General features: G+C 45.7%; 5 protein-coding genes, 2 long non-coding RNA genes and 1 other non-coding gene across 54 annotated transcripts; 4 read left to right on the forward strand and 4 right to left on the reverse strand.

The window, feature by feature from the left end:
* The first annotated feature begins 23542 nt into the window (after positions 1 to 23542).
* Tectb (tectorin beta) lies at positions 23543 to 38927 on the forward strand. Of its 7 annotated transcripts, none has more exons than XM_087648724.1 (11): positions 23543 to 23613; positions 23965 to 24127; positions 24883 to 25073; positions 26605 to 26747; positions 26851 to 26923; positions 32426 to 32529; positions 32653 to 32736; positions 33954 to 34116; positions 35107 to 35179; positions 36441 to 36473; positions 37260 to 38021. In XM_087648724.1, exons 2-11 carry the CDS (start codon positions 24052 to 24054, stop codon positions 37307 to 37309), a joined length of 990 nt encoding a protein of 329 aa, XP_087504850.1. In that variant the 5' UTR covers positions 23543 to 23613; positions 23965 to 24051; the 3' UTR covers positions 37310 to 38021.
* A 2523-nt stretch (positions 38928 to 41450) lies between these two features.
* Gucy2g (guanylate cyclase 2G) lies at positions 41451 to 82491 on the reverse strand. Its single transcript, NM_139042.2, is given in 21 exon segments — positions 41451 to 41682; positions 42338 to 42429; positions 44445 to 44543; positions 45393 to 45567; positions 47387 to 47579; positions 48938 to 49078; positions 51186 to 51363; positions 55806 to 55961; positions 57309 to 57477; positions 62750 to 62821; positions 63826 to 63930; positions 64622 to 64705; positions 66810 to 66947; positions 68452 to 68627; positions 69242 to 69354; positions 70808 to 70943; positions 71557 to 71698; positions 73591 to 73776; positions 75913 to 76022; positions 78548 to 78896; positions 82099 to 82491. Coding segments are annotated over 21 exon segments (3312 nt in total). The 3' UTR covers positions 41451 to 41577.
* Positions 82492 to 91736: 9245 nt separating this feature from the next.
* Acsl5 (acyl-CoA synthetase long-chain family member 5) lies at positions 91737 to 138803 on the forward strand. 9 transcript variants are annotated; one of them, XM_087596154.1, is made up of 25 exons: positions 94024 to 94180; positions 94523 to 94695; positions 110244 to 110337; positions 111887 to 111940; positions 112135 to 112319; positions 116103 to 116211; positions 121370 to 121434; positions 121544 to 121645; positions 122997 to 123096; positions 123994 to 124172; positions 124925 to 124957; positions 125040 to 125091; positions 125830 to 125903; positions 126626 to 126703; positions 127749 to 127883; positions 130118 to 130252; positions 131223 to 131318; positions 133478 to 133550; positions 133750 to 133838; positions 134090 to 134206; positions 135790 to 135933; positions 136413 to 136514; positions 136976 to 137047; positions 137521 to 137667; positions 138532 to 138803. In XM_087596154.1, the coding sequence occupies exons 5-24, from the start codon at positions 112164 to 112166 to the stop codon at positions 137659 to 137661; spliced, it is 2052 nt and encodes a 683-aa protein (XP_087452280.1). In that variant the 5' UTR covers positions 94024 to 94180; positions 94523 to 94695; positions 110244 to 110337; positions 111887 to 111940; positions 112135 to 112163; the 3' UTR covers positions 137662 to 137667; positions 138532 to 138803.
* Zdhhc6 (zDHHC palmitoyltransferase 6) lies at positions 135840 to 158351 on the reverse strand. Of its 10 annotated transcripts, none has more exons than XM_087575495.1 (11): positions 158111 to 158351; positions 156650 to 157119; positions 155592 to 155680; positions 154070 to 154229; positions 152029 to 152190; positions 150775 to 150828; positions 145611 to 145778; positions 145000 to 145041; positions 144027 to 144172; positions 143894 to 143940; positions 135840 to 140078 (listed from the first exon to the last, which is right to left on the reverse strand). In XM_087575495.1, exons 2-11 carry the CDS (start codon positions 156914 to 156916, stop codon positions 140020 to 140022), a joined length of 1194 nt encoding a protein of 397 aa, XP_087431621.1. In that variant the 5' UTR covers positions 156917 to 157119; positions 158111 to 158351; the 3' UTR covers positions 135840 to 140019. The 10 variants fall into 10 exon arrangements, with proteins under 10 accessions (XP_087431621.1, XP_087431610.1, XP_087431644.1 ...); XM_087575484.1 differs by having other exon boundaries at positions 155592 to 155683; XM_087575518.1 differs by having other exon boundaries at positions 155592 to 155683; positions 157894 to 158351.
* A 258-nt stretch (positions 158352 to 158609) lies between these two features.
* Vti1a (vesicle transport through interaction with t-SNAREs 1A) lies at positions 158610 to 466029 on the forward strand. 24 transcript variants are annotated; one of them, XM_087587715.1, is made up of 10 exons: positions 158610 to 158860; positions 164286 to 164344; positions 169982 to 170092; positions 222115 to 222192; positions 228511 to 228531; positions 233031 to 233115; positions 336863 to 336933; positions 337535 to 337596; positions 361258 to 361370; positions 462533 to 464473. In XM_087587715.1, the coding sequence occupies exons 1-9, from the start codon at positions 158767 to 158769 to the stop codon at positions 361322 to 361324; spliced, it is 648 nt and encodes a 215-aa protein (XP_087443841.1). In that variant the 5' UTR covers positions 158610 to 158766; the 3' UTR covers positions 361325 to 361370; positions 462533 to 464473. The 24 variants fall into 24 exon arrangements, 21 of the variants coding, with proteins under 21 accessions (XP_087443841.1, XP_087443807.1, XP_087443861.1 ...); XM_087587681.1 differs by lacking the exon at positions 361258 to 361370 and having other exon boundaries at positions 233031 to 233130; positions 462533 to 466029; XM_087587735.1 differs by lacking the exon at positions 361258 to 361370 and having other exon boundaries at positions 233031 to 233130; positions 337535 to 337607.
* Positions 430257 to 436977, reverse strand: LOC102554304 (uncharacterized). Its single transcript, XR_015653684.1, has 2 exons — positions 436799 to 436977; positions 430257 to 430548 (listed from the first exon to the last, which is right to left on the reverse strand). It is a non-coding gene; the product is annotated as an uncharacterized LOC102554304 (long non-coding RNA).
* An 8792-nt stretch (positions 466030 to 474821) lies between the features above and the next one.
* Positions 474822 to 480055, reverse strand: LOC147997162 (uncharacterized). The gene is made up of 4 exons (XR_015653702.1): positions 479676 to 480055; positions 476904 to 478805; positions 475626 to 475767; positions 474822 to 475357 (listed from the first exon to the last, which is right to left on the reverse strand). It is a non-coding gene; the product is annotated as an uncharacterized LOC147997162 (long non-coding RNA).
* Positions 480056 to 542535: 62480 nt separating this feature from the next.
* Trnav-aac8 (transfer RNA valine (anticodon AAC) 8) lies at positions 542536 to 542610 on the forward strand. The gene has a single exon. It is a non-coding gene; the product is annotated as a tRNA-Val (tRNA).
* The last annotated feature ends 34106 nt before the right edge of the window (positions 542611 to 576716 follow it).

Genomic DNA, 576716 nt, shown 5'->3' on the forward strand with positions numbered 1-576716 from the left:
TGTATAAATGCCCCAGAATACTGAGAATTTACTCCTGGTTTTTTTACTAGTATAAACCAGTCTAGCTATTGCATGTTGTGCTGTGCGCTCCTTGTGGGTTGCTTTACTTAACTCTCACAGTAATGCCATGAGTTAGGCGTCAACATCAACCTCATCGTACAATTGCAGGAACATAGAGAGAAATCAGGATCCTGCCCCAAGGTTGTGAAGTTGGAGGGCATGCACACTCTGAGTTTCAGAGGTGGCTGTGAGACTAGGCCAGCCCTGGCTCTCCCACTGGTCCCTGAAAGGGCTTTTCTGTCTGAAGCCAATGAAGGCCCTTCCATGTGTTGGCCTTGAGAAAGAAGTCAGGCAGGATGACTTGAAACATGGGAAAGCAAACACACACTAACCACCTTTTCTGGCACTCCAAGGAAAAGCTCTAAGGAAGGTGGAGGAAAGAAAATTTGGCCTTAAGGAACAATGTGGTGGGGGGGATTACGGGGGGGGGGCAGCCTTAAGGAAGGGTGTATCCCTGGTGGACATCTTTCAGATAGTCATGGGACAGGAGCCAGGTACTAGAATGGAACGCTGTGTGCTCAAACACTTCTCCCCTAAGCATGCTCATCTGTAGAAGTAAGCAACCTGCAAGTGTATGGTTGTTCAGTCTACAGACCACACTCTCCAGGCTCCTGCCCACTGAAGCTGGACAGAAGGACATGCTTCGAGAGAGTCCCATTGTTCTTTTATTTGTTGCTTGTTTATAGAAAATCCTACACGGGCCTGGAGAGACAGCTCAGCAGTCAAGAATCCTGACTGACTGACCTGAGTTTTATTCCTAGCACCCACATGATGACTCACAACCACCTATAAATGCAGTTTCAGGGCGTCTGACATCTCCTGGCTTCTTTGGGTACCAGGCATGCATCATATATATATATATATATATATATATATATATATATATATATATATATATATATATATATATCACATATATATATATATCATATATATATGGTATATATATGCCATATATTCAAACATGTAAAAAATTAAAATAACAAGAAAAAAGGAAACACTGTGCAGGATTTTAATTTTTTAATTTATCATTTTACTTTTAATCCCGTGGCTCTATCTGTGGGTCTGTGCTTATCTGCAGAGTCCAAGGACGCCGGTGACATCAAATCTCTCTGGAGTCAGAGTTCCAGGTGACAGTGAGCCTCCAGCTGCAAGTGCTAAGAACTGGACTCACTTGGGTCCCTAGAGGAGAAGTCCATGCTCCCAACCTCTGAGCCATCTCTCCAGCCCCCACTACAGCTTTTTTAAATCATGTGTTTGATAGTTTCTTCAGTGAGAAATACCCAGACTCCTGAAAAAAATGAGCCTCTGAGACCAGCAGCTGGTGGGAACAGATGCAGAGACCCACAGCCAAACAATAGACAGAGTCTTGTGAAAGGGTGGGGGGCAAGGATTACCCTTAATCCAGAGAGGTCAAGGACATCACAAGAAAGACCAATGGAGGCAACTAATCGGAGCCTATGGGAACTCACAGAGACTGAACTGTCAATCAAAGAGCATGTCCTGCTACACATATGTAGCACCAGGTATGCAGTGTGGTCTTCCTGTGGGTCCCCTAACAATGAGAGCAGGGGCCATCTCTCACTCTGTTGCTTACCTTCGGATCCCTTCCCCCTATCTGGACGCTTATTGCAACTTGATTTGCCAAGGCAGGTTGGTACCCACGGTGGGGCAGCTCTTCTCTGAGGGGAAGGGGAAGGGGTGAATGGGGATAAGGGTGGGACTGGGAGAAGAGGGAAGAGGGGGCCTGCAATCAGAATGTAATCAGTGAATAAATAAAATAAGATTTAAAACCATAAAAGCACATAAAATGAAAAGAAAAATACTAGCTCTGTCCTTAGCAAAATGAAACAATACGTTTATGGATCATTGTTAAGGAATCTTTATTTCCAACATCTGCGTTGGTAAGTGGGACACCTGAGACTCAGAGAAATGACTTTCCTCCAGATTGGATGGCGATGGTGACCAGGAAAGGACATTGGCTTCTCCAGTCCAGGCATGACTTCTCTCGACACTGGCTAAGACCCGAGCAGTGACTCACAGCAACACAATACTCACCCTAAGGGAAATTCTTTATGGTGATGATGTATTTCCGAAAGACCAATAAAAATCCAGGACTCCGTTGGGTTCTGGATGTCAGCTTTACCGTCCTGGGCTCTGTTTTAATGAATGACAGGAGATGGATAGCTTAGCTTTTGCGGGGATCAGGGCTTCTGCAACCTTTGTCTCTACAGTGTCTCCAGAGCGCCAGTCTCCTCTCCCTGCCTGCACCCCCAAACACATTCAGCTCATTGTAGCTCCAATTTGACTTTTGATGACATTTTGCCTTCCAGGAGGCTGTCCTTGACACTCTCCCTGATTTTTTTTAACCAAGGAAAATTCCTGGAGGCTGATGGGATGAAACAGCAAAGCGTCTGTTTTTCTGGATGGGTCCAGGCTGGAGGGTCTGGAACACACACAGGCGAAGGGGTAGAAGCAGGGCCTCTGAGGAGCTCCCAAGCAGCACGGGGACAAGGAAACTGAAGCCTAACACAGGATATAAGTTTCCTGGAGCAGAAGAGGACCAGGCTCGAGGCTCCCCAGCCTGATTGACCCTGTGTCCTCCTCAAGGCCTGACATTTGAGGGTAAGTCCCATCCATCCATCCTAATGTGTTTTGTTGAGAAAAAACGATTAGAATTTCTGAGTCTGAGTGAGAAATCACTCCTGAATGGAACTCTTGAGACACAGACAGAGACAGAAACACAGAGTGAGGGACAGAGAAAAGCAAATTAAGAGAGGGATGTTGGGCAGAGAAAAGACAGCATCTGCTGGGGGTGAGCCTTTTACTACGCTTTTACCTGCGAGCCTCCCGGCATCTAGTGATGGAAGAATCAACAACCCCCTCACTTACTCCCTCTCTCCTGAAGAACCAACAACCCCCTCACTCACTCATTCCCTCCTGAAAAATCAACAACCCCCTCACTTACTCCCTCTGCCCTGCTTCACCCCAAGATGCTATCTGGTCTTGCAAACAAAGGCAGCAGAAGAGGTCACCCTGAGAAGGAAGGAGAACGTGTGTCCCAAGTCCTCCGGGAATGTATGACGGTATTAGCTGGTAGCATTCTCTCAAGAGGCAGCTTAGTGAGCCGCTAGGCTGGGAATAGGCCCTGTTCAGTGTTGGGGTCAGAGCCTCAGAGCCTGCATAGAGACATCAAGGCCTTTAGTTGTGAATATTCACGAAGACAGATTGGGGGAGGGGGACAACATGAGGCGGGAATTTCAGGCTCGTCCTCATCTTAACTGATTATGTCGTTAATGACGTCCATTCCAAACGAGAGCAGAATCTGATGTTAGCACTTTGATGGGGAAAATGCAGCTCCTATGTGATATCTAACTGGGTATCATGCAAGCTTTACAGGCTGGGACACAAGCTGTGGGTTCCCTCTCAGGCAGCCTCACGGCTTCCCTATGTCAGCACGGGGGAATGCTGCCTTATTTGTTTTATTTTAGACACTGTTTCTGTGTCTAAAACAGGACATATGTATCCCAGTCTGGCTTTGAACATGTAACTGAGGATGACCTTGAACTTAAGATTGCCTGCCTCCACGGTATTACAGGTGTGTACGCCTGCATTATGCAGTGCCTGGGATCAATCCCAGGGCTTCACGCAGGCCAGATAAGCTACAACCCCAGGCCCCAGCCCAAACTCCACACCTTTAATCTTAGAATGAAAGTCTGAATGCGACCTTCCCTTCCTCTTGTCTCATGCACCTCCCACCTCATATTCACTGTCTTCCCATGGTCTGTGATGACATCTATGACGGCCAGTCTCCCGTGTCAATTAGACTGGATTAGCATCACCTAAGGAAAGATACCTCTGAGTGTATCTATGAGGTTGTTTCCACAGAGGCACGACTAGGAAGACCCATCTTGAATACAGGTAGCACCGTGCCCTGGGGTAGAGTCCAGGACTGAATGAACAGAGAAAGCAAGCAAATGGAACACATTTTTTCCATTCCAACCCACCCCAGCCTTCCTGAGTACACAAGCATTGTGACCAAACCCTCATGCTCCTGCTGCGGGACTCTCCCCGCAGGGACTGAGCCACGAGCCAATAAACTTTTCTTCCTTAAGTTGCTTCTGCCGGGCATTTTGTCACAGCAGTGAGAAAAGTCACTGGTGCAAAGCCCCATCTGTAATGCACCATCACTGTACTGCCGGCGGAACCTTACACAGACATGCCTGGTCCTCGCGTGAGAAGTAGGATCGGAGAGAAGCAGACACACAAACTCTCCGGGAGCGGTCCAATGACGAAATGGGGCGACTGTCTTAATCTAGCAGAAAGGATGGGAAGGAGGAAAACAGAGCTGGAAGCATCAGCTGAGGTAGGTCACGGCAGGGGAGGGGCAAATATCGGAACCCGGAAGCTATAGGGAATTACTGAAAATGCCGGAATCTGGAAATTATAACGAGTCATTGAAAATGCTTGCTAAAGGAGTGGCCATGATGGTCGCTTGGCTGCACGTACAAAAGAGCACCAGTTCTGGAAGTGCCTCCTTTAAAATATGGAGCTCTCCCTCCTCTGCAAGTAAACAAGCCGGGATACTGTGGGGGGCTGCCCCTGTCTCCGCCTTACTGGGTCAGCTGAAACCCGAGTCCAGAGTAAACGCTGACCAGCTGAGTCCGTTTGTCCTTTCTTCCAAAAGCTCTTTCTTGTCATCTTCTCACTTGTAATGTGTATGCTACCTCTAAAGGGACACCTTGAAGTTACTTAATACGGGTCCCAAAAGTCCCAGGACCGTGCTACAACTCCACCCGGATGCTATCAGCCGGCTTGCAATCACTGATGCCGACAAAGCGGGGTTGCCTGATAGGATAATGGTTTCAGGGTTCTGAAAAGGAGGCCCTGGCATGAAGTTCAGGGCTTGAGTGATGAGGAAAGGGGCTGATTCCACTCCAGATAAGCCCGACAGAGAAGACAGCATTTGCATGTTTCCAATGGCCACTTGAAAGGGTACCTGTGCAGGACCCGAGAAGAGATTCTGGAGGGCAGCCTGTGGGTCAGATTGCTATTCACCCATCCTAAATCTCATTTATTAGTGGAAAAGCAAAGGATGTTTGCATTGATCCTGAGTGAAGTTATTCTCTGTGGCTGCAGTTGTTCAAGAACTGGGGGAGTTAAAACAACAACAAAAAAACAAACGAACAAACAAACAAACAAACAAAAAACAGTTTTCATCTGCCAGATGAAAGGGGAGTTTCAAAATAAAATAGACTCCTGCTCCTGACTCTGTATAAAAATCACCTCATTGTCGGGGCTAGACCTTAATATAAGACCTGAAACTCTCAAAGAGTTAGAGACAGAAAGGCATGCACAAGGACTTTTTCAAAAGGACTTCGATCACATGGGAGGAACATCAAGTCCTGACAAGTGGGGTTGCATGACCTTAAAAGACTTCTGGATAGCAAGAGAGTTGACAGAGCAAAAGACAAGTTGGCCTACCGAATGGCAGAAGAGTCAGCGGTTAACCACACACCTCACAGTGGATTAGTATCCAGAATACAGAAGGAACTCAGAAAGTTAAATACCAACATGCTGCACCATGCGATCAACAGATGCCCTGGTGATAAGAACAGGCAGCTCCTAGAAGATGGTACCCAGAAGGCTAAGAAACATGAAATATGTCCAATGGCCTTGGTCAAGGAAATGCAAACTAAATTACACTGAGACTCCATCTCCCTGTCACACTGGTTACCATGGAGACAACAAATAAAGACTGAGGAGATGACTCTGTGGGTGTAAACGCAACCTGTGCTGGCCCAACTCTCCAAAACTTGTACCCTGACCTCCACCCACACATTGTGCACACAGATACAGCCACACGCATGTGCACACACCCCTAATAAATCTGTAAGCAAAACAGAGCAAGTGATAAGTGTTGGTTAAAGTGTGAGAAAGGGGAGCTTATATATATATATATGCTGCTTGTGTGGGTTCTCTAAAAGATGAGAAATAAAACTACCTTAGGCCTGGAGCTGGAGAGATGGCTCAGTGGTTAAGAGCACTGACTGCTCTTTCAAAGGTCCTGAGTTCAATTCCAGCAACCACATGGTGGCTCACAACTATCTCTAATGGGATCTGATGCCCTCTTCTGGTATGTCTGAAGACAATGACAGTGTACTCATAAACATAAATAAATCAATCATTTTTAAAAGGGCTGGAGAGATGGCTCAGTGGTTAAGAGCACTGATTGCTTTTCCAGAGATCCTGAGTTCAATTCCCAGCAACCACATGATGGCTCACAACCATCTGTAATGAGATCTGATGCCCTCTTCTGATGTGTCTGAAGAGAGTGAAAGTGTACTTGCACTTACGTAAAATAAATAAATGGTTTTTTAAAAAAAACTATCTTAGGCCCAGCCATGCCACAGTGGGTATATGACCAAAGCACACTAGGTCAGTACACTGCAAGGACTCTCAAACAGACATATTTTCTGCGGCGCTACTCAGAATAGCCAAAGAACAGAATTAGCCTATGCATCCATCAACACATGAAGAAAAATAGAAATTGCATGTGTATCCATGGGAGTTTTACTCAGCCAGAAGGAAGAGCACAATTATGTCACTTGCCAGATGTGGTCAAAGATCATCATACTAAATGAAATAATGTCAACCCAGAAAGAAACATGTCACACACATTCTCCCATTGATGAATTATGATACATTCAACTTGAAGGCAGAAGGGAGGGCAGGAGGAGGAGGAGGAGGAGGGAGATTAGCCCAAGAAGAGAGGCAGGGAAGGGGATGGCAAGCAAGTGGGTATAGTCAAGTTATATAATATACTTGAAAGAAATTGTCTTCATGAAACAAGCATTATACGCAATGATATAGACCAATAAACAATGTATTAAAGAAAAACAAATAAAATATGTCATAACGGTTGGAGTGAGATGGGCTTTCAAATAGTGAGGACAGTTATCACTTACATATCCCAAGTATTTGTGTGGTGGGAGCAAAGCTCAAAACTGTAATAAAACCGTGTGCCTTTTTATATACTGAATAAAAACATTCTTAAAGATCAGTTTTTAAATGTATGTTTTTTCAGTTTTTTGAGACAGGGTTTCTCGGTGTAACCCTGGCTTTCCTGGAACTCGCTTTGTAAACCAAGCTGGTCTGGGATTCAAAGATCCACCTGCTTCTGCCTCCCAAGTGCTGGGATTAAAGGTGTGCCAACATGTGAAACCAGTGGTGACTGTTGGTGGTAGTTTCAATGAAAAAAAATTAGAAAAGAGAAGGGAATGTGGCTCCATGGGTAAGGCCACCTGCTCCACAAGTGTAAGAGCTGAGTTTGAGCCCCCAGAACTCATGTTAAAAGACAGGCATGACTGCACATGGCTGGAACCCCAGCATTGGAACGTTTGAATGGCCTGGCTGAAAGTACTAACTTCCAGCTCAATGAGAGAATCTGTCTCAAGGCAATAAAGTGGAGGTCAATAGAGGTAGATGCTGGACATCCTGCTCAAACTGGCTGTTGCATGCCCATGTATACAACACAGAGAGAGAGAAAGAGATGGAGAGGGAGGAGAGAGAGAGAGAGAGAGAGAGAGAGAGAGAGAGAGAGAGAGAGAGAGAGAGAGAGGGAGTAATTGAGACAATCACACACCACTGTCCTTATTCTGATGTAGAGGTCAGGGCACCCTTCACACATATGGCTTACACTACTTTACCCCTTTTCATCTTGCCCTTTGAATATTTGAAATTATTCATGAGTGATCCTGACCATTTAAGACATGAATGTGGTGAAGGAGTCCTGGGTTGTGGGATCCAGTCTCATAGTCCATGATGGAGAGAGGTAAGCAGGAGTAATACAGGACAATTATCATGACTCACGTACCAGTCAGTGGAAATAGGGTACAACCACCTCAGCAGAGGTGAGGGGCAAAGAAGGGTATACACAGAAGAGGGCATTAGTAGGGACCTACAGCTCATATAAGCAGATGCAGGGACTGAACAAGGTCCAGAGTTCAGTCTCCAGGGACCACAGAGTTCCTACTGTGCAGCAGCTGGAAATGATACTCACAGGACAACAGCAGTTTCTAAGCAGGAAGCCTTCAAGGATGCCTGGGAAGGGCACAGTTAAAGATAGCAACAGCAAGACAAACAATGAACTAAGTCAAAGTTTAAACAGAGGTTGCCTCAAGGAGATCCAACTTGTGTTTGTCTCTCTGCTTCCTTAATATTTTATATGCTTCCTAAATGTTCTAATATTTCTGTAACAACCATGTGTTATTTCTGTAGTATGCACAACAAACTAAAAAAAGAACTGAGAAGATGGGAGGAAGAAATGTCCCCAGAGGAATGGCAGGGACAGGAGGTGCTGAGGAGGAGTTGAGAAGGGGCTGAGAAGAGCTGAGGAGAGCTGAGAAGGAGCTGAGGAGAGCTGAGGAGAGCTGGGAAGAGCTGAGGAGAAGCTGAAGAGAGCTAACGAGGAGTTGAGGAAGAGCTGAGGAGAGCTGAAGAGGAGCTGAAGAGAGCTGAGGAAAGCTGAGGAGGAGCTGAGGAGGAGCTGAGGAGGAGTTGAGAAGGAGCTGGGGAGAGCTGAGGAGGAGATAAGGAGCTGAGGAGGAGCTGAGGAGAGCTGAGGAGGAGCTGGGGAGAGCTGAGGAGGAGCTGAGGAGGAGCTGAGGAGGAGTTAAGGAGCTGAGGAGGAGCTGAGGAGGAGTTGAGGAGCTGAGGAGGAGCTGAGGAGGAGTTGAGGAGCTGAGGAGGAGCTGAGAAGGAGCTGAAGAGAGCTGAGGAGATGCTGAGGAGAGCTAAGGAGAAGCTGAAGAGGAACTGAGAAGAGCTGAGGAGAGCTGAGGAGGAGATAAGGAGCTGAGGAGAGCTGAGAAGGAGCTGAAGAGAGCTGAGGAGGAGTTGAGGAGAGCTAAGGAGGAGCTGAAGAGGAACTGAGAAGAGCTGAGGAGAGCTGAGGAGGAGATAAGGAGCTAGGGGAGCTGAGGAGGAGCTGAGGAGAAGCTGAGGAGGAGTTGAGGAGGAGATAAGAAGAACTGAGGAGGAGAGGAGGAGCTGAGGAGGAGCTGAGGAGAAGCTGAGGAGGAGTTGAGGAGCTGAGGAGGAGCTGAGAAGGAGCTGAAGAGAGCTGAGGAGGAGCTGAGGAGAGCTGAGGAGGAGATAAGGAGCTGAGGAGAGTTGAGGAGGAGGTGAGGAGGAGCTGAGGAGCAGCTGAGGAGTGTTGAGAAGAAGGTCTCAGCCAAACACAAGCAAACTTCTGCTCAGAGTCACCTCTCAAGTCCTATCTCTGCCTGTACTCTCATGAGCTGTACTCAGTGCGTAAAGTTAGTCAGAGATAAAATGCCCTCAGCTGCAAGGCTGACCTCACTATTAGAAAGGCCTGTGTGTGTAACCATGGAGCTTTTACATCTGCCTACCACCAGCCTCTCCACTTAGGAAAAATATGAGACAGACTGATGATTAGATAGAAGACAGATAGGCAGATAGATAGATGACAGAAAGACAGACAGATAAAGACATATGTAAACAATGATTGGCACATTGTTAAATGCTTTGGTTTTGGGGTTTGCTTTGCTTTGCTGTATTCCTTCTTTTGGTCCATCCCTTCTACTTCCTTTCACACAGGGATGGACTTCAAAGTCATTCTTGCAGCCAAAAAGGTTCATGTCTGAGTTAGACTCTTCCCTGTGCCATTCATTCCCCCAGTAACTGAGGAGCACCTCCCAGTTCTGTGTGAGCTAGCCAGCCGTGGGAAGCTTCCTGGTTGGCACTAACTTGATATCTTCAAGTCCTGTGGCCTGTGTGTGTGTGTGTGTGTGTGTGTGTGTTATCCTCAGAGATAGGCTCTCAGCATCAAATTCTGGTGAGCGACTAAGAGCAGTGGTGCTGGCCGGGTTCCAACGTTCCGATGTCTCTTCTGGAACTTTCGTCCAAACTTGTTAAGGTGCTTGGTTGAAATCCATGACCAAAGTATCTCAGTTTGCCCATGGTCAGAGAGTCACAGGCAGAAACAGAACAATGGGAAGGTCTAAGTCAGTGGTTCTCAACCTGGAGGTCAAATGACCCTTACACAGGGCTCACCTAAGACTGTTGGAGATTCACATTATAATTCATAATAATAGCAAAGTTATGGTTATGAAGTAGCAACAAAAATAAGTTTATGGTGGGTGGGGGGGTCACCACAACTCAAGGAACTGTATTAAAGGGTCGCAGCATTGAGAAAGTTGAGAACCACTGGTCTAAGTGCTTCCTAAGCCCAGATCCTGCTGTGGGGGCCTCGTCTGCCTCTCTGAGAGAAGTCTGTCCTGAACTATGTAGTTCTTGAAGGTATGAAAAGAGCTGTATGTGAGTTTCCTATCTTAAACGCCCATTTAAATTTGCTAAGGGGATCATTTCCATAACTTTTAAAGCCAGCCTTACAGGGAATCGTAAGAGGCTTTGAAACAAGACACCAAAGCAGATTCAGAAATAACCTGAGGCAATCAGTGGAGGACACAGTGCACGGTCAGGAGGGGAGTAACACCGCTACTTAGTAACTCAGATATTTAGCTTATAGGCCCAACCACGTGGGCTGCTCAAATTCAACTTACCGGGTCGTTGTGTGACTTTTTTCATTTCAAAAGAAAACTGAACCACTGTGCTAAGCTACTAAGCTCTCCCAGGCAGGACCTTGCAGCACACACAAGCTCAATTCTGCACTTGATCTTAGCCAAAAGGCTGAGAAACAATACAAGCCCAATTCTGGATGATCCCAAAATATCAACAAGAGTCCTCTTTAAGCATCTTCTACTGTCGTATCTCCTCTTCCTGCCCTGACACATACACATACAGATTCCCATCCTAACACTCACTCCATTTGAACACCACTCCCCACCACCAAAGCCCCTTCTATCTCAGCGCCCACCATTACTGGAACAATTTCGTCAGGATCAGGTACTGAAGCCATGAAACTTTTTCCTGGTTAGCACTAACCCCCAATGACAGAGTGTGAGGCCACTGTGCAACAGAAACACCGAGGGCCATTAACGCAAACCGGATAGCCTCCAAGGGGTTAGAAACTGATAACATTCAAACGGACTGTAAAAATGAAGACACACGAACATTTTCTAAGAGCTGGAACAGAGTCCCCCACAGGTGTTTGACGCCCAGCCCCCACCCCCTGTGAGTCCCCAAGATCCTTCCAGTGAGGAAACACATTCAAAACGTTTTCCTCATTAGACCAAGACATTGTTTGCCTTTTTTCCTAGGCTGACATTTGCACTAGTAATGTGCCAACCATGATAAATTAAACTGCTATCACCAGAACCAGAACCAAGTTGGCAAGCCAAACTGTAACAAAGGTCATATCTGTCAACACAGTGTACCTCCAGAGTTTTTTTTTAAGAGCAGTTTGAATTTTTTTTTACTTAAATTAATCCTTGATGAAGCAGCAAGTTATTAATTTAAGTAGGTTCTTCCTGGTTATCTGTGTAGCTTTTTAATGGCGATATTGCATATAGCAAAGTGGAAAATGTCCATTAAAAACTACATATCAGGGCCGGTGAGATGGCTTGGTGGGCAAAACTGTCTGCTACGAGGGATGACGACTGAGTTCAGTGCCCCCAGAACCCACATGGTAAAAAGCAGAAACCAGTCCTAAGAAGTTGTCTCTGGTCACCACATTGGTGCAGAGGGCATGTGCACATAAACACACAAGGTAAATACATACAATAAACAAAAACTGCATACCAGACTGGGCCTGGTTATTCCCTCAAGCAAACTCTTGTTTGGATCCATTTATGGGCTCACCCCATGTACACAGAACACTCTTTGTACTTCGGTGGACAACTGACAAGCAGGTTGTGAATGTTTAGTCCTGAATCTTCGATGGTCTCCTGAATGAGCGAGGAAGCTTGCCAGGTAACAACTGAAGATGCTTGTTTTCAGTGGTAAGAGGCGAGCTTTCGAGCCAGGCATGGTAGCACTTGAGGTAGATCAAGTGGCGCACGGTAGCAGGTAGATGAGGAGTTTGAGGCCACATCGCTTTCTAAACACTACCAAAAAAAAGGGCAAACTTCACTTCAGAAGTGGAGTCTCCAAAATCTAGTGTCTGGTGCCAAGAACAGTTTCCTTAAGGTTCCCTGAGTTTTCTGGTGAGATTTGGTACTAAAGAATATGATTTTTTAAGTATAGAATGACATGTCAATTGGGGAAAAAATCAGTAAAATTAAAAAAAAAAACAATATTGTCAAAAAGACCAGAGCGTAGAATAGTCCTAACAAAAAGACCAATTAAAGCCCAAGATAAGGGGCTGATCAGTAAGGAACTGTTGGGTGAGTTTCTATGAATTTATTAAAATAAAATACCCACAGTTGTGCTAAGGGTATTAACATAAGTACTAAATTACAATTATTATTATTTAAAACATTATCAATACATAAGCAGTATCAAAATCCACCAGCTTGTCTCTGCTCTGGGACCTCAGGAGCTTCCTGTGGCTTGTGTTATTCTGCTTTTCTTGTGTACATGCTAAAGATCTAGGCCTAGCAAATGCCATGCAGACTAAGCATCCTCCCATCTCCCTTTTAATGGTGGGTTTATTTTGTAGATGAAAATTTACAAGTTACAAAAAAGGAAAAAAAAATACAAGTTACTCAAGGGCATGCCAGTGTCCCTAGCGGACCAACTCACGAAGTCTCCTCCTTCCGACCTTTCCCTGAAGGAAGCAGAAACCAAGTTCTCTCAGACCCGATCACCACACTTTACAAAACGTGAATTTGACTTTGGTCTTGGCTGATTCGAACAGGGATTGGTCTGTCTACAGGCTGTATGTACACTGCCAGCCCTGTTAAAAGAACTCTGCTCTGAGGCCATCACCAGCCAATCCGATCTTCATATGTAGCTATGCCAGTAATCAACAGACAAAACCAGTTAGTAACAGAACTGCAGAGTGTCTGCCTTGGGCAAGTGGAGGATAGGCAAGAGCACTGGGCCATGATTGGCTATTTCGGAACACATGATCACCAAGGTCCTGTAGGCTCAGACAACTATCCTGCCAGCTCTGAAACCCAAAGCCTAGAACCCAGCGTTTTGAGACTGACATGACTTGAGTCAGAGTCCGAGCTGCACTGAAATGTCACAGGGCACCTTGTCTCTTTCTCTCTATGGAGACTGTTCTTTAGAGTGTGGCGGGACAGAGCCGAGAAGGGAAGATGGGAGAATCCTAGCTCCAGCTCTCGGGAGTTTTCCCCTCATCCCTGAGGGATGTCTGCTGCCATCAAAAACTGGCCACATGGTCTGCAGTCCTTCTGCAGGACCAGAGACCAGCAGACCACTGTCAACTCCTGGTGCAGCCTTGTCCCCCCAGCAGGGTCTCCCAGAAGAAGCAGGGATCTTGGCTGGTGTTGAAGAAAAAGAAGCAGAGACCTCAGCACTGGTTTCCTGGACAGCTGAGAAAAAGAAAAAGAAAAAAAAAAAAGGCAGGGAGGGCTGGAAAACCCCAGCTTACGATAATCTACTTGAACCATTTCTATTCGCTTTAACAATGAAGGTTATTGTCAGCCTTATGTAAGGTCTCTTTAATCACCCAGTTGCCCCATTTTCCAGCTGGAACCCTACCTTAAAGCCTTTTCTTGCTGAAAATCTGCTGCCACCATTGTGTATAAACCAGTCTTTCAAGCTAAATCACCAGATTAATGAACTGCACTCCCCTCCACGGGCTCAGGAATCCCGTGGGACCCTTTCCTTGTCCGTAGCCAGTGTGAAGGATTATCCAACTGCCACATGACCTATGCCAAGGTCACTCTTTCCTGATAAAAAGAGAGGCCTGCATGATCTAAAGAGTTCAAGGCGTAAGATTCTGAACACTTCAAAGAATAGGATCAGGAAAAAAAATCATTCTTTGACACAACAAACTAGAGAGTGTTGTTTTGGTTTTTTTGAGATAGGGTCTCACTATGTAGACCAGGCTGGCCTGGAAGTCACAGATACCCACCTGCTTCTTCCTCCTGAGTGCTAAGGTTAAAGGCATGTGTTACCATGCCAGACCAGAACGGAGATTGGTTTTTTGTTTAAATACTGTCCTTTGATTTACGAGAATGTGTGAACTTTCTGGAAGCCAGTATATACCATCACAACATTTCCAGATAGCTCTGAGGGCTTCAATCCAGGCCAGGGCCTTCATTTTTTATTCATTAGAGAGTCAGTTAAAAAATGTTTACTAAGCGTTTGTTCAAAGTTTTCAGCCCGAATTGACCATTAGAATTGTCTTTTAGTATTTTTTTCTGTTCCCAAAAAGAAAATTGGGGCATGTGTTCTCTTATGTATGGACGCTGGCTTTTAAGCCTTCAATAGGCAGGGGTACCACCTGAATAACCACAGACATTTGGGTATAGAATAAGGAACTAGAAGGGCAGGGAGATCTCCCCGTGGATGGGAAATGCAATATATAGTTATAGAGAAACAGGGGAGACTGGATCAGCTAGGGAGAGAAAGAGAGGTAAGGGGGAAAATATGGAAGGAACAGCTAAGGGTTATTTGAGGGGTCATAAGGGAACCTACTCTGGTACAAGCTTCTTAAATATACATATGTGGAAGAAATCTAAATAGAATCACCAAATAACTGGGAAGACAAAGTCCCAAATAGACATCCCTCACCATCAGGGACAACCTCCAATTCCAGGAATGAGTTACAATTAACTGAGTTCTTGGTTAAAGGGGTCCCATGGGAAACCCCAAACAACTAAGGGTATTGCCAAGACTATTGGTCACTCTCCACAAACCGACGGTGAAGTCCTACTGCTGAAGACATCTGTGCATCTCAATTAACATGAAGTCAAGCTGGTGCCTAACTAGAGCCTTTACCCTACTGCCTGGTGTTCATGGTACTGCAAGGAACTCTGCATGCTGTCAGAGAAAGGTAAGCATCAACGTTGATGTAAACCCCTCAGTTTACAACAGTGGCCTTTCTGTACAATAGTGGCACAAACGTCGTGGGGGTAACCAACCACTGTCTGACTGGATTTAAGTCCCACTCCATAAGATGGAATCCATGCCTGACACTGCTTGGGTGGCCAAGAACTGAGACTCGCTAGGCCATAGACCTAGGGAAAAACCAAATACTATTGTTCTTTTTTTTTTAAAGATTTATTTATTTATTATATATGAGTACACTGTAGCTGTCTTCAGATACACCAGAAGAGGGCATCGGATCTCTTTACAGATGGTTGTGAGCCACCATGTGGTTGCTGGGAGTTGAACTCATGACCTCTGGAAGAGTAGTCGGGTGCTCTTAACCGCTGAGCCATCTCTCCAGCCCCAAATACTATTGTTCTACTAAAGGAATGTAGCAATGAGATGACCCCTAATGACATTCTGCTGTACTCATAGAGCAGTGTCTCACTCAGCCATCATCAGAGAAGCTTCCTCCTACAGCAGATGGGAACAGATACTGAGACCCACAACTGGATAATGTACAAAGAGTAATAGACCTTGGGACACTCAATCCTAAATGGGTTGCCTTCATTAAATCCCTTCCCTTAGGGTTCAGAGAGGAAGAGAAGGTGGAGAGCTTGTAAGATTCACAGAGGATGGCTGATACCAAGGGAAACTGTTTCCAGACACAACAGGACGTATGCATATATGAACCCACAGAGACTATGGCCTCATGTATGAGGCCTGAACATATCCAAACCAGAGGAGTTCCAATGCCGAGTGGGGAAGTAGACATGAGCTCCCATCCCCAACCAAGAAGCTATCTCCAGTTAACATCCACTCACAGCGGAAAAATTAGTTTCCCCAAGGGGCTCACCTAGGTACACAAACCATATGTAAGGGCAAACCCCATGCCCGGCACTTGATGGCAACACAGAATGAACTCAAAGGTTACAGTTCACTTCTGGGAGAACATCACAGCAGAAGGAGCAGGAGATGGTTGAAACATAGCCATGGTCAAGGACAGAGAGAAATAAATACATACGTGACTTTTGTTTTTTAAAAAAAGATGTGTCTGTCAGCGATTTTGCCTGGTTAATGTTATCCAGGAAGAGCAGCTTGGGTTTATTAAAACATGTCAATTAGACTACGATACTTTCTGTATAGGAATGGCAATTAAAATTTTTTAAAGTGGGCTAGGATTAAAAAACAAGCTTAATAAGCAAATGTATATGGCGGCTTTAGTATCAGACAACTGTAGGTCAAATTCAAGTAGACAAGGAGTTTTAAGTTTCCATTTTCTTGTCTGTAAAATATGGAAGATAAAACCCACTCTCAGACCAACAGAGATAAATAAATGATCGATAGGTAGATGGATAATAGATAGATAGGTGATAGATAATAAGTAGGTAGATAGATAGATAGATTGATTGATTGATTGATAATAGGTAGATAGATAGACAATAGATAGATAGATAGATAGATAGATAGATAGATAGATAGATAGATGATAAATAATAAGTAGGTAGATAGATGATAGATAGATAGATAGATAGATGATAGATAGATAGATAGATGATAGATAGAAGATAGATAGATAGATAGATAGATAGATAGATAGATAGATAGATAGATAGATAGATAGTAGACAGATTCTCCACCAGTATCCTTTGCTCTGCTTTCTGAACAGACACCTCAAATTGTAGAAAACTGTGTGACTGAATTCCAGCCAATGAACCTGATAAGAGTTGATAATACCAACTGGAGAGCACCCATACCCTTCCCTGTTGGGTGGATCAATACAGAGATCTTCTTGGACACAGAGCAAAAAGCTGGAGAACTAGTCCCTGGGGGACTGGGAAAGACGATCTACGTATTGTGAACATGTTAGTAAAAAAATGAATTTCTGTCCTATTAAGTCGGAGACTTGGAGCTTACTATTAATCTGTCATCCATGTATCATTAATCTATCTATCCATTCATATATATATGTATATATGTATATTCCATCATCCATCATCTAGCATCTATGTATCTTTATATCTATGTATGAATCTATCATCTATCTCACTGTCTGTCTACCTATTTATCCTTGTACAGACCCTAACAAAATTTACTCCATAAATAATCATTATGACAACTTTCAGTGTAGAAAAATTCAAAAGTGTCCGCATTATTGGTTTAACAAATAAAGGAAGACACACAAAGAATATATATATATATATATATATATATATATATATATATATCCCAGACAAAAGAAAATTTAGAAGTTCCAAAGTCTCCATAAGAAAGAGGACCTGAGAAGAACTCAATAGCAGGCAGCCTTGAGCTTGTCTTTGAAGGAAGATGAACCTTGTTGACAATGGAGACACCACTGGTGATTTTTTTAAATCCAGAAGAAAGTCCTCACCATATAGTATCTACCCTTAAAGCCTACTGGCTACTACAGTGTTTTCTCCATCATTCATAGCTTCTGCTTGTGATTTCCAAAGCCCACGGATTCCTGTCAGCCATTTCCTCCAATCATCAGCAGCCTTTGGAGACTCTAATATTCCTACTCTTCATCTCTAGAATCCTTGCTCCCAAAAGCTTCCTATAGCACGGAAATTTTTATATCCCATACCTAAGGGTCCACCACAGCTCCAGTTCTATAGGTTTTATATCATGGCTGATAAACAAGATGGTAATTTTGTGTTGTGTTTCTGTTTGCATGAAACTGTTGATCAGTTAATCCATTTTTCAAGAAATGTATTTATGTATGTATTCCTAATGTCTAAGTGCTCTGTCTGCATACATGCAAGAAGGCATCAGATCCCATCACAGATGGTTGTGACACACCACGTGGTTGCTGGGACTTGAACTCAGGACCTCTGGAAGAACAGTCAGTGCTCTTAACCTCTGAGCCATCTCTCCAGCCCCTTGTTAATCCATTTTAGTTACCCTTTCCCTGTACCTAAACCTCAAGGCCACGTTAGCAGAGAACTGCATTTCAGAACCAAAGGCCTGATCCATACTGAAGAGTCCTAATTTTAGTTGTTGTCATATAAACTTTGTGATACAAACTCAACACTCCTATTTTCCTCTGCCAAATAGTGATTTTGAGATTATATGCTGGAAAGTCTCCTGTGATTTATCATTTGGGGTTTCTTTCAATATTAAAGATTATTTTAACTTAGTCTTTAAAAATACAGTGATTATCTGATACAAACAGGAGAAAATGACTTTTATAATTTCCCAAGTTTTCAACTTTCCCAAAAATGCTTAACAAAGCCATTGTAGTTGTCCAATGACCATATATTAGTATCTCATATTTTAACTTGGTAGCACATGGAGACTCAGAGTCACAAAACCTCATTTTCTTCAATCAACTCTTTACAACCAGTCATGATTACAGTACTGATTTTGAATGCTGTGGCTTCTATATGGTACACACTAAACAGCCCTCCTCTAGAAGCTAACGGGGGCAGCACATTCTTCCCAGTTTAAAATGTACTTAGGAACTGAGAAGACAGCTCCGTTGGTAAAGTGCTTGCTTTGCAGGCAAGAAGATTGACGTTTGCTCTCCACAACCCATGTCAAAAAAGGAAATGGAAACTAGTGTTCATAATCACAGACCTGGGGAGGCAGAGAGAGAGAGATTCCTGGCACTCACAGCCCAGACAGACAAACCTACTCAATAAGTCCTAGTTCAGTGAGTGATCCTGGCAGCAGCAGTAGCAGCAAGAGGAGGAGTGAGGGGAGGGGAAGGAGGAGGAAGAGGAGGGAAAAGAAGAACAAGAACAAGAACAGGAGGAGGAGGAAGAGGAAGAAGAAAAGAAGAAGGAGGAGAAGGAGGAGAAGGAGGAGAAGGGGAAGGGGAAGGGAAGGGGAAGAAGAAGAAGAAGAAGAAGAAGAAGAAGAAGAAGAAGAAGAAGAAGAAGGAGGAGGAGGAGGAGGAGGAGGAGGAGGAGGAGGAGGAGGAGGAGGAAGAAGAGAAGAAGAAGAAGAAGAAGAAGAAGAGAAGAAGAAGAGGAAGAGGAAGAGGAAGAAGAAGAAGAGGAAGAAGGAGAAGAAGAAGAAGGAAGAAGAAGAGGAAGAGGAAGAGGAAGAAGAAGAAGGAAGAAGGAAGAAGAGGAAGAAGAAGAAGAAGAAGAAAAGAAGAAGAAGAAGAAAAGAAGAAGAAGAAGAAGAAGAAGAAGAAGAAGAAGAAGAAGAAGAAGAAGAAGAAGAAGAAGAAGAAGAAGAGAGGAGGAAAAAGGAGGAGGAGGAGGAGGAGGAGGAGGAGGAGAACAACAACAACAACCACAACAACAAGAAAAGATATGCTCAAATTGTCCTCTGGCCTTGGCATACATGGGCATGTGCGCGCACACACACACACACACACACACACACACACACACACACACACAGAGAGAGAGAGAGAGAGAGAGAGAGAGAGAGAGAGAGAACTTATACTTGTTCCAAAACACTTTGTGTCACTCATTCAGCAAATAATTTGCTAAATCAGCTATGTAAGACAACGACTTGCTTTGCAGCTAAAGCTCGATGTTGAGCAGAAGCCCAGCTGCATCCCTTGTCCTGATGAAGCTTTCAGGCTGGTGGAAGGTCTTTATACAAAAAGGCAACAGCTCTCTCAGCGCTAACATGATCCGTAAGGGGAAAGCGGTAGGGTGAACTGTTCAGCCCTACAAGCAACACATGGGTTTGCTCTGGGAGTTTCTATTCCTGAGTTGTTCCCAACAGATTGATAATGCCTGTTGGAGCACTGTGTAGGAATGATCCTGGTGTCATGTCAGAGACCAGAGGGAAAGAACGTCTTGATTAGTGATGTCTAGCATGGATACAAAAGGGGGAGATGGCAATATGTGTGCTGTGTGCTCACTTGATATACCTCGAGTCTGTCTGGAGGTCATGGGCCTTTGAAAGGAAAATGAAGCCTCGCTCTGACACCATGGTCATTGAGTGGTAGAATCTTCATGTTCTCCTGCTTTGTACCCCAAATATGTTTCCAGTGAGATAACAGTTTGTCTAGTTGTATAGTAGCATAGCAAAGAAAGCTATAAATCAAGACATTTTCACCTACGTGAGTGGACGCATCAGGCAGGCTGGTTGTACTAATAGCCCAAGGCAATTTTCTCCCCACCCTGAAACATTACAGTTCTGCAGCCTCACAGTTCTGATCACCCAGCCTTGGGACTATTGAACAGATGTGGCTCTTCTCTGGACACTTCAGCTCACAGACACCATAGGCCTCTGTGCTTCTGGTGGTCATATTAGGGATGGGGAGATGGCGCTGACCGGCAGTTGCTCTATCGAAAGAGCAACTTCTAAATCCTCAAATCTCCTGAGCGTGCCTCCTTGTACTTTCTCTGGAGAATTGCTCATTCCTGGTTGGAGTCAGTGGAGCCTAGAACGAAATGCCCACTCATTTGCAAATTGGTAAACGGTCTCCCACCAAGCAGAAGGAGGCTTGATTCAGAGCTTACAGGGAACAACGGGGTCCATTTAACAAACCTAACATTTAAGGGTTGGGGATTTAGCTCAGTGGTAGAGCGCTTGCCTACCAAGCACAAGGCCCTGGGTTCGGTCCCCAGCTCTGGAAAAAAAAAAAAAGATCCAAACAAACCTAACATTTAGTGAACTCAAAAAAAAAAAAAGTTAATAAAACGCCTTCTCAAACCCAATGCAAGCTTACTCGTCTTGGCTTGGAAGTCCCATCTCTTACCTCGGCAGGATTTGACTGCAACCCCTTGCCACTTGTCCCCTGTCCCAACTCAGCTACAAAGGAAACCCTTGGTCACCCTTTGCAAAGGGCATCTCTTTTGGACCTGGGCTGGCTCTCCCAAATCACTCCCGATGTTCAAACAAAAAAAGATACCTTTTATCACCCAGCAACTCATAAAACAAAGATACCGTGGAGACGAGCTCATCTTTTGGGTGAATCTTCCATAAAATTCTCTTTGATAAAACTCTCTTTTACAAAAAGATAAAAAAAAAAAAAAACCCTAGGATAAAAACCTTCTAATCCACTTTCCCCATGTCTGCAGTGGCCTGAGCCAGAGATCTGTGTTTGCATTCCGTCTGCGATGGTGTCCCTCTTACTCCAAGGGCATCTGGGGCAGAGGAGTGCTGAAGAGCTGAGAGAGGATTGAGTGGGGCATCAGAGGGAAGGTAATTACCACAGAAAATAGATGCCTCCCGCTTTTAACCAACACCAGTATCAAATACGTTTGGCCCAAGCGCACTTGGTCCCTTTCTGTCTCTTATGCAAATTAAACATCTAGAGACCGGCCGGCCTGCCACAAAAGTGGAACCCACTGTCCTACCTCACTCATTCCCCTCACGCTTGAAAGCAGTATCATGTACCTGATTGTTAGTTGATTCTCCACTCCAAGAAATCGTAGGAGAGATCTCTTTTTCTGTCCCCAAATGCTATCCCAATGAGGCCTTTCTACAAATCAAAAGCGCCTGCTCTTTTGTTAGGGTGGGCTTCCAAAGAGAAAGTTGTTGCCATAGAAACCTTCAGGGGTTCATCTGGGAACACTGGGGACATGCTGTCCCAGCCTGGGGATACCTACCTTTGATGCTTATACTCACAGCACGCGGTCTTTGCTGCCAAGTTCACGCCAGGCGCTGGGCTCAGTGGGTCGTTTCTTTAGGTACTTGAAGCAGGCACAGGCGAAGAGAAGCCTCATGTCCCAGACTTGAAATCAAAAGTTTAAAGAGGTCGAGCTACTTGCCTAACATCATGCCCCTGGGAATCTGACAGAGCCATAATGTGACGACCTAGGACACACCTAGCATTGGTGAAATTAACGTCTTCCCTGTAATGGCCTCTATTCCTAGAAGACCTTACATCTTCACAGGTCCCAGTAACGCAGGCACAAAAGACTCTTGCCCTCAATGAGGAAACATCTATGTATGTAACATAAATGTTAATTTGCACTACTCTTTTGATGATCTGACCAACATATCATAGACATTAATATTTCCTTCCAAAAGAGGAAGAAAGTTAGACTCACGGAACGGAACACATGTCAAATAATAGAGAGCCGATAAATGGTCAAAGGGGGCTATGGGCTCCAGACAGGTGTCCACCGGCTCAGCCTTACCCCATCGTGTCTTGTAGCATCTTTTTGGCCTCCACTGCACCTTTCCTCTGGAGACAGGGGTCGATCTCTGTACCTAGCTTTCTCCAGAGCCTGATGCTACTGATGACCCACCCAGTCAGAGTTGGCTGAAAGAAGCTGACGTTTGAAAATAACAATTATCCCAACGCAAGCAGAAGGATGCTATCAAGCTGCTCACGATAGACCAGAGTCCGTTCTGTGTAGCCAGGCTGCCTTGAGCATCTGTCCTAGGCCTTCCTGTTCCTTTCCTCAAGCTCAGGGGAGCTCTTCCTTTCTCCCTTCCTACACCCCAAGGACACACTCACCTTGCTCTCTGCACTGTTCCCAGATAGGGAAAGAAAAAGCAACCTCTAATCTACCCATGTCTTCTAGGGCCAAAAGCAGAACCACCATACTTACCATCAGGGCCCTGTGAACGTTTAATGAAAAGCAGGGAAGGGAAATCGGCCCCAGGGAAAAGAAACTCGGAATTCACACGTGTGAGAACGTGTATAGATGAATGGGGGCTGCTGCTGCTGCTGCTGTTGCTGCTGTTTTCAGGCTACACCGAACTCCAACCCAGTGTTAAAATAGTTTAACTCAGCCTGCCCACCCACCCTATTCACCCCAGTTGACTCATATTTACAAACTATGTGGCTTGTGCATTATCAAGACAGACATGCCTTCTGTGGCAGGCAACGACACAGTGTGTGGCTGACTTTAAGAGAACTCAACCCAACGCACAGGGCAGGGGCATGCTGCCAGAAACTTCTATTTGCCTTCAGACAGACACTTGTGAGTCTGGTGTCTCGACATTTAGCAAGAGCCTTCATCTCCTTGCTCACCCCCTGGGGTACAACCAGGGCGATGGCCTCCATTTTGCAGAGAAGGAAGCTGAGTCCTAGGGAAAAAAAATTAGTGGCTTCCTCAAGAGCTCTTTCCTTAATCCTTGGACGCCATAATAAGTCAACTTTATTATAGTACTTATATGTAGCTGTTAGATCCCTCACTGAAACATGAAATTATATGTCCTCTCCGGGGTGTGTCTTTAACTCCCACCAGAGTAGCATCCCCTGTGCTGTTTAGAGCAAGGTCTGCTTGGGTGATCCCAGGTCATTGTTTGGAGAGACTAATAACACCTAAAGGCTTTGCAATTTAAAGTCGTATTTAAGGAGGAAGCTATAGACATCAGGAAACATGGAGAAAAGTAATCTTTAAGTTTTGTTTTTGTTTTTCTTTTTTTAACATCAACACAACCTAGATTGTGCTTGGCCGCTAAATGTAACTACGCTGCACTGAAATCCTGTCAGATTCAGAATTCCACTCCCCTCGGTATGAAACTAAGAAAGGTGGAGGGGGATAATACAAAGGAAGAGAATTACTACCTGGAATAGTACAGAAAGACCTGTCCCCCATCAGAAAGTTGTTTGTTTATTGTGTTGCTTTTTAGTACAAGAAGGGACAGCCCAGCTTCCCTCTCCAGTCCTGGTTGAGACTGTAAAGGGTGGGGGTGGGGCGCCTGACTGCGAAGGAGAGGAAATCAGATTCGGAGGTAACTGAGCTCCCATCGGCCTTCTGTGCGGGCTCCCTTTTATTCCCCTGTCATGGATAATGTGCGCTCATTGTGACTTATCGGGAGCTGGTTTCTCTTACACCCTCTAGATATATAAGGCGGAAATAGGACAGGGGCTAGAGATTTGGGGAGCATCCGGGAGGCAGCAGCATCTACAGTACAGAGAGAATGAGAAAGGCAGGAACATGAGCCGCCGCCCGTGACACTGACATCCCCAGTGGTACAACCTCAGGACAGCGTCACCGAGCTCCCTTGGAAATTCCCCCACAAGATTGTATGATAATTTGTTCTTACCTTGACTTTAACTCTTCTTTCATATTTCCGATACAGAACCATTGAGGCCCGGGGCCTGGAAGGAAGGTGAGCATTTGGCCCATTCGGTTTGGGCACCTGGCAGAGATCAGCTCAAGAGGAACCATGGTGGCCAGGGCCTTCGTTCTGCTGGCCCTCTTTGCGGAAGCTTCGGCGAAATCATGCACTCCGAATAAAGCAGGTACTCTGATGCCACCCCTGCTTTCTCAGACAGGGAACCCCTAGTCTCCAACTTGCTGTGATCCGAGCACTATGACGGCTTGGTTACGAAAGGGTAAAGATGGCCCCCAGTGCGGATCAGACTTTCCCCATGAGGAGCAAACACTTGCTGAGTAAGCCAACTCTTTCGCAAATTAGATGTTTCCTCCCCTTTCGATGTGACATGTCACCTTTTTAAGTGTTTGACCACTCAATGCATGCTATGTGTCTTTAAACAATATTTTGCAACGCTGAGCACCTAATAATTCAGCGAAGATTTTAAATTATAAGAAGTCTCACAGGGGCTGGGGATTTAGCTCAGTGGTAGAGCGCTTGCCTAGCAAGTGCAAGGCCCTAGGTTCGGTCCCCAGCTCCGAAAAAAAGAAAAAAGAAAAAAAAAAAAGAAGTCTCATTCTCCTTGGGATACATGCACCAGTCTGGGTTATCAGGGCTGGAGTCTCTAAAAAATCAAGTAAAAGTTTTAGGGCTGGGGCTATGGCTTGGTGGTGGAGCTCTTGCCTTGCAAGCATGAGTCCCTTTATCCGTAATAAAGCCACAGGTTTTTAAAATGGATCCCATGAAAGAAGTACTAAATAGTGATAATAGTATGTGTATCATGAGTTATAAAAAGAAATTTTCAGTGACCGAAGTTTGGGAGAACTCGTCACAGCTGGAGGATGCTGTGTGACACCGAGACGCTGACCGAGTCTGATTTCAAGCACATGTGACCTCTTCCAGATGTCATCCTTGTGTTTTGTTACCCCAAGACCATCATCACTAAAATCCCCGAGTGTCCCTACGGATGGGAAGTACACCAGCTGGCCCTCGGGGGACTGTGTTACAATGGGGTCCATGAAGGTGGCTACTACCAATTCGTCATCCCAGATCTGTCACCCAAGAACAAGTCCTACTGTGGAACCCAGTCAGAGGTAAGGCCAAACCAGCTAGGGCAGAAGTGCTTAAGCAGAAGGGAGAACCGTGACACCAGAGTGGACGACAGCAGAGTGAAATGTCTGCTACCGACTGTCCGTAAGAGGATTCCCGATGCTCCAAATACTTTCCAAAGTCAGCCCCATTGCTTTCCCAGGAGGCTCAATGACTAAAACCCTTTCTCTCAGCTGGTTTAGATGGCTCTCTGTGTGCCATTGTTCCTGCCACGCACACGGGTGGACCCACCAGAGGTTGACACTGACATTAGTCTCTCCTCTCTCCCCACCACACCTCCTGAGATGGGTCTCCTACTGAACCCAGAGCTTGCTGATCTGGCCAGAATGGCTGACCAGAGAACCCCTGGGCTCTCCCATCACCGCCTCCCAGTGCTCAGATTACAGGCGTGTGCCTCGTGCCCAGTATTTTATCTGGGTGTTAGAGATCCAAACTCAGGTCCCTGTGTCTGCGCAGGCCCCAGGTGACTCTTTGAACTTGACCTTGATTCTTCCAGTTTGCTGGGACGTGGGGGTAGTGCCAAAGCGTCCGTCTTTGTCAGAACGAAGCACTTTTCTCGCTTTACATCTGACATTCTCATCCCAAATCAACAAGCCATCTTTCCCCCAAGACCGGAAGTGACAGTTAAGAGCTTTGGGGAAAGTCCTCGGAATCAGACTCAGAGTAATTGGTTCCTAAGCAGGGTCATGTGGGTCACCCATGGTGGGAGCCCGGAATGCTAAGGGACCAGCTTCTTCCCAAGTGTCATTAAAGAAAGTGAATCTGTCTGTGAGCCGTCCCATAGAGCTGAGAGTCCTGGGTGAGGTGAACAGGATGCTATGTGTGAATGCACCCCGGTGAGGTGAAGTAGAAACTGTCTCCCTCCCCATGCTCCCAGACCATTTACTTCAAAGCAGATGTTCATAGTCCTAACAGTGAGCTTTGAGACCAACTTGCCAGGAGAAAGAGTTCCACAATTAGTGCTTTATGGTTAAAGGGCGTTTTGACTACAGACTTACGATCTAGAGTGGAAAATAGACAAAGACGTTCATGGGACACGCACAAGGAGTGGTTTAAAAAGTTGAGGCTGGGAATGGGGATTCTCAATGCAGGTCCTCGGTCAGAATACATAGACTCGTGAATATCCAGACTTTTCCTCCGCATATAGAGACCTCACTGAAGGGATTCTAGAACTCGGCAAAGATTTTCACCTCACTCACAAAGAATGGCTTCGGCTTCTATTGTTGTGATAAACATTTAGGTCTCCTCATTAGGGGTGGGGAGTGCTTTGTTTTATATCTCAGCACAGGGTTTTATGTAGGCCAGGTTGGCCCCAAACTCACTATGTAGCTGAAACTTGCTTGGAATCCCTGAGCACCCCTCCACTTCCCAAGTGCCGGGATGAGGCGTGTACCACCACGCCCAGTTTTGTACTGGCCTTTTATTCTACCAACTCATTGTCAACCAGTTTTCCCAGAATCCTGAGTCCCATCATGGGCCACAGTGTACACCCTAAATGCCTTCTTCCTCCCCTAGTACAAGCCTCCCATCTACCACTTCTATAGCCACATCGTGTCCAATGACAGCACCGTGATTGTGAAGAACCAGCCTGTCAACTACTCCTTCTCCTGCACCTACCACTCCACCTACTTGGTGAACCAGGCTGCCTTTGACCAGAGGTAAGCCTCTCTGGGGATGGAGGGCTGGTTACTGTGAGGATGCTACAGTCCCTGTCAATCAGACATGTTTCAGTCCTTATGCAAAATTCTCTCCCCTTTTCAGAGTGGCCACTGTTCATGTCAAGAACGGGAGCATGGGCACATTTGAAAGCCAGTTGTCCCTCAACTTCTACACTGTAAGTCCAGGCTGCCTTCTCCGTCTGTGGCCTTTTTCCAGGGCACTTCCACAGAAGTTGCTCTCTCCTGGTATTTGGGCAGAGCCCTGTTCCAGGGTTTCCAAGGTGGCATAGTGCCTTAGCGTAGCTTCAAGAGAAGGTTCACTTCGTAGGCTGAAGAGGACAGCACAGGTGTGGCCAACTTTCCCATTTCATTAAGGCAAGGTCACTGTGCAGACAGTAGGGCACCTGGTGTTTGACTCTTAATCGAGGCTGGTTTCCACTGCATTTCCCTCCAGAGACTCATTTGTCATTCACTGTCAAAGAATTTAGTCTGAAGCACTGAATTCCCTGACTAGGCCAGAGCTAAAGACAAGGCTCAGGGCTAGCCTCTGCCTATCTAGTTCTTTTCTCCCTTAAGCCTTACAGTAAGATTTCCTCACCATCTGACTGGATCTGCTGTCTGTGTTGACATCAGCTGTTAAAGGCACACGTCGGCTCTCTCAGAATTAAGTGCTCCAGAGAAACTGAACACTCGTTGGCCATTAGCCCAGCTGCTCTCCCATTAAAAAGGACACTTTGTTTTTAAGCTGTAGCTTCCAATGAGGACATGGGCACGCAGAGGGGATACTGGCCCGGCTGGCTAGAGGGAGATACAGGCAGAGACACAAACCTTTGTGCAGACCATTAGAACCCGGGAGGTGTCCTTAGAGGGAGAGCATCTGACCCATTTCATTTTGCAAGAGAGAACAGCACCCCATCTGAAACCTCACTAACACTGAACTTGCTTCACCTATTGCCTGGAAGCCATTACCCACCCTCCCCCAACCCCTCAGAATTCATCTAATTGCTAGATAAGTCTACACGAATCCTAAAATAACCTAGTCTGTTTTGCAACCAAAGGAAGGGAGATGTTTGCCCAAGACCAGATGCCTCAGAGAAGCATGTAGGGAAAACAGAGATTCCCCAATTGAGATTCTGCCTGCAAAAAGCATGGTGTACAGGGCTAGGGCCCTTCACATGCAAAGGCCGTGTCTAATTTGGGATTCAAGTATTTCTGCCTTTTTAAAATCTATTGTTAAAGAAGGATCACTAGGAATGTATACGCTTCAAGATTCCTTAAAATCCAGACTAGCCTGGCTTCCTATCACTAGTGGCTGCCCCAGAGACAAGAAATCCCACAGGGCCGCTTGACCTGTCTGCAGGGATCAATGCAGTGTGGGTAACCCAGCATGATGTAACCATAGTGACACAGCTTCCCACAGAAGAACTACAGTCTTTACTACAGCCTCTGTCCAGAAGCTAGCAGTTGTTACTCTAGTGAGATAAGGTTGTAGATTAGACCCTAAGAACGTTTACAATACTTAGTGATACAGGTCAGGGTTTTAAAATCTCATCCCCCACCATCAACCACACAGGGTTGAGTCTCGGGCATGAATGTAACCTCAGAAGTAAAAGGAACATATTCTTTAATCAATCAATCAGTCAATCAGTTAATCAACCTTCACCAGCAGCCCATCTTCTGAACTGCAGAAACGACTTTCTGAATTGTCTAGTAATGAAGTTAGGTGTCTCCAAAAATCCCACTGTCAAAACCCCTCCAGGACACATGGACTTCATCAGAGCACACCTTCTGCTGTCCAGACGCTTCGGATCTATCTGTTTTCTCTCCCGCTCTGGGCCGTCCAGTTTCCTGTATCCCCCCCCCCACTTTCTCCCTTTTCCACTTTGAGGGCATTCTTGGGTGTTTCCAAGGCAACAACTTCCCCTTTGCATATATTTCCATCAAATTACCAGAAACAGGACCATGTCCTACATAGAACAATGGAACCGACACACTGCTAATTGCTTAAGATTCTGGGAAGCCCAGAGCCTGAGCCCCCAAATGCACTCCTCCCACTCTGCATGCACACTGTGTCCTTTCTGTCCACCCCTCCCCACTCACTTTGGCCAAGGACCCACAGTTGATCTTCCCAAGGGAAAGTTATGACTCCCACACGAAGACAAAGGAAGGTTGTTTGTTTACAGACAGAGCCTGACCTTGTGGGTATAAAAGGGGGGTGGGTGAGAGACACTCCACGCAGCCGGGTTTCACCACTTACTACTTAAACAACTTTGGGAAAGTTCAGGCACCCCCCGCACTTCCATCTCCACACCCGTGAAGTAAGAACTCTGTTGACGTGTACACCCCAGAACTGTTAGGAAGTTTCCATGCAGTCATCTTTAGGGGTAGTCAGTGTGAACTTGGTAAGTCCCCAGAAAGACGACTGTTCTGGTGAGTGAAGACCCAGGCCCGATTTCACATGGGCACTCCGAGCGTTCTTCGAAGTGTTTGTTGCCCTAGAAGTGTTGAGAGGAATGTTGGTGTCAGTGTGAGATTAGGTCAACGTCTTAAAACAGAAGCAGTGCTGCCCAGCCTTCCCAGTGATGCAAAGGAAATGAAATGGCTTGGGGCAGACATAGGCAAACGGTCAAGTTAAATCAGAGCAAACTACAGAGCTGACCACCCTTGATTTCCCACCTGAAGTCCGCCGCGCTTCTGTCACTGAGGGGCGGTCACTCCAAGTCTTCCAGTGTTTCAGGTGAGCTGGGCCTTGTACTTCAGATTATCTTGTAAAATCTGACCCTGCCCCCGAACTTCTATTTGCTTTGGTTCTGTCTGCTGAAATAATTCCATGGAATGATGTTGGTCACACCTCTCCCAAGAGCTCCCATCTTCTCTAAGCGGAATATTGTCTCTCTCACTGCTTCCTCCACCAACCCAGCCACTTTCCTGTGACCACAAGCTGGGCGGTCAGTGCCCCTGTCACAAAGGAGAACCCAGAACTGAAATGCTTTATTCTAGTCTTCTGAGAAGCCAGTAAGAGACATGGTAAAGAGACATGGTAGGCCACAGGTGAGCATCTGGGTTCTGGGAGACTCTAGGGATGTGTCCCCTTAGGATTGTTCACTTGACACTAGTTTCCTTTCGCCATTATCTCTTGTCTGTGAACAAAAGCAGCTATGAAATTTTCCCCAATGAACTTCTGCTCCGTGAGGCGTACCTGCCCTTAACTTGGGTGACTAGTTAGTTCTAAGACAGCCTTTTAGTCAAGGTAAGGAATTCTGGAACATGGTTTCTCAACAGATTCATCCATCCTATAGGGCAGAAAAGTAGTTTGTGTGGTCTCTCTGCTTTTAGGGATGGGAAGATAAACTGTCCTGGTGTGTACCAGCTTACTAAGGTAAAGTTGTCTGAGGACAGGTCTCTGAGTTTTATGTGAAAAAGAAAGTAGGGGTGCCAGACATGGTGGCTTGGATTTGTAAACTCCCTTGAGGGGAAGAAGTGGGATTGTTGGGATGTTGAAGCCAACCTTGTCTACATGTGAGTTTCGGGATAATCAGAGCTTTATAGAGAGATCCAGGAAGGGAGGGGGAAGCAAGCTAAAAATGGAGGGTTGGAGGGAGGGAGAAATGTTACAGTAGTTATGAGAAATGGAAAGTCCCATTTCTATCCTTCCCTTTGATGGAAATTTGGACAATTGCTCTACCAGTAGAGAGATCACACTCTACCAGCTGATCTCCAGGGAAAAGATTTCACACAAGTGTCTCTCCGGAGACTTGGGAACTAAATTGCCAATCCCAAGTTAGTTCCCATGTGTGGAAATGTCCCTTGCAATCTTATAAGTTTTAGGCAATACCAAAAATACTTTCAAAGCCACCAAATAGCTGTCACTTTAGCTGCATGCTATGCAAGTAAGTCACTTATAACTGGGAACATTATTGCTTAATTGTGGCAACCATTAATGTAGCACAGAGTCGCGACAGATGGAAAGAGGGGGAGACAGCTCCTAGGTGGCTGAATGTGGGAGCTTTGGCTGGACCTGCTTCAGTAGAATAAAGTAAGATAGGGGCTTGGAGTCTCCTCACAAAGCCTCGTGTGCTGGACCCATGGGAGGCCAAGACCTACCCTGTGTTCTTTGTTTCTGTTCTACTCCCGTCTCATAGGAATGAAGAAACTGAGTCCCAAAGACTAAGTCCCTTCTCCTGGGTCTCAAGTCAAGGGGTGCCTGGGTTATCCTGGGATCTTAGCCCTTCGGGCCAGTGCCTCTGTCATGGCTAACACCAGAGAGTAGACTAGGGTCTTATTCAAGTGAACTGAAAGGAGACTGACAGAGTGGAGAAGGTGCAGCCTTTGAGGAAGCCAATCACAGCTGTTACTCCTAATAACTCCCCGAACATTATCTCAAGATGTTAGATTTAGTCCCCGGGCCAGGGAGTAGATCCTGCCAGTCCTGAGCACTAGTGAGCCTTTGAGACACTCAACAGGGCCTGCTCTCCTTAATCACAGCCCTGGGATCTCATACCCTACTCCTTCCCAAACCTTCTCCAGACCTGGCCCCTTGCTGTCCTGTCAGCCATGGGACCTCCCCTTGTGGATGCATTCTTTCTGCTGTGGCTACACAGCCCCGGCCTTCCCCACCTTCCTCACCTTTCTCAAGCCTTGTTCAAATGCTTCCTCCTCAATGAGGCCTTTCTGGTTGCCCTTTTCAAAACTGTCAGTGAAGTGCTTGCCCTGCAAAAAATGAGCTTCTGAAGTCAATCTCCAGACCCTCACTAAAAACAAACACGCTAAGCGCAACGTCACATCACTTGTAATCCCACTCTGGGAGAGGACGAAAGAGGTAGGTCCCTGTGGTTTACTTGCAAGCCAGCCTAGCTCACTTGGTGAGTTCTGAGCCAATGAGAGACCCTGTCTTAAAGTCAAGTAGACAGTTCCTGAAGAAATGAAACCAGAGGTTGCCTCTGGCCTCCACATACATGTGCACAGACAAACGTGTACCTTTATACACTCATACACACACACACACACACACACACACACACACACACACACACTAAATGTAGCTTACCCTTCCTCATGCTCCCAATCCATTTTTATTATTTTTGTGGTTTCTAACATTATATACGACATACTAGTCTAATGTGCTGTGCAATTTACTTCTTTTGTCTTTCTCTCTTGCTAGAATATCTTGCTTCATTCACAAATATCATATCTCAATGCACAGGGTATCTTGACATAGAAACTATCCAAATACATAGAACGATACCCAGACGCATTGCAGGAAATTGGTGACTTACGTCAATCGATAACCACACCGTTAATCAAGTCATAAACTCGCAAACCCAGGTGACCATTTGCTCAAAGTGCAGGGGTGGGGAGTCAGGGGTAGTGAGGGACTAGAGCATTAAGTGATTTGTGAAATCACAGGAATCCTGTCTTCACCTCCTTGGGCCCCATCATTTTCCCATCCGTTAAGTTCGTTGTCATCAGTGACCAGCAAATGTCCTTAACCTTTCTAAGATGGCATCAGCATCCTCAGAAGCTCAATTTCTCTGGCTCTAGAGTTTTCTCTATGGTCTCGTGCATTCATTCCTTGGGTTGGTTCCTTCTCTATCCCATCTCAGTGTGTCTGCTCCCACCAGACCCGATGTCTCGCTCTGAGAGGTCACGAGACCTAATGCCCCCATTTCCTTCCCAAGAATGCCAAGTTTTCCACCAAGAAAGAAGCTCCCTTCGTCCTGGAAACATCTGAAATCGGTTCGGATCTGTTTGCAGGAGTAGAAGCCAAGGGACTAAGTGTTCGGTGAGTTCCATTTCTCTGCGTGTCTATTTTTTAAGGAAAAAAAAAAAACAGCCAACAGACTTCGGTTTTGAGATGTCTCTGAACACAAGAGTGGCTCTCAGTGATACCATGTTTTATCCCCAGGTTTAAAGTAGTCTTGAATAGCTGTTGGGCCACCCCCTCGGCTGACTTCATGTACCCCTTGCAATGGCAGCTGATCAATAAGGGGTAAGTGCCACTCTTGGCGGAGTCAAGGCCGAGCGGTGCACCCAGTGTGTCCGGGTGTCTTTCACTGTGGCTTAGGAGGAAACCTTTTGGTCAGACTGGATCTTTTTGGTGGAACTCCAGTTTGCAAGCATCTATAGTCACTGCAGTAGATACATTGCCAGGTATTTTCTGAACACATGAGCACACCTGCAACAGCGCACTCCCTCAAGGGGCACTGGGGTTGCCGATGTAGGCTGCCCACCCAGCAGGCTGCCACCATCCAAGCAACCAGGGGTAGCTGTCACCGAGAGGCAGGTGCCACAGCTTGTGCCAAGGCATGTATGCTTGCCCATTATTTGCCCTCCCTTCCCCCCATCAGAGAGCTCCTCTTACGGTATTTTCCACCGACTGACACCAGGCCTAGGGCACTCTGGCAGCCAAGAGCTATTTTAAGGTTTCGTGTCCTGAGTTTAGGTGAGGATCTCAGGTTCGTTGACCAAACAATCCCGCTAGATCCTCGTAAGTTGGAAAATTCTCACAGCCCCATCTCTGCCGAGGCCACAACAAACAGAAATAACTCTGACCCTTTACCCAGAAAGGAAGGCGCAACCTTTGTTTCTCCCTCATGACTTCTGAGAGAGAATTCTGAGATGACATTTCTAAGGTCTTCCTTCTGTCTCAGCAAACATACATTTAGATATCTCTTTCCAGTCATTGACTAGATTATGTATGAAAAAATATGACTGTGTTTTTTTTTACAAAAGTTATTATATGTGTGATTGATGGGACATAAATTCCTTTCTCCAAGTTCAGGCAAAACCTAATAATATACACAGAGATAACTGGTGGGTGTGGCTCAAGTTTAGGTGTTCATGGCAACATTTGAAAACAGGATTCCCACCCACCATGGAGGTCCTTCCCTTGTGCTACCCTGGGGTCTTCCAGATGCCAGTCATGAAGAGGGCTTTATCTCTTGCAGAATTTGCTTCTGTGGGAGAGGGCTTCAACTTAGCAGATTCGTGGGTTCTCGTAAGCCACTCCCCTCTATTTTAGGACGGAATGACTATGTCCACTTTCTCGGCTCTGTGGCCGACCTCACACTTAGAGATCAGAGTTCTCTGAAAGGACAGATAGCTGCTTACATCTAGCAGAATGAGCACTGTGTGAGGTTTCACCTTAGAGCCTTTTCGGCCTTCTCTAGTGTAACGTTTCCTTCTCCCTTCCCCTGTGTATCCCAGTTGCTCCACCGATGAAACCGTCCTCGTGCACGAGAATGGCAAGGACCACAGGGCCACTTTCCAATTCAATGCCTTCCGGTTCCAGAACATCCCCAAACTATCCAAGGTTTGGTTACACTGTGAGACGTTCATCTGCGACAGTGAGAAGCTCTCCTGCCCAGTGGTGAGAGTCCTGGCTCCAAAAGGAAGACATTAAACCCCCCCCCGGGGGGGAGGCTGATAGTGGAGGAGCTGGATTTGACCTGGGAATTGTGGGTCCAGGGTGCGGAGGCAGAAGGTCTAGACCTGTCCACCTTGCTACCAAAACTTAGCAGCCTGGTCTGCGTCATTTATCCCACTGGTGCCAATTTCATCCTCGTTGAATAAGGGTCACCAGTCCCTTGTCAGAGAACTGTGTAGGATGAAAATGGAGATGATAGTAGGCATGGAAATGCTTTGAAAAGTCAGAAGGGTAAAGGAATCCAAGATGTAGGCAGAACTGTAAAGACAGGTGACTGCAGTCTGGATGGGACTATCTTCAGAGAAATGCTGGGTGTCCGGGTCACAGCGGACGACACAGAGGGGAGAGCCAACACCCTGTGGTTCTGGGGTTTGCTGAGCTTTGAACACCTCCTCAGGGACTGGATACCTCCGAGGTTTGCACTTCTAAAGAGCCTGCCAGCCCACGTGGCCTGGAGGAACTACAAAAGGAGGTTTATTTTCTCCTTCCATAAACTCACATAGCTGGAAAACAGATGCTTATGAACACAGGGAGGAAGAGAGGAGAGAACCAGAGTGCAGGGCGGGGACAGGGAGGACCAGTTAGCGCTTGATCTAAGAATGGTCACTGGAGTTTCAGTTTTAACAGAAGAAAATGAAGCAGAACTTACTTTTTGAGCATCCTCGTGTATTTCTGCGTTAAGAGTAAAAGCTTATAGAAAGGTACAGTGCCCATTCATCCACTGGAATTCTAATGAACTATTCCCCCAGGATTCCCTAGCCTGGACAGCCAATGAATTCTAGGCCTGTGTGCACATGTGCATGTGTGCGTGCGTGAGCGCATGCATGTGTGGGCGTGGTGTGTACTCTAGGTATCAGTTGCTATGTAATGACTGGGGACTTTGACTCCTTGAAGTTCATTTTGTTTTTTCTCATTTCTCCTCCCGGTCTTCAGAACTGTGACAAACGGAAACGCATGCTACGTGACCAGACAGGGGGTGTCCTGGTTGTGGAGCTGTCCCTACGGAGTAAGCTGATTGCCCAATAGTCATGTGTTCTCTGGGCTGTGTCCACAGGCACGGCAGGTTTGAGCATTTTGATTGAATTGTCAAACCAGGCGTGCCTGTGGACACAGCACTCACGGGCTCCTCCAGTGGCGAGTGGCAGGGGTCTGATCGTGTGGACGCAAGGACATGAGGTTTGTGGACTCCCCTGAACGTCTCATGAGGCCAAACCCAAAAGCACCTGAGGAATTAGAACACGCTGAGCTGAGCTTCCAAACTGATCATGTAGTGAACAACAGGGCAGGAATGCAAGTGTCCTAGGGACGTCAGCAAGCCTTCACTGCCCCAGGCCTGGCCAAGCACTGAGTCCCATAAATGAACAAGACTCACAGAGACCCTGTCACCAGACTTCCACCTTCTAGTCAGGAGAAAAGTGGTTCGCACAGAGGGAAAGGGGAATGTTGAGGGATCCAGTGGGCAGGGAGATGCAGACGTGTGCCCACAATAAAAAGCAACAAAACAACAAAATGATAATCGCACAGGTTCTACAGACGCTTGGAAAATGTCAGTGCGGCCTGGGGGATGCTGCGAGTGGTGGGTGAGCTTTGGCGCTGTACCTCAAAGCGCAACTGCCAGTCACAGACCAGGGCTAAGTCCGAAAGCCGTCTCTTGATTTTGCGTGTCCTGCAAACTAGCTCACGTTCTGTATGCTTTCCTGTGATTCTAAAAACTAAAAAGAAAGCGGAAGACACGGTGCATGAAAATTCAATGAAGTTAAAAATCTTGGTGTCTATAAAGTTTCATTAGAACACAGAGACAGAGACATATTCCTTCAGACATCACTGCCTGCAGGTGTAGTCATACTTCAGTGAGTGTACACTAAGGCCATGCTTGGTGTGGTACCACACACACCTGTAACCCAGCACTCAGGAGGCTGAGGCAGGAGGATAGTGAATTTGTGGCCTGTCTGGGATACATAGTGAGACCTTGCCCAAAAGCATAAAGGAAAAAAATGCTAGGTACTAAAATTATTTAGTGTTCTCCAAAACATTTAACAGCCCCTGCTTTAGAGAGCCAAGGAGATGATGCCCTAGGGGAGGTCCTTGTAAATCCAGGAGGTGATTCCTCTGAAAGGCAGCGGCTTATGATCTAAAGGGGGTCGGATGTGGTCAAGTTTGTGGCTCAGCCACAAATCTGATGCTTCCTTTGTGCCTTTCTTCAACCAGCACTCTTTCTCTCTCTCTCTCTCTTTCTCTCTCTCTCTCCCTCTCTTTGCTCACTCCAGGCAGAGGGTTTTCCGGTCTCTGTGACTTCTCAGGTAAGGGAAAGAGGCACTTCTGAGAAGTGTCCTGGGGCAATGCTTTTGTGAAGTGGGTGTGTGTGTTAGAGATATTTACTCTGGCCCCATCGAAATCTGTCATTAAAAATACACATCAATGAGCACACATGAGTAGGGGCAGGGGTTGGGGGCAGAGGTGAAGAGGTCTCACAACAGCCGGCCTTCGACCTGAGAGGGAGGACCTGTTTCAAATGGATGAAGAACGATCAGACCTCATGTCACCCTCTGAACAGAGCCAACACCGTGTGGCCTTCCTAAATTCCTGAATTTGGAGAATATGATTTCTGATCAGATCATCTGCTCGCTAAGCAAATATTTGAGGCCTGGCTATGACTCGGCTGTTCATTAATGGAGTAACATCGATAAGGAAGAGCCTCGGCCTGCCACGCTTAGCTCTCCTCTGGGAAACTGGGCTATGAGTGTCCCTAGCAAACGTGGTACTCTGTGAATTAATTATAGTTCATCACTAAACAACACAGCGAACAAGACAAGGTCATGGGCGAGGGCTGGGGGAAGTGACAGAGCAGGCAGTCAGGGGAGCTTCTGAGGGGAGGAGTCAGATGTCTGTTTGCCAAAGGTCCACAATGCATGCTTACTTGTTAGGGCCTCTGTCCTGGCAGGAGTGGACCGTGCAAGCCCCAGGGAATGAACAAATGTATACAATTTGGAAGTTTTACAACAGCCTCATTGCATTACGCCTGGCTCGGTTCCTCTTCGCCTCAGACAGCTGTTTCTCAGTGCCCTCTCTGGCCCACTGTTTTACAGATGTTCTTCTCCACCTCGTCCTGATGCTGGGGACCTGGGCCGTGTTGTAGGAGGTAGCTGGCAGCTGCAGCAGCTCTCTCCACGGCCACCCTGAACTGTGACAGATTTGTTTATTGTGCTGCCAGAAAGAACAGACAGAAGACTGCATTGCTGGGGAGCCAGGAGCTGCCCTTTGCCAAATATGTGTCCCATGATGTGTGTGTGTGTGTGTGTGTGTGTGTGTGTGTGTGTGTGAATTTGGTGATCCACTGCCTTGGAGTCATACTTTCTGTGGCAGTTAGATCCTGATAATCTTCTCCAAGAAGCTGGGCAGGAGCCTCCTCTCCTCCGCTCAAATTAGAGCAGCACTTGAAAGCTACCTTCCTTATAAAAGACACTCCCATCACACGCAGCTTAGCATTTGGAGACAGGGACAGACCATCACCACAAAAATCAATGTCAAATACAGAATCCACGGGAATAGCCAGCTTTTATCCAGCAGGCACTCTGTCACTGCATTCTAAGGATCAGCATGGACCCCCTAGGCAGGAGGTCCCAGTCTTCAAACCACAATGTGGAAATCCAAGTTAAACACAATACATTTGCTCAAACTTCTGTAATGGATGAGAAGCAGGTTCTTGAGAGCCAGCTGCTAGTACTAGTCTGCTTTTATTATAGGGTTTCTTAAATCGATATAATCATTAGGTTGGTGTAAATGCCTTGTCCTTATGAGTGATCATATTTTTTTAGTCACAAATAAATAGGAAACAGACAATGAACAAAGTAAAACCCTCCTTCATTTCGCGTAAGAGTGTGGCATTGCCTGCGTGAAATGTATTTGCATGAGAGTGGAAAGACTCTGGCCGAGTCCAGGTTCTCTGAGATGTGAGAACAGATCTTCCCCACACGTGTGGTGCCCTGTGCACTCCCTAGCCTCGTGTGTGCTCTTGGAAGTCTTCCCGTCAGGATGGTGGACAGCATTTCACCTTCACTGAAAACATCCAAGCCTGTTTCTACTTCCAACTCGCTCACGTGTGATTGTGGGGACTGAACCAACCACTCGTCAGAAATGTTATGCACATTCGGTCAGTGACATCACATGGCAGTGCACACTCAGAACTAGCCATCCCTGTGACCCAGAGCGCACCAGTGTCAGTGGGTCACTTTGGCCGAGAAGCAAACTGAACATACCAGTCCTGTGAGAGCATTAGCTGAGGTATGACAGGAGAGACCTTGTGCTAAGTCTCTTTTTCTTTGTCACTTGCATACTTGGCATTTGAAATCACATGTCAGTTGGTCCCTCTGTATTTAACGCCCTTGAGAGGTCTTGATATCTACAGTTGGCTGATCTTCTTACAACTTGCATAAATAAACTCAGAAATTGTGTTTGTTTAGCCACAGGGTAGAGTACGGTGGTTCCACGCAGTCTAAACTTGGTACCTAGCTGGTGCTCCAATCAGTTTGGGATCACTTCCTGATGTAAAGTAGGAGTTAGTTGTAGCCAAGAATTACAGAAAACATGCTTTATTGATCCTAGTCAGGAACTCTTAGGAAGCATACATAAAGCCAAGTACATAGGTGTTTGGCTGTCAGAGTAAAACAATGTTAAAACCATCATCATGATTTATGAGCTTGTATCTCAACCCGGTGCTATGGACTAAATAAAATGTCTGGAATAAGTAACCTGTGACTACAGTGTACGGCGTTCATATGTTATGATAGACGACAGCCCCAGAGTTCTTCCAAAGGTGTGGAGACTTCCTAGACTCCACATTCCACAAACTTCCAATCACTTACTTCAAACACTCCAGCACAGGGGTTTACAAAGAGACAAAGGAAGTAGCCATCTAGCATGGCTAACATTGGAGGGGTAGAATCACCTGGGGCAGGCAAGCCCTGCTTGTGGAACCCCACTCTCTTGCCAGTGATTAGATGTGTTCAGTTTAACTGATAGGCCCACACAGGGTTTAGTAACCCTTTCTACCTTAGGGTTCTGGTAGGGATTAAGAGAAAGCAACCTCCATGTAATGTCTATAGTAAATTTTAACTTGTACTAAACATAAAGCTTATATCCAGAGAAAAGAAACATACATAATCCCTTAGGTATCCTTAGTACACACACACACACACACACAACATAGATACAGATCGGAAGAAACTGCTCCTACCTATAATACCCATTCCCTTTCCGTTTCTCTCCCCCTCCTCCCTCTCTTCTCCTCTTCCCCCATGTGTAAATATATCCAGTGTGTATGTGTGAGTGTGTGTGTGAGTGTGTGTGTGAGTGTGTGTGTATGTGAGTGTGTGTGCATGAGTGTGTGTATGTGAGTATGTGTGTATGTGAGTGTGTATGAGTATGTGTGTGAGTGTGTGAGTGTGTGTGTGAGTGTGTGTGAGTGTGTGTGTGAGAGTGTGTGTGTATGTGTGAGTGTGTATGAGTATGTGTGTGAGTCTGAGTGTGTGTGAGTGTGTGTGTGAGTGTGTGTGAGTGTGTGTGAGTGAGTGTGTATGAGTATGTGTGTGAGTGTGTATGAGTGTGAGTGTGTGTGAATGTATGTATGTGAGTGTGTGTGAGAGAGTGTGTGTGTGAATGTGTGTGTGAGAGAGTGTGTGTGTATAAGTGTGTGTGAGTGTGTATGTGAGTGTGTGTGTGAGTGTGCATGTGTGAATGTGTGTGTGAGTGTGTGTGTGTGTAGGAATACAGTTGAAGTGTGCGTGCGAGTGTCTGAGTCTGTATTTTTACTGTGTTTTGTGGGCATGTACAGGTCTGGATATCAAATGTTTATGTTATAATATTAAATGAGGCCAGATTTAACAAAGTCTATTATTTAATATAATTTAAGCAAACAGATGGGCTAGAAGCAAATGTACCTCATCGATACGAATACAAAGATGTAACAATCATAAACAATTACCTTGTTCAACCCCAACTCTGGAGCCCAATAGAATTTCCTAACGCCCTTTTACTGTCACAACATTAGATTTTTGGTTGTTTCATTTCTGTTGGCAGCTCTGCTAGTCCTTAATGTTGTGTCATTGCTTTTTCAAATGTCTCTGTCCAACTAAACCGCAAGATAGAGATGAAAGTTTCAAGCTCTCACACGTCCAGTGTGTCGTTAGCACAGCAGAAATACATGCGCCTTAAGGTCATAAAATCCTCAGATGGATGGTGAATGGGTAGACAAACGGACTGGCACATGGGTGGATAGATAGTTGAATGGATTCGTAGGTAAATGGGGGTTAGAGAGATAGATGGATGGGTGGGTGAGTAGATGGATGGACAGGTGGACGAACAGACAGATGGACAAATGGATGTAAAGGGGCTGGTCTAAGAGCTGCCTACGTGATTATGGTTTGTTTTGTTTCATGATGGAGCAAAGTGTTTAGGACAAGAAGCCATGATGCTCAACAAGGGAGGAAGGTAGGAGGTACAAGAAGGTGGACTGGACCCAGTGTCTCCATGCTGGAGGGGGAAAAACTCTGTATGTAAATGCTTTCTGCCTTCCCTCCTCCTAGCGGGCCATCTAAGATGTCATCCCTTAACACTGAAGACTTTGCAGGCAAGCAGAGCCTCTCACCAGAACGATGCCAAGGAGAGGAAGTATCCGAAGGTCAGAGAAATTAGTCAATACCTCAGGGAAGAAACCAAGGGAACACTCAAGAGTGGTTCTGAAGATGGGCTGATACCGGGAAGGCTGTCCTTGGTTGTGAAGAATGGCCAGAACTGTACCAAGCTTTTTTTGTAAATATTGAAGTGGAAGCTCCCCAATAAAACAAAAGGTAGTTTGTTTCTCAATACAGTATACGCAAGAACATCTCCACAGTGCACGCCAGCCACAAAGAAAATCTAACTGGCCTCACTGGGTCCCACCTCCTCATTCCTTGGTATTTCAAGAGATCATAAGGTCTCGGGGCCAGCATGTTGTACAAATGCTCTGTGCATTCACAAGCAGCCATCTAGGCTGGGGACTTATAAGGTGCAGAGAAAGAAGTGTAACAAGGAATAAGTAAGGTACGGCGGACTGTTGACCAGGCCATATTCTCCCAGGAGGAAATCGGTTTTAGGCAAATCCATTAGTTGTGAGGCTAAAAGCCTCTGTGACTGGCCATGACTGGAAATGAGTTCCCTCTGGCCTCCTCTTCCAACAGCACACTAGCTGGGGGTCTGGGAGCAAAGTTTGGAACAGAATGGGACACCAAACAGCACCATCTAGTGGGACATCGATTCATTGCCGAGTACTACAACTCAGAGGAAGAGGAATGTCAGATGTATCTCCCCTCCCCACCAAGAGGGTACCCACAAACATTAGTGGGGCTCCACAAACATCTTGAAAGAACCTCACAATATCTCTGGAACTTTGGCTTCTTCCTCAGTAAACTCGGGGAGCGGGACAGCGAAGCCATCTTTGCCTGTCAGCCAGAAGGTCGTCTGTTCTCCCTTGCCCTGTGGGAAGGGAAGGAGGTGTCTGGTGAGCAAGAGAACAGCTGACAGGGAAGCTCGGCTGGGTCTGGCTTGCTTAGATAGGCAGCCAGACCCATCTCTTTTACAGATAAAGGACTTGATATACGAAATCCTGAGGACTCCACGGGCCATCAGCCAGCCATGCTCTTCGGTGGAAAGGCCTACAAAGAATAAAGTTCGTGGCCCCCTCCCCACGAAATTTTAAAAATCTAATAAAATCTGGTGTTTTAGTGCGACTTGGGGACAAAGAAAAGCACCTCACACTCAAGTGTACATAAGAGACTGAGTGTTCAGCATTGCCACCGCACCTCTTTCTGTATGTGTGGACCAGTGAGGCTGGAGAGGGGCGGGTAATCATCCCAAGACGGTTTTGCAGTGCTGCTATCCAGAGGGCACTGTGCTCCTGCACGGTGATGCCACTCTCTTCTCCCTCAATTCCTTCTCAAGGCCCCCATCTTTGGCAGTCCCAGGAAATGAACCTAGACCCTCGTAATTGCTAGGCGAGCACTCGCCTATTGAGCTACAACCCAACCCCTTTGCCAGTTGCTCTTTTCAAAGTTTCCACCCCTACCCAGACAGCCAGTGTCTATCAAGGGCATAGACTGGGGGATGTGAAAAAGGGTCAACCTGGCCTTACCTTGACTGAAATGGTGCCTCTCTTCTGAAGATGGTACCCTCCTGCTACTAGAAGAGCTCTGGCAGTGCTTTGAGAAACATGAATCCGGAGAGCTGCCAGAAACCAGACATTGGCTGATCACCATCTTGTCCCTGGGAGAGAGTCGGTGGGCAGGGGCTTCTTTGGAGAAGGGCCTGACATAGCTTCATTCTTTGTTTTCTATAACTTCTCATGAAACAAAGCACATAGCTGGGTACCATAATCCCAGCCATGGGATGCAAAAGCTGGTGGACTTGTAGTTCAAGACCAGTTTTAACTACATCATGACTAGGTAGATGTAGATAGATAGATAGATAGATAGATAGATAGATAGATAGATAGATAGATAGATAGATAGATGGATGGATGGATGGATAGATAGATAGATAGATAGATAGATAGATAGATAGATAGATAGATAGGCAGGCAGATAGATAGGCAGACAGACAGACAGACAAATTCTAAGTACAAATTATACCCAGTGTCTGGAACACATAGGTTGGGACCTTCAGCTCCCCAGGCATTGGTAAATTGGTAAGATACTAATGAATTAGTGTTTGGTTTAGGAACACGGAGAACCAGCTCATTCTGCAAGCTGGTGATCCCCATAAATTAAGGCTTACTGGGTTTCTTCCAATTCCGGGGATGAACTGAAGACAAACTACTGAAAATGTTACCATGACCAACGGTGCAGGTGGAACAATTTTGGAGCCTGCCTATGCAGCCAGCTTCCTGATTTACTGAAAACCTTTCCTTACACGCTGATAGGATAGGTTGACATGTGTGTTTTAAAGTTGGCTAATTAACTTTGTCAATGAGGTAGCTGTGTGTGTGCTTATACATTGGGAGCAATCAGTACGTTCAAAATGATAGCAACTCAAGTTCTCTGAAACTTAAACCACTGAGGAATATTTTTTCCATGTTTTAATTCAGAGATAGTGTGTGTGCACGCACACACACACACACACACACACACACACACACAATATACTCTACATCAGAGATGGAACCACCACTACTCACAGGCTAGTCTGCCCACTATTTGTGTGGAACTGGATCTGGCATTTACATGTTTCTAAAACTACCCTTGAACTACAACATCAGAATTAAGTAGTTGCAACTGAGACTATATGGCCCCCAAAACCTAATATTTACATGTTTACTACAGAAAAGAAGCCAATATTCTCTAATGTGTGTGTTGTGTTTATATGCTTTCATTATGGGTAGGTTTGTTAAGAACAGGGAGAAAGTCCTGCTATATAAAATGCTAGCTTTGAAGGCATAACGACCCAAGTTTTGATCCCCGGCACCCACATAAAAGCTGGGTGTGGGTGCATATCTATAACTTCAGCCTTGGGAAGTGGAGACAGGTGAATTCTGAGAGCTCACAGGTCACCCAGCCCAGTCAGTCAGGGAACTTCAGCTTCAGGGAGACCTTGACTCAAAAATCAAGATGGAGAATAAGGTGGAGAGCTATAGAGAAAAATACATACGAGAGAGAGAGGGAGAGAGGGAGAGAGAGAGAGAGAGAGAGAGAGAGAGAGAGAGAGAGAGAGAGAGAGAGAGAGGAAGAAGAAGAAGAAGAAGAAGAAGAAGAAGAAGAAGAAGAAGAAGAAGAAGAAGAAGAAGAAGAAGAAGAAGAAGAAGAGGAAGAGGAAGAGGAAGAGGAAGAAGAAGAAGAGGAGGAGGAGGAGGAAGAGAAGAAGAAGAAGAAGAAGAAGAGGAAGACAAAGAGGAAGAGGAAGAGGAAGAGGAAGAAGGAAGAGGAGGAGGAGAAGGAGGAGGAGGAGGAGGAGGAGAAGGAGAAGGAGAAGGAGAAGGAGAAGGAGAAGGAGAAGGAGAAGGAGAAGGAGAAGGAGAAGGAGAAGGAGAAGGAAGGAGAAGCAGCAGCAGCTCCATTGTGTGCACAGGAGGAAACATCACTGTCTACAGAACTGGTGCTCAAGTTGACTCCTGGGAATAGTGATCTTATCTTCCAGATGGAAAACGAGACAAAATGCAAATGAGCCTTCTAAAAATACCCACTGATCAAAGACAGGGCTAGGGGACAGGGATACTGTGCTCGCAGAGTGCGGCAAACGATACCCACGCAAACTGCTGCTTTCCATTCTGGAGGCCATGTTCACAGTGTCTCCAAACAGACAGTACCTGGGCATGGTGATTCCCACCACACCAGCCACCACAGGACCTAAGGAGGGAAGAATGGAAGGGTCTAACTGCCTGTTTTCCTCACGGCTGGGTTCCACACAGGCCATCAAGTCCATAGAGAAAGTTCATCTGACAAGTATTTTTTTAAGTGCCCGCCCGTTGGAGCGGCGCCTAGCACTATGGATCATCCAGTGCCTGCAAAGTATCTTTGGGTCCCACACACTTCCTGTAGAAATCAAGTCAAACCTTAACCACATTCCTTATGAACTGCAGATGTATCAAAGCCCACAGTGGCACAAACTTGGGGGATCACTTCTGGCTGGAGAACAGATTTGCTTTCCATTGGATAGTAGGACCATGGGAGTGGGGACCTCATGCCAAAGGAAACCATGAATCATTTTCCCAAAGGGGTATCAAGACATGAGCCTGCACCTACAGGGAGGCTGAGGCAGGAAGATTGCAAATTGGAGGCCAACTCCAGCTATGTTGCAAGACTCCCTCAAGGCTTTTTTCCCAAAAAGGTAATAAAAGAATACTAAACCAAGTAGGGTTCACTCATCTGCAAGTCATAAACACATGAGTTTGACCACTAAAAAAAAAAAAAAAAGAGTATAGCAAAGGAACACCAAAAGAGACAAATGAAGAAAATGTAGCCCATCATGACTCCCGCACTCTTCCTGCCTCTTGTTCTAAAACAGCCCAGACATTCTATGCATCCTTATTTGCAGCATGCAGCTCAGCAGACCGGAAATATTGATGCATTCTGCGGTACCTTGGCACTGTGACCATTTAATGATTGTGTGCCCGAAAGCCTCAGACAGAGGGCTCAAGCCCGGAGCTACCTGTGGCCAGGCAGGGACCCTCTGTCTTGGCCACCAGTTCTGTCTACCTGTGTGGAGGCCTATCCGGAGCTTGAGTCTCTCCTCAGGCATGTGCCCAATCTGGAAGTTGGTGGTGACACTGAGTAAATGCAAAGACATGGTGGCAATCTCATCCGCGTGTTGAGCTCCATTTCGGATAGGAAGCCCACTGGCCACCATATAGGCATCACCAATGGTTTCCACCTGGAAACAATACAACACAGCATCCTTAGGTTTCCATGAGGGAGGCATAAACAAAGGAGGAGATAGGGTTGCACAAGAAGACCCCCATTCTCAGTCCCTCTCTTGAGGCCTCAAACCCCAAAGCTTGTCACTCACTGATCTCCACTCCACCCAAATCCAGCATTTCTTCACATGTCTGTTCTTGTTCAGGTTCCTCCACAAGCATTCTTGCTCCCCACAGCCATTGCTTGCACCTCTAAGTCCTGATAACCCTGGTACTATATTTCCCTAGTTCGGAGTCAGAACCAGTTAGACAAGCAGCCACGTACAAGTTGGGTAAGTCCTGAAGGATTGCATGGATCTCTCAAGTGGAATCCATAGTAGCCAACCCAAAATGTCTTCATGCCACACAAAGACGCACACCATTCAATTAATTCACTCACATACATATAGACATTTGTATCACTAATCTGTGTTCCTCTATACCAGTTCTCTTAATAAAACCAGAGTCTTTACTGGCGTAGAAGTAACTGATGCCTAGAAGCCTATAGAAAGACTCTATATTAGGAAGACTCTATATTAGGGAATACTGCCGATGGGAACACTTACCGTCTGCTGACCCAAAAATTATAAAAGTCAATTACTCAACAAGTCTAACTTGGCTTCAAGACCACTTTTCCTCTCCTGAGAACCAACTTCATAAATACAAAGCAGATGGATATCCACCCATGCCAAGTGCCCCTGGGAAGAGAGTGCCAGAAGAAAAATTCCAGGAGACACTGTCCTAGGCAGAACAGGAGTAGAGATGAGCTCTTAAAGGCACATTATGCCATCCTTTCACCCTTGAATAGCTGTCATTTGTGGAGAATACTAGGAGATGCCCTCCAAGTGTCTGTCACTCAGGGACATGGCCACACTGTCCTCCAAACCTTGTCAGTCCCAGGACATAGGTAGAAGTAGAGGCAGAGTCATAAGTTGTGTACAGTTGGGAACAGTTAAAGCTGCCTAGCAGGTATGTTGAGGCACACAGTACACCCAATATTCCCCTAACCATGGTCTGACCCTCTCCACAAAGAGGTCTAACAACCCTCCAGGCAGCAACATCACCACTGCACACACAAAGTCACATCATCACCATTTTTGCTGTCCTCCTCTATGTTCTACTCACTCTGGGGGAGCATGTATAGACACGCCTTTGTAAATAACAGGCCATACTTGCCATCTCCCCCTTAGCCTGAATCATACCAACAAAAATGAGATCCCAAAGGATCTAAAGGTAACAGCTTTGAGCTTCCCAGGATCTGAAAGACACACACTCAGTACTGTCCAACACCTCCTTTCCAACATGTTTTTGGTGAGATTAAAATAATGGGTGGGGAAAAGATATCCACAGCAATACAGTGTGCATGGAGGCCAGAGGAAACCTCAGTTGTCCTCCTTTAGTCACTGTCCACCTTGGTTTTTTTGAGGCAGAGTCTCTCACTGGCCTGGAACTCACCAATTAAGATGGCTGGCCATAGAATCCCAGTAATCTACCTAATTCTGCCTCCATGGGGCTGAGAATTATGACCACAAGGCCCTGCTTATTTCTATGTGGGATCAGATTCAAGTCTTCCAGCTTGCAAGCTTTAGTGACTGAGTCATCTGCAGCTGCCACACAGTGACTCTGGATAAGCATTTACATTGGTGACTAATCAAGGCCCTTCCCAAGAAGACAGAGAGAACTAACATATCAGGGTTCTGCCATGCATTGAGAGGAACCATGATGTGGTCAATCCTCAGTCGGTCTGGAGACAGTGGATAAGTTGTCTACATCACGGTCCAGAGAATCTCAGCTCACCTTGTATACGTCATGGGTCTGTATTGTGTGATCAAACAAGCTGTACAGGTCATTGAGGAGCTTCACCACTTGCAAGGGGGAGCTGAGAGAACATAGTTTTGTGAATCCCACGATGTCAGAGAAAAAGATGGTGACAGACTCAAAATGTTCTGGTTCTACGGACTTTCCAGCTATTAGCTGTTCTCCAACGAAGCTGAAATCGGAGAAAGGGTAGATCTTAACCAGCTGAGAGTTATTTCTGCTTCCAAGGCTCCTGGCTGAGTCGATCCTTCTGCAGGCCCTCAGGCTTTGGTGGGCTAGGTTTACTTATTAAGTTTGCCATATAGAGGGGCTTCGTGACAAGCATTTATTCACTTTGGCATTTCCTCTAGAGAGATTTTCAAGTGGTTACTATAAACTGCAGGAGAGGGTGGAGATCGGGGACAGGTCACACATTAATGGCTTCGTTAAAAATAGTCTCTCACTGCAAACATCTTATTCCTTTCTAGAGCGTGTATAGTTTCGTGGTAAAGACTTGGTGTGCAGTGTGAAAATGAGTGCAACATTCCACAAAGCAATATGTTTACTTTAACCAACTGTTCTCTCACTGTGGGTGCATTCAATCCCCTATGCTCTGGAGCAGCGGCTCTCAACCTTCCGCACACCACAATGCTTTAATATGGTTCCTTGAGTTGTGATAAGCCCTGACCATGAAAATCATTTTCATGGCTGTTTCATAACTGTGAACTTGCTACCGTTACAAATCTGAACATAAATACTTTTAGAGACAGAGGTTTGCCAAAGAGGCCATGACCTATAGGTTGAAAGCGACTGCTCTAGAAAGATATGCACCATTAATCTCAGCACTTGGGAGGCAGAAGCAGGAGGATCTCTGTGAGTTCAAAGACTAACTTGTTTACACAATACGTTCCAGGGCAGTCAGGGCTACAGACTGAGACCTATCTGAAAAGAAATAAAGAAAATAAATAAATACACCCCGATCCCACTCTTTGGGTGACATGCAAACGTACAAGCATTTCGAAAGTAAATGCTTCTATCTGGAGTTGAGAAGATGCACAGGTGGAAAAAGAACCAAAGTCAAAGCTCTTTTTTTTTTTTTTTAATTGATGCCATATTGAACTAGGCAAAGAAAGGTTTCATAGGTGTTAGTGCAAGACATGAAGCTAGCCTGCCATCTAATGGTTATATCCTGTTGCTGCATTCACCCCTTTCTATATAAACCACACTTCCATTTCTGTGGTTTGGAGAAGTTTGCCTGTATTTTCACTAACAAGGTGGATCAACTTGCCAGGTTTTGCACATACATACATACATATATACATACATACATACATACATACATACATACATACATACATACACACATACATACATATACGTATATACATATACATATATCCTTCCTAAATCCCTCCCTCCATCTCTCTCCCCCACCCCTACTTGTCCCCCTGCTTGGCCCCCTTTTACAAAGCTTGATCTTCTCTTAGAAAAAAGAACAATGGAACGTCTACTTCAGGTTGTCTTGGCCTGCCCACCGTTGCTCCTGAATACCTTGGCAACATGGTGGACAGGAGTTTCTCCACCTTTCTCTTCTCTGCCACCAGCTGGCAGGTCCGCTCCTCCACTACTTCCTCCAGATGACTGGCGTACATTTCCAGCTTGCCCATCATGCTATCCAAGATGCTCACCCTGCTTTAGAAAAAGGCAAATGTTAGCATCCTCTCCCAGGAACCATAGGACCACAGTGGATAAACAACTCCCAAACACATATCCCAGAAAGACATTTCATGTCCTTAGGGGTGTGCTACTGAAAGACTGCCCATGGCAGCAGCAAGTTCCCGGCCCTGAGCTGAAGCTGTGCCCTTTGTTCCTCTGGGCCTCAGTTTACTCATCTGAAAAATGTACCTTGCATGTGGTTCTCTGGGATTCCTGGGAGCTAATATGTATAAACTGCCTAGGAGTGAGTCTTGCAGCCAGCAGACATGCAACAGTGGACTTTGATGGTTCGCCTTCCCTTCCCAGCATGCTCCTTGCCATGGTCTCAACCAAGTCAAATGGTACAGAATGCAGAATGGGGCATTTCTCAGATTGCCCAACACAGATCATGTCTAGATTCCATAGGAGTGCATTCCAGAAAGCCCCCCCCCATGAAATCGCTTAAATTCCTCACCTTTTAGATGAGAAGACTAAGACTCAAATAGGAAATAAGTTTGTCTTAATGTTGGGACCATATAATCTGAGTAAAAAGTCAAGGATATATTTAACGATCCAAGATACATTGTGTTAGTTAGCAAAGTATACGTTGTGGAGACATTATATTTTATAACATTACTACCAAGATTTCATGTATAGTAAAATAATATAAAAATTAGCAATTAAAAAAAAAACATTTTGACCTGGAGAAGAACACAGGCGCCAACAATGCCAAGTTAAATGAGCAAATTAAATTAGTTAAATGAGTAAACGTCTTCAAGCCAAGGTTCTTTCTGTCTCCTCAAGCTAAAATTAAACATTTAATATGTATTAAAAATTATAGCATCAGGCCAGGAGTGGTGACACACACCCTTCATCCCAGCCCTGGGGAGGTAATGGCAGGCAAACTTCTGTGAGTTTAAGACAAGCTTAGTCTACTTAGGGAAATCCTAGGGAGTTCCAAGCCAGACAGAGCTACATAGTAAGAATGTATCTCAAAAGGAAAAGGAAAGAAAGAGATACAATTATGGGGCTGGAAAGATGGCTTGGTGGTTAATAATGCTTTCTGCTTGGTTGCCAGCACCCAAAAAGCAGCTTACGACTACCTGTAACTCCAGTTCCAGGGAATCTGACACCAACTTCTGGCATCGCATGACACATGTACACGTAAATAAGTACTTTTTTTTAGTTGACACTGTCAGCCTGATATGTAGAAAGCTGCCATTGTAAAGGAGATTTGAGAGGTAGGTGTAACCCGAAGTCAATAACCAACTACCCTTGCCTATCATACACAAGGCCCTGGATTTGACCCTCAGCTCTCTAGAAGAAAGCAAATGAGTGATAATCTAAAGTTGGCAAGTGACTTTTATCATATAGTCCAGCACCAAATTAATTAGTTTTCATCCTTAGAATAAGAATTTGAAAAATAGGGCTGGAGAGATGGCTCAGCGGTTAAGAGCACTGACTACTCTTCCAGAGGTCCTGAGTTCAATTCCCAACAAACATATGGTAGCTCACAACCATCTGTAATGGGATCCGATGCCCTTTTTTGGCGTTTCTGAAGACAGCAAGAGTGTACTCACATACATAAAATAAATAAATAAATAATTCTTTTAAAAAATTTTTGAAAAATATACTAAGGCAGTGTCAAAATGGCCTGAGAAAGCGCCTTGACTGATGAGAGATGTCTGAATGGGCCCAGAGGGCAGTGGCATTGCTAATGTCTGCTCTGTGTTCACAAAAGAGATTGAAGACTCCACCTGAGCCAGCATGTAGAACTTTGCATATGGTGGGCATTACGTGGGAACATGATGACAGGAGAGGATGGGTAAGAGTCAGGAGAGGAGGAAAGAGGAGGGAAGGGAAGAAATGGAACAGAAGGGAAAGGGATGGGAGGAAGGGAAGGGAGGAGAGAAGCGCCACACAGACTGTTACGACATAAATGAACACCGAGTACATGCTACTAAGTAAAGGGAGCTGGCGTGGAAGGAGGTGAGAAGTGTGCATGATCTGGTAACGAGGTCTAGAGAGTCCTGGACATGATTTTCTTTTCAATTCCCAATGGCTACATGACCAGAAGGAAGAATCTACTGCACATGTAACTTACCCTCTTGGACTGGCTTCTCGTAACGTCTTCTTGATGGAAGGGAAGGCAGGCCTCTGCTCTGGAGATTCAGCCCAACATGCCCTCACCAGGGCCACAATCCTTTCGTCACCTTTATCCTCTAACAGGGACGGCCGAAGTGGAACCGGTGCCCGGGGGTCTTTAATGCAGCTGATGATTTCTGAAACCCATTAGGGGTTTGGATGAACAAGCTAGATAGTCTTGCCATTCAAGACACAACTATCTAAGTGGTGATGTCATTCTCCAGTTAAAAAGCAAAGTAAAGACAAACGATGTATTTAAATCCCAGGGTGAACTAGATGTTCATAGATGTTCTAGATCCTGCTAGAAAATTAAAGAGTCCAGTGGAAATGTAGACATGGCTTCTGACCCAACAGTTTGCAAACTGAAGCTTTTTAAAATAGAGCCCTTCTGAGTGATGTCCCAAATTGAGAAGCATGTGGTGCCCAAGTCTCCAAAGTGTGCTTCATGAAACTTTGTTTCCCATGCTTCATAAAAGTGATTTTAATGAATAAATGCTACTGTCTCCCTGCCTGTCTACTTTTGGAAACCTGGGTCCTTTCCCTTCTCTGTTGACTTCTAGCAGCACTTTTTAAAGATTCCATTCCCACTTTTTAAAAAAGGAAATATTTTGAGAGCAAGGCATACATATTTTAGTATAAAGATACTATGTTGCAGAATATAAATGAACAACAACTTCATGCTACTAAGCCAAGAGAGCCCTAAAAGAGTTGTGTACATGATCTGGTAATGAGGTCTAGAAAAGCAAAATTCTAGACAGGATGTGGTTGAGAGTTTTGGAGATGGCTGAGTAGGTAAATGGGGAGAGAGTAGATGTTCCGTTAGATAGTATAATGATGGGCACACGGGCACTAACTATTTGATAACACCTAGGGAAGCTCATAGAGCAGTTAGATTTAAAAAATAAAAACACTGAATAGATAGATAGATAGATAGATAGATAGATAGATAGATAGATAGATAGATAGATAGATAGATAGATAGATGGAAATGGGACTCAGGGCTTAAGGAAAGAGTCTAACTGTGCTATGTGTATGTGATTTTGCTAAAACTAGGGCAGGAGAAAGTGCAGAGCCTACTTAATGCCTGAAACAAGGCAAGAAGACAAAAGGAGCTACTTCAATTCTTCTGTTCACAGCTACTATGTTGCAGTTACTTCTCCCGAGGTCCTGTGAAGACCTGCTGCCTCTGTTTTAGTTGGAGAACTATGGATGGTGGTGAGATCAAGTTGGCCGTGTCACTATGAACTCATGCTTAGCTTAATAAAGATGCAGATGTATGTCTGTATCTTACATGTTCAAGTATGGGTTATTATACACATCTACATTCCCACCTACCAAAGACAGACTGGAAACAACAGTACTGTCCAAGTATCACCATCTAAAGAAAGAAGCCAGGGCTGCTTAGAGAATGGCCTGCTTCTTGTACTGAGTAGGGGATGTGTAGTACTGAATATGGGGTATGTAGTACTGAGTTGGGGGGTGTGGTACCGAGTGGAGGTGTCGTACTGTATAGGGGTGTGTATTACTGAGTGGGGTGTGTAATCTGAGCAGAGGTGTGTAGTACTGTGTAGAGGTGTATAATACTGAGCAGGGGTGTGTAGTACTGAGCAGGGGGTGTGTAGCACTGAGTGAGGGTGTGTAGTACTGAGCAGGAGGATGTGTAGTACTGAGTGGGATGTGTAGTACTGAACAGGGAGTGTGTGGTATTGTGTAGGGGGTGTGTAGCACTGAGTGAGGGTGTGTAATATTGCGTGGGAGTGTGTAATACTGAGTGGAGTTGTGCAAAAACAAGTCTAGGGCCTCTATAGCACCAGAAGGTAGAAAAGCACTCAAAAGTGAAGGAAAATACAATGGTAGTTATGTGTCCAGAGACCATGCTACCAACTGAAATTGGACAGCCAGAAATGGAACCATTTGAGCCACAATAAGGAGAACGTTTCCGTGAGTCCATATTGATAGATATCAACAACTGATGGCACAGATAAAAGGAATCAAGTAGACGAATCTAACAGGGAAGTCTGCACAATATCTACAGAAATCCTTGATTTAATACGGCCTATGCATAGTGGCTTCCTTCCAACATGGAAGGATAAAATCAAGAAGTCTGCAACAGAGACATCAACCAGGACTAACTCTCTCAGATCACCAAAATCAGCCTCGACTTGGACAGCTGTGTTCACAGTTGCATCATTAAAAACAGTCAATGTCACAAAAGTGACAATTTATGTCAACAAAGCTTGTCCCCATAACCCCAGAACAGCCACGAGAAAAAGAAAAGGTCAGACGTTCCAAATGAGAAGCCATGTGCACAGTTTCTGACCAGCAGCTGGGGAAAATGGCTCCCTGGGTAAAGTATTTGCCATGAATCCCCAGAATCTGTGTAAATGCCTGGTGGGTGTGCCTACAATACCAGCCCTTACAAAGTAGTGACAGGGGTTTTCCCAAGCAAGCTACCAAGCCAGGATAGCCATAAAAGCAAGCTCTGTGTTCTGTGAGAGACCCTGCTTTGATGTTTAGGTTGGAGAGCTGTAGGGAGCAACCTTTGGCTTCCACACAGGCATATACAAGCATGTGCACCCACACACACATACGCACAAATGCACAGGCAAACACACATAGGTGCATACACAGATCATACACATGTCAAACAAACCTGATCGGTACTCCTCAAAAGTTTCAAGGTGGGGGACAGAGGCATTGTGCAGGGACGCATAAGACAGAAACTAAACACAATGTGACACCCAAGCAGGATGCTAAGATTACAAACTATAGGTAGCTGGGTTTGTGGTGCCCTCCTGAAATTCCAGGCCTGAGGAGGCCGGCACAAAGATGACTTCAAGTAGGAGGGCAGCCTGGCCTGCACTTTGACTTCCGGACCAGCCAAAGTGGCAAAATGAGATTCAGTCTAAAACAAAACAAAATGGTTTGCGAGCTTTGTCTTTGAGTATACATTGTAATGCCTAAAACACATTCTGAAACAACTGAAGCACTTATCCTTTGTCTTGGCAGGTAGGCGGGACATTGGCCTGCGGTGGGGGAGGTTGAGTAAACACTCCTGGGCCTGCCCGTTCCTATATTTCCAGGAGAACAGGTTTGGAGAGGAGCTTGAAACAGTACTTTATTAAGTCTCCAGTGCTACTGGCCCAGAGACAATGAGACCAAGTCCAGTTCGTCTCAAATGTGCCTTAGCAGGGATTCTAATGGCAGTGTAGAGTCTCAGGCCTCCCTGCAGACCTACTGAGCTAGAAACCTGAGCCAGAGCAAGGGAGAGCAGCAATTCTGTAGTTTGTCAAGCCTCTAGGTTATTCCAGCACCCACTAGAGTTTGAGAACCACTGGGTTGCTATGCACAGGGACCCGGGTTTATTTGTAGGAAAGCATGAGAGGCAAATAGAAGTTTATCTGTCTATAATCCAAGCGCACACTCTATTTCTCCTAGGTACACTACTGTGGAGACACAGTCCCCTCTGACCAACCTGCAGTTGTTGCCGTGAGAAGCACGTTGACTGTCTCAGAATGTAGTGGCCAGGTACAAACGGAGGTAGGGCTCCCGAATTGAAGGTGATTTCTACCTGGACTCAGCTGGGGATGTTCATTGGCTTGGTTCCAAATTCAGGAGTGCCTGGCTGGATCTTGAATTTCGCTTAGCTCTGAAGTATTTACTTTAAACAACTTTAGTTTGGGGGCGTGAAGCTCAGCTGCTCAGTGTGTGTGTTCAAGGACTTGTTTCAGAATATATTTCAGACATTCAAGTGTAGACACTGTAAACGGAAACTCCAGTTTCAGTGTAGAAACTGGAGTGTGGTGGTTTGAATATGCTCGGCCCAAGGAGTGGCACTATTCCAAGGTGTGACCTTGTTGGAGGAAGTGTGTCACTGCGGGGGCGGGCTTTGAGACCCTCCTCCTAGCTTCCTGGAAGCCGGTCTTCTCCTGTTTACCCTCAAAAGGAGGTTAGAGCTCTCAGCTCCTCCTCCAGCACCATGTTTGTCTGAGCCCTGCCGTGCTTCCTTCCATGATGATAGTGGACTGAACCTCTGTACCTGCAAGTTAACCCCCAATTAAATGTCCCTCCTAAGAGTTTCCTTGGTCATCGTGTGTGTTTACAAACACTAACTAACTAAGACACTGGAGTTTGATTTAAAAGAAACTGCCGGGGCTGGGGAGATAGCTCAGCGGTTAAGAGCACTGACTGCTCTTCCAGAGGTCCTGAGTTCAAATCCCAGCAACCACATGGTGGCTCACAACCATCTGTAATGGGATCTGATGCCCTCTTCTGGTGTGTCTGAAGACAGCTACAGTATACTCATATAAATAAAATAATAAAAGAAAATAAAAAATAAAAAGAAACTGCCCACACTCACAGAAGTTTCTGGCTTCATAGTCTAAAAACCTATCTCTTTTGCTGTGCTTTTTTCCCCCACAATTTGGAGTGTGTGCATGCATGTGTGCGTATGTGTGTGCAAGTGCATATTGGTGTATTTGCCACCCTCATAATCTCTTGTTTCTTTCCCACCACGTCCCTCCACCCCCTCCCCACACCCAAGCCCCTTAGTCCCATGAGCATCGTACTCCAGCTTTACCCTCTGGAGCTGCCTCAAGGTCCTCAAAGGGCCCGTGGGCCTGCTGGTGGATCAGGTCCCTCAGGAGAATGGCAAAGCTGTAAACGTCTCCCTGCGGGGTGCCGGACCAGGGAAGCTCCCGAAGCCGCAACAGTTCTGGGGCTGTCCAGTAGAGCTCTGCAAGACAGTGGGGTACCACTTTGAAGCAAGAAAGAAGGTACCTCGAGGGCACAGCATCCTGAGAGGTTGGCCCTGTGAGAGTCTGACTGGGAAGGTTTGCAATGTCTGTAAGAAGGGACCCGTGGGGAAAAATAACCTAAGGAGGACATTCTCATACGAGCTCATCGTAGTTTACCCAGTACCATGGTACAATAACTGTTTCTGTTTATAAAATGATAAGCTCATGTGTAAATCTAATCATTGGTTAAAATATATTTCTATATGTTTTTAAATCAGTAAATGTTTCATTTGTTTCATATACATACCTAGAATCTCATATGTGTGTGTATAGAGTCATATATATATATATATATATATACATACTGAGTGAAAAGGGGTCATGTAAAAATAAATTAAGTTCAGACCTGGGAGCCTACACACTCCTGTTGTCAGCTGGCTTTAAAAAACCTGTGTGCCAGCTAGTTTTATGTCAGCTTGACCCGGGCTAGAGTTACCCGAAAGTAGGAAACTTCAATAGAGAAAACACCTCCATAATTTTGGCTATAGAGCAAAATGAACAGTTGGTGATGGAGATCACATCCCGTCGTGGGTGGAGCCATCTCTGGCTGGGCTCTATGAGAAAGTACAAGCAAGCCCTGGGGAGCAAGCCAGTAAGCAGCACTCCTCCATGGCTTCAGCATCAGCTCCTGCCTCCAGGTTCCTGCCCCATTAGAGTTCCTATCCTGACTTCCTTGGATAAATGGTAATGCAGAAGTGTTAAACCAAACAGATGACCCTTTCCTCCTTAAATGCTTTTGATCGTGGTGTTTTCTCAGAGCAATGGTGGCTCTAAGTAGGACAGCCTGGCGGATCTCATCAACTACACTGAGAACATAAAATGAAAACAAGAAGGGACATAGAGGGCAAAAGAGGAGAGCAAGAGTAGCTTTAGTGGCCCGATTTAAATGAAAACCAGACTCCTAGCACAGACTTCACAGCAGCGGTTCTCAACCTTCCCAATGCTTCACCCCTTTACTACAGTTCCTCATGTTGTGGCTACTTCAGAACTGTAATTTTGCTACTGTTATGAATCGTAGGGTAGACATTTTTGAAGATGGAGGTTCGCCAAAGGGGTTGCAACCCTCGGGTTGAGAACGGCTGCCTTACACCACAGATTCAGGCCACCCCGTGGTGATGTATTCCCTCCCTCTCCATGGATGAACTAAACGACACTGTTCCATCATCTGGAAAGGAAAAACTACCCATGGGTCCCCATGCAAGTCGGCATCATGAAGCAAAGGCAGACAAGAGACCCTCTGACCATTTAGCCCACAGCAAGTGGATCTAAACTCTGCCAGTGGCTACCTGAATGGTCCGTGGCCTCCTGGTTGTAGATCCTGCAGGTGCTGCCGTGCTTGAACTCCCACAACCCGAATCCTGCCAGCTTCAGCTGCATGTGACTGTCTACCAGACAGTTGGAAGGTTTCAGGTTGCCGTGAGACCTCAGTGGGCTCCCGTGGAGGAACAGCATGCCCTGCAAGAGTAATCATGAGCGTAGGAAACAGAGCCAGAGGACGCTGCTCGAAGCAGTGCACAGACACACGGTGCCTCTGCTTGTTCTAGAAAAGCCGCCAGCTCCTTGTCTAGGAAGCTGACTTAGGCGGAAGTCTACTTATGACTTAGGCAGAAAGCTACTTACGACTACTCGATAGGAAATCAGGAAGGCAAGCCCGGCTATAAATTAGAATACCCTCGTTGTCAGGAACTCTAGTTCAAATCTCAGCTCCGCTACTGGGCAGAGGGAAAGTTGCTAGCTACAAAACAAACACCACCCCCAGCTCCGGAAAAAAAAAAAAAAAAGCACCACGCAATGCTTGGGCCTCCGATCTAAGAGCCAGCGTTAGCGGCAGAATCCATAGGTATACCTCAAGCAGAGCCTGTGTATTTAGGGCCCAGAAGGAAGCATGCTCAGAACCGGGGAGCCGGTGCTTAACGTGGAAGGTGTTTGTAACAGGCTATAAAAAAGCAGGAAAACACACGGCCAGCCAAGGGAGGGTGTAGGGTTTTTTCCAGAGCACTGGGGCCTTTCCATGGGCGGGAGGGGCTAACGGAGCATCTGAGGCTGAGGCAGAATGTTTATTTTAGGAAGGTAAGGGGAGGAGTAACTTTTAAGAAAAAGCCATCCCAAGGCAGACGTGGAGTTGTAAGAGGAAGGTCAAGGGGAAAGGCCGGAATGCCCTTCCTTGTTCTGAAATAACGTGGATTCAGCATTTCGGAGCTCTTGGGGTTTTGTTTGTTTTTTGTTGTTGTTGTGTTGTTTTGAGTTTGGTTTGTTTTTTTGTTTGTTTGTTTGTTTCTGTTTTTGTTTTGTTTTGTTTTGTTTTGTACTGCTGTCAAAGCTCGGGATATCTTCATTTTTGGAATTGTGGGCAGAAAAAGCGACAACAAGCCCAGTCTGTCTGGGTACAAGGTCAACACCAAACGTGTGAACCTGTGGCAGCCTGGGTACTGTGGCCCTTCCCACCTGCCTCAGGAAACTGGTGTCAACCTGTGAATAACAAACGCCTGTGTCTCCTTCCAGGATAACTGTCAGGTGCAGTAAAAGCCCCTCTGCACCTAACTCACAGTGACCTTCCTGAATGATCCTAGAGAGGAGGGACCAGGGGAGGGGGTCCTCTCACAATTGAGCAAAGAGAGGGAGAGAATCAGCGTGCCTGGCAGCCAGGTGCTGGGAGCTCTGAGGTCGGATTCCAACTCATGGCCTTGAGCAGCTCCAGCTCCCTCTGCTGGACAAGGAAAGCATGACAGGCAGACCGACCGTGGCGTCTGTGGAACCCCACACTGTGGCATTGATTTGGCAACAAATAAGACAGCCGCAAGCATTCGCATGCACATGCGCTTTTACATGCAATGCATGGTGGCGTTTGTGCGTGGTATTGATTTGTGAACAAGTAAAGAGCAGTAAACATTCTTGCGCACATGCCCTTCAAGTCCTCACATCTAAGCTTTGCTAAGACTAGTTACTCTTCTCAGTCTTTGCAGTTTCAGTGTTCACAAGTAGGTGGCGCACTGAGCTAGAATGGATCCCCGGGGCTTCAGGCTTCAAAGCTCGCTCACTTGTTCTGTGCTCTGGGTGGTTAAACGGAAGCGGGAAAAGGAGAGTAGGAACCACACTCCTCCAATATCCTTGCACAAGAGCAAACTAAGTTCCACTAGGCTCAGAGTCTGCTGGGAAGGAGAGGGATGTGAGGCAGGCAGGCCCCGGAGGCCCTGATGACACAGCAAGGAGGATCTGAGGGGATCATTTTTAAAGGTTTAGGATCTCTGAACTTTAATCCTCTTAGATAACAACAAGCTTGCTCCATCCAGAGCCCTAGGGCCAATATTGCGTTGGAAGTGTGGACTGATACAGATAGCAATAAGTAAACGGCCAGGAGAGTGGAGCGGAGCGATCACTAACCCCGCCCCTAAATCAGGAGATGGGGTTTCTTTCTTCTCACAGCACCCTTAAGATGGTAAAACTGAACCCATTCATTCGGGCTAACTCTGACCTGAGCCCGATCCACAGCTCTCCCTGTCCCTGCAGACACCTTGATGTGTCACATCACGGAGATACACGAGATTTTTTTTTTCTCTTGCCTTTGTTGGTCCAACCTCAGGCAGGAGACCTGCCCAGGGTTACATAGGTTCCCTCTCTTTACCTAACTGTAAGGAAACAGCATATGAGAGCTGGGACTTCAGTGGAGGTCACTGCCTGTGTAAAATGAGCATGCTTAGGGGTGGCTGCAGTTCTGGGGACGCTGCTGTCGCCACGGGATGGCATGCATGCTTGTGTTTTTATTCCCCATCCTAATGAAGCAGTGTGAGAACAAACAGAATTCTGAGTGTGTTCATGACTCATAGGCCAGACATCATACCTGCTCTACCGCTCTACTGGAAAATTCTGGAAAGTTCCCCCAGGGCTCTTACACCTGGCTCTCTCATGTTTGTGTTCTCTGATGCTTAGCAGGAAGTGTGAGAGAAAACACAGGCTTTAAAGACAAATTAGCTCCAACCCCCAATCCAACACTTAGCTGTCAGGCCGGGACCTGACTAGACCTCAGTTTAATTCCCTTGAAAATGAAGTAAATACGGCTAATGGTTAGTAAGATCAAATCAAAACACAGTGCAAGTCACATGTATGTTTTTAAATTCTTTCCAGCAGCCATCTTAAGAAAAGCTAAACAAGTAAAAATAATTTTAATAATACTGTGAATTTAATTTGGTGCATTTAAAAATCTTATTTCAAAATACAACCCCCCCCCTTTGTTTTTTCACTAAGCCCTCAAACCAAATGTGGATTTCTTTCATACTTGAGACATACCTAAAGTTGGACTGGCTCCATTTCCAGTGTTCCTTATTAACACATGGGCCTTGGGGAACCATATTCAGATAGTGCAGAATTATTCCATAGAATTCTTGGGAGATATCAGTAAGAGTGTTTTTTAAACAGCCATATTAGAGTTATCAATGAGAGTACTAATAATCAGGTTTACTACTAAGAAGTTAACATCGATGCTGTATCTGTTACAAGGTAGCCACAGTGCTTTGAGTTTTATGTATTGTAGCTCTCAGATCAACTTTTGGAGATGGGTTTTGGTATGATATTTATTTCTGAGTCCCAGGGTGGTGAAGGTCATGTGATCAGTATGTAACCGAGTTGGGACTTGAATCTCTAAGCCAATTTCTGTGACAAATTGTTCCTTACTCAGACTTTATCAAGGCTTCTGTTAGTTAGAAATGAAGACCCAGGGCTGGAGAGATGGCTCAGTGGTTAAGAGCACTGACTATTCTTCAGAGGTCCTGAGTTCAAATCCCAGCAACCACATGGTGGCTCACAACCATCTGTAATGGAATCCAATGCCCTCTTCTGGTGTGTCTGAAGACAGCTACAGTGTACTTATGTATAATAAGTAAATCTTAAAAAAATAAATAAATAAATGAAGGCTTGTCACATTGCTTTGGGCTCCTAGAGGACAGGAAGATGAGGCTCACTCGTCTGTCCCTCCTACATCCAAACTCCAATCAAATCCTCACTCTCTCTCTCTTTCTCTGTCTGTCTCTCTCTCTCTCTCTTTCTTTCTCTCTCCCTCTCCCTTTCCTTCCCCCTCCCCCTATTCTCTATCTCATGCCTGATGTAGAGAAAGTGCTGGTAAATATATACATCAGAAAGAAAGCTTGTTTTTATGATTGACATGTGACAGTCTTAACTGTCCTTGTCTGTCTTCAAGAAGAGAAGTGCCATAGTAAAATGAACTTTTGACAGATGGCCATTAAAAGTCTACAGCAATAATGACAGGGGTTTTCTGGGGTTGCCCTTAGAGACACAATCATGGAGAAGACTGTGTTTGTCTACCTTGCTTGTCAACAAGATGCCAGCTTTATACTAGAGCCTAGGAAGTCAGATTCTCACCAGACCAAGTCAGTTCCTTGGGAGCAAAGGGTAGTAAAGCCTTTGAGAAAGAAAGATTTTGAAGTCAACGTCCAGTTCACTCACATAAGAATGCAGAGAGGCATGGACTAACAAGGCCATTCAGTACCACAACCTCTAGAAAGACAGAGAGCATAGGTTTCATGCTTGTGGCTTGCCCAGCACCCAACAGGGGTTCCTATAAGGGGTTTGATTGTTGATGGATGCTTTGCTGGCTGGTGGCTGCACCAGCAGACAGCTTCTACCATGGGTTAGTTGAAGTACCTTCCTCTCCAGGTGCTTTTCTTGCCCCTTTTAAATGGCAAAAGTCCACACAGCAAACTAAGGACAGCTGCACAATAGTCCTGCTCGAGGAGATGAGCCTCAAGTGGCTAGATCATATTTATTAGATGGGGCACACTCCATAGCTCATCTTCCCAACTAAGCACCTGCCTTCCCCATCCCTCACCGCCATCTGCACACCTACAGTGAGTCATCTTAGGCTTTTGTATCCAGCCACCCACTCTGCATTCTCCCTGCCTGCATGGAAGAACTGAACCTCTCTCCACCCTCCTCTGAGTGTCACCATACCCTGATGGGACCTGTATAGGAGACTGGCTCTCCTCTCTTATGAAGCATAATGGATATCTCTAGTTCTTCACGCTGCACAGTGTGGCGCGGGGGATGCCTAGATTTGTACCCTGTTGACATTCTCGGGTAGCTATGAAGACTTGAGGCAAGTTATATGGGTGTCCTGTATCCCATACGAAACACAAGAGTAACGTGTGTGCCTCATATTCTGTTGGAAGAACCAAGTAAGTCAGTAAAACAAAAGACTGGTGAATGCCTTTTGCACAGTGGCATCCGCATGATATAATGTGTTTTGTTACAGTGATTATTATTCTTCTCCTCCTGTTTATAGCCATCATAACCTCCTCCCCCCCCAAAAAAAGACTGTTCTTGCTTTCATATCCTCTCATATCCATAGCCTGCCTATTTAGTTTCACAGTAGTGATTCCCAGTCTCTGAGGAAGGGCTCAAGGGCTGGAGAGAAGAAGGACACAAACTCAACTTGTGGTCAGGTAATTGACTTCACTCTGGAAGTCTAAACGAGTTCTTTGCTCGTCAGACATCTCATTTCATCTTCAGTGTAAAGCGCTTTCTCTGCTCCATGCTTACGTGTGGTTAGAGAATGAGAAAACCAGGGGACATCTGACTGAATCGAAGTGATCAAACTTAAACCTGGGGTCATTGTACCCAAAGAGCCTTAAAGACAGCCCCCAAAGAAGATTAGCCCGCACGGAGGACAACCCCAAAATACTCTGATCTGTGCTCTCTAAGTTTACATTATACTCACGTTGACTATGTCATACACGAAAGAGAGCTTGAATATCCAATCCATCTCATGATCGGAGTTCCTCAAAACATCCTGGAAAACACAGTTATTCCAAACATCACCTGCGGGATGATGTCCCAGAGAAGGCTGGCAGAAGATAGAATGAGGCCTGTCATTGAATGAGAAGGAAGAATGGGCGGGAGAAAGGTTTGAAGGAAGACGAGGAGACAGGAACGGAAGACAGGAGGAGAGGGAGAGAACCCGTGGCAGGACAATATGGACGCTGGCATTAAGGTTCCATGCTGCACCTTTACAGGTTGTTGTGAATGTTCTTAAGGGATGGATGTGTACAGGGCTTTGTATGTTTAGGTGGGCGATTATGTCTTATCAATTGGACCAAAGGTTATTGTGTTGTGTGTTTTTTCATGTGCAGATTTAAGTGTAAAGGAATGTGGGGCACCTGGTCTGGGCCACCACGGAGTTGGGATGTGTGTTTCTGGCATGGAAACCTGCCTTGGGAACTAGATAGGGAGAGAGATCGCTGCCAGGTTCAGAGAGAAGCCTTCAGCAGTGTGATATGGGATGGAGCAAATCGGGTGAGAGGCTTTGCTGACTGAGACTTAAGATACTTAGCAGATATCTTGGAGCCCTGCAGTGCCGGACCTAGTGGGGGATAAAGACAGCATTTTATTTTTTATAATTTTACAACAACAATCACCCAGACTTAAGCTGACACACAGTGTTTGGCTGGGACTAATGTGAGATGGAGACGTGGTACCCAAGTGGAAGTCTTCACAGAAAATAGCACAGTCTGCTCAGTGTGGGGAAAGGAGGCGGTTTTGAATTCTACAAACACTCTATTGTCGGACATGTGACTAATGGCCTAGAGGAGGGGTTGCATTTAGAAGAAATCAAGTTCGTATAGTTTCCAGCCAGAGCAAAGAAAACTAATCCCGGGCAGCTCTACCTTGATCCCGGGAAGTAGCCCAAGGTAATTCAGGTCTCTCTATGAGACTGAAAGGAACCATGCATGGACGAATGGGACAAAGATGGATATGGTACCGTCTAATGAATCACAACCTCTGATCCCTGCTTACCTTGAGACTTCCTTTTTTGCAATACTGTGTAACGATGCAGATGTTAGGTGGTTCTGTGCAAACACCAAAGAAGGGGACGATGTTTTCATGCTTTAATTCACACATCTGGAAACAATGTTGGCAGTCTCATTGCGTGCGCCTTCACATGGGGGACTACGGTATGCTTTACCCACTTTGAGCTGATCCCTAAGGTGCTGGAGAACTCTATCCATCTTACAGGCAAAGGAACAGATGCCTGGAAGGTGACATAGCCTGCTGCAGGGATGCAACAGATAAATGGCACAGCTAGAAACCCCGGGGGGTCTGGAAAGCAAAGTCTAAAACAAGCCATGGGTCGTAACCGAACCTCATCCTCACAGGCAGACCAGACCCTGCACGGCTTCCCTAGTTGTGGCTGTTGACGCTGGTGTGTGACCCTAGGTCATTGACACAAAGCAAAGCGCCAATACCCTCCCCAAGATCCAAGTTCAAAAGGAAGCAGGCGGCCATCAGAGACAGAGGATGGAGGGTCAGAATTAAGCCCAGGAAAAGTTAAGGGAGCAGGCACAGTTAGATGAGAGCCAGAGCATAGGTCCTCTGGAAGAGCAGTCAGTGCTCTTAGCCAACCCCAAAGTAGAATGTTCTTAAGGCAGGATGATCAGAAACATCCCTGCTCATAAAAGGTGTGTAAGGCCAAGAGTCTGAGTCTGAAGCAGAGAGAGGGAAACGGGTAATGGGAAATCACCACTGAGCCTTTGGGGTGGAGGCCATTTCTCACATGGGAACAGAGAGCTAGGGGTGCAGAGGGGACCCTTACCAGCCAGACTTCCCGCAGAACAGTTGGCTTCTTAATCCGTGCTTCTGCTTCCTCGCCGATATAGCAGAGGGCCACATGATTTCCCTGAAATCAGACACAAAGCAGAAAGCTCTGTATTTCTTTTCTGATATTTCAAAGGCATGGGTGGTCTGCCTGTCTGTGTGCCATGTGTGTGCAGTGCCTGAGAATAGGACAGCAGATCCCCCTGGGGGGAGAGGTACAGGTGGTTGTGAGCTGACACAGGTATGCTGGGAACTGAACCGAGGTCCTCTGGAAGAGCAACCAGTGCTCTTAGCCACCGAACCTTCTCTCCAACCCCAAGGTAGAATGTCCTTAACTCAGAATGATCCAAAAACATCACCACTCAGAAAGGCAACTTGGGGAACTGAGCAGAAAGCCACCTATGGAGGCAGCGTTCCACTCCCGCTGAGCAGTCAACCCTGATGAGAGACTGTGGAAGGTCCGGGACTATAGCAGTTCAGGAGTAAGGTCTCCTTCAACCAGCATCAAGGCAGCTGTGGCTAGCCCAGTCCTGGATAGGACTGCTGGGCTTGGGTAGCTTGTCCGTGGTGATAATGGACAGGCCGAATCTGAATATCTAACCCCAACATCAAACTCTCTCTTCTATGTCTAAGAAAATAGCGGGCTCAAGTCCTAAGTCCGGAGTCGGGTGCCCAGTCCAAGCCCATCATGACAGTTCGATATATCTTCCCCCGGACTCCACTTTTTCTCCCTGCAGGGGACACCACCACCAACACACTTGCCTGGTTTGGGGAAGGATGGGATCAGTTAAAAGGCACGGTATCAGAAAAGCAAGACTCCGCACGTAAAGCTTTGGTTCAGTGGCGTACCTGTCATTTGTTACCTATTGGGTCTAATGCTTTTACGGTCACTCAATACCCAAGCACAAAAACATGTAACAGTGAGGAGCTGCTTAGAAGAACCGATATAGTCTGCACACAGAGAAGGCAAGGCGCGGAGAAGCTAATCGGCAGCCTTAGAGATGCCGCCTTCGCCTTCGGTGTAGAAGCAACTGGGAGGACTTTGGGATTTCCATGGAGGAAAGGACGCCTGTGGGATCGAGGAAAAGATTCTTGGAAGAAATGATGCTGAAACCTGAAGGATGAGAACGTCCCTGTCCCGGGGTGGGGAAGGTAGAGTGGGCGGGACACTTCCAGAGTCCGAAACCACTCTGGAAAACAGGGATTCAGTGGTTGCTTGGCACTTTCTGCCTCCCTTTCCCAGGATCTATTTAACTTTCCCCAAAGGTAGTAAAAGCTTTAAAGAATGACTAAGGCCTGGGGCAAACAAGGCGCCCTGAGAATGGAAAGAAAGGGTGAGGGGAGGGGCGGTACCTGAGCTTTTACTCTGTGGATGGATCGTGGTCACCCATAAAGCAATTAAAGCCCCGGGATAAGAAACCCACACTGTAAGACTGTGTGGCCTTTTGAGGTTGCCACTAGGCACATGGGACTACTTAAAGTGTGTGTGGGGGGCTGCTCATGCGTAGGGTGCCAGAGGTCAGTGCTGGATGTCTTCTATTGCTCTCCACCTTATTTTTGAGACAGGGTCTCTTACTGAACCGGAAGTTCACCAATTCATCTAGACTGGCTGGATAAAGTCTCTGTCTCTTGTTAATAGGATCACAGGCTGCCACGCCCTGTCCCCCTGCTGTTTTGAGTGCCTCAGGCTTACACCGTGAGAGCTTTCCTGATTGAGTCATCCCCAAAGCTCCCTGGCTATTTAAGTTTAATTACCTTTAACCTTCAGTGTCCCTAGAGAAGCTAGTGTTCAATAGTCACCTGCAGCTAGTGGCTACCATAGCTTTGGGATGCTGCCGTCACCACAGAAGGTTCTACTGGAAGTTCTAAGCCTGATTGGCTCACTGCAATCATGGGGGAGCTTGTTGCAAATGCAAAATCTCAGGCTGCACCCGCTGACTCAGATCTTCATTTTAGAAACATTTCTTAAGTTATGTTTTAGGTAACCCATAGTATTTGTACATACCTTCCTGCATATTTTTTTAACTGTGTCTCAGCTCTCAAAGTTACAGAAACACCAGTCCAGAGACACAAACCCAGCTGAGATTTTGCTTGGAGACCATCCTTGTATTCGTTATAGCCTGCCTGAGCAAATTCAACTGGAGAAAGGGACAGAAATTCCCATTAACACTCACGCACAGAAGTACCTGGTAAAGCCCCACAGGGGCATAGAAGAGCTCTTCATCCTGGTGAGTCTTGGCAAAGGAGCCACAATCTGCAGAAATCTTCACAGTAGATGCATTACTAACGTTACATCTTGACATAGGTGTGCCTCGGTGGGACGGCTAGAAAACAAGACAGGGCTCGGTTGTTCTCAGCAGCTTGGCCAAACACCCAGGGGATGGGATATTTGGCAGATAATAAAGATGAATTGCAAAGTCACATAAACAATATCTGGGAAATCCAGGCCTTGAACCCTGATCTTCCTGCTCTAAACTGTGAGTGTCTGCTTGCTGTGTGCTTCATTCTGGGCACCAGTGTGGGTAGTACAGTCACTAAGTAGGGGCGGACTGCCTATATTTGTGTGTTCGCTGAGGTACTTACGTAGAGGTAGGAGTCCTTTCTCTGAGTGAGACTAGGCTACCTTTATTTTTAATATAACCAGTACTTCTTCAACAAACAAGAGTGCATATTCAGAGCATAGGAAGCTAATCCTATTTAAAATGAATAGCAATGCACAAATACAAGCAAATTGGATTAAGGTTGTTTGTGTGGAGAGGGAAGAGGAAACTCAAATCCCTGGAGACATTGGAAAGTAACTGACTAATAGAAGTCAGTCTCCTGGTTTTAGAACACTGGAACCTACCAGACCTAGTATCAGCCGATCTTCCAGCCTTCAGCACTGACCTCTCCCCTTGTCACTATCAGCAATTCATTCTTCCTACTGTCACCTCCTCTCAGAAGCCTTCTAGCTTCTCTCCACTTCAGGGCTTTAACCTCACCAAAGAGACTAGGTACTTGGTCTACAATGGATGGTAGAGTATTAACGCTTGTTATGCAAATGAACTATGTGCCACTTGGTAAATGAAAGGGTTGATTTTTTTAATACGACTGGATACCCCTCAGGACTGTTTTTAATTTTCCAACACCCCCACAGAGTTGAGGGGAGCTTTAGAGGAGTGCCAGTTATTTCTAAACAGCTGAGTTTCAGCCACAAATGGAATATATACATCAACTTCCCCTCCAGAGACTCAGGGAGCATCGTTGGTGGGCCAGCTGAAAGCATGTAAGCGATGGATGAATGCAAGGCTGTACTCTGGACCTGAACTCACCCGTACTGTGGCTGCCTGCACAAAACCTACACAAGAGCAAACCAGTTACAAAGTCCAACATAGAGGGGGGGAGAGAGGGGTTGGGCTGCTGAGGGAGAAAGAGAAAGTCACCACTGGGGTGGAGTAGGTGACCACTGATAGTTCCCTGCATCCCAGTGGATAACCCCACACACATTTGTGCGTATAAGTGTTACAGAGTTGCAGAGGGGACATGAAGTTTGGAGAGAAACAGGAGATATTTGGGGGAGAGAGGTGGAGGGAAGAACGGGGGTATAGATACAACCAAGATACATTGTGTACATGTGTGATATAAACAAACAATTTGATGATTTTTTTAAAAGTCACTGACTTTTGGGGAGGCAGGGCAGCATTCTCAGATAAATGTAGCCTAGAAACTAAACTCTGGTCTTGAGACTAGGCTGATTGCTTACTTTATCTGTGAGTTGGCCCCTTGCTATGCTCTTACTGTGGAAGCTCCTAGGGGAGGTCCCTTGGCAAGGAAAGCGTGGGGCCTTACTTTATGCTGAGGCAGAAGAGTGATGCTGTCATAATGGATCTGCCACCAGGTGTCTCCAGGGTGGTTCTGCACTTTTCCTCTCAGCCTCCATAACATCAGACCTGTGATGGCAGCTGCTGAGGCAACAACCAGCAGTGTCACCGTGGGGATCACAGCAGTCACAGATGCAGTCATACCTGGAGGAAGAGACTTCCATTACTCGGGCCCACCTATGACCACAGGTGAGCATGTGCCGCAAGGCAGATGTCTCAAAGGCTGTCTAGATATGGTTGTGGCATGCTGAAGCCGTTCAGACTTGGCTCTGCTGGGATCCTAGCCTGCCTGCTCCTCACCCCACCCTGGCAACCATGGCAACTCTAGACATCCCTTTGCTGATAGAGACTTCTGCAGTGAGAACATAGCAATGTTCTAACCCTTTCGTTGAATACTCCCTGTGTGTTGAACACATCTCTCCTGTGCTGTTCTCCAGGCATATTCTAGCTAATTGAAAAAGCCAGGCTCCTAACCATCCAGCCATATCCTCCTGCCCAGAATACTTTTGCCTTCTAAAAGGAAGTTCTAGGACTCAAATCTCAAGAGCTAAGGTTCCTTATAGTAATGGCTCTTAGCAGGGAAGGCAGGCAATGGTGCCCCTAGGAGACTGACTGTTCGCTTCCAGTTCTGACTAGAGGGTTGCTACTGTTCACCATCCACAGAGCACAGACAGCCTCACACAGAAAAGTTTTCTGCTTCAAAGAGTGCTGCTGTGAAAGCACCTCCTCTGCCTTCTCTGAGCCGCTGTGCTGCTTGCCTGCTCCAGTCGGAGGCTTCGTCCTGCAAAGGTCTTCATGGAATCCACAGTCGGGTTTGTATTCAGGATGGGAGCCATGGGGCCCTGAGGCATTCAAGTCGTCCCTCCAGGGTCTTTAAGCAGAGAAGACAAAGGTCAGCATCAAGTGCATTTGTTCCACCTGTCTTCACCCCATGTGTAACAGGAGACATACATACAAAACAAACACACAAACCGGGGGCTGGAGAGATGTCTCGGTGGGTAAGACATTTGCTCTGAAGCCCAGTGATCCAGTTATGTCCCTGGAACTCACATAATGGAAGGAACTCCCCAATGCTGTCCTTGTAGCTACAAAGCATGCCATGTCGTACCCATGCCCCGCCCCGTGCACACATGCATGAATGCATGCACAGAGAGGAATAAATATGAGCAAACAGGCAAAGCCAGCAAGCAGGCCTTGGTCCCTTAATTCAAACCTCTGGTGACTTGATAAATGTTTTTCTAACTCCGTTAGACTCCTAGACTTCAGATGTACATGTAATGAGGAGAGGGCAATGTCTCCTTTTCCTTCCAGGTAGAATAGTTTCCACTGTCTTGTGACTTAACCATGTCTCTTTTGACTTAAAGGGTCACGTGCCAATGCTACAAGTATCAGCCATGTCTGACATAGACGGATCTTAACACACAGCAAACACCTTGATGGTTCACAGGCCAAATGCCGTTCCCTACACAGAATGCACCCCTTCCTACTGTGGTATCATACTCAGGACCTGGTCTTTATAGTTACTTTCCCCCAAAGAATAGGGGGAGGAAAAAATGTCTCCCACAGAATCCGAGTTAGAGATAGAAGTGAAAGCAGGTAGACACTGAGTTAAGCATTAGCTTTTCTTTTCGCTTCCTCGTTTGTTTGTAGCTGGAAAAACAAAACTGAAAAGTTTTGTAGGGATTCCTAGTACTGGGATCTCAGAACAGCACAAGGTCCTGATGTTCAGGCCCATTTTACAGGCAGGTGATTTTAGGCAGCCTCATAGAAGCTCAGGCCTTCTGAACCCCATTGAGGATGGGATTCATCTGGGGCATCAAAGGAGTCAACGCCCTTCCAGAGGTGTGGCTGGATTGCTGTGCTCCTGGGCACCCCCCACCTCCAGGAACCCTGAAAAGAGTCATAGCCACAGTCTGGGCAGAGCTCTCATAAGGCCCCAAAGCTGATCTTTATGAGTTCAGAAAGCTCTGACACTGTAACACAATGTTGTCATCTCCAGAGTCCATGCTTAGAACTGATTTTGTGTGTGTATGTGTGTGTGTGTGTGCGCGCGCACGCGCGTGCGTGTGTGTGTGTGTGTGTGTGTATATATATATGTATATATATATATATATATATATATCAAAACATGCCTTGGGTTTCACATGAGCTTACAATATTGTGTTAGGCTGCATTTATACCTATCCTGAAATGTGTGCCGCTCACTGGCCACAGGTTGGACACACCTGAGTGAACAGACCATTTAGTGGAATATTAGAACTGGACCCCACACTTCTGGTCCCCTCCAACAGCATGATTAATCTGAGAGAAGTGGCCAGAAGTACCTGATTACTTTCTGAAAACTGTCATAATGAAGAAAAGGAAGGAAGCGGGATCCGTTTCCAGATTTCTGTAGGGCGTAGACGGAGTAGTCCATGTGCCTTTTCCCCTGGGCGTCCAAGAGCACAGGACCAGTGATTCCTGAAAAGACAGATTATACCAGGTGAGGATAACGTGGCTCTCATGGCCAAACATGACAGCCCAGCCCATCAAACATAAATGTAAGACTTTGCCATGTCACAGAACCTGAGCTAGGGTCAATGTGAACACCAATGGACAGAAGATGGCTCAGAAGTACAGCCACGCTGGGAAGGACCTCTTTAGCTCCAAATTCGAGGCTCATCCGGTGTCAAGAAAAAAAAAATAAGCTCGAACACAAAATTTTGCCAGCTTGCATGTGTTTCATGCAAAACTGCTTCCCATGAAATCAGAAAACGTAAATGGAAGCTGAATGATCCCAGGGCAGCAGCTGGCTGGGCATGAAGAATGGACAGCTGCCTCTCTGGTCCCTGGGAGGGAACATTATTAGAAGCTGTGAGAGACAGAGCTCCCAGGGTTTGAAGGTGAGGCCTCCTCATCTCCTGGTCAGGGAAGTTCTAAGCCCATATGCCCTATGGAAGACTGGAACCTTGGTGAGCTCATAACAGAATGTAACAGAATGAGGCAGGCCTCTGAGGAAATCTATAACACGTGCCCAGCATCTCCAAGTCCACAGGGACAGGACTAAGAAGCCTGAGCTCAAAGAGCACCTTACCCTGCAGTGTGACCTGATCAGCTCTCAGTGTGCTAATCAGCTGCCGCCCATCCCGGAAGTCTTTCTCAGCCTTCATCATTTCCTCCACAGTCTGAGCGTAGAGTAAGAGAGCATCATGCAGGTAGGCAGAGTAAGGGCTCACCTTCAACAAAAGAAGCAAACTCGGTGAGCATACACGGAGCTCCCAACGCCTAGCTAGAAGAAATCATATTCTATCCTCTGGGCACAGGTCCAGCCCCACTGAGAAGGGAGGGAGCCACCTCACGCCCACACCAGGCAATAGCAAACCTAACTGTCCAAGTCTTTGTCTTTCCTTGTGTGCCCCAGTTTTCTAACTGGATCACAGCTCAGACCAAGAGTAGCTCCGGAGGCCGTCCGCTATTTTGGGGGAGGGGGTGGCATGGGTGGAAGACTCAGAAGACCCAGAATGTCTACCATTTTTCTGGCTGCGAGAGCAGAGACAGACTCTCTAACCTCTCTGGGTCTCGGCTCGCTCATTTATGATCTGGGATGAAATGATTCATGAAGCATGAGCCTGACAGATGAGGCAGAAGCCCATATTCCTCAGTACCTGGTGATTTAATCAACGAAACACACATGCATACATGCACACATGCACACACACCCCACAAACATACACCCACCCACACACACACACAATACCACCTGTCTCTACAGCAGCTGAAAGGAAAGATCCCTATAAATAACCATCTTCTTACACACACGCACACACACACACACACACAAACACATACACACATACATGCACACATGCACACTATACAGTACATTACACATTTAAACAAATATACACATATACACACATACCTTACACATATATTAAACACTGACACACACTACACACTCAAACAAATACACACACATTACACAGTCACACACATACACACACATACACATACACCATACATACACATAGTCACACATGTACATACAAACACATATACACACATGCATTATACTCACACACACATACACACATGCACATACACATACATCATACATACGCATACATACATACATACATACAAACATATACACACATGCATTACACTCACACACACATATACACATGCACACACATACATACACACACATGTACACACACACATGTTCATCACGGTCAGTCTACAGTCTGACCCTCATTCCTCATCAAGCCCCTGTCTTCAGTGTCTCAGCTTGTCCCAGAGGGAAGTGCCTTTCTCTTTTCCCAGTAATCAACAAACTAACATGTTGTCCTTCCTCTGTGCACAGTCATATTCCTGCTGGTTGGTGTGTCCTCTCATGACTGCTTGTCTGACCTCTGCCACTCCCCATTTGACGCTTCCATCCTGACTAATAGTCTTGTCATCCTCCTGATAAAGGCCATCAGCATAGTCTAAGGTCCCATTGGCATGTCTTCTGCTATGTCAACATGTATTATCACACTCAAGGTCACAACTTGGAAGATAGATGCCACTAAGGATTCCAGTTCATGTTTGAGAAACCCAGCTATGAGGAAATTGGGTAATTTACTCAAAGACTCCACAGTTAGTAAACAGCAAAGACCAATAGCTTCCCATCCCACAACTCTGACTCCTCTGTGGTCATGGGTATGGACGTCACAAAAAAACATCACGTGAACCACTGTTTATTTTGGGCTATGGAAGACGTCTGTGTGCGTGTGTGTGTGTGTGTGTGTGTGTGTTTATGTGTGGCTCTGTATATGTGTATGTACATGTGTATACGTGTATGTGTGTGCATGTGTGTATGTGTATGTATATATGTGTATGTGTGTATATGTATGTGACTTTGTGTGTATGTGGATGTACATGTGTATACATGTATGTGTATATGTATGTGTATATTTGCATGTGTGTGCATGTGTATGTGTGTGTATATGTGTATGAGTGTATGTGCTTGTGTGTGTGTGTGTTTGTGTGTGTGTGTGTGTGTGTGTGTGTGTGTGTGTGGTTGGGGAGAAGAGACAGACACAAGAGAAGTGACTAATCCACTGTGTAGAAACCCCCAGCAGACCTGGTCCTCTGAGGAGATGGAGCTTTGAAAGGGTGGCCTCCTCAGCCTTTGGTAGACTTGCTTCCGGAAGTCATCATCTCCAGCGCTCCCTCCATAGGTGCTGGGAGCAATGAGAAACACCGACTCATAGACTTTGGGAAAGCGTGTCACCTTGTCCTCTGCCAGTACTTCCTTCCAAAAACTGTCCTAAAATGTAACAAAGTAAACGTCACTGTGCTGTAGGAAATGACCTATGGAGCCCAACTCCATCCAAGACAGCACCGAACCTACTGTCATATGCTAATCCTTGGAAACAATAATTCCAGAAGGTTCTGCAACACTAGGTGCATGTTTTATAGCTAGCACGCAAGCCAGAGATTAAAGAAGGAAAATCACACTGGGGCACCAAGTCATAGCTAAGATGCGTAAAGCTTATGTAACAGCAGAGACTCCAAACTGAGTGCATTTAGGACCACCTGGTCCCACTGTGTTCTGTGGTTTCACTGTTTGCGACCATCAGTAGCAGCTAGATGCCGGGCTGCTCCGACAAGCACATGGGCAGCACTCGCTGCATGGATCCCAGAGTCCCTCGTGCAAGCATGTCTAGAGGTACACTTATGTGTATGCATGGAAAGTATGTGTACTTCACATAGCTGATATTATCATGTAATACTGTTACCCTGCAGCTTGATTTTTTTTTCTTACAGCATAAACCTAACGGAAATCCATTCTGTCAAATGGATTTCTGCATTGTTTAAAGAAGCAGGGTGATGTTGCCTGTATACTTCATGGTATAGTTTACATTGCATGTTCTTCCTGTGCTATCCAATTCCAAGGCCAGTTGGAATTGACTATCAGAGCTTTGCAAGGAAGAAGGAAAGGTTGGAAGGAGTCCTCGGCGAATCCTAAGAGCTGCCCCATCCTCTCCTCCCACCATCTACCTGCAAACGCAAACAGAGAGAGGGAGAGGGAGAGGGAGAGAGAGACAGAGACAGAGACAGAGACAGAGACAGAGACAGAGACAGAGACAGAGACAGAGAGAAGTGAAGGAGGGCTGATAATGAAGTAGAGGGAAGAGGGTGCCCTGGGAAGTAGAGGGAGGTAGAATTCCAGCCTCCCAGAGAAATCTGAGGCAGCTTGGCCATCCAATACTTCCTGACAAAGGAGGAATACGGTCATTATCATCCCTCTTTACGTCGACTTTGTTCCGTTTTAGTTCCTTCTGGTGATATAAAAACAAGTTCGCTTTAGAAAGGAAAACCCGCTGACTGGAAACTGCACTGTAGACGGGCAGTGAAAGAAAGGCACGTGGCCCTTTTAGATGTCATTAGTGTAGTATGTGCAGGCACAAAGGCTGGCCCTGGGCTAGAACACACCCGCGTAGGAGGTGTGCAGCCTTGGAGAAGGTATTTCATCTCTCTGGGCCCCCATTTCTTATTCTGGTAAGGAAGTTAAAACACACAAGCAACGACTCAGTCTGAAACAGTACTCAGGCGACTTGGGAGTTCTGAGAACGTAGACCAGGTAGCTCACTTGCCTCACCTAAGTCTTGGGTCTGACAGTTGGAAGGACAATCATGTCTGCCTGGCAGCAGCATAGGTTAACTGTCTACTTAGTACATACATGTATGTGGTGTTTCAGCCTTTTCATGATCAAGGAAACAAACCACCTGAGAACTGTTTCATGGGCCAGTAAAATGGCCTCTAAGGCCCATGTTAGCTTCAACAAGGACATGGGGAAATGACTGTGGAAAAACAGAATGGGGACCACCTGTCTGAGAGTCCTTCAGGCAGGCATACGTACTTGGCAGAAATTAGAGTTCTGCTGATGTGTGCTCCCCTGGAGGGCAAAGGCTTGACTCTGGAGTCAGTTAACCTCGTCTTGGTCCAGGCCCAGTTCCTCACTAACTGCAGAGGAACTCTGTGTAAACGCTTCAGTTCAATCTTGCTCTATTTTACTGTGTGTATTCAGGCGTGTGTGTGTGCATGCATTCATGCTCATGTGTGTGCACGTGTATGCGTACAAGTGTGTGTACAAATCTGTGGGGGGTCAGAGTCAACCTTGAGTGTTGCTTTAGATGTCCCATCTTGTATTTTTGAGGCAGTGTCTCTCAGTGGCCTGAGCTCACCAACTAGGCTAGGCTAGGTAACAGCCTTTTAAAGTGGGTTCCAAGGATCAGGGTGTGTATCAAGCACTTCACCGACTGAGCTGAATCCCCAGGCCTGGTCTTAAGACAAACCTTCAGGGTACTGACCTCGAGCTGCAGAATCTGGTTCCCAAACAGATCATGGCACCTGACAGTTCCTATCACCTCTCACTACAGAGCCACTGACCAAGCCCTACCTCCAGCTGCTGCAAGAGAAGGAAAACAAATTCTCCCGAGTTGAGTCCCAGGTCCTCTGCTGCTTGCAGAATGTGCTTTGCGTCCTCTGAGCTGCAGATCAGAATGATAACTAGAAGAAGGGGGAAATAGTCAGTTGCTCATGCTCTCTCTCTCTCTCTCTCTCTCTCTCTCTCTCTCTCTCTCTCTCTCTCACACACACACACACACACACACACACACACACACACACGCACACACACACGCACAGACACACTTGCTTTTTTATGTCTAAAATAAAACCCACTGCAAACAGCACACAGCCCTTTTATTTCTTGGAAATACTTCAGGAAATAGGAGTGCCTAGGCCATTGTAGGACATATGTAAGCTGAGCCTGTGACACACAACCGTCAACCTTTGTCCTTAAGAAGCTAATCTTTGCGGCAGTTTTCCACCACCACAGTGTGCAAGCTCGGGGCATTTGAGATCATTTCTCGGCCTTGTTTTTGTTTGGCTGACCCCAAATCTGTAGCTCCCCAGCTGTATATCAATTAGGAGGAAGCAAAAGAGGAGCTGAGGTCAACGACACTTGGACCTTCTGGGTTGGGAAGGGGAGAAGTGACCACGTGCTTTGCTTCTGTTCAGTAACACCATCGTCCACCCTGAGGTCACACAGATGAAGAGGCAATTTAGCTCTTAGGTTACACAAGCTACTGGAAACAGCTGTGAGCCAGCCAGAATGGAGCCCACTGTCAGGAGAGCATCCTACTGTCAGAGGAACGTAAGCTCTGCATTGCTCACAGAGACCACCGTAAAGGAAGACAGGCTCATTCGGGCTCACAGTTTCAGAGCTATCGTCCATCGCCACATGGCCCCGTGCTGAGGTAGGGCATCACCGTGCTGGGAGCATGCGGGAGACGACTGCTCAATTCTCAGTAGACGAGAAGAAGAGTGTGAGGAGGGGACATGGAACCAGGTGAAGCCTCCAAATACACTCCTGGTGACCTACTTTCTGAAGCCAGGCCCCATCTGCTAAAGATTCCAGAACCTCCCAGAACAGTCACCAGCTGGAAACCAAGCATCAGACACACAAACTTATGGAGGACCTTTTTTTTTTTTTTTTTTTTTTTTTTTTGAGTCCCAGACAGTGAGTGGGTGAAGAGATAGGGGACAACTGAGCACTCTCGCCAGAGAGAGATAAGGATCTGACCCCAGTGTGGCAGGAACTGTTCAGAGAAGGTCTCCCTGAGCAAGTGAACTTGAGACTGAGTCTAGAGGCTGAGAAAAAGCTCCTAGGAACTGGGTGAGGAGTGAGCGTGGGCCATGAAGCATGTGTTAATCTGAAGAGGGGTTCATCAGGATGTTCTAAGCCGTACCACAAAAGCAATGACTGCCATATATTGGCCAACTCCCTATCCAAACTCGGTCCTAAACCCTTCCCACATAAAGCCCTGTTTAGTCCCAACCTTCCTGAGAAAGAGGTAGGATGGTTTCTATTTAGTAGAGAAGGTGGCTATGGCACAGAGAGGGTAAGATTCTTGCTCATGAGTGCATAGCTAAAAAGTGAGGAGGCTGAAATAAAAGTTCAGTACGTCTGTCTCCAAAGCCATGTTTTCAGTAATAACGTCCAAGCTTTGCAAGAGCATGCTTCTAGAACTTACTCTGTACAGTTCAACACTATAACATCTGAGATTTCACATCACATGCTCATATGTATGTGTGCATGTGTATATGTGTATGTATATGATGTGTATGTGTATGTACATGATGTGTATGTGTGTATGTGTATATATATGATGTGTGTATGTCTATATATGTATATGTATATGTAATGTGTATGTGTATGTGTATATGTATATGTGATGTAAATGTGTATGTGTGTATGTGTATCTGTATGTATATGTATACGTGTATGTATGTGTGTATATGTATGTGTATCTGTATGTACATGTATGTGATATATATGTGTATGTGTATGTATGTGTGTGAATGTATATGTGGTATATGTATGTGTATATATGTATATATGTGATATGTATGTGCATGTGTATATGTATCTTATGTATATGTATCTGTATGTATGTGTATCTGTATGTATATATGCAATGTATATGTGTATGTGTATATATGTATGCGTATATATCTATATGATGTGTATATGTATGTGTGTATGTGTATCTGTATGTATATGTATGTGATGTATATATGCATATATGTGTGAGTATATAAGTAGTATATGAATGTGTATGTGTGTATGTATATATGTATGTATATGTATGTGATGTATATGTGTATGTGTATATATGTGTGTATATATGTATATGATGTGTATATGTATGTGATGTATATGTGTATGTGTGCATGTGTGTGAATGTATATGTAGTATATGAATGTGTATGTGTGTATATGTATATATATGTGTATGATGTGTATGTGTGTATGTGTAAGTATATGATGTGTATGTGTATATGATATATGTATATGTATGTGTATATATATATGTATAACAAAGAAACTGCTTTAATATATTATTATTTTTGTACCTTGTCTCCACCTCCTTTTTATACTCATGGGAAAGTAAGTATAAGGACAGGTTCATAGCCATTTCCAAACAATCTCTGAACATGAGCAAAGGGGGAAGTCTCTTGCCTACTTACCCCTGGCAACAGAAGACATGCTCCTGAGGCCTTCCTGCAGAAGGTCTGAGTGGCCGCTGCTGTATCTCACTCTGGCTGTGATGGTGAAATGGAGCTGGAGTTCATCCTCCACAGCCTTCCACAGCTCATTCACTTCTCCCCAGGAGGAACCTGCCGAGGAGCCTCCAAACACCCCTATATATTCCCAGCCCAGGTACTGCAGGCTTTCCCGAAGCACAGTGCCGATCTCCTGCTTGGGCGGCACAAGTGTCACACAGGTGTCACACCAGAAGTGATCCTCCAGCGCTGTCATTTGTCCAACGAAGTCAAACAAGGGGATGTCCCACTCGGAGGCCAGTAAACCAATAACCTTCAAGGTGGACAAGAGAGCAGCTTTCTGTGACGCTGCACTCACACTTCAGGCACGCTGTCTGCAGACTCAGGTCCAGGGACCCTGTGGTCATTTCTGAACCCTGTGGTTCAACTTCTGGTATGTTGGTGACAATGCCTGCCATAAAATTTGTAGTGCAGGGACCTCGGGGGACAGGAATGATACATGCAAAGCCTTCTGGAGCCCTGCTATGAACTGATCCTTGTGTTAAGAAGGAAAGGCCATCCAGAGACTGCCCCACCTGGGATCCATCCCGTATGCAGCCACCAAACCCAGACATTATTGCAGATGCCAAGAGGTGCATGCTGTCAGGAGACTGATATAGCTGTCTCCTGAGAGGCTCTGCCAGAGCATGGCAAATACAGAGGTGGATGCTCACAGTCAACCATTGGACTGGGCAAGGGGACTCCAATGAAGGAGTTAAAGAAAGGACTGATGGAGCTGAAGGGGTTTGCAACCCATAGGAAGAACAACAATATTAACCAACCAGACGCCCCAGAGCTCCCAGGGACTAAACCACCAACCAAAGAGTACACATGGAGGGACCCATGACTCCAACACATATGTAGCAGAGGATGACCTTGTTGAACATCAATGGGAGGAGAAGCCCTTGGTCCTGTGAAGGCTAGATGCCCCAGATTAGGGAATGCCAGGGTGGGAAGGTGAGAAGAAGTGGGTGGGTGGATGGGGGAACACCATCATAGAAGCAGGGGACAGGGGCATGGGATAGGGGATTTCTGGAGGGGAAACCAGGAAAGGGGATAACATTTGAAATGTAAATAAAGAAAATATCCAATAAATGGTGAAAAATGGACCACTTCCAATATTAGGCATTGTGACACAAACTTATTACCTATAGAATCCATTCTTAATAATCATACAATAGTATTAGCTGAAAATTTTTCTCGGAATGTTTTAAATACACTTATGATTTTTGTATTTGGACAATTTCATAGCTAGTAAGATGTGGCCCCAGATCGAACACGAACCCCTTGTTAAAGCAGCCTTGAATTCTCAGAAAGGTAATCATTTTAAGAATAAAGATGCTCTTTGAAAAAGAACTTGATGTTCATCTCTGTCTTCAGCTTTTAGAGCTCTCGTGCATGACACACGCTCGTGGTCAAACTTGGTTAGCTGGAATAGTGTCCAAGTTGGTTTTTTTTTATTGGTTGAGATTTTCGAACATGCATAAATTGTGTTTTAATCAATGCCTACCCCCATCAGTTCCAATTTCTCCCCTATTCTACCAACTATTCCCTCCCAAATTCATGAGGATTTTATTTTATTTTACTTTTTAACCCACCGAGCCCAGTCAGAACTGGTAGCATTTATGGGTACGGGGCCATCTACGGGAACATAGATAGCCTCTCAGAGGCTGCATCCTTGAAGAAAACTGGCTCTCTCTCTCTCTCGGTAGCCAACAACTGCCAGTCTTTTCTCAGCTAGGAGTGGGGAGTCCTGACTGCCTCACCCTCCGTGCTTAGATTTTGCTTCGTCTGATCTCACTCTCGTCCTGTGCACACTCTCACAGCTGCTGTGAGCTCATACGTGCAGTTTTCCTTCTGAGTTCTGAGAGCAGTATTTGGTTGTAAACAGCTACTGTCTTCGGCACCTAGAATTGGTCCTCCTTGGTGATCCCTGAGTCTGAAGGGGAGGAGTATGATGTAGACGTCCCACTTAGGGCTGAGCACTCATTTAAAGATGGAGATATGGGGGTGTATTACATGGGTAATTCTGGTGTAATGGGATTAGAACTCAAGTCATAGGCCCCCATTTAAATGTTTCCTGAACCCATCCACTCGTTTCTTGTGTATTTTCTACATTTTACAAAGAACTTCAGAGACCTTTATGTTAAAGGAGTTTATGCCCCTCATGGGAGCTGAGATCTATCAAATTAGTCCCAGAAAGCATTGTGCCCCTATAGAATGTATAGATGTACATTTGCAGGCATTAAGGGATGCAGTTGATTACTTTTTTTTTACTTTCAAAACATTAACTTGGGATGAACTGTCAAATGCACGTGGGTTTTCAATCTCACCCCCGATAAAGATTATAAATCAAAATTTGTAAATGAACTTCAGTGATAGAGAAATTCAATGCCTGGAGGAGAAATAAAGAACATTTTCTAGTCCGTTTTTCAGAGGTATCTCATCTCTTGGCTTCCTATGAAAACATGTTCACATACTCGCCCAAATGAATCACTGATAAATTACTCCAAACTGAGGAATTACGGACAGGTGAAAGGAAAGCAGGGGGTGGGCAGTGCCTCAATACTTGGAACTGACCTTGAAGGAAGAGCACGGCTTAGCGAACCAGAGAGATGTCAAATGCAGAGAGATGGAGATTTCAAAGGTCACCTGGGTTTTACAGCAACAAGCACAGAGAGTTCCACAGCAGCACCAGGGGAGTGAGATCTCTTTTTGGTTCTTTTTTTTTTTCCCACGAACCCAGGGCCTTGCGCTTCCTAGGCAAGCGCTCTACCACTGAGCTAAATCCCCAACCCCGGGAGTGAGATCTCTTAGTCACCCTCCCCATCCTCTCTCAGATGGGGTGAGGTCCTCGGACATTTGACTAAGCTAAGCCCGTTAACCACAAACTGCATGCTTCCCTCATTTGCTGTCGCTTAGAACAATCTGTCATGCCGTGTTCGCTCCAGTTTGCTGTGAGCGTCCCTGAATAATTTATTATACACACCAAAGGAAAGCCTCCTCCAACAATTGATAATGTTATATTTAAAAACAAGCCCTGGCGTTGGTCTCAAATTCTCCAAACCAAGCAAGCAGTTGACAACATCAGAAGCAATGAGTCTACGTACAAGGCAGTCAAGCAAGCAGGAAGGGAAGGACATGTGACCTACTCATCCCTCAAAAGTCTTTAAGGACCATTAACTCTTTTAGTTACTTGGTCTCAAAAAATAAAAAAAAGAAAGAAAGAAAGGAAACTAAGACCTAGACAGCAATTTTATGATTTTTGCCTAGAGATTAGTGAAACTATATACCCATCTGAAAATCTCCTTATAGAATGCAATACCATGTACAATGAATATATATACCATTACATTTTTTTATCAAAATGTAAAAAAATCAATAAGAAGAGAGAAGTGAAATTTGGGTCTTTATCTGTATGCTCTCTCCCGTCAGTAGAAACTCACACAACAGTTTTAGAATACTGCATACTTTACCTCTGCTGCTTCTGGGCATGCTGGTCCAATCAGAACAGAAATGTGTTCTCTCTGGACCTGGTCGATGAAAGCTGCAAGGGACTCCTTGGCATTGCAGGTCGCGTTGGTGTACGTGAACTCCCAGCTCAAGTTCCCAGGACCCACTGGCTCTGAGTTGAGTTTGTCCACAGCAATCTGGAGGCCTGCCCCCAACCTTTGCACACTAAATGGATGAGAGATGTTCCAGGGGGCATGGAACCCCACGGTGAGCTTAGCAGCTTCAAGACAAGTCATTAGCATAACGACAAAGAGCGTCAAAACCAGAGACGAATGACCTGCATGGCTTTCAGCCCCGCCATAGAACCTATGTTCTAGTGGAGGCTCAGAGCGTGCCCTGGAAGCCATGGGTAACATCTAACCAAGTATCATTATACAACTCTGGTAGGCTCAGCCTCTTTATCACTCGTGCACAAAACTTATATGAGAGCGAAGAGTCCCTGGAGATGACAGCTTGCTTTCTATTCAGTGCCACTAATTAACAGAAGCTGGCTCTTTCTCAGCAGGCCCTAACACAATATAGAATCAGCAGAGCTGTAGAAAACAGGCAGGAGTAAGGAGTCGAGAAGCTCCTGGATGCTGGTCCAATGATACCACTGACAGCCTTCTTTTTGCTGGACAAGTCACATGGCCCTATGTGAAGACACAGAGTCCATGCACATAGTGAAAAAGCCTGTGCTAGAATTCTAACTGCTCTTCATGTTAATTGCATGACCCAGGATATAGTTGGTGTGCGTCTTCTCCAAAGTGGTATGGGGAAAATTACAAGAAGCCATGTAAATCTAGTCCCTGCTAGAAGGCTGACACAAAAGCCATTCCATCAATATTAGTTTTAGGGGCTGTGGAGACAGCTCAGTTGGTAAAATGCTCACTACACAACAGGAAGACCTGAGCTTTAACCCTCTGAACATACTTTAAAAGCTGAGCACAATGATGCATGCCTGTAAGCCTGATACCAGAGAGGTAGAGACAGGAGGATCCCTGCGGTTAGCAGGTCAGCCAGTCTAGCTGAATCATTGGGATACCTTGTCTCAAAAAACAAGGTGGAGAGCAGTTGTGGACGACATCTACTGACCTCCACATGCATGAACACGCGTGCACAAACATACAACACACCAAAATTAGATCTGATGGTGAGTACCATAGTAACAGTGGAAGCTATTGTCTGCTCAACCCATTTTACAGGAAACATTTAGAACAAGTGAGCTAACGTCACTGCCAACCAGGCATGTCCTCTCTCCCTCACCTGGGCTTAGAGGGATGTGGGTCTAGAGTTAATGTATAAAGTCCTAAACCCAATACCTCCTCCCTTACAAACTCTTCCAATACTGTGACTCCCTTTGCCTTCACAATGAGCCTAACACCGCCATCCCTCTCAGACTGACGTGGTATGGGTGCTATGAGACTCCATGCTCAACCTAAGACCTCAAATTTAGTAGGAAGTCAGTAAAATTCCACAGGAAGGGTTTGGAATTGGTCCACTCAAACTTTCTTTCCAAGAGAAAGAGAGGCAGGAAAAGGAATTTAGCATACCTGGAATGTGATGGCGTTTGGGAAAGACAGCCAGTGTGAGGTATGCACACACATCCCCTAGCCTATTGTGGGGAAAGACATTGACTGCATGAAGTCTGTCTGCTTCTCTGCGCAGTATCTAGGAGAGAGACCTGCAAACTTGACAGTTTCTTATCCTAAGATCTCAAGGATGCTGTGGGATGCCATATTGAGTGACAGGTTCTCTTTCATATCTGGCTCACAGGTTCCCCCTCAGGCATAGGCCTTGTGTTAACCATCCCTGGAGTAAAGGACACTAGCTGCTGCCTGTCTGGGTTATGAACCTCCAACTTCCGGCTGGATCCTTAGGCTTGATCCACAGCTGAGTGGGACCCAGTGCTGGAGATGAGCCCCATACTCAGCAAGGGTTTGGGGAGCCAAAAGAGTTATGACAGAACTGGGTGAATCCCATGTCTTGGGTTTGCAACAGATCAATTTCCTCAGGATTCAAAGACCACTGCTTCAGAAACAATAACCAGTACCTCTGGAAGATGGAGACCCAGGTGTTGGCTCTGACTGAGTGCTAATGGCAGAATGAACGGTAGTGTCCCTGAAAAGCTCTGCACAAGAGGAAGAGACTCCTTCCCCACTCCCGAGGGCTCTGCCAGCTGCACAGTATTCTACTCCTATACCTACCACACCAGTTTCCACAAGGAATGTGTTTTTGACAACTAAGGAGGCACTTTTGAAGAGCTGGGCCTTCTGATCAATGCTTTCAATAGTTAAGCTTTTTTTTTCCAGCTATCATCAGAATCCAAACTTAGCCTGTTGTGCTAGCCTAAAGTCCAGAATTCTAAATATTTATGTCATAGTCTTTGGTTCTACATCCGGGATTGCTGACCCAAAAACCATGGCATGGAGATTGTCTGTCAGAGGTCAGCCAAGAGGATAGGAAGCAAGCTGCCTAGGAACATGTGACAGTCAAACAAACTCAAGGGTCAACAGCGAAGTAAGAGATCACATGGTCCTTCCTTGTGACTTTAGATTTCCCAAGATCTTATAAAAATATATTTTTTATTCAAGCATATATTGTGTATTGAACAGATTACTGCCTCTTCTCCCTGAAAATATTTTCTTCATTTTCTTGGCAAATGGAAATTGAATTTAGGGCTGATGGTGTGATAGGCAAGTGCTCTACCACTGATCTACATCTAAGGCCTCCAAGACCTCTGGTATGTTCATGCATGTCTCTGCACATACATGTGCGTGTGCTTGTGTGTGTATGTGTGTGTGTTATGTGCATGCGTATGTGTGTGTTCATGCAGTCAATGTGCATAGTATGCAGAGGTGAGAGGAGGCCAGAGGACGTGTCAGGTGCCTTCCTCTGTCATCTTTACCCTACTCCCCTGAGATGGGGTTTCCCACTGAACCAGTTCTCTGATCCCACTAGCTTCATTGGCTAGTGAGCTCTAAGTAAATGCCTGTCTCTGTCCTCCGACATTAGGGTTACAAGTGCCTGCAGACACGCTCAGCCTATTAGATGGGTGCTTGGGGATTTGAACTCAGATCTTAATGTTTACACATTGAGCACTCTTACCTACAGAGCCATCTCCCCATCTCCCACAAACTTCTTTACTGTCACATATCCCAAACACTGAGCCAGTCAACTCTATCCCTATTCGTCATTCCCTGGCGATAACATGCTTTTGACTCATGGGAAAATGTTTCCCCATCTGTGCCAATCGAGAGAATCATGTGCCCTGTGTTTGGCATCTGGCCCTTAGCTCTCTGCTGAACAGTCACAGAAAGCCAGGCAGGATGTCCCTCTGCACTCCCCCACCCTCATCTGCTTCTTGTCTGTAGACAACAGAGGGCCTCCCACTTCCTGGCATTTCCTCTCAGTTCCAGTTAAAGGCCCTGGATTAGCCCTCTAGCCAGGCCCTTAGGGTGGCTCACCCCATGCTGTAAGTTCAGGGAACCAGAGCTGTAAAGCAGAAGGTATCCTTAAGTACTTGGGAAGAGGGAGGTTTAAAAGGAAAAAAAAAAAAAGCTGTTCCCGTAGGAAGCAGTGCAGCAGAACATTTGTGAATGCAGGCTGTGGGAGGAGGCACAAGCTGGCTTGGACACATTAGGGGTTGCCTAAACCCTCAACTTCCTTGTCTGTAATTAGCCAGGTTGACTTTATGTGACCAGCAAAAAGAATACTAGACACAAAGCACACAAATCAACAGCCAATAAACAACACCATTCAATAAAGGGCTGTATTTACAGTCCAGACCCTCATCTCTGTTGACTGGGCTATCCCGCCTGCCACTTCTGCAGAAGCCAGAGGGGAAGGTAAAGGGCAGTGCTGTATATGCAAATGCAGTGAAGGTACATCACAGATGACAAGGCTTGGGCTGGTCCCCAGAAAGGAAAGAGAAAGCTCGTGTAGGCAAGTTCCCATGTGTTATAAACACCAGAGTGTATGGCCATTCTGTATGTACTGAGTCAGAGGACCTTTGGCTTCTAGTGGACAGCATCATCCCAAAACTATGTAACGCAAGATACATTTGTCATTGGCATTTTTCCAGTTGATGTATTTAAAAACCGAAAACCGCCCAGGGAAGATGGTCCAGTCGGCAAAGTGCTTGCCAACACAACCATGAGGCTCTGAATTTGATCGCTCGCTCTCATGTGATAGAAGGCACATGTTTTGACAGCACATATGACCCTAGCCTGAGTGGTATGAGATGGGTGAATCATGAGACCCACAGCCTGGCCACCCCAACCCATCTGGAGAGCCTGAAGAACAACACACAAGATTGACCTGTACATGTATGTGAACACATACAGACACACATGCACCCCTGCACGTGCACACCACACACACACCACACACACACACACACACACACACCACACACACACACACACACACACACACCACACACACACACACACACACACACACAGAGTGAGCACAGTAAAACATTAACTTATATCCCAAATATCATTTCAACATGTAATTGGCATTTGGAAACCTTTTACATTTTTCATACCATATCCCCCAAATTCAATATAGATTTTGTCCTTAGGTCTCAATTTAGGCTGACTTCACTGCAAGTTCCCGGAACTACCTATAGCTTGGGGCCACAGTCCTAGGCAGTGAAGCTGTAAATCTCTGTGAACTTTCTTTCCTGGCCCCTGGGTGATGGCCACACTTCCTGTGAGTGTTGATGGAGTTCCTGGAATTTAGGTCTTGGCATCTCTCTCAAGGACGTTTATCTTCCCATCTGAATTTTTTAATTCACAGAATTAAATGCATTTAGGGGTGAGAAGATGATGCTCCACGGGCAAAATGTTTGCTGTGCAAGCACAAAGAACTAAGTTCAATTCCTGAGACCACAAGTGAAAAGCCAAATGTTGTGTAATGCACTTCTAGTCCCAGGGTTGAAGAGGCAGAGACAGGAGGATTCCTGGACTTGCTAATTAGTGAACCCTAGGCCAATGGTAGACCCTTTCTCAAAAACAATGAAAATACAGAGAAAAACACCTGAGGGTGACCTCTGACTCCCACAGGCAAGGGCTTGTTCACCTGAACACACACATGCACCCAGACCCACCTGTGTGTTCATGCACACAGACATACAAATTGTATGCATTTATCTTGCTCAATTGCATATTTTTAGCATGTATGTACACGTTGAAAGGTAGTTAAGATCCAGCTATTAGTAGTTAACCAAGGCACATAGTTATTGTACTGTGATGAGAGCACATCTGCTCTTGTGATGCTTTTCAAGATGTGCTAACCCAATGTGAAACCCCGATGACCTGAGTTTGACCCCCACAAAGCACAGTGCAAGGAGAGAACGGATTCCTAAAAACTGTCCTCTTACCTTTATATAGGCTCTTGTATGCATACAAGTGCGCACACATGCATGCACACACACACATACAAATAAAAAATTGAAAGTACAATATGTCATTGTAGTGTTTTGAATGAAAATGGTCCTCATAGGCACTGTTTGAAAGGATCAGGATGTGTGGCCTTGTTGGAGTGGGTGTGGCCTTGTAGGAGTGGGTGTGGCCTTGTTGGAGTAGGTGTGGCCTTGTAGGAGGAAGTGTGTCACTGGGGTTGTGGGCTTTGAGGTTTCAGATGCTCAAGCCAGACCAGGTGTCACTCTCTCTTCCTACTGCCCAGATGTAGAACTCTCAGCCACCTCTCAAGTACCATGACTTCCTATATGCTGCCATGCTCCTCACCAATGGTAATGGGCTAAACCTCTAAGCCCGTAAACCAGCCCCAGTTAAATGCTTTTCTTTATAAGAGTTGCCATGGTCATGGTGTCTCTTCACAGCCATAGAAACCCCAACTAAGTCAATCATCATCAACTATGGTCTCTGTGTTACACAACAGGGCTCCTGCATTTGCCCTTTCTGTTTCACCACCATCTTACCTCTGGCCATTGTCTCTTGCCCAGCTGTGGTTAACGATTGCTCCATCTCCCTGGGGAGAGCCGCTTTTATAGTTTCTATTTTTGAATGAGATCATGTGCATTTAATTTTTCTTTGTGCTTATCTTGCTCATCATAATGTCTTCCAGGTCCACCCACCATGTAACAAATGACCGGATTCTGTTCTTTTATATGTGCATGTCACTTTATTTGAGACTGATTCATATAGCCCATGCTGGTCTTAACCCCATCATGTAGCAAAGGGTGACGTTGACTTCTGAACACCCTGAGCGCTGAGATCACAGGCATGTATCACCATATCCAATTTTATTCAGAGCTGGAGATTGAACACAGGGCTACACACTGGGTAGGCAAGTGTTCTCCCTTAGCACAGGCTAGGCAAGTGTTCTCCCTTAGCACAGGCTAGGCAAGCATTCTCGCTAATCCCCTCTACTTTAGTTATGTATTGTACTTTCTTTGTTTATTTGTTGACACTTTGTTTTATTTTATATCTTGTCTCTTGTGAATAATGTTACACTGCATGTAGGAGTACAGCTGTCTTTTCAACAGACTAATTTAATTTTCCTTGTGTATGTGCCCACAAGTTGGGTTGTTTTATCTCCTGTTATGTCTTTTAGAAGCTCTTGCTAATAAAGGAGCAGGTAGCTTATATTTCCATGGCCTGATATTGTTCCCTCCATGATGCTAATAATTTCAGTATTCGTATGGCATAATAGAATACAGCTGCTCATGATCACAACAGCCGCCCTCTGTGAAGTTAGTTGGTGTACCTTGGCCTACTGGTGTACCATGGCTCACCAACTGGGAGGCTCAGTTCCAAAGCTGCAAGGCAATTTGTTTTCTATGGTTTGGGGGGAGGAGGGATAAAGAGATAGAATTTAAGGAAACTTTTTTATATATTTTTTATTGTTTGGTAAGTTCATACGATGTATTTTGATCATATCTATCCCCTTAACTTCTCTTGACCACCGACTTTACATCCTGTTCATTTTAATAACCTACAAAGTCCAGTTTGTTCTTCTCATAGTGGGCTCAACCTACCAGGGGTTACAATCCTTAAAGGACACTGACTATTCCTCCCCTGGAAGCAATGAGTGTCCACAGCTCATAGTTATGGGTAGGGGCTCATGATCCTTGTCTGGGGGATGCTTCTTCTCACTATTAGACTGTTCTAGTCAGCCAACTGCACATCTTTGGGTAACACTTTCTCCCTCTCAAAAAGAAAATGAACAAGTGACCTCAAAATAGTGCATGCCCAAGCAATTGCTGTTGATGGCTGGCACTGAGAGAAATTAAGAGCTACAGACATTGGGCTGTGGGTTCAGATTTCCTCTGGTCCTCTGTGAAGCCCCCAAGGATGCAGGGATGGCAGGAGATCTAGAGTGGGGCTATAGCACCTCAGGGCATGACAGATGATCCAAAAGGAAGACCTCCAGGTGGAGAGATTGCCAAGAACGTGTAACTCATTGGCCCCTGCAGGTGTGTGGACCAAGGCTTTCGTGGTCAATGAGCTCAGTAGCAGAGAGGCCGTCCATCCCTTTGAGTGAAGGGAAATGGTGGTGGCTACTCTCTCTCTCTCTCTCTCTCTCTCTCTCTCTCTCTCTCTTTCTCTCCCCATTGCAAATGTTGCCCACCATCCCAGAGTTCCTCCCCACAATCCCCTCTCTCCTTAGTCTCTGAGAGGACAGTGCCCCGCATATCCCAGATGCATGCCAGCTCTCTGCTACATAAGGGTCAGGGGCCTTGGAAGAGCCCTTGTATGCTCTTTGATTGGTGGCTCAGTCTCTGGGAGCTCCCAGGAGTCCAGGTTAGTTGACACTGTTGGTCTTCCTGTGTGGTTGTCATCTCCTAGAGCAAGGATTATTAATGTTTATCAAGAGATCAATGACAATTCTCAAGAGCACACAGGAGATTAAGGGAGTTGTAGAATTAATGGCTTTGAACTACAGAGATGTGTTTGACGTGTTTGCACTCTGAACCAAGACTACCTGAGTTCAGAGTTTGACCCTGGGGCTCTTCCAACTGTTGGCCATGTACTTTGGACACGTTCATTGGCCTCTTACTACAAGAGGAGCCTTTCATCTTTCTTCAAAAGGCAATAAGAGCTTCCTAGGGTTTCAGTGAGATTAGATGAGATGCTACAAGGCTCTCAGTGCAGGGTGGCCACTCGGCAAGGGCTCCTAAATGTTCTCTCCTGCGGTTGTTGAGGGGGCCTCTTCAAGGATCTGAACTGAGGATGAAGGTTTTCCTCTGGAGCTCTGATTGCTGCCTTAAAAATGTACTTTGGGCTTCATTAGCCTTTTGAGATATCAGATAAAGAGGATGGTACGGAATTCCAACAGCCGTGAGAGCCCTGGTAAGAGAGAGTCTCAGGATACTTTGCCCCTCCTTTCCATATCTCAGTGGAGGACAAACTTCATCGTCAGCCCTGCCATGTAGGAAGCTAAAGTTCAGCCCTCACAGTCCTCACTATGACACCTGTACATGCTGGTCCATGAACTCTGGGGCACGTCACCCCAGCTCCTTCCTTTCTGGCCCATCATTGCTGAGTTGACATGAGTTGTCTCATCTACAGCTCTGACACTGTTTCTGTTTGCCCTTGGGCCATTCTGCCTGCCCTGGACAAGCATTCAGTCTATGCTCTTTCTTACCCATGTGTCCCACATCTCTTAGCCATTACGGAATTCTGTGTCACCATTGTCTTCTTTCTGTCCTCCTTCCTCTTTCTCTTCTTCTTCTTTCTTCTTCCTGGTCCTTCTGTGCTGGGATCAGGAAGCTAACGCCCAGGGAGCTCTTACCATTGGACCTTCCTCCCCCTCCCATGGCTTCCCTTTTTCCTGATGTTCTCATCTTTGCCCTCCACCAAACTTCCTGGGGGGAACCATCACTTTGTGGAAATTCTCCAATCCGAACCAAACAAAACCTTCTAAAACAGAGAATCTTGAATCTTAAGACCACTCTTTCTGGATTCTTATTTAAAAAGGAAATTTCCATTTTCCTTTATGATTTGTTAGATTCAAATCATTATATAATATGTATTGTATAGAATCTTGAAATAACATGTAGAGGAAAAAATAAAGCATCCCAATGTTGGAAGAGAGTAAAGATTTTAAATAACACTTGGTGCAATGCAGACTATTAGAGGACAACACGGAAATCACTGGGTGCTACAAATTATTATACAATACCCTAAAATTATTTTTAAATGTGTTTGTCCTCCTTCCTTGCACCATCATGCCCTGATCTCCAAGATATAGGGTCTCTGGGAGGTGGCATGTCCTATCTGAGTTTTTACTCTCTCATCTAGGAAAATCGCGGCTTCTGTCCACTTGATTTTGAAGGTCAAATGAAGAACGAATCATGGCGTCTGACTGCCATCCCTCATGATTGATGTAGATGTCTGAAACTCTTGTTGACACTCACACCTCACAGTCGTGAAGAGGCAAGGCAGCTTGGAAGAGTTATAAACTAGGAAACGCAGTGTCAACAGGCCTGCTCTTCCCCGCCTTCAGCTCCTGAGAAAGGTTGGTTTCTATTTGTGGAGTACGCCCAGCCCCTAGCCTGAGAGGTAGCAGAGCTGTCTCCAGGCTGAGTTACAGGAGTCTGGAATGTTTGTGTCTGCATTCCAGAACTGTGGTGTATTGAATATGTGGTTCCTTTGTCCCTACGAAAAGGGAGAGAAAGTACACACAGTCAGAGCATCCCATGGAAGACTATGTCAGAATCGGGGCTATTGGTCAGTCCCCCCACATCACAATAACCTCACCTGTGAATGGCCTAAAAGAATGAAGGTTTGCACTTTTCAGTGGCTGCTGGATGGCTAAATTGAAAGGGGTTTTAAAGACCATTGTGTTCTAAGCTGTATGGCTATGGGTGCTATAAAGACGCCTAGTCTGACCATGGTGTTTGAAGAGACATGCCATGGTCTGACCGTGGTGTTTGAAGAGACATGCCATAGTCTGACCGTGGTGTTTGAAGAGACATGCCATAGTCTGACCGTGGTGTTTGAAGAGACATGCCATGGTCTGACCGTGGTGTTTGAAGAGACATGCCAGAGACAGTGGTTCAGCAAGAGATGATGTGGGGGCTGGGGAGGTGGTTCGATGGGAAGGCGCTTGCTTTTCAGACACACAGCACACACATAAATGGCAGGTAGGCATAGAGCACTGTAACCTCAGTACTTGTCAGGGCTGAAACGGGGAGGGGAGGTGGGCGGGGAGGGGATTTCCCGCCAACACCAAGCAAGCTGAGTAGGTGGACAAGCCAGAGAGCTCTCTCTTCAAGGGAGAGACTCTGCCTCAATAAGTAAGGTGGAGCATAGTCAAGGAAAACACCCAATATCAGTCTGTGACCTCCACATGTGTGCAAACACAACCTGCAAACACTCCCAGCAGGGACACATACCATATACACATATGCAATATATATATGTAATATGATATGTAATAGCATTATTATTATATAATGTATAATTTATATAAAATATAATGATATAATATAAAACAATAATATAACGTGTGTGTGTGTGTGTGTCCATGTCCATGTAATATACACATTAAGAGAAGAGAAAGCTGCTGTGGCCTGCTAGACCATTAGGGACCTGGATTCTGGCTTTTCACCATAGGTCAGCATATCACATTTGGAGTCTCCGATGCTCTTGAGAATGAAGTTAAGGTCGTCATGACACAGATGGCTCAATCATGCCCATAGTCACACTCACGTGGGTCCTCCTGTTCTGACCCCGTGTGACTTCGAGTTGGGTCTATGTAAAGGTGGCGTGAACAGTCAGTGGCAGGACTCCTGCTCAGCCAAAGCCTCCTCCTGGGACCCAGCCAGCTCCCCAATGTCCCCAAACCATGAGTTCACATCTAGGTCCCACTTGGTCATAACCAAGGCTATCCCTAATACAGCCTCTGTAGATAACTGAGTATCTAGTTGGTCCTATTAAAGGCAAGATTGGTGCAAAAATGAATCTAGGGTGACCCCAGGACAATGGCACCCATATCACCTGACACTGATGTAAATGCAAAAGGCCTGAGCTCCTGCTTACTGAATTGAAAACCCATGGCACAGGTCCAGACAACGGCGTTGTGACAGTCCCTCTGGGTGATTGTGACATGTACTGAAGTTTAGAAACTATGGCTTGGCGCATCTCACTCTCTAGAGAATATGGCATCAGCAGGTGTTCAGTCCGTAGTTTGCTGACCAGCATACCCTGGCTCTGGTCCAGTCCAGTAGCACTAATGCCCGAGGTTCTCACAGGGCTCTCCAGAGCCTCTTAGGAGCCCCTTTCTTTCTGGTGGTAAGGAAACGTAGGTTGGGGCTCTTTAGGAAGAGAGGACCTTTGAGGTCCACTTTGACGTCCAAGCACTTAAGACCTGGATACAAATCTGACCCGAGAAGACCCCTGAGTTATTAACTTGCTAAGCCCACACATAATTGAGCAGAAAGTGGTATTAATGCCTGACTTTGATATTGGTCTCCTGACCGGGTACATTCAGAAGTAAGCCTTTCCATACAGGCCTGGTACACAAAAAGCACTCAAGATTTGCACGCTCGCCAGTGGCTAGCTATACATTGACTGGTAGGACAGCATCATAGAGGGACCAAACACACAGATGGACATCTGTGAGCCTGCCTCAGGCCTAGGTAGTCTGCTTATAAGGTCTGGTTATAAGGTTTCAGTGTCTTCCTGAAAAGGGTCCATTGTCCTCCCCTGAGAAATAAAAGTTTTGCCTGGTCTAAAGAGTCCCTTATCTGTTCATACTTCTTCTGATTAGTGATGATACCTTTGTGGTCTTAATGATTTAGTAACAGCATAGTGACAAACTCCTTCCACATGGATAGAAGGAAGGAGATAGGCTGAGTTGTGAGGCAACACCTCTGGTGTCTTGCTAGGGGCAAGTAGGGCAGATTGGTCCCATGACCCCACACTCTCTGTGCACTTGGACTTGTCTTTTGACTCAGTCTCTGGACTTCAAGCTACCTCTGCTTATTTGTTTGCTTTGGAATCCTGGAATATCCTGGCTTTCCTAGAAGGCTCATCTCCAAACACAAACTTCTACTCAGCCCAGATCTTACAGCCGCAGCCTGAGCCGGTGTGAGTGACTTCCCCATTTCCTGAAGTAAAGGTGCACTTTCTCTGCCTTAATGTCTACTCTGGACTCTTCCTGTCTCAGACCCAAAGATAGTGGGGAAAAGAAAAACCCCTCCTATGCAAAGCCACATGCATACCTACCCCTTCCTCTAAACTCTGGCCTTTATAAAGTTTCACCCCACTCAATGCCAGCTTTCCGGGCCAATTGCTCTATTTTTTCCCTTCTTCAGTCCATTGCCTAACAATCTCTTGTTTAACCTTTTGCCAAATTCTCCACTTCTGTCAGAGGTGACTCTGAGTGTTTGAGCAGGTAACTTCTACCTTTGCACCTCTATCGCAACAGGTCCAAAGGTTCCAAAGGAGCTGGCAGGACACTCAGACAAGATCCACTGGCTTCAGGTGTGCCTAGTCCTGGAGTTCAGAAAGACGGAGGCAGCTGAATGTGGTGCTGAACCAACAACATCTAGCTACAAGGGGAGCCACTCCTCCACCCAGCGACTGTGACTGTTCTCACAGGTGAGCTGCTTTCTTTGGCTTATGGGATAGTGGGAGTAGAGAGAAGTAGGGGGAAGAAGGTGGGTGTATAGTCATCCTCGACCTGCCTAAAGCTCTTTCCTAACACGAGTGATAATCTCAAGTGACTTGTGTGGGAGGCAAAGAAAGACATCAGTTTGAAAAGGAAACATTTGAGCCACTTGGCTCTTAGAAGAGAAAAATAAAAGGAGTTGGAAGAAAACGTGAATCCCACTTTCGAAAGGGCGCAAAGCCTTTTAAAGGTTAAAATGGAGCAAGAATGCAGGTTTCCTTCATCTTCCATTCAGAAGGTCTTGGAGGATCTGGAAAGCACCCTAATGGAGAGGGTACGTGTTGACACTTGGGGAATCTCTTGTAAAGGATTCCGGTTCTGGATGCAACTCTGAGTCGTTAAGCATGGCCTTTCTTTAGAGCTAGAACATGGTGTAGCTGTACTTGACACAGGTCATCCGTCTCTATGGTCTGTTCCACAGAAATCTTGGGCATGTCAGAATCCTCCCATGTAGGAAGTATTAAGGGTGTCACCACCATGCACTGGAACTGGATTGACAGACAGCCCAGCAAGACCTTAGAACAAACCAGAGCTTGCTGAAACGGACACTAAGTTCTAGAGATCAGTGACATCTATAGTTGATGTCCTCTAATCCCCTGATGGGAGATGGGATAAGACAGGACTTAGAGAGAATCCAGGGATAGGTATCCCATTGACTGAGGTGCTGCATCCTCTCCCCCACCAAAGGTCCTCCTCTGGGGGTCAGGGCGGGGGCCGGAGGGATCCTGGTATGCTGAGCTCTAAAATTAAACAAAAGCTAGAGGCACCTCTCTCTATCCTACCCAAGGGGTCAGACCTGCAGGTCTCTAAGATGTGGCACCATTTTCCCCTGGTCTTTCTAGCAGGGGTGGGTGGGTCTGTGGGGATGGGGTGCTCTCTGCAGAAAGAAGGAATCCTAAGGTAGCTCTTATGAAGAGCCAGTATTCACCTTGAACTTCCTGCCTATCCTTCTTAAATGCTACTTGATCCTGCCGGTCTGTGAGGTTGCTGCGGGAGTGGGGAGAGGGAGGGGACAAAACCTGTCATCTCTTTTCCAATTCTGAGACTGAGGTCTCCTTGTGTTTCTGGGAGACCAGAACCTCAAAGGGTGATCAAACAAGATAACTGTCGACCCGGGTAATGCTCAGGTGTGAGAGGAGTCACAGAATACATTTCATCCTTAAACTTGGCGGGTGAGAACTGGAGCTGGTGGGGAGGCGGCGGCGGAAAAGGAGCCACGTCAACTGAATGGCTCGCCGTCCTAGTGGTTCCTCATTTTATCTATTCTGTTGTCTCAGCGAGGTGTGTCTGGCTTTCTGAGCCGAGGAACCGGGGAAAGGGGCTACACGGAGAAAGGGACAGTTGTGTTGCGTCTGACCTAAGGGCGGAGGTCCCTGTAGCTGGACTTTCCTGTCCTGCGAACGCAGCGGGGGAACAACGTCACCTCCGTTTCTCTGGCAGTGAACCCAGGGGCACCTCAACCCGTTTTCATTTGGATTTTCCGTCTTGGAGGAGAGCAAATGGGACCAGCGGGAGCAGGTGGCCTGTGTTGATGCAAAGGTGGCTTGTGTTTCAGCCCTTGGTGACTGAGGTCAAAGGCTTTGAAAACCCGCCAGGGTAGCTTTGGATATCTGTCTCTTCCTAGTCAAAGGCGCTTCCACTTTCAGTTGTAAAAGAGGAAAAAAAAAAAAAAAAACCAAACCAGGAAGTGAAGTCCCCAGCACCAGCATGTCAGAAAGCCCGGCTATGGCTTGGCTGGGACAGATCAGGGCAGGGCAGAAGTGGGGACGCTAGCCAGGCTGCCTGCCTGCCTGCATGGACGCTCTGAAGCCACCCTGCCCGCGGAGGAACCCGGGGTGAGGAAGGGAGAACCGGGGCTCTCCTGCCAGCAAGAAGCCGGAGACAGAAAGCCCCACTCGGAAGCTCCAAGGCGTGCGGCCCTTCACAGGGTAAGGGATCTGGAACCGGGTGTGATCCTAGGACGGGGTTCGTGCGCGTGACAGAGGCATCCCGAATCCCTCCTCCCTGTCCACTTCAGGAAGCGGCTTGGAATTCACAGCTCGCTGTGCCCCCACGTGTGTGCGCCATGCTCTCTCTGCCTGGGAGTGGAGGGCTCCTCTGTATCAGAAGGGGTGAGGGGAAGGAGGAAGAGGACGCAGGGAGGGACTTTATCCTCTCGGGGATGGAATACAAGCAGAGACATTTTTGCGGACCTGAGCACGTGGCGGCTCCCTGGGGTGGGCTGGGGGTTTAACCTTGGCTTTTCACTGAGTTTTGTCTCCCTCCGATGGTAGGAGCTGAGGAATGAGTCTAAGGAGATGGAGAGACAGGCCGAATGAAGCTGGGTGGTTGAATCTAAGATGCTCTTGAAGGGTTTTGAGGGAGTGAACGTTGAAAAGGGGTCCACGGCTGGGCTTTGGTACCTCCTGTGGTGTCGCCCCTCCCCCCTCCTTTGACAGTCTAGTCTGAATGGCAGGATTGAATCTAAACTTCCTACTTACAGTTGATTGGTGCCTTGTAAGAGGCAGGGTCTAGAATAAAATAAAACATTGGTCAGGTTTAAAAACGGAAGACAGAAGCAGCGGATTCCGATCCCGCCCTCTACGTGCACGGCAGGTATTTCTGGTAATTGTAGAATTCACCTCGGAAGAAACAGTATAAAATCTTGTGAGCATCACTCGTGTGCCTGTCTCTACCGACGAAAGGCACAAAAGCCTAAATAAAGCAAGAGCTATAAACGCAGGCGGTTTGAGAGAAGCAGGCAGCGTAGGCAGGTGAAGTGGCTGGTGTATGGTGGGCTATTGGTGTTGGAGACACTAGGGAAAAAATGCAGCACATAGGGCCCAGAGAAGCATATTCAATTTAATTAAAAAAAATACTGTCCGGGTGGGGATTTAGCTCAGTGGTAGAGCGCTTGGCTAGCAAGCACAAGGCCCTGGGTTCGGTCCCCAGCTCTGAAAAAAAAGAAAAGAAAGGAAAGGAAAAGAAAAGAAAAGAAAGGAAAGGAAAAGAAAAGAAAAGAAAAGAAAAGAAAAGAAAAGAAAAGAAAAGAAAACACTGTCCAATCAAACGAAGTTTCGGCCAAGCTATATTATAATTTTATTTTGTTTTTTGTTTTTTGTTTTTTTGTTTTTTTTGAAATTGTCTTTCATTCTATTTTTTATGCAGATGGGGCTAGCAATCTACCAGTCTCGGCTGTCCAAGGGCTGGGATTACATGCCCAGGCATATGCTAGTTCTTCTGGGCAGTGTGCCTCCGTGCACAGTGCTACATCATAGCAAGGAAACAGGTCCTAGGAGCACTAAAGAAGCACAGAGAACTGAGTCCAGTACCAGCGCATAGCAGATATCATATTTGAACAAGACGCTATTTTGTGGCCGGTGGCTTCTCTATGTGATGGTTAAAAAGGTAGTGTCAGAGAGGTGACATCCTACCTCCCCCAGGTTCACAGGGCAAGCAGGTTGTCAATTGTATCAGAACTGTAGGCAGTCTGATGCTTTTGAAAATAAAATATTTACAGTTTTATTTTTAAAACCCATTCTTCACTCACTTGTAGGATAAGCCTTTCTCTGGATAACCTAAAGTTTTGAGCTTGTAAAAAGATGTTCCTGTGTGACATTCTAGGCACCAGACTGAGCTCATGTGGTCATCCCCTGTTTGAGAGTTTTCTGGAACCAGGAATATTAAAATACTGCTGCCATTGGGGAAGCACCATGCTTAGAATCTTATGGGGACTTTTATTTTGACTTTCAATCAAACCCTATGGAGTACATTCTTTTTTTTTTTTTTTTTTTTTTTTTGGAGCTGAGGACCGAACCCAGGGCCTTGTGCTTGCTAGGCAAGTGCTCTACCACTGAGCTAAATTCCCAACCAGGAGTACATTCTTGGTAGAAAGGTGAGGCTAAGAAAGAAAGACACCCAACACACCATGGATGGTTAGATGTGGAATCTGAACTTGGGCTCACTTCGTTTCAGTGGCAATCTGTTCTTCAATGCCTTGATGAGTCTTGCTTCTTGCGTGGGCCAAAGAGTAAGAAACAGCAGATGTTTACTCCACTACAAATCTGTGAAGACAAAATGTAGACAGACCAGTTATCCGGGGCTGGGAGGGCAGGGAAGGGGCAGTCACTGCCTCACGTGCTCAGGGGTTTCTTTCAGTACGACAAAAATGTTTTGGAATTAAATAGACAGGACAGCGGTGTATCATGGTGAATGTTCTAGAGGGCTCACTTTGGAATGTTTAATTTTTAAAAAGCAAGTTCATCTTTAAAAAATAAAAATACAGTAGGAGGAGGAGGGGGGAGGAGGAGAATGAGCAGGAGGAGGAAGAGGAAGAGGAGGTGTCTTCTCCCTCCTCCTGGCAGATGAGCTCCCCATCCTGGGATTGGCAGCATTTTAAAAATCAAGAATCTGTTACCTGTTACTATGTCACATACTCGTACCTAGCAGATGCACTGACTCTTGACTGGGTGCAACTGGAGGTGAGTTTTAAGTCTGGCAGCACATGGCAAGTGTGGTGTTGTCCCAGCAGTGACCTCACCTTCACAGTTCACACCACATTCTTCGGTCAGTACATCTGGGTCTGTCCTGATGTTAGATCAGTCTCTCAGCAGCCCGCCCCACAGTCATAGGGCCGGATTTTTCCTAGGTTCCTGGTATGTGAATAAATGAGTTGATAGGGTTTGGAAGGCCAGCCAGCCTTTGTGCTGCCATTACAGATCTCTCAGTCTGCCTGGATCATTCTATTCTACAACGGTGATGGACTATGTGAGTGGCTTGAGGGAGATATGGAGTGCGGCTGGGTCAGAGATAGCTCATGTCTCCTCCAGTTACAACTGCGGTGTTTAAATAGTAACAAGGACTTCTTGAGACATTTGTCTGTAAGAGGAACCAAGATGCCAATGGTCATATCTTTTGAGACATCTTCTACAGGTCATCTAATAGGGAAGAGTAAGGGTGTGAAAATGGAGGCTTGTCCAAAAAAGAAAAGAGAGACTCTTGGTGTCAGTGTGTGTGCAGGTAAACATGTGTGAGGGGGTGTGTGCAGGTAAGTTTGTGTAGGCGTGTGTGTAGACATTAGTGCACATTCACCTGCATGCCGGCGACATCCTCTGGAGTTCTACCTCAGGTTCTGTCCACCTTCCTTTTGGGATCAGAGGTTCTCATCAGCCTGGATCTCACCAAGGGGACTGAGTGAGCTCCACTCCAGCAATCTACTATTTCCCAGCTACCCAGAGTTGAGATCGTAAACACATACGGCCACACCTGCTTTTTGTTTTCTCAGACCTGGCTTCTGAGAATCTCTCTTAGGTTCTCGGGCTTGTGCAACAAAGACTATACTAATTGAGCCACATCCCCAGGACTTCCTACATGCCCAATAGCGCACTAAGTCTGATAGCATTTTGCTGTGCACAGTTGAAAGCAGCAGATTTGCAGTGATGTTGAGTAACTGTCCCTGGGGCTGCCCCAGTCAATGATAGATCTGCTGCTCTGAAGTCTAGAAAAGCCATGACCTTGAAGGTTTGCTTCTGCACAGGAGAAGCCCTGGCAGTGAAGCTCGCTGCTTGCACTGCAGATCTGCTGATGCTTGACCATTGGTCTAGCCAGGTAGTGTGAGAGCTGAGTCTGCAGTGAACCCACGCAGGAAGGCGTCTTTCACAACCTCTTGCATCATCCACTCTTTATCGAACAGGAGTGATGGGGACCCAGCACTTTGCCCATTCTATCTTTTTACAGACCCTCTTATCAAATCTAGGGGACGTGTGCTTGACTTGTTCTCTCAAAATTAACTTGGTCAGCAAGGGGCTGGGGCTGCCCTTTGTGTGTGTGTGGGGGGTGGGGTAGGGGTGTTCCCCTTGACAAGCTTTTCTATAGGGTGGGGCCATTGGACTGTGATTTGTTTTAATCACAGCAGTAGATCAAGGTCACCTATGTCAACCTGTGTGCCGGTGGGATTTGTCACTTCCTGCCACCACCCTGTGTGTGGCTCCACGAATATCCTAAGGGACTAAGTTAATAGGCTGTTAGCATTTGAGTCAACAATGGCTGTCTTATTAAATACCACCTGACTCAACTGGCCAAAGTCTGTCAGCACCGTACCCGGAGTGACTGTGTCTGTCTAAGTGGCTCAGCAGTGGCCAAGAGCACCCGATATCGAGCCACCCACTGATCCTTCCCGGGGCCTTTATCTTCATGCTCTTTATCTACTCCATTAGAAACACCATTTCCCAGAAGTCAGTGCGAGTGAGAGGATGAGGGGAGAGCATTATGGGTGAAGGTGACTGTGCATTAGACCCTGCCTCTTCTCCTCCCTCCTGCTTAGATTAGTCAGGAGGACTGTTGATAAGAAACAGGAAGATGGTGCGATGGGCTGGATGATGGCAACCCTGGCTGGAAGCAGAGTGTGGGGGAGTCTTTCTGTCCATGAGCTTCTCTGGGTGGACATCTTTGATTGCACCTGGAAAAGAAACTGTTAGCAGTAAGGCCACGGGATCAGGGATCACACATCTGAGTGTGACCGTCGTGACCCAAAGGGGCTGACTAGTCTACAGGGCCTGTTCTTTCTCATCCTGGGATGCTCCTTCCACGACTGGAACCATTCGCTTGGTTTTTGTTTGTTTTTCCATGTTGGACAGACCTGTCATGCTGTAGAGGGCAGGGTTATATATTTTACTGTCAATCAACATAGGGCATACTAGGGGGCAAAGGGCCCTCAACTGTATCTCTCTCTGGTTATTTTATGTCTTTGTTGGGGCATGGGGGTGTCTTCTGTTTTTATTTAATCTTGTCATTTTTTGGAGATAAGCTGTCAAGTACCCAAGCTGGCCCCACACTCACTGTCTATCAGAGGATGTCCTTGGATTTGACCTGCAGCTCCTCCTGCCTCTACCTCCAGAATGCTGGTGACACGGGGTGTGCTGCTATTCCTGTTTTCCTAGGTGTTGGGGATCAAACCCAGGGCTTTATGGATGTTGACCCAGACGCAGTCAGCTAGCTACATCCCCATCTTCTCCCATTTTCTGAGAAGTGGTCACAAATAAAGGTGCCACAGGGCAGATAAACATATTGTTACCACACATCCTTTTGGCTGCCCACGAGAGCCAACAATTAGATACACCCCAATAAAGCAAGTTAGCTCCCTGGAAAAATGGCTTCATTTCCTAGCAGTTAAAGCATTCTGAGGCTAGCTTCTCTGTGCGGAGTGCTCTGACCACCTGATCATCCTAGGTTTGAATACTGGAGAGCATGCCCGGTGCTTGGGACTCTGCCTTGGCCTCATTCCTGTTGGGCAGCCATTGCCTCGCAACTCTCAAGAAGGATCCAGCAGACTCCAGGCTAGGCACACACTGTGTTCCTTTTGAGACTGAACTCTGCAGTGAGTGTTCTTCCACCCTCGGTTGGCTCTTCTCAGAGCCCGAGTGAGTGTGAGCAAAAGAAAGGGGTGGCACAGTCTCAGCGGGGTCCCACTCTACCTTGGGGGGTCTGTGCTGTGTGTACTGGACTCTAAAGGCTCGGATAGCCTCCGTATGGAGTGCTCATAGTACCTCGCAGCGATGGTCACTGAGTTACAGAAGCCTTGCTGGGAACCAACAGGGAGGAAGTAGTCATACAGCACAACTCCCTGGCTGCCTGGACCTCTTGTTTTCCTGTCTGGTTAAGCTCTGGGTCTTTCTGACAGCAACTCTTACGGGTTATTTATGGTGTGCTTTCATATAGGGGGTGCCTTGCATCTTGGAGCCATGGTGCCCACCCTAGCAGTTGTACTAAAGAAGGAGTGGGCAGCGGGGGGAGGGGGTTGTTCTTAGTTCTTGTTCTTGCTTTCCCCAGTTTGGTGGGCTTTTCTGTGGGTTTTTAATAGGACTTCCTTTTTATGAGGCTGCCGTCCCCTTCTGCTCGTGAAGAATTCAAGATGCCCTTTTCCTGACTGGCTAAGGACGTGTGTGTGTGTGTGTGTGTGTGTGTGTGTGTGTGTGTCTGTCTGTCTGTCTGTCTGTCTGTGTGTGTGTATGTGTCTGTGTGTCTGTGTGTGTGTCTCTGTCTGTGTGTGTCTGTGTGTCTGTTTCAGAACACCTAGGAGTAGGAGCAAGTCTCTGCCTGATTACTCGGCTAATGTGAGGTGGTAGGTGCTGCTTAGTGGCTGAGATGTTATCTCCTGGCTCATAGGTCAGAGTCTCATAGCAGCGCTCCTCAGCTACTCGGAGGAATATCCTTAGCTCCTGGGACTCCACCTTTGTTCTGGATTCTTATCTGATGGGGAGATTGAATGAAAGAAGTCTCCACCCCCAGAGCGGCAGTTTCAGGCTGTCTTGCTCAGTGGACTAGATGTGCTTCACACACTGGAAGAGGCTCCCATGGAATGCTGTTGGGGAGGGAGCCCACACCGACGGGAACAAATTTGGGGGGCCGGGGCGTCCCCAGGTGTGCTCACGTTCACTACTCTGATCTGGGGGCGGAACATTCTACAGCAGCTGCCTGAGTCAGAGGCAGGATAATAGTTGTACGTATCAGCTCGTAGATAAAATACGAGTTTCAGATTAAGCAATATATACCAGCAAGGATTTCCTTCCCAGTAGGAGCTACTCCAGACTCCCCGTGGAAGCTCTGTCCTTCCTGTCCAGCCCAGCCCCCTTTACTCTTTCTGTTTGGTCGGCAGTGCTCATCCACGCTGCAGTGATCTGTGCAGGGCCCAGGTTTGTAGTCGCACTCTGCAGTGCACAGCAGCCCCACTTATCTGGGCGCAGCCTTCCATGCTTGTAATCCTAGCCTCTCGGGAGGCTGAGTCGTAATTCTGAGTTCAAGACCAGCCTGGGCTCCCTGATAAGACCCTGTTTCTATACCCAACACTCAGCTATACACACAAAATAACAATCCTGTGAAGGCAGGATTTCACAGCCGTGCCTTCAGTCAGTAACAATGACCTGGCTTGTTGTTGGGTCCTTTGACTGAAGGATTCGATACCTAAAACTTTCTGGGAAAATCTCCTTCTAACGTCTCGCCTTCCACTTGTCTTTCCGACGGAGAGCATCCCCTCGGAAGCACCAGTGCTCTGTGTCCATGACTGTTGTCCACGTGCACTTTCTATTGGGCAGTAGATCCTGGAGCTGCCTTCTATCAATACATGTGTTTGCCTACAAAGGCTTCCGATGTACGGAAGTGCTGTTGGGTTAAGCAACCTAAACAGGTAAACTTTTCTACTTGCAACAATCCTCTGGCTTTAGTGATGTTAAACCTAGCATCTAAGACTGGGTGGGCATAGCTGCCACACGGCACACATACATCTGTTTAGTCTTTATATCACAGCCAGTAGTCTGATTAGGAAGATGTTAGTGCCATTTGATAGACAAGAAGCCACCAAGGGGATAAGTTACCTGCCCTGGGTAAGAGAAGACAGCACACCGGGAATTAAGCTCATGGGCTGACTTGCCCGAATCCTTTAGGCAATACTCCACACAATGTTTCTAATGCCCTCCGATGAGCTGACATTTTTCTACAGAATGAATTGATGGCAGAATCACTAGGGCGAAGGGCAAACGTTTAAATTGTAGAAGATGGCAACTTTCCCTCATAAGAGGTTGCCTCGAATTTATAATCTGCAATTAATATTGCTTATGTACCCTTTTGTTTCTGCTGGTTTAACGGGAGGGAGACAAGCGGGCACTTTTACAGGTGTGTGTGTGTGTGTGTGTGTGAGAGTGTGTGTGTGTGTGTGTGTGAGTGTGTGTGAGTGTGTGTGTGTGTGTGAGTGTGTGTGTGTGTGTGTGTGTGTGTGTGTGTGTGTGTGTGTGTGTGTGTGTGTTTCAAAAAGCCTGACCGCCACTGAATGTCTTGCCCAAGCTTCGGGATTCTGTTTTCCTGTACACACGGTTGTGACACCTCCACCCTTGTTTCATCTGCCTTTATCTGGCTTCTGAGTGGGAGGAGTTAGCTCTTGGCCTATAGTCAGGGTTTGATACTTTCTCTGTGCTACCTTCCAACAAGGCAGGCACTTTTGAGAGTTCTATGTGATTGAGCTTGTCACAGCTTCCATTTCTGGAGTTTAGTTCACATGGTATTCTTGAGTCTTCCTCGCCAGGGCTTTAATCTATGTCTCTACAATACTCTTTCCCACTTAACCTTGTTCTATTGGAAGACATTGCTCCGTCTCCAACATCCTTTATGGGAGTAAGTCAGTAAACAGCATTCTATCTTATCCCGAAGTGTTTATTATAAGTAAAGAAAATATATTTCGGCCTGAAATGCTATTTAATATGTGTTTACAATGCATACTGAGTGTGTTTTGTGATTATTTAATGATGAGAAAACTTGCGTAGTTGATTATGAATGTCAGACGTGAACGGGTGTGCCCTAGCCCATTATTTTATCAGAACCCTCTGGACTCTGAATTTCACTTGTCTGGGTGTTTTTTACAAATGGCCGTCAGGTGACCAGGCAAACCGTATTGGTATCAGAGTTGTGGCGGATGTATGGACTTGAGAGAAGATCTTTACCTTAGGCATGTTTCCCATTTTCAAGCTCTCTGACTCAGATCTAAAGTTGTTTCCTTGTTGAAACTTCATTATATTTCTTATTTGTGTGCCACGTGCATGGGGGAGGTCAGGTAATGTCTTCTGGAAGTCATGTCTCTCCTTCCACCCTGTGGTTTCCAGGGCTTACTCTTGAGTTTTCAGCCTTGGTTGTAAATGTGTCTTTACCCTTCGAGTCAGAGCAAAGCCCTAAACGTTTGCATTTACTCCTGTAAGTGCTGCAGTTTCCATGATGTTTCTTTTAGGACAGGGTGTCTCTGTGTAGCCCTGGCAGTCCCGGAACTCACTCCGTAGCCCAGGCTAACCTCACAGATCTGCTTGTCTCTGCCCACCAAGTGTTGGATTTAAAGGTATTCATTACTCCTGGGCTCAAATACTCTTCCTGATTCTGCCTCTCATATACCATCAAGTTTTGTCTTGAAAAATGGTTCCACACGTTGTGTGTGGTATGTGTAAATACATGTTTGCGTATTTGCATGTGCTGTATTGTACACACAGACAGATGCGTGTAGAGGACAACAGCAAGTGTCTTCTATCCCTTTCCTATCTATCTATCTATCTATCTATCTATCTATCTATCTATCTATCTATCTATCTATCTATCTATCTATCTATCATCTATCCTTCGAGGCAGGGCCCCTCACTAAAACTGAACCTTACCAATTCACCTATGTTGTGGTCGGTCAGTCAAATCCCTAGGGTCCTTCTGTCTCTGCTTCCCACAGTCACATGCAACTTTCCCTTTCCCTTGAGACATCTTTCAGTTGCCTGGAAATAGAACTCACCTTCCTTCACATCAGTGAAGAGGCTATACCATCCTTTAGATATACTAATGATACTATTGGCTTGCAGTGTCCTTTGACCTTTAGCCATTGCTTTCTCTGGAAATATAGACTCTGTGGTTGAGAACTGAGAAGGTGGCTGGGAACGAGGGGAAATCACAGTAGAGGCTGAATTGGAAGTGGGAAGCCCAGGTCAGAACTTTGATACTCAGCATCCTAATGGCCCTTTGGAGTCATGAAGAGTTATAAGGCATGGGGCATAGTCTCTAGGAGACAAAATAATGAGAGCTCAGTATGGAATGATGTGTTAACTAATTGGGTGTGAGGACACAGGCCCTGGTCTCCATTTTAATGAGCTTTCCCTCACCATCAGATATGTGCAACAAGAGAACAGAAGAACCAATTCCATCTAAATGAACCTGGTCACTATCTAGAATGCAGGATCTTTTTTAAGTTTAGAGTTTCAAATATCATTTTTGTTAAGTTTATCATTATATTGCAAATATCATAAACACAAATACTTATATACTATTATAAAATGGTAATTAATTAATTAATTCTCCAGGCATAGAAAACAAAGATAGCTTGCCCTTCTGCAATTCCTAAGACTCCAATAAAGTGGTGATTGTTGGCTAGACTTTGTACAGACGGTAAACCACAGACCACATCTTTGCAGTTCCTCTCAGCCTAGAGAAATAGACTTGGTGTAACTGGTTTTCGTGGGTATTATAAAGACACCCTTTCCACCAGCTTCATTATTTTACCAAACTATTGATGTGAGAGGATTCTTCTTAAGGTTGGCTGGAGTGACGTGTCTTTGTGTGTGTGTGTGTGTGTGTGTGTGTGTGTGTGTGTATGTGTGTATGAGTCAGAAGACAACCTCAGGTGTCATTGCTCAAGTACCATATACCTTGCTTCTTGATTTATTTCACTCTTTGCCATTAGAAAGAAGAGTTGGAGTGCAGATCTTAAGTACTAGAGTTAGGAGAAAGACTCAGAGGAAAAATATCAAAAACATAGGTGTGGGCTTCTCATTGGAGAAACTCTTCCTTGCCCCCTTGGCATTTTTGTTTGGTCTGGTCTTTCTGTCTATCTAATCTGTCTGTCTATATATATGTATGTATGTATGTATGTATGTATGTATGTATGTATGTATGTATGTATGTATGCATGTATCTATCTTCCTTTCTTCCTTCCTTCCTACTTTCCTTCCTTCCTTCCTTCCTGTCTGTCTGTCTATCATCTATCTATCATCTATTTATTTATTTTTGAGACACAGACTCTCACTGACCTGAAATTCACTAAGTAGACTGGGCTGGTTTGACCTTGAACTGTGGGGATCCACCTGTCTCTGCGTCTGTCTCCTTAGCACTGGGATTGTGAGCACGTTCAGCCGTACCTAGCTTTTTTTTTTTTTCTTTTTTTTTCTTTTAATGTAGTATCTAGGATTTAGCTCAGGTTTTCATGCCTATGTAGCAAGTGCCTCACCAACTCAGCTATCTCTCCAACCCAATTTGTTGTTGTTGTTGTTGTTGTTCTTAAAACCAAACCAAACCAAACCAAACAAACACCAGTGTCTCACTCTCCAGTCCAGGCTAGTCTTGGACTTATAATCCTCTTGTTTTGGTTTACTAAATGCTTGGACTATTATGGGTGTATGCCATGGTGGTGCCTGACCAGAGTGACTTTTGGGGGCCTAAGATTTGAAACCTATTTAGAACAGGTTATCCTAGACTGGGAAAGTAGCTAGCTAGCTAGCTAGCTAGTTAGTTAGTTAGTTAGTTAGTTAGTTAGTTTAGAGTTTCCTACAAGTTTGGCATGGTAGAGATAGATACTGTAGGCACAGCAAGAAATACAATAAAAGCCCCCGTTCCTATAAGGAGATTAGCTCAGAAGGGGCAGTGGATTATAGGGGGCTGGGCCTGTTTCAGATGGTGACCAGCATTAGCAGAGAAAGTGATCCGTGAGGAGAAAGCGGCCTTCAGGAAAGCAAGCAGAGATGGTTGTGAGCAGTGCACAGTCCTGTTGGACCTGGGAAGAGCTACAGACAATGAAGTGAGCAGGTCCATAGGTTCAAGGTGAGACTCAGCTGACAGATGAGGTTCTGAACAGAATGGAGGTGAAACAAATGCAACCTTTAAAAAGCAGGCTAGAATGATGATCCTATCTATGCGGATGTGTGTCTGTGTGAGTGGATGCTACATGTGTGCAGGGACTACAGAGGCCAGAAGAGCGCATGGAAGATCCTGGAAGCTGGACTCGGGTGGTTGTGAGCCCTCCCAAACCCTGTAGGTGCAAGGAAGAAACTCAGGTCATCCTCGAACATGCCCTTAGCTACTGAGCCATCTCTCCAGACCCCAAAATATAAGCTATTACTCATTTAACTTCAAAAATTATTTTGTGGTGCTCATAATCCAACCCAGACCTTTGCACAAAAATATATTTGACAAGAAAGAGACTTACCAAGGGAGAAAAAATTTAACCTATAGAGTTAGCCCAAAAGATTCACAACAGCAAACAACATGCAGCTTGAGTGATAGTGTAGAGAGGGTCCCTCAAGATCTTCATTCAAATAAAATGAAACTTAATGAACAAATGTTGCCCAACTCCACAGAGGGGTAAAATCCAAGCAATATTGGTTCAGGGAGCTTGTAAAGAGGTCTGGAGGCAGGGATTATGTTTCAGTTCACATCCCAGACCCTTTAGAAGCTAAGAAATTAAAGGCTTTGGCTATGGCTGTGCAGCCACACCACAGGAGGTGAGACACAGCCACGGTGACAACAGGTCCACAAGCAGAGGAAGCTGGCCAGTTGGGGCGTCCTCAGGTGTAATGTGGTTCCTTCTCTGTGTGGAGGTGGTCTGGAACTGAAACTCTCAGGCACAGCAGACAATACCTCTCCCCCCTTTTTTGTTACCATGATTACAACTCTCCCTTGCACATTTTTCTCCACAGAGGTGTGGCATTAATGTAAAGAACAAATGTCACCACGTGAGGGCTCACAAGGGTGACTCTAGAGGGGACTGGATCTCACCTGTACACACAGGACCCAGGAGAAGGGTAGCGGTGCTTTCCCTGGTTTCTACCCAAGTGTGCATGTATGAGTGTGCATGTGAGTATTCTGATACACGTGGGAGAGTGCATACACACAGGTGTGCACAAGCGGCATTAACTTCAGATGTGGTTTCTCAGGAGACAGCCACCTTAGTTTCTGAGGCAAGTTCTGTGCTGGGACCTAAAGCTTGGTGATGAGGGTAGCTTGACTGGGCACTAAGCCCCAGGGATCTGCCTACCTCTGCCTCTCTAGTGTGAGGATTGTAAGGTTGGGCCACCACAACCCAATTTTTACACGGGTTCAGGAGATGGACCTCGTGCTTGTATAGCAAGAACATTATTGACTTCCCATGCTCCTGAATAGTATATGTTAAAACGGCTAATTCTGTTGTCGTCATCGTTGTTGTTGTTACAATTTTGAAACGTTAAGGGCAGCAGGGAAAACCATCCAAAATTCTGTGACTCTTCTTGAGTTGGGAACTCAGTCAGCACAGAAGCCATTTCTGCCGGCAGATACATAGACCCTTCAGTACCTTCTTCAGTTTACCAAATCCCTTGCCAGCATATCCACAGTCCTTTCATTCTCTCCAAATGTGTAAATCTGGCCAGTGTTTGTGGTGCCGTGAACAGACTCCCTCTCTGTAGGCAATACGATCCAAGTACGTCTGGAAGGACTAGCCAAACACAGGCAGCCTGTGGTTCAAATTAAAGTAGATGTGTTCTTATTGGTTTCTTTTAAAGCTTTCTACTCATTGAAACTGAGGGTTTTTTCTATGGTATCTAGTGTTCTGGGTTATCTAAGGAGGGAAAATTTGACAACCTAGTGACTCTGGGCCCATGTGACTATGTGGTAACAATTAGCTGTGATTGACAGCATTTGCCCCTCTTGAGACTAGTCAAGGATTTCCAGTCTCCTCTCTCCCAGGGGGTTACCTACAAGGCCATTGGTCTTCCCACACACCCTTTGCACTCCTACCACACTGAACAGAAACTTCACCTTTAGAGCCTGCTTTGAAGACAGTGTTTATAACAATACCTCGTTTTATGTCAGCTTGCCTTCTAGAGGAGACGGCAACAGTTTTGGTGCCTCAAATTTGTTCCCACTGTTGAAAGAGGTCGGGTGAGGATCTGTTTATTTGCAGGTGAGCTTGGGACAAAGGCAGAAAACCTGGGAGATACGATCCAGCTTAGCTGACAGCCGTGTCCTACCCACCCCAGGAGAGGACTGAGAGGCAGGTAGGGGCAAGCCCTAACTCAATTTCTAGTTGCTACTTGCTGCCAAAGCAGTAGTTTTCCTGGGGTTATCTCCCTTCCATACTGGCTTGGAATAGCTGTCCTAAAGATGGTGACCTACGTGGCTGCTCTTACACACTTTGGCTCCCGGAGACCCTCGTGGTTGGAAAGCCCAGGTGTAGCTAGACTCCCAAGTCCCAGCTATTAGAACCCTGCCAGGGAGTCACGATTGTTCTCTAATGCTTCACACTCCAGCTTGGGTAACACTCGGCTCCTGTTTCTCTTTTATTTTCTACCCCTGGACTCAATGTAGAAAGCATGGCGTTTCAGAGCTGTTGTCTCTGCCTTTGGAGTTTCATTTTCTTCCATAAAATGGAAAGTAACTACTCCATAGTTAGGCAAGGGACCCACCATGAGAACAGTGTCCTGGAATTCTTTCTTGCATTTGTTCTTCCCCTCCAATCCCTAAAAGAAACCCCTCCCCGATGTCTTAAGACTATTTTGGATGGGAAGGAAGAATTGCCTTCACTGAAGAAGGTTCCAGAGGCCAACTACTGGCAGCTGCCTCACAAAACTCTAAGCATAGCTAAGATCCTGACCTGACAAAACGTTTTATTGGGCTTGTTTTTGCCATTTTGATTTTGAGTAGGATCAGTTGGCCTGGACTCTGAGATGCTGCTCTGCTGCGTGTTGCAGTCAAGTTTGAAGAATGCAGATCTGTGACTTCATTTGCTGTGATCTGTAAGGCCCCAGATATTTGGTTTCTGAGCCCTGAGCCTAGAAACAATAAGAAAACAGCTAGGTGTGTGAGGATAGCTCTAGGGAAGGAACAAGGAAAACAAGCTTGTGCGCTTGGAAAAGTCGTTGCCCCTCTTAGAAGCTTCGTGTTCAGTGAAGGTACCTCATGATGTTGTTATCCGACTCCGCTTAGGGCTGGGCATAATCGTTACTCATTGGCTGCTATTAGCCTGTCCAAGTCTGAACCTTATGAAAGGACAGACAGAAAGGCTGGCTCACTTATGGGGTGGCTGGAAAAGTCATGGGAAGTGTGTGTGCTCTGGTTCCTTCAAGAGCCTTTCCTACTTGCTCATCGTGTATCGAGCACATTCTTGACAACCTTTCTCTGTACCTCCGATGTTGATCTCGGGAGAAATGGTTCCCCGGGGCTTCTGTGATGGGGATGCAGGATACTGGACACGGGAGCTTGCGTTTTAGTTACTCTTAGTTACCCACTTGGTGCTTCAGAACACAAAGCAACAAGCGGTGCCTATCTGGCCAGCAGGAAATGTCTTTCGTGCAGGATGATTGATTTGTGAAAGCCGTGACATCACCTCTGTAGAGGTCCCTTCTGTTTAGTTTACGCCCCAGGGGAGCCCAGGCGGAAGAGCTGGACTCTGCCTGAGTGGGAGAAGCTGTTTGGTTCACTCTCCCTACTGTGATAGGTGGTGAGGTGGCCTTCTAGGCTCTGTGGGCCACAAACAAAGAGGCAGTTGGCTCTCGCAATTGGGAAATGATTAACTTGTCTTCTTTGATCCCTTCTGCCTTGTGTGAGGACGGTCAAGTGGCTGGGGTGGAGACCGCTTCCATTATTTTCGACATTGCCAAGGTAAACAGTGCTAGAAACTCTAGAGAGGCCCAGCTCTGTTGAGAGAACATGAGAGAGAGAGAGAGAGAGAGAGAGAGAGAGAGAGAGAGAGAGAGAGAGAGAGACGTGTGTACCTCTATAAACAAAGTAAAACATAACATAAAAATATATCCACTTCCTCTAACTTTTTCTTTGTTTTTCTTTTTTTTTTTAAGGTCTGAATTTCCTGTTGGTATTCACAAAGATGCTTTTTATTTTTAACTTCTTGTTTTCCCCACTTCCGACCCCGGCCCTGATCTGCCTCCTGACATTTGGAACGGCTATCTTCCTGTGGCTGATCAACAGACCTCAGCCAGTCTTACCTCTCATTGACTTGGACAACCAGTCTGTAGGGATTGAGGTAATGGCCTTCAGTTTGTCAGCCTTGACTAAGCACAAACTGCGATTCAAACCCTGGGGTGTAACACGAAGGGGAAAAACGTGGGGAAGTGAACCTTCAACCTGCAAATGTAAATAAATGTCTGTTGTCAGCAAATTTCCCTTGAAACACAATAAAACCATCACTAGACGGTGGTGGTCTAGATCATGGGTTGCTAACTTCTCCCCTTTCTGGGCAGATGTAAACTAAGGACAGAGTTAAGATGGTTTTCAAATCTTTAACTAGGTAAATTGTCTATAAAGGTCAGCTTATATGTGTTCTATGAAGCCTAAAATACTTACCGTCTACCATTTAGGGAGATACTCTGCTAGGAGACCAGCTTCGTGGAAACACCCAGTGTGTGAGGTGGCCGAGACTGTTTTCTTGAGTTCCCCTGCCTTTCCTTCCCTCAGCCTCCACAAGTGGCGAGCACCATCCGTTTCCATCCAGTTCCCTCTTGAGAGTAAAGAGCACCCTTGTCTCTGGCCACTTGCGCCCTCCTACTCTACCCACAGCCTCCCTCGCCTGCTCCATTTATAGACCATCACCTTCAGTCTTCCTCTCAACTGCCTCCACACTTGTATCTTGACCCCTCCACCGTCCACATCTCCTTCAGTGATGCACCTTCCTATTCTCGGGAAGCCATCCTCAGTCATCTAGGCTCCTCCCCCTCTGCGTCTATGGTTTCCTTCCAACCATCTTTTTGTCTCCCTTAAAGCAAGGGACCCTCCCTCTGTAAGAGGCGTCTGGAGCTGGCCTCCGCTTAATGCTGTTAGAGAGTGAAAGCACCAGCAACAGGTACATAAATGATCAGGACTGTGTTCAATAAAACTTTATTCATAAAAAACAGCAGGCAAGACTCAGAGTTATCCACCAACTCTGATTCTACATAATTCCCAGCTGTTTTTGTTAGTAGAATGCTTAGTGGATACAAATGCTTGCTCTGTGGGCTGGAGACCCGAGTTCAATGCCCAGAAGCTGTGGGAAGATGGGAGAACCAGCCTCACAGATTTGTCTTCTGCCTCCCACGCACGTGCCACGGTATGCACACCCACACTTTATTCCGACACAATAAATTACTCTAATTTAAAGATGACCGTAAGGGCGTGACACCCAGGTCTGACGTCAGTGACACTCAAGTGTCACAAGCTCTCTGTGTTCATGAGTTCTCTCTTCACATACTCAGGAGTACGTACACATACTCATGTGGAGACATGTACACAGACATTCACACACATGGACTTGCATGGGTATGTGCATGTAAATTATACATGACCGTACCACAACTTTAGGTTGAAGACATTGACTGGGGGCTGCAGAGATAGCTCAGTGGGGAAAGGGGCTTACTGCATGAGTTCAGTCCCCTGGGAATGAATGAAAAAAAAAGACATAAAAAGGTAGGAGGGAGGTGAGACCAGAAGCTATGTGACTGCAGTTCCTAGTGGGAGGCTAGAGAGATTAGAGACCAGAGAAAGGGGATCTGGTAAAGCAGCCTGAGCTGAGAATGTCCAGGCAGGTGCCTTGGGAGGGTGTAGAAGGCTCAAGGAGCTAAAGAAACCTGTGGTGAGGAATTGTTAAAGTGTGTGGAGAGGAGGAGTAGCTGAGAAGGTGGGCTCTAGAATGTGGGGTGAAGAGCTTCTAGGAACTAAGCCACTACCCAAAGACTATACATGGACTGACCCTGGACTCCAACCTCATAGGTAGCTATGAATAGCCTAGTGAGAGCACCAGTGGAAGGGGAAGCCCTTGGTCCTGCCCTTGGACCCCCAGTGAACGTGATTGTTGGGGGGAGGGCGGTAATGGGGGGAGGATGGGGAGGGGAACAACCATATAGAAGGGGAGGGGAGGGGTTGGGGGGATGTTGGCCTGGAAACCGGAAAAGGGAATAACAATTGAAATTTAAATAAGAAATATCCAATTTAATAAAGATGGAGGGGAAAAAAAGAAAAAATAGAATGTGGGGCGAAATTTGACGGGTGGCCAGAGCCAGCAGAAACAAATGATCCACACATACCTTAGGAGAGTCAAATCAGCAGCTTGGTTCAGAGAGGCCACGTTCCTTGGAAGGGGACTCTTATATACAAATCCCAGGTTCCTGCACCAGATTCATGAAAAAAGGAATAAAAAGGGAGGGCATTACTGCTTCCTCTGCATGGTGGAAGAGGGGAAGGTTTATTGTAGATAGGAAGGAGAGAGCGTAGCTAGAGACAAGGACATCTGGGAGAGTCCAGAGGAAAAATGACACTGAGCTGAGCCGTGGGGGCGAGGGAAAGAGTCAGACCAAGAGGCCCAGAGGGTGAGGTAGATGAAATGGTCTGGTAACCAAAATGGCTGGATATGGGGAGGGCCGCTGGAAGAAGAGCAGCTGGAGAGGTTTAGGTTAGGGAGTGGGGCATGCCAACCATAACCCCGTAACAGGTAGGACAGAGGGATGTTGGGAGAACTTGGCTGCCAGGTCTGCTTTGATATGGTAGACATCAGTCATTTGTCTGGTTTGAGACCTAACAGGGTCCACATGGTAGGAGAGGAGAGCCACCTCCATGCTGCTTTCTGAACTCCACACATGTGCTACGGCACACATACCAACACATACACACATGCGTGCAATAAATAAATAAAAACATTAATTTTTTTTGATTAAGCATGGAAGGAGGAGGTGCTGATGGTGCTATGCTCTGACTCCGCTGGGGGAACTGTTAGAAGCTGCTGTGTGTGTGGGAATTCAGTGGGGTAGCCACTGGTAATTACCCACAGACCTCTGGATTGTTCTTCACTCACACTCTGGTGGATTCAGGTCCCAGGAAAATTCTACTTCCTTGGACTCAAAAGGTAGTCCTGGTATGTAGGAGACAAAGGCCAGCATTCCTGAGGAACCAGTGAAACCGGTTTCCCTCTGACAAAGGAGCCACTCACCCTTATCACTGGCAGAAGAAACAGGGCTGCCGCCAATACTTACCAGCACCTATTAGCATGCCAAAGCCCAAGCCAGAATCCCTGCAGGTGCCTAGTACATGTTCCAACTGTGCGCTGCATGCTAGGGTCCTAGCTAGACTCCCTCCAGCTCTCGGGCTTCCTTCCGGTCACTAATCTTTCTTCTTGAACCCCATTTGTATATGCTCTGTCTCTGTCTCTCTCCAGGTCCCTCCCTCCCTGTTCCTGATCTAATCCTCATACTCAGGTCCAATCTGATGACCATGGTCACCTATTTGTCTCTCTGCTCTGGGTGCTTCTGGATGCCTCTGGTTGTTCTCATCCACAATAAAAAGAAAACCTTAGCCAGAAGATGGAGAAGTCATGACCTCAGTTTATATAGATTCTGAGCTTAAAAAAAAAAAAAAAAAGACAAGAAAGGAGGACTTGAGGGAGGGGGAGAGGTGGGACTAGGAAGAGGCAGAGAGGGTAGGGGGTAGGTGTGGTCAGATGCCTGCGTGAAAGTTTCAATGAACAAATTTAATTTTAAAAGTTGACTGAGGGGCTGGAGAGAAGGCTTAGTGGTTAAGAGCGCTGACTGTTCTTCCAGAGGTCCTGAGTTCAATTCCCAGCACCCACATGGTGGCTCACAACCATCTGTAATGGGATTCAATGCCCTCTTCTGGTGTGTCTGAAGACAGCTATAATGTACTCATATATATTAAATTTTAAAAAAAAAAGTTGACTGAGGAAGATTATGTCCCGGTGACTTCAGAAGTCAGCAGTTATGGTATCTCAGCCCATGAAAGTTTTGGAGAGAGTGGAGAGAAACTCACACTGGGTCTTGTGTTCTAGGGAGGAGCACGGAGAGGCGCTTTCCAGAAGAACAATGACCTAATCCTTTATTACTTCTCAGACGCCAAGACGTTGTATGAAGTTTTCCAAAGAGGACTTGCTGTGTCTGGTAAGCCTGGTCACTTGGCCATGTCTAAAAGAAACCCCAGTTGGCTTCGGTTCATCCTGGTCCTCCCTGACTGTCTTCTAAACCATAAAGAGCCTCAGGATACAGCAGAGACATAAACCACCATGTCAGAGTGAGGCCTGCTGGGAAGAGCTCAGAATTCAGTTCTTCCACATCAGGTTTCACTGCTCTCTAAAAGGGTTCTCAACACAGAAGAAACCGCCTGCCCACACCTGAACCAGCGCTGTGTAGGCAGGCGTTTCCACACACACTATGTTTGTTCACAGAACATCTGTTGATAATATATCTCCTTGCAGTAAATGCATATAAACAACCTGAGTCAAGATTAATAGTGGAAGCTTGGAGAAGTTCTAAGCTCTAGTTTGACCTCTGCATCAAGCTTCTAGTCATGCTGTCTTAATATCACATAGTCATCTGTGGCCTTGAGAAAACAAAACAAAACAAAACGAAATGAAACAAAACAAAACAAAGCAAATGAAACACCCACGGGTTTTGTTAAGTTCCTTTGGAACAAATGAGGTTTTGAAGCTTTAGCAAGTCTCCTACTGTTGAGTCCATTGCTAGATGCCCAAGTTTCCTTTCTTAAGTGTCTGGCTTGCGACTCTCTGTATCCTTTATCTTGGGAGCAGCACTCTGCCTTGTGTCAGTTTGCTGGTGTGGCCTTTATCTCTTCCACCCTTTCAATGTATCATCGACCCTCAGGAAAAACTAACTGCGCAACGGCTACAACAGTTACCTATGCACTCTGCTAGCTAATTACTGTTACTCTCTATCTTAAAGACCAGGAATTGGAGACTCCAAGGTTCAAGAACACTTACAAGGTCCCAGAAGTACAAAGGTTTGGGGTTGTTACTTAAGCCTATACCTGTTAGGATGCAGTTTGATGATTCTGTTACGTAAATTGGTCAATATTGTAACTAAACTAGTTATTCCTCATTAGTAAAGATTTGTTTTTTAGCCTGTCCTTTGAAAATTAGTAGCACATTTTAAATTTTGATTGTGTGCATTCATTGTACGTGATCCGACTACATAGGACACATTTGCGCAAGTATACAATGTAACATTTCCCCCATTCTCCCTAAAATAAAGTTCAGACATTAGTTCCTCACAAAACTAAACCACATGGCCCAGCTACAACTATTCCTGAATATTTACTCCAAAGGACTCCAATTCAGCTCATCACAGAGACATCACGATAGCTAAGGTATGGAACCAACCTAGGTGTCTAGGAATAGAGGAATGGATTAAGGAAATGTGGTATATATAAATATGTATACATACATTTTATATATATCGTACATATACAATATACACATTTTTCTTTGTATATTTTTTATTCAAGATAAGACAGTAAATGTCTAAAATGACTTGAGATATTATTAAAAATGTGGACTTCTTGTGAGAAGATTATAAGATAGGGTTGCAGGCATTTTCTCAACTAGTGATTGATAAAGGAGGGCCCACCTCATGATGGGTAGTGTCACCCCTGGGCTGAGAAAGCCACGATGAGCACAGTAAGCACCCCTCCATGGCCTCTGTGTTGGCTCCTGCTTCTCTCCATATTCCTGTCCTGTGTGAGTTCCTGCCCTGACTCCCCTTGGTGGTTACCAGAATAAGTAAGTGAAAGAAACCCTTTTACCTCCAAATTGCTTTTGGTCATGGCATTTTGTCACAGTGATAGAAAACTTGATAAACTTACTTTAAATTTGCACCATATTTTCCTCTTTTGTTCAGTGTAGATTTTTTTTTTTTTTTTTCCGGAGCTGGGGACTGAACCCAGGGCCTTGCGGTTGCTAGGCAATCGCTCTACCACTGAGCTAAATCCCCAACCCCTCAGTGTAGATTTTTATTAACTACCTGCCTGTGTTTATGCTCGACTATAGATAAGCCCTTAAGACCCAGTGTTTACAAAAAGACACACCTATTAATTTTGATTTTAAACTTAGAGCAGACTCCAGGGTTTGACTTTTAAAATGCAAATTAGATGCACAATACATTGCACAAATAGAGTTTATCAAACAATATAATTTTTTTGAGAAATTAGAAAAGAATGTAGGGTTTTTTTGTGTGCAGGAAAATAAATGCCACTGGAAGTAATCATGTTACATGTCTCAAGTCAGTCCCAATAAAACATGAGGCATGTTTTCTCTCTCAGTGCGGTTCCTAGACTCTGTAGAGATATAAAGTCAGGTAAGGAAACTTTCCGTAGGATGTCTCTACAAGAGCCTGTGCGTAGCACTTCTGGGTCTAAATCAGCACTTGTTTGAATTCCGTGCAGATAACAGAAAGAAAACCAAACACTCAAGGCTTTACTTTTCTGGGGACTTGAGGTAGTGGATGACTAGAACCCAATTTCCTTGTGGTGTCCTGTCTGTAGAAGGTCTGTTCAACACCTAGACTATATGCTGGTTTTCAACTAAACCCAAGGCATTCTGTATGTCACATGTGACCGAGAAGGAGACATTTTATTCAGCGTCTTTTGAAAAATTTAAATAAATTAGAGTTCAAGTGGTAAGGTTGATATGGCTTATGAACGCAGGTGTTATCTGGGGTTGAATATATCAACCAGTCCTTTTGACTCCCAGACTTACCGGGGAATATTGGTTAAAACGTGTACTCTCTGGTTCAGCTTTTTTTTCCCTATTGAATCAGAATTCCAGAAAAACGAGACCTGTTGATTCTTAGGACGCGTTCAAAAGAGGGGTTCTGGGGATTCTGTATGCCCTTCAAACTGTTTAGCTCTGGGTGTCCGTCTGGTTATGGCCTTGTTCTCACCTGCACTCTTGGAAAGTAGCCATGCCTTAGAACCCAAGCAAGGCCGAGTTGAGTAAGTTAAACAAGGTAGGAGGTTGCAAACGAAAGCTGACGGAACATGGAGTTTAATGAGATCTGAGCTGTCACCCTTTGGGCTAATTATTTGGCTTCTTGGCTAGCGTCCTCTGCTGCTAGTATTATTAATCAGGAAGTAACGAGAAGGCGTGAGAGTCTCCTCCACATCCATGGACTCTCCCTCTTATTAGACGAGCTTTGAATTGGTTCAATCCAGGCCTTTATAGTTCTTATTACATCGGGGATGACAATAGCTGGGAAGAGCAGGCTTGTGCCTGCTGGGGCACATGCATTCAATCAACAGTAGCTGTCATTAAAGACTAATTGCAGGACAAAAGCGCTCTCTGGAGGGCCCAGGGGATCAGTGGCTGTGGTCAATGGGCAGATCAGGACCTGCGCACTCCAGGGAATATTTGCCTGAAGTTTTACTTCTGGGCCTTTCCTGTAGCTGTTTGAGCAGGAAGTGGTGGAGTTCCTCTTAGCCATTGTCCTCGGTCATTGTTCTTATCTCCCTAATGGACGCGGCTATCTCTTTCCTGCTTCTCTTCTTCCTTCATCATACAATCGAGACTCACGTGTTTGCCTTTGGTTCTCAGCTGTGATTCCCTTGGCAAAGCCCTGAATTCCTCTCAGCATTTGTTTGAGCCCTTGGACTCTTCACTCGTTCATTCGTGTCTATTTCTGTTGAGGGTGCTGTGGGCTGACCCCAGGGCCTGGTACATGCCAGGTCCATGTTCTACCGCTGAGCCACACTCCCAGAATCCCCAGACTTGTTCTGATTTTAAGGTAGGCCACGTGGTTTAGAGGTTTATAAGTTGAATTCTCTTGCTGTCCAGTGTAAGACGCAAATTGGGGAACTATTGAAGGCAAACATGTTCTTTTCTAAGGCTCTACATCTTAGAAGACAGGCTCACAGAAACGAGTACGTGTACAGCTGACCCATGGGAATAGATAAAAATATAACAACGTGGGAAAGATCCATTTTCGTTAGTTGTTAAAACAGATGAAAGTAATAACTTTTCAAATCTATAAAGCCAGAAATCCATTTTAAACAACACTGTTTACATCCGTGAGAGTGTGTTAAAACTCAATTGTGTGAACAAAAGTAATTGTTTACAACAGTTTGGCCAAGGTACTCAGAGCCGAGTGTCAAAGTCTCCGCCCCTTCTGCCTTAGTTTGCTTCCTATGGTTGTGATCAAAGTCATGGCCAGAAGTAACTGGGGAAGGTAGGGGTGGCTTGACTTAACACTTCCTTTTCCTAGTTGGTTACTGAGGCAAGTCAGGGCTGGACTCGAGCAGGAAGCAAAGATAAGAACGGTGGAAGTGTGCGGCTTGCCTGCCTGGGTATTAATGCACCCCAGGCCCACCTGCTTGGGAGTGGCACCACGCACAGTGGGGGCAAAACTATCTACCCCTCTTATTTCACACTAAAGCACACTGAGGAAATACTCTAAATTGAAACGGTAAATTTGATAATATTCGCCATAGCATTATTTAGAGGGAGTGAGGCACTTGAAACAACTGTATAGATCCACAATGAAGTAAAGTCGAGGACTGTAGAGTCCTTTGTCAGATGGCTGTTCAAATTCCACAGAGAAAAAATAGCATGGCAATGTTTATAACAAATTGGGGGAGGAAGCACCAAATTCTTCTGTTTATTCCAAATATGAGCATGGGCATATATGTACAAAACCACAGATAAGAACAATGGGAGGAGGAAATAGTATTATTAATGTTGTCAAAAGAATGATGATTCATATTTTGATTTTATGTCATTAGCATATTTTTATTACAGAGATGCTCATTTTTTTCTCTGTCTCATTTAATACAGGCTGTTATTTTATTATTTTATTTTTTAAGATTTATTTATTTCATGTATGTGAGTACACTGTTACTGTCTTCGGACACACCGGAAGAGGGCACGGGATCCCATTACAGATGGTTGTGAGCCACCATGTGGTTGCGGGGATTTGAACTCAGGACCTCTGGAAGAGCAGTCAGTGCTCTTAACTGCTGAGCCATCTCTCCAGCCCCAGGCTATTTGTTTTTATGTGTGCAGCTAATTCATGTCACTTGGGCTTATACACATTGGTGGCCTGAATGCCCATCTTATCATGATAGCTATGGCAACGGTACTGTCTTGTAATATTTCCTAAATGTTTGCCCTTGGATTTCATGGACACCTGAGAAATGCAGATCCTTGCTAGGTTTAGCCTCAGTGTCTGGGCCTTTTCTGGGTGCTCTTCTCTCTTCTCTGGTCCAAATGATTCGCAGCTAGAATTGATTTGCTTCCAATGTTTTGTGCTTTAGACAATGGACCTTGCTTGGGATACAGAAAGCCGAACCAGCCCTACAAGTGGATATCCTACAAGCAGGCAAGTCAAGCTCATGCTTAGGAAATGCCTTTGCTTGTGTGCCAGGAGCTGCTTTGGCCTTGTTTGGATCTTGACCTCTTCTCCCTGACCTAGGTGTCCTCTCTCCTAGGTGTCTGATCGAGCAGAGTACCTGGGCTCCTGTCTTTTGCATAAAGGATACAAGCCATCGCAGGACCAATTTATTGGCATCTTTGCTCAAAATAGGCCAGAGGTACCGTGTCAAAGCTAACTAAGTGAATTGATGTCCCCCAGTACAGCATTCTGACCCTTGCTGATGATTTCCCCAAGCCATATAAAGATTCCACTCTTTTAGTTCAAAAGAGCCAGGCTTCCGAGGCTCCTTAAATCTCTGCTGAGTGTCTGATGCTCTAGCCTGTGTGGTTGGACTTCAGTGTGGATCATTTTAAGTCACTCTGATCTTCGTATGTGGAAAAATAAAGACATTATGAGGGATGGCTCCATAAAATCTCGAAGGTGCTGGAGAACGAGATGAATCGGTGTTAGAATTAGACTTTGTATTTGACTTAGTAAACCAGTGCAGCCGTAGCTGTTGAGCCTGGCTGTCACTGTCTTTCCATGGTGAGCTCAAAGTAGATACTACACAGTAGGATGGTTGGAAATAATCTTACGCCCAAGTTCCGCTATCCTTAAAAAGAGACTTTGAGGGCCCTTTGCATTTGTTAGAGACATTGCTCTAGTTAGGTTTTTAAATTAAGTCCTGAAAAGTACTATGCACCCCAGTGTGGGAGCTACAGTAAGAAAAAGTGACTTTATTTGGCCTAAGACTGATACATCAAACCCAGGGTATCAGTCAGTCTTCCAGGACTACCATAGTGATGTAGATGTAGGTGCCCACAGGAGACTTTCTCCTGATGTATTTCCCATGATCTGCAGGTGGGTATCTTTTCACTATGCCTCTCCCTCTGTCCTTACTCTGAGCACATACATCCCCAGGTATCTTCTTCATCTCTGGATTATGGTCATATTCTTATGTTCATATTTAACTTTATATCCTACTGAGGATTAGAGTTTCAACATGAATAGGGTAGGGACACAGATCAATCTGTAAGACGACATAGTCCACCAGTTATGAGCGATGTTTCTTTGTGACACTCCTCATGCTTGTGTGAGGGCACAGTGGCCATGGTTTTTTTTTCTTTGTTCATTTCCACTGTATTCAGATTTTTTTATCTCAAATATTAGCAATCCTTGGAAGTTCTGTCTAGCTTCCTCAGCTTCTTTGGACCAGTTACTCTTGACCTCTACTCCTGAAAGGGGTCTCTGCCTCTCGTAGTCTCTACAATGCTTTCCACATCTCTTACGGGTGAAATGACCACTCTTTTCTTCTGTGTGCTGGTCTACCTTGGCTTTATGGTTATTTTTGTGCATATCTTAACTTAGTTATTTAAATGCCCCTTATAGCAGGCTAAGTGACAATCTCTATGGCATTCCTAAAGGTTTAAAAAAATAAGCATACTCAGTAAGTATTCGTTAGTTGAATATCTGAATCAACGCTCTTCAAAGTCAACTTCTGGTACTTAACTTGAACTTTTTCTCTGCAGTGGGTCATCTCCGAGTTAGCCTGTTACACATATTCCATGGTAGCTGTCCCCCTGTATGACACACTGGGAGCAGAAGCCATCATCTATGTCATCAACAGAGGTAACGTTTCGCTGTTACTTTTTAATTTTATTCTTTCTCAATGAAGAATAATGCTTCAGTTTTCTTTATTTCCTTTTTCTTACATTTCTGATATTATAGTATTTAGAATGTAATTTACACAGAAACTACAAAAATCCCAGTGACAAAGGTACGCTTAGATAAGAGGTCCGGCAAACCTAAGATGACATGGGACAGTTTAGAGGCCAGACTACTTTGAATACACGGAATAGAAGTCTGCGTGCAATGGGCCTGCCTAAGTCACAGTGTAAGCATAGGGACCATTCCCTACTCCTCTGAAAGCTTGAACATTTAATTCAGTACATGCAAGCAATATGCACCAATAGGACTGTAAATATACAGAACACTGGCGCTGTTAGAGAAAGGAGACCAAGTTCAACTGGCAACAGTGTCCTTTCAGTCACCTGAGGGAGTGTCTTTTGTCTCTGCATTGTAGGCTGAGTAGCTTTGTTTGAATAGTAGATACTACAGAAACGATGACATTATGAATCATAAACCATCTGCCTTCTAAAGATTCCATTTGCACTCGCCTTCCTCAACTGCTCCCCGCTCTGCAGAACAGCGGTACAAATATACCCAGGAGACAGTATTGGATGAGTTTTCTTAAACAAAAGGATTCACGAAGTTCTAGACACTAAAATTGTCAGCAACATTAGAAAATAAAAGGGCTGGTATTCCAGCTACACTCATCGTTTTTCCTTTTCCCTTTTTATAGTCAGTAGAGCATTTCCGTTTGAACTCTGTAAACCTTATTTCCAGATGCAGTCTCATTCAGGATCCTACTGGCTTTGACATTTAATACCTACCCCGTTTTTTCCCCAAAGAGTCATGCATTTAACCGAATAGGGTGGTGACCTCTGACTCGGTTTCTGCTTTTAGCTGATATCTCCGTGGTGATCTGTGATACACCCCAAAAAGCAACAATGCTGATAGAAAATGTGGAAAAGGACCTTACCCCAGGCCTGAAGACAGTCATCCTCATGGACCCTTTCGATGATGACCTGATGAAACGAGGAGAGAAGTGTGGCATTGAGATGTTGTCTCTGCATGATGCTGAGGTGAGAGTCAAAGCCAGCATGCTATGAGGTAGGCGGTTTATCACATGAGCAGGACACAGGCCGTCCACACGGAAGCAGAGGGCTGCTGTTATTCGAGGAGAGTGTATGTGAACCAGACTCTGAAACCTGAAGACAAGTACAAAACTCATGACAGAGGTGGACAGACTTCCTTGGCTAGCTGTATACCCTTCTGGGTATAGAATGAATGGATAGAGAACCCCAAGGATGTTTATGAATCTGGTCCCTGATGCAGCTTGCCCGAGTTATTCACCTGTTACAAGCTACATCTCTCCCTAGCTACACATGGAAGATTAAAGTGTTCCTAATCTCACAGATATGGTGGCAAGGGTTAAATGAATTAGTGTGTGTGTGTGTGTGTGTGTGTGTGTGTGTGTGTGTGTGTGTGTGTGTGTGTGAATTGCTCAGGAAAGTGACTAGCGTAGCACACATCCTGGCATAGTCATGGTATATCATCCAAGAAAGATAGGTTTAATTATGATCTTTGATGATGGGACCTTAAGAAAATGATAAGTTTGAGACCTACTTACTTTAGATTAACATTGTGGAGAAACTTTCTGCCTTTCTTTGATGCTTCCATTGTTTATCATTATTGGTTTATGAGCTAACTCCATGTTGGAAATTGGGAGGTTGAGAACAGGGGAAGGAAGAGCTGACTGTCAGGTCTGTCTGTCCACCCTCAATGACTCTTTTTTGTTTGTTTGTTTGTTGTTTTTTATTTCCTGTGCTCTTAGAATCTAGGCAAAGAGAACTTCAAAAAACCAATGGTAAGTGTTCTTCCTGAATTTGAGCTTTGTATAGTCCACTCTTGGTTCACCGCAGACTAACATCCTTGTGCTCCTCCTCCAGCCTCCGAACCCAGAGGATCTAAGTGTTATCTGTTTCACCAGTGGAACTACAGGTCAGTGCCTGTGACAACTTGACAGAGCTCCCAGGGAGCTAGAACATACCATGCTGCCACCCTGTCCCTGCATGCTCACAACCTGAGCCATTTATGAATGGGTTCCCAGATAGAAAAACAGGAGCATAAGGCAACAGACCCCCTGAATATAAATGGTAGCATCTGCATGCTGTGGATGCTACGAGTCTTACAGATGGGGTCCAAGTGTCACCTTTTCCTCTACCCTTCTACAGCTTCAATCAGATGTACCATGGGGACAGTTTCATAGAACGTACCATTGGGATGGTTTAATGGATGTACCACTGGGATGGTTTCAGTCAGGGTAACTCAGTGTTGGTTCTCCACAAGATGCCTATGTTTCAACATTTAGTAGATGGTTTACTTATATTTGTTGTGGACTATTCCAGTATGCCCGGTTTATAAATTTCATAGCAATATTGTTGCAAGATCTTAGGTATAAAGTCTTAAACATGTGAACAGCACAAGGAGAGTTTATTTGTAACTTTCTGTATTACTGTTATCATCTGAGATGCTGCCTGTGTTATAAGTTAAGGCAGAGGTCAGTAACACAGAAAGTGGGAGAAATTCTGGGGGGGCATGAATGCCTACAGAAAGGTCCAGTCAACAGGACAACTTTTGTCTCTAGAACAGAACCAAACTGAATTTAGCATCTTTCAAGGTCAAAAGTTACAGATTAGCCACGCTAAGGACCTTTCTCTTCACCTCTGCTTCCCACAGGTGACCCCAAAGGAGCTATGCTGACCCATCAAAATATCGTTTCAAACATGGCTGCTTTCCTCAAATTTCTGGAGGTCAGTGGTCAGTCAAAAAAGAGGCTCTTGCTAAAATGTGACTTGGCTTTAAGCTTTTTTAGGAGGAACATGGTTAAAGTTTATTTTTCTCATCACTGTGACAAAATGCCTGATGTAGGTGATTTCTAGGGGAGGGTTACTTGACTTAAAATTTGCAGAGTGACATGATGCCAGGCAGCTCCATTGTGAGGCCTGTGTAACTGGGATTTCTTCATATATTGGTGGATCAAGAACCAGCAGACAGGGAATGGGGTTGGGGTACAACACCCCCAGATCCACCCCAAGTAACCCCTTTCCTCCAGTGAGGCTCCACCTTGTAAAAGTTCTGTAACCCCAGAGGACAGTCGTACCACCTGGGGACAAAGCGGCTAAACATAGGAGCCCATAGGGAGTTTTGCATGTAAACCAATAACAAGCATGGAAAACACAGACAGTCTTTAGGACTGCATGTCAAGCCTCAGTGTTTCAGGACCGCTGCACTGAATGGTTACAGGATACATCAGATCCTGAAATACATTAAGTGCCCAGGGAGGTGTTTGCGTGCTATGCATTTTAGGAATCTAAAGATGATGCCAAAATATCAAGTTTTTTCTCTCTACTCTCAGTTAGATGGGACGGTTTCAGTCAGACAGGCTTAATCAAAAGGGAGAAGGGGAGTTTTAAAATCTCTATTGGAAGAGAAACTTAAGACCAATCCACTGTTGTTTGTCCCCGGTCTACAGCCTATCTTCCAGCCCACCCCCGAGGATGTGACCATATCCTACCTTCCCTTGGCCCATATGTTTGAGAGGCTTGTCCAGGTGAGTGTCCTGTGTGCCTAGCAGGTAGGAAAGGGGGTTCCTAACTTGCTGGCTCCACATTTATTCAAAATCCAGGGATGTAAAACATTCCTAGTCCATTCTGTACAGAATCAAGCACAGACATAGCACACTCCCTTGGTCTCTCTGAGTCATGGCTTACATCTAGTAAGTCTGAATACCTAAGGAGGTAAGTGCTTGCTCTTGACGTCACAGAGCTCTTATTGTCTGTTTTCTCTTAAGCCGGAGCGGACTCACCAGACATTTTTACTTATATACTGATTAGCATTTTGAGAGGATCCAGGGTTAAGGAAAATGCCTTCAGTGGGGCAGTAAGGGGAAGCATTTGATCCAGCTATCCCCAGGGAGCAAATTTACATATCACTTGAGTGTGTAAGGTGGTATTGCCAAGCACAGTGTGTGTCCCTTCTTGGAGTGGTCTCCAAAATTTCCAGCCATTCCGAAGCTAATTTGAGAATGAATGAAGCACTAATATTTCAATACCACAGGTGCTGTGGGAAAGAGGTCTTTTCATGCCCTCCCTCCGCACCGAGTATCTCTTCATCCAGTACATGCTTGGTTGATGTACAAAATGCCACATTGCTACTAATAAAACTTTACACATATTTTAGTATTTCTCAAATTGGGACAATCTTAATTGAAGGCATGTTTTTTAATTTAATTTAATTTATTTATTTATTGTTTTTATTTTTTATTTTAACTGGCTGCAGTTTTTTTTAGTGCACAAGATGCGTGCTTCTCATGAAGGATGGTATCTTGGATAGGCTGGGACAGATCTGTGGCAGAGCCTGAGGGCAGGACCCACAGCGCCACAGTCTGTTATCTGTCTTGCCACTTCAACAGTAATCCGTTTTTATCCGTTCTGGGGGAGCCTCTCAGAGACTGACTTGGGTATTTGGATCGGCAGGAAGCAGGTGTTTTGCAGAAGGACACAGCTGCCGATTTCCGGTTTCTTGCTCACATCCATCAGAGGCAGGACTGCCTACACTGACCGAGGCACCGAGCCTTATCCTCCATCTTCTTCCAGGGTGTCATATTTTCCTGTGGAGGCAAAATTGGGTTCTTCCAAGGAGATATCCGGTTGCTACCTGATGACATGAAGGCTTTGAAACCCACAGTGTTTCCCACAGTGCCTCGACTCCTTAACAGGGTCTATGATAAGGTACGAGCCTTGCTTCTGTTGGGATTGTGTTGAGAAGGCTCAGAGGGACTGGATCCTGGCAAGAATCAGTTCCGGCTCTGAGTCCCAACAAGTATCTGTATGAGCATGTTGGAGCCACAGCTGTGAGAAGCCACAGGAAATAAGCCTTTTCTTTGGATAATATTGCTGGTCTGAGGAAGTGCTACACTCAGACTTGGAGAAGCACTTCGGCTTTTAACCAGCACACTGGAAAGATCTTCCTCTGATTTGTATGTGCTGGTAATCTAGCTTTTTGCTAAGGCACCAAACCAAGGCAAACATTTCAAATGTGTTTGCTCATTTAACCCTCCTAAGAAACACAGCAAACCACACTCTTTCACAGAACTCTGACAATGTGGAAGCAGAACCTTGAGTGTTAAAGAATTTCCCTAAAATCATGGCTAATGGCCAAAGGGGCCAGAATAAACTATCACTAGTGGTTTTAGCTGTCATTGAGCCCTGTTCACTGAGGTCGCAAGATGGCATTTTTCCTAACCCCAACTCTCTTACTTCTTTTACATTCCTTAGCTGACATTCTACCATAGAGACCTAACACTTTATTCTCCCCTTATCAAGCATAAGTATAATGAATTCATGTCCCAGCAATCCTCATAAGTGACCAGTGACGATTTTTAAATTAGTGTAAACTCATCTTTATACTGTTAGTTTTCTGTTCATTTTAGTCATTCATTGATATTCTAAGTGTGCCCATCAAATTCTTACGTATCTTTTGGATATGACCCCAGTAGTCTATGATGGGGCCCTTCTTTCTGATACAAGATATCCTAAGCTCAATTTGTATGTTTCTCACCCAAGCCTTAGATTGCAATTGGCCATTGGGAACTGGGACTTGAAGCCAGGTGATACAATATAGTGCCTGCTAGCCCAGAGACCTGGAGAAAATGACACCATTATTTCCCCCTCAGATTCTGATCCTGGCACTCTGTCTTACCAGAGACCAAACTGAGCTGTGGTAGGCATGGATAGTATTCTAGAACACAGATGGTGTGTGGACACTGTACGCCCTGTTAACAGCTCTTCCGGTTCCTCATCAGACTATGGAGTCACCAGACTGGGTCGCTATGATTTATGTGTTATTAAACTTTTTATTTTTGAAAGGGAGTATTTTAAAATAATAATACATAAGAGATAATTTGAATCTAGAGCTTATTTCATAAAATGGAGATCTTATTAGATACATTTCCGATCCTAGCTTTCTTTTTGTCTGTGACTTGTTAGGAGGGCTAGTCATGTGACTGTTAGAGGTAAGTAGTTTGTGGTAAAGAGAAGCATCAGGCCTGTCGTCGTAATGTAGGCAGCATTTAGTGCACCTCAGAATCAGATGGTGAGACATAGGTAAATGATGTCACAGGCACAGGAGTAGACACTCCCAGCCTGGATCCTAGCCTGAACTGGGAGGAGAGGATGAACAGCTCTGGCTGTCTCCAAGCCTGTAAATGGAAGCATAGGCCAAGAGAGGCATCCTATACGTCTGAACAAGAGAGAGCTCTACTATTCTGAGTGCACCTTCTAGTATGGAGAGGTCCTGAAGACTGGAGTATAGGGTTTAGGGTATCATTTTGAAAATGGAAGCTCCTGTGTGCTGTACATGGGGAGCTTCATCTCGCAGGAGTATGATTGATGGACTGCAGGGTTACAAGGATGCCAGGGTCATGAAAAAGAGGAAATAAGGTGAACAGGGAAAAATGATACCAAGTGTATAAGCCCAAAGGGGAGAAATAACACCATTAGGAATTTCTGCTAGATTCTGTAGGAAGTGGCTAAAGGGACATTTGCTCTAATGATGCTAATTCTCTAGGTCAAGAAGAGATAAAAATATTATAAAGCAGAGGTGGTACTAATTCCTAAAAGCCAGACCTCTAAACCTTTCTCTGGGCTACTAAGTCAAAAGCTCCGGGGTGGTCATGCCCCTGGAGTGATTTCCTATCTGATCTTAAGCCAGTGCTGGTGGCCGTCTTTTTTGGTTGGCTTGTCTCAGTTACTGAAGTTGTTTCCTAGGGACCTGGAGTCTTTGAGGTCTGGGGCATTATGTAATAATGTCACTTGCTTCAGGGTGTGGCTTGTCATTAGTAAGCAACCTAGTTCACAAATGTGAGACACTTCCTTATGAAGCAAGGACTTAGCATCTTGGTACTACCAAATGGCTTTGCTAAGTACCTCGAGTCGTCTAACCAAGAGGCTTTGTCGCCCTCCAGGTACAAAATGAAGCCAAGACACCTTTGAAAAAGTTCTTATTGAACTTGGCTATCATCAGCAAATTCAACGAAGTGAGAAATGGCATCATTCGGCGGAACAGTTTGTGGGACAAGCTCGTGTTTTCAAAGATCCAAGTAGGTTGAATATACTGGACAGCAGGGCTGGCTGCCACTTAGCACCCCTCTCCTCTCAGGTCGTAGTGGCACCCTAAGTAGAGATCTTCGTAGATCTTTGATGCCTGCTCCCACCTTTTTCTTTGTGCCTCTTTTCTTGTGTGTGTGTATGTGTGTTTGTATGTGTGTGCATGTGTGTGTTTGTATGTGTGTGCACGTGTGTGTGTTTGTGTGTGTTTGTATGTATATGTATGTGTTTGTGTGTGTGTGTGTGTTTGTGTGTGCATGCGTGTGTGTTTGGGTAGGGGTGGTGGGGAAGCATGTGGCATGCTGTATGTGTAGGCTCAGAGGAGAACTTCAGATCTCAAGCCTCACCTTCCTCCTTGTCTGGGACAGTGTCTCTCTTGTTCACAGCTGTATATAGTAGTCTATTAGTTGGCCTGCTAGTGTCTAGGGATTCTCGTGCCTTCTCTTCCCACCTCTTCACAGAAGAGAGTTGGGGTTACAGGTGTGCACCACTGAATCTGACTTTATTTGGGTTCTGAGTGTCTGGACTCTGGTCTTCGTCCTTGCACAGCAGATGCCTTACCCACCGAGCCACCTTTGAGATCTCTTGTGCAGCTTCACACTGAAGAGGAATGAGAACGTGTACAGCACATTTTATGTAGGTGCTGGCACTCTACAGTATTGTCTTAGCTGAGTTTTGTTTAGTTCTATTTACTTAGTTGCAGTATGGTTGCATTGAGTTGATAAGTGATATAAGTTGAAGAACTTAAAAAATGACCATAGCAACAAACCCTTGAGTTCTCTGAGGGATGCTGGTGATGGCACTGATAGAAAGCCTGCCTCGTGGTTCTCTAGGTGTCAAGCTGCAGTCTCTGTGCTTGTAAGTCAGCCAAGCTGGACGTCTGGGTATGCGACTTCACCCATTCTAGAGTAGAGGGAAAGGAAGAACAGAGGCTCAACAGCTCTTTTTGTTTCCACTGAACAGAGCAGCCTGGGTGGGAAGGTTCGTCTCATGATCACTGGAGCCGCCCCTATCTCCACTCCAGTCTTGACGTTCTTCAGGGCTGCAATGGGATGCTGGGTAAGATTTCACATTTACATCCACAGAGCACACTATTCAAATAAGAATGACACTGTAAATGAGAAGCATTGAAGAGAAGACCACACCTCAGCTCTTAGACAAGAGAAAACACCTGACCCCACTACTCACCTCTTCATGTATCAAGTATACATATCTTTCTGTAAATGGAATCAGGGTTCTAAAATATCCATCACTCCACCTACTGGACTCCTTAACCCAAAAGGTTAGTTAGTGTCATTCATGGTTTCCCAACAGCACCCAAATAATGAGTCACCGTTGACAGTCTGTCCACAAGCCACAGCACATGTGTGGCAGTCAGAGGACAGTTTAAGAGTTTAGGTTCTTTTCTTTCACCATGTGAGTCCCAAGGATAAAACTTAGGTCCTCAGGTTTGGGAATAAGTGCCTTTACCCATCTTGCCGGCCTTACCTATTACACGCTAATTAATAGCGTCACCAAACTTTCGCGCAGGTCTTTTATACACACTCAAGTTCCATTCCCCACACACTTGCTAATGTTAAGTTTTGTAGCCGGTTAGTTGCCTCCAATTGAAATACTTTAGTGCTGTTTCTTTTATCAATATGTCTTAGTTTGGGTTTTATTACCGTGAAGGGACACCACGACCAAGGCAATACATATAAAGAAGAAACCTTTAATTTGGGCTGGCTTACAGTTTCAGAGGTTCATTGTCATCATGGTGGGAAACATGGCAGCGTCCAGGCAGACATGGTACTGGAGAAGGAGCTGAGGGTTCTACATCTTGATCTGAGTTGTTGGAGGTAGCTTGAGCATAAGAGACCTTAAAGCCCACTCTCACGGTGACACACTTACTCCAATAAGGCCACACCTCCTAACAGTGCCACTCCCTATGGGCCATGCATTCAGACACATGGCGGCCAAATCTCACTGCTCACTGCCACTTGTCATTCTTCCACAGGTTACTCTAGGGCTTTCTTACAGAAAACAGGTACAGGGTGATTCAGTTCCATCAGACATGGCTAAGAGTTCCCTATAAACTGAAAATTCGTCTCCTCTATGCTAAACATTTCTTCTTGGTCTATCTTTTTCATAGCTATATAAAAATGGAATCAATATGCATGCCAGTTGATCAAAGTTTTCTGTTGTGGTTTTTATTGGCTGAGACAGGCCTTTCTTTTCTTCCTTTTAAAGATTTTGTTGTTGCTTTTTTGTTTAAATAAAACATTATTTTATGTATGTGGGTGTTTTGCTCTGTACATGCCTGCCAAGGCCAGCGTCAGATTCCCTAGGACTAGAGCTACAGATGGTTTTGAGCTGCTGGGAATTGAACCCAGATGTTCTGGAAGAGCAGTCAGTGCTCTTTGCTTCTGAGCCACCGCTCTAGCTCCTACAAGGCTTTCTAATCCCCGGGATTTCTTAAGATCATCTCTGCCCATATTTTCTGGTGGTTTTACAACTTTATATTTTTTTTCATTTATGCCTCATCCATCTGAAATATATGGATCTGGCTGTGGATGTTCTCTCTTTCATTCCAAATGGGTATCTCGCTGATTCAGCCAACCAGGTATCACAAACAAAGCAGAAGACAGAAACAGGCTCAGCCTCTCAGAGACTATTCCCTATGCATGTACCCATGATCAAAAGAGACTGGTGCCAGTCAGTGAAGGGTCTTTGGGGCTTTCAAACTGCCATTCTCTTGGCTAGTACCTTTCTTTCCCTCAGCCCCAAAGATTAATAGAAAGTTCTGTTTCCAATCTCTTTCCAGAAACACCATCTCTCACTATCTCTACTTCAACCAGCCCAGCCAACTGCAGACCACACCTCTGACTGCAGTGTCCTATCAAGTTGCTTCCTGCCACCAGTCTTTCTCTAGTCAAGATTATCTTCTTTCTGTGAGGGTTGGGAACTACCGTAATACCCCCACTGTCTGCTTCACAACTGACATTTTACTGGAGCCAGCTAAGCCCATTCATTTATACATGGCCTATGGCTGCTTCCGTGTCACACTGACAGCTATGTTGCTGGGACAGAGACCAGATGTTGTGAAGAACTAGCATCTGGACATGCTTTTGAGGATTTGCAAACCTATTTTCAGCTCATTTCTGCAGTTTGTGTTCCTGTCTGGCCATACGGGCTGGCCAGTCGTACTCAAGTCTCAAAGCTCTTCTTTGGTTCCCCAGGTGTTTGAAGCTTACGGCCAAACAGAATGCACAGCTGGGTGTTCCATTACATCACCTGGGGACTGGACAGCAGGTGGGTTTCCCATCTGCTGGTTGGGAGAAGGCTTCTGATTGAACCGTGGTTTACGAATTTAAATGATTCTGGTGTTCTGGATGAATTCGGTAAATGGCAAACTCAAGTCTTGCTTTCATTCTTAGAGTCAGCCCCTTAAACATCTTCGAAACCTGCTTGCTTTATGGTTGCTCAGCCCAGAATGTATGCTGTGTTCTAGGTCATGTTGGGACTCCGGTGTCCTGCAATTTTGTCAAGCTGGAAGATGTGGCTGACATGAACTACTTTTCAGTAAACAACGAAGGCGAGGTGAGTAGATGATGGAGGTGAGGAGGCTTAGTCCAAAAGGAGTCTAAATCTATGGCCTGGCCTGCTCGAATTCCTCAACTTTTGGGAAGCAATACAAGATCAGTGAATTGCATTTTCCTATCGTGGGGACTAAAAAGAGTCTCCATACTGTAATGGAAGACATCAAGTGTTTTTGTTCCCAGCAGGTGTTTTATAAGGTAGAGGTAACAGCCATTTCTATTATCTTCTTCCTTTTACTGTGTGGTATACAGATCTGCATCAAAGGCAACAATGTGTTCAAAGGCTACCTAAAGGACCCAGAGAAGACACAGGAAGTACTGGACAAGGATGGCTGGCTTCACACTGGGGACATCGGTCGCTGGCTTCCAGTGGGTATTTCTCCTTAACTTGTAAGGGTGTCTGCTATGGCACTGGCAGAATAATCTACTTGTTGCAAGAGGGGTTAGGGATATGAGCTTAGTCAGCCGAGGCAGCTGCAGGGAAATGGGTCGGCAGCCTCCTTTTGTGGTATTTTCTCTAAGTAGGAAGAGAAGAACATACCAACGGAAAGATCCTAGCTTGGGAGTTGGGAGCTGTGTTCTAGACCTAGCTCTCTAATGAATTGATGGTGTGAAATCCTGAAGAAGTTGGCCAATATGTGATTAGGAGCTAGTCCTTCCTTCTAGGCTGGAGCACTCTCATGACTTTGACCACAACGTTAGAAAGACAGCAGAAAGTAAACCAACTGAAAAGCTTTCTTCCTTCCATACTTCTTGTCAAATACAACGTGCACCATAGGTGGTCCTACTGATGCTGTGTCTGGAAACAACAAAGGAGTGTTTCTTTTGAATTAACTCAAGGGGACATCAAAACAATTTCCAAATTATGTGTTTGCACAGGCTAACGTCTGCCTCTCAGTGACCTTCACAGTCCCTCTCTGTGGAAGGCACGGAGACTTATAGATTTGCCTGCTGATGAACAATTGGTGGTAGTTGCTGAAAATCTCATCCATTTTCTTTAGAAGAGAGGAAACAGGGCATGGTTGTCATGAAGATGTATACGCCCCACAGAGGAGTTTCCAAGGGTGTCCTTTAAACATTTTTTTTACCTACTATGTGTTAGGGGCGAGGGGCTGTAACACATCTCTTCAAACTTTTTTCTTGTTCATTGTTCAAGATTTAAGAGATTCAGAATGCTTGACCATGATGCACTTTATCAGTTAGGTTTAAAAGTTTGTTTAATCAGTGTTCCCTGCTCTAAACCCAGGAGGCAGGCAAAAGATATGTTCCCCCCCCACCCCGGCCCCCATGAGTGATGATAGGCTGCGGATTATTGATCACTTTCAGTCTAAATCAAGTCCGACTCAGTGATGGGTAATTCAGTATAGAGCCTTACTTATGGCCTGTTTGAGTGAACCGTGTTTGTCTCATGCCCTGATTCTACAATTAAAATCCCTAAGAAGATAAGCACCTCAGGAATTGAGTTCAGGAAAATGAAGCGGCATATGACCTGCGATGGTGGCCAGTGCCCTGCCAGTCTTGCTTCTGTCCTTACAAGCCAATTACAGGATGGCTTGATAAGTGGCATGCAGCTGTTTTAGCCCACTCCCGGATATTACAGGAAGTAATGTGGCAGGGGGAGCTAAATCATTCAGCAGTTTAAGGAAGAGATAACCCCTCTTCTTCTCAAAGAGTTCTCGAGATGGGGTAGTTGGAAATAAGTTATTAGAAATTGGGGGTTGCAGAATGCCTCCACTGAATGAGGCCGTCATTTGCATAGCCCAGGAGGTCCCCTGGGGCTTTCCCTGAAGCTTGGTGCTTGGCACAGGCTTCTTGGAAGCTACTTCTCCTTTTTCCAAAACCAAGAGAAACACAGAAATCTCCAGAGGACCTAGTTTTAAATAAGGACAACACCAGTGGCCTTCTTATTTCCAAGGCTTCAAAACTCTCATGCTTTTATCTGCCTCATATAGAATGGAACTCTGAAAATCATTGACCGGAAGAAGAATATTTTCAAATTGGCACAAGGAGAATACATCGCTCCAGAGAAGATTGAAAATGTTTATTCCAGGAGCAGACCAATATTGCAAGTTTTTGTCCATGGGGAGAGCTTACGGGTAATATACCAGTTTTATGACCTATATTGGTTCTCATAGACATAAAAGGTATTAGTATAGGTGGGTTCAGATAAGATGCCCCAGCTTACAAAACTAACTACAAAACTACATTCCAAGTCATAAGCATCCAGGAAATATTTTGGAATTAAAACAAACTGTTTTAAGAGGTAGCTTTTATCTCACACGGCTTTCTGCTTGGGGCTCTTAGTGTCTACTCTGAGTAGCTTTTCTGACACAAAACTCTTCCTTATATGCTGCTTAAACTGGTCCTTTGGGGGGTTAGGTACAGCAAGTTTCATCATGGATCGGGTATAGGGATTCGATTCTTTAAGCTTAATGACAACTGCTTCTTTTTGAGGAATCAGGTTTGGGTAGAATATCTTTGCAGTGGTGTGCAGAGTGGGACACTGTATGGTGAAGAACTGAGTATCAGATTAGTCTGAAGGTCTGATTGGTTACAACCCACTTCCTTCCCACAGTCATTCCTGATAGGAGTGGTGGTTCCTGACCCAGAGTCACTTCCCTCATTTGCAGCCAAGATCGGGGTAAAGGGATCCTTTGAAGAACTATGCCAAAACCAGGTAAGCCTGGCTCAAAATGTTCTCCAAGGAAGCATGATTGAGAACACTTGCTCTCCAGGTAGACATGACTAAGAGCGCTCTCCAGCTGTGGCACCTCTGGGTTCTCCGAGCCTCCTCTCTGCAGGAACTCTTCCTGCTTCTGTGGCAGGTAACTGCACTTGATAGTTTTATTAGAATGAAAGAGAGAATGTAGAGTCTAAAACTTTTTTTTTTTTTAAGGAGTAACATGTTGCTTGTGAGAGAAAACAGAATATACAGGAATGGAAAATGCCTTTAGGCAGAATCCGTTAGCCCCTAGGTTTGCCTTTCCTTTTCCTTGTTTCCTTTGGGAAATGCATAAAGTCTATATCCTTCAACATAATTTTGTATCTCGACTTTATCCAGATCTTTCAGGTATTTTTGAGTTGGTTCTTGCTTAGCCTTTCATTTAAACCTCCATGCTGTGTTGTTTTATGTTTCAGTGTGTAAAGAAAGCCATTTTAGAAGATTTGCAGAAAGTTGGGAAAGAAGGTGGCCTTAAATCCTTTGAGCAGGTATGTACTGCTGATATCATTCTGGTCCCTCAAGTACCGGAGTATTATGTACAGCTCCCACTTACACTGGTTACGAACCTTTAACTACCAAGGGCACAACACAGTTTACGTTAATGGATTCTGTTCCCCCTGCCGTTTACTATTCATTCTCTGTACTCCACAAATGTCAAGTATAGCTCAGTTGGTAGCGTGCTTGCCTAGCATGCATGGCTTCAATCAATCTCCAGGGTCACATTACCTCGATACGGTAGGACATACTTGTGATCTCAGGGATGGGTGGGAAGGGAAGGATCAGAAGTTCAAGATCAACCTTAGCCATATAGCAAGTTGGAGATCAGCCTGGACAACAGAAGACCTGATCTCAGACTGCACATAAGTCTGTGTCTTTACTATCCCATCGCACAGCTTCTTTGCTTTGCAGTTTATCGCTTTGCAGACAAAGTGCCAACCATTGACGTGTGCTCGCCTTCCAGGTCAAGAGCATCTTTGTGCATCCGGAGCCGTTCTCAATTGAAAACGGGCTTCTGACACCGACACTGAAAGCCAAACGAGTGGAGCTTGCCAAGTTCTTCCAGACACAAATCAAGAGCCTCTATGAGAGCATCGAAGAGTAACTTAAGGTACGGCTCTGAGACCTGCCTGCCTACTCTGCTGCCTCGCACAAGTATGGCCTAAAATCTATCCCATGTTTCGTCTTTTCGTCATACCTGTTTTATCTGTTGTGCTCTCACACTGTAGGATACTTACAATGTGAGAGCCTTGCCCAGAATAAAAGGCCCTCTTCCCAGCTTAGACATCTTGGACATTTTAGAGCTTAGGGCTGCTTTATCACCATGCTGTTCTTCAGGTCTGTTTGTTCCGTGTCACTTTCTCACGTTTGCCATGCCAGCACTATCTTGGTTAGTGATCAGCAGTGCTAGGGTCCCAGGGGTCCTGTAGGTGTAACCTGTTTTATAAAACAGGCAGTTCAGCACTTCATGAGGTCTCTAGTACAGTGGTTATCAAGCTTCCTAATGCTATGACCCTTTAATATATTAAAGCTATATTAAACTATAGTTCATGTTGTAGTGACCCCAACCATAAAGTTATTTCATTGCCACTTTATAACTGTAATTTTATCACTCATGAATTATAATGTAAAAATATTTGAGATGTAAGATCACTGATGGGACTCCAAAGGGGTCATGACCCACAGGTTGAGAACCATTGATTTAACAGATTAAGTTATAATTCACGTTTTTCAGTTCTCCATGAAACTGCTACTTAGAATTTTAATCTATCACCATACTAATTGTATTTATGAGACAAATTTCTATGTACTTATGTGTACATAAAAGTTTATGCAACGAAGGAACAAGGCCAAGTGTAACAAAGCTGAGTCTCCGGTTCGACTCCGGGTTGGATGTTAGACTGTAGCAGACAGGCGCAGACGGGAATGCTCTTCTACCGTGTTAGCTGCGGTTCTGACACTCTGTTCTCTACAGTTGCTGAGCTGGAAGCGGTGGGGGACGAAGCGGAAACTATGTCCAGCGAACTTTTCCAGTAAATGAAGCAATCACTAAAGGACTGTCCTGAGTTGGGAGCAAAGCAACGTGGACGAGCTCGATGTGACGCCTGCACTGCAGGCGTCTTCTGTGATGGAAGCTCTGGATCTTTCTCCTTGGACTTCAGTCCCTGCAGTATTTTGCTGCCAGATAGCATGTGGTGCCTCTACCTGTAAATGTCAGATCTTTGAAATAAACTATTACAGATATTAGGCTGTGTCTGTAGTTTTCTGAACTGTGATGAGAATTAGCATCAAAAAAGTCACGTGAAACATCAGGGGGATTTTAAACTTGGGCTGAACACAAGAGCTATCTGGTTTGAAAATGATGATGAGGCACTTCTCTCGGCTGCCTGAATTATAGTCTCGTAGCCAAGTGTAGTGACACATACCCACAACTACGACATTTAGGTCAGGGCAAGAGCACTGCAGGTTTGAGGCTGGGTTACTGAGAACCTGCATCACAATTAAATAACCTCTGCCCAGGATTGTCACAAACCTGGGAGCTACTGGAGTAAACTGATAGAACAGCTATTCTTACCCTACTCCCAGGTCTGAGCACTAAGCCTTTAAGCCAGGCCCACATTCTAAATAAGTTTACTTTTCTTCTTTACCAGCTCTGCTGCATGTTGATCTCGTTCACCTTTTCTTTTTCCCTTTGAGACAGGGTCTCACTAGAAACCCGACTGGTATGGAGCTTTTGGCATATGTAGACCGGACTGGCCTCTAACCCCACACTCCCACCAACTTCTACCCCCGCAGCGCTGAGATGAAAGGTGTGAGCCACCAGGCCTGGCTATTGTACTACTTTGACTTGTATTCCTTTCTGGTGCTAACTGGATCAAGAATATTTATTGTTTTCCCACACCCTGAGTTCAGCAAGGCTGAAACAATGTACAAAGGAAACACAGGACTAAGTTCTAGGGTGCTTGGTGGTTTAGTGCCTTCTCATCTCTGACTTCCCCTCACTCCAGCTGACCCGAATGGCTGCCTCCCTGGTCTTGAACCATGTGAGGCCATGCCAGTGTGCACGCTTGTTCTTCCTGTTTAGAATGTAGACGCTTCCCACAGGCACATGCCTTGTCTCTTATCTGCTTTGTCAACTCAAGAGCGTCCGCCTTCAGAAACAACTGTGTCTGACTCCATGCTTGCTTCTTGCTGAGCACCGAGGTGCCCACCTCTTCCTCTTCTCTACTGTGGGTTTGGCTGCCCCAGAGACCCTAATTCCCTCACGCACGAATGAAGGGATGTGAGCAGCAGACTCAAGTCCAGCGAGGGAGACTCCTCCTGCAGCTCTGCTGTGGAGAGCTCGCCTGTGAGTTTAGTCCTAGAACTTGCACACGCTTCAGGTTTTGATAAAGTAGACAGAGGCAGCCACAGTGATCAGCACCAGATGTAAAGCTGTCAAGTCAATGTAGCAGTGAGAGGCTCAGATACTGAACTGAATGTCAAAGCTCATGATGCACCCAGCAGCAGGGCAGTGTTTTCCTAAGGACATTAGAGAAACCTTTTCACTCAGAAAACAAAACAAACAAACCACCATCACCACCACCACCAAAAACAGTAAAACCCTGACAAACTAAAAAAAAAATGCTTTTCAGTGAAAACTATAATTTACAGAACATCCATTGACCTTTATTGAATTTGACAAAATTTGCATTATTAAAAGTAACAAAATTTGAGTTTACACTGAATCTGACAGGTTTTACAGTCTCTAGATTATGGAGGAAATGTCAACTGAGGAAGAAACAGAATAAGCACATGCAAGATGCTCCTGTCCAGGTGGGAATCAGACCTGCAGGTGAAGTCACAGGTGCAGCAGACAGAAAGGGCAGCTGGCTTACTTGGCTGGAATGGCCTTCCTTTAGTAGGAAGAAGTGGGAAGATGGCAGGACTTCAAAGGCATATGCAGAATGGCTTCTGTTTCAAAATGGTAATAAAAATTTCTGAAGTCATGGCACGAGGGCATCTTTGAGGAAAATACCTTAGGCATAGTAGGCTTGTTGCATAATTCTCAGGTACTATGTGTGGATTTTCAAGTAATGAAGACGTAATGATCTCACTTTAACCGTGGCTATCTGTTCTTCTTCTCGCCCTCTGGGGCTGGATCTGACTCTCCATCACAGGGGCACTTTTCTACACAGTTTCTAGGAAACCACCCTCTTATTCTTGAAGTACCTGAGGGAGAAAGTGATGCCACAGTGAAGCAGGCGGCAGGACCAGGTGACATCACCAGGAGCAAGTTCTACTGCTTCAAGTGAAGAAAAGTTGTTAAGATTTCCTGCTGTCCTCTCAGTAGCTCTCAGACACAGGCCAGGGAAAGGTTTCCAAATGCTTCTACCAAGCTAGGAAATGGGAACTATCTAGTTGCTATCCCATCAACTAGGAGGGTGCTAGTGTGGTCTAGACAGTGCCTAAATGGGTCTGCGGTTACATAGTATGTGGCGATGGCTCTGGCTACCATTACAGTGCATTTCTTCCTAAAGTCTCTGCAGTTCCTTCTTAAGTCTTCTTGTTTTCTTACTTTTTTTGGGAAGAGTTTTGCTATGTAGTTCAGGTTCTCTTATGAACCTATGATCTCCTGAATACTGGGATTACAGTCATCTGCTCCTAGCCTATAGATTTCTATACCAAAACACTTAAGCTGTCATATGGGGTAGATTTATGACTAATCCCAAGTATTTTCTTTCTTTAAGAACATCCCAGGTTGGGATTGGGGATTTAGCTCAGTGGTAGAGCACTTGCCTGGCAAGCTCAAGGCCCTGAGTTCGGTCCCCAGCTCCAAAAAAAAAAAAAAAAAAAAAAAAAAGAACATCCCAGGTTGAGGTTGATGTTTAATATTTCAACCTTAGCTTTAAAAGGCAATGTGAGTATGACACAGGGGTTGGGGTGGGGAGTTGGACCAATTCTGCCGTTCCCAGCCAGTCTCTCCCTATCTGCAGCTTGGGCTGTGAGCAGGTGGCTTTTGCATAGTAGTTCACTGATAACCAAAAGACGGTTCCTGCCTAAAACATCTATCAGAATTTATTTGATTAAGTTTAAAAATCAGATACAGAGTAATGAGTTTTCTCATGATAACGGTTCTTCCATTCCGTCCTCATCTTCCCCCTAATCCCTACGACTGGTGACTGGTCCTTCCTAATAACGTGTGTTTTCATGTCATGTCTGTATCCAATCGCCTCTCATTTAAAAACTATTTTACCCTCTCTAGTTTAAGCATACCCAAACCACCGTTTACACATGAAAGCTTGTAGTAGTCATCTGAGCCTCGCACTGTGTGTGCACTGTGTGTGCTCTACACATTCATCTGCTGGTGGATATCTAGGCTGGTTTTTTCCTTAGTGGTTATTGTGAATATTTCATCAGTGAATCGTTATGTGAGCCTTTCCCTTCACTTTGCACTTTCGACATCTTGACTGAGTTCTTCTCTGGCCAAGACTATTTAGGGCTCTCCATGCATCTTGTGTTTGGGTGTCCATTTCTTTCTCTCAGTTTGTGAAACTTCATAACTTCATTGACTACACTGTCTGTGAAATTAGACTGTCTCCTAATTTTAGTCTGTTTTCTTAGTTTCTTGAATGCACTGCAGAGGTTTTGGAAGTGTTTGTCTGGCTGTTTTGTTTTTATGTTTGAGTGTACCACTCAAGCCATTCGTCCCTAACCGTGTTCTGCCTGGGTTTTGCTAACACCTTTCTTTCTTTCTTTCCACTGTTTCTCTCTAGTAACATTCTCATCTAGGCTCTGAACTGGTTTCCTTGCTGCCCTCACCTGCTCTCCAGTCTTTACATAGGCAATGATCCTTTTAGGAGGTGGGACTCCTCACCATCCTAGCTATCTCTGTAGCTTTGGTTTCTGGGATTGAGAAGCTGTGAACTTGGGTAGGTGTCCTCCAGTTGTTGTCTGAGGTTTTTACATTTTTGTGTTCTGTGTGTCTGTTGGGACAAACGTGTCCTCTGTTGGCTGCTCCCTTTCCCTCTGCTCACTTCTCCTTAGTTTCCTTTGATGTGGGATTTCCTGGTTAGTGTCTTCACTTCAGTAACAGATGTAAAGACAGCAATGTCAGTGCTGATCTGCACTGGGAAGACACATGCAGACTTCAACTGTGCCCATTGTGGGGCCTGAGCCAGCAGCACTGGGTTCTGAATGGGGAAAATGTAAGCTGTCAGTTTTAGATTAAGAGTGTCAGTAAGTAGGCAAGGGAGAGGGAATGGGAAGGAAGGGAGAGAATGAGTAAATCAGGGATCAAAGTGTTTGCTCTGGAGGTAAGAGAAGCAGCAGGACACCGAGGACGAAGGAAGCATCAGGCAAGACTCAGCTGGCAGACGCAGCCCAACAATGATGCGCAGAAGCAGAGATCAAACTGAACAGAAAATAGTGGAAAGAGCTAAGGAAGAAACAAGGCCGTAAGCCTTGGCCAACAGTTCTTCCTGGCTGTCTTTCATAGCAGTCTGCAGACAGGGCTGCTAGTCTCAAATTTCAAACAAATTCAGTGACCTCTTCCTGACGAGAGGCATTTCTGTGGGGAAGCTCACTTCCTGATGGAATCCCCAGGCCTTAGGCCACTCCCTGTGCTCCACATCAGTTATAGGTTGGGTTTGTGGAATTGTTTTTTTGCATTGCAAGGCTTCCTGCGATGAGGTTCTAAGCAAGGGTGGATCTCTTTTTCTTGACAGACATGCCTGCCAGAAGACATGTGCCTCACAGTGCAGTGTCAGAGCTCATGTTTCCCTTAGTAACTCTGGGTGCCCATGAAGAACCGCAGCTTCCTGCACCACACTCTGTCTCCACAGTCTGTCGTATCTAGGGCTATCTCTCTACAGACTATAGCTCCACCTCTCTGCGCTGTGTTCAGGTGCCTGCTAATTTGCCCTATTACCCACAGATGCCTGTGGGGAGCGTATGTGCAATACAAAGACTTGGTGATAGCTATTCTATCTAAACCTGATAACTGTAAGTGCTGCAGAGATGTGTAAGAAGCATCCTTGTGAGGACTGGAGAGATGGCTCAGCGGTTAGAGCACCGACTGCTCTTCCAGAGGTTCTGAGTTCAATTCCCAGCAACCACATGGTGGCTCACAACCATCCCTAATGAGATCTGATGCCCTCTTGTAGCATGCAAGCATACATGCAGGGAGAACATTGTATACATAATAAAGAAATAAATCTTTAAAAAAAAAGAAGCATTCTTGTATGTCTACATAGTTCCCTAATACTTTTTACATGCGATTATGCATAAATTATTCTTACAAACTTGAGTTATTGCTAACAGTCAGATACTTTAAACATACCCTTCCACTTCCATACCTTCTATGAAGGAATCATCAAGAATTTTGTCTCCATACAACCAGTATCTGAAATATTTAAAAGGTTAAGTTAAATATTTTTGAAGTTAATGCCACTTTTCTTATTGAAAAAACGGAACATTCCCACCTCTTACCGTAACCCTCGGGTTGCTAAGACGAGCTCCCCTTTCTGCAGCTGAATCCGAGGCTCCTCAGTGCAGGGGCTTGTGAAGAAGGTTCTGACTCCTCGGTTCAAAGGGCAACAGGCACCATTATAGTCTTCTACGACCTTATAGCGGACCTGCCATCAGCGGTCAGGAGAACAATCTCAGTACTTACCATATTCTGAGCTCTTTCAAGCTTGAATAAAGAAAATTAAGTTTAGATCCCACCAATTTCCAATTAGGGTGGGATGTTTCTTGTTCTTGGGCTTCTCTGACCTGTCTTTTCAAGCACAGCTCTGCTGTGAATAAGATCTGTGTCCAGGAGATTAACTCTCTGTAATGATGGAAGGACCTGCATGTCTCTCTGGTCTTGAATGGGTTGCTAACTAGACACTTGCAGCTAGGGTACTTACAGTGTGGCCGGCACAAACAGGACCTTGATCTTTATTGTATTGATTTTTAATTTAGACCCCTTTGGGCACAGAGGCGTCATCACTATGTGACTGTGTGGTTGTAAGTGTGGTTTCATCAGCCCACTAAAGGCATTTTTCTAGGCCAGCAGAGTACACTGACTGAATGCCTTAGACACCTCAAGCTTAAATAAAGCATTTTAAAGAAAACAAGTCAACGGTTTCAGCTGGGTATGGTACCACATGTCTTTGATCCGAGCACTCCAGAGGCAGAGGAAGGTGGCTGACTTTGAGACCATCACAGATGCACAGTGAGACAGTCTCAAAATAGTGAGTTGCATCACAGTTCAACAGACATAAGGAAGTCCTGATCCTTGGTGTCCACATGGTAGGAGGTTCCCACAATACTCTCTGTGCTATACATGTATGCACAATAGATAATCATACTAAGAAAGAAAGATTATTTAATAAACCCCAACTGTTTTAAGCTACACAGAAACACAGTGCCCAACGGAGTAAACAGGAATCAGTACCACTGCAAATAAACCACTTACACTTCTGACTCTCTTGTCTGCTTTTTGTTTCAACTGCTCTATCTGTTTGGAAGACATAAAAGGAAAAAGATTAAGTCCAGAACAGCCTCTCCCCTTCCATCAGAGTATCCCAAGCCACAGTTTCTAGCACTTCTTATGTGTCGAGCCACAGTCTGGGATGGAGCCTTCTCAGAATCTGCTCTCTCAGGTCTTCACCTCCATGTACTTTTAAGAGCGCTCACATGGCTCCAGGGTAAGGAGGCACAGCGTCCGTCCCCTCAGTGCTGCTAGGCTGAGTCTCGGGGATTTTTCTAATGGACAATCTACACAACTCATTATTAATTATTAATGAGTCTACTAAAGTTTTCCCCTTTAGTCAGAAACCACTAATAGAACTGATTAGACACAGTGGGAAATATGGGGCTGGACTTTATGACAGCAGTCTAGAATGTTCAGGGGAGAGTTGACTAAAGGCAGGTCATGATGCTGAGAGTCCCTGTGGATATTAGAGTCATTTTGACATATGGAAAGCTCGAGCACTAACGACAGGACTACAGACTCTCAGGAAGCTGTGGGAGTTAACAGAATAACCACAATGGAGAGAGGAAGACCTTTTAAACAGAACTACTCACTGTTAGGCTGTACTGGTGACAGCCCTCTCGTATTGGCCACTCAAGTCCATCTCCTTCAGGGACTCCCGACCATGTAAACACCTGCTTCAAGTTCTTCCATTTACTTCCCATATCGTAAGGGAACACGAAGACTTCATCCAGCTGGTAATACTGGATCCGATCTTTAGCCTGTGGAAAACAAAGGTGTAAAACGGCAGCTGCGTCAGCCTGCAGTGGCTCTCACCAATACATTACTGAGAGTACTAACTCTTGAAATTAGTATTACTCATAGAAACCTGTTATTGTTAGACTATTAGGAGTGCTAAAGGAAATACAATTTTATCACAGTTTAGAGGAATTTAACTAAACTTTTTTGTCATACCCCAGAAAGTACCTGATAGGATATATCTTAGGAACAAGCATTCCAAATGTTTATTGTTTTAAGATTAATTTATCTATTATACATAAGTACACTGTAGCTGTCATCAGACACACCAGAAGAGGGCATTAGATCGCATTACAGATGGTTGTGAGCCACCATGAGGTTGTTGGGAATTGAACTCAGAACCTCTGGAAGAGCAGTCAGTGCTTTTAACCACTGAGCCATCTCTCCAGCCCCTAAATGTTTATAAAAGAATTAGCTAACTGTGTCCTATGCAGAAACCCCTCAGTGCTTATGGTTGTTTCACAGCACAAGAGAGTACAGGTAAAAGGAAGCGATGCCGTTAACAGACTCAGGAGAAAGAATGGCTTACGGTTGGCCAATGGCCATGAAGTTAATAAGGAGGCACTGTCTTACACAGAACCTTTTCAAACTTTGTGAAGGAGTTTCCTGGTTCTGTGTCATCACACACACACACACACACACACACACACACACACACACACACACACACACACACACACTCTGTTTCTTCCATTTCAGGTGCAGATTCCAGTGGCACAGCTTCCAGCCTAGGCATTTAAACGGATGGCTTTCTCTGGACATAAACTAGCTTTGAATGTCTATAATTCTGCTGTCACCTAGTGGTACAAACGTGCATTATTTAATTTGAAACCAAGTATAGACCTGTGCAAACACAGTCAACATTAGTGTCTGGTTATCTTATACATTTTTTGAGAATTTTATTTCCTTATTTGAAGTTTTGTCAGTGACAAAGTGGCAGTTTTAATAACTTATAGATTAACATGGTTTTATACAGGGCTGTTGCTGTAAAATTAAAATAAATGCTGTCTTTTATCCCGCACTAGATCTGGCACCGCAGTGCCTCAAAATATCTGGTAGATATCTTCATCTCAGTCAGTAAAGCTTCTCACCCGCTTTGTTCTATCCCATATCACACTGCCGATGGCTACTCTTTGAGCCTGGCAACAATCTCTCTACTCATCTAGTTCCCAAGGCAGGCTGTCTCCAGGTACCACACTCTCTCTTGAATTCAATTAGATCGCCACAAGAAAGAACACACAGCACAATAACCTCTGATCCAATTGATAAGATATAATTGCCCACCTAGACATACAAAGCCCTGTACACATCTATCCCTTAAGAATATTCATAACAACCTGTAAATGTGCAGAGAGGAATCTTAACATCAGCCTCTATGGTCTCTCAGTGGCTTCTTCCTCTCTCGTGGCAGTCCCCTCCTCTCTCTAAAACTTTTCTCCCTCCCATCCTTCCTTCCTGTCCAATGACAGGCCTTGTTCTATCCTGTACCTTCACCTGCACTGTGCAATGACATCGTCCTACACAGGGTCATGATCTTTAGCAAAACAAAACATAAATGTCAGAATATTATGCTTACCAAAAATGATATTATGAAATATTTGTTTATTAAGGGACAGAATTTTATGCCAAAGTTTCTTGTATATACAGTAATATGTGTGTTAGCTATTTATGGAAACAACAGTTAAAGTATAAAATGATGCCCAGTGATGGGTGCACTCTGAGAAGACACGGCTATACGACTGTCTCTTGCTACTGTCCTTTCTCATGTTGGTCTCCCTACACTCCTCATTGACTTGGCTTGGTGTGAGTGGACACTGGGACACCCTCACTGGCTACAGCCTGGTTTGATACTTCCTGGGCATTAGCTCACTCTGTTGGGCAAATTTCCTGCAAACCAACATGATGAATGAAACATGAAAATCCTTGAGATAATGTCATTTAGATGAATTCATGACTTTATGAATTTACTAACTGATTTAAGTATTTTTAGGAAGTTAGCCTGTTTTAAATAAATTTGGTAAGTTAGGGTAGTTGACAGAAAGTTTAAAGTTAGAATCAAGAATAGGGCGTGACTGGCAAGAGCTGCATGAGTTAGAAAAAGGGGCACAGTGAGCTTTCATGCTTTAGCATGTGACTGTAGTAGAAAGAAAATTAGGCCTGGGACAAGTTAGTGACCAAAGAAAGCATTCAGTCTAGGTTGGGCCGGAGTTCCTTGATCTTGTCATCTAGGGATGTGGTAACAGGGTTTTAAAGAGGAAGATTCTATTATGAGTATACGAACAGAGAACAGATTAGTCAGCTTAGCTGATCAAGACTTCAAAACTAAGACGTAAGACAAATGGCCTGCTCCCTAGTAAATACAGAGCACCTTGTTGTCAGCCAAGCACAGGGAAAGGCTTGCTACTGTAGACTTGGCTTGTTTAAACAATGCCAATTAGTGACAAAAGAATTATTGCTTTGGGGTTATAAGGAGCTTGTGGAGAAAACATAGAAGAAAATGTTTAGTTAGGTATAAGTTTCAAAACAGGAATACATAACCATTAATCCTGTTGTAATTTCTTCTTGTGTAATGATTTTAATGTTTTAAAATATGTTTTATGGTTATTGTTTTTAGAAAACGAGTAACTTGTGCTATGAGGTAATTTTCTTCTTACATATAAAACTTTGTCTTAGGGGATATAAATGGACTGAAGGAAAAAAAGTTGTTGGAGCTTTGCTCTTAACAGACTCATTTACATACATACTTATATACATATATACATACGTACATACATACATAATGTGTATGTGTCTATCTGTCTGAGTATGTGTGAAGTTGCTAGAACCTGCTTTTACTTCATCCACTGCATGTTTGTCTGCTTTTCCCTTTCCCATAATCACTGGCTGCTGCCCTCATCTGAATTGCCGTCAGCTGCTATTAGCACTGACTCCTGCTGCTCTTTGACAATATGAACTTACTGAATTTTATAAATTCACCTCCACCCGAATAGTTGAGAGTAATCCCCCCTTCCTCTCTTTTTTTAATAAATGAAAGTTTCAGTGATCGACGTACAGCTCAGTGCTAAGGGATATGCTTGGCCAAATGATATCAGACTCTTCGAGATGGATTAAATTTCAAAACCAAAATATAAGCTACTTTTTATGGATAAAAAAGGTAAGGACAGCAGTAGTTTACAAAAACAGTGAGGACACGGCATTGCCCAAGAGAAGCACTCAATAGAGTAGGTTATTCTTAACACCACACACTAGAGCAAACAGACACATGGCATTCTCACAGGACAAGGCAGCAGAGCACTCAGCTGACAGTAAGCGACGGTTCCTTGGGAGAAATAAAACCCAAACTGTATCCTGAGGGGGAAAATTAGATAGAGGACAAAAACCATGGAAAAGATGTAGGAATGAGCTGGGAGAATGAGAGGAGGCAGCGGGGGAGAGGCTGGAGAAAGAGACAGGAGGACACTCAAAACAGCTATGGCAGCTCAACAGGGCTCAGGAAGGACAAACTTCTCATAACGGTCCCGATATTTGCAATGGTAGGTAACTACTAGGAGCCTAGAAGGCAGTGAGTGACACAACACTGTGTCAGTGTCAGACTCTGTCCACAGACTCTGCCAATAGACTTATGACCAAGATACCTGTGACCCCAGCACACTGGAGGCTGAGGCAGGTCTGAGCTGGAGGGAAAACCATAGCTCAAGAATAACAGTAAACAAACAATACTGCATGTCCACACAACACTACAGTTTTCTTATCTTTATTCCCTAAACAATAAGTAATAATTATTCGGATCATGCACTAGGCAGGGTTCTCTAGAGGAACAGAACTTGGCTATGTGGTGAATATGGTTTCAAACGTAAAGTTAGAATCGCACCACGACAGGCAAACAACTGAAGGGGTCTGAGTACAGATGAAGGGAATTCAGGCTTTCAGTGAAAAGGAGAATTTTGGAAAACTTGTGTTCACTGCCAGGATTCTCACTGCTTACCCATAATCAAAGAAACTCTCATTTTAATATCAAAGTTTTATATGTTGTTTATAAGTAATTAAATCTAAATGCTATGAATTTTAATATAAAAGAACAGAAAGGTCACTGAAAGAGATGTTCCTTATTGGTCTGGGGGAGTCTCAGTGACAGACTTGCTAAACAAACATGAGATTCTGAGTTTCATCTACAGCCCTGGGATGTGTGTGAGGCAATCACTTGTCAAGTTTTAATGTAAAATTAATTATCTATTGTAGTCTAAAATGACCATCAAAATACTCCAGACTTTCCCACTTACTAAATCTGAATAAAGCTGGTCTTTCCACAGAAATGCCAACCAAAGTAAAATGTCTCAACAGATCGAATGCAAAAGTAGGTGTGAGACTCTGTTTTCTGTTAAATCAGATTGAAGAGATTTGAAAAAATCTATAAAATGAGGTCACTTGCCCTATTTAGCTATCAAAAATAATTACTTTTTACAAAGTGTTGTACTAACATAGTGGGCTGTCTTTACATTTTTTATTTTACAGTTTTTTTTCACTTAGAAAAGGTGGAAATCATCTGTAAGCACAGCATGCACACAAGCTCACTAGTGAACTTGGCAATTTGGTGGGAACGTGAATCAAACAACGCTGAGGGCACAGGCTGTGGGAAGTGCTGCTCTAGGGTAAAATGCAGACTGGCTGCCGGACTTTCACTTACCATTGTTTTGCCCATGCAGACACTAACCACACCGGGCCCAGTTTGGCTTTTGAGAACAGATAAACCCAAGAGTTCTGACAAGGTGCATGTTACAGGCCCAAATTAATACTTCAGCTGCTTTGGCTCACTCTGTGGGAGCTTACTACAGTGGAGGATGTCCCAGTGCTCCCCTTGTTCCCCTTTCCTGTGGCCTGCCAGGGACCCAGGGTCACATCCCAGCATCAGCAAGTTACCTAATCAGTACTTTATATTGTAGGAACAATTATTAAATTTACCTTCTCTTCGATCCATGATTCAATAGAAGTTTTGTTTCTGAGAATAATTTTTATCTGGAAACGAAATGATAGTGAAGTTTATCAATATTACTTTGGTTTATTTCTGATCATTAATGTAGCACGTAATATTAATAAACAATTCATGCTATCATTGGCTACACTCTAGTAATGTGGTCTCCCTGCCCTCATGGTCCCCTTGCTGTGGAACCCGCTCACATTCCCAGCCCTCTGCTCCCTGTGGTTAGCTGTCACAAATCCCCATAACCCAGTAAAATAAAAACTCTAGAGGCTTGTAATTTATCAGATTTATATCAGTAAATTGTCAACCCACAAAACGCCCACACAATGAACTTAGAGTCAATTGATAGTGATACAAGTTGCCACCTAGATTGGACAAATGGTCCCACATTACTCTATCCCTTCTATGACGTCCATAGCTACCTGTGGCTATTTCAAGCCACATGGATTGGGCTCCTCCTCTGCTTCCTCTGTCTTCTCTGCCCTTCTGCCCTCTCTGTCCCACCTCTAAAACTCTCAGCTTCCCTTCTTTTTCCACTGCCCAATCACAGGGTCTAGCCTTGTCTTGTGCCTGCCCTCACCTGCATAGATAGCAATCCACATATCTCTATGCCAAATTCATCATGTCCATCCAAAGCACAGCTGAGTCCCAGTGACACAAAAGTGAGTGACACAGGTTACACCTGCCTTACTCTCTTTACCATGACTAAGTCCATGCGTGAAAGATTTTACATCAAGATCTTATCTTTTTTAAATTAATGCCCTTAATTATAAGCATTTGGAAAAAAATGCAATCTCTGTGCATTCCCTCAGGAGCCTCGTTTTCATTACTATTCATGCGTACTAAGGACACGAATGGGTGACCATGGGTGAGTCCCTTAACCTTTTCAACACTCACTCATTTATCTGTAAGGAAGAGAGGACTACATTCTTCTGTGGAGCCCCTTTGGGGAAGTTAGAACATCATGAGCAATTGGAGGGTGAGAGCAGATTTCTCAACAATGAAGACAGACTTGTACCAGGGTGTATTTTCACATCTTGCGTTCAGTGGCTACATATTCTGGCAAAATCACTTCAAAAGGACCTTCTGTACATAGGTGATAAACTAATAGCCTACAGATAAGCAAAAGTACTTTCTCCCCTGTACTCAGTCTTTACATGCAGGTTACGTCTTTCTTTTTGTAATCAGGCCCAATAACACGGCAGCTTCCAGATGGAGGTGGGTAAGGACTTTACCTGTATGAAAAACAACATCCCAACAGCTATGGTTGTTCCCAGAGCTAATCCCAAGGCAAACAAGGTGGCAGCAAACGCAGCCAATCCAAAAGGAACAATTGGAGGAGGGTCTCTCCTGGCTGCACTCATGTCAATCTTGACTGTGTTCCACCCGAAGGAGAGCTGCAAGCAGAAACAATAAAGTGAAATGCGTGTCAAGGCAAGCACTGTTGAGAAGTGTGACTTAAACCCTACGAGCAGAGCTAGCGAGATGGCTCAGAGGATAATGCACTTCTGACACAGGTATCAAGACTGAGCTCTGATCTCCAGCATTCACAGAAATGTTCCACTGGCATGGTGGCCCTCCTGTCCTTCCAGGGTCTGGAGGGACAACACGGGGAATTCCCAGGGAAAGCTGCTAGCCATACCAAGACTAGGTCTTATAATCTTATCTCCACTCCTAAGTTCAACTGAGAGATCCTGCCTCAGTGGAAAAAGTGTGGAGCCATCAAGAAAGACTCCTGACGTCAGCCTTGGACTTCCACATCCATGCACCACCCCCTTCCCACATGCACCCAAACACGTGAACATGCATGCACACAGGTAGACTACCCACAGGGAAAAAATAACTCCAACAAAAAACCCCCAACATGACCAAAAAGATAATAATGACACGTTGTCAAGGCAACTGTAGCAAACAGCAGTTTTTCTTTTTTGTTCTTAAAGATTAGTTTATTTATTCTGAGTACACTGTAGCTGTCTACACCAGAAGAGGGCATCGGATCCCATTACGGATGGTTGTGAGCCACCATGTGGTTGCTGGGATTTGAACTCAGGTCCTCTGGAAGAGCAGTCAGTGTTCTTAACTGCTGAGCCATCTCTCCAGCCCCAAACAGCAGTTTCTAATAAACACTTGGCTCTTCCTGACATGGGCAGTGTCTTTCTTACTGAAGTGTGAGGAATCAAACCTACACCTCACACACCTGAACAAGAGCTCCAACACTGAGCTGTGGCTGTCCACTGTTTGTTATTCTTCAATTTAGTTTTGGTTGTTTCCTCACAAGAGTCAGTTTGACCCCGCAAACGTGAAGTCATAAACAAGGGAACACTGTGCCCCTACTGTCAATTTACAGTAATCTCCACAGCAGCGACCCATCGTGCTCCGTGGCAGTGTTCCAGAGCTGGCACAAGGCTGGATACGACCCTGCAGGTGTGTAGGGCCTGGTCTGTACAATGTTCTAAAGCAGTAGTTCTTAACCAGTGGTGTGAACCCTTTGGAGGTCACGTCAGGTATCCTACCTATTAAATATTTACATGAAAAACTTATAAAAGTAGCAAAATTATAACTTATGAGGTAGTAACAAAGTGATTTTATGGCTGTGGGTTAGCGAAACATCGAATGTAGTTGCTAACATTAAATTCCCATTCCTCGACATTGGAATATTAGCACTGCTGTGCTAGGACTAACTGAAAACCATGAACTGGCTAAAGACACACGACTGACCTCCGTGAAGGACATGGACTGCCCAGCTTTTTGTGCACCTACTGGGCCTGTGTCCTTCCTTTACTGCCGAGCCTATTTAGGGAATTTTTTAATGTGTACGACCTGACTTTTATCTCATGCTTAGTGCTCAGAAGTCAACTCAAAGTGTTTCTGGGTTAATGGGTTATTTTTACAAGTGTGCTTGTTCCATGGACCAAATGAGCAAAGGAACGTCCATCTGCTGCAGAGAGACCCTGAACAGAACGAGAAGGGAAGTGCCATGTCTCTTCTAGTTCTACTCTAGACTCACCATAAGCACTAAGAGAGAAATGTAGTAAACCGTGGATAAGGGGAAAGGATACGCAGAAATCTCACTGGAGCAGAGGGGTGCGTTTCCAGAATAAAATAGTCTGCCCTCGGTTTCCAAGCTTACGGGCTTTTTGAAAGGAGGAACTGAGAGACAGCAAGTAAAGCTGCTGTACCAGCTAAGTCCCAGCAGTGCCACCTCCACAGGGACCCCGTCAATGGCCTTGGTTACGTCCCTGTCAGGAGGGAATGTCTGAGGCCGGTCTCACCCACCCGGTTATAGAGCTGTGTGTACATGGTCATCACAAAGATGAAAGCAGCATGGGTGCAGCCCAGAGGGGCCAGCAGCAGGAAGAGTGTGAAGGACGCATGGTTCTGGTGACCACAGCAGTTATTGATCCAGGGACAGTGGTGGTCCATCTTCATTACACATCTAGTGAGAGAAATGCAGTTGAGCAGAAAGCAGAGGATCTGGTCCACTTTAGCTCTAGTCTTAAGAAGATCAGGCAAATAAGAGTTCAGTACGTGCAAGGGTCCCAGGGACGTTAATTCTCATAAAGCAGACACATCTTTATGTCCTTTTCAGGTTATAGATGGTGAGTTCTTTAAAATTCTAAATAGCACAAGAGTGAGCTTCTAAAGCACACATGTCTGCTGCAAGTAAACCAAAGGAGGAAGCTCGGCTGTCACTCACTCCCTAGGCTCAGACTGAGGGGCAGCCCACACATGACTCAGAGAATGATTCTAAAGCTCCCCAGTCACAACTGCAGCTTCCTTCCCTTCTCACAACATGTGTTAGAAACAGAGCTTCTGGCCCACACCAACCCCAGCCCCGAGGTGGTAAGGGAAGCAGCCTCACGTACTTCTGCTCTGTCTCTTTGCTAAAGAAAAAGTTCTAGCAACAAACCAGATTTTGGTTCAGATTTAGATTTCCTAAATTTCGTATTAATCAACAGATGTTGCTGATAGCCAGGCCCTGGTATATTTTGCATTTTTATAGTGATTCAGTTTCTTCTTACTAAACTTTGATAACATGTATGAATGAATCTGAGAAAACACAGTCTAATTCAGACTCAAAATAATTCTGAAGCTAGTCACCATTGCAATCAATGAATGCAACTAATTCTGGCACAGCGAAGAAGAAAAACTAAAACCGTAACTTTTAATTTGCTGTTAGAAGTAAAAGGTTTATCTATTTTTCTAGAAAAAAATCTCTTCCTTCTAATAAAAGAATAAAATGATCTGTGTTGATATTTAAATGCAAACTAATCTTAAAGACAAGTGTTCTGACACTACTTCCCAGAAGGTGAAGGCCTTGCTGTGCTGGCTGGTTTTTGTTAACTTGACCCAAGCCAACACACACTGGGAAAGGATTCCCAAGGGACCGCCTCCACCAGACCAGTAGGTGGGGGATTACCTAGGTGGGGGATTACCTTGGCCACGGACTGACTGGAAGGGGCCCAGCCCACCACGGGTAGTACCACCTACAACTAGGTAAGCCTGGGCTGCCTAAAGAATCGGTAGCTGAGTAAGCCAGAAGAGCAAGTCTCTAGACAGCACTCCTCAGTTTCTGCCTCAAGCTCCTGCCTTGGCTTTCCTTGACAATGACTGTAACCTGAAGCCAAACAAAGCTTTGCTCCCCCACAGTGCTTTTGGTCAGTGTCTCATCCCAGCAACAGAGAAGTAACTAGGACGGTTCTAGGGAACAAAAAATGGTTTCTACTGTCATGACAGAAATACAACGAAAAGAGGAGAAACCAAGTGGATCAGGCCCAGAAAAAGAAAAGTCACGCACCTGTTACACTTTCTGCAATGATGTGAACGTGGTGCCTTGTACGCTTGGCAGACTTTACAATACTGGAGATACATGCTATCCTGAGGATTCTCCTTGACAGAAAAGGAGGCATGTCAGTTACTCGATCCTAAATGGTAACAGTCAGGCTAGAGCGCTCTACACTTCTTTACAGTTGAAGGGGAAGGGGTCAGTAACTTGCATTTTCAATGCCTGCATTTGCACTAACACATTTTAAGCGATAAAACTGCAAGGGCGGCTTCATTCTACAGATTTCTCAGAGATTATTTTTCTTTTCTTTTCTACACACTCAACCCAAATCTGGTGTCAGTTTGTTCTACGTAAGGAGACTTAAATCTCCCACTCTTAGTGGGAGTTGTGTTAGATAACCTGACTGGTATTGTAGAGTGAAGTATGGGTTGGCACTTTCTGACCTTTCTCCCCCCTTGTCACCTTTCCTCTCTGGTGTCATTTTAGGAACTCCCTAACTGGTCGTTATCTTTCATCTAGATCTCTGTCTTATCAAAATAAACAAGTCTCCCAGAAAGCCCTCTGATAGGGCTGCTTTGCCTAAAACATCCAGACATCCCTGTGGTGCCAAGCAGCTCCCATGATTCTCAGCTAGTTGCTACCCCCCCTCCCCTTTTTTTCAGTCACCCAAGGCTCTTCATTTTCTTGATATGTGTTCCAACATGTTCTCAGCCTGAGCCATGTTCTCCCTTTCTTCTTCTCTGAAAACTTGCTACATTGGCCAGGTGGGTCTAACTCACAAGATGACAAGCCTCTGCCTCCCCAGTGTGGAGATTAAGGTATGGACCACCACACACATCCTTTAAATACTATCCCCCAAACCTCCAAAGAACAAGTGTTCAGTTGATTTGGAAATAGCTAACATAGATTACTATTTTGAAATAGACATAAGTTCTATAAGTCATCATCAGTAAGTGGAGTACACCAGTGTTTTGTAGGACAAAGGCTGATTAGGTAAAAGGTGGAATTATAATGGTAAACTAAATATAAAACTGTGCAATGATCATTGCCAAAATGGATCTTTTTCTTACCGGTTTCCAGCCCCGGGGGACGAAGCCAGGACCAGCAAACATGGCATTGAAGTAATTATAAAGAATCATGACAGTCCAATTTATCAACATGATGAAATTCACACTTCCTCCAGTTGTATGTAAGGGCCAATACCACAAGACAGAGTCAATCATGGCCATTGTGGAACATATTGCTATAACACCCAGGGCTATTATGGGACCCCAATGACACAGTCTTCTTAAGTCTTGAAGATTTTCAAACTTGATTACTGAGCAGAGCGTGCTCATTTTGGTGAAGAATGACTTCTTTCTTCTAAAGAACTAGAGATTTCCTTTTCCTGTGTACACATTTCTGTGTGCAAAAAGTCCACGCGTGTTCCTGAGCTGTCTGTCATGCCTTTGGATGACGGGGTGTTGATATGGAGTATGCCATTTTCACTGGTGGCCTCCAGATCTCGAGGAGGAGAATCTTGGTTGGTTTGAAACACAGTCTAAAGAAAACAAGATAGTAACATTCCATTTAAAAAGTTCATATGCCATTTCTTTAACTCCAAGAAGCATTGAAACAGCGCGTCAAAAGCACACCGGTGTGGGGGTTCACATCTGACCGAGAACAAAAACAATTACTTTGGATCTATCCAGAATATAGTCCGAGCTTGAAGTGCATGTAAACGGGACATATACAGTTTTACTCCTTTGTTCAAACTGCCAGAAAGGATTGACAACTCCCTTTCTTAGTGGATCGTCTGAGAGAACAAAGGCTTAGGGAGCTGAGAAGCAGGGTCTTATCTAATTATCACTTATCCGATTCTTCCTACAACAGAAGCTGGCTTAGAGAGACTGTGATTAGATCGACCAAGGTCACAAGTAACAGCTGGGCTCAGAATAGAAGCCAAGGCACCAAACTTCTTTTAGGACATTCTAAACTGCCTCCCAAAGAGTTGTGATTTAACTGAGACATGCTCTACACACATAATTCTTTGCATATTAACAAGTGGAAGTTGTTCTCCCAAGCGCCAACATTAGCAATCGATCGGGGTTAAAGGTACAGGTACAAGGGTGAGAGCAAAACGAGAGAGCCGCAAGTGTGCATGCGAAAAATCACGACTGAAGCAGTGCACGAGAACGAGCACAAAGTAGATTTAAGAGAAAGAAAGAAAAAAAAAATCCCTCCGGGGGCGAGGAGGGAGAGGGGAAGAAGGCACGCACAGGGGAATAATTGTAGATGTGAGTTCTGAATGGAGTGAAATGAGCTGGGAAAAGACCTGATACGTGGGTATGACGTATGAGTAACGGATTTCCACGCAGCCGATGCGCCCGCCCGGTGCCTGCCTCAGTTTCTCGCCCATGCAGTAGTAAGGGAGCTCTAGGACCTTCACTCACGATACAAACGTCTTATAAAGCGAGGCTGGGCTTCATATTTTGGGGATGCTGGCCGGATTAGGTTAACAAGAGGGTTGCACCCCCTGCGGTGACTCCCACCTCAGTCTGGTCTCCGGTGCCCGCTCCACGGCCATCGCATTTCCGGAGCGGCCTGGGCTCACCGGAACAGATTTTCTCCTCTTTATAGCTCTGTCATGAGCACATCAGTCCTGAGTAAGCCGAATGCGAAACCTGATGGCGAGAACCGAGCGAGCAACTCCTACCGGCGCGTGTCTGGCTCACGCAGGGGCGTGAGACTCCCGCTCAGGCCCTCCGCGCAAGCTCTGCCAGAGCCACTTCCGGCAGGTGCGCGGCGTCAATCTTCCCTCGGAAAGCCTACGCCTGCAACTTAGAACTTGGGGGAGCACCAGCTTTCCCTAGACGTGCAGTGCGGGGAAGTGTTTTCTGTGATACCCGAGAGCATGCTGGTTTTCGTAGTTATCTTTTTTTTTTAAAAAGGGGAGTCATTGAAAGTGAACTTTTTCCTTAGCTTTACGTTCGAGGATTGAGTGGAAAAGAAAAGGCGCAGGCAGTGCAGTTTCCGGAGGACAGGGACTGTGTAGAGCAACCAGGAAGCGGCTGGGCTGGGAGTTGTCCCGGGTTCCCGCTGAGCTGTTAAAGACTTCTTCCCTGGGTCCCTGCGCCGAGGCCAGGCGCCCTTCGTGAGTCCTGCTCTGAGATAGAACCCGGCTCCGGCCGGCCGTTCCGGAGCTGCCATGTCAGCCGACTTCGAAGGGTACGAGCAGGACTTCGCAGTGCTCACTGCTGAGATCACCAGCAAGATTTCCAGGGTCCCTCGACTCCCTCCCGGTGAGTACCCTGCCCGGCCGGGCGGGGGCGGCCTGGAGAGCCTGGGGCGCGGAACGCTGCCTGGGAATGCTGGTCTCCAGGGCGCGAGGCTGGTGTGGGCGGTGCTGGCGGCCGGGGAGGAATGAGTTCTTGGTTGGTTATGATAGGGACCAAATGTGCTTCAAATGCAAAGTGTCTTCTGCATGGAAACCATTTGGGGGGGGGGTGGTGGTGGTGCCGACTTCCTACCCCACCGCTTTTTAAAGGCTTGTATGACCTTGGAAACATTGCTCTACATCTTGATTTTTTTCTTTTTTCTTTTCTTTTTGTCGTTTGTAAAATATAAGAGTATTCAAAGGAACTGTATGAAGTGTCAAGATTACGGATCAGTAAATGCAGCAGAGTTGTGGTTTTAGTAAATAATACTGTTATCCTTATCCGTGGCACACTAGAGTGACGAGCTAGGATGCCTGAATTCAAATCAAACTCTTGCCACTTACAAGTTGTCTCCTAGGCAAGTTTTCGTTATCCTTCAAAACTTCCTTCTTGGTTCGAGAGAATCGTACCTCTCTCTTAGGGCTGTTGTCAAGATTAACTAATACACATCTGTGAAGCCCTGTGTGTTAGCTCTTGTTAGAATTCATATTTTTCAGACCTCTGCCTTGATTCTGTGTTTCTCATCCTTCTTGGGTATATATATATAACCCAATTTTATATAAAACTTGGTACAGTGCAATTTTGCACACTTTTAAAATTAGCATACCCAGGTATCACTCTATCACTCTCCTTGCTAGGTTGTCAACAGTGTGAAGGTGGGGGCCTTGTCTGATTTTCTTAACATTTCTTTTCTAAGGGCTCAGAATTTTTTTCTTTTTTCTTTCTTTCTTTTTTTTTTTTTTTTTTTTTTTTTTGTGAACAGGTGATTGCAGTGTATCCTGTGACTTGGAATATATCTTGTGTAGTGTTTTAGGGCTTTTCTTTAAGTACAGATTTAACTTGAATAGTTAGTAACAAATTATGAGTTTTATTTACTTATTTTTTGGCTCAGTTTCATTAGGGAAATTGAGTGATCATTGGGCTGCTGAACTTGCCTCTACTTCAGCTCTGGAACATACTGTCTAGAAGAGATGATTCTCATTGGTCTGCAGAATTGTGGGTATCTTCACTTTCTTACCTGATCAGCCCAACCCAAGATGACAGCAGTAACTTCTCTTGAACCTAAGCTGCTCCTCATTCCCTGTCCAGAATTTCCCTTAATCTTTGTTTATAAATGATTTTCTTCCTCGTCCCCATGCCCCCACCCCACCTGTCTTCTGTTACAAGGGATTTTTGCTCCCAGCCTCTGAACCTCCATCCCAGTAACCTCCTCAAGTCCCTCTTAGCTCTGAAGGAGGGGGATGATGTCTGAAAGAGGTTGATGATGTCTAAAAGAGGTTGATGAGTTCAAGGAAGGAAGCAAGGGGAGAGAACCTAGGTAGCACATACCACGAGCTGTGTTGCCTCACAGATTTTTACAAAGTGGGTGATGGCCTCCTGCCTTGATGATACTTCACCTTGCCTGTTCTCTTCAATACCACTTGGCTCCATTGCCCAAGACCATTTTGATTTTGTTGCCCTTGTTGTCTGAGAATCTTGCCTTTGAAATGAGTCCCAGAGCCTCAGACGTTCAGTTGCAGTTGGATTTTGCTTATTTTGAATTTTAATGTGTTTTTTGTTTGTTTCTTTTTTAGCAGAAGAAACATTTTTTTTCTCTCTCTTTTTCTTTTAAATAGTACTGAGAGACTGGGTACAAAGCTGTGAAGACTCTAATAAACTAGATTTTTGTTACAATTGAGTTTTCTTGCCTCTGTGTTTAAAATTCTTGTCACATAGAAGGAAACATTTGAATTATTTAAAAAAAATAAAGATACTGTTATCCCTGTCCTTATATTTAGTGTAATGTGAGACCCACACAGGGCAATCGTTTTTTTTTTCATTTGAAAGGAGATTGTATTGTTGGCACTGTGGGAAAAAAGTATGCTTATTTGAATAATTAAATGACTCTTGAAAATACAGTGGTTTTCCTCTTGATGTGCTTGCTCCCTTTTTAGCCTGCTCCTAATTGATAGAAAAAGATAGTTTTACATGAATTTGTGAACTAACAGGAATTAACAGTATAAGCATGACAAAAGCAGTGTGCTTGCTGTGGGATTATATAGTTACCAGTAATTATATTAATTAACACAATAATTACTGTATAATACCCCACAGCATCAGAGTGGTTGTGTCACTCAGCTGAAAAAGACCTAGAGAGGAGCTGGAATTTATTTGAACTAAAAAGATTAAAAAATTGGAGCAAATTTTAAAGTCAAAGCAGCCCATTCCCCCAGGTAACAGCTTATTTAAGCTGCAGTGCTGGGACTCTGTGGAGTTGAGCCATTCCCTGCTGTGCCTGTGCAGATGCTCAGGAGACTTCCAAAGAGAATGGGAAGAGACAAAAAAGAACGTCCTGAAACTTTATTTTAAAAAGAAACTGATTACTCTGTAATAATTTATCAATTAAAAAAAACTTTGCTCTTGAAGTGTTTGATTCTTTTTTTTTTTTTTTAATTAACTTGAGTATTTCTTATATACATTTCGAGTGTTATTCCCTTTCCCGGTATCCGGGCAAACATCCCCCTCCCCCCTCCCATTCCTTATGGGTGTTCCCCTCCCAACCCTCCCCCCGAAGTGTTTGAATCTTAACTAAGTTTAATGGCCGTGATCTTCAGATGGGTGAGTCCCTTAACACAGTGTGGTTACTGAATTTAAAGATGACTATTCTGTGGGAAAGTCAGGCAAATCGATGAGCCAAGACTATAGCTCACGTTACTTTCCTGAGTTTTGTTGTGATGGGAGTGAATGTCTTAGCAGAAGAAATCGGAGCTTCCATCACAGCAGGCGGGCATCTTGGAGGGTCTTCAGCAGAGTTTCACTTTGCAATTACTTCTTTATCTGCCCACGGTCAATTGTGAATCCCATTAGGGTTACAGTTAGAATGTATCAAAAATGTATCCTGACAGAGCGATCAAGATCAGGCTGCTGGTATTGGACCTGTTTAGGGTCCCACTTCTGCCTAAACTTACTATACATGTAGCTGTGGACAGACTCGTTGACTCTGTAAGCTTGCCTCTTCCTCCTCTAGAGTGGGAAGGAAGGGCGCTCATTTCAGTCTCACCATACTAGGATGCGAATGGAGCACGGCACACCGGCAGAACAAGCTAGCTAGCCCTTGGTAGATGCCCTTATGTTCCTCTGCAGGGCTTCAGTCAGCAGTGGGCAGTGGCTAGGATCCAGCTCTTCAGGCCTGTCATCGAAGTGTCACCTCCCACTTCTTTCATCCTTTCTGTGCCTAAACTAGAGTCTCTTGATGCAAAGCTACGACTGAAGAGAAATGGGCAGTCAGGGCTTTGGGGCACGGAAGTAGAAATGGTATTGAATTCTGGTGATCAAGAGAAGGGAATGGAGGGAGGGAAGTAACAGAGATGCTGCAAAACAGGTATCACCTGGAAGGAGCCCTTGAGTCTAATGGAGTAGCCGGCACACCCTGCAAAGTTTAGGAGACCATTGAAGCTGCCAGATAGACCTTTCAGTTGCTGTATTGGAGAGACAGCTGTCAGCTGCTATGTATAGCCCAGTTATGCGTTATACACAAGTATGTATGCAATTTTAGTCATCTTTGGGTAACAAACACAAATTTGTGTCAAGTGAGCATCTACACACACGTTTCATTTTTACATTTGTACACATCGCCTACACTGTAAACACAGAGGAATCTCGTTCTCTTAGACAGGTTAGTCAGTTTAAGTCATGACTTCATTTTGGATTTGTGGTACTGGGTGTGAGACCTAAGGCCTTATCTCTTGGTAAATGCATACTCAGTCAGCTATACCCCTGGCCTGAAATGTTTTACTTTTAGAATAGTTGAAATTATCTAACAATGGCAAAATGTCTCGTCCTTTCCACGTGCCAATGTCCCCTGTTAACACCTCGCCCTGATCTATTTGCCACCAGTCCCGGGTCACATCATTTGTTATTGACTGAAGTCCATACTTTATTCACATCTTTGTGGTTAAAACGAGAAAGGATTCTTTCACTTTTTTTTTTTTTTTTTTTTTTTTGGTTCTTTTTTTCGGAGCTGGGGACCGAACCCCAGGGCCTTGCGCTTCCTAGGTAAGCGCTCTACCACTGAGCTAAATCCCCAGCCCCTGATTCTTTCACTTTTTAAGCCTAATGTCCTTTGGTACTCCAGGATCCAGGCGAGAATCCTACAAACCTAAGCAGTAACTCTCAGACTCCCGTGGGCTGTAACAAGTTACACGGAAGAACCCGCTACTACTGAGCAAATGGAGTACGGAAGTAACGGGAGGACACTCAGAGCACTCCCTGCTTGGGAGTTTCCCAGTTTTGTTTGTTTATTTGCTTTTCCCCCCATTTTACAATCCATTTAGAAAATCCTGGCCAGAGTTTAAAAAGAAACTGTTTGTTGTCCAGGATCCCGACCCAGTGTTGAGACCGTGGCTTTGGAGTCAGAAGCAAAGACTCTAAATACCTATTGCAGTTATCATCCTTTATAGTTTAAAAACATTTAAAAGTTTCTGTTTTATGTCTGTAAATGTTTGCATGTGCGCGCACCACATGCTCAAGGGCTGGTGGAGGCCAAAACAAGGCTCAGATGTCCTGGACCTGGAGCTACAGACAGTTGGCAGCCACCATATATGTGGTAGGAACTGAGCCCTAGTCCCCTGCAGAAACTGTGCTCTGAACTGCTGAGCCCTCTCTTTCTCCAGCCCTCATACCTTATCCTTAACATTACTGAAAGCACAAGAGTAAAGAGTTACAAGATCTTGCCCGGTTTGGAGAAGTGTTTTTACATATGAGTTTTAAATTATAGTCACAAGTCAGTGATTCCAATTTATTACAATGATGACTAGCAAATCCCTCTGGTCACCACTGTATCTGCCATTTTGGGGATGATATCTTCCAGAGAACAAAATTCTTATTAGTCTCCCTTATAAATATATGACACCTCTTAAAAACTTGGCCCTTCCTTGGGTTGAATTTCCACATCCTGCAGAGTCAATGTTCAGTGTAGTTTGTAACGTACCAAAGAATGTTCTGTTTGCTTTACATTTTCTGATCTGGTTGATCAGAAAAGAGAAGGATATATTAAAATAGGTTTTAGAGCCGTGGTTCTTAACCAGTGGATCAGGAACTCTTTTGCAGCCTAAGACCAAGAGTTAAAACAGATGTTTACATTATGACTTATACCAAGATTACAGTTATAAAGTAGCATGAAGATAATTTTATGGTTGGGGGTCACCACATCATGAGCAGCTGAGTAAAGGGCATTAGGAAGGTCGAGAACCCCTGATATTCATCGTGTGTTGTATAATTATTATTTCTCTGATATTATTGCTTGTTTTAGATGAGAAGAAGCAAATGGTTGCCAACGTGGAGAAACAGCTCGAAGAGGCCAGAGAACTGGTGCGTAGCCTGCGAGGTGTATTGAACACAACCCCTTGAGCCAGACCCCAAAGCCTGCTGTGCATGCTGTGGACATGCATGGACCACCAGGTTTCCACGTGACAGTTCATTCCTTTGCAAGTTCATTCCTTTGCAGACTAAAGGAAATTTAATAGCTTGTAGAGGTTTTCTTCTTTTTAATAAAGGTGGCTCACCAAATGTCAACCTCTAATTTATATTTCTTCAGAGTACATCTCCCAAGAACTAGTGTCTTAGTGCATGGTCCTAGTGGCTAGCATTTGGTAGTAGCACAGCACACCTCATATTGGGGGAAGCATATTGTGTTGTCATCTTAGTTTTCTCACAACACCTGAGAGAGCAGGGTTGTCTTTCATAACTGACAGAGGTCTGAGATTTCCATCACATGGATGCCCACAGAAGACGGGAGATTTCTTGTGTATGTGTGTGTTTACATATTCATTTACATTGTGTGTACGTGTGTGGGGGTACATGTTCCCATGTGTATATGTGCACATAAGTACATATGGATGTGGAGGCCAGAAGTTGCTATCAGGTATCTTCTTCAATTCTCTTCACCTTATTTTTTGAGGCAGGGTCTCCCTCTAGACCCCAGGGTCACTGATTGAACTACATTGGCTTGTCTATCCAGTCCAGGGATCCTGTGTCTACTTTCAAGCAGACATTACTGAAGTTACAGGCATGCATCTTGCCACAGCAAGTTTTGTGTGGTTCTAGTGATCAGAGCTCAGCTCCTCGCATTCATGTGACAAGCACTTTGCTGACGGAGCTATTTCCCTCAGCCTGCAAGACACGCAACTCCTAAGCCCAAAACTGAAGCCTGTGTCACTACAGAAGTAGCTGCCAGAGTCTCGTCTTGGTTGCTTACTGTCCCTGAGCCCCAGTTTCCACAGGGTCGGGATGCAAACTCTCACTTCCACTGGGAGCACGAAGCCTGGGAATAAGGCTGCCCTTGTCCAGAGAGACCTATGATTTCGTCCTTTAGTGTCACCCTTTGTGGATGGACTTTGAGACACAGCGTGGACAGTGTTGTTAGAGCATCACATTCATGCTCAGGGGACCCTGTAGGAGCATCAGAGAATCATGGGAGGGTGACGCCAGGATTGTTGTCACCACTATTCTAGATGAGGACTGGGGCTTAGAAAGGCTAGGAAACCCATCTGAGGTCCCACACTCTACTGTGCACTCTGGGTTTTGTGCCTGGACGAGGTGCATGGAGAGTCCTGGCTCAAACACTGCTTTTTCATAGCAATCCTTAAGTCAGTGAGCAAAAGAGAGAGAAGTGTTTCATTCCAGTTTTGGGTTTTAAAAGCCAACTATTGTAGAAACCATTAGATTGTTGCTGTGTGTCGGACCAAGTGAGCGAGTGGCTTTTCTGAGTACTGAAGGGCAGACACTGGTGTTTTTCAGTTATCTGTGCTGAGAGAGTGATGAGTTCCCATTAACTGCTATTACTTGCTCTTGTAGCTCTTGTAGACATGGCTAGGGATGCAGGCTTCTTGGAGGCTGTTTTTTTGCAGTACCTCCTTGGACCATCAGGCAGCTCAAGGACTTTGTGAGTCTCTGGGAAGGCGGAGGCTTCTCTAGAGGCACCTGCTGAGCCTGACGTCTCTCAGTGCTGCTTCCGTGAGAATATTTGTTAATGGAGCCTCCAGAAGCAGCAGCAGCTTCGGGCTTACACAGCAGACCTTTCCTGGGGACTGGCTCCCACAGAGGCATTCCTGCATTTTCACAGTTTCTGGTTCTCATGGTCAGAATGGCCAGAGTCTCCCTCCCACATGATTTCTTTGTTCTGTGGTGGCTGCCACTGTCTCCACCTCCATTTCTACCATTCTGATGCCTGTTTTTCTTCTTCATTCTTTTTTCTTCCTTCGATCTCTCTTTGTATTAAGTGTTTCTCCCAACCTCTTGGCTTTCATGTGCAGAGGCTGACTTTAGATGTGAGCAGCCCATCAGGACACTTGTTCCCTCCAGTTGCTACGATGACTACAAAGGACCCAGCTGGTCAGGTCTTTGGTCTTGAGATTTTGTTTTACTTGATCTTAGCTGAGATGCCAAGAAGTGATGTTGATGCCTTTTCACACTGCTCTCCCTGGCAGCTTGCTCTCCTCTTCAGAACTGCTATTTTTCTTTACCATCTGAAGATGTTCTGTTTACTCGACACTGAGAGAAAGCTGGTCAGTTTATCAGTTTGGATGATAATTTATATTATGTGCTGTTCTTTTGATGAGGAACCTAACGGAAAGCTTGGTAGTTTTTGTGTCACTGCCAATCATGGTTTATCGCAGTCTGTGGACACTGTACTTTTTGTACTGACCATGTCTTCTACTCTTCAGTGGCTACGTGAGTATTGTGAAAACAAAACGAATCTATGTTGCTCTTCTGAATTCCAACAAGACACATGTCACTTTGCCAGCAGTTAACTATTTTCAAAGACGCCCTCTCTCCAGTCCTATTCAGTGCAGTGCTGGAGTCTTAGCTAGAACAATCTGATGAGAACAAAATGAAGAGTACAACTGGGAAAGGAAGAGGCCAAACTCACCCTTTCAAGATGACATAGCCCTGTTTTAAAGACTCCACTAAATCTGCTGTGCATTTGCAGCCAAGCTGTCAGATAGAAAATCATGATGCACAAGTCAGTAATGAATGAAATTGCCAAGAAAGATCAGGAAAGATTTCCCATTCACAATTCTTCAAAGTAAGAAAATGAATGGGAACAAACCTGTGAAGGAGATGAGCCACCTCTGTACTAAACTTTACGACACTGAAGATGTTGAAGAGACTTGTGCTTATGAAGTGACAAAATTATGAAAATGACTATATTGTTACAAATTATGTACACAGTCAATGTACTTCCCATTAAAACCCCACTGTCATTCTCCACAAAGCTAGAAAGAGCAATCCAAAATTCATATGGATGCACAAAGAACCCCATGCAGCCAAAGCATTACTCTGAGCAGAAACAACAATGCTCAAAGCATCATGAAATCCAATTTCAAATTATACTGCAGAGCCATAGTAACATAGCAAGTGGTGTTGTGAACACTGCATTTCACATCTAGAAGAAAGACTCCAGCCTTACCTCTCTGCACAGAAATCAGTTGAAAATGAACCAAATGTCTACAAAAAGCTTGACACTGCTAGGGCAAGCATTTGAAAAATACTTTTTAAAAGATTTATTTGAGAGAGAGAGAGAGAGAGAGAGAGAGAGAGAGAGAGAGAGAGAGTGTGTGTGTGTGTGTTGTTGTTGTTGTGCTCACACATGTGTGTGGATGCTCACAGAGACCAGTAAATGGTGTCAGATCCCTTGAAGCTGGATTTACAGGAGGCTTCGAGTCTCCTGACAGAGATTCTAGCAAACCCAGACAGACCCTCTGGAAAGCAGCAAGTGTCTCTACCCCTAAGTTGTCTCTCTAACTCGGAAAACACTGTAAGATACAGACAGAAGCAGGGCCTTCTAAAAGGACTCTAACATCACAGAATAGAATTCTGACAGATAAGATGCCCTGAAATTGATCACAGGGCCAAGAACTCCTGGAGGGAAGAGACACCTGACAGAATGGGAGAAAGGCTTTGCCAGCTCTACTTCAGGCGGGGCCAGGGGAAGCTACAATGTAGGAAATACAAAAACCTCCAAAAACTAGACACCAGAAAAACAGTTCTAGTAAAAAGAGAGCCTGGTAAAAACGCTCTGGATCCTTACCCATCAGGGCGATGCGAACTAAAGCAACTGTGGGCTCCATTTCACCTGGTCAGCGTGGCTAATATCAAGAGGACAGCAGGTCAGGCAGGGCAAATGATGTCATCTCAGGACGGGTCAGGAGGGCAGAGAGTCATCCTCTCCGCAGGTATGTAGTAAGTTCAAGGCCAGCCTGGACACTGTCTAAAAAACAAAAATCAAAAGGTGACCAGTACTGTGAAGCTCATAAGGAAACAGGGCCCATCTCTGCTGCCATGAACGGAAGCTGGCAGAGGCATGCGGGAGTCACTGTGGAGGATTCTTAAACCACTAAAGGTAGAAATGCGGGACGATGCAGGGCTGCCACCACTGCATATGCCCAGTGGACTTGTGTCCTGCCACAGAGATACATATCCATTTTTTAAATTAAAGATTTATTTATTATATATAAGTACTCTGTAGCTGTCTTCAGATGCACCAGAGGAGGGCATCAGATCTCATTACAGAAGGTTGTGAGCCACCATGTGGTTGCTGGGATTTGAACTCAGGACCTCTGGAAGAGTAATCAGTGCTGTAGTCAGGGCTCTTAACCAGTGGGCCATCTCTCCAACCCACATCCATATTTACTGCTGCGCAGTACACAGTAGCCAAGCCATGGAAGCAGCTTAACGTCCACCCACTTATGATGGATAAAGAGATGTGGCACATATATAGTGGAATTGTATCTGCTGTAAAGAAAAATGGCATGGTGACATTTGCAGGAAAGTGAGTGGAACCGGAAACCATTATGCTAAGTGTAAATGGGCCAGACTCAGAAACAAAGATTTCTTGTTTTCTAGCTCCTAGATTTGAGAGAAGAGGTTATGTGGGGAGAGGGAGATGCCCTGGATTAGGAAGGTGACTGAGCAGCAATGAGTTCTTAAGGATATGGGAAAGAAAGAGCAGGTCACTGAGTGCACACGACATGGGGGAAGACAGACTAATGTGGGAAGTCAGCCAGCAGGAGGGAGACGGGGCTTGGACAAGTAAGAACACAGTGTGTATGCGATTGCCATAGTACAGCCTTCTCTTTGTATGCTAACTTAAGAACTAAAACACAGAAGCAGGAAACACTGGTGATTTCAGAGAAGTACTTTTAAACGCTTGGTATGTGATTTAGTTGGTCGCCACTTCTCATTTATGAGGAACAGCATCCATTCCATGATCACTCTCTGAAAAGGGTTAATTAAAAGTATCTTATTTTCTCATATAAGTGCACATCTTAACTACAATTGCTTTTTGTCCACCTGCATTCTACTGTAGTTATCCTGTCTCCACCACTGTACAGCAGGTGATAAACTTGTATTGGTCATGAACTAATGTGTTAGAATGCTCCAGAAGAGAGTAGGGTGGCAGATGGCTGAACCATGCCTTGTATTTCAGTGAGCAAGGTGTAGCTAGCCTATTGATGTATCAGTTTAACTCCTCATCTGTGAGTGTGGCTTTAGTGTGTAAGGGTTTGGCTGGAGGCTGAGGTCACATGTTGTTTGTATGTGATTACCCTATCGAGGAAAGACTTTACCAAAGAGATTTCCCCACATGCCCAAGTCACAGGAAACAGTCTCCTGTTGGACACTCATGGTCAGGTTGGACTAAACATTGGGCTGCTCCCAGGATACTGAGAACAGATTAATGATGGGGACTGATTAATGCACGTTTTTCAAAACAAACTCTTGACAAAGCACACAGCGTGGCAGCCCTATCATTCTTTAGCTGCTTCCTGAGCTGATGAGGAAGTGAGCTCTAAAGCAGTCCTGAAGTCACTGATCGGGAGCTGCCCGCACCGTGGGCCTACTTTCTCAGCTCTGCACTTAGGAGTTAGAATCCAGGCCTTTTAGCCATAACATTTGGGTAAATAAAGAATACTAACATGGTTCACATTTTTTTCTTCCCCACCTTAGCTCGAACAGATGGACTTGGAAGTTCGAGAAATCCCACCCCAAAGTCGAGGAATGTACAGCAACAGAATGAGGAGCTACAAGCAAGAAATGGGGAAACTGGAAACGGATTTTGTGAGTTCAGTTCTGCCCTCTCATCCCTGGAGTGTTTACTTCACTGTTGCTGCATTCTTTACTGTTTCCTCCCCTTGCCATAGTCAGCATTAAGTGAGCAGTCTTGGGGCTCCTGCAGAGGATGAGCAGACCCGTTTATGACTTGGAGGGCACAGGGGCTAGAGGTACCCATGGTGGTGTTTGGGGGACATGGCTCTAGCCAGAGCCAAATCACACAGTCTTCAAGTCTATACAATACTTGCTAGTATTTAGCATTGGTTAGGATGTCAACACCGAGTTTTCTTTTTTTTTTTTTTTTTTTTTTTCGGAGCTGGGGACCAAACCCAGGGCCTTGCGCTTGCTAGGCAAGCGCTCTACCACTGAGCTAAATCCCCAACCCCAACACCGAGTTTTCTAGTCCTTTATAGTTCACAAGCCTGAGAGGATGTCCCGTGAGTCGGCTGCCTTACAAGCCCGAAGACCCAAGTTTCACGTAGACAACGGGCGAGGCTGTACAGTCTCTAATCCTGGTAGTGTGTGTATTTGGGGGTTGGGGGTGGGGGTGGTGGGGTAGGGAAGTCAGAGGGGCAAGGCACGGAGAGAGGAGGATCTGTAGAGCTGGTCGGCTGTCCTAGCCAGTTTGAACACTGCGTTCAGTGAGAGGCCCTACCACTTTATAGGAAATTTACTAAAAGAAATAGAAAAGAACAATGTTAAGATGATTAATACTGACAGTGGGAAGGACAATTGAGCGGTCAGCCAGGCGGTGGTAGAGCGCACGTCTAATTCCAGCACATGAAGAGCAGAAGCGGGCGGGTCTCTGAGGCTGAGGTCAGCCTGGTCTACAAAGTGACTTTCAGGACATACAGGGCCACACAGAGAAATTTTGTCTTATAAACCAAAACCAAACCAGCACAAAACAAAATCCTAAGACCCCAAAACAAAACAAAAAAGTCCTCTTGGTTATACATGTATAAGATGAGCTCAGATTCGAAGTGGTCTGATTTCATAGCATTTCACAGCAGCAGCTAACGCACCCTCTGCTGACCTAAGAGACCCACTAAAGTCTGCATAGGAAGGAACGCTCAGCCTTGTGATACAGCCCAGTGGACCTTGAGGGCCATAGACACAGGGAAACAGGTCAGTCCCAAAAGGCAGATGAGGCATGTGTTGCCTTGTATGACGTTTCTAGAGTGGTCAGACCCAGAAACAAAAAGGAAAATGGACTTCTGGGGAGGGGTAGGGAGAACAGAGAGCTGTTGATTTGTAGGATGGGATTCGACAGGAGGCCAAGTGTACCGCAGTTGTCATTTGGATTTCACTGCCGTTGTAGAATTCAGGTATGAGCACTGATAATACTGTAAATGATAAAGAGATAGAGAAAGAAATGCAGTGCCAACAATTATGTACGTGAGCATCGCAATTAAGATTTCTGTAGATTAATACTCTTCAATAATTTAATCAACAAATAAATAATTTTCACATTTAAAATAAAGAATGTGCAGGTAAAAAACGTGGCCCTTACATGTGATTGACACAGTTCTATTCTGAACTGTGAACCTGCTGTGTTTGTGAATCTGGGATCTGCACCTTTATAGAGGAAGTCAAGAACTTACAAGGCCCCTCTGGTTCTCCTGGTTCTCAGTTCTCCCTTAGCTGCTTCTTTGGAAGCACACCTTGCAGAGTGCGCTGTCCGTCTGCCCGGGAAGGCGTGGTAAAGGGAAATGCTCTTAGGCTCGGCAGCATCCTGATTTCCCATCTTAGTGAGGAAAGAGATGACTTATTAGTCACTGCCTTAGCCAAGCATCATGACAGGAGACTGACAGAGCTGGGAGTAAGGAGGTCAGGCTGATGTAGCTCAGTCTCAGAGGTCTCCATTGATGGCTCTTGTTCCTGGGCTGAAGGGAAGGCAGGGCATCTTGATGTGGAGCAGTGCTAAAGCGAAGCAGTGTTCTTTGTGGAGGACTGAACTTGTGGGCTCTGGGAGGATCATTTAAGTTCCAGTCACAAGTCACTGAGATGTAAATGCCACTGTGCTCCTAGTTTTAAAGAAGGCACCATCAGGGCTGGGGACTGAGATGGTTCTGAGTGTCTGTCATTGATTCCTGTGCTCTGCCAGATCAAACCTTCAACTGTTCTACTAAAGGGTGACTGCTTACTCATAGAAGGATTGTGAGGCTGGGAGAAAATTGCACTGATTTAATAATTTGTACCCTATATGGGTGAACCAAAAACAGCTAACTTGTTAACCCTATATTTAAAGATTCTGCTGTTCAGTGATAAGTGGCGGTGACAGCAGAACACGTTAGATTATTCTGGAATCACTTGTCTCATTTTTATGGAATACTTTTGAAGACACCTTTTCTTTTGAATGCCTAACCCAAAGAAACCACCCTAAACCCAGCCACAAATGTGTCATTTAGGAGGGTTGGCTTAACAGAGCCTTACGTCTGGAGGCCATAAAAGGTGTGGCAAGGTCACCTCGTTTGTTATAAGACTTCTCTCCTGTTTGTGGCTAGCTGCTTCCTGTCTCTGCAGTCTCCTGTACTCACTAGTGGCTACCTCTTCGCCAACACAGCCACATGCTGTGTGATGGGAGCTGAGGCTTCAGCATGGAAACCTGAGGAGATAGAGCTCAATTCAGGTCATGAGTTTCATTTGGAACTTTGCTTGTTAACCTTTTTGGATGCTAAATTACATCACTTCCATAGCTCACTACACCACCGAACCCATGTTTAATCTACTTGTTTCCCAAGGAGATTAGTATCGGGCAGGCTCCTTGACTTTAGGAAATTCTATTTTTGGATGAGTACTCCTTTTTCAATTATACTTCCTTCCACAATGAAAAATGGGATCAGGAACTACAAACTTAAACTTCATTCGAGAGGAGACATCTTTCCCCAGTGCTTTTAGCGATTTACTTAGTTGCTATTTCTTTTGCGGGGGGGTGGGGTGGGTGGGTTAGTCTTGTTATGTACTTGTGGCTCACCTGGAACTCACTGTGTAGACCAGGCTACCCTTGAGTGCACAGAGATACCCGTGCCTTCGCTTCCCAGTGCTAGGATTAAAGCTGTGCTCTACCATGCTTGGTGTTGAAACATTTTAAAGTAATGTGCATAGTATTTTGCCTTCATGTATGTCTGTGCACCACATCCATGTCGGGCCAGCAGAGGAAGAGGAGGACATGGATGCCCTGGAACTAGAGTTACAGATATGTAATTGAGCTGCCAAGAGGGTTCTGGGAACCTGGCTCCCCTGGGGGAGCAGCCAGTGCTCTTAACCACTGAGCCCTGAACCAGTTCTTTTTGTTTTTAAGATTAAAATATTTTCTAATTCATGCATATGAATTTAGTATGTTAATAGGATTCATCATGGCATTTCCATACATGCTCTCTGCATAGGTCAAGTCCATCTACTCTCTGTCTCTGACTCCTAATCCCCACAACATTCTTCTTGTCCATACCTAGCCCCTCCTAATTTCTCTTTGCCCACCTCTCCCCTTCCTATCTCTGGAGATCACTGTTGTGCTGGTGTTTCTGCCGGCTGACATCTGTTTCTGCAGTGAGAGAGAACACGTCGTGTTGTGTCTTAGTTCCTGTGGTCGACAGTTTGTACAGTTCTTTAGCGTGTGCAGTTTCATTTCATCGCTGTGGATTATGGGTTTCAACATACCATGCCATGGAACCAAGGAGGCTCAGGTGGACCTCAGGTTTTCTTCAACAGGTCTTATCTAGTCCTACTGTGTGGCAAACCCTGCCCTTAGTTCCCGAATACAGCTGGAGTTGGAAGCATCGCGATGCCGGTACTCGTGTGCAGTTGGGATTCTAACATGGAACTTGGAGGGGGAACTCCAGAGAAGCTGAAAATACGCATGCGTTCTGTTAATACACATGCGTTCTGTTAATACACATGTTAATACACATGCTAATACACATGCATTCTGTTAATACACATGCATTCTGTTAATACACATGCATTCTGTTAATACACATGCATTCTGTTAATACACATGCGTTCTGTTAATACACATGCTAATACACATGCGTTCTGTTAATACACATGCGTTCTGTTAATACACATGCGTTCTGTTAATACACATGCGTTCTGTTAATACACATGCGTTCTGTTAATACACATGCATTCTGTTAATACACATGCGTTCTGTTAATACACATGCGTTCTGTTAATACACATGCATTCTGTTAATACACATGCATTCTGTTGCCCTTGAAATGTACGTTTTCAGTATTGGCATGAGCTCCCTAGGGCTTGAAAAACAAACACACGTGTGATAGTTGGTTCAGGGTTAGCAGGTGATAGCAGTTCAGTCCCTGAGAGGGAGATGCACAGGAGGTTAGCCCACAGAGACCATGATGTCAGAATAGTCAAAGGAAATGAACCAGTGAAAGGAGAAAAGTACTGAACCCAGGGTTGTTGGGCTTTCCCCCCTCAGATTTAAGATTGTATCTTAACAAAATACAAATAAATAAACCCCTCTGAGAGTTGTCGTTGTTGTTGTTTAAGTTACAAACATGTATAAGCTCTTAGGCTGAGTCTGATAGAACTGGGAAGGTCTGTCGAGTGCTTGGCATCTCTGGTGTTGCATTGTGGTGCTAGCACCATCTTGTGGTTGATTTGTGTCATTGTACTTATTTTATGACAAAGCTGTACTTGCTTTAGGACAGCACACAGCATAGATGGGTTAGACTGTGATGGCCGTTGGAAGCAGCACTCTGGCCCCTGTCTACGTTCACTCCTCTCCCAGGTCACTGGTACCTGTAAGCTGTCCTTCCCTGTCTGGAAGGCTATATGATGTGATTGTTAGGCTGGTCCAGCGCAGAGCTGTGGACCTCAGAGAATGGCCCTTGATCAACAGTCAGCAGTGAGGTGGACTGAGAGCGCCTCGAGATCCAGCTCCCTGCAGACTGCTGGCTTAGTCCCCTTGGTCAGGGCTCAGAAGAGGCTGCTGTTAGCTGCACCGTGTCTCCCCACAGCTGCTGGCTGGTTGGAGGACAGCCTGTGCATGCCCTCTGTTACCGGCACCGTCTCTATACAGGTGCAGGCGGGCTTGTGCACACCCTCTATTTTTCTTTTTCATGTTCTTTCCTGCTTCTGAGACTAAAGTGTGAATGAGAAGGAACAATTTAAATTTGACTTTGTTTTAGTCAAAAGGTCAAGAGTTGAATACTTCTGTTTACAGTCTATCTTCCTTGTACATGTGGCATCCTGAGCTAGCAGACATCTGTTTTTGTGGGAACTTTATGAAACCACTGAAGCATGTTCAGAGGTGTGGGTGGTCCCAGCTGTAATATGTAATAGTTATCACATATGTGAACCTTCTTCAGCAACATACATGCATTCTAACAAGTACAGGAGCTAGTGTGGTGGTTAACATTGCGTTTAAAGTGTAGATTTACTGTGCCTGAGAGACCAAAAAGTAAGAACTGCCTCTAACCTGTAGCCCCTAACTTCCGTAAGCTGTGCCTAGCAGCTCACTTCCCTTTCCCTGCACGTGGAAGACTGTTCTTAAATTGACGGATCTTGTAAGATTCGCTGTTCCAGCAAGATTGTAGGTCAGAAGAATAACTTCTATTTTTGCTTTTGTAATCAAACTTGCTTACTCTAATAAAAAAGAGAACTTGGCCAGCTGCATGGCAGCCGTGTTAAGTCAGACCCTGATGTAGGCACACATATGCCATCTTTGTAGCCTTTCTGTAAGCCTTGGCTTGATATGGTTGGGTGCTCTCAGGTACAGCCCTGGTCCCACATTGGATACCAGTATTTAAAAATAAAAAGCCTCTTTTTATTAACATTTCCTTATGGTCATGATAAATCTCTGAGCAGCCCCAGACCAGTAACACTGGACTTGACAGAACCATCTGAGCAAAGAGACGTCCCTCATCGTGTACACATAACGTGTCTGCCGTTTATAACAGTTATACCCTTCTCTCTACATGAAATGTCTGAACATTCTGAAAGATTTTAAAAAACAAAATCAACTTAGCCTTATTGCTCCAGGAGGATCATGTTTGTATTTTGGTTGGTGGTTTTCTTTTCTACATTTGATGTTAGCCCGAGAAGCGATGGTTGTTTTTTTTTTTTTTAATTAATCATCCCATTCATTTACATCTCAAATGATATTGCACTTCCCAGTTACCCCCACCCCACATCTGCCTTCCCACCTCCCCTTTGCCTGTATGAGGGTGCTCTTCCACCTACCCACACTCTCCTGCCCCATTGTTCCAGCATTCCCCTATGCTGGTACATCAAACCTCCCTGGAACCAAGGGCCTCCCCTCTGGTTGCTGGCAGACAAGGCCATCCTCTGCTACATATGTATCTGGAGCCATGGTCCCCTCCAGGTACACTTCTTGGTTGGTGGTCTAGACTCTGGGAGAACTTGGTGGTCATGCCAGCCTATGTTGTTCTTCTAATGGAGTTGCAATCCCCTCGGCTCCTCCAGTCCTTCCACCAGCTCCCCGACCAGGTTCCCTGAGCTCCATCTGATGGTTGGCTCCAAGCATCCACATCTGCATTGGTCAGTTGCTGGCTGAACTGACTCAGGAACTACCACACCAGGTTCCTGTCAGCAAGAGCCTCTTGCCTCCAGCAACAGTGTTGGGTTTGGTGTCTGCAGACAGGATGGATCCCCAAGTGGGGCAGTTCCTGGTTGGCCCTTCCTTCAGTCTCTGTTCCACGTTTTGTCCCTGTTCTTCCTTTGGACAGGAATGTTTCTGGGTTAAAAACTTTGAGATGGGTGGGTGTCCCCATCCCTCGACCGGGAGGCCTTGCCTATCTACTGGAGGAGGTCTCTACAGATCTATACCCCCTTCTCTGTGCGTTTCGGCTAAAGACGTCCCCGCTGGGTCCTGGGAGCCTCACGTTGCCCTGGTGTCTGAGACCCTCCAGTGGCTACCCCCAGTTCCTCATCCCCCTGCTACATGCTTTTGTTGGATTTCCTGACCCTCTGTACCTCTCTCACCTCTCCTCCAGATCCTGATGCTGCCCCCTTTGTTTTCTCCCTCCCAGTCCCCCTTTCCCTCCACCTCCCACAATCATCCTGTTCTCCCCTCAGTGCAGGACTGAAGCATCCACTTCTTTCTTCTTATGTTCTATGGGTTGTATTATGGGCATTATGGGTTTTGGGCTAATATCCACTTATCAGTGAGTATATACCAGGTGTGTTCTTTTGTGATTGGGTTACCTCACTCAGGATGATATTTTCTAGTTCCATCCATTTGCCTATGAATTTCATGTAGTCACTGTTTTTGATAGCTAAGTAGTACTCCATTGTGTAGATGTACCACATTTTTTGAATCCATTCCTCTGTTCAAGGGCATCTGGGTCCTTTCCAGCTTCTGGCTATTATAAGTAAGGCTGCTATGAACATAGTGGAGCATGTGTCTTTGTTGTATGTTGGAACATCTTCTGGATATATGCCCAGGAGTGGTATAGCTGAGTCTAGGAGTGGTATAGTACTATGTCCAATTTTCTCAGGAACCTCCAGACTGATTTCCAGAGTGGTTGTACCAGCTTGTGGTCCCACCAGCAATGGAGGAGTGTTCCTTTCTCCACATCCTCACCAATATCTATTTACCAACCCTACATCCGATAGAGTGCTAATATTCAAAATATACAAAGAACTCAAGAAGTTAGACTCCAGAGAACCAACTAACCCTATTAAAAAGTAGAGTACAGAGCTAAATAGAGAATTCGCAGCCGAGGAATTGCAAATGGCTGAGAAGCACTTAGAGAAACGTTGAACATACTTAGTCATCAGGGAAATGCTAATCAAAACGACCCTGAGATTCCACCTCACACCAGTCAGAATGGCTGAGGTCAGAAATGCTGGTGGGTGGCTGTTTTCTAATCTCTCCTTTCCTGTAAATAGTTTTCCATAACAATGATGTCACACCGTCCACATTCTATAAATATGTGTTCTAATGTTACAGTTTAAATTTCCATAATCTCTAGATCATTTTAATGGAAGCATGTTTTTTCAACGATCCTAACATCGGCTGGATACCTGTATATTTCTTTTTTCTTTTTTTTTTTTCAGAGCTGGGGACCAAACCCAGGGCCTCGCGCTTGCTAGGCAAGCGCTCTACCACTGAGCTAAATCCCCAACCCCTGTATATTTCTATTTATTTCCTTCACAACTTACTGTGCTGCGGTGAATATATTCCAGTAGGGTTTTTAATTGGTATCATTTCTAAAAAGATAGATCAATAAAGAGTTTCCAGCTTTGCAGCTCACCACTAGGCGGTTTGTTCTGGCTTCTTCTCCTCACATGCTCACTGACAGTCACTTCTGCACTGAGAAATAACAACCGGGGGTGGATGGGAGCTGAGCACCTCCACTCCTTCTAAAGTGTGTCAAACAGTTGAGGAGAAGTCTCTGTGACTGGGGCTTTCACCAACTCCAGGGTGGGATGCAGCTGGGATTCTTTTTCTAAGGGCCTCCTCCCCAGGAAGAGTCACAGCTGTGACAAGGCTGGCAGACATCTGTGGTTCTCCAAGCTTGCTGAACTCTGAACTCACTGAAACCACAGACTCTTTCTCTGAGGCACTTGTCCCTGCCTGTGACCTTTCAGGGAAAGCATGTGCATGTGTGCACACATGATCCTTCTACAGAAGAGGATTTTGTCATACTGCACCAGGGCAAGTGATTAGAAAGCTGTTGTGCAAGCAGCCATCTTTGTTAGTAAGATTTTTGTTTTAGACTCTTAATCTTGGTAGCCCTACAAAGTTGAGCATAAGTGGTGCACACACATTGTCTTAGGAAGGCAGCCATAACCCTGCCTCCAGGGAAGCAGGCGAGCTGTGCATTGCTCTGGCCTCCCCATGTAGGAAATATCACAGGTTCATGCCCTTGACCGTCCCTCATCACGTGTTCTTCAGTGAAGTAGTAGTATGATCTTGGCACACTGGATTGTCTTGTTGGGACTTTGTGCTAACTTTTGCGGTGGGCCATAATAGATTTCCTTGATTTAGGAGGCTTTGACATTTTCCAGTGTGAGTAATTTTATCCTCAGTCTTGAGAATATTAGGTCCTTAGTCCTTAGGTACTGTGGACTTTGATGACCTGTGGAAACAACTTCTATATTCACAGAAGCCTGGCAGACAGGCCATGCGTGCCCTGGTACAGATATGTGTGCGCGCACATATGCATCCTGTGTAAGCTTACCTGTCTTTCGGTGTTGTCAGAGTCTGACATGGGTTTGTTGTTTAATTAAGAAGAGTTCCTTATGTGACAATGGTTTTTCTAAAAAAGAAATTAAGATTATGGTACCATTAAGAGCCAGTTTTTTATTTAGGCTTTATAACATTTTGATTTTTCTAAATAGATGAAGTATGTATTTTCTAGATAGAGTGGTAAATTGGTGTGTGTGTGTGTGTGTGTGTGTGTGTGTGTGTGTGTGTGCGCTCTCATGTGTACATGTATATGGTTTATGGTTTTAGAAGTTTTCTAAGTTATAATATTTCTTAATGGGAAGCTGCTTTCAACCTTTCTGTTTACTTGTATCTGTCATCTTACTTGAAATAAGAAAAATGAGTTAAAAATGTGTCAGATTAACGCTAAGCCTGTGACTGACTGGACTCTCTCATTAGTCACTAGATGGCACTGTTTGTTTGCAGAGCGCCATCAAAAACAGAAAAGAAAGAGAAGGAAGGAAGGAAGCGACTGTGCTAGGAACAGAAATTACTGCCTCATGAATAAAATATTTCTGATGGGATTTGCATTTCTATATTGGCTGAAGACACTGTGTTGAATGTTTTATTAACCAGCCCAGTGCAACTGTCAGCCTATTAAAGAGATCCAATGGTCCCTGTTTAGATAAATAAACTAAATAAATCCAATTCGTCAAATTGTGTTCCTGGCTGTTTATTTTCCATTCTTTTGATGTACAGTTTATTTTAAGTTAAAGCCACATTGGTTTAAAAATTAATGGGAAAATGTTACTTGGTGTTTGGAACATGAAGAAGCTAATTGCCATAGTCAAAAAGCCATCTCTGTTTTAATGTTAAATTGTTTGCTCATAAATAGTAAACTTTCCCCTGGTTGCTCACACACCGTCTGACCGTCTGGTGGTCAGAAGTCACGTGACCTCTCCAGTGGCTGGGCAGAGACTGCGGTCCTCATCTGCACTGCTCAGTCTACTTGGCATCAGTAAGCAGTGTGCATTTTACTGGGTTTCCCCATGGTGTGCTCATTTCTCAGGTATGACCCACAATTCCTTGGGCCTTACAGTAGCTAATTCATTCCTAAATGAAACGTCCTTTATGAATGTACTTTCCTGGTGTACATCAAACATCAAGGGGGAGAAGCCGACAATGAGCAACGGTATTTCCTGAGGAAACCAAAGCCCAACCTCAAGGTGATGACTCTAGAATAAACCGGTTCCCCTCTGTTCGTTGCCCTCTTAAAGTTTATGCTCAGGGGGAGTTCATGGCTGTATAATATAACACTACCGACTGAACTAGATATTCCATACTTAGGCCCTAGGGCTACAACAATATTTGAATAAAACACGTCAGTTTTGTGCTTTGCCAAACTAAAATCAGTTGGTAACTTGAGATGATACAGAACACTTCTGACATCTCATTTCTTTCTCCGTGAATCTTCCGTTTCTTTTCATGCTATTCTTACTGTCTTTTATCCAGTTCTGTATCGGCGAGGTTCAGAGCACAGCTTAAAGTGGGTTAGGCACTTTTGACTTTGCACACAGCTTTTCAGGGCATTCAGCTGGTGGTGATGGGGACTGTGCCAGGTCTGATCTCCAGGGTGAGGTTTTCCAGCTGGGTAATAGCAGCTGAGGATGCGTGTTCTGTCAACTATTTTAAGTTTTCTTGTACCAGGAGTTAAAGCAGGACTTGGATGGACTATGCCAGACTTTGCTATTGATTTCAATGTAGTATAAACCTGGTGGGCAGTTGACCACGTGTAAAAATAGTTTCATTTTTGTTATTTGTCTTGAGTTTGTGTCCTGAGGCTGGAAAAAAATCATATTGAAGGATATAAGAAATTTATGGAGTGAAAATGATTTAAGAATTTTTTTTTTTTTTTTTTTTGCTCAGGCTTGGCCTTGTTTTGAAGCATCTAATTCATAAAAATTGAGCCGTTTCTTAAAATGGCTTCCTGCGAGTGAAGACATAGATTCCCTTGATGTTTGTCTGCTCTGAAGTTTCGCTGCTCAGGCACTTGTGGGGACTTTTATGATGGCCATTGCCTCTTCACATACTCGCCAGCTAACAATTTTTGGTTTTCCTCCTCAATTTTTTTAACTGTGTCTACTCATTCTAGGTTTTAAGCCAGTGGCATAGTGTTTGTGGAGCGCATGCCCACACTCCTCTCCCTGGCTCGCTGTGCTCTTACCTCACCTACAGATACACTTCAGCTGAAGGGAGAGTGTCCTCGTCTTATTCATGGTCACATGATATTTAATCTACACACTGGAAGAAGAAAGTTTCCATCTCTCAGTTAGAAACCCACAGGAGTACAGTTGCTATTTCAGTGAGGGCCACACTCCGCTTTCTTTTCCTCATTGAAGGAATGTGGCTCGGGGTTAGGCACTGCAAATACTGTCCACCCAGGTATTCTACTCGGAGGCTTTTTGTACACTTCAAAAATATCAGGTAAATGTTGTTTCAGGTTTGCTAGAAGTAGTGAATGCTTTATTTTTTTCTTATATTGTATGTGAAAAAATGTTTTTGGTTTCAAGACACAAGTGGGAAATAGAAGGCACGGGGCCTGTGGTCTGGGCCCTCCTGTATGTGAGTTCTAGTTTCCTAGTATGAACCTGTGGTCTGGACCCTCCTGTATGTGTGCTCTAATTTCCTAGTGTGAACCCATGGTCTGGGCCCTCCTGTATGGGAGCTCTAGTTTCCTGGTGTGAACCCATGGTCTGGGCCCTCCTGTATGTATGCTCTAGTTTCCTGGTGTGAACCCGTGGTCTGGGCCCTCCTGTATGTGTGCTCTAGTTTCCTGGTGTGAACCCGTGGTCTGGGCCCTCCTGTATGGGAACTCTAGTTTCCTGGTGTGAACTTTTGAATTCCTCCCACATAAGGGGGAAGGATGGGGGTCCACTAGGATCGTTAAGTGTAAAAGCACTTGGAGAGCTGCAATAAGTCTTAGTCGGCAACTTCGCTGTGTACAGACCATAATCCTATAATTAAAGAATTTAAAGGTTAAAGTATCTCAAGGTCAGAAGATCCTTGAAAATCCTAAAACATGTAAACCATCTTCCTCGGGGCTGCAGGGGCGAGCTGCAGGGGCTCACACAAAGGCCTGAACGTTCAGTCTTCCATCGCATTTGCAGACATGACCTTCGTATTTGGGTTGCTTTTGTTTGTCAGTACATTTTGTTTTGTAAGAGACATCTTAGAAATTAATCTATGGTAACAGAAAGCAAGCTTTCTCCTTGACCTTGTGGGAGTAGAGGCGGAATTAAAGGTAGAGAAATTATGATATTATATATTTTATGCCTTTTTATCATATGCATTTTATTACTATTTAGAGTCGTCTTCACACCAAGTTTTTCATCTGGAGTTCAAAATACACATGCAGTGTCTCTGGCTTTCTTTCCTAGTCTTTCTCCAGTTTCTAATAATTGACTTCCATGAAACCTTAGAAGTTACTGTTATAACTAGAGGCAGAAAAAGAGTCTTTAGTTATTCCTAAATGTTCCCTAAATACCATGAGTAGAGTTCATGGCAGCACGCCTGATAGCTCAATAGTTTAAAAGCTACAGCATTTCCCATCTGTTGAGAATTTGGTCTGAAACATAGAAACATCATGGCAGAAACTGAATGACTTGAGCCCAGTTCTGACTTGTAAAACACATATTTCAAAGGGAAATCAGGAAGCTAAATAAGAGAACTTCCAAGCTGGTGATGTCTCATTGCTTCCTTGAACTTGGTTTTAAATGTGAAATGTCTCAACAATTTGCTGCTGTTGGTTTGGGAGCTAAACCTAGGGCCTCATGGGTGGGAGACAAGCACTTAGCCACGGATCGATATCCTCAACCCCAAATTTGCATATTTTCACATTGATTATAGCCTTAGTAATTGTAATCCTGTGGTAAGTAGAATTGGGGGCTGGGGGGTCATTAGGAGAGTGTGTGAAAATACAGAGACGTGTCTAACCTAGTGTGATGGCAGCAGAAGGGCTTGGGAGAAGTGCCTTGTACTGAGACTTGAGAGGGGGTTTGAGAGAAGAACACGGTCAGGTGAGTTACTGCAGGATAAACTGCAGGACAGGTCGGAAGGTTAGCAGGGCCCACTGGGGCAGCAAGAGTTTGGTTAAAATATTTCTGTGCACAAAATATGAAGGCAGAGCTTGGTCTCCAACCTTTGTTACATATTGGGATCTGGGTCTCTAAACATCCCCTACACCAGATGGACTTCCATTCACACACACACACATACACATACACACACACACACACACACACACACACACACACACACACACACACACACGTGACTGTATTGGTATAGGTGTGATTTGGACATTGTTGTAGTGGCTTTTTTTAGGGCAGTTCCTCAAGTGATTCTCTGTACACATGAGTTTGGAAACTAGTAACTGGTGTTGGAAACTAAGGCAGAGAGCTAGGCAAAGCCCTGACCCCATTTTGGTTAGAAGCTGTTAACGGATACTTGTGCTGAATGACTTAGTAGCTTTGCGCCTAAAACAGTGAAGTTCTTTTTTCTGTGTGAGTTTGAGTTCTGTTTAATTTTAATTTTTTTGTTTTGCTTTTAGATCCCTAAACTGATTTTAAATAAAAATTTTAGTTAAAAAAAATCTGTTACCTACAATAACATTGTATCAAATTGCCTTAAAATTAATTTCCATTTGGTATATTTAGGTTTTATGATAATCATTACTTGGAGGAAACAAAGAAGATATGCATACATAATTTTTCTCTCTAGGTGGCAAAGTGAATATTTTAAATGCTCAGCTGAGCTTAGTAGCAAACAAAGGCAGGCTGTGAGCTCTTAGCCAGTACTGATTGTGGCTTTGACCCGGAACCCGGAGCCAGCGCACTAGAGGGCCGCCGTCAAGTGAGTGCTTGCAGTTTGAAAGTTGCCCTTTCAGATCCATTGAGTCCGGCATACATTTTCTTAAAGGAGACACAGGAATCTCTGTATGTACATATGTGTGTGCTGTCTCTGGATTCAGTAGGACAAACAGTATCCTATCCTATGTATAGTTGCATGCATGAGAACACACACAGTACACACCCTTTTTTTTGCTACTCTGTGAAGTCCTGAAAGATGTACTGTAACTTGATTTTGTACAGGAATTGTAAAGAAGTTGCTGGTCATCTCTAATCAGAGACACAGAGGTAGGGACGCTATGGATAAATGGGATTCCACTATGACCGAAAGCTCCATTGATCCTAACAGAATTGCTTTGCCTCCCCGTGCCTGTTTCCTCTTGGCAGAAAGCCGAGGGACTCTGGATGATAGCTGCACACTGGCGTGGGGATTGGTACCTACGAGCCAGCAGCGGAATTACTAGACAACTGCTTGCTTCTTCTTTAGGGAACAACTGCAAGTTCCCTGTATGGCCAGGTTGGAACCTTTTTAACTTTACACTACACAAAGCTTAGGATAGCGATTTAAATCATCAAATAACCTTTCCGACAGTGAGACCCTTTCATACAGTTCTTCATGCAGTGGTGACCCCCACCCATAAAATCATTTTCGATGATACATCGTACCTGTAGTTCTGCGACTGTTATGAATCGTAATGTAAATATCTGTGTTTCCCTTTGGTCTTAGGAAAGCCTTGTGAAACGGTACTCCAAGGAGTCTCAACCCAAAAGTTCAAAACCACTGACATAGTAGATATAATTTTAAACTGAAAAATTTTAAACTATTTCTGAGCAGAATTTAGTCAAAAATACTCAGGTTGGAAAAAACACTACCATGTATTAAGCACATGTCTCAAACACGTGCTGTTTCAGTTTGGTGCCATATTGGTTACTTTCCCAGTTTTAAGCATAGCATATTCACTGAAGTGTTTCCTGACTTTGTCGTCATCGAGTTATCGTCTAGAAAGTCTATCGATAATTTCTCAGTATTCTCTATCATTAAATTGACCCCATTTGAGTTGTTTGTTATACCCTGAGGTAGCTCCTACAGAAGAATGCCTGTGTGTCAGACACACTTGGGGCCCGGGGATTGTTGCTCGTGTATTTCCTACCTGAAAGGCCCGGGGATTGTTGCTCGTGTATTTCCTACCTGAAAGGCTTTTCTGTCTTCTGGCAGTGTTCAGAAACTGTCAAAAAGGAGAGCTGGGCTTTCTGACTGAAGTGGAAAGTGGCCATAGATGGCAGTGTGGCTCACATTGATAGTTAAAACACACTGTTGTGGCATTTTGATAGAGAAATTTCCAAGACCAGATCCATCCAGGATATTCTCTTTGCATTGAAAGTTGACTTTTCTCCCTGAGTAGTTTATTTAGATGCAGTACAGTCGGAAGCGCGCGCTGCATTTCGGGAAGCCTTCGGGACTGGCAGTGACTGAGGCTGGCTGCCTGTGCTCTGGGTAAGGTCTTTGGAAACTAAGTTGTTTTTCACTGCCCCTGCAGAACACCTTTCTATAGGGTAACACCTTAGATTCTAAACTCTGAACTAAAGTGTACCATCCTCCTGCATCCTCCTTCCCTAGCCAGCAAATCAAGACTCTTGGAGTTCCATCAGGAATAGGACCTGGCAACTGTTACAGGCAAGTGACAAGAGGTGCCAACCGTAGGCAGGAGAATTGAACAGTGCAGGGTCCTTAGAGATGGGGATAGCATTCGTTCGTTCAGAGTGGGTGTGCCGTAACAGCAGCCCCGGTGCCGGTGTGGCGGTGTTATACTTAGATAATTAGTGTGCTTTGGGACCTGTCTTCTTTTGCTCTAGCCCTTGCCTCCTGGAGTCTCATGGATCTAAGCAGCTTTAAGAATTTTCTCCATGGGTGTTGTCAATAGGTGCAAATTTGTCTAAAGAAATTGCCTAAAGAATTTTACCAGTTCTCAAATAAATAAATAAATAAATTACATACATACATCCTCTCTCTCCCTCAGCACTGCCGTCACATGCAGATGGACAGACACTCAGATCTCCCTGCTGGGGAAGGCTAACTCAGCTGTTTTCCTGTACTGTGCTGTAAACTGATACTGAATGCGTCCTTGCCTGGATGCTAATGCTTTGGTAGGGCTAGGATGGTTCTCTTTCAGGGCAGAAAGAGGTGTGATCTCTTCTCTCAATTGAATACCAGTACTTATAGGCATTCTCTTGAGTCTAGAACAGGATCCTCAACCTCAGTACTGTTCAGATTTTGAATGAACCATACTGTGCTGTATGGGCTGTTTCCCAACACCTGAGTTGTGACCAACAGAAGGAGGACCTTGGATATTCTGGTTGTTTCTTAGCATGGAGTTTATCCATGATTAAGAGCTATTTGGTGAGGAATGGTTTCTGCCAGGACTTCCAGAGGGGAGAGAACACACCATGTGACTAGTATGGCCTCCGACAGGCTAGAGCCCCCACTGTGTATTGTTTACTCTTCGGTCAGCTGTAATTTGCACCTAAGACTTATGGAAGACTAAGAGGCTTATCTTATGTCCTCACAGTCCAGATGCAAGCCTCCCTGTAGCATCTCTCTTTGTGTCTCTTAGAGCCAGGGTATAGAGTTGAAAGATGGTTTGGTCCCTTCACCTGCCTGTGTTTCTTTCACATAAGCTGTGAGTCATGAGAGACAGAGTGACACTGTGGACCCACAGCGGAGTTCTGGCTGTGAGCGCCATCTCTGATGCTAACCAGCTGAGTGCTGCTGGGCAGCTCACTCCTCAGTGTCTTCAGCTAAGAGGTGAGGCCAATCTGGACGCTCTTGTGAACTTGTGAACTCCTTGCCCAAGGATGGCGACAGTGGAGTGCTTGGTCTTTCGAGTTTGCCGGTAGTTTTCCTGTAGCGGACACTTCTGCATCTGCTTAGATAATTAGTATGCTTTGGAACCTTTGGCTCAACTTAATCTATTAATCTCATATTGATATGTCTCCATTTTCACAATCCCCAGACCATTACTCACCTCCTTTGTGGAGTCATTTCTAATTATCTTTCCTGTCATGATAGATTTTCTTAAGTCTTCATTCACCTTGGTTCTTACATCTGTAACCTGCTAACTCACCCACTGTTCCTGTGTCAGAGCCAAGATGATTCTGCTCTTCACTTGCTTACTTTTTATTACTGCAAACAAGTACGATCCTCACAAGGGTGTATCTTCTGCTCTGTGTCTTACAGTCACTTAGTAAACATGGGACACTCAATGAATAGCCAGTGGTATAGTGTGGCTGGTACAGCCAGTGATTAACAAACTGGCCAATGACAGGTACAAAAGAGGGAACATCTCAGATTTCCAGTCAGGGAATCACATCCAGCTTGAGTTGTCCTTTGAACATGATTTCCGTTAAATAGTAGTGGAACAAACCAAGACCTTGCGTTACTGTGGGCATTTCCTCCCTGCTGACTGATTTTAAGTTTTTCAGACCAGGGAAATAGTATGAAGGTTAGGACTGGAGAGATGAACCCGAAGTTAAGAGCACTTGTTAGTTACTCTTGGAGAGGACACAGGTTCAATTCCCAGCACCCATATGGTGGTTCATAGCCACCTACAACTTCAGTTCCAAGGGATCCAGTGTCCTCTTCTGACCTCTGTGGGTATCAAGCATATATACACACACACACATGCAGGCAGAAATACTTATAACTAAATAATAAAATTAATAAATGTGAACAAAACTGTAGAAGAACAAAGGTTCTGTAACGTCCCACTGAGTTGTCTTCTCAGAGCAGCGGCATGTAGGAAGTATTGTGACGCTTGCTCCAGAGAGGAGCTGAGAAGCACAACTCACTGTTGTCTCCAGCAGCCCCTCCAGTAACATGGTCCTTGTCTACCGTATCGGTGTCTCAACACTCACAGTGACATGTGGTTGTCAGAATTTTATCTTCAGTCCAAACCAATAAATTAAAGTGCTATATTCCCGTCTTATAGAAGAGGCCACTTAGAGCAAAACTGCACTGACAGCTCCCTAAGCTCCTTTGTATAAGTGTACAGGCAACAACTTCGGATATTATCTGTACGTTCGTACAGACTGCACTGAAAGCACAACAGCTCACGGTTTAACTTCCGTGCAGCAGAGGATGTGAGTTTTGCATTGCATGTATCTTTAAATTTCATTTCGAAGTTTATTTCTTAGTTTGTTACCACCATTTCATGTACATAAAAGAGCTATCCAGTAAGATTCCTACCTGAGAGCCCCCTGTGAGCTTCCTAGATAAAAACTCACCACTGTAAACATACATACATACATGTACGTGTGTGTGCATGTGCACATGTGTGAATATGTATGTTCATTTCCTATCTCCTGAGTGCCACATCCACTTCTATACAAAGTTCTTTGGGTCATTGAAACTAAGGGAGATGGGTTGTGGCTTCCTCTTCTGGTGGTCTCCTCTTCCCACTTTCCACAGACACATTCCTTGGGACGTTTTACTACAGTTAGGTTTGTGCTAAGGAAGAGTTGTTGAGAAATGCCAAGTAACACTGTAGAAACTAATGAAAAATCTTTAGAGGAGTTCCGAGGAGACAGGAATAGCATAGGTCAGAAAGAATGTTAAGAGTGAGAAGCCTGCATAATTCTTGCCTTAGCCACCAGTCATCTTTGAGAATTGTCACAGGTCACTTCCAGTTGTGGTAGTGGGGGTGAGAGGGATCCCCATCCTCATTTATTGGCTTGTAGTAGTGAGGCTTTCCTACCTATTTCATTCTGGGGTCCTTATGAAGTAACACCATGAAAGGCTCTGGAGGATGCGCTTTGCAAAGGAGATGTCCTTACACTAGCACCTTGGTGCCCCTTCCTGTCTGTTTATTCCCTCTGTCTCTGATCAAACTCAAAGCTTGCTTTAGGAATTTGAATCTTGGATACTCAAGTGCAAATTGGTAAGATTTGATAATTTGCAAGCAGTTACCCATTAGAATGGTGCAGTATATCTAAAGTGTATATCATGTTACATATAAAAGGAACACATACTGGTTCCTATCGTAGCATAAAGCTACCCAAACCACCCAAACTAAAGCTTCTTCATTTAAACAATGAAAGAGTACTCCCCCTCTTACCTGCATAGCTACTCCTAGACCACAGTCTCCCTCTCCTCTCCTCTCCTCTCCTCTCCTCTCCTCTCCTCTCCTCTCCTCTCCTTTCCTTCCCTTTCCTTTCCTTCATGTATTTTTGTTGTTGTTGCCATTGAGACAAGATCTCATATAGTCATGACTGCCTCTGAGCCCTTTGACCTTGAGCCTGTGAACCTTTTGCTAGGACTGTAGGTGTGTGCTTCCAAGCTTGGATCCTACAGGGATGGATGGATATTGAGTCCAGTTCTCTGTGGTTGTAGGAAAGCACTCTACAGATTCAGTTGCATACCCTTTTACCATAACCAGTGGATTCCTACATCTACTTCCTTCTGTCCACGTTTAGCCTTGACTAAATTTCCTGGCATCTGTATCAAGGCATTGCATATGTGTCTGTTAAAACCTGCTAGAGATAGTACCACTCTCTAAAAGTCAAAGTGATCTCCGAATAAGAATTGTATAGGCATTCGTGTTCTGTGCTTGGATTGAGAGATATTCCCTACAACTAATGAGCTTTAAGACAGAGTTGGGGGTCCATAGTGTTGCATTTTAGAGTCCCACCGGTGTTATCATTGCCAGCTGGATCAAATTTGTAACATTGCAGCATTCTTGTCTCTTGTGATACTTCATAATGTCTAAGAGACACACTTGGCATGTTTTAGTTGCCCTTCTCCACTTCCCTTAATCAAATTAACCCACTGTTGGCATCTGTGATGGGTGATTACCTTTTCTTTGTTATTCATGCTGTCCTGTGTTGTCACCTTCTGCTTGTAACCTAATGGCCCTCAATGTACATCTGAACATCACTCCTCCACTGACCTTTGTTGCTGATAACATTTTTCTCTACTTTGAGTATCTTTTATGATGTACTTACCTGAAAAGAACATGCTTTTAATCCAAGTAGTTTGGTTTCAAAATTGTCTTCTTCAGATTTATCTTGTTTATATGAACATTTTGGTAATAGTTAATAGATATAGTCCTTACCTCTCCTGTTTACATCTATTGTTAGGGAAAAGAAATAAATAATTATAAGAACATTTCGTTCAACAAGCTATTTGGAGGGTGGTTTGTTTATTAAGCCACAGTTCACCATGCTTTGAAAAATACACTAAGAGTGTTGTGAGACTATCATAATACACATCCTTGATTTAATCCTGACCTGCACTGGATGCGTTATCTTTCCCATCCTGAACTCTTGAGTAGGCTCTGGCCCTTAAACTGACTGACCTGTCATTTCCTTTGTCTTCATGTACAATTAGTTGTTCTTGTCCAGTCTGTTACACAGTTAGAAGAAGAATGGCAGTCCTCATGCTGTATAAACGATTATACATTCCACATAGAGCCAGGCCTGGTGGAGTGGGGCAGACCTGAGTCCCAGCTGGCCTTGAGACTAACATTGTTTCAAGTTCAAGGCCAGCCTGGGCTACAGACTGAGTTCAAGGTTTGGTCTATTGAGCAAGACCCTGTCTCAAAATGAAAAACAATGTATAGTAATAAGAGGCAGGATATATAGCTTAGTGGTAGAGTTCTTCCTAATGTCTAGGAGACCCAAGGTTATACCTCAAGAACACCCCCTCCTGCCCTATAAACAGCAGAAACAAATTGTGTAAAATGTTGTGAGTGACTAGGCTATGAGATGTTCTGATTTGGAATTGTTGCCCAGTTGCTGTTGGCTTCTGGTAAGTGAGAGTCAGCTCGGGCTATGCTATGAAGCCAGTGGAAAACTCCCAAAGTCTGAATGAACATCTGTCTTCCTGTTTGTCAGATACAGGACTTTACTGTAGTCTTTCTCAACTAAAACCAGATCTCTAGGCTTTTGCCATGGGAGTGTGGCTGTCCTACTGAGCTGGCCTGCAGCTGAGCGAGCATTTGAAACTGACATTTCACTGACTTGACTGAAGTGTTTTCTCACAGTATTGCATTGTCTGTGGCTTGTCCATTTCAGAACGATCCTAACTTTAATTCAGGGAGATGCTGGCTGCCTCTCATTTCTCTATCATCACTTCTTATTGGTTCAAGATCATTAGGTTGTGGTTTCCAGAACCTGGAAGTGTGTAGTACAGCATTGTATCTCACCATAAATAAAGTTTTTTTTTTAATTAGATGAAAGCAAAAAAGAGTAACATTCAGTTCTCTGAGGTCATTTTACTTTTCTCTCCCTGATTCAGCTGTTCCCTCGTCTAAATAGCATTGAGTGGTCAGGCTAGCCCATTAGCTCTCAGGCTTGGGTGGATATCAGAGTCCCAGGAGGGATTTGCTATTTAACACAAAGACCTGCATCTACCCTAGAGTCTCCAATTTGGAAGGACTGAAAGAGTCCCAGGAAGGACTTGCATCATGACATTTCCAAGGGTTCCAGGTGGGCACTGAAGCCCCTGTCACAGCACCCTACTTCCAGAGTCCCCAGTAGACGATCTGCAGCTTCTCATTTCTCATGGTTTATGACTCACCTGAGCCAGTCTCCCAGGTTGTCAGAAGGGAGCTCAGTGCTGGGAAGATGCTGTCCTGGGTTGTTTGGGAATATCCCCACAGGCTCATGGATTCCAATACTTGTTCTCAGCTGGTGCTGCTGTTCGGGTTGCAGAACCTTTAAGAGGTCGAGCCTTGCTGCAGGATATATCATGAGGATGGGCTTCGAGAGTTGACAGCCTCATCTCACTGACGGCTCTCTGCTGCATGTCTGGTTGGAAGTGTGATCTCCCTTCTTTGGCTGCCTTCCTCATTGACTCTCTATCTGAAACCCAAACTGAGTAACTCTTCTGTAAGCTGCCTTGGTTGTGGTGTGTTATCTCAGCAACAGGAAGTAACATATACCATCCTTGCGTTTCTGCTGCCTGATTCTGCTTGGTGCCTTTTCAAAGCAGTTTAAGTTCCTTTCCCTTAGACGCTCTCGGACCCTCAACCACCCCTTCCCTGTGTACTGCCAAACAGGATGCTTGTTTACAGAATGTTAGCAAAATACAAGTCCAGAACTGCTCTTTGGGGAAATTTAAATGAAAATTTAAAATACCAGTAAGAATGCCAACAATTTAAATTCCTTGATTAGCTTCAGGCATTTTTACATTGGGATGACTAAGAAAAGGTTGTGGTAATTAGAAGTAATTTGTTAGAAACCTGAATACCCTATTTTTTTCTCTCTTAGATTAAAACTCAGTTCCCAGCTGGATGCTCATAAGTGCATGAAAGATAATTGTTGGATGATTAATTGCAAAAGATAGGTAATTAGAGTTCATGTGTTGTGTCAAATATGGGTAACGGAGAGGTCGACTGCTCATTGAAAAATATATTTAAAATTGGGTTGTAACTTTGTGGCAATGGGGCTTACCTTCCACCCTGCCTTCCCTCCCGCCCTAACTTACCTTCCACCTGTTTCCAGGTCATTCCATCCCGTTCCCAGCCAGTGCCTCTCCATAGCTATGGACTATGGAAGAAAGTTCCCACTCTTTCAGATTAAGTTCTGAGAATTGAGCCGTTGCCCAGACTCCCTTTCTAATGTTAAATAAAGGCTCTGTAGCCTTCACCAGGACTTAAACAAAAGTCTCCACTGAGCCTGTGTAAACTACTTTTCCCTCAAGTGAGATGACCTGTTTTTATTTCATAATTTCAATGACTAAGTCTTAGGTCTTTTAGCCTTCATGTACTTGGTTCCTAGAAAGTTAAGTATTTTCATCATAAATCATTGGATCCCAGGACAGAATCATTTGTTGCCCTTTAAAATAAATATATTAATGGTGTTCCTTTAAATATATAATTAATGGTATTCTTTTTTAAATCCATCAAAAAATTAATGACATGAGAAAACAAAACCCAAAACTCTTACAACCTGCTAGCAGTCAAATTCGCCATCTCCAATCTGACTCACCTGTTTGCTTATCTAACAATAAATAAAGTCACAATGAAATTAATAAAAAGCAGACCCACCCCTGACCCCCGCTGCTTCTATAAATAGTTCTCTTTCTTCATCTTTAAACTTTGCATTCTTACTGAGGAATTTCTCAGCCTCAGAAACACTGTTTTACGAATTCAGCTAATGACCCACATCCAGCATGTTTGCTGTGCTGGAGTCATAGTAAAGTAACTCTCTGTGTGTGCGTTGTCATTAATGATAAGCTCATTTTGATAATGGGGCTGCGGATTCTTAGTCCATAGTCCTTGGGGAGATGCTACATTTTTTTTGTAACTAAGTATTGTTCTGGCTCCTTCCCTTGATTGGCCCAGAAATAGCAATCAGCTGGGGAGCAGGATGGCGTGCCTCTTAGCGATCCCTTTGATCTCTGAGATGAGTATCAACATTGTATGCTTCCTAATGGAAGTGTAATTTAATGAAATCTATTGGGTAAACATACTTCAGATGTTCAAAGGAGGTGACAAAATTTTTGCTGGCAGCCAGGACCTGGCTGCTTTCCAGCTTGCCTCTAGCTGCTATGCATATAGCATGGAGAAAGGCACTCAAAATAGGGACACAAAGTATCATTTCATTGTGTTCCAGCCCCTCCCCGCCACGGCTTTCCCTGAAGTTTATTTTTATGGTGTTTCTACAAGCGCCCTTTGACACATAACCTCTTCTAATACAAAGTAGGGTGTGTGATTTGATCTCGTTTCCAGATTTACTTTCTGACAGCACTCGCATGGATTCAAGACATGGAATATCCAGAAAGCCTGTAGGCATGAGACTCACCCAGAACATCCTAGAAGGAGAAAGTGCACTCTAAAGTAAGGTGTCCCCTCCAAAGTTCTGCTGGGGGTGGGGCTGCACATTCGATTTTGAGGGGAGAGGATTGGGCCTCTGTTTTGATAATAGTTGGAGTATGGTGAAAATGACCCTAGATGGCAGGAGCCTGGGGCCTGGTAGGTCCTGGCCACTTTCTCTGGACCTCTGTTTCCCTATGTGTGCAATGAAGAATTTGAATTGGATGTTTCTTTTTAACTGAAGATCTGCATGGTCCACTAAGAATACAATAGCAGCCATCCAGCACCCTCCTTGCTCTCTTGCTGTTTGGCCAGTATGATTACTGTCTTTGAGGAATCTTCGTAGAGACTGTTTGCGTCAATGTGTGGTGGCTCAGCCCAGGGCTTTGAGGACGCTTGTCTTGGTAAGGGGCAGTCTCTGCATCCTAACTGATTCTCTCCCGTGGCAGCCTGGGCTTCCCCGGAGCTTGCTTCTTCTGGTCTGGAGTTCTGCGGCTCTTTCATGCCAGAATGAATGGTTTCTTAGAAGCAACTGTCTCTTCCTGTCTGTGGTAAGAGCAGAGTCTGCCACATTCTGCCTGTGATATAGCCCAAGTGTTCTTACGTTCTACTCGCTGTTACAATCGGAAGCAGGGAACCCTCTGCGCCCCAGAGGGTTCAGTGCCCTTCACTCACAGCTGTCTTAGAGACTCTAGAGCTTTTTAGCTGATTGTAGTTCTGGCTTCCTAACTGTAGACAAAGGCAATGCCACTTCGCACACTGTGTTCATTTCCAGTCACCTCCTCTTGCCCATCCCAGCCCTCCTGAGGAACCTGTGGCCAGCAGCACCAGCACACTGAAGTGGCACTGGCCAGGCCAGCCTGCACACAGCAGCTTTGTCGGTCATCTGTGGCACAGACTGGGCTTTCCCATTGACCCTCCATGCCTGTGTTAGCTACATGAGCTCACTGAGTCTGGGTGTCTGCTGCTCTTCATGCTGCATCATCAAGCCTTTCTGAGCCTCCTGATCAGTTGTTTCCTCTACTTCTGCATTGCACATGGTTTCTCTTAGAAATTATCCTTGCCAACACTGATAGAGTCTATCCTGTAGGTCTACAGTATGAGGGGTGGGGGTGAGGAGAGTCATATATGTGACTTTAACTCTGTAACCACATCAAAGAGTATAGAAATAACATGTCAAGATGATTTTAGTACTACATTTTATTTAGCTTAATAGATCTAAACAGGATCTCTGTATGTACCAAGTATTAAAAATATTAAGGAGACACTTAGCATAGTTTTCCTACTGAGTCTATAAAACCTGGTGTGTGTCTTATTCTGGCCCAGCATATTTTCATATTTTGAGCTCATAGTTGCACATGGTCAGTGACTTCCTGTACTGGACAGCACCTCCAGACCACATTTCCAGAACCCTACTGGTGCATGAGGACAAAGCATCTTCAGCTTCCCCTCTAGACTGAGGATCTCTTCTGAGCCCAGTGTAGTCGCCTGTGAGACCGAGTGACTGCTGGTGTGCAGACCCTTTGCTCACAAATCTTAAAGGAAGTGGCCCAAGTTCAGCCAGGACCCTGCTCCTAGCAGAGGTGGCGGCTCCCCGGTGAGTTAGTGCCCAGGGGATCAGGTACTTCTGTACCAGACACAATGTTTCTTAAGACAGCTTAGTCTATAACACAGGATCCCCGTTTTTAAGGCAGCTTCTGTAACCTCTAGCCTACCCCTTGTCTGACCCACTTTCTCAGTAGCATATGCAATTTTTTAAACTCAAATTCAAAATGTTGTCATTCAGTAAAAATCACTAGCTAAGGGTCTGATGGATTTTATTTTTTCTTCTCTAAAAATAGGGATGTGGTACTTAAGAGACTGCAGGTGTTTTAAACTGATTCCAGAACAGTAGCATCAAAATCATAGAGTAAGGGGTGGGGGGCTTTGACATCAGTGTTAAGAGTCATAGAGTCTCAGAAATTCTATGTAGATTGTAAAAGCTGTTTCTATGATCAGTACTGCTTTTTGGTATTATTTGATATTTCTCTTTAAAACTTGCTTTTTTGGGGTGTAGTTTACATGGTGTAACACATTTCGTGGTAGGCATCCAACCCAGGATTCTAAAATGACCAAGTTGTTCAACATAAGCATGGTTGAGGGCTTCATCTGCAGCCCTGATCAGTCCAGTGCGCCATAGCTGTTCCTACTGTCTGTCTGTCTTCTCTGTATATAGTTTCCTTTTCTAGAAATTGGAAACACGCAGTGTGGCAGGACTTCTTTTATTCGATATATATGTCCTTTTATTTCCAAGTCTTACAATGTAGCAGCTTGGTGAGTGAGCACCCACACGCTCACCTCTGTGCGTGGATGACAGACTTGGATTCATGCCAGTTTTTGTTTTGTTTTCTTAAGAATTATGGCTCAGTCAGTGGTGAGAGTCCATTTCCATGACAGCGAGGACGTGTATGACAGGGCACTCTTTCTTGGGGAAGTTCTTCAGGAATGGGATTCTCCTGCACGAGCTGTGGCTTAGCAATTGGCTGTAGTCTGTCTAGAGGTGCTGCTGTCTCCTGTCCCACCAGCAGTGTAGGAGTTGGGATTTCTGGTCTTGTCAGGGCCTGATATTGGGGGCCTTTCTGATTATAGCCCTCTCGAGGATGTGGCCTAAAGACTACAGTTTTATTGTTGTTGTTGTTTTATTTTGTTTGTTTTTCTTCTCATGTAATATTCTTGTGTCCCTTTTAAAATTGTTAATGGATGTATAAAATTGTTCATATTTATATAGTATCATCTGTCTTTTTGTACATATATACATTGTAGAATGTTCAAATTAGGATAAATAGTCTGTCTCCTCAAGCATTTATCATTTCTTTATGGTAGAAAATTCTAAAACCTCTTTTATAGTTTAAAGACACACATAGTACATTGTTGTCATTAGTAATTCTCCTGTGTTAGTGCAGTAGTAAGCCAGAGCACCCTCCTATCTTAATCTAACTTGCCGGTCACCAGCAAACTTCCCCATCCCTGCAACTGCTCTCTCATGTTCCGCCTGGCCCCTCAGGACCAGCTCTCTACTTTTAATTCTACGAGATCAACTCTTTCAGATTCTGTTGGACTCAGGTCTGGTCTGCTGGCATCTGGTTCATCCACTTAGCACAGTGATCATCAGTTTGATACACACTTTTGCAGGTGATAGGATTGTACTGTTTTATGGTTGAATTATAGTCCATGACATGAATGTTGCACTTCTTTTTAATTCATCAGTTGGTGGACACTGAAGTTGTTTCCTTGTTGCACTGAATATGGAGATGCCTCAGTCTCTTTGAGTGCTCGTTTCCTGGTCTCTGGGTATAAGTCCAGTAGTCGGATCACTGGATCGTACAGAGACATCTTGTAAGTTTCATTTGCAGTTTTGCATTGACTCATGATGTTGAGCATTGTTGTTTGTGCTTTATGAGCCATCTGTGCATTTAGGGGAGGGTCTGTTCAACTCTTCTGCTCATGTTGGTAGATTGCCTGTCTTCTTATTTTGAGTAAATCAGGTAATATGATTTGCAAATATTCTTCTCCATTCTTCTTCCTTCCTCTCCCTGCACATCCCATAACTCTTTCCTGTCCCCTCCTCCACCTTTCACTCACCTCTGCCCCCCCCCCCCTTTCTTTTGATAGTCTCCCATGGTGGCCTAGAACTTCCAGCACAGCTCTCAAACTTGAGACCCTTCTGCCTCTGGCTCCCGAGTGCTAGGATGGCAGCCATGCATGCTAGGCATGGTCATAGCTTGTCCTCTCAGTTTCTCAGTGAGGACTTGGAGGTATGCTAGATGCACAATTTAGAAAATCAAATGTTTCAATTCTTTCAGTGGATTATGCTGCTAGTGATGGCTCTCACAGATCTTTACCCAAACAAAGGACTTTTCTTCCAGAAGCCTTACCGTATTTTCAATTCTCATATTTAGTTTCATGATCCACGTGAGTGGGTGAGTACAGTGAGTGATCTCTCCTTCCCTCCCTCCTTCTCTCCTTCCCTCCCTCCTTCCCTCCCTCCCTCCCTCCCTCCCCCCTCCCTCTCTCTCTCTCTCTCTTTCTTTCTTTGTCTTGGTGCAGTGGAGGTGAACAAACTTCGCTCTTCCTGTTCTGTATGTGGGTAGCCCACCTAGAACTGTTTGTTGAATGGACTCTTCTTTCCTTTAGTGATCTCCCTTAGCGGTTTGTAGACAATAAGATGTCAGAGTTCACTTCTGGACTCTTAGCTGTTTGGGAATGTGTGTAGCTACTGTTAGGCCGGGCCCCTACATTTTTATCATCACAGCTTATAATGAGTTGTGAAGTAACAAAGTATGGGTCCTCTGACTTTGCTTTTCAAAACCAGCCCACTAATTCTGCACTCTTGGCATTGCTGTACAACTTTCAAAATCATTTCATCCTTTTTTTTCTTTTTTTCTTTTGTTTTCATAGGTACAGGCGTGCTTTTTGGGTGAAGTCCTCAATAAAGCAGGTGGTCTAGGAAAGGGTGGGTTCTGGAGGCCTGGAATGTATAGGGTGGGTACCCCTGTCAGCCAAGCAGCTCTGGGCCACTCTCTCCTTTCATGCCCTCTTCTAGGGACCCTGAGAACAGGGGTTACTTCTGTCCCAAGGGTGGCTATGCATGACCATGGGCAAAGGAAGGTGGGGCTTGGGTCAGTGCATGTTCCACAGACTCTGGAGACACTGAGAATGGAGACTCCTGACTCTGTCATGTCCTGGAAGAAAGTAGGTAGGTGTGGCCAAGGGTGGGCTGGCCCTTGTTGAGCCCCAAGGCACCAGGTAGGCAGACTGCAGAGCATTCTCTGCTGAAGTCTCTGTTATCCTTTTCTTTGAGAATATTTGCTGAGGCACTGATAGAGATGTTCACTGGGAACAGTATAGATTGATTATGGAAAAAGCTGCCATTTTAACAATAGTGTTTCCCAATCAATTTGTCTATAGATTTGGTATGTCTCAGCAGTATCTCCTAGTTTTCAATATATAGATCTTGGACCTCTTTGGAGAAATTTATTTCTAAATACTTTATCCATTCTGAATGAACTTTATTATAATTTTATTTTTCTTTGTTTGTTGTACAAGTGATCTTTCTACATAGAGCTTGTATCCTGCAACCTCTCCAAACTAGTTTTCATAGATTTCTTGTGTTTTCTATCTAAAATATCCTGTTATTTGTTAATAAAAACAGTTTGAGTTCTTTAAAATGTATTTCTCTTTCATCTTTTGACTCCAAGATAATAAGCCCTTTACACTGGTTAAACAAATTGGCTTGTCTTGTTGCAGCTGTAGAAGGGAAGACTTAGATTTTAACTAATGTTGTAAAGAGTTGTTAGGGCACTCCAAATGTGACTTCTGTCAGTTGTGATGGTCAGTATGGGAATATGTGTTAATATCACGATATGTTAGTAGACTTTTAGACACTCAGTCAGCTTTGCCGTTCCTCAGCCATAGCTCACTCTGTCATTGTATGTCACCCTTGTATATATTGGTTTGGTCGCTTTACTAATGGGCTGTTAGGAGTTTCACACTTTAAATTTACAAGAATGTTTGTCTCTGCATTCCCCTCACGTCTTCATCTCCCGTTCATTTCATAGTTCTTCTTAAATAGTTGTTATGGTTTATCACCAACCCACGTACGTGACTGTATGTTGTTATTGTTGTTTGGTCATTGGTGGAAAATTTGTTTGTCTACTTTAATTTATTCCCTCTCTCTGGGTCTGTTCTATTTCCATTCCCCTCTTTGCAGTTCTGAAGGTTGAAGCTAGGGCCCTGTGTATGTGAGACAGCAGGTGTATGTGTCTGCTCATAGCAATGGAGACCCTAACTGAGACAAGTAGCCAGGAATGCTTAGGGAAAGTGGGTTCTTAGCCAAGCTCACTGGAAGTGTAGTATTACAGGTTAAGTGGAGAGTTGACCTAGGAAGAAAGCTAGTAGTGAAGTGATCATGAAAGAGACTATGTCAGAGGGGGGGGAGGAGGGAGGGATGGAGGGAGGGAGAGAGAGAGAGAGAGAGAGAGAGAGAGAGAGAGAGAGAGAGAGAGAGAGAGAACATTGTGACCAACTGAGTAAGATGCAGGCATGAAAAGTGTCTTCTCGTGTTGGTGTGTCAGTCACTGTTGTCCTTGAAAAGGACCCATAGGCTGAGTGACAGGGACTGTGTGACCCAACAGGTTTCGGTTTTGATCCTTAAAGACTAAATCATTAAGGCCAGATTATGCCACTCACTTTGGCAGTAGGGTTATCTTTCACCTGTAAGTGGATGTGTAATGCATGGGTATTCTGGTAAGGTGGTTGGCGCAGGTCGTGTGCTTTTGCCCACTACTGCAGCCAAGAGCAGAGCCTGACTCCGAGTGTTTGGGCGTGTGGTCATAACTGACTGGAAGTATTTAAATATTGTTAGTGCGTCTTGTTGTTGTTGGAGGCTGAGTTCTTTATGTCTCCTGAACCCAGAGTCTCATACGAGCTAAGCACTTTACCACTGAGGCACAGCCTAGGCCTTCATTTCCAACCTGTAGAGCTATCAGTGCCACCAATGTCAGAAGCAAATTGCCTTAGACATACCAAGGGGAAGAGAGAATACTGTGCCTAGCACTGGACAGACAATCCCGCAGGCAGCAGGTGATACAGGAAGGGAAGTGGCTCAGAAGGCAGGGTGGATAGCACTGTCCCATCCTGAAAATCACAGACACTTCCACACACAGCACAGGCTGCTGCCAATGTTCTTGGATATCCACCAGAGCTAGACAGTGATAGCCCATTGCCAAAGATACCACACACTCTGAATACAGATGCAGAGAAACTGTTTGAATTCCAGCAAATGACGTTTCTGTTTTCCTAGCTGTAAATGGGAACAGTGATGGCGCCTGGAGTGTCGGGAGGGGAAGTTGGCATCTGCGCCTGCAGACTCAGCTCTTACCCTGCGTTCTTAATACCTCAGCAGGAGTGCGCTCACAACACGTTGCGAGCTGTTGTGATTTTCAAACACAGATGAGGTTGACTTTTAAATAATGTCTTGTTCCTGTCTAGAAGAAGACACAGTCTAAATTTAGGCAAACCCCTCAGGAGAGAGAGCCTCTCTGGCCAGAGATGTCTCTGATGTAAGGCCACAAGCTGCCTTCGCTGACTCCATACTGGCACTGTTAATGACTGACTCTCTAGGTGAGCAGCAGTTTCTTCCTGTATCCAGAGGATGGGTCAGATGAGCTTGCAGAGGGATCACATCAGTGAGACAAGTCCTGCTTTCAGTGGGCTCCCTGTTGCTTACCTTAGCTATCGTGAGACCTCTGACAGTCCACCCTGGTAATTTCTGGTATCACTAATTTCTAGTATCACTCGGTATTGGCGGTCTTTGTTTTGTTTCCTCACTGGATTATCTACTTCATAAAATACTTTCTGGCCAGTGTTTAGTGTAAACAAATTATTTTGGCTAATGGTGGCCTTTATCAGCAGAACAACCAGTTTATACTGGCCAGAGAATTGTAGTGTGATTAGACCGTAATCAGTGATCTCTTCTGTGAGGAGAAGAGTTCAGGTTAAGTTCTTCTTTAGGAGCTTTCAATTCTGAAGTGCAATTATTGTGTGCCTTATAGAAGTCAATACATATCGATGTTTCACCTTGTAAGACCATGAGAGGCAACTTATGCTTCAAAATGGATGTTTTTCCTCTTGATTGACTCAGCTCTCTGCCTCAGGAAGCTTCCTGTTTCCCCACTACCAACAACAGATAGAACCAACATAGAGTCCTGCTTCTTAGAGTTCCTAGACACTTTCAGATGCTTTTGCAAACAATGTTGTCTCAATAAGATGGTATGACCAGTTAGAGGGGGCCTGAGGCCAGGCACTGCACTCCAGTGGAGCCTGGAGAGTGCACATCTCCTCAGACTATCGGCTGCTGGTTCTCAGAACTCACATGGGCTTTAAGTGAAATAAAGATGGAGTGGATGCAGCTGGAGCTTGGGCCCTTGGGCTGTTTGCCTTTGCTCACGTGAGTTTGGAAGGGTAGCATATTCTGATGAACAGTCTTAGAAGAGCTTCTGCTTAGGCGGTGGGTGTGCTGCGCAGGTAGTCTGTCACTTTAATAAATGTCTTCCTTCCCAGGCCTCTCTACCTGAGTTATTCCATTTTCACCACAGGACTGAAATGTTACCCAGTAGAGCTTGGGCCACAGAGAACTGCACTGGCAGCACGGTGCCATCCATCGATCATTCATCTGCTGGGTGTCAGCCCCAGCTTAAAGAAAATGCAGAACTCCCCAGGCTCTGTGCAGAGTGGCCTTTTCTGCTGTCTGCCTGTAAATATTCTTGCATTTGGAGGAAGCAGGATATGGCATTTAAAAATATGTATGAGGAAAATTTTAGGTGTTTAGCCTTTTTTCTATTGTATTTCTTCCTACTATAGTAGACAAGATACCTCAGAAATGACCTTGTGTTGGGGCCCTTCTCAGCATGTGGCCTTGACACCCCTTCATGGACCTGGATGCTGTGGTCCCTTGGACTCTTTCTGGCCCCCATTTTCAAGGTCTTGTTAATGTTTGAAGTCGCTGCTCTCGGCTTTCATCGTCATGTTCTCTCTCGTTAGATTTATTTACCTTAACTCGAAGAACAAGTTGTTCAAGAAAACTTTGTAGCTTTTTTCACAAAATTCCCCCAAACTATCAGGAGCCTTTATGTCTTCTTAAAAATTTCCAACACTTTCAATTTTATAAATAATTCATGTATTTCTAATGATTAGATTATTTTAATAACTGCAAATCTCTCTATTCTCTATACATGGATTCTAGGTTAGAGCTCATAAGATAGATAATTTTTTAAGTAAGAAATGTGATATTATTTCTAAGATCTTCCTCCTGAATAATATTTCTATTTGCTTTGATTTTTTTTTTTTTGGTTCTTTTTTTCGGAGCTGGGGACCGAACCCAGGGCCTTGCGCTTCCTAGGTAAGCGCTCTACCACTGAGCTAAATCCCCAGCCCTATTTGCTTTGATTTTAAGAGCACTGTATTAATTATCACATTTTCTTTTAATTTTTATTTCATTTTATTTATTTGTTTATTTGTTGTATTGTGTCTATGTGTATGTGCCACAGCATGTGTGCACTGTTTTCTGTATTGACTTCTTTTTTGTTTGTTTGTTTGTTTGCTTATTTAGTTTAGATAGGGTAGAACTATGTATCCTTGGCTGACCTGGAACTTACTATGTAGACAAGGCTGACCTGGAACTTACTATGTAGACCAGGCTGGCCTCCAGCTGATGGAGATTGCTTGCCTCTGTTTCCTGAGTGCTGGGACAAAAGGCCATGCTCAGCACTCTTTATCTACTTTCTAAGCGTTCTGTACAAGAGCCATGGAGAGATTCTTAGGGGGATGCTTAGCTCCGAGTTTACCATTTATCCGCCCAGTTTTGGAGGTTTACTGATTGCTGTTAAGTAAGCAAAACAGTGGTCCCTGCCAGTTTAGGGGTCACTAGTGACCCCTTCTTACTTTGCCTGTGCATAGATCTGCCCATATGTCTGATGTCACAGATCTTCAGAAACTGGGAGTGGAAAGGGTTCACTATATTCTTGTTCCTTCTTATGGGGAACAGCATGTGATTGCTCCCTGTGGCATCCCTGTCAGCATCCTGGCCAGTCCTTCTTTTCCCCTGGGAAATGGTTCAGTTGTTTTGGAAAATTCTGTCACCTTGAGATTTTTCTATTATGTAAGCTATTGAGCACAATATTCATAGGCAAGTGCTGACGAGTTTCCCTAAAAATACAGCATGAAGTTCTTGGCCATGGTGTTAAAATAAGACTCAGCAGATGCTTGAGAGGGTGGTGCTAGGGTGGTGCTGGGATGATGGTGGTGGTGGTGGTGGTGGTGGTGGTGGTGGTGGTGGAGGAGGAGGTGGTGGTGGTGGTGGTGGTGGTGGTGGTGGAGGAGGAGGAGGAGGTGGTGGTGGTGGTGGTGGTGGTGGTGGTGGTGGAGGTGGTGGTGGTGGTGGTGGTGGTGGTGGTGGTGGTGGTGGTGGTGGTGGTGGAGGTGGTGGTGAGTATAACGAAGATGTCCCGGGATTCCCCCACCATCTTTTTCCCATCCCAGGTCCTCATGCTGACTCCCCCAGGTTTCCAGCACAGGTCACTACTATTAGTGAGTTCTCACGCATCTCTCCAGATCTCTATGCAAGCAAATACAAGTGTGCATTTCCCACCTCTCTTTCATATGACAACAGAATGGTGTGCTTGGCGAAAGTGGCATGATAGCCTGTGTGGAAGCATAGGCAACTCTTAACCCTTGGTGGTCTGAGGCAGTTCTCTGTATCAGTGCGTGAAGAGCCCGAGAGCCTTTCTTTGTTTTCATAGTGTCAGAGAGCCTGCTTTATGAATCCGTCACATGCATGACATCAGTCACACGAACAGCTCCTTATTTAGTCTCTTCTGTTGGGTAAGTGACACAGTTTTTAAGTATTGGTTCTGTCTACTCTATTTAGATTTTAGTTATACGTGGTGTTTTGTTTTTTTGACAATTCGTATAGAGATTCTGGCCTGAGCCTTTAGGTTACTGTGTCCACTTTAACCAGTGCCATGCTCCGCACGCCAGCGTGGGGCTCACTCAGAAGAGCTCCACTCGCTTGTCTCCCACATTTGACTTTGCATATTATATACTCTGTCTTTCCGCACACTATGAACTTGATGACATGGTTAGAAAACAATACTTGCCCCAAAATTTACTCTAATTGGAGCTTTTTATTTTTTAAGTTCTTGCCAAATCTTCTATGTGCATAACATATTTCTTTTCAGGCTGAGGGTCTGTGTGTGGAAGGCAGGTATCTGGCCCTTTGGCACCATCTCTAGTGGGGCAGCTCCAGGGAGGACTCCTTTCACCTCTCACCCATCTAAAGTGCCGTGTGTTTATGCTGCTGCCATTCGATTGTGCAGCCTTGGTGTGTGAGAGTTTAGCCTGGCAGGTACCCTCCTCCTTCCTGAGCTTTAAGGACCCCTTACGGGTCTTCAGATTTTAAAACAATTATCTGCCATATATCTTATATTAATATCCAGTCAGTAGCCAAACGAGTCAAATAAGTAATATTTTACTTAAAGCCAGTGAAGGTCCAACAGCACTCACCTGTGTGTGGCCCAGCAGTGAGGCTGGAAGCCTGTTCTTGGGCTGTGTATGAGGAGGGCCTGCTGCCACTGTCTGTCGAGGGTGTGTTTCAGAGCCTGAGTCTGAATTGCCTTTCAGCAGGGCTGAGCCTGTCAGCACAATTGCATTTCTAGAGACCCTGTCTGCTTCTGGGTTGAACCTCAAGCTTTATAGTCCTACTGCCAACTTGGGTCTCTGCGGGTTCCCTTTGTGCTCTCTGTGGTCTGGGGCGTTTCTGTCTTCCCTGGTGCATAGGCTGAGCCTTGTTTTGTGCTCTTTGAAGATCCAGAATGTCTCAGATGACTGTGAGTCTCTAAGGCCCCTTGTGCCCTCCCTCTCTTATGCCAACTGCTAATGGCCTAAAATTCTGGAGTGTTTCAGATCGCCTTCCATAGTTCCTGTGCCCTAGATCTGGCCTTTTGCAGCCAAGATCTCAGGTACCCTGTACATGGGTCTTAGCTTGGCTGTCTTGCACTGCACCCTCCGATACGTGAAGTCTTGGTGCTGTTTCTACACCAGGCCCAGAGCTGGAGTCCTGTGGGGAGTGGGGTGGGCTGGAAGAAATGTTTCAGCTTTCTTGTGCACTGGTTGGTGGTCAGTGGACCCAGTACCTCGTTCTGTAGCTTGGGTTTTGGGAAACCCTGCCCTGTGTAGCAGCCCCTATACAGACTTCGAAGTTGGTTGGATGGTTTGTTGGTTGCTTTTCACTGGTGTCCATCAGACTTCCCAACCAGTACAGGAGGAGAATGCTCAGGACCTCTTCTCTAACAGGGTTGTGGGTTTCTGAAGTTAATGTCTAATTACTTAAATAACCTTACTTTATATCATTAGTTCTGATAGGTGTTCAAAGCTCTGATTTCGTAGTTTCTCCAACCTGTTGGTTTGCTCATGTCTAACAGTGGTCTCTTGTGCTTTCTTCCCATATTCTGAGAAGTATACGTCTTCTGTATATAACCCTCAGCCTTTGTTCCTTTGAACAGTGTCTGTCTGAGGGTGCCTCTGCCAGCAGCTGGATGATTCCTCTTTCTCCTGTCTGTTTCAAAGCCCTGCTTTAGGACTGGTCGGCTGGCGCCTTTTCAATCTAGCTGCTGCTCAGTGTTCTTGTTATCCTCCGCGCCTTCCTCGTGTGCTGTCTTCCTCATGTGGCCTCTTTGGGACACTTCTCCATATATTTGCATCTGTGAATAAAAATCTATGTTTAGTTTTGCTGTAAGTGGAGATTTTAGAGGGTATGTGTTCTTATTCCTCAAGAACGATGGGTTAAGGCCCCTCTTAACGAAGGAAGCTGTGGTCACAGAGAGCATGCGTTTTTACTCCTGATATATTGAGACATAGATATACCGCATCCTCCCTGTAGCTACACAGACAGGAGTGGAGCTGGGGTTTACGTCATAGTTCATTTAACTCAGACTATGAAGTAGTTTGCTCATAATGAAGTGCATTGTCTTTGATGCTTTCATGTTGTATTACTGTGTGAGTTCTTCAGAGCTTGGGATAAAGTATTTTCTCCTCAAGAGACAGAGCAGAAGGGTGAGTGAGAACCAACACCCTTAGAAAATTAAGAGGTTACAAGCAGAGTAGGTTGTAATCACACATCGACAAAGATCAAAGCTAAAAGGACAAAAGTGAGAGTTCAAACTGAGTTTCAGGAGCCAAGAGGAAGTGAAGAGCTGACTGGCTTTCATAGTCAGGAAGCCTTGGGCCATATCTGCTCTTAGAGGGAAGTGCCCATGACACGGCCAGCTGAGCAGGCTAAAAGGAATACTCACTGGTGGCTGTCGTCACGTGCGGACTTTCCTCAAATGTCTCTTAGGTGATAAGCAGTGGACTCACTGTTCTGTGAGGTTTAGTTCAGGTACTTCAGCCCTGAAGTACACAGGTTTCTTAATCAAAGCTGCAATCTGAGCTCAGGCTCATTATATGCCCAAATCTGAGATGTGTCTACTTTAAATATGTCCTCATCAAAGGCAGGAAGACAAACTTAGTGAGTGACAGTGACAACTCCAACCCCTCAGTGAAGTACAGCGCCGATGCCACTACAGCTTAGTGCTGTTGCCTGTGTGCTCCTAAGCCCGGAGTTCGACTCCAAACGTCGCAAAAAGAACACAGTAATGTGCGTGTGATAGGAGGCTGGTAAAACCAGAGAAATAAACTACCCACCCAATTTACATACTAGAGTCATCCCAGGCACACATTACCCTCCCAATTTACATACTAGAGTCATCCTGGGCACACATTACCCTCCCAATTTACATACTAGAGTCATCCTGGGCACACATTACCCTCCCAATTTACATACTAGAGTCATCCTGGGCGCACATTACCCTCCCAATTTACATACTAGAGTCATCCCGGGCACACATTACCCTCCCAATTTACATACTAGAGTCATCCTGGGCACATATTACCTCCCAATTTACATGCTAGAGTCATCCTGGGCACACATTACCCTCCCAGGTTTACATGCTAGAGTCATCCTGGGCACACATTACCCTCCCAATTTACATGCTAGAGTCATCCTGGGCACACATTACCCTCCCAGGTTTACATACTAGAGTCATCCTGGGCGCACATTACCCTCCCAATTTACATACTAGAGTCATCCTGGGCACACATTACCCGCCCAGGTTTACATGCTAGAGTCATCCTGGGCACACGTTACCCTCCCAGGTTTACATGCTAGAGTCATCCTGGGCACACATTGGTTCATTTTACATTCTAGAAGAATTTTCTGTCCATCTCTGTATACAATTGAGACAACTGTGCCTAAAGATAATTCAAAGAAAATTCTGTGTTGTGCCCTCAAATGATTAAAGGGTTGGAAATTAGGAAGATGAATGAAGATCCTGGGATCATTTTCCCCGAATGGAAGGTTGCAGGGTTGCCAAATGTCTTCAAGTGTGTTCAGAGCTCTCATGCCAAGTATGGTGTGCAGCTGTGTGCTGGTCTCTACTGTGTGTGTAACTGTGGTCCTTTGTTCAGTGAGATGTTAGAAAATAACCCCGACATTAACCAGTGATTGTCTTGAGCTTCTTTGTGGAAAGCTCGGGCCCTCCTCTTGGAGGTCTTCATGTGATCCATTCAGCATAGGGTGATATGAGGGAGCGGCTGTATTAGAGGACTCTCAAGGTCCCTTCTAGCCCTGAGGTCCTATTATTATTGAATATTTATAGAGCACCAAAATTGGCTCTGTTCTTTTCAGAGACCAGAATTACATTCCCTCCCTGTCCAGTGCTATCACAGTCAAAATTAGACAGATCAGCAGTGCCTTCATTGCCAAGTCAGGTCCAAGTTCACGGGGCGTTTGAGGACCGGGGAGTGTCTATTCTCTTCAGAACATTCGAGGGTGGTCTGTGCGTGTGGCGAGGGATGTCAGGTCAGTGCTACAACACCACAGTGAGACCCGTACTGATTTCCTCTGGGTATTTCTGTAAAATAAATAAATAAATAAATAATGTACTCCGTGCTGAGCAGTATGACTTAGAATTACTGTCTTCAAAGCTTGTAACTGAAGTACAATGGAGAGAGGGATTGTACCTCATTGCTAAGCTACTCCATATGATGTATGATGTTCTTCCACTTCATAGTGACAATGCAGAATGTCTCCGATGTGGCTCTGCAATCTATACAATACGAAACCAGGGAAACCAAACTATGGTGCTGACTTACACTAGTGCACACAAACCCCATGCTTGTATAACATATACACACATAGTAAACATTATAGTTAGAATTGCCTCAATCTGAAACGAAAGATGGTTTTGCATTTCTGTTTAAAACTATTACCTAATGGAGGGTTTCTTTGACAGTCAGCTCCCTGCACCCCACTTTCACCAATGATGCTCTCACACTTCCTGTTTAGTTTCAAAAACTATTTGACATTAATCTTAAGCATTTAAAGATGCTTGTAGAATGATGCAAAGAACTATATATTTTAAAATCCCTTTGTATGTGCACATGCCTGTGCAATGTGTATAAATCCATTTGAGTCAGTTTTATGAATCATGCATCTTGATGTGGTTCTTTTCTAGGGTGAGGGGTCAGAGTTATTTCTGCTACTTTCTTTTTCTGGAGCTCTGGTCTCCTCTAGCTCAACCCAGCCTGGAACTCACTGTGTAGTCCAGGCTGGCTGCTAGCACCTGGACCTCCTGCCTCATCCTCCTTAGTCCTGGGGTTACAGAAATGCACCCCACCCCAAACTCGTTGTTTTATTTTAAAAGTAACTTTCTAACTCCTCAAAGTAAAAACAACTTGTTCTGTGGCTCAATTATTTTTTATGTAATTATTTTATTTTAAGTATGTGGGTGCTTTGCCTGCATGTATGACAGCACCCCACTTGATGCCTGGTGCCTATGGAGGCTGGAAGACAGTGTCATATCCCCTGGGACAGGAGTGGTTTCAGTTGTAATTTGCCATGTAGGTGCTGGGGATAGAACCTAGGTCCTCTGGAAGAATGCCCCTAACTGTTGAGTCATCTCTCCAGCTCCAGAGCTTGATTATTTACCAATACGTACAAGTACTTGAAGTTTTATATTTTACTTCGTCTTTCCATTGTTGTCTTAACTGCCCTCGGGGGGGCCTTTTCATATACTTGTGTATGGAATTTATTATTCTCCTGTTCTTTAGAAAAGTTTCAAGTCTTGACAGAAGAATTGTTGCCACAACACATAAGACCCGTTGAAAGATTTTGCAAAGGTGTCATTCTAATACAGGATTTATTATGGTGTTATTACATGATTTTAATAGAAGAAAACTAATTTTCAGAATGTAAATATTTTTACTTTAAGAGTTCTGTGTAATAAAACTATATGGTCATAGTTGAATTTGTTGCCTTAGAAACTCATTTTCTATTTCGAGTGAGTGTGAGGGACTGAATTCTCATGTTTAATGGCTTCTTTTACAGTAATTTATGTTTCTTCCATTCCAGAACTGAGTCTCACTGAAAGAGTAGTTAAATTCAGAATGCAGGGGCAGCTGCACTAGATCCAGAATGCAGGGGCAGCTGCACTAGATCCAGAATGCAGGGGCAGCTGCACTAGATCCAGAATGCAGGGGCAGCTGCACTAGATCTAGAATGCAGGAACACTTGCACTAGATCTAGAATGCAGGAACACTTGCACTAGATCTAGAATGCAGGAACACTTGCACTAGATCCAGAATGCAGGGGCAGCTGCACTAGATCCAGAACGCAGGGGCAGCTGCACTAGATCCAGAATGCAGGAGCAGCTGCACTAGATCCAGAATGCAGGGGCAGCTGCACTAGATCTAGAATGCAGGAACACTTGCACTAGATCCAGAATGGAGGGTCAGCTGCACTAGATCCAGAACGCAGGAACACTTGCACTAGATCCAGAATAATGATGTAATGTAAGGGACACCAGAGAGTGAGATGTTAAACTGCTCAGGTGATTGATGGGGAAATGGAAGTTCTTTTTATTCCTAAAGCTTTGTTGCTGTATGTAATTGCCTTATTAACCACTTGAGTATTTAGGATTAACATCAATCTTGACTAAGTCACCTCTGCATTTGTCTGAAGCACTGTCACTGTAGTGAGTTCACTGAAGCTTTGGTTTGCTTGTGTGGACTGAGAAGACAGAGCTGGAGTCAGCTTAGGCTCCAGAGTGATGGCCTCGGCACCTGACTGCTTCCTAGCAGCAGCACCACCTCCATTTCTGGATAGAGCAGGCCGAGACCACGCTTACAGTGCAGCCCCGTGTCACCTTCTGCAGCCACTGAACGCTGCCTTTGAACTTCACTGGAAAGCCGCACTCTGATGACATTTAATTCCTGCTTGTTCCTCCCTTATATTTCTTCATTTTAAACATGCCGCATGTTTGCTTGATGTTCACTACTGCCAGAGCAAACAGGCAATATTAGTTCTAAGAAGATTTTTCTTTCTGAAGCACCTCTATTCAGGATGTGTGATCTATTGTAATTCTTGTTCATTTGAAATACAGCAATTTGTTCTTGTCAGTAGAGGGTGGGTTTGTTGTTTTAAATTGCTGGGTTTTGTTTTTGTTGGCATATTCCCCAATACAAATTGAATGGCTGACAAACATCTATTTGTCTGACGGTTCAATCTGGATAAGTGCCCTCCGTTGCCTAACAGTACAATTTGGGGTCTCAGAGATAAAAGCAACCTGAATGCCAGGATTGCAGCTGGGCTTTCTCATGCAGATAACAGAGGCAATGCACACTCCTGGGTCTGCAAGTCCCAGAGGGAAATATGTGAGGGCATCGTCTCATGAAGCCGTGGGCTTCTGCTCCTTCAGATCAAAACAGGATAACTAACTCCCGACAGTAGTAACGTGCATGTGAGACCTTCCTAGACCTGAAATGAAGAGGAACGTGGTATTGGCTTCTAAAGTTGAAGAGCATATAGTTGCTTAACATTTTCCCATAGCACATTTGATTTTGCTGAATGGATTTCCTTTCGGCTTTAAGATTGTTATTGAAACAAGTTACATCTTTAGGCTGTGAGTCTTCTGGAGCTCTGATATTCTGCTTCATTTGGGGTTGAAGGAGGCTTTTTTCTTCCCAAGGGGAAGAGGTGAAACTTGGTCCCTATTGGCTCATCTCTTTCTAAAATCGTGAGTATTTCTGTAGAAGCATCTCCCAAACGTAATTCATACCATTTTTTTTTTCAAAAAGAAAAAAAAAGGATAAAATGTGTGATAGCCACAGTTATGAAGAAGGAATAGATTGAATGCAGAAGGTAACAAACGTCCTTGAAGTACAGTAAAGAGCCCAGGTAGAGCTACTGTAAGAAATAAGGGTTTAATTGCTAGAGCCTGCTGACTGAGAAATATAGGAAGGTGTGAGGTCATTTGTGCAGGCTATCACTCCTACTGAACAGAGGAAAGCGGAGGAATGGATACAGAAGAGAGAGAGTGCCACAGGACTGTACTGAGCAGAGACACCCTAGGGCAACAATTCCCAACCTGTGGGTTGTGACTCCTCTGGGGGGGTCACATATCAGAGAGCCTGTATATCAGATGTTTGCATAAAAGTAGCAAAACTATAGTTATGAAGTAGCAAGAACTAATTTTATGGCTGGGGGTTACTACAGCATGAAGGATCACAGTGTTAGGAAGGTTGAGAACCTTCTCTTAAATTAAGGTTTCCAGTAGGAATTGAATGTATAGGTAAAAACTTTGAACAGTTTCTAAGGGTAGGTAGATGGCGGGCACAGGTAGACTCTACAGATGAATGCGAAGTGGGCTAAGGATGAAGGCAGCAATTTATGGTTAGCTGGAGGGGTAGTGATGGTGGAGAGGTTGGGCAGAGACGAGTGCCTGGGACTCCTACAGAGGTGGCTGCTGAGGAGCACATGGGGAAGTGCACCACAATGACAGTGTTCCATCAGGACTCATCCAAGTCCAGGGAACTGAAGCCAAATCTCATAAAAATTAAACAACAAAAGAGGCGAAGTGTGCTAGATAGTAACCAAAACAAACTGACACGGGTTCTATTGTTGGATGAGTGGATGATGGTGCAATGGGCATGTCTCCTGCACAGAAAGTACCAAATAGTACAGGTCCATTGTCGAGAAGGAGGTAGAGTTCAGTGTCAGTGTCCTTGTGTTGTAAGCACAGCATGTGGAGGGATAATTGAGCAACTCTACAGTAGAGAAGCTGGACGAGTGCTGCTTCAGCCAAGAGATCGAGTGACATCAACAATGACATCATGTTGGTTGTCAGTGGCTTCGCTATGATGCAGTACATAGCACTTTCCCTCCATTGCGTTTCTTTTAGAAGCACAGAACTCTAGACTATTGGTGAGGAAAAAAAAAACCCACTTGAGGGATTTGCTCAAAACTGTGAGGCCATCACAGATAAGACCAAGAAATTACCTCAAGTCAAAAAGAGCTAAGGACATGTTACACTTCCATCTATAAGAGGCCTTAGATGAGATCTGTGGATAGAAAGAGAAACTTCATAAAAATTAAATATGCAGGGATAATGTTTATATACACTGTCCTTCCTTGCCTGCCTAAGGCATCTTCTGATTAGTCAAAATAAAAATTGATGGCCAATAAGCTGAGGCAGGATTAGAATGTAAAAGATTCGGCAGAGAGGAGAGAGGAGAGAGAGAGGGAGCGAGGGAGAGAGACAGAGAGAGACAGAGAGAGACAGAGAGAGTAAGGGAGGAACTCTGGGAAATAGTAGGATGGGGAGGTTCCCCACTGAGCTTTGGAGGAGTCAGACATGAAATTGAGAAGTAATTAGCTATGTGGCAAACTTAGACTAGAGATAGACTAGTATAAATGGGTTAATGTAAGTTACAAGCTAGTTGGGGAACAAGCCAAAGCTAGCCGTTTAATTAATAACTGGCTTTAGAGTCCTTACTTGGGAACGGAAACAATTACAGAAGCACAGGAGGTGTAACTCCTTACCTGTGACAAACCGGATGTGACAAACCGGATGTGGGTTGAATGAGAACTTTCTCATTTCAGTGCAACTTTTATATAAATCTAAAACTATCTGAAATCAAAAGTTTATTTAAATAAACAGAGTCAGTAGACTTTGGCAGTGAATCTGTGGGCATTCTGGGAACACTTCAGGAGTGGTAGGACAGTATTGTTTGCAAGTTGAGGAGTGAATGGGACAGCCATAGGTGGTTACTGGACCTAAGTTTTTCACGGCCACTCTGCCTCAGGATTCAGATCAAAAACCTATGTCTTCCAGATTAAAAGTCTAATTGGGAACAATAACCAGGTTATAATAATGCCTAACATGAAGTAACAATCCCTTGTTTAACTGGAAACACATAGTCAGTAAGCTTGGCTGGCTGAGAGCTCGCCCAAGATCACCACTCCCTTCAGCCCATGTAATACCTAGAACACGGGGTTTGGCTTCTTTCCACTTCCTGGTGCCCCTTTATTATTGAACCACACAGTTTGTATTTTTCCTTTCTAAGCTTGATACAGTTGATCAGAACACTCTTCATAAAGGTAAACCAGAGGACAACATCTATGCTGGAACTTTTTGAGGCTTCCTTTGTCATTGCTATTAATCTGAATCTCTTTACCTTAGCCTCAGGCAGACTCTTCAGACAAGGGCAAAAAATAGCCACATTCTTTACCAAAATATTACAAGAACAGTCTCTAGGCTACATATTAAAATTCTTCCCCGAAACCTCTTGAACCAGGCCCCCACAGTTAATCCCTCTCAGGAACACTGTCTTCCTTGCCTCTGTTAGTGTGACTCATTAAGTGCCACTTAAAGCATTCCACTGCCTTCCAAACCAAACCAAGCCAAACCATAGTCACACCTATCACAGCAACACCAACTTCTGTCTTAACTTGGGTTTTATTGCTGTGAAGAGACACCATGACCAAGGCAACTCTTATAAAGGACGACATTTAATTAGGGCTGGCTTACATTTTCAGTCAGAGGTTCAGTCCATTATCATCATGGTGGGAAGCATGGCAGCGTGCAAGCAGGCACGGTGCAGGAGGAGCCAGGAGGCCTACGTCTTGATCTGAAGGCAGCCAGGAGAGGACTCTCTTCTACACTGGTTGGAGCTTGAGACGAGGACCCACAATGGTGAACTTCCCCACACTTATTTAACAAGGCCACACCTCTTAATATAGCCACTTTCACTGGCCAAGCATATTCATAGCACCACAGAAATGCAGCGTTTCCGAACACGGCTGAGGCTGGCTTACAGTGTCAGAGGTTTAGTCCATCATCACCGTGGCATGGCAGCCTGCAGGCAGACATGGGGCTGGAGAAGGAGCCAAGCGTTCTACATCTTGATCCCCAGGCATCAGAAGGTGACTGTGTCGCACAGTGGGCATAGCTTGGGCATAGAAGACCTCAAAGTCCATCCCCACAGTTACACTCTTCCTCCAACAAGACCACACATACTCCAGTAAGGACACATGTCCTCACAGTACCACGCCCTATGGGCCAAGCACTCAAACACATGAGTCTGTAAGGCCCAGGCCTATTCAAACCACCAGTTTCTTGGTGTCAGTTACACAGAGCCCCCAGCATCACTTGTTGCTGGATGTGTGGATTACCCAAATTATGCCGTGGACAGCCTTTTCAGGATACTAGGCATATTTCACAGAAAAACTGTAGGTGTACGAGTTCATTACACTAATTTATGTCCTGCTCTGGTAGTTGAGTTTTACAAACAAAACATCTGCTCCATGACTTTCGCTTATCAGAGTATCATTTCCAGTGTGGGTATTATGTCCGGTAAGTCTGTGGAATTATTTCATTTTATACTCAGAAAGACTTTAAGGAATGAGGTTTCTTTCACTGCACGCTCACACAATTCCAGATGCTTTCACTAACATCTGCACATTCTATCAAAAGCTGATTTTTCTGAATGATGTAACTTAATTGTTGATTGACAAGCCAACATGATGTAAGACAGAGCCACACCATATTCAGCGTCAGTGTCAAAAGTCATAAACTACAGGCGTGCTTAAGCAAGTGGGGCCTTGATTCCAGCTAACTCCTGTGGCATTCTGAAGCACCAGTGCAAGTGAGAAACCTCAGCCATGTTCGGAAATGCTGCAAGAGGGAATGGAGATCGCAGCTACTTGGGTCGTGGGCTGCCTGTTTTGCCAGTGATTAAATGATGTAGCACAGTGTGGCCCACATTCCTCATCTAAATGAAAGTCTGCTTCACCTTAGCCCTGCACAGTCCAGAGAATTCTTCTTCCATATGGATTGCATATGGGTTTGTGTGAGTCTCTGTGTTTATACATACACACATAACCTCATAATGTGCATATAAATATTCACATGTGTATTGTAGCTCACTCTAGAAAGCAATTAAGAAATGTGGTATGATTTATCTCATAATGTATAGCCAAAACATAAATGCTCGCTTTAAACATGTCAAATATTCCTGAAAGGACAAGTGAAAATGAAGAGTGACTCTGATTTTAAATTAGAAATTTCAGTCTATTTTCCTAGAATTTCATCCCAAAGAAGGATGGACTCTGTGCTCTCATGCTTTTCCCACTTGGTGGTGCTTGTCAGTGGAGTGTGTCAGTATTTCCTCTCTGGTGGTGTGAGTGTGGTCCCTTAACCTTAAGTTTATGCAGGATAGACAGTATACATTCCTGGGTCACTGAGGTGTCTCAGCTCAGAATCCATGTGGTGGGAAAAGAGAAGAGACACATGAAAGTTATTCTCTGACCTTTATATATGCAGCACAGTACACATGCACACACACCTACACACATGCACACACATGTGCACACATGCACATATACATATGTGCACATACCTGCACATACATGTGTACACAGTTGCACACACACTCATGTGCTAAGTAAATAAATATGTAATAAAAATGAGAGTATAAGTTCCCTTTACTGATGCCAAGTACTGGCAGCATGTGAACCAGGCACTTGATGTTTACCTCAAAGGTTTAGACTGGTCAGCATCTAAACTCTCTCTTGAACAAGGACAACTATGCTTAGGGTTAACTCCTTAAGAGATTGAAACTTACTTCCTCTAATAGTATGGGAGAATTAGTCAGGTTTTTTATTTTTCTAAACCATCTGCAATTGCAGCACCATTCATATCAGAATTATTGAGTCAAACTCTGTGGACTTCCTCCAACACCTTCGGTGTGTTGGGAAAGCATCTCTAGGAAGGATGTAGTAATGGTGCTCTTAGTCATGTGTGTGTCAGCTTCATTCGTACTATGTGTCTTATCAGCTGGTGTCAGAGGAACATGCTTCCTGCGGTCATCACAGCCGAAGTGTTAAGAAAGATTTGCACTCGTTTATAATATTCTAATCCTTGCAATAACCACAGGAAGTAATTGTTAAGGTCACTGTTGTAGCGATGAGGATCGCGATACTCCGTGGCCAAGATCCCTGACTGACTGAGGTGCTGCCCATGTTCTTTCTGTGCATCCGGTCCTAGCCGTGTGCCAGTGATCAGGCCATTGCTTACAGGCTTGCTTTGCTTGGATGTGAGCTGTGTAGGGTGAGGAGTTGTCACAGAAGTTACTCTGTGGGTGGAAGGATGAACCTAGCCATGGACAGATAGGAGTGTGGTTGGGGAGTGGAATACTTGGTGCCAAAGATATATTTTCAAAACTACTAGCTGGACCTTATAGTGCTGAGGTATTATTTAATTAGAACCAGATAGAATTAGGTAAGATGTGGTGGCCAGCAGCCATATGGGTAATAAATATAATTCCATACTGGTCTGCAGATAGCTCAGTATCAGTCACAACAGCGGCAGTCACGTGCTTTGGAGCAAGCAGTTAAATTATTTGGCTCTGAAAGCAGAGGAGGTTTTAATAGGTGTGTCACCTGGTGGCCATGGGCATTATTCATTTAATAATGAAGGACCTGAGAACCTTGGTAGAAGCAATGGCAAATCTGGCCAGCGTGCGTCGTTTGTTTTAGAACTATGGAGATATCTGTTAACTGCTGCTGGAGACCAGTGTGATTAGGAAGTGGGACAAGCTGTTCCTTTTATTACACCAAAACCACATTGCACTTTGTATCAATTATTTGGCTGTCTGCAGCATGTAGATTAGAATGAATGGTTTTCTCGGTGTTTGTGACTATTGCAGATTGCTGATTAATAATTAGAGTACTGAATGAAGGAAATTAGGCCAAGATTGAATGGGAATGAGAAAGTCTTAATTCAGTCACACAGATGTCAGAAGCAGACTGTCTCGAACAGCTCATTCAGGATAGTGACATCGTGCATACCTGTGGTGTTATTTGCTTCCCATGTAAGACTCGAGTCAGATGCCTTTGAGATGGTTTCCTCTCCTATGCCCTGTGATGTAGCTGTACGGCTATTAATTTAGTGAAATATCCTGTCTGCCAGGTGTGGGAACTAGCTGATTTTATTGTAATACCAGATCATTACTTAATTCATATGCAGCCAAGCAAGCACATGGAAAGCATTATAAATCTATTTACAATGTGGCTGGTCTGATGATAACACTGCATTAAACTCCCAGGTGAGGCAATTTAAGCAATTGCTTTGCCATGTGCACGCCATGGAAATTAAATTCTCATATACGCTTTGGTAATAAACCAACCTGATTGTTATGTTTTGCTTGTGGTAGACTGTACAACCCTCATTCTGGTTGCAGATATGCTGTGTCCCATGTGCAGCCATACAACAAGCAGTGCCAGAAATGACAGTTTTTAATTAATTTAATTTTTAATTAATTTAAACTAAGCTAATTCATGCTCTTCCCCGTTTTGCAGTATGTGCTCACGAATACATTGAACTTAACTGGGAAATGTTGAAGTGTATGTTATTTCAAGCCAAATTCCAAGACCAAACTGAACAAGTGTCTCTGTTTGAACTTGGCTTTAAGGAAACCATCCAATCCCTGAGCAAGCATCCTGTCCATATCAACGCAAATTTCTTTACATCTGAAATTCTCACTTCCATAACTGCAGACTCACTTTTGTCTTCATTGTGGAGTTGAGGGGGAAACTTGGTAGCTCTAACGTCTCAAGGCAAACAAACCTACTGTTAGTTTGCCATATTCCGGTCATGTCTATTCTACAGATTTGCCATATTCCGGTCATGTCTATTCTATAGATTTTTCAACTGTATTTAGTTCATTTGAAGTATGAGGTATAAATCATAGAAAGAGTAAGGTTTACATAAGCACACAACTAAAGTGAAGCAAGTGTGTATGTGCATGTGTGTGAGTGTGCACACAGCATGTGTGCATGTGTGTGAGTATGCACACTGCATGTGTGCATGTGTGTGAGAGTGCGCTCAGCATGTATTTGAAATACTGTCAGCTGAAGCTTTGCACCCTTATCCTATTGTGAATTGCAGTAGAATTCACAGCCCTGAGAGCTCTCCTGAAGCCACACATGGAGCACCGGTAGACAGTGGTAACTGACAACTAAGACTAAAAATGTTGACAATTTCTTGATTTGCCTGGTTAGCTTATGTAGAGAAGTCATTAACTATTTATAAAATGCATTATGAATTGGGTTCCTTCAAACTGTAGCTGAATGTGTGACATTTCCAGCTCAAATTCTCATGCTTGCATTTGGCTAAAGTATAGATTTTATACTCTTAATAATAAAGTGAAAATATTTTAGGTTTATTAAGATACACTAAAGGGTTCATTTCATTATCTTAGAATCTTCTAAAATAAAATATTATATAGGTTCTTAGTAATCCAGCCTGAGGTTTTTTTTAAATCCCATAAAAGACAACATGATTTATTGATGTTTTAGGAACAATTATCCTTAAAACATGCCATTTGTCATTGAAAAGAATTTCATCTTTATTTATTTTTTAGTTGTTGTTTATCAACCGGTGCAGGGATGATTTCAAAGACTGAGTTATGGTTAATTACCTATAGTCAGCTCATTAAAAAATTCAAATATCAAGAAATTATGAGAAAATGCTAGTGTTGAGCTTCCAAGTATAATTCATAATAAAGAACAGCATGGGTTTGTTTTATTTTTGGAAAATGGAATGATCTAGTGCAGAGTCCCATTTTTGCATTGTTGTGCCATTCTGGCAGAGAGTTATTTCTGATACTTGCAATGAAATGTCTTTACCTTCCTTAAGTCAATCCTGCCAGGGACCACTTTGTTATGCTCAGCACCTCATTTGCTTAATTACATCCAGAGAAGCCTTCCAAGGCCAGCACCAAGTCCCAGTGTGAGGGGGACTTTCTCAGAGACCACCCTTCAGCTGTGGGGGCATCCTCCTCTCTGGTCCAGCCAGGAGTCTCCTAAGTGCTGCTTTCCAAAGCACTGTTTCCTCACCAAACCAAGATTAGCTGCTCAGGGCTCTGCACTTGCATTTCTTTTTTGTTTGAAGTATACTAAATCTAACTAAGAACATAATGTAATTGAACAATCTCTGCCAATTTGTTGCTATTTTGGTGAAAAAGGGAGAAAACACAAACAATCTCCATATGATATTTTTGCGTCCTGTGGAATGTTTTAGTCCCCCATTGTGATGAAATGAATAATGCACAAGGCAGCTCTGATACCATAGCCTGTCGTAAAGCTTCCCAGTGCCTTTAATGCTGTAAAATTCTTCCGCTTAGCTGGTTTGGCACTGTGATGGTGGGGATCTCCAAATGGGCAAAAAGGTTTGGTGTGATCTAAGCATGGTACTAAGATCATGCAATGAGCTGACCGTGTAGCTTAGCATCTCGGAATGCTGTTCTGTATGAAGTCAGTAGATGTGGGCAGTCCACAGTAGCTCAGCAAGACAGACAGGCTAAGCATAGGTTTTGTGGTAGGAAAATAGCTGGCGAGGCCACACTGATGGGGCAGAGCCACTCCTGAACTTTTAAGAGATGGCAACTAGACATCCTCACCAATACCACACTCTCGGCTCTGATTCCTCCCTCCTGTCATACTGTTTCAGTTTTATTTATCTACTTATAGAGCCCTGGCAGGAAGAGTGTGGAAGAGGGGGATTGTGGGCAGGCAGAGTGGGTGTCTCTGTCTACTCTGTAGCTCTGGGTTGTTTTCCTGAGTCTGTCCAGAGGCGGTGGTTTGAAGGGTAGAGGAAACCCTCAGCCGAGCGTCAGGACCTAGAGATCCTAGTCTCAGCTGAAGGAGTTGCTAAACTAATATCTGGGCGGCGCATGTTTGTTTATATTCCATAAGCCTTTAAAACTGGCTTCTGCTGGATCCAGCATATAATTTGCTTAATTACAGCCAGAAAAGCAGTAAACTAAATTATATGCAATAAGCCAATGCTCTTTTATGTGCCACCCTTGGGAGAATCGAGAAAACAGTAAAAAAAAAAAAAAAAAAAAAAAAAAAAAAAAAAAAAAAAAAAAGAAAAGAAAAGAAAAATATTTTCTGCGTTTTGTGCTTCAGATAAGGCACCCACTTGAGAAAGACTAGCCTTTTTAAATGATCTGAAACTCAGTGGTTGTTCTGTCTGTGGTTCTTCTAAATAATGATTTTAAGGTATAGTGAGCCAAGGAAGACCAAGCAGCGTCACTCAGTGACGACTGTAAAAATCTACTGCACATCTCACCATTGCTTCCTGCGTGTGCGTGGGTTGCAGGTGGCCCTTTGAAACCGTCGTACCTTTCCAGACCACAGACGGCTGAGTAAGAACTTGTAAGTCCTAGATAGATTGCAGAGGCCCAGGAGGGGATGCAGGCTTCCCGCCTCCTCTCTAACTGAGAAGCAGACAGGGCAGCCTGAAACAGTGGAGCTGCAGTAGGGACCAATAGCCAGACTCAAGTTTCACAACTAATTCTCAGAGCCTCCCAGCTTCCCAAAATGTGTGTATTTAGATAATTCATGAGTTGTACAGCCACGTCCCTCTGGCTGTACAGGTGAAGGTAGGGTCCTCGAAAACTACAATTCCATTGTCAGATGTTGACTCGTAGCCCACTGCCTTTAGTTACTGGAATTGGAAAATTTGCTTCCTTTACCAGTGTCTGTCTGACTGCCTTTTCCCCTTCTCCCCTTTGCTCCCCCTTCCCTCACCCACGTTACTTTTCCTTAGGCCATTATTTATAGAGGAGTGGGAGACATTTGAATTACTGCTAGCTGGGGTGCAGCTCCACAGTCCCTTCTCTTCCTGGACAGTAATGAAATATAGATGTGCTTGTCCAGGCGTCCCAGTGCAGAGTGGCCATCTGAATAGTAGCCCAGACGTAGACGTTTTTAGAGCTGCAAACTATACAGTGCCTTTCATGCTGAAGACTTGCAAACACTCTCCCTCTAATTAGAATCTGTGAGTTCAAAAACACAGCTATGTATTTCTCCAGGTTAATGGTTTTATTCAAACAATATGCATAAGAATAAATTAATTCTAATCTACTTATGAAAAGTAATAGAACTTGAACACAAAGCAGACATTTCTTTCATTATTGATATTTTTTTTTTGAAAACAAAAACCAAACTTCTCATTTCCACTAAGCTCCTGCATCCTGGAATTTGAGTGAGGTTTGCACATCTCTGCTGGTAGGTTTCCATTAGGGGGCTCCCGAGGGTTTGAGATGGTCCTCCTTGATACCGTAATGCTTGGATGCAAGCGTTTGCTCTCTAACGCTCATCTTGCTTCTTTCTTTTTTTGTTTTGTTTTATAGAAAAGGTCACGGATCGCCTACAGTGACGAAGTACGGAATGAGCTCCTAGGGGATGCTGGGAATTCCTCAGAGAACCAGGTAGAATGCTAATAAGGAAGGCCCGGTGGGTGGCTGGAGGGTGGAGGAGGTCACAGGCACACTGGGCTCTCAAGCTGCTCCCTAACAGTATTAGCAGCAACTCATGTGGAAGCGATACTGTTTAATGCAAAGCTGGAGTCTTAATCAACTTCAAAATGTTTCTCGGAGATCTTACATTTAACCCTTTACCTTGTGATCACTGTCTGCTATCTTTTAAAAAACTCTTTTCTTCTCTTTTCTTTATTATTTAGTACTTAAGAAATAACTTGAAACACACTGTTTGCAGACAAAGCCAAGGTCTTCACCTCAGACACATGTAAGAGGAATGAGAACGCACATAATGCAGCTCTGATACGAACGCTGCATAATTAAACCAACACTCACAGCAAAACAAATGGAAGTGAGCTTTCAAAATCCAGCAGCACAGCGCCAACTCCTATTGTGTCGCTTCTTAAAAATACATTCACCCCAATGCAAATGCTAGCCCCAGTGTGGGGCATGTGTGGATACCCAGGCCGAGGGCCGCCCTGCTTCTGGCAGATGACCGTAACAATAGCGGTGGGGTCAGTCCTGCTTCACCTTAAGATCTGCATACAGAAAGAGAGATTCGATACATACAATTTCTTCTTAAAGGTTTTTATGACTGGTATGTCACTCCTCATTGGACGACACAGTTGTGCCATGAGTCTAATTAGCATCCTACCACTGTCTTTGAGTTAATGCTGCACACATCATTATGTCACCTAGGTTTGACACATACAACTTTTAAAGACAGTGTTTTAAGACCCTTGGTGTGGAGCCAAATTTAAAAAGTCTTACGCAACCCTGGGGACTGATGGGTGACAGAGAGCGTCATATGCAAGAAGAGAATGTATTTACGAAGACAAGTCTTCCAAGGTTTGCTTTTCTGCCGACATGAACCACCCACCAAGTAAACAAAGTTGTGATTAGACAGGGAAACGTAGTACATCCATCTAACACGCTAACACTTGCAGGGTGGACTTCCCATTTCAAAGAGTTTCTATTCACTGCACTAAATTCCAACTACCTGAATGTGAGCGAGCATTGTAACTGGGAAGAAGCTGGTGTGACTGAGGCACCCAGCCGTCCTGCTGTCCAAATCTGGGAGAAGAGTCACCAAGCGGGCCCTGTGCCTTGTTCACCTCTTTCGCTCCTTGGACGGCATCAGCCTGAGCTCAGAAGTGGCTCAGATTTGACTTGTAGATTCAAATTTCTGTTGGAGTCCTGAGAACAGCTGCAGGGGGTGGGGCAGAGCAAAGGTAACCGGTAACTAGGGGAGAGCTTTACTCATAGTGGATTAAACAGTCAGAGTGGGAGGAAAGTGTTCTCTGCCTTTTTAAAGTCGGATTTGAATTGCTCATGCCTTTTGGATGAAGAATGAATCACAATTTTCTTTTCTAATTACTGTAAAACCAAAATGCTTTTTCTTATTTTTGCAAAACACAAAGAAACTAACAACAACAACAACAACAACAAAAGTGTCCATACAGCCCTCACGTCAGTTCTTTGAAAACTGTAGACTCCCCTCATCCGAGTCTGCTGCCTAATGGAGGAGGGTAGGAAGAAGGTGTTCCTGTCTTACCCAGGCTTCCTTATTGTAATGATGTAGTTCTCTGACAGATCCTTTCTAAATCTTGTTCACTTCTCTTAATGGACATTTTATATACCCAAAATATTAGCTTTACATACATAGAAGTATGATTTTTATGCCTAAAGAAAAATATTCCATAAAAATAGATTTGAGCTTATGCTTCCTGAATTTTTCAAATTATATTTCTGTCACTTTAAAGTGATTATGCAGAGACTTCCCCTGGACTTATATGAATCAAACTTACAAATTCTGAAAGTGCTTGGGGAACCTGAAGTTAGCTGTAAGGACCTGTCACTTCAATAAATACAGCACGGCAAATTACAGTCATGAGAATATGCAAACGGTAGATTATGACTCGTGAACTTTTCAGTCTAAAATTGGAATGAGGTGTGAAAGTTCAAAGAGACCATGCTAAGCTTTTTGGATAATTTGTTACCATGCAGAGCAGAATTTCCATACCACGATGAAGTCATTAAATTCTGTGCTGAAGTCCTTTGTCATAATGTAGGGATTTAAATGTCTCTTCCCAGAGCAAACTCTTAACCCGTGGCTTCCAATGTGAGAATACCTTTATTCCCTTCAGTGTCAGAGTCTCTTCAGTTCTGAGTCTCTGACTCAGCAGTCAAGGTGAGGGCCTCTCTTTACAGAGAGGGTTCTAAACGTGCTCTTCACATACAGTTTTATGCAGGCTGGAAAGTAGGTGTTCTGAGTGGACTGCCCGCAATTCATATGAGGAAACCTCTACACCCAGAAAGAAGTTTATGCTCCTGCTGATTCTTCACCTGCTGGCTTCCAGGCCTTCCTGTCATATAGTTATGACAGCCTTTTAACATACACATGGAGCTGGGCTGTGAGTGAGATTAGTCATAGTCACTTAACTTAAATTAGCACGCATCTGTCAGTTAAATATACAGCATGACTGTAAGGGGAAAGGCAAACTGAACAGTCAGCGGTCGTAACTACAAGTGCAAACGTATGGAGTGCTGACTTCATGTCCACGCCCTGTGTACCTCCTCCATACAGCGGCTTCCTGGTGAAGGTGTGGACACCTGAGAGTACAGTAGCAGTTAGCGTTCTCTCGCTGGTGTTTCCGGTGAGTTCTCCTAGACAGCTACAACCGGGTGCTGATGCATGTAGCTGCTGTAAAGGGAGCGATTTTCTTTGGGGTATATTTACAGTTCTTTCATGATCAGAGGCACACTCTTCCTACAGTAAAGGATCACTCAAGTGTGTGTTTAATGTCTTCAGTACAGTATACATCTAATCGCATTCCAGATCAGCTTCTCTGTATATATTTTTGGATTCATATTTATTTTACTTAATAAAATATACCTCATCCTAGAATTACCAGAAACAAGCAAAGAAAGAAAGAAAGAAAGAAAGAAGGAAAGAGAGAAAGGAGGAAAGAAAGAAAAAGAAAGAAAGAAAAGGGGGTGGTGGGACAGACCCTCCTTTGCACTTGCAAGTGCTGAGGACCTGGTCCCCAGCTTCCGGGGGACAAGCGTCCTGCAGTGTGCCAGTGCTGCTTAGCTTCCTTTACCGTTGAGCTGTTGGAGGCAGTGATGCAGTGTTTAGTTAGAGTGGAAAGCTTAATAGTTCTTAAGTTGATTTCCTTTCACGAGAACCATTCTCAAAATAGACAAAAAAGAAAAAAATAGATTATAGAATAAAACCCTACAGGCTTTCAGAGTAGAGTTTGGCAATGGGGGCAAATAAAATATTCGAAGTTCTTGTTTTAGGTACTAATAGAATCTCGATTGCCATATGCAAAATTATATTGGTCCAGTGACTTTGAGAAAATCCTACATAGAAGATTAGAAAACATAGGAAAGGTAGAATGGTCTCCACCATGAGGAAGTTTTTGTGGAAAAGCAATGTTTAACAGATAATGATTGCTTAATTTCTTAATGCAAGGTTCTCTTAAGTTCCGATTTAGGCTCGCTGTGCGTAAAGTGTGTCAAACTTCAGCTACAGACCAGGGGGTGAAGTCGGTCAATTTAATTCCGCAAGATCTGAAGGAGGTCGGTATCATTCCATACAGCCCCGGCAGAGCAGATCATTACCAGGCACAAATCTGCTCGTTCGTGCTGGGGGTTTCTAGCAAAATAAATAGACTGTCATCATAAGTTCAGAAAATTGTGTGTTCGACCCACGATAATGTGTAAAGGGCGTTTAATAGAGTTCAGCATTTATTCGTTATCTGTGTGCGGACAGAGACGGCAGTGGCGTTATCAGCTTTAAAAAAAATTGGGGAGTTCTGGGAGTCACGTGATGCGCCTCACACACATACACAGAGAGGCGCTCACGCACACCCACCCTCCCATGCTGCACAGTGCAGTTTTGATTTTAGTCACAGCAGAAGGCTTAACCACAAGAGATTCCACTGGTTCAAACCAGCGTAAACCAGATTTTTTTTTTCAGCCCACAAAGGAACAGATTACCTCTTGTATCAAATTCTGCATTCCGGGTGGGGTTGTGGGGAGAAATCTTTGTTTCAAAAAAGATGTGGATTATCGTAAGCCAACATGATGGTTTTGCACACTTCCATGGCGCCTACGATGGAGCTAGCAACTGGATAAGACGTTCAAATCGCTACTTTTAGTAGAGTCTAAGCATTGTTAATTTTTAAAAAGCCACCATCTTTGTTTGCTTCAATTCTTAACTCTTTGGCCAACCACCACCCCAACCCCCAGCCAAAAGAGAGAGAGAGAGAGAGAGAGAGAGAGAGAGAGAGAGAGAGAGAGAGAGAGAGAGAGAGAGAGAGAGAGAGAAAGAAAGTTAAGGGAAGAAAGAAGATGAAGATTAGAAACCTCCCGTTACCTAGCCTAGCTACAGATCCGGCGTGGAGCCTGAATGCAGCCATGCAGCGCAAACAAGATAGAACGTTGTTTTGTTTGGAAGCCATTGAAAAAGCAAATGGGTAGCATTTTTAAACACTCTTGCTTACGGCAGGGTGGCATGCCCCAGAGGACTCTGCTGCTGACAAGTAGTTTTAAACTTTGGCCCTTTAAGTACCATAGTCAACTGAAGAATGGCGCCCAGAAAGAAAAGAACTTTGCAATCAATCCCCCATCGTCTCTCGGAGATTTACTGCTCACGTTTTTCTGCCATGCTGTTCACAGGGCATGCTGTGGTGGGCTAGGTATATTGGTTTAAATTTTAACTTCATCTCAAGAACAAATTTGTCACTTTCCACGTGAAAAGATGAGACGCTACGCTGGGTCGTTGTGGGGAAGGGAACGGGTATATTTAGAACCAATAACTTTGTGACTGCTTTGAACATTTGACATTTAAACTTTTGTTAAGTGCAGACTAGTTGCTACACAATAACTTCTAAACCCTTTCTTTAAAGGTTTTATGACAATTTGAATTTCCGTTTATGTTTGAAGTACTTTCCTATAACAAATGAAATAACAGAGCAAGCTGAAATGCACACTCGCCCACCTTAGGTTTGAGACCGAGACGTTAGGTGTTTGTTGAGAGTCCGGGCTGTGGTAAACACGATACTTTTAGAGAGAATTGTGGTGAACCATTCATAACACTTTTGTCCAAACCAATTAATTTATTGGCCTGCATGTCAAGTGCTATAACAGATGTTGCAGCACTCGGATGTTTAAAAATTATCAGTTGTTGTCCTGAATGGCTGAGGATCCAAATTTCCAACCTAGAATGTGGTTTATGGTCTGGTGGCACAGGCTTCTTTTCTGAGCACTGTAAAGCCGTGGTGGTCATTTTAACAATGCAGTGAAGTTTGTGGTTTAGAATGATTGGGGCAGATTTATGATTTCATAGATTCTTGGTGCCTAGGAGCTTGCTGTATCTGTTCCAGTTATAGAAATAGAAAAAGGTGAGGATTAAAATACTGCCATAGGAAAACTTACTAACAACCGAAGGAGTGATCGGGATTTGATTTTAGTGTCAGCAGACCATAGAACAAACACAGTAAGAGAACTCCTTTCTTTGATAAGTACTAGTTTGTAAGGTGAAAATAAGTAGAAAATGAAGAAACAAAAAATGAAAAGCACACTGAGTGAGTAGTGTATTATTCTAGAAAATGCACAGTTCTTGACATTAGCTGTTATGATAGGTTCTTTATCTGTGCTTTTGTTACTTCTCAGCTGAAATGTTGTCCCAGTGTAGCCTTAAGCATTGTAGTGTGTGCAAGGATGGCATTAAGACAGAAAATAATAGTAGGTTGTTTTTGTTGTTGTTTTAAATACTTAACTAGAGCCAGAGTGTGTGAGCTACCGATCGTTTTCATTTGTTGGTAAAATCAGAAATCAGTTGTCAAGGCTCTGAGTAGAGAAACACCCCAGAATCTTGTCTATACAAATGCTCTCTAATGGTGCATTCTTAGAAGAGAGGCGAAGTAAACTTGTTTTCTTTTTTTTTATAATATAGACTTCTATGAAGTCGTTCCCCTTTATTTCATGATGGTTCTTAGATGTACTTTAAAAGAGAATTTCACACTATTCTCTTTGTTTAATGTGACAGTGTGAGAAAGTGATCTTTATTTGTTCAAAACCCTCCGCATGTAGTCTATGCTTAGGCTCTTTTAATGTGTGTGTCTGTGATTTTTAAATGCTAAACATGTAAACAGATGAATTGTCAATGTTAATTCTGTATCCTGTCACACAACTGATCTTTCTCTCCTGCCATTTCTTCCCTTTTTATCTTCCTTTTGTGTGTGTGCATTCATGGTGCAGTTGATAAAATTACGTGAGGAGGTAAGTATTTCTTGACTTTCTTTTTTCCTCTTTAGTTCTGCTGTTTCTTGTAAGTTTTATTTTCTAAATCTGAAGGGCCGCGTGCTCCTTTTTTGTCAGAGAAATGTACACTTGACAAACTATTGACTTTATGACTTCAGAAGTCTTCTCCTCCGACCATCTTCTCAGAACTGTTTCTAGTTGTTGTAGGAACACTTCCTTGTTGACACTGAGAGACAGTTAATCTTTTTAAGGCCAAAAAGCAAAAAAGGGAGGAATAAGGCAGGCTTATCCTAAAACTGCAGAGAGCTGTGTTGTTCTGTGAGCTTTAAATGTTTCTTTTATTTGTGTTGGTTTCTCAGCGAGGTTAGTATGACTTCACTTTTTTTCTCCTGATTTCTGACTTATTTTACTGAAACTCCCTCCACCTGCTAGATTAGATTCCACAGTTCCATATAAATCACCATGGGGAAGCGCACACATTGTAAATGCCCTTGCTCTGGTACAAGAACACCCTAGAGCAGCAACGCTTGCTTCACTGTTAAGCACTTTCCTTTGTGTAGGAAACAGCCCCCAGATGAGTTCTCCTTTTCCTGAGTTAGTCTGCTCCAGAGTCTTCTGTGGCCCTGACAGGTCCCTGCACAGCACCATCGACTGTGGCCAAAGGATTCTGTCTGTTGTTGTTTTCTACAAAGTCCAAACACACCGAAAATGCTTTGATTCACTTTTTCAGAGATAATTGCATTTTAGTCAGTAACATTGAGTTTGGTTTCCTCACAAGGACACCAAGCAGCAGAAAACTCCGCGGTTTGAATTCCTTCTGCATTTGGCTGAGCATATTGACCACAGCGTTCCTGGATGCTCTCTATGGTAGACAGCTGTTCTGCCGAGTGTCTGCAGGGGTTGATCCCGAGGCTTCTGAGCAGTGGTTTGAACAACACTCCTGCAGGAATGACGTTTTACCTCGACAAAAGTTATTGATAACAGCACATATAAGCTGAGGAAAGAGAGTACAGCAATAGCTTCTCATATTTTGTTTTCTTTTCCAACATGGAAATATGCATATACTAAGTGAGTATAATTAGTTCCAGTATCGATTACTCTCTGAATGAGTAGTGACATGAGCAGTACTTTCCCTGGGAGGTGTGTTTGTCTGTTCTGTGTGTTTACAGCTCCTTACTCTTTGCTGACGAACTCGAATGTTGAGATGTTGATGAAATGAACAGTAGATATGAACGCACACACGTGCACACACGCGCACACATGCACACACATATACTGCATGAAAAGAAACTCCACAAAGCTCTTGTCCATGAATTGGCAGGGATTTGATGGATAAAGCTCCTGTGTGTGAGAGTAACTGTGTTAATTTTGGTCCGAGTGTTCTGCTGTGCTGCAGGATCTGAGGAATTCTTCATGCAAAAAACCTGAAAACCCTATCCCCATATCTTGTGTTATATGTTATTGCTTGATCATTTCTCCTATTTTTCTTTGTCAGCAGTTGTACTAACTTCAGTGCCACAGTCGATGTTTCTGAGGAAACACGCACTGTGGTAGAATTGCTATGAGGAGAATTAGATCATTTGGTGGTGGAATGATAATTTCAGGCATTGTATTGTCTGTGTCTTTGATTAGGGTGTAACACAAATGTTTAAGGGTTTGGAGATAGAGCTGAGCTTGCATGCAGATGGCTCAGAAGGGCCTTTCTCCCAGTTCGGGTCTGTTCCTCCTCATACAGTGAGTGTTACCTCAATATTTTACTTGCACCTCTTTTAAAAAGGCAAGAACCTAGCTATTTGAGGACACAGTGTTTGTTGTGTTTGGAAATTCAGTGTGCCCGTCCAACCTTGGAATGCTCTTTTCAGGGTATGCTTAGAGGCAGGGTTGTAACGCAGAGGGCGCTGATCTGGCGGTGGCTGTGCGGAGCGGTTGGAGTCCTACAGCCCTGTCTCTCTACTCTGCACAGCTCCTCACACAAGCTGAGCTCCGTTGAAGCTCCAGTGCGGCTTCCTCGCCTCCTTTGAAAAGGGCCGGCCGAGAAGAGGGTGAGGGCCTGAGTTTGGGATGGAGAGTGGGCAGGTTGAAAGCGGAGCGCCACTGTAGTGGATCGCCTTTCATTTAAAGGACAGGCAGCACACTGCTGAGGGACAATGTAAATAGCGCAGCTGTGACGAGAACTTGATTTTAGTTTGACTTTAGTGAAGAAGTTTCAAAATGTGAAGAGAAGCCCTGCTGGGAAGCTGCCGTAAACTGATCATCCTCTTGGGTGCAGATTTTCTCTGAGAAAAATGAAACACTCCAGAAGAAGCGTGGCCTCCGCTGCTCAGTGCGGAGTGTGCAGTGTTTGCTGCCCATTGTGACATTCTGATTCCCCATTTAGCTCTAGAATCCCCAAATTGTTTCTTATTTGAAAACCTTACATGTATAAGCACGATTTTATTTTCCATTGTATTATTAGCAGAGAGGAAGATCCAATTTTAGTGTGGTCTATGATTTTTTTTTTAAATCTCTGTTAAGCTAAATATTGTCTTTGAATTTAGGATTTCATACAACATGAAAACAAGCCCAACACTGTCTTTCTATGGATTAAAACTCAGAGTTGCTCTCGCTTTCTCAGATCAGATTGGTTTTTTGTTTGTTTGTTTGTTTGTTTTTGTTTTGTTTTGTTTTTTGGAGAATCACCAGTTTGACATCCTTTGTTTAGGTAGGAAACAGTACTCAGAGGAGAGAAGAGCAGTCTTCACTCCCAGAACCTGTGTGGAAGGAGAATCAGAATTAAAGACAATTTTGGGCAAACTATAGTAATAGTAGGATTTACTTAGCAAGCGTGAGAGCAGCACTGCTCTTCTGCCGCAGTTGCAACCTTCAGTGATTCTGCCCTTCTTGACACAGAAGAAGCTTTTTTACTTCCCTCCTCCGTTTTATTTATTTTATTTATTTTCCAGAAGGAGGGGCAATATTTCTCTTAATTTCTGCCCCGTACACTAGACATCTCTATTAATTATTACAGGCTGCCCTTGCCGCTTCCCGACCTTCTCATCAGGTCCTTTCTCTCGGTTCTAACAGCATTGTTTTAATGATTCCCCCACCCTTCCCCCCAAAAATTTTTCAAGGAAAGCTTTGATGTGGCTTTAGCTGCCTCTAACGTCTGGCCGCATCTCAGATGTGTCACCTATGCCGGGAGGGAATAAGGAAATCACGTTTTGAATGGTAATGATAACATACTAATCACTTCCTTTCTTTGAAGATGGAAGCGAGATATTCTGTCAGCATCCCTGGCTGCTAGAGCTTGGAGGCACTGGTCTAGGTGTGTTAGCTTAAGTGTGCGTGTCAATACAGCTTGCTTCTCCACGATCCATGGGGGCTCATTAGAGCAAGGTAGATCATTTCACTCGGCCGCCACTCGGATAATGCACGTGGCATCTCTTTTTTTATTATCATCGGGAAGCACTGCTTCAGTTTTAAGTGACATCTGTCAACAACACAAAGTTGTAGAGTTGGGGTTACATGTTTCCTTTCTCTTTGACCAACAGTGATTTGAGGGCAAAAGATACCAATTTATACACAAGAAGCCCTACCTCCAAATATGCAGGCACCCATATTTACATATTTCTAAGCATCTCCACATCTGTAGCATACACCAGATGCACATGCCATTCTTCCATAGACATGGCTAGCCTGCCAATATATTTTGGTAACCTGAGTAGCTCTATTGTGGGATCAAAACCACTTACAGGGTCTCAGTGTAGAAAGGAAAGTTTGGAATATTAAAGAAGTTTTCTAATTTGCCCATTACATGTAATATAAAAGAGCTGTGTATAACAACTTCTAGGAATTGATCCTGATTTTAGTTCATACTCTGAAACAGTATGTGCTAGTAGTTCATTTAAACCCAGCGTCAGTTTGGAGACAATGTGCAGCTCCGTGTGAATCCCATGTGTTCCCTGTGCCTTGTTGGTTGTCCTGTGTTGTCTTTGAGCTAACAGTGCTGTTTAATATTCTAGTTCAGTAGCACTGTTGTTCTAGGTGTCATTTTCCCACACATCCGAAATAAGAAACATTCTCTTAAAAATAAAAACTTCCTGTTTAGAAATTATGATCTGCAGAAATCAAAGGACCAAGTGAGTGTTGTAAATGACTGCATTTTATAAAACTGACACAGAGAAGGATCATGGCACTGTGTGTGTGTCTCATCTGTGTTAAAACAGGGAAGATCCAGTTGGCTCTGCTCTTCATGCATTTCTCAAGATGTGGAGTAAGATTTGCTGTGTCCACTCACAACATGGGGCCCCTTAAAAAAAATAAAAAGCCAACAAAAACCTAATAAGTGGATGGCCCAGGCTTGCTTGATTGGCAATCTGTCCGTTGTTGTGTTTCTCTGATGATCTGTCTGCTAAAATTTAACTGTAATGGATTGTAGACACTCTCCACACCCTGATGTTAAGACACACAAAGGCATTATATTTTAAAAAGGCAAAACAGAGCATTGTAGCCATCTCCTGACTCCCCCTTCCTTTCAGAGGGCACATCTGCTGGATAACACGGAAAGGCTGGAGAGGTCATCTCGGAGACTAGAGGCTGGATACCAGATAGCAGTGGAGACCGGTAAGAATTCTGAAAGTGAGCAAATTGTCTTGCTTATGCACAGCAGTCTTCACAACACATGACATTTCAGCAGAACTTCAAAGGAGCAGCAGAGACAGCAGCCCAAGATGTGGTTTACATATTGGGGAGACAATTGGGAGCTTATTTGCGCTTATCTTTTTCAAGTTAAAAGGCATGACATCTACTGAAAACCTTCCTGAGGTTTGAAAGGCTACATCTGAAAGCAGACCGGATACTTTGTCTAAATTCTACATTTGTCTTAATGTGCAGTTACACGGTGTCAGTTTACCCACCCGCAATGATGGAGAGTCTTGCTTGTTTGTGGCTTGGGTTTTAGTCACATGTGTAAAAACATTAACATTTTAATCATTCTAAATGATCGGAGCCCAGGCCAAAGATGTAACGACACCTAGTTTATCTCACTCGTTTTTCTCAGTGTTGGAAATGGCTCCTTTAGTGACTCTATTTTATAGAAGCCACAGCAGAACCTCTGACCACACGTGAAAATATCTGTAGAACAGCAGATATTCACGGTTCATGGTTATATACTAGTCAGACTTTCGGTTTGAACTAACAGTAGTCATACTGCAAAAAAAGACCATCCTAATTTTTCTAAGGCTAGTCTATTCAAAATAGACAGGTTTTATGTGTTTCTGTGTGTGTGTGTGTGTGTGTGTGTGTGTGTGTGTGAGAGAGAGAGAGAGAGAGAGAGAGAGAGAGAGAGAGAGAGAGAGAGAGAGAGAGAATTTCATGCAGTGAGTGTTTTTAAACAACAGGCATCATTAATACCTTGGTTTTTATGAGTTTCTTATTTTTCAACTACACTTTTTCTAAACTATAAATTATAAATAATGTCTTTTGTATATTTTAAATTGTTCTTAGCTGCTGTATAAACCAAAAACATGTGATTAACAGAATTGTCCTGCAAAAGAAATTTAGAGTTACCAAAACACTGTTGTCTGAAGAGTGAGGACAATGAAAGTGTCTGCGAGTACCGACTTTTACAAATTGACAGTGTGTTTACCTTGCTTCGTGGTCACCCTGGACCCATTAGGAACCAAGGAAGTAGACTGCATGTATTAATGCTGAGGAAGCTGAAGAAGACCACCATGTGCCCAGCTTTTACCAGCGTGCACTGCTGCTTCCTGAAGTTACTGACAGGCGTGCTCTCTGCCCGACGGGGCCCCTTTGGTTTGGAGCTCACCCTTAGAGCAGACTCTTGGGAGGTACATGGTCAGTGGAAGGAGCCACCTTTCAGTTTTCCCGTTTCACAGACACAAAATCATTTCACTTCCCTGAGCCTCTTCATTCTTCAATAAAATAGAAGTAAATCGCACATCTCAGAATTCTAAGATACTAGCATGCTATGTTAAAGTATTTAGTATGCTACAAAATACAGTAAAATGCGTGTCTTGTTATTGTGTGGCTGGCCATTTGTGATCCATGATTGTCTTATGAAAAGACTGTTGTTGTTGTGTGTGAAACGTGTATGTTTCAACCCAATAGAAAGGAGATGTCCTACTTGGACAATTCTTACTGTCCGTATGAACTTTGCACTGTTACAGAAGGGCCTTCCTGGTCCAGCCGCCATTGATGAACCTCCATGGGCTTGGCCTGGGCTGGAACGTGGATGGTCTTGCTGTGTCAGAGTGTTGATTGGCTGGGCCTTTGGTGGCTCTCTCAGCCTCTCTTCACTCTCCATGTGGCTCTTTCCCCAAACTGAAGGGCCATCAGAGGGCATGTTTCCGTGAGCTGCCCTCGCTGGAGTTAGCACCAGCCATACTTAGAGGGGCTTTGAAAAAGTTAGAATGTAAGTAGAATGTAATGGCTTCCTACAATGCATGTTTTATCGATTTATGAATGGCATTTTTTCTAAAATGCTAATTTTGTATTATAAAGTCAGACAAACATGGACAGTTTGATGACTAATAGTAGTAGTTGTAGGCAGAAGTTCCACCTATTTCTTTACTTGAGAAACAGTGGGTGTGGCCCCTGTTTGGGGCTTTGGACATATTTTTCATTGTTTACATTTTATGTGTATGAGTGTTCCTGATGTGTGTCTGTGCGCTCTCTGAGTGCATGCCGGTGCCTCTGCAAGCCAGGAGAGAACACTGGATTTCCTAGAACCAGAGTTACAGGTGGTTGTGAGCCACCATGTGGTGGCTGGGAAACGAACCCATGTCCTCTGGAAGAGCAGCAGTGCTCATAACTGCCGAGCCATTGCTCTCGCCCTCTCTGGAATCTGTGTGAAATTTTATTTGAGCACAGTAAACTAGGAACTATTGCACAGTGCTGTGAGTTGGAGGCCCCTGATCTGTGCATGTTCTCACGCTTGCCAGAGACCCTTGACACAAGCCTCTTTCTATGTCATAGATGTTTTCTGTTAAAACTTATCTTTTCTGCTTATTAACTTGATGGTGATAATTGACAGCTCCTAAGAAGAATACCATCTAGGGCGGGGTGCCTGGATTAGGGTGTGTATTGCGTTAATCTCTAGTTATTCCTAACAAAATATGACATTCATCTTTAAAAGTTCTTGCATCACTGTTGACATTTTTAAGTTATTCATGAATATTGTCTTTTCCCGAGCAATCACTGAGCAGAGGGTACATGGCTACAGTGTGCGATTACTCTCTCACTTACCCCCTGATATGCATTGAGTTTAATGATCCTCAAGCTACTTCCCTGGACCCCTTTCTGTTGGCAATAACTGACCAAGTCACAACTTAGTTGAATTTGATAAAGAAGGGGCAGGCCAAATTGAATTTGATAATTTCTAACATTAAAGAGCTGATGCTCTGTTGGTAAAGTGCTTGTCTTACAACAAAAGGGCCTCAGTTCGAAACCCTTAACCTGTGTTAAAACAAAATAAAACCAAAAATGGTGTGAAGGCACGCACTTTTAGTCCAGTGTTTGAGTCGTGGAGACCAGTGGATCTTTGAGGCTTGCTGGTCTGCCAGCTTAGCTTACTGACTAGCCAGTGAGAGACCTTGTCTCGAAAAACAAAGTAGATGGTATTATGTAGAACAACATCCAGGGTTATCTTCTGGCCTACACAGGCACACTCCAGCCGATGTAGGCCATTCCAATCTAAGACCTGACATCAAGAGAGAGTTAGCACACACATCCGTAAGCTGCTGTGGAAGCAGGCATCAAGGACTAGATAGGATGCTGCTTGCATGAAGCCTTGGGTTGGTACAGTCTGGCGTGACTTCTGAGTTCTCTTCTAGAATCTTTGAAGAGAAGAGTGACTCTCCCTTCAGTTACTGACGGGTATGATTTCTAACTGTGGTGACAGCCATCTTGTTAATGGTCAGGATTTAAATGCAGAGTCATCTGCCTTTAACTCTTAGGTTGTTACTCTTTCCCCCTTTCAAATAGATATTCCACAGTCACAATCAGCATAAAAGGAAAGAGGTGAGAGAAAGCTGTGTGGACGGAAATGCAGTCCTCGTATGCAAACAAGTGGTTTAAGACCCTATGGTTGTCCCTCCTGTTTTCCCCAGTGGGCTCAGACCACCTTCAGAGCATCCTGGAGCTGTACGATTCAGGTGCTTGTTGGTTTAACTCTTAGATCAAGATGCAAGCTATTTGCAGACCTTGCCTGAGCTCAGTTCAAAGCCTCACCCGCCCCATGTGTTGACTCTTCTCTAGTTACCAAGACTGCCTAGGCTTCGCCTCCTTGTGCTCGCTCCTCTCTCCACTCCGGTGTAGCCAAGAGGAGAGAGGGAGTAGCCACTGATCGCTTGAGAAGGAGCTGCACTTCTTCCAGCTCTTGCCTGAGAGTGGAATATACTCTAAGCCTTCACTCAGGGCTGTTTGTGGGTTAGGGACAAAACTTATGAGAGGTGACACAGTGCCTGCTAAGCATGTGACATAGGTCATGTGACACCTCGTTATTTTATATTCTAAGTTTCTCCATCCCAGTCACTTTTTTTTTGTAGAAGAGAAAAGAAGCTACGGAGAGGTAATCCCATTTTCCCACAACTATGAAACTAGGCACAGTAAGCAGATTATTTGGCCCCACACTGAGAAATGAACGATTTCACAGGTGTACATTTTTTCAGTTTTATTTGTTGAGGTCATGTTCTCATATCTATTAATTTCCTTCCCCTATAATTCATTTTAAAATTATCCATTGAGACTGTGTATCATATATTAAGGATACCGTAGTGAAAAAGAGAGGCCAGGTACTTATTTTCAGGCAATTTATGAGTAAGAGGAAAGGTCAAGTAAAACTAGCCATTTTAACAATTAGCAAATGAGTATAGTGGGCAGTCCTACACGGTGGTCAGGTGAGGTAAGCTGTAAGAGCTGACAGGCTCAGTGGCCTAGGCAGGCAGTGGTAACTGTGGTTACCACCTGTGGTGCAGGCTGTGGTGTGGGCAGAGGGTGCTTTCTGAAAAGTGGCCTTCTGTGGATGCTGAGTGTTACGTGTGACAGAGATGCTATCCCAAGACAGCCTGGGCAGATGGCTTTCACATTGTTTGGGAGTGAGCAGACAGTGAGAAGTAAACACAGACACAGGCCATAGGCCCAGGAATCTGAGCGGTGCAGACTGTGGTGCAGGGTACAGGAATGGAAGGCATCTGGGTTTTACTCTGGGTAAAGGTCTTCAGAGGGCCACGAGAAGGCAGGTGGCCCCTTCTGAGAAGTGAAGGACAGGGACATAGGAGTGAGGGGACACAGAGGGAAGCCAAAGAGAGATCAGGAATTTTACTGTATCAATCTAGAACTTTTCCTTTTGTTAATTAAAATCACTGATGGAGGAATTTGGTGACGGAGATGCCAGAGAGATTATAAGCCGTTCTAAAAGGCTTTCAGAAACAAGAAGCTTGAATCTGACCAATCTAAAAACTATCTCCTTTCAGTTTCATACATTTATAGAATGGGTTTTAGTGACCTGGCATGGATTCCTGACTATTCTTCCTTCAGAACCTCTCTGAACAAACAGGGACTTGATACTCATTGCTCACACAGTGGCTGGTCTGGTAAGCAGAAAGTGACAGAGTTTGTGGTAGATCTAGGCTGGCGATTGGATTGCTGGTAAGATGCTGGTGAATCGTTGAGGTGCTTTCAAGACACAGACTCTGGTGACATCTCTAGAGAGAAGCGTTATGGAAATCGCTCACAAAAACAGCACTCTCCTTAGAATCTTTCATCTGCAAGATTCTCAGTATAAGTATATATTGTCCCTTGATTTATCTCCCACTGATCTCAAGAGGAAACACATCCAGGTCTTACTGCCCAGTGTTGTTCAAGACCAGCAGTCTTGGCATCCTCTGCCATGTTGTTATAAACAAGATAGACAGACAGACAGACAGAAAGAGGGAAGGGAGAGAATGAGACTATGACCTTTGTTGCCATTTTAAGGCCTTTGCACTTTTACTCTATTTATCTGGCTTTAAGCATTAGACATTCTTCAAAATCTGCTTCCACTGGCCTAATTTATGTGATGTGTTTCAGATTATTTTTGTCTTATAGCTGCAAAACTTGAATTCACTTATCCTGATAGACTTGACCATATATGGAAACATATGGAATATTTTTCCCTTCTGGAAAACTGTTCTTAGGTTATAGCATTTTAGTGAGAATGGGGTAATCTATCTATACTACAGTTTTTAAAAGGTAAGTTTCTTACCTGTCTTTCTTTAAAGAGATTCCCCGAGACAGTGGCCAGTACTGGTGTCCACACACACCTTTTAAACAATGGGGGGCAGCTTTGGAGAGCTGCTGTTACAGGGTAGAGTCAAGTAAGAGGAAGGGGGGTGCTGGGCATATAGCTTGTGGGTTTTTTTGGGGGGGTTGTTTGTTCTCTTGTCTGTTTGTGTTTTGAAGTGCTAATGCCCTTTTCCCTCCTTCCTCACACCATGAATGAACAGTTCTTTGCTGTACTCCTGCCATGATACCCTTCCCGGCCACTGGCCGCTGCGGACTGAAGCCACGTGCCAGGGTTGTCTCCTTCCAGGTTGATTACCTCAGGCATTCCGTGACAGTGACGGCAGACCAGCCCCATTTCCTTTGTATCCTCATCTGAAAGCCATGGCTAGGCAGCTGCTGCGTTCTCCCTAAGACTTTTGCAGGGTTTTATAGGGAAGATGGGAGGGCGTAAGTCCAGTATTACACTGGGGATCTGATTTACATCCCAGAACCCACATGGTAGAGGGAAAGAACTAACTTCCACAAATTATCTTCTCTCCCCATCACGCTTGCCATGGCATATACTCCCCAAATAAGTAAGTGTAAAAAAATATTTTAGTAAGCCATTAAATGTGTTCAGTTATCCTCAGAGCAGATTATTGGTAAAGTAAAACCCAATGGTAGAAACAATACATGAGACCTTGTCCAGTAGACCTTGGGTTAGCTCGTAGCAAAGCCAGTCCCTCCTCAGAAAGTCTGGCATGTGGATCTTGCTACCCCGTAACACACTGGCAAGACCTTTGGTAAGACCTGGGGACTTAGAGTCAGACGTGTATCGTCCTGCCGTCAGAATTGGAGTTACTTGCTAAAGGGAGATCTCTGATTCCCTCGTGTTGGTAAGAGGAGAGTGAGATGGCATGACAAGGAGAACGCTGTATTTCTCATTCATCCAAATTCACAGGGACACAAGACACATCTAGCATTGTAGTCCTGCCTTGTCTCAGTAGAGGGTACTGTGTCCACAAACATGGGTCCCAATTATTGGCCTAGGCCCTTTGATTAACCCTGGTGGTAATTCAGAAAGCCACCATCATCTGTCATGTTTAAATTATTGCAGAAGTAAGACATTAATACCTTGCTCTTCTGTAAAGTAAGAACAGAGAATAGGATTCCACAGGTGCATTGTTGTTAGCCGTTTGTTCTGTTCAGCTATGGTATTTTAGAGAAAACTGTTCGCTATAGAAAGGAAGATAAACCGTTGATGTGGAAGTTACCTGTAGAGAAAGGTGCTCTGTCTGCTGCTGTGACTGGCAGAGTGTTTTTCAGAACCAGAAGGGCATTCTGCCGGGACAGAATTCTGTCCCTTAATGTGAGAACCATGTACCTTGCCATTATCTTGTAAGTTTTTACACGTCTACCCGACTCTAAAATCAACCAAACAGAAAGGTCATTTTAAAGTTTGTATTAACCACTGATTTTATAATTACCAACAGCTAAAGTCTTATGTGTCTTAAGAGCTGGGACCTGCAAGGGAAGGACAGCGGAGTTTTCATTTGGAACAATGCCCTAAAAGAGCATTGCCAAACTGTACTTAAATTTACTTTATAAGATTCTCTGGGATATTGGAGATCTTCATAATGGCAGGAAAAGGTTGTCATTTGAATCCTCTTTAGAGAACCTTCTCCTTAGGTGATCCAGGAGAATTCATAGCCTTCATTTGTAATCCATTAAAAAGCAGTATCTCATTTTTACGGGTACCTTTTCCCATAATGCCTATCGCTTTCCCAGTTGGCTACATTATGAAGCCATCCTTACTCCATGTGTCTCTGTGAGCTGAGGAAAAGAGTGACAAGCAAGGCAGACAGTGGCCATGACAATTGTCTTCCAGATACAATGCAAGGGCTGCAGTTTATAACGTTCTATAGGGTCCTTTTTGAAAATCAGGTTTCTTTTCCTTTGAGTTTGACTTCTAATGCCCAGAAGTTTTCTTTTCAGCTGTGTTTATGTATTAACAGGATTTTTTGAGGTGGGTGCTTTAGAGTTTTCACAGCGTGGGTTGGCAATGGTCTAAGACCATGTAGACATGGAGTGGGAATCTGATGGGCATGAGCTTTAAAAATGGCTTTGTGTGTATGCTCTACATTTCAAGGCTTCGTCTGTATTTCCTGCTGGACTACAGTGTTTTCCAACATTACCACAGAAGAACAAAGTTAACATATATAAGATATATATATCTATATATATCTATATATATATATATCTTGAAGGATACATCTTTCCAAGGAAAGCCCTTTTCAAAGAGGCTGTCATGGTAGGCCCACTTTCATGCATGGCACTGTGTTACCCTTTTGCATCTTAAGATATAAATTCTAAGTCATAGTTAAATAAATACCTATTTATTTAAAGACGGGAAGAAACTATCCTAAAACCAGATGAGGAAGAGGACCTCAGAGACTGCCCCTTGCTGAGTAATCAGTCCTGACCTCTCCTTCCACATTCCCAGGTCTTCACTGTCTAGTGTCCTGGCATATCTACATTTAAATATATTAAATGATGCTTCCATATTTACATTTAAATGTCTTCAGGGTTCAGCTAATCTTCCTTATTCATTTTGAGAGTTACTTACTGGCTGCATACACACTTAAACAGATCACAGTGGGACCTTGATACTTGTTTAGCAGTTTGGGGCCCTAAAGAAATCTTAATGGAGTTCGTTGGACACCCACTGGGTTATGGTTCATTTTTAAAATAACAAGAGGAATGCTGGGTAAGTTAATGTTATTAGCCACAGTTGCACCTGGAAGTGAAGTAAGGAGAATTGCGCCCCACTGTGGGGAAGTCTGTCTGCCTTCCTGGAAGGAGCAGCAATAGTGACAGCCCCTGTGAGCAGCATTTACACCATCATCTCGGGGTTATTGGTCAACAGAGTAATTTATTTAAAGTGGAAATCATTGGCTCAGATTGAGCTGCTTCCTAACGACTTCCCCAAGCCCCGTTAGTTTGAGCGCTGTGGGGGAGAGCGGCCTTGCATTGTTTCTCTCCTCCACCAGTGTGTCTTCCAGTGATCTGTACTGTTCAGTGTTCTGTGCAGATCTCTTGATGATAAAGGTCTGCTAGTAAAACAAACACCCCCACCCCAAATAAAAACAAACAGCCCACTTTGCCCTAAGAAATCTGCGCAGGTATAGAAGGGATGCTGGTTTTTCTGGCTATAATTTGTTATCAGAAGACTCTTACAAAGTCATTCAAAGTCTTCATGTGGGCAAGTTAAAGAAACTGACTGGAGTGACTTTGTTAATATGAAAAGGAGACTTTTAGAAAAGCCACAACACTGTCTCTAAAAGTTAAGTGTGGAGATGGACCAAATGTCTTCCTGCCTCCCTCCCATTGCCTGCCAGCTGTGACTTTTCCCTGTGACAATGAACCCTCATCTTTATTGCTGTGTGCAAGGTACAGTGTTTCCTTTTTCTTCCTACGTGGGCTTCCTGTAGAATGCACACCCCATATAGTTCTTTAAATTCATACTGTTGTGAGAACAAGTACGTCTTTCTGTTCTCCCCTTTGTTAACTAAACCTTGTGGAGCAGCAGCTTTTTCGTGCCCTCCGCAAGTTGCCAGACTCTGCTCAAATTAAACACTGTAAGATTATCAGCAGGTTACAAAGGGGCAGTGTATCGCTCTCCCAAAGTTGTATATAGCGTTGTCTTGATCTGAAAAATGCTAACAACATCAGACAGGCTAATCGCCTAGTGCCTGCCTTCTGTAAATTGGGAGTCCCATGTCTTCTACATCAGAAGTGAGGCAAATGCGTGGACTATTTTCCCTCTCCTTTGAGGATGAAAGTTGTATGTGTAGGAAGCATGGGCTCACCTTCACGTGTCAGGTTACATCACCTACTCTAGAACAAGTTAGAGTGTGCTCTGAGCTTTGCAGCTAGACAGACGCAGGTTCAGTCAATAGCCTTACCACTTAATAGCCGAGATGGAGCAGTTTCCTTAGCCTTCCTGGTTCTTTCCTAGTGTGTAAATCAGCTTTACAGGTACCATGTGCGGGCGTTGTTCGGGTAGAGAAGGTAAACTATTAACAGCCAGCCCAGGTGCAGTCAGCACTTGCACTGCCCTAAGGGAAGGACTCCGTCCGCCTGACCATGTCAGACTGTAGTTCTCGCAGTGGCTTGGTACACTGATGCTGTTTCTCTCTTGGGAAAGTCCAGTGCAGGTGTTCCAATGAGCACACAGCCTTCCATGTAGTGGTCCAGAAACTCAAGTTTCTCCTCCTGAGGCTCTGCCCTGCCCTAGGTTGTAGAATCCTCTACATTTGGCCAACAGCAAAGCCAAGAAAATGAAGGAAAACACACGTCCTTTAAGTTCCACATAGGTTCCGCCTGTAGCCCAGTGGCAATGGCTGCATGGGATACTGGTGTCCAAAGAAGCAAGCAGTGTAGGGAAGACCATGTTGTCACCTTTTATTATTATGTAATAGCAGAGAGCATGAGTGCGGGGAGCTGAGCCCTAGCCACACTGTCTATTTCGTGCTTACTTCACTGTCTTGTAAGTGGTTAAAACCTGACTACGAGGAGCACGGTAGGGAAGGGTGGGTACATCGATGACATGCCATACGTGCGGTTGGGGTTTTTCTAGCATTTGTGACAAACAAGACTTTAATACCTGGTGTCTATATCAACATTAATATATGCATTAAGACGTCCAACCTTGTTTGTTTTCTTTTCTACCAGGCACTTCTATTTATTCACTTCTCAAATAGATTTTATATTCCTTAGATCTGTAACAAAAGATAATTCTTCTGCATGTATTTTTGTCTAACTGTTGACAATAGATTAAACTCTGCAGATTTTTATATTCCATTTCTAAAGCATGTGTGAAGTACATTGCAAACTGTACAGAGGGAGCTTTAGACATGATAACTAAAAGTAATATGTTTCCCTTGGTGAGATCCTGAAACAGAAAAAGGACATTAGTTTAAAACTAAGGAAACACTAATACCATATCCATTTCAGTTATTAAAAAATGCTTCAGGGGTTAGGAAGTAAGGATGGTTGGTAAAGTGCCTTTTCACAAGGAGAAAGACCTGAATCCAATATACAGAGCCCTCACCAAAAAACCATGTGTGGCAGTATACATTTGTAATCCTAGCAGTAAAAAAGTAGAGACAGACAGATCCCTGAGTCTTCTAGCCTACCCTGAGAGTTTCTGGGTATGAAGAAACAAGAAAGAGGAAAGTGGGTGACATTCTGGGGATGTCACCTAAGGTTATCTCTGGCTGCCATGTGGATAATAGATGCTTGTGTACATGCATGTGTATGCTCACACATATACACATACACACACATACACAAATACACACACACAGAGAGAGAGAGAGAGAGAGAGAGAGAGAGAGAGAGAGAGAGAGAACTTGAATAGTGCCAAAAAACCTACTCTAGGAGAATTACTGCACATCATAGCTCAGATACGCAGCACACTGCACAGAGATTTCCATTTGTCAGTATGAGTTATTATTTTGCTTCTCTTTGGTGAACTTCCCAACTCATAGTTCTGGACTATATGTCTGAAGATCGGTGTCTGTAACTACAGGACCAGGTTGTTACCAAGCTCCTCTACCTTGGTAACTTCTTTTTCCTGTTTCTTTAAAGCAGTCTGTCTTTATGATGATGATGTATTGGTTTCTCCGAATGCAATGTATCTGTCCACTTCCACTGTGTTTCTGTGGCGAAGCAAGGCAGCTCCACAGTGGAATAGTTGAGATCTTGTATTGACCTTGCTAGGCATTAACTTTTGTGATCGATAAAGAGCTGTTATTGGACTCAAACAAAAACCAATGCCTGCTCATCAATTGGAGGCTTCTAGAATGTCCCTTATTTCTTCTTCTCAGTTTCAGCATCTTTTACAAAGTCTTTTCTGTTTCTTTTGGTGGAGATTACCCTGTCTAGGTCAGCATTTTCCTTTGGGAGTTTAAAGAGATGGTTGTTGTGCAAGGAGGTCACTCATAGGTTTTTTTTGTTTTTTTTTTTACAAACTCATAGCTGACTAAGATTCATGCTGTTCATGAATTTTATTTAATTTCTTGATTAACATTCTAAAAACCATTTTAAGATAGTCCAACTATATGTCAAAAATGAAGTTATTTTAAATGTGTGGTCTGAAGAGGGATTAATGGTGCGTTGTTCTTGCCTGTGAATGTAGCAGAGACGTAGAGAAGTGTATAGCACACAGTTTGATGTGAATAAGCACATAAACAAAAAGTCCTTGTGGGAATATCTTAGGGACTTATATGTCTAAAGTTTTATTAAGTATCTAAGCTGTATGTATTAGTTGAACAGTCCTTTTTAAATCATTGTTTTGTATATTAATATAGAAATGTCAATTTTTACATAACCTGAAACGTCTTAGAATTGCCTCGTTCCAAAATTCAAATGTCAGAAGAGAAGTTCTGTTCATACATGACTGATATTTCAACTCTAAAGACCTCGTAAATGATTCAGTATCAGTTTGGCCTTATTGTGAAACAACTTTGAAAAAGGCAGAGAGATCTAAATCTGGTCCACAAAGGTGTGGTCTCATTCAGTCTAGTATAAAGCACTAATTTCACAATTCATTAAACAGCATACATTTTAAATTATGCAATAAGTTTGGTAAAAAATTTGAATTTCCACAGGAATTCTTAGATATTCTATAACATTGGAGAAACAGCAGAATCTCAGTCTTGGATAATGGGGTTGTTGTGTTTGTTACTAAATGAGATTAAGTTCATCTTCATGGACTGTGGTTACTTAGACATGGATGCTTTATGAAACAGGAGTGATCAACAGAAGCCTTTTGAGATAAACTGAGTAGCAATTTGTTCTCCAAAATCTGCAAGGAATCTATACATTTGAACTTTAAAGTTGAGAGCAATACTGAGCTCAGTGGGTTATAAACCTGGCAGTCATTTTACACAGAAAACCAAGTCTTGATACTTAATCCCGTTTGTCATTACTGGTTTCCATTCTTGTTGAAAAATCTAAGATAATATTGACCATACTGTGATATTAATAATTTGAATGAAATAATTTTGTTGGTCACAAGTTTTTAAATTGTTTTGTTTTATAGCTTAGGGAAAAAGTTTTCCCCAAAGGCCCTTAGCCCTCGAAGAGTCTTACTTTCATACATGGTCTTTATTTCATTTTGTTTGAGACAGGGTTTCTCTGTGTAGCCCTGGATGTCCTGTAACTCGCTTTGTCGACCAGGCTGGCTTTTAACTCAGAGATCCACCTGCCTCTGCTGCCCCTGCCTCCCGAGTGCTGGGATTAAATGTGTGCACCACCACTGCCTGGCAAAGGAGAGCTTGCACTTCAGCTTTTGTTTGTTCTTGTGCTTTATCTTGGTAGGGACAGAGCCCGGGGCCTTGTGTAGGCAAGGAGAACTCCCTCCTACTGAACTAAGTTCCATGTTCTCAAGAGCTTTTAACTTTCTGTTCTAGGATATAACGCTTGAGACACCTAAAATACATTAGCCTTTCAGTATGATAGAGTGGATGTTCGGAGTGTTACTGTTCAGGAAATACACATCGCCATTCGGCTCATAGCATGGAATGGCCAGTTTCATTTTTCCTCTGCTTGGAGATTAGTAGAAAATAAGCTCTATAAATTAAATTTTATTGCAGAATTGTCTTCTGATGTTCAGCAGTAGAGATAATACGGAATGATATGGCTGGAGTGGATTCTGTGTGAGGCAATTATGGCGTGAAGACTACAGTGAGAGGGGAAGGTGCTGCTGAAGGTGTTCTGTGAGCACCATCTAGAAGACTTCGCTGGGAAGGTGTTGAGGATTGCTGCGTCCTGTGCAGACGATTACAGCTCTGCAGATATACTTCAGTCTAAAAGCGGTGCCTATGAATGGTTTCAAGGACCATGTTATATTCTAACATGTATATAAGATATATTCATTCATCCATGTCTAGATATGTGGCCTTTCTTAGACAATTGTTATCATTTCAAAGTGCTTCCCCAACACTGGGCTCTTATCAAAGGCCACATTATTAAGACAGTCCAGCTATGCCTTCAGGTAACTGTGTAGGAAAGGTGAAGTAAAAATGTTCATCGTGTGTGTGTGTGTGTGTGTGTGTGTGTGTGTGTGCACACGCGCGTGCGAGCGCACTCCCCCCACCATGCACATTTGTGTAAATCTTCTGTTTCAGGACTCCATCACATATCAAATAATCAGACAATGCTTTAATAATTTATTTATATCTTACCCATAAAGTTTAGATTTTATATAGCAGTTATAAACAAATATTAAAAAAATCAAATTTTTTCCTTGAATTAGGTGGACAGTCCTTGGTTTGAAAGGTCTATCCACAAGTTACCTCAAAGAAAAGGTGCGTGTGTGTCAGTGTAACTCCCTCAGCCTGTGTGTATCTCTCAGCTTTGTGCTCTCTACTCCCATCAGTCAACTAGGGCATCTAGCAAATGTCTCACCTGAGCAGGTTGGCTCACAAGAGTGGCAGACTCAGAAGTAGCACAGTATAGGCCGTCAGCTGCGCAGTTCCACCCCAAGGAATTCCCAGGCTAACACCATTGTATGACAGAAATTATTAAATAGACCTGTTTGTTTCCTAACGTGTAGAGGAATCTTGTCATCCTGTAATTGAAAAAAAAAATCCCATTAATAAAGTCACTTAAATGGAAAATAGAATTTTAGAAAAAGCGACTTTCTGCTTCACACATACGTATCATAGACTGACTGTGTGGCCATTACGTATTGATTCCATGTACACACGTACGTGTCATAGACTGACTGTGTGGCCATTACTTTAGATGGTTTGTCCAGCTAAACTGCCTCCACAGCCATCATGAATGAAGACTATAGAGATTTATCAAGATGAAGCCACCCCATTAAGAATTGATTTCATCCAGCTTAGAGAAGCAGAGGCTACGGCCTGACCTGCGAGGCTCTGGCTAGTAAAAGTTCACTTGGTGCTGGCCATAGACCAGCACCACAGGCTCCAACTTTATTAGTGTCGAGATAAGCTGATTAGGTCTTGTCACTCAAAGGTGCCATATCTCGATCGAGATACACACTCTCTCTCAATTTCTCTTTAAGCATTGAAGCAGGCAACAAAGGCAGAGATGTGTGGTCTGCATCCCTACGGTTGTCACCACGCAGGGTGCGAGGGTCCTGTGATGATGCGATGACTGTATTAAAGAGTACATCAATTTGTTTTAAAGTGTTTTGATTTTTTATGGTGGCATTAAGAGAGAGAACATTGTGGTTGCAGCTTTACTAGAAAGCAAAGAGTTCTAGAAGGAGGGGAAAAAGTGTCTCTTTGAAGCCTACCAGGGCTTTGAATCTTGCTGTGCTGATGGGCGCCTAAGTACTCCTGTAACTGGCAACCTCAGATCCGCCATCAGCCTAGGAGCTACCGTCCTCCAAATTATTCATTGGGGGGGGGGGCGGTTGTAAATTGGCCTAAGCCACATTAATGATTATTGAGCACAATTTTAAAACTTTTATCAAGAGACTTGATGTCTTAGTTATTGCTTATGTTAATGTACAGATTAGATGATAAAGAACAGAGCTTCTAACTCTCCCCAAGCACAGCCTGTTAGTTCCATTCCATTAATTGTTTCATACACAGTAATGAACACCTTCCCCTGTATACCTGGAAGACAAACCTCGCTAATAAATACAGGCTGTTGAAGGTAATTCCGCGGGGCTGCAGCCTGAGACCTCCCCATCTTCTCTGCTGAGGAAAAGGTAGAGCGATGGCCCTGGAAACCTGCCCTTTTGTTCCTCACATCTGAAGTTTGTTCACCGCAGGCCTCCTTCCCACTTCAATGCAGCCACAGAAGGGGCTTGCCTCTTCCTCCCTCACCCTCTGTGCTCCCCTGGTGCTGCAGTCCTGCTCTGCCACCTTTCCACAGTGGAAGATCTCCTCAGCGGCTATTCCCCTTCACCCCAGCCACTCGCCACTCACCAATCAGGGAGCCTTTGACTTCAGTGAGATTTGTTCTGTGCACGCAGATGTGCATGGCCATTCTTGGTGATGCTCGTGACAGAACAGAAAGCACCTGTTGACATATACGCCTTTTCTTACATGTATCCTCCAAAAAACAAAACCTTTTTTCAGTATCCTATGAGTAAACAGTTGAAACATAGTAACATTTCCTGACCTGGAAAAGAGACTTCATTTTATCTCACAGAGATTAGGCAGAACACACACATGTATGTAACTGTACTCATGAGTACCTACAGGTAGGCATGTGTTCTGCTTTTAGGCCATATGAGAAGTGCAAAGCTAGTCAGTCAGATCTATTTCTGACTGGCCTGGACAGGGTCCTTGCCATTATGACCACAATACACTGCACACCTGGACCTCCCTGTCTGCGTCACTGCTGTATGGGAATTGGTGGTCTTTAAGAGAGATTTTCTATTCAGACTTCTTTTAGGACATTTCATGACTAAATTCACCTTAATAGTCTTTAGAATCTTTTTTGTTTTTTAATAATTAAAGGCTTGCACTCACATGCTGAACTTGTCTGTCTCTACTTTGTGTCAGGGTCTGGACAGGCAGCCTTCTCGTTACTTGGGTTTCTGTCTTCCTGTTACCTGTCAGGGATGTGCATCCTCTCCGAAGCTGCTCCCCTCTATCAAGCCCCTTCTTTATATATGTAAGTGCCATTCATCCATTGCTCATTTTTGCTGTCTGCTCCTAGAGAACATAAGCGAGCATCTTAAATGATTGAAATGCACTCCTTTATACAGATTAAGGTGCTTAATGTGAAAGGTTTCCACCCACCTTCAGCCTTACACTAGTCATGGTCATTTCATCAGCCGCCTTTAAGGAGGTATGCTGTGGGTTTTGGCATTTTTGAATTTTTATCTGCCTGTCGCTGTGAAAACTTTTAAAGCATTTCAAAAGTTCTTTCAAAAACACTACTATTGTTGTTGTGAAAACCATTCTCTGTTACTTGGCAAGGTTATAATGGAGAAAGGCTTCCTTCCTTAAGCTGGCGTTCCATGCGTCTGCATGTGCTCACTCTCATGCACTTGGTGGGAAATACTAAGCCAATAACAAGTCTGACTCTTGAGGTTGCTGCACGCTTTAGCCGCTGAGCGGCTTTTCTTGTTCACTATTTCCCAGTTTGGTCCCCTGAGCTTACTTTGATATTGTTTTTAGGTTACAATTAGTCTCCATTAACAGAGAAAGTTGGGGTGCAGTTTGGGAACATGGCTTCATCATGAATTTCAGTATAATGTGTGTCTCAGAGAAACCTAGGCACAAAATGTGTAGAGAGAAGAGCTGGACCGGGGACATTAACCAGCTGCCCCTCTGTTGTCCAGAGCCATCCTTGGTTGTGGCATAGGAAAGTAACCACAGATGCTCACACTGACCAGCATCACGGTGGATCAGCATTGATTCTGGAAAACCGAGTACTTTTTCTTTTGTTACATTGGCCACTTAGCTCAAACGAAGTGACATGTTTTAACGTGACTCTCTGCTCACTGACATCGAAAAAACTCCACTTCAATGTCTATGGAACTCCACACCAAAATGGGTTATACTAACCTGAGCATTTGAGAAGAATCTAGAGAGAAGTCTCTGAAGAAAGTTTTGGGAGGCAGGCCCCAGGAACACGTGGAGACTGCTGTCCTTGGAGCAGTCCCCCACAAAGGACAGCGTTTCTGAGTTGTTTTCATCATTAATACTCACCTCCTCCCAATTGAGAAATCTGTCACGAAATCCTCTTTAATGTTTCAAATTCACCAGCACCGTGGGGCTCTCAGCCACGTGGCATCCATCGCATGCTATTTTATGATGCCAGAATGGTTATTCCGAGGCACTAATGAACTTTTCATCAGAAAGAAAAGTCTTTTAGAACAAAGCGTATCACACATATTTTCTATTCTTTGGGTGACTTTCAAGTAATTGTCGGGCAGCGTTTGGGACTTAGATCCAGTTTTGCAGGGGTGCAGGGTAAGTTCTGCCCTTGGGGCTGGTGCATCATCACCCCTGACTACACACAGAAGCATTCCCAGTTGCCTTTCTTCCCTCCCCTCTTCTGGATTATTAGAATGCGACAAAGAATCGAGGAGCCACGGCCCACTGCTTCCTTTGTCCGTGTTCTAGCTATGCTTAGCAGATACTTATTCCCGAGGATATTGAGTATATTTAGGATAACTGAGCCCAGATTACTTCAGTTTGATTTTCCATGGTGTTACATTTCCCTAAGTAGCAAATATCAGGTAACTCCAGAAAATAGAGAAAAGGTTGAAAAAGCAATCTTATCTCTTAGAGAAGGAGAGAGGAGGGGATTTATGACTATATAAAAATAGATTTTCTTTTATAACAGCATCTAAGTGTCTCTTGATTCAGACAGTTTTATCCTAACAATCGTGTGTCGTGGGCCCCTCTTACGCCATTACTAACAGCTAAGACGGAGTCTTCTGTAAAGCGAGGAGAGGGAAGGGGATCCGAGATGGGGAGTGCGTCCCTGCTCTTTCCCCGAGGCTGAACCATTTATCACTCTATCCTCATTCGATAAAAGTGAATTTTATAATAAAATTTCCCCTAATCAGCCACTGTCAGTGGAGGTGTCTTATCGCTGAGAGGAAAATGACACCGATCCTATCGGAAAGCAGCACCGATGTCACCATGTTCCCAATCACAGCTCTTCAGCCGCCGTATCTACCTTCTCCACAAACACCAAGCCGAGCTTTTTTCCTAAGAACATCAAAACACAGCAAAGTCATTAAAATTGCACCCGCGTAGAGTTGCAGGGACCAGCCACACTGGCGCAAAATGGGATGTGGGAAAACAGGCTCCAAATGTGCTAATTCCATTGTCACGTGCTTACGGCTTCATTTTAATCAGTTAAAAAAAAGCCACACATTGCAATAAATTGGCATTATCTTCTGTGACACCAGAAGACACAGTTGGTTCAAGGATTTAGAGGGTCACTAGCAACAGTATATAGCGTTACAGACAAAGTCTTTTTACGCTTCAACTACGGTAACTAAGGTACAATCCCTAGTCAAGACCACAAAGAAAGACCATAACCCATGCAGCACAGGGTTCAGCTTCCAGACCTTCCGCCTTTTCCTTGATGGGCTTTGTGTGCCTAACAAAGACTTTTGAGAAAATTTTTAAGAGACTAATTCATTTCTCATATCTCTCTATAAAAGAGTAATCTCTGGCATTTCAGGGCTGTAGCCTCACTGCATACTTGGCAATAGACCCAATGGTCTTTCCATAGGTCTGCCCACTGGACTTGTTTTCCAGGCCCAGTGTGTTACTGACTATGTTTACATTGACCATTAGACTTGTGAGCCTAAACAAAGATACATTAACAAGGCCTGAGGAAATGCAAACAGAAAATAGTGTCATCGACAACTGTTGGAGACCAATAATGAGAAACTGTCTCTGATGGTCTTAATTTATTATGCCAAACTAGCGTCCATGTTTTTACACAATTTAAGTTGAGAAATTACTGCAGGCAGACTTAAGGGTAAATCTAATTTTAATTTGTTCCTCCGGGTTGTTTTTAGCATGTCCATAGCTCTGTTTCAAAGCCAGATGATCCTCAGACTTGGCCTGACCATTCTACTGGAGACTGTAAAGTTTAGGGCTAGCAAGACTTTGTTTTTAAGGCAAAAGGTAAAGGGTCAATTAAGCTTCCACATTCAGTGTGTAGCTCTGTGAGGTCTACAGTCTTCCATCACAGAATTTTCAAGACCGAGATCATCAGCTGCGTTTTGAAATACTGAAGAATTTATAGTGTCAACTAAAGAGAGAAATAAACAACAGTGCTTCATGAAATAAAAGAGTGGAATAAATCTTGATAGTTTAGAAACTGTTGTTAATAAATCTGATGAGAGAGAGAGAGGAGAGAGAGAGAGAGAACACACAAGTGTAACCAATTGTTACAGAATAAAAAGAGCTTTTGGAATTAAATTATAAGTGGCCAGGCATTTCAGTAGCTTCTGTTTTAGTTTTGTTTAACAGTCAATGATTTCTAACAGAACAACAGAAAAAAAAAAAAAAAAAGGAAAACCCACGTATCAGTCGAGAGCGCAGAGGCTGCTGCCTTTCAGCACATCGTACTTGCTCCCACTGCTAGTTTGTTTTCCTGGAGTCAATGTCACATTGATGAGACCTCTACTGCGTGACTGCAGTACATCTTTAAAAGTCCTTCATATTGTGAGGCTGAAGCTGCTGAGCTGCAGCGTCACCGAGGCAGCTTTCCTGATCGCCCTTGGTCTGTGGCATGCTGCCTCTGAGTGCTTGTACGCCTTCTGTGTTTAAACAGCTTGAGTAAATTTACAGGGTCACCCCCTTTTTATAATAATGGAGAAGAGGAATGAGCTCAAATTTTAATCACACAGCCCTTTTCAACGTTAGAATTAACAGTCGGCTCTGCACGATTCGAGGAAAGTTGAGGCTCTGTGGTGAGGTCCTTCCTAAGTGATGGCTCCTGGCTTCTGAAAGAGATAAAAATATATAAATAACAAGGAATGGAATTTACTGGACGCACTAGAGTGCTGGCTTTCAGTGCACGCCTAAGAAACTTGTTTCAGTGGTTTCCTCTCACTATAATATTACTATTGGGTGTTTGCAGATATGTTCTGTGGAAATTGGCTAGTTTAATATCTCAAACATGCATATTTATATATTTACTTTAATAACGTTTGGGAGATAAAGGACCATAGTGCCTTCGGCTAAAACAGCCGTCCATACTTAATTGGAGAGCCATTCTATATGGAGATGAAGAACATTTAGGAAAGTTACTGTGTTTATTAAGTCCGTACCTGAGATAGCAGAACAGGTTGTATTTAGCCCACCTATCCCCCGGACCACAAAGCAGCCGGCATCTGCTTAATCAGCAAGTGCAATGGTTAAATTGGAATGACTTCATGACTAGAATTCATTAAGTGTTTATGTTTGAAATTTTTGAGGAAACTACTACCGGAAAGGAATAATGAAGGCCAATGTTGTATGTTAATCTAATATATATAAGCTATTGGAGAATATTAGACAGACAACAGTATGCTTCTGTGTGTGTGTGTGTGCGCGTGTGTGAGTGTGTGTCTCTGTGTGTGAGTGTGTGTGTCTCTGTATGTGTGTGAGTGTGTGTGTGTGTCTCTGTATGTCTGTCTGTGTGTGAGAGTGTGTCTCGTGTGTGTCTCTGTGTGTGTGAGTGTGTGTGTCTCTCTGTGTGTGTGCATGTGTGTGTGTATGTGTGTGTGTGTTTTAAGTGGAGGGAAAAGAATGTTCATTTTATTTAGATGCCATTCAAACTAAAGAAATAATCTTTTTTATTTCTGTCTTATTAATCTTTACTTTCACTTACTTCAAATAGTTGTAAAAATGGCAGTGGAAATTACGGTGCAGTAGATGGTTCATCCGCCTGTGATGTTTCCCAAAGCCTCACTCTACTTCCAGCCCTCATATGGAACTCGGGAGCCTGCCGCAGTGCTCCGTTCTTGTTGTTACCCTTCTCCACACGTAGGCTGCGCCATTGAGCCACCGTCAGCTGCTGCCGCCTGTAGTGCATGCCGTGAGGACTGTCCTTTCCATGTGTCTAATACTACAGCAAAAGACGGTATCTGCACGCAACTGTCGCAAAGTTTAAGATACTTTCTAAGAATTTTAAATTCATGCTTACAGAGCACAATATATTTTCATCATTTTCTAAAGATATATGTAAAAACATCTTTAAAAACTTAGCTCCTGAAAAATATTTATAATTAAATGCCTGAAGTTATTTTAACTGTTGAAGATTATTTAAAATTAAGTGGCAAAATATAAAATGTCAAATATACTAAATATAAATATATACTTAGAAATTCTGTATTAAAATTTATTTAGCATTACTGCATTAAAATCTTCTGAAGTCAAATATCTTTTCTTTCCTAATGCAAGATTTGAAACAATTATAAGAACAGACCAGTATGCTGTTATTGCTACATTGTATTTTTTTCTTTATTTCCATAAATACAGCTAGCAGGAAAATCTGTAATAATATCTTTGTTGCATTCATTGATTCAAATATAAGTTAAAAGAATAGATTCAAAATAATATTCTAAATATATTTTCACTTTTAATGTTTCTTAGTTTTTAATTTTTGGAAAGAAAATTTGAAGAGTAATCCAATATTTTTGTCAAACGTATGAGAAAATTCAAGTATTTGTGTAGATTTAAATGTCATTCTCATCTGTCTTGTAAGTTGGCAGATTCTAAACCAGGGCTCTGCAGTCATTTCCTTGCATAGATAGACTTTGAAAGCCTCTGTTTTCTCGTGTAATAGAGTCATTCGCCATGAGATGGGAACTGTTTCTGTGTAATACTTGAGGTTGTGAATGAAAATGTGAACGTGAGATTTATAATTATCTCATGGCAAAAAGTCCACAAGTATCAGTGGCACATGTGGCTGTGCCCGATTGTCTGTGTGCCAAGCCTTCACTTGCTTCAGTCCTAAAATCTACCTCATGAACACCCGTCGTTTCCCATGCACCTCCTCAGGGGCAGTGCAGAAGATGCCGTCAGCCGGGTATGCCTTGGGGACATTTCCCCAGTGTTTAGATGAAGGCTGCTTTGCCCTTGATAGTAATATATGTAAGTTTATTATTTTAAAAATGTTTCTAAGAACAAATAAAGTCATATTCTTTGTAATATAACATTTTTTGCAAAGCTTTTTACATAGCATATTTTTATTTTGCAAATATAGTATACTATCTACTTCAACTGTCACAACATAATTTACTTTATAAAGTGTGGCTTGCTGGGATAGAATTCTTATGAATTCATGTACATGATGGCAGGTATTTTACTATAAAAATATGTGGAGATGTATTGTTGATGGCGTTTGTGTCTATGATTTCAAACAACTATACTAGAACTAACAGGGCAGTTTGGAATATAGAGTATGGACTAATAATTCTTCGTAGTGTGTTTTATATAATGAAATATTTTCCTGATAATGAATACTTGATATACAGCATCAGCAGTGTTTCTATGGAGGAGACTCAGTGATTTTCTTGTACCTAAAACTATTACGTAGACTCTACCAAGTTGGGTAATAGGCATGGTCAGTCTCTGACTTGTTAAATCGGTGGCATCTATTATCCACATATAAGATGTGGGAGACTCTGTAAGGCTTGTCTGTATGGATGACTTAGCCAATCCGGCAGTTACCACAGATTTACAGCACCAGTTTTCCCCAAGGATTGGTGAACTGCCTCTGGAAATGACTCTAGATCATGTGAAACTTTGTGGAAAGAAAAACTGTTTTGATTAAAGAAGAATATAAAGAGCTGGTATTTATATGAGCAGTAGTCTGTAACAGGCAGTGCCAGATTGGTATGTATATGTTACTGAATCTCAAAATGAATAGATGGATTTTCAGTATTTCTAAATGTTTTTTATTGGCTATTTTTTATTTACATTTCAAATGTTATTCCCTTTCCCAGCTTCCTGTCCATAAGCGCCCATCCCATTCCCCCTCTCCAACCACTCCCCCTTCCTACCTCCCTGCCCTGACATTCCCCTATACTGGGGGGTCCAGCCTTGGCAGGACCAAGGGCTTCTACTCCCATTGGTGCCCAACAAGGCCATCCTCTGCTACATATATGGCTGGAGCATGGGTCCCTCCTTGTGTACTCTTTGGGTAGTGGTTTGGTCCCTGGGAGCTCCAGTTGGTTGGTATTATTGTTGGAAATCATGTTTTTAATTATCTTTCGCAAAATGTACTCAGAAGTCATTTGGAAGCCCAAGATATTATCCATAGCTGTTTTATAGCTCTGGAACTTCCATGCAGAGAAATAAGCTGTCGTCTGTACTGTGGGGACAGAGGGAAGTGTGTGGCCCCAGATATAAGCACCACATTTCAAGTCCCATGAGGAATTATATATGCTGATGTGTGATACGGTCTGCTTTGTCTGTTAACAAAACTGCATTCCACTTGTGCAGCTGAAGGATGGCAGATGATTCTCTCTGGAAAGACCAGAGGGTTCCAGTCATGATTTCCAATCCTGTCCTATAGCAGACAGCATAGTTACACATGATACAGTCTGCGTGTACACTCTGAAATATCATGTAAATGGTCGCATTTTCTATTCCTACTTGTATTTACTTTAGTTTGGGGATTTGAAGGCTTCACGCTTTGCCTCCTGCATTCTATCTCTCTTCTGCTCATCTTTGTGTCTCTCTTCAATGGAAGAGACCCACTCAAGGTATACAACCCAGTGGATTAACTACACAGTTTCTAGAAACCCAAGTAGATTATTTTTTTTGTTGCCTTTTGTAGTGAAGTTATACATCTCATTTGGCCTTCATAATTATCTTAGAGTGTTTCTGCTGCTGTCCCCATTTGACAATGAGAACACCGAGGTCTAGGGAGGTCAAGTTCCCAATCTTAAAGACGGGACATCTGAAGTCAGATGTCCTCCGTTTTTCATTATCGCATGCCTGAGTGTTTAATTATCCCACTTGACATCTACTCCTGAAAGCAGAGTTGAAAGTTAAGTTGCACCTCTTTTTAGAAAACCGAGCTATGCTCTTTCCTCTCCAAAGAGTGAGCTGGAAAATGGTGGTGTCATCCATACCACTGTTGCCAGATCTCTGTGCATTCTTAAGTCTGAGGCTCCCAAACAAATCGGGTGTCTAGGGTACAGCTGGGAAGATAGGATGTGACGTTACTCACAGCATGCGCTAAGAGAAGATGAGAACCAGCATGTTGCAGGTTTACTGAAAGCTTCACTTCTGTGTCCCAACTCAAGTGGCCCAGATGGGGCACTCTGGGCAGGCGGCCTCGGTCTCGTCCTCTCTGAGCAGTGGCTTTGGGTAGAGGGGCTTTTAACTTCTACATATGAACCAGCAAGACCTGGAAAAATCCACGTTCTGAAGCGCCTCAGACCTGTCTGCAAAGTCTGTTTATTTAGAGAGAACTGTCTACGTGAGGGGTGTTTAGTCAGGCTGTTATCTGCTCATGTCACAGACATTTGGCACAAGGAGACACTTCTGTACACCCACAGCGTGGTATCCCACACTTACCTGGCTTATTGTCTTAAATCTGTGGTCCGTTTTCAAATGTAAGCAGAAATGCTGGTCTAAGGAGCCACATATTCAAATATATCACTATCCTTCGTGAAAAATGAAACCAGGGCATACACTGAAACCTAGCACAGTGTGTCTGCTGACTCGGTACCAGAAAACCTGTATGGACACCGATGGCTGCCTGAAGGTTGCTTATTTAAGGTAACTATCAATCCTTATTTTTCCCCATAGCAAAAATAAAACAAAACAAGACAAAGCATGACTTCCTATGTAAAAATTAAGGAAGGACCCTTCCTTCTGGCATCCCAGTAGGACAGGGGTGTAAGGACTGAGCCTGAGCCGTGGCCTGCCCTGCTGGGAGGGTCTGATCTCCAGCTGGATAGATTAGTATAAAATGCAATCCACTGGCCAGTGGATACCGACTCATATTTTGATGCAGGACTATTCTTAAAGTTGCACCTTTACTGAAGGAAAGCAAAGTATTTAAATAAAATGACTAAATGTCAAAGGAAACTATTGTTCGTGTACTAGTTCATTCCCCTGGAGAGACTAAGACAGCAGTTGAACATTATGTGTTTAGCGGGAATCATGTTTTGAGTGCTAAGGCTAGAACTAGTGCTGTTGAACATGCCAGGCAAGAACATCAATACTGAGATACACTGTCTAGGACATTTTTGATCCATTTTCTACGTCAATAAAGAAACCCACCATCTATTTCAGAACTTTTTCACATTCATCCTAAAAGAACAGTAGTGAAAGTGAAAGTAAAAGAATTTTAAGTCATACCAACATACTGAGTTGTTCCTGTGCACCACATACGTGTTGTGAGGATTTACACATGTTGGAACTGGAGAGATAGTGCAGCAGGAAATTGAAGCTGAGAGACCACGTGGCTTCTTCAGAACCCCATAATGTCCTAAGCCCTGTGTAAATATCCTCCCACCCTGCTTACTCCATCCACATTTAAACTTTAAAGGAGAAATTAGGAACATTCCATGTATCCAGTGTCTATTGTAAGGGAACTTATTTCTCTATAACATGTAACACCAGTCTTGGGCAAATATCTTAGCATGCCTTAGAAAAACCCATAACAAAAACCTACATGTTGAGCTAGCTGTTTCCAGCAAGCAGTTTACTAGGTCATCAGTTACTTGTCCCTGTGTGACTTGAGGGAAGCCTCTGTCTCTCCACGTCATTGTTGACTTCAAGGAAGACAGGGCCAGCATTGTTATGCCAGATAGGCTTGGCAAGGAAGGTGTGGCTGTCGATTGATCGCATTCCTGCGTTTAAATCCTCGGAAGCAGTTTGTTTCTGCAGTCCTGTACTTGTTTGCTTATTTTATCTCTTTATCTTGAACAGAAGAGCTAGGGGAGACTTGACATCTTAGGAGAAAATTGTCATTAAAGAAAGAGCCATCATAGTGTTTGTAAACAGCCCAGGGAGTCTATTTGTAAAAGTAGCTTTAAGTCAATTAAAAAAAGAAAAGGAAAGGAAATAGTCTCCATTATTTAAAGAGGCAATGAAATGTATGTTAGCAGGATTGCTGTTTGAAATGGAGACATCTTTTTTTCACCGAGATCTGAGACCAGTGAGTTGCTTTCCACACCAGTCATGCCTCTGGTTCATCCATTCATCTGAGAGTGAAGTCCGTTCTTGTTAAGTGTGGGAATGAACCCAGGCCTGAGGGAGCACGCCCTCAACCCAAAGCACAGGTATTTTAAACAGTCCGGCCAGCCAGAAAGCTGCGATTGGAAGCCACACTCAGCACAAAGCTCGCTGCCTCCAGAGCCAGTGAGTCATGCCATGGCCCTGACTTCATGCTCTGTGCCTATGCACATTTCATTGTGTGACACACTGTAGGCTCCTTGCCTTCCTCTGCCTCCTGTCTTCAGTTCCCTACCCACAGTGGCCCTGCGGAATTCTGGATGCACCACAGGGTATGTTGATTGGGAAAATACCAAACAGTTGCCTCTGACTAGCTCCATTATTAGACATCAGAGAGCAATGATATTTGCACTTGGGGTAAAGATTTGCGTCCTGAGCTCCCCACCTCCAGGGTAGGGAATATGGATCACAAAAGTGATTTACAAATCTGCTGAAATTCTTAACTTGGGGGCGGCACACTAGAAGCAAAAGACAAAGCCAAGGAATCCAGAGTGTGTTTCTCACTCTGCTGTCTATGTGGCTTTTCCCAGCTTTACTGAAGATCCTCCATATTTTCCAGTAAGTGCAATAATAAATAAAATCTGGATGTTAGATGAGCTGTATCTAAAATCTACTTGTCAAAGATCACTTTGCCCAGCTGATCAGTTACACTACACACTATCAATCAGAGGTCTCTACTGCAGTAATCGATATTTCCTCTCTGCACTTTACTTTTGCTTTCTCTAATTCGAGATGGATTTCTGTCACTTAGAAAGGAGCTGGAGAGCAGCAGTGACATGCGCACTTGCCGTCTATCACTCAGGAGGTTAATGCACAATGATCTCGAGTTTTGGACAACTTGAGCTGTCTCAGAAATAAAAATGAAAAACAGCAGAAAGAAGCAAAAGGAATGGAGGAATGGGTAAATGCCCTCTGTTACTCTTGGATTCCATGAGGAATGGTCTCCATGTTCAAGATGGTGCCCAGGCACTTCGCAGTATGGGGAAATCCATGCTTGACTGTGTAGCCCCTTTTCTTGTGTCTACCCCATTCATTCCTACCAATATCTGTGGGTTCTTGGGAAATACTGTATTTTTAATTTTGTTTTTCTATTTTTAAATTACTCATTAGACACCTTGAATCATTTGTTGCAGATAACTATCTGCAATATTTTAAAAACAAGTTTAAAAACAATTCTCATTAGCTAAGTCTGAGGAATGTCAGCTGTTTATTATCCATGTAAGCAGATGAGGAGGAGGACTGGCTATCACTCAAGACTTGCAGTTTGCATGTTTGCTTGTTTGTTTGTGAGACAGAGTCTCACTTAGTAGCCATGGCGTGGCTGTGGGATTAAAGAAGTGCATAATTCTTACCATTTATAAAGAAAAGAATATTTCAATGCTAAAAATTGAGCAGCATTTACTCCTCAGAACAAGCGATTGGCCTTTAATAAAAATATATTTAGGGGAAAAGTGAGTGTGTGGTGTGGGGGTTGGGGGTTGAGACAAATGTCTCATGTGTCCTAGGCTGCCCTGAAACACTGTAGTATAACCTGCAGCTTCTGACTTTCTGCTTCCAACTCTTGAGTGGTGGGATGCAAGTCTTGTACCCTGGTTTGTGAGGTCCTGGGGATTGAACTGTAGGGACTCTCGGATGCGAGCTCAGCAGTCGGGCGAGCCACTTCCTCAGTGTAATTGCTGTGTTCTTGTTTTTAAATATTCTCCTGGCATCAGAGCCACCCGAAAGCCACAGCAATCTTGGTCACTCTTCCCTGGTTCAGCCGATAGTGGTCAGCTGCCTAACGAAGGCTAGGGGTTGAGTCAGAGCTGGGCTTCTCTCTCTCCATTTGTCATCGAGAGCTATGCGGCTTTGGAGCAGTCACTTAGCCTTTCTCAATGTTCCTTTTTCCTCATCAGTGATATTAGTTCAATAAGACTTCGCCTACATTGTCATTGTTAAAGCGCCTATCATGCTAAGTGATGGATAGAATTTGTCAAATGCAAGTACCACACTTAATACCTGGCAGAACATAGAATCCCATAAACAAGTTGGAACTAAGAATAGCATTTGGGGCTGGGGACTGGAAAGATAGCTCACTGTCTGCTCCCCTAGAGGATCTGGGTTCAGTGTCTTCCCAGAACCCACATGGCAACTCACAGCTCGAGTTCTAGGAGACCCATCACACCGACCAGACATGCATATGGTACATATATCTGTTCATGAGGCAAAATAAGTACCTATATACATTCATCCAGTCAATCAATCAATCAATCAATCAATCTTTTCTAATAGTTGCTTTGGGTCAGATAAAGCTTCAGCGTCCTGACCTAATTACATAAATTCTCCGGGGGAGAGACAGATGCTAGGTGCATTTCCCATGACTGGTAGAAGACTGGTTGAATTTCTTGGAGCAGCTAAATGATAGTCCTTACTACTGGAGCTCGCTGTCTGTATTTTCTCTTTGAAATGGTTTACTTCAGCCATGTCATCCCCACAGAGGACATAGTAGAGGCTGGGTATCATGTGACCCATCCATGTTTGCTCATGCAGTCAGTAGCAGCAGAAGATACAGACTCTTACGTCACATTCTTCTTCAGCAGCTTCCCCAGCCAGAGACCTTGTGCTTCACTAACCACCACGTCGCTCGCTCTTGGTGCTGGTCACAAGGACCACATGAATATCTGTAAAATGAGTGACTGATTTTGCTCTTGGGAGTTCACTGCTCAAGAGTCTCTTCGCTTTCTCTCACCTGATGATGTCTGTCCCTGGGACTGACAGACAAAGAAGTTGTGTTGTGTACTTATCAAAACCGTTAAGTAATGGTCCATAGTATACAAATATATTTTATATCACAAATCCTATCGTGCACATAATAATAGAGGTAAAATTTTCCTACAGTAGCATTTATTCTTTCTAACTGTGCTAATGTGCTCTAATAACATACTCTCTAAACGATGCCAGTTTCAGTTTCTAAATTCATTTTTATAATCTGTCTTCAAGGTCAGAGTATATAGTTCATGTTAGTGATGTATGGATTTAGAACTCTTAGCTCTAATTGAACAGCATGTGTTTTCTAGCGAGATAAGATGGATGCTGAGAATTTACTGAGAGACAACATGCTGTGGGTGCTGTGGGTGCTGTGAGGGAAGGTCATACAGCACATGCTGTGGGTGCTGTGAGGGAAGGTCATACAGCACATGCTGTGGGTGCTGTGGGTGCTGTGAGGGAAGGTCATACAGCACATGCTGTGGGTGCTGTGAGGGAAGGTCTACACAGCACATGCTGTGGGTGCTGTGAGGGAAGGTCTACACAGCACATGCTGTGGGTGCTGTGAGGGAAGGTCATACAGCACATGCTGTGGGTGCTGTGAGGGAAGGTCATACAGCACATGCTGTGGGTGCTGTGGGTGCTGTGAGGGAAGGTCTACACAGCACATGCTGTGGGTGCTGTGAGGGAAGGTCTACACAGCACATGCTGTGGGTGCTGTGAGGGAAGGTCATACAGCACATGCTGTGGGTGCTGTGAGGGAAGGTCATACAGCACATGCTGTGGGTGCTGTGGGTGCTGTGAGGGAAGGTCATACAGCACATGCTGTGGGTGCTGTGGGTGCTGTGAGGGAAGGTCTACACAGCACATGCTGTGGGTGCTGTGAGGGAAGGTCTACACAGCACATGCTGTGGGTGCTGTGAGGGAAGGTCATACAGCACATGCCGTGGGTGCTGTGGGTGCTGTGAGGGAAGGTCATACAGCACATGCTGTGGGTGCTGTGAGGGAAGGTCTACACAGCACATGCTGTGGGTGCTGTGAGGGAAGGTCATACAGCACATGCTGTGGGTGCTGTGAGGGAAGGTCATACAGCACATGCTGTGGGTGCTGTGAGGGAAGGTCTGTATGGAATATGCCTCAGCTTGGGTAGCTCTGACAAAGAACAGACAGGGAGGCTGAGACAGTACATACTTCCCACAGTTGAAGAGCTTGCTATATAGCCCGAGGCCGAGATGCTGGCAGCTTCAGTTCCTATTGGCTGACCCTTCCTCTGCTTGCAGATCACTTCCTTTCCTCTGTGCTTACGGTAAGGGGCAAGCTCTCTGCTCTCCTCTATGTGTAACCTCATTACTAAAGCACATCACCTTCTTGAATTCATGACTTACACCATCTTATATATTATTTTTAAAACTATGATATTTAAACAATGTCCCTAAAATATTGAGTTTGGTGTGGTGGATATAGTATTAAGTACCCAATAAATAAATGCAGATTTATTACATCCTATGGTTGTGAAATGTGTGCCTTTTCACAGTTTAACATTTCTGAAATTAAGGTGCGTTTCACCTACTGGCATCTGACAGACTGGATGCCTGAACACTAGTGGTGAATGCTTGTCAGAGTGTGAGCAGTGTGGTTGAGCACCCGGGGACACTGATGGAAAACAGGAGTTCAAAAGTGTAGACAACTGATGTGAGCGCTTTCCTGGAAACTCAGCTTGCTTACTTTTGCTCGTATTTCCCCTTTCATCCATGCGCAAAGATGAGATTTCTCTAAGCAAGCTGGAAGAGATCTTGCATGTTTAGAATTAAAAGTATCAGGAAAGCATTGCGCCATAAATGAATCGGCAGCCAATTTCTATGTAGTAAGGAGAGCCGAGGGGCGGGGGAGGGGTAACTCGTCACTGTCCAAGGTTATGTTGAACAAAGTGGTCAAGGGATGACAGTGGCTCCCACCCCACTCACAGTCAGATGCAGTGCTGGTTGGTGGAGCACGCTTGCACTCAGCAGGGTGAGTAAGCTCTGCACGAGAACGGCGATGGGAAAGAGAGCTGCTGAGCATTCTGGAGGCAGAGGTGTTTGAAAGAGGTGACAGAGGATGTGGAAGTGACTGGGCCTTGTCCCGTCGTGGAAGCCAACAAACAAGAAGCCAGTTGCAGTAGTTAGTTAGTTAGTAGTTAGTTAGTTAGTTAGACACTACAGAAGATGGAAGACTAGTCTAGTAGCTCAGGCAAGTGGGAGAGCTCAAGCAGTGACCTGAGGTAAAGGCTGAGGGGAAGCCACAGTGGGATGGATGGGAGCAGGGCTCACCCCAGGTGCCTGCCATCCTCAGAGGATTGGTAAGGCTCTACTCACCTGCCTGCCGTAAGTGTGTAGTTTTAACACAGATACCCATTTCAGACTGGTAATACCCTGTTTTTTACTCTCTCTGGTCCATAAGTTTGTTTTAGAAAACTCTGAAGTCTGGAGGCCATTTCTCCCCTGGATGTATTTGTAAGTATATCCGCGTTATGAGGAACGTGGCTGCATTCAGGTCTGCTGTCCTGGGCTCCTTTGTTGGCGGCCGCATTCCATGTGGCTCAGTCTTTCAGGCCTGTGTGTTTACTAACTATTCAGATGCCTTGTGGCATTCACACAGATTATGTAAAATAAAAAAATACATTATTAAGGCTGTGGGTACTGTGAATGGATTATTACAATTTGCCTATCACGGTAATGGCACCTGTCAGAGGTGTGACACAAAAGGCGGTGACAGGCAGTGTAATTTAGTCATTGTGGCCATTGTACTGTGTGGCTGGTCAGTTCACCAAGCAAGTACAAAGGAGGCAGTGTTACGGCAGAGCAGGGTGGGCAAGCTTAATAGACAGAGTTAGCTGTGGACTGAAAGAGACTTTTGGTGCAGGGCGAACTCCCAGGGGGCAACTTAGAATGAGTTGAAAAGAAGGAACGGAATACAGAACTGGTACAGGTTTTCCTATTTCGGCCCTTAAAGTGACAGGCGACTTGTATGGATGCACACTGGCAGGGCTTTTTCTTGCTGCCAAATAAGTTACTTTTTCCCTTTCAGAATACCCAAAGTTACCTGCCATATGGCAGTCACATATACTGTACTCTTGTCTTCCTGTCTTCTACCATTTGTAAAGCACACCGTGTCAGTCACATATACCGCACTCCTGTCCTCTACCATTTGTAAAGCACACTGTGTCAGTCACATATACCGCACTCCTGTCCTCTACCATTTGTAAAGCACACTGTGTCAGTCACATATACCACACTCCTGTCTTCTCCCATCTCTAAAGCACACCGTGTCAGAGTTCACATTGAGCTTTCAGGGAAGCTGAGGCACTGAGGTGTGGACAGACCGCTCGCCTACAGTCCACAGCGCATTGAAGAACATCTAGCTTAGCACAGACTCAGAAGAGACAGGGACACATGTGTCCTTGACTTTATTGGTCCTGCTTGCTCAGCATCCCCTCACCATTATTACTATTATCATAGGTGACTTTGCTGCTGCTACCAAAGCCCTATCCCAGTGTCCAGGACTGTAACGGAGGATTAACTGGAGCAGCTGACAGTGGGTGGCAGAGCCTGATAGTGAGAACTCATGAGGGATAGAGTCCCCACTTTGCTTAAGAAGTCAAGCTATTTCCCAGGTTATGACTGAGCAATATGAGTGCGGAGGAATATGATAGGAAAAGAAAAGACCAAGCTCACCAAAATGACTTTCATTCCCAAGGTAACATGCACTCTATGCTCACTTCTGGGAGAATGTCAGCATGGCCCCAAACACTGCTCCCTCACCAGGTCTGCCTTGCCTGGGAAGTAGGGGCCTGTTCGTGTATGTGACAGCAGCTCCCTTGCCTGGGCCGGCTTGCTCCCCTCCATTCTTCCCTACAACTCAGCGTGACTGACAGTAGGATGAGCTGCCCAGGCTGTGGGCTGACGTCTTACGGCCAAGCGTTTCTCCCTCGCACTTCTGCATTGACCCGTGGGCTGTGGCAGAGCCACTGGCCCTTTCAGTGGGTGGGGACGGGGGTGTGTGTCTGTAGCTCATGTCCAGCAAGTTGAACTGACAACTTCACACCATACATTTATAGAGAGGATTTTCTATAATTGAGGTTATACATAGAAAGAAATGTCTGTGCATTTAATTGTACAGTACATTTAATTCTATAGAGTTTTGAAACAAAGTGACCATGATGTATTTACATTGGATTAATTTTGAAAGCAGAATTATCCAAAATATTCAGATGTTCTAGAATGCTATCACAGGCTGGTGTCTGCATTCCAGCCTACCAGTCGTATTCCTGAAAGGGACTGCTCGGCGGTTCTCTTCCTCAGTGGTGGGCCAGCTTGTATAGCTTATAGCTTATGTAACCTTGCTGGAGCCAGGCCAGTCTAACACAGGGGACACACAGGAAAACGGCGCCACAGAATGCTGATTCACATCTCATAGCTTGTGTAAGTGGTGCTGCCAAAGTCCTCTGTGTGAATGGGCGAGGTGCGTAGCTGCCCTGAGTCACAGGAACAGGACTCTGGCCATCAGCCCATTGGAACAGACACACTGCTGACGAGGACGCCAGCCGCGGAGCACGTGTGAAAGTCAAACCACCATCTGCTTGGGCCGAACTGAGCTGCACTGCAGCTGGGTGCTTCCCTGTGCCGTCTGCGTGGGCCGAACTGAGCTGCACTGCATTGGTGCTTCCCTGTGCCGTCTGCGTGGGCCGAACTGAGCTGCACTGCATTGGTGCTTCCCTGTGCCGTCTGCGTGGGCCGAACTGAGCTGCACTGCAGCTGGGTGCTTCCCTGTGCCGTCTGCGTGGGCCGAACTGAGCTGCACTGCATTGGTGCTTCCCTGTGCCGTCTGCGTGGGCCGAACTGAGCTGCACTGCATTGGTGCTTCCCTGTGCCGTCTGCGTGGGCCGAACTGAGCTGCACTGCATTGGTGCTTCCCTGTGCCGTCTGCGTGGGCCGAACTGAGCTGCACTGCAGCTGGGTGCTTCCCTGTGCCGTCTGCGTGGGCCGAACTGAGCTGCACTGCAGCTGGGTGCTTCCCTGTGCCGTCTGCGTGGGCCGAACTGAGCTGCACTGCATTGGTGCTTCCCTGTGCCGTCTGCGTGGGCCGAACTGAGCTGCACTGCAGCTGGGTGCTTCCCTGTGCCGTCTGCGTGGGCCGAACTGAGCTGCACTGCAGCTGGGTGCTTCCCTGTGCCGTCTGCGTGGGCCGAACTGAGCTGCACTGCATTGGTGCTTCCCTGTGCCGTCTGCGTGGGCCGAACTGAGCTGCACTGCATTGGTGCTTCCCTGTGCCGTCTGCGTGGGCCGAACTGAGCTGCATTGCAGCTGGGTACTTCCCTGCGCCGTCTGCGTGGGCCGAACTGAGCTGCACTGCATTGGTGCTTCCCTGTGCCGTCTGCGTGGGCCGAACTGAGCTGCACTGCATTGGTGCTTCCCTGTGCCGTCTGCGTGGGCCGAACTGAGCTGCACTGCAGCTGGGTACTTCCCTGCGCCGTCTGCGTGGGCCGAACTGAGCTGCACTGCATTGGTGCTTCCCTGTGCCGTCTGCGTGGGCCGAACTGAGCTGCACTGCATTGGTGCTTCCCTGTGCCGTCTGCGTGGGCCGAACTGAGCTGCATTGCAGCTGGGTACTTCCCTGCGCCAGTTTGGCATCTGAGCTCTCTTCACAGATTTTAAAAAAGGAGACACTTTGGTCACTTTTGTGTAAAGTTGGCATTTAGAACCATCTCAGTAAATGCAATGGTTTGGCAAGCTGGGATATTCCTACAGGTGGAAATGGCCTCCTCCACTTCCCAGAAGAGACCCCACAGTTTACAAACCGAGTCACAGGGAACGATGTAGGGTTTTATATATGCTGTCATGTCTTATTAGGATTACAGTGTGTGTGTGTGTGTGTGTGTGTGTGTGTGTGTGTGTGTGTGTCTGTGTGTGTGTGTCTGTGTGTGTGTGTCTGTGTGTGTGTGTGTGTGTGAGAAAGAAAGAGAGAGAGAGAGAGAGAGAGAGAGAGAGAGAGAGAGAGAGAGAGAATGGCCAGCCATGAGCACATGGAGAGAGTGGGGGAGGGAATGGGAAGAGAGACAGACAGACAAAGGGAAAGAGACAGAGAGACAGAGTGTGTGTGTGTGAGAGAAAGAGAGAGAGAGAGAGAGAGAGAGAGAGAGAATGTGTGTGTGAGAGAGAGAGAATGTGTGTGTGTGTGTGTGAGAGAGAGAGTGTGTGTGTGTGTGTGTGTGTGTGTGTGTGTGTGTGTGTGTGTGTAACCATTAGCATGTTGACTTCCTTCATGGAAACAGTTTTCTGAGGCTCAGACTGTATTCCTTACAGAGTGAGCACTGGGCCCTGGGCACAGACAGAGCTGAACTGGAGGTCAGTACTCCAGCCTGAAGACTGCACATGGGCTTCCTGGGAGGCAGAGGTCAAGGAGGTGGCCACAGCCCCATGTGTCCATCAGCCCTGTTTGTGCACACTGTATAAATGGGAATGTGCATAAACACTACCCTGTTGCACTGCATAATTATGTTGATTGCTAAAAAAAACCCCCCCACACACACACGCAGGAACACCAGAAACCGACCAAAATATTACAAGAAGCTATTTTTAACACAACTTTGCTCTTTCTAGCCAAGTGTAGATACTTTTTTCCCCTTCAAAATTATGTGTTCTTGTTTCCAGCATTCAGATGGTGCAACACCTGTTTTGTGGCAACATTCTTTTTTGCACTCAGAAGCCATCCAGTGATGCACTCTCCCAGTCCCATGCGTATTCCAGGTCTTTCCTGTTATAGCTGTGAACTCATTTCATTTTAAAATTAAAGAAAAAAATCTTAAAAACAAAACTCAAACAGAAAAACCTAAAAATAATTTGATTAATTTCTAAGGACCACTAATAGGGCCTGTAAATACTTACTGGTGGGAAATTTGAAGGTTTTTCTTTTTAAATGATTAGTTAAACTTAATAAGAGCCAGTAAGCATTGTTATTTTTCTGTCTGGCTCCAAATGAAACTGAACTCTAATGGAGACTTAATGAGTTTTTCCACCAAATAAAGTAAAGGCTCATTTTGAGATCCTAATCCCTAATCCCAGAAGCTAAGGCTCACTTCCTCCTCAGTCTTGGACACCAGCTTCCTCACACCTTGTTGGCCTTTACTCCTTCCTTGGCTCCCCACCCCTCCTGCTGCTTGAGTCGCACCTTAGAGGCAGCTCAGCTGACAGAAGTCCAGACAGTAGCCAAAGTCGAGCTCTGCAGCTCGGAGCCACAGGCTCCCAGTCCCTCACCTCTGGCACCCCACTTCACACATCCTGCTACTACAGCACTTAGGTCCAGGCAACCACTGCTGATTTGTGTTGGCTAAAAATGGCCCGTGGTTTTAGGTGCAAACATCTTATTCTTTCACAGACATTGACCTTTAAGCTCCAACTCCACATCCATAACCTTAGCTTGTTTGTACGTGGCCGTTTGGGGTAACATTCTCTCTCTGTGTTTGTCTGTGACGTTCTTGGGTGCTACTGTGGGAAGCAGAGTGGCGCTCTGTGTTTTAATGCGCTCTGACACTATTTGTGGAACACTTATTCCTTTTCAAAGCAGTAAAAATCCGTTGTTGTAAAAAATGCTGAAATAATATTTGAGGGAAATTATTATTTTTCTATTTGTGGTGTATTTGTAACATACTTAAGTTTCTATAAATATTCTGATTAAACACTGTTTTCCAAAAATTCATCTAACAAGTTTAAGACTTAGTATGCCCTTACCTTTGTCCATGGAAACATTAAAGACCTGCAATCTCTATATTCTCTGCCCTGTAGGAGCTTATAACGTGGACTGGAACGGTGGCTCAGTGGTTAGGAGTGCTTACTGCTTTTGAGAGGACCTGAGTTCAATTCCAAGCACCCACATTGTCATTCACAAGCTTCCCTAACTCCAGTTGCCTGTGCCTTCATCGAACCTCCATGGGAACCAAACACGAACATGGTGCATGCACATATGTGCAGCTGAAACCCTCAAACACAATAATATGCGAGGACAGTGTTAAATATCAGACCAAGAGCCGAGGTGGAAACCAGGATAAAAAATAAACACAAAGTGACCGGTGAAGGCTTCAGAACAAGCAGCGAGAGGAAGGACTGTAGCCCTGCCTGCTGCACATTAATAGGCCTGGGCAGAGCCCAAAAGCTTGAGGCAAGCACAGGTGTGGCCAAGACTCCCCAAATCACGTCAAACCGACTATTGCAGAAGACATAGATGGTCACCTAAAGGTCCACTCACAATTAGGTTCCAAATGACACAGCTGGAATCCCAGGGCCGCAAAGGCAAGAGTAGGATGTTTCTCACCACACTGCTTCAGGAGGAAGCTCCTCCTCGGCCTCTCTCCCTCTCCCAGTGGAGAGAAGAGGCTGCCATTCGTTTGTGCATTATTAGGTTTAGCAAAATGGGACTCCGGAGCTCCTCTGTGCAGTTATGAAGTTAGCAACCACAACAGCTGTAGTCAGGAAGGAGCGAGAAGTTGAGGAAATGTGTACTGGGGGGTCTTGATGGCATTTGAAGGCATTGTGTAGTGTCTCCCTATTGTTCCATATCTCCATGTGGAAGTCAGCCTATGAAAAAGAAAATAAAGGGCAAGTGAAGAGATAGGGAAGAAAAGACTAGGAGCTTGAAGCAAGAATCCAATACGATAGAGCTTTTCTAGCTCATCCTAAGTCGTTGCACTTAGACCTTCTCGTTAAGGTCTTTCCCTTGTGAAGAGAAGTCTTCAGTCCTAACGTGTGTGTGAGCCTTAGTGGGCCCCCTCACAGTCAGGTGGACAGGACAGACTACTTGCTCAGTATCAGGAGTTACTTGGTGAGGGCCGGAGCTCTTTGGGAGCTCTTTGGAAGGAAGGGTTGGCTGTTCAGCTTGGAGCTCCATGAGCTTCCCTTTGAAAAGAACCACAATGCCCCTTTACTAAATGAAGCATGATGATACTGTCTTGCTCTGAGTGGGCTTTGAGGTGGGGCTTCTCTCCTGAATCTTAGACCTGCAAGTAGTAAGTCAGTCTCAGAGAAAAGGATGCAGGAAGGTGAGCTTCCTCAGCGCTTCAAGGCCATGTCCCCACGCAGGCGGTCCCCAGCAGGACTGCAGTGTGCTGTGATGTCAGTGGTAGGATAAACCCCAGACAGGCTTAGTCACATTGCTGCTGCTTCCAGGCCCTTCCAGCATTCTTGCCCTGCCCAGCACCTTGACTCATTTGCACGATTCTGTTTCGGGCACAAATGGAAGTGCTTACTTAATTTGCTGGCGTCTGTGCTCCTCTCCATAAACCACGCTGTGACTGTCAGCTTTTTGTTCCTCCCGGATTCCTGTTCTCAGTGCTTAAAGCAAAGGAGAAGGCGAAACCTGGCCTCCAGTAGAGCTGTTTGACTTACGCAGTATCTAGGAATGGGTTATCTCTACAGAAGTGAAACCTACTTGGGACGTGTGTGTGTGTGTGTGTGTGTGTGTGTGTGTGTGTGTGTGTGTGTGTGTGTGAATATGTGTGTGCATGTATATATGTTTGAGTGTGTGCATGTGTGTATATATGTGCATATGAGTGTTCCTGTGTGTGCACGTGTGTGTACATGTTCATGTGTGTGCATGTGTGTGTATGTTTGTATGTGTGCATGTGCATGTATATATGTGCATATGTATGTGATCCTGTGTGTGCATGTGTGTGTGTATAGAGGTGCACAGTGTGGAGTGGTTTACAAGCCACTCCAGGAAGCATCCATCTTGTTTCTTGAAACTGGACTTCTCACTGGGACTAGAAGCTTGCTGAAGAGGCACATCTGTTTGGACATTGAGCCCCAGGGATCCTTCTGGATTTTTTATTTTGTCTTGTGTTTGTTTGTTTGTTTGTTTGTAGGCTCTAGGCATCAAAAATAGGTCCTCATTCATACAAGGTAAGCATTTTACTTAACTGAACCATCTCCTCAGGCCAAAACTTGTATCTTCTTAATGGGGAAAGAGAAATACATCTTTATAAAAGCATTTGATGTATCTAAAGTAATAGCACTAGATTCACTGTACCAGGGTTTAGCTCCTCACCCAGTCCCAGGGCCAATGTTATCATTTTCCCCATTTATAGCAAGGGGCCCACTGAGATTTTGGTAAGGTGCTGAAGGTGAGACAGCTAGAAGATGCTAGAATAGGAGTGTAAACCTGCAGTGTAACATTATAGTCTTGGACCTTGATGTGAACGTCATCATTCCACACAAATGTTAAGCCAGAAAAGAATGAGTTTCTTTTACAAAAGCCTGGACTAGCTTGTATGGTCTGCAGCTGTATTTCCCTCGAGGCGCTGCTGTAGCTCTCTTCCTTTCTATAGATTTAGCATTTTCGGGGTGAGAAACCCTTAATGACTGGGTGCTGTTTAAGTGTGTACGCTCATCTGCATTACACGGTCTTTGTGAACTCAGACAGTGAGCTCCGTAACCGAGCACAGGATGTGATAAGGAGCACTGCTTCTACCCCCCAAAGGACACAATGGGAAGTTAAATTACATGGCCCGGCAGGAGCTGATCCAGACCAGCGGCTTTACATCTGATGCAACATTAGAGTCCATGAAGAGGGCTTCAAGTGAGCAGTGTGTGGTCCAGCTGCATCTGAGCCTCCAAGGATGGGCCATTAGGCATCTTCCCAGAAGCCTGAGGTGCTGGTAAAGTCTGAGAAGCACCGCTTTAGCATCTCAGTGTATTGTCACAATTAGTGGTCTGAGATAGACAGCTGTGACAAGATCTTGCATCCCCTACTTTGGAGAGGTTTAAAAAGATTGGAAGGAGCATCTTCTGGGTGTTTGCGACAGTCTACTCACAGAATCTGGTATTCATTTATTCAACAGGTTATATTTCCCAGTAGTGTACATTTTGTTTCTAAGGTTTGTCTTGTTATTGTTGTTGTTTTGCTGTGTATGTGAGTGTGTGTGTGTAGGGGTCATGTTCACTTAAGCATAGGCCATCCAAGTGGAGGCCAGAGGTTGAGAACAGTATTAGTGTCTTCTTCAGTCTTTCTTGGCTTTATATCCTGAGGCAGGGTTCACCAAGGGCCCTGGCGCGCCCTAGCTTGACTCTTGTCTCTGCTTCTTGAGCCTTGAGATGACAGACAGGCTCCGGAGCCCACTAGGCACCTAGGTATGTGTTAGAGATCTGAACTCTGGTCTTCAGGCTTGCAGAAAAAGCACTTCATTCATTGGGCCATGTCCCAGGTCTTCCTAACTTTTGTGTTAAGGATACTAGGGCAGTGCAGATGTGGTTCCTTGTAAAGAGGGTCTGGTTGTCTCTTAGTAATTAAATCTGATTTCTTTCCTCTCTCTCTCCGTCTGCCTTCCCTCCCTCCCTTTCTTTCTGAAAATTTCACAGATGTTTTTATCATAGTCCCTTCTTTGCGTACCTAACTTCTGTCTGTTTTCTAGTTTTAATCCAACACCGATGTGTTATGCTTCAACATTCTTGGGTGCATGATGTGCTGAAGTGTGGCCAAGTTACCAGGGGCTACATTTACCCAGAAAACCGGCTCTCTTTCTTCCAGAAGCTAACAGTCACCCATGGTTCCATTGTGATACTTAATGCCACTTCCCTTCTTGCTGGGGTTGGCGGCTTGGGCTTGCAGTGGCCTTGAGTTTGCCGTTACCGTGACCTGAGTGTGCCTGTGCATCTGCTCTGCTGTGCGGCTCTCCCAGGCCCTCTGCTCCCTCTTCTGCCATGAGCCCTGAGCCTTGGGAAGAGCAGCTGCCTGCTCTGTGTTCCATTTCCGGTTGAGCATCTTCAGCCTCTTACTCTCGGCACCTCCACACCTTAATCACCTTCTACCGCAAAGAGAAGCATCTCTGAAGAAGGTCCAGTGATGTGTTGATTGTGGCTACAAACGCAGATCGTTGTGAGTTGTTTAACCTTCTGTCCCATTACTAGAGTCCTGATCTTCTCTCCATGATAAATCCTGTAAAGTAGAACTCAGGAGCCAAAGAGCCCGAACACTTTACAGGTTCCGTGTCCTCCCTGAATCTCTCCTCTCACTGAGAAAAGCAGACTTTGGATTTTTATGGCATCCTCTATGCTTATTAGTTGTCATGATTCCTTTATTTCCTGTGAGCTATCTTTTCTATTGAGGGATTTGCTTTTCTTCTTGGTTTCCTGAGGAATTCTGCTCAGTTACTGCGTTGCAGCGTTGCAAGTCATCTTCACAGGGGACCTCCTTGAGCTGTGTCGGGAGCTTTGTCTGCTTCTCTTGTTGGGTTTTCAGTTTAATGCAGTTAAATCTTCACATGGATTTCCCTTGGAACTTGTACTCAGGAAGCCCCTGCACCCCGAGTATGATGAGAAACATGCTTACAGTTCCCTTTTAATTCCGTGATATTTATTAAATGTTTCCTATTGAACTCTTTCTCTTTGAAGTGAGCTTGAAGTTTGAGAATCAGACCCATCTGAGAGTAGACTTTCCACTTGCTATCATCTTGGGAAACTTGGGGCTCCTCTCTCAGGCTGTGTGTAAACATGAGCTGCAAATCTGGACTTGTGAGGGCTCAACTTAGGAGGCACTGCAAAGCAGTCATTTTCTCCAGAGTTCTCTTCACACTGTCGTTTTCAGCGTCACGCTGAAGGTCTAGGAGCCTTTCTGGGGACATAGCTTCAGTAAATTCTCGAAGCTTCATTGGTGCTGTCTTCCTGATAGGTCTCTCTCCTGAGGTGCGTGGTGGCCTTCTCGCTCCAGCAGGCAGACTGTACCACGACCGAAAAGTCTCCCACCCTCTTCTGGGTTATTGCTCTCCTCCCATCCTTCTGCCGACTCTAGCCTTTGGCTGACATTTCTGTGAAGGATTTTGTGATGTGCATTCACAACACCATGTAAAAATAAACCGAAGTGTGTTATTTAAATATTTACAGGCTTTTGTGGCTCTAGGAGCTATTTTTAAAGTGACCTTTAAAAACCGTTTGCAAGGAAGACAACAATCCCGGGGAAAGCCTCCCCTTCCAGGTCTCCTTCATTAGGCCGTTTCTGCTTTGATAGCAGCTCATAATGTAGGAGACATCAAAGATCCACAACTTCACAAAGCCCGTCTCTGTTACTGCTGCCACCATTAGCTGCTACATGGAGTTCCTTCTTTTAGCTAACCCAACTCATAACTGACGTCCTAGACACCAGAGGGTCCCATGTGTGCTCATGTGTGAGCCTGGCTGTGTGTTCATGTATGTTTTGGCTTACCTGGTTGCCGTTGTGACAGGATTGTTTCTTTGTTCATGATAGGTCTTGCTTTGTGCCCCAACTCATGATCCTCCTGCCTCAGCCCCAAAGTGCTAGTATTACTGGTGTACACCACCTCGTCTAGCTATGATTTTATTTTTAAAGGGGAGAAATTGAGTCTCCTCTCCATGTGCATCTGTGATCCCGGAAGTGAGCTGGCAGTAAGAGCTGCTCCACTCCTTCCTTCACTCAGTCCCATTCACCTCTGCAGGAAAGACCATTTAATCTTTGACTGTGTTTACAGGGTCCACAAACTCCTCTGATGAACAAGGAGTTTGTGAGAGGTAAGAGGCCAGGGCCTCTGTGGAAAGCCACAATTTTGGTTGGCTGGAAAGGCCTAAAGTGGGAAGCAGTTAATGGAGTAGGATTTGGAGAGCTGTTCAGCTGGAATGCTGGAGGGAAACAGGCCAGAAGGAGCAGCTTGTGCCAAGAGGGCGCCTGAACGGGGAGGTCACCAGCTGCTATGCCTTGTGTGTGCCGAATGGATGCGGTGCAGGTGGGCCAGACTAGCTTACTTTCCCTCAGTTTCAGCAGAGCTTAGAGAAGATTGTCCTTGAGGACCTAGGGCTGTGTACGTGGGGCCTCTAAGTGAGCTGTTGGGGTTGAGACGAAGCATGTTGTGGTGAATACCAAGTGGGTGAGTAGCCAGCCCTGCACAAGGCTCTGCTGGAAGCCCTTCAGTGCTGCAGGTCCCAGCAAGCTCGGCATGGTGTACCCCTGGAATACAGCATCTGATTAGGGAAATTGCAAGTTCAAGGCCAGCCTAAGATAATAGCAAGACCCTGTCTCACAAAAGGAAAATGCTAACAGTAATCATTATCACCACCATCATCACATCCCCACCACCATCCCTACCACCACCATCATCAACATCACCACCTTCACCATCTTCACCACCATCACCACCATCATAACCATCACCACCATTCTACTACCATCACCACCACCACCATCATCACCATCACCACCATCATCACCATCACCACCACGACCATCATCACCATCACCACCATTCTACTACCATCACCGCCACCACCATCCCACCACCATCATCACCACCACCACCATCATCACCATCACCACCATCATCACCATCACCACCACGACCATCATCACCATCACCACCATTCCACCACCATCACCACCACCACCATCCCACCACCATCATCACCACCACCACCATCATCACCATCACCATCACCACCACCACCACCATCATCACCATCACCACCATCACCATCACCACCACCACCACCATCATCACCATCACCACCACCACCACCATCATCACCATCACCACCACCACCATCACCATCACCATCACCATGTTCAAGCCTGGCTAAGAGATGGCAGCCCTGTAACTATTCCTAAATAAACTACCCTGCATACTTCCTGTTCCTGTCTGCGGGTTAGGTGCTACTATTCCCCTCATGATAGTCTGTGTAGTAAAGCAGGCTTTCTGTCCTGAGCTGGCCATCCCCAGAGTTCTGGGCATCAAGTGCAGTATTGCAAACATCTGAGGGCGAAGTCTCTGACAGTGGTGTGTGGTCCACAGAGAACACGAATGCCTCTCCCTCAGAGACAGCCACATCTTAAACTCTATAAACTCCATTCTGCAAAAAGTGATTTTGTGGGGGTTGGGGATTTAGCTCAGCGGTAGAGCGCTTGCCTAGCGAGCGCAAGGCCCTGGGTTCGGTCCCCAGCTCCGAAAAAAAGAAAAAAGAAAAAGAAAAAAAAGGAAAAAAAGAGAAAAAGAAAAAGAAAAAAAAGAAAAAAGAAAAAAAAGTGATTTTGTAAAAGTTGATGAACTTAGGTGGAGTTTGTCCTGCAGTATCTTTTATCTGTAGCCCCAGGGTGATCACAGGGGTTCTTAAAGAAAGAGTGCAGTCAGTAGAAGGTGACAGGTGGCAGTGGAAGGGTGCTCGGGCAGAGAGATTTGAAGGTGCTGTGTCATTCTTTACTGGATAGGGAAAGGGCCCCGAGAGCCAGAAAATGCAGGAAGACAGCAGTCTAGTTAACTTTATCATCACAAGGCCCATGTGTATGTAAGTCAGCTGAATTGATAAATCTCAAGTTTGTATTCCCTGCCATATTAGATATTTCCCTGTTATGACGTAACACAATGACCAAGGCAACATAGCATCCGGAGAGTTCCAGAGGATGAGGTCCTCAATGGCAGTGGGGACAGACGTGGATGACGAGAGCACAAACAGGGAGAGCCACCTCTGGTGACAGACTTCTTCCAAGGGAGTCAAGCCTCTACCAACTGGGAACTAAGTGCTCAAACATCTGAGTCTAGTGGGGACATTCTCATCCACACCTTGACACCCAGCTTCTACTTACTGCTGCATGAGTCCTTTCCTGGGGAGACTCAAACAGGGGCCTGCTCACCCAACCCAGCGCACCCACAACAAATCCCAGTGCAATTCCACCAGAGTCCACCTTGAGTAACCAGTGAGCTCATGTATGACTAAGGCAGACTCATGTGAAGTAGGAGATTCCAGAAAGAGTGTCTAGAACCTCAACTGGGGTTCTATGGAACCCCCCCACCTGCTCCTTCTGTTAGTGAATATCAGTAGTCAGCAGGCCCATGTGACTCCCCACCCTCCTCCTATCAGTAGACATCAGTGGTCAACAGGCCCTACCTTGAGGGTCTCTTCTAAGAAACCACAGCTGCTGTGGAGAAGAAAATGGCTATGCTGCTCTGGGGGCAGAGCTATAAAACACAGTTCTGGCCTCTTTTTCAGTGTATAAAGTTGGATGCTGGTATCAGTGCAGATACCATCATTAATGATAACATTTTCCATTGACTTGCTCAGATCAAAACAGATCTGTTCTCCTGGACATTATTTTTTTTGGTGGAAAAGAGAATGAATGAATGAATGAATGAATGAGCATACGGTCAGAGAATTAATAACAAGTGCGGGGTCAAGAGCACCTTGGTGCCACCTTGAATTTCTCACACAATATGATCCTCATGGGAAAGTCCTTCAAATTGGACATTGGCAAGTGACCATTACTCTTACTCTACCTTGGGCTACTCTACCAGCCTCCTGGTTGTTCACTCTTCCCCTACGAGTGTCCTGCAGTACAGTCCTTACATCTTAATTAGTAGCCAGCATGGGGCTTTGAGGACACAGGCCATAGCAACTACCTTCTGCTCTGAGTTGTACAGTGATTCCTTATTGATTGGCATACCTTCCATTGTCCAGAAGGCCATGATTTGTAACACTTCCTTTACCCGTTCCTTGAAAATGCCCAGGAGGACTTCGTCCCAGGTGGTGTTGCTATGGGGAAAGCTCTGTTTCTAGGAACACACATGGCCTCTTCCCATTGTGCGAGGATGGCATCTTCAGCAAGTTCTTTCCTGACTGTCCTGCTAAAGCAGCATCTTTTCCAACGTCTCTAGACCCCGCAGTTGTTACTCATTCTCTGACCCTATGCTCATTCATTCATTCATTCATTCTCTTTTCCACCAAAAAATAATGTCTAGGAGAACAGATCTGTTTTGTTCTCCCCCATGTCTCCAGTTCCTAAACTTGTGTGTACAGAAGGGAAATGTCCCACATATATGCTCTAGTAAAGTAGGTAAGACTCAGTAAACACAGGGCTGGCATGCATACTGCTTAGCAGACCCTGACTAGTGAAAGTGTATTGGCAGAGTTAGAGTCAAAGGAACCACTCATCTCCAGGGGTCAGTGGAGGAAGAGGGGGTGAGGTTGACCCCAGGCCTGGGACACTAAGTAGTATTTAGGTTTATGGACTTAAGGAAAGGTGGAGGGAAACCACTGAAACAAGGGTACAGAGATAGAATAGCTCAGAATGTTTTCAAAAGGAAAATCCTAACCAAAGACATGCCAGAGTCAACAATGCCTGGTGACAGTAAATTCTGAGTGTTAGCAAAGCGTAGTCACCATGTCTGCTCTGTCTAAACAGTTGAGATGACATTCAGAAGGTCCTAGGCTAACATCCTGACCCGGCCACCATTTACTCTCCTAAATATAAATACCATTCTCTGTGTGGGAATCTTACACTTATTGGGCTCTTTCTCTTAAATGCAATCTGTAATTACTCCATGCTTTATCCAAGGAAGTAGGTCTCTCCTGTTCATGTTCATGATCCTGATTAGGCAGTATGACCCTTGACACTTCAAGCCAACAAGCAAAAGAAATCACCTCTTCTTCTATCACAGAGCAAGGATTTGGTTTGGCAAGTGTTTTAGGTAAGAGAGTGGCATGTGTCATTGGGTGTCACTTAGCTGATGAAGATGATGCCTTTTTCTCCCTTAGCAGTGACTTTGTGAAGGATTTTGGAAAACTGAATGGACATATCTGAAATTGGGTTTCAAGTTGAGAGAGCACAAATGACCATAACTCCTACCTCTCACCGTCCTAGTTCCGTTCAAATACTGGTAATGGAGTTGCATTTTTATAACGTTAAAAAAAAAACAATAGCAAACCCATGGGTGAGGTCTGGACCATGTTCATCGGAATGCCTGGATGAAAGACTGTTGAGAACAGAAGACCTGGGGCTGGAAAGATGACTGAGTAGCACAGGGCACTTGCTGTCTCTTAAAACAATAAATAAGAGTGCTGTGCCTACCACTTACGGCACGCAGCACACAGTCACCTGTAACTCCAGGTCCCGGACATCAGATGCCCCCTTTGACCTTTGTGCACTCCGTATACATGTACACACCCATTCATGTGCACACAAACACAAATAAGACAAACCTGTTTATAAAACAGAGTGGAAAGAGCAGGAAGGTGTGGGCGTGGGCTCCTCGAACCACAGTCACATCAACTGAAACCCTGCCCCGAAGCAGAGTAGCAAGTCGGTAACTAGCGTATTCCCTTCTTAATCAAGAGTGGAGCCAAGCTCAGTTGTCTCTGACTTCAGTCCTGCCCAGTACCTACTATTCATTTCGGAAAGGAATTCTCCTTTCCCAACTCTTTTACTGAGGCAGGTCCTTGGCAGCAGAGTTCCCACCCTGGACATTGTTTTAAAAATGAACAACTGATAGGCAAGTTTGGCAGACTTGAGCTAAGGTCACTGAAGGTTTAAATGGTAAGAACTTAACAATATTAAGGCAGATGAAGACCAAATGTCCTCCAGGTTTGTCCTTCAGCCTGCAATGTTTCCTTCGACATATAAACCTTAAAATACTGCTGATAAGTCTAAAATATAAACCTTAAAATACTGCTAATAAGTCTAAAAGGCCTCAAGTCAGTGTGAAACTCTGGTTGTTTTAATGGAGAAATATTGGCACTAATGGGTTTCGGAGACATCTCACTAGACTATGGTTAGTGTTTTCAGTGTTAGTGTCTGTGAAGCTAGAGCTCACATGTGTTCATAAGAGATGCTTACACTGGGAAATTGTGGTCAAAATGTCAAACAGTAAACATTAGAGTTCAGGCTAGTTCACATCAATATTTATGTTAATTTTATAAACACTTATTTGGATGATTTTTCGTGGTTTTTAGAAAAACATTTATGGAAACTTATTGAGGATCAATATTTTAAAAATCGTTTAGTGGCATAGAACTCCTTGACAGTATTATTCAGATGGCCTGCTACAGAAAGCTATCGACCCTTCAAGTAAACCTCATGGTTAGAACAGTACACCATTATCTAAGGTCCAAAGTCTCTTTGGTTAATAGATTTAAACAGTTTTTAATCCATTGGCTACATTCTCTTCAGGCTTCTGCTAATTAATTATGGCTTACTTTGCTAACGTTCTGTTGTCATGCTGCTGTGTAACTTGGGGCAAAGTCTCGCTCAAGTGACTGCACCTTGAGGTATTGAATTGGAAACCAAGCAGGCTTGACCCCAGTGCATTTGGACACTGGTTAGACAGGAACTTCTGAGTGGCACCCCAGTATCCCCGCCTCCCCCAGTAGGGAAGTTCTGAGGAACACTTGTCTCACAAAGGTCCTTTGGTCCTGACACTGTGGAGCTGCTTTTGGTCATCGAGTGACAGAGAACTGAATGGTTTGGTTTGACTTTCCAGCAGAAACTGTTGCCTAAACTTATAGAAGAAAAACTAGGGAAGCATCTGGAACACATGGGCACTGGAAAAAATTTCCTGAACAAAACACCAATGGCTTATGCTCTAAGATCAAGAATCGACAAATGGGATCTCATAAAACTGCAAAGCTTCTGTAAGGCAAAGGACACCGTGGTTAGGACAAATCGGCAACCAACAGATTGGGAAAAGATCTTTACCAATCCTACAACAGATAGAGGCCTTATATCCAAAATATACAAAGAACTCAAGAAGTTAGACTGCAGGGAGACAAATAACCCTATTAAAAAATGGGGTTCAGAGCTAAACAAAGAATTCACAGCTGAGGAATGCCGAATGGCTGAGAAACACCTAAAGAAATGTTCAACATCTTTAGTCATAAGGGAAATGCAAATCAAAACAACCCTGAGAGATTTCACCTCACACCAGTGAGAATGGCTAAGATCAAAAACTCAGGTGACAGCAGATGCTGGTGAGGATGCGGAGAAAGAGGAACACTCCTCCATTGTTGGTGGGATTGCAGACTGGTACAACCATTCTGGAAATCAGTCTGGAGGTTCCTCAGAAAATTGGACATTGAACTGCCTGAGGATCCAGCTATACCTCTCTTGGGCATATACCCAAAAGATGCCCCAACATATAAAAAAGGCACGTGCTCCACTATGTTCATCGCAGCCTTATTTATAATAGCCAGAAGCTGGAAAGAACCCAGATGCCCTTCAACAGAGGAATGGATACAGAAAATATGGTACATCTACACAATGGAATATTACTCAGCTATCAAAAACAACGGCTTTATGAAATTCGTAGGCAAATGGTTGGAACTGGAAAATATCATCCTGAGTGAGCTAACCCAATCACAGAAAGACATACATGGTATGCACTCACTGATAAGTGGCTATTAGCCCAAATGCTTGAATTACCCTAGATGCCTAGAACAAATGAAACTCAAGACGGATGATCAAAATGTGAATGCTTCACTCCTTCTCTAAAAGGGGAACAAGAATACCCTTGGCAGGGAAGAGAGAGGCAAAGATTAAAACAGAGACTGAAGGAACTCCCATTCAGAGCCTGCCCCACATGTGGCCCATACATATACAGCCACCCATATAGACAAGATGGATGAAGCAAAGAAGTGCAGACCGACAGGAGCCGGATGTAGATCGCTCCTGAGAGACACAGCCAGAATACAGCAAATACAGAGGCGAATGCTAGCAGCAAACCACTGAACTGAGAATAGGTCCCCCGTTGAAGGAATCAGAGAAAGAACTGGAAGAGCTTGAAGGGGCTCGAGACCCCATATGTACAACAATGCCAAGCAACCAGAGCTTCCAGGGACTAAGCCACTACCCAAAGACTATACATGGACTGACCCTGGACTCTGACCTCATAGGTAGCAATGAATATCCTAGTAAGAGCACCAGTGGAAGGGGAAGCCCTGGGTCCTGCTAAGACTGAACCCCCAGTGAACTAGACTATGGGGGGAGGGCGGCAATGGGGGGAGGATGGGGAGGGGAACACCCATAAGGAAGGGGAGGGGGGAAGGGGATGTTTACCCGGAAAGCAAAGAATTATTATTACGTATTAAATAAATAAAAAAAAGAAAAAGAAACTGTTGCCTAAATTTTTCCTCAGTTTAAAAAACCATTACTCAATTTCGTTGTTTTATATTCATCTTGGTTTTGCTCATTTCATTACTCATAGTACCTTTTTTTTAAGTGAGGACTTTTCTCAGTCTGGAAGTTTTGCTTCCTGAGTCAGGCTCACTGGCTAGGTAGACCACCTGTCTAGGCCCGCTGGTGAGCAGACGGGCTGACCAGCGTGCTCTGGGACCGACCTACCTCTGCCTCCAGGATGATGTTACAGAGGCACCCCGTAGCGTGACTTCTGGGGATCCGTGCTCAGGCCTTATGCTTTTACAGGGAATATTTCCTGAATGACCTCTCCCCACAGCTCAGCATACACTGTCCAGTGTGTGTGTGTCCCCACCACAGCCCATCCACATAGCTGTCAGCGATGATCAAGTGACTCTGACATTAGCAAGGGTTTCCTTCTCAGGAAGTATTTCGGCAAATTCCTGTATGTCAGGCTGCTTTAAGACACGTTGTTTCTGTAGAACCTTTTCATTAGCGAGACCAAGTACTATTCAGTATGGAAAGGGCCTGCATCAGTGTGAATATACGTAGTAGACTGTAAGACAGTCTGGTTACCGCAGCAATGTCCAGCAAGCCTTTCTGCAGTGTGCACGTACTCAACTTTCTGCAATGGTACACGTACACGTGACCATTAGGAATCAAGACGAGCTTACATGCACCTGTGTATGTGTATGTATATTTGATTTTGGGCTGTGCTGAAGATCACACCAGGGCCTTGTACATGCCAGGCAAACATGAGTTTCCTCTCGTAAGTCCAGGAGAAGCTAAGACGATAACTCAGGGCTGACTGCTGTAAGCACGGGCTGCTCTTCCAGAGGACCCAGGTCTGATTCCCAGTACCCACACGGAGGTCGACATCCATCTGTAACTCTATTTAAAAGAGGTCTGAAGCCCTGTTCTGGCCTCCATGGGCCCTGCATACTATGTAGTACACAGACATACATGTCGGCTGTGTGTGTGTGTGTGTGTGTGTGTGTGTGTGTGTGTACAAAGAAAAGTGCCATGTATGGAAATAGAATACTTACAGGACTCTCCTAGGCTGAATAAATGCTTTGCTGAGGGAAAATGGTACACGAGGAGCTCTCTGCTTTGTGGGCTTTAAGACTGTAGGTGTTCACTCTGTTTTATATTTAAGTCATGAAATCAACATGCATGTACGTGTACATGTGCTGGCAGATATACGGAGCACTGACACAATTGTTTGTTTTATGAGGGGAAATAGAACTTTTATAGATGGCCTTACAGTAAGTGTCATTTTTATCTGTGAGTAGTGAGTACCTGCCATTTTCTTGTTATTCTGAGGTCAGAGCCTACCACAGAGATTTTAATATTTGAAAACTCTTCTATTCAGTGGAACTCAGCATTTAAAATAATGACTTTCGTAAGATGCAGCATTCTGCCCCACTGTATCTGACCTTTCTTGGTCAGGAAAATGAAACATCAACCCCTCTTGTTTGTTATTCTTACGTGCTGCCTCACACTGCTGGGTGTTAGTTGATCGGGAGAGATTCTTGCTCCTTAGTCTCAGTAATTAGCATTTTCTGTGGAACAGCTGCCAGGAGATGAGACACCTTTGCTGTCCCAGCACCGACAATCAGCTGTTTGGACCTGGAAACTGTCTTAAGGCAGTGTTCACCTCTAAAGGTGGGGTTGGCACAGGTGACTCCAGCCTCTTGGAAGACTGAGGCTAGAGGACTAGGTAGAAAAGGAATTCTCACTGGGGGGAAACGGTGGTGCCTATAGTTAGAAAAGAAGATTTACTGACTCCTACTTATATGGTGGTAAATAAGAAGTTCTTCACGGGCTGTGCTGCTCAGTTCTACTGAGAACTACAAATGTGCCTAGAACAAGGAGGGAGCGATAGTGGACACCTCTGTGAAAGAAAACTCACGGAAGCCATTGCTTACTCTGAGAAAGGAGGTAGGAGAGAACACATGTTTTAAATGAGCAAGTTATTGCTTGTATGCAAGGCCACTGTTGTGATCCAAAAATAAAATTAAAAGCTAACATTATTAATTAAAATACTTGGATATAGAATAAGATGATTAGGAACTTAAATTTTCTTCATTTTTAATATTAGGTCTTAAAATAATTATATGTCTGATAATGATGGGAGCACTTGAAGGATGGCTCAGTGGGGAGAACCCTGGCTGCTCCTACAGAAGCCCCAGGTTTAATTCCCAGCACCCCTATGGTGGTTAACAACTATCTATAAGTCCGTTCAGGAGGATCCACACTCTCTTCTGCTCTCCAGGCGAAACATTTACACACATACAAATAAGTAAATATTTTTACAAGCAATGATAGATTCAAATAGTTTGAGTATAAGCTCTGTGAAAATAGGGATCACACCGTATTAATTTAAAAAGTATTTATTGTTTATTTAAGTGTTTGCCCACATGCATGCATGTGCATCATGTATGTACCAGGTGCCCTTGAAGCTCAAAAGAAAACATCAGATCCCCTGGAAGTGGAATTATAGGTGGTTAGGAGCCACCGTGTAGGTGTTGGGAACTGAACCTGGTCTTCTACAGCCAGTGCTCTCAACTGCTGAGCTCCCCATCCAGCGCCATGCCTTGTTAGGTTTTAAAGACTTTTTGAATCAAATACTTGGGCATAGTGAGACAATAGTGACTGTTTCATAGATAGGTGTATATAATACGATGGGCCTTAGTAATTATACATGTTTTTATTTCTGCACAGAAATCATGTTGCTTGTTTGGAGACGCAGCCTTAGCTGGGGTGTGGTGAATCTCCTCTGTGTTTCAAGCATTGCTGAGGTTACAGCAGGAAGATCACTAGTTCAAGGCCATCCTGTGCTACATTAGAAAGATAATTAATACAAAGGCAGGCAGGTAGGCAGGCAGGCAGGGCCTTTTCTTCTGTATATCATACAGCTATTTTAGGTGTTTACATGGGGTGGACCCCTCCCTTCTGCACCATCTCCCATCAGTTGGAGAGAACTGAGGCCATATTGCTGCATTAACTCTACCAAATTTCACCTGAAGATTCAGTGGTGCCTGCCTGGGAGGCATCACCCCAAATCTGTGCAGCAAGTTTGCAGTGACGTCATTATGTAACCCCATAAACACGTCACTTCTCTCTGGAGTCTCACTTGTGAAATGACAGCGAAGCTTAGCCTTATTATCACAAACTAGCACCATTTTATTCCTGACATTTTTAGAGGCCTCAGCCCTGGCATTTAAGTAAAATATTTGCAGGAAGAAAAACATTCTAAACACAGGAAGACAAAAGTTAAAGTAATTCTTCAGCAGACGTAGAATTCAGGCAAGTGCATGAAGTCAGACATCGCCAGGCAGAGAGCTTTCCCCACAGGCCGCATCAGCTCCGCAGCTCTGCAGTTGAACTGGCTCCATGCCTACTAAATCCAGCATTGGTGCAGTGAGGGAAACTGGAAAGTGTACTTCTCTAGGCTCCCCAATGTTGCCTCCTCAGGACCCTGCAGCATGGGACCCTAATCTGTGGGAGACACGGGCAGCCCTAGTAGCATCCATACAACACGTTATGGATCCAACACATCATGAGGCTCCTGGAGAAGAATTCCCCAGCCCAAACGAAACACAGCACAGCACAGCACAGCTCAGACCCCTTGATTTGGAAAAGTTCTTTACCACCATCCAGTCTGACTCCTGACTCCTAACTACATTTTTAAAGATAACTGATTTCAATTTTATAGCATAAAAATCAAGTAATTTGAACCAAAAGAAAAAAATAAATTTGTCCCCTTTTGTTGCTTTTGATAGCTTATCACTGAGCACATGTGAAAAATGCCTACTTCAGGGTTTCTCTCCTCTAGGTGTTAAGATGGATCTAGACTACATGGATTGTTCAATATGAAATGAAAATGTCAGTTGTCACACCGATATTTGGTATTTTCCTAATAGGCCTTATTCTGCCCTCCTCCTAAGTCTCTCCAGGCTGACTGTCAAAAACCAGAGCTGTTTGGATCCTAGGGTTGGTAATGGGAGTTGTTTCAGTTAGGTAAGCACCCAACTCCAGCTTGGTGTCCAACCAACCCCCAACGAGGCAGCACCTAGGTGAGCAGGGGTGCGGGCAGCTGCCAGCCCCCGTCTCCTCAGCCCCATCCTGCTCTGCATTTCCAGGCCTGTGCTGTTGAGCTGTGACCTGGAAGGAATTGCCCATGGTGATGGACTGCTCTTTGTCCAATGTGGAAGTTTCCAGAAAGAGCCCTGGAAATTTCAGCAACCTGCCTGGTCATTTGTATGAATTCCATTTGTGTGTAAGTTTTCCTGATGTATGTTATAAAAAATGAGTGTGAGATTCAGGGGAATGGTTTTTAGGTCATTGAGAAACAGTCAAATTGTTTCATTAGCCAACACCTAACTGGGCTGGAGCAAGGCCTTCATCAGTAACACAAGCGTGACGACCAAGTCTAGATCTCATCACCCACAGAAGAAGCTGGGTGTGCCTGGACACCTGCCTGTAAGCCCAGCACAGTGTGGGCAGAGACAGAGAGAACCACGAGAGCTGCCAGAGTGTGAGGTGGAGAGTCAAAGGACAGGGCACCTTATGAACTTGGGCTCCTCAGAGATGCAGTCCTGCACACACGTGTGCATATAACACCACAAACACATTTTAGTTTTGATTTCCATATCCTAAGTTGTTCTATAAAACCCAAATCTAGAAAGAAAAAAGCCTCCTGATGAATATCCCTCTGTGACAGGGCAGGCTCTTAAGGAAGTCTAACTGGCAAGAGTGGCCCGTGCTTTTGATGATCAGGTACTTCTAAAAGCCAAACAGCAGCAACAACAAGCAGAGGTCCTTTTCTACAGTGTGGAGTCAGAAGCATTTCCGTCTTGATGTGATCGAGGCTGTGGCTGCGTTCACACTGTAATGCCATGCACTAAAGTTGTCAGAGGAATTGTCTTTAAAGAGGTCTGGGGAGCGAAGATGTTGTGGTTGGGATGCGCAAGAACTGGGGCAGCACAGTGGTTCTGTCTCAGGCTGCCCTTCGCAGCCTTTCCTACATTTTATCCCAAGTGACTTCTTCCTCCACTAGTTTTACTAAAATCGTGCACCTCCGAAATAAGCCTTTATTGGTTAAGTTTAAATTTGTAAACTCACAAGTGTGATTTTTCCATCTTCTAACACATAGCCACAATTTGCAGTACAACCTTTTCCTGTGTCAACAACAGGGAGAAATGAAGCTCACACAGTGTGGTGTTTCCCTCTGGTTCCTCGACCTGTGCTCAGTTCTGCTATTTATATCACAAATATGGCCACGAGGTAGGAAACAGGCTGCTTTCTTCTTCTGTTTCATATGTGAAGCGTGGTTCCTAAAATGATCTTTTTCTTATCATTAATGCTATTCAACAAAGCAAGCAGTGTGTCTTGTCTAACAGTGTGCGTACTTCACGTAGCCGTCGTTTCGAGAGAAAGCCCATAGTGGAGGAGTAAGTGTTCTGCCGTGGGCACACAACCTTGGAGTTGTGAGAGAGCCAGTTGGCCTTTTCAGATGTAGAAGTGTTAGCAGGGTCTCAGGATGTTTATGCCTTTGGTAGAAATGTGGTAGAGAGCACACTTTGTCACCTCTAACTTCTCCTGTTGCTGTGGTTTCTTGGGATTCTTCAGGCACAATGTCCAGAGCTTGGAACTTCTTGTCTCCAGGCTCCATCCCTCCCGCCTTTACTTCCCCCTCTTCTGCCCTTTTCTCTTTTTTGTCTTCCCTCTTCTGCAGGCTCTGGGCTTTCTAACTTTAAATTGATTAGAATGCATTAATTTTTAAATAAGTGTCACAAATCTTTAACTGAGCACTAAAAGGTTGGGAAGGCTTCATGGTGTAGAGTCTGATCCAGAACTAAGTGAGAAGAATTTTAAAAACAAGGGCTGCCCTTCATTAGCCCTGTGCTAGCTCCTGATAGGCTCCATGCTCCTCCGTGGCCGTGCCAGGCCAGGGCGAGCCCTGCTGCCGTGCACCATTTACCCTCTGTCAGCAGCTTCAGTCGGAGCCCAGCGATACTGCACATGCGAGGCTGCCATGCGTCAGCCTCAATTAAGTTCATGTCACCGTGCTTGGGAAACTCAACGGCCTCCTGTTAACCATTTTTTGAGTTGTTCCTATTTATTAATTTATTTATTTAATTTTAATTTTCCTCTTCTTTTTTTAACCATTAAACACTCTCCAGAAACACATGATGCTTCGTGGTATTTTAAGGCTTACAAACAGAAGTGGGTTTCACAGGAAGCAGTTCCGACTTTACTCCAGCACATGCACAAGTGTGCACAAGTGTGCAGCCCGCGTTTGCTGTCTACAGGGGACAGCGCCCAGCGTGTGCAGCCCGAGCACTACAGTGCCTGCTGACCTGAGCTCTCACCGCCCCCCCCCCCCGCCCCGCGTCAGGAGGGGAGAGGTGCTTCCTTATTTAAGAGGAAAATGAACTCCTGCTGCATTCGAGGAGGGGAAAGCACACACAGCACCCGTTTACGTTTGGTTCACTGCTTCGTGGTTTAGTAAGTTTAAGGGGAAAAACAAAAGACCACCCATGGCTTCTCCATGCCGGGTGTCTGGCCAGCCAAGTTAGTCTCTTCAGAAGAAATTGTCTTTTAATGGGAATTCTCAAAAAAGTTAAAGAGGCAGCTTTGAGAGAATTTTCTTTTCTGTCTCTTGATAGCTATCAAACACTCCAAAGACCCCCTGTGCACTTTAATGGACAGCGAGCCATCCAGACAGTTGGACCTTTGAAGGGTTTATGGAGATTTTATGGACCTGGTCACTTTGTAAAGTCTGGCTAACCCACAAGGCTATTGTTGGCTGTTGGTGACAAGTCACAGCATGAAATAAATCACAATACTCCAAATCCTGTGGGGTCCGTGACAGCAGACAGGGTTCTCAGCAGAGAGCAAGGTCAGTTCACGGAGGAGAAGGGGCCATGTGGTTTTGTTTTTCACGAGCACACCACTACTGTAGGTGAGTAGCGTTTAAATAGATCAGCCCATGGAGACACTCGGTGTATACAGATAATGGATCTCAGGACTCCAGAATACGAGGCAGTTGGATCATGCCCAAAATTATTAGCTGCAAAACCTAAAGCCCATCATTTCCTCATGTTCATATGGCGATGAGTCAAGGATTTCCCTTAAGGTGCTATGGCATCCGTGGTATTGACCTTATAGGAGATACATTTTAGCATCAAGTGTGCACTCATTGGATGTGATTTTTAAATGAAAGAGGGGGTTAGGAACCAAGTGTCACAACAGCTGGGCAAGGACAGGTATGTGCAAGGTACTGTCGGTTACGAGGTTTGCAGTGGGAGTGCGGATGGCAGCAGAGAGGCTATGTAAATTATTATTTAGTACTGTTTTCATTTTTATTGTATATGCTTCTTGCCTTTTTAAAACTTGTTTCTAAGGGAAGACATCACACATCAACATTAAGAGGACCCCAAATCTATACAACTCAGTGAGCCTCTTTTCAGTTAGACGAGGCATTCAGAATAGGCGCTGTGAGACTTCACATTAAATTTCATGCTTCCAGCACCTAATTTTTCATACACATATTCACCACCAACAAACACGTCCCATGACAGAATCGGAGCTAGAAAAGCAATTGGCTTTTTGTCCTTTTTCATAACTCAGTCCCATCTCCTGCCTTCTGCCCTTCCTCATCCCTTATACTTAGCCCTTCCGGTCGTCCGCTCCTCACGGTACACCACTCCGGCCCGCACATTTGTTTACACTCACGTGCATACTATTTTATTGTAATTTATGTATGTTTAGGTGTGTGTTCATATGGGTATGTGCAGGCAACCTCAAATGTCAGTCCTGCTGCACCTTCCACCTTTTGTTTGAGTCCCATTCTCTAATGGACTTGGGACTTCATCCTGTTTCCAGGCTAGCGGGCCTTCAGACTTCTAGGAGCCCACCTCTCCACGCCTGGGCTCACCCACCTCTCCACTGCTGGGCTCACCCCCCCTCCTCTCCACTGCTGGGCTCACTCCCCCACCTCTCCACTGCTGGGCTCACCCACCTCTCCACTGCTGGGCTCACCCCCCCTCCTCTCCACTGCTGGGCTCACTCCCCCACCTCTCCACTGCTGGGCTCACCCACCTCTCCACTGCTGGACTCACCCCCCCACCTCTCCACTGCTGGGCTCACTCCCCCCACCTCTCCACTGCTGGGCTCACCCACCTCTCCACTGCTGGGCTCACCCCCCCACCTCTCCACTGCTGGGCTCACCCCTCCACCTCTCCACTGCTGGGCTCACCCCCCCACCTCTCCACTGCTGGGCTCATCCCCCCACCTCTCCACTGCTGGGCTCACCCCCCCACCTCTCCACTGCTGGGCTCACCCCTCCACCTCTCCACTGCTGGGCTCACTCCCCCCACCTCTCCACTGCTGGGCTCACCCACCTCTCCACTGCTGGGCTCACCCCCCCACCTCTCCACTGCTGGGCTCACTCCCCCCACCTCTCCACTGCTGGGCTCACCCACCTCTCCACTGCTGGGCTTACCCACCTCTCCACTGCTGGGCTCACCCCACCTCTCCACTGCTGGGCTCACCCACCTCTCCACTGCTGGGCTCACCCACCTCTCCACTGCTGGGCTCACTCCACCTCTCCACTGCTGGGCTCACCCCACCTCTCCACTGCTGGGCTCACCCCACCTCTCCACTGCTGGGCTCACCCCACCTCTCCACTGCTGGGCTCACCCCACCTCTCCACTGCTGGGCTCACCCACCTCTCCACTGCTGGACTCACCCACCTCTCCACGGCTGGGCTCACCCCACCTCTCCACTGCTGGACTCACCCACCTCTCCACGGCTGGGCTCACCCCACCTCTCCACGGCTGGGCTCACCCTACCTCTCCATGGCTAGGGTCACAGGCATGGCCAGCACACCTTTCCAGGTTCTAGAAATCCAGCCTTGGGGCCTAACCATTGTAAAGCAAACACTCAGCCAACTAAGATGACTCACTGGCCTTGGACTGCCAGTGTTTTATACGTCGGATCCTGGTGGACATCTTTGAGGTCTTCTGTCTATCTTTTCCTGGAGAACACATCTCCTCTTGTTTGGATGAGTCCCGCATCAGTGCTTAGGTCCTCACTTTGCTAAATGTCTGTGAGCCCCTATGTGGCAGGAACTTGTTAGCTGTTGTCAGTGGTAAATAAAACCAGACATCCTGAACCACAGTGGACTTCACAGCCAGTGATGCAAATAGTCATTGAAATACAAAAACTTGCACACATGTTAAGTAGATCCCTCTACTTTATGAAGTAGATTAACTTACATTAAGAGGGGTCGTTCTTAGAATCTGTAGCTAGGATCTTATTTCTAGTCTGAGAGCCAAGAGAACATTTCTGTATATATTGGTTAGATACATGATCTGAGCCCCTAGAGCTGAGCAAGGGAGAGACAGGGAGGAGGCTAGGGAGTTTAGTCAGTTCAAAGAGTCAAGTTGGAAGGGACATGATATACCAAGGACTTATGGACCATGGACTGGAATATGGTAGAATGTTCAGGTCTGAATTAAGGAGCAGAGATGAGAGCTAGAGCCTATTTAGATTTTGGGAGTCTTGTCTGGGTTTTTGTTATTAATTTTAAGGACAATTTTCATCTGAAAAATCAAAGAATCAAAGGATTCAGCATCAAAATTCTCCATGTAGGTGGTTATTGGCAGCGAGAGAGAGGGCTTTCATCTTTCCATTTCCCTGACTGCAGTGTGTAGAGGCCAGAGATGCTAGAGCTTACAGTGTTTAGGAAAGCCGTATGGGACGGACAAGGGATTATTTTGCCCAAATACTAATGCCTATAGTGTAAAACACTGAAGTGAAAAATCACATGGATCCTTTCTAGTCAGCCAGCTGTGCTCTGCAGGGAGGGAAAACCACGTCTCCAGATAGCCTAAGTGCTTGTTACAGCGTCCTGAGAACTTTCCTTAGACAGGACAGTCTATGCTCTATTAATTGGGAAAGAAGCAGTATCTATCTGTAAACATAGCTGGACATTGGGGAGATCAGAGCAGCGGTGCATAGGAGTCTTCTCAAGAATAAGGAAAATATCCAAGAGGAGAAAAAGACACAGTGAGCAGACATCTAAACTGAGAGCAGTGAGCTAAAGTGATATGGAGCCTAAGATGCTTAAGAACAGACAGACCCTCAGCACAAGATGCTGAGAACCTAAGACACAGAACACGCTCACGCCCATGAGTGCACACCACATGCCGGGAATCCATACCCCAGTTCACAGAGGTTCTGTCTAATGTTTGGTCCAAATGCATACCATCATCCTTTTTCTAGACTAGATGCAGCTGGGGGAAAATGCCTGTGGCTTTAATTAGGTTTCTTCCTGAGAGCCAGGCTGGTGAGGAAGTAGGCAGGGACCTTCGTGCCTGCTCCTGACAATGGGAGGGGTTAGTGAGCAGGACAGGTGGGGTGAGTATAAGGTAGAGGTAAGGACAAGGAGACTCCATCCACTTGAGAACTTGTTGAGTGGCTCTGGGAGCCGAGAATCCCTCTGTCCAGGTAGTTGGGGAAGGTCTCAACCCTCTGGGTTTTATTTTTATTTTTGAAACTATTCAGCAACAATCTGGAAGTGCTCCGGGACTTTTAACACTGTCCTCAAGTCATCCTGGCAGCAGTGCGGGAATGTTTGTGATGGGTCAAAAGCACACCCTGTTTTAGGTCTCCTGACTGCATGTAATGTAAGCAATGTGTGTGTTCTTTCCACTTAAGCGCCCCTGCTCTGTGCTGGAATTTGCATTTTGTTATTGAACTCTTAACTCACTGCAGTATTACTGTTACTGATCGCTGAAGCAGTTTGATCCAACAAGCATTTTATTTCTCATTATGTCAATACAAAGCACAGTGGAGATATAAAAGGAAGAACACGGCCCCTGTTCTGAGGAGTTTAAGGTTCAGAGGAGATAGTAATAAAAGAATAGCTCTTGGTCAGGCTTGCCTGGTAGGTCAAGAGCTGCAACAGAAGTACAAAGTATCCATTTGCAATAAGAAGGGAAGACATAGTCACGCAGGAAAGGGGTGGGAGTATCATGGTCTGGTTTGAACTGTTTAAACCATGGCCACAAGTGGGGTTCACACCCCCTCAGGAATGTGGGGTCTGAGGTCTGGGAGACACACCTCAGGAGGCTGTCTTCCGTTCACCATCTTGAGTGGAGCACTGTGAGCTGCTGAAACCCGCAGTGGGAGGCCTTGTCTGTGGCCTTGTTGGATTCTCTCCATGGGTTTTCCCAGGGTTGTGAACTGAAGCATCAGAGACCCTCCTGATTATGTTTGTTAATCCAAGAAGACATGGAAAAGTGGCCTTGTCTCCCGTTCTGTGGTAATATTCAATGGGGGCGGGGAGTGCACCTGTCCCTGTGCTCACTGCTCCCGAGGAGTGCTTCCTGCAGGGGGCACACCCCACCTACAGGACAGCTTCCATATGCATGGCTGCATAGTGCTTCGCTCTCTGACTGAGCTATTCAGATTAGACATCAGCAAAGTAATGGCTAAAGAAATAAAGTGCTTTTGACGAGGGATAATGACGTGTTGGTCAATATATGTGGTTATGAGCTCTGTGCTTCTCACTAATATCTCACAGAGTGTGATGAAAGCAATGTGCGATGAGGGCACACGCCATCACAGTCCGTGCTTCTCAGGACAGAGACCGGGAACGTTTATGACATCTGCCCGGCCTGGCGCAAGCTTCATGACTCTCAGCCTAAATTCCTGACAGCTCTCTCCTAGGATACTGACCACTCCTGGGTCCTTGGCAGCTGTGCTTGGTCCTCTCGTACCCACGTTCCGGTCTCTGCTCCTTAACCCTATACATTCAGTAGCCTCAGCTCTTGGTCTGCTATGTCTGTGAACGCTTGCTGCTTTGCAGAATGAATGCATAAATGAGCGTCCGTAACCCTGGGAATTGGGAAAGAGACCATGCCATGGGGTCACCTTGGGAGGATCCTCAAGACATTGTATTCCAGGTGACACTGATAGAAGTATTCAGTCCCCAGAGGAAGAATGCACCTAAATGTAAGCTGGGAAATGTCCCCACAAAAACCATCAAGCCAGTCAAAATATTCAAAACCTGAACTGGACCCCAACCCTACTACTGAAGCAGACCTGGGATGTAGCTGTTCTCGAGGGAATGGGCTCTGGGACTGCCTTCCTCTGCCTCTCTGCCTTTACTTTGTCTTTCCTTACTCTGAAAGCAAAACAAGAACTCTGTGTGTGTGTGTGTGTGTGTGTGTGTGTGTGTGTGTGTGTGTGTGTGTGTGTGTGTATGAACTTTCATATTTATAAGAATGGAGAGTCCCTAAGAATAAAAAGTGTAGTGAAATCAGGTAGAGAAGCCCAGACTTTTAACAGCCACAAAACTCTGTCTTTACAGTAGACTAAGGAAAAGTCAGAAAATAAGTGTAGACTGGTCATGTTTTGAGGGAAAAAAATCAGACTTGAATGAAAAAAAAATGACTTAAAAATTAGATTTTTACCCAAAGTCAATTTGTTCTCATAATTTACTCTGTTCGTTTTAGTTGTTAGGCATAGCAAGCCTGTCTCAAATACCTCAAAACTTTTTGTGAAAAGACCAGGAGCTTCTCATGCTGGCTTTAAAAATGTGAATTTAAAACCGCCTAAGCGAAAATGAGAAGGCAGATTAGGAGAGCGTTTAAGCTGTGTAAATAAGGATAGATTCTAACTTGGGTTTTCAGAATTCCAATTCTGGGTATTCAAGTACATTTAGACAAGCTGGGTTTGTTATTTCTGGAGTTAATAAGCAATTTCACAATGTACTATACATCACTTTTAAAGACATGATAAATTGTCCCTAATGGTATTGTGTGTATAACTGGGGCTCTTTGGCATGTGTGCAATTCCCAGGGTTGGGTAGTACACCTGAAAAGGCTCGGATTTTAATGGGGCCTTTTTAGCACTTTTACACCTCGTATGTTCAGGCTTATGCATGATTGATGACCTTAAATGTGCTGGCATGAGAGATATGCAGATGCTAATGCCCTTAAACCATTTGTTTGCCAGTCTTGGTAAAAGGCTCCTCTGTTTGGGGTAACACTTTATCCGTCTTAAGTAAACAGAAATACGTTTCTGGGGTTTTGCTTTTTAGCATTGTAAATCCAGCAGAGGCTTTTAAGGGAAAACTAAAAACACCATGTTCCCATTTTATTAGAGCAGCTCAGAGAAGACACACACACATACACACACACACACACACACACACACACACACACACAGAGGGGTGGGGGAGGGGAGGGAAGGAGGCGGGGGGGGGGGGAGAGAAAGAGAGAGAGAGAGAGAGAGAGAGAGAGAGAGAGAGAGAGCTTTCTTCTTCCAAAAAGCTTTAAAATAACTTTTTTCTCCCCAAGAACCCTCCCAAATCCTGTTTCCCCTGGGCGTCTTGTACCTCACTGTTGCCCATACCCTAGGCTAGGAACTCTTTTGGGGGTCCCTCTTAGTCTTAAGCAGATGCAGGGCTAGCTCCCAGGTGGTCAGGGGCTGCTCTCCCCAGCTGTCTTAGAACGAGATTGGGGCTATAAATTGAATTTACGCTTCAAGCCCGGAGGTGTTTTATAATCCATTCCTATAGGACTCCTCTGCCTCAGACAAAATCTTCAGTGCTTGCTGGGGTTGGGGGGGGGGGTGTTGCCGGAAACACCGCTGGAGAGAGCATGGCAATGAGGGTAGAGTCCTGGGAACACTGCTGGAGAGAATGGGGGGCAGGGTGCCGGAAACATTTCTGGGAGAGTGTGGCAGCCAAGGGGTTGCTGCTAGAAACAGTGTTGGAGAGAGCTCCTGTCTTGTAACTTATAGTCTGTGCACTGTACTTGGCTATTCTGCTGGAAGAATAGATTGTTTTAAGATTTTGATAATCTAATGATAATGAGTTACTGCGTTACACCAGGAGGGGAGAGCTGCACTGTCCAAGGAGGTCTTTGCCGCCGTGAAGCCCATCCGGCCATTGATAACATCAGCGTAGACCTTCAGCCTTAGCTGTGTCCATAATCCTTCGAGAAGGGATGGCAGCATGAATCTGATGAGCGTATTTTCACTTCTGTCTGGAATCTGAACTTGAGGGTCTTGAGAGTTGAAGGGCGGGTGCCTTTACCCATACTTATTACGTGCTGCTAATTAGCAGGGACCATCCTGACAATCTTCCCTCATCGACTTCTGAAGTATCCCGTTTCCCTCCTTCCTCTCTAGCCTCGGCCACACTAAATGGAATATGGGCTCTTCTGGCAGCAGAGCGGTTGGAGCCCCTGATTAGTCTAGATTGAACAAGAAGGGGAATGTTTGAGACAGGCCCTCTGGGTCCCCTGGTTCTCCAGATAGTGTTATGAACCCAGGGTGACATACACATTGCTTACTCATTTGACTAGAGACTTTTGGATTTCTGAAAAGCTTTTCTTTTTATTAATACCTTCCTTCCTTCCTTCCTTCCTTCCTTTCTTTAATCCTTTAAAAAGTTGTTTTTGTGAGAGGGGAAAAAAGACACAAAATAAATACGAGCACATTAGCAAAACTCCCTAGACACAGTGTTAGGGTCACTGAGCAGTTCAGCCTGAACATTTTATCACTAGTCCCTGTTGTCTAACCCTGAATCAGCAGTTTCTGATATTTTTCTACCAAATAACTCCCAGTTGCTTTTTCATTTAAACTCTGGTACTATTTATCATAATGACTATTTCATAACAAAAGCTCGGTCTGTTTGACTTGGAAGTGAATAGTGCCAGCGTGTATGCGTGTGTGCGTGCATGCCTGCATGTTCAAGACTGAAAGTACATTGGCCACCACCACATACGGAAACAGCATTTCACAGGTATCATGGGCAGTGCAAAGCAAATATTTCCATAGTTTATACAAGTATTGCACAGCGTCAGGAAAGCCTAAAACCAGCCTTCACTGCTCACGAAGGAGAAATCTGAGGCCCAGCCCACAGACAGATGATGATAATGCCAATGACCCTGGACCCGCGTCCCCAGCAGGTCCTGGCGTACCTGGAGAATGTGTTTGTTGGTAGTCCACCTTTCCCAGTACACACAGAGAATGGATTCTGGCCTTGTTTTCAGATGTCCTTGCCATCTGCATATAAGTGGGTGGAGGTATGATGTAAGAACTGTGTTAAATGTGAGTGTTTAAAAATTCACACCAATGGGACCATAAAAACCTTTTTAATAAACTTTCACTTCCAGGTATTTTGTGGTGTGTTACCACTTACAACAAACTGAAATACTCTTGCTAATAGCTAATTAATTAAGCTTATCTAATGATTATTACCCAAAGTTGCCTCCCAGACAGTTGGTCCTCATTAAATATCAGTTGATAAATCTTCTGTCTTGAACAACTTTTTGAAGTGGTGGGCTTTGAATCCTCTGGGGTGATTTTTATTTTTAATATTTTATTTATTTATTATATATATGAGTACACTGTAGCTGTCTTCAGACACACCAGAAGAGGGCATCAGATCTCATTACAGATGGTTGTGAGCCACCATGTGGTTGCTGGGATTTGAACTCAGGACCTCGGGAAGAGCAGTCGGTGCCCTTAACCACTGAGCCATCTCTCCAGCCCGATTTTTATTTTTAAAGTACAAATTCCTGTTCTCCAATTCTAGTCAAAGCCCCTGGGCCAGACCTTGGTATTCCGTCCTTTATTTACAAACTGTGCAGGTATTTTACTCACACCAATAAATTAATAGGCCTGAAATAATAATCAATTATAAATAAATGTCTTTTGTGGATCAGTTAAAAAACCGAAGAGAGCACTGGGTGTGCTAACATACACCGGCAACTCCAGACTGTGGAAGCTGAAATGGAAGGTATGTGAGTTCAAGGACAGTTAAGGAACACAGCGGGACTCTGGGAAGGAAGGAGGGAGGGAGGGAAGCAAGCTCTATAGATGTGATCTCCATATATTTTTGAAATGACTATCTAAATTCATCAAACCTTGTTCCTTATATAGCAAGTGATTTTGTTTTTTAATAATTTTAATTCTTTATAAATTATTTGGAGCTGAAAAAAATGGCTCAGTAGTTAAGAGCACTTGGTGCTCTTACAGAGGACTTGGGCTTGGTTCCCAGCACCACAGGGCAGCTCGCAACCACTTTGTAATTCCAGTACCAGAGAATCCAGCATCCTCTACTGTTCTCTGTGGGCACCAGACGGAAACGTGGTGCACATACATGCATGCAGGTAAACAGTCATACAGATAAAATAAATATATATTGTAAATCATTAAAATGCAGTAGGAATACATAAAATGAAAGAGTGAATGAGCTCTTTTATGTCAGTAATAAACTGTCCTCAGTGGACCAGTCTAGTTAAGAAACCAAAAGCACCATCTGGGTGTGCTAGCCTATACCCATCCCAGCCTTAGGAAGTGGACACGGATGAGTGTGAGCTATTAATACATGTGCATATATTTATTCTGCGAGAGTTTAAGTATCTGCAGTGTATAATGATCGAACGAAGGAAGCCCTGCATGGGACCTAGACTCGTGTCAGTACGCTACAGCACAGTGTGCTGCGGACGTGCACCTTAAGGTGGGAGCAAGGGAAGAACAACTCCAGGGCCGATTGAACGAGAAAAATACAAGAAAGTATGTCTTGGGCATTGCTCCAAGAGGGGCAAGCCAAGGTCTTCTTACAATGTGGGTATAAATCCACATTCTCTTAACAGAACAAGAGTCTCTCACACATCCCATCCCACACCTTGCTGATCGTATCTACCTGTGGCTCGTGTACAGGACTCTAAAGTCTGCACATGTAGTTCAGGTCATCCTTGGTGTCTGTGCCATGACATAGCTATTTACACGTTCCTAGGCATTTCTTTATTTTTATATTTACACATACTAGGTGAAAATTCTGTGGATTATAATATGTATAATTAATATACATATTAGAGGTTTAATATTATATTTTTGTTCAATATTTGGCTAAGTTTTGAGGTCCTCTCAGTAAATACAGAGTCCCCATTCAAAAATACAAGAGCCAGATAGGTATAGTGTCTCATACATGTAATCCCTGCACTTAGGTGGCTGCAACAGGAGAGTTGCTGTGAATTCAAGGCCAGTCTGTGCTACATAATAAGATATTTTCTTTAAAAAAACAAAAACAACAAAACAACAAAACAACAAAACAGTGGACTAGCATATGGTATTCATTTTATATAAAAATAGACTAAATTTATTTAGTCATTTTTATTTTAAATTGGGCCTTTGAAGAATGCTTAATCAAGTTTTTATCATTAAAACCAAACTGTTGTCCATGCTCTAGGGAGGCAGAGACAGGAGGATCAGGCTTACAGAGTGAGTTCCAGGTCAGCCAGAGTTCCAGGTCAACACAGAGAAACTGTCTCAACAAACAAACAAACAAAAACAAGAAGGAAAGAATCCCCGTCTTTAGTTGTTCGGTTCAAAAAGCCGTTGAGCAGCGTCCTGAACTCTGACAGGCTCTGGTTTGCAGGCTCTCGGTGGCCAGCACTTGAGTATCTGCTCATTCTTCCTATGCTAGGGGTTTCAATGGGTCTGGGATAAGCTCGGGAAATACTGGACCCCTGAGCTACAGCCCTGGCCTGCGCCTTCCAATGGGCTTTACTGTTGGAGCCTTCATATTGTTCTTTGAGAATATCTGACCCAGCTTTATGTTTCTTCTAAATATACTATTTTCTTGTTAAAAATTTAATAATTGTGAAATGCATACAAATCTGTATCATACAGGGTTAGCCACTGTTGACCTTTTAGAGGTATGTCTTTCTAGGTGGTTCTATTCAGTGTGTTACCTAGAGCGAGAGTGGGGTTACCTCTTAATCCTTTAGAGCCCATCTTTTCTTGGGTGTTACCCAGTTCTTCCAGCCTTCCCTGGTACACCTGACTAAGAGCCAACCCACTGACTCTTTCACATAGCCCTTTGGTTGCCAGTCACTCACTTGATAGCCTCTTGCCAAGTGAATGGCTTCTGACTAACAGGTGATAGTGTCACAAGCCTCAGACGCCTTGTACTTGCCCAGCTATTCTCCTCCTGCCTGCAGACCTGGCCTGCTCAGCATAGCCCTCAACCCCTTGTGGGGATGTTTTCCAGGATTCATATGTCTCTGTGGGGAACAGATGCAGAAAATTCTCTTGCTACCAGGCCCAGTCAAGGACATTTTCAGATTTTCACAGGAAAAAAGAAAAAGAGAAATTTCTTTCATATCTCCTCCATCATCCTTTTCATTGTCTGCTTTGCTACCAAATGCCCCTGGCAGTGAGCTGGCCTGAACTGTAGGCAGACCCCTGTTTTCCTGTTTTAGACTCTTATAAAGGATCCTTTAAAGCGAAGGACCTCTGCCTTTGAAGGCCTGTCATGGCCAGAAGGGGCTATGACAGCGCTCCGGTTTGGGAATAAATGCTAATGTGACGTAGCATGGGAATTGTCACTCCAAAGTGGGGATGGACAACAGCCGGTCAGGAGGAAGTGCGTTTGCACTGTTTGGGGATGGCTGACACATCACTGTGCTGCACTTTGGGCTCCTGGTGGCTGCAGTTGATGAGCTGCCATATTGGGCAGCTCCCTGGTTTGCAGGTTGAGACATAGCTTCTCACCATGTGATACCGCGTGTGTGAACTGAACCCCACAAGCAAACTGCCTGTGGTTCTGAGTCCTTCCGTGTGACATCACCCACAGTTGTGCCACTCCTGGATACTGTTACGTGAAGACAATTTTATATTTTTTTCCAAAATAACTGATTCACACTGTTACAACTGGGACTAGAGATAAGAAGGACCAGAGTGTGTTAGGGAACACATTAATTGTGCCTAAAAATATTTGCTTTTTCTTGAAATGCCCACTTCCTTCCCCAATGATCAAAGGATGAAGGTTCCAGAGAGCCTTTCTTCTGACAGACTTGATTATGTAGGAGTTCCCTTCTAGAGAACTTGTTATTTTATAAACATGCATATGCATAATATATTCTGCCCAACACTCCCATTTTCTGATCTGCACAGTACAACAGAGCATCCCATGGAGTCGCAGAACAAAGAAAAAATTTCTCTGAAATCCTTTCCTTGAGCCAAATGTGTTCCTGGCTTTCTTTCAGAAAGAAAATCCCTAGCCTGGATTGGGTCACCTGGCCAGTCCTCTGGAGGGAATGGGAGGGGGCACTGGTGTGCTCTCTGGGGAAATAACCTGTTTGGAGGTGTTGGAGCTTGGGGTAATTTTTTGTTACGGAATCGGGTTCTCCTCTAGCCCTTTTATCTTCTTGGTTGCGTTTAATTCCCTGGTGACTCATTGTTGTGGGCAGCACTTGTCCATACTTTACACAGGAAGTTCAAAGCCCAGAGAATGTTAATGACTTGCTATAACTGTACAGCTACAAAGTGGGAGGTTTGAGATTTGAACCCCTGTTCACCTCAACCCTGTGCCCTGACACTTCTGCTTAACAGCAGAGATTGAGGGCTTCAGCAGTGCACAGTTGGGAAGGAACCAATCTCCTCCACCAAGAGGCCTCAGTTCTTCAGTCAGCAGTCATTCCACACAAGCTCTATCTATTCTATTATGGCTTCTGCCTCCTTCCCCAGTTCCTAGAAAAAAAAAAGTGTTAAAGCAGCATTTGTCACAGGAACAGGAGAGAGTACGGAGAAAATAAAACACCATATGCTGGGAAGCTGACAGGAGCTCAGGGTAGAGTAAGTCAGCAGCCTTCTTTACTTCTGAGGGGTAAAACTCACAGTGTATGAAATCAACCCTTTCAAAGTTCAAACCAATGCTATTGGGTACATTGCTGAATATCACCCCTCTCTAGTTCCAGAACATTTTCATCACCTCACAGGAGAGGCCATGGCCATTAAAGCACATTTTGTTTTCATTATAAATTACTTTCTGTGTTTTTTATTTATATTACAATCAGGATATCATATGGACCTTTTAGCCCTAGTTGTCTCGAGACTATATTGGCTTGAGTTTCATTTCATGTGGTCATAGAACACTGGGAAGTTGTCGTTCATTAAAGGAGTCCAAGCAGATGAGAGCTATTGTGTAAGTGTGAAGCATCATCCAGAACAGACCATAGGGCCTCAAGAATCCTAGACTTAGTCCATACAGAACGGGCTTTTGTTTATTAGGTCTTCCTTATGTGCCAAAGACTGTGGTCGGCCCTAGACATTAGCCTGGCTGTAAACTGCACCAGAAGCTGATGAGGAAATCTTGGAATGCCCACTTAGCACATGAGGTGCTCTCCTCTTTAGGTATGCTAGAGGCCCTTCAGCACGTCTCAGACCTTCCTATTACAGTGTGTCACTGAGGTAGGACCCCACACCACCTGCTGCAAGAGAATAATATGAACAGAAGACACTGTAAGGGCATGTGACACAGCATTACAGGGGACCAGGATGCAGCGAAAAGCAAGGTCCCACCTAGAGAAGCCTCAGGCTGTCACATGGCTGTGATAGTGAGCATTGCACACTCTTGGCCCTTCCCATTTTATCTCTGCTCCTGAGTCTCTAGAATTTTCTCTCACTCATGGGTGTAAGCTCGATGTTTTTCTGTTACATTTTTTGAATGGCCTTATCAAATTGACACAAAGCTAGAAATTCAAAAGGAAGAAAAAAAAGCTAAGACTCTGTTCAGAATACACCAGCAAAGGGAAAAAAATTAAATCACTGATAACTCAGAAATAGAAAGTGTGGCTCTCCTTTGCAGAGACGGTTCCTTCCCCGACTAATGGGGCTCTTCGTGTTTGTTAGAGGTAGTTACTGCGAGGTCGTCCACTTCCGCCAGTGTGCAGTCTTTGCTCTCCCTGCTCAGCTTCATCTCACCTCACCTCCATCGTGGGAGTGAAGGCTTCTGCTGCTCACGAAGGCCAATCGACTTGTGGAGCGGCAACGTTTTCCTTGCCTGCAGCAAGACCACTTGGGTTCAAGGCTGAGAAACTAGACTAGTCCTACAGAGACCCTCTTGGGGCTCATCTCTTCCGAGCTACCGATTGTCCAGAATTTGGTCAGTGTTCTGGCAGCAGCAGTGTTGCCCAGAAGGGAGCCCCTCACTCACCCAGGGCACGTTACGGTGTGCTGTGCTGTCCAGTTCTTGCTTTGGATTGTGCCTGGAGTCTGAAGCCATCTGATAATACACATTGTTTCTTTCTTCCAAGGTTATCAAGATCCTACTATTCCCTGCCTGCTAGATCCCCAACACACACACATACACTAACATACCTATACACACTCACACACCAGCACACATATACACACTTACACCCCAACACACATACACGCACAACAACACACACACTCACACACACCATCACATACATAGCAACACACACACACTATGTTTTCTTTTTTAATTGAATGTGTGTGGAAAATCTGCTCCCCCCGACCCCCATTTTTCAGATTTATGTCCCCGGGACCAGATAGTCTAGCGAGCCGTCTGTCTTCATCACTCATCGTCCCCATCAGGCCAGCTCTTTAAAACCCTTCTATGTAATTATCTTTTTGACTTACTCTTCCACATTCTTTTCTTTATTATAAACTTTCTTAGGACTTTTTTGTATCCCTGTCATGTTCCGAGAGCCATCAGCCTCCAGCACTGCTTTGTGTGCATTCATTAAGTCGCCATCAGCCCAACCCCTGCCCGTTGTTTCCCTCTCGGTCTAACTGCTTGTTTGTGAGAGTGAGCCCTCGACTGCACAACCGCACATCACAGCCTGTGCTGGTCGTCTGTCCATCGCTTTTCAAACAGGCAAGCATTAGCGCAGGGAGAGCTAAGTCAAGTCTAGGCCTGTCCTAAGGACCCTCGCTCGCTCCGGGCTTCCTAGCATCTGTGACTAACAAGACTGGAAATATGGAGCAGGAAGTACCTGCCTTCATGGTATGGCCACACTGACCACTTGGCCTGAGTAAAGGATGCCATTTCTGAAGAGACGGCTCATCACCTGGAGAGCGCCTACTGCTCCTCCAGTGGACCTGGCTTCAGTCCCCAGCACTCACGTCCCCTGCTCATAACAAATGGATATATACACACAATATTTTTTAACTTTTAATATTTTTAAAGGGAAAGAAGGACACAGTTCCTACTTTCAAGCAGCTTGCACTTTGGTGTACACGATTCCATTAAACAAGACAGAGTGCTTAGAAGATTCAGGGAACAGATTTTTTTTTTTTTTTTTTGAGGTAAGGATGAAATCTACTGGTAGAGTGCTTGCCTGGCATATATGAGGGCCTAGGTTCAATCCCCAGGAGAGGAGAAACTTGGGAGGAAGGAGACAGAAGAAGAGAGTGATCACTTTATGAGGGACATTCTTGGAGGGATCCATGGCAGACATGACATTTTACCTAAGCCATGACCACTGAGTAGACTCAGGAAGGGATGGAGTATTACTGCTGTCTGCAGAGAATCGCACAGCAAAGAGAAGCTCAGAGGTAGCTATGGTCAGCATGACCAGATATTTTCCCTAAGAGCTGACCCGGTTCCCCTGGAGATGGCCGGTATTATCCGGATACTTTTCAGTTATCATATCTAGGTACCACAGAAGAGCTGCTGCTGGCATCTACTTAGGATCCAGGAATCCTGCAGACCTTTTATTTCCCCTTCCCAGGAAGATCCTCGCATCTCCCACAAGTCCTCCCTGCTCCCTAATGTGGTGGTTTGTAGATGTTCAGCCTAGGGTGTGGCATTATTAGAAGGTGTGGCCTTGTTGGAGTAGCTGTGTCACTATGGGCGTGGGCTTTAAGACCCTCATCCTGGCTTCCTGGGGGCCAGTCTTACACTGGCAGCCTTCAGATGAAAACATAAAACTCAGCTCGTCCTGCCCCAGGCCTGCCTGGATGCTGCCCTGCTCCCGCCTTGATGAGAATGGACTGAACCTCTGAACCTAAGCCAGCCCCAACTAGATGTTGTCCTTGCCTTGGTCATGGTGTCTGCTCACCACAGTAAAATCCTAACTGAGGGAGGCACTGCGCTTCCTTGGGTCTGTGGATTGTCCCACGGTTTTCTTTTACTTTATGCCTGACTTCCACCTATGAGTGAGTACAGATCGTGTCTGTCGTTCGGGGTTGGGGCAGCCTCACCCAGATGGTTTCTGTAGTTCCATCCTTTGCATGAAATTGCATAATGTCCCACATTTTTAAACAGCTGAGTTGTACTCCATTGTACATTTTTTTTAATTCACCCACCCTTTGAGATACATTTCGGTTGTTTCCAGTTTCTAGCTATGAATAAAGCTGCTGTGATCAGAGGAGCAGATGTCCTTGTGCTAAGACAGACTGGGCCAGCAGGGATGGGATAGGATGGGTAGGAGCGTGAGTGGAGCGAGAGGGTCTCGGGAGAGATGGCTGGAATTGAGGGTGAGGTAGAAACCTAGCACAGTGAAAACTGCATGGAATCTGTGAAAGTGACCCAGGCAAAGACTCCTTGTAATAGGGGGTGCGGAGCATGAACCGGCCGTCTCTGTAAGCAGTCAAGGCCTCAAGTGGAGCATCTGGGACACCAGCCCAGCCACACACCCTCAAATCTACAGGATGTGCATAATTGTCATCAGAGAGACTTCGTCCAGCAAGTGATGGGAACAGGTGCAGAGGCCCACAGCCAGGGAGTCCTGCAGAGGAAGGGCAAGAAGAATTGGAGGAGCCAGAGGGATCAGGGATACCACAGAACACTGCCCACAGAACTACTGACCAGGCCTCAAGTGGGCGCACAGATCAGGTAGCCTGTAGGGGTTTGGCCTAAGTCCTCTGCATATGTGTTCTGCTTACATAGCACAGTGTTTCTTGTGGGATTCTAATAAGGTAATGGGAGGCTGTCGCTGACTCTTTTGTCTGCCTTTGGGACCCTTTCTTCCTACTGAGTTACCTCCTCCAGCCTTGATGTGAGAATGTGTGCCTGACCTTATTGTAGCTTGTTGTGTTGAATTTGGTTGCTGTCCCTGGAAAACAAACCTCTCTTCTGAGGGATGGGAGGAGAGACTGGGCTGACGGGAGGGAGGGGAAACTGCAGTTGGGATGTAATATATGAGAGAAGAACAAATAAAACAGAACATTATTTTTAAAAGGTAGAGCCTTCTCCCTGAACTGTACAAAGTGTATCAAGTCCGAAATATCCATAGACAAAAGAAGTTGAGAAATCTTAGATTGAAGTCTAAAGTAAATGCCAAGGAAGATTACGGAAAAGGCCTGTGATAGTCTGTAAGAGCAAACTCTGAATTCTAAATGCTAGCTTATGGGGAAGCCTTTCTTGGTAGGAATGACCAGAATATCGTCCTAAGAAGATCACGTGATAACGACATAACCACAGCTGTAGAGGTGGAGAGACCAGTTAGGAGATGTTCCCACTGGTCCGTCCATCGGTTCTCATTTCAAAGGCACATTTGCCCACATTTGATGACTGGTCCCTAATAAGAAACTGAATAAAGGGAGACTCAAAGCCTACTGATGCGCATCCATCCCAAGCCATCCCTTAGTTTGCCCCCCTCAGCTATAGGAAGAGGCACAGGGCAGGAAAATGCGGTTTGCGTTTGTTTCTATGAAGCCTGCTATTTCTAAGATATCGCTGAGATCTGCTGGGTGAAGCACACAGTGTGTAGCTGGGAACCGGGAAGAACAGGTAGCCTGGTTAATAGATTGGGTGCAGAAGCATGAAGATACAAAAGGTAAAAAGTGAATGAGGCTTTCAAAGAAAATCTTCAAAACTTAAGGAAGAAACAGGGTAAGAACAGAGAGGACTGGTGATGTTTGGACATCTGAACAGGTTGAAGTAGGGGTGGTACCCTCAGCGAAGACAGATGTGCAGGGCGGCATACTTGTCTCATGGCAGCCCCCAACCCCTCACAGATCCTTTACAGACCGGTGGTTGTCAGAGGGAAGGCGAGTCATTGTTGCTGTGCCGCTCCTGAGTATGGGGACGCTCTGCGTCTGGGGGCTTTACAACAAGAATATTGAACTAACTTTGTATTTGCTTTTTTAAAGCCAGCCATTTATATAAGGGCACAGATTGTGATTAATATTCTCATCTGTCCCTATTGGAATTGTTTGTTTTCTCTCTTCTGCCTCTAAGCAGTGTGTAGAAGGCAGGTTGGGGGCTTTGTACCTCCTGAGTAGACTGTATGATCTGCCATAGTTGCCTCTTGTTCTTTGAAACATTGCTACACACAGGACATAAGGAACTAACTGCTAGAGTCAGTTCTTCTCTCTCAGACTAACAAAAAGGAGACAGCCAGCCATTACGAAGTAAAGCAAATGAACAAGCCAAAGATTCCACACTTGACGGCACATTGCAGTGAGAATGCTGCGGCAGGAGAGTATTGGGTTTAAGACTAGCCTGAGCTACATAAATAGCCAGTCTCAATCAAATACGTAAATTAATTAATAACAAGAAAAGGTTATTCAGATTTACTTTGTGGATATAGAACTGGTAGTAAGCACTAAATCCGATGAAACAGACCACTTTCATAATTTGTCAGATGTCAGAAGGCTGGTCCTCTCCTTCAGTCCCTGGATACCTAGGTCAGCTTTCAGGCGTCACAGGACAAGCTCCACCAGACAGATGTGTTCAGTGTTTAAAAGGACCTGGAAGTCTTTTTAAACACTTCCTCTGGAAACATTAGAACTTGGTGTGCCTACTTTTATTACTTATTTTTTTTATGTTTTCTTGCTCTACTAAGCATAGAGAGTCTGGGAAGCCAGAGGCTGAGAATCTCATCTCCAGGGTACTATTTACCCTGTGCCCAGGCTCTCCCTGCAGGTTTGGGCATGAGGGCAGCTCTGCAGGGGCCAGGGCCTGGCTCCTCTTCAGTCCTTTGTGTATCCTGTCAGATTTGTGGTGTTTCTTTCTAGACTTCCACACACCAGCAGGAATCATGATCTCCCTATGTGAGAGTCTCATTTCTTAGCATCTGACTTGTAAGGAGGAATGAAGTTAAACATGAGGTAAATTACAGCTCTGCCCTTGCGTCTTTATTTCTGTGCTGTGGGGCACATATGACCAAAAGGTAAACAATGACTCAAGAGCTAAGTAAATAGATACAAATCTGAAGTCAAGGAACCGAAAATGGTAACGCTGGAAACTGCCTTGCATGCAGTTGGGTTTTCTTTTTCTTTTTCTTTTTCTTCTTCTTTTTCTTTTTCTTTTTCTTTTTTCTTCTTGAGCTGTGTAAAAACTGTTTACTTCATACATAATGCTTTGGAATTAATCAGCCATGCAACCACTCTGGGGGGAGGACCCTTCACGGTCTCTACATACGTGAATCAAAGATGGGATTTATCTGAATTGCCCTGTAGCCTTCATTGTTGAAGTCAGTATTAGCCCTTTGTTTGGCAAAGCATTAGTAGCCAGCCTTGGTTTCGGAGAAGGTCTGGTTGCTGGCAGCGTTCTCAGTGCGGTATGCTGTTTACCTAAGGGTTTGATTCGGGCTACTCTCTGAACAGCTGGGCTGATTATTGAAAGTGCCTCATACCAGCTTCTAGCCTAGGCTGATCGATATCGGTGCGAAGCTTTACGTGGGAGGGAGCTATTTAAACATTGAGAGCCCCGGGGATAAAAGAGAATGAAAAAATAATGCCGAACAAATGTGCTGAAACGCTCAAAAGAAGAGAGGTGGATCCTGTCTCTGTGCGGGGAAATTCCTAAACAAAGTAGAGAATGTGTGACTTCATCTCTGAATGACATCCTAAAACTCACCCAGCTCGTAGCAACGGTCCAGATACTTGGCTATTTATCTTGCAGTAACATACTAAATGCTGAACGAGAAGAGAATGGCTAATCAAAAATACCAAAGACCTATCATATTTTTAATAAAATATAATTTGTTGTATAAAATCCTCCCAAAACCTTCTATTGTTACATGAGAGAGGTTGAGCTCCCAGTTCTCAAACCTTTCCTTTCTGAGAATCACTAGGAAAAATTCCCAGTGTCAAGGTGCAGCACCCAAATATAGAAAGAAAATCCATTCCTTTCCGAAAAGATCTAAAAAAGAAAGATTAACTTCTCCTCTAACCTGAGAGTAGGTCGGGTAGGTTTTCCTATTTTAAACAGTTTAGTAAAGTAAATAACAGGCTGCAGTGGTGACAGATTTTTGTCTTCTAGAAATATTTGGTGAAATCAGGGCAGTGGGACCGAGAATGTGAGCATGAAAGGGCCTGTTTCTTCGACCCCACACGAGAGGACAGAACTGGTCTGAGAGGTGGAAATGCCTTGTCCGTCAAGGTGGACATCTGTCTGAGAAAGCGCACATCTTGCTGTAACCTTGTTTTCTTACTCACTCCATACTGAGCAGCAGCAGACAGGAAGTTCAGAAAAACAAAGGCAATCGATGTGAAAGCTGTGAACGTCTCTTAATTAATCAGCACACACCAACTCTCTGAGTAAGAGGATTTTACAAGCATTTCAATTAAGGCTTTCCCTTTTCATTACCAAATTTCATTGACAGTAAAAAATGCATAATCAAAGTTGACAAAATAGAAAGAAAGCAAAATATTCCTTAAACAGTGAGCTTTTAGACTTCCTGGGGCATTTGCTTTTTCCAGGGTTTATTCTTCTGGGGGATCTCTCTGAGGACTCTTAAGTACTCTGCACCAGTGTTGACTTGGAACTCCTTTCAGTGGCAGCCCTTGAGGAGACCTGTGTGTCCCTCCTTGGTGAGCACCATCACCCCAGCCTTTCAACTCACACCCAGGAGCTGGAAAAGAGCTGCCCTGCCATGGAGTCAGAGAAGAGTGAGCTCTCTGGGCCTCACCAACATTCAAACTCTGGGATCCCAGAGCAGCCTAGAGCACCTGACCTTACTTACTTCCTTGGCGAGGGCCTGGTGACAGCCCCTGGCCTGCTAACGGTCACCGGAAAGGAGTACATGGTCCATGCAACTCTTAGTTAAAACCAGTCAGCATAGAACGAATTGTCATCTGAGGGCCCCATGCCTTCTACCTGGTCCCAGTCTGACCTGTGTTAGTTGGTGCTTTGAAGACTAAAGTATAGGCGAGGAGACACAGTGACTCTGTGACTTATCGCAGTACAAACTCCTTTTGCAGCTCTTCCTCGCCAGGCAATTAGAACCAACCATTGCTTTCCACCATCTGCTGGGGACTTTGAAAAGTGATGACCCAAGGGCCTCTTGAAGTTAAAATTAAAGGATGAAATTACTTTTCTTAGCCAAAAGTGAAGTCAGTTCATAGGCTGTAAGAATATCTCCTAAATGTTTTTGAGTGCTCATTTCAAAATTCAACCGATGGGACTGTGGGTTTGGTTAGTATGTGCAAGGCTCTGGGGTTTGACCCCTAAGCCATGTGCGTGTGCACACACGGATACACTCAAACAGGCACGCATGCACACACATGCAGATCCACACGCAGAGCTACACAGGATCAGGATGTTAAAATGCACACAAACACTACAGTAGAGGTGCCATGGCAGCGTCAGAGTGTGTTCTAAGTAACAACACCCATCCATCAGTCTCCTGAAAGTCTGTCTACCTAAGAAGCAGAGAACACTGCTGTCTTAGGAATCAGAAGGGATGGCAAACCCTGGTGACCAAAGCCTTGTCTCGCCTACAGCTGCCCCATCCTCCCCTTCCCGCCTTTCACGTCTGATGGAGAGTGAGTAGACCCACTCATCTGGGGAACAGGCTTCGTAGAGCCTAGAGGTGGGTAGGAGGCGCTACAAATAAGAACACAATAAAAACTCACAGCTTCTCTAGATAGATACTCAAGAGGGTTAGGCAACCCCTGTTTGTAAATGACTTCATTAGTAACTGAAGCTGTGTGTGTGTGTGTGTGTGTGTGTGTGTGTGTGTGTGTGTCCGTGTGCACACACTATGCTAAAGGCCACAGTGCTGATTCCCAGAGAAACACTTGGCTAAAGCATTTTAGTGTCAGCCTATCACTGGGCACCTATTGCATTAGGTGGCTGTTTTATGCAGAGTCCACAGTATCTTGTGGAGGAGAGCTCAGTAACCCTGAGGACAGTCTGAAGGCAGATGCCGGCCCAGGGTCACACCCACACTGGGCTCTAGAATGATGCTGGCAAGTGTATTTTATCATCCAGATTAACTTGGTGGGTATGACTGCTCTCTGTTCTAGCTAAGAACAAGTTAGGTACATTTGGACCATCCGTATTCACTCAGCTTGAGAAGTATGGTAAATATTCTGCTGTTGTCTTAGACCAGTATATAAAAGCTACCTCTTCAGTCAAGGCAAGCATTCTAGAGGGGCCCTGGGGAGCCACAGAAGTCACGGCTCCCCTCCTGTTGGGCAAGCCGTGTCTGAAGTCTTGTAAAGCTGTCGGTTGGGCATTTCAGGCTTTTTCTCTGATCGTGTGCTTCCAAAGCCTCTGCCAACTTCTTTCAGTCCTCCTGCAGGCTCCTGTGATCCCACATGTCTGACATCAGCACCCAGGACCCCATTGCTCCAACCAAGCCTGATACTGATAAGAGAGGCAGGACAGAATAAGGAGTTTTCTGCTTTGCCCACTGTAGAAAGGTTGAAAATCTTACCATGGCTCAACCTGGGAGATCTGGAAGGACTGCAGAGACCATAGCAAAGGACCTAGGGATAATTTGTTGTACACTATGAGCTCAAGGGGACAGATGACCTAAAAAACAGAAGTGGCAGTTCAGGTAGCATGAGTATAGCATGGCTCCAGGCAGAATCCCCACCAGGGGCCTGTGGAGATAGCTTGGTAAATTAACTATAAAGAACCAGAGTTTGCTCCCAAGAACCCTTGTTTTAAAAAAATAAACTTGTATCTCTACAAGGTATGGAATAGACACCGCCAAAACAATACAGACTATTGGCAATTTTATTAGTTACTCCAGACATGTCTCAGTGATGATTTTGATGAAGATATCCCACACTTGAGTCAAAGGACGTGAAATCAAGGGGTTACTACCCTAGAAGCCTCTTCCCTAAATGGCTGACTTCTGTGGTGCCTGGAGCTGTTGTACAGATTGCTGGGGTAGAAGAGTCTGGTGCAGTAGCAACAGAGATGGTATGGGAAGGAACCACCACTTTCTTACTGGATTCCACAGGATGGAACCATCCGTGTTTCTCCAAGCCTGGCCAGTCCTCAGGTGAGGAGGTCATAGCCCTTCGGGCTCAAATAGCCAGCTCTGACCTGAGGAGCTATTGGTAGCTGAAGGCTGTGGTGGTGGAGAGTTGGTCTGTGACATGGCTCCTGGTAGGTAGTCCATGCTCCAGATGATGGCTGTACACCCATGCAGCACTGATATGTACTCAGTTGCTTTTCAAAGAAGAAAAGGAGGAAGTGGAAAAGTAAAGAGGGAAGAAGAAGGAGGAGGAGGAGAAGAAGTAGAAGAGGAGGAGGAGACACAAAATGAGAGGGGCATAGTGGGACAATTTGGAGGAGTTGAGGGCTGTGGGTCAAAACTTTTTTTCATTATATATATTAAATTCTCCAAGAATAAATAAAAATATTTTGTTTGTTTGTTTTTTGTAAGCTAATCAGGGTGGCCTGTCTTGTGATCCCAGCTCTGGGATGGCTAAGACAGGCCAATTCCTAGAACCTTGTGCCCAGCATACCTAGTGTACTTGGGGAGCTCCAGGCCAGTGAGAGATGCTGTCTCAGAAAACAGGATGGCCAGTACCTGAGAAACCAAAGGGTGAGCTCTACCCTCCACAAGCACATACATGCCTGCCTGTAAACATCTGCACAGGCATCTGCACATACATGCCTGCCTGTAAGCATCTGCACAGGCATCTGCACATACATGCCTGCCTGTAAGCATCTGCACATACATACATGCCTGTAAGCATCTGCACAGGCGTCTGCACATACATGCCTGCCTGTAAGCATCTGCACATACATACATGTCTGTGAGCATCTGCACAGGCGTCTGCACATAACATGCCTGCCTGTAAGCATCTGCACAGGCGTCTGCACATACATGCCTGCCTGTAAGCATCTGCACATACATACATGTCTGTGAGCATCTGCACAGGCGTCTGCACATACATGCCTGTAAGCATCTGCACAGGCATCTGCACATACATGCCTGTGAGCATCTGCACAGGTGTCTGCACATACATACCTGCCTGTGAGCATCTGCACAGGCATCTGCACATACATGCCTGCCTGTAAGCATCTGCACAGGCATCTGCACATACATACCTGCCTGTAAGCATCTGCATAGGCATCTGCACATACATACCTGCCTGTGAGCATCTGCACAGGCGTCTGCACATACATGCCTACCTGTAAGCATCTGCACAGGCATCTGCACATACATGCCTGTGAGCATCTGCACAGGCGTCTGCACATACATACATGCCTATAAGCATCTGCACAGGCATCTGCACATACATGCCTGCCTATAAGCATCTGCACAGGCATCTGCACATACATACCTGCCTGTAAGCATCTGCACAGGCGTCTGCACATACATGCCTGCCTGTGAGCATCTGCACAGGCGTCTGCACATACATGCCTGCCTGTAAGCATCTGCACAGACGTCTGCACATACATGCCTGTTAGCATCTGCACAGACGTCTGCACATACATGCCTGCCTGTAAGCATCTGCACAGGCGCCTGCCTGTGAGCATCTGCACAGGCGTCTGCACATACATGCCTGCCTGTGAGCATCTGTACAGGCGTCTGCACATACATACCTGCCTGTAAGCATCTGCACAGGTGTCTGCACATACATGCCTGTGAGCATCTGCACAGGCGTCTGCACATACATACATGCCTGTGAGCATCTGCATAGGCGTCTGCACATACATGCCTGCCTGTAAGCATCTGCACAGGCGTCTGCACATACATGCCTGTGAGCATCTGCACAGGCGTCTGCACATACATACATGCCTGTGAGTATCTGCACAGGTGTCTGCACATACATGCCTGTGAGCATCTGCACAGGCGTCTGCACATACATACATGCCTGTGAGCATCTGCATAGGCGTCTGCACATACATGCCTGCCTGTAAGCATCTGCACAGGCGTCTGCACATACATGCCTGTGAGCATCTGCACAGGCGTCTGCACATACATACATGCCTGTGAGTATCTGCACAGGCATCTGCACATACATGCCTGCCTGTAAGCATCTGCACAGGCGTAACCTCACAGACACATCCCTTGCTGTGGAGAAGTTAGGGAAAAGATCCTGGCAGTCCTTTAAGAGACGGGCATTGGCCATGCAGGACTAGACGCTCTGCCAGGCTCTGGTCGTAGAGGTTGTAGAACACCAGGCCCGGGGATGCGGGCCGCAGCAGAGGCCCAGGTAATAACTTGTTCCCAAGCCAAAGAAGAGAGAAGCATTGCTGTCAAAGTTCGTCATGGAAGGCTCCCAGGCAACAGGAGCTTGGCGCTGCATGCAAATGCATTTCTGTACACGTAATTCTTAGAGCATGTTTCTTTTTCAGTTAGATAACATTTTGAGACACAAGCCAGTGGTCATTTACAGTGTTTTAATGTCATCTGATTTTTGTAAGCAAATCTTTAAAAATTCCAGCTCCACTCAAAATAATCCAAGACCATTCACTATGACTTAAAGCATCATAAAGCAAGGTGATTATTACTCCAGAGACCATTGTACGAAGCCCTAAGTGTGTTAGACATAAGCCAGAAGCCTGTCCCCTTTGTTATAGCTGATGTTTGTTACATTTTAAAAATCTTTTGTTTTGCTGTTTGTTCTATCTCTGATACTTGAAAAACATAAACATTAAAAAAAAAAACAAATCATTATGAAATTGTCTTTCAGTGTTCCACATACTACCAAAGACTCAGGAAATCCAGAGACAAACACAGAAGTGCTTTGCATGTTAGTGTGCATATTCCCAGAGCTGTATAACCAGCTCAGTCGGGACGATGCTTGTAAACATTGCGTTGCCGTTGATGCCCCTTTCCTCCCGTTTGCTATTTCAATAGTGTAAGTCGAGGTGGCAAATGAAAATACAATCGAGTCTCAGGCGGATGGCCAGAAACACCACATACCTTATAAAATATGGCAGCATAATGAATAGGAGGTAAAAAAAAAATGTCTGGGCTTTCAAGTCCTGATGGTCGTGATGAGATTGAGTCATAGTACATTCTGTTTGATGTCTCGGCAAAGTGTGTGCTTGGTCCTCTGTGCAGAGAGCACCGACAGCCCAGCACAGATGCAGCTTGTTTCTCTGCCCCTGCAAGAAACGTGTGTGTGTGTGTGTGTGTGTGTGTGTGTGTGTGTGTGTGTGTATCTGTCTGCTGTCTGTCTGTCTGTCTGTCTGTCTGTCTCTGCCTGCCTCCCTGCCTGCCCGCCTGTCTGTCTGTCTGTCTGTCTCTGTATTCTGGGTAGAATTTACATAGAAAAATTTTAATTCTCCTAATTGCAACAGCTTCTTACACACAGGGAAAGCCATCACTCAGGTACAAAAGAAATTGCTCAGGATTTGAAGGAATTTGACAATTTTGTTGTAGTTTCTAGCCTGGCAGGTGGTAATAATGCCTATGCCAGCACTGTCAAAATATGAAAATTAAAGTGACGATGGGTTTTAATGAAATCCATTTGACAAATATAATTAAGGTGTTTTAATATGAAGTCCTGTAATAAAGACTACCGGTGGACTCCCCGAGGTCCTGACTAATTGTGTAGATTGCTTTTAAGCTTTGAATAGTTTTATTGGATAATGAACTGTTAAGAAGTGTTAGATCTTTCTTAAGCAGAATTTGGTTTGAAAAAGAAGAGGAGAGACAGGCCTGAGGTGTGGCATTTTAAACATAATTAGAGGAGAGATTTAAGTTAACATCTTTGATCTTGCTGTCAGTTTTTGATTAGAGCTGTAAATGCTTTAATCAAGTGGAGTGCAGTCATTACATTCTAACTGTTTTTTAAACTGCGAAATTACTGAGACATTGACATCAATTTTAACACATTCTGAAAATTTGCAGCAGAATTAGGTTTCTTTACTAAGTGTTTACAATAGACTATCAGATTATACTGGTACAATGGCAAAATCATCCTGTGCTAAGGATAGTCTTATTTCCCTCTCATACAGTGAAGCAATAAAATGCTACAGTCACTTGACACGTGTTGGTCCTTCTTGGAATGTATACATTGAACACACATGCCCTGAACCTGTTCTGCTAAAGAATGGATATATAAGAAAATGACCTCGCATTGTTCAGTAACTCCATTTCCCAGAGAACCATGTTTGGCCTCATGATGGTCACCTGATAGCACCGTTGGTTTATATCCCTATGCCTGGTTTGTAAGAAGCATTCAGCTAATATTTTTTGAATGAACGAGGAATCCGTTTACTGTTGCTGAGTATATGCCTTGCTTAAATTCTTTTCCAAGAATTCAGAAGGTCATAAGTAAGGAGCTCTGATGGAGAGGTGCATTCCTTCCCTGCCTGCAGCCTGCTGTAACCCTGTTACTCATTACAGGGCACACACAGGCACATGTTTAATGTCTCTCTGCAAGGTTTGGATAGCATCACTTAGATGATGAGTTTGGACCAATGCTCCTGAGTAGAAACTGGCCTCTCAGGCATTTCACCCACAGTTGCAAAGTGATGGGATTATTTTAGGAAGCCATGCCCCAAGGCCATGCATGGACTCTGGTAAGAAGTAACCCACGCTAATTACAAGGTCTTGAACTTCCTGCCTCTGTATTATGTGCTATGCAGGACATAATGTAAGGAGTTAAAACAAGACAGGCCAATTAGAGAAATCACTTTTTTTTAGATGACCTAATTCAGCCTGAGAGGAATGAAGAACATGTGAATCTCTCTCAGTTCTAGAATTATCCTGGCTACCTTAAGCTTTACAGCCAAGAAAGCTTAGCGGTTAGCGCTCTTCCCCCACATCTACTCTTCTCTGTATTCCTCTTTTCCTTTTGCCCATCTTCTTCTGTTTATCCATTACCCACTCATCTGAGAAGCATGGGTTGTGTTATATGCCAAACATCGTGGAGAAAGAAAACTGCACACAACAGTAGCAGATGAGAAATAGACTTAAGAAGAAAAGCCTGTTTTGACATCAGGCTCCAGGGTAAGGTCCATCCACGGCAGCAGGAGCTTGAGGCAGTTGGCCTTATTACACCCACAGTCAGGAAACCGAGAACATTAAGGATGCTGCCCAGCTCCCTCTCCCCCTTAGTCCCAGCCCGCAGCCCCTGGACTGGAGATGCTACCCATCTCCTTAACACCAACCCAGACAGCGCTTCAGAGGGGTGATGGATCCATGGCAATTAAACCTCATCAGCTTGACAGTCAAGGTTAACCATGGACAGACAGCATAACCAGGGCTCCAGTGACAGCCCAGGAGCTAGGAGTGCTGACTGCTCGCTCTCACTGCTCACATGGAGGACTTGGGTTCAATTTCCAGCACCTACATGCTAGCTCATAAGCGTCTGTAACTACAGTTGCAGGGACCCACTGCACTCTTTTTGACTCCCTGGGTCTCTGCACACTTGTGTTACAACATAGAGACTTACATAGGCATGCACATAAAGTAAAGGAATAAATGAACGAATAGTTCTAAACATTCGTGAGACAGCATCCTACCATCCTTAGTCTTCTCTTTGGTTCGTGCTCCGCCTGCTCGGTTCCCCAGGAAGGAAGATGCCTTTTGACCCACATGTGCACTGGCAAATCCTGCTGGAAAAGTAACCTTTCTTGTAAGTTATCCCAGTGCCCATTGTGTAGATGCTTAGAAGAAACAAAAGATGGGGGTTCGGGGAGCATACATCCCACTCAGGCTTTAAGTTGTATCAGAAGATGCCAGCATCATTACCAGTCAGGTTAGCTTGTGTGGAGGCCCGGGGAGGGAGGCGGGATGTGGATCCCTGAAGACAAGGATGCTGAACAGGTCCATGGAGAGCACCTTATGCTGCTGATCCTCCTCCACATTTGACACTTCCTTCCACTCAGTGCCTGAGCCTTGCTTTACACTTTGTTTTAAAGGTAGGTTTCATGCCACACCCTTCCAGTGAGCTGCAGGTGTGAGCTGCAGGTGTGAGCTGCAGGTGTGAGCTGCAGGTGTGATGTTCAGACTACACTTTGTTCTACTTGAAGTCTCCACTGCTGGCTCTCGAGAAAGTTCTATGGACTTGGATTTCTAACCTTACCTATGATCTAAGCTTTGCTCCCATGGGCAAGTAGTTTAACCTTTCTGGAAGAGTTTTTTTTTTTATCAAGTTTAATAAATAAATAAATAAATAAATAAATAAATAAATAAATAAATAAATAAATAAATAAATGGTTAGTAAGTCCATGGGATAAAATAAAAGCAACTTCAAACCGTCCCCTTATTTCTGTGGACATATTATCAGGATGAGAGCTCTCCAGCCTACCCTCCAAATAAAATGAAAGTGTTCCGACAGGACCGTGGCAATTTGCACTTTTGGGATAGTTGTTCACTGCTTTAAGATCGTGATGAAAGCCCTATAAGGGGGTGTGTGGGGGGTGTTCAGATGTGATCTCTTCTGAACCCATACACATAATCAGAGCCAGTCTGCTTATAAACCATCAACACACTGTTCCCTGCTGCACTAGGTGTTCTTTTGAAGTCTCTCCTACCAGGCTCTGCCCTCATTTCTCAAGATGTATCCACATTTTCTAAACGGGAAGTTTTGGCAAACAGAAGACAGCCTCCACATGCAAACTGTTTTTGAGTAGTGCTTCCCATTTAACACATACCAACATCAGAACGGTAAAACGTTATAGCCACGCCATGCAGTGTTAACCAGCATCTCACTAATGACATCAGGAGGAAAGATGGACTTCTCCACTGGTAATAAAGAGATTTGTTTATTAGCATTTGTGGAATATTGTAGGGTCTCATGTGGAAGTACTATGAAATATTGACACATTGACATTACACATCTAGATTGATATGATGACATGGAAAACCCCAAAACAATGTTTTTCCTACACTGGAATGAAGCCCAAGAGTAAAAATTTGAGAAATGTAATTCCGACAGGAAAATCTCATGCAGCCTCTCCTGAGCTACCTCCCTGAGACCAGAGAGTTTCTGAAACTTGTCGAAAGGGCACAGTTTCTGTGTTGAATGGCAATCCTGGGCATAGTGTATGGGTTTGTGACCAATGGCTTCCTTGCTAGGGTTCTGAGAGAAGTTCTGGGATCACTAGACACCCAAGAAAGGATCAGCTATTATAAAACCATCGAGTTATTTTGAGTGAACAGCACTGAAGTCCACAAGAGTGAAGCAGACATTCAAAGTACACACATGTCCCACCTACTAAAGAGTCAGCAGCAATCCTGTGTTCATTCATCCCTCGGCGTTCGGTTCCACTTTTTAAAGAGTTTTGCTGTTGTTGTTTTGGTGAGGACCACAGCTTTTTGTACACTAGGAAGTCTTTTTACCTTTATTGTTTCTGCACTTTGAGCCTCCAACTTTATAATACAGTTTTTAAAGAACGTAGTATTTTGCTTTCAAAATAAGTTCAGTAGAAGATGAAAATCCTGAAATAGATTGCCCAATCCGTAGAGTCTTGGCTTGGGTGAAATGTGTGGTGGGTTCTAGTCTCAGTGTGTGTCCTGTGTTCCTACTGAGCTCTTTGTTTAATCATCTACTGAGACTCTGAAGCTCGTGGCTGTGTTGGCTGTGTCTGTGAGAAATACATCATTCTTCTGTAGCTATCCGAGGTGGCTCTGCTGTTGTTTGTGAAGGTTTCAGTCACTTTCCCTGCACCTGAAAGAGAATGGGATTTGCCAGTGATAAATGGGGAAGTTGACTAGCTAACTAATAAAGATTTGTCTTAATCAAGTATGATTTGTCAGAACAGGAGCGCACTGGGGTCAGGGCGCATGCAATGAATTATACAGCATTCACAGGAGGAAAGGACCCGGCAAGAGGCCTCATAAATATGCTACCATTACCCACTGCTAATTCGTATTCAAAGAATGCTACACACAGCCAGTCTGACTTCAGAGCTGTTCTCCAGCTTCCTGAGCTTCTGCTTGGGTGGTGTTGTTTTCTTTTTTAAAAGGAAGTTTGCATTCTGTGTTGTTTTTGTCTGGGTTCTCAAGGTGAGGCAGCCTCAAAACTGAACTGGTACCCATAATTTGAAGTAGGTTATGGTGTTATTTCTTGTATATGATTAGTTTAGTGACTGCTGCCGATTCATCAACTCCCTGGAAAAAAAACAGTGGCGCTCTCATTGCAAGAAGAGACCTCGGGTGTGAGTTATGACCCCTTCCAGTACTACCTGCCTGAATTTAAATACGGCTACAACCGGAAATGCTATACGCCTTCATAGGACGCATGTCTCCTCAAGGAAGTGTTTTCATCGTAAAATGGCTCCCTGTTTACTGGAGTTTGGCTCACGTCAGACACACAGATGGTATTGCTCATGTTTCTGTAAGGCTTACTCTCTAACCCACCGTCCATGCTGTTCTCATGTGTCTATATGGCTAACTGCTGGGATGGATTGAACGGGGGATTTTCAGTCCTTGTTTTATAGATGACTTCTTTCATTCGATGAAGTCATTGTTTCTCCTCTTAGTGTGGAGTGGTTTTAAGCACAGCGGTGAGGCCAGATGAGCCGCTGTATTCAGCTGGGCTTCGGGCTGGTCCTGGGCTCCAGAAGGGCAGATGGGCAGCAGTCATGGCATTTGCTTCCTTGATGCCTACGTCCCCTGTTATGCTGCTGAGGGACGAAGGTTTAGCCGCATACACAGATATGTGCATGTGCACATACATGCATGGGATAGAGAGCACCCCAGTATCTTACATTGGGTAGAAAGGAGATGGGCCTCATCTCTCTCCATGGAAGAGTCACAGTACTGAGCCACAGTTCCTCTGGATGGAACTAAAAGTCTCCATTGTTATTGATAATAATAACAATGATAGTAATAATATAATAAATAGTGATAACTTTTGGAATTTGGTATATGCTTGGATGTTGAAGTCCTACAAAAGCTCATGAACAAAGACTGGCAGCTTTTTGCCAGGGTGGCACTGTTGGGAGGTAGGACTCTTTATGAAGTGGTGCCTGCTGGGAGGCTCGGATGGATGTCCTACCCAAGAGGGAAGACACAAATGCTAGGTCCCACCTGGTCATAGTCTGGAAACACTGCACAGTAAGCTGAACAAACCTTTTCTCTGTGTGAGAAAATCGTCTCTAGTGTCCGAGCATAGTGACAGAAAGGTGAGTGACATGGAGGGAATTAGTGGGCGATAACAGCGATTCATCTTTCCCCCTGGAAGCACGGACCCTCCAGGGAGAAGAAAGTTAGAATAAACACCTGTAATCCTAGCATTTGGGCAGAAGGATATGACTGTGGCTAGCCTGGGCTATGTAGCCAAAACCTACCTCAACATCAACATCGACAAAGCGTCCACTGTATCCATCACTGCCTCACCCAAGGAAACTTTCTGTCCCCAAGGCAGTGTCCTGTGTCTCACCATCACCACAATGTGACATTTACCTCTGAGAGTAGCTTTGTGTGAAACAATTCTTCTGTGAAGAGGAATCGTTAATTAAGCTGGACAAAAGAAAAAACAGTTCTGTAAACAAGAAACAAAGGGCGTTGGAGTGTGTCTGGGTAATGTGTACTCAGAATAGAGAAACTGAAGCCAGTCACCCCCCTTGACTCCGTGAAGATGTACACACTTCTGTCCTCAGGACCTCTGTTCTTCCTTTCTGCAGTCTGGAGTGTGGTAGGAGGAAGGGAGGAAGCAGGGCAGCCTGCTGCTCAGAGGCTGCTGGGTAGGTTGTTTACCCAGCTTTCATGTCGGCCAGGTAGAAGCCCCGCCCCTTACCTTGTACTTGTGAACAAGGTGTTTGGTGCATAGCATTTAATATACCCACGCTTCCCCGAGCTTCATGTTTTCTTACTTGTTTGTTAAAGCGTAGCTCCAAATTGCTGGGCCAGATTCTGCCTGTGCTGCTGGCCGTCACTTGCCTGTTGAAGGCAGAGTGAGTGGCCTTGGCCAACACCGTATATGTGCTTAGGGCTCTGCCGAGGGGTGGGAAGACTGCCCAACCTTGGGAAAATCACTAAACCTTCCTGAGCCTCAGCGTACCTGTCTATAAGCAGGTCAATAATAATCTTCCTGGGGGCTATGGAGAGTCAGCGCCGCGGCACAGAGCGAGGCGGATGGTAAGCAGCCACCGCCTTTAAAGTACAAATAATTGGAAGGGAGTGTGCTGGCATCAGTGTTCTTGCACAGCCTGTGAGTAGTAAACGCTCGTTGCATATACGTTGAATGAATGAACTCATGTTTTACCCGCAGGGGCTTATTTAAACCGGGGCGCCTTTCCTTTCCCCCAGGAAGTTCCATCTCTATTTGTTCAGACTTTGTACAGAAGTCCAGTAAAGACTTGATTTTACTGGTTCCTAATGGAGCCTATTCAAACACAATTAAAAATTCTTCTTAGAACTATACCAATAATGTCACTGTAGAGCCTCACTGATGCGGTCCAATAAATCCTCTGTTGTATTTAGAAACAATATTGGCGTTGTTCCGCTCTGCATTCTAGGAATCCCCAACCCCCCATACCCCAGGGCCTGCTAAGTAGGGAGAACAGGAGCAAGCTCCTCCTCTGGGATTTACCAAGGGCCTCCAGCTGTGTTAGCTGTGAAGGCCTTCTGAGGAAATGCTAGTATTCCAGTTCTCAAAGCTACAAGATGGTTCAGTGTGCATCACCTGGCATCACCAGCTGCTGCCGTCCAACCAGCTAGAATCTCATGGTGGTTACCCAGCCCTTTAATGCAATAGGGAGCATAACTTTGGGGGAGTCTTGAGCTGCTTCGTCTCTCCCTTTCAGGAGTTGGGTAGAAAGGACAGTGACCCGGGCTCAGTTGAGAGCTCTTGCCATCCGTACATCTCAAGCTGAGAACTCTTGCTGGCCTCACATAACCTTAAACACCATGAAAATGTTCTGGGAAGCCACTTTCCTCCTTCCTCTGTTTCCTGTGTCTTGAATTTGTTAATAATTTCTAGTTAAGGGGGTTTTGAGTAACTGGCTTGTGAGTGGAGATCAGAGGACAACTTCTCAGACTTTCAGTGCCTAAAATATAAGATTATTCTGCCATACAGTGTTATGCAAAACTAAAATCAATCCTCCCCCGTGTGTGTGTGTGTGTGTGTGTGTGTGTGTGTGTGTGTGTCAGGTTTTATAGCATTAGCTTGCTAACCCTTACAGCAGAACAGTGCTTTTTAGAGTATAACTCAGGGAACAGCAATGAGCAAATGAACTTCAACATCCCAAGCCTCACTCCAAACCTACCAAATTAGAAATTGTCGATGTGGAACCCAGAGGTTTTTTTTTTTTTTTTTTCTCCCACTTTGCTTTTTTGGTGTATTTATGCATAATATGTAATCTTGAGATTTGAAGTGTCCTGTAATAAAAATCCAATGAGTGTGTCCAGAACAGAAGTAAATAAATAAATAGGCCAGGCCAGTAGCTGAAGCAAAGAATGAAATACAAGGGAGCTAGCGTGGCTTTGGATGGGAGCAGCGAGCACGTGTGCTCCTTAGCAGGGATGACAGTGGGGGCTGGCTGTGTGGAGAGGAACCCTGAACAGCTGAGGACTGAGCTCCTCATCCAGATTCCCAAGGACTGTGGACAAAAAAGAGTGCGTGCTGGATTGAATAGCTCACATTGTCCAGTAACACAACCTGGATTATTCCCCACGTCATCAGACGCTGTTTTTAACTGGGAAGGTTAACACGGTGATGGCTTTGAAAAAAGGGTTCCATTCTTAAAGTTAACTTCAGTAAAACACTATGAAGTTACATCTTGTTTCCTAGTTTCCATTTATTTATTTTTCATTGTAAGTATGTGTGGGTGTGTGTCGGGTGTGTGTGAGAGGCACAGTGTAGGGTGTGTTCTCACACAAGCACACTTATGTGCACAGGTATGGTATGGATGCTGAAGGCAAGCAATCAAGTGTGGTTGACTTCCTCAGTTTCTCTCCACTCTGTTGAGACTGAACCCAGAGCTCACTGACTGGACAGAGTGGCCTCTGAGAAGTGAGCTCTGGGGACCTGCTTGTCTCCACAGACCACCTCTGCACCCGCACCCGTACTGGAGCTACACATGAAGGCTGCACGCCTGCTCTTAGATGCATGCAGGGATTTGAACTCCACTCCTCTTACCGGCATAGCAGGCACTTTACTGACTGAGCCTTGACCCAGCCCATTCCTTATTGTCTTGAGGAAATGTTACCAGTACCAGAGACTTGAACCAGTGTCTGGATTAGAACGACTCATGATGAGCTAGAGACTGTTGAGGAATTAAGGCCACAGCAAAGAGTTTAACGTGGTTTATGAAAAGTTCCCCCGCTGCTCAGGATGCCCGATTTAGTCACCCTAATGGAAGATCCTCACAACTCTGCAGTGTCTCACGGGTGATTCAACGGCACAGTGCCAGATGAGGCCCTTCCCGTGACCTTTAAACTTCAGTCTTGTCAGACTTTTGAAGCAAATAGATGCAGAAAATCCAAGACGAAGACATTTCTTGGAAGCTAAGAAGTGAAGGGTTGACAAAATTAGCAATTGTCAACCGAGAACAAATACCAGGTACTATAGACCCAGAGTAGCAGAGGTCCTGTCCCCAGGTACTATAGACCCAGAGTAGCAGAGGTCCTGTCCACCAGGTACTATAGACCCAGAGTAGCAGAGGTCCTGTCCCCAGGTACTATAGACCCAGAGTAGCAGAGGTCCTGTCCCCAGGTACTATAGACCCAGAGTAGCAGAGGTCCTGTCCCCAGGTACTATAGACCCAGAGTAGCAGAGGTCCTGTCCCCAGGTACTATAGACCCAGAGTAGCAGAGGTCCTGTCCCCAGGTACTATAGACCCAGAGTAGCAGAGGTCCTGTCCCCAGGTACTATAGACCCAGAGTAGCAGAGGTCCTGTCCCCAGGTACTATAGACCCAGAGTAGCAGAGGTCCTGTCCCCAGGTACTATAGACCCAGAGTAGCAGAGGTCCTGTCCACCAGGTACTATAGACCCAGAGTAGCAGAGGTCCTGTCCCCAGGTACTATAGACCCAGAGTAGCAGAGGTCCTGTCCCCAGGTACTATAGACCCAGAGTAGCAGAGGTCCTGTCCCCAGGTACTATAGACCCAGAGTAGCAGAGGTCCTGTCCCCAGGTACTATAGACCCAGAGTAGCAGAGGTCCTGTCCCCAGGTACTATAGACCCAGAGTAGCAGAGGTCCTGTCCACCAGGTACTATAGATCCAGAGTAGCAGAGGTCCTGTCCCCAGGTACTATAGATCCAGAATAGCAGAGGTCCTGTCCCCAGGTACTATAGACCCAGACTAGCAGAGGTCCTGTCCCCAGGTACTATAGACCCAGAGTAGCAGAGGTCCTGTCCACCAGGTACTATAGACCCAGAATAGCAGAGGTCCTGTCCCCAGGTACTATAGATCCAGAATAGCAGAGGTCCTGTCCCCAGGTACTATAGACCCAGAGTAGCAGAGGTCCTGTCCCCAAAGACAACTGTGGCCAATTGAAGTCAACTGTGTGCAGCCTTTTAAGGAGTTTGTTCCAGGGTACTGTGATTGATTGGTGAAGTCTGCCAGGCATTTGGAATTGAGGAGCGGTGGCATGTATGGTACATATTTGCTGACCTTATTCTCAGAAGCAGTGATACTTTGGTGGAAAGTTAAAGAAACTGACTGTCTGCTTTTTAAGCTGCATTTAATTCCAGTCTTCTCACTTCCCTAGTTTCCTCTTCTCCCGTCTGACGTGTTGTCCCGGCTGACGCTTCCTCAGTGCTTATCATGCTGCAGGCCAATGCTTTTTCTTATGCTGGGGCTCAGCAGCATTAATCTATAAGGTGCCCTTTCTGCTGTATCACTGCCATCTCCTCAGACTTGATACCTCTCCCACTGTTTAGTCTACCCGAGCTTCTTCCCGAGCTTCTGTCTGAATAGCTGCTTGCTTTCCGTGTATATTCTAACTTCTAAATCTGTGTAAGCATTTGTCTAGTTAGAGTAAAACATAAAAACTATATTTTAAAACTATTATTTTCCATGATAAATATGAACACATGAATGTATACCTGTGTCTAGACATAATATATAATACATATATATTATAATAAATATAATACATATATAATGTATAGTGTATATATAGTTATAAAGTAACTTCCAATTGAGTATTAAATGTTTTGTACAATCAAAAATATACCTGTGACCCCCTTACCTCACACCATGTGAAGTCAACATGGGTCAAATCATATGGTATAAGAGTTAACTATGAGAGATAGCTCAGCAGTTTAGAACACTGACTGCTCTTCCAGAGGACCCAGGTTCAAATCCCAGCACCCGCATGGCAGCTTACAACTGTCTGTAACTCCAAGATCTGATACCTTCACACATACATGCAGGCAAAACAATGCACATGAAATAAAAATAAACATTTTTTTAAAAAAGAGTTAAACTATAAAACTCTCAGAAGAAAATGGAGCGACAGATCTTAAAATCCTGATGGCTATGATACTCACAATACAGACAACAAACAGAATTGGAGACAAATCGGACTGTGTCCAATTTAAAAGACAAGAGAAGGAGAAAAAGTGTTGTCACGAAGCACATTTGATAAGGGTCTAGTTTCTAGAATATATACAAGCAGCTCTTCCTGTTTGTGGATAAGAAGACAACCCAGTTCCTTACCTGGACCGATAGACTAGGAGTGATGATCAGCACATCAGAAGGCGCTTGACTACCACCACCAGGAGCGCATGTCAGAACTACAGAGAAGTCTTTCACACACACACACACACACACACACACACACACACACACACACACACACATGCGCGCACACACACACACCGCCCCAGCCCCTCTCCCCAGGCTGGAGTATAACTACATCTGTGCCAAGGCCCAAAGAGGAATTGGAGTTCCTTTGTGTTGCTGGTCACATTATAAAATGATATAGCTGTTGTGCAAACTTCAAAACCTTAAACACTGAATTGCCACACAATCCCTCAGTCTGCTTATAGGCCTGTAGCTAGAAGACCTGACAGCAAGTACTCAAACAGATGCTTAAGGCCACACACGTGTGCATATACATATGCACACATATATGCATACACACATGCACACACGTGCACATGTGGATGGTCCGTGCCTGCTGTCTCCCTCAATTACTTCCCCATCTGCCTTGTGTTCTGAGACAAGGTTTTTTGGGGAACCTGGAGCAGTCATTGTAGAACTATGCTGGCTGGCAGCAGGGCCCTGGCTTGCCAGTGCTGGGGTCATAGCTGTGTTCTGTCACACCCAGCTTCTTACACTGCTGTTGGAGATCTCAGTGCATCCTGTTTGCAGAGCAAACTGAGCCCTCTCCCCCCACACCAGAGGGTGCCTCACACATGCCCCAGAGGAGTAAGGCGGGGCCTTGTCTCTGAGGAGCTTCCAGATGCTTCGGGAGGAGGTGGCAAGCTGACAAGGCCAGGCTCCTCTCTCCAGGCACCACCACTCAGGCCTCGCTTGGATCTGTGAGCAACGTGGAGACTGTGTTGCCTGATAGTTCATATTTCAAAGAAGCTGAATGTCCCGTTTCCCTACCCCCGACCCATGAACTCTACCATTAAACATTTAGTCAAGGGCCTGGGGGAGATAGCTCAGTGGGCAAAGCACTGAATTATGGACTTGAGTTCAGATCTCCAGGACCCACATAAAACCGGGAATGGCCGTTGTGCCTCAGTAGTCCAGCATTCCCAGGCTGAGAAGGGGAGCAAGACACGGCTAGCTAGTTTGTCTCGCACAGTGGCGAAGAAGAGACCCCGTTTCAAGCAGTGGAAGGTGAGAGTTGATGCCTGAGGTTACCCTCCGACCTCTGCATACTTGCTGTGGGATGTGTGTGCTCATTCACGCACAGACTCGCACAAGCACATACGCAAGTGCACACCCAAAGAGAGGGGTGTGTTTGCAATTCCTATTGTTGCCACCAACCGCTTGACAAATGCTTAAAACAGTGTTTGATTAAAAAAGAAAGTGTGTGCTACCAGCAGCAAGTTCTTGAGAAAGCAGATGGTTAGAGTCGGACGTAAGCCGTGGCAGCGGTGTGTTCAGGGGTCGCTGGAGTACAGGAAGTGATTGGCTCAGCCCACAGTGATCTCTAAAAAGACCTCCTAATTACTTTGCAGTCAATCGTCAGGCACTTTTGCAGCACTTTAGGGAGTTTTGTTTTATTTTGTTCTGTTCTATTGGGGTTTGTTAGATTTTTTTTTTTCATTTTTGTTTTTAGAATGAGTAATTCATTCACCCTGGAGAGCTGGATGACACTGAACACACTAAGTACACACATGTTGGGTGCATTCCACACGTGAGCTCTGGGATGTTTTGTCCGCTTCCCATTCAGGTTTTCTGTCCTCATCTCCTGCCTTTCATGTTCTTTATTGAATTGCAAGGAGGAGGAGTGTCCTCCCGCTGTCCTGGTCTTGGTTCACAGAATAGAGCCCATTCACTCTTATTTTTGAATGGAGCTGTAATTAACATTGTTGCTTTTGTTTAACAACCTCAATTTACATAGTACCTGCTCATTCCAGTGCCTAGTTATTGGCAGGACAGCTCCATGGACTGATGTCTCTGGGCCCTGGGAATAGTGTCTGTTAATTATCTGCAGGAAACCACTAACTAAGGGGAGGTTCTGCCACGATGACTTTGATAAAAGTAACACTAAGGATTTATTTTTTAATTGCTTAATGATAGACGTGATCATCCTAAAGCAAAGTAGAGGGAATGTTCAAACATAAAAATCTGTGTGAGTACGCACATGAACGCACACGCACGTGCACATACACATGCACACACGTGCACACACACATACACACACAGATGCACATACCTACTCATATGCACACACACACACACACACACACACACACACACACATTTGCTGTTTCTCTAGGCATGCATCTTATATCCAAGGCCCTGACTTGAAGTTTGTTCTGTTGCTTATTTACTGTTCCAAGAAAAAGGGCCTGTGTCATTCTTTCCTAATATTTCAGAGTCAGATCATGCAGTCCGACCTCATTTTACTTCACAGGAAGCTATTCTCAAAGAAGTGTTTCCCTAAAATTAACCCTTTTGGAGTGGTTGAAGCCAATGTGCAGAGGGAGGCCAGTCTGGAGAAGGCGTATCTGTGCCGTAACCGTCCAGAACCATCATAGTGACTGTGCCCCGGTAGCCTTTGAGCACTTGAAGCATGAATAATGCCACTGAGGAACTGAATATTTTATTTAACTTAATCAATTTATATCATCCCATCTATCTTTTCAGTTCTGTCTTAAACTAAGAAGCACAAGAATCACAATCTCCATCCCTAAATTAGATTTATTAATAACCGGAGAGCTCGTGGGCAGTGCTGGTGGGCAGTACAGCCCTCCCTTTGCTCGCCAGGACCCCTCATGGATACCCAGCATCTATGGGTGTTCACATGGCATACAGGATGTGGTTCAGTGCTTACCCATGACCTCTGCACACCCTCCCTCTACTCCGGTCATCTCCATCTGGTTTATAACCCTTGGTACAGCATGAATGGGGTGTGGATGGTTGTCACACTGTATCATTTGGATGCTGTGTGGGTGGTTGTCACACTGTGTCATTTAGGGGACAGGACTAGAAAGTGGCTGCACAGGTCTAAGATCAATACAAACACAAGTGTCTGAGTACTTTTCATCTTCAGGTCCAGAGCCTGAGTGCCTTTCCCTGCCCCGCTCCTGCCTCTCCATCTTGCCTACTTGGCGTTGTCTGTATCGCTCTGCAAATGCTTTTACGCTGTTATTTTATTTTCAACAGCCCATTGTTTTGGAGAAACATAATGGGAAAATGTTTTTCTATTTATTCACAGATTTCCCATCTCCGCTGCTCATCATTCTTTTCTGCACGTCCTGGTTTCCATCTGGTATCACTTTTGTTCAGCCTAAAGAACTTTCTCTAACAATTTCCATAACTTACTTCTCAGGGACAGTTTTCGAACTTATTCAGTTGTCAGAAAATTTGGTTTCTTTGAGAAGGGCAGAAGTAGGCAAATCTCTGTAAGTTCAAGGCCAGACTGCTCTACACGATGAGCTTCAGGCTAGCCAGGGCTAGATAGCGAGATCCTGTCTCTAAAAAGGGAGAGAGGTGTGGTGGGAAGGCTGAGGCAGGATGGGAGGAGGGAAGAAGATAATGTTTAGAGTGAGGGAAGTGCTTGCTGTATAAGGCGCTGATCCGGTGCCCACACCCACGTGGGAATGAGCACCGTGGCAGGCACTGTAATGTTGCTGGGGAGGTGAAGACCGGAGAGTCCAGAGACGTGCTGAGCAGCCAGTCAGTCTAGCCACCGTGCAAGCCCCTGGGTCAGTGCTGCCCGCCTCCCCATGTCAAAAGTAAGATGGAGCCCACCTGAGGAGGACACTGAAGTCAGCCTCTTGTACTATGCATACGAGCACACATGCCTCACTTTACATTTGAAGGACAGTGTTCTAGGTGTAGACTACGAGGATGTTTTAGGTTTTGTTGTTATTGGTTTTTCCTATTTCAGCACTTTGGAATGTTCTTCATTTTTTTTTATGACAAAACTTCATCCTTCTGAGAGGCCTCCAGGGTGTTTGTATGCATGCGTGCGTGCGTGTGTGGATGTGTGCATGTGTGTGTGTGTGTGTGTGTACATGTACATGCATGTATACATGTTCCCTCTAGATATCTTTATTTCCCTTTAGTTTTAAGAAACTTTGATTACACCTAGTTATAGTTTCCATAAATTTACCTTCCTCTAATTAGTTCAACTTCTTTGATCATTAGTTGATTTTAAAAATGCAAGTTCGGAAGTTTGGGCTATTATTCCTTTCATTTTCTCTAATGTCTGTTTTTGAAGGGCCATGTAATGATGTACATAGAGGCCTCTTCTAGCAGTTGGGCAGTTTTGATGCTGTGCTGTGTGCTTTGTCAACTTTGCTCACCCAGTTTGGAACATTCTGGTAACCTAGTTAGGATTCTTCCTTCCTACTCAAGCATCTTACGTTCGTTCCATGCTTAATTAATCTCAGGAGCTGTTTCCTCACATTCTGGCATTCCAGTTCACCCCTTAGAGTTTCCTCCTATCTCCTGAAAACCAATTTCTTCTCCAATCACCTCCAAAACTCTGTCTGGTAACCCTAAGGTCTGTTGGTGTGCTTGTATTGTGATGTTTTCTCTTAACTATTCTCTTTTCTTTCCTGCTTTCTGCACGCCTTGCACATGAGGCAGTGTGGGTTCTTGTGTATAAACTGCTGGGTGTGTTTGCCTCCAACAGCATCATGCTGTGTGATGCCTGGACCATGACACAGTCAGACTCTTCCAGAAACCTAGCTGAGGTACTGATCTGCAGTTCTCATCAGACAGGCTTTATCTGTGGCCACCATATCCCTAACCTGCACTGCTAATGCAGCTTTAAGAGGAAAAAAAAAAAAGGCTCTCCAAGCATGGTGGTGTGCACCTGTAATCACAGCCCTCGGGGGCTGAGATAGGAGGATAGGTACATTTTAGTGTGAGGCCTCCCTAAACTACATACCATAAATTATATACTCTGCTTAAAAATTAAAAAACAAAAACTAAAACAAATAAATTCTTAGCCTTTGATCCAATCATGGGTTAATCTGTAGTTTCAGGTGTGTTGTGGCCACACTGAGACAGACTTGCCTCTAATAGTGTGTTGAATACAATCAGTATAAGGACGAGTGGGAATTGTCTTGCAGTCAGGCCTTCCTCCTTTGCTTCTTTCCTGGTGCATATGGATATCGAGGGGAAATTACCAGATCAACAGCTTGAACTTAAGTGTAGGGCTCAGCTGTACTGCACTATGCTCTGAAAGTCTCTATGGTCATGGAATCCACCTGATTCCCTCCTCCTGTCCGCAGTAGGCAGTACTCAGACTAAGCACTTACCCCAGAGAAGAGTCACTCAGACTCCTAGACAAAGCGCTTGGATCTCTAGACCTCATCTCCTGCACTTGTCTCCCCCAGAAGCTTAGCAGTTCTTGTGTCTGGCTCTCCCAGCTTCCGTGGAAGCGGTCCTGAATTCAGGCACTTCCTCTGTCACAGTGGAAGCAGACGCCTCTCACATGTCTGAAGTCTCAAATGAAGAGAGATGGTAAAACAAACCAAACCAAACCAACCAACCAAACAGACACCTCTCTTTGTGGTAAGCACCTCCCTGTGTCAGGAACTCCAAGGAGTCTTCAGTACTGAGTGCAACCCTTAAAGTCTGGGGCTCAGGACCAGATCCATTGTCCAAAGACAGATTCCAAATGTCAGTGAGACAGATCTGGAAGGCTGCGTCCACCCCTTTAACTGCAGCTTTCTCCCCTATGTTGGACTCAGAGGCCAGATGTTCCCTGGTCACCTGTCCCAAATTGAGATTGTTGGTAAATATCACACGCGTTCACCGTCTGTGCAGTCGCTCTCTCCCATCCACGAAGCACGTGTTTCACAGTAGCTGTCAGACAGCTCTGCCGAGCACTTCGTCCATTCGTCCATTCGTGCCCACAGATGCGAGCAACAGCTGGGGCGCTGTGGACGGCTCTCACGGCTCCTGGATTGCTAATGGAGTTTTCAAGTGTCAGAAGTAACCTTGTCTCCTCTCGGCGATTTAAAGACGACTTAACTGGCTTCCTTCACTTTTAAAAATAATTTTCTGGAAACCACATCCTTAACAAAGGTTGTAAAAAGAAAGTTAAGTACAGTTGTGCTTGGGAATAATCAGTCCCTTCTGGGGACTGTACAGCTCATAGCATAATGGCTACAGTTTTAAAGTATATATTTTCAGCTTATCCAATGGCACATTTTGTGCTGAATTAGATTCGAGGCACCGTCTTCTTCAGCTACATTTGCAGCATGGTCTAACTGCTCAGAGGGAATATTTCAATGCGTTCATTTCTGAAGTTCAGGTCTAGTTTCTTTTGAAGGCTCACTTGTGTTTGGCTTATGATGGATGTGCACAGCTTGTCAAATGTTATTATTACTTTATGAATGAAGAGACCTGATGCTCCCTGAGATATGCACTGCTCGGCCAGATCATATCTGCGTGGAGATGGCTGGCTGGTCCAGCAGGAAGTGCCTTGCTAGATTTGTGGTCGCCTGTTTCCTTCTTAGTCCCCAGCAGAGACAGGAAAGCACTGAATGTCCATTGTATACTCTGTGCAGAAGGATAAAGAGGAGACGGCGGTGCTACCAGGGACCCCCCGCAAGTGTGCGCCCTGTAAATAAAAGGGCTGTGGACTGACTCCATGACTGACTCTGCGTAACTCTGAAAAGAGTTCACTTGCATGCCTGAGTGCTGTGTTCCCGGATGAGTCCCCAGGACCTCTATGGAAAGGATGGAAGGACAGGAAGGAAGTCTTCCTTCCAGGAATCCATCCATCATGCTGCACTGACACGTAGATCTGCAGCACACAGAAACCAGTTTTATTGCTTTTCCCATTGTTTCCTGACCTCAAGATGTTTAGTGGTCAGAGACCACTTATGGAGGGTACATGTCTCAAACTGCACTGCACGGGCACTGCAGCTGTCCCTATCAAAGACCTCAAGACAATGTAAGGAACTAAGGAATGCAGAAGTGGCAGGCCACAGTTGCCATGGTTTCAGGTCTGTGGGCTTGATTTCTTCCTTTCAAATAATATTTATTAGCTTTATTTTATATGTGCATATTTTCTGTCCATGCACATGCCTGTGCATCACATGCATGCCCGGTGCTCTCAGATCCATGGGACAGGTTGCAAATAGACAGCCATGAGCTGCCATGTGGGTGCTGGAAACTGATCTCCTGGAAGAGCAAGCCGTGCCCTAACCACTGAGCCATCTCTCTAGCCCTCTTGGAGGCTTTACTAGTGTTGTTGTTTACTAGTTTACTAGTGTTGTTTACTAGTTTACTAGTGTTGTTTACTAGTGTGTTGATGAGTGCTTTTATCTTAAATTATTCAAGAAAAATCAAACTAACCATCTTACATTTCCCTAAATATCTAATACTATCTGACAAATGGCTGTCTGAATTAAAAGCATTCTCTTCCAATTTGCTTTGTTTGACGCACAGTTTTACTCTCTTGGTATCTGTTTCTTCCGTAAGACTGATCGTTTCTAATCTACCTGCCTGGGATTTTCTTTCCTGATGCATTAAAATATAAGATAGCAGCCAAAAAATGAAGGATTTTGTTCCCAACAAAGATGACCAGAGCTACGTTTTTGCAAGACTCCTTTCTTGCCTGATGGGCTTACTACGTGTTAGCTGAGTCACATCCTACCCAGGAAGCAAGGAGGTCGTGGGTGGCTCATGACTCCAGGATCAGCCCGACTCTTGGCCTCCTAGTCCAGTGTAGCTCAGGTCAGAGTGGAGTTTCCCCTGGAGAACCTGACAGGCTCAAGGCTCTTCTGCCTGCTTGCAGTGTTGTCTTCTCCAGGGCTGTGCTGGAGGAGTCTGAGCAGGAACCTTGACCTTGCTGGGACTTCATTTTCTTTTTCTCTCACACTTTCACTTCTTCCCAACTACAGAGACCCCAGACACAGTGCTGGTAATCTCTTCCCTTATTTTGAAGTCAGGTATCATTATATGCTCTGTTTCAATAGGAAGTAATAGGGTTTTCTTGAAATAATGAATTGTGGTGCTCATACAGATCATAAAGTTTTGTTATAAATTGACTACAATTGCTGTATTTTAATGATTATCGGAATTTAAAGTAATGGAACCCGTATGGCAAAGTTGGGTATTTCTGGTAGTTTCAATACAGAGCCAGGATGAAGTGTGCTCAGCATTGGTTGCCTCCTGCACCTCTTCCTTTGGTCGTGTGTCTGCTGGGAGCCCCGTGGGTTTCGCCGCCGTACTTTAAGGACAAACTGTATGAGGTCAATGGCAAAGAGTTGAAATATATCTAAGAAGAAATACTTTATGTGGCAAGCCATTGGCCAGGAAGGCATTGTCAGGCCGTGAGAGTGTGACAGGTATGTGGGCAGCAATGCATCATCGACCCTTTTTATGGTACCCAAGCCTAACAAAGGCAAGTCAAGGTTCTTTCTTCATAAGATAGGCACCTCCTGGTGATGATGAATGGAACTGGGGGAAAATCATTCAAAGCAACTGTATATTCGCAAGATCGGGTCATTCTTAGTGTCTTGTAAAATGTCTGTAGTCAGAGGAGGGACTGCCAAGGGCCAAGCAAATGAGAGCTTCATGACAGGGGAGACCCCATTGCTGTCAGCGGTGTGGCTTTTAATGAACGCACTAAGTGGTGTTCAGTTCTAAGAATTTGGAAGTCGAACTGCCTTTCACCTGATTTGACTCAAGAACCTGCAACCACTAATAGCACATAAAAGAGCGCTTGCCTCCAGGAGTGCGGGGGCAACGGGATGGTCCCACTACCAGTAAATGCAGTAGGAGAGAAAAGTGAGAATCCCATGCGTTAAAATCACAGTCGTCTAAATGGATATTGACTTACATTGGTAAATGGTGCCTAAGAGAGGACAGGACCCCCTCCAAGTTACTCTCAGTGTAAAATCAAAGGCTGTGCTCCAGAGATGAAGTAATTAATCATCACACCTGGGTCCTCCATCTTGGAATTTCCTGGAGTGGCCTTGGACAAGTCACATCACCCCTAAGTCATAGATGCTGTATTGGCTACAGTCTGCTTGTTAGATTTTACATTGCATCTAGTCACCCGCAAGATGGGAACTGTATCAGATACTGTATTTTTTAAAATACAATAATTAAAACTTATGTGGTATACATAAGGCATGGCACTTTGATCTTGGGTATATCAAGTGTTCTCCATGCACCCCAAGAGACCGTTTCCTTACATTTTTATTTCTTTTCCACAGAGCAAATCGGCCAAGAGATGTTGGAAAACCTGAGTCATGACAGAGAGAGGATACAGCGGGCACGTGAGCGAGTGAGTCTGAGTCATTCCGTCATTTACATGTTCATAAACGAGAAGGTGCAGATAGGAGGCCGCTGGGACAGACACAGTGAGAGCACAACCAGGAGGTGTGTGAGGACGGTAGGGTAGGCGGCCACTTGCAGGAAGAGAAAGCAAGGGCTTGAGATGAAGGGAAGAGCAGCCAGCTCTCTCCTCATCTCAGAATGCCCTCGAGTAAATATTTAATCAACTCCATGACTAAGAAAAGAAAGCCACTGAGGGAGATTTTGGAGAGTATCAATCTTTCAGAACAAAGATTCAAAACTGACCCTCACCTTCATTTCATTTCCATTTATATTTTTAAGACTGTTCATACTCATATATTAAAGATCAGTTACCACAGGAATGTTAAACCCTGTCTGCGTGCGAGGCATCGTTTTTATATCTGGTTCAAGTATCCATCTTTGGGTTCCGGGATTCCTCACGTAGTCCTTTAGTCTCAGGAACTGTGAATCTATGCTTGTGTGTGGCATCCTATCTCTTGGCTTTTCTCCCGTGGTGCTCAGTTATCCTTCAGCAATGCCCTAGAATTTCATTCTTCTTTGCTTCTACCATGCCTTTCTTTCCCTTGTAGCTCCGGGAAACAGATGCAAACTTGGGGAAGAGCTCTCGGATTCTGACTGGGATGTTGCGAAGGTAAGAGCCAGGTAGGGAGTGATCTTCTGTTTTTCTCTCTTCTCAACTGTGTTTTCCTCCCTTTGGGACTGAGTGTGCTACAGGCTGCTGGGATTCTGCCTTTCCCTCCCAGGCTGGGTCAACACCCTTTTGAAATAGCAGAGCACTGATGTTAACCCTTTTTTGGTCAGAGACATAAAATGGGTTACTCAGATTAGAGACAAGGCTTGAGCTGGGGGGCCTACCTCAAGCTATGGAAAAAATTAGGGTTAGACAAGAAGCATTTTTCTATAGCCTGAGGAAGGCCCATGGCAAGAGCATGCTGACTTTCCTCTCGCTTCTGACGGACTGGTGCAGGCCTGCCATCATCAGGAGAGCACTGGGTAGGGATCCTCACTGGTGTCTTGTTTCATTGCTGAGAAGGCTGCATAGGAAACAGTGTAACTCAGGTAGATACTTAACATTGATAGGAGTGTCACAGGTATCAGAGTAATCTGAACCCATACGTGCCCACAACAAATATTTTAAGTACTGCCTGAGTGACTAAGCTTTGATTGATGGAAGATATTCGGAAGGATTTAAAAATGTAAATGAATGGAGATGGGTCGTGTTCTAAGTCTGTTCTACACTCACTTCTTTTACACTAATGCTCTATAAAGTAAAAAGTCCATTTACAGTGCTCATGTGAGCGTGGATCTGTGAGCGGCTCCATGAACGCGGAGTGTTGGGAGTGAGCCAGGGAGGAGCAAACTTCTTTCCAGACAACTCTGCAGCACAGAGAAAGCCCTCTCTGCTGTGCGTCCACGTACAGGAATAGGCCTAAGCTGTTTGCAGGGCTAACGGTTTAGTGTGTAAGAACCAAGTAAATGTATAACTGTCACTTGTCGGTGCTGACGTGGTTTCTCAGTGACCCCCTCAGTGGTGAACCCGCAGTTCCCAGCATGTTACCAACTAAGTTTCTTCCCACCCTTTCCCTTCCCTGGAGGCACCTTCCAACTCAGAAACTAAACCCTGCCGGCCTCTGCTTTAAGAGCGGTGCATGACTGACCTAAGAGAGACTCAGAGTCCAAAGAGAAGAGAGAGCACTAGCACTTGAAGGAATGCATCAGTGCCTAAAGACAATAAAAGGAGAGCCTCGCCTCCTGCTTCCGGGGAGGCCCCTGCGACGTGAGCTGTAACGAGCCTTCTGCATGTGTCTCCATCTTGTCAAATCTCATTAAAGAGTGCTCCTGCTTTCTGTCGATTGAGCTGTCCAGAAATCATTCATCATTTTTAGTGTAAAAAAAAATCATGTGGTTATTTAAATAATATCATATTAATGTTAAAGTTCAGCTGTCACTTCGTGGTGTGGCTTAATCAGATGTAGCATTTAGGAAAAATGGTTTATTCCGGCTCTTCGCGGCTTTCAGGTTGGCAGACTCAAATAAGGATTTATGGCTTTTTGAAACCCATGTGCTGCTGCCCACGTTTCTGCTTGATGTACCTCACCCTGGGTACAGGACACTGCAGACAGTTGTCTCAACAGATAGAGCATCCTTTCATATGGTGTTTGAATAAATTTGCAAGTCATTTACAGAGGGTGGGAACACAAACAACTTCTGCAGCCTTTGGACTTTCTAGAGGGAAATCACACCCACAAGGTGGCTTCCCAAGGCTGCCATCTACATGGGCTTCCCGAGGCTGCCGTCTACATGGGCTTCCCGAGGCTGCCTTCTACATGGGCTTCCCTTTGTAGGAAACGCAGCTCTGCACTGTGTCATCTCCTTTCATGACTTGTCTAGGGCCTCCGTCCTCAACCTCTCAGTCATGACCCCTTTGAGAGTCACATATCAGATATCCTGTATATCAGATATTTACACTACACTTCATAACGGTAGCAAAATCACAGCTATGAAGCAAACAGTACATAATTTTACGGCCGGGAATCACCACAGCATGAAGAGCTGCGTTAAAGAAAAGGTCGTTGAGGATAGTTTTAGCTCCTGGGTTTTTTGTTATTCCAGATGAATTTGCAAATTGTTCTGTCTAACTTTTTGAAGAATTGGATTGGTATTTTAATGGGAATTGCATTGAATCTGTAGATTGCTTTTGGTAAAATGGCCATTTTTACTATATTAATCCTGCCAATCCATGAGCATGGGAGATCTTTCCATCTTCTGAGGTCTTCTTCAATTTCTTTCTTCAGAGTCTTGAAGTTCTTATCATACAGATCTTTCACTTGCTTGGTTAAAGTCACACCAAGGTATTTTATATTATTTGGGACTATTATGAAGGGTGTCGTTTCCCTAATTTCTTTTTCGGCTTGTTTCTCTTTTGTGTAGAGGAAGGCTACTGATTTATTTGAGTTAATTTTATACCCAGCCACTTTGCTGAAGTTGTTTATCAGCTTTAGTAGTTCTCTGGTGGAACTTTTGGGATCATTTAAATATACTATCATATCATCTGCAAATAGTGATATTTTGACTTCTTCTTTACCAATCTGAATCCCCTTGATTTCCTTTTGTTGTCTGATTGCTCTGGCTAGAACTTCAAGAACTATATTGAATAAGTAGGGAGAGAGTGGGCAGCCTTGTCTAGTCCCTGATTTTAGTGGGATTGCTTCAAGTTTCTCTCCATTTAGTTTAATGTTAGCAACTGGTTTGCTGTATATGGCTTTTACTATGTTTAGGTATGGGCCTTGAATTCCTATTCTTTCCAGGAGTTTTATCAAGAAGGGGTGTTGAATTTTGTCAAATGCTTTCTCAGCGTCTAATGAAATGATCATGTGGTTTTGTTCTTTCAGTTTGTTTATACAATGGATCACGTTGATGGTTTTCCGTATATTAAACCATCCCTGCATGCCTGGGATGAAGCCTACTTGATCATGGTGGATGATTGTTTTGATGTGCTCTTGGATTCGGTTTGCCAGAATTTTATTGAGTATTTTTGCGTCGATATTCATAAGGGAAATTGGTCTGAAGTTCTCTTTCTTTGTTGGGTCTTTGTGTGGTTTAGGTATAAGAGTAATTGTGGCTTCGTAGAAGGTATTCGGTAGTGATCCATCTGTTTCAATTTTGTGGAATAGTTTGGATAGTATTGGTATGAGGTCTTCTATGAAGGTCTGATAGAATTCTGCACTAAACCCGTCTGGACCTGGGCTCTTTTTGGTTGGGAGACGTTTAATGACTGCTTCTATTTCTTTAGGAGTTATGGGGTTGTTTAAATGGTTTATCTGTTCCTGATTTAACTTCAGTACCTGGTATCTGTCTAGGAAATTGTCCATTTCCTGCAGAAAGGACTTCAGGGGGGATCACTATCCCTTAACTCAATCAATATTACAGAGCAATAGTGATAAAAACTGCATGGCATTGGTACAGAGACAGACAGATAGACCAATGGAACAGAATTGAAGACCCAGAAATGAACCCACACACCTATGGGAACCTGATTTTTGACAAAGGAGCCAAAACCATCCAATGGAAAAAAGATAGCATTTTCAGCAAATGGTGCTGGTTCAACTGGAGGTCAACATGTAGAAGAATGCAAATCGATCCATCCTTATCACCCTGTACAAAGCTTAAGTCCAAGTGGATCAAGGACCTCCACATCAAACCAGATACACTCAAACTAATAGAAGAAAAACTAGGGCAGCATCTCGAACACATGGGCACTGGAAAAATTTCCTGAACAAAACACCAGTGGCTTATGCTCTAAGATCAAGAATCGACAAATGGGATCTCATAAAACTGCAAAGCTTCTGTAAGGCAAAGGACACTGTGGTTAGGACAAAACGGCAAGCAACAGATTTGGAAAAGCTCTTTACCAATCCTACAACAGATAGAGGGCTTATATCCAAAATATACAAAGAACTCAGGAGGTTAGACCGCAGGGAGACAAATAACCCTATTAAAAAATGGGGTTCAGGGGGTTGGGGATTTAGCTCAGTGGTACAAAGCTTGCCTAGGAAGCGCAAGGCCCTGGGTTCGGTCCCCAGCTCCGAAAAAAAGAACCAAAAAAAAATGGGGTTCAGAACTAAACAAAGAATTCACAGCTGAGGAATGCCGAATGGCTGAGAAACACCTAAAGAAATGTTCAACATCTTTAGTCATAAGGAAAATGCAAATCAAAACAACCCTGAGATTTCACCTCACACCAATGAGAATGGCTAAGATCAAAAACTCAGGTGACAGCAGATGCTGGCGAGGATGTGGAGAAAGAGGAACACTCCTCCATTGTTGGTGGGATTGCAGACTGGTAAAACCATTCTGGAAATCAGTCTGGAGGTTCCTCAGGAAATTGGACATTGAACTACCTGAGGATCCAGCTATACCTCTCTTTGGCATATACCCACAAGATGCCCCAACATATAAAAAAGACGCGTGCTCCACTATGTTCATCGCAGCCTTATTTATAATAGCCAGAAGCCGGAAAGGACCCAGATGCCCTTCAACAGAGGAATGGATACAGAAAATGTGGTACATCTACACAATGGAATATTACTCAGCTATCAAAACAATGCCTTTATGAAATTCATAGACAAATGGTTGGAACTGGAAAATGTCATCCTGAGTGAGGTAACCCAATCACAGAAAAACACACATGGTATGTATGCACTCATTGATAAGTGGCTATTAGCCCAAATGCTTGAATTACCCTAGATGCATAGAACACATGAAACTCAAGACAGATGATCAAAATGTGAATGCTTCACTCCTTCTTTAAAAGGGGGAACAAGAATACCCTTGGCAGGGAATAGAGAGGCAAAGATTAAAACAGAGACAGAAGGAACACCCATTCAGAGCCTGTCCCACATGTGGCCATACATATACAGCCACCCAATTAGATAAAATGGATGAAGCAAAGAAGTGCAGGGCGACAGGAGCCGGATGTAGATCTCTCCTGAGAGACACAGCCAGAATACAGCAAATACAGAGGCGAATGCCAGCAGCAAACCACTGAACTGAGAACGGGACTCCCGTTGAAGGAATCAGAGAAAGGACTGAAAGAGCTGAAGGGGCTTGAGACCCCATAAGAACAACAATGCCAACCAACCAGAGCTTCCAGGACTAAGCCACTATCCAAAGACTATACATGGACTGACCCTGGACTCTGACCTCATAGGTAGCAATGAATATCCTAGTAAGAGCACCAGTGGAAGGGGAAGCCCTGGGTCCTGCTAAGACTGAACCCCCAGTGAACGTGATTGTTGGGGGGAGGGCGGCAAGGGGGGAGGCTGGGGAGGGGAACACCATAAAGAAGGGGAGGGGGAGGGACTAGGGGGATGTTTGCCCGGAAACCGGGAAAGGGAATAACATTCGAAATGTAAATAAGAAATACTCAAGTTAATTAAAAAAAAAAATCGGGGAAAAAAAAAAAAAGAAAAGGTTGTAACATTAGGACCCTTGAGAATCACTGTCTAAAGGATAAACAGAAATAAAACTCCCCAGACAGACATTGCCTTGTTTTGTCTGAGCTAAGGACGCAATCAGGTCCCGTGGTGTTGCGTGCAGGACAGTGGGTTTCACTAGGCACAGCTGACGTGTGGATATCCGCCAAGACACCATGGGCAGTCGCTCCTGTAACTGGGGCTTAGGAGCCAAGTGCAGAGTGGTGGCTTAGGCTTTGTTTCTAATTCCTATCCCACATGTTGAATGGCTGATTTTCTAGATACAAACATTTTGCCAACTACTTCATTATTTGGGACTTATTTCCCCAAAAGTAAGTCTCTCAAGATATGGGCCCAGTGCCCCTTTGTAGACCACAGTCTTTTACCTAAGGCCCTTCCTGAGGCTGTGTCCTCCCTCCCATGCCCCTGCTCACATGGCATGTGTTGCCCGACCCTGAGGAGGGGACTGCAGCGCCCACATCAGGCACTCCTTGTTCACACTAACACTGCGCAGCCACATTGTGGGGCAGCAGGTGCTTCTGACTGTTGTGAGTCTTTGAGTCATGCATTTACCTATGAACGAATAAACTCGTTGATTTTATATAGTAAATTCTGTGTGGCTGAAAACAAATACAAACCAGAGGATTCTAATAAAGAGAGATTCCTGGCTGTTTTAACTTTTGTTTTTAACTTTGTACAATGGACAGAGAGGACAGGACAGCACCCATAATCTACCCAGGTTACCTAGCAATGGTGAGTCCATCATGAAGCCAGGAGGACCCGTGTTCATCTGTACCAAAGTCTGTGCTTGTATCTACTTACACATCTATGACAGTGACCAAAGAAGTGAGCATGGAAGTTTATAGAACCCAGAGCCTCTAACCACTCCCACCCATGCCTCTCAGTCTTTTGTTAGCTTCCTTCCTCCCTCGTGTTCCTGTCTGTTTTCCCCTTTTACCCCGGCTTATTCATGTCTTCAGTAAATATTAATGTCTGTGTGCACATCCCAGGGATCCAGAAATACAAACACATCTTTCTTTGCTTTTATGGTGCTTCAGTGTACAGAGAATATGTGCACAAAAATAAACTATAGAAATTGCCTAGTTCCCAGGGAAACTGCTCTGATTCCCCACCTCTCACTGTTCCTTGCAGATTCCTAAGAGGACTCCAGAAGTACCATAACCAGAAAAAAATAAATTAGGGAAATAGAATTAGGTTTGTTTAATCATAAACTAAAAATGCTTTACAAAAACGTTATACAGAAAATATTGACATGTCTAGTTCAGTGAAATAGCACCTGATCCAGTCAAACAGAAATTCTCTTTCATGTAGCTGTAGCATCTTGTCAAAGAAAGAAAACAAGGGAGAAAATTGGTCCGTTCAGAATTATAATAGTAAAACATGACATCAGAATGAAGCCATAGCTGATTCCTGGAAAGTAATTTTTCCTTTCTCTTGACATAGATGGAGAGCTGCCTCGGGACAGACCGTTCATTTCCTGCTCTCTAGACAGACTTTAAATAAAGTGGGGCTCAGATAATAATGAAAATAGCCACAAAACAAACAGACGTTCATGTGATAACTGGGGCCGAGGAATGGATTTCTCATTGAGTCTCACTAAATTCCGTCAGTGTAATTGGCTGTCCTCAGTGTGGGGTGTCACTGGAGGCTCAAGGGTTTCTTCCTGTGTGTGCTCCCACATGCACGCCGGCAAGCACACACGCTTTATGCATCTATGGAAATCCTTTCTTTCTTTTTCTATTTTAACTTGGATTCTTTTTGCTGTTATGTTTTTCAGGACAGGGTTTCTCTGTGTAGCCCTGACTGTCTTGGCATTCACTCTCTAGACCAGGCTGACCTTGAACTCAGAGATCTGTCTCCCGGGTTCTGGGACCATGTGCTGTGCCGCCACCATCTGTAACTTGGATTCTTATCGTACCAAACAGTAGTGAGAATCAATAGTAATAAAACTTGAGATTTTCAAGACTTTTATTTAAAAAGAAAGGAAGTTAGGATTCTGTTTCTTTCCCCTCTTGAGAAGTAGATGATAATTCGAGATTCGTCTTTACTAGCATCTTCCCTAGAAATGCCTGCATTGCTGTAGAAGGTAGCAAAAGTGTAGTCTGGGAGCTCCCTCAGCATGAAGTTGGAAGACATGTTCCAACCGTATGTGCCAGCTACATTGTCTGTGCTGGTGTCCGGCTTACAGCAGGGAACAGCTCCTATTTGATGAACTCAGTGTCATCTCCTTTGACAATGGCCGCCATACATATGATCGGAGAGCTGCCTGCCTTCAGCAGTGACTTCTTCCCCCAGTGGCTTGTAGGACTCCTTTCCCAGGGCCTTGGCAGTGCATCTGCAGCTGAAAGACCACAGCAGACAGTTGCAAGTGCAGCGGCCCGGCAGCACCGTTTGTGCTAGGCTGGTGAGTGTGCTGGGGGACAACAGCCCCTGTCCTTGCAATCACAGCTCATGTGTACGCATGGTCAGCTTGTAAAATGACAGATGAAACACAGACGTGCAGACAGACGACTCGTAAGGGTAGGTGCAAGACCAGTCCACTGCAGACACTCGTTTGTAGAACCAGCAGACTTACTCTACAGAGGCCATGACCACATGTTTATGCTGCCGTAGAAGACCTTAGTCTGTCTATGTCCCAGGTGATCTTCTAGCGTGTGAGACTCAGCAGGGCTTTCAGCAGTGAGGAAGGGGCTGTGGAATGCACTCCTGGTTCTTGTGCACAGGAGAAGCTGCTTTTCCCGAGTGGCTCCCTCTTCTTCCTTTCACTCTCACACTTCCCTTCCCTCAGTGGTGATGGCTGTACACTGACTTGGGTGGCGTCTCGAAGTCTCAACCTGGAGTTTCTCCAGCCCTTAACCAACTATTCCTCCTCCAAATAAAAGCATTAATCATCTGCTCATTCTCAGGCTTCCCCAGTGGGACCTGGGCTAGGTGCACACAGCCAGGAGAAGGGGAAGCATCTGTCTTGGTCCTGTTTGGGTGACTAAATGTCCCACTCATCAGTTGGATTGCTGCCTCTGTCCTGTGGCCTCTTCAAGGCCAAAATGGTAATGCTGCCACTGAGTTGAAGATTAACTTTGTTTCCCTATTCAGATCCTTCCAATAACCTTGTGTGCACTGGGCCAGGCCCAGGATTCACACTTCGAGCCTCAGCTACTCGGAGGGAGCGTGAGGTAAAAGGATCATTTCAGACCAACTGACAGGGGAAAAGACACTACCTCAGTAGACAAGCAACAACAGTCAAAAAATAAACATCAGAAAAAGCCAGACTCTTGCTCTGGTGTCACTTACTGATGTACCAAGGCTGCCACTCCTGGCTAGCTCACACAGCAAGCCCTCATCTATCTGACCCTGTATTGTCCGCCATGCCTGAGATCTTACTTAGCCCTAAACCTCCTGGCATTGTCCCCGTTGGAGAGAGGGAAGTCCTTAAGGACCACAGCAAGGAGTCGATCAAGGCTGTAAGGCCTGCTGGTTCCTCTGAGCAAACTACAGGAGGCTCCCAATGGCTCTACTTCAGAGCAGTTCTCACTGCCCAGTGGCAAAGGGAGAGCAAACTGGCCACTTGTCACAGTGCTGATTTCTGCTGCTCCGTGACCTTCTAGGAGTCCATTTCTTCTGCCAAACAACTACACACTAGACAAAGCCTCTAAGTGACGACAATTTTAACATAAATTGAAAAATAAACACTTGGATAGTATATGTGGACAACTGTCCCTCTGTTCCTTGTGGCCTTGATGGTCCCTCCTAGCTAGAAGGCACAGTAGCACTACCAGGGTTAGATGTTGGTCAAAGTGGTGGTCAATATTTGGTCACCTTCAGAATGATTCAAAGGCTTATGCTTTCATTCTCCTTCTAAGAAATACTTCAATGGGTAGTAGCATGGGCCTTTAATCCCAGTCCTCAGGAAGCAGAGGGACCTCTGTGAGATTGATACCAACATATTCTACATAGCAAGGTGCAGGCCAGCCAAGGCTACACAGTAAGACCCTGGAGAGAGGCGGGGAGGGGCGTGCAGAGGGGGAAAGGGAAAGGGAGGGGGAGTGGTCGAGGAGCTGTGAGGATCAGCATGTGTGCCTGCAGTACCTGGATCTCCCTCATGCTTTTCTGTGTCGCACCAGTGTTCTCCTGGCGGGCAGACGACCCTGTAGCAATTCACAATGAGCAGTTTCTCACCCTTCTCCTCACCGCCACTCCTGTGGATGACTCATCACCCACAGCACTCGTTCCTCTTGTCCATTAGAGCTCTGTCTTTGCCATCCACACTGCACAGAATGTTCTGAGTATAAGTGATAGAAACAAGGACGAGATTGGCTACACACACACATACACTCACACTCTCACACACATACACTCACACTCTCACACACACATACACTCACACTCTCACACACATACACTCACACTCACACACACTCACACTCACGCAGTTACACACATACAGTCACACTCATGCAGTTACACACACATACTCTCTCTCACACACACACACTCACACATACACTCACACACACACTCACGCATACACTCACGCAGTTTCTCTCTCACACACACACACTCATACACACACTCACACAGTTACACACACACACACACACACACACACACACAACCAAGCCAAGGAGAGATACCCTGTAATCTAAAGGCTCAGATGATGCCATTAGTCTTGGGCCTTGCTCCTGGCCACTCACACCTTTCTTGTCGGGGGTTTGTCACACCATGGGAACCAAGTCTTGCCACCTTCTTTATTTTCTCTGTGACACTCAATTAAAGGAGCTATGTATGTCATTTATATGGGGTGGGGTGCTGGGTGTCCTTCTTAATTTCATCTGAAGTGACAGCATGGAGTCACATTGGCTCTTATTGGCTCTCCTCAGATAAGTCATATACGTGATGTGATGGTCCAGAAAAGGGATCCTGTTCTAGGGACAAACACAAGGCACAAGGTTGAGGATATCAAACCCAGGAAAGCAGGCTGACAGAATCACAGATCTTTCCTTCGCCATTCTCCAAGGGAACACCCATGTCTCTTCATCAGGCCCAGGTCTCAGCCACACGGCCCTGCTGTATCCTTCAATGCTGTGGGGTTCCCATAAGACCAAAGCCCAATCTCCCTCGCATCACATGACTGTAGGTATGTCATTAGCACCTGAATCTCAGTTCCCAGCCACAGCCTTGTTCCCACTCCCTCCCCACAGTATGCTACAACCAGTAATCAAGGGAGGAAGGAAAATCAAGAGAGGAAACACCCAACCAGAGAGCGACAGGACTCGGCCAGTGTGAACCTCCACCAGGTGCAGATTCACACACAGACTCAAACATTCACACTTGGAAGAAAACGGGACAGAGGTGGGTCATTGGTAGCCAGACATCTACTGGGGAATATCCCCATGCTGGCGACCTGAGGCTGGGCTTTTCTTGAAGAGGGCACAGAAGCAATGCAGTTGAAACCACGTTTTCACTTCTTGTACACGGAAGCTCACTTGGGAGCACGCTCTGCCCGTGCACTGAGACTTACCCCCTTTATCTCATCACAGTAGAAGGCTTATACTTCCTCTCCGTTGCCTGCCACAATTTGACCTGTTTCTTGAATTACCTTTCTCTTGCACCGTTCCTTTCTCTCCACACGCGTGCCGTTGTTTAACGCAACGGAGTCATGGGAGCACTTTACCTTCACCACCAGTGAATGCCTTCTTTGAACGCAGCCTTGAGCTATTAAGTCTAAACAAGGCGCCCCAGTATACACAAGTAATGGAGCCGCCCACCCCTCCCCTGTAAATGGCTGTTTATTAACATACAGCATCACGGAACAGCATCAGACAATTCCAGGCTCCTGCCTGCCCATCGCTGCCTGTTTCATTGTGCGGAGAAGGGGGCCTTTCGCACCTGTTTTGTTTACTGCTGGAGGTGGGGACAGCTTCATAAACCCAGGGTGAGAGTGTCTCCTTTACACACACACACCCCTTTTGCTGCTACCACCATCGCCTCCATGGCCACCACCACGTTTTTCTGTTTGAACACTCACACTATAGATGAGCATATTCACACATCAGTTCTAAAAGGATTGCTGTGTTATGGGACGGCACAAAGCCAGCTCAGTAACAGCTCATGCACAGTGCAGGTGGTCAGCCCTCGCTGCCACCCAGATCAAAAGTCAAACGACTGTGAAGCTGCTTTTCAAAGTGCAGTTGGGGAGACAGGCCCAGTTCATCTGCACGGACAAGAGCGAGTTACAGATATACATCACAAACCCGAGCACAAAGCGGGGTTTCAGAATCTCAGCGGAAAGAAACCCAACGCTGCTGGGTTTAAGGGCATCTCTGGCTGATTTTTGTTTTCTTTTTATATAATTTTTTCTATAAAATTAGTATCTAACTGCACGGCAATTGGTAATTATTATTTATGCTTTGCTGCTGTTCCTAAAGTAGCTACGAATCTTTTAAAACCACCTTCAGGGCAGGAAACGGCTCCTTTTCACGGCCGTCTTTTATTTTCTCAGCAGCATTTAAAGACAGATTCCTATTTATACCACACAAGCAGGTTTGTCTGTTGTAAACAAAGTTAAGTGCTGGGAATTGTGCCTTCCCAGAAAAGTTTCCAGGGATGTCATAATAGGAAACAACTGTGGGTCACTGGAGACTGACATCTAGGTATTAAGAAAGAATTCTAGAAAAAGAAAGCAACACAGTTTAAGAAGCACATTTAATATCCAAAAATGAAATTACAATATTTCTGAAATTACAGACTCTGAGGTTGTAATTTTTCATTTTAAATTGTCTCTGACGTTCCTTGACAAGACAGCAGCTGGCATGAAAGGAGGTGTGTTCATTCTTTTGACCCCAATGGTCTTTATAAAAGATTTTGCAAAAAAGAAAAATGACTTATTTGCCAAAGTTATATTTAAAAAAAATCTTTAGATCTGACATGTGAATATCAATTGAAAATGCTAGGATGGTAAATTTAAGTCCAGTTTAAAGAGGGTTGGCACGGCTTGACATCGAGGGAGAAGACTTTCCTGTGTGCTACGCCCTCATCCCCCATGTTCTGCTCCTTAATGGTTTTATGGTATGGGGAAATCCTGAGGACATGTTCATCTCCAGTCAGTTAAAGAGTCTGAACGAGGTCCAAACATGCCATGGTCAAAAAACCATGCTCTCTGTCTCAAGCCCTAAGGAAGTGGTTCCTCTCTTTGGCTGACTTCCCGGAGTCTCTGAACCACTAGACTTTTCTGAGTTTGTGTGTGTGTGTGTGTGTGTGTGTGTGTGTGTGTGTGTGTGTGTGTGTGTGTGTGTGCCTGTGTGTCTGTGTGTGTGTCTGTGTGTGTGTCTGTGTGTGTGTCTGTGTGTGTGTCTGTGTGTGTGTCTGTGTGTGTGTCTGTGTGTGTTGTGGGTGGGTGGGTGTGTGTGTGTCCAAGTCCAGGTCCTAAGGTATGTAGGAATGAGGTACCATTGTAGAGTGGCAGCTGTGTGCTGGCTGGGTAGGTACCACACAGTCACTTGGGTGCCCTCATCTTTTTGAAGTGTGCTGGTGTAAGAGAGGCTTCTATGTCGATTCTGTCTGAAAAGTTCAGTTTCTTTACGTATGCTCGTGAAGTCAGGTCGAATCAGGAAAAAGTCCATAAGGGCCATCGTGACCATTAAAATGCAGTGGGGACTGTAGTTAACCAGGGCCACATGTAGTTTCATGTAAGATAATCTTTATAAAACTAAACACACACCATCATCACATTTATATTCTGGGCCGAGTACCTGAGAGTGGGTAATTTTATGAAGTACATACACACATTTGGATTATGGCGCTTGAAGCTGATGTTAGACGAGCCTGCCATCCGCTCCTGTTCAGCTCTGTGAGGGCCCCTGCTGCATGAAGCGGGCAGAGCAAGTATGCGAGCTTGAGTCTCTCTTTTCCCTGTTCTGCCACCATTACCTCATGGCCACCCTTTCTTCAAGATTCCTAATCCAAGCTAACCCCCAAGAGCCTGACCTACAAATTCCAACATGAGGGTAGTCTTCCAACTCACAGACCTCTGGGGAACACATTCAAACCATAACTGTTACAGATGTCAACACCTACAAAACAGTCTGATCCACAAGATAGGGCAAAACTTGGGCCAGCAGCCTAGGTTTAGCCAAGCTAACCATGTTCTCATGGTGTTGGCTGTAATGGTGCCAGCATCCTCTTCAACACAAAGGTCAGTCTTCCCTGGAGATCTGCTTAAAATTGTGTTCTCAGGAAACTGACTATTTGACTTTCAAGGTTTCATGTAAATGGGATGTGCGTGGGATGTACCTGGGCTTTACATGGGATGTACATGGGATTTACATAGAATGTGCATGGGATATGCATGGGATGTATCTTGGTGCAATTCATAGTAATTTGATTTACCTGGTGTGTGAGAGATCAAGGAAGAGATGGATATCTGGGACAGGATGAGATTGTCCCTCGTCCCTGAGTGGGCAAATGAGACTCCATGAAGAAGGTGTCAGATGACCACCTGGCTAGAGAATCACAACTTCATTCTCAGCCACATGTAGAGCACAGCAGCTCCTTTTTTGGCTGGGGCACTCAGGAAACTAATAGCTTGGAACCTCATCCGTTCACAGGCCAAGCTTCGGTGTGACCTTCACCCTAAACTTTACTTGCTAAGAAGACTTTAATTGTGAAATTTAAGGTTTTCTCCAAGAGTACAGCTTGGAGTCACTTAAGTAGTTCTAATTGTAAGCAGTTATGAAAAGGAAAACCTCATGTGTCAGAACACTAAGGATTTTCATATGCCTGACTAAAGTTACATGTTCTAAAAGCCTGCGTGCCTTTGAGATAACACTGCATATTGACCATATGTAACGTGTGCATGATTCACGAGACACAGAGAACACTGGCAGAACACATGCATTGTTTTATTGTTTGATGTTGTCAGTTTGGTAAGTATATCACTTAAAATGCTGGATTTTCCATATATTCCAATTAAAGATTTCTTACTGAATGGCCATATAAAAAATAAGTTTGTTGAAAACTTGCCCAGTCAATAAAGACATCCGTTTTCCGTTCTGTGCACCTGATCTGAAGCTGCAGCCTTTTAGGCCTTTTAATCTGTTTGTTCAAGGCCAAGCTCTTTATATGGATAATTTTTAAAGCTTCTGTATAAAGGGGAGAAAAGAACATTTTATTTATTCACCGGGGTTTTTCTGTGCCTTGAAATTGCATAGATAAGGTATTTTCAAGCTCATACATCTGGAGAAGATAGAAGGTCTCTTATTTTATAAGGCTTTATGCAAGCTTTTCAGATGCACAGTTTCTCATGGCTAGAATTTTTAAAATAAAGCATTATTTCACTATTGTAACTACAGTCTGATGTAGGCATTTCTTTTTCCTGCCTTGAATTACACGTTAAATTATGCATTTAAGGTTTTTTTTTTCCTGCATTTTACCCTCTGCATTTCAACAGTTCCCTTATTGGATAAACTGATTCACCGATCCTCACTTTCAGTGTCAGGCAACTATTTAATGCCTGGAATACTGAATATTAAGCAGGAGTGAGAAACTGATTAACCAGTGCTAATAAACACAGAGTGAAAGGCATTACCTGGTTCTGTAACATATTAATGCGAGGATAAAAGTATTTACCGCTTCCTCGGCGAGGCTTTTGCTAACCCTAGCAGACCGAAAAGAGGAACGGTTTGAGCTCAGGCTCCTCTGGAGCCTGATTCTGGATGAGCATTAGCTGCTGGTAGTGTGGCCATGCCAGGGCCAAGGCATCTTTCCCTGGCTGGAGCATTCCCAAGCTATCACAGGCATCAGACAGGTGGGGAATAAATATTGTAGAATTGCGGGGCATCGGAAGAGAAGCTCCTGGTCCAGGGACGCGGTTTGGACAGACTTCAATGGGAGCAAACAGGTGTTCCTGGGAAGAGCTGTCCTCAGATGGCTGGGGGTGTGCCATGCTTTCATACACATAAAAGTTCTTCTTCTCTCTGCCCGTAGGAAAATCAGAATTAACTGCAACTCTTTCTTTTGAAATGGAAAAAGAGAACTCAAACTATGGCACCGTATTTTGGCTCCATCAGAGTTCCTATGAAGCGTGCAGTCTAGGTTGAAGGGGAGAACCTGGGGCCCAGGGTCCTCACTGCTTTCTGCAGGAGAGATGTCTGGAGAATCAGGTGGATGCACAGGCCTTTTGCACCCTGTGTGCACCTCCAAGATGTAATAGGCTCTCCTTGTATCGCTCCTTTCTTTACTCAGCAAATATTTATCAGTGCTCGGATTTTCTAACTTGTGGAGCTTAGTGCTAGGGACAGTGGAAGCTGGAGGAAGGACCCGCCCCCGAGATGCTCCGCCTGAGGTGTGGTCATTGCTCTGTCTGGAGATGAGAGCCACCAGCAGAGGGATGGCTGATGTTAGGACCTTGTCCTTTCCTACTGACAGCATATGTAGATATGACCCTCGGGTGGTATTTGGGACATTCTTTTGAAATCATACTTCTCCAGTAAAATGAAAAATAGTAATGAGTGTGTTACATTTCAAAATTCTTTCTAATTCCCTTTTTCTTGAAACAAACTGTTCCATTGATATTTAAATATTCTCTTCTAGCAATGAGTTTAGGGATATATTATATTTTATTACTAGTGTATCTTTTTTACTTGTAATTTTAATTTTCATAATTATTAAAATTCTAATGTTTCTTTAAACAAATGTTAACTTCATAAGGAAAATTATCCAGAAACATGGCATTGGCATGGCACCCTATAAACACATACATTGTTTGTAATTTTAGTATAATAGCCCAATTTCCCCCGTCCCTTTCTTCCCTGCAGCAGATAGCAACAGATACAGAGACCCACCACCCTCCCATATACCCCACCTTGTTCTCTTTCAAATTCACTGCCTCTTTTTTTATTAATTGTTGTTATATGCATATGTAGTAGGGAGTGGTCAGTGTTTCTAAATAACATAAGTACAACCTGCTCGGTCTGCATAGTGTCACGTGTGTGAATGCTTTCAAGGCTGCCTGCCCATTTGCTGTGGGTCAACAGCCAGTGTGCTCTTCCCTGGGGAAGACTATTGCTCCAATTCCCAGCATTCCTCAGTTGCCCACAGTTCTTCGTGTAGGGTTGAGGCCTCTTGACCTTCCTTCAACAGTAGTCCTAGATGTTGGCACTGTCTGGTGAGGTTCACCCTTGCGCAGCCCACGTTTGAGCAGTCATGTTGGCAAGACTTTATGGGTGTAGATGGGTGTAGCTTCTGACATTTTAGGAGATGATCCTACAGAAAACTCCTCTTACAGTCCTTCTGCCTCCTCTCCTGCAGCCAGCCCTAAGCCTTAGGTACAGAGGGCTGAAGGGTTTCCTAGTTGGGACCGCACTTCACAGCTCTGCATGCTGATCAGCTGTGTTCTTCTATAATGGTCTCTGTCTATTGCAAATGTCTCCTTGATGAGAGGTGAGATGTCTTCCTGCCTTCTCTTCTGCAGGGTTTCCTGAGCCCTGAGGGAAGGATTTGATGAAGACCTCAGCTCAGGGCTGGGTGTTCCAAGGTCTCTCACTCACTCTGCACATTGTCTAGTTGTGGGTCTCTGGGTCTGTTCCCATCTCCTGCAGGAGGCAACTTCTCTGGTGATGACTGAGGGAAGCATTGATCTGCTTCCCTGGCCAGAGACCATTTTAATCTTTTTATGTATCAGGTAACAAAATTAATTTAAATAAGGAATAGTGGCATATAATTCTTAAGATAAAAGGAAACTGGAACAAAATTCTTTGTACTTATACTGTCCAGAGATCTCATTAACAATGCCTTAGTACATTTCAATACAATGGTTTCTCAAGTGCTTTTCTTATATAACTTTATATTCTGCTATTTATATTCATTATATTGAAATGTATTCCCAAGCCAATAACGTCATAGCTCACAATGATTTACATGATTCCCTCACTAGAATACTTCCTCTGTGTTAAACGGTCTCTGAGTTTCTAGTATATAGCTATACATTGATGCCATGTGTCTCTGCCCATAGATTATATCATCTTAGCACACCGTCCTTGAAGAAAATAACTGCTCATCTCATTCATAATGTCCGTATCCTATGACTTTGACATCTGGCGTCTACTTCAAGTGAAGATATGTGTTTGGGATGTAGTGATTCATATGTAGGAGTGGCCAGCTGTCACACACATGATGTGCCTGTATGTATGTTGATTTGACTGGCTCTCGTAGTTCTGTACTGCCCTTCCAGGCTCTGTAGATGTCAAGCTCTTTTCTTCTGGTCTTGAGTGTTTCAGAGGAGCTGAAGGGTAGACCCAGGTCCTAGCCCTCTAGTGTCAGTTTGTTAGTTTCTTTGTTTACTTTGAGGTTTGTCACTTGGGGAATTGAGGTCAGTCTGTCTATCCATGGCCTTTCTGCAATGAGGTCTTTCATTCACTTTGCATAGACCATAGGAAATCTAAATAGATTTAAACTTGTGGATTTCGGTTGTTCTTCTACCCCAAGGACATTTTTTCACTGTGCCTTGAATTATTTCTTCACCTTCCAAATGTGTAGTTTTGGAGCATTTGTGACTCCCCCCCCCCCCAGCCCTGTGTTTCACGGCTTCATGGTGTTTACCACGCAAGCCCTTTGGTGTTTTCTTCATGCCGTTGCAGTGTCTCTGGTCGCACTTCAGGCCAGTGTTTTGACTCTGCTGCAGGCCATATGACTACTAATGCTGCTGTCGAGGTAGGATTGCTTTTCTGCTCACTTCCCAGAACCATTGTTTAATCTCTGACACTTGGATCTTCTTTAAAGCTCACTGCATTCTGCCTTCCCTTGGAAGAGCTCCGCCTTCTTACTGTTGCTCTGAGTGCTGGACACCTGTGTCTCTGCTGTTGCGTTCCTGGTTCTATGCTCTATCTTTCCTGTTGTATTCATGCTATTTGAAGTTTTTCACTTGGTTGCTTTGCAGAACCACTTCTTAGGTCCACAAGTAGTTGGCAGACTTCTGTTTAGCTTAGTTTCAATTGCCTTTGTCTCTGGACCATCTTCAGTGGGTACATGCGTCTTCTTTACCGTCGGGGAGACCTGCCCAAGCTGCACCAACACCTGCATCTCCCTACTCGCCGCGTCACCGCCAGCTCGCCCAGCCTGCTGTGCTCGCTGACTCTTGTTGAGTCGTCTCTGATTCTCCTCAGTGTTTTCCTGGGAATTCTAGCTTCTTATCATCATAGAAAAGAAACAAGGTAAGAAGAGGGAAGGAAAAGAAATGAATGCCACAGCGTAGATAGATGCTAAGCCACTGCTTCTGCTTGAGAGCCTAGCAGTTTCTGGTTATGACAGACCTTCCGAGGTCTTTGTTATGTAGAGGAGACTTTGGGAATATGGATTTTTACTTACATTTTTTAACTCAGTTCACTTTTTGTTCAATAGAAAACTTCCAGATTCTGGCCATTTATAATATAGACTTCAATAATATGTTTTTATTCAAATGTAATGGAATACTTTGATAAATAGACCAGGTACCATTTTAAACTAGAGACTATGAAGAATCTTTAAAGTCACCCTTAATAAAGGGGCCATATAAACCATTTCTGTCGCCCACCCCTTGGGCTGTATGCCTGGGTGGTCTTGTTTTAACTGTTGTTGTTTAATTATTGATGGTTTACTGATACAGGAATAGAAGCCTTAGGGAAAACAAAATCCCACATGCCAGTTTCTTCAGATGAATCTTCTTTGAGGTTTAAGTGTCCCTCTAAGTAATACAGCGAGGCAGGAGTTAGAGGCCATTGTACTCCCCCTGACAAAGTCAGCCACAGCATTCCTTATTGGAGTCCACAGATGCAATTTTAAGCTGACGAATGTCTGCTTTGTTCCATTTATAGCAGCTCCCCACCACACACACACACACACACACACACACACAGAGAGACACGCACACACCTACACACACACATATACACACACACACAGACACACACACACACACGCACACACACTCACACTCTGACCCTTGTGGGAACAAGTCTCTCCTCCAGTAATAAAGATGGTGGTGTACCTATAAGAACTGATTTCCTGTCATCTTATTCTTGAGAATGCCTAACTAGCTATGGAGGGAGAAGAGATTCCTGACCTCCAGGAACTCAGTCCCTGATAGAGAGATTGTCACTCAGAATGGATGCTGAGAAATCCTCAGTGAGCGACTCCCAGACTTGGGAGTTTACTGCCAGCTTGGAGTGTCCAGGCGAGCTTCCTAGAAAACATGGCATTTAGAACAGGGTATAGATGACATCGCTCAACCAGTAAAGGTGCTCTCGCTAAGTCCAGTGGCCTTCATTCCATCCAGAGTTTACATGATAAAAGGAAAAGAATCCGTTTTTGCAAACTGGCCTCCTTAAGTACACCCTGTCATAAGCACATGTGCACATAAACACACATAATAAGTAATAATAATAAATGTAAGAATCAAAATATATTTTTTAAGCATAAAGAAAAGGTGATGTTTGTAATGGCCATTGAACTAAAGGGCTATGATTTGCACCGACATAAATAAAAGGGACACCAGGCCATGGAACACCATGAACAAATATAGGGAAATAACAATAAATCATAAGGAAGTCATGTCAAGCAGTTCTGATTGGCTGATGGCTATCCACTCTGATCTTTGCCTTTCATGTTCAGATTCCTCATGTCACGTCAGTGTTTACTGAGCATGCGCTGTGTTCTGGACTACACCTTTCTGTGGTTTTCATATAGCCTAGCCATATTCCTTTCCAATCGCCCTTGTCTGCTTGGCACTGGTGTCTCGGTATTCTTCTGAGATTTATGAATGGTACAGTGTGCCATGTTGGTAGGCAGGGTGGGCACCTGGTAAATGATGAGTTAAGAGTGCCGTGTTCGCTCTGAGCTAAGGCTTCAAGCTGCTGTGTTCTAATAGGCTCTGTGGCAATGCCGACCCTACCAGACCAGGTGTGACCGGTTCCCTCAGCTCTGCAAACACAGCCTAACTCTGCTACTTCCTAAGACTGCGTCAGTGTATGAGGCAAGGAGAACGGGGGCTGCAGTCTGGAAGAATCCAGGAGCTCTGCACTGCAGACAACCTGGACAGGCTGGACTGGAGTCTGAGTCCCCCATCTTGGTGGGAGTGGCCTAATCCAGCTGCAGCTGCTTATTGGCTGTTGTTCTTAAGCAACAGTTTTCCTTACTTGGACTCAACCTTCCAGCCCAGTTTACTTTGGGGGAAAGCAAGTGAAGGTTGCTCTTGTCAGGCTCAGCTTTTGACAGTCATAGAGAATGAAAGTCATCCTTGCTCTGAAGCCTTGTCTCCAGGCTCACCTGGCTGGTAGGCAAGGCCTCTAGCTTTCATCGTCCTTCTTTAAATGGCCCACAGCTAGCCTGGAAGAACCCAGCCCCTAACCCTGTCAGTCAGCATGATTTAAAGCATTGGATGGCATAGTTGTGTACACCCACAGAACTCACAGGGCCCAGAGCTTCCGCTCTGTGAGGAGTCTGAGCTCTGTCCGCCCTTAGCTGGTGGGCAGTGTGCAAACACAGTCTCCAGCTAAGATCTCTTGGCATGCTTTTTCTCTCCCCTGATTTTTATCTTACACATATAGCAATGCCAGTATGGAAGGGAATATTCTTAAAAAGAAAGGGAAACAAAAGCCCACTGCTGGAACCCAATGTGACTGTAATTATCCACACAAACTTTTTTTAGCTCTTTTTTTGCATATGTTGACATTTTTCTTTATGTGGTTCTAATTCCAGTGTAAACAAAACTTTGCGTTCTGGCTGTTTCTTTTTACTCAACGTTATAGCTTGCACTGCTAACATTACTTTGATATTGTAGTTAATGGAGTCTTTTACATCAAATGATTATGACATTTATTGAGACTCAGGAAAACCCAAGCTGCATGTGTTTGGCATTCATTGACTTTTTCAGAAAGTACAAGGGCTATCTGCAGTGCGTCTCAGAGATCCTCGGCGGGCAGCTGAGAAACCCCCTATTAGGTTGGGCCCTGAGCCATACCTGCCCTGCCCTGGACCATCCATCCATTCAGGCCCTTGCATGTATGGATTGTAAGTGTCTGGATAACGCTGTGCATAAATAAGCACATGGTGTTCTTTGTTCTGTGGTGAGTGTCTCTGGTCAGCATCCTCTCACTAGGAGGTGTAAATAGATTTGGATGAAGGGTCTGGCATCTGCCATGTGCCAGAATGTGTCACCAGTGTAGGGTGTTGCCACCAAACTGGTCTGCACCTCAGGGGCAGTGAGGAGCCCTTGAGAGAAGGAGTCCAGGATAGGGATCAGGGATGCAGTGGGCAGGACTCTGTGACGGGGGAGGCTGGGCAGCACGAGGCAGTGCTGGAGGTCTTCCACATCTGACAGAATCTGAAGAAAGGATAGTGCAAACTTAGCTTTACTCGTCCTGAGCCCAGCCCTAGGGAAGATGATGGACAATCCTCGTGTTTTATATTCCTTCAGGGGAAGTCTGTTCTGCTTTGTTTTGTTTTAATTCTTAGCATCTGCATACTTTTTTTTTACATACAATAAAATTCACCCAGCTTAAGTATTATGTTAAATGAATGTTGGCAATTAGGTACAGTTGTAAAACTACCACGACCCACAAAATATAAAACAGTCCTTCATTCTATTGCATTTCCCCCAACTCAGTTCTGTCCCTGTGCTGATCCAGGGAGCTGCTTCTGACAGCAGAGTTTGGCTGTCTCTAGAGTTTCATACGGATGGGATTCCATAGCATGTTGTCCTGCTGTGTCTTCTTTCACACACGGTACAGCTTCTTAGATACACCTGTTTGTCATGTTAATATCTCATGCCTTTTCATTACTGGGTAACATTCCGAAGTAGGATGTGGTAAATTTACCTATTTATTGCTAGGTGAATGGGACTCTATATGCTGCCTGTAGTTTGGGAATCACATAAATAATGGCACTGTGACCTCTGTGTACACATCTTTCTGTAGACATAGGTTTCTTCTTTCTTGTGTGAATATCTAAGACTAGGATTAGTGTGTCACCAGGTAAATATATGTTGGACTCCACAAGAACTTGTCAACGTTTCTGCCTCTGGCAGCGCAGGAGACTTCTAGTGGCCGTGCACTCAACTCCCAGTGCATCCAAGTAGATGTCAACAACTCAGACCCTCTTAGAATAGCACCCGGTCTTCTGGTCACCCTAATTTCTGTTGGACTGCTTGCCTTCCTTGTCATCATGATGAAGCTCCCTTCTGAAGCAACTTAAGGGAGGGAAGGGCCATCTGGGCTGCAACCCATCATGAAGGAACCAGTAGGGGTGTGAAACAGCTGAGCACACTGCGTCTGTGATGTTCAATGCAGTGAGCACACAAGAAGTGAGGCTATCAACTGTGACCTCAAGACCCACCCCCAGGGACTGACTTCCTCCAAAGAGACTCCGCCTCCTAAAGTCTCCACGACTTTCCAAATAGCACCTCCAGACACATGAACCCATGGGAGACACTTCACATGCAAACTACAAGGCTAATCCATTCTGCTGGCATGTGCTCACCTGCTGGTTGTATGTTCAGGGCCTCAGACACACAAGTTACTATCAGCAATTTTACATCCCTGTCATACACTGAGGGAGCTGTGGCCTGGGCCTGTGGGGATAAGAAGATTGCAGTTGGAATGGCAGCCTCTTGCCACTGATATACTGCCAGCACAGGCTGCTTTGAACCCAGTATGTTCATCTGTAAGATTCAAGGTTTTAGTCAACGGTTTGTGGCAAAAATAAAATGACATAGACCATGTTAAGCACATACCACATGGTCAGGCCCATAGAAAACACATAGCACAAACGTCTGGAGTAGCCAATGACTCCATAGTGTACATGTGTGTACCACAGTCCCCCCGCACACCTGTGCTCCTACCCCAGCTCCCCTGTGAAACCCAAATCTCAGGGCTGGATACAAAGAGGTGCAGTATTTAAAGGCAGTGCCACACTGGACAAACTGCTTAACCCCTCTGAGAGCTAATTAGTCAGACAACCAACCCTAGAACATTTAGTTTCTACAACTATTAAGTTCTTCCTGGGTCGATTTGGAGGTGGTTGGGATTATATCTGTTTCCTGGGAAAAAATGTCGAAGTGAAGGCAAATGCTAGCTGAACTTTACCACACAGCAGTGTATGCCACTGTGTGCACATTGTCCTCTAGCCCCATCACAGTCCCCACCATCTCTCCTAAAGGTAAGGAGTGGTAACAGCTTGCATAAGAGAGTCCCTTGAGACCAATGAGAGAATATTCTAGCAAAGGAGATCATCAAAATTTCTAGTCAGTTAGTGATAAAATCTTCTTGCAGGACTAAGCCAGAATCCAGTCAAGGACAGAAATTCATAGAGACCCGGCGGGCTCCCCAGAGATGCTGATAACCTTTCCACACTTGTGATGGACCCACTAATGACGCTACTTCAGGCCAGTACTCACATTTCAGTACCACTTCTAATGCATTAATTCATCATTATTAGCTATGCTAATTACGAGTAACTAATTAATAAGATAAAGAAAGCTGCCACCAGTCTTAGCTGCCTCTGGAATTCTACTCTTCATTAGTCTTTCAAACACCATCTAAATACCTGAGGGAGGGTGTAGTCCCATTCCAGCACTCCAGGCAAGCCCTAGAACCCTGCGGTATGCATTAAAACTAACACACACAGCTACACACCAACAGAAGCTGTTTAAGAGTAATTGCAGTGACACATGACTTCTGAGATTTACAGACTCAGGGCACAGGTTTGTGTCTGTTCTTCATACGATGGGTCCAAGAACATGCTGGGTTGTCAGTGGGGTTCCCATCCTCTGCCTTCCACCTGATGGAAACACCCCAGGCCATGTTGGAGCCTTTCCTCCCATATCAAGGAAGTGCAACTGGGAACACTGGAGAGCTCAGCTGTGTAGCATGGTGGCCCATGGGCTGGCCACCATTATATGTATGTACGTATCCATCTCTGTGAGCACACCTCCTCCTGTCTGATGCATCTGTCTGTGAGCACACCTTCTCCTGTCTGATGCATCTGTCTGTGAGCACACCTTCTCATGTGTGAGGCATCTGTCTGTGAGCACACCTTCTCCTGTCTGATGCATCTGTCTGTGAGCACACCTTCTCCTGTCTGATGCATCTGTCTGTGAGCACACCTTCTCATGTGTCATGCATCTGTCTGTGAGCACACCTCCTCCTGTCTGATGCATCTGTCTGTGAGCACACCTCCTCCTGTCTGATGCATCTGTCTGTGAGCACACCTTCTCATGTGTCATGCATCTGTCTGTGAGCACACCTTCTCATGTCTGATGCATCCATCTGTCTGTGAGCACACCTTCTCATGTGTGAGGCATCTGTCTGTGAGCACACCTTCTCATGTGTGATGCATCTGTCTGTGAGCACACCTTCTCATGTGTGAGGCATCTGTCTGTGAGCACACCTTCTCATGTGTGAGGCATCTGTCTGTGAGCACATCTTCTCATGTGTGAGGCATCTGTCTGTGAGCACACCTTCTCATGTGTGAGGCATCTGTCTGTGAGCACACCTTCTCATGTGTGAGGCATCTGTCTGTGAGCACACCTTCTCATGTGTGAGGCATCTGTCTGTGAGCACACCTTCTCCTGTCTGATGCATATGTCTGTGAGCACACCTTCTCATGTGTGAGGCATCTGTCTGTGAGCACACCTTCTCATGTGTGAGGCATCTGTCTGTGAGCACACCTTCTCATGTGTGAGGCATCTGTCTGTGAGCACACCTTCTCATGTGTGAGGCATCTGTCTGTGAGCACATCTTCTCATGTGTGAGGCATCTGTCTGTGAGCACACCTTCTCATGTGTGAGGCATCTGTCTGTGAGCACACCTTCTCCTGTCTGATGCATATGTCTGTGAGCACACCTTCTCCTGTCTGATGCATATGTCTGTGAGCACACCTTCTCATGTGTGAGGCATCTGTCTGTGAGCACACCTTCTCATGTGTGAGGCATCTGTCTGTGAGCACACCTTCTCATGTGTGAGGCATCTGTCTGTGAGCACATCTTCTCATGTGTGAGGCATCTGTCTGTGAGCACACCTTCTCATGTGTGAGGCATCTGTCTGTGAGCACACCTTCTCCTGTCTGATGCATCTGTCTGTGAGCACACCTTCTCATGTGTGAGGCATCTGTCTGTGAGCACATCTTCTCATGTGTGAGGCATCTGTCTGTGAGCACACCTTCTCATGTGTGAGGCATCTGTCTGTGAGCACACCTTCTCCTGTCTGATGCATCTGTCTGTGAGCACACCTTCTCATGTGTGAGGCATCTGTCTGTGAGCACACCTTCTCATGTGTGAGGCATCTGTCTGTGAGCACACCTTCTCCTGTCTGATGCATCTGTCTGTGAGCACACCTTCTCCTGTCTGATACATCCATCTCTGTGCAACTCTTTTTCTTCCCTCAGTGTTGGGCTTTAGTCATGCTAGGCCATCAGAGCTCCAGCACTGAGCCCCGATCCCAGCACACACATGGTTTTGTTAAACTCTAAGAATCTCCAACTTTATTCCACCAGGGTTTTTCATGGACTCATGGTTTAATGCACTTGCTGTGCATTCTATACATCAAATAAATATGTAGTTTAAAATCTGAAACAAAGTGTCTAAAGGGTGACTGAACATGGCACATGAAAAGTGGTCATCCACCCGCTGCCTGAGATAAATGGTTTCTTGCTCCCTCCCTTCCTCTCTCCCTCCCTCCCTCCTTCCCTCCAGGGCCTACACACTACATGCGGGGCCCATTCCTGTGTTGTCCTAATCGGGTTCCTTGCCTGTCACCCCACTGGACATTGAGACCCTGGAGGGAAGGGACTGGCTTTCAATCCACTGGGTGTAATAGGCATTCAGTAAATGTTTGATGAACGAAAATCTCCCTTGTGATTAAAATATCACCAGCAAATACAAATATTTCCTGTTTTCTCTCACTTGGATTCCTAACCTCTGGTAAACTCTTGAAGTACAAAAACATGAAAGAAAAGTTAGGTAAGAATGAAATGTGTGGAGGTGAAGAAGGTTTGTCTGTCACTGCAATTCACGTGATAAAACCCCCAATGTTGGGGCATTGCATGATATAAAATTGTGAATGACTGGGATTGGACATAAATGCCATCACCTTCCCAAAGTGAAATATAAGAGGCAGGAATTGAATCTTGTCCTATTCTGAGCCCCTGCTCTTCACTGTTACTGGGAACAGAACGGGCATCAGGTACGAGGGGATGGACAGCCATGCCAGTGGAGAAACGACCAGGACTTCTACAAGGAATTTAACTCCCTCCATTTTGCTAAAGATCTGTAAGAAACAGGAAGAGGAAAGTGCCTCGTGTCTGGCAGCACACGGACGGGTGGCAGCACATGGACGGGTGGCAGCACACGGACGGGTGGCAGCACACGGACGGGTGGCAGCACACGGACGGGTGGCAGCACACGGACGGGTGGCAGCACATTGACGGGTGGCAGTGTTGGTCTTTTCGGTACATTTTTACTTCCAAACACCTTTAAACAAAGTAGATGAGTGTGTATTAAAAAGTGTGTGTATCAGTTTGAGTTTGTCTCAGAGAACAAACTCTTGAGGTTAAATCAGTGGCCCAAAGAGATGATGCCATGCTTCGCCCCTAAATCATACAGGCAGTGCAACACAGGAGAGGTTTGGAAGCCTACTTTCCTACTATTTCCATAAATGAAGTTTAAATTTAGGAAAATTAAGTATTAATGTTGTGCTTCCTGTGAACCTCGCCACACATTGTTTGAGTTTTTAATCTACGCTGAAGCATTTCTCTTTAATTACAGAAAGTGGGTTTTCTAATATGGGGGTTCATGATTCCATAAGCATTACCAGGGAGCCAGTAGGACAGAAAGGCAGCGAGAAATGGAAAAGGCACCTCATTTTCTTGGGTCTCTAATGATGCTGGCAGGGTGAGGGAGAGTGGGGCTGTGGCTCAGTGGTTACAGCACTTGCCCACCATACACAGAGCCCTGGGCTTGACACCCCAGTGTCACAAATCCAGGCTTGCACTCCTGTAATACCAGCACCTGGGAAATGGAGGGAGGATAATCAGGTCATCTTTGCTAATAGTCAGTTTGAGGCCAAATTGGGATACATGAAACCCTGTCTCAAAAAAAAAAAAATTTTTTTTTACCATTTAAGGTGAAAAGATAAAAAGGCCTGTTTTGGGGATGGGGGAGATTCATTCATATATTTTCTCTCCCTCCCCCCCCTCTCTGTAATTGCTTTTGCTTGCATTGGTTTTACTTCTTCCCATAGTAGCTATAGTTGTTTTGTTCATAAAAATCACAGACAATGTGAGCTCCAAGACCAAATTCCAACCCGGGTCTTGGACATTCAAATGTGTACCCTTCCCGAGTAGAGTCCGGCCGTGCTCACGTCCAACCACGATGCTAGCTTGGTGCGTGTCTCATCACACACTGGAACCTTTGGCAGGGTCACTGGAAGGAAGACACAAAGCTGCAGGCTTGTGGGAAGCCAAGGGGCCCTGTGTGCCCACAGCCCTGGGGTGAAGCACCCAAGCTGTGTCAGTGGGAGAGCTGCCCCCTGGAAGGCCCTTCCACTCCGCAGGGCCCCAGTCCCCTGAAGCTAGCAATGAGGGCCTCACAGGGGGAAAGGCTAAACTCTGCCTCTGATCATTTGGGTTTTGGGTTTGGTTGTTGTTGTCGTCGTCATTGTTGTCGTCGTTGTTGTTGTTTTTGCTATCCTCAGCAAAGTTGGATTGAGAGCACAAATTGTCGTGAAAGATTTGGGAAGAACCAGGTACTGCACGTAGCTGTACAGTGTGCTCTAGGGAAGATCCTAGAGTCCCTTCCCTGCACATGTCTCCAGTCTGTCGTACTCCCGAGAAGGCTGTGTGCAGGGGAAAGTATGAGGAGGAGGGATGCTGCCCCTGAGTTGGTGGACACATTGCAGAGACTTGAGGGTGTTGCCTCAGAGTTGGTGCCAGCCACCACTGAGCCTATTTTTGTAACTCAGATGGCACTGCAGGTCTGTTACACTCAAGACTTGAGCCATTCAGTGAGCGACTGATAACAGATGCCCTGGCTCTCTTCTGGGATGGTTTAAGATTTCTGCAGCAGGGGCCTGAGCCTGGTTGATGTGTATCTGGCAACAAAGTTCTAGAAAACACCCTCAGATTTCGGCTTAGTGTCAACAGAGAAGAAACTTGTCGTATTCTGTATTTGGTTTTCACTGTTCAAACTGAAATGGCTGAACACTGAAGAAACTATATTCAGCGAGCAGCTTTTCTCTCTGCGTGCCGTCCAGATAGATCATTAAGACAAGCAAACCGGAAGACAAGATTCAGAGACCTGCCAGGCTCTGAGGCACAGCCCTGGCGGGTGCTAAGGGCTTTAGCTGCTTCTCTCTCTGTGGCTTTTGTTGTGGTCTCCACGCAGAAAGGTGACAGGGAAGGCAGTGTTCATATTTTAATGGCTGATTGACTTCCTGCCTTTTTGAAATCCAGACTAACCAAATACCATTTTTTAGCTATGATTAAATGTTATTTATACACAGGTCACCGTGGTTAAGGAGGACAGACCTCATTCATTAGCACTGTGTGAGATGTAGGGTTTAAATACAAACGTGTGGACCTTCTCCTTTTATTTGTTCTTTGCAGTTTGTGTACGAGTGCATGTGCGTGTTAGCGTGCGCATGAGAGGGAGGAAGGGGGGGGAGGGAGAGTGCCACATAATGCCAGGTCTTCAGTTGCTCCCCGCCTTAGTTTTTTTTGAGACAAAGCTTCTCACCCGGTGCTCACGACTCAGATGGCCTGGGAACCCAGGGATCCTCCTGCCTCTGCTTCCCCGCACTGGGGTTACAGAGAGCTCACACTGGGTATGTGCTGGGAATCCAAACTGCAGTCCCAGAGTTTGCACTGTGCTGACTGTGCACCATCTCCCCAGCTCTGCACCTCACTCTTTTAAAAGGTTGTGAACTGTGTGTCTGTCTTCAGAAGGGAAATTCATGATCCTAAAGACTTGTGTTTATGTGTTCGTAGCTTTGTTTCATAGCCAAAAGACAAAGGAGAGTTGAGGTATTTTCTCTTTGCATATTTATTTTATACTCTTCTTCCCACTGTAGGAAGGTGTCTAAACCACCCTGATTTTTGCCTGCTCTCACTCTTTCTCGCAGTGTTATCTAAAGTTGTGTGTTTATATTTTAAACTCAGAGGATTCATTTGCTTTGGGATGGAAGCTTTCAGAAGCAATGTTGATTTATAAGCTACAATATTTAGCAAATACTTCAGACATACCTTAAAGCCAGTCCGGTGACATTTTGCTATTAATTAAAGCTGCCAAAAACCCATGTCTGCTAAGTCATGTGACTGTTACATATATGCCTATTTTAAAATTGGAAATAGAAAACAGCTATCAATTCCAGATGCAGATCACAGCTGTGATTGTCACCTGAGTTGCTGGACTCTGCAACATGTCCAGCCTGTGGTTGTTGCTGGGTGTCACTGTGCCGTGCTGACACTTTGTATTCTCACCATCTAACTACAGTTTGTCCCTGGTCTCTGTTGCCATTCGACACATGACGCCTTAATCAAGTCTGAGTACCACTGTATTTATCAATAACACATACATGAATTCCTCATGATCAACTCAAGACAGGAAGAGAGACTTCTAGCTCTGGCTTGGGAAGTTGTTCAGTTTATCGTGTTAAGTTGGGAAAGCAGAGCTATTGCTTAGCAACCCTGGACTAGGCATAAAGTAATTGAAGCTCCCAAATGAGAAACATTTGTAACGGAATATGCCCTAACACTTGCTTTACCGCATGGCTTAGCACCCTTGTGCTCACACATGGTTAAACACATGTTGGAACTGATGTTTTAGCACCAGACTCACACATCTCTTTGTCCACAGATGCTGGAACACATGCTTTGATACTCTTGTGTTCTGGAGGGAAGAGGGCAATCAGAGTCCTGTCTAGGATCTCTTTTTCCAAAGGTTCATAGGTTAGCGGCATTCAGTCAAAGGTCAGCGCCTTATTGATAAAGTCACAGCGCTTTTTACTAGATGACACAAACAAAATGTGGCTGTTCAGTCCATCTGGAGATGACACAGCCATGGTCTTCTGTACCTAGCTGATCATTAACCTCCTTGTCTGTCAGTAGAGGTATCTCCCAGCATGCCTCACAGTAGTAACCTCCTGGTACCTCAGTAGAGGTATCTCCCAGCATGCCTCACGGTATTAACCTCCTGGTACCTCAGTAGAGGTATCTTCCAGCATGCCTCACGGTATTAACCTCCTGGTACCTCAGTAGAGGTATCCCCCAGCATGCCTCACAGTAGTAACCTCCTGGTACCTCAGTAGAGGTATCTCCCAGCATGCCTCACGGTATTGTTTTGTACCTTTAGCTGGTCCACTTACGGTTTTCTAAATAATCTGTTCAGCCTTACTCAGGCCTGGATATAAAATTAAACAAGACTTCCATTTCAGCCACTAGCTTAAATTCTCTGTCTTACTGGACAGTTTCAATACAGACAGCAGTGACTGTCACTTCCAGCAAGAGGGATGAATGCCTCCTCACTCTGACCGCATAGGCTTGCCGCCCATGCTGTCTTCATTGATTTGGGCAGAATAGATTCAGTACAATAAAAGAACAAATACTGATTTGCACAGTTCTAGAGTTTGAAAAGTACAACTTAAAGTGGTAGTGTCTAGTGAGGGTCCACTCTCTAGTTTACAAATTACTTTCGTCTTATTGGGTCTTCACATGGCAGATAGCAGAGTTGATGGTAGCTCTATCCAGTCAAATAACAAGACGACAACAACCTGCCTTTCAATGGTGCTTTAGCCTACAACATGTCTTCTGCTTCCTTGTTGATCCCTACTAGAATGAGAAGTAACACATGAATCCCATTTCATAGAATGGCATACCAAAACCCAGATAGCTCAGGACTCTGCTAAAAATTATATAGCCAGTAGGTAGACAGTGAGGTTAGATGTTGACTACAGGTTTCCTCACATCTAAATCAAGTATTTTCCTGCTATGTGACAAGGCCAACTCCTATAAGACACAAGGTACCACCTGGAAAAGCCCTTCTTATCAAAGATAGGAGCAAGAAGGATGTGATCAAAGCCACGTCCATTTGTGAAACTCTGTGTGTCAATCATATTCAAGCAGCCTGGGCATCCCAGCATCCCATTCAATAGGTGCACACACCAAGGCCTTAAAGCATAATAAATGAACTCAAGTCAAAGAAGTAATTCGTAGCAGGGCTATGGTTTGAATGCAAGTTTGACTCAAAATAAAACCCAGGCTCTTAACCACTGCTCGTATTAGCTCATAACCAGCAACACTAATGCAGCCAGCACTTTTGGGATGAAGTCTATTGTTTTCCTAATCAGTCCTGGTTGTAAAGGTTCGTGATTGGATTTTTCCATTTTTAACATTTGAAAGTGAATCAATATAACAAAAAGTAGAGGTTGTGGATATTATGGGAAAGCATTTGTAAATAAGCTGAGCCTTTAGTCTGTGCCTCTTAATAGTTGGCATGGCATACCCTGTCTGACTGACTGGCCATGGCTTACCCTGTCTGACAAGATGGCCATGGTATACACTGTCTGACTGGCTGGCATGGCATACCCTGTTTGACAAGATGGCCGTGGCATACACTGTCTGACTGCCTGGCCGTGACTGGCCCTCCTGGCTGGCTGGGACTCATGTAAGATTTGTTTTGAAGGTTGACTTGAACATAAGAATCATATATATTTTGAGACTTTGAGTTTCTAAGATTATTATTGGCTGCTAAATCAAATTACTTAAAAATAAATTCTACCCTATCAACAGGGCTCTAAAGGGTCAAAATGAGCAAATTGTGTAAAGAATGCTGCCCTTGAGTTTGGCCAGTCAGAACGGCATTTTTCCTGACTGTACAGCGATTGTCTGGCCTATCTTCACAAGTGACTTTCATGACTTAAAGGTGACTAGAATGCTTGAACTCACTTTCCTTGTTAAATTGGTCTGGATCTGAATGCAGAGACCAGCAGAGAGACATTCACAGCAGGAGCAGCCAGGAAGAGCCACCTGTGAATGCCTGACTTGTAAACGTAAGCAGGAATTTGTGACTGCTTGGAATGGCTGGAAGACCCAGAGGACCCAGAAGGCGCTTCATTCTGTCTGCCCTCAAAATAGAATTGTTAGTACCACTGCCAGGCCAGATCCAAAAGAGGGTGCAGTTCTGGAGTGTATAAAGCCTCACTTTGGGTTTGTTGGATTTTTGTGTCATTTTATTATGTTGAAGTTCAAGATCAAATCATTGCATCTTAGAATAGCCTTTGCCAAGCTTCCAAAACTCTGAGCACAAAACCCTCAGCCGTCATTCGTTTTCTTGCCTAGAAATTTAGGTAGCACTGAGCCAAAATCTGAACTTATAAAGTGAGATTATACTTGATTAGGAACAAAAAAATCCTACATCCAGAAATGCAGATGTGCTCAGCAGTCCTGGGGGGATGTTGGTATTTGATCTCTAAGTCTTAAAGGTTCATGTTCCCAAGGTTAAGAAATTCAGAGAGCCAACTTCTATAGTAACTAATACTAAAATTACTCTGGAGATTCTAGAAGTATCACATTACAAATCACTCAGCTTTGGAAACTCTGCAGTGCATGGCTTATGAACATCATTGGATGAGAGGCGGGGCAGTAAGCGAAAGACACCACTCATGAGCCTCATCCACACCATTGCAGCACAGAGTGTACTCGCTGGAAGGAAGGAAAGGCCCTGGGAGTCAGAAGTGCAGCTGCAGGAACCAGGAAGCAGGCCTCCTGTGGATTGGGGTGGGAGGGTGCAGTAGTCAACTTGGGCTACACTGTCTTCCTGGTTTTCTAATATTTAACTTGATAGCCAAGGCATGCTGTTTCTGTGCTAAGCAAGGATTCCACTTTGGTGAAAATTAAAGCCTAAGTCATTATAGAAAAATACCTCTTAATAAAACACGAGTATATGGGCAAGCAGAATAAAGAGACCAGAGCATTTCACTTCGAGAAGAGGCTGCTGCTGCTGTTCCTCCCTTTCTTCCTCCCCCTCTTCTTCCTCCCCCTCTTCTTCCTCCTCTTCCTTCTTCTCCTTTTTCTCCTTCTCTTCCTCCTCTTCTTCCTTCTCTTCTATATCCAGTCTTTAATCCCAACAGCAGGGGATGGGTGGATGAATCTGTGTCGCTTGCAGAAGTGAGCTATATATGGCAGACAAAAGTGTGCCTTTTCTACTCCTCACCCCCAGTCCTATTCTTCCATGTGTTTGACTTGCGTGAGCTTGACTTGCCCCTGGGATGGTTGGAAAGTGGTTTCTTTGGGAAAGACGTCCACTAAGCCATTATATTTTGAGATTTTTTTAGGTGGCCAGAATATATGGTCATAAAAATATTGCTGAAATGTGGAATGTGGTGCCTCATATAGCTAATCAATACACAGGATATGTATGTGTATGTGTATATGTTTGTGGATGTGTATTATATTTTGATAGGCAACAAGGAAGTAAAATAAAAGAAAATGAATCATTTGTCAATTTCATATCATCAATAAATCCGAAATCTGTCCATGGCACCTAAACACTGCTGCCCTCCTCATCCTCTCCAATGCCTTTTTCAGATCCTGGGTTTTGACCGACATCCTATGGAGTACAGAAATAATCATTAGTTAGGTAGCTCAAAATTATCTTGCCTAAACTGGTAATGAGAGCTGTTCCACATATCTGTCCAAAAGCCTGCCAATTAGCATTGAGGTCTTAAAGGTGCAGCTTAAGGTATTTATTAATATGCTAGGTTTATTAGCGTATTTTATACATGCATCACATGGATGTCTAATGCATTGCACGATATTGTATAATTGTGGGGCTTCTAATTTGTTATAGCCAGATCTGTTCTTCAGTGGTGTTTAAAATTCAGGATTACTTCATAACTCATAATTGATAACTCATTAGGAAACTGTGCCGTGTACTTGAGGTTACCTCTAAGGCAATCCATATTTAACGATAAACTAGAGAGATTCCTAGCTACTTGACTGTCATTGACCAGCTTAAATATTTAAAGTAATCATCTGACCCTTTGCCTAGTCACTCACAGAAAAGAAAAATAAATGTGTACAAAACAGGAAAAGATATGTCTCAAATATCCTTTCCTGAATGAAGAAAACTTACAGTAGGAACTACTTAGGCATGTAGCGATGTGTCACTGCACCCATAGTGACGGCATAACTTAACTGAGGGGTCTGTTTTCACCTTTTTTTTAAATCTAAGTTTTTACCGACACAGAAATTTAAGCCCATCATGTACAGTCAAACTGAGATTCACTGCTAAACGTCATAACACTTTACATCCCCATCTTTACTGCTGTATCTTTACAGATAACTTTGAATTGTTTGTCTTCCCTTTCAAAATGATAACAAATCCCGAGTATTTGTTCAATGCCATGCTTTACATACATAAAGGAACATAGTCAAAATTACAATGGCATCGCCCTATGATCGCTTCGGTGCCAACTCCCCACAGTGTTTCTCGCTATCTAGTAGGGATTTGGGTAGCTTTAAAACCAAGCCTGCATGGGGGTATGGTTCTGGCAGTGTGACTTAACTTGCATCTGTTTGGTATCGATATAACAACTGGTGCTGGTCTGTGAGACACAAAGACGTTGGTGGTGTGAGTACAACTTGTTTCTGGTCATCAGGACAAGAGCTGAGATCATGAAGTCATTAGGACTTGAGATTCTGTATTGGCCAAGGTTCTTTGGTCCAGCAGGATAGACTCATCCAGCTCGTTTAAAAAGGAGGTTGTGAAATTCATTGATGCCTTTTTGGCTGGAAGGCCACCATGAATGGATGCAGCCTCAGAAGAGGCCCGTCAGACTGCACTGGGGGGGGGGGGTGTCACTGTCTCAGTCCCACCTACATGGAACCCACACCACTAGGATCTAGACATCATGATATTTAACAGATATGGCTCAGAGGAGAACACTCACATTCTGTTCCTCAAAGGTGGCTCACACAGATCACATTCACTTTCCGAGTTTACACAGTCTCTACTTGGCAGAGCCCAAGCCACAGTGTAGAATGTGGTGCCAAGACAGTCCTAGGAATATAGTTCTTAGCTTTCTAGTTTGTCACAGAGAGCTGGAAAAAAAAAAAAAGGGCGATCAAAACTCTACGAAAGAAATCAGTGCACACACCCTCATAGAAACATAAAACAGTGATTCTCAAATTGTGTTTCAGTGAACTGTAAAATTGTCCCCACCCAACTAAGACTGTTAAGGAAATGGACAGTGGACAGGCCCTCACAGTCTGGACTTCATCCAGGGAAGCCAGGTCCATCCAAATCAGTTGAGTGTCTGTAATTGTTGGGGGAAAGCGTTCTCCTTTGCTTTCTGTTTGTGCGCACTCTCGCTCTCTCTCTGTCTCTCTCTCTGTCTCTCTCTCTGTCTCTGTGTGTGTGTGTGTGTGTGTGTGTGTGTGTGTGTGTGTGTGTGTGTGTGTGTGTGTGTTTTGTTAGCCAGCTTATCAGAAATAAAGACTAGGATTGTTTCTCTAACAAATGCTCTGTTTTTAACAGAACATCTGCACTTCCCTTTCCAGTCATTGCAAAGATTCCAAGTTAATCTCGTCTCTCACCTCATCATTAGAGGATGTGCTGCTAAGAGGCCTGTTCAGGTTAAGGTTTTTAATGTGAAGTCACCACCTCCTGAGAACATGCCTTTGAGTTGTTTCAAAGCCTTTCCAACATCTTCTCAGGGAAACCTCTGCAGCGAAGGGCGGCCGAGTCGTCATAGCCGTGGGGTAAAGGGACTGGACACATTAATTACTCTTCAGCTGCTTTATCTCATTGGACTTCAAAAACAGAATTAGCAGTAGCAGGAGACAGTGGTTGCGCGGGGTTAAGTTAATCAGTGTGCGCTAATTAAATAACTGTTGTGCCTCCCCATTAGACCTTTTTCAGGTGGCGTTGGGCTTTTTAGTAAGTCTCAACCTACCTGGGGTTTTGTATTTTAGTGTTCTGCTACAAACCACAGCCTCTAAATTAAGGAGAAAGACAGAGTTGAACATATCTAAAATCCCCAAGTCTAGGCCGAGGAAACGGCTCAGTCAGTAAAGTTCTCGCTGCACCCAGAGCCTACATGATATGTCAGGGACGGTGGCAGGCACTTGTGACAGCATGGGGCGGACAGAGCCAGGCAGATCCCTGTGGCTCACCAGCCAGCCTCACCTGTTAGTGAGCTGTAGGCCAGTGAGAGATCCTGTCTCAAAAAATAGGCAACTTCTGAGGAATGACACCCAAAGTTGTCCTGCAGTCTCCACATGTACACACACACACACACACACACACACACACACACACACACACACACACTCCAAAATATCCTGAAATCCAAGATACCATGAGCAACTGTGTGATATTCCTAAGGTTTCAAACTTTTTTATTTTCAGATTACAGTTACCCATCCAGTAAGCTTATGCAAATATTAGAGGTCCAAAAGTCTCACACTCTAAACATCTCTGGTCTCAAGCCTTTTGGATAAGGAGCACTTAACCTTATGTGCACACACCTTGATCCTTGTGAAAGTGTTTGAGTGGCTTTTCTCACAGACTCTGTGGAGCGTCTCTTACTCCGTGCAGCCAGACCCACCTGAGACATAGCTACTTCCGACCCACCTGCACTCTTACTCTCACTCAGACTTTATCGTCTCCTGTATGCCTTCAGGATGTCCTGTCGTCTCCTCATGTGCCAGATGGCAAACCCCAGGCCTGTTCTGTCACCTTAGAAGCAGTCAAGCAGCCCAAGACTGTTCCTTTAAAACACTGTAAACACTCCCTGTGGACTTGAGTGTCTACCAATCCTTCCCAATTATTCAGCTGCCTTCAGAGGCCTTATTTGATGGGGGAGTGGGTAGTCTGTGTTGGTTTCTTGTGTGGGATGGATGGATGGATGGATGGATGGATGGATGGATGGATGGATGGATGGACGGACAGATGGATGGGTAGTTGGTTGTTTGGCTGATTGGTTGCCTCAGTGGATGGATTGATGGATGGACAGACAAACAGATGGATAGGTGGCTTGTTGACTGCTTTGGGTTTTACATTATCCTTGATACTGTTGGTTTTACAGTACAAGGATTAAATGAAAGGCTAGTGTGGGTTAAGCAAACCACTCACCAAGGCTACATTCCTACCCCTGTCAGTCCTATTCAGAAATGGGACAAGGGTGCTGAAGTACTTGTAATAAAAAAGAAATTTAAAAAAATCGAAAACTATTACTCTTTGAATGGCTTGAAAATACAGGAAGCCATAAAAAAATAAAATAAAACTCCTTTTTTTTTGACTCATCCCATGTTAAATCATTGTTAAATATTTTGTTTCTATTTTCTATTTTACATTTGTATTTTATATTTGTATATTCCCTTTTATCTCCCCCCTTCCCCCTCTCTCTCTCAATTATATATATATATATATATATATATATATATATATATATATATATATATATAGAACATTTTATTGGCTTTCAAGTTGGGAAATCTGTATATAATTTACTCTTTGAAAAAAGGTTTGAAATTCTTCTATTCTTCTAGGTTGGCAAGTGACAGATTTTAATCCCCATTGCTTATTGGAGATTGGCCACAAAGTCTGTCTGGTTCACTTCGTTTCCTTTTATTTGTTTCACTCTCTCAGTGTAGAACATCAGACCAGGGTTAGCGGCTGTCGTTTTCTTCAGTTTGTAGCCATACATTTAGGGGGTGGGTATTTGGGAATATTCTTTGGTTTTGTTCTTTTGTTTGTCTGATTGTTTTGATTTTTCTAGTCAGGGTTTCTCTGTGTAGTCCTGGCTGTCCTGGAACTCACAGATGCACCTGCCTCTGTCTGCCACGTGCTAGGATTAAAGGTGTGTGCCACCATGCCGAGCCTTAAACTTCTTTACTCCTGTTCCCCAGTGAAGCTTAAGTAAAAAGAGTTGATAACATCCTTCACTGCCGAGAAAGAACTAAAGCACATTTAAATAAATAAACATCTTTATACTGAGAGCATTCGAGAAGTAAACCAGGAGGACTCTGTGCATCGCTCTATGCAAGGCCGGGCCCCTGGCTAGCGAGCTTTACCACAGATGCAGTCTTGCAAGCAAAATGTAATAATTTACAGGATATTCATATTACCATGGCTTGGTTGAAATATAAAATAAGCTTATGTTTTTATCCTGGGAGGACGGGCCTCCACTGTATACTGATACGCCTTGTCTGGAGTCCGTGTGGAGTGGAGTCCGTGTGGAACGGAGTTCCTGCCTCCCTCTGCTCACTCGGCCTCCTCTAAACCTGGTTCTTCTCCACCTTCATTTCCTGTTATGTCTGCCTCTAGGCAGAGTTGATGTTTCTTGTGTGTCCCATCTTCTGTCAGCATCTGGTGAGTTTGCCAACAAAACTTCCAAAAAGGAATAGAGTTACTGTGTGTGTTATTTATTTTTATTTTATGAATATTGGTATTTTGCCTTCACATGTATCTGTGCACCACATGCATACAGTGCCCGCAGAAGGCAGAAAACCATCAGCTCTCCTGCCACTGAGGTGTAAATGATTATTAGCCACCATAAGGTGAGGGAATTGAACCAGAATCCTTTGGGAAAAGGCAGCCAGTACTTTTATCTAAGGAGCCTGCACAGAAACCAGGTGTGGTGCACTATAGCTGTGAACCAAGCACTTGGAAGGCTGTGGTGTAGGAATGACAACTTCCAGTCCAGCCTGGGTTATAAAGCAAGACTCTGTCTAGGGAATTTAAAAAACAAGAAAGTGTGGCGATGAGAGTTTTGTGCCAATTCAGAGCCCAGTAGCAGCGTCTGTGGTGCAAGTGCTCTGGGCAGGCCACTGCTGCTCTCCCGGCCCCTGCCTCTGTGCGTGCTCTTTCCCTATACCTCGTGCTTCTCCTAAGTCCTGCCCAGACTGAAGGATGTCTTAGTCCTAAGGCATGCCCCTTACCTCACTCTTGCTGGTCCTCCAGCCAGAACGTCTACCATCCTCTTTTTACCCCTGGCAAAGATTCCCCCACATCTAAGACCTTAAACAGTGTCCAGACCACACTAGCAGCTGGCATCTGCCATGCCGTCACTTACTCTCCTGCTAGACACAGCAGTCCTTTGAAGTTATGCTTTCAGTGTCTGTCTGTGGACTTGTGTCTTGGGCCCATGCCCTAGTAAGCATGGAAATGTCTAGAAGGCTCCACGTAACCTCAGGTTTCTGTCCTGACCAATCCCTCTCTATCAGGCTAATTTAAGGGCACTGCAGAGCAAGCCTGTAAACCTAAGGTCAATCTGATTAGTTTTGTTTGTAAGCTGTGCCTAATAAGAAAGCAGTTTCAAATTGGGGTTTTCTCTGAGCTCATGTATTTGCCTGATTTTTTTTTTTCTTAAGCAGGAAGAGAACTCACCTCGGGGAGTCGTGAGTCACACGCCTAAGCTTGATTTCCAGTCCTTCCTGGCTTCATTAGTCACTCTGCATTGTTGTTCGTTTGTAATTGTGTGCATGAGACCTTGGCTTCTAGAATAATATTACACTGCAAATCAAATTCTGCCTCAAAAGAACTTCTCTTCCACAATTTCCTACATTCCTGTACAGGTTACGAAATGTCACAATTCAGTGGGCCAATTATTAGGTTTTTATTTAATGGGCAGTTTTAACGTTCTCAGAGAATCTGAGTACTAATAGCATTTTAAACTTCTGTGTTCCATTTAAAGACACAACCATTCTTCTCTTCGTGAGTGTACCTAGTTATATTTTTGGGTATCATTTAAATTCAGGTTCCCAATCAGTAGGAAAATCAATGAGTTAATGAATAGCTTCATTTTTAAACTTTTAAAATACTTTATCCTAATTATAGGACATATCTGGTGACATTAATTTGACAAAATCCCAAATCATCAGATTGTGCAGAATAGCCCTTTCTAGGGATCGTTTGGAGCGCTTCCAGTTTAGGAAGGTTACTTACTGCTTTAGGCCCAGAGCACAGCCTGGCTCACTAACACGAGCTCTTCCTACTACCGAGCCTTAGGGGTCATGTAGGTGTAGGTTGGACTTGCTTTAACCATTCCTGTGCTCCTTGGTGTGCTGTTTAACCCCTTAAGCTTTGTGCTCCCCTGCATTTGCATATCGAATTCTTGAGGCAAGCTGATCCCACATGCCCTTCCCCTTCCTGGACCTGGGAAGCTTCAAGGTGACCCCTTGGCCATACACTGAAGCTAATGGCAAAGCCAGCCCAGGTACCATAGGTGACTGAGTCCTAGTCCAGTGAGCTTCCACCCATGACTGGTGAGTGCTCATGTAAACCATTTTGAATCCCGTGAGGAATAAGGTGGACAATAGGCCACCAAGGGGTGGCTCCAGGAGCCGCTACACAGTGTTGCACAGTAACTCACACTGTCTCCTGGGAGGAGACATGAAGCATCCAGCCTAGGAGAGGCCCACACAGCCAGCATCGTCTGGGTCTTCCCAGCCAGTCGCCCCTGTGTGGTTTTAATCATCTTACCACTTTAGCTGTCAATTCCGTCCCTCCAGCCAAAGACACCTGACCGATCCCTGTGACTCCCTGTGACTGCCCAGGATGATAAGTACAGGGCTTCTGCCCTTGACGCTCCTCCATGTCAGGAAGGACGACTGGGTTTCATGTGAAACCTGGCTCTCCTCATTCCCAGTCTGCCTCTGTGTTTCACCTACACACAGTGCCTTCTTCAGATACCCCCTTCCCACCTGTGTGACTTCTTTCCTCTGTTCCTGTTGGGCTGGACAGACACTATACCCTAAAGTTCTACTTCTGAATTTCTACTTACTGACCAAGGCAGGACAAAGGTGACACCTCGGACATGAATTCAGTGAAACTTGGTGACCATGAGTGAGAAAATGCATGCTTCACTGGACCCCTGTCCTAAGAATTTGTTTCTCCACTCAACCATGTTTTGTACTTAAGACTCTGTGTGGACTAAATGATATAAGCCGTCTCCATAATGCAAATTGTTAGAGCACCTCCCTGCCCTCTTCCTTCCCTCCTTCCCTCCTTCCCTCTTCCCTCCCTCCACACCTCCCCTTCTTCTCCCTCTCTCCCTCTCGAATGATCTCCATAGATCCAGCTAGAGGTGTTCTCCAGAGGGAAGGAAGGGAAGCCTGACACAATGAAGGGAGAGGCAGGGATACGAGAGAGGGGTGTTTCCTCCCTAGAGAGCCTGTGCTGACATGCATGTGTTAGCATGAAGCATGGGTCTGATTACTAAAGTCATGCATGGTGGTGTGCACACCCAGCCCAATTTCCCACGTCCACCTCGCCATCCACCAGTCCTGCAGAACACACAGCTTGACTGCTTCTGTTGCCAGTGGATTCTCGTGCAGTTGGGGGATGTTGATCATATAGTATCTAACTGTGTGATATGCAGATTAGTGGATGGGATTGTCACAGTGGACTCTGCTGCTGTTTTTAAATTCAGGGTGGCAGATAGTGGACAACATTAACATACAAGGAGCAAAAGCTGTTGCAAGTGTGGGAAAGCCTCCAAGCAGCCCCGGAAGCCTCACATGCCACTGATACCCTCCTACATCTGTAGTCCTGCCATTAGACCCCTGACACAGCTTCAGAGAGCCCTGGTCTGTGTTTCTGTGTGGGCTTCTTGGAGTGGCCCCCACTTCCTGTCCCACACTAAACCTGCTGGGGCTTGAGGCCTGGCTCGTGGTCCAGGGAGGAGCTCCTCCCTCCTCCGTAATTCCTGTGTCTCCCCACTGTGCTGCACAGACTTTCCTGTGAATGATGTTTGTTCTTTGATGCTCTGCTCTCTGATGCTAAGGTTCCCTCCTTAGTTTTCTAACCAAAGAACCAAGCAAATTATTTCTGAATCATCATTATCATTGATTACTGTCCTCTTAATTGCCATTTATTTTAAGAGCACTTAAACTCTAATTGCTATGTAATCATAGTCTCATTTGGTTTCATTTAACACTCGGAGCAAACTAATAAGGGAGGCATTACTATTTTTTTTTTTGATGGATAAGGATTAGAAAAGCCCATAACTTGCTCTGAGTGACATAACCACAGAACGTCAGAGTCAGCTTGTAATCCTCCCGTGCATCAGCCTTGGGAGCACAGCTGTGCTCCCGTCCTAGTCAGCCTCCAAGGACATGCACAGGTCTACATGCAGTCAAAGCAAAGAGCTTAGAGTGAGACTGCTTCAGGAGTGTGCTCCTTTAGGTTCCCAGCCACAGTCCCCACGGTGCCGAACTGTCTGAAGACTAATTGTCAGGAGCATGCTCACCAGCCCGACCTTCAGTAGGGGATCCAGGATGCTGCAGTTGTCTATGGGCATGGCAGGGCTGGACATGAGTCACTTTCTTATGCCAGAAGATGGTGGCATCCCTGAGACCCTAGGTCATATCAAAGGAGGGCCTGATCCTTCCCAGGCCTCTGGCGTCTCTCCTTCCTTCCATTCTTCCTATCTATTGTGTGTTCCAGAAATGTAGTGTGAGGAAGCCAACCACAGGAGGACTCGGTCTTGGCCATACCTGAGTTTTAGAGGAACTGCTCAAAAGAAAATGGGCCCAGTGGGAACACAATCTCAAACAGTTTCTTGTTGTCTGTACAGCTCAATCAACCAAAACCCATAATTTTAAAACCTAATACTCTCTAAACTTGGAAACTTTTGCACATCAACTTGATACCTTGAAGGCAAAATCCCATATCATGAAACTATCTACCAAGTTATCATACTTTGAAAAATTACCGTCTTACTGTGAGCATAAGGTATAGATAGACTATGTATGTGAAACATAAATACATTTCACATGTAGACTTAAGTGCTGTTCCCAAACTATTTCCTAATGCCCCTGCCATCTTAAATGCTCATTCTAAGCATGTTGGACCAGGTAGAATAAGCCAGTGCATGATTCTCTATGCACTGTGACCTTATAGCTAAAATGGGAGTTCCAGGGGGGAAGGACTTCACTTCCTTCACCGCTGCAGCCCAATGTCTGCAAGGTCTTGTGCCCAATGCAAATGCCAGCTTCCTCCTCTCAGGCCCTTTCTGAGCTACATTGCTATTTTAACCCAGTATTTTTTATTCTAAAAGATCAACTTTAAGGAGTCATCAAACCTATAAGCTTACTGACATTATGGTCCAGGAAGAAGCGACTGTTTCCTGTAACAGGCCACCATTTAGTTGACCTGAGAGAAATGGCTAAGACAGTGACAGCTCACTTCTGCACAGACTCTGAAAGTCTGGGGAACAGCATTTGGCCCAAAATGAAAAAACTGGCTCCATGCATGTGAAGACATCAGTACCATGAGAGTCATAGAGCACCCACATGCATGTAAAAACATAGTACCATGAGAATCGTAGAGCACCCACATACATGTGAATACATCATAGCAGTCTACCTAGTTTGCCCAAGGGTGCCCATTTGTGCTTCTATGAGAGTCATCTGTGGTTCAGGGATTAGAACTTTTGTATATAAATTTGAAAACAGGACAAATATATTCGGATTCATGTGTTTCCTGTATTGTAAGTTCTTCTCATAACTTTAAAGTGGGGGTTAACTCCTTTTTAAAAATATTTTGACTTGATGATGTTTGGTATTTGGGCATGGGATGATGAAGTAAGTTTAAGAATATCCGATGAGAATTGAGATACATTATTTCCTACCTTCCAGTCCATTTAATTACAAAACTATAAGAATTATAAGGTACTCTGTTTTGCTATCTCCTAATGCTTACAACATACGGAAAACAGCATCACTAATTTAAACCCTAAGTCATGGTGATGAAACAGGGTTCCAAGAAAGCCAGTTGGCCTACTTGTTTTTAAACTACTAGACTTTGAGGGGCAATACAGTTTTGTGTGGTACTGTGCTTCAAGCGTCCCTTTGGTGAGCACTTAGTACATGAACTGACAGCACTGACAGTAACGTGTTAGAGGATGAGGAGAGTAACTTGTTAGAAGATGAGGAGAATGGGTAAATGGGAGGCAGGGCCAGAATAACAAGGGTAGAAAACCTTTAGCTCATGAAAATATGCCTTTCCCATGTTTTAGAAAGGGCATCTCAGGAGGCACCCCTTGGTCAGACACACTAGGCAGCAGGCCCGCGCGCTTCTTTTCCTTGCCGGATATTTGTTCCAGACTGGAAGATGTTTTATGATATTTATTTGATGACACACACCTGCTGGGTAGATGAAAAGCGACAGCTCCTGAGGATGACCCACTTCAAGGGCACAGTAAGCTTCTGAAGACTTTGGCAGGCTACCCTGCATCTTTGCGGTTTCTGTTGATGTCACTTGTTGCACGCATCTAAGACCAGTGCCTTGTAGACGTGTTGGAAGCAGGCTGCTAACCCCAGGGAAGAGGTTTCTGAACCACTAACTACTTTGTAAGTACACTGAGCCTGGCAAGGCTCGCTGCTTTGTCAGACATGCTGCAAACTTGTGAAGAGCTAATCACAGCAGTCAGGATGTGAATCAGTGCAGGAGTGCACACACCAGCCAGGAGTGGACCACCTAGGATCCCAACTGAGAGAAGTCTGAGGAGAAGGTGTGGATCCCATAGGGTCCCCCTCAAGGGAAGATGCCAGCAAAGAAATGGATGTCCCATTTTCCTAAGAGTTCACAAGGTCAAGAGAGGTTCCAGTGGGATCGGGAAAGAGCACTGGGAGCACTGGGAGCACTCCTCCCTCCTCCCTCCACCCTGAGCAGTCACATCGTCTCAGGCTTCACTGTTCCTTTGCCCGCACTCTCTGATCTCCAGACATGGCAGAGTGAAGGTCTGATAAACATGAGGGGAGGGGCATCTGTCCAGTGAGAACCATTTGATAATGTAAATTTTGGTGAGGCACAGCAGCAGGAGGCTGGCCTGAGAGGAAAGAAGTGGATGTGGGAATGTTAGAGCAGTATGTAGTGCTCAGGGCTACCAGGGAAAGGCAGCATGAAGTAGCCACTCAGGGGCCGTGGGTGGGCACGCTGCACGAACCCCAGAGAATGACAGGGCTGGGCTTGCTACCCAAATACAGCTTCAGACGGTGCCCTGCACCTCTTCCTGCCCTGAGCATCGCTGTATAGAGAATCTAGAGGTTCCATGAGGTTGGGGAGAAAGTGACTCACTGCGAAAGAATTATAAACTCTGAGTCATGACTAGATGAAGACGTCGCTTGTTGATTCATAGGAAATCTCGTCTGTGACTCCATGCGCATGTCTGGAGGGCCTGGCTGGAAAGACAGGCTGCAAAGTTGTGTTGTCTATGATGGACATCTCCCACGCAGGCTCTCTCCTCTTCCTCTGTCACACACTGTATACCGGGTCACCTTAAGTGCGCATGCTGGAGATTCAAGACCAAATAATTCCAAATGGCCTCTTTTATTTGTCCTACATTTTGGGAGGCAGAAGATGCACTCAGAACCAAGTTTGCTAGGCTCATTGGGTGGGATACTAGGCATTTCAGGTCAAGAAGAGAAAGGAAGGAAAGATGTGTACTTTGAAAGGCAGAACTAACAGCGAGTTCTTACACAGCTGACCTCAAGGCAGACTACAGGTCTGACTACAACTTTAATCCCGTCTATTGCGTCTATTGCTAATGGAGGCTTCAGTTTTACACAGACATGCTGAACAAACATTGATTTCCTCAACTCTTTTCTGTTGAAACTACCTGATACATAAGCCCTGGCTGGGTGACTGTTCCCTCCCCTTCCATGAGCTAGAAAAGGCCATAACTATTTTTAAACCCCTTCCAGCCCAAGAGTCATGCGAGCAGATGGTGTTGGCCAAGGTGTTGAATGCAGCCATCATAATGATGGCACCCTCTCACAAAGCTAAGTAAGCAAGAGTAATGCTGAAATGAGGGACAGTCATTTATTTACTGTACTTGCATTGTTCACTCTAATAATGCGTTTCAACACAGTAGAGTCGCTAGATAATGCGTCTGTGGCTTTTATGCCTGTTATTGTTATTTAAATGAACAGTCGACGGCACTGTAATGAAGAAATGCATGCATTTCCCCAACTCACTTATCAACCAGGACTCCAGGAAAATGAGAATTTGTGTCTGTCTTCATTCACAGAGCAAACTGGAGGTCACTGTTTTCAATGTGAACCTTTTTTTTAGCTTTTCAACACTGAATAATTAGGAGTCGCTGCTTCTGAAATCACCTGTATTCACTAGAGAGAAGAAAGACTTTTATCTTCATGATGAAATACATGCTCTCATTCAGGCTTCACCATTCTTTCTCCTAATAGCATTTCACACCATCGAGTCAATCCTAGGTAGTAAAATAAAAGAATGTCATTTCCAGAGCCACAATAGCCTTGTTTATTATTTACTTCCTTAAAATTCAGCTGCTCCCGGAAAAAGAATCTAAATGTAAAACTGGGTTTAAAGCAATCGAACATATAAAGCAATTATCCACATAAAATGCCGTTATAGAAACACACATGTTCTCCACACCCTGATTTGAGTTTAATTGATCCTTGAGCCGTACAGTTTAATGACCGCACGCCTCTATTAAGTTTCTTAACAGCTTTGATTGAGATACAGTTTGTATCCCATGTTCCCACCCATTTAAGTGTATAGTTTGCTGGTTCTTAGCTTATTTGCTTAGTCAGACAACCACCACCATAGTCAATTCCGGAATATTTTCATCACCCTAAACAGACATCTGCTGCCATTACTGGTCCCTCCCTTCTCCTGACAACTGCTCCTCTTCCTTCTGTCCCTGTAGATTTGACTGGTTTGGGCACTTGCATAGAGCCAAACGTGTGTGCTTTTGTGTCTGCCTTCTTTCACTTAGCATAATGAGTTCCAGGGCCATCCTTGGTGAGGCCCGTGTTAGTACCAAGTGTCTTTTGGTTGGCAAATAGTCTTCTACTGTACACACACTTACGAGTATATACGTACGAGCACACATGCTCAAACTTCATTCCTCTGCTTATTCATCAAGCCATGACTTTGGATTGTCTCTGCCTTTTGAGTATAATGAATGATGTTATCAAAAGGCTTTCTTCATGAACATGTGTTTGCGTTTCCCCTTCCTGTGTACCTAAAAATAGAATTCTAAGTAACACCGGTGCTCCTCTGCTTAACTTTTGAGGAATTGCCAGCTGTGTGGTGAGGTGAATGCTATGGTTCATGTCCCAGCAGCTGTGTGCTGGGCTCTGACTTCCTGACTTCCTTCCCACCACTTGTTATTGTCTGTCTTTCTGTTAGAGCTGCTGGGCACACGTGGGGAAACCTTGTGGTTTACATTGGTGTTCCTCTAATGACTGAATGATGGAGAGCATCATCTCTCGTGTTCACTGCCATTCGTGTTTCTCCTCTGGAGATACAGCCGTTTCTCTGAGCTTTTACAAATTCTGTTCCCTGACCTCAGGAATGTAGTTACAGAACTAAGTTGGACACATATGCACCCCTTACAGGGAGGGCCTTTCAAATGAGCACACGGACTGAAGACATCTGTACAGTGGATGCTTTTGGGAATTACAGAATAACCCAACTGTTCCAAGGAATCAATTTACTTCTAAAATTTTACTTTGTCAGTTTTGTTAGCAAAGTGGGTATTGTAGGTCCCCGGAATCATACCGGTTGAAGATTGGATTATGTGATCAGATACAAGGACATCTACCTGTAATCCCAGCAGCTGGCCCTGAGGAAGCTGGAGCAGGAAGATTATACCTTTGGAGGCAGGCAGCCTGCACTGCATAATGAGGTTGAGGCCAGCCTGCACTTTATAGTGAGAACCAATCTACAGAAAGACAGGAAGGTCTAAGAGGAAGCACACTGGGGTCCCAGAGAGAACTGGCACTGACTGGAACTTGGTCTTTGTGCCACTGAAGGCCCACTGCTTTAGAAGACATGTAGACTTTTCAAAGAGATTTTCACTGATTTAAAAAAAAAAATAGCCCTGGTTAAAATACCCTTCAATCTAATGAACAGAATTCCCTGCCAAGAGCTTGGCATGTGTTGTTTTGTTTTAATAGATGCCATGTAAAATATCTTCTTCTCGCCCTTGTGTGTGTGGGGAAACTGAGGTAAGCAAATTTGTTCAAGGCCGCCTACATCGTGAACAGAAGGTTCTGGACCGGCCTCTAGTTCTGAGCCTGTTATTCTTTATAATTTTCTAGTCCGTCACAAATCAGCAGGTGGTGTCTGCACGCCATGCCGTCTTGCAGGAGGCAGATAGAGGGCGCCTTGGAGCTCTCCCCGTTCACATCTAGTTGAGCAACTGAATGTGCCTAGCTTCAGCAGACAAGGGTATCACAGGGCTGAACTGGCCAAACAGACCTATTCAAACATAAAAACGTGGTACCTTAAAGTACTCGTAACACGTCAGCTTGCTTTGTACAGTGCTTGGCCGCTATAAAGCTCATGACTTACACTTTTAGTTCACTGTTCACACGTATGCCAGCTGTCCATTGTCCTTGTTTTTATGCAGTTTTATGTTTATATTCATGATGAAAGTCAGGCCTGGGGGGCTTCAGTTGCAGTTGCCATGTGAGAAAGTCTGAGGCAGAGCTGTAACTCAAATCTGTGTCGCTCAGCTCCTGATGCAATCCTGTGTGTACAGTGCCGTTCCATGTTCTACCTTAATAGAGTGCTGAAGGAGTGCTGAAGGGAGGGAGGGAGGGAGGGAGGGAGGGAGGGAGGGGGAGAGAGAGAGAGAGAGAGAGAGAGAGAGAGAGAGAGAGAATTGCACCAGTGTGTGTATGTATGTCAAAGCATGTATGTGTGAGTGTGTAAGTGAGCTTGTATGAATGTGTGTTTGTGAGTAAATGAGTATGTATGTTTGTGTGTGTGTGAATGAACGTGTGTATGTGTGTGAGTATGTGTAAGTGAGCATATATGAGCACGTGTGTTTGTGAGTAAGCATGCATGAGCATGTGTGTTTGTAACTGAGCTTGTGTGAGCATGTATGTTTGTGAGTGTATGTGTGCAAGTGTGTGTATGTATGTAAGAGCATGTATGTGTATTAGGTAACATGTGAGATCCCTTCTAATTGTGGCGTCAGGTATCTTTGTCCCTAGTTGAGAGCATGGGGTAACTGATTCTTTATTCTTCTTGAGGAGAAGCTTGCTCTTTATCCTTCACAGTTAACAGTGTGAGGCTTTCTGCTTAGAAGTGTAGCAAGGGGGGCTGGGGATTTAGCTCAGTGGTAGAGCGCTTACCTAGGAAGCGCAAGGCCCTGGGTTTGGTCCCCAGCTCCGAAAAAAAAAAACCAAAAAAAAAAAAAAAAGAAGAAGTGTAGGAAGGGGATCAGCCTCCACTGCTAGTCTCCATGGAGGTGCAGAAGCAGTCTCCACCTATGTTGACCAATGTTTTTGTACAAGGGTCTCATGTTCACGTGAATTTGAAGGGGGATCCTTTAAGATGCCAAGTCTCTTTACAGAAGTGCCAGGTCTCCTTTTATTTCTGTGGAGTCCTTCTGAAACACATGTCAGCTTAACCCAGTAGCCCTCAGCTCCAGCTGTTGGCAAAAATCATCAGAGGAGCTTTCAAGAAATATAGATGCTAATATTCACTCAGTGTTCTAAGAGCATACACTGGGGAAAGGGCTGTCTCTTTAGCAAATGCTTCTGGGAAAAATTGAGTAGCCACATGCAGATGAATAAAACTAGACCATGTCTTTCACTATATCCCCAAATCAGCTGAGAAGGAGTAATACACAAAACCATGAAATGTTAGAAGAAAATAAAGGAGAATTGCTTAATGTTGTTTGGCTATGCAAAGATTTATTATATATGACCTCAAATCACAGAAAACAAAAGCAAAAATAGATAAATGGATTACATCAAGCTAAGAAGCTTCTCCACAGCCAAGTGAATAACCAGCACTGTGAAGATACAGTCTGGTGGATGTCTGGGAACAGTGAGAAATTCAAACAATTCCATAGCGAAAAATAAAGGAGATCTAAAAATATACCCATGGCTGAAGAGATGACTCAACAATTAAGAGCACCTGCAGCTTCTCAGAGGACCCACAACGTGGCAGCTCACAACCGTGTGTGAATCCACCCATACCTCTCCAACCACCAGGCATGCATGTGGTGCACATATATATATATAAAGATATTTCAAAAATAATTAGACAGCGTTGTCTTGCAGAAGTTAAGAGTTGAGTGTCAGTTACCAGAAGCCAAGAGGCACAGGAGAGGGAGCAATGGGGAAAGCTGGCCAAAGAGAATCAAGTACAGGTAGATGAGAGAAGAAATCCTGTCTCATTGTAGTGCTGGGTAAAACCAGAAAACAGTCTGGCCTGTGTGGGACACCAGCAGAATCTTACCTGACTGAAAACCAAGAGCCTTCAACAACAGTAGCAGCTCCTGGAGTTCAAAGCTTTTTAGTGAACTGGATGCTTTGCATGTGTGGAGTTGGGGCAGAACCATAACTGAGGCCGGAGCTTGGCGACCTGACATTGCATCCAGCATTTCATTCTGTGATAAGATTGGGCCACAGCTTGCCAGGGAGCCTGGGCTGAAGTCTTGTGCTGGCTTTCTGATTAGTAACTAGGAAGGCATGCAGGCATGCACTGTGTGTATGTGGGACAAGGTGACTTCCTGAGTGCCTTGGTCAGTCTCAGCACAGAGGACCCCCCCCTTGCTCTGGTGTGACCTGCGTCTCCCAAAGCATGGCAGCCGTCGATTAGGTAGCAGTGACTAATTGTGCAAAAGACATAACCATCATCTGAATGTGTGGCTAAGCTAAGAAAAAGTTAAAGAGCACAACGAGGCATGGCCTCTGTTTAGTTTTCAGTTGATGAAGGAAGGAGAGGAAGCTCCTACAGCCACTGAGTGTACAGCAGTGACCAAGAGGCCCTGGGACAGCAGTGGGACAGTGTGCCCATCACACGCAGCTGTTCTGAGCCAGTCTGTCTCAAGACAGCCTCTGACTGCACTTGTGGAAGCCTGTGCACCATTCCTAGCAAGAGCAGAAAGGATTGCAGAGCTGAATAATGACTTAAGCACTTTTATGAGAAACCCTCTTTCCCCCTCTCCTCCGGTGAGCATTTGTGGTTCACTGTTGCAACTCTGCGTATCTCAGCACCACACACAGTCCCTGTGGTAATAGCTGTTTTCTAGTTGTGGTCACTTAATTGAAAAAAGCTGGCATGAGGATTTTCAAGGTCCCAGTAAGTGATTTTTGTGTCAAGTATGGCGATACTGCTTGTGGCCCAAGTCCCTGGAAGGCTGAGCTGAGTACAGTTCTAAACAATGCATAGTAATGCAAGATATAGCTTTGAGAGACACCGGCCCTCTGCCACCTGAGGGTCCTGTCCACGGCACACTGCCAGCCTACATCCTGGAGAAGGTGGAGCTCTGCTGGTCCTCGTTTGAGGTTGTCCCTGAGGACAGGGACCGTAGCTGGGTCTTCAGGCTTGCCCGATGCAGGCAGATTCTGGAAGCTCCCATTCCTTCCTTCCTGCCATTTCCTGGATACCTTGCTGTCCTAAAGTAGAGACATTGTGTCCTCTTGTGTGACATGTGCCTAGCATGGACTCGTTGACCCAGTAAATGAGGGCTGCAGTTTCGTTAGCTCACCTATCGCTTTCCTCGTCTTAGATTCCGTCTCACTTCTTTAAAAATCTTCATTTCAGAGATGTGTGTGTGAAGAGGCAGACGATCGTGGACCATGTCCACGATTCCGGTCTTCAGCAGCTACTAACATGGTCATTCAGGATTGAGTTCGGTTCTATGTGGGTTTTTGTGACAGGATCTGACTGTGCTGCTAAGACTGGCTTTCAGTCTCATGATCCTGCTCTTTGTCTCCATGAGTTGGTATTTCAGGCGTGTACCACACAGCTGTTGTTGCAGTATCTTCTCTGTCCCTCCCCCTCCCCTCCTCTCCCTCCCCTCCGCTCCCCTGCCCTCCCTGTCCTTTCCCTTTTCCTCCCTTCCTTCCTTTCATTTCTTGCTTCTCTGGGACATTACCTCCAGCTGTTTCAGTGTGGAGCAGCAGCACAGGTGACTTAAGAACTCAAGCGCCCGCGCCCCATTCCCACCTAACAGCTTTATTATTAACTGCACAATCTCTTTGCAAATTGTCCACATCAGGCAGTTTAGATTGAGACCTAAGCAATGCAAGCCCATCACATCTGCTGATACCCCCCAAGAGCTTGTCCTCCTCTTCCTCCCCTGCAGTCACTTGTTGGATGAATCAGACTAATGCTCTCTAAAATTCACACACTGTAGTTTTGGCCTACGGTGCTTCTGCAGTGAGCGCTATGTAACACACTCATCTCTCCTCTGTGCTCTGTGTAAACGAGTAGTGCACTCGAAAGAAAGACTTAATGAAGCATGGGTTTTCTCACTCTGGGAGGCACCTGGTATCTGGTTGCATCGTTCTTATTGATTCTAAGATTAATCCGTGGGTTTGACTATACTCATTGACCTGGTCTACAGTGATTTCTATCTGCTAACTCACCGGCTTTAAGCCACCATCCTCAGTGATGTCTGCACAGGTTAAGGGTTACAAAAACGATAGGCTCAGCTTCTGCACTTGCTATTCTCCTTCCTCATGGAAGAGCATGTGAATCAGCGTCTTGAGTCCTCTGCCCCACTGCCTCACTGTTCACCTAATAATCTTTAGAGCATGGAGTTAAAACAGCAATCTCTAAAATAGCCAGCAACGAAAGCTGAGCCAAAGCTGGTAAAGTGGCTGCCCACAGGGAAAAGCCTCATTCTTTCTGTGTTGTGGATGGGGGCAGGGCAGGGGGCAGGGGGTCGATTCCGGTCCCCACAGGGAAAAGCCACATTCTTTCTGGACTGGAGGTGAGGGCTGATAATTTGTAGGAAGTTCAAATGCCTCACCTAACAAAATTATGACAAGAAATAATTGTAAGCCGCTCTTAAGACACTGAGGCTTTCATAGAGCAGGAAATACATAATGTCGCTGGACCTCACAGAGCTGTGAGTGTCAAGGGTTGTGAGTGTTCATGGTCACAGTGTGTGGGATAACAGTCACAGCAACAAATGTAACCGTCTGTCAGTGCAGAAAGGCTGTAGTGACTGCAGATCTAGTAACAATGACCTTGGGAAGAAAACACTGACTTTCATCTTCATACTAAGACTGTAAATGGAAGGGAAGCCAGTACAGCTGTGTCTTGTCCATGTGTTTTTCCCTTCCGTCACGTCTTCTGTCATGTCCTTCTGTCTTCCCTGAAGACTCGGGATTAGTGAAGCCTGTTCTTTGAAGGAATCCAAAATCTAGCATTAAAAACCAGACTGGTGAAAAGTCACCTTACCTTTCACGACTCCTGACTGGCTGACGGCCAGCTAACATAAGGAGTAGAATCTGAGTCCTGCCTTCCCTGTCTCCCTTCCGAAACCCCAGTAGAGTTCATCCTGCACTCCCAGCATGCCCTGCTTCTCAGGCAGGTGAGACTGATGGTATGCAGAACACTCTGGACACAGCAGGCTGCAGTGAAATGGTAAAGTTGCCAGCTGTCTCACATACACAGAAAGAGATTTCTACCTCAGAACTTCTTACATTCTCAAACATTTATTTTAATTTTAATACTTTGTATATAGAGAATAGGAAGGTTGTGCGTGTGAGTACAGGTGCCCTGAGAGGCCAGAAGTATCCAATTCCTCCCGGAGCTGGAATTACAGGCAGTTGTGAGCCTCCGAGGGTAAGTGCTGGGAACAGAACTCTGATCCTCTGCAAGCACAGTTCACACTCTACAAAGCCTGTGTCTTCATGGAGAGTCAGGGTACCTTGGTGTGTGTTTGCTCATGTTTTCTTTTGACTAAGTAGAAGCAGAAATGTCCGCTAACTGTTAAGAGAAGAAAACATTGAGGCATCGGACAACCTGTGAAACTATCAGTAGGTGATATGGATGTGCATCACAGTGACAGCCAGTTTGCATTCAACAGCTAATAAATGAACAAGAAATTTCTAGAAATAGCTTTGCTTCTTAGCATCCCATGAGATCCTCATGGGCAGCTTTTGTGGCCCACATAAAGAAAGAAGAAAGTAGTCCAGATTACCACTCAAGTCTATTAAGGGACCTGGTCAAACAGGTCAGAATATGCACTGTCACTGCTCTGAGGTGACCTTTGTCTTGACAAACAAAGCCTGATAACCCAGCTGTCACCACCTTTTTAAACACACGCAACACAAAGGGCTCAGCGTAATGATAATTTTCAAGTACAAATTTCCTGGAACAGAAGAAAAGAAATCGAGTCATACTGAGTGGTGAGTTGGGGCTTTAGGTCCCCCAGCGCTCCCCGGAACACTGGCTGCTCACTGGACCAGTGTCCTGACTCGCTCATGTGTTTCATACCTCTGACAGCTGCTTGATTATGGCAGCCATTCTATCAACCATTCCATGTGGCTGGTACTCTATGCTGGTGGACTTTTTAAAGTTGTCACAATGGCCCTAAACAAGAGATGTTTTTACATCTCCCTCTGTAAGTGAGGAAGCAGGAGGTCAGAATACGTCCCTTTAGGTGGCCTTGCCATCCACTCCCCAAGTCTGCAGTTCTAACTGCTCAGCCATGATAATCAGGCTGCCCCTTCTGGGCTTCTCCCTGGTTTGGCTTTGGGCTTCTGGTTTTTGTTCCTTCTCAATGGTTTAAAAACAGTTCCATGTAACCTTGATGAGAAAGGCTCTATGTAGCCTTGATGAGAAAGGTTCCGAGATGCCTCTTACCCCAGAACTCTCAGAAGCCAAGTGCAGGAACCAAAAGGCCACTGTACAGTCAAAAAAGGTAATAATTAACAAAAAAATGTGTCACTTAAAAATGTCATGGCACAGGACCTGTGTTCCTTCCTCATGGACAAGCTTTTCTGACATGCCTGAAGTCCTAAGTCAGTATCAGCAGAGACAAGTACAAAAAGACCACAATGGTTGGAACCTCAGAGCAGAGAAATAAGAAAATCAATTGATTCTCATAGCCATAAACACATCTACTTCTTTTTCCTGTGCTAATAATTGCAGTAATTAGCATTGCTGTGGGCCTTATCTGGGCCAAGTAATGTGCCCACCACTAATTGTCAAAAGGTCTCAAAAGACCAAAATATCCATCTGTCCCCATTTACCATTGAAAAATCTGAACCTATGAGGCTAGGAAGTTGCATCTCCATGGAAAAGCTGAGGAGGACTTTCACACCATGTAGGAGACCACTTTCAAAGTGTGCTGGAGAGTACTTGAGAAGCTGCCCACACCCTCACCTGACAGCAGCCTTCTGTGCTGTGGCCCTCTGCCATTGTCACATAGAGGGGTCAGGTCAGCAGGTCAGGGGAAAGGTCAAAGGAAAGATTGTGCTAAGTCTCACAGTCTGAGTTATATCCACAGGATGGAAAGAGAACCAACCTCTGACCCACACTTGTACATGTGTGTGAGAGTACACATGGGACCACGCACACACACACACACACACACACACACACACACACACACACACACACACACAAATGAATGGCTACTTGTGTGTGCCTCTGATTCTGGAGAATTCATCCATCCTTCTTTGTGGTTAGAAGTCTCCATAGTCGCCCCCCCCCCCCCACCTCAGAGTCCTTAGGCCAAGGACTGAGCATCCAAACCTCAGATGTCTTCCTCTTGTGGGCAGCATCTCTGAAACCTTTGTAGCTGGGTCTGCAGCGGGCGTAATCCTCAGCAGGAAGGCAGGATGGCACCAAGCTCACTGAAAAATCACGGTGTGATCTGGGTGCTGTCAGAGGTAAAAAGGCTTCTCTGCATCCAGGAAGACTTTATCAGAACTTGACATTGCCATGTCTGCTGGTGACAGTTGTCTCCTGGGGGCCGCCCACATGTCCTTGCTTTACCCCTGCCTGTGCGTGAGCCCATCCGTCCATCCATCCATCCAGAAGAGGAGCTGTGTGTTACAGACACACCTCTCCTTCATATAGAATAGGGATGGTGAGGGGCCAGCATCCTGAGTGTAATGTTCTGCCAGTTCACCAACACATGGAGCCCCTCTGACAGGAAACCTGTGGACACTGCCAGTTTCTCTTATCCTCCCCACAGCTCAGAGTTCTGTCTTACTGCTCAGTACAACTTGTACCTCTAATGAATTTAGAGGTTGCTTTGTCAGATTTGTTTTTAATCCTTTTCCTTCTCTTGTCCTCTCCACCACCCATTCTCTCTATTTTTCTCTTTCTTTCTCTTTGGGCCAGGTCTCATGTAGCCCAGGCTGATCTCAAACGTTTGTAGCGGAGGATTATTTTGAACTTCTCCTGTCTTCACCTCCGGAGAGCTAGGACTGCAGCTGCGCGCTACCATGCCTGATGTCTGTGGAGCCCAGTGATACTCGCCAAGCCCTCAGCCAGCCCAGCTCCTGTTCTTTCCTCTTCTGTTTCTCACTACTTTTACTTCCCCTCTTTTCTCTCTTTCCAGTCTTCACAGCATTTTACTTGACCACCTTATGTCAGTAAACACAATGAGAAAACCAGTTTCCCAGCATCCCCTCAGCCTGTAAAAACAAACCTAAAGTCACTAAAGACAAGGCAGGCTATTAGAGAAATGGGACTTTGCAGTGAGATGTGTTTTACAATGAATTCTACTGTAAAGAAGAAGCTTTTAATATTTTTCCCTTGGGATAGACTGAATAATTTATGCCTAATGACAAGGAAGTACATGTAATTAGTCTGGGTAATATATGCTTTCTGTTCAGTGGTGTAGTTTAAAGTGATTAAGACACTTAAGCGTTTTCAGTGGTAAATATCTGCCTTCCTTGTTGCCCTTGGGGTCTCTGGAAGTTTGTTGTGACTGCCTGTGTTGAAGTCATGTGGGACTCACAGTACTGAGGAGAGTAACTGGTGTAGGTCTTCGGCCAAGAGTGATGGGCAGAGCCTCCTGCAGCTGGCCCTAAGAGTTGGGGTTGGAGAACTGAGGGCTCTTCCAGCCCCTCTGGAGCTGTCTTGAAGCTCTGCGTGTCTTTTTGTTGGTGTTTGCATTTTTAACTGAGCCTCAGTATATGATCTAGCCTGGTCTAGAACCTGTTTTTGTTTTGTTTTGTTTTAGCATAGGTTAGCCTCAGACGTTGTGGTCCTTCTGCGTTGCCCTGCGTGTTGCTGAGATTGCAGGTGTCCATCACCCCTGGCTGGGTGACAATAGGGGAAACCATGTGGCTCAGCATAGAATAGAAACATGTAAGGGAAGGTATTCAGTTAACATGTTGATATCACCCATATCACATAGAATGAAATGGATTTCTGACATTGGTTTTTAATTAATAATTTCCACCCGCTTTTGGCCCAGGACTCCAATGTGTTTATTCCACTTGCCTTCTTCCCTCCCAATTAGAGGGTAGATTTCACCCTTTATCTTTGCAGGTAACGGATCCAAGACATTTTTATGTAAATGGACTAATTAATTGGTAGCCTTCATTTGAAGCTTAAAATAAAAGTAATCCTTTTTGAGAGGCATTAACTACTTTTAAAGCCACAAACAATTCTTCCTGAAGTACCTTGTTGCACAATTAGAACTAAGTTGACAGCAGCAGACATAATGGAGGGCGTTACCCCTTACCTAAGAACCGTTTTTTTTTCCCAGCGTGATTAAAGAAATCCCTTCACTGAGAAACTGTGCAGCAGCCTCCTCACTCACTTGTCTAAAAAAAAATATCACATTTCCAGAACGTAACAGTACATAATGTCAAAACTCCAGATGACTCGACATGGCATGTGAAGTCACTGAGAGCGGGCTGTAGCCACAGAGATGTGTGGACCTCATGGACGGGCTGCTGCAGCTGGGCTCCTCTGAGAGAGCTCAAGCCTCTCTGCTCTCCAGCCCCATGATTTATGCAAATGAGAAAGCCTTGGCGGTCTCCACTTCCTGGCCAGGCCAGCATAATCCACTTCCTTCGGGTTCATGTGACCATGCAAATTTGAGCACTCTGAATAGTCCCACGGGGCCGCGCCTCTCATTATCCCTGCCCCATTCTCTGGGCAGTGCAAGCATTCGGAGTCTGAATGGACAAGGGCCTAATTACTCAGCACATCTGTCAGATCAGATGCAGCCTGAGAATGAAGAGGACCCCAGACGAGCCCAGCCCTTTCTGTGCTGTGTTCTTGGTGGCCGGGGTCGTCCAGCCCTGTCTTCTAGGCAATATTTCCACTGCGTGCTTCATGACCCTTCAGGAAAAGAGGGACTCCAGCTTTGGAGATCCATTACTGGGCCTTTCACATTGTGTGTGGCCTTTACACATGTTAATTAATCTTGCTGAGGACAAGGGAGCGTCAGGGAGCCCTTTATTCTCCCTGGGTGCTGATGACCAACACAAATGGCAGAAAGTTTTGCTTACTGTTTCCTGACCTTGCGCCCTCTCTGTGCATACCCCTGTGCTTCCCCCTCCCCCAATATGTCTCCGCACAACAGATGGACTGCTCACGTTACCGGGCCAGCCAGAGTTTGACATAGCAAAGGCAGAGTCAGTGAGTGGAGAGTGAACCTCAGGAAGCAAGGTTATGGCCAAGTTACCTGTGCCAGTGCTGTCTCCTAAGGAAAGCATGGGAGATGGGAGGAGAGAGTCATGCCCATGGGGACACACAGACAGGAAGCCCACTGAATGGGCACCAGCATTGGGCACTGGCTGCCCTCTTCTAAGTCTTGGTGTCGGTGTCTTTTGGGTTTAAGGGGGGTTTCTGAGTCCACGGAACCCTGAACCACGAAGCCCTGCGGGTTATTATGGTGGGTTCTTTTTTTTTTTTCTGTTTTTTTTTGTTTGTTTTGTTTTGTTTTAATTTGATTTTGCCTTTCTCTCTCTCTCTCTCTCTCTCTCTCTCTCTCTCTCTCTCTCTCTCTCTCTCCCTCTCTCTCTCTCTCTTTTCTTTTTTCTGTTTTTCGGAGCTGGGGACCAAACCCAGGGCCTTGCACTTGCTGGGCAAGCGTTCTACCACTGAGCTAAATCCCCAACCCCACCTTTCTCTTTTTTAATTTAAAATTCATAAATTAAAACTGCATATAATTAATCGTTTTATTTTTGTCATATGTTTACTTGTGGTTTTTGTTTGTTTATACCTTGCATTGTAGGTTTTTGGGGTTTTTTGGACTTTTTTCATTCTGAGAAGAAGAAACAGAATATGACACCACGTGATTAAGAAGGCCAGGAAGACCTGGGAGGAGTTGGGAGAGGGGAAAGGGTATGATCAAATTGTATTCAATGAAAATATGTAAATCTAATTAACAACTTAAAAGTGAGCTGTTCAGGACACTTGCGGTGTTAGACAGCTATTACCTCTCTCTGGTTCCCTAGACCCACAAGTAGCCTCTCCATCCCACTGTCTCTGTGGATTCCCCTGTTCTGAATAATATACAGACTGAAGTCACCACGGTTTGCCTCTGCGTGTGTGTGTGTGTGTGTGTGTGTGTGTGTGTGTGTGTGTGTGTGTGTGTGTGACTTCGTTGGCTCTTTGGCTTCTCTCTCCTCTGTTGTCTAATTTTTCCTCGAGGTCTGTGGAGTCCAGCTCTGAAGTAGCTCAGCTCAGCTCAGAGTCACAGCCTGCCTGCTACTGGCCCTCACTCAGACACCACTCATTCTCCAGCTGGTCTTTTCTCAAGCACAACCCGTCTAACAGAGTCGCTGCCCTGCTCAGTTCTCCGCAGTGGCCCCTCCATCCTTCAGAGCAAACCCATGCTCTTCCTATGACCTCGCAAACCAACTCTCCTTAGCGGACCCCTCCTTGGGCTCAATCACTCCTCTGAGAAGCTCTGGTCCAGCCACCTTAGCTGCTCTCAGGTCTCTGACGCCTGATGCTCACTTGCTGCTGTCTCTGTGGGGCCTGCGTCCTCCCCAGCGATACTCAGCCTTGGCAGCCACTGCGCTTCTCCTTCCTCTGACCTGACTGTCAGAACGAGCTCTTCTCCTTAGTCCTGGTGTCTAAGTCGGCCTGGCACTCGAGCAACCAGTCTGTAGCTCAGGGCAGTTACAAATCTCTGCCCATTGCCCACCAGATCTTTGCTTCCCCAGCCTCGTGTTTCTAGTAGCAGCAACTACTGTGTAGTTCTTCGATAAATAACTAGTTGCAGGATTCAAATTCTCTTCTCCAAAGAAAAAGCTATGGCTGGTCAGGAGCCTGAGTCCTGAGTAGAAGGCATAGTAACAAGGACTAACAGTCAGAGTCCTAATTACTTTAGTCATTTGTTGAATTTAAGTTACCACGGTGGTTTACCAGGTTCAATTAGTAGAAAATGCAACTTTATTGCAACCCACCCCCACTCTGTTCCTTACAGATCCCAAGAGTTTTATGTTCAGTTGCCAGAAATCTCTTTTTTTGACAAATTGTCCGGGAGGCATTTTGCGATTGTGTGATAGGTTGATTGAGTCAGGGCCAGGCGCTGTGCACTTGCCCCGCTGCACACAATGCAGATGCTCAGCCCACGTGGAAACGTCGCCATTCATTGTTTCCAAATCCACATCTTTAAAAACAATCAGCTGCATTCCTCGTAAATTAAATGCCAAGTAAACAATGCAAATAAAACTATTTTTCTTGTGGAGACAAAATTGAAAATCTGTAACTAATTACAAATTGGCAAGCCTGGAGCCTGCAAATAGCTGAACTGTCCACCAACGTGCCCCTCGGGTGAGCTCAGACTGCTTTCCTCACACCAGCCAGCCACCAGTTCTTCACCAGCACTGTGCCAAGTCCCGGACCACACCTCCCCAAAATCAACATAAGCATTTAACTTTCAATCTGGGCTTCATAAGCAAAGCTGTTAAACATGAGAGGAGGTTTAATCGATCAGAGTGCTCAAAGCTGTTCATGGAGTCTGAACCGGCCTTTCCTCTACTCCACTGAGTTGGAATTGATATTCTGTCATTGTGGTCCTCGGCTCTCCTATGGCACTCTGAGGGCTACCAGACCCTCCTTAGTTGAGTCCTGGCGAATAGCAGCCCTGCTCATTGCCCACAGAAAATCAGGGGCAAGGAGTAGCTTTGAGGTGCTACAAGTGGGAGACAGGATTTACAAATGGCTTTATTTGGGGGGTGATCCTGCTTAAAATATACGTATTGAAAACTGAGAAGATGTAGATGTCTTTTTTTCTTTCTGTTCAGTTTCCACTTCCACTTCCTCTCTGGAGGAAGACTTTCTCCATCTTTCTTATTAACATTTGTCTCCTTCCTGACTCGGCATATTTTATTAGCATCCTGAGTTCCTATAACTGGGGTATAATTTGTCCAAACAGACACGTGCGGGTGGATAGACAGATTGACAGGAGAGTGAGTGGGTAAAGGATAAACAGAAGGATAAACAGGCAGCAGAGCTAAGGCAAAACCTAAAGAAAGCGTCGGTTCATGGCTGTATCTTCGGATAGAAACCCAGAACTGATCTAAGGTGCACAGCTGGGGAGATCTGTTCATACTCAATGCACTCCGAGATGTATGAGCAATGAGCTCTCTTCAACTCATAAAGGTTGCTCTGTAGGAGAACAGTGAGGCGCCACCCCTCTCCCCCATCACTCCCAAAAGCTTGAGGTCACCTGACACACATTGGGGCTTACATCGAGATGCCTCCTCGCTGACAGAACTGCCTCGGCTAGAAAGCAGGTGACAGGGTGGTGCTGGACGCACTTATGTGGATGCTTTAAGAGGGGTGCAGGCACCAAAAGTATCATGGTTCCAGATGACATCATGGTCTCTTTCTGTCCCACACTCTGTGAGTCTGCAGTGCTAAAGCAGGCAGAACACTCACTAAATACTTGGAGATTCCCGTGAGATTCGTTACCGTTCAGAAGATGGTGATGAGGACGCGTGTCCCAGCACAATACCCAGGCTGAACTTTTAAAGGCTTTGTTTCTGCAGTCTGTTCCCTGGGAAGCCTTAGATAGGGTCTGCAGTGTTTTAGGTACCCTGTGGGGAAAGGGCCTGTGTTTCCAGGGGGTGGCAAAGAAGGCACGGAAGGTCTCAATCCAGCCCTGTGATCTTAAGGCAAGGCCTCTGTGAGGAAATGCAGCGCTTCCTCAGAAATAGAACAAGAGCACCCCATCCGTGAGGAGACAGCTGTCAGGTCAGGTCGCTGAAGCCTGCAGTGATCTTGGCAAATTGTAGCTGGCTGAGGCCACCTTTCCTTTCAGGACATACTTCTGGAGATCAAAAATATATTTCTAAGTGGATAATCTGCGGTAGCTGCGTGACTTCCCTCGTAATGCCTTCTGCTTTTTCTGTCATGGTTGGTTTGCTACCTGAGCCACAGACTTTGTGCCTTCCAGTAGATTTGAACGAGAGACTGGAGCTCGAGTGGAGCAGCTCCTAGCATGGCAGTACATGTCTAGCAAGTCCATGCAAATCCAAGAGTCGTGTTTTCTCTGGCTAATGACACTTGAATTATTACCGCACCTTAATCAAGTTCTTATCCTTGTCAGTCTGAGAACGGAGAGTGAAATGGGAGTCGAGTCCTCTCCTGGGTTCTTGTTCGAAAGGATTATAGTCTGAGGATGGAGCCCACTCCTTTCACCAGGCCTCATGAAAAACCACTGTTCTAGCCTCCGTGCCTCCCCACTCTCCTATATACCCAATTTGCCAATTAATCTATGTTCTAGAACATTCCATGTCGAATTGGCTGTCCTCCAAAACTGTGAGCCCGGAGGACAGGGGTTGTGCTTCCTCTCCCCTTTCTATCCTAAGGCCTTAGAACAGTGCTTGGCCCAGGGTGGAATGCCCGAGGAATTGCAAAATTGGCAGGGCAGGTGGTGCAGAATCACAGCCCACCCTAATACTTAGGAGACAGAGACAGAGACAGAAGAATCAGGAGCCAACCTCAGTACACAGTGAACTGAAGCTAGCCTGAGCTACATGAAATCCTGCCTTAAAAGCAAAGGGCAAACTAAGCAGGGAGACCTGAATACCCTTGCAGCAGCAGGATGGAGAAGGGCAGAGCAGAACTGAGCTTCTCCCTTCCTAAGCTGTGACAGCTTCCTTCTCCCACAGCGCCTGGGTCTTCATGCTTATTTTCCTACAAGACTATATGACAGAACTGTGTTTGCCTAGGACTGAGTGCTGGCCTGCCTTATATTTCCAGCAAGGCCAGAAAGACAGTTTTGTGCTGTGGCAGTGAGCCAGGAAGGACAGCCAGGGGAATCTCTCCCAGAGACATGCTGCATTATCTGGACCCCAAGTTTTCCAGAATTCAGCAGTGGCCCATTTGAATGAGCCATTCCAAGGCCTGAGCTGGCCTAGAGTGGGTTCCGGATGCCCGCCGTGCATGTGATCCCTGGGGTCAGCAGTGACTGTGCTGCTGTTAGACAAGGCTGGGGAGGTGTCATGTAGCTGGGCCCTGGTTACATTTCCTGACGCCTCACTCTCCAGCAGTGACTGCTCATCCACAGACTGCCTGTCACCTTGTCCTGCTTGTCTAGGAACTCAGCAGTCGCACGTGTGGAGAACCTGTTCCCAGCCCACTTTCCTGGGGACAAGCTCAACTTCACTTCCTCTGGCCTTATCAAACTCTTTGTTTCCAAAATTGTTAGGCAGCCATGGGGGAAGGGGGAATTTTCACCCGGCCTTTCCATCCCTCCACCCTCCAAGCTGAAACCGACCGGAGAAGAGGTGGCCGGCTCTCTGCCTACTGCCCTCAGCACTTCACCCCTTGCAGACATACAAGGCTTTTGAATTTGGTGTTCTGTGGTTCAGACTTTTGGCTACACTACCTCTGCTTCAAGCTCAGCTTAAAGAAACATATGGCCCCAGATTCTTCAATGCCACAAAGAGGGCTCCCTTGCTACAGACTTAGCAGATGAAATGCGGTTTTCCGAGCCTCTTTCATTGACCGTCAAAATAACAAGCAGAGTCTGTGTCTCAACAGAGACTCTTCTCACTCAGTTATTCAGGGAAGAATGTGCCATTGTCTTGGCTGTAGACTTTTGTTTTATTTGTAAATTGTGCATGCTGCATGCTACGGAATACCGAGAAACCACACACCCTGGCTTGTTAGTTGACACACAGAATGTGTGATTACAGATTGTTTGAACAACAGTGGACTATTGAACTGCCATCCAGATGTGTGTGGAGTTAACTGTGGGAATGTCCACAGAGGAGGATTATCTTTCTTGGTGGAGCGGCCTGTCCCCCAGAGAATGGAGACATGAACACAGAAGCTGCTTGGCACAGTAGTTCCACATAGCTCTTCAGAAGGAAAATTAATCCTTGTATTAAAAAAATATTTTAATTAAGACTGAGTTTGTTCTCCTAAATGTCAGCCATACAGAGAAAATACTAAACAGCAACAAACGTACGAAGCTTCAATGTTCTGGGGTCCTTTTTATTTAAATATCTAGAAATTCAAAAGACTCTGGATTCAAGATAGGACTCCAGTAATCTCAGGCTTGGGAAGGACTTACTGGAGACTCACCAGAACCCTCTCAGTGACTGGTAAGAATGCATAATGCAGACCGAGAAGATGGCTCAGTGGGGAAAGTGCTTGCTGAGCAATGGTGGTGACTGAGTTTGAATCCCTGGTACCCATGTAAAGATCTTACAGCTCACATCTGCAGTCTCAAAACCCCTGTGACCCATGGGAGATGGGACAAGACAACCACTCAGAGCTTCAGAGCCAGCTACCCTGGGGTGTGAGTGTTGAACCATAGGAAGACTTGCCTCAAACAGATAGGAAGGCAAGGATGGACACCCAAAGTTGCCCCCTTACCCCTACACCCATGCAACACTTACGCACAGGTAGAAAAAATGCAAAACGCAATGATTGTTTGGGGAAATGAGCAGATGCTTCAGATACGAAACAGGAGATTATTGTATAACCCAGCATCCTCACGCCTGGATATCCGTATCTAACACAAGGGAAACGTGTGCATGGATCAGTACACACTTGTACAAACGTCCATCAGCTGCTAAGTACACAGATGCGGCACATTATACCTCTGTAACACAGGAGAGCTGACCCTGTGCTGCATGAAGCATTGGTCAAAAATACCTAGAGCAGGCAGCCCTGCATGGACAGAGCAGCTTAGATGGCCTTCAGGACAGAAGGCGGACACATGGTTCTTCCCTGTGGTGTTACTGGGAACCAAACCTGAGCCTCACACATGGGAAGCAACACCCCAGCCCTCGGGGTTTCTTTCTGCAGTGACAAAAATGTTCTCAAATAGGCTGTGACACTGCTTGTAGAACTGAGCAGATACACCCAAGCCTTTTGAATTTTAAACTTTAAATGGACGGATTACGTGGATATGAATTATACCTTAATAATACTGTTGAAAAACAAAAGCAAAATGAAGATATTCTTCAGGCAAAAAGATGTTTTGGAAAGAAAAAAAATTTAAAAATCATACCTAAAACAGGAATATCTTCAAAAATCACATAACTGAGCTTTGTGTCCGCATGAAAGAGGAGGGGAAATGGTTTTAAGTTTGGCAGCTTATCTCTTCTCCTCCCTCTTCCTCTGGAAAGATCTGTCATCTGACAATGTCAACACTTGTCTGTCTTGCTGGAATCTACAGCAGTAACCGGGCACCCGGCCACCTAATAGCCACGTTTACCTTTGTGTGGCAACACACCCATTAGCAATGCATATCGAAATATGTCATTTTGAGCCTGTTTTAAAGTCTGTATCAGGCAAGTTAAAAAAAAAATAGTGGAGCATCAGGCCAGTCACTGGAAACAAAGACATAGGAAATCCTTTCCAGTCTCAGTCCATACTCCACCTTCTATAGCTTAATCTAAAGAAAACCGTGGAATTTCCTGCAGAGTGATTAATTGGCTGGCTGTGGTGACATACAGGGTCTCTGAGCTTGACCTCACAGGTAAAGGCTAACTGGTATGTTAAGTTGATTACACAATTTCCTCTAAATATGTTGACAAGTGGTTTGCACAGTTGCCTTGACCTTTGCCCTTATAAATGCACATTTATAAATGGCGTGCTTTTTAAGCCAAAGCAATTCCTATTTTAGATGTGCCATGTGTTGAGTAAACAGCCTATATGCAACCCTGGCAGCCAGGTCAGATTATGGGAGTCACTGGAAGGGGTTGAGGTGTCTGGGTTCACTCGGAACAGCAAACCCCACAACGTTTCCTCATCCTATTGGAAACGTGTTCTGTAAATGGCTTGAGCAGTTCCAGGAATTCGACTGCTAAATGGTTTAGAGCAATGACAAGTTGGTTTAGCTTCAATGCTTCTTGTAGCTCTCCTTTTCAGGAGGATGTCAGTGCATTTAAACACACGCACTCGTGTGTGCACCAGCGCACACACACACACACACACAGGCACACATATGCACACGAGCATACACACTCATGCACACAGGTGCACAAGAGTACACACACACACACACACAGGCACACATATGCACACGAGCATACACACTCATGCACACAGGTGCACAAGAGTACACACACACACACAGGCACACATATGCACACGAGCATACACACTCATGCACACAGGTGCACAAGAGTACACACACACAGGCACACATATGCACACAAGCATACACACTCATGCACACAGGTGCACAAGAGTACACACACACACACACACACCATTTTTCTATGGACATTTTCCAGGAAATAATGTACCCTTAGGTAGTCTAGAGAGTGTCACTGAAGGTATTTTTTGTTTTAGACTCATGCTGCTTGCTTGTACCTAAGGAGGAGTTACAACACTCCATTATAAATGAGCAGGAAATGCAGCATTGGGGAAGAAATCAAACTATTTACCTGCCATTTCAGGAAACAGCTGTTTATTTGAAGATTTATACGATGAGCACCTTTCCCGAGCCTGATATGTCCTAATTTGCTAAGCAAAAAAGAGATTTGCTACCACTGTTGATTTAGTGGGGATTTATCTGCGTGTGTCTCTTCCTGAATGAGTTAACCAATTGGAAAATGAATTGGGTTTTATATGTATGTACAAAGATAATACCGTTTATGCTCTCTGGGTCTACAGCATGACAAGCCTTGAGCTCTCTGGGAAAGCAGCTAATTGTCAGGGCTCAGAGGCTAACTGCATACCTCAGCGCCAGAGTTGGTAGTGATGCTCTGAAACACTGTGCAGAACACTCACAAACCATCCACATTCACTAACTCTTACATAAGATGAAACTCGCCCGCCTGAAATGTTTACTGCTCTCCAGCAGTGAGTCATGCAGTAATCGTTTCTCTTGATTTCATTAGTTCCCCTGGGTCTGTAGCCTTTACTCTCTGGCTGATGCTGAACTTGAGGGAGAGCAGGAGCCCAGCCTCCTGCCATGGGGCTCCTGAAGTCAGTACATCTATCACTGACATCCTCCTCCACTCCCTTCCCTTCTTTCTGGGCTCACCAGCGCCCCCTAGATGTGTACAGGTGAAGTGGGAAAAGGTCTGAATTTAAGTCCACATGGGAAAACTCGGGCTGCATGAACTTCCTGCCCCGTGGGATAATCAGAGAAGTTTCTGCTGCCTCTCAGTTTTCTTCTGTCTGAGGGCCTCCTTAAGCTGAACTATTTCAGAAGTAGAACTTTCAGCTTAAAAACTTTCAGAAAACCCAAGAAGCTCATCAGTTGGTTGTGGCTGCTCACACCCATCGTCCCAGCACTTCAAGGCTAGCCTGGGCTGTGTGGTAAGTTCCAGGCCAGTCATGGCTAAGAAAAGAAACAAAGAAAGAAAGAAGGAAAAGAGAGTGGAGTTTAGGAAGGGTACCCTCCCGAGTTCTCAGCTTCAGATGTTTGCGGCAGGGTGGGGTAGCAGAGGTGGTCTGCCCTCTGGGCGGGGAGCCCAGGGCTCCTGTCTTCATCCCTGTCCTTGCCTCTGCCTCATGCCTGTCCTTTGCTTTTGCCCACGTCCCTTCCAAAGCCAGCTCGCATCTGTGTGGCTGTACTTCCAATGTGGCCACACCTGTGCACTAGTCCCACCCCCTACAGGAATCTTTAATGTAACCCAGCAACAAGGAGGAACCACGCAATACTTTGCGTGTTCTCTGCATGAGCACACTCGGCCTTACTTATCCCCGAAGAAACCTGAGCTTTCCAGGGGCAGGTCTGAGTTCTGTGGACCTGACACTAGAAAATTTGGGGACCCCCTCTGGAAAAAAGGTTAAGTTCAAACTGAGTTGTAGAACTTAATGTTTGTTTAGGTCAAGATATAAAGTACTGTAAGGAGATAGATGTCACAAATCCAGGACATCAGCAAGCTACATGGTTTTATTAACTAACTGCTAGATGCGTACTATTGTTTTTTTCTCTGTTTTAACTACATAGTTCTGGCTATTGTTTTTATATAACTATTTTGTGAGGCTGACCATGAACAGGAAAGGGTAATACTTCCTTTTTCCTCTGTGCGCACACCCGAGTGTTTCTACAGCTTCTCTCACACAGCACTCCAGGTAATGCGAGAGTCTCCTGAATCCATCAGGGGCTGTGGCCCAAGATCCCAGTAGAACCAAACCCCATGTGCTCTCTACTTTTTTCCTATGATCCTATGATAAAAGCTTAATTTATAAACCAGATACCATAGGTGAGTAGCATGATAAAAACAGTTACATTACATTATCATAGTATTTAAACAGACAGTTACAACATTACACTATCATAATATTAAACAGACAGTTACAATGTTACACTATCATAGTATTTAAACAGACAGTTACAATGTTACACTATCATAGTATTAAACAGACAGTTACAACATTACACTATCATAGTATTTAAAGCTCACAAATTGTGTATCTAATGCTTTCAGACTGTGACATAACTGAAACTATAAAGTGGGAACTGCTATGATTTTGCTATCAAGTGAAACCTCTTGGACTTCCTTTCCATTGCTAAGCACAGGGTTTGGGATTTTATTCACAGACCTCTATGTCTGTGTCAAACATTAGCTTCTCCTGCTCTACCCACATAGGTCCAGTGCCTGATCTCCAGCAGTGCACACATCACACTAGGTAACCGTTTCAGCCCAAGATGGCTAGCAGTGTTTTATCAAAAGCTATGCATACCAGTATCCCACTAGGCCAAAGCTGACTACCCTAACTCCATTTTCCCTTAACCGGGTTCCCATGAAAGACCACAGCCACACCACTCTAACAATACAAAGCAGAGCCCTTGTGGGGGTAGGGGGTGGAGGGAGGGGGTGTCAGCCTAGTAATGACTTGCAACTGATGGATCTTATTTTCACAAGGTTTACAAAAATTATGAGCAAATGAAGATGGTTCCAGAGTGTAACTTGAATCCTTTCAAAGCCTACTTTGAATGATGGTTCTTAAATGCTGCAAGCTCCTTCTAGCCCACCACCCACCAGAGGTAGAGAAAGATAGAAGATGGGGGAAGTGGACCTGCAGCTGGGAATAGGTCTGGGTCTGTTCCCAGCAACAAGCACATACAGGAAAGACCTCCCGGTTTTACTCTACAATGGCTAAGAGTCGTGGTTTGGAAATGGCGGGGCACTCCTAACAAGATGGGGACGGCCAGCCAGGTTCTGCTTTCAGTGCATTGGCACCTGCAGGAGAATGGCTTTCTGTCTGATAAGCCCTCCATGTCTGTAAGCCCTGCTGTACACACGAGCGGAACAAAAGTGTTTAAAAACAGGAGGTGAAGCATCTTGCAAGCCTCCTTGTTCCCCAAGAAAGACAGGATAAGGGAAGTGGCAGAGCCGTGATAGGAAAGGAGTTTTTCACGCTATGGAGTGTGAACTGATAAGCCCAACCCTCACAGAGTCATGGGAACACCTCCCAGCCAAAGTTAACTGAGCACTTGTGACTTGGCTTCTCATTTTATGATGGAAAAGTGTTCTGGGGAAAAGAAAAGTCAGCCATCACTGCTATCTTGAGTGATGACTCTGACCTCTTCCCTGCTTGACTTTCCTACTAAAGAAACCAAGGGGTCACTTTCTCATAGGCCTGAAATAGAAGGTTGCATGATAAAAATGCATTAATCATAGTAGTCCCATTCTTAGCAAGGCTGAGTCCCTGCGCCAACACTGTTTACATCGCTTATCTCCTTTGACCCCCCCATGACTCCCCCTGCCCTGTGTATTTCATCTTATATTTGAAGACTTGGAGAGCTTCATAGTCATTTGCACTGCCTGGCCACAAAGCCACCAAGGGGCTAAGTCCAGGCTTAAATCAAGAAAGATAGTTTGCACTTGACCCAGTAATACAGAGAAATCCATCTGCATCATCCCCAGCCCCCTTCCTGGGGACACTTCCATGCCTCCAAAGTTCCCCTAAAAGGAGAATGCTCAGAATTGCTCTCAGATGGTCCTCGCATTGTGTGTGAAGCACCTGAGGGCCACTGCTCTGTCATCTACCACAGAAGCTTTGCAAGCTATAACTATTCCTGGTTTTCCTTTTCTCCCATGATCCCTAGAATAAGGCTTAAGACTATTAGTCAGGGATCAAAATAAATATTGGTCATGGCAGCCTTGGGTTGGGCTTGATTGTGCTTTGTTCCTCCTTAGAAGCCTGAGTTAGCTGAGAGGAAGTGCTTCAAAAAAAAGAGTACATGAGAACCCGGGTTCCTGCAGCATAGCTGAGCTCAGGCACTACCACCTACAGGGTCACACACACTGTTCCCCATATGTTGTCCATTGACACCTAATGGTTTCACCAGGCTGCTTTTGAAAAGTTCCCAGGAGAAGCAGACATACTTATAGGAGCCAGCTGCAGGCTCATGGCTCTCCAGTACCCAGACCACAGTTTCCCTGAACAACACCTTCATATCTAGAGGATATGATAGGCCAAGACAACAAGAGGGGACCTAAAGAGAGTAATATGCTTCTATTTCCCATTTCATATGTTGAGAAACTGAGGCCGAAGGAGAAGGGACTCACCGAAGGCCATCAGTCTAACTGTGGTAGACTCTACCCTAGGATCCCTTCCACTGCAGGCAGCTGACATGTCCGCCTTGGGGCAACCTCACCCACACAGAGCCTTCCCATGCACAGCTGCATGCACCATGTAGCTTAGTCATCCAGTAATTCCTTCAGGGTTGCATGAGAACATTGCCTGGAGAAGTCTGGCTGCCAGGGAGGCAGAGCCCTTTTGTCTCGGGTGGTTAGTTTCTTGGTGGAGGGCAATAAAAGCTCTTCCCACCAATTCTGTTTCACGTGTACAGCGAGTGACTCACTCACCTACAGGAGCGCTGGTTAGCGTCTTCCCTGAGCCAACTTGGATTTCTTCAGACTCACGGTCTGCAGCAGAGATGCAGGGCGATCTCTCACTGCCCACCAAGCTCTGTTTCTTGTCCTGAGAACAAGTGGCCTGGGTGACAGTACACATGCACAGGATGTCACCCACAAAGATGCCTGCAACTTCTGCCCCCCCCCTCGAGGCACCCCACTGAAGTAAATGGACTTGGGGAGGGCTGGAAAAACTGCACCGTGGTTCCTACAGTCTGCCTTTGCCAGTAGAATATATTTTAGGAAATGCCTTTATCTTATGCACTTTAAATATGTCCCTAACCTTGGAGGTAGAGTTAATCATTCCACGTCCATGTGGCCAGTTACTACGAAGACCAGCCTTGACCGTTGCATAAAGTGGCCAAAGTGGACTCATTTTCGGGTGCTGTAGGTCTAGCTGGCTTTATCCATTAAACTAAATACTACTAATTGAGTTCTAAGACGGATAAGGAGCAAGCAAGGAACTCTTACGTAGACACACGCAGAGGTCCACGAGCCTGCCACAGATTTGTCACAGGGGACCCCAGCTGCTTCCACCTCCACAGCTTCTCACTGACACACCGTGCTCTGCAGTCACAGGACTCAGAGAAGCTGCATTCTTTGAAGAGAGAAGTTGAAGATAGAGCGGGCCAAGCCTGTCAGAACTCGCACACCACATTCCACAGTGTAAATGCTCAACTGAGGCCCTTTGTAAAGTGAAAATATCACAGATCATAGTGTACTTAATACACCCAGCCGACCCAGGGAGCCTCCAGCCTGAGGGCATGTCGTGGTGTGCGTTGGTAGTTCCCCCTCGTGATATACAGTGCTCACCCAGCTTACTGGTGAGAGAAGACCAGATTCCACATGGGGGTTACAGTTGGTTTCTGCTGAGAGAGTATCTGTTCTCACCACTGTCTCTTCAGAGGGATTGCAAGTGGAGCCCTCACCAGGCAGGAACCACCTGGATCCAGCTACATACACTGAACACTGCTTAGCTCTTGACAGGAATATGTGGAAGCCATGGGAGAGAGGCACAAGCTGGGCAACTCACTGCAGGGCTTGTGTTGTCTCTACTTCACTCTATGAGTATATCAGTGCCTCAGGGCTGAGAACATACTGGAGGGAGAAGACATTTAAGGAACCAGGTGGTAGAGACTGCACCCCAAAGATGCTCACAGACATGCTCCCCAAAGATGCTTTTGAGCAAATAAGAATACATTAGGAAGTGAGGGACCTGGGTACCAATACTTAGGAACTTCAGCTGTAATGTGGTCTGCAGACCTCAAGAAAACCCCTGTGAGGTACTAACAAGAGACTGAACACCAGGACATTCTTAGCAACGCTGGAAAAACAAGAATTCACAAGTAAATATTTACCAGTTGCAAAGAAAGGCTCACCTACTAGAATACTATATACCAGTCAAAATAACTAAGCACATCCTAAAGCTGCCCACTGACTCAAGATCACTCAGCAGTGTGCGTGTAGGTATGTGCAGTGTAGGTTCGTAAGTGTGTAGCAGGACTATGAAAACAGAGCAAAACCACTCGGTTTCCAGCTCGTGAAGAGAGACGGGGAGGGGGAGGGGCAGGGAGGAGGAAGGGAGAGACAGAGACAGAGACAGAGAGACAGACAGAGACAGAGAGAGAGAGAGAGAGAGAGAGAGAGAGAGAGAGAGAGAGAGAGAGAGAGAGACGCACAGAGAGTAGGTACCAACTGCATTGGTAACACATTCATTCTCCTCTCCAACAGCAGCCCAGCCTCCGCTTCTGGTCCTTCTCCTTGGAGGGAAAGACTGGCTTTTAAATGCATGCCTTGAGCAACAGCCCAAGGGAATGATGAGTGGAGAGTTCTGCTTTACAGCATGGTTGGGGAGAAACTAAGGGGAATGCTCCCTTCACCAAAGGTTCAAGCCAGCCCAGATCCAAGGTTCAAGAGAACTCCAACTTAGGAAACACTGTATCTGGTTACCCCCAAGACACAGCCAAGTCATCCAAGGTTGTTTGGTTGTTAATGAAATCTGACCAAGTGTGCACATGAAGGCTCCTGTAGAATGGCCTTAATTTGTGCTTAGGAATGTATAATTGTATCAGCATCCCTGTAATTAGATAATGTGCAGAGGGATGAAGGATGGACACCGCACTGCACGGGGCAGTGGCCTTCAGCTCCTTGCTGTCCGTGAGATGGCGAGGGTTTTCATAGACACACATGGGTTTGCTTATATGTGCATCCAGAAGAGAATGCCAGTTCCCCTCTTTAAGGGTAGGTTTGTAAATATGTAAATACCTGTTCTCTCCTGCTCTCTTCTTTGCTGTTACCTCCTGGATGACTAGCTTTTCCCCCGTTCTCATCTGATGAACTGTGACTGTGGAGCTGGAGGCTGTGTGGCTGGCCCTGTACAGCACTGGCATTGCCTGCCTTAGCTGGAGTTTGGTAGAAACTGTTTGCTATTTGAGGAAGAATTGGTGCCATCCACACCTTCCACCGAGGAGCTCAAGAGGGACCTGCTGAGAATCCGGACTGTATTTCCTCAGCTGGATCACAGATGTGCTTGAGTGTAGACAGAAAATAAGCTTCTGGAGGCACACAGTGGCCTCAGTCATCACTGAGGCCCCACATCCCTATTGTCAAGCACACAGTAGGTGCTCATAACTCCCTGCTATGGGCTAATAGGAATGGCTCAGCCTAATAATTCACTGTGAAAAGATCCTGCAGAGGGCACCTTTGTTTCTGGATGACAAGCCAGATGCCTGCAGAAGTAGAAGAACACAGGAACATGCAGGGACAAGGCTAGCCAGATGTCACACAGCAAGTAGAGGGCTTTGAACCAAACTGTACATGGCCTATCTTGTCCACGTAGCCAGTCCAAGCTTTTCAGAAATACCAGATAAGCCAAACAGAGCTCATTCATCTGCATTTCTGTTCAGCCTCCCAAGAAGGCAAATTGGAAAAACGAATTTTCCCCAGTGAGAGAGGGCCCAGTCCCAAGCAAGTGAAGAACTAGTCCTACCTTGCACCTCTGCAGGGGCATTACTTTTTACTCTATGTGGGACAGGGGAAGTATCACATTCCTGATCTCAAAAGAATGATCTCTAGTTGAAGGCGTTCATGATGTCCACCAAAGGCAGCCTGGGAAGGAAAGAGGAGCTCAGCAGTGTAGCCCACGCTTGCAGGTGGAGGTAACCTGTGCCAGTGACCTATCCGCTGAGGGCTGTGGGCTCTTCTTTTTACCAGTGGCCCATCAGCTACTTCTGCTGTCTATACCAACGTCCCTGGAGTGACCCTAGGTGTGACTCTGCTTAACTGCTGCACCAAAAGAAAGTCTGACCCATGCGTGTGGCACAGAAGGGCTTCCCAGAGAGCCTTTTGTCCACAGAGTGTGGCTTTAAGAACTACCGACACACATACCTCCCGCTGGAATGCATGGGGACTTGGAGGTGCTCTGCCCAAGATCCACTAAGGCTGAACTAGGCAAACAGCAGCTTGCTCACTCAATTAATTACATTTAATAATATGATTGCTGTTGTTGGGCAAAGCCTAACATTCTCGTAGCATCAGGCAAATTCTTTATGTGGCAATAAGGCATGTACCTTGAGAGAATATTAAAAATCATGTTAAAAAGAGGAAGAGGTGCTGATGTGTGGTAAGGGAGGCTGATAACCCAGGTCAGTCAGACCTGTGCTGGCTGTAATGTCTTTGCAGACACACAGGAATCTCACCATTCCACAGGTCTGTAGAACATTTTCTTCCAAATCGCTTACGGGGCAGTTGGAATCCTTGTCTTGCTTACTGACATGCAACCCTCCACAGATAAGGAGGAACAGCCATGAGGCACAGCAAACTGCCCAGCAAGCATCCCGTGAGGCACTGTGTAAAGTGGGCGTTTCTTTAGACCTGCAGTCACCATTTTACACAGGACACTGCCCACCTCTGCACAGAAGCAAAAAACGTAGCAGGAGTCTGGTGTTCCTTCGGACACTAGCAACTATGCACTGTAAAATACAGTAAAAGTGAGCCACTAGCAAGCATAGGTCTCATACAGTGTTCCCAGAAGGGAATGGGGTTGATCTCCATCTGTTTTTTGCATCTATAAGCGTTTGGAGGGGCTTACATTCTGCATTTGACAGCCCCTTTGCTCAGGAAAGTTCCTGTGATGCTGTACTAGGCCAAAGTCGAGCACATTCTCCAGTGGCTCCAGCTTATCTGGTCTTCTTACCTCCTGGTCCTACCTAGTCAGATACCGCAAAGCAGTTACAAATGTTCGACTCCAGGAAGGCAAGTGTCTCCTCTTAAGTCAAGAACAACCAGTCAGAGTGTCACCATAACTGCACATATGTAACAAGGAACTGTAAACTGACAGATATGGAAGGGCCCCGGGAACATTCAGACATGAGTTCCTTCCACTGTGCTGTAGGGAACCCCATAGACAAGAGCCATGGCAGAGCCCGGCCCATCTCTGAGCACACTCTCCTCCTTTCCCCCTCCACCTCTTCCTCCTTTGTCTCACAGGCCAGCCGTAGATGCTGAAGGGAAAGCCATGGATCTCACCCACTGCATCTGAGGCTCTAGAACTTCCTAATCTTTGTGCTGGTTAAGAAATAGTTGAGATGCCGGAGCAGACCACCCACCTCCATGTCACCTTGCCCTCTCCTTCCTTAGAACCAGTTGCATCTGGATGTGACAACTTGGCTCCCTCACTTTGGGGGTTCAACTCAGCCTTTTAGAGCCTTCAGTTCATGGACATAAACTTTTTTCTAATTATCCATTACGATAGAGATGTCTATAGTTTATACATTCTGAAAACATATTTTACAAATCAAGTTAGACATGACCTGATGTGCATGTAAACGTCACATAAAAGCTGCAGATAGCCATGGTCACCTGCCTGTAACATGCACCCATAGAGGGTATGCAGTAAATTATCAACCGTCTAATCAGCTGTTTGAAAAGAATTCCTTTGCTAGGTTTTAATATCTGAAAGAACTAGCCAAGATGCCTGTCTGTTTTGAATTTTATAATAACAGCACCTACAACCTGCCACCAGAAGGAGCAGCTGTCACCCACATCACTGTTTGCAAGTCTGGAAAGGGGCGGTTTCCATTTTGTTTTCATTTTTGTTTTATGAGATTTTTTTTCCCCCAAAGCTACTGCTCACAGTGGGTATCCAGAAAGCAATGTTAGAAAATGACTGTCCCAGCCAGGAGTGGTGGCCCCCATGCCTGTGACCCAGCTGCTTGGGAGGCAACGGCAGGGTGATAGACTCCCAGACCAGCCTGGGTGACACCGATTTGTCCCAGAAAAACAGCAAAAAAATAGCAGGCTGTCTCCCACAGGGTAAATCTTGACTCTTGCGAGGAAACCAATACTATCTGTAATCTAATAAGGGTTTGATAGCATATTCTGCAGTTTTTGATAAGAACTTCCCCATCATTTTTCCAGCAGCCATTCACAAATCAATTTGGTGATGAAAATTAGCTATTTTCTCCAAGTCTGGGAGAAGAGGCCATGCAAAGGCAAGTAGACCCCACACTTAGGCCTGAGTTCTGTCTGCCCAGTGGAGGTAGCTAGAACAAGCCTGCTCTCTGTGAATATATTTATATGAGAAGATTGTTTTATTTCTTTCTCTCCACAGATGGGAAAGCCTCAATTTCAGGCTATATCCATGACTTTGTAGGGCTATAAAAAAGAAAAAAATATTCTCTCAGGATAAAACCCTTGAAGTTAGAGCAAAGCAAACCATCAGAGAGTTTCCAAGCATCCATTCCAGGGTCAAGTCTAAAACCACAAGAAGTCTAACAGCACAGGTAGTATCTAGGAAGCAGGAAAAACCTAGGTCACAAGTCTTACACATGACTGGACATGGCCCCTGGTTCTACAGGACCGTGTCATCGGGATTACTAAAAACAATCTGATAGGCATTCTGTTTGGGACTTCAGGCTTCTGCATAAACAAGGACACACTGGAAAGACGTTGAGCCCAGAACAATAGAGATTCTTGGGAGAACAAACAAGCAGAGAGGGACTGTTAGCCTCTCGGGAAGTCATGAAGTCTTCTGTGCAGAGCATGGTCATGTTTCTGTTATTACTTGATTTAACCCTCCAGGAATTTAGCCCACGCCAGCTGTGAGTCTCAGGGCCCCCTGCTCATTAAAACTCTCCTCTTTCCATCCGGCCCCTTTCTACTGTTACTGACTGTCGCCTGCCTATTGTCTCTCAATGGTCTGTGTAATTCTAGAACGTGTCTGTTCCTCCACAGTGGTTCTTTTTCCCCCGCCCCTTTAGATAGGGTCTTAGTATGCGATAGCCCTCACTGGCCTGGAGCATGCTGTGTAGACCAGACTGGGCTGGAGCTGATGGCAATCCTCCTGCCTCTGCCTCCTGAGTGCTGCTGGGTTATAGGCATAAGCCACCATGCCAAGTTTCAGAAGAGTTTTTTGTTGTTGTTGTTGTTGTTGGTTTTTTTTTTTTTTTGTAATAGCCTATTGTTTATCTATGAAAGTAAAGACATGTTTCACCAACATCAAGCTGTTCGTATTTCCCACATATCCAAAGTCATCCCATACACATCAGAGGCAGCACGGTAGTGCCTCCAGTGTCCACACCACTCCCTTTAACCACCGCCACCTGACAGTCACCGTGGCTCTGGGCATTCAGGAGCCACCAGTGTGTGCAGTGGGAGCTGGCCGCACAAGAGGGAGGCAGTGGGTTAGGGGAGGTGGCTTTAGGAAAGAGGAATTCATCGCAGTTTTCCCAAGTAGAGACTATACATTTCCCAATGTGACCTTCATTAGAAATGCTTTAAAACAGTGTGTAGATGGCATCCGGGGGCCAGGACTCCCAAGAAGTTTCCAGGAATGTGCTAGAAGATGAGCCAATTTGTCTTGAGGAAAGGCCCAGGGCTACACTGTCTTCCTTCAGGATTTGACTCGGGTCTGTGGGGAGGAGGCTAGGGAAGCCCGGAAGTCTTTAGAACGGGTCCTCCTAGCCCGCCAGGCCTGCACAGGAGCAAACGTCCCTGGCGGAGCAGCGCCCGTAAGTGAATTACGGAATGGCCATCCGTTACTCCCAAACCGTTTTCTGTCGTTTAATTAGAAAATTCATCTTATTTTGCCTCCAGGCCCTGAAGCCTTATTGCATTTGCACATATTTCAAAATGTTTCAAGTACTGACCAGATAACATTAATGACTATATTAGATAGGCAAACGCTTTTAAACAAAAAATAATAAACATCCTTGTGTGTGTGTTTAAAAAAAAATGCTAATTCCGTCTGGAGCCAAACAGGTAATTTCCCTTCAGCCCTTTTTCAGTCAGCTAAGACAGGTTGGGCTGGGAGAGCAGTCAGCTTGTCTGCAGACCAGCTTGCCTTGCACACCAGGGCCTGAGTTTCTTCAGAGACAGACATCGGGATGATCTGATTGGCTGGCATCCAGAGCATGCTCACAAGGGCCTCTTTGATGAAAGGGTTCTTGGTTAAGTACTGTACCAAAAGCAGCCTGCCACCCTCCTTTCAAAGATACCCATTTAGAGTAATTCCCAGAAAGGGAAAGAACGGCTAGAAAAGGAGAGAGGGAGGGGAGGGGAGGGGAGGGAGGAATAGCTGAGCTACGGGGTTACCACAATAATTACACTCCCTGGCCGGGGCGGGGGTGGGGGGAGTTATTACAGGTAAACTGCTAGATGTTGAAGGAGCTGGCTGGCAGCTCAGCCAGAACATAAGGAATGTGCAATTAAGCTCATTAAAACATCATCATTATGCTTATCAATCTTTCTCCAAGAGAGCTGGGGTGGGGCAGTGTGTCACAGCATGAAGGCCTCTGCAGATAAGGATCCAGGGTGACTTAGTTGCTTCTCTCAGCAAACAGAGCCAGCCATTGAGTCCCACATAGCATTTACAGTTAGGCAGGCTGGCTCTGATAGAGAGACACATGCGCACTCTAGGGAGAAGCATCAGGAGCCTAGCCCCACTCTGCAGGCCTGCTCCCTTCTGATGGGGTCCTCATGAGAAAAGTAGGCCTTACAGAACAGATCACCCCACACTGGTGCCCAAGGAAATTCCAAAATCCCACATATGCCGTGAATCTGCCCTCCTCCATGACACGAGCTTAATTGAGGAGGTGGAACCTAGATGTTCATTAATTCTTGGTTGAGCAAATGGTGTGTGTGTGTGTGTGTGTGTGTGTGTGTGTGTGTGTGTGTGTGTGTGTGTGAATGGACCTGTGAAGACCAGTCAATATGGGGTGTCTTCCTCTATGTCTCTACCTTGTATTTGGAGTCAGATTCTGTCACTGAACCTGGAGCTCACAAATTCAGCAAGGCTATCTGGCCAACAGGCCCAAGGATCGATCCCCCTGCCTCTGACTATACAGTACTGGGGTCACTGTGCCTCCATGCCTGGCTCTCTATCTGGGTCTTGGGACTCCGAACTCAGGTCCCCAGTCTTCCACAGCAAGCCCTTCCCAGCTTGAGCCACCTTCCTAGCCCCATAAATGTTTACTAAGAGATATTCCAAGTGTACGTGTGAGTCCAAGGGTGACCCTGGGTTCACAGCCTCCACTGAGACCATCTAGCAGGGAGACACTGGCCAGCCCTGCCTTCACTGATGCCGGGTCATTCCATGCTGAGTACTCTCCAGAGAGGTCAAGGTCCATGAGGAGCACGGGCAGGAGAAAGTTGAGCATAGCGCACCCAATGTCCAGCCTGCTCATGGAGGGAGAGCACGGTTTCCCTGTGGCTTTCACTCTCACTCTGGCTTTCTGCCTGCGATTTTTCTCCCCCTTGGGACTTTTTAATATGAAAATTGTGTTTCTTGCTGAAAATTAGTCACATACAAAGGAATAGAAAAGAAAAGGAAAGCTGTGTGATCTGGTCCATCCCCAAAGACCCACTCCCGTATTTAGCTATGTTATTGTAATCTTTTAGTTTTTGGGTTGGTTTATTTATTTATTTTTTTGAAAAACTCTATAAATAGAAATCTTGCTTATCTGTTCCCTGTGGCATGGCTACTTTGCACACCACTCACCATGCTTCAAACCATTGTTTGGAATGGGTAACCAGTCTCCAACCTCCCTCATTGAGAACGGACGCCTAGGGCATTGTCACATGTGCTTAGTTAGTCATGTGCCATGCCACTGAGCTGCTTCACCAGTCTGGGTTTAATCTTTTACAGCTGGGGACCTTGTCTGCTTACAGTCTTCACTGGTTAAAAAAAAAAAAAAAAAAAAAAAAAACACAGCATGGCCCTGAGGATCCGCATGTACACGAGTGGCCACTTACCTTACACCCTAACTATTTGCACCTGGAACATCTGCAGGATCCACCTGTAAAACAAAAGAAAGGCTGCCTGGTTCACAGCAGAACAGAACCAGATAACCATATCTTAATCGTATTGTAGCTGAGCAGAAGTGAAGACTACGTAGTGCCCTGGAAACCAGCAGAGTGCAAGTCTCACAGACCAGACGGATATGAACCAAGTGGTCCAGCCTTTAAGTGCATGTCACTGTACACTGTCCCAGACCTCCAGCTTGTTCCTTCCCCTGCATATCTATCCACCAGGATCCTCTAACAAAGCAACCCTGGCAACCTCCACCACTCTTCTACTGCTCATGTCAAGTGCAGGGTCAGTGACCCACAAAGGTTCCACCTACATGCAGATTGCAAAGACAGGCTCCTGGCCCTGGGCCCAGACTCACTCAGTCAGAACCTGCAGACTGGAATCCAGCAGTCTACATTTCATAGACGTACCTCAAGGAGGTCCCAGGACAAGTGCAGGACCAGCATGGCCTTGCCGCTGAGCATGTGGTGGTGCAAAGCCAGGCACTGCACAGAGGCATTGGGCATGCCCTGGCCAGCCACACTCCTGTAGCCTTGCACTTTACTCTTCCAGGCCGTGAGGCTGGAACCAGGTCCCTCGCTCAGCTGTCTTCCGTAGTTATTCTACGGATCTCACACAGCATTTCTCTCCACAACACCAGAGTGAGGAGCAGCACCACGGCCTGTGATCAGGCTGTAGCTCAGCTCACCAGTGAGAGTCCAAAAGAGGCCTTCAAGGTGAGTCTTCTGCCTAGGGCCTTCCTATTCCTGACCCTAGCTGGCCACCAGAGGGAAACGTCAGGGGTAGTATCTAATGGGTAGAAATGCATCTTGGTTGGAAGTCAACTTAAGAGAGGCTGGAGTGGAAGAGAAGCCTGAAGAGACTGACTGGGAGAAGTGTCCTGGACAAAGCCCAGGACCCTGAGCGCTGAAGAAAGCCACTTGAACACACATTCCTGGTTTGATCAGGTTGGTGTAAAAATGCATCCCCAAGGTCTCCAGATGGAAAGATGGTTTTAGGTTTCACTTACTTAGCTCCAGTTATTTTGAGCTGCTAAGAAACTCCATCAAATCCGTTTCATTCCCCTAGTGTTAAATCTGTCCACAGACAATACTGAGCAGTGCTTGGTGACACTGCCTGGAAACTAGTTTGGGTAGAAACATGCAACAGACAGTCCAGTTGCAAACACCTCCTAGAGGCTTCGTTTCATCTGCCTCAAAGTCCCAATGTGCATTTAGGATATCCTTCCATTCAGTGTCACCCACTCAAAGAGGGGAAGAATTGTGTTTGATTGGTTCAAGAAGCAGAGTCAAACGCACTGTGTGCTTCCCGGCCCATGTTCCCATGTGTCTTTGCCCACCCCAAGTCCTAGACCCCCATGATACTGCCATGATACATGTCTCCTCAGTCTCTTCTCTCAGTCCACTCCCAGCAGTCATGCCTCAGGAAGCTTAGGGTGTACCAACTCCAGCATTCTTAGACTGCTTAGCAAGTGACCAAGGCTGCTGTGCTCCAGCGAAACAAACCAAAAATGCACCTCTGAAACATGACGAACCAGGAAGCTTTGGGTACGGAAAACAGCCCATCCCACGCTTGAGCCATCTCATCCCAGGGCACAAAGAAGCCATAGACAAAGAAGGTCATAGAGAAGAAATACGAGAAAGATCCACACAAGGCCACACAACGAAATAGAATCTGACTGAGGAGAGCAGAGCATACCTGTCCTCCCAGAGCTCTGGTGACAGGAAGATCAGGGTCCAAGGCCACTTCGATACATGGCAGGTTTGAAGCCATTCTGTGCTGAGATGAGCTGTACCTCAAGAGGAAAGAAGGAAGGAAGAAGGAAGGAAGGAAGGAAAGAGAGAGAGAGAAAAGGTCAAAAATAGTCTTGAGGAGAAAATAGACGCTTGAACAAGTTCAGTCTACCTTGTTCTGTTCTAAACTTTTAAAAGACAATGTTGAGACTCAACTCACAGGGTTATATTTGTGGTACAACGATTTGCCCCATTGTGTGTGTGTGTGTGTGTGTGTGTGTGTGTGTGTGTGTGTGTGTGTGATGTTAGAACATGGCCAGAAATGACATTTTATTTTAAGAAAAACAAAAATAGTACAGTCATGTGTTGCTCCGTGATATTGTTTGCCTTTATGTATAAATACAAAAGTAACCCTGTTCTCTTTCAGTGATAACTGACACAGTTGCACATGTGAGCATCAGGGTTTCCTTTTAAATTTCATGTTCAAAAAAACTAATGTCTTCCTCTTGCTTGGGCCCATGCATGCCATAGTTGTCAGAACTAAGGGCCTGGCTGCATCCTAAGAGAGTGATTATGAGACCTTTGCTTTTCTGTAAGGTGAGAATCTGGAAAATTACCCTGTCTCGGCAATGTTTGCTGAAGTGATCACCTGAGATTGTGTGTGGCTTATCTCCTGTGGTAATCAGCTTGGCCCTCTTACATAGAGCTGTCTTAAAAACACAGATCTACTGTATGATGTGTTTTCATTTCAGTCTAACAGCTTTGGGATTACCCTTCAAGGCTCTCTCACCAGGCTTCTGTACAAACAAGGAGTTTGCCACAAAACTCCCATTATAGTGGTGGCGGGGGGGGGGGGGCGGGGGGGGGGTGGGGAGGGCAGCGCAGTGCTGGTTGGTTGATTGACTTATGATTGTGTGGGGAACAAATAAAGGCTTTCTTTCTTAAACATAACAGTTATGTCTTGCTCTCACTAATAATGCCTCATTTTCTCTTAAAACAATATTTACACAGCCTGAGATTCTTACTGTCAATGTAGTGCAAGGCCTCTGAGCTGAAATAAGTTTTTAATCCTGCGAGCTGGACAAGCAAGTTCAGTTCCACACAACCGAGTTTCAACTCTGTTGTAGTGCTTGTCAGTGACTATGTGCACTCTCTCCTCCACCCAGGTAGAGATGAACAGATGCTAGAGAGAAAAGCTGACAGGCGGGCAGGCAGGTAGATGGAAGATGGATGGATGGATGGATGGATGGATGGATGGATGGATGGATGATGGATGGATGGACGGATGATGGATGGATGGATGGACGGATGATGGATGGATGGATGGACGGATGATGGATGGATGGATGGACGGACGGACAGATGGATAGATGGATGGACGGATGATGGATGGATGGATGGTAGGATGATGGGTGGATAGATGATGGATGGATGGACGGATGGTGGGTGGATGGATGGATGGATGCATGGATGATGGATGGATGGATGATGGATGGATGGTAGGATGGTAGGTGGATGGATGATGGATGGATGGACGGATGATGGATAGATGGACAGATGATGGGTGGATGGATGATGGGTGGATGGATGGATGGAATGAAGGATAACTGTATGTATCTATATGCATGTAGAAGTTTGTTACTGTAAGGATTTTCTTTGTTTTCTGAACATCTACCCTGCGAGTTCAGTCGTCTTACAGTGAGCATCAGATATACTTGTTAACAGCCTGACAGAATTATACCATCTCCCTTCTTCCTGTCCAGAGAAGATCAATGGTTGCTGTACTAGACATGTTATAATGTTATTTTCCAGATTTAAAGTTGATTAACTTTGTTACTCATGCACTCATTAGACATGCATTTGGAGGTCAGAGTACAATTTGCAAGAGTGGGTCCCTCCTTCTACTGAGTAGGTTCCAGGGGTTGAACTCAGGTCTTCAGACTGGGTGGCAAGTGTCACCCACTGAGGCATCTCTTCCCAGCCCTCTGCTGTGTCTAGAGTCTCTTAGGTAAAATGGACCGGAAGGTTTCGGTGCAGCCGGGCACAGGCTTTCAAGCCGAGCAGTGACTATGTCCTGGTTCCGAGGCTGCTGACGCTCTGATTTCCTGTGACTGCTCTCAGGGCTGGCGGCTCTAGTGGCCCACAGGCATCCCTACAGCCACAGGGCTCCAGGCTGAGCCCAGAAAGGCCAGTGGCTTCCAAGGGTTGTCTTGTCTTGTTTTTCTTGAGTGTTGCGACAAAAACCCAGAAGCAGGAAGATACAGTTGGGATAGAGGCATGGCTAAAACGTAGAGCAAATCTAAAGTCACTCTCTCTGTGAAATCTCACTTTAAATATAGTTAGTTTCTGCAAGTGCTGTTGGGCAGGAGATTTGAATTTATAACTTTAACAGGATTCATCTTAATCAGTTAATTTGGCATTTAGAACGGACTACAGGTCATTGTAATTATGCAGGGGACACACAGTCATTAGCTTCGGTATCCCACGTCCTCATTAATATCTACCCAGAAGAGAGTTGCGTGAATGGGAGTCTCACGGTAGCCTGAAAATGAGTGGTTTGGGGGATTTTTGGTGGTGGTGGTTGATTGGGTCTCTCTGGGGTGGGTGTTGTTTGTTTGTTCATTCTTTTGAAAGCGAGGCTTATATTCCCTCAGCCTCAAGAGTTAACTTAAGTGCTGTGCCCCAGCAACAGGTCCCTTAGGTGTCAGCACCACAGCATGTGTGTCTCCCACACTTGTAGGGGACCAGTGTTAAAATCTCAGCGATTCAACTCAGCCCCACCAGCAGATCTGAGAAGGTTAGGTGTATAGGAATAGCAGTGTGGTGACAATTCATAAAAGCGGGCTGGAGAGACAGTTCAGAGTTGAGAATGCTTGTTCTTCCAGAGGACCTGAGTTTGGCTCCCAGCCTCCGTGTCACAGCCATTTGTAGACAGCTCCAAGGGATCTGATGCCTCTGGCCTCCATGGGCACCTGCATTGGTATGCACAGACAGACAGACAGACAGACAGACCTATACGTAACTCAAATCTTGAAGATAATGATATTAAGCCCTACCTAGAGGATACTTTTGCAGAGCCGCACAGCCTGCCTTTGAGCCCTGAAGTCTTACCACCCAAACAGCTCCCTCCGCTTGGGACCCAGTTCTGGACACCACTAGCGGTGCCGCTTTGGTGAGTACAGCAAATGACTGAATGTGCAGCCTCGTGGTTACCTGAGATTGTGCCACTGGCCTCCATCACAAGCCTCTCACCGGGCAGAGATAGCGTTGCACTCCACCATGATGAGGCGCTCAATCCAATTCTCCTCCCTCTGCTGAGCCCTGGGAGTGTGTGGTTCCGCTTTCACCCCGAGACCTGCCTTTTCCCCGTTGCACAGGTTTACGGCCCTGTGTTAGGAGACTATGGTGCCCTTAGCATCAGCGTCTCACTCATTTAAATCCCCTTTTATAGAATCTACTTTAGATTTACATCTCGCCACAATTTAGCTCCCAGTCAGTTTTATTCAGATACACCCAAAGGGTCATTAAAGCACTGTGACCTTCAGTCTTCCATTTTATTACCTGCTGTCATGCAACCCCCAAGAGCATGTGATGACCATGGCTTGCACAGCCACGATGTAATCTCTGAAAGTTTATCCATTTGGTTCATGCCACAGCAGTCTTTCTTGAGACCCCCACGGAGGACAGAGGGAAAGAAGGAAATGGAAGGATAAGGATAAGTTTTCAATGGCCATGACTGTGTCTGCAACAACAGAATCCCCATTCCTAGGAGTGATTGAGAGGTTCTCCACAGATAGGCAGCCCACGCCCTGGGGACACTGCTTCCCACCCTCCCATAGGTCACCCACCGTCTGGAATCTTTGGTAACTTTGATAAGGCCCACCATTTTCTGATAGAGGCATTTAGGACAAGATAACTAAGTGTCTGTTCATAAACCTCGCTAAACACCACAACAGGCTCAAATGACATCTTTGGGTCTGTCGGTAGAACAGAACTGTTGCTGAAGAACTTGGTACCTGATGCTTACCGGATGGCTGTTCCTAGGCCCCTCCCCTAAAGGGGGATACAGCCCTCACAGTCGCCCATGGGTACATATACACATACCCATATAGCACATAGAGATTTGCGCAAATGCCAGTATATACAAATGTGGATATGCCCACACACTCCTCAGTCATCATCGTGGGAAGCTGTGTGGCCGGCTTAGTGGCAGGCAACTCAGATGGGATAGAAGCCAAGAACATACTCCCTTAAAGCCGTGGAAGCATTGCATATTGGATGAGGAAGATATAACAGTATCGTATTCAGATATCTGCTCTGTACGTTTGAAATGCAGAGTTCAAAAGCTCCATTTCCTAACAGGGAAATGATATCTGTCAGTTTTCCAGTCCCGGCTCAAACTTGACTCTTTTCAGCCTTTGGTAACAAGAACAGCTGTAGCCAGTCTTGTTTCCTTAGTGCCTGGGCTCTAACAGAAGTGTGAGCTGAGCTCACGTGTTGCCTTCTTTTAGGACCTGGTTTTAATCTGAACCTTAATCAACTGGCCATTTTGCTTCCTGAGGGTCCCTTCCTCCCCTGGGGGCAGCAGGTAATTGCAAGCTTAATACATAAGTTAATGATCTATTCAGTGTTTAGAATGAAATAATGTCTGACAGATTAGGAACACAAGTGGTCCTGGCCATGGTGAAATACTTGTAAGTCCAGCCCTCGGAAGCAAGAGGATTGTGAGTTCAGGACCAGCCTGGGCTACCTAGTAAGAAGATACCTCAAGAAAAGGAAGAGCTGTGAACCCGGCTCAGCAATCGACTAATTGCCCAGCATGGTCAAGACCCTAAGTTCTATCCTAGGTACCCCCCTCAAAAAAAGACCAGGGGATCAGAAGAGGAGAACCTAATTAGTATAGCAACTCTATCTATCCTTGTCCTTAAGACATGGCACTAAACTAATAAGTTTAGTGTGGATCATGCAGTGCCACGGAGGGGACACTGCCCAGAGGTGCTGATGGAAACAGCGTTCAGTGTAATGCTTGGGGTCTTTAACCGCATGGTCATAAACACAAAGCCCATGCATGGCCTATCCAGACAGTGCCCTGGTTCCTCAGCACCTTACTAGGAGTGCCCTGTTACAGGCACCTTCACAAAGGTGAGCTGCAGGCCCAGGGTTGACTTCTGGGTCTTTACTAGCACAGTAAGGAGAGCGCCTTTGCACAGCTACAGAGGCAAAGCAGAATGAGACCACAGTGTCTTCAGGGCCACACTGTTGCCAACGTCACCCCCTCCATTCTGCACCCTGTCACAGCACCAGGGCACTCCCACTGGGGTAGTCTGTACCCCAGTGTCCTCCTTCATCCCAACCCCTCAAGGATCAGCCTAACCTCTCTGAGAGGCTCTGTCACTACTGTCTTCTTGTTCACCTTTGACCTGTAAGGCCTTGAAGCTCTCCACTAGACTTTTGCTAAGGGAATGAAGTGATTTACATAATTAAAACAAATTGCTTGCCCAGTGTGACGCCCCATTGTTAGGGAACAGTGGAATGACTTCCAGCTGGGAGAAGGTCTGCCACCCTGGAGAGGTAATCTGGGTTCCACAAACTCTGCTGTCCCATCTTGGTGAAGACCTGTCCGGGCTCTGAAGAGAACTCCAGACGCAACCAGTCTCAGAGTGCCAATCTCAGAGTCCTCAGCTGCAGAGCCCAGGAACATTTGCTGTCCCTGTGGCCGACCATCTACCAGCTCACTGCACTGTCCCCTATGGCTGTGCTTCTGCCTTCTGCCTGTTCTGGTGGTCCCCAAAGCACCTTTACAGACTACAGTAGACCTCACAGGAAACTGAGGAGATACAAAAGTAGAAAACTGTAGTTTGTGGTCCTGGAGCAGGGAGATGGCAGAGGGAGCAGTGGGAGCCAGAAGAACAGTGCTGCTGTGGATCTACCCTCAGGGTCGTGCTGCTGTGGATCTGCCCTAGGACAGTGCTGCTGTGGATCTGCCCTAGGGCAGTGCTGCTGTGGATCTGCAGTCAAGGCAGTGCTGCTGTGGATCTGCAGTCAGGGTAGTGCTGCTGTTGATCTGCAGTCAGGGTAGTGCTGCTGTGGATCTGCAGTCAGGGCAGTGCTGCTGTGGATCTGCAGTTAGGGCAGTGCTGCTGTGGATCTGCCCTAGGGCAGTGCTGCTGTGGATCTGCCCTAGGGCAGTCTGCTGTGGATCTGCAGTCAGGGCAGTGCTGCTGTGGATCTGCAGTCAGGGCAGTGCTGCTGTGGATCTGCCCTCAGGGCAGTGCTGCTGTGGATCTGCCCTAGGGCAGTGCTGCTGTGGATCTGCCCTCAGGGCTGTGCTGCTGTGGATCTGCCCTAGGGCAGTGCTGCTGTGGATCTGCCCTAGGGCAGTTTGCTGTGGATCTGCAGTCAGGGCAGTGCTGCTGTGGATCTGCAGTCAGGGCAGTGCTGCTGTGGATCTACCCTCAGGGCCGTGCTGCTGTGGATCTGCCCTAGGACAGTGCTGCTGTGGATCTGCCCTCAGGGCTGTGCTGCTGTGGATCTGCCCTCAGGGCTGTGCTGCTGTGGATCTGCCCTCAGGGCAGTGCTGCTGTGGATCTGCCCTCAGGGCAGTGCTGCTGTGGATCTGCCCTCAGGGCTGTGCTGCTGTGGATCTGCCCTCAGGGCTGTGCTGCTGTGGATCTGCAGTCAGGGTAGTGCTGCTGTGGATCTGCCCTCAGGGCTGTGCTGCTGTGGATCTGCAGTCAGGGTAGTGCTGCTGTGGATCTGCAGTCAGGGTAGTGCTGCTGTGGATCTGCCCTCAGGGCTGTGCTGCTGTGGATCTGCAGTCAGGGCAGTGCTGCTGTGGATCTGCAGTCAGGGTAGTGCTGCTGTGGATCTGCCCTCAGGGCTGTGCTGCTGTGGATCTGCCCTAGGGCAGTGCTGCTGTGGATCTGCCCTAGGGCAGTCTGCTGTGGATCTGCAGTCAGGGCAGTGCTGCTGTGGATCTGCCCTCAGGGCTGTGCTGCTGTGGATCTGCCCTAGGGCAGTGCTGCTGTGGATCTGCCCTAGGGCAGTCTGCTGTGGATCTGCAGTCAGGGCTGTGCTGCTGTGGATCTGCCCTCAGGGCTGTGCTGCTGCATTCCTGCCAATTCACTAATGCAAAAGGCATGGTGCTCCAGGTGGAGCCAAGCCAGTGCAGAGGGGAGAGAGTGGTGAAGCTTATGGGCAGAGCAATGGCAGCCCATGAATCTGACGCCAAGGACAGAGATGTGCTGTATGGCACATGGCCAGCCCTGGATGTCTTTCCTTCCTGGTAGAACACGTAATGCTCAGTCTTGGAGGGCAGTTGGGGGTCCTGGGGAAAGGCCTACAGGTGGGCTAGCATTCTTAGACAGGGACGGAGGAGGAGCAACCATGAACAAGTCCCAGAGTAAGGCAGGAGGGAACTTCTTAAAGCAGTTTCGCAGAAGCCACCCACTGTTACCATTGGCAATGTGGACCTGCTAAGGTCAGGTCTTCCAATGCCTGTGTTGTGTTACAGTCTCCCTGTCATTAAATGCTGGTGATTTATTATTATTATTATTATTATTATTATTATTATTATTATTATTATTACTATTACTATTTAAAACTGAGCAATGGCTATCTAGAGGCAGTATCGAGCCATGGACTGACAGCTGACAGCTTCTGTGTCGAGTCAGTCCATTCACACTGTGCAGTTGGCATGTTACTCTATAAATAGTTTGAATTTAATCGTGGTCCTGGCACCTAGAGAGGGCAAGGGGCTGGCCTAAAATCACACAGCAATTTAGTGAGAGAAACCTGTAGATTAACTACCTCAAAATAGCTACCCCAGAGGGTTGGAGAGATGGCTCCGTGGTTAGGAGCACTTTCTGCTCCTGCAGAAGACTTTGGTTCAGATCCCAGCACCTATATAGTGGCTCAGGACTATCTGTCACTGCAGGGTCTAAGGATACAATGCCCTCTTTTGGCTTCTGTGAAAGCCTTTCTTTATGGCAAAGCCCAAGTTGTTTTCTCAGGCTGCTTCTGCTTTGGTGTCCTGAGGAAGGAACTGTAGCTAAACCAGTGTCACAAAGATCTCTTCTTGTATTTTCTGTGAGGTTCAGACTTGTGGGTCTTTCTCGCTGACCTTTGATGCATTTAGAGTTCATGCTTAGATATGGTGTGAGGTAACAGTTCATAGAGATCCTTACTTGGAAAGCCACCATTTTGAAGGAAGAAGGAGAACTCTGGGCTCGCGTGGTCATTGTCTACCAGGACATGGAGCAGCGTGTCCTTCCGCAGCTCAAGAGCTGTAAGGACAGAACTGGCTGGGTCAGGAGCTCCCAGCAGCTCCCAGATGTAATCCTTGGAGTAAAATACTTTTGTCTGTCTCTCTCAGCCAAGGCGTAGCGTTTGAGCATCTCCATCGAGTGTGGTCTGATCATTCATTACATGTGTGCAATGTGTAATAACGAATTCAGGGTAGTAAGCATTCCGCCTCTCCCAACATTAATCGTTTCCATGCTATGCGAGCTCAGAGCACATGATTCTACAGCTCCCAAATGTGTTCAGCAGATTAACCAACAGCCAGTGGGGCAGCAGAACTAACGTCCATCTCGTAGCCCGCTGCCATCTCCTGGCCTTGGGGCTGAGGTAAAGAAGAAGAGAGAACTGACTGTATATCAGACAAACAAGACAAGGCCTGGTGGCCCCAACCAAATACTTCAGCCCCCAAAATGACAGAGATGTAAACACAGCAAAGGCCAAGTCCTATGGTTGACACAGTTGCCAAGCAGAGAGCCAAGCTGTGCCTGCAAGCACAAGTCCACCTGAGGACAAACACTTGCAGTGAGTACATTTAGAAGTAAGTTCAGGGCAGTGGTGTTACGTCCTACCACTTCTCAAGTGACACAGCTGACCTGATTCATAGGAAGTACCTAGTGCAGAATATTAGGAGGTCATTACAATGGATGAAAGTGTCTTGAGTCAATTAACTCTTATTGCCTGGAAACCATTTATAAGAGGTCATAAATTATTGGAACAACACAATTAGAAATCCCACAAGCAAATGAGTTTCATGTGTTATGTATAGGACTCCCCCAACCCCGAGGACCCATCAAGTGGTAGAGTGTGTGTTTAAGGGAATTGTGGTGCCTTTCTGTATTCACAGGAGTGTGTTAGCATGCAACAAGGCTGACATAGCCCAGGCTAGACCAAAACAAGGAAATGAGCTTTCCACACCTGGGAATGGTGCTGACTGTCACAGTCAGCCAGGACTGTTTGTCCTCTCAGTCTCAACAGGTACTCAGAAAATGCTGGTCATCTGGCGGAATAGTGTATGGAGGGGGTCCTACAACTTCATTTGAAGATCTTTTGTCTAACATCTCTACCTTTAATTTTCTTTTTTAATGTGTATTCGTGTGTGTGTGTGTGTGTGTGTGTGTGTGTGTGTGTGTGTGTGTGTGTGTAGAAAGGACCTCATTATATAGTACAACCAGGTCTGGAACCCATTTTGTGGACTACATAGGCAATTAACTCATGGCAGTCCTCCTGCCTTTTCGACACCAAGTGTTGGTATTACAGGCACAAGCTATCTTGTCTACCCTAAAATTTATATACACACCTTTCATCCCAGAACTCAGGAGGCAGAGGGAGGTTCAAGGCCAAGCCTGATCTACAGTTCGAGATTTAGGACAGCCAGGGCTATTACACAGAGAAACCCTGTCTAAAAACAACTGTCTACCCACCCACCCACCCTCCAAAAAAAAAAAAACAAAAAACAAAAAACAAAAACCTGAAATTGAACGCTTAGCGTTTAGAAAGTGTTCTTTCATCATGCTGTAGACCCTGAGCTACCACACGGAGAGCTGGAATCAGAGATTCCAGCCAGTGCCACTGTGGCAACAGACAGGCTCCCAGGACCCTCTTGATCGCGTCCCATGTTTTTGTTTTTGTTTTGTTTTGTTTTTTAATGGGTTTGTCTGTAGGCTACAAAGCTTGGTTTAAGGTGACATTAGACAGTGGATCGGTGGTCCCCCTGTCACCAGATTTATATATGGTTTGCTTAAATAAAGAACTGCCCTAGAACACTTCTTTGGGATCTCAGGTAGCCCGGAGTTTTGCCCACAGCCCTTCAGGACTCCTCTCCTCAAAATCCTCCCTCTCCACTGCTGAGGCACCAGAAGGATTGCTCCTGAGATTTGAGGTGTGAAGGAAGCCCAAGCCCTGCGAGGTTAATGATCAACATTTTATTTTCGCCGTGTTGACTATTTCAGCCCCAAGCTTAGGGAGTTATCAAGGCAAACCACACCAGTCCAGATAAATTGGGAACAAAAGGCTGGTCAGAACTAGTGGAAAGGCGGCAAATTTGAACAGAGTAATTAAAACAGGATAAAGGCAGAAACGGTTCCACAGCGTGCCGGTCTTCCTTGTGCATGCGGCTCTATTCGTGGGTTTTAAATATCTCCGGATGACTTTCCGAATCTCTCCGCGCCTTCTTCACCGGTGGCGAATGTGCTATGTGATCTAGGAGAATAAACAGTGCCTTGTTAATTAATTTATACAGCTGTCAGTGTGGCTCTCCGCCTCTGCTCTCTAAGCGGTTCCCTGCCATAGATTTTTCTTGCCATTCCTTGGCAAGCCTCCAGTGAGAGCCTGGGATTTATAAGGCAGACTTGGTGCAAAGTCTATTGATTGTGGCCCCGAGGGTAATAACTAAACAGAGCCAGAGCAACAAGTCAATAACCGCATTGTTGCCGCGGCCCTCGCCCGCCCGAGGAGTGAGATTGTTTTACAGCAGCCAAGGGCAATCACGGGCAGATCAGTGTGCTCAACACGCGCGGTGTCCTGCTAGTGCCGAGGACCACTGAAGACTTTGAGCAGGACCGAGGGAGGACCGGGGTGGGGCACTGGGATTACAAGCCCTGTGAACTCCTTCATTACAACTTAAAGGTTTCAACTTTAGTTTTTAACATCTGCTGCAAGCTCAGGGAGCTAAGGCTCAGGGCTGGAGTGAAGCAGGCAGGATCCTGAGCCTGAGCACTAGATGGCCTGTTCTGCCGGGTGTCCCTGCACCCTGTGCACAGCGAGAATGCCTCGCAGCTGTTGTCTGCCTTCTACGTCTTCCTGATGAGTGACATTACCACAGTGAGTCAGACCCAAATGGGAACACAGAAGCCAATTGTCCACAGGCCTCCACGGACTCCAGTGACCCAGGCTAGACTTTGTGCAAATCTCTCACAAGTCTTTGTATTTAAAAAAAAAAAGTATTCTGGGCAATACTGATAATTTTTCCCACTCTCTCCTACTTTAATGAATCACTTGGAAATTTATGCCAAAATATGAAGCTCGAGAAGCTCCTTCAAACACAGTTGCAGTGTGAGTCACTTTAATGGAAGGTCCAGGCACGGGTGCCTTTGCACCGCTGTCCATCCTCCAGAAAAACAGGACATGCTGACATCAGCGCCAGGCGAGCAAGCTAGCAAAGGGTGAAGTGCCTGCAGCCCAGACAGCCTACGTTTAGTCCCTGGGACCTCTGCAGCAGATTGAAAGACCCAACTCCCATAAGTTAGTTTCTGACATCTGAAATTAAAAATTTCATCCGACACTTGATTCAAGCAGGCTGCTGTGGGGAGACCTGAATATCTTCATATCTAAATGAAGAAATCCTGGTCTATTAAAGTTCATCTTTGCGATCCAAGCATTTTATGACATAGTAGGATGACCAAGCCTTGGCAAAAGGGAGAACCCTGCAAGAGGAGTTCAGGAAGGAAGTGGCACATTTCCCTAAAAGAAGTCATTAATAATCACAGTGAATGAGTGAGTGAATGAATGAATGAATGAATGAATAATGGAACAAACGATGACAGGCATCCCAGTTTTCTAAGAAGACATTTCACGTCAGTGCTCATGTCGTTCATAACCAGACTAGGGAGAGCCCAGGACCAGGACAGACTATACCACATTGCTCTCGCAGCTGGGGCCAGCTACCTCTGTGCACTAGGCAGTCAGGACTCTGTGTGTCAGACTCCTTTCAGTGGGGTAAACAGTGGGGAATCACAGCTCTGCCAGAGAGTCGAAGGAGATGGCATCCGAGCTTGTAAAACAGTGGCCACCTGCATTATCTTTTCACGGAGACTGGATTTTGTCAGCAGCAGGGACCTCTTGTCTTTTCACAGCCCGAGTAGCTCAATAGAGACTCAGGCACACTCATTCTCTTGAGGCCAGTGTTTTGAGGAAGCCAGACCTGTTTTGAGCCATTTCAGGATAACCAGGAGTTTGAAAATGTCCCCTTGGTCTGTTAGCGTGTGCTCACATGAAGCATAAAAACGGCCAGTGCATTGAACATTTGCTTTGACAGTTAGATCAACTTCAACCACTTACAAGCCAGCAAGTGGTTTTCATTACTTTATTGGGACAGGGCCTCTCTGTCTCTCTGTCTCTGTCTCTGTCTCTCTCTCTCTCTCTCTCTCTCTCTCTCTCTCTCTCTCTCTCTCTGTCATATGTGTGTGTGTGTGTGTGTGTGTGTGTGCGCGCGCGTGTGTGCATGTTCTGTGTTGTTCTGAACAGACGCCCAGATGATTGTATCTTTTCTGCACGTGGGATTAGAGAGCATGGAGGTCTTCTTCAGCAAGGCACCAGTCCCGCTGCTCTGTGGGTCCTGCTCCTCTCCTGCAATCATCTGTTGCTGCTCCTGTTGTCCTGATCTCTAGATCCCCATAGACCCACTTCCTGTTACAAGCTGCTTATCGCCATTCAGCTCTGAGCTGTCAGTGTTAACTGTTTAATTCCACACTTACACAGAAGCCTGGAATGTTGATAATTGGGGGTTTGGGCAGCACCACCACGCTCTTGGGAAAGGAGTTTAGCAATTTCACATGTAGCTTCCTTCCTCAAATGGGCACATTCTGTCAGAATCCAACTTGTGAGATTTGAAAGCAAAGTTGGAAAAGTCAGACCGTTTTCCTCCTTTGCTCCCCGCCCTTTGACTTCTTCTGGAGGCAGCATGTATCCTGTGGAGGCCCGAAGCTGTCCCCCAGTGTTGCTAACTTCCCAGGTGTCAGGTGAGAGCTCTGTGTGGGCTCCTCACCCTGTGCTGACCTTATCAGGTGTGCATTGTGGCTCCCATTTTATAGATCGGGAAGGTAAATATCAGTGCGGTTGATGATTTACCCAAAGCCACACAGCTGATAAGTAGAAAGCAAAGTCATCACAGTGGTCACCTGGCCTCACCCCACCGGGTCTCCACTTCCTGTGCCCTCTCGTTCCCACCCTGCTCCCCCTCATTTTATTCCCTACGTACTTTTCCTTTCTCTCCCTTCCACCTGCACCACTCCAGACAGATGCCCTTAGCATGTTCTGTGCCACTGACATAGCTGCCCATCCTCCTCCTTCCTAACTCTGGGCATGCTTCAAGTCTCAAGTCAACATCACCACCACACTGGGAAGCCCTGTCTGGGCCCTAGGTAAGCTTAGTCCATGAGCAGAGAACAAGTGTGATCCCCTAAAGTATGAAGCCTAATCCTTGCAGATTAGACTCTGAGAGAATGCCATCCACCAGGTTTGGTTTGGTTAAGTTTGGTTTTTTGAGATCCGAAGTTCCTTGAGGACAGGGACAGCCTGGTTTTGCCTATCACTGTGCTGCTGGCTAAAATCAAATCATCTACGTCCCAGCCCAGCTTGGAGACTTTCTTGGCCCCATGGGCCCAAAGCCACTCTGGCTCTCACCACTTGCTGGCTGAGATCTTCAGAGCTGCACCTCGAGCTCAACAGTGAAGTCACATGAACACGGAGGACAGGCTGGACACACCATTGCAATACGGTCAGACGAGATGGCCTATGTAAAGGGCCTGTGGCTTCCTTTTCCTGAATGCCCTTCTCCTTGAGAGGCAGACAGCCCTTCACCGCTCCTGAGGCTTCTGAGTGGGAACATCTCTGTCTGGTGTTCCCATCGCAGCATGGTGGGGTCCTAGTGAACAGCAACTTAGAGCTGACCACAGTCTCCTCAGTAGGTGTCACTACCATCAGACAGAGTCACAGCAGGGGTATTAGAGCTTTTGTCCAGCCGTATGACATTGGCTGATTGCACTTGGTCTACCAAAATCCCCTCTGCACCCCTCACCAGACACAGTTCTCTTCATATCTGTCCCAAACTGCTCGCAAGTGTTTGCAAAGAGCCTCTCATCTGCCGCCACGGTTCATTCCAGAAATGGATGCATTCTTGAAGTGCCACTTGTCAGGGCTTCTGCTCGGAACAGAACTGGCCTGGCTAGATGCCCCCAAGGTTCCTCTAATTCTGTGACTCCCTGCTTATCCCCCTCAAATACGGCTTTCACAGAATGGCTAAAAGCCCTATAAACTAAGACTCTACCAACGGTCCAAAGTGTGGACCATAATGGAACCCGGGGGGGGGCTGGATGTCCCTAAGAAGGACAGGCAGTTGTGGCTGCATTTTCTCTCTCAAGAAGATTCCAAGCCATAATTAAGTGAAGACAAAAACCTGTATAGGTTGAATGAAGTGTGTAGTCTCTGAGATAATTCTGATGTAATTAGCACAGCCTAGCCGCGTTAAGGCCAACACGCAATGAGTGGAATTTTCTGACATTGATTAGACTGGGCTCGAAGAAAAGTGGGTCTTTGTCTGAAAACTGCCAAATGAAAACAGTGTTGGGGTATTTAAACTCAGGGTGGAAATCAGCCTGTGTAAGGGACATTTAAACCACAGCTGCTCCAGGGCCCAAAACATATGAGTCTGTGTGCTTGTAAATACGCACGCACACGCACACATGCACACACACTGCACACACACACACACACACACACACACACACACCACACATCTCCTACGAGAACAGTGTAGCCCGAGGTGTACATTCCTTCCAGGTTCTCACGGTCAGCAGATGTAAGTGTCCAAAGTGCTCATGGGAGTTATGGACCCTAATGAGATTTCAGTACTGAGCAAACAATAAAAACTGGTGCTTTGCATAGTCGCCGTGGCCTTTGGCTTCATGGCTAGTGTTCCACCTTTTCAACAGCTCTGGTAATATAATATCCAGCTGGCTCTGGAAGTAAGGGAAATTCAGGGGACGGATTGAAATTGTGAGAAATGATTTGATGGATTACTTTGTCAGAGTAATGCGTGGCCGTGGCATAATTACCGAGGCCGCCTCAACCCCAGAGGCGGTGCTGACAAAGGCCTGCGGGGCCTAGGTGCAGGGTGTTCCCAGCACGTGCCCCCTTGTTTCCCCTGGTCCCCAGGGTGCCCTGAATGTGGGTGCTTTGGAACAAATGCCGAACAAGCACATTCCAGTCCTAGTCCAGTGAGCCTGCAGGACTGCCTACCATAGGGCTGCCCTTCCCCCAGAGCTGTCATCTGTGTCACAGCAAAGGGGCCCAACAAAAGACAGACCAACCTTGAAATAAAATGGGGCGAAGCTGGGAAAAGGATCAGTGGTATCTTTTAAAGCGATGCGTTGAAACACAATGGCAGACGTAGGCACACACGGCAAAACATGTTTTCCTTCCCCTTTTTATCAGCTCAGACCTTGAACTTAAGACTTGCCTGCCTTGTGCTTTATATACTCCGGTCTTTACATGATTAATAGCTGGTTCCCCATGCGTACGTGCCAGAGACCACACTCATAACAAATCTGCCATTAGGTTTCTCACCCTAGTTTTACTCTGAAGCCATAAGACCATCCCTGTTTGTGGATGAGAATAAACCCCTTTTACAGAACCCGACTTCAACAAAACTGAGCTCTTCAGGGGGAAAGGAAGGTGCTGTGTGGTGAACAGCTCTGATTTCAGCCTCTGTGGCCTTAGAGGAGCCATTCCCAACATCTATTCCTTGATCTCGCTGCCATCACATAGACATATTTAGCGTTAACAAGCTCCTTCAGAGTCGTCTTCCCTGTAAGTTGTGATGTTTTAATGCTCATAGCCCTTGTCCCACCACGGGACAGCAAAGCACACGCTCTCCAAAAAACACCTTTCACACTTTGTAAAGGGAGTTGGTGGTGTGCTTAAAGTGCACACAAAAGGCCTCATTCTTGTCTGCAAATGGCAGGCCACCCCTTCATCCCTAGAGTGCCCAGCTCAAGCGAGGCAGGAGAAAAACAGTTGCTGTTGTCAGCGTTGTCAGGCGTTACCTCAGCTCCTGCCCTAGTCAACACAGAAGCTTTGAGAGTACAGGGAAAGCCTACCTCGGAGAGCTTATCTTGGTTTTCATTTAACATACCCTCCCACTGACTTCTTTTAAAGGTCCCTAGTAAGTATTTCTACATCGCTGAAAACCTAGATTCCACCCTGGAGGAATCACGGGGCTGCTCAAGTTACACTCCGAAGCCATGTGTTTACACGTCACGGCAAAGCCCAGCACATAGGCAGCTCCCTTGGCCCCTGCTGACTTTGGCCTTCAGTCTTTTCACTGTTCTCTACTGTAAACTTATACAGAAAAAGCCCTCTGTGCCCCTGGATGTAAGCACAGCCAGTCATGTTTCCCCACAAATGCCCGTGCTGTGACTTGCTAGCAAGGCCCTAGCAAGGGTAAAGGAAGGGAGGACCCCAGTGCAGTAGGTGGGGATAAGGGACCCCTGGATCCCTGCCCAGAAGCAGTCACTAACCTGGCTGAGACGCGGAGCCCCCTTCCCCACAAAGGCAGCTGTAGACCCTGAGGCCCCTGCTTTAGCCACTTACAAGGGGATAGTTCTGGCCCAGCCTGGCATTTCCTCCCACAGTGCCAATGGCGGCCCAGGGCCTCCTCTCACTCCACGCTCACCTGTCCTGTCATGCGTGAGATAGTTAACCTCACCGTCTGCGGCTGAGAACGGTTGCAATTTGTTCAGTCCTAGCTTCTGACTGTCTCTAGTTGCGAGGCTTCCTTCCAGACTCAGAGTCTGACGCCCACACAAGGTCTTGGTCCATATCTACACAGCACTCACTCTCGGCTCTCACTGTAACCGGATCTTAGCAGTGGGGCCCAGGAGCAGCGGAGTATCACTCTCTGTCCAGTCATCAAGTGTTCTTCCCATCTGCTTTGCTCAGAGCAGTTGTTCCTACAGCTCACTGTGCAACTGTGATCCTCGGGGCCAGGAGGCAGCTCAACCAGCGCCTGAGATCATGCCTGCCGCACAGGGAGGCCTGGACATCCTTGGGTCTTACAATTTGCTGCCCCGAATGTGTCTGTGACCCCGAGTGCTGTTTGTTTATTCTATAGCATCCTCAGTACCATCGACAAAACACCCTACATCCCACCCTCTGTCCCCTCTACAGCAGTGGACAGACGTCCTAGCTTTACGTCTCCAGCTTACTTTGATCTCTCTGTCGTTATCATTTCACGGCGTCGTGTTCTATACAGTCTACTAGGATCACTTTCACTCTCTGCCATCATCCTCTTGGTCTTCCCTCGCCCTGCTGGCTCCCAAGAAGATCCTGTTGGGTCTTCACTGTGTGTGCGCTTGTGCATCTTTGTCTGCATTGATTTGATGCTACTCACAGGAGCATGAGTCTGGGTCATTTTGTCAAACACAGGCAACCTACCAATAGCTGTACGACTGGGGAAGATGACCCCCGCCTTAGCGGCCTTGCTGCCTGTGTCTCCTAAGTGATAGCGTGGGGCCTCATAAGCCTTCCTCCATCCAACTAAGGGGAGAACATCTGCTGTGTACACAGGAGGCTCCGTCCCTAGACAACAGAATAGACAGACTAAGAAGGACAGAGATCAGGGAGAAGGGGGAGCATGGAGAACCCCAAAAGCTTTTGCCTGTGAAGATCACTCCTGTCAGTATTCACCGTCTTAGAAACTTGAACACAAATGTAAACATTGATTAAGTCATTTTAAAGTTATAAATGTAGATTTAGTCTACATTTACATGCTTTGTGATTAAAAAACAAAACCGCCCACAGCCAGTTGCTCAGGATGCCTGTTGCTGGTTTCCCCTCAGCACGGCAGGGAAAACACACCCGTGAAATCGCAACAATATGGTTGTCTGAAAAAACCATCATGGTTGATATGTCAGTGTGGACTGGAGAATTCCACATGTCCCACCCCTAGATGAAGAATGACAGGTGGCCAATAGCTGCTAAGGCAGGGAGAATTGGTGTCCTCCTGGGACAGGCTTCCTGCCTAGTCTCATCCCAATGTTTAGCCCTGGACACACACACACACACACACACACACACACACACACACACACGAACAGACTATGAGTTTGAGAGGGGAATAAGAGGAATTTAAGGTGTGAGGGAGAGGCAAGAGTGACATGGATAACACTGCCATGTCTGAGTCCTCCAAAACATAAAATTTTAAGTAAATAAATAGATATAAAATCTTAAATTTCCCAAGCCAGTATCAGTGCAGAAACAGCATCGACAACCGCATGCCCTACTACCAGTCTCTCTCCTTCCACATTAAATCGTTGTCACGTAAGAAGGGCCTGGCGAAGACAGGGCACCCTACTCTAACCGCAGAGCTCCTCTCACTTTCAACATCTGGGAGTAGCTGGGAGCCGGGTGACCTGGCTTCATTTTGAGAACTGCATAGTTTGGGCGCATTGCAGAGTGACTCAGTGACACTGTGTTCTTAGGCAACGCTCCCGGTGTGCTGGCTGCAGATCAGCTAACTGTGCAACTGTAGCTCCTGTCCTCTCCCAGATCCATGAGTCTCTACCGCCTTCCCCCAGGGTCCCTAAATCTGAGGTGGCAGAGAACGATCTCATTTCCATTTCATCTCTGTCCCACCGTGACACGGGGCACCGGGTTGAGGATTTTGCTGCTCTGAAGACAAATATCTCTATTTAGAATGAAGATGCTCGTGGGTAATCATAGTATCAGAGCGCATTAGTTTTTAATGACAAATTGAACATGCGCCTTCTTTTATTTCATTCATTTCTTTGTGTTACTCAAGTGTCTATCAAGAATTCTAATGTGCCAAACACTGGGATACAACAGAGACCAGGGTGGACTTGAACCTTCCTCTTACACAATCCCACTTCACAGAAAAGCAAACAAGGAAACAAGTTAAATATTTACAGATTAAAGGAAATAAACAGGCACCATTAACACGTGCAGAGAAACAGGGTGGGCTACTTCAGGCTGAAGGACCCAAGCATCTCTGGGAGGCCAGCTACTGGCTGTTAGCTTCTTGTTGAAAGCTGAATGGAAATATTTACATACCATAAAGTTTAATCATTATAAATACACAGTTTAGTGACTACAATAAGCCTACAGAGGGGCACCTATCACCACGATTAATGCTAAAATAGTTCTGTCTCCCCATAATGCTCCTTTCTGCATGTTGCAATCCTTCGTGCCTGCCTTCTTTTGCTCACAGTAGCATTTTTGTTCACATCGCAGCATGTATTGCTGTCTCTTGCTTGTAGCATCCTGCTGTAGGAGGACACCACATCTACTCACTTGTTCAGTAGTTGGTGGATGCTCAGATTGTTTTTGGTTGGGGCTGTCATAAATATGTCACTGTGAACATTTGCATACAAGGTTTTATAGAGGCAAATGTTCTCCATTCTCTTGGATATCTGCCAACATCTACCTAAGGGTTAGAATTGTTTAGCCATGTAGTGTGAACGTGTGTGCACCTGCACGCACCCAAATACATACATACACACATGCACCCACAGACCTATGCATGAATGCCTGTACATACACACACACCCATGCCCACATGTGCACATGCACCCACATTTTTCTATGTATGCGTGTATATGTATTTAACTGTATGTATATGTATTTAACTGTTTCAAAGAGGTGCCAAGGCACTGTGCCGCTCTCCCCTGTTCAAAGCTGTGAGTCTCCCTGAGCAGGACTACCAGGCTCGAGTTCCAGCCAGGTGCTGCGCTTTCTCATTTTACCATGCTCCTCCCAGGGCCTGAATGGGCTGGCGCCTCTCCCGCTAGCCGGAGCCGGCCATTGCTCTGTACCCGTCAAGGAAAGGCCCGTCTGCGCTCTTTTCTGGTTTTCCCATTCGTAGTTGGGTTGCTTGTGTTCTTCATGATGGCTGACGAGCGCTTCAACTTTCATCCCTCTGAATTCAACTCTTCTCCTGGGTGTTTCCTTCCATTTTTATTCATATCAAAATGTATTTTCCAAATTTGCATTGTGAATTTTAAAATAGCAGGTTCTTTAGAAATATATTATTTGAATATCTACTTTTTTCCTCTCTGGGGCTTTTATTTTTATTTTCTCAGTGATAAAGCTTAAAATTAAGTAGTTTGTTTTCATGAAGTCAACTTATTTCTTACTTTGTGAATTATGCTCTTAATTTCTTAAGAAACCTTTGCCTGGTCTGAGTCTGAAGGATTTCCTTCTAGAAGTGTCACAGTGTTATATTTCTATTTGGGTCCCTGCATCGCTTTGAACTGTGTGCTACCACAGTGTAAGTTTGTTTCTGAAAACCTGTATTCAGCTTTTACTGAACCATCTAATTGCCTAGATTGCTTGTCAGAAATAATTGACTATAAATGGCCTCTTCTCTGCATCTTTATTTCTGTCCCAGGAGCCAATACAGCAGTGTAAGTCTCCCCTCACACTGTTACTTCTCAAACTGTGGTCATGCTAACGTTCTCACATTTACTTATTAACTTATAGATCCACTTTTCCACCCCCACCTTTATAACTGCTTCCTGCAGTGTTGATGGAGATTGAATTGCACTCAGTCGCCGTCCTAAATATCAACTCCTTCAATCCAAGAACACAGAACTTTTTGGCTGCTTAAGTCTTTTACTTTTCTGAGAAGTGTAGATTCAAGTATTTGAGTGCTATACTTACTTTGTCCAAGTCATTCCTAAGTTCTTATTCTTTTCTGTTGCCACTGTGAATTATGCTTCTATATCAGCTTACAGGTTCGTTCTTGCTAATACACGAGGATACAGTTTGTTTCTGTATGTGCTTGTATCCTGTGACTTACTTAAATGAGTTCAGGATTAGTTCCAGGAGCTTTAGGACTGTGTACACCCGGGACTGTCATCCAAGCATGGTGGCAATTCTGCTTCCTCTGTTGCAGACTCAGATCCTTTTCTTTTTCTTGCCACAGTGCATCGACTAGAACCTCAAGGACAGTGATGCTAGAGGCAGCCGAAATAGACATTCTTTATAATTCCTGAGAGAAAGCGTTCAAACTTTTACCGTGAAGAAGGACTAGGTCATTTGTTGGTTTTACAAGGCTGGGGAAATCAAACCAAAGGGCATCACGGGCAGGGGAACCCTTGCATGTCCACACTGCATCCTCAGCCCTGTGTACATTTTCCACAGACGACCTTTGTGAGGTTCCCTCCTCTGCCAAGCTTGTCCCTTCTTCTGTGTCTAATGAGACGACCCTGTGGGTTTGCTCCTTTTTAATGTCACCCACATGGCTTTAACTGCACGGCAGGATTCCATGTTCACTCCATGTAATCCTGGCCTCTTGTTTGTGGGAAGAGGTTCAATACTCATCTGTTTTATTTGCTTATTTTATAAGTCTGTTCAAAGTTTTTGTCGTAAGCCTTGGTAATGTGCATATTTTAGGAATTAGTCCTTTTCACTGAAATTTCCTGATCTTTTTTTCATGAAATTGTTGAAAACATTTTCTGGCAATTCTTCACATTTTAAACCAGGGCTGTTGCTCCTCCTCCCCTGAAGGCAGTCGCTCCAGCCTTCCTTTCTTGGCTGTTCTAGCCAGAACTTTAGAAATTTTCCTGATATTTTCAAGAATCTTACTTGCAGGTTCCCTGTAGTTCCCCTCTGTTTGCCTTGTCCTTGTCTTCTGCTTTAACTCCTTGTTTTCCCTACTTCCACTTAGCTCAGTGCCTCTTCTAATTCCTTAATGGGATAGCCTAAATTATTCACTTGAAACTTTCTAATTAACCAACAAGTTGTCCTCTGAACTCTACCACTTTGTATCCAATAAATATTTGTGATTGTAATTTTATTATTATTCATTTCAAGATAGAAATATACTACTTGGGGTTGGGGATTTAGCTCAGTGCTAGAGCGCTTGCCTAGGAAGCGCAAGGCCCTGGGTTCGGTCCCCAGCTCCGGAAAAAAAGAACCAAAAAAAAGAAAAAAAAAGAAATATACTACTTGAATATCTAATACTTGGTGACTTTTCTAATTTCTCTATAATGTTGTTTTATAATTTAGGTCTGTTGGGATAAGAGAGAGAGAGAGAGAGAGAGAGAGAGAGAGAGAGAGAGAGAGAGAATATCTAATTTCTGCCTTTTTTATTTATTGTAATATGTTTTCGGATCTCTGAGTGGTGTGTGCTGAGGATATGTTCCTGGGCTCTGTTGCCGGTGATAACATGTTGTACAAAGAATGAGGTCAAGTTAACTGATGGCCTTGAGCATGTCTGTAGGTTTCTGCCCAGTTGTTAAGTCACTCGATGAGAGTAAGATCATGAAACCCATGAGTCTAATTGTCAAATTTGTTTTTCTTTTCATCTGGCAGCTTTTGCTTTGGGAACTTTGAGACTTGGTTGTTTGATGTGACTGTGTTCATAGTTGTCATGTGTTCCTGATATCCACTGATACGTACCTGCATATACAAAGAGAGAGACAGACAGACAGAGACAGAGAGACAGAAAAACAGACAAAGAGACAAAAATGAGAGGAGACAGAGAGAGACAAAGACAGAGAGAGAGACAGACGGAGAGAAAGGGAGACAGAGATTGACAGATACAGAGATAGATGAGACACAGAGAGAAATGAAACACAGAGAGGTGAGAGACAGAGAGAAACAGAGACAGAAAGACAGAGACAAGAGATACAAAGACATATTTCAATGTGCTTTTTTTGGTTCTAAGATTTTTCTTACCTTCAAGCTCATGTGCTTTCTTTTGAAGATTTATTTTTATTTTTGAGTTATTTTAATGGGGGTGGTATATGTGCACATGAGCACCCATGAAGACCAGAAGAGAGCATCAGATCCCCTGAGGCTGACAGTTATGAGCTACTTGATGTGGGTGCTGGGATCCAAACTTGAGTCCTTTATAAGAACAGTGTACTCTCTAACCACTGAGCAACCTCTCCAGTCCGCTGTGTGCCTTTTGTTGTTGATTTGTTCCCAAACTCGTAGACCCAAGAGAGCCTTCTTCCTCACCACCACCATCCCATTTCCAGCAGCTAGGACTACAAGCACATGCCAACATGCTTGGCTCATAAAATCTTACATATGTAAAAAGAATGTGCACACACCTACATCTTTTAACATGAATGTGCTTTCTAATTAGAAGTGTGTCCTCTGCAGACAGCATAAAGTTAGATAATACTTTACCCAGTCAGACCCTCTGCTGAGGTAGGATTTGTTGTTGTTATTTTTGCTGTGCTGCAGATAGCTTTCTAGCCCCATGTGAGCTAGGAAAGCTGTCTACCACTTAGCCAAACCCCCAGCCCTCTGCTGTTTGATTGGAGAATTTAATCCATTAACACTTAGTGTGGTATTTCTGTTGTTAGATGATGGGCCATTTCACTATTTGTTTGCCTTATGTGCTTCTTATTTCTTTTGTTTCTCCTTTTCTACTCTCCCCTTCATCAACAGATAAGGGTGTGTGTGTGTGTGTATGTGTATGTGTGTGAAGTGTGTGAGTGTGTGTATGTGTATGTGTGGTGTGTATGTGGTATATGTATATGTGTGTAGTCTATGAGTGTATCTGTATATGTGTGTGAAGTGTGTGAGTGAGTGTGTGTATGTGTGGTGTGTGTGGTATATATGTATGCATGTAGTCTGTGAGTGTATGTGTGATGTGTGTGTGTAGTGTGTGTGAGTGTATGTATGTATGGTATGTGTGTGTGTGATGTGAGTGTGAGTGAGTGTGTGTGTGTATGTGTGTGGTATATATGTATGTGTGTAGTCTGTGTGTGAGTATGTGTGTGTTTATAATATGTGTGGTGTGTGGTATAGGGGAAAGGTGGGTGTATGTGTATGGTGTATGTGTGAGTAAGTGAATGTGTGTGTGTGTCTGTACAGCATTTTAATTGATCTGTCATTTCCTTTTGTTTCTGTTGTAATTTTCTACTTTGTCTATCAATACAGTGTATGTGTGGAGGTCAGACATTATCACTAGGTGTCTTCCTCTATTGCTCTACAGCCTGTTTTTTGAGAGAGGGTCTTTTATTGAACCCGGAGTTTATCAGTTTGGCTATCCTAGCTGCCACTGAACCCCAGGGATCTGCCTGGTGCCTCGTTATAGGCATGTGCTAATGGGTCCAGCTTTCAAGATCACAACGTAGTTCTTCATGTTTCTCTCAACATTTCTATTGTTAAATATCTTATCCAAACATAATTTATTTACAGAATATTTCTCTCCCCTGCAGTCTTCTCAAGGGGTGCCTTTGTGGGGGGGGGGCTGTTTGCCTCCATTCTTAAATATTTATTTTCTTATGTGCATGAATGTTTAGTCTACAGGTATGCAAGTTCACCACATGTAAGCTTACCATATGTGTGCAGGTTCCCAAAGAAGCCAGAAGAGGGTGTTGGATCCCCCTAGCCAGAGCAACAAATGGTTATGGGCTGCTATATGTGTGGGTGCTTGAAACTGAACTCAGGTCGTCTGTAAGAGCCACAAGCCACAAGCATGGCTCTGAGCCACCTCCCCAGGCTGGGCCACCTCCCCAGGCTGAACCACCTCCCCTGGCCAAGCCACCTCCCCTGGCCTCATTTGCATTCTTTATTTTTGTGCCTTCCTGGGGGCTTCCTCCATTGTGTACCTCGGTTAGCTGTTAGCCAGTGATTAGGCAAAAGTCATGCTCAAAGTCTTCTACATGGGAAGGACCCTATCCTCTGCCAAATGATCTTAATGTGGGCTAAGGAACACATGGAAAGTCCAGCCAGTCCCCAACCCCACCATGGCTCTCACTCCTCATTAGCCTTTCTCTGGTCTCCATCCTGTTTCCTCGACATTGGATATGTGGAGACCCTTTGTGCCACTCGCACAGGCTCTCCTCTCCAGTCACTTTCAGTTGGCCTGTCACTCACAAGAACTAACACTGCAGTCTCAGGCTAGCCGGGCTGGGGGCTTCCCCTGTTCATTCTCACAGAGTTTGCCATACACAGTGCTGCTGCTGCTGCTGCTGCTGCTGCTGCTGCTGCTGCTGCTGCTGCTGCTGCTGCTGCTGCTGCTGTGGGTTTTCCCCTAAGCTCCTCATCAGATCTGCCCATGGAAGCTCCATCCCAGACAACCACCATGCTAGTCCACTCACCCAGAGTTCTGCCAAGCCTTCCATTTTCTGTTTGGTTTTCCCCTTGAGTCTTTCCCGAGCCCTAAGGGAGTGATCGTGTCAAGTGCTTAGTTCCTGTCTATTATAAGGGGAGTAAGTTTGCCACCTCTTCAGTCATAACTGAATGTGTCCTTGGTGGAGACAGTGTTTATATAAAGTGTTAGGACACGCTTATCATGAAAGATCTCAGACTTGACTCCTTTTGGATTTCAGATCCCTGTGTTCGAGAATTCCAAAGCAACCCCCCAGAACTTGGGTGCCTGAGGTGCCCTATGAGTAACGGCCTACTGCACAGGCCTTAGTCCAGTCACCCACATCTCAGGCCCACCGGCTACTGTCCCACCCCACCTCTACCCTCAGTGTCCAGTCAGGTGCCCACCTTACCCACCAGGCTTACTCAGCGGCAGCAGACAGGGCCTGACTCACAAGCGATTCTTTGGGGATAAAGTGCCACAGTCATCAGCTCCTTTACCTTTCATTTGCCTTTGTCTCTGGAACACAACAGATAGTGCCAGCCTGACAGAAGGAGCCTTCTGCCATGGCCAATACTGTTTTCAGATCTTTGTCTCAACAGAGAAGACCAAGTGCTTAGCTATCAAAAACACCTACCATGAGAAATAAGAAAGCCATCCTTGATGGGAAGCCAGGGGGTCAGCACTGCTTACTCTCTCCCTGCCCACCCCACTCTCTATATATATGGAGAAAAGAAAGAAGTTTAAACCCCACCACCCACTCATCGGGTGACTGGAGACTCTGGTTGTAAAGATGTGCTGCAGGCAGAAGCTCTGAAAAATCCCAGAAAGTGTTGAAAACATCTCTAAACAAGGCGTTTTTCTTCTGCACCTTTCTTGCTAAAGGTCCCAATTGCTGCCAAGAAAACTAGTGAGAATGTTAGCTGCCAAATAAAAAATTTATGACAGTGTTTGGCAAAGGACGATCTCGCTGCTTGTTTTCTGTATTTCCACGAGGCATTTGAAGGCAGCCTCTTTCTTCCTTCCCCCCTAAGTCCTCCGTACACACTTTGGGTACATAAACCTTGCTGATCACTGTTCTGAGCCTGCTCTCCAATAAAACAGCAAACTCTTATAAAGTAGGATTAAACAATATAACTTTCTTCCCCTTCAGTAACCTCTGAAACTGAGGGAACAGCCTTCAAGTGGAATGTGTTGCAGAGAAGGGGAGGGAGATGGCGGTCCGGCTTGTTTAGAATAAACACATGCATAAGGAGGAAGAGGAGCCTCTCTGTCAGCGAGCGAGCAAGTGCAGGCCCTTCTCAGTGCAGTGAACCCTCTGCCCTGATCCTTGCAAAGCTCAGCATCTCACAGAATAGGGATTAGGAGCCAAGGAGCAGAAGGCACTCTTCCCAGGTCAGGGACGCATGCAGGGCCTCTCCTGGGAACTAAGTCTGACTCTCATCTGGGCCTACAGGACCTAGTACTTTGTAACTCAGCACCTGGCTGTTGGTATTACACACACACACACCCCTCATGGCTTGTTTTATGAGTACTGAAATTCCTGGCACTTTCTGGAAACTGTAACATTTGTGTCTCTAAAACTCTGCAAAAACTCGCCACCTTAAAACTGAGTCAGAATACACTAGCAATTGCTATTAAAATGGTATTGTGCACAGCCTTCAATTAAGCCTCCTGGCCAACTCAGGAATCTCTCAAATTAAATCTCTCAAATTGGAGGTGGGGCCTCTGTACAGGATGAGGTATTTCTGAAATCAATTTGGATGTTAACAGTAGTGCTTACAGAGACAAGCACACCCTTAAATACTTTACCAGCTCTTGCCTGGGTTTAGGTAAGATTGTTAGGTAAGCAGGCTTACCTGGGCATCTCTGTTCAAAACAGTTACTACCCAAGGCCTTCAGTTGCAAGTCCATGCTGGCTGCCGTGCATCCTAGCATTTGAGCTGAGTCTGAGCCTGCATGGGATCCTTTCCTAACCTGCTTTCCGTCTAGCATACGCAGTCTTCACACTCGCAGTGATGCAGGAATCCGGGCTGAGCTGTGGCCACCGTCTCGCTGTGCTGTGTTAAGGAAGGGAGTTAGGTTAGATGCAAAGTGCTTCAGACAGAGCAGGACTAAGCAGATTACTTCCGACAGCATCAGGAGGTAACCGGAGGAAGATTAGTCCGACACGAGGCAGCTACCATAAGCAAATTAGAAAAGCTCCCCAATTAGGAGAAGAGACCTGGGTTTGTGCTGTTTATGATCTTCAGCTGAAAGGCAAAGTGTCCGCGTTATGGGCTGCAGTCCTGATTTAAGCTGAAATGTTGGCATGTCCTATCATCGAGTGTTAGCATCTGAGGCTGTGTACAGCCGCACAAATGAAGTAAACCCCTGCTCTTGCTGCTAACTGCACCCCATTCTAAGGCACCTTACGTTGGGCAGTGTTTTCCCTGGCCCTGGAATAATCTCTAGGGCATATTATAATGTTTCTATTCAACATGATTCCAATGTACCACACTTCATCTCCTGTGTGCATTTGTCACAGGGAACCTCTGTCATGCAGAAATCATAAAAACAAAGCACACAGAATGCCAGATGCTACAAATATAACCAGATACTTAAAAATCTCCCCCTGGGTGGCACTGCCTGAAATCTGCACCTGGCCTTGAGAGTTCCACAAACCTCTCTGCTGAGCTACGAATTGTTCTCTCTCCAACGAGAGGCGCGGCTCTGCTTCTGAGGTCTGCGCTGGAGACTAGACCACTAATGCCTCCAACACTGGCTGTAAGCCCAGTCCTTTCCCAAGTCCGCCCTGCTCCCTCTTGTTTCTTGACCTCTGTTATTTGCCATGGAGGGATGTATAGCGAACACCCTGAGCAGACCCTTCCTTTCACCCTTGGCTAAGGCCTGTTAGAGTCACACTTCATTCTTTTCAGATGCAATGTATTTCAAATTAATTTTTATTTTCCTAAATTCAAAACAATTATAATTGGAAGTTAATTTGTAATTTTTTAAATGTATTTATTTACTTGTTTGTTTCCTGGCAATCCTGGGGTTCCAACCCAGACCTCCTTGTACACTAGGCAAACACTTTACCAGTGACCCTAATTCCTAGCCACTCCTTTCCCTATTTTTCATTCTCATCTAAAAAGGGGTTGATAGAGGAGGAAATTAATTTTCCGATTAAAAAATAGTAGGTGTTCATTTTGAAAGTATTTGCAAACTGCAAAGAATTATAGAAGTATCTGATAATGAAATACATGTAGAAATATATGATGTAGGAATATATATGTAGAAATGTATATTTAGAAATTAGTTTGCTCGTACTGTCTCATCATGATCACCTCCCATTTCAAGTGTTCCTTAGTAACTTCTGCCTTACGTTTACACATGTGTTCCCTTTTGTTAAAATTGGAATCTTAAAATACACGCTAACAAGTGCAGCCTTAACTTTTTGCTTAACATGTTGTGGACAAGATGCTCTGTGCTAGGATGTAAACCCCAGACATTTTGGGAATCATCAATGACTTTGTTGATGTGTGTAGTGGACTTGCATACTTTCTTTTTGGAGAATCACCAATCCCTGAGTGACATCTGCAGTGATTCTTAAGGCTCCAATGCCACATGACCATCCAAGGTCCCGTCATCACCATCCCCAAATCTCTTGCAGCAGCAGTGGCGTCTGCTCTGTTCTTGCACACATAGGCTCATCCAGACATCCTCAGAAGCCATGAGGCAGGGGAGAAGGACAGACATTGTTATTCTGGACTTTATTCACAAATGCAAAGGGACCCCTGTGGAGCTGAGCACAGGACATGGCCTTTGCAACCTGGCTTTCCATGCGCAGCAACTTTGCCACTGGCCTGCGGGGCGCCAGCGGACATGTCATTCCCCAAAAACTGGGAACCGCGATGTTTTTATCATAGAGTCTTTATGCTAATGAAGTGAATTAGTGTGGGATACTTAGAATAGCAGAGAGGCTTCCCCGAAGTGCTCAGGTGTACATGGAGAAGAAGGAGAGCCTGGGCGTCAAATGCAGCGATTCCTGTGACCTGGAAACACTTTATATAAAACCCAGCCCATCCTTTTGCAAAGTCAGCCTCTGTGCCAGGGCATGGGTCTTTCTGCTGCCCAGACATGGGCAGAATTGTTACTCTGAGTACCTCCCACCACTGGAGAAAAACGGTCCTCCTGGACCCCTAAATACGCTCCTGTGGGGAGGAGGAGGAATTTCCTCAGCCAGGCAATTTGATAGTTCTCTATCAGCCAAGCTCTCGGTGAATACATTGATCTATTTTTATTTTCCTTCCCATTCTGCAGTTCTGCCTCAGCTAGACCTAAGATTTCTCTGAACCAGTTGGGCAAAATTGATTTTTATTAGTTCACCAGCCTTGTGGAAAATTATCTCCTGAACTGGTTTTTCGCGGGAAGACTCAAAGCACAGCACAGGGTGAAAACTAAGCCTATAGCAGTCAGAACTGTTGTCTGAAATGTCTTCAGACGGCGAGGCTGAATTTATTGCACAGAACAAGCACGAGCAGGGCGGAGGTGTGCCTGCGTGCTCATTATCAGTGGAAGGGAGAACCAAAAAGCCGAGTAAAAAATTAAATTTTAATAATGCCCGTGATATTTTCTAAATCTTTCCTGACAGAAAGATTCTCATTATTTTTATCTGTCTCCAAGTGGGTTCTTTTGGAGGCATCTCAGAGATGGCCTCAGCTTGTTTCCCAGGCTTTAAAGCAACTGCAAAAGCATATATAGAGAGGGGCACATCCCTGAGACTGTTCAAGGAGGGGCCGCAGCCGTGCTAACGTCTCAGGTAGTGCATTGGCTAGGAGCACCTTCTGCTCTCGCTAAAGGGTCCACACAGTTAAGTAACTGAGGGAGTTTGCAACCCCATAGGAAGAACAACAACATCAATCAACCAGCTCCCAGGGACTAAACCACCAACCAAAGAGTACACATGGAGGGAACCCATGGCTCCAAGCCACATATGTAGCAGAGGATTGTCGGGCAGGCATCGATGAGAAGAGAAGCCCTTGGTCCTGTGCAGGCTTGACACCTCAGTCTAGGGGAAGGCCAGGGCGGGAAGGCAGGCGGAGGGAGTGGGTGGGTGGGTAGGGGAACATCCTCATGGAGGTAGGGGCTAGGAAGATAGGATAGGGGGTTTCTAGAGGGAAAACCAGGAAAGGGGGTAACACTTGAAATGTGGATAAAGAAAATATCCAAGAAAAGAGAAAGACAACTGCCATAAACGCCCACAAGCAAAGGGGGCTCCACATCTACTGAAGTCGGTTGTAACATGAGCCCAGGTCTTTCCTCTCTCCCTCCCTCCCTCCCTCCCTCCCTCCCTCCCTCCCTCCCTCCCCATTAGTTTGGAGTTTGGGGGAGATTCTAGAAATTGCCTGAGCTGACCTCCAAAGGATTTTCAAGGAAAAAGTAGAAGACCTTACTGTCTTGATAAGTGTGAGTGTCGGCTTTCTGTGTAGCCCATGGCACAGAACTGTGGAGACTATGAAAGAAACTGAAGCCTGACGCCTTCAGGCAGCCAGCCCACAGAGACGGGATTCTTTCCATTTTCTTATCTTTGTAGAATGCATTCTAAATGCATACAACACAATGAAAGTATGGATATAGAAAAGGAAGGCAGGAGCAAGGCCAGTGCCTATGCTGTGCATGTCTAAGTAATGGCCCAATAACTTATCCCAGGCAGCTGACTCAGAGAGACAGATGGATTCAGCGCCATAAGATAAAGTCCAGGTCTTTTTCCTACCCTAACGAGAGAGAACAATTTCCCATGAGTCTTTACCATAGGATACATGCTGAGACCCATGAGACAGAGTGGGTCCTACCAGACAGCTTCTTACTGCTCATGGCTCTTCTGTGGACCAGACCAAAGGACAGTCCGTGTGTCAACCAACAGTGTTGTTGTCAATCAACAGGTGCTGATGTGGACACCCAGGACTGACTGCTCCCAAAGAGAGGGAAAAGACAGATGCCTACCCCCACCTATACCCCCGCCCAGTCCTCAGTCTTCTCAGCAAGCCCTTCCTGTCTACTGGACCTTTGACAAGTCTGCCAGTGTTTCTTAGAGTCCAGCTTGTCATCTATTAGCCAATAGGGGCTCAGATTTCACCCTCCATTGTGAGAGTGAAGGCTGGGGAGCTAGAGGGCAGAGTCCCCAAAGAATAAAAGGTTGGCTTTGTCAGATAGCAGGCAGCCCCACAAACGGTCACTTACCACACCAATGGGGGACCCCAGAATGCAGAAGCCACAAGGCTTCTCTCAACTCGATTCTTCAGTTGTATCAAGTCTTGGTCCTAGGCACTGGTCCTAAAGGGCACCCAGGTCTCTTCATTCTCTGTACAGTTACTTTAGAGATGGAGAAACAGGGGCACAGAATTCTCAAAAGACTATGGGTAGAGGTAATCCTGCAAACTTTCTTTGCCATCCAGCGCCAGTAGAGACCCCTTCTGAACCCATTTCATGGACAGTGTTAGGCCTGCTGTTGGGAATCAGCAACTGGATTTCTCCAAGCCGAGACCATGAAGGTCAAGGGGCTGCAGACAAGCAGTCTGGGCCTGACCTCGGCCTGTGCCTCCCTGACCTTGAGAGTGCCTACAAAGGCCGCACAGGATAGTTTGTGAGCACTGTCGACCTCGGCCTGGCCTTTGGCATGGAGTTAAAAACTGGTTATGGGCTAAGTGTAGATGCTTTCAGTGCAAGGCCAGGTTACTGATGCTTATATTCAGGCTGCTTCTCCGACTTCTGAGAGCCACAGGGTCAGGAGGGCTGGGCTTCCAGCCTCCAAGAGAGAAAGGCAGGACTACTGCACAGCCTGCCTGCCTCCAGTTTGTTCTGTCATAATTAGGAGTTTCCAACAAGCCCCGTACTCTCTGTCTGGCATTCACTTGTGCTTTGTTTGGTAACTCAGTTCAAGAAAGTGTTGACTAAGTTGCCAATAACTAAAACCTGTGAGATTTTATAGATTGGGTAATCTGGATCCTAAGGTGAGGGTAATGCCCACCCTCCAAACAGATTCAGTCATGACTTCTCTGAGGTCTAAGGAATCTGGGAGCCTTGGAGCTAAGAGCTGAGGCTTACCCAAAGCTGGGAAGATGGGAAGGTTGCTTCTCAAGGACCAAGTGTGGGTGAGACGCCCCTCAAGCACTCCCTTGCAGGGTACTCAACAAGAGCTGAAAGGCTAAGAAGTACCAAACCTGTGTGTGGAGGAACTCACACAGTTCACAGTCTATTTAAGGCTCACGGCCTTGCCAGGGCCACCCCAAGAGTGGGTGTCACTTTCTCCCTGGGTGCGCCTAAGCCATCCAATGAGGGTTCTGATAAATGAGAGTTGTTGGGAAGATTAGATGACATCATGAGTGCAGTTAACATCCCCAATCAGATGGCTTCCAAGAGGACACTACCTTCAAACACCTTACCCAAGGTCACAACTAAGGCCAGCCACTGGCCTTAGTTCTGCCTGCCACTCTCTCCTAACGCTGGCTTGAGTGGTCACCCCAGTTACATCTTTACAGACATGAAGCCTTCCTCTGACATGGCTGCTCACCCATAACTGTTAGGAGGAAGTAATTTTAAAAAATTGTGTGGTACAAGGCCAATAGCAGCCCCTTTGAGCAGATGTTAGTGAGCCGCTCCACAGGACAACTGACTGTCCCTCCTCCTCACTACTCGGGTGACCACGTGTGTGCCTGGAACAGATGAGAGACAGTCCTTAAAAACCCAGTATTCTGGTGAGTGGAAAATAAAAGCAAACAAAAAAGAAGGGAGAGGAGAAGGAGATGAAGTAATAAACACGGGTCACTGGTTCTCGTCTTCATTTACTGTGTGTGTATTTACAGCAGACACTAAGGAAAGAGCTGGTTGACTCTGGTTAATGACCACACTATATGTATTATAGGCTGAGAGTCTATATTCCAAAATCTTCTATCTGATACTTGTATGTCAGTGCTCAGAATAGTTTGGATGTCGGAACATTTCAGATTTTTGTACTAAAGATATTCAACTGGTAAGATCTGTTAATTCTAAAGTCTGGAAAGCTTCTAGTGGCTCCAAGAATGTTACATAATAATAATTTCCAAGAAAGGCAGAGACCTCAGGCCTCATCCTTTAAAGAACCAAAGGGAAGACTGGACTGAGAAAAAGCTTAAGACTGCCTGGGGTGGTGATGGACACCTTCAGTGCAGCCTTGAGGGGACAGAGGCAGGCAGGGCTCTGCAGTTCCAGACCAGCCTAAGCTGCAGCGAGGATCTAGCTCAGAGACAGGGCACCTCGTAAATTAAGCAGTCCATGTTTCGTGAAGAGGCACCTTTGCCTTCTTCTGCTCTTCTCTCTTAGCCTGAGCCTGGGTTTTGGGACCTCTGTTTGTAATCACCCATGGCCCTCTTCATATTATATGGAGATGGGGTGAAATTAGGCTCAGTAAGAGATGGGGACTGCTAATGAGCTTCAGGTCACCGTAGTCTGTTCAAGTGGATGTGGTGGTTTGAATGAGAATGTCCCCCATGGGCTCTGGCATTTGGACACTCGGTCCTCAATTGGTAGTGTTGTTTACAGAGCTCTAGTGAGGTCTTGGGGGAAGTGTATGATGGGGAATGGGCTTTGAGGTTTCCGAACCTTTGACTGTTCCCAGTTCACCATCTCTGGTTCTTAGTGTGGGGCGCTCTTAGCTGCTGGTCCAGCCACCACAGCTGCTTGCCTCAGCTCTGTTTGCCTCAGACTCCACCCTCTGGAGCCACAAGGCTCTTCCCTAAGTAATAATACACAGGGTGAGTAGCACTGTCCACTCAGATGAGTGTCCCCATGAGACAGGAGTGTGCCTGGGACATAGCCTTAGAGTTCCTGGGGTTTCACAGTTCTCTCTAAAATCAAGAATCTAGGCCTAGGTCCAGAGACCTGTGCCAGCTCCAGCAGTCTGCAAGCCTCGAAGGGACCGCACACACCTTGCATTTCTGGAGCAGCATTATGGAGTTCCCTTCAAGACTGTCCAGATCCTTTGATGGAAGCGAGCCGCCTTGATCCTACGTGAAACTGGTAGCCAGCAAAGCTGCTCACCAGGCCGCCTGCTGTCGCCAAGCCCACATATAAGAATGGCGGTGGCTGCGGCCCCCAGGCTGCTGTCTGAAGCACACACAGGGCAGTACAGAGCTCCATGTAGTTACACATCACTGATCAAAACCCCTTGGACCTCTCAGCGTCTGACAGGTACTTGTTGGCTGCTTTCCCGGGGCTGGGAGGGATCCTGAGCCGGCCAATGGGACACCGCCTTTCCCTTTTGATGTTGATGTTTTCACCTTGGAGACCAGGCTCAGCCCTGCTGGGGAGACAGTCAATAAGAGGGCCCACTAGATAGCAACCCATGAGGACCGCAGCCCCACAAGCTGAGCAGGTATCATTGTCCTCCCTGTCTGTTCTTCCCCACCAGCCCCTAGACGTGTCTCAGGCAGCTTTCCAATCCATGCAACCGGAACCCCTCAGTTGCCCCGAAATGGCATCTCATTTTGCAAAGTTATTTGCCAGCTGCATATGCATTAAAGGGCTTTGCCTCTCAAAGTACTTTAAAATCTTTAATGAGCTGATCCTCTTATCCCTGCATGGCTGATGGGTTGATTGATTGACATTGTTTGGGAAGGAACTGAAGCTCAAGTGTCATGGAGTAGCTGGCTCCGTGTCACCCCAGACAAAACCGGGATTGCAGGCACATGACAAATTGCCCCAGCCCTGGCACGGCCCTAATCACTGTCTTTGTTGTCAGCTCCCTAGCACTGATGGCTAGTTGTGGTGCCCAAAGCTCACATGCAGTAGAGACTCTAGTGTCCCTGTCCTCTGTAGATGGTCACACATTCCTCAGATGTTTGACCACACTTGCCCTACTGTAGCTTTCTGTGTGGCTTCTGTGACGTCCACACATGACTCTCTCCTCTAGCTAAGAGGGGCCATGTCCCATGCTCGTAGCCTTGAGGCTGCGGTGAACACATCCAGCCTGCTACCTTTTCTCTGTCCTACAGGCTGAAATGGTTTTACATTGTTTTACATATAATGGAAAAATTCAAAAGGATAATTTTTGTTTTTGGAAGATCCTATGGAATTCAAATTCACACATTCCTAAAGTTTTACCGTAACATAGCCCATTTTCACTTATGCTATGACTACTCTCTGCAGAAGCAAAGTTGAATAATTGCCCAAAGAAGCTATATTATCTACATGGCTGAGAGGATCTTTCTAACCCCTCAGCTCACCTGTGGACCTCTAGTCCCTCGGTGTGTGACCTTCTTCGAATCTTCCTTTCAACATTTGCTAAGATGAGGCCGTACGACACTACAGTGTCCCCTAGTCCAGTATGACTGGTGTCCTTGTAAAAACTAAAGCCTTGACTTTGGGTGTGAACACACAAAGAGCACCACTTGAGTATGGGGAGCAGAGGATATAGCTATAAACCAAGGAACCTCAAAAGTCTTGGCTGACCACCAGAAGAAAAGAGCAAGTTAGCTTGGAAGAGTCTCCCTGGAAGCCCCCAGGGATGTGCACTACAGCACCTTGACTCTGCGTTTCTGACCTCCAGAGCTGCACGATAGATATTTCTACTGCTTAATGTGACCGGTCTGAGGAACTCCACCTCACGGCAGCTCCACTGGATTCCTGTGGTTACCATCTGACCCTTTATAGAGCAAGCCCATGTCCCTGCTAAGCTAAGTAGAATTTGGGAATGGGATCAGAGTCGAATTGTACCAGGACTCAGTTCTGCTCCTGGTCTTGGATTCCTTGTTAGAGAGCTTGCTTGTGTCTCCATCCATGAGAACTCATCCCTCTCATGCCCCTCTCCCAGGTCATGAACTGTGTCAAAATGGATGTCTGCAAACTTGAAGTATTAACTGCTGGTGGCTCTGGTGGCTCAAAAGGTTGGCCCAGCTTAATTGTGTCAGGCATCCGAGCCCAGTAGTGTGTGGGTTGAGACGTGTTCTAGAACATTCCCCCACAGCTCCCACCTCTCTCTGCCTTTGAGGAGCTGATCACCCTGCTCATAAGGAGAACGTCTCTTTCAGAGGTGGAGAGATGAGCAGTTCCCAGAGCCCCGAGGAATGCACACAAAGGTTCCAGAGAGTGAGCTCAGGAAGTGCCTTGTCCTTTAGGGGAGGCTTGAGGTAAATCTACTGTAGGGTGCAGGGAAGCACTGTGAAGGGAACAGCACCATGGAGGGCCATCGTGATGGAAAACCATCATGATACCTAAAAGACAACCACAATGGAAAGCCATTGTGATGCCAAAAACACAACCAGGAGTCCAGTCTCTGGCCTGGCGCTAGGGCCGGCAGAGAGAACCTTATGGTGACTGGGCCATGCTCTCTTCAAAGAGTTGAGCCTTCCTTGGCTCTTCTGGTTTCTGGTGTTGCTCCTCGGCTTGTGGTAACAGAGCTCCAGTTCCTGTCTACTCCTCTATGGCCTTACTGCTCCTGTCCCCTGGGTACTCTTGATACAAGGACACATGACTGCCTTAAATCCAGATTATTTCTTTTCAAGATTCTTAATGAAGACTTTCTTCCAAATGAGGTCACTTTATGAGCTTTCAGGTGAGCTGACTTTGGGGGTGGAGGGACACTGTCCAATCCAGTATGGTTAAAGGAGAAAATCCCCAACTAAATCTGCCTACATCAAAAGGGCTTGTCTGTAACTGATACGATCAAATGCGACCCTTCGGGTGTGGGGCTCACAGACAGACCAAGGATTGGCACAGTGTCTTTGTCTTTGTCCCCTGACCCTGTGTTCTACTGGCAGAAGACATGCTTCTCCCTAGCACCATGGTTAGAATCATCCTCAGAGGCTCTAGGCCACCATTGTCCCTGCAATCAGACCCAGCAGAGAGTGATTAGACTTTTCTCGTGGTTCTCTAGGGAAATCCCCATCAGACTTTGTGGTTTGGGTAGCAGGCCAGCTTTTGAACACTTGTTTGTGCAAGAAATAGAGGGTTTTAACTGGTAGGACTCGCCTATGAGCCAAGACGAAGCCCACCCCAGGGCAGGCTTGAGGGATGGTGCACCTGGTATACAAGCCTGGGCGGGGCACTGCAGTCATCTTACTGGACAGTGGCCAGTAGCTAAGCCCTACACTATGCTTGTGTGTAAGAACCCCTTCAAGGGCACAGTCTGTCTCCCAGGTGACCTCAGTCCTCAGGCTCATTGGCTCACGTGACCCTGACACATACACACACACCCACCTCAGATTCCCAAGTACCTGGAATTTTGGATGCCTACACTGCCACACCCTGCACAAGCCTTTTTTTTTTTTTTTTTTTAATGTCTCTACCAAGCTCTATGTCAGAGAGACACAAAAGATAAAAGAGATTCAGGCTGTGGAAGGGCCACTTTCTACCAGAGAAAACTTCACAGAAACAGAAAATCAGACACCTGTGTGGTTAGCATAGTGGGAAGCAAAGTGCAGGGAAATCCAAGCCTGAGACGGCACAGTCCGGAAGCCCTTATTAGAGGGCACCACAGATCAAAGACTCGCTGAGGAAGCTCAGTGACTCAACCTCAAGTGCCTTTTGGTTACAAATAATAGAAGACCCAAATCAAACAGTCTCGAAAACAACGCGGTTAATTTATCTTCTCATATTAATCAAAGTTCAAAGGAAAGGTGGCTTGCTGTAGAAGTTTATCATGCCTTCAGGGTGGGGTCCTAGTTGTCTGCCCTTCCATGGGCAAGCTTGTTCCTTAGGCTGATTTCCTCGTGAGAAGAAAATGGCTGCCAGGCTGGCTTAAGTCACTGTTGCCAAGGAAATGGAGTGAACACACTGGCTCTCCTCAATTAGGTCACACCTCTTCCTTCAGAGCCAGGGGTGGCTTGAATGCTGCAGCCGGCCCTTACCTGTGCCTGTCAGGATGCAGAGTGGCCCCGGCAGCTTGCCAAGAGCTCATGGACACCATTGCCCATGAGCGTGCAGCAGCCTCAGCTGAAGAAGCCCCTGGATCTTCCTTGAGAAGACTTGTGACCAGTTGGATGCAAAAGGAGCCCAGCTTTGGGCTGGCAAGGTGAGCGGGCAGGTAGAGGTGCTGCTGCCAGCCCTGCTAAACTGAGTTTGGCTAAAGGCTGTACAGAGTGAAAGGAAAGAGCAGTGTCCTCTAGGCCGCCCTCTGACCTCCACGCGGAGACCTCCACGCGGAGACCTCCACATGGAGACTGTGGTGTACACATTAGTAAGTAAATACATAAATAAACTAATGCAATTTTAATATCTGTATTTAAAAACCAGCTTTGGAAGATAAAGAGACAAAAACGCATCATCAAGGAAGGAGTTCTGAGCAGAACACAGCTGCTAGGCGTGTGCACCCCAACCCTCGCTGCGCCTAGACAGCCCCTCCACTTGCCTGAGAGGGGCGGTAGTTAGGCTGAAGTAGCAAACAATTCCCATACCCATCACCTTTGAACAAGTGTCCTGTGGACCCAGGAGAGGCCATGGGGCCAGTGACCCTCCAGGTGATAGCCCTGGGTACAGGCCCTGGGTCCTGTCACCGAAGTTTCTGGAACATTCAGGCTCCACATCAAAATACCAAGATAGGAGTCCCACCAGAGGACGGAACACTGAAAGTCAGCTGCGTACCGTGCTAAGGCACAACACCAAGGGCCAGGTCAGGGTAGTGTGTGCTGAAGAATGTCCTCTGTGAGACGGTCCCGTGCCCCTCACACTGGAGGAGATCGTGGAGCCACCTGCCTCCTTCATGTGAAGCAGCCTTCCGTGATTCTGCAGGCCACACACAGGAGCTGTTTCCAGAAGGGAGGAGACGGGCAATGGAAGATTAACTGCTCCCTGGGTTCCACATAAGGATCAGTGTTTTCAATAATACTGTGTGAGTTTAACCTCAAAGTAAATGGTTAATTCATCTTATATCAACAGCACTGTGATTCATAATGTAAACTTGGAGAATTTTTGATGTTTCGAGCCCACATTCCTTTTAATTTGCCTCTGCATTCTTTTAAAGCCACAGTTACTCACTTGATAGAGTGCAGCATGCAGATGCAGGGTTTCTGCCTGGAGGCGATTCAGCCTGGCTGGTCCCGTGGACGTCTTCTTTCAAGTGTATACGCTTTCTTAAATTATTTACTGGGTAAACACACTTTGCATTTTCAAGAGGGACATTAAGACTGCTTGCTGCTGGCCTGGTGAAACATCTAGGCCCCTTACCCAGCGTTAACAGCAGGTACTTGGGCTGCTTCTTTTCTGGCTTGCTAGAGTTCCTTGACCCGTCAGCCTTTCTGACTCTCCTATCTCCACAAGTCTGCGTTCAGGTCTGTGGCCCAGAGTGATCAGGATTGGCCAGCAGCAGTGGCCACGCTTTCTCACAGCTACAGTCTGCCACTGCCAGCCTTGACATTCCCTCTCCCTTCTGGATCAGTCCTGGCCACTCAGGTGGGTCATCTTCTGTCCTAGAGAGACAGATTTACTAAAGCACGTCACAGTCCAAAGCTAGGCTGATGGCCTGGCCGGTGGGACTTATGTACATCCCTCCGCCCTTCACCTCAGACGTCTGGCATCCCTTTCTGTCGTTGCACCAGTGTCTTCCACAGCGCACACTCACGGGCCTGGGGGCAGTCATTCCTCCTCCCCCTGGGAGAAGAGCCTGGCTGCTCTGTGAAGGCACTGTAGCATGTAGCGCCATCTTTAGGGGTTCCTTCCAACTCCAACCTCCATCCTTTTCTACCCTAACATTTTCCTGCCAAGGAGTTTGCCCAGACCTCTTGTACACTCTCCCTAGGATGGAATTATTACGCTGGCCAGGGGCCACGCTCTGTCTTCACAGTCCTTGGAAAGTCAGTCCCCTGTCCTGCTCCCAAGTGCCAGTCACAGCTAAAGCATGCTGTCCAAGCTTTAGAGATGAAGTCTACATGCTCACCACAAACAGATCCAGCAGAGCAGCAGAGGCGGGGGACAGGGATGCCAGTGGGCATGGCCACACAAGGCAGGGGAAAGCCCTGTTAGAAAAGTTGGGGTTTGGGGACTCCTGTGTGCTTGTTCTATTACCATGTTCCAGACTAAACTAGTAGCCCCCATAGTTAACCATCCTGCATGTCCATCTTGGACAGATAAGACAATTGTCGTCCATGCTGTCCGTGGGACACACTGCCACACTGAGAGTCACACTATGATAGGTTACCCAGGGAAGAACTTTTAAAGTTTCATGCTGGAATCTGCTTTACTGCTGAGACTACGTTTTACTGATTTCTTTTGTAAATCCGACATGGGTGACTGTGGTAAACAGAGGTTTGAACAGAGACCTCAGCAAAGGAGCTGAGAGGACCATTCTGAAGACTCCTCCCTTCCAAAGAAAAGGAGAAAAACCAACTTGACTGTTAAAGGAAGCCTCAGTAGGTCCAGCCAGCGTTCCTAATCAGCTTCACGTTAATAAACAGGAACCCTGTTCTTATTTACTTACTGAGTGGGACGGAGACTCCTTCCTGCCTCCTGGGTAAACTTGGCCTGTTAAGTCTGAATTAGCTGTCATCACAGAAGAGTTAATGTCGGGCACAGGCTTTCTAGTGGGACGAGAAGAAATAAACAAGACAGCTCTTCACAGAGGCCCCCGTGATAAATGAGTACAGAGCGCACCATCCATCTCCTGCGAGAGGAGCAGACACGGCTACTCAAGCAGCTTTGCGGAAGGCATGTCAGCAAATGGCGGTCATTTTGTAACCTGTCAGGAAGAGAGGGAACCCGTCCTGTTAGGGGCCACAGGGGAACAGACCACTCTAATGGGATAGACTCCATCCACCCGTGAAGAAGGAAGGGTGGGAGGGAAGGATCCCACCCAAACAGCAACCTGATGTCATCCTCCATTCCGGCCACAGGGACCCCTGTGAAGGCCCCTCTGAAAATGCCCCAGTGGAGGCCTGACGCAGCCCCACACACCCCTCCCCGTGGAAGACCCTGTCCAGGGTCCCATGTGCATAGGAGGACACGGAAGTCTTCATGTGCCTCTGGGTAGGTGGGATGGGAGTTGCTGCAGACTTGAAGCTGGGTGGGCAGCCGGCTAGACGGCAGCCTCTTCAGGTTTCTATTTCCGTGCGCTCTGTAAGAGCAGCGAGCGTGGGCGAGGCTGTTTGACCCAGGTTCCCTTTGAAAGACTCAACAAAGCATTGTGGTGTGCGACCTCTTTTCTCCGAATGAGGTAACAAATTATGAAATCACTTCAGCGGAAGCGCGCTGCAGGCATCCAGAGCATGTGTCTCCTCTGCTTGTCTTTCTGAGGTCAGCATCTGTGGGGCTGGACCGAGGGACCAGCAGCCCCTAGAGGGCCTACCCACAGCCGGCTGCCAGGCACCTTGAGGACGCCCTGTTAGCTCCAGTTTTCCTCTTTTTTGCACCGGGGAGCATTTGTAACATCTCCTAGCTTGAGGAAGCTGTGAGCCGCTCTGACAGGTGACGGCCTCACAACCTGAGCTGCAAGTTTGACACTTGCTTCTTAATCCTGTCTTCTCCCTGCTAAGTCTCTCTCGATTTTCCTGGGGTATTTTTGTTCAGGTAAGTACCTCACTGACATGTCTCCTTGGAGTCTTCTCCTTTCATGGGAAACACTGTGGGGGAAAAAAGTAAGGCCTGTTTCACATTCTAAATTAAAAAGAGATGCTCACATGGGGTCCTTGATCACTTAAGGAGGCTACATAGTACCCACATCCCGAAAAGCCTGTGAGTCCTCTGAGTTCTCTAAGTGTGAGCATCATGGAGTTGTTCATAGAACTGAAAGCTCTCCCTCCCTGCCCTTTCTCTCTTTCTGTGTGTGTTGTGTATCTGCCTGTATGTATGCGTGTGGCTGTGGCTGTGTGTGTGTGTGTGTGTGTGTATATGTGTCTGTCTGTGTGTGTCTGTGTGTATGTGTGTATATGTGGCTGTGTGTGTATGTGTTTGTACGTGTGTATGTATGTGTATATGTATGTATGTGTGTATGTGTATATGTGTTTATGTATGTGTGTATGTGTATATGTGTTTATGTATGTATGTGTGTATGTGGCTATGTATATGTGACTGTGTGTGTGTGTGTGTGCGTATATGTATGTGTTTGTACGTGTGTATGTATGTGTATATGTATGTACGTGTGTATGTGTATATGTGTTTATGTATGTATGTGTGTATGTGTATATGTGTTTATGTATGTATGTGTGTATGTGGCTATGTATATGTGACTGTGTGTGTGTGTATGTGTGCGTATATGTGTGTGTGTGTGTGTGTGTGTGTACACACTCTACCTGCCATGCTATGGTTTCTTTAGCCAGTTTGGCTTGGGCAGTGTTTGACCGAATACCGTTCATTCATCCATGTGCATTTTTCTTCTTCTGTCTCCCACAGAATCATCCAAAACCGCATCCTGCTCGTCATCCTGGGGATCATCGTGGTCATCACCATCCTGACGGCCATCACTTTTTTTGTCAGAGGACACTGAGGCGTCTGCTCTCCCTTGATAAACAGTGATCTTGGCTTGTTCTGAGTAATTAAGACAAAATGGTCACATGAATCATTCTTTCGTGCTGACAGGCCCCGAGTGACCCTCTGTGTCTCCCTTACCACTGTTGAGTGCAGAGAGTGTGACAGCATTTTCTACTCCTGTCTGCATGTGGGTTGGTTTCCTTTCTGAGGTTGGTCTTTGCCCAGATTTTTTGTTTTTTATAGGTAAAGGCGAAGGCTTATTTGCCTTTAGGTAACTTCATCTGCTGTCCAAAATAGCTTTGGTGACATTCTTCCTAGTCTTGTGGCCTGGGGTCAGGGTTTGAGAGAGGCCATGATGACTCAGTCACAGGAGCTTCTGTGTGTCACGTACCCCACTTTACCAAGCAGTCTTTCTGCGCTGTCCATGGAAAAAAATGCCAGAAAAATCAGAGGCCAGAGGCAGAGAGCAGCTCCAGGCCAGCCCCACCCTTTCCCAGCACAATGAATGCAGCCATCCTGCTGGTGCAGCTTCACCGCAAAGGAGCGGATTTACTGTCACTCATACAGAGAGCTGGCCTAGCCTTCTCCCTGGTTTCTTATTGCACACATATGTACGTGTGTGTATATTTACTGCACACCTATGTAAGTGTGTGTATATTTATTGCACACACATGTAAGTGTGTGTATATTTTGCCTAAGAGTTTTTGCTAAAGCCGCTTGATGTTCACTTTTCCCACTTTGGTTACTGGCAACAAGAAATATCCCCTCGCCTTCCCCAGATGCCACCCTCCCCAGAATTTACTGGCAGCGTGAGAATTGACACAGTATTTAATTGTGACCACATCTTCCCTGACCTGTTTCTGTATCTTCTCAGTTTTAATATGAGCTCAGTCAACAGCTGCCCTCATATACACAAAAGGTCTTGAAGGTTCTCGCCACGTCCCTTCCAGTGTGGAAAGACAGCATCAGTCTTTGAGAGAGCCTGAACAGGGTTCTTCCACTGGGATGAAGTGTGCATTGTGGTGATTAAAATGGGTGGGTCCACTAGGAAAAAGAAAACAGACAAACAAACAAACAGAAGCCCTCGGTGGGAAGTGTCCTGGAGCCTCTTTCAAAGAATGAGGAATTGCAGACAGCTACACAAGAACCACTTGCCTTTTTAGTGACAACTGGTTAGCAAAGCCCACCTCGGTTCTCCATGCATTCAGTCCTCTAGCACCCTCCATGATTTTCTTCCCTTTCTTTCTGTCTGGGGTAACTGGGAATTGTGCTCAAAATTGTTTCATTTGTGATCAGGCTTAAAAATTCCCCAGCTGAGGTCATTTCCCCTCTGGTCATGAAGCAAATGTATTCTTCTTAAGACTTCGTAGGCCATTAAAGGGCCGCACGCACTATCTTTTCAATATAATTGGCAGCTTTGAAATCTTGAAAAGCCAACCTGTTCTCTTCATAAAAAATGCTAACCACCTGTGCTCATGGAGTAAGATCATGCTGCAGTTGATCTCCTAACACACACACACACACACACACACACACACACACACACACTCAGAAGAGAACCATTATAGAGTAGAGAAGAAATACAAAATCCACCAGAGGACTTGTGCCTGTGGAAACAGGCAAGGCCTATCTGTGTTCAGATGAATCATTTATTACTGTGTAAATAAAGGTATAGTCTTCATGTCGGAAGGATGGTGTTGGGTTTGGGCTGAGCAAAGTAGGACAGCAGAGGAGACTGGCTGGAAGCTGTGCTACCTTTCCTGTCAGCTAAAGGGACCAACTCAGCAAGAACCTTTTATCCTGATAACTGAATTCTGGAAATCCTAAATGTATCAAAAAAAAAATTAAAAAGCAAGGAGACAACCTCGTCTGCAGTGTTGATGCTGGTGAAGGAGATCAAGGCCTCTGGTGGCCTTCTTGGCAATACTGCTTCTTAGTTAAGAGTATACCTGAGTCCTGAGCTGTCTCTCCCACCTTCCTCCATCCTCCCAAGTCACATCTCCCCAAGGTCACCTAACAGGCAGGCTGTAGCTGAGCACTGGCACCTGCTGGCCCTTAAGAATTTCACCAGAACCTGCCATCATGACAAGGGAAGGAGGCACCTACCACTCACCTCTCGGCTCCCTCTGCTGAGGGCTTTCTTGGCCAGCTCAACAGCGGTGGGAGTGGTAATCCGTGAACCTATAATACTTGGCCTAACAGCTCCGATGTCTCCCCAGAGAGTGGCCACCGTACTTAGGCCAGGCCCACAGAGGGTAGAAACAGGTCTGAAAGTCCCTCGACAGCCCTCTGGCCTTCCAATGTTGTGGGAAGAACATGGAGGAGCCCTGGGGCAGGGCGATCCCCTCCCCACTTCCCTGCCCACCAAGGAGGGGAGAAAGTGCACAGCTCCGAAGCAGGTGTCTGTGTGGAAGGTTCTAGGCTCCTATCATGTAGACTTCGGCTGCTGACTATTCTCGAAGTTGGGAGCCTTTGTTTAAAAGTGTGGGGGAGGTGGGGGGAAGACAAAATGACAGTGTGGGGGAGGAGGAAGAGGAGGAGACCCTCGGCATATAAAATTCATGCAGACTAAACAGTTTCTCTGACGGCCATAAATAAAGCGGAAGCAACCCTGCTCCAGAATCAAAAGCAATTTAATTAAAGTCCCTTAAGTTGTGAAGAGTTTTAAATGCTCCCTCCGTGTCGGAGGCGGATGCCTGCAGACACAGCCCGCCTGACGTCAGCGGGCAGGCCTAGGCTGCCATGCCATTTGCTATTCTGTTTTAGGCAGGCTGGATTGTCTTATTTTGGAACCAGCTTGGTGGGGGGTTTGCTTTGCTACTGCTTCTGAGCCCTGAGCTTCAAAGGCTGAAATTAATGGCGAACAAAATTGTGCGGCTCTGGCCGTCCCATGCGGGGCCAGCCCATTGAGGGTTATCATTAAGTAAAGAAATAAAGAGGGGGAAAAGCCTGCCTGCTCCAAAAATCTCATCAGATAATGACCTCCGTGATTGGGTTTTCATTACCACACAGCATCCAGAGATTACCAACTCATGGAAGAAGGAATGAGGGAGGGAGAGGAAGACGAGCCACTGTCTTCCCCTCTCCCTCCCTCCCTCCCTCCCTCTCTCTCTCTCTCTCTCTCCTCTCTCTCTTTTGCACATCTTTTCTTTAAAACTGTCAGATCATTTCAGTATTTCAAATCCGAGGAAAACAGCCTGCCTGCTGCTGTATTTGAAGTTGTAATGGTGTCAAAAAGTCACGACTGACTGACAGCCGTCAGTCCCAGAGGGGCTCATTAAATCATAAAAACTTGACAAGGAAATAATTGTGCATGGCCAGCGACTTGGCGCCTGTTTAGACGGTTTCATTGTCTTTCATTATCAGCCCCCGACATTACGTTCATTAACAAATTGCATTAAACAACCGTTAAGGGCTAATGATTTGTTTATCGCTTTTTTTATTATTATTATTTAAACATTAGCTGTGTCATGTGGTAGCCCAGCAGCCTCTTGCCATCATCTGACTGAATATTTTTCCACCCTGAGCCCTTGGTACTGCTGGAATATGAAATAGATTATTCATTACTTCCTCTTTGCCACTGATTTGGTTTCATGTAGTGTCTTCCACAGAGAAAGATGAAAACTTGTCAAAAATAGGTTATATCTTATTCGAAGGGGCAACAAAAGCAGCAGGTACAGGCACACTTTAATATTTAATTAAGGTTGATGTTAACCCCCTTCAACGACTTCAGCTCTACGTTACATTTAAATGCGGAAGAGAAAAATAATTGTTCTTAATTTGCGACCTGTTTGGCAGGCATTCTTCGGTGGACTTACTGGAAATTTAGAGGGGAATTTTTAAATAATAAAAATTTCCCATCATAAATATTTATAGTCGTTTGTCTACGTAGCTGAGAATTGTGGACAGCGATGACTTCCTCGTCACTTAGCCGTGAACTGATTAGCCTCTCCAGGCGCCCTGCTTGGGAACAGAGGTGGCAAAAATGTTATCTGGAGAGGCCCGCAGCCAGGGACTGTATGTTGTTTGTGGCCCACACTGCTTTGAAAGGAAGTGCTGGGTCCCCAGCCCGAGGGCCACTGTCTTGCCCTTCAGCTGAGAGTGTGGTTGGGAGAGAATGGTCTTCAGTGAGGGCAAGGAGGAGAGGCCTAAAGACAGCTGTGTGGGTCCGGATTGCAGGTACAGGAAGGTGTGCTGGGCATCTCCGGCCAATGGAGCTCGTTACAACCCAAGCTTCCCTAACGGGTGACAGGAGCTGCCCTGTGCATGGACCGACCTTCTCCTTTTCCTTTCGGGGCTTGCCATCGGTGAATTGATCGACTTTTCCACGGGCTGCAACCTCAAGGGGCCGGAGAGAACAAAGCCCTATCATGGTCATCCGAAATCAGAAGTCAGTATTCTGCCACACCCCGCTGTATCTGGTCCTCGGTTCATTTGTTTAGTGTATGTAACTGGAAAGCTACAGCCCTCATGACTGGGGTGCTCTGGTAAAGACAGGGACGAGAGTACCTTTTCTCCATCCTGGGATGGTGTGCCCACCCCCCAGTCCCTTAGATCACGAGTGTGCTCTTTGCTGGGTACTGTAGGTCTGAGCATCACTCATCAGGACAGATGGGTCCTGGAGGAGTCACGAGCTGGCCAAGCAGGCATAAGACCTCCTTTCGGATCCCCTTGATCACTGCTTTTGTGGAAATAATGGCCACACCTGGATCTCCGGGACCTCCAGGCTCCAGTCCACGTTGGTCACGTGACAACTCATCTCCCTTACAGGGCCCTCCATGCCTCAGCAGAAGACCTGCCAGAACTGTTCTCCCGGTGGGGAGGAGGTGGTGTGGTAAGCCACCCCAGTGGAAAGGCACTGCCTGAGACAGGACACTGTCCTCTGTCCCCACTTCACCCGGGACCTGCTGATTTTAACCTGACCCAAGGCCTAGACGCTCTTGTTTGTGTTTCTTGCCTGGGATGCATCAGGCCCTGCATGGTGAAGCCGGCTGAGCCGTCCACATACTGTGATGGGTGGGCCAGGGCGACTCCGTGAACAGATCCATAAAGGTCTGAAGCAAATTGGCAGTACACCAACATGGGTGATGTTCAAGGGTGAACGTCCAGCCCAGACAGGAAACGAGTGTGTTCCTGGAGCCCAGGCATCCAGGGGCAGGCACCCTATCCACTGGGCCTGGGGCAGCCCTCTCCCTTATGATTCCAGCTTACCAGAGGCAAGTGGCAAAAACGAGATGGGTGGGGGTTTGGAGAGAAGGACTAGATGGTGAACTGAGAGGTCCAGCCAGGAGTTGGGGTAGTGGACTCATCTCAGACAAGAGCAAGAGAGCCCTTGGCACCTTTCCTCAAGAGGAGCCAGTGAAGGGACAACAGGGGTCCCTGCTCACATCACCTATGCCATCCCCATCCTCCCACACAGGGCCAGGGCGTGTCCCCTCTTCTGAACCACCTCCTTACTGGTGCTGCATACACAAGGGGGGCATCCAGTGGGGGGTTGGGGGACCAGCTACAGGCAGAGCACGGGCCTGTGAATTGGTGAATTCCCACCCCTCCTTCCCTTCATCCAGACAAGGCCCTTTGGCATGAATAATAGCCGGGGAGCCCAGGGAGGAGCAAAGCTGCCTCTGCATCAGTATTGATCTGCTGCCCGCTCATCCACAGGGGCAGCCTGGGCTTTTCCTGCGGGCAGGACCTCGCTGGGCAGCATCCTCACTCCTCCCCAGGCCTCCCCCAGGTGTGTTGAGGAGGAGCCAGGAAGATGGGGTGGAGGGAGTCGGGGCACTTCCCACAGCTCGGAGCTGCTTCTGTGCCCCCAAAGTTTTCTGTTTTCAACTGACTTTGCCATAGAATGCACTTGTTGGGGAGAAACAGAGTTTTTTGTTTGTTGCTTTCTGATGAGCCCCCACAGAGTTGGGAATGAACACCTCCTTAGGCCCCAGCATCTCCACAAGGTTCTGCCAAGGGCCCAGGCCACAGAGGCATCCTCAGCCAACGGAAGAAGCCCTGAGTTGGGCCAGCACCTAGCACACCTTACTGAGCCTCCCTGGTGACCCTGTCTGCCTGCCGTGCCTTGGTCTACAGAAAGCCCCAAGACCTTCGACCTCTGAGGGACACGCCGCTGTGAGGTCAGCGAGGTGCACGTGCAGTAATGCCCTGAAACCCTGTCATTCCCTACTACCAAGCTTATAGCTTAGAATGCTGGGAAAATGCAGATTTGGCTTCCCTAGGAGGCCTCAGTTGCACCAACCAGTTTCTTTGGGTGGGATGTGTGCCCCTCTCCGATGAGAGGTGGCCCACTTTGGGAGTCTACAGGGTGAGCATGGCCGATGCCCTGAAGCCTCCTCTACCTTGGCCCCTCAGGGTTGCAGTCACAGGCACTGTCTTGCCCTAGAAGTCCACACAGACCTGTACCCTTGGCCAGATCATCAAGGAGACATAGAGTCTGGGGATAGACTCTACCAAGGAGGAGTGAGGGGTATGGGTCCTCTGAGGTAGGAAAGCAACAGGAGTTAGGGTAGGTGGCCCTGGGGGCTGGCATTGGTTCCAGCCTCGGGGTCCAAGGAGTCCCAGGCCTCTTGTGTGTGCAGTTTAACATGTGGAGGAGGCATCAGAATGGATTACCCTGGGTGGACCCCAAGGAGGCCTTGTCTCAAGGAGCCATGTCGTGGCCCTCATCTGAAGGAGCCTTTCTGAAGAAAGGGGAGTACCAGAGTGAGGAGAACCAGGTGGTCTGAAGGAACTCCTTCCTGTTCCCCTCTCTCTGTTCAGGAGAGAAACTGTAATCAGATTTCATCCATACATACCCTCTCTCCTAGATGACCTGTGAATTCACCTGGTCCATGAATATTTGCCAGGCCCCAAAGACATTGATGAAAGGGGAAGTCAGAGAGCCTCTCTGTACCAGGCTAGAGGTCTGAAAGCTTTTCCCTCCCAGCATCCCAGTTTGCTTTCCCTCGCCACCTCTGCCAGTGTGCCTGGTACCCACCGCCCATCCCCATGAGCTACATGGCAAAACACACTCAAGATGATCCAAGAGAAGCAAGTAGGAATCCTCTTCACCTGCAGGTGGGCAGGTCCCCGTCGTCACTGTTTCTGCACCCAGGATGGCCCTTGAAAGGGAGACAGAAGCAGGGAATGGTTAGATCAGGGCTGACTTGGAGGGTGGGGTCATTTTTATGAAAAAGGTTTGACTTGGCAAGCAACAGAGGCCCAAAATATCATAAAAGAGAAAAAAGTTGCAGAGTGGCTAAGAGGTGCACTGCGGGAGTGTTTCTGGGTTTGAACTAGGTGGATGCTATGGGCAGAACAGTGAGCAGGGAGGAAATGGAGCAAGAGACATTTCAAAGGCTTCTGTGCCCTCCTCCTCCTCCTCCCTAGCCCCCATGCAGAAAGGGGAGATAGAAACGGAATTTGTATCAACCTCTACACATACCCCCTCTCCCAGGCAGTGAAGAAACTGATGTTAGGGTGTCTGATATTGGGGCAAACAGAGCCTGAGCACCCCTGCAAATGCAACCATGTTCCAGCCTGTGGCAGACCTCTCTCAACTCCTATGTGAAGAAAGAGGAGACCCACAGAGCAAGGCTCACTGTGTGTATGTGTGGGGGGGGGGGGCTGTTGATATATGTGGTTCGGGGGGTGGCGGTGGGGGTATAGGGTAGGGATGTGGAGAGTGTGTGTGTGTGTGTGTGTGTGTGTGTGTGTGTGTGTGTGTGTGTGTGTGTGTGTTGGACAGGGGAGGCAGGAAGTTGAAAGAATGAACAGACACAGATCTCCGTCTTCTGTGTTCATCGCTGTCCACCTTGAGAACATCTCGAGTGTTCTGGGGAGCTCCAGATCACAGACCCTTTGAGCTGTGCATGCCGCAGGGCTGCACTGGCCAGCCTACTCTTGCTTCCAGGCAGAGGGAGAACAGCATTTACTAAAGATCTCCTAGCAAGTTGATAGCAGAGCCAGGGGTAGGCTCTAGGCCTTCAGTGCTCCTCTGCACAAAGAGGTGTCACTTCCAGTAGTACAAGCTGGAGATTTTGTTTTCGTGACCCTCCACTCCCACCCCATTCCTCTGACCTCAGGAGCCCCAGCCTAAAACATTTACAGTCCTGAGCTCAGAACCCTTAGAGCTAGTGAGTGGACTTGAGTTGGCCTCATGACATTGGGCTAAAGCTCCTACTGTGTGCAAACATAGGACTCCTTGAACGCCAGTTCTCTGCTCCCAAGGAAATGTCATCTTAGGGGAGTTCCTAAGGTTCCACTGAGGAGGGTATCTCTAGCCTCTTTCCCATGTGGTGTCTTCCCAGCCACTCTTCCCCACCAAAAATCTTGAGTTCATACAGTTAGGAGCACCACCACTGTGTGGCTGAACCCAGGACAGACTTTCAGAACGCCTCTGGTGCCAGTGTCAAGGGGCGCTATGTCTCTGACAGTGGTCCTGGGTGCTGGTGACTGAGGCTAACGGACATTCATACCCAGGCTGAACCTGGCAGGGAGACCGATGAGACCTTGGCCTTTTTCCATCTGGGCCTCTTCAGGGACAGCCTAGAACTGGTTTTAGGGTTCTAGGCCCTGCCGTGCACTGGCCTGGGCTAAAGACTCTGCAAGCCATGCCCTACCGTCCCTGAATTTTTCAGCAAATAGGAAAACGGGGCTAGAAAGACTCTGGGAACAGACATCTCTGGGAACTCCCAGCTGTCCACAGTCATGTAAAAGGAATGCTCCCACACAGGGGCCGTGCTTGGGGGAAGAGGCCGTCTTTCATGTGTCGAATCTTCTAGACGGACAAGACTCTTGGCAGGCTAAACTTCCTAATAGTCTCGGATGCAGAGGCCTGGACTCTGAAGGGCCTAATACTTAGAGAGTAAATCTCTGTAGTTGACCTAAAATTCTTATCAATCTGAGCTTTGTGAGTGGGTTTGGGGGGTTTTTGTTTTTTGGGTTTTGTTCTTGTTGTTGTTGTTGTTGTTGTTGTTTTGGTTTTTGGTTTGTTTTGTTGTTGTTTTTTGTCTTTTGTTTTTTTTTGTTTTTGTTTTTTGGGTTTTTTTTTTTAATTTTTTGTTTGTTTTTGGTAAGGATAGAGTAGACTATGACCTGAGGACTTGGGATATCCCATAACCTTTTGGTCCATTTCTCAGGGGCTCACTCCTCCACACCCTGGTGCCTATCTCCACTCAGCCCAGCATCCCAGGCCCCGAAAACTGCTTCCACCCCACCCCCAAGGTAGAGATTAAGACAGGGAGGGTAGAGCATCTGCAGGTGCATGTGACCCCAATATTTTGGAGTGAGGCTTGGTGGTCCCCACCCAGGCCGAAGGAGTCAGGCACACTCCCTAGAAGAACTCCATGTGGATAAGTCTGCTGTTCATCTCATCAAGGAACCTAGTGTGTCTCTAGAGCTCCTGAGGGTTGTCCACCTGCTGTGGGTGCAGATAGAAGGCTTTGGGAGGCACTGGGCGTGGTGCTGGTACAGTGGCTGGCAGTGTTGTGGTTATACCTGCTTTTATTAATAAGGAGTCTCACATTTTCATTTTGCCCCGGGTCTCCCAAATTATGTAGCCAGTCCAGCCAGATGTGTGAATTTCTTTTTTGCGTGTCTATTGCCCTATTAGAAAAAACTGACACACACAGAACTTGCCCCTCAAAAAAAATCTTGGCCCATTAAGCATGTGAGTATGGATAAGACCTAGCAAGAGGCCAGATCGTTGTAGTGGCATTCACCTCCAAGTCCCTGCACAAAGGACAATCATGAATTTTGAAGTGGAGAGACCTTGTATCAACAAAGGAAACAAAAGGGGGGGCGTTGAAAGACTTAGAAGCCATCTAGGGGCTGCAGAGATAGCCGGTCAGCAGTCAGGAGCCCTGGATTCAATTCCCACCACCCACATGGCAGCTTGCGACTGTCTGTAACTCCAGGGTCTGACACCCTCACACAGACATACAGGCAGGCAAAACACCAATGCTCACGCAATAAAAATAAATTAGAAGAGGAGGAAGAAGAGAAAGAAGGAAGAAGAGAAAGAAGGAAGAAGAGAAAGAAGGAAGAAGGGGAAGGAGAGGGAGGAGGAGAAGAGGAAGAGGATGAAGAAGAGGAGGATGAAAAAGAGGAGGAGGATGAGGAGGAGGAAGAAGAGGAGGAGGATGAGGAGGAGGAAGAAGAGGAGGAGGATGAAGAAGAGGAGGAAGAGGAAGAGGAAGAGGAGGAGGAGGAGGACGAGGAGGAGGAGGAGGAAGAGGAGGAGGAGGAGGAAGAGAAAGCAGCCATCACCCCCAGTGTGGCCTCTAAATCCCAGGCCCAAGTTTTGTTTTGTTGCTTGGCTTGAGTGAACTTTGCTCTCATTGTTTGGCTTCTTTTATTTTGTAGTCTGGGGATTGTTTGTCATTTTGAGACAGGCTCTCACCATGTGGCCCAGCAGGCCTTAAAAACAGACCAGGAGTGGCCCCTAGAGAAAGCGCAGGCCCTCTTGAGGGTCTGACGATCACTGACTGCTCTGGCTTTTGCCTCAGGCCTCCCCCTGGATGTTTCATCCTGGAACTGGGAACCCCACAGGACACCCCACAGAGACTTTAAATACCAAAACTACAATTTGGAATCCAACAGCAATAAAAGTTCATCTGGCCCAAAAGTGGAGGCCCTAACATTGTCCAGAGCACCGGCCTCGACCCATCACCTAGCAGCTGGATTTTGAGGCCTAGGATGCTAAGCTCAATCTGAAGTCCAGCACGAGGAGGGTGAGGGGCCGCCAGGTTGTGATGTGGAGCAAGGGACCCTTCAGTGGGGACTAGGAGTTAGCGATTGTTTGGTTTCCCCCGACTCTCCTTTTTTAAGCGCTCTACCACTGAGCTAAATCCCCAGCCCCTCCCCCGACTTTCCTGAACGGTAGTTCTCTCCCATCGGCATCGGGTGGGTTTGGAGGATTTCCTGTGTTGCACTTTGGCCGATGTCTTCTGGCTGCAGCTCCTCTTTCCTGAAGGTAATTCATTAGGCCCGAGAGCCACTCCAGAGTGGGTTTAGAACCCATGTAGTACATAGTCCGTTAAACTGAGCTCCGCTAATTAATCGCTCTTCTTGTGTAACAGAGTGATAGCGCTCCTTCCCCAAGGAATTGCAATTTCATGGTTCCTAATGATGCCACGGTTACATTATCTGCATCGCTTAGGCTGGGGTGTCAGGAGCCTGTCTCGGGGCTGGGGGAGAAATCACACGGAACCGAGCGGGCGGGGGAAGGGGAGGCAGTCTGGCCCACGCTTATCGATGCCCGGCTGTTTTAATGTCCCACTCAGGAATTAGCCCCGAGTCCCAGGGACTCCCGGCTTCACAGCTCCTCTCTCCCCAGAACCCCCACCTTCTATCTCTAACACTGACAGAGTGCTGGTTTGTTAATAAATCTGTGCATTCGCTTAGCCCACAAAGTGATTTATCCCAGCATTTGTTTTCATTGCGTCTCTTAGAAATGTGGTCCGGCCTGTCACTGGTGTTGGTGACACACTTCGGAGGCTGTCTCCTGAGCTAACACATGTCGTGGGATGAGCTAAATAAAATGTAAAGATGGTGTAAGCCCAAGGCTTGCTGTTGCTTTTGCATGGTTTTCCGGCGGAAAGGCGGGTAGAAGCCTGCGCTCGGCATTCTGCGGGGTGAATACAGTGCACTGTCGCTTTGTCCGAAGGTGGTGACACTTGGAGGGCTCGTTTTCAAGCCCGCATCTTGTTTTTCATTCATGGGGCTGGGGGACAGCTGGGTGTACTGGTGCATGTGGAAGCCACCTCAGCTGCAGTTGCTCAGGTCCCAGCCCCCTTAGACTGAGTCCCTTCTTAGCCTGGAGCCCACCGCTGTCCTAGCCTTGCTGGCTTAGTGAGATCCAGGCATCTGCCTGCCTCTGCCTCCCCAGCCAACTCCAGACTTCAGGTTTGCAAGGTAAGCATTTTACCAACAAAGCACCCCCACCCCGGCCCTCTTTTTAACCTTATGAGACAAGGTCCCCCATGTCCTATAGGCAGGCTTTCGACATCTCTGGACTCCAACGATTTTTTGTGCCTTAGCCTGGCTAAACATTTTTCCTCTTTTAATTTTTATTAGGTGTTTTTATTTATACCTGGGCATGGCGGCTCACACCTCTAACCCCAGCATTCGGGAAGCAAAAGCAGACAGATCTCAGAGTTCAAGGCCTGCCTGGTCTACAGAGTGAGTTCCAGGACAGCCAGAGCTACACAGACACCAGTCTCAAAATTTAAAAAAACATTATTTATTGTGTAGGTATAGATGATTGAGCCAAAACATGCATGCATGCATGCATGCATACATACATACATACATACATACATACATACATACATACATACATACTTTCTCCATTTTGGTTTCCTGATTGAGAATGGCACATGGCGGGAGGGACAGACAGACACATGGATGAATGGTTGGATGGTAGAAACTTCTGTCATTTCAGACAGCCTAAAGCAGGTAAAATGTCACCACGGGGAGGTTGTCCCCATCCACGGTGTGGGCAGTGGATTGTATAGGGCGAGGGCAGGACTACCTGGCACACCGCTGTTATGGTCTTGGGTGCTTCTCTTGCGAGTGCTGGGGGCAGCCTGCAGCAGAACGGGACAGAGTCCTCACAGGAGTCTTTCCCTACAGGCTCTTCCGGCTACCATGATCCTCCCCCACCTTAAGCGGGGCCGAAGCTTCACCAGGGCCAGCCTCATTTGGATGTGCAGCACCACGGAGCTCCGGTGCCGAGATTTCAAAACCTCCAGTACACTAAACGTGAAACTTTTGTTCAAATTTCAAGGATTTTGATAGCCCAAGTGAATAGACGCCGCCTATTGATTTTCCCTTTACAATGACTCTTGGATAACCTATTTTCTCATTTATTTTTAAAGATGGCCCGTGAGATTTCACGGCAATTCTGCCCAACCTCCTAATATCAAAATCCCTCCTTGACCTGAAAATTGTAATTCTGCTATAGATCACAGCTGCTGAATATTACCTTTTACTAAGCTGGTTAAATAAAATATGTCCAACTCACCAGATCCCACAGCCGTGGTCTGCAAGCCTAACGATCCCGGGGCTGAGGCTTCCACCTCGGCACGCTCACCAGCCCAGCGCTCTTGCGGACCCAGCACCAAGGCGTGGCGAGGCTACCATTGGGCTCAGCGTTGGAATATATGCTGGAGCAGAGGAGAAGGCCGGTTCAGCTGATCTTCAATGATTTTCTTGTAAAACTTTTACAAGGAAGACCTGGGCTGTTTGATGTGTTCTAGACAATCAAATGTCCCCCTAGTCCGCAGCACGGTGGCTGGGGACCCTCCTGGAGAGGAGGGGGTATATTTGATGTAGGACACATTCAAAAAAAGCACCAGAGCCTTCACACGGATAGAGCAGATTACACACAGGTGTGGAGAAGGACACGCTATGTAAATCTGGGAAGGCTGGTCCTGTCACCGGCTACCCGGGACCCTTGATTCAAGGCTGGCTGGATTAGAAAGGGTCCTGGTGGGATTTAGACTTAGGGTCTCCTGTTCCGACTGAGTTCCTTTAGCCTTGTGCATACCCACTTCGGTCACCTACCCTCCCTCAGCACCTTACATATATTTCAAAGCCAGGGTTCCCATCTAAAGTCATAGCCTCTGAGTTTTACTATTTATAATTTACTGTCTGCTGCCCTCTGTTCCCACCCAACAAGGTCACAGTCCCCCTTTATCCTTACTGGGATTAGCATGACTTAAGGAGTGTGTAGTGTCTTCAGTCCTCCACAGTGTTGCTATTTGTGTTGACAGAGGCCAGAGTCTCCTCAGAGGACCTGTGGGCCTTTGCCATTCTCTTGGGTCTGGTCTGTCCCCATGGTGATGTAGCCAGGCCACAGAGAGTCCAGGCGTGGCGTGGGTAACAGAGGTAGTGCGTTACTGTCCTTTACACACGCTTTTTGTCAGTACTGATACCCATGTGGCAGGAAGCCACCTCTTTCTCCCCACGCTCCTTAACAGACCCCAGTCACTGAGCCTGGCTCTCTTACCTCTTCAGAACCTACTGAAACCCCGAAACCTCTTGTCCTCAGGGAAGGGCTTGGGGATGCTGTCTGCTTTCTCGATGTGTTCTGTTGCCCACATCGCCAGTTTGCTGGCTCCCAGCTCCCCTGCAGGTCCCTCCCACTGTTTCCCTGAAGCCGGTTCTGGTCCTTACAGACACCTCAATTCCAGCTCACACACTCCCATATTCCCCCCAGGCCTCACTTTCATCAGTCGCTTTGTCCTGCTCTGATAAATATCGTGACCGAAAGCAATTTCTGTAGTGGGCATTTATTTACCTGAGAGTTCGTCGGTTAGGGAAGCCGAGGCAGGACCTTGAGGCAGGAACTGGAGCAAGACCTATAGAAGGATGCTGTTTATGGCGCTCACTGACTGGTTTGCCGTGCCTTGCCGATCCTGTTTTCTTATACAACCCAGCGCCATCTGCCCAGGGTGGCACCACTCACGGTGGTTTCGGGACAAAGAAACTGCCACCATGAACTTGCCTACAAGTCAGTCCGATGGAGTCGTCCTCAAGAGCTGTCCCCTCTCTTCCTAGCTTGTGTCAAGTTGACAAAACGAAAACAAAAACAAAACAAAACAAACAAACAAAAAAAAAAAAAACGACAACCTAATCTTCACACTGGACAACTGGTAGAGCTAGGAAAGAATGGGACTAGAATGGGACTAGGTGGCTGTTTCTAGACCTTAGGTGACGCTTCTCCTCCTTGCTCTCCTCCCTTTCCTCTTCTGTAGGTGGAAATTCCTTTTGCAGTTATCCCAGTCTGAAACATTTAAAGTGCATGAGCCCTGGAGGAATCCTGCCCCGGGCTGCCCTGTAGGTCTTCTAGGGCAGAGGACTTAGCCCATGCCCGCGCCATGAGTAGTCTCCAGGGTGCCAATCTTCATCTCCCAAAGAAGCAGTAACCTTAGAAAAGGCAAGGGTTCCGAGTCAAGCGTTGTGACCAAGGGCAGAACCCAGGTTCCATCTTTTGAGAGAAGACTTTGATCCAGTTGACACCGCAGGACTGTGAGCCTCTCACAAGCGGCGTGGCCCAGCACTCAGGCCATACACTTAGCTGCTGGGGCCTCTGCAGGTGGCCCTCAGTCAACCTCAGCTCCTCAGCGCCCTTCCTAGAGTCACTCACACATGGATCGACGGCCGTCATCGATCTTGGGAGGACCGCTAACAGAACAAAGCCATGGGACACCTGGCCAGAACCTGGACAGCGGGGAATATTCCAGACATGGGAGCAGTTGGTTGAACAAGGGCGACGTGCCTGCCTGGCTCCAGTCACAGAGAAATTACCCATTTGTGCTTCGAGGACAAGAGTGCTTAACAGTAACTGAACATGGTCAGTGACGTCCAAAGCTGATGACAGTTGGGTGGTTGCTTCCTCACATGGGTTGAATGACACCACCCCCATCCCAACCAAGAAAGTGTCCCCTTGGGACAAAGGCAGGGCTGGTGGAGTGATCCCTGCCCAACGAATGGTGCCATCTGCCTCTGGGGAAAACGGCAAACCTGGAGTAATAAGTGTAAGCTCTTGTTACTCTGCTACACCCTCATGTAGCCTCTGCCTCCCCCCGCCTCCCCCGCCGCTGACAACTGAGGTATGATTGGCTTCCAAATGGGGATTGGAAACCAGGGGCCCATGTCTCTTGCTTCAGGCTAGACAGTTGCTCCCTCACTCTGTGGAACAGGGCATTTAGTGAGTGCCAGGAGGCTGGCTCCCCAAATCAGAAGGGGTCTGCATTGCCAGACCGAAACAGCAAACAGATAATGTGAGTCTCTTCAGAGGCCCTCGGCTGACTGGCAGTCTCCAGTGGGAGCTTGACCCAGGCCAGCCCATGGGAGAGAATTAGAGTGGCCCTAGCTGCCGCTTGAGAGGGCCCTTCAGTGTACACGACTGCTCTGTCCCTGGATAGCGTAGGTCATCCAACCATAAACAGGCTTCAGCCATACCCAGCAACCAAAGCAGTTGCTGCTCCATGTCCACTCAGACAAGCTGGTAGGCTCTAACTGCTCCTAAACTTGCCGGCTCTCGGGATAAGGAGAGACCTCCCAAACCCAGGATGACCATTGGCTGTTCTGTGTTCTCCCGTCGGTGAGTCCAGAAAGCACAGCTTCAGACCGTGGCTTCTCTTCCCGGGTGGCACCCAACTGATGGCTTGTCAGCCTCAAAAAAATGTTTTCATCTCTGGAAGAAACAACGCGTGAAAAAGCAGTTCTGAAAGCGGAATTAAGAGCTTGTTAGACACGGGCCTTGGGTCAGGGTAGGTGGCCTATCTGGGGGGCCTTTGAGGAGACATGCTGGGATTCTTTTTTTTTTAACCCAGCCTTTCTCCCCCGCAGTTCCCGCTTAATGAAGCCGTTGTACAAGGTCCTTGGAGAGCCCACATGCTCCAAAGTAGTACCAAGTGTCCCATTACTGTAAACGGCCTTTTATTTTCAAGCTAATGCTATATTTGGAAAGCAGTAATCCCGAGGAAATGATACTGGGACTAATGGGGAACATATTACCTTTCATGTGTGGGTTTTTTTCCATGTTTAAGGTTTCTTTGTTATTATCTGAGTAGTGAGGCTCTGCTCACACTCTTGGGCAAAAAAAAAAAAAATCAAAATAAGCCTTAAAGCAGTAATATTTTAATAAGCATCAAATGTCTTCGATGAGATAAAAGTATTATATAGTGTTTTGATATTGGGCTTTAGTTAAAGCCTCATTAAAAAACTTTTTTTTTCCCTCAGATGTACTGGGGGTTAGTGGAGATGTATTTTTAAATTCAGGTGGAAGGGAAAGTTCTAGTTTGGGTCAATTATGCTAATTAAATGCCACAAATGACTGAAATTGCCAGCAAATGGACTTATTTGTTGTTTATAGTATTGCCATTGATCAAACCCAGCAGCTAATGACATGGGAGCTGGCAAGCTAGAGGCCTTGGTCTGAAGGAAGCGCAAACGCTCTACACCAATCAGGGCCTCCGCTACAGAAACTGGGGTTTCCCCAGCACTGTCCTTCTGTCAGAATTTTGTGACAGCCAAGGCTGCCTGCCGCCTCTCTGAAACTCACCTTCATTTGTCAATGAATGTTGGTCTTGTTCCCAGCCCCAGCTGGGAAGCACTGAGGGGCCCAGGTTACGAAATGAAACCAAGACTCCTATTTCTTCACACACAGCCCGCACCCCAGCCAGAGCTCTGGGCTCTTTCGAACTGAAAGGGAAAGTCTTGAAGATTCTGCATTTGGTTGTAGAAAATGAGGAAACTGAGCATTAGATAGAGGAACTGATCTGCCCAAGGGCACACAGCAAGCTACATTGCAGAACCAAGAATAGAAAGGCTATCTCGGGAGCGTCAGTATCGGTCTCGTGCCTCTGCCCTTTCCTCCCTGCTGTGATACAGGGAACTTCTTCAGCAGCGCCTCCCCCCCCCCCCCCCCCCCCCCCGTTCCCTGACCCTATACTCTCAGCTCCCTGCGGTGACAGTGAGTCCCATCTCAGTTGGTGACATAAGCACAAGCTTCAAGATTGGAATCAGGCCGTGGATAAGCATCTGTGTCCTCATCTCCTAATGGAGAGTGGGGGTCAGGTTTCTACTGCAAAACGGAACGCCAAGGTTGGGGATCCGGCTCCATCAGTAAAAAGCCTGCTCCAATCTCCAGAAGCCAAGTAAAGCAAAAGCAAAAAGCCATGTGGTGACATACAGTGAGCTCAGTGCTAGGGAGGCAGAGACATGTAGATCCCTGGGCTAGCTGGCATGTGCACCACACACACACGCGCACACACACACACACACACACACACACACACACACACACACATGGAATACTGTTGACTCTGGAAAGATGGGACATCAAAGCTGGTAGGTAGGGGACCCATGACATCAGGCTGATGTGTGTGTGACACCAGCTCATGTAACTCCTTGCGTCCAGATGTTCTCAGGGTTCGTTCTCCAGATGAATAACACTTCAGAAAAGCTGTTACCCAGGGAAGTCATCAAGAATCTGGGAAGGAGGGAAGGTCCACAGACAAGGTGAAACCTTGTCTACTCCATTTTGTCGCACTCTCTCACTCAGGACCCTCCTGAGTGCTTCTCAGTAATCTGATTCCCAGGCAGGCCGAGTAGGCTCTTCCCACATAAACCAGAACCACAGCTAGGCTAACTGGAGGCACCTTTACCTCAGGAGTATGGGCTTCTGATCCTGATTTCAGTCACCTGACACCGAGCCCTTCAGTGACTTTTCTCTCCAAGCCTCAGTTTGCTGGTATGTAAAATGGGAGACCTTGTCTTGGAAAGCTACAGTTTGTGTGGCTCGCCAGGGGGCAGTTGCTGAGTATTGGGGACACAGGGCAACCAGGATTGTCTCAGCTTTTTCCGTGTAGATAATTCCCAGCCACAGGTAATGCTGAAGTAAAATAATTTAGGGAATTTCGAACTTTGCATCTATTTGCGTTTTGTATTTGTACGTGTGTGTGTGTGTGTGTGTGTGTGTGTTTGTGAATGTGTGTGTGTGAATGTGTGTGAATGGTGTGAATGTGTGTGTATATGTGTGTGTGAATGTGTGTGTATATGTGTGTGAATGTGTGTATATATGTGTGTGTGTGAATGTGTGTGTGAATGTATGTGTGTGTGAATGTGTGTGAATGTATGTGTGTGAATGTATGTGTGTGAATGTGTGTGTGTGAATGTGTGTGTGACTGTGTGTGTGACTGTATGTGTGTGTGTGAATGTGTGTGTGAATGTATGTGTGTGTGAATGTGTGTGTGAATGTATGTGTGTGTGAATGTGTGTGTGAATGTATGTGTGTGAATGTATGTGTGTGAATGTGTGTGTGTGAATGTGTGTGTGTGAATGTGTGTGTGACTGTGTGTGTGACTGTATGTGTGTGTGTGAATGTGTGTGTGAATGTATGTGTGTGTGAATGTGTGTGTGAATGTATGTGTGTGAATGTATGTGTGTGAATGTGTGTGAATGTGTGTGTGTGAATGTGTGTGTGTGAAAGTGTGTGAATGATGTGAATGTGTGTGAATGTGTGTGTGAATGTGTGTGTGAATGTATGTGTGTGAATGTGTATGTATGTGTGTCTATGTGCATGTGTGTGTGAATGTGTGTATATGTGTGTGTAAATGTGTGTGAATGTGTGTGTATGTGCATGTGTGTGTGAATGTATGTGTATATGTATGTGTGTGTGAATGTGTATATGTGTGTGAATATGTGTGTATTGTGTGGTATTGTGTGTTTGAGTGTGAATGTATGTGTGTGTGAATGTATTGTGTGTGTGAATGTGTGTGAATATGTGTGTATTGTGTGTGTATTGTGTGTGTGAGTGTGTGTGAATGTATGTGTGTGTGAATGTATTGTGTGTGTGAATGTGTGTGTATATGTGTGTGTGAATGTGTCTGTGTGTGTGTTCATTTGTATACAGGTACATAAGTGTGCATGTGTATGTGGAACTCAGAGATGAATTCTGGGTGTCTTTTGAACTGCTACCCACCTTGTTTTGGGTTTTAGGTGTATTTATTTTATTTTTATGCGATGGAGTATTTTGCCTGCATGTATGTCTGTGCACCACATGTGTGCGCAGTACCTGCAGAGGTCAGAACATCCCTTGGAACTAAAGTCCTGGATAGTCCTGAAGCCTGTGTCAGTGCCAGAATCTGAACCTGGGCTCCTCTGCGAGAGCAATAAGTGCTCTTAACGGCTGAGCCATCTCTCCAGCCTCCACCTTGATTTTGAGGCAAGATCTCTCTCTCTCTCTCTCTCTCTCTCTCTCTCTCTCTCTCTCTCGCTCGCTCGCTCGCTCTCTGGAATCACCAGTTTAGCTAGGCTTGCTGCCTGCTACCAAGTCCGGGATCTGCTGTCTCAGGAAAGCAAACGTGCACCACCCTGCCTGGCTTTTTCATGTCGGTTCTGGGGGGCTACCCTCAGGACCTCCTGTTTCACTGGCTGAGCTACCTCCCCACGCCATCCTCGTTTCGAAAGCAGGGGCTCATGATGGAGCCCATGCTGGCCTTGAACTCACCATTCTCCTACCTTAAAGGTCTTTAAACTGCAGGTGTGATCAACCATCTGCATTTAGACTGCACCCTGATAAAGTGCAGCTATCTGAGGCTGGAGATAGGGAGGGAAGGGAGGACCACCTGTAGCTGGTGGAGGATGGGGAGTCAGAGCCAGAAGTCTGAGTCAGTGCCCTGTTCTCAGGGAAATTAAGGCCAGAACCCCACGACTCATTACAGCTCATTGCCTCAGAGATGCTAACCACACCTCTAACCACCTGGAGGTACAGCTGAAGCTGTTCCCTCTGGCTATCATGTTTCAGCCACCCTTAAGGGGACAGACTCACCTCTGGCCTGGGGTAAAAACAGATACCTACCCCCACCCCTGCCAAGAAGTCCAGGGCAGAGCCCACAAAACCAGACCCTCCTCTCTACTCCTAAGGCAGGTTGCACATGGGGAACTGGTACCCAGAAAGGCCCTGGGAAAGGACCTATGGTCATTTGATGGCTACCAGGGAGTCTCGGGGACCAGAGGACCTTCTCCACAACAGAATAGACAACTTCCAGCACACATTTCCTTTTCAAAGCAAAACAGAGTTATTGAAATACCTAAAATGCCAAGGAGCTGCATGGTCCAGGCCTGGTGACACACACATGTAAGCCCAATGTTTAGGAGGCTGAGGCAGGAGAATGTCAAGTGTGTGGTTGGCCTGGGCTCTGTAGGGGGAAAAAAACCCATATTAAACAAACAAACGCCAAAAATAAAAACAAACAAGCAAACAGCCAACCATGGTGACTCGTGTCTACAACCTCAGATTTTGAGAGAAGAAGGTCAGGTTATAAACTTGAGATCAGCCTGAGCTGCAGTGCAAGAGCCTTCCCCAAAAATCCAGCTAGCCAATGCAGCAGGCAGCAGTGTTGGCCTGTTCTCTATACTCAGTACAACTGCTCTAAATGTTACCGCAGGGCAACTCTAGTTACCTAAACGAGGGCCACACAAGACCACACAATCAGTCGAGAAAGAAGGAGGGGCTCGTGGCACCATATCTTTTACCTCTGAACAATTGGCTCTTGACAGACCTTGGGAAACTGAGAACTGCTGTCTTTACGGTGTCCCCACTGTCAAGCCCACCCACTTCAACAGATAGCCCCAAAGGCACCTTCACGCAGACAGCTGTGCTTAATCTCAGTGGGCTGCCAACCGACAGGGATAGTCATGAACCTGAGAGAGAGATTTGTGGGGAGGGGAACATGGGGTCCAACTGGGTTGGTGTTGGGGTACAGAGCAAACGCGGTTGGTAAGCCTTACACAACGTGTGCAATTATCTAAAACCAACGTATTAAAAATGTACTCCTGACACTGGAGGGAAAAAAGGATTATCATTGGAAATGGCCCTAAATCCAGACTTTTCTTCCATGACTCATTTCTATATAGTGTGTTAAAAATTGTGTTGAGATCCACTCTGGAGCCCAGCCACTCCCACAATAACAAGGGAAGGAAGGAGGGAGGGTGGGGACTTAGGAACTGTTCATTGTCGATCCTTGCCTATGGTACAGAGGGACATCCAGAGCAGGATGAAAGAGGTGGGCACAGTAATGTCATGGGCCCCAGTGGAGTGGGCCCCAGTCTCTGGGACCTTGTGGGGCCACTGGCGTATGTGCCAGATGTTACAGTGCACACACCTGTGTGAGAAGCAGCTGGATGTGTGCAGTTTACACTGAGCCCCTCATAAGCCTCCTCCCATGAGCCTCACTTTGAAACAGATTCTGACCCACAACCTACCGAACCTTTCATGGAAGATAAGCAACTTAGGAAATGGGACCCTCAGGAGGCCAGACACCCATCTTTAGTGACACTCCAGGAAGCCAGACAAACCCTCCAGGACAGTGAGCTCTATATACCTACACCTTCATTAGTCACTCATCGTTAACCTGGTTTTTGTCAATACTTCCAATTTAGGACAACCGCTACATACCCAATCCCATGGGTGCTACACCTCTCTGGGCTTCAGTTGTTTGCATCAATACTCTTTTTTGAAAGATAGATTTATTTGTTTGTTTGTTTGTTTGTTTGTTTATTTATTTATTTATTTATTTATTTATTATAAGTACACTGTAGCTGTCTTCAGACACACCAGAAGAGGGCGCCAGATCCCACTACAGATGGTTGCGAGCCACCTTGTGGTTGTGGGATTTGAACTCAGGACCTATTGGAAGAGCAAGCAGTCAGTGCTCTTAACCACTGAGCCATCTCTCCAGCCCAAGTCTTTCACAGAGGCTTCCCTGGCTCCAAACTCTGTGGTGCTCCAGTGTCTGCACTCTGTGGAGATGGACCACTTGGAGTTTCATGAAGACAGGAAGAGAAAGGCAGTGGAGGTCTATCCACCTTTCACAGGTAGGAGTGCTGCCGAGTCTGTTTCCTGCTCTCCAAGTACCACTGGTGTGCAGTGGAGAGAGCAGGTCATGCAAAGGAAGCTATTCTAGGTGCCAGGGTAGGAAGAGCAGTGGGTGGGAAGAGTGAGGGACAGACTTCCAGCCAGCAACCTCTAGAGGAAAATGACTGGATCCTGACTAAATACTGACCCAGCCATTGCAGTGGTTCTGAAGCCTTCCTCCTCACAGGCTGAAACACCACAGCAGGCATTCTTAAGAGATCAAGCTCTGCCCACACTACCGAGACAGCCTTCTCTTCATCCACCTCCAAGTTCCCTTGGCAGTGCCTCAGGCAGATGGACTCCTGCTTGAAGCTGCACAGGGACAGACTTCTCTCCTAAGGTACAGACTGCAGGCCCATGGGGCCGTGGTGCAGAGTGACGGCAATCAGAACGGTCCCAAACTGGGAAGAACAAAGATTTCATTTCCAAGAACTGGCTCTTGGTTAAACTAATGATGGCGCCTGATGGCGCCTCGGAGGAGGTTATGCTGATGATAGTTTTGAGACTGTGTCTAGGCTCAGCAGGGAAACATGCCCCAATTGGTGCTCAGATTGATTAGCAATGCCTGTTACCGGTAAGGAATGCAAGCGGGGAATTAAGGTATGCGACCGATTCGCTCTGGCTGTCTGAGCTGGTGACCCAGTGACTTGCTTCGGTGGCTGTTACTTCATCTGTTCTCCGTGCTCTTGAGACAAATGTGCACACTGCGACCACCACATGGGAAGTCATTCTCATCAGCTTTGACCTCGGAAGGAATCCAGAGTTGGAGCCGTTGGTGAGGAACAGGGAGGAGATACCATGCTTCCTTTCCAATCTCGGTTTCCTCACTGGTGTGTTGGGAGTTGGGTTAGATCTGTGGTTTGCAGGCTGGGTACTCAGGAGCCCCAGGGAGCTCAGGCAGAATAAAGTTGGTTAGAAGAAGCCCAAGACTGTGTGCTGTTGCCTAAGACACAACCGGGATGAAGGGAGCACCGGGTTCTGCGTAGAAAGGACTCACGGTGTAAAGCTTGCAGCTTTACAATGCCACGAGCACCGTACACTTTGAATTTTGAGTTTTGGTCTTTTCTCAAGACGGCAATGTATAGCAGGAAAATCTGGGTACAGAATCATGGGTCAGTAGCTCCCTGGGAGACGGAGGCAGGAAAATTGTTGGAACCCAAGCATTTGCAGAACAGAAAAACACCCCCAGTGACACACACACACACACACACACACACACACACACACGCACGCACGCACGCACGCACGCACGCACGCACGCACGCACACAGTGCTAAGCAGTGGCAGCAACCATAGCTCCCAGTCAGCCGCACAATTCAACATCACAGTGTATGATCCTGAGGGTTCGCCAATGCCAGTTTGAGCAGCCAGGTCCAGCCTGAAGGCTTCAGGCCACAGCTCCTCACAGAGATGCAAGTGAGAACACCATGTCACAGCGGTTGGTTAGACACCCTCACTGGATGTTGTGCTGTCAAATAGGGGTATTTGTGAAGTTAGGTGCATTCTGTGTGAATGCTCCTAAGATTTTGCCAACTTCTGATGGGCTTACCTGTGTGATGTCATCGTAAGTCATAGAAGAAATCTAAAAGACCGAGAGTATCTGCGAATAGAAAGATCCTTGGGCTAGAGACACAGTTGGGTTGAGGTTGAGTGACAGAGAGAGAGGAGAAGGGGAGGGGCAGGGGGAGGGGGATAGAGGGAGGGAAGGGGGGAAAGAAGGAAGGGAGGGAGAGGAAGAGAAGGAGGGAGGTAGGGAGAGCACATACAGTCCCTTCCTGATTTAACACTGTTTGGTACTGCTTGATTCCTGCCCACCCAAGTAAAACCCCCTCTCTTCCTCCTTTTCTGTCCATCCTCCCTCTTCCAAAGCAAGGAACTGCAAGGTCTTCATCTTAACTAACTCCCCCACTGTGGTAGAACTTGAACCCAGAGATCGAGCTGGTTCTTGTCATAAGATGCTATGAAGCCATTCAAAGGAGAAGGGGGAACAATATTGATGAGTAAAACTCCCCCTTCCCTGTTCCCCAAAATTCCTTTGTCCCTTGCTCCGTAACTGAGAAACGCAGGTGTTGCCCAGGGCTGTGCAGCAGTCTGGGACACAAACGGGCTCCCTCGAGCCGCCATCTTTAATGACTCTGCAGTGACCGTGTGACTTTTGTTCTTGTTCTTTTCTAAAGCAGGAGGAACCACCCAAGTAAATGTTTCTGCTCAAAATGTACTCTGAAGTTTCGTCTCAGGAAGTCAGCTCCCTTCTGTTCCTCTTCCTGCCGCAATTTCACTTGGGTCCCATTAACGTTTGTTCTAGAAGGTTCTGAATCAGCCCTAAAATGTGTCCATTCAGGACTACGACAAGTTCACTTTCAGCCTTGCAGGAGGGAAGTGGGCAGATTTGATGAGCGCCTGCTTGGAAGGCAGGTCCAGTGAGTGTTTCATTCTTCCCATACTTTATGACTCCTTCAGGGTCATCCCGACAGGCCTTGAAGAGGTAGGGGCTGAAAACCCACCCTTCCACCTGGCCAGGTCCAAGCCGGGAAACCAGCAAGGTCAAGATCCAAAGGCACGGGTCACCCTTGACTGGGGCCTTTGTCCCAAGTCCTTCTCAAGAAGGTCAGAATTCAGGCTGGGATGGACTGGATGAAGCCCAGAGTGTTTTCCACCTTTGGTTGGATCAGGTTGACAAGTCTCCTGGAGACAGCAGAACCTGTGGCTGGAAAACTCTGTTTCATCAAATGGTGGGCTCTTCATCAGGAGCCCCTGCCTGATTTCATCAGTGCCTGGGTCTAGCAAAACACTTCCAAGTGAACTTGGGTTTCAGTGTCCCTCTCCCCAGGAGGCACAGTGACCCAACAAGGGAGGGCATGGTGCCTCTCTCCTACAGGCTGTTTAGAGTATAAGATTTTAACCTCCAGAGATATATTGGTTGGAGGTCACGGAAACAGTCCTACCAGGACAGACGGCACCAGGTCCAACCAGGATGGAGCTGCTCCCTAGAGGACCGAATAGACCTGATGGTCTTTTTTGGAGACTAGGCAGAGAGTGTAACCTGCAGTGAGTGAGGTCCCTCCTATTTCCTCTGGGGTCTTTCCTGAGACAGGAGTCCTGTTACCAAACATCTACGCTCTGTTGGAGCATTCCTGTCCCGGGAGGGCCCCGTCAAGTGGCATCTTGCAAAAATGAAGAGCTGCTAGCCTGAGGAGTAGGAACTCATGGGTTCACAGCTGGAGAGCTGGAGAACAAAGCACAGGCTGCCGAGCTGCACTGTCCACGAGAGACATCCCAGGATGGTGTCTGGTTTGCACTGTGCTACACGACGTGGCATTTGAGCATTTACACTTTGCCTAGTGCATCACACAGCTGGGTGTAGCAGCACATTTGGGAGCTAGAGCCAGGATGATAGGGAAGTTTAAGGTTATCCTTGATTATATAGTAAGCTAAGGACAGTCTGGGCAACGTACAACATTAATTAATTCATTGTCACAATGACCAGTGGTCATTATATTGACTGGTACAGTTCTGGAAAACTTGAGCCCTTTAGCATCCTCTGTTCCTGGATTTTCAGGAGGTGACCTGTCTTACTGGGCAACCTGGAAGGTATAACTTTGCTTAGCTTGGTGATTTTGTGTCTGAAAAACAAACAAACAAACAAACAAACAAAAAAGAAAACAAACCAACTAAAACTCATTCCTTGTCTTGGATATAAAGGATGCATTCAAGGCAGCTTTTATCAAAGCGACCAAAGCTTTGAAGTCTTGCTCTGCCCTCTCCAAAGCCCAAGAGACAAATGCTTGCCAGGCAAGGTCTCATGGCATACTGAACTCTCTGAGGTAGCCTGCTCTCCTCCCAGCCAACCAGGAAGAGAGAAGCCTGTCAGATAAGCAGTGTCTGGGCACAGGAATATACGTGGAGAACGATGATAACGACCTTTGACGTGAGTCCACTCCTAGTATTGTTCCTGATCTGAGAACCCCACCCAAGGCTTCTCTAGTTTCTCCAAGTCCTTGTGGCTATCTTCCCTGGTAGCCTGCTTGGGTTTTTCCAGTCTGGGACAGCCACCTCACTCTCTTCTTGATTTGGTAGACAAAGCTATTGGCCCACTATGTAGCCTCAGATAGTAAGAGGAACCATGAGTTAAGATTAAATTAAAACCATGTGGAAAAAAAGATTCTCTGAAGCTGTCTGGGTCCCTGGGAGGAGACCATGGTGGAATGGAGAGGCTGGAAGGCAAGGAAAGCAGTCAGCTGGAAGAATCTGGAGGGGGGAGGAAGGGGGAGGGGAAGGGAAGAGGGAGGAAAGGGGAGGGGAGGGGGAGGTAAAGAGAGAGAGGGAGGGAGGGGGATGGGAGGGGGAGGTAAGAGGAAGGGAGGGGGAGGAGAGAGAGAAGAAGAAGAAGAAGAAGAAGAAGAAGAAGAAGAAGAAGAAGAAGAAGAAGAAGAAGAAGAAGAAGAAGAAGAAGAAGAAGAAGATGATGATGACGACGACGACGGAGCGATGTGGTTTCCAATGCCTTGAACTAGCCCTCTGAAGAACAGAACTGAAAGATAACAAGTGTGGGCTGCATTGAGTGGCTGTTCGGGTCATTCCCGTACATGTAGGTGCAGCTCCCACTGCAGAGGGCTCTCCTGCCACTCCCAGAACAGTTGAGAAGCACAAGGACCAAGCTTATTTCCTGCCAATCCACTTCTCTCCTGCTCAACAGGCCATTGCCTGCCCTGTGGTACCTGCACCATGTCTGAAGATGCCTAGGCTTGCTTGGAGGCAGGGGAGTGCTGGCATCCTCCCACTGGCCTATGGCCCTCTGCACCCAGCCTTGGGCTCTCTCCTCTACCTCTCCTCTCCTAAGTCCAGCACCCAAATCCAGAAGATCAAGCAAGAATAGGAATCTAATTCCATTTCCTCCTCCTCCTCCTCCTCCTCCTCCTCCTCCTCCTCCTCCTCCTCCTCCTCCCCCTCCTCCTCCTCCTCCTCTTCTTCTTCTTTTCTCCTTCTCCTCCTTCTCCTCTCTCTCTCTCTCTCTCTCTCTCTCTCTCTCTCTCTCTCTCTCTCTCTCTCTCATACTTGTGAGGTGTGAGGACAAAAGCTTGTGTTGGCAGGATCACTCTCCTTGCCCCAGGCTTCATTCTACAGACAGCAGTACTTGGCTGTCAATAAAAGAAAACAGAGTCCAGTGTGGTGGTGCACACCACACCCGGGAAGCAGCAGATCTCTGGGAGTTCAAGGACCACCTGTTCTGCATAGAGAGTTCTAGGACAGCTAGGGCAGCATGGAGGCACACACTTGGTGTAACACTCCTAGGTAACTGGCAGAATCTCTCAAAACCACGGGTTTCTGTGGACACTCAGGTGGAGGCTGTCTCAACACTGGAGAACTTGATCTTACAGCTGAGGCACCACACAGGAGTAAAGCCATCACCTTGATGTCTGAGCAGACGCAAGGGGGAGTGGAAGAACTTCAAGCTGTGCTGCTGCTGCTCCTCCTCCTCCTGTTCTTTGCTGTCATCATCTTCTTTCTCCTTCTCCTTCCTCTTCTTCCTCTTCTCCCCCTCTTCATCCTCTTCGTTTTCTTCTACAAAATGGAAGATAGTTGAATGGTCAAAGCATTCTGTATCCAACTTCCACCTGACATAGATGCCTTCTTTCCCCTTCCTTCAGGCTCTTCTTGGTTTCTTGGCCCAGCCCTCCCGTCCTCGTATGAATGTCAGTTAGCTATGGTGCAGAGCTGGGACTGCCTACCCAACCAGTTCTTTGGGTAGCCAGGTGTAATTAATTAATTAGTCCCACGCAGGCATCATTCTCATTGATCTTTAGTCTCCAAGAACCCTTGCAGCCGGGGCATTAAAAATTGAGCAAGTATGACAGGGGCAAAGGCAGATATAGAACCCCACCTCTAGCCATCAGTCACAGGAGATGCTGAAGGCACGGCTGCCATGACAACTGAACTCCTCATCCAAAAACAAACGTGCTGGCCAAGCAAGCTTCATGTCTGTCAGATCTGACTGAAATGCCCCACATGCTCATGAAACAAATGCTTCGCCCACAGCTGGCGGCACTATTTTGAGAGGTAGCGAAACCATCAGGGCAAGGGGGCCGAGCTAGAAGGAAAGAGCTCCTGACGGAGCATGTCTTCTCTGCTTCCTGCTCCAACATACCCTCCTGCCATGACACTGTGCCTTACCACAGGCCCAGAAGCACCAGAACTAACCGTGAGCTGGGGTAAATGTTCCTCCCCTCAAATTGTTTAGATTGGTTATTTTGTCCCAGTGGTGACAAAATTAGTACACTTACCTGTCAAGAAGTAAATAAATCACTCAGTATGTCAAGGGGTGAGTGAGGCGAGGATGAGCAGAAAGAGTAGGTGCTTCTATTTGGCCAGATGGCCTACATAGAGAGGCAACAATCAGACTCTCTCACCTCAGGTGGGCTTGTGGAGGAAGTTACCCATTTTGCCAGCCATTTGGTGACTACAGTGGAACACAGCAAGCTCTTTGCAAGTATTACATACGCTTCAGGTAAAAAAAAAAAAAAAAAAAAAAAACTCTCTCCCTCTCCCCTCCCCCTCCCCTTCCCTTCCCCCCCCGTGTGTGTGTGTGTGTGTGTGTGTGTGTGTGTGTGTGTGTGTGTGTATGTGTGTGTGTGTGTACGAGGACTCACTGTCTTCAGAGGCAAGGGACAAATATTGTGTAGCCCTTCCAAGAAGTCCCTTGCACTTCTGATGCAGAGCTGATAGCTGGCAGTGACTTAGGCAAATTTATTCACGAACCAAGCCACCTCCAGGGAGCAGACCCAGACCCCATCCCTTCCCTTTGGAATGTCACCATCTTATGTGTCTCTCAGTGGTCCCAAGCAAGACAGTAAGAAGGAAAGTTGGGAAAGGACACCATTTCTAGAGAAACAAATATGGAGACTAATTTACACAAATGACCTTGGTCAGACCCTGAAGAGAAAGGAGAGCTTGAGGAAGACCTTTAATGTATGGGGGTCTCGTGAGAAGTAAATTAAAACTAGATACAACCATCTTCCGTGCCAGAGACTGGAGATCATTGTAGTTCAAGGACATTATACATTTTCTGGGGCTAATGCCACTCAAGCTACTACTTTACCCAATAAACAACTCCATTATTTCAATTCCATAAAATTTTATTAAGGCTTTATGACCACAGTCAGCAAAAGAAATCAGAGAGGAAAAAGAAGGCCATGGTGCCCTGCGATAAGTTCAGATATGGAAATGCATACCCAGCCAGGAGACCACCCTTGGCAGAAAACAGATGCCAGTTTCTGGGGTACTCAGGAAGACTTCAAGGAGAAGGAAGCAGGGAAATGAGTTTTGAAGGGTAAATAAACATCACTAGCTCCTGCAAGGTTGGGGATCATCTTTCTTGTCTGAAAGCCATGGACTGCTTCCCTGTGTTTGAAGACAGAAGCATAAGCTATGATGATGGATGAGGCTTGGAGGTGAGCTCATGATCATCTCTGGACCTCACCTGCAACTAGGCAATCTTTAAAGTCCCAAGTGTTGGTTGGCATCATGAGCTCGTCCCAAAGGTAATATAGTTTTGAATAAGTCTGCAGACATATTAACAAGATAAATAGAATTAAGGAAGTATAAATCAACACAACACATCTTGGAACAGGGGAGTCGGTTCCATTGATAAAACGAAAGCATGAGAGAAAATGAGGAGCTTGGTTTGCTGACACAGGTCTATAAGCCCAGCACTGAAAAAATAGAGAGGAGAATTCAGAGGCTCACTGGTCAGTCTGTCTAGCCATATCAGTGAGCTCCAGGTTCAGTGAGAAACTGCCACAAAAATAAAGCCCAGAGTATTGAAGATGTCTAGATATCTATCTCAGATCTCTTTCTCTACGCACACGCCCACACATGTATATGTCCCACCTTACACACAGGAATACACACACAGGAATACACAGAGGAATTCACACATACACAGGAGTGCACACACACAGGGGAATACACACACATAGGAATACAGGCAGAGAAAGGAATGCACGCATATAGGAATGTATAACACAAGAATGCACATACACAGAGGAATACACACAGAGGAATATACACAGGAATGCACATACACACACACATATACAGTAATACACACACAGGAGTACACACACACACACACAGGAATGCACACAAGGAATGGACACACACAGGAATGAATGCGCACGCGGGTGCGCACACACACACACACACAGAGGAATACACATACACAGGAATACACAGACAGTGAATAATCACATCCTAATCAGGAACTGATAGTGCACTGATGATCATGCAGTGGTGATAGTTCAGGGAAGGTAGTGTAGTGATGATAGAGCAATGATGATAGAGCAGTGATGATGATGCAGTGATGACAGTGCAGTGAAGACAGTACAGTGTTGATAGTGCAGTGATGACAGTGCAGTGATGATAGAGCAGTGATGATAGAGCACTGATGACAGTGCACTGGTGATAGAGCAGTGATGATAGAGCAGTGATGATAGAGCAGTGATGACAGTGCACTGGTGATAGAGCAGTGATCATAGAGCAGTGATGATAGTGCAGTGATGATAGAGCAGTGATGATAGTGCAGTGATGATAGAGCAGTGATGATAGAGCACTGATGACAGTGCACTGGTGATAGAGCAGTGATCATAGAGCAGTGATGATAGTGCAGTGATGATAGAGCAGTGATGATAGTGCAGTGATGATAGAGCAGTGATGACAGTGCACTGGTGATAGAGCAGTGATCATAGAGCAGTGATGATAGTGCAGTGATGATAGAGCAGTGATGATAGTGCAGTGATGATAGAGCAGTGATGATAGAGCACTGATGACAGTGCACTGGTGATAGAGCAGTGATGATAGAGCAGTGATGATAGTGCAGTGATGATAGAGAAGTGATGATAGTGCAGTGATGATAGAGCAGGGATGATGATGCAGTGATGACAGTGCAGTGAAGACAGTACAGTGTTGATAGTGCAGTGATGACAGTGCAGTGATGATAGGGCAGTGATGATAGAGCACTGATGACAGTGCACTGGTGATAGAGCAGTGATGATAGTGCAGTGATGATAGAGCAGGGATGATGATGCAGTGATGACAGTGCAGTGAAGACAGTACAGTGTTGATAGAGCACTGATGATAGAACAGGGATGATAGAGCAGGGATGATAGAGCAGGGATGATAGAGCAGGGATGATAGAGCAGGGATGATGATGCAGGGATGATACAGCAGTGAAGACAGTGCAGTGATGATAGTGCAGTGAAGACAGTACAGTGTTGATAGAGCACTGATGATAGAGCAGGGATGGTAGTAGTAAAGTGATTGTGCTTGCTCAAAGCTTGGGCCTACTGCAGAAGTTTCTACCTAGTCCTAGGTAGGCACATGATGTACCTGAGTCCTGAGGTAGGGGCAGTCCTGAGAATTGGCTGGAATTGATGATTGTTGATTAGTACAGGTTGTCAATTTCCCTGTACCTGGGCTAGTCCTTCCTTAGAACCCATCTTCTGAGAATGGGAAATGAAGCTTTGTCTGCCTATTGTTTGTGGGTGGGGCCACCTGAACAGACAAGGCATAAGCCTTTTCTAGAAAGCCACATTTGTTTCTGTCTCTTTAAATGAACTTTAGCTTAGAGAGACTAGCAGGAATGTGGGTGTCTATGAACTCTCTTTGACCACTCTTCTGAGGTTGTGATCCACAACGTTCTCATGTGCTGCTCCAGCAGGCCAGGGTTACTAAGTGCACAATGGTAGATCTACCATAGTGTTCACCATTCTCCATCAGATCTAAGCCTGTGAGCATGAAGGGTACTGTGTGTGAGGTAGGGGCAAGGGCAGGAGTTTTCCTTAGCTCTCCCCAGGTGCTGGCAGGGAGAAGGCTGCCTGAGAAGGCATCCCAGCCCTGTCCAGGAAGTTTCGGGAAACAAAGAGGAAGGTGGCCAGTCAGGAATAAGAGTGGGATTAAGATCACACAGACTGCAGCCCTTAGAAACTGGCTTAATCCATTTTATAAAGAGATGGGAGGGTTTCTCTCCCTGAATATAATACCTTGCCCATCTGATCAGCTTTTTTCCCAGAACATTTCAAAGCTCTCTGCAAATACAGTGGAGTCTCTTCAGATTAGAGCATGGCCTATTATTTTCTAGCTTTGGAGACACCCCAGGTCAGCAGGTCACCTGGGGCCCTCAGAAATAAGACGAATCCCTACAACAAAAAGCCTGGTGTGGTGTGGTTTGTCTAACTACTGGTTTTCAAACTATGTGAGTCATAGGACCTTTTAGAAAAGAAAAAAAAGAGCCTGAAGTTCAATTCTTACCGAGCGAAGAGGAATTATGTTGGTGAAGGCAAAGATCTGGGACCAAAGGGCAGGAACATGGGGTCTAGTTAGTAAACCCCAGAAGACTACTATCAATGTGGCCTAGGGGCACCTGGTACCCACCCTAGAAGCAAACTGTGTGTGTGTGTGTGTGTGTGTTATATGTACATGTATTTGTTTGTGTGTTTGTGTATATCTATGTTTGTGTGTATGTGTGTATGTGTGTGTATGTGTGTATATTGTATATTTGTGTATATATGTGCGTGATGTGTACATGTATTTGTGTGTATTTGTGTATATATGTGTATGTATGTGGGGTGCATGTGTACATGTATTTGTGTCTGTGTGTGTACATGTATTTGTGTGTGTATGCGTTTGTGTGTGTGTTTGTGTATATGTGTGCTTGTGTGTATGTGTGTTTATGTGTGTGTGTGTGTGTGTGTGTGTGTGTGTGTGTGTGTGTGTGTGTGTGTGTGTACAGATTCAGGTTCATTTGTGTACATGTGCATGTAGAGGTTAACTTTCAGTGTCGATCTCCAGGATGCCGATCATCTTATTTGCTTTGTGTTTTGTTTCCTGAGATGGTGTCTCTGGCTGACCTGGCTATCATTAAGTGGGGCAGGCTGTCCCTTTCTCCTCAGCTTGGGGACTGCAAGTACAGGGCTGCCCTGCTCTTCATGCAGGGGCTTTGGGGCTGAACTCGGGTTCTTCTGCTTGACAGTGACCACTCTATGGTGCAAGCCTTCTTCTCCCCAGCCAGAGGCAGACTTTCTGCGACACTAATGAAAATGCCACTGGTGCAGGGCGCTCGTGCTCAATGGCCCTATGGTTAGGTTCACTACCTAATTGTGCTGGTGTATTACTTTGTGGGGTTTTAAAGGGTTTATTCTTACTGTGTTTTAACTTTGGGTGTGCTTGTGTCTCTGTGGGTAAGTGTGTGAAGGTGGGTGCCTGAGGAGGGCAGAAGTCTGGGATCCCCAGACTTAGAGTCGTGAATAATTCTGTGCCACCTGTCGTAGATGCTGGGAACCGAACTCTGACACTCTGGAAGAGCTGGAAATAGTCTGTGGCCTAAGGTCAGAGGACAAGTTTCAGGCCTGGTTCTGTCTATCCTTCCACCTCAGGCTTGAACTTAGGCTGTCAGGTTAGCACTGCAACCTGAGTTTTTACTCGCTGGACCATTCTTCTAACATTTTAAAATGTAAACATGAAGAGGCCCCTTCCCACGACACTGCCACACCCACGGCTCAGCTAATAAGGCTCTGTTTTTGTGTCCTTCAAAACCCAAATCTGTTCTTCTTGAAACTTTCCAAAGAAATACCAAAGCGAACAAATGAATCCCATCCACCCTGGGAATCTTTTTGCACTCTGGTGACCGACTGGTCCTTCTAGGTTCTGGAGCACAGGTTACTCCTCCCAGGTCCTGGGCAGGTTTCCCTTCCCCTCCCCTGTCAACAGACCGACTTTGCAAACAGAAAAGCAGGTAAAATCACCTACTGTTTATTCAGGGATTCTAATGAGACTCCCTCAGGAGAGGCTGTGGCTCAATCAAACATAAAAAAATCCCAGAGACTTCAGCAGAGCTGTGCCAAGGGGTTCCTTGAAGGCCTAGGCGTGTGCACACACATGCACATGAACCCCTCACTTCCTCATGGTAAGTACTAATGTTGCACATCATGGATAAAACAGACTCTCTCCGACTAGGCAACATCGTCATTAGTCTCTGACCCCGCCACACACGTGACAAATGGCGAGCCTTTGCGTGCGGCTATGCCTAGACTAGGAACATCCTTCCTAGTTCGCTCTTTGATTTGGGTCCTAGGCTGCAGGGCCACATTCAGGACTTGGGAGTGCATGCTCTAACTGGGAGTTGGGAGGGCCACTCCTGGGGTCTCGAGGGTCAAGAACGCACAACAATTATGTAGCATGTACCCAAGAGACGGAAGACACCTAGAGACTGAAAACTGAGGGGCTTCGGTGTAGCAATTGCTTTTCAAGTAGTCAAAGAGCTAATGACAGGACCCCAGGACAGAGGGACAGAAGAAAACGACAGAGTCCCCAGGAGGACACAGGGACTAACCTGCACCTCCCGGGAGCCACAGAGGAAAGACTGTTGTCAATGTCACCAGACAAGGTAGCATGAATGAGAAGCCATGTCCTTCATCCCCTTCCCTACCCATCCCCCATCTCTGAGTGCCACATAGTGACCCAACCCTTCTGTAAGCCATTCCAGAAGGAGGCTGAGAAGTGAGAATCAGGGAAGGCTTCAGAACTAATGGGCCCACAGTGTCCTCAGAGATATCACAGCACAAAGGGACCCTGATAACCTCCGAGGACCTTTCCAAGCCCGAGGCAGGCACTTGAAGGGAACCTCTTCACCGACAGTATCCACATGACAACGGCCATAAAACTCACACTGCGCTTCTGATGCACAGCGAGACTGTAGTGTGGAACCTTCCATGGGCTGTCCGATGTCCAAACGACTCCCACTTGTTTATTTGGGAGGGATCTGCGTTTTCTGGCTTACAGATTCGCTTTCTCTTAGGAGACAACGAGGTTCATATTACTCATCACGTTCCGTCTTTCTCTTCTGTCTCAGCTGCCAGAGAGCTCTAAGATTCAAACTTCCGAGTGTGGGTCACTGGTGGACATTAGCCCCTTCCACATGTCTTTTACAACTGCCAGCTTAGTCCTTTCATTGATTAAATGTTTTATTATTTCAGATACATTTAAATCACAAACTCTCTCTCTCTCTCTCTCTCTCTCTCTCTCTCTCTCTCTCTCTCTCTCTCTAATGCAGCGACTCAGCAGTGATTTCCAGAGAGTGACCCAATCCTTTAATCCCAGCACTCTGGAGGTGGTGGATCTCTGTGAGTTTGAGGCCAGCCTGGTCTACAGAGTGAGCTCCTTGCCAGTCAGGGGTATACGATGAGATTCTTTCTCAAGAATAAAAAAAGAAAGACGATAATAAACAAATAAACTTCAGCACTGGGGACTGGCTCCAGAACCGTGTGTGTTGTGTGCGCAGTCTCTCACTGAACTTTACCCCAGTTGGCTGCTTTTAAAGATGACTCTGACAGTTTCTCCATCTTTAAGTCTTCTTTATATTTGGTCTCTGACCTCTTCCCCCACAAACCTTCCCATGGAGCTGTCATTTTCTCACGTTGAGAAAGCCACAGAGCTGCTGCACTTCTCCATGGTGCTGGCTTGTTCTGTTTTGCCCCCGAGTTGCTTTCACTTCCCCTTCTATCCCCTGGTCAGAGAGATCTCCTCTCAGACAGGGCACTAACCCTTCCCAGGCGATGCCAGCATCACGGGGTAACAAAGAGGAAGCCACAGTACGAACAGAGAAGTCAAGGCTCCTGGAGGTGGAGGGCAGTATGTGGACGTTACTAGCCACCACACAGGCTTGAATCACTTGTTTGAATTCGGTTGTGCCCTCTAGCTTCCAAACTGATTTGACCAATGGACATCTGCTCTGCTTACAGGCCTGCCAGCACAGAATTCTTGCTGGAAGGACTCCTCCCCCAAAACACCATGCTTGTCATAGGCAAAGTCTGGCCAGGCAAACCAGGAACTCTCTCTTGCCAAGAGGGTAATTTAACAAAAAAGTCTCATGTAGCGCATGTTGACATGAACTGCCTATGTAGCCAAGAATAACATTGAATGTGTCAGCTTTCTGGTTTTATACAGTGCTAGGGGTCAAACTCCACCTCTTGGTGCCTACTAGGCAGGTATTCTATTACCTTAGATGCATCCCTAAGCCGGAGAGTGAATTTCGATTGGAGAGACAGGTTAAACTCATCCACATGGCCAGCAGATTCCGGTGCTCTCCCACTAACTCCCAGCCCCACACTGATCTCAGTCGAGTCCTCGCACGGGGCTTCTCAGTCGAGTCCTCGCACGGGGCTTCTCAGTCGAGTCCTCGCACGGGGCTTCTCAGTCGAGTCCTCGCACGGGGCTTCTCAGTCGAGTCCTCGCACGGGGCTTGCTTGGTTGGCTTGGGTCCTCAACAGTAGGTTTCTGTTCCAACACAGCAGGCACTGCTACATGACCTTTCCCAGCCCCAGGCTCAGCCCTTGAATCATGGAGAAACAGGGACAAAGCATGCGGACGGAGCGGTAATGAATGGGCTTGGCTCACTCTTTTCTCCTTGTCCCGGCAAGCAAGTAACCTGAAAAAGTGATGGAACGTGGCCGTGTCCCACAGGTGGCAAACATCCTGGGACCTCACCTTCCTCTGGGCCGCTCTGCTTTGCAAAGGACTCTTTGGGGTTCCACAGAACCAAGGCTGTGCTTGGCCCACATCGGTGATGAGAACCTGCCCTCCCCACCTTAGAGATTCACCCAAAACTTCTCAGGACCAATGGGCGCAGGTGGTTCTGCAGCGTAAACCTTTTCACGCCCTGTTTGGGCTCCTATGGCAGAGCTGCTGTGCTCTGCAGATTGCTGTCTCTGTAAAAAACGCAACCAAGTCTGATTGAGGATATAGGCAAAAAGCCTTCTTTCCCCCTCGTGTCAATCACTGACAACCCTCAGCTCCCTGCCTGAAAGCCACAGCAGATGCCCCCAACTCCAGGCCTCCTTCTTCTCCACTTTGAGCAACACCAGCCTAGAGCTGACGAGACTGAACCTGATGGCTATTCCTCCAGTAGCATCACACCAGAATCACCCTGAGCCATGACTCCAAATAGCACCGTTCACACCGTGCTCCAGGCTGACATCCTGACAGAAACTAAGTAGTGACATGTTCAAGTCCATAGTGGACTTCATGGAAACCCACAGGGGCTCATCCAAAGGGCTGGTAGCCACAGTGTCTTCCTGTCGCATACTCCTGGAGCTACCGTCAATGTATATTGATACCCACCAAGTAGGAACTAAGCTCACCCCTCCAACTTGAGAACCCCAGATCCTTACAGTTTGAGAGCAGTTAAACCCGAAAGGTTTAAAGACGTAGCTTTAGCACGTGAAGAGCCTTATGACCTGAGTTCAACGAGCCCATATGTTGGAAGAAGAGAAGCAAATACAGGTTGCCCTCTGACAGAGAGTCGGAGACAGAGAGACAGACACAGGGAGACAGAGACAGAGAGACAGACACAAAGAGTCAGAGACTGGGGCAGAGTCAGAGAAAGGAGGAAAATGAAAAGAAAGAAAGAAAGAGAGAGAGAGAGAGAGAGAGAGAGAGAGAGAGAGAGAGAGAGACAGAAAGGAAGGAAGAATTGACCATGGGCACACATCTATCAAGAGATGGAGTCAAGTGCCTCACCCAGGCCTCCCTGCACCCAATACCAACCTCACCTATAGTCATCAGGTAGGCTCTAGTCACAGGAGGTCATTGAGATTTAAGAGAACTGGTTTCTGAGGCTGTCACCAGAAGCTAAAGGACTCTGCAAAGAAGCCCTTCCTTTGTAGTGTAGGAAGAACCTGGGCTGCTCTGCCTTGGTCTAGTGTTCTGCAAGGGAGAAGACAAGAAGGCTCTGGCCTGATTGGGGAACACAGTGTCTGGGGTGAGGAGACACCAGCAGACAGGGAGAGCAAACAGGAAGCCATGGGCAGGAGAAGGTTGGTCAGGAGGTTGATAGCAAATGAGAAGTCACACCATCTGGGGGGTCTCCTTGGGGGCCTTCTAAGGCTGGGGCAGGAGGCAGATTCTCTGAGTCCACAAGGAATCTTCCTGCCGTGGACTTCCACAGAGTTCTGCTACTGCATTGTTCCAGCTCAGATGGGCCCGGAAGACAGCCCTACCTCAACTAGGGAGGAATCATAGCTGTGGCCATGAGATTGGAAGTCATGTTCTATTCCCTCGTTCTCTGTGGGGGCCCAGTGACCAGTGTGCTTTCACTGCCCTGTTCTGGCGAGCCAAGTGGCTCTCCCTTCCCCCACCTGCTCATTACAGAACAAAGGAACCTGGCTCCTTCCCGCCAGTCCAGCGAGAGTTCCTAATTGGCTTTCCATTAAAGAGAAAATAGACTACTGTTTCCACCTCATTATTTATGAGCCTTTCTGGAAGTACATTTCCATGCACCCTGGGATTACTCCTGCCCATTTTGCTTGGCCATATTTTATGATCTGTTTTATTTATTCGGGGCCTCTATTGGGCACTCACATCTGAAACCAATTAAAAAACAAGAACTAAGGGGAAAAAAACCAAGTAAACACCTGGAGATGTCCAAACCCAGAGTCTTTCTGCAGCCTGCTCTTGGTGCAATGGACGGGGCCATGACAACAGTCCTGGGCCACTGAAAGTGGAAATTGCCCTTCATGCCAGGAGATTCGGCAATTGCCACAAAAGGGGGCAGCCGGCAGGGGGAGAGAACTCTCTTTGACAGAGAATCAACAAGTGGCTGAGCAGCCCTGGTTCTCTGGTCCACATGGGGTCTCTCTCCTTGTTCTCTTTTTGTGCCGTCCTCTCTCTGTCCCTATCCCCAACCCCATCCGTGCCCCACCCCACCTCCATCCCCAACTCTATCTCTATTTCTATATCATCTCTACATCTCATCACAGGGACTGAAGGGATACCGTGGAAATCCATGCTCTTGGCAATGGCGTATCTCGTTCATATGTCTCCAACTCTTTCTGAAAGGGTAAAGGACCTCAGAGAAGCATCTGTGAAGCTTGGTGATGCAGTTTCAGTGTGGAGTGTCCACCCATAGCACATGTGTTCAGCTGCCAATGCTGGTTCGGGCAGCTGTGGAACCTTTTGGTCGTGGGGCTAAGCCGTCAGTTGTCAGTCGGGCCAGGGAGAGGAGCCACAGTGTTATGGCCAGCTCTGATCCTGCCCTGGGCTCTCTGCTTCCTGGTTGACTACCCAGATGTCAACAAGCCTTGCTACCAGCTCCCACTACTGATAGCACGGTGGCCAGCATTCTCACCTTGATGGCTATAGCCCTCTCCAGCTATGGGTCTAAATAAACCCTCCCTGTCTCAGGAGGGAAGCATTTGGTCATAGCAACAAGAGCAGCTGATGCACCTGGATGTCCCAGAAGCAGGTCACACTCATACTTGGTGTGCTCTGGATATGGATCTTAGGGGAGTGAAAGGTCTGCCTGGACTTCTCAGAGAAGTCTGCTAGGACTTCAGACATCTTCCTGGAGTTTGCTTTGGAGTCTGTGTCCATGCACAAGCCTCCTGCTTTTCATATAAGATGCAGATGAGTCACCAACATTGATCCCATCTGGGCTAGCAGCTCCTCCCACCTCACGGTCCTCCTCTACCTGAGTCAGGATGCTGAGAGAGAGCCTCTCCCCGAATCCAAATGCCCTCTTTTTCCTTCTAGGTGAGGCCGTGTGTGTGGACATCAGAGGGCAGAGCAAGGGGCAAGCAGACATCTTGGTATTATAAAAAGCTGGGTTCCTTGGGCCAGAGAGGTGGCTCAGTGAGGGAGGGTACTTGCAGTTAAGCCCATCAACCCGAGTTCAATTCCCAGGACCCAGGCAGGACACCGGGGTAGTGACCTTCTCCTCTCCGGGATATTTGCAGTGTGTGTTGGAATCATATTTCATGTTAAGAGAGACAGAATCTCTGAACTCTTAGGCTTAAAGCTGCTCACAGATCATTCTTCCCAACATCTGCTTTCCTTACTCATTGTTGTAATTCTTTATCTCAGTCAGGGCTCTCAAGAGAAATAGAACCAATAGAGTATGTGTACAATTATGTGTGTGTACAATCATATGTGTGCATATACAGTTGTGTAGTTGTGTATATGTGTGTATACAGTCATGAATATGTGTGTATACAACCGTGTGTGTATGTGTATAGCCATGTGTGTGTACAATCATATGTATGCATATACAGTCATGTGTATACATGTGTGTATACAGTCATATGTGTGAACAATCATGAATGTGTGGACAGTTGTGTGTACATAGTAAGGTGTGTATATGTAAAGCTGTGTGTGTGTACAGTTGTGTTTGTGTATGTATGTGTACAATCAATTATATGTGTGTATAATTGTGTATACACATGGACAGTTGTGTGTGTGCGTGTACAGTCATGTGTGGTGGCCAGTCATGTGTGAGTAAAGTTGTGTGTGTGTATGTGTGTGTGTGTATACAGTTGTGTGTGTGTGTAGACAGTCATGTATAGGTGTGGACAGTTGTGTATCGGCAGCAATGCTATTTCTGAAAAATGCCACATTAGATGATTTCAGTCTCATGTAAACCACAGAGCTACTGAACAAGCTAAGATACGATGACATCACCGGGCATTACAATTTTCTAGGTTGTCTCTACTGTCCAGTATTGACCAAAACTGTCACAGATGTGTCATATGTAACACACGTGTAGATAGATATTGGCTATCGGGGACTGGGTCATAGCTGTGGAAATCTTATGATCTGCCATGTGTAAGCCGGAGCGTCAGGGACTTCCAAACCCAAGGGCCTGAGAGGATGGTGTGAGGCCTGGTCTGAACCCAAAGACCCAGTGACCAATAGCAGTGATTTTATTTCCTCCTTTTAGAAAAAAGCCTCCATGAGTGCACACATACCTGTGTGCGAGCGTGCATGTGTGCACATGTGCTATTTGTGAATGCAGATACTCATTTACCACAAATGCACACACAAGTCAGAGGTCCTGACAGACCTTGGGTCCTTAGGTATCAGTCCTCACCCTTCCCCCTGAAACAAGGCCTGTTGTTGGCCGTTGCACATCAGTCTGACCCTTAACTTTCACAGCAGAAACACTGTAATTCCAGATGGTGCTTATGCTGTAGAAATAGGAACCCAAACTCTCAACCTCAACGTTGTGTGGCCAGCACTTCACCCACTGAGGTGCTTAGCTCAACAGCGTGGACTGTTTTACAGTAGAAGAAAAAACATGGATGCCCCAGCACAGAGAAGGTAGCCTGCCCTTCCTCCTGGCCTCCTTAGGCTGCCAGTGCACTGATGTGCATCCACATTGCTGAGGGATGCTTCCCTTCCTCACAGGCACGCCTGGACCTGATGCTTTAGCAGCGGTCTGACAGTCCCTTAGCCCAGGCAAGTGGACACGTAAAGTTAACCATCATGAACTGGTCCTTCATGCGTTTGTCCATTGACTCGACTGGCAACACGTGGCAGGCACCGGCCACACATTTGCTGTGGTGACAAAGTCTACTTGACCGATGCTTCATCCTGTGCATCCAGAGAGACGTTGCATCTCTCTGCTTTACTCCCTGCTGTGACCATAAGAGCTGTTAAAGTCATAGATGCCTCAAGGCAGGAAGAACACAGGAAGTAGACACAGTTCTTCCCATCCATAAACCATTGCTTCAGGCCCATCCCTCCATCTTGTCAGACATGACAGTTGTTTTCTTGGTCTATGAGTGAGTTAGTTGGTTGGTATAATAGGGTTGTTTTTAATAAATCTTACATCATGTATGTGAGTGTTTTGTCTGCGTGTATATAGGTGTACCTTGTATGTACGTCACCCTCAGAGGCCAGAAGAGGGCTTTGGATCCCCTGGGATGAGACTTAGACAGTTATGAGCCATCATCTGGGTGCTGGGAACCAAACCTGAGTCCTCTGGAAGATCAGCCGCTGAGCCATCTCTCCAGTCCCTGGTGGTTCGTTTTACCTGTCAGCATGACACAGTGTAGGATCACCAGGGACGGGAGGGCTTGTCCAGGTCAGACTGGCCTGTGGTCATGTCTTTGAGGTGTTGTCATAACTGTTTTAATTGGTTCTAGAAGACCCAGCCTGCGAGTGGGTGGTACCACTCCTGGGTTTGGGGCCCTGGACTGTGTGAGAATAGACAGAGCTAACTGATATGTGTTTATTTCTATTCATTCATTCATTCATTCACTCATTCATTCATTCACTCATTCATTCATTCACTCATTCATTCACTCACTCATTCATTCATTCATTCATTCACGCATTCACTCATTCATTCATTCACTCATTCATTCATTCACTCATTCATTCACTCACTCATTCATTCACTCACTCATTCATTCATTCACTCATTCATTCACTCACTCATTCATTCATTCATTCACTCACTCATTCACTCACTCATTCATTCACTCATTCATTCATTCACTCACTCATTCATTCACTCATTCATTCATTCACTCACTCATTCATTCACTCATTCACTCATTCATTCATTCATTCACTCATTCATTCATTCACTCATTCATTCACTCATTCATTCATTCACTCATTCATTCATTCACTCACTCATTCACTCACTCATTCATTCACTCATTCATTCATGCATACATGCATACATTTCTCTCCTCTTAACCATAGATGTGACCAGCAACTCCAAGTCCTCAACTTGACCTCCCAAGACTGTAACCTAGAATCATAAACCAAATAAATCTTTCCTTCCCTAAATTGCCTTTTAGCAGGGTGTTTTTTAACACAGCAACAGAGACAAAGTCAGCGCTGTCTGTTCTTTGCTTTGTCTCAGTGTTTGGATATAGAATCTCACTGTGGGAGTCCAGGGTGGCTTTGAACTCTCCAATTTCCTGCCATTGCCACCCGGTGCTTAGATAGCAGGCAAGCACTACCATTCCCAGCTTAAATTTCAAATTTCATTTTTTGATTTTCTTTTTTGGAGACAGGGTTACTTCAGGTTGGCCCTGAGCTCGTCGTGCAGCTGGGAATCCTGATCCCTATCCTCGGCTTCCCTCCGGCATTACAGACGTATGCTACCATGCCTAGCTTCCGTGGTACTGAGGAATGAGTCCAGGCCTTCATGCATGCCAAGCAAGCACTCTTCCAGCTGAGCTGCATTCCAGCCCGAGTTTCATGTACTTAAGGCATGTCTATGAAGGCTGTTATTTCTTGATCGCTGTTTTAGAGAGTGCTATACTCATGACCTGCTGGCCACTCAGCTGATTCATTTTAATTTAGTGGTTCCTAAAGCTGAGATGTCTTCGTCGTAAAGGTGAATTATGGAAAATGCATTTTCAAAACTCACAGCTTGCTGTATAGGGAACGCAGGAATCCTCCAAGGGTTCTAGCATTTCCCTCAGTTGTGGGAATTCACAGTGCTACTATTGGATGGCTGAGCTCCTCAGCCTGGAGTTTCTCCAGAGTTGGGAAGTACAGTCTGGAAACCATCTAACCGAGAGGAAGGAAGGCTGTCACCTAGGACAAGTAAGAATCGAATAAAGCCAAGGCAGACACATGATATTTCAATATCTTCGTGACTACACCACAGTATAAAGCAGACTCTCACGGCGACAAAGCCGGGGGTTGGGGGGGGGCAGCTGACATTCCTATGGTTTGTTTCTTACACTCACATGAGAAGGAAACCCTGAAATTCAGCAGGAGGCTATAAATAAAAACTCAAGATGGAATCCCACCTACCACCTCACCCAGTCCCAAGTTCACAGAATTTGTAGACTGTCCCAGAGGTTCTGACTGAGAACAGCTGTTCGAGGCAACTGAGACCAAGAGCAGAAGAGTCTGCAGATGGCACTGTCCTGGGGAACCCCAAATGCAGGGCCACCAAACACTCTCAGGCCCCAGAGACACCTGGCGAACTGTGCACTTCCTTTCCTGACATTTGAGCTGACACCGGGATAACCTCTACCCTGCTTCCTACAGGGTCTCCCATCCAGTCCCGCCCAACTCTCAGATAAGCTGAACATGAGTGAAGCTTCTGTTAGACTTGAGGAAAGGGCTGGATTGAGTGTTTGGGCCAACTCAGGTTTGTTTGTTTGTTTTATTTTGGGATGGTGGGCAGTATAGGCGTGTGTGTGTGTGTGTGTGTGTGTGTGTGTGTGTGTGCGTGTGTGTGCAGTTTGCATGGGTGAGAAGGCCAGAGATCAACATGGGGACTAAGCCTGGGGTTGTCTGTATTTTTTTCTATTGGCTGGCCAGCAAGCCCTGTCTCCATCCTTCATCCTTGCCCCCACCACTAGGATCACAGTCGGGCATTGATGGACCTTGCTTTCACGTGGGTCCTGGAAACTCAAACTCAGGTCTTCACGCTTTCACAGCAAGCCCTTTGCAACCAAGTCATCTCCTCAGATCTCTCAGGAGGGTGTGAAGTGAACCAATTCAGCCGAAGCAGGAATCTGAAACAGAGAGAGGTAAGGGTCACGCGGAGAGTCGCAGCCTGGGCTTCGGCTATTCACAGGGCGCGGAGCATCAGATTGAGCTAATGTCATGCGGATCCCAGAGTCTTAGGGACCCCACAGACATTAGGTGGTGTCTGGAAAGGACAGAGGGCCATTTGTGCAGGAAGGACTACTTGTTTGGCAGCCTGAGGATTGGGAAGCTGTGGGCCAGGCTGTCCTGAGAACTCCCTGCTCCAGTCACTTGCTTTTACAAGGCACAGACCTGCCTTGTGCCCAGGCATCCCGAAAAGGGCAAAGCCTTGCTGGGGTGCGGTATCTCATCATCATAGCTAAGGATTCGCCCCTTTCAGAAATCCCATGGAGGTACCGGCTCCTGGGAGTTGCCAACAAGGGCAGTGGCTGCCGAAGAAGCTTTAATGAGGAGCAGACAAATGAATCCCCTTTGCCCTGCCCTGCCTGCAGCAAGTCCACTGCCTCCCCACGCTGGCTTCCCCTGCCGCTCTTAAGTTTGCCTCCTGATCTCAGTCCCGACGCCTTTCCCCATTCTTCTGAATGTTAAAGTCACGACCTTTGCGGTTTATGGGCCACCAGAGACTGAACTAAATGTGTTAGCTCAGAGTCCAAACAAGTAATAGCCGGCCAATTAAATTAATAATCCATATTGTTACAATGTTTAACCACGGCTGTTTCCTCAGCGGTCTGTTTAAATCACAGCCAAGACCTGACCTATTAAAATGAATAACTGGAATTATGAGAAACTATTTAATAAACACAGCTAGGAACACCACACAATTGGGCATGAAATATTTATTACCACTTGAAGCAGAGAACTGTTTGGGATTTTTAGGTGGTATTAATGAATGTGTTTTAATTTCTGACTCATAAGGTGGGAGGTGGGATTGGGACTGAGGGCCTTTTACAGATTCTTGGGAAAAAAATCAGTTTGTACTGTGTTATCTCATTGGGTGGAGGGTTGCTTATGTGTGGGCCTCCTCCAGTCACTGAAAAGGAAGTATCTTTGACTGGGTGGTTGGGTGGATGTACAGATGGATATATACATAAATGGATGGACAGGTAGATGATGGATGACGGATTGATGGATGGATGATGAAGATAGATGGTTAAAAATGGATGGATGGATGGATGGATAGATGGATGGATGATTAGTAGATAGGTGAATAGATGGATGAATGGATGGATGATGGGTAGATGGATGGATGGATGATTGGTAGATGGGTGGATGGATGGCTGAATGGTGGATGGATAGGTGGATGAACAGATAGTGAACAGATGGATTGATGATGGGTAGATGGTTGGATGGGTGGATGGATGGGTGGATGGATGAGTGGATGGATGGGTGGATGGAAGAATGGAGGGTGGATAGATGGATGATGTATGGATAGATACATGAATAGATAGTGAACAGATGGATGGATGATGGATGGATGATGGGTAAATGATGGGTTGATAGATGATGGGTATATGGATAATGGGTGGATGGATAGTGGTTGGATGGACGGTGGATGGATGTGGATGGGTAGATGGATGGATGGACCAACAATAAGTTGACAATGCAGTGACTACACTTCAATGATATAGGATTTATGGTAGACTTTGCACAATGGCTGACACAAAGTCCTCAGTAAAGAGTCATGATAAGGAGACCAAAGCCTGGTTAATGCATTATAATGTCTGTTCTTACATTCACCAACTACTGGGAGTTCCAAGCTGCTCCAGAACTCTCTTACACTCCATCTAGACCATTTCTTTCTGGGCACTCTTAGGAGCCTGTCTTAGTTAGGATTTCCTTGCTATGAAGGGACAACTTGACCAAGGTAAGCCTTATAAAGGAAAACATTTAACTGGGCCTGGCTTACAGTTTCAGGGGATTAGTCCATTAGCCTCATGATAGGAAGAATGGCAGCATCCAGGCAGACATGGTGCTGGAGGAGCTGATAGTTCTACATTTTGATCCAAAGGCAACTAGCTGGAGATTCCCATCCATATTGGGAGGAACTTGAGTATAGGACCTTAAAGCTCACCTACACAGTAACACACTTCCTCCAACAAGGCCACACCTCCTAATAGCACCACTTCCCATGGGTCAAGCATATTCAAACCACCACAGAGCCATTTGGAAACACAGTTTTAGCCTTAGCAGAAGAAACTGAATCTTTCCCTATCTTCCTTAAGCTCAGTGAGTCTTACCTCTGTGTTTGCCCACACATGCCTCTTTCTGGCCCCAGCATGACTGCATTTCATAAGGCCTTTTCTCCTTTGCCCAGAACACATCAGCTTTAAGGTTTTGATAATGGGTTTAGAAACTGTGGTTTCTGTAATGATAGCCCTCGGGCAGTCTGGTAAGTACTGGTAAGTAAGTTATTAGGGATCTATGGACATGATAACTGGGCCTTCTCTAGGAGTGAGTTTCAATGAGAAAGGGGTATCTCAATCCTGAACCCATGTCTAGGAGGAGAGGGAAGCTGCCAGGTGCAGTTAGGTACCGAGAGCCCAGCTAATATTGTGAGGGCATGGGCATTGCCTCACATATGGTTTCTCTCTTGCACCACCTCATTGCACATGCCCTACCCAAGGTACTTCTGGATTACTTCTGGGGCTTTGTGCCTCCTGGGGGGGGTCATTGCTGCTAGTACATAATGCCCTCTATCAGTGTATTAGTGGGATGCAGAAAAAAGAAGTTAAGAGGAAGGTGGCTGGTTATAGTGGCATACGCCTGTAATCTCAGCACTCAGAGGGCTGAGCAGTAAGGTTTTGAGTTAAGGGATAGCCTGGGATACAGAGCAAATTTCAGGTTAGCCTGGGCTATATCGGTGGTTCTTATCTCAAAAGAACAGAAAAAGAAGAGAGGAAGGGGGAAAAAGGAAGAAAGAAAAGAAGAAAAGAAGGAAGGAAGGAAGGAAGGAAGGAAGGAAGGAAGGAAGGAAGGAAGATGGGAAATGGCCTACATTAGAGGTCAAGAGACTTGTCCATTGCTCTGGCTCTGCCACTAGCACATAAGGAACATTCAGGCAAACACACCTGGGCCTTTAACACATTGCCTAGGAATTGAGTTCACCTATTCTATTTGTCTTAGAAACACCGTCATTAAATGAATACTCTCTTCTTAGCCAATCTAAATTTGTCTTCAAAGGCGAGGAGACAAGAAATGAGTGGCTGGTGCGAATGTCTGTGTTTATGTCCTCAGGATTCCAAAAGCAGGTGTGGCTCCTTAAATAGGAGACCAAGCCATGATGAGCAGGAACCACATGTATGTGGACTGTGAGGCCCGGACCAGTGGGGCATCCTACGCTCTGCTCTCACCAGCAGCCAGCAGCCTCCTATGGGATTCTTCACCCTGGGAAATAGCAGTGTTTCTATACGCTCGTCCAGGAATATAGGAGAAAGCAAACAATCACTGATGTTTTAACGAATGTGTTAAGCAAATGTGATTGATGAGAATAGTAACCATATCTCTTCCTGAGAATGTTAAGCCACTTCAGGTAACTCCTTCTGGAAGCAAAAATAATAATTTAGTGTCACATGATAGGTCAAAGCTTGGACTTGCTGATATATATACATATAAATCATATACACAAACATATACATAATATATATACATCATATACATATACATAATATACATCATAGACATATACATCATAGACGTAGACATAAACAGACATAGACATAGACATAGACATAGACATAGACAGACACAGACACAGACACAGACACAGACACAGACACAGACACAGACACAGACACAGACACAGATATAGGTCTACAAAGGTCAACTTTTATACCATGGTAGTTTACTAATTACTCTATCAACAAAGAATATACTTAAAGATTTATCCATATTGTGAAATAATGCTATGCATTGATATTAAATATGTATTATAGATTGTAAGTAAAAATCAAATTGCTAATGGAAAAGTGGTTCTACTGTATATTTGTTATAATTTCATTCAAAACACATATATGTAAATTTGCGCCTACGACAGAGTATGTTAGTGCATGTTTGTGTATGTGTGTGCTTCCACACACATTCATGTGAACATATCAAAAATCTGGAGGAAAACTTACCAAACAGTACTTGCCCTTAGCTTTGGAAAGGAGTATTGATGGTGCTGATGGAGAAGCTCTTTATTCTGTTCTTTATATGCATCTAATTTTTAAAGATAACAGCATATACTTTTAGAATTTAATTATTTTAAAATTTGTTGAAGAAGAAGGTGAGACTCAGAAGTCTTCGAAGGCTCTTCCTTGAGGTCATCCTCTCTATCATCTTCCACAGAGGCTCAAGTTTTCATCTCCTAGACTCCCTTGCAGCTAAGTGTGGTCATGTAGTAAATTCTAGCCAATAGGGAGTGAGAAGTTCTTCCTCTATTCCTGGAAGAGAGTAGGGCAAAGTTCATCATCCCCAACACTAAGTGAAATGAAACCCAGAGCGAAGAATCCCATAGCGGGCTGCTGGCTGTTGTTGAGAGAAGATCCACTCATTCTTGGGAGAATGGAGATAGACTTCTGGAGGTGAGTTCTGCACTGGTTTTATAAGGGATGCAAAGTTGGGGGCTAGGGAGATGGCTCAGTGGTTAAGAGTACTTGTTCTTTGAGAGGACAAGGGATCAGTTCCCAGCACATTCAAACATCTGTAATTACAGAAACTGGGGTATCTGATGTCCCTCTGTGGCCTCCATAGGCACCGGGCACACATGCGGCACACATATACACACCCAGACAGTCATTCATATTCATAAAACAAAAGCAAATGAGCTTTTTTTTAGGAACAAAATTGTCCACGTAAAGATGGAGGATAATCATGGACAATAGGAAAAGAGGACGGCACCTACGCAGGATGCCCTTAGGGGTGAAGTCGTGTTAGGAACTTGTAACTGAAGAATGGGGCAAAGGCATCCATCAGTGCCTACTGAGCACCTATGACAGGAGCCATTCATTTCCTGACTTCTCCAAGCCCCAATCTCTTTCTGCAGTCCCTTCCTAATATGAAGCCCTGTAAGGGAAGATACCCTGGGGAAGTCCTAACTCTGCACGGCCCCACCCCACTCCACCCCACCCCACACAGCTACTTCACACAAGCTGGTCTCCTCAACTCTCTCCCCTGGTGGAACACCAGCGTGAGGCAGGTACCAGGGAAAGTTGAGCTGAGAGGTCATGTAGATCCAGCAATCTGAGTCTAGTCCCCAGCATCTACTCATTAGAAGGAAAGAAACCATTCCCAGAGTTGACCTCTGACTTGCATGCACATGCAGTGGCACTTGTGTGCCCACATATGTGCACACAAAATAAATTACAAATTTTAAAACGCAATAAAAAATAGGGAAAGTGTGATACAATCACTGGCTAATTTTATGTTGACTTGGTATAGGCTATGGTCATCTGAGAGAGAAGGGGTCCCCAATTGAGAAAGTGCCTCCGTAAATCTGAATCTGACTGTAGGAAGTAGGGCATTTTCTTAATTAGTGATTGATGTGAGAGGACACCGCCCATTGTGGGTCGGGCCATCCCTGGACAAGAGTCTTGGGTTCAGTGAGGAATCAGGCACTGGTGGCACATGCCTTTAATCCCAACACCTGGGACGCAGAGACAATTGGATCTCCATGAGTGCAAGACCAGCCACTATATCTATATAGTGAATTCCAAGACAGAGAGAGCCCATCTGAGAGAGAGAGAGAGAGAGAGAGAGAGAGAGAGAGAGAGAGAGAGAGAGAGAGAGAAACAAGCAAGATGGGAGCAAGCCAGTAACAGCACCCTTCATGGCCTGTGCATCAGCTCTTGCCTTGAGGTTCCTGTACTGACTTCCTCTGACAATGAACAGTGATGTGGAAGAATTACTGAAATGAATCCTTTCCTTCCCAATGTTGCTTTTGGTCATGGTCATCATCACAGCAACTGAAACTCTAAGACAACACCAAACATTAATCTTTGGCTTCTGCACAAGATATGCGTACACACACACACACACACACACACACACACACACACACACACAGCTAATGGGAACTTCACACTAAGTTGAGCAGGCTGATAATATACCCAAGTCCACTAATTAATCTCATTTTGAAAAGTAACTATTCCCTCGTGGAAAGTCATACACAGGACTAAATACGAAAGGTGCCAGTACAAAAACAAAACAGCAAACTGGAATCTGAGCATGTTGCCAAGTCTGATCACTAATTAACCAAATATATAAGAGCAGAGGACAGACAATCAGCAAAATTCAGATGTGGGAACTTACTGGGGAGGATGACTCAATCCGTGCTAGGGAAGCCAAAGGAGGAGTGGGAGGAGGAAGAGGAGGAGGAGGAGGAGGGGAGAAGGAGGAGGAGGGGAGGAGGAGGAGGAGGAGGGGAGGAGGAGGAGGGGAGGAGGAGGAGGAAGGGAGGGGAGGAGGAGGAGGGGAGGAGGAAGAGGAGGAGGAGGAGGAGGAGGGGAGGAGGAGGAGGGGAGGAGGAGGAGGAGGGGAGGAGGAGGAAGGGAGGGGAGGAGGAGGAGGGGAGGAGGAGGGGGAGGAGGGGAGGAGGAAGAGGAGGAGGAGGGGAGGAGGGGGAGGAAGGGAGGAGGAGGAAGGGAGGAGGAGGAGGAAGAGGAGGAGGGGGAGGAGGGGAGGAGGAGGAAGGGAGGAGGAGGAAGAGAAGGAGGAGGAAGAGGAGGAGGAGGGGAGGAGAAGGGGAGGAGGAGGAAGAGGAGGAAGAGAAGGGGGAGGAGGAGGGGGAGGAGGAGGAGGAGGAAGAGAAGGGGGAGGAGGAGGGGGAGGAGGGGAGGAGGAGGAAGAGGAGGAAGAGGAGGAAGAGAAGGAGGAGGAAGAGGAGGAGGAGGGGAGGAGAAGGGGAGGAGGAGGAAGAGGAGGAAGAGAAGGGGGAGGAGGAGGGGGAGGAGGAGGAGGAGGAAGAGAAGGGGGAGGAGGAGGGGGAGGAGGGGAGGAGGAGGGAGAGGAGGAAGAGGAGGAGGAGGAGGAAAAGAAGGGGGAGGAAGAGGAGGAGGAGGAGGAGGAGGAGTGTGAATCTTTTTCTATAAAGCAAGGGAATTAATAGGCAAAGCCATGAAAGACTAAGGGTGGCCAGGGACTCATGGGAGAGAGCAAGTGAGTATGAGTACCTGCAGGGTACCTTTCTAGAACAAAGTTTCCAGACTAGAGAGCAGTCCCGTCTGCACAGAGTTGTAAACAAGCTAATTACTATATCATAGCCTCTAAATGATGATTACAGGTGGGTGTGGCGACATATGCTTGTACTCCCATTACCCATGAGGCCGAGGCAGGAGGTTAACACAGGCTACGTAATGAGTTCATAAACAGCCTGAGCTATGTTGTAAAACCCTGACTCAAAATCACAAGGCATGAGGATGTAGTCTGTGATAAAGTAGTTGCCCGGTGGACGCGAGGCTTGAGTTCCCATTGAGCCTAGGATACAAAGCAAGACCCTATTTCAAGCAGGTGAAGACTCTGAAGAGGATAATTATGTGACTTTCACCTCATTACAAAAGAAAGGGAAGGTCACAAAAAGAAGAAGGGAGACTAAACAGATATAGTGGCTACATGCAAATGTTTGGGCTCTGCACAGATTCTAATTCAAGTGTGTCAGCTGTGAAAAAGGAAAATGAGAATCCGGGAGGAATACGTGATTACGATAGAGCAGACCCTGGCCTTGTTCCTAAGAGAAGAAGAGAGGAAGGGGAGGGGGTACTACTGACTAGATTCTTGTGGTATTTTAATCAATTATTGTTATATTTCAAATTTGATAACATATTTTAAGAAAAAAGAATCCCTTGATTAAAAAGAAACATGCTAAATAAAGCCAGATATGGCAATCCAGGCCTATGTTCCCAACACTCAGTAAACTGAGGCCAGAGGATCAGGAGATCAAGGCCAAGCTTGGCTACATAACACATTCAACCCAAACTTTGAAATAAAATATATAATGAAAATATGTAATGGGTATGATGTCTGGGATTTGTCTTAAAAATATTCTGGTGTATTTGTGTCTGTGGGGACGACATAGGGGGATTTAAGTGCCACAAGACCATGGGTAATAAGCGTTAAAAAATATAAATTTACAAGGTTGATCAGCTAACATTTAAAACCTACTTAACCTCCCTGGAAATCAAAGGAATGCAAGTCAAAATGGCAAGATATATTTCCCCGCCTGTCAGACTCTCAGAAACTGTAAAAATGTTCACATTCAGTACTGTTCAGTACTGGTGAGGTTTAGGTTAGTAGACCCTCATGGTGTACTTGGGTTTACCTTTGGTACAGTGTGAATAACACTCGGTGTGGGAACCATGAACAAAATGTCTTAAGTAGGTCAGCACCCTGACCATTCTACCAATAGTAATTTAGCCAAAGAAAATTGTAATCAGAAGCAACATAGTATGTCTGGTTAAGGACTGTTTATTTTGGTAAAATTATAACCCGTCACTCAAAGAGAAAAACAAGAGTAAGCACACACCAGCCAGAAAATGATGCAAGACAAAGCTTTATCTGCAAATGATTGCACACGGCATCGCGAAGAGCCGCGGGGTAGGTGTCTATTCATTAGCCTGGAAAGATGTGTCTGAGATACAGTAACGGGGGGGGGGGAGGGAACCCACACTCAAAGGTTGATAATGTGTGAGGCTTTGCTTTTAAGTATGGAGACATGTTTTTAACAATAACTATTTCCTGGAGATGAGGATTTGGCTTGTTCTATAACCTCTCTTCTCCTTTAGCTTCATTTATGTATGTATGTATGTATGTATGTATGTATTATGTATGTATGTATGTATATATATGTATGTGTGTATGTATATAGCATGTATATATGTGTATATATGTATGTATATATGTATATGTATGTATATAGCATGTATATATGTGTATTATGTATGTATATATGCATGTATATATGTATGTGTGTATGTATATAGCATGTATATATGTATGTATATATGCATGTATATATGTTTGTATATATGTATATATGTATGTGTGTATGTATATAGCGTGTATGTATATGTATATATGCATGCATGTATATGTATATATGCATGCATGTATATAGCATGTATATATGTATGTGTATATATGCATGTATGTATATATGTATATGTGTGTATATACATGTATGTATGCATGTATGTATGTATATATGTGTGTATGTATATATGCATGTATATATGTATGTATATATGTATGTATGTACTTATTTATCTTCAAGCTCCTTTTCTCCTAATAAGAGAACGAAAAGGAAAGGAAGAGAAAGGAGTTTCTTCTGCACGTGTGAATTTGACTTTCTTTTTTTTTCCATCCCCAAGGATATGATCAATGGGACAAAACGTTATTTTAAAACATCACTAACTGGAGATTGGAGAGGTGGCTAAGAGCCTTTAGCTCCGGCAGAGGACCTGGCTTCAGTAGTGAGCACCTACAAGGTGAGTCACAGCTGCGTGTGACTCCAGTTCCCAGGGATCCGATGTTATCCTCCGGCCTCTGTGGGCTTCTGCATGCATGTGCACAACTCATATATTATATGTGAGGCAACTGGACTGTACCACCAGACGGAAGAGCTGGTAAGGCCGATTAAGCTCAAGCCCTGTAACTCTCAGAACTGAGATTGATAGGAATGGTGCCAACTCCCTATGTAACTCTACCTGCTGCAGAAGAGGTAACCACAACACCCCACTGAGAAGACCACAGCAATCGGTCTCATAGCATAGTTCTGTATGCTAATGAGGCACGTAGATAGGCCCTGAGGATTCAGCCAATGAGCTTCTCTTCCTGGGCATCCCTTCCTGCAAATGGTATTTAATCCGTGGTTCACCTTAAATAAGGTGTATGCATTCACATTCCCCATCAGATACAGCAGTTTGAAGGGCCAGGTCTTCATCAGGGATCGCTGGGGAGGATACCTTCTTCTTGTGCTTACTTCTCTCAGATAAGGTTTCTCTCTCCCAGCCCCTCTGAGCTCTCAGCCTTCACTCAGAATCACACTGGATTCCACCACTGTCCTGGACTCTGCCTTCCCCTTCCTTCTTGGCTCATGGGTGTCCTGAGGGAAGAATGGACCGAGGACCACCGTCCCGAATACTGGTGGTACCCAAGGGGCGCCTGGGTTCTCAGGAAACAGGGAACCACACCGATTGCCCCAGACTCCACTGCTTTCCCACCAGGGAAAACAAGGACTAAGGACCCCCATTAAAGACTTCATTCTGACATTCCCCTCTCCCCGCTGCATGCCTGCTGTGCGCTGGGCACCCAAGCTGCAAGGCAGGACACAGCCCAACACACATAGACACACACACATATGTAAAAAAAGAATAGGGTCTGGAGAGACGGGGGTTAAGAGCACGTAATACTCTTACAGATGATCACATACAGTTCCCAGCACCCAAGTCAGACATCTCCCACTGCCTGTAACTCCAACTCGGGGTCTGATGCCCTCTTCAGGCCTGATGTGAAAGCACTGTACTCGCTTGTACATACACATGGGCGCTAACTCATAAACAATAAAAATTTAAGAATTAAATACTTTTTTAAAAATTAAAAAAAATCCTTTCTCAATAGGAGAAACAAAATAGATTTGGAGATCCATGGAAGGAGGTAACTAGAGGAAGAGGGGAGGGGGAAGGGAGGGGAAGGGAGGAAGAAAGGGTTGGAGGAAAGGAGGGGGAAAAGAAGGGAAAAGGGGAAAGGGAGGGAGGAAGGGGGAAGGGAGGGGGAAGGGAAGAAGGGAGGGGGAAGGGAGGAGAAGGGAGGGGAAAGGGAGGGGGAAGGGAGCAGAAGGGAGGGGGAAAGGGAGCAGAAGGGAGGGGGAAGGGAAGGGGAAAGGGAGGGGGAAGGGAGGGAGAGGAAAGGGAGGGGGAGGTCGTATCTGTAGGGAGAGCAGGGGAGACAGAAGGGAGATTGGCTGAGTTGGGGGAGGCAATCTCTAGGAGGTGCCAGAGACCTGGGAAGGGGAGAGGCCTCGAAAGGTACAAGGGGGAAACTCTAGTTGAGACTTCCACAGTGGGGATATGATCCTGAAGTACCACTTCCTGTAGCCAGGCAGGACTCCCAGTGGAGGAGAAGGACAGCAACCTACCCACAAAGCCTTTGACCCAAAATGTGGCCTGCCTACATAATGTGCCTGGACAAAGACAGAGAAGAGACTGAGGGAATGGCCAACCATTGACCGGTACAAATTGAGACCCATCTCATGGGCAAGAACCAATCCCTGACACAATCCTATGCTCGCAGACAGGAGCCCAGCATAACTGTCCTCTGAGAGGCTCCACCCAACAGCCAAGGAAAGAGATGCAGAGACTCACACCCAAGCATTAGCTGGAGCTCGGGGAATCTTACAGAAGAGTTGGGAGAAAGACTGACAGACCTGAAGAGGACAGGGACTCCACAGGAAGACCAACAGAGTCAACTAACCTGGGCGCTTGGGGACTCCAAGGGACTGAATCACCAACCAAAGATTGAGCACAGACTGGACCTAGGCCCCATGCACATAAGTAGATGAGCAGCTAGACCTTTATGTGGGTTTCCCAACCAACTGGAGCAGGGGCTGGCTGTCCCTGTGCCTGTTGCTTGCCTGCCTGCCTGCCCACCCGCCCGCCTGCCCGTCTGCCTGCCCGTGGGTTCCATGGCCCTAAATTAGACCTTGTCTGGCCTCAGTGGAAGAGATGTGCCTACTACCACAGCGACTTGATGTGTGTGTGTGTGTGTGTGTGTGTGTGTGTGTGTGTGTGTGTGTGTGTGAGCGCGCAGAGGGGGTGTCAACACTCAGTGGGGAGCTTCCCCTACTCAAAAAAGAACAGAGTGGGGATACTAGGAGGAGAGGAAGGGCTGATATTGGGTTGTAAAGGGAATAAATAAATTTAATGTAAATAAATAAACAATTAAAATCTTTTTTAAACACCCTTAACAGTAAGTCAGATATAAAGAGAAAACTGGGATAAGTCCAAACAGGAGGGTTTTGTGTATGTGTTTTTATTATTATTATTACTTTATTTATGTATGCAGGAGTTTTGACTACACATATGTCTGTGCATGTCTGATGCCTGTGGAGGTCAGAAGAGGGAGTCAGCTCCCCTGGAACTTGTGCTGTAGATGACTGAGCTGCCACACAAGTGCTGGGACTCAAACCCAGGTCCTCTGCAAGAGAAGTCAGTGTTCTTAAGCACTGAGCTATCGTTCAAGCCCAGCCCTGATTTTTAGCAATCAGCTTTGAGTAGCTCTGGAACTCTAAAGGTGAATTCTTACTTAACCAAATAGGTCACATTTGGCATAAGCACCACAAAACAAATACAAAACAAAACAAAGCCGAGTGTGTGAGCTCACAGGCACAAGCACTGGATCTAGAAGCTGAGTGTGTGAATTGAGAGGTATGAGCATTGGATCTAGAAGCCGAGTGTGTGAATTGGGAGGCAGGAGCATTGATTGCATCTAGGGATGTTAGCACTGTCTTGTATTTTAATTCCTAGACTAACCCACCTGCTCTGTAATCAGAAAGGTGGTAGGTTTAAACTGGTCCTATTCTGAGCATGTCTATCACACAAACACACACACACACACACACACACACACACACACACACACACTACCCACACATACTTACACATAAACAGAGAGACACATACAACACAAACACATATTCATATTCATACACTCACACATACACATACACATATACATACACACACAAACACATACACACACTCACACATACACAAGTACATGCATACATACAGACCGACAGACAGACAGATATACACCCTGCACACCCCTTTCCTACTGACAAAAGACAGCTGTGGTAAGTAGCTCTAACTGTCAGTGTGACTGGGCCATGGGATACTCAGGTAACGAGATAACCTTATATGTTGGTTATGGCTGGTAGGGTGGTTGTAGGTGGCAGTGGTATTTGAATTGGCAGAGTCAGTAAAAGAGGATGTCCCTCCCAACGTGCAGAAAGATGGGCTCTATAAGCTGTCTTCCTGACTGCAGTGTTAGCCCTCTCTGCTCACACCAGGCCAGGTCTTACAGAATGGCTCTCTGCTTCTTGGGCTTTGAACTTGAGTTTTCCTGGGTGTCCAGCTTTACTGACAGCAGTCACAGGCCTTCTCAGCTTCCCAAACCACGTGAGCCAATCTCTGACAATTAGATATATCTGCTACACGCTGGGTTTCTGTGGTGAACCATAACGCAGTGACTGTCTGGGGACTGTTCAGGCAACGGGCCCAGCAGAACTAACTGGCCCACGGAAAGAGTTAGCCGGTCATCATTCTGCGTTCGCACCTGGTCAGGCTGACTCTCGTGCCACGCGGGATGCCCTGCCTCTGCTCCTGCACACGCTCATCACCTCTCTTACAGGAGGAAAGCGAGGGCTGTTAGCACACTTGGCATTTGGAGACTATGAAGGTCCCTTCCCTTTAGCTGCTGCCTGGCACCTTCTCCCCGGGTCACAGGGGCTATAAAGTGTCTCGAATGCAGAAGCCGCTATGAATATTCATGAAGTCATATTGTTGGTAATATGAATAATACTTCTTTTAAAAGGGAATAGTCTTCTGGCTGTTTGCCTAGAAACTGAATTGCTTGCTCTCCCACACTTTGAGCCACTTGGAGTTCCTCAAGATCAGCGCTCTACTTACCACAGCCCGTAAGCCAAAGGTTTTTACTGTAGATTCCTACATGGCTTACAGACCATCAAATTTTATGCACATTTCAGGATTTATTTATCTTTATTTTTTGTGTATACATGTTCCCCCACACACATGTATGTATGTGCATTGTGTGCACGTCTGGTGCCTGAGGCCAGATAGAGGGGATCAAACCCCTGAAACGGAAGTTACAGAAGGTCGTGAGCTCTGAGCTGGAGTCTCCTGTGGTGAGTGGCAGGAAAAAATACTGAAGGGAGAATGAAATTGTGATATGAGATTCAAATTCAGCTCCCAATGGTGATTTTATGCACACAACCAAGCCTTTGTACAAACCGCCAAGGGCTGACTTTGCACTACCATGGCCGAGCTGAACGGCTGTGGGGGAGAGCAGCCTAGAACACTGCTTTGATTCCTGTTTGAAGTTGGAGTTGGAGACCATCTCTTGTCTAACAGAACTGATATACTGTCTCATGGTTCATTTACAGAGGGAACTGTTCATCCAGGGACAGCCTGAAACCACCGTCGGTGAGGCTTTGGGTCTCCAGTAGTCATTCATTCAGCAGAGAGTTAGTGTGTGAAAGCTCTGCTATGTGAATTCTAAGTTCTGGATTTATATCAAAACTCCACATCCCTGGAGGTGTGTTTCTATAGACGGGAGATGAACAGAAATACAAAGGGAGCTAAAACATCACGTGTGTGTCAACAAGGGGGAAGGAGACAGAGGACCGTGAAAGGAGAGACTAGCAATTTGAAGTTGGGCTGTACTGACAAGACAGTATTCAGAGTAGACCTGGGACAGATGAGGACATCGCGGACACATCTACGAGAACGTTCCTGAAGCTGTAGAGCTGACCCAGTAGTTAAGAGCCCTTGCTGCTGCTCTTCCAGAGAATCAGAGTTCAGCTCTCGGCACCCACATCTGGCAGTTCACATCCACTCATAACTGTAGGCGATCCAACGCCTCTCCTGAACTCAGACACACGTGAGGCCCACATACACACATGCCATAGGCTCACAGACACACGCAGGCATATGCTTCAATAAAAATAAAAATCTTTAAATATAGGAAGGTCGTTCCAGGCTTGGGCAACAACAGAAACACAGGTCCTGCAGACCCTGTGCCCATTGTATTCAATGGCTACTGGGCAGAAGTCGGGGGATGAAAGGTGGAGAGTGTCATACAAGCCTTCTAGTCAAATAGATTCTTCAATCCAGTAATTCCAAGTCCTTACTTAATATATACCTGAAATTCTGTACAACTATATTCCATAACGGAGATGCATTTTTCTCCTCTTTTGATTTAAGGTTAAAGAACTAAAATTCATAAGCATTCACTTAAGTGGTTGAGCGCCAGAAAGAGCCAATGAATGTTTCAGCTATCCATTGCTGCGTAACAAATCAACCCAACGATTTATTCCTACTTCCTGTTGGGGCTTACCATGGTCAGAGAGCCCTGCTTCTGCTCTGGATGTTCCTGTTACCTTAGATAACAACAGAGTGACTGGATAGCTAAGCTGTGCCTGGGAGGTTCAAGTCTTCACGGTTTCATGGGCTTAGGTGAAACCTCTTCCTTCTTCTATGTGCCTCTCCCGAAGCTCTCAGGCTTCCTCACAGCAGGCCAAGGACTAGAAGAATCGCGTCTGTGAAAACTGGATTTAAGAGGGATTGCGGAAGCTGCTAGAACTCTGAAAGGCTAGATGCAGAACTGTCCAGCGTCGCCATCTGACTATGTCTGAGGAGTCAAAGCAAATCAAGAAACTAGCCGCTTTTCTTCTTTCCTTGTTTCTCTCCTTAGTTCTTTCTTTGCTTTTCTGTCGTTTTGTTTTGTTTTGTTTTCCAGACAAGGTTTCTCTGTGTAGCCCTGGCTCTTTGTGTACCAGACTGGTCTCGAACTCACAGAGATCAATTGCCTCTGCCTCTAGAGTACTGGCATCACCACCACCACCACCACCCAGGGAGGCTTGCTACTTTTTAATGCAAAAGAAATGTCATAGTGACCACCAATGGGCCAGGCAGAGTCTATGTACCTGGAGAGAAGAAGTTAAGGGTGGCCATACCTGGAGATGTCAGCATCAGCCAGAAACAACCACCTCCCACACAGGCTCTCCAGATTCCCTCTTCTCCTTTCAGCCATTGTGTGTACCAAGGTGCCAGACAGCTTGATGTGTGAGCTATAATTGATTAACTTTATACTCTTTACTTATGAGATTTCCAAAGTCCTGTCAACCATTTTTGAGAAGCTAGCTAGGCTCTGTGGAAAAAGCTCCACATAGCCTGGCTTCATCTCTCTTGCTGACTTGGGAGTCCAACTTTCTGGCTGGACCACCCCAATCAGCGGCATCTTTACAATCTAGCAGGAAGCTGGGATAATCTCAGCAACAGAGAGGAGAGGCACTGTATTCTGTGGAAAACGGGGTAGGCTCCTTCCACAAAAGAAGCTGGCCAGACTGGCCAGACTTTACCCCAGCCACAGTACTACCCCAACTTCCTAAACCAGCAAGAACAGAGCTGCCCGTGTTCACTTCAAAAGCAAGCAGTTTTTCTGGAAATATTTCCAGATTTACAGAAGAGTACAAAGATACTCATCTACCCTTTGCCTGTAGCCACAGTCCGTTTGTCAGAATGAAGACGTTAGCTATTCTAACTGTATAGAAGCTTACTGACCTATACAGACTCGGAACCTGGTTAATTCTGGTGTGTGGTACTTATTTTATTTCCAAGGGTCTTTTTTGTTTTGTTGTTTTAGGAAAACGCATTTCCACATCCACTGTTTCCCCACAAACATCCCTCTGCTATTTCAAGGTCCCCACCCCCCTCCGACTCCATTGGCATTGTCTTCTCAGCTTCTCCAGTCCGTGACAGTCCCTTGGCCTTTCATGACCCTGAGAGTGTTTGTACAGTAGTTGTCAGCTGGTTTGTAGAATGACTCTTAACGGCAATGACCAACATTTCTTAATTAAACTCAAGTATGGCAGTCACCCGACCCTACAAAGCTGACATGCATTTGCTTGGCACTTGGTACCAATCAGTCATGTTCCTAACTGTATACACAAGCACTCTCTCACACACATACATGCAGGTGCATGGGGCTGCATGTGTCTGCATGTAGAATTTGAAAAACAATCCCAGCCTCTGTGCTGGGTTAGTTTTTGTCAACTTGACACAAATCTCAGATGGGGAAGAGGAAATCTCAGTTGAGGAACTGCTTCCAACAGATCTGTGGGCATATCTGTGGGGAGCATTTTCTTGATTGCTGGTTGATGTGGAAGGGCCCAGCCCACTGTGGGCGTAGGCAGAAAGGCCTGTGTTGTATGAGAAAGCAGGCTGACAAGTCATGACAAACAAGTCAGGAAGCAGCACTCCTCTGTAATCCTTGCTCCAATTCTTGCTTCCAACATTCTTGCTGTCCCTCAGGTTGGACTGTAACCTTCAATTCAAATAAATCCTTCCCCAGGTTGCTCTTGGATGTGGTGGTTACCACAGCAGCAGTCAGTAAACTTGAACAGGTGTCGTTCCTTAGGCACAATCCATCTTTGTTTTTAAATTAGGTTCTCTCACTGGCCCAGAGCTCCCTGACTGGCTATGAGCCCCAGGATCCGCCTGTATCTGCTGCCAAGCACTGCGGCATTAAAAGCACACCACCAAGTATTTTACACGAGTACTGGGGCTTGAACTCAGGTCCTGATGGTTGCAAGGCAAGCACTTTATCATTGCACCACCTCCCTGGGTCTCAGCCAGTTTTATCTGGTGATGATAAAAACCTTGATACTCCTCTTTTCTCTTCTTTCTCTCACCCCTTCCCCTTGTCTCGTTCCCCCATTAAATCTCACCACATGGAAAAACAAAACAAAACAAAACAAAACTTGATACTCATCTCAGTTAAGGTATTATTTGTGTATCTCTCTACCTGCAAGTAACTATATTTCCATTTTCTCTGGGTTTCGAGCAAATCACTAAGTGCAACTCACATTCAAGAAGATAGGAATTAAGTAAGAGGAAGGAAACTCCAGGCTTTTAAACTCACTGGGCCCAGCTGGGAAGGCCTGGGCCTGCCCTCTGACTCGCTGGTAACCTTTAATGAGTCACTCAGTTTTCCAGAGCCAGGTTGGCCTTCCCCTTACGAAATCCATCATGGCAGCCTCCCCACCCCACAGCCATCTCCCTAGGGGTTCAGAGGCATGCGTCTAGAAACACCTGGAGCTGCTGAAACTTGTCAAGGGAGCCATATTGATGACATCAGAGCTCCTGTGCTGGTCTGTATGCATTTCCCAACCACAATCCCTCCCTCGCCACACCATGAGTGCCCCCTAAACTCAATGAGTCCAATGCTATTCTTGTAGAAGGATTTCATGTCATAAACACGCTAAGAAGAGCGACATGTGGAAGGAAGTGCCGCAGGGGTATGTTTCTGTAAAGTGAAGCACTGTTTTGCAAAGTGGATAATTCCCCTGAATTAGCCCTTTTTGGGGTATAGAGTCAGCTTTTTCGCTTATTGAATTTGCTTAAACCAAAGGGGTTCTAGGAATTCCTTCCAAAGCACATGCTGTTTTGATGCAAGCGCTTTCGAGCCGACAAGCCTTCTACTGTACAGAACGTGTTCTGTTTCTGCTTATGGCAGTGAATTGTGTTAGCATTGTCAATTATAACAATTATGTCACCACCCAGAGGGTGACTCTCTACTACTAAAGAACTCCAGCCAACTTGTGTTTCTGACACTTGGTGTTGGCAAGTACCAAACTCTGCTGTTTAAGGACTCTAACAAAGATGGCAGCTCGTATATCCCAGGCTGGGCATGAACTTCAGATGTGGCCATGGATCTTGAGTGAACTTGAATTTTTCCTTTTTTTGAAAAAGGATTTCTTTCTTTCTTTCTTTTTCTTTTTTTTTAAAAACTATTTAAATGTTATTTTTTAAATTATTTTCATAAAATATATTTTGATTATATTCTTTCCCTCCCTGGACTCATCCCACATCCTCCCTGTCCCTAACCAACTTCCAACTTCATGATTTCTTTCCTCTCTCAAAACAAATAATAAAAACAAAAACAAAAAAACAATAAATACTAAAACACACACACACACACACACACACACTCAACAACGATGTAGAGTCTGTTTTGAGTTGGTCAACTACTATGGGACACAGGGTCTGCATGGAGTAGAGTTGATAAAGCCAGTGACATTCCACTAGAAAAAACTGGTTTTCCTTTTCTCAGGAGGCACCGACTGCAAGCAGCTTCTCAGCTAGGGCTAGGACTTTGTGCGCATCCTCTTCCCTGCTCTGGTTTGTCTGGTCTGAACCTCTGCAGGCCCAGTGCATGCTGTCACTGTCTCTGTGAGTTCACACATGTATCAGTCTTCTTGTGTCTTTACAATGCTGTGAAACAAAACATATGACGGCCCAGGCTGGCCGCCTTGCGTAGGTAAGGGTGAACCTTGTACTCTAAAACTTCCTGACTCTGCTATCCAAGTGCTAGGATAACTGCCATATGTCACCATCCCTGTTTCTATGTGATTTGGGAAGTTAAACCCATGGCCTTTGCACATTAGGCAAGTACCTGACCAACTAAGCCCCATCCTCAGCCTCTGGGTACTGTTCTTCTGGGACCTGCCTCCTGGGTTTGGGCATTTCTCTCCATGCCTTGGAAACTCACAGCAGTCTGCATGGGCCACCACACCAGGAGTGTAGGCTCTATACTGTACAGTTCAAGGAACCATCCCAGGACAATGATGGGTATAGTACTTCCTGGATGTCAGCACCACAGAAGCTCTGTATCCCACTCTAGGAGGCCACTGCTAAGTGCACCCTACCCCTCACCCAGGGCCAAGCCCTGACAAGCCTAGAACAGGGCTGCTGTGGAGCAATAAGACCATGAGGCTAAACCTTTGGTGTCGTCTATAAATTCATCTCTGTCGGTAGTTTAGGTAACAGAGGACATCTATGTACTTTTCCTGTGTGGCCAGCACGCAGCCTACACAGGGCGCGTCAGGCACTTTATGTGTTTTCGAGAGAATGGCTCAGTTGGTTGGGGTTGTGGGAGAGGCTGAGCGTTAAAAATGTGAAGATTTTTAGAAGTTCAGAGTTTTACAACTGCTCGGGGTTGCCTTGTTTGGGTGTGAGTGGAGGAGAGGTGCCTGTGTTTCTGTGTAGTGGTCGTAGGCCCACACTTGGCCAACTCAACTGTCCCCACCCCCTCCCCCGTTCTTATATTGTTTTGTTTTCTTTTAATACACAAAGAGGTTCAAAGACAGAAGCAGAGCCTAGAGAGATCAATAAATAGGTAAGAGCACTGATCTTGCAAAGGACCCAAACACCCACACGGAGTAGCTTACAAGCACCCTTGGTGTCAGAGAGTAGCTGTACTCACATACACGTGCCACCGGACACACAGACACAGAATTAGAAAAAAAACCAGTAAAAATAGGGACAGGCATTGGTGGTACCTGCTTTTAATCCCAGCACTCAGAGGCAGAGGCAGGCAGATCTCTCTCTATGCCTAGTCCGCATAGAGAGACCCTGTCTCAAAACCCCCAAATAATAACAACAATGATGATAATTCTTCTTAATTTTTTTTATTTATTCCTCTTTCATATATTATATCCTGTTCAGTTTCCTCTCCCTCCTCTCCTCCCAGTCCACTCCTCTATTTCCCTTAAGAAAAGGGCAGGCTTCCCAGAGATATCAACAAAACATGGTATATCAAGTTGCAACAAGACTAGGCACCTCCCCTTGTGTTACGGCTGAAAAAGACAACCTAGCAACACGACAAGGATCCCAAAAGCAGGTAGAAGAGTCACACACACACACACACACACACATACACACCATACACCACACACACACACACACACAAACACCATACCCCACCCCGGACACACACACACACACACACACATGCACACACATGCATGCGAGCGCGCGCACACACACACACACACTCATACTGTTAGGAGTCCCTCAGTAAGGCCAAGCTACACAGTCATAACATATATGCAGAGGATCAGACCCCTGCAAACTCTCTGAAAACAAGCCAAGCAATCCAATTTTAAAAGGGGGCACAGATCTCAACAGAGAGTTCCCAATAGAGGGGTCTCAAACGGCCAAGGAAGCACTCAAAGGAACATTCAACATCCTTAGCCGTCAGGGAGATGCAAATCAAAACGACTCTAAGACTCCGTCTTACATCTTGTCAGAATGCCTGGGATCAAAACCGCAAGTGACAGCTCATGCTGGTGAGGATATGCAGTAAGGGGAACACGCCTCCATTGCTGGTAGGAGTCCAAACTAGTACAGCCACTTTGGAAATCAATATGGCGGCCCCTCAGAAATTGGGACTCAGTCTACCTCAGGACCCAGCTGTACCACTTCTGGGCACATACCCAAAGGAAATACAATCCTACCACAAGGACACTTGCTCAGCTGTTAATAGCAGCTTTATTCATAATAGCCAGGAACTGGAAATAATATTTTTTTAAAGGAAGCCGCTCAATTTCTCAGTTTCTCTCGCCCTTGGGAAACACCCCCCCCCATTTCCCTTCTTTCCTCTCCTTTATCTTCCCCTACTTTATTTTCTCTGTCCTTCTGTGTTTCCAAGTCTTTGTCGCTGCCTGTTCCCTTCATAGATGGCTCCTTCTCTCTTTCTTCTCTGAGCATCCAGCTGGTCACCTTTCTTCAAGATTCAAGCAGCTTTGTGCTTGATAGGATGCTCTTTTTATAATTGTTTTAACCCCCCAAATGCCACTCTCATCTCCCACTCAAGATGTGCTACTTTGAAACACACATTGTCTTCTTGTGACATGGTTCTTTCGCTCTGTGTCCTTTCTTGTCTAGCACAGTGTAACTCCATCCAGACGTTGTACGGGACAGGCCAGCATCTACTTGGTCTTCTGGCAGAGGATTTGATTTTCCTTCCCTCAGCTATATCGTGTGCTCTCTCCTGCCTCCCACGACCCTTTTAAGTTCAGACTCACCCTTCTGAAAGGTCGCCTTCTGGCTCAGAAGAGTGCCTGTGACCCATAGCCTCGATCCCCTCTGCCTCCCTGTCAGATGTCCGCGTCTAGATCTATCGGGGCTGACACAAGGAAATAATCTTCCGGTGAGTAGGGTCATGTCAGAGGACAGCTGAGGGGTGGAAGAACAGTAGAGCGAGAGATGACAAGAGCAGGGATGCTGGGTAGATCTGAGCTCCTGGCTTCCTCTGCATCTGAAGTAAGACGTAAATCCTGAAGCATCTCCCAAGGCCTCTCCCTTCACTTTCTACACATAGCGCTCTGGGTTAATATTAATGTTCTCCTCAGGAACACTGTAATATTGCGCAACACTTACAACAAGCCCTTCATAAATACTTAATCCTAGGATGAGAGTGAAATGTTAAATCAACCAGTTCAACAAAAAAAGGTAAAGCTTTATTTTATGATGAAACCCACACAAGCCGTGGTGGTTTCCCACTTGTTTCCCAGTGACAGAAGGGCAGAGAGGATGATGCCTCTCTCTTTTATCGTTCTCCAACACCGCATCCCACCTCCACCCCAACCCCTGTTTTCCTGGCAAAAGACTAAGGAGTAAACACGGGGCCTCCCCACACTAAGTCAGAACTCTACCACTGAGATGGACCCCTAACACTTTTAGCTATTTTTTGAGATGAAGTCTCACTAGTTGCCCAGACTGACCTTAAACTCAGCTTCTGATTGGCAGAGACTACAGTGTGGCATCCCCCGGTCTGGGCAAGTTATGGTGGCAGCTGTTGACTCTTCCTCTTTCTTTTCTCTTTCATTTTTATTTTTGAAATGCGAACTTGATTTATAAGCCAAGCTGACCTTTAACTCCCCATCCTCCTGCCTCAGCCTCCTGAGTACTGAGATCATGCGTGTACAAGTCTGCACCTGGATGGATTATGGGTTTTTGACTGAGGCTATAGACAGTCACCATAGTCAGTATTTTGACAATTTAAAGCCTCTGTATCCTAGGTAAAGAGTTCAGTCTTTCTAATCCTTGCCTTCTTCAAAAGGAAAAAGTGCTGTCTATCCCCTGGGTTGTCCTGAACACTATGTGAAACACACCTTTCTATAAAAGTCTGGTTTCGAAGTGTTATAAGCTCTAAAATGTCAACGTCTCCTCCCATCTGAACCCTTTGTTCTTTGACATCCTAGACAGTGACATCTTATGCTGCAAGAAGGGGAATAATGAGATAAGAGAGCGTTAACCTGAACAGAAAGAAGCACTTCCCCATGGTGTTGATGAACTCAGGATCCCACCATGGTAGAGGTTAAGATCACTGCGCCTGTCCTCTACCAGAGACAACGTCATGCCCTCAGACTTCACAAATCTTTTGCTCTCTGTGGGCAGGGCAATAGTAGCACATACTTCCTGGAGTGAGAACAGTGATTCAAACATCAGCTCTGGCCCATCACAACGTTTCATCCTCTCTGAGTCTCCATTTGTTCATATGTGAAGTAGGGCTTAGGTCATTGGCATTGGTAAAGAAATCATGGACATTTTCATAGACCATTGGTCAGCACAGCAAGGCTGTTTACTGACTCCCGGCTGCAGTACAGTCCTCCTGATTCAGAGCAGGGTGAACGGTTGCTCGTGTACTTTGCACTCATGCACCTTAGACGAAGGAGGAAGGGAGTTATCATTTGACAAGTTCTAATAAAGTATGGTGAGTAATTTGTTAGGGGAAGAACAAGGTACTCAGGCACTGGCAGTGGGAGGCTCGTCCCAGGCTCAGTATTCCAAGAATGAGATGAAGGACTGAGAAGTCAAAGGAGAAGAGAAAGAGGAGTTGCGTACCACCATGCCCATCTTTCCCTTCATATCAGGTGACTGAGAGCGTGTGGTTCTTAAACAAACTGGTATGGCTTTACTTTCATCGCTGACTTGGTTGGGAGTTAATAGCCTATGAGCTTACTGTTGAATAGGTTGGGTTAGGAGGATGGCTCAAATAGAACAAATATAGGAGACCCTGTCTCTCACCGCCCCCAAATCTGACCTTAAAAAAAAGCATTATTGGCTGTTGATAGCCATCTTCCTAGCCTTTTACCAACTTGGGAACCCAGACTGCAGACAAAGCCAATACCTCCTAGAGGCCAAAGAAGAAAAACTTTAGAACTTAAGATTACTATTGGCCTTTTGACTAAAGCACCAATAGGTCTTCACTGGTTTTGAAACCTGTTGAGTTGAAGCTCTGTATCATTTTAGTGAACCATTTTGAGCAGAGAAAATTGAAATAATCCTATGCATCCGATCAGATCACCATGGACTAAAGCTGGTCTACAATAACAGCAGAAACACCAGAAAACCCACATACACATGGAAGCAGAACAACTCAATGATAACTAGGTCAGGGAAGAAATAAAGAAAGAAATTAAAGATGTTTTATAATTTAGTGAAAATGAAGGCACAACATATCCAAACTTATGGGACACAATGAAAGGAGTGCTAAGAGGAAAACTCATAGCTCTGAGTGCCTGCATAAAGAAACTGAAGAAAGCACACACTAGCAGCTGAACAGCACACCTAAAAGCTTTAGAACAAAAGAAGCAAATACACCCATGAGGAGTAGACTTCAGGAAAGAGTCAAACTCAGGACTGAAATCAACCAAGTAGAAACAAAGAGAACTATACAAAGAATCAACGAAACCAGGAGCTGGTTCTTTGAGAAAATCAACATGATAGATAAATCCTTAGCCAGACTAACCAGAGAGGACAGAGACATTACCCAAATTAATGAAATCAGAAATGAAAAGGGAGACATAACAACAGAAACTGAAGAGATTCAAAAAATTATCACATCAATTGCAAAAGCCCATATTCAACAAAACTGGAAAATCTGGATGAAATTGACAATTTTCTAGACAGATACTAGGTACCAAAATTAAATCATGAACAGATAAACCATCTAAACAGTCCCATCACCCCTAGTGAAATGAAAGCAGTCATTAAAAGTCTCCCAACCAAAACAAGTCCAAACCCTGAGGGTTTTAGTTCAGAATTCTATTAGACCTTCAAAGAAGACCTAATACCAATACTCTTCAAACTATAGAAACAGAAACAGAAATAGAAACAGAAGGAACACTACCCAATTCTTTCTTTGAAACCACAATTATGCTTATACCTAAACCACACAAAAACCCTACAAAGAAAGAGAACTTCAGACCAATTTTCCTCATGAATATTGATGCAAAAATACTCAAAAAAATTCTCAAAAACTGAATCCAAGAATTCATCAAAAGAATTATTCACCATGATCAAGTAGGCTTCATCCCATGGATGCAGGAATGGTTCAATATACAGAAATCCATCAACATTATCCACTATATAGATAAACTCAAAGAAAAAAAATCACATGATCATCTCATTAGATGCTGAAAAAGCATTTGGCAAAATTCAACATCCCTTCATGTTAAAAGACCTGGAAAGATCAGGAATTCAAGGCCAATATCTAAACATAGTAAAAGCAATATACTTCAAACCAGTAACCAACATCAAAATAAATGGAGAGAAACTTGAAGCAATCCCACTAAAATCAGGCACTAGACAATGCTGTCCATTCTCTTCCTACCTAGTCAATATAGTACTCCAAGTCCTAGCCAGAGCAATCACACAACAAAAGGAGGTCAAAGGGATACGAATTGGAAAAGAAGAAGTCAAAATAGCATTATTTGCAGATGATATGATAGTATATTTAAGTAACCTCAAAAGAGAACCCAGAATTCCACCAGAGAACTCCTACAGGTGATAAACAGCTTCAGCAAAGTGGCTAGATATAAAATTAACTCAAACAAATCAGTAGTTTTCCTTTATGCAAAAGATAAACAAGCCGAGAAAGAAGTTCGGGAAATGACACCCTTCATAATAGTCACAAATATTGTAAAATACCTCACTCTAACCAGGCAAGTGAAAGATCTGTATGACAAGAACTTCAAGTCTCTGAAGAAAGAAATTGAAGATCTCAGAAGATGGAAAGATCTCCCATGCTCATGGATTGGCAGGATTAATATAGTAAAAATGGCATTTTGCCAAAAGCAATCTCCAGATTCAATGCAATCCCCATCAGAATTCCAACTCAATCCTTCATAGAGTTAGAAACAGCAATTTTGCAAATTCATTTGGAGTAACAAAAAACCCAGAATAGCAAAAACTATCCTCAACCATAAAAGAACTTCTGAGGGAATCACCATTCCTGACGTCAAGTTGTATTGCAAAGCAATAGTGATAAAAACTGCATGGTATTGGTACAGAGACAGACAGATAGACCAATGGAACAGAATTGAAGACCCAGAAATGAACCCACACACCTATGGACACTTGATCTTTGACAAAGGAGCTAAAACCATCCAGTGGGAAAAAAGATAGCATTTTCAACAAATGGTGCTGGTTCAACTGGCAGTCAGCATGTAGAAGAATGCAGATCGATCCATTCTTATCACCCTGTTCAAAGCTCAAGTCCAAGTCGATCAAGGACCTTACCATTAAACCAGATACACTCAAACTAATAGAAGAAAGAGTAGGGAAGAGCCTCAAAACATGGGCACTGGGGAAATTTTCCTGACCAGAACACCAATGGCTTATGCTCTAAGATCAAGAATTGACGAATGGGACCTCATAAAATTGCAAAACTTCTGTAAGGTAAAGGACACTGTCATTATGATAAAACAGCAACCAGCAGATTGGGAAAAGATCTTTACCAATCCTACATCTGATAGAGGGCTAATATCCAAAATATACAAAGAACTCAAGAAGTTAGATTCCAGAGAATCAAATAACCCTATTAAAAATGGGGTACAAAGATAAACAAAGAATTCTCAACTGAGGAATATCAAATGGCTGAGAAGTACCTAAAGAAATGCTCAACATCCTTAGTCATCAGAGAAATGAATATCAAAACAACCCTGACATTTCACTTCACACCAGTGAGAATGGCTAAGATCAAAAACTCAGGTGACAGCAGATGTGGCGAGGATGTGGAGAAAGAGGAACACTCCTCCATTGTTGGTAGAATTGCAAGCTGGTACAACCACTTTGGAAATCAGTCTGGAGGTTCCTCAGAAAATTGGACATAGGACTACCTGAGGACCCAGCTAAACCACTCAGAGGCATATACTCAAAAGATGCTCCAACATATAACAAGGACACATGCTCCACTATGTTTATAGCAGCCTTATTTATAATAGCCAGAAGCTAGAAAGAACCCAGATGCCCTTCAACAGAGGAATGGATACGGAAAATGTGGTACATCTACACAATGGAATACTACTCAGCTATCAAAAACAATGACTTCATGAAATTCATAGGCAAATTGATGGAACTAGAAAATATCATCCTGAGTGAGGTAACCCAATCTCTCTCTCTCTCTCTCTCTCTCTCTCTCTCTCTCTCTCTCTCTCACACACACACACACACACACACACACACACACACACACAAAACACAAGGTACGCACTCACTGACAAGTGGATATTAGCCCAAAAGCCTGGATTACCCAAGATACATTCCACAGACTACATGAAGCTCAAGAAGAAGGACGACCAACGTGTGGATGCCTCAGTCCTTCTTAGAAGAGGGAACAAGAACATTCATAGGAGGAGATATAGACACAAAGTTTGGAGTAGAGACTGACGGAATGGCCATTCAGAGCCTGCCCCTCCTGAGGATCCACTCCATATACATACAGCCACCAAACCCAGACAATATTGCTGATGCCAAGAAATGCATGCTAACAGGAGCCTGATATAGCTGTCTCCTGAGAGGCTCTGCCAGAGTTTGACAAATACAGAGATGGATGTTTGCAGTCAACCATTGAACTGAGAATGGGGTCCCATTGGAGGAGTTAGAGAAAGGACTGAAGGAATTGAAGGGGTTTGCAACCCCATAAGAACAACAATACCAACCAAACCAGAGCTCCCAGGGACTAAACCAACATCCAAGGAGGACACATGGACAAACCCATGACTCCACCTACATATGTAGCAGAGGATGGCCTTGTTGGGCACCAATGGGAGGAGAAGCCCTTGGTCCTGCCAAGGCTCAATGCCCCAGTGTAGGGGAATGTCAGGCAGGGAGGTGGGAAGGGGTGGGTGAGGGAACACCCTCATAGAAGCAGGGGGAGAGGGATGCAATAGGGGGCTTATGGATGAGAAACCAGGAAAGGGGATAACATTTGAAATGTAAATAAAGAAACATATCCAATTATAAAAAAAAAGAAGTCTGGCTGAAGAAGACTAGAAATATCCGTTGTATTTAACAACAGGGAGGCTACCTGAGACCTAAGTGAGGTCAGTATTTGTGGTGGGGGCATGGGAGCAGGGAGAGCCTGCGCCTACAGAACAGCTAAGTATTGTAGGAGACCCTTTAAGGCATGAATCCTTGACTGGGTTTCATGTGTCTAATATAATAATCTCTGACCTCACAAAGAGCCAGGATTCTCTACGATTTTTAAGTACTCATAGTCCTATCAGCCACCAAAACACATTCCCACCACAAGTCTTCTACCTTTGTGACTTCTCTGCCACCCAACAGGTTTCACTGTAGAAGGAACAATTGGACCCAAGTTAGGATAAACTGAGTTTCCATCACAAGTAACCACTTGGATTGAAGTTTGACCGTTTTCCCTCTAAGGTAATCACTGCTGCTTAACATTTGAGGTGGGCCATGTGTTCCACGGGCCCTCTTAGGAAAAAAAAAAGATTAAAGGCATGCCCTGGGCTCAGTGACAGAGCGTGGACAAGGTTCTGAGTTGAGCCTCTCTGTACTGAAACTATCAAGGAAACAAGCCAAATCCTGCACATGCTTGCACTGGCGAGATGTTCGGCAGATTAAGGAAGTTGCTACTAAGCCCGAAGATCCTAGTTTAATCCCCGGAACCCACAGTAGTCAGTAGAGAGAACTGACTCTGACTCCCCAGGTTGTCCTCCACATGGGTGCTATAGCATGTGCACTCCAACTCACAAATAAACTTCAACAACAACAACCCTATGTGCGCTCTCTTCAAGGAAGAGAGTGTGAGAAGCCGGCTTCATGCTGACGACTAGGTGGAGAGCTGCACCTGCATTCCATCACTTACAAGCTGTAGTGGGTTCAAGTTTCCTTAACTCGGGTCTCCTCCAGTTAAGTAAAGGATTCCAACCAATGAATGTCACTCTCTCCCCCTGCCCGTAATCTCAGGAGCCCCAGCACTCGCTTCAAGAAGTGGCACCCTACATCCTGTTGCTGCTCACCGGTACCCTGCAGTCTTATCTTTCATTAGCAGCCGTGTCTCCCCTGGCTTTAGGGCGGACCTTGGAGGAGTCGGTGACTAGCGTTCATTTATTCCTGGGATGGTGCCTGCACAGTAGAACAGATTACAGTGTTCACCAGAGGGCGCGCAGGTCTGGGTGGCTCCTCTGGGAATACGGCACACTGCGCTTGCCTCCTCTTCCTCTACAGTACTTTGAGGGAGCAGGCACCACTGCCCCACTTAGATGCTTGCAAACTCTTCATTTGGAAAGAAATTTAATTTACATAAACGTTGAAAAATAATCTTCATACATCTTTCAATCAGCGCCAACCTAAACACTAAGATTTTACACAGTTCCAATACAGTCACCCTCCCCCTAATGAACTGGAGATAGAGTTCAGTCAGTCGAGATCCTGCTGACACACACCAGCCTCTGGGCTTGAGCCCCAGTACCTTATTGGACAGGCTGTGGCAGCTCACTCCTGTAATCCTGGCACTTGGGAGGTGGAGGCTACAGGATCAGGACTTCAAGATTATCTTTAGCTCTATAGAGAGTTGACCTGGCATACATGAGGCCCGGTCCCCAAAATTAATTAGTTAGTTAACTAACACAGACAGCACACAGTTAACCCATAGAACAAACAACTAGGCCAGCTGGTACATGGCACATGTCTGTAATCCCAGGATGCCAAAGGCTGACACAAGCCTTGAGTTTGGCCTAGACAGCATGTTTAGTTTCCTTGAGATAATTTGAAGGAGGGAGCGCTGGCCCATTTGCAATAACAGAATAAGCTTCCACTCGGATTTGCCCGATGTTCCCTCAAGATTAGGCTCCGGTTGCATGTTTCCGGCAAGAATATCACCATGCCCTTTTCAGAGCATAGATTGAGTGGTACATGATGTCAATTCATGTCATTACTTGGAATGTCAACTCTGATTATTTGATGCCAGTGGCGTTTGCCAGCTCTCTTCTCTGCACAGCCACCGTTCTTCCCTTTGCAACTGATAAATGTCTAACTGGTAGCACGAGTCTCCCAGCCCGGGTGAGCGGTGCTTTTCATCAGTTTTACTGTGTTGATCTTTTTTATTCTTCTTTTACTCATGTATCTGAGACAGGGTGTCACATAGCCTGGGCCACCCTTGAACTCATGATGTTGGCAAGAATGACCTACAGTTTCTGACCCTCCTGCTTTTACCTTCTGATGGCTGGGACTCCAGAAATATAGTACTGTATACAGCTTACACAGCACTGGGATAGAACCCAGGGCCTCATGTGTGATAGGCAAGCCAGCCTCTGCCCACTAATTCTAACACTGACTGAGGTGCCTGTGTGGTGTTTGCCAAATACTGACTCTATTTCCACATCTCCCACAAGATTAAGAATTGGAATTCTACTGTAAGGAAGGCCTTGTCTCTTCTCTGTCTTAATTTGAATATTTACTTATTTATTTTTTGCCACTATAAGCTCCTCGAACACTGAACCCATTTATCAGAGAAAACTGAGACCGAAAGCTGTTAGAAAAGATGCACACAGTCTCAAAACTAGCATGAGGGAGGCAGCTAGGTTTATTCTTGGGCCACCTGGATCCTTGACAGTTATGGCTTCCCTGGGCCTTCTACAGTATAATGCATGAGGAGCTCTAATTCAAATCACACTGGGGCAACATAGTAAAAAAAGAAAGCTGGCCTATGCCCTGTGTTAGAATGCTGGCCTACCTGCCTAGCAGTGGGACCTTGTTTCAATCCCTAGTGCTGCTAAATTAATACTAGGAGTTCCCGAGAACGTATACTTTGTAACAACCCAGTTCCCTCCTTGCTTGAGGACTGAGAAATTCCAACCTGTAATAAATGTAACAATCGCCTCCTCTGCCTGGGTTCCAGCTCCTCATTCCCATGCTGCTTCTGCTTTGGTAAGAAAGGTCAACCTGTACCCTCTTTATAACCAAGCACCGTGGACCCTCGACTGCAGTTCCAATGCAGGCTGAGGTAAACGCACCACAGACTCCGGGCAAAAGCAGGCTGCATAATGATGTGACAGTGGCTCAGACAAAACAGCAAAACTTACCAAGTGGACAATCACAAAAATATACAAAGCACTCAGAAACACACTTTCTCACTGTGGCTGGAGTTAGCAGATGAGGCGGCTGTGATACCCAGGAACCCAGTGCCAAGTGCCTTAGGTTTTTAATAGATGAAGGGAGGAGCCTTTAAACAGTGCCCTATGCATCTTTAAGATGTGACCCAAGATAGCTTACTCCAGGGCGTTCTTTGAAGATTACAGGAGCTAAGGTTGCAAGCAGCCAAACTGGAGTTCTGGAGCAGAGACTCCAAGAGGGCTAAATACAAGGGAAGCTACAGGGCAGGTCGATGCCCTTACAAACAGTGGATGGGAGAGCCCTGTGCCTTAACCCTCAGGACATTTTCTGTCCTTCTGGAAATTTATATGCATCCCTCCCATCCCCACATGTAGCAGGTACAACTGATCTGTTCCCATGCTGTAGGCTCAGATATGAGTCTTGGGGACACCTGTTGAGAGGTCTAGGCTCCTGAGTCCTGGAACAAGGACTTGGACAGGGACACGTGGTCTGTGGTAGAGGTATTTACTAAGAAAAAGAACAGTCCCAAACATGGAAGTGAATGCGGGTAGCCAGGGAAGTTGACGCCTCTGCTCCCCAGCCAGGAGTGTGGTGTTGTGGGTCTTTTCTCCAGTCCCTGCCCTCCCTGGGAGATCCCTCTCCGTCTTTCACCCTAGAGCCATCCCATCCACCTTACTGGTTCAAGTGCAGGCAGGAAACACACTTGGGACCAAAAGACACAGGCAGTTTGGAACCTTCTAGAAGAGAAAAGCTCCTGTCTCCCATGTATAGGCCTGAAGGAGATGCCACCTCTTGTCCCATCCCCTTCCCCCCCCACACACACACCTTTGGTGGACATCATCACAGTCAACTTGCCAGAGAGAAGCTGTTGCTGAGGGGTAGAAATGGGCTAGGCTGTGTCTAACTCCCTTGAAATCCAGACTGTCACCTGGACTGTTGCATGAGACATTCTTATTAAAAGTGGAAAGACTGCATGCAAACTGTGCATTCTGTGGTCTCAGAGCACCCTAGCACCTCCCGTGTTCAACAGCCGCTAACCTCCGCTCACACAGGGGAGGGCTGGTCACAGGAGATCCTGGAGCCTCCCTTCTGCTCTCTTGGCCAGGTGAGACCTGAGGGAGGAAGCCTGGTCCTAGCACCGGGCTTTGTGCTTTCTGTTTGTATGTGAAACCGCTTGTGTTCTCCTAGTTAGCGGCAGATCTGCCTGTTTGATGTTAATGAGTTTGTGAACCCAACAAAAACATAAAAGAGGCAGCTTGCGAAGAGGGAAAATAGAAAATAAAGTGGCATCGAGATAGGATGCGCTCGAGATCCGCCTTGAATCTCGCCAGCCCTCTTTCTTTGGCTTCTCAACGGGGACCCCTTTCATCCAACAGAAGAAATCATGATAAAATGCCAGTCTGGTGAAGATCCCACAAAACCAAACCACTCTGATTAGTCTGGACAAAGAAAATGAAGAATTTGGCTGATCAAAGTGAGCCCGGCTCCCCCTTAAGCCTCACCCACCCCATTAGGCCTCCTGTGGACAGGAAAGGCAGAGTTTTCCCCATCAGGGAGGCCGCCACATTCATTCTCAAGCAGCCTCTTGCACACGGTGAGTCTTAGCTGTCTCCTAATAACCCACTTTAGGACACAGACGTTCTGATCTGATATTATTAAATGAAAGTGGCCGCTTTCTAATCTGGGGAGAGTGGGGGCATTTGTAACAGCCAGAATCAAAGGCTGGGGCTCTTTCTGTTCCTAATTATCAATAGTGTTTTATAATCTTATTAATATTGATACACAGTATACTGAAGATCTGTTAAGGAGGAATGTATGCGGAAGATAATTAACAAGATCCGAGTCAGATCAATCGCCGATTTGACAGCCAACGGTGTGTGGCTTATAAATTATACATATTCTAGGTATTGCTCAAAATGTTTAAAGTTTCAGTCCAATCCTTCCACTCTGAGCTCTCGGGGAAGCTTGAACCTAGAGGTACTGTCCCCAGCCTACTTGGAGCCTTCTCTGCACACACAGGACTTGCCTTCTTACTTAAAAATCAAAGGGTTCCCGTTTCTGCTGGCTCCACACGAGGCAAGAAAACACACCTTTTCCTTGTAAAGTGCAGAAAAACAAAAGGTGAGATCTTGTGAGGAAAGAGATGATTAAGAGAAGGAAGGTAATTTGCCTTTTGATTTCCGAAGGAAGGTGGCCGCCGAGTGTCTCAGATGGCAGAGCTCACGGTCCCCTCAATGCAATCGGGACCGACGTGAGATACCAGGCATAGTGATGAATAATCTCAAGTCATGTGTCTGTTTTGTTGGACTCGGGAGCTTAAACACACTCTTGGACAAGGGTGTGTGTGTGTGTGTGTGTGTGTGTGTGTGTGTGTGTGTGTGTGCATACATGTCTGCAAAGCTATCATGAGAACAGTAAAGAGGACTTTACTCAGGAGCCCTGAAAATAACCCACCCAATCAGACCATCACCTACAACAGAGACTCCTTGGTATACCTGTATTTCCAAGGCAGGAGGATTACCATGAGTTGGAAGTCAACCTGTGCTACATATTGAGCTCCAAACCAGCCTGGGCTACAGAGTAAGACTGTGCAAAAAAAAAAAAAAAAGCCATCAGTGAGAAGCATCCACACTGTGTTGCTCACCCTGGCTGTGAGGAGATGGTACGTTAAACATGTTAAAGAAAAGCTAGTTGATTCAGTGGAGACACTAAAGAGCTCTTTCCGCCCATTCTGCAGAAGGAATTATTTAGCCTGTGACACAGAGACGTTCTCTGCGAGCGTTTCTCCTTTTATTTCTACCATCTGTAACAGATACAGAAGCTGCTCTGCTGGATGTCATCAGAACGGAGTGACAGTGTCCGGAAGCTTGTCTGCAGTCCACGATCATGCCACTTTGAGCCTTAAGCCAGTGCTGGCTCCCAGTGCCTGCAGAATGAAGCCAGCCTTGCTCATAAGCACACAAGCCTCCCGTTTTGGTTCCTGCTGGACAACCCACTTTATTCAGTGTCCCATGTAAGCCATTTGCTGTCCCCATCTGTTCCTGTCCCACTCTTTCATGCTGGCTTCTTCCCTGGAAGTGCCTTCTCCTGCCACCTCACCTTTTGGAAGCACCATAATGAAACCAGATGTCACGTTCTCCAAATGGCTTCTCTGGTCCCTTAAAGCAAACGTTGTTTCTGGCCACTAATCACATTTTTCTTTGTATTGGAAGCACTGGATCCTAATCCAGTCCCCGTGGTAAAATCAAACTAGTGTTCTCTCTCTCTCTCTCTCTCTCTCTCTCTCTCTCTCTCTCTCTCTCTCTCTCTCCCTCCCTCCCTCCCTCCCCTCCCCTCCCTCTCTCTCTCTGAGATGTTATCTATCCCAGGCCTGCCCTGTATTTTCCACGTGGCTGAGCACATCCTTGAGCTTCTGCCTTTACTTCCTAAGGGTGAATGTTACAGACGATGTAGAGCATGGCTGGGATTGGACCCAGGGCTCTGTGCAGGCTGGGCAAGCACACGCTACCAACTGAGCTCCATCGCAGTCCTCTGCTTTCTGAGACAGAGTCTCGCTAGGTAGCCTTGGTTGGCCCAGAACCCACTGCTTAGACCAGGCAGGCCTCAAATCCAGCCATCCTTCTGCCTCCGCCTCTGGAGGGCTGGGGTTATTGGCCAGTCCTTCATACTGTGCTGGGGTGTTCTATTGCCCTCCATAGCAGGCAGAGAGAGGCAGTAACACATATGGTCACAGTGACCCCAGGAGCTTCTCTCTATTGAGCTGTTGGGTTGGATGTAAGACGTGCTTCATCTAGCTGATAACACACTGATGACTGCCATATCTTGTCTCCATGCTCCCGAGTGTCAGCTGCACCAGGCTTCCCAGAAGCCCTTTCAGTCAGAAGCCATGTGACTGGTTTCTGTGACTGACTGGGACTGAGATGGCAGTGTCCAAAGGGAGCACAAGAGAGCAAGGTAGTGGTGTGGAGAGGCTTCCTTTATGTCATATCCTGCGAGTCAATGCAGTCACTCCTTTGCTCAGATAGAAAAGGAGGGGACAGAGCCCCATCAAGTGTCAGAATATTGATGGTCTTTTTAAAAATGTGATAGCTTGTCTCCATGCCCCTGAGTGTCAGCTGCATCATGCTTCCCAGAAGCCCTTGCCGTTGGGTAATAATTGTCACGGTGGCCACAAACATAATTCTTCTAAAGTAGAAAAAAGGGCTTGTATAATAATAGAGCAACTAGGGGTTGGGGATTTAGCTCAGCGGTAGAGCGCTTGCCTAACAAGCACAAGGCCCTGGGTTCGATCCCCAGCTCCGATAAAAAGAAAAGAAAAAAAAAATAATAGAGCAACTGTAGGTAACAGATAATTCTGGAGGAACTGAGTTGGTAACAGCAAATATGCATTCACTCACTCCATTCATTCATTCATTCATTCATTCATTCATTCATTCATTCAGCGGTCATCTATTGAGAATAGTCCAGAACCACTTCCACAACCACACTGCAGGGCAGGCAAAGGCAAGAGAAGACCCAGGTCTGTTCCTCCTATGACTCTCTAGTAGGCTCTCAGCAGAGACAATAGCCTTCTAGACCCAGGCCTGGTTCTGATGTAGTTATAGATCGGTGCCGGCCTTGGCAAGGAGTCGATGGTGATACAGAGATGCAGCTCTCCGCCCTGGAGAATTCTCTTTGCAATGACTAGAACGGCGGCCTGAGTTGTCCTGAGGTCGCTAACAGGCCTCCGCATTTGTAGGATGCATCCTACAAGGAAAGGGAGTAGGGGCAGAAGGAGGAGAAACATGGGAAGGAGGGGAGCGACCTGCACCCCTGATTACAGGGGCCCAGAAATCTCCCATCCTGCCCTGCGAACTGGAGAACTGGGAAGGCTGACATCATCAAGCCTAAACTCAAGACCCGAGAACTAGAGAACACACACGCTAGCCTCAGTCTAACATCAAAAGCCCGAGAGTCACCACATCCGATCTCAATCCCTGGAGAAAATGGATGACAAAGGAGCAAATGGACTCTTCCTCCGTCCTGTTGGCACCTTCGGCCTCAGAAGATTGGAGAACACTACATTCATTCCTAATCTCTGACTCAGTCTAGGTTGCTCTGGAGACCAGCTCCTGTTGACACACCCAGAGCTATCCAGGCATCTCTTAGCCCTGTGGTGCTGACAACTGAAATTAGCCCTCGCGTAAAGAGATTATGGGTTCCAACGTTCCCTCATTCCTTACTGCTCTGAAAGCTTACCTGCAGCCCACAGGGGAGGGGAGGAAGAACTTAGCGAGCTTGATCTAACGGCTAGCCCAAGCCACCCCACTGGTGGTGGAGAATCTCTGTCAGGTTTTGTGTGTTGGTTTCTTTGTTTCTTTGTTTGTTCGTAATTTCATTTTTCTCCCTGAGATATTATCATCTTATTTCTGTTTAGGGCATCCCCCTAGAAATATTTGGAGGGTGTTGTCGAAAACACTGTATCTATGTATCAAAATATCAAACCGTACCCATAAATATGTATGATAGTGTGTCAATTAATTTTTAAAACAGGGTTATCATGCCCAGGCTGGCCTCAGATGCTATGTGAGGGCAAATATGACCTGCTTTGAGTTTAATTGTGTGTGTGTGTGTGTGTGTGTGTGTGTGTGTGTGTGTGCTTGTGTGTGTGTGTGTGTGTGTGTGTGTGTGTGTGTGTGTGTGTGTTTGCTTGGATGTATATAGGGACACCACTCAAGTGTCCGAAGAATGCTTCAGATCCTCTGAATGGAAATTGTGAAATTGTGGACGGCTGTGAGCTGTCCTGTAGCTTCTGGGAATGGAACCTAAGTTCTCTGCAAAAAGCAAGTAAGTGCTTTTAGCCACTGAACCATCTCACCAGCTCACATCGCTTTAACTTGTAACTCTCCTGCCTCCACCTCCGAGGGGCTGAAATCACAGGTCTGTACCCCTGAGCTTGGTTTCTGTGGTGCAGAGGGTCAGATTCAGGGTTCCCTGCTCAGTAGGTAAGTGATCTGCAAACCGAGCCACATCCTACCCAAGTGAAAATATTCTTAATTAAACATTTTACTGAGATACTTTGTACAGCATGTAGAAGCTCACGTAACCTTCCTAACACCCCGGAAGTGATGGGACTGTTACAGCCCTCCCACACATACACATTGATGGGGGTGGTTGGAGGGGAACAGGTTGTGAGTCTGGAAACTGAGCTGAGGAAGGTAGGTTGACCATCTCAAGGTCACACAGCATACCAGGAGATTATGAAAAAGAAACAGCCCCCATCAGTCTGACTGGAAACCAACTGGGGTGTCCAGAACATCTATGGCTGCCCCTCTTCTACCACTGGATCCTGCAGAGCACCCCGTTGCCCCCCTATTCTGAAAGAAATGCTTGGAGAATGATCCCCACCTAGGATGCTGAGCCCTGGCCTCAGCTAGGATGTTCCCTCATTATCTGCATGGGGAATGGGTATAGATGAGACTGATGGTATCAATTATACATGATCCTGGGCTAAGCCCTGTGCCCTGGGAGCTGTGTGGAGAGGTACCTCTCTTAACTCCTTCCCTGCTGCTTGGAAACTGCTGACAGGGTTTATGATTAGAGCTGTGATGGATGCCTCTGTCCTGGGACTTGCTGTAGGTAGGTCTCCCTGGTGGCCTCCACGCCCTAGCCTTGGTTGCACACTGTTAGGCTTCTTGGAGCTGCTCCCGGCTTTACACAGGTGTAAATCAGACCATTAGCACCTCCTGCCTCAGTCGGGAGGTGTGCCCAAAAGGGGGTTTAAAGGTGACAGGCTGGGGGTAGGGAGGAAACCGGATCAATTTAATGTTTAACCTCTGTGACAATGGGATCAGGAATCTTCCCCACCCTGACCCAAGCAGCTTCTGTGGAGAGAGTCCATAAAATACCTCAGATAAGAGAAGAACTGGGCGGGAGGAACTGGGTGGCTAAACCACATATCAGATTCAAGGCAGCTGAGAGAAAGCAACTCTGTAGGCAGGACATAGCCTTGCCACTAGCTCTGTCCCTTGGCATGTGCACCCTTCCTTGGTCGGAAAGGAGAAACCCCTGACAGTTCTGCATACAGTGTTAAAGGGCTAGGAGGCAGAAAGTGGAAGGGAACATAATTCTGGTTAGGGCGGGAGAGAGGAGAGCCATTTCTGGTAAATAATTAACAACAAAACATGTTTCCCTTTTAAAAAAAAGGGGGGGGGGACCCAGAAGAACTTTCAACTTCTCTAATTTGGAAAGTCAAAAGTTTAACTGGGCGCCAGGAAGCTGTTGGCCAAACCATGCTTCTAGCCCAGTCATCCTGTCCTTCAGCTCTGACCACCTCCTTCTTTGTAAGGTATGGAGTCTACATGGTAACAGCTATAATGACATCTGGCTTCTCTGTGGTGTCCCAGGAAGGGGGTGGGGACCCTCAAGTCTCATCCTGAATGTTGAAGATCCCTCTGCTAAGTGTCCCAGAACCAAGCGTGTTCTCAGGCTCGTGGCAAATCGAGACATCGAGACAAATCGGGACCTGCAAAGTTTGTTTTAGAATTCAGTCCACACAGGGTCTCCATTCTGTTTTGGTCACTATTTGCTATGTAACCCCGCCCAAGTTGCTTTCCTAGTCACAGCCCGTATACTTCATTATTGATCTGAGCTGAAACTGCTTTTTCAGAGTTGTTGCCTGATCAGTGCTTGTCGTGGGGGTGGGGTGGGGTGGCACGTGATGCCTCCCCGCTGGCCGTGTTTTTCTGACACCGGCTTTGAAACACAGCTCCGAGGTTGATTAGAAAACATTCCCCCATTGAATGACTTCCTGCCCGGTGCCGCCTTCCCCACTACAGCAGTGGAGTTGCTTGGTGGTGATCCTGCAAAAAGCCCTTATTTAGGCCTGCAAAGCCTAAAGCAAGTAAGTACTGCCCGTGGTATTGCTGACCACTTAGATCAGTAAAGATGTAGCCGAGTCTTCGCGAAAGCATTGCGAGAAGACAAGGCTCGCGAAAGCATTTCGAGAAGACAAGGCGCTGGTTTGAGCATCTCATCCTGCCCTCGCCCTTGGTTTTTGGAAGGGTGCTGCTTGCCTGGCTGGTGCCTGCCGAGGCTTGCAGCCCGTCTCCACCCAGCATCTAATCTCCAGCGACAACTTCAGGTCCAGCCTTCCCTTTGCTGTTGACAGCACCGCGCAGCTGAGGATGGACTTGCTCACTGTTGTTAAGACTGACTAGGTGGGCCCTGACTTCGGTGGCTACCAATTTTTTTTTTTTGACAGATGTCAACCTGCGGTTTAGAAAGAAGAAAACAGAGGTACAGGTGGAAGCAAAAGAGGCCTGAAGGCAGGCCCATGGCCTTGGCTCACCACAGACAGCTCTTGGGCCCAGCCTACAGATGAGGGACAGTGAGGGGAAAAGCCAGTGAGCCAGGTCTCTTTTCTGGACCGAAGTCAATGAGGCTGTGTAGCAGCTTTTCTCTTCCCCAGGCTTCAATCAACGAGACTGTGCAGTAGTTTTTCTCTTCCCCAGACTTCGGTCAACGAGGTGTGCAGCAGCTTTTCTCTTCCCCAGATGTCAGGCAACGAGGCTATGCAGGGGACAAAACATCAGGAAAGACTAAGAGAAAGTCAAAGACTTCTTGGAAGCACTAAGCGCACCGACTCGCTAAAGCTTCCCAGAGAGAGAGAGAGAGAGAGAGAGAGAGAGAGAGAGAGAGAGAGAGAGAGAGAGAGAGAGAGAGAGAAAACCCCTCTCCTTAACCCATGACCCTTCTGTTAACCCATGCTGGCTAAGAGTGTCCTTTTCTTCACCCAGTTTTTGCCTTCTCTTCAAGGAGACAAGGGCTCACTCAATCCACACAACCTCTCTGGAATTAAGGTTGTCTTTTCAAAGTTGCCACACACATACACACACACACACACAGTCACCTATGGATTGAACCCATGATATTACTCATGGTAGGCAAGGACTCCACTTGTACCTTAAGTATAAATGGAATTTTTCATAGGATCTATGGTATCTGGTAGTCAGTAAGATTCACTTTATAGAGTTTTCTGGCATCTTTGGTATGCTCCATGATTTTTACGAGCAGCAAAGGTACTGAGATCAAGAGGCTTATGAATCCTACTGCTACCACAGTCTGACTTTTGGGACCTCTCCACCCCAACCCCACACACAACCCAGGAGGTAGATAGTGTCCTATCTAGTCCACAGTGAGGAAACTGAAACTCGTATTACTAATGGGACCTGGGTTAGTTCACTATCAGGAAGCATCCAACCTGGGACTAAAAGCTGGCGTGAGGGTCAGCTCTGTGTACATGTGGACGTTTCTATCAACTCTGGGTTAGAGCTTTCTATGGTCTCTGGGTGAGCTCTGCAGGCCTGTCACCTGTTCATTCAAACATAAAGGGAGTGTTGCCTGGCTCATTCTGAGATCCCCTCCAGGTGGGCTTCCTCAGCCTGAGCTCAAAGTACCAAACTGCCATCACAGGTGAGGGTGGATGAGGACAATGACAGAGGGGTCATCGGGGCAAGGAGGTCAAAGAAGCCAAGGGGCCATGGAACATCTGTCCATTGTTCATTGTTTCCCTCAGATTCTCTCTCTCTGTCTCTCTCTGTCTCTCTCTCTCTCTCTCTCTCTCTCTCTCTCTCTCTCTCTCTCTGTCTCTGTCTCTCTCTCTCTCTCTCTCTCTCTGTCTCTCTCTCTCTCTCTCTCTCTCTCTCTCTCTCTCTCTCTCTCTCTCTCTCTCTGATTTGGATATAGTCTAGTCATATGTCAACCCAGCAGCTTTGCCAAGAAGAAATTACTTTGAGAGAAGAAGGAAACAAAGCAAGACCCTTTCCACATTGAAAGGTTGGCCCACATGCCTTCCCTCCTTCTCTCGCTAATGGCTGTCCCTGTGGCCTAGGCCAGGCTGTGCTTTGTTCCCAGTGAATGACACAGAAGAGCACCTGCTCAGCTCTTAAACAAACAGTGCCATTTAAACCTCTCAGCGACACCATTGGCTAAGGAACCCTGAGAAATGCAGAGTCTGGCTTCTGTTGGTTTCTGTGCATGAGTTTTTTTGTTTTGTTTTGTTTTGTTTTGTTTTGGATATTTTGTTATTCTGTACACTTCAAAAGAGGCTTGGGTGGCCTGGGGAAGGACTGTGTTCTTAGTTCATTTCCCTCCCGTGTGGCTTTTGTGGGCTTTGCTGCTTCTGCTGGCTTATTGTTCTAGCTTCTGGATTTAGGCTTTCAGATAAAGAGACTGGGTTTTTTTTTTTTTTTTTTTAAGAAATAAATGTGGCCCAAGCAGAGATGCCTTGGGCAGCTAAATCACACCTGTGAGCAGGTCACCATATCCACCAGGGTCACTGTCTTTCTCAAAGCAAAGCGTGAGCTTCATCCACTGAATTCAGTCATCGGGAAGCCTGGGGCCCAGTTCTGACCCCCACTCTTTGTCACCAGACTACACATTGCACTTCCAAGATCTAGGAAGGGGTCTTCTTACTTGTTCTTCTCTGGTGGCACTGGAAAGAAGTGTTTGAATCCCACTTGGGCTTCTCCAATCCTTACCAGGACCTTGTGGAAATGTGACCTCAGACATGCACACCCATCTATACTGCCCTGGTTCACTTTGCGGTTCACCCAGAGTACTGGGTATCTGCTGACACTCTCCTTCATCCAGCACTGAGGGCCTCTCTCTACTTTAAGATGTAAGACCTAGGGTCAAGGCAGCTTGTCCCCACCTTGAGCCAAGCGATCAGTGTCCTGGACTTCGCCTACCAGAGAGAGGGTAGCAGCTGATGGATGTCTGTCTCTGCTTCCTCACTCTTTGGGGGAGAGTCTCAGGATGATACTGGGGTGATATATTACTGAGTCCTCTAAAGAACTCAGTCCTCTGTGTCTGTGCAGTTCCAGTTACTTGTTAGGTTTTTGTTTGTTTTTGAATACAAAGTTTCTTTATGAGTCTTGGTTAGACTGCAACTATGTAGACCAGGCTGGCCTTAAACTCAGAGTCTGCCTCTACCTTCTAGCATTGTGATAAAAATCGCCTACTATCCACCTTGCACTCAGTACACATAGCACCTCTTCTTCCCTTCCCTTCCCTTCCCTTCCCTTCCCTTCCCTTCCCTTCCCTTCCCTTCCCTTCCCTTCCCTTCCCTTCCCTTCCCTTCCCTTCCCTTCCCTTCTTCCTCTTCTTCTTCTTCCTCTTCCTCTTCCTCTTCCCTTCCCTGTTTTTCCCTTCCCTTCCCTTTCCTTTCCTTCCTTTCTCTTCTCCTCTCTTCCCCTTTTCTTCCTTCCTCTTCTCTTTCCTCCCCCCTCTCCATCCCTCCTCTCTCCCTCTCTCTCTCCCTCCCTCCCTCCCTTCCTTCCTTCCTTCCTTCCTTTCTCCATTCCTTTCTCTTGCCTGCCTCTCTCAGTCCTTCCTCCCTTGTTTTCTGTCTTCTTTCTGTTCTCCTGTCTACCTGTCTTCCTCTTGGTTTCTCTCTCTCTCTCTCTCTCTCTCTCTCTCTCTCTCTCTCTCTCTCCTCCCTCCCTCCCTCCCTTGTCCCCTGTCAGCACCTGGCATCTCAAGCCAACACCAGCAGACCTCTGGAAGTAGGCCCAGGAGACAGCACGCCCTGTAAACCCCACCTTCCATTGAGTAGGAACTGGTGATCTTTGATGAAGGCAGGGCAACATTACCACCGAGCTCACCTGTCTGAGTCTCCCTGAGTCTCCTCTGAGTCTTCAGAGCATCTGAAGACAGTGGTGTGAGGCATTCAGCGTGTGCTGGCTTATAGGGTCAATTATTAAATTCCAGAGATTTTGTCACAGGGCTCAGTCAGAATTGGCCCTGATGTCTTTACACTTCAGAAATTGGCAAGCTCTAGAATTCCTCTAGAATTCCTCTAGAGCTGTTTATTTTAAACAAGTGTTTGCACACCACTGCCTAAATTGCAGGTAATGCAATAGGAAAGAGGACAGACAGAGAGAGAGAGAGAGAGAGAGAGAGAGAGAGAGAGAGAGAGAGAGAGAGAGAGATATTTCAGAATCAGACCTGCCTTCCAGGGACTTGTTGCAGGGCTAACAAAGGCAAGGGCAAATCAAATGTCAATGATCCACAGTAATGAAGAAGAGTGAAACTGCAGCTGAGTGACCTAGGATGGGTCCCTCTTCCTCTCAGCAGCTCAGCTAGCATTCCCACCCAGTCACTCCCAACTCCCACACCCTGATGCTAAAGCTCTACTATGTAGCCTAGGCTAGTCTCAAACTCATGATCCTGCCTCCTGAGTACCTGGATTACAAGTTTTTAAGTCCTGCATGAACATATATATCAACCATTTATATCAACTGTGCCCCACCCCACAAGGCTCAGGGACCATTGAAGAAAAAGGAGCTGGAGCCAGAGGTCAGGAGAACCAGAGGGGCAACTGTGTCTTCCGGATATGACAGGACCATTGCTGACACGCACACAAACTGTAGCTGCCTGCATGAGACCCGCTTAAGATCAGGTGAGAGAACATTTTAGCATGGAGGAGAGAGGGGCTCCTAGACACCACTAGTTGAGGAACTATTGACAGATGATGGCTTCTGGGGGAGAAAGAGTTGGTTTTCATTAAGTGGTCCTGATGAGTCAACAGCGCAGCAGCTACAATTATATAAGGCAGCACATGCTACACTTAGTGGGGCATCAAAGACAAAAAACGTGGAGGGGCAGGGAGGAAGAAGACCATAATATAAAGTTTGGAGTGGGCACGAGTTCTTAAAAGAATTAATAGAAGTGCAATATTAAAAAATTAAGAGACAAGTGGGCAGCACCATGCTCAGCTTGGAGTCTTGTCTTCTGTCTACTGCATGAGATCTTCAGTAATAAACTCCCGTGCCTGACTCACTAGGCTGTTAAAGGGTTCTGCAGAATATACAGGCAAGAGAACCCACTACGGTCTCTGCTGGCCTGGCTCAGTCATTGTAAAACACCTAGACAGCATAAGAGCTCCCTGTTCAGTGACAGATTTAGTGAGTGGACTGCACTCTTTGGAGTCTTCACCTGATAGAGAGAAGCCACACCAAGCAGCCATGGCATGGCTGGACTCTGGAGCAGTATGACAGCCTTGTCTCATCATCCTGGTTTCTTATGTAGTCTGACAAAATGTCACAGCTGTGTCCATAGTCAGAACCTCAGAGTTTCATCTTCTCTCTTCTCTACCTCTTGGTGTGTGTGTGTGTGTGTGTGTGTGTGTGTGTGTGTGTGTGTGTGTGTGTGTTGCGTTTTGGGCTCAGGATAGGGTTTCTCTGTGTATCTCCGGCTGTCCTGGAACTCGCTCCATAGACCAGGCTGTCCTCAATCTCAGAGATCTGCCTGTCTCTGCTTCCTGAGTGCTGGGATTAAAGGTGTGCACCACCACACCCGCCTAGGATCTTTGAAAAGGACTGGTCTAGGGGTCAACAAGATTTCTTGGTGGTTAAAGGTTTTGACAGTCAAGCCTGGTGACCTGAGCTTTATTCCTGGGACCTACATGGCAGAAAAGAATGGATTCTGACTGCTGTCCTCTGACCTCCACATCCACACCAGCGTACATGTAAGCCCACGAATGTCACTTCCTCACCAACAAATAGTCCCCGTCATCTTCTCCCAGCAACCAGTGCCACCCTCTGTTTTACGTTTTCTCCTGCGACCCTCTAAGGCCACAGAGTGCAAGTCAAGAGCTGCCCACTCTATAGCTTCATTGACGGGAGCTCTGCGTATTGTTTCCTCGAACGATTTCTGCCTTCGCTGGTGTCTGTTAAACCCCTGCAGGGTATGGCATGTGGTCAAGTCATCGCTTCTCTGTGGCTCACGGAGCAGTCACAGAGAGAGCATAGGCCAGACGGAGACTACACATCCACACTGGACGCAGCACCTCTGGGCAGCCCTCAGGGCAGTCCACCAGTACCAGCCTGATGGCTTCTCAAAAAGGACCTGGAGGCAGGAGGTGTAAACCGGTCCTCAGCACAGCTAAGGAAACTGAGGCATAGAGAAGTTAGTAACACACTCACCCCAAGGCCCAAACCAAGTGGTGAAATTAGATTTCAGAGTTGGCTTCTTGGAAACCCGTGCTCTAAAGTACCACAGTGTTGAAACAAACAAAACAGAAACCGAGTTCCCAGACTAATCAGTGGTACAATGGGGTTCTTCCAAGTAGAAAACTTCAAGACTGAGGCAGTCAGTAGCTCTACTTCCTTCCAGGAAGGAAGAGTCAGGAGTTAGGTCGCTGCAAACCGCAAAGCACTCTGGGCCAGGAGAAGAACGCCTGTAGCGTACTAGGGGAGCCTCAGAGGACCAGCTGGCAGGAAGCCACTGCCAACTGTCCTTGGTGACTTTGGGTTCTGCTGACCCCTGAGTTTTCTGGGCGGGTTTCTCTTCAACACCTCTGTGACCTGGTTAAAAAAACCCTCTACTTTATGGAGAATCCAGGATACTTTAGGGGTTTTGCTCTTACGCTGAATGACGGTGGCAGAATAGTCCAGTTATATCTAGCCAGAGAGTCGTCACTGTGCTCCAAGGCCTGTCTACAAGCCTATTAATTAATGTCTACTAATGTGGTCCCAAGCGCTGCCTTCCTTGGGGTTGATGGAGCTCCATGTGGCTATGCAGTAGGCCCAACATAGGTGCTCAGCACGGCTCAGAGGCTTTGGGAAAACCGGAAGTTCTCTGGTCACATGGATGCTGCAATCCCAGAGCAGAGACCAGAACCGAACAAATCCCTCCAGGTCCTCAGAGGTCGTGTTTTCCCCCAGGCCTAGGGCTATTCCCAGTATCTCCTCAGTTTCCGAAACAGCCGTTGAGATCCAACCCTGGGAACTCAAGGTTCATCCTGTGGTTCCCATGTCTCAAAGGCCACTTGCTCTTCAGGCCTGGGATCAGGTGGCAGAGAGATTGCTTACACGCTCCTATATCCAGCCCTGCACTGACACGCTTGGAATCTCAGCAACCCTGCAGGTAAAGAAGGGCAGAGGAACAAAGAGGTCAAAGTCACCTTCCACTCAGTACACAGGAAGCTAGAAGTCACAGTAGGGTGCATGAAAGCCCAACTTTAAAAAGAGAAAAGAAAAAAGGAAGGGGGAAGAAGAGAAGGAGAAAAAGAAGGAGAAAGATCTGGTAACCAGCAGCACTCTTGGAGGACATCCTGGACCAGCAACGCTGAGTCAGAAAGAAGGGTCTCCCTCAAACGATTGGTCGTTGTACACGGGGCCTGCTGCCCTGGTACCCAACATGTCACTCCAAGAGGAGTGACCTTCTTCCTTCCCACAAACACTCCTTGCCTCAAACACGGGTCCTTAAATCAAACTCCCGACTGATTTGTGCGCTGTCATGGTGATACGCACCGTCTGGCTATAACCAGATCCAAACGCCAAATGGTGAAGCCGCTTGGGAAAGTGCAGTTTGTGAGCAACCGGAGACGGGGAAATGTTAATAAAGGGCAGACTGCTGAGCAGAGGTTAAATACTTTCATACTTCTACACTAGCCCAGGAACTTCCTTGAATTCTCATTAAAAAAAAAAAAAAGAATCGTTGTAATCTGATGTTTTACCTCATTAAACGCTGCTATTTGAGAAGCAAGGAAAGACCTGAGCTGGGAACTGGCCCCTGGCCTAGGTCAGTGTGCTGCTGTTCTGGGTCTGCTCTGCCTGGCTTCCCTCAGGGAAAGGCTCAGCAGAGTGACAGACCGGAGCCCCAGGCGGGTCTCCCAGGAGCATTTTCCTCTCCTAACCCCATACAGTTTGGTTCTCCCCCAATCTTGCCCTGTAGGGATAGGTTGCCATACTGGTTGGTTGAATCTGGAAGCCATCTTTGTTTTACTCCTCCCTCCCTCCCTCCCTCCCTCCCTCCCTCCCTCCCTCCCTCCATCTGTCCCTCTCCCTCTCCCTCTCCCTCTCCCTCTCCCTCTCCCTCTCCCTCCCTCTCCCTCTCCCTCTCCCTCTCCCTCTCCCTCCCTCTCCCTCTCCCTCTCCCTCTCCCTCTCCCTCTCCCTCTCCCTTTCCCTCTCCCTCTCTCTTCCTTCTTCCCTGCCCAGGAGAATCCTGGGTGTTTGCTGTCTAACCAGTTGGCGAACTCTAGGTTCAGAAAGAGTCCCTGTCTCAAGAAACAATGTCAAGAGAGAGAAAGGAAGATGGTCAGCATCAATCTGTAGCCTACATGCACATGTACATACGTGTACACATACATACGTGCACACAAACATACATGTATGTAGCATGTAGTGTTTTTTGGGGGGGTTGTTGTTGTTGCTTTGTTTTGTTTTTTTAAAGATTTAGTTTATCATTTATTTTATGTATGCGAGTTCACTGTCACTCTCTTCAAACACACCAGAAGAGGGCATCGGATCCCATTACAGATGGTTGTGAGTCACCATGTGGTTGCTTGGAATTGAACTCAGGACCTCTGGAAGAGCAGTCAATGCTCTTAACTGCTGAGCCACCTCTCCAGCCCATAGTATGCAGTTTTATCTACACCACCTTTTGTTCCTGGCTGGCCCCACACGCATAGTTGCCCAGAAGCTACCTCAGGTCTGTAAACAGAAAACACACACACACACACACACACACACACACACACACACACACACACACACACACACACACACACACACCGGTTATTCTTTAAATGCTGCCCTGTCTAACTCAATGACTGGGTGCTCCTAAATCCTACCCCCTGCTACCCCATGTCCAGTCAGGTAAGTGGCCACTAAAATCTCACATGGCTGGTTGGCTTTATCTCCTCCACTACTGTATCCCCTTCTCCTCTCTCCGTCTTCTCTCTCTGCATCCTACTCGCACAGTTCTCAGTGTCCCGCCCCGTGATCAGCCATTGGCTACTGGCATCTTTATTGATAGATCAAAATCCAATCGCAGCGCAAGAACCTTCAGCATTGGTAAACATAGATTCCCGATCAAAGCATCAGAACCACCCTCTACATATATACACTTACTCGCGCACACATATACATGAATGCACGTGCATATACGTGCACACATACGTGTACATGCATGCACGGACGCACACATACACACTAGACGTGCATTCTCCCAGTTTGGAGCTAATATTGAACTTTCCCCTACACAGCCAAAATGGGAGACAAGTTTGAAGTTATGGCCAAACTGTGGAGACTGGTGCCCAGGGTATATTTTTACGCAAATAGGAATCTTTCCACCGCCCCAGAAGTCTGATGCCCTAAGCACTGCAGGCTTTGGAAGCTCAGCAGCAAGTGGTCCGCCTGTCCTCGCCGTGGGCTGCTTCGGTGACACACGCCCATCAGGAGCAGTTTGCTTTCCTCTCATGTCCTTGCTCGAGCTCAGCAACACTTCGTCTTCGCATTTCCCCGAGGCTGCTTTGGGATTCAGCAGTCCAGACGTAGTGTGTGACCCAAAGGTGACTCCTAGTCTCTCCTGCGGCTCCGTGGCCATAATCAAAGCTCCCCAACGATATCCCTCCACGCGCCACCTGTCCAACGCACACTCCCAGCTCTGCATAGGAAACTCACCACTTTATGGCCTTAGATAAAAGTGCCATTCTGAATAGACGCACAGCCACCAAATATCCTTGAACTTGTTGGTCTTAAATACCAGTAGTGCTTTGTTGAAGCAGAGGAGGTCTATTCCCTTCAGTATCCTCACACAAGTGCCAAGGAACTTAGGGTGTCTTAATGAAGTGTTAATGGAGGCGGGGGTGCTCTGCTGCGTAGGGGGAGGACTGATCTTCTCTCTGGTCTTCAAAATGGATTTAATTTCATGTCAGACACCATGCATACTGTGTGAAAGACAGAGAGATAGGGATGAAGACTACACAAGGTGAGGTGTGCATGTATATGCATGTGCACATACGTGTGTTCCTAAAGGGTTTGGAATTCCACTCCCCCTCTCATTTTTGAGAGAGGGTCTCATATAGTCTAGCCTGGCCTTAAACTCCAAACATAGCCAGGATAACTTCTAACTTCCAGTCCTCTGGCGTCTACCTCTCTGGGATTTTACAGCTATGCACCACACCTGGTTTAGGTGGTACTGGGGATGAAACCCAGGGCTTTGTGCATCAGGCAAGCATCCCACCGAGGAAGTTCCTGTTGGGAGTATCCTTAGTAAACTTCTTATTGCTCTTAAAGACTTGCCTGTCATCCTATCACAAGGCTTCCCTTCGATACAAGTCCACGTCCTAGACCAAGGCCAATCAGTGCAAGGAGCTTCCTTCTTGCATGCATGGCCCTCTTTCTGTGCCCGCTCTCGGCACTTAGGCTGCGTGCCTACTCCTGCTATGCTGTTATTGCTTTCTTTGTTCTCTGAGATGGCCCACGTTGTTCTTGAAGGCCTGCCATACTTCAAAACCCTTTTCTCTTTGTGTGAACGAGCCACTGAGGGGCAACAGGGAGAGAGAGCCTCCGGCCTCAGCATGCAGTGCTCTTCATCACACCCTGTGGCCTCTCTCCTCCCAGACTCATGGGACACCAGCTGCTTGAGCAGGTTCCTCAGAGTGGGAGATGATGAACTTGCCTTCACTGGGTGATCCAATCCCTTTGAGGAAAAAGGATCACAGACATCCAAGTTGGGACTGGGACACAGCTCAGTGAGCGGAGAACACTTATGCAGCATGCATGACCTTGCGCTCCATCCCAGCTCTGCACGGATGGGTACAGGGGTGCTTTCCTACAATCCCAACACTTGAGAGGTGGAGGCAGGAGGACCAGAAGTCCATCCTTGAAACATATCAAGTCCAAGGCTGGGTTTGGCATCATGAAACTTGTATTAAGACAAACATCTAAAGTGGTACTGTTATGAGCGTTGTCCCAGAGCATGAGCCGTCACTCATTTGTAGGTAACCGGAATGCTCCCCTAGAAATGTCAGAGACCTTGTGTACTCACACCGTGAAGTGTACTTGTTGCCAGTCAGGCACTGCTTCGCAGAGCCTACCACTTGTTAAGTAATTCTTCTTTCTAAGAATTCTAGGCGTTTTAGTCACATCCTCATCGTCTTGCTTCGGTTCCTTGTGCGTTAATCCAGTCCACAGGCATTTATCCATCCCTCCATCTATCTGTCCATCTATCAGTCCATTCATAGACATGAGTTGAGTGTGGGTATAAGTCAGGTGCCTAATGATGTGAGAGGACATCGTCTGAAGAGGAATGTAGACAGAGAAGTAGACAGATGCTTACAGCACAGTATGAGGCCCTGTGAGTGACAGACTGAGAGCTGACCAGGGTCAGAGACAGGTAGGGAAAGCCCCTCCAGAAATACTGAGACCCAAGGGATATACAAGGAAGGGACAGGGTGGGACTTTTTCTCTGGAAGAAAAGTACCCACAGGTGTTTCTGCTACTCCGCTAAGCTAAGTGATTTATTTTGCTAAATTCCGAGTCCCAGGAATGATGGATTTTCAAGTAGGTCTGTACTTAGTAACTTAGACAATTGGCTTAAAGTCTTCTGGCCTTCAGTTGCCTCAATTACAATATAGGCAGGAGAATTCCTGCTCTAGAGCCGAGAACAGGATTGGATGCGTCATATAGGCCGCCAACGCTCCCATCCCCACTTATTTGAAGGTCATTACAAATGCTAGTGCTTATTACAATGACACCCCCCCCCAAACCATTATCAGCAGTTAAGAGAAAAGAGCAGAAGTAAGAAGGTGGAACCTCTAAGATGCTTTCTAAACAAACAAACAAACAAACAAACAAACACATTAACACACCCAGGCTCCGTCCCAGGAGAGCCTGAGGCACCAGGTTTCACGTCGGAGGAGACCACTAGCCTCAGTCATCTCCTACAAGCTCCACGTCTAGGTGACTTTGATTTTAGTTGTGGCTGTAAATTACCGTCCAGGCCTGCCGCGCCAGCTGCCTCTGCGAGCACACGTATCGCTGACACTTCCTGCACAATGAAACGCCAACCGAGAACACGGTGAGCATAGTTGAAAGTAGTCGTTAAACAGAGCGGGACGGGTGCTGACCCTCCTCCCTTGGTGATTGACAGGGCCGTATGAACAGGGATCATGCCTTCAGTACCGTCTGGCTGCAGTCAGCCTGGGAACTCTGCTGCTATACTTCTGACTGACCACCCTAACCTTCTGGTAATTGGTCTAGTAAATTAGCAAACGTATCATACAGAGGCTTAAACCTTCTAGAGTTCACGGTGGCTTGCTGGAGAGAGACATCTGGCCTCGGAATTTCCAGCAGAAGTGGTAAAGAATCCAGACAGGCATTTGCCCAGTGTGTGGATCTGCAGTCGGAAGCTGCAGTTGCTCGGGGTGGAATTCCTGAGTGTGTTTGGAAGTGCTCCGGGTGGGTGTCAGGAATCTTGGCTGTTTGTGGCTCACTCATGCAAATCAGCCTGCACAGTAAGCCTGGGGTGTGGGCTTACTGAGGCTTTGGGATATCACAGCCAGCCGGGAAGCGCTGCTTTGAGGGCCCAAGCTCAGGAATGAACAAGCTTTGGATTTCAGATGTGGCTGTGCTGCTCTGGGGTAGACTAAGAGGAGACCAAGCAATCGGGATGAGAGAGAGAAGAGAGAAGAGAGAGAGAGAGAGAGAGAGAGAGAGAGAGAGAGAGAGAGAGAGAGAAGATAGGACCTACTATCTAATTCTCCAAATTCAGTCCACAAAGCCTGCTGGGGGATTAACTTGGGCCAGCCCAGCTTTGCTGATTCTGAACTTTTTCTGAGGGAGAAGAAAATTGAAGTAGGACCTCATGCTGTAGAACTAACTAACCAAGGGTGACCTCAAACTCGTGTCAATCCTCCTGCCTCTGCCTCTGCTTCCTGAGGGCTAGGAGTACAGGCTAGGAGCAGTCATGCCAGGGTTTGTTTTGTTTTTGTTTGTTTATTTTAAACAAAGTCACATTATTTAGCCCAGGCTAGCCTGAAACTCAGAATCCTCTTGCCTCAGCTTCTTGAGTTCTAATGTCATGGGGTGAGGGGGAGCCATTGTTTTCCTCGTGTGTGTGTGTGTGTGTGTGTGTGTGTGTGTGTGTGTGTGTGTGTGTGTTTGTGTGTGTGTGTGTTTGTGTGTGTGTATGTGTGTGTGTGTTTGTGTGTGTGTTTGTGTGTGTATGTGTGTTTGTGTGTGTGTGTGTTTGTGTGTATGTGTGTTTGTGTGTGTGTATGTGTGTGTATATGTGTGTTTGTGTGTGTGTGTGTGTGTGTGTGTGTGTGTGTGTGTGTGTGTGTGTAGTCTTGTTATTACCATGATGGGATTCTATTTCTTCATTTGTAGAAAGAAGGAGGACAAGGAGAGGGGGAGAAGGCAGGAAGTAAGAACCTCCAATTTTGTCTCTTTCCCTTTGCTAGGCCTGTGGATGAGTCCTTTATACTTCGAGGCTTCTGTTTTCCCATCCCTGAATGACAGACATAACAGGATCACTTTTTACTGTCACTGAAGAGTGTTGGGGGCAGAGCACTGAAGAGTGTTGGGAACAGAGCAAGGGCTTCCTGCGTGCTAGACAGGGGCTCAGCCACAGAGCCGCTCACTCTCCCAGCTCTACCGAGTGTCACTGAGAGAGGCGTTCTCCTTCCTGCCTGCCTCACCCTTAGTTTCACCCTCTGACCACACACGGGAAACTAAAAATATCCGTTCTGATCACAGAGGTCATCCCCCCAAGGAAGGATCATGGAGTCAAACTTCCAGCTAAGTTTACTCCAGACTAAATGCTGTCCAAAGGTGTCTGTGGTTGCTCTGACTCCCAGAAAGGCAGATCATTCTCCACACGGAGTCCTAACCATAAAAAAGACAGCTCGGACATAGCAGAGAAGCAGACAGGGGTCATGAAAGTACTAAGCACATCCATTGAGAGCTGCATGAGTCACATCTACAGCGGCTAGGGCTAGGGAGGAACAAGGAAGGCAACTCAGTAGGTTCCCCAAAGGGCATCATGTCAGTTCACAGCCAGGAAGTTGGGAGAGCCACAGTAGTTTCAGCAACCAAAGTAGTGCCCACTATCTCTAACTGCTTGCCTGTTGTGCTTTTATTTTTCCTGGGGAGAGAGGGGGGGAAGTAGGGGCATCTAAGGCTGTAGAACAAGCCTGTTCCGCTCATTTTGTCGGAGATCTTCCCTGATATTTTAATCTCTTAGGCCCCAGACAAGAGCACTCAGAGACAGAAAGACTGAGTCCTTAAGGCTTTGGTCTGCAAGAGGAGGCTGCCTCCTTCCCAAGATGCATTCCCCAACATTTCCAATGGATAAACTGTGTTCTGTGGGCCTGTGTGTAGCCATTCATATCTAGGTACCTGACATATTGTCAGTACTGTGTCTCTCCGGCCTAATCCCAAAGGTTTGTTTTCTGGGGCCAGGGCAGATAGTTGGGATGAAGGATGAAGGCTGCCAGACTTCTGGAGAGCCCCTCCCCAGGCCCAGTCAAAAATGACAGGAATGAAGCGGAACAGAAATAGGAGGAGGAGATTGGGGTGATTGCTGGACAGACAGGAGACCCCACACCCTCCTGCTTCCTGTCATTCCTCCAGCTCTCCCATTTGTTCAGCAAAGCCATCCGCTGTAGAGGGAGGGACCTGGACCCTCCACAGGTGAAAGTCTCTGTTTGTGTAGCTGGGTTGGCCCTTTCTTTGTTTGAGAGAACAAAGGACTAAGACCCTGTGAGCTAAGGCAATGTGGAAGAAATCCAGTTCCACCCACTGCTCCTGGAAAGCTCCCACTCACATTTGCAGAAGGTGAGGGCAAGCAGAGCCAGCCCCTAACTTCCAGCTTGGAAAGGAAAATCCTGGTGTCACTTGACCCGGCTCTTGGGGAGGGGAGATCCATTTTGCCAGGAACTACAAGTCAGAAGTTGTCTTCCAGGTGTCAACCCTTTCTTTCACAAGCCACTAAGAGGTCATGCCCATTGTCCTTGTGAGCAGTTGAAAAGTGGAAAATGACCAGTGGTCAATGAGAGTATTTCATGGCATCCTTGAACTGCGAGAGCTGGAGTTATCTGTCCCACGGAGACAAGCAGAGTGTCAGAAGCATCAAGACTCTACCATGGTCTCGTGACTAGTAGGTGGTAGAGCTGGGCCAGTGTCCACTACCTTTCTGTTCCTTTGGTCCTGATCTGGGTTGTGAAATAATATACACTAACATCTATTAAAAAGTTGTAGGGAGGGCCGGGGAGATGGCTCAGTCAGTAAAGTGTTTGCTTTGTAGGCACAAGAACCTGAGTTTGGTCCCCAGGCACTAAGTGGGGGGAAAATGGGGGTGGGGGAGGCTGTTGAGACAGAGGACTAGGGAGATGTCTCAGTGGGTAACAGTATTTACACACAAAGACTTGAGTTCAAATCCCTAGAGCCCAAGTTAGAAAAAAATCATTTTTGTTTATTTCAGATGCTGGGTGTGGTTGTCTATGTCAGTCACTCTAGTGCTATGCTGGGGTTTGCTGGGGTTCGCTGGGGTTTGCTGGGGTTTGCCGGTTTCCTGACTAGCTCCAGGGTCAGCGAGAAGACCTGTGTCAAGAGAAGAAAGTGCAGAGAAATAGAGCAGAACAGAAACATCTTCCTTTGGCCTCCATGAACATGGACCCCTGCACTGACATGTGCATATATCACATCACACTCATGTCACATGCATGTGCACACACGAACTTACTCACACACAACTACTCATATACACATACACACACACAGAGTCACACACATAGACACATACACAGTCACACGCACACAGTCCCATGGAATCCATGCACATACCTACTCACGCACATACACATATGCACACACTTATGTACACACACACACAATCATACATATACATGCACACACATAGTCACACACACAGTCTCATGGAGTCTATGCACACAGTCCCATGGAGTCTATACACACACCTACTCACACACACACACATATATACACACTTATACACACACACACACACACACATACACACACACAGAGTCGCACAATAGTACCAGGAAGTCCTCTATCTGTGTTCTTCTATGTCAGGTGGTCCAAAGGAACCCGTCTGGCATACAAGTAGGCATACAGGCTCTGTCTGATCTGACTAGACCTTCTGCATCCCCTGCAGATATGAGGGGAAGATTAAGGGAATTATGAGCTGGAGAAATGTCCTGGTCAGTCTTGAGACCACCCAAGGCCCTGCAACTCCATCAACCTTGAGAGCCATGGATTAGAGACTACAGTGTAATCATAGGCAGTGGATGGTAAGGCGCAGAGGGAGGAGAAGAACAAAAGAGGAACAAAGGAAGCTCAGAGGGCCAGGGAAAGGGCTGGGCAGAACTGCAGTGCTCCTCTGGTGCAGTGCTCCTCTGGTGCAGTGCTCCTCTGGTGCAGTGCTCCTCTGGTGCAGTGTTCCTCTGGTGTAGTGCTCCTCTGGAGCAGTGCTCCCATGCAGTGCTCTACCACTACTCCTCTGGCTAACCTTCAGGGTGAGCAAGGCTGGGAAATTTGGCAGAAAACAGGGTAGCCCAAGAGGGTAAGGCTGGCCTGGGCTGCACAGCAAGTGCTCCTTAAAACAATAAATAGAAGTAACTAGAATAACACAGAGCAGTGTTTGCATGTGCTCACACAACCCTCTCGTGACTTCAAGTCATTTCTAGGTTACAACTATTACCTAATACAACAGTGTCGAACAGGCAGGGGACATGGACTATGCCTGCAATCCCAGTATTCAGAAGGGGGAGGAAGAAGGACCCTGGGTTCAAGGACGAGGAGGATGCCATATGAACCAGGGAGTGACACCTGGAGACAGTGCTGGTGCACGCTCAGCACAGTTTTTCTTTTGCAGTGCCGGATCTCAGTCCCAGGGCACTGTGTATGCTAAACAAGCCCTCCGCCACTCTATCCCCGGGCTTGGTGCAATTTTAAAAACACGTTTTCCATCTGTAGGTGTGGAATCCACAGATATAGAGAGCTGACCTCACGAACAGGACCACTTGGTCCCAGAAGAAGGGACAGAGAGCCCCTTCTAATGGGAAGTACATTGAAGTATTTGCGGCCACTCATTAAAAAACTATTGTTTTTATCTTACGTATATAGGTAATTTGCCTACATGCATGTCTGTGCACCACATGCATGCAGTGCTGATTTAGGCCACAAGAGAATGTCAGAGCCCCTGAAACTGGAGTTACAGAATGTCGTTAGCAGTTATGGTGCTGGGATTGAACTCCAATTTTCTGGAAAAGCGGCTGAGGCTCTTAACCACTGAGCCATCTCTCCAGCCCACAGTCATCCTTGCAACACCCTCTTAAAATTGCTATGCAGCCAGCTATGGAGCCACACCCCTGTAATCTCAGCACTTGGAAGGTGGAGGTAGAAAGACAGAGAGTTCCAGACCAGCCTCATCTATGCAGTAATTTCGAGGCTGGCTTGTTTCCAAACAAACAAACAACGCTACTTTGTCTCAACAATGAACTAGCAAGCATTTACCACGGTGCCTGGTATGTCAACGGTGTTCATGATGTCAATATCTTTCCCTCAGCTTCTGCTCTGAGAGCTCACAACAGGGCTTGCCTCAGTAAGGAAAACTGAGTGAGGAGTAGTAGTAGAAAGTGAATGTAAGTCCCTGAAGCAAGGCAAGTGTGTATCATTTCTCCTAGTGAGATCAGAGCCACAGTGTTACAGCAGCAGTAGGTAAGTTAGTTGCCTAACTATAGCTTTGAGGAACTATCACTCTCCTAGTACTCCTTAGATCATCCCCTCAGCTGAAACTCCATCATCAAGCTGACTGTGAGTCACACGAAAACGAAACCATACCTTAAGCAATCCCCGAGAAGGTCCTGAGTTCCTTTTTTGTGTGCAGTGAGAACTTTCTGAGAGGTTCTCCAACAGATCCCCCGTCTCCAACAGATCCCCTGTCACAACACATTGGTCCAAATCAGAGCATTCATTTGGCAGGCCAATGAGCCTGCCTTGACTGACTTAGGTCAGTCTGACCTTGGGCTTCTGAGGCTGAGGAGTAGCCCAGTGTTCCCAGAGAGCTGTGATCACTCAGGCAAGTGAAGCAAGAGGGGTTACCCAGAGATATAGGAGATCATGGGGACACACAGCCACGGCCTCCAGAACTATTGCTTGTCCATTGTTGTCTATTGTACGTATCCTCACTGTGTAGAAGGGCACCAGCCAGGGTCCAGGGACTGGGCACATGCAGTAAGGAACAGAGAACAGGGATCGGTGGGGTGACAAAGGTCAGAATTTACTCCCAAAGTGTCCTGGACATTGGGTCAAAACACCAAACTACCAGACCAAGGACTTGAAAAGGTAAAGACACAGTATGAAAGTCCTTCAGAGAAATCAATGTGAGATCATTGTGGGATCTGCCAACCCCATTTCTGGGTCTAGAAGGAGGAGATCAGGACCAGCGTGTTGAAGAGGGATCTAGAGCTGTGTTGGCAATACACAGCCATGGTAGAGTCCATGTTCACTGGAACACTGCCACAGTTGTCTTCTTGGTCAACTTGATTAGGCTTGGAATTGTCATGGAAACACATGTCATGATCAGATTAGGAAAAACCAACCTGTATGTGGACACCACAGTTCCATGGGCTGGGGTCCCAGACCAAAGAATAAGGAGAAGTACTTGAAACACCAGCTTTTTCTCCCTGCCTCCTGACTGCAGACACACCCTGACCAGATGCCTCTCCATCTTGCCACCATTTCTCCCTTCCAGTGCCCCTCACTCGGCCCCCACCCTGTCGCAGTAGGACACATCCTTAAAACCTGTGAGCTAAACAAAGCTTTCCTCTCCTTAAGCTAGTTTTCATCAGATGTCTTGTCACAACAACGTGACAAATCCAAGCCTTAACTCATAATATCTAAGATGTAGGATCAAACTAAGTGTTCATAGATGACGATATTCTTAAAATGTGGCTTGTATATGTAATAGAACACTCTTTGGCCTTGAGAAGAGAAAACAAAAAATTGTGTTAACTTGCAAACCCGGGATCCATCTAGAGAACATCGTTATGTGGGAGTCGATAATAGAGACCTCATCTTGCTGGCCTGAGGCCCTGAGTTCAGTTCCCAGCACCACACACAAAAAAAACCATAATGAAACAGGAAATGCGCCATCCTAGAAAGACAAATACCGAACAGTCTCTGTTAAAATACAGAGGCCGAGGCAAAAAGGCACTCCGGGAAGTAGAGAACCCAGTGAGGGAGAGGGTTGCGAGTGGGCGGGAACAGTGAGAATGGGCAGGGACAGCACAGTGGGCAGGGACATTGAGAGTGGGCAGGGATAGTGAGAGTGGACCTTTTGAGTGGGCAGGGACAGTGAGAGTGGGAGGAGACCCTGAAAGTGGGCGGAGATTGTGAGAATGGGTCCTGACAGTGCTCAGAGTTGAGCCTGACACAGGGCTTCAGGGATAAATGCTGTACAGCAAGGTAGCTCAAATTAAAGATAAAACATCTCAAGTTTCTTTATATTTTACATTATTTATTTTGTTGGGGATGGGTGGGTGCTGGCAATGAAGCACATGTGGAGGGCTAACTTGTAGGAATCAGTTCTCTCCTTCCACAATGGGAGTCCCAAGAATTGAATCAGAGGGTCAGGCTTGCAGCGAGTGTCTTCACCCGCTAAGTCATCGCGCCGGCCTCTGTATAACGAATTCCAAATGGGATTATAAATGACCTCACCGCGGAGGAAGGACAAACAGTGGATGTGACTGACATGCCGAGCAGACTTCACCGATCATTTCGTCTACACAATATACACATGTTTGAATTCACACGGTGCCGGGGACGGGCTGCAGAAGATTGACAAGCAGGTTCTGGTCAGCCCTACTGACCAGATTGTATTGGATTGTATAGCTTTATATAAACAAAACCATTTGTCTCTTAAAAATAATAAAAGAGGAAGATGGCAGAGAGAAAAGAAGGAGGGAAGAAGAGAGGGCAGGCAAACCTAGAACACTGACCAGCACTGTTGCCCCTTCTGGGCTAGGCCAGCACTGAGATTGACTTGGACAGAGTCAAGCCTGTGACGGGTGGAACTTGTGCCTACCTCGATGAGAAAAACCTTGTGGAAGTCTGACATTTCTGGCCAATTCACCACCTCGGGAAGGGAACCTGAAACCAGTGGGAGGGTACAGTGGTGTCCTGGGGGCCTAAACTCACAGGGAACATCTTCACTCAGGCTCATTGCTCTTTGAAGCCTGACCCTGTCTCTGAGTCTGCAGATCTAGGAGGGCCACTGAGTACAGTGGTGGCAGCTTGCCCTGGGCAGGGATGGCAGCCGAGGTGTGAAGAAGGGTCAGAAGCAGCATCGGTGCCCACAGCAATGCCTCTTCTGGTCTTGCTGGGCTTGGTCCAAGGTCTGGGTCAGCCCTGGCTCCCTTTCCTTCCTCAGCTCAGAGTCACACTTGAGCGTCTGTGTTCGTTCCCACTGATCTCCTCTCCGGTCCCCATTCGCAATCACAGACCCAGTCACACCAACCCTCAAGGGCTTAATACGACGGATGATGACACCGTTTTGTTTGCAGATCTTCGCCTTGGACTTGGCTGTTCCCCTTGGCACCCGTTGCAGTGGCTCAAGGGCTGGTGTCACCCGAAGCAGCTCTCTTTGTCAGTTCTGTCAGTAGCTGGAGAATCTCCATGTGGCAGTGAGACTGCCTCCCAGCACAGAGACTTGGCTGCAAGAAAACGAGATAGAAGGGATGCGTACTTAGCATGGTATCTGCTGTGGTCACAGGCTTGCCTACGTGGGAAGGAAGGAAGTCCTGAACTTTTTGATGGATGAGTATAATGTTATTTGCATAAGAAAAGCCACGAGGTGACTCACACCAGGCAGCCGTCTTTGCAAAGTGCAACTTGCCACACACAGCCACCTTCGTCAGCCACAGGACCTTTGCACATTCTGTTTCTGTTGCCTGGGACAGTTTTTCTTCTCTTCCCCTAACTGAAACTTACCCAGTTCCTCGATTCTTAGCTGAGTTATTTTACCTGTGGAGTTAACGTCCCTTAACTCCATAATCAAGCCAGCTCTCTCAGTATTTCCTGAGGCTTCCTCAAAGCTCAAAGATAAGTTTTATAGATGTTGAATGTGTGTATGTTTGCCTATGTGTGAGTTTATGTGCAGGACCCTGAGAAGAGCAAGAGGGTGTCAGATCCCCAGAGCATGGGCTGCTATAGGGGAGTCACGTGATACAGTTGCTCAGAACTGGCCCCAGGTCCTCTCCAAGAGCCCGAAATGCCCTGGCGTGCTGAGTCATCTCAGCCTCTTCTCTATGATCTTCTCTTCACACATACTCATATATCAAACCCAGCTCCTCATGACTGAGCCCTCTCTCTAGCTCCCACCCAGGTATGTTTTTCCATGGAAATCTATGAGACCTACTATATATCAGTGCATACTATATGTCAGCGCTTGGAGGCTGCTGGGCAGAACCAAGCATGGTCCACTACTCTTAGGACGCTTACTATTTAAAGAGACAGCGTGTGCGTGTGTGTGTGTGTGTATGTATGTATATATGTGTGTGTGTTTGTGTGTGACTATGTATGTGACTCTATGTGATTGTATGTATGTGTATGCATGTATGTATTTGTGTGTGTTTGCATATGTGTGTGTTTGCATGTGAATATGTGTGTGACTGTATGTGATTGTATGTATGTGTATGCATGTATGTATTTGTGTGTATTTACATATATGTGTGTGTTTGCATGTGAATATGTGTGTGACTGTATATGATTGTATGTATGTATGTATGTATGTATGTATGTATATATATTTGGGTATGAATGTGTATGTGAGATTGTGTGTGTGACTAGTTGTGTATGTATTTGTGTGTATGTATATATATGTGTGTGTTTGTATGTGAATGTGTGTAACTGCATGTGATCGTATGTATGTATGAATGTATGTGTATGTATTTGGGTATGAATGTATATGTGAGATTGTGTGTGTAACTAATTGTGTATGTATTTGTGTGTATGCATGTATGTAAGTGTATATATATGTGTGTGTGTGTGTGACTGTATGTGATTGTATGTATGTATATATGTATATATGTATGTATGTGTGTGTATTTGGGTATGAATGTGCATGTGAGATTGTGTGTGTGACTATATGTGATAGTGTATATGTATATGAACATATATGTATTTTTGTGTGAGACCACTGACTTGCTTCCATTCATCTGTCTGCCTAGCAGCCCTGGCAGCTCCAGTTGTGCCAAGGGAGCTAGGGCAGACTTGAGAAGCTGGGGACACGCTGGGCCAACGCAGAGCTTTCGGGTGGGGTCAGAGTCGGGTGGGGTCAGAGGCAGCGGCCTGTTGTGACTTCACACCAGGATCAGCTCATGCCCTGCTGGAGCCCTGGAGCCCTGCACAGGCAGACATTCCACTTTAGGAAGTGAAAGCTTTAATTATGGAGAGGGAAAAGGGCGGAGCCTGCAGCAGGGATGGGAAGTGTTTCCAGGAAGGGCCTGGAGAGGGAAACAAAAATGTTAATAAGCAGGTCTGCCTGTGATTAAAACCCCAAGCACTTTGGGCGAAGCCAGCAGAGGATCTGCAGCCCTCCCACCAGGAGCAGCAGAAGGCAACCCGGAAGGGAGAGAAGGGAGAGACTATCTACCAACTCGAGCAGCCTGGACCTCCCTAGGGCTCTGCCTCAGCTACTCACCTAAGTCAGGCTTCTGAGGGAGGGGAAGAACAGGCCTGGGCCATCTGTCCCTGGGAATGTTGGAACATTCCAGAAGACCGAGGCACTGAGCAAGACTTCTTTATTTTTTTAATTTAATTTTATGTTTTTTTACTTATTCACTTTACATCCTGCTCAGTGCCCCCTTCCCGGTCACCCGTTCCCATAATCCTTCCCTGATAGGCACATCCTCTCTCACTGAGGCCAGACAAGGCAGCGCAGCTAGGAGAACATATCTCACAGACAGGCAGCAGCTTTGGAATGGCCACTGTTCCAGTTGTTTGGGACCCACATGAAGACCAAGCTGCACATCTGCTGCATATGTACAGGGAGGCCTAGGTCCAGCCCGTGCATGTTCTTTGGTTGTTGGTTCAGACTCTGAGACCCCCAAGGGTCCAGGTTAGTTGATTCTGATGGTCTTCTTGTGGGGTCCCTATCCCTTGCGGGGCCTCAACCCTTCCTCCTGTTCTTCCATGAGCGTCCCCAAGCTCCATCCACTGTTTGCTTTGGGTGTCTGTGTTCGTCCTTTGGTGTGTCTCATGGTCTGCTCTGGCAACCTACTGAGGGGAATGGACACCTCATGAGCCGTATCTCGTCCCAAGGGCATTAAATAAGGTTATAAATTTTCACCGCCAACGTACGAAGTATGGCAGATATCAGACTTACTTTCCTGTCCAAACAATGGGAAAGCCACAGGCTACAAAATATCGTCCGTCCGTCCCTGAGACAGGAAGAGTGAGCTGAGTCAGTGCCATAATAGCTGCCACTACTGCCTGGAGGACAGAAGGAAGCTGTTTGTCTGTCCCTGAGGTGAGGGGGGAAACTGGGGAAAAGGAGAGGCTCAGGTGGTTGGAATTCGCAAAGCAGAGTCTGAAGAGGGAAGGTTTTCCTGAGAGGAAAGGTTTTCCTGAGAGAAAAGATTTTCCTGAGAGGAAGTCCTAGATCGACACAGGGTTCCCTTAAATGAGACCCAATCACCGTGTGTGTGTGTGTGTGTGTGTGTGTGTGTGTGTGTGTGTGTGTGTATACCTATGTGTGCAGATATGAATGCTTGTGCATGTGTGTGGTATGTGGTGTGTGTGTGTGGTGTATGTGTGTATGTGATGTGTGTGTGCACAAGTGCGTGCATATGCCAGAGAGAGAGAGAGAGAGAGAGAGAGAGAGAGAGGAAGCACGTGCATGTATGTGTGTATGTTCCCATGTGTGTGAACTTTGAAAAGCCAGGGAAATCTATACCTTAAAGGAATGTGAGATGGATTTCTGGAAGTCTAGCCAGGGCAGGGTGGGGAGAGCTTCACTGTTAGAATCTGAGGCTTGATCTACTCAAAGCTCTACCCAGTGGGAAGAAATAGGTTGGTTTAAGGATGGCCCTACGGAGAATAGAGGAGACTTCCTTCTCAAATCTTCATTTTTGGGAAGAGGCTCAGGACTGCAAATAACTTTAATGGGAAACATTGGAAGAACAAACCTGTCCAAGTGAGTGTTTCCCTTTTTCCTCTGTATCCAAACTATTTTAAAGCCATGTATGCTAGCACGTGACTGTAATCCTAGCACTCAAGAGGCCCTGAGTTCAAGGCCAGCCTGGACAACATATATACTCAAGCTATAAACAAGAAGACTCATACACAATGCTTGTAGGGGCTTCAGTCTTAATAACAGAAACTTGAAAGCAATCCCAGTGCCCTTTCAGAAGGTGATGAGATGAACCATGGCCCCTGGGCCAGGAAGAATAACTAGAAGAGATTACATTAAAGAGAAAAGATCAGGGCAGGAGAGGTGGGGACTCAGACATAAAGAGCACTCACTGGCTGTATTTTCAGAGGACCTAGGTTTGATTCCCAGTACCCCCATGGTGGCTTACAACCACCTGTAACTCCAGTCTCAAAGACTCTGACACCTTCTAGCCTCTGCCGGCAACTGTACAGAAGCAGTGCACAAACATACACGCAGTCAAAACACCGAGCCCATAAAAATAAACATAAACACAAACCTTATAAAGAGAGGAGCTGTGAAGCCATGAGAAGACATAGAAGATGCCTAGGTGCTTATTCCTAAGTGGAAGAAGCCAGTGGGGGAAGGGCGTATTATATACCATTCCAGCTGTTTGTTATCCAGGAAAGGATAAGAGAAGGGAGACAGGAGGGGTTGGGGATTTAGCTTTGTGGTAGAGTGCTTGCCTAGCAAGCGCAAGGCCCTGGGTTCAGTCCCCAGCTCCGGAAAAAAAAAGAAAAGAAAAAAAAAGAGTGGAGAAGGGAGACAGGAAAAGAACCAGTAGCTTCCAGGAGTTGAGAGAGAAGAAAGGAAAAACAGGCAGAGCCCAGATGTTCAGAGCAGTGAGGTTGTTGTCTATGAAGTTATAATGTTAGAGAGATGGCATTACACATTCATCCACGACCATAGAATGAATACCCCCACTTGGGAAACTGAGGTGGGAAAATCATGAGGTAGAGGCCAGCATGAGTTACATAGTAAGACCTTGTCTGCAAAATGGATGAGAGAGGACCTTACCAGCTATACATTATATACAGTAAGTTTGGGTGTGAACAGGATGACCATGCAGACCTCTCAGTCGTAGTAAACTTACCACTATGGAAGAATTTATGTATGTGTATATATGGGGTAAGAGAATTGCAGAAACAGCCAGAAGCTGCAAAGAACCCAGATGTCCTTCAACAGGGGAATGGATACAGAAAATGTGGTACATCTACACAATGGAATACTACTCAGCTATCAAAAACAATGACTTTATGAAATTCATAAGCAAATGGATGGAACCAGAAAATACCATCCTGAGTGAGGTAACCCAGTCACAAAAGAACACACATGGTAAGCACTCACTGATAAGTGGATATTAGACCAAAAGCTTGGTTTATTCGAGATACAAATCACAGACCACATGAAGCTCAAGAAAGAAGGAAGTCCAAAATGTGGATGCCTCAGTCCTTCTTAGAAGGGAGAACAAAATATTCACCAGAGGTAGAGGATGGGAGGGACTTGAGAGGAAGAGAGGAGGGGGTAAGTGGCGGGGAGGATCAGGTATGAGAGACAGGGATGATATACAGAGAGTCAGGAATTTGAACAGAGATGTGTAGCAATGGGGTAGAGGGAATTGGGAGTGACCACCAGCAAGTCCCAGATGCCAGGAGAGCAGGAGGCTCCCAGGATACAACAGGGATAAGATTAGAAGAAATGCCCAAAAAAGGAGACAGGATGGAGAACTTGTAGAGACTGCATCCAGAGTTTAGGCAAGACCCCTGGTTGGGGAATGGGGCCACCCACTTATCTCCAAATTTTATCCCAGAATGGCTCCTGTCTAAGGAAATATGGGGACAAAGTGTGGAGCAGAGACTGAAGGAAAGGCCATCCAGAGACTGCCCCACCTGGAGATCCATCCCATATACAGACACCAAACCCAGACACTACTGCAGATGCCAAGAAGTGCTTACTGACTGGAGCCTGATATAGCTGTCTCCTGAGAGGCTCTGCCAGAACCTGACAAATACAGAGGCAGATGCTCACAGCCAACCATTGGACTGAGAAACGGGGACCCCAATGGTGGAGTCTGAAAAAGGACTGAAGGAGCTGAAGGGGTTTGCAACCCCAAAGGAAGAACAACAATATCAACCAACCAGAGACCCCAGAGCTCCTAGGGACTAAGCCACGCACCAAAGAGTACACATGAAAGGACCCATGGCTCCAGCTGCATATATAGCAGAGGATACCCTTGTCAGGCATCAAAGGGAGGAAAGGCCCCTTGGTCCTGTGAAGGTTTGATGCCTCAGTCTAGAAGAATGTCAGGGCCTAGGGTAGGAGTGGGTGGGTGGGAGGGGGAGCATCCTCATATCAGCAGGGTGAGGGGGGATGAGATAGGGGGTTTCTGGAAAGGAAACTGGGAAATGGGATAAAATTTGAAATGTAAATACATAAAATATCCAATAAAAAAAGAAAAGAAAAGAGAGTGAAACATAGGTGTGCACATTGTGTTGTGTTGTGATTTGTGTAGCATCAATGTTAAAATATCTTTCTTTTAGTTATTATGAATTGTACGGTGTAATGTGAAAGATTTCTGTGAAAATACACGAGAGTAATGACGTACGATGTTCCCGGACTAAAATAAAGCAATTACAATGCAGAAGAAAGAAAAGAAAATGTACCTTCAGCTCAACTTTCCTATGTCTAACAATTGCTTTGAAAAGTAAAATGTGTGTATGTGCATGTGTGTGTGTGTGTGTGTGTGTGTGTGTGCGCACACCTGTGTATGTATGTGTGTGCACCTGTGTGCATGTAAATGTGTGTGCGTGTGAACTTGTGTGCATGTGTGTATGTATGTGAACCTGTGTGCATGTGAGTGTGTGTGCATGTGTGTGTGTGTGCACCTGTGTGCATGTGTGTGTGTGTAGGTGAGATGGTAGGGCCTCACCGAAAGCTGGGGTTCATTAGTTTGTCTCTCCTAGCTGTCCATCAAGCCCCCAGGACTTTGCTGTTCTTCTTTTCCAGTGCGTGAGACTACATCTTGCTTTCCTATGGGTGCTGGTGTTAATGATAAAACTTCAGGCCCTTGTGAAAGGAAGGTACTTCACCAACGGAGCTACCCCCCAGCCCAAAAGACTGTATGTGTGCACTTGTGTGTGCTAGAGGACAACACCTTGCATTTTGAGACAGGACCTCTACCTCCTCACCAAGTAGGCTAGGGTAGCTGGCCAGTGGGAACCAAGACCTATCTGCCTCTGGTCTGACTGCAATGGGATTACAAGAATGAGCAAGTTTTGTTTGGTTTATTCGTGTTTTATTTAACATGGGTTCTGGGATCCAACTCAGAACCTCATGCTTAAAAGTGAAGCTGAAAGTTTTGAAAACCGATATTGCAAGAAATGTGAAAGACAGCCTCCTGTCAAGCAGAAGTAAAATTATATCAGTTGTAAATTCACATCTACCCAAAGGAATATAGCACCAGATTTTCCTTGTGTTTTCCAGAACTGTTTGACTTAAGTAAAACTACAAACAATGCATTGGGCTCATAAAATTGGTAGTCTATCAAATTTAAAAATTACATATTAGTAACAAAAGACTTGGTGAGAAGAATCAGAAATATATTACTGTAAGGGTCTTATACTATATCTATAGAAAATATGGTTCTTTTATTTAATAATGATAAAGTAAACTCTATAGTAATCACCAAATTATACAACAAAGAATTTTTAACTAGCAAGCCAACAAAAGTGACAAAATAAAAACATAAAATTGTTCAAATAATTGAAAAGAATAAAAGAAAAGAAAAAGTAACAGAGAAAATATGACAAACAAAAAACAACCAGCAGTTGTGTGGTGGTGGCACACACCTTTAATCCCAGCACTTGGAAGGCAGAGGCAGGTGGGTCTCTGTGAGTTCAAGGCCAGCCTGGTCTACAGATAGTTCCAGGACAGTCAGAACTTTATAGAGAAACCCTGTTTAAACAAACAAAAACAAACAAACAAAAAACCCAATAGCAACAACAAAAAACAGCAAGAAAAACTTAAATCCAACCATATGATACTCAAACTAAATATAATTGGTCTAAATACCCAAGTTAAAAGGCAGAGACCATCAGACTGAATATTTTTTTAAAAAAAAACAACTTTTTGTCCATAAATGCCTACAAGACATAGATAACTACAACAGTAAAGAGATTAAAAGATTAAAATCAAAAGTATTAAAATATATATAGTATATTTGCATAAAATAAAAGGTAGTTGGGGGAAGCTAGGAAAATGGATCAGTTGTTGGGAGCAGTTACAGCTCAGGAACCCTTGTTGGACAGTGCATAACTGCCTCTAAGTCTAGTTCCAGGGAATCTGATATCCTCTTCTGGCCTTCTAGGGCATCTTCACTCACGGGCACACCCCCACACCCCCCACACACATACACAGTTAAAAATAAAAATGAAATCTTTAAGAAAGGAGGCTGGAGAGATGGCTCAACAAGTAAAGGTTCTTACTACCAAGACTGAAGACCCAAGGCCAATAATAGCCGTGTAGGTCAGTGAATGAGTAAAACAGACAGTTCAGAAATAGACAGAGATAGCTACAGCCAAAAGTCTCTCCAAGGCAGATCAATGGAGAGCTTGCAATCTTGTCAACAAATGTTGATGACATAACTAGACAACTGCCAGGTAGGTCGTGTAGATCTCTATTTTATTCGTACTATCTGCAACTCAAAATGGTTCACCAATCAAAATACAGTGAAACCTAAAAAATAAAGACCTTCTAGAAAAAGACATAGGAGAATATGTTTGTGATTGCTGATCGGACAAAGATCTGGGAATTTTGACAACACAAAGACAGTGCACCAGAGAAGAGCACTATTGAGCTGGACTTGAAGAATTTTTGTTCATACGTGAAATGGCAGAAAACTTGAGAGGTAGAACCGAAAAGAGTGTAAAGTTTGAGAATAGCTTGGGCCATACAACAAGTTTTAAGGCAGCCTCGTGAGACACTGCATCACTAAGAAAAATAAATAAAACTACAAACAACAGGACTACTATTAAAGTAAAGTTCACAGCTGGGCAGTGGTGACACACACCTTTAATCCCAGCACTTGGGAGGCAGAGGCAGGTAGATCTCTGTGAGTTCAAGACCAGTCTGGTCTACAGAGAGAGTTCCAGGATAGCCAGGGCTACACAGAGAAACTGTCTTGAAAAAACAAAACAAAACAAAACAAAACACACCAACAGCCAATAAATGAAAATAGGATAAGAAAGAAAGGAAGAAAGAAAGAAGAATTAAGGGAAGAGAAAAAGATAGGTTTCTAGTCTGTGGTGGTTGCTGGCCTAGCATGTGGAAGTGACTCCAGTACATCAGAAATAGCAGAAAATAACTACGGAGCAGTGAACCCACCAAATAAAGATAAATGTTGTTTAAAAATAACACGATAAAAGGACAAGCCACACAATAGGAGAAAGTATCTTCAAGTCATGTATGTCATCTACCTATCAAGCTGTGGTGTGTGTGTGTGTGTGTGTGTGTGTGTGTGTGTGTGTGTGTGTGTGTGTGTGTTGAGATATTCAGGGCTTATACTGGGTTGGGATGTACTGGGAGAGTAGAAGGAGTTTTGGAAAGCGTCTGGGAACAGCCCGAGTTAAGTCACTCCTCAGTTCACTGTGCAAAGCCATTTCCTCTGACGGGAGCATGCCTGCTTCCCCTTCTGGCCTGCAGTGTCCAGGACTGTTGCAGGGCTGTTGGACAGAAGCGCAAACAGGGGCCCTGGGAAGACTTGAAGTGCTTGGGGGTGCACCTCCCCTGTTTTCCAAGCAGAGCCCAGGCAGGCCTCAGCTCCTAGCCACCTGTGGATGTCAGGAAAAACTTCCAGGGGATCTCTAGGCCAACTGCACAAGTGGGCACCTCACCTTGTGGAATAAAGCTCAACCCCCTAGCCCCCACCCCCCAGGTTTTCTGCAGTGTCTGGGATCCATGTCTTGTGGAAGTTGCAATGGGCCTAGCTGGGACAACAGTAGGCTCTTCCTTGTCAGAGCTGTGCAGCTCACAAGGACCCAGATTTCAACCTGCTTCACCTTCCTGTGGGAGGAGCTACCCGTAAGGAGCAAGGCTAGTGTGGCCCAGCCTAGAGGCTGGAGGGCAAGCACCCATCTCAGTCCGAGACGCCACTCTGAGGCAGAATTTGCTCTAAAGCTGTATAGGCGTGGGTGTCAGTGTGGGCCTTGTGGAAATGTGGGCAGATCTCAGGGAGAGAGAGACTGCAAGCTTCAAGGGATTGGCTATGCCAAAACCAAGTTCTCAACCTCGATGTGTGTGAAGGTGCTTTGGAATTCCTTGGTGGACTGACTGGGAGCAGGGTGCTCCGTAACTATGATGCTAATGGATATGGACATAGGTTCCGTAGGCCTGTGACATGG

Source organism: Rattus norvegicus, chromosome 1, assembly GCF_021556685.1.
Source record: "Rattus norvegicus strain SHRSP/BbbUtx chromosome 1, alternate assembly SHRSP_T2T, whole genome shotgun sequence".
Classification (NCBI taxonomy): Eukaryota; Metazoa; Chordata; class Mammalia; order Rodentia; family Muridae; genus Rattus; species Rattus norvegicus.

Coding starts and splice junctions, on each gene's coding strand:
- Acsl5 (XM_087596119.1), top strand. CDS start 94,973: ATGCAGGTTTCCTTCATCTTCCATTCAGAAGGTCTTGGAGGATCTGGA. Junction 125,092..125,829: donor TTTCACCAGTGGAACTACAG/GTCAGTGCCTGT, acceptor TGCTTCCCACAG/GTGACCCCAAAGGAGCTATG. Junction 136,515..136,975: donor AAGAACTATGCCAAAACCAG/GTAAGCCTGGCT, acceptor TTTATGTTTCAG/TGTGTAAAGAAAGCCATTTT.
- Zdhhc6 (NM_001037652.1), bottom strand. CDS start 156,916: ATGAGCACGCTCTGCTCAGTAATCAAGTTTGAAAATCTTCAAGACTTA. Junction 155,684..156,649: donor TCCCCCGGGGCTGGAAACCG/GTAAGAAAAAGA, acceptor TTTTCTGTCAAG/GAGAATCCTCAGGATAGCAT. Junction 140,769..143,893: donor TGATGATTCCTTCATAGAAG/GTATGGAAGTGG, acceptor TTTCTCCCTCAG/GTACTTCAAGAATAAGAGGG.
- Vti1a (XM_087587681.1), top strand. CDS start 158,767: ATGTCAGCCGACTTCGAAGGGTACGAGCAGGACTTCGCAGTGCTCACT. Junction 164,345..169,981: donor TCGAAGAGGCCAGAGAACTG/GTGCGTAGCCTG, acceptor TCCCCACCTTAG/CTCGAACAGATGGACTTGGA. Junction 337,597..462,532: donor CTGACTGGGATGTTGCGAAG/GTAAGAGCCAGG, acceptor TGTCTCCCACAG/AATCATCCAAAACCGCATCC.
- Tectb (XM_087648651.1), top strand. CDS start 24,052: ATGGTGGCCAGGGCCTTCGTTCTGCTGGCCCTCTTTGCGGAAGCTTCG. Junction 26,748..26,820: donor CAGGCTGCCTTTGACCAGAG/GTAAGCCTCTCT, acceptor GACATGTTTCAG/TCCTTATGCAAAATTCTCTC. Junction 26,924..32,425: donor TGTCCCTCAACTTCTACACT/GTAAGTCCAGGC, acceptor TTCCTTCCCAAG/AATGCCAAGTTTTCCACCAA.